The sequence below is a fragment of the Peromyscus eremicus genome, chromosome 14 (genome assembly GCF_949786415.1).
Source record: "Peromyscus eremicus chromosome 14, PerEre_H2_v1, whole genome shotgun sequence".
Classification (NCBI taxonomy): Eukaryota; Metazoa; Chordata; class Mammalia; order Rodentia; family Cricetidae; genus Peromyscus; species Peromyscus eremicus.
Window position 1 is genome coordinate 67,867,508 of NC_081430.1, and position 576,716 is coordinate 68,444,223.

At 44.0% G+C, this 576,716-nt stretch overlaps 7 protein-coding genes and 2 long non-coding RNA genes across 14 annotated transcripts in view; 3 read left to right on the forward strand and 6 right to left on the reverse strand.

Annotated features, from left to right (window-relative positions):
• Nucleotides 1-11,836: 11,836 nt before the first annotated feature.
• Nucleotides 11,837-105,737, reverse strand: Map4k5 (mitogen-activated protein kinase kinase kinase kinase 5). The gene is made up of 31 exons (XM_059279207.1): nt 105,522-105,737; nt 85,987-86,044; nt 73,744-73,834; nt 73,244-73,308; nt 69,771-69,826; nt 66,474-66,521; nt 66,345-66,387; nt 65,501-65,573; nt 60,644-60,775; nt 58,055-58,117; nt 56,318-56,399; nt 55,169-55,279; nt 50,126-50,204; nt 42,644-42,702; nt 41,846-41,913; nt 39,365-39,407; nt 38,627-38,780; nt 37,535-37,632; nt 36,985-37,026; nt 35,851-35,935; nt 34,173-34,252; nt 33,721-33,781; nt 29,214-29,328; nt 28,818-28,876; nt 26,686-26,789; nt 26,138-26,315; nt 20,944-21,012; nt 19,124-19,216; nt 16,014-16,084; nt 14,031-14,086; nt 11,837-12,184 (listed from the first exon to the last, which is right to left on the reverse strand). Exons 1-31 carry the CDS (start codon nt 105,627-105,629, stop codon nt 12,097-12,099), a joined length of 2,532 nt encoding a protein of 843 aa, XP_059135190.1. The 5' UTR covers nt 105,630-105,737; the 3' UTR covers nt 11,837-12,096.
• Nucleotides 105,738-105,801: 64 nt separating this feature from the next.
• Atl1 (atlastin GTPase 1) lies at nt 105,802-186,874 on the forward strand. The gene is made up of 15 exons (XM_059279922.1): nt 105,802-106,257; nt 123,875-124,047; nt 147,188-147,435; nt 151,972-152,106; nt 152,507-152,611; nt 155,409-155,459; nt 157,813-157,869; nt 170,506-170,598; nt 171,632-171,770; nt 177,490-177,617; nt 178,745-178,801; nt 179,283-179,354; nt 181,855-182,286; nt 183,303-183,317; nt 186,183-186,874. Exons 2-15 carry the CDS (start codon nt 124,014-124,016, stop codon nt 186,291-186,293), a joined length of 1,677 nt encoding a protein of 558 aa, XP_059135905.1. The 5' UTR covers nt 105,802-106,257; nt 123,875-124,013; the 3' UTR covers nt 186,294-186,874.
• Nucleotides 186,875-188,888: 2,014 nt separating this feature from the next.
• Nucleotides 188,889-207,558, reverse strand: Sav1 (salvador family WW domain containing protein 1). Of its 2 annotated transcripts, XM_059279920.1 has the most exons (5): nt 207,392-207,546; nt 205,221-205,667; nt 196,368-196,638; nt 191,625-191,768; nt 188,889-189,261 (listed from the first exon to the last, which is right to left on the reverse strand). In XM_059279920.1, the coding sequence occupies exons 1-5, from the start codon at nt 207,483-207,485 to the stop codon at nt 189,054-189,056; spliced, it is 1,164 nt and encodes a 387-aa protein (XP_059135903.1). In that variant the 5' UTR covers nt 207,486-207,546; the 3' UTR covers nt 188,889-189,053. The 2 variants fall into 2 exon arrangements, with proteins under 2 accessions (XP_059135903.1, XP_059135904.1); XM_059279921.1 differs by lacking the exons at nt 188,889-189,261; nt 196,368-196,638 and having other exon boundaries at nt 191,626-191,768; nt 207,392-207,558.
• Nucleotides 207,559-209,063: 1,505 nt separating this feature from the next.
• LOC131923803 (uncharacterized) lies at nt 209,064-229,068 on the reverse strand. Its single transcript, XR_009382723.1, has 3 exons — nt 228,927-229,068; nt 224,732-224,970; nt 209,064-209,173 (listed from the first exon to the last, which is right to left on the reverse strand). It is a non-coding gene; the product is annotated as an uncharacterized LOC131923803 (long non-coding RNA).
• LOC131923804 (uncharacterized) lies at nt 224,694-260,121 on the forward strand. Its single transcript, XR_009382724.1, has 3 exons — nt 224,694-224,898; nt 246,910-247,038; nt 260,004-260,121. It is a non-coding gene; the product is annotated as an uncharacterized LOC131923804 (long non-coding RNA).
• On the reverse strand, nt 243,264-338,799 carry Nin (ninein). 2 transcript variants are annotated; one of them, XM_059278970.1, is made up of 29 exons: nt 338,608-338,799; nt 326,112-326,193; nt 313,984-314,153; nt 297,580-297,619; nt 295,586-295,776; nt 291,358-291,504; nt 290,578-290,745; nt 290,014-290,150; nt 289,556-289,696; nt 289,106-289,280; nt 285,861-285,971; nt 285,391-285,480; nt 283,427-283,565; nt 281,455-281,612; nt 279,638-280,143; nt 276,361-278,493; nt 274,876-275,001; nt 274,704-274,773; nt 272,689-272,901; nt 268,246-268,359; nt 264,893-265,015; nt 263,939-264,052; nt 263,035-263,181; nt 261,210-261,389; nt 259,918-260,067; nt 256,188-256,289; nt 251,837-252,034; nt 248,174-248,287; nt 243,264-246,911 (listed from the first exon to the last, which is right to left on the reverse strand). In XM_059278970.1, exons 1-29 carry the CDS (start codon nt 338,788-338,790, stop codon nt 246,702-246,704), a joined length of 6,432 nt encoding a protein of 2,143 aa, XP_059134953.1. In that variant the 5' UTR covers nt 338,791-338,799; the 3' UTR covers nt 243,264-246,701. The 2 variants fall into 2 exon arrangements, with proteins under 2 accessions (XP_059134953.1, XP_059134955.1); XM_059278972.1 differs by lacking the exons at nt 243,264-246,911; nt 248,174-248,287 and adding an exon at nt 249,715-250,239.
• Nucleotides 338,800-394,450: 55,651 nt separating this feature from the next.
• On the forward strand, nt 394,451-428,162 carry Abhd12b (abhydrolase domain containing 12B). Of its 3 annotated transcripts, XM_059279804.1 has the most exons (14): nt 394,451-394,545; nt 400,790-400,917; nt 402,487-402,589; nt 405,972-406,091; nt 409,175-409,205; nt 411,994-412,039; nt 412,145-412,274; nt 412,973-413,010; nt 416,753-416,836; nt 424,270-424,274; nt 425,569-425,642; nt 427,305-427,383; nt 427,902-428,020; nt 428,135-428,162. In XM_059279804.1, exons 1-14 carry the CDS (start codon nt 394,451-394,453, stop codon nt 428,160-428,162), a joined length of 1,080 nt encoding a protein of 359 aa, XP_059135787.1. The 3 variants fall into 3 exon arrangements, with proteins under 3 accessions (XP_059135787.1, XP_059135789.1, XP_059135790.1); XM_059279806.1 differs by lacking the exon at nt 424,270-424,274 and having other exon boundaries at nt 416,753-416,832; nt 425,560-425,642; XM_059279807.1 differs by lacking the exons at nt 400,790-400,917; nt 402,487-402,589; nt 424,270-424,274 and having other exon boundaries at nt 416,753-416,832; nt 425,560-425,642.
• Nucleotides 428,163-428,802: 640 nt separating this feature from the next.
• Pygl (glycogen phosphorylase L) lies at nt 428,803-462,050 on the reverse strand. The gene is made up of 20 exons (XM_059279560.1): nt 461,703-462,050; nt 457,217-457,318; nt 454,864-454,942; nt 452,287-452,390; nt 447,992-448,123; nt 444,560-444,671; nt 443,758-443,840; nt 439,643-439,786; nt 439,112-439,204; nt 437,979-438,125; nt 437,495-437,658; nt 436,908-437,022; nt 436,093-436,194; nt 435,825-435,972; nt 435,633-435,691; nt 435,384-435,525; nt 433,936-434,143; nt 432,897-433,031; nt 432,451-432,517; nt 428,803-429,133 (listed from the first exon to the last, which is right to left on the reverse strand). Exons 1-20 carry the CDS (start codon nt 461,943-461,945, stop codon nt 428,966-428,968), a joined length of 2,547 nt encoding a protein of 848 aa, XP_059135543.1. The 5' UTR covers nt 461,946-462,050; the 3' UTR covers nt 428,803-428,965.
• Nucleotides 462,051-481,160: 19,110 nt separating this feature from the next.
• Trim9 (tripartite motif containing 9) overlaps nt 481,161-576,716 on the reverse strand; it is a 107,017-nt gene continuing 11,461 nt past the window's right edge. The window contains exons 2-13 of one of the 2 annotated variants that reach the window (XM_059279595.1): nt 529,188-529,283; nt 526,961-527,083; nt 516,870-516,980; nt 515,620-515,773; nt 506,991-507,148; nt 503,544-503,682; nt 490,353-490,541; nt 487,774-487,815; nt 487,296-487,319; nt 486,272-486,521; nt 483,589-483,751; nt 481,161-481,710 (exon numbers count right to left, since the gene is read on the reverse strand). In XM_059279595.1, the coding sequence (XP_059135578.1) occupies nt 481,648-481,710; nt 483,589-483,751; nt 486,272-486,521; nt 487,296-487,319; nt 487,774-487,815; nt 490,353-490,541; nt 503,544-503,682; nt 506,991-507,148; nt 515,620-515,773; nt 516,870-516,980; nt 526,961-527,083; nt 529,188-529,283 (1,512 nt within the window). In that variant the 3' untranslated portion in view covers nt 481,161-481,647. Of the gene's footprint in view, nt 481,711-483,588; nt 483,752-486,217; nt 486,522-487,295; nt 487,320-487,773; nt 487,816-490,352; nt 490,542-503,543; nt 503,683-506,990; nt 507,149-515,619; nt 515,774-516,869; nt 516,981-526,960; nt 527,084-529,187; nt 529,284-576,716 lie in introns of both variants that reach the window. The other variant, XM_059279594.1, reaches the window with a different exon arrangement.

Here is a 576,716-nt window from a genome sequence, read left to right on the forward strand (position 1 = left end):
TTGGAGAGAAATTGGAGCAAAATATCACAGAACAACTTTGAAAGGGAGACACTCGGTTCACGTCACCACAGAAGATGACACTGGGAATAGACTGTCAAAGCAAAGGGCCTTTCAGCTGGCAAGTGCAGAATTGGTTTTGATAGCCAAGTGTCACTCCCGGGATGGAGGTCTCGGGAAGCCAAGAGATAGCCTGGGATGTGGGGTTTCTTCAAGTAGGTGCCAAGAACACCGAAACCATACAGTGTGCTGCTTACACTGGTCTTTTCTTTGCGGTGCTGCCCCGGGAGAGCATACACAGAATGGGGAATTTCAGTCATTTAAGGGAATAATCACACTGTAACAGAAAGAGCATGAGGTTTGGAACTCTAGGACTGCTACCTTCTTACCGGTGTCGGATCCCAGGCATGGTGGTTGCTGTTGCCTGGACAACAGCATCGGCCATGTGCAACAGCTGATGAACACTGACTTCAAGACAGGCACTGTGCTAAGCATGTTTTTACATATGATCCTCACCGTAGCCTTATGTAAGCATGCCATAGGCAATACTGTCCTGAGGATTCAGAGGAGAAATAAGAGTCAGAGAGGATGAGTAAGTCAGGAGACACAACACACAGGCTGTGTAGTCAATGTCAGAATGCTGGCAGTTCGACTCTAGAACCTTCCTTCCTGTTTGTCAATACTACCAAAGGCATACGAGTAGGTACTGGGGTTTTTCAGTTAGCCTCAGTGTTCTTCTCATGTGCAATGTAGCACAACCCTCCTTCCTTGGTTAGCCTTCCTGGGAGATGAGCCTTGCCACGGCCCTTCCTTCCTGGGGGATGAGCCCCACCGCTGATCTTCCTTCTCATCCATGCTCATCCATGTGCAGCAGGCCCAACACTCAAGAGAACCCACCTCCATTGAGTTGGACAGGATGTGGGTGTTTTGTCTGTGTGCTGATCCTAGGAGCAACAACACTAGCCATATCTCCCCCAGTTTGGTTTCTTATAAGGAAGAGGGAGTTGAGTCACAGACACTGGAAAATGACAGTATTTAGCTGCTGGAGGAAATTGCTTGCATTGATTTTCCCCACTTTAAGTGAATTTGGAAAGGAAATTGTTTTCAGGGCACATAAAAATAATCCTTAGTCATTACCATGGGAACACTTACATTTCAGACTCGGTGTCCATGCTTTCTCTAATCCTCACAGCAACCCCACAGGCATGCATCAGCTTTAGTAGTTACTAAAGAGGTAACAGTCATTATCTGTTCTATAGCCATTGCCAAGGAGCTGAGATGCTCACCAGTGTGTAGAGGGTCACTCTGCCATCTGGGGTTGAAGCAAGTTTCATAATCAGCTCTACCTGTTTCACAACAGCTAAGAACAGGTTGGGAAGCATCCTCTGCTTTTGACCTTCGGAGCTGTGGACACTGGAGCAGACCTGATGATCAAATCTCAACGTGCAGCAACTTGAAGAGAAGCTACAGGCAGTCTTCCTCACCAGTCCTGCAAAAACACTACAGACCCAGGCAGGGAAGAATGCTTTTATTGTTCATGGGTATCACCAAGGCTAGTGAATCAGTTTAAGCATTGGGTACAACAACTTAAGTTTAAAAGAGCCGAGCGTCTCTGGCTTCACCCATGGGCTCAGCTAATGATCGAGTAAAATGCTTCATCTTCCGATAAACATGACCTTAGTTCTTTTCATGAAATATGGAAACCAGTCCTTTCAAAACAGGTCTTCTGGTGGGGGATTTAGCTCAGTGGTAGAGTGCTTGCCTAGCAAGCGCAAGGCCCTGGGTTCGGTCCTCAGCTCTGGAAAAAACAAAACAAAACAAAACAAGTCTTCTTTAGGACAGCAGTTCTCAACCTGTGGATTGTGATCCCTTCAGCAAACCTCTATCTCCAAAAATATTTACATTATGATTCATAACAGTAGCAAAAGCACAGTTATGAAGAAGTAGTTACGAAATAATATTATGGTTGGAGGGTCACCACAACACGAGGAGCTGTATTAAAAGGTTGCTGCATTAGGAAGGTTCAGAACCAATGTTCTAGGATCCTTTACTGTGAGGACTAGCCTCGAGCAGCTCAGGGATTGAAGGGAAGCCACGGAGATGGTGGACTAATCACTCAACTTGACTTTTCTATCTGAGGGAATAAAACTTAATTCTTTGGGGCTGGCGAAAGGGAACACACACACACACACACACACACACACACACACACACACACAGGGTCTTTCTCCATTCTCTCATGTCTTTATTTTTCCTTTACAGCTTATATATCCCAACAAAATCTTTCAGGCAATATAACAATTACAATGTGGTTGCATTCTATTTTTCAAGTGAATGATTATAATGAATACAGGTAAAAACACATTTCCCATTTCCTTTACATAATTGAACATAGCATGCACTGTAGATGAAAAACAAATTATCCCAAGAACCCACATACATTTATATCCAAGCAACTTGCTATAGATTAACAGTGTAAGCAAACAAGGTATTTTTTCTCAGCCAGTTCTTTTACTGGCAGGCTGCATTTTTGTGGATACAAAGAAAGGATCAACCATTTTATTATTTATCTCAAAAGGTAATGTTATAAGGAATCTTAAAAGAATCACAAACCTAAACTTTTATACATGAAAAACAACCAATCATCTCTACTTTAAATCCTCAGGGTGCACACCCATTCATCAACAGTTTTTTATATCAGGAAGCTGAGGGTAGAAATGGGCACAAGGAATTAATCATTATCTTTGATCGCCAACCCATACTAGCAAGACAGACAAGTCAGCTGGTAACAACCGGGCTACTTTGTTCTTGTTCCCCGACTTCAACGAGTCCCTCACTCAGCTGCATGCCTCTCTAAAACTTCAGATTGTTTCCTTGGGTTTTTTACCTCAAAGCTATTGACCAAAACATCCTAATCTAACTTTAAGTTGTTTTTTAAAGCTTTGTTTCAGCTACGATGCACACTGAAACCCATGAACACATCTCTCAATATTAAGATGAAAAGAATTTGAGCTAACTTAGCTTCTGGGATGCAATTGTCTTTCTTATTAACCTAAGCCATAGTCTATACAGCTTCTCAACAGAAACAAGCTGTGTGACATTTCCTTGTTCTTATTGTCTGTCCTCTGTAGCCCCTGTTTTATCACGGGCAGGGGGCAATACTTTAAACAGTACAGTTTAAGAGGAAATCATCTTCATAATAATCCACAGGTAAAAATGCTCAGTAGAACAGGTTATTTCCAAGCGGTAATCACACTCCATTAGAGGCAGTGGGGATTCCCCCACACCCATTCACACCAGATACCAGAGAAAAATGGTAGCGGCAAACATGTAAAGGCACAGCAGTAGCAAGAGACATTCTGGAGCTGAAGCCCTCTGGGTCTTGACTTTCCAAGATTTGCCCATCAGTGCTTTGCTTCCTGGTGGGACCTCCTGAACTTCAACTGCCACCTGCTGCTCCTCTGACATGGCCACTGGCAGATTTTTCATTGTTTTAAAAAATATTTATTTTTATGTGTGTGTATGTTTTGCTTACATATATGTGTGTGCCTGGTGCCCATGGAGATCAGAAGAAGGCATTAGATCCCCTGGAACTGGAGTTATGGATGGTTGTGTGTCACATTGTGGGTGCTGGGAATTGAACCTGGGTTCTCTGCAAGAGCAGCAAGTGACATCTGAAAAAGTCATAAAATCAGACTACTAACCACCTAACTAAAATACCTACAATGTGTGGGAAGTGGAGGAAGCCCTGAGTGAGTGAAGTCCTGAGGGAATGTGTGCTGTTGACATGAGTCAATCATGTCAAGGACCCTAGCCTCAGACCAAGGTGCAAAGGATGGCAAAGCCCATCCCCAGCCTTATTTCCCACCTTCAGAGCTGTCCGCAGCTCCCCCTTGCTCCAGGTCTGCTCCTGCTCCTGCTCCACAGGACCCTCACTCTAGACTCCAGAAGCTGGCATCAGCTAGGCAGCAGTGCTTCCTAGGGTGTCAGCACTAACGTGGGACTCCCAGAGGCCCTAGGCCTTGGCAATCCCTGTCTTCACCACCCTGCATCTCCAGCCTGACTGATGGATGGATACTGCTTCCAGCAGTTGCTACCCAAGTTACCCTGAAGTGGCTACCTGTGTTTTCCCCGCAGCTGCTCTCCGTGTTTTTCCACCATTGCTGTGCCGCCCCACAGTTACCCAAGGTATCAGGCAGCTGCTACCTGTATTATCTTTGTGCCCTTTTCTCCAGTCCTTTTATTGTGTAACAATACTCTGTATTAACACCCTCCTCTTAAAATATCTAATGCATTTCTTTTTTCTTCCCTAGACTGACATTTTTAGCTTGATCCATCTAGAAAATGAATTCATTTGACTTTGTCATTTCAGAACACCCGTGGGCATTTGCCCTTTCCATTTTACAGTGGATTCTAAGACCAAATAATTTTTCCCCCATGAGTTATACCTATGAACAAGTTACTCAGTAACAGTCACAGTGGTCATTCTACTGTGCATATAATTTACTAAAATGATGTTCCTGATGCCATCTGTCAGGAACTTAGTTCCCAGGCAGGCAAGTGTTCTTGAGAAAGAACTTGACACAGGTTCTAGCAGCTTCATCGAGGGGTGCACAGCTCATGGGATCCCAGGCTTCAGGGACCATATCCATTTTGAGTTTTCAGAGCCTAGAGATTGAGAAATAATTGTGTTCTAAAAAGTTTGACAATCAGCGCTTTACAGAGAACACCTAATGTAGCAACTGGCGGCATGTTCTGGCAGGTGCTTGGTGGACATGAATCTATTTGCCATTTACTCTATTGTGTCTTTAAGTCACCACAAGATAATCACAGAAAAGTAGATAATCCAGACAGATTTGAGAAACATAACCAGGATGAAAGTCATGGATCTCAAATTCAGTGTCATTTTCAGAGTTTGCTAAACGTTGCGCTTGCTGCAGTTACTGGGCATGTGGGGTTGATTTAACGAAGTGCCTCTGTCTCATGTGGTGAGGGTTTTGCTGCTAAAGCTTTACTAAGCAGTCGTTTATAGTTTCTTAAGCTATCCATTGACAGCATCAGTCCAGAATCCATTCCTCTCCCTGCAAGGTATAGGAATCTCTGTAGGATGGTCCTTGCTGACACTTTCTTCTCCATAGCGAAGAGATAACACATGCTTTCTATTAACTCATAACTGGTAAGGTGACATTCTCTCTTAGTAGTCTGCACTCTCTAAAGATGAAGACTTAGCCTGTGGAACTTTGTTAGGCTATGAGGTCATGAGCTTTCCTGAGGTTCTTAAATTGCACCACACCCACCTACTTGAACACCCTGGCTGTTGGCATCAGGGATGTTTGTGCTCTACTAGAGAAAGGTGCTGATAACAGCATTGGCACTTGCACAGTGCCAGGTACTGTCAGGTTTTTACATGAAGTATCTCATTTCTGGTGTATTTTTGCTTAATGTGGTGATTTCCAGTTCCATATACTTTCAGAAAAATGACAAAATTTCAATCTTATGGCCAAATAGAACTTTACTGCATACGTACTACACTTACCTGTTCATATGATAGATGTGGGCCGAATCTGTAACTTGTTTCTTGCCAATAGTGCCACAATGAACATGAATATTCACATTAACTCTGTGGTAAGCTGACTCTAATTCTTTTGTGTGTACCCAGAAGCAATATAGTTGGACCATACAGTGGCTCTAACTTCAGTATTTTGAGGAAGCTCCACACTGATTTCTGTAGTGGTTGCACTGTATTGCCACTAGCAGAATATAAGTGTAAGTGTAGTGGGTAGTTTGCTCTGCCCATGACCGTGGGCTAGTGGCCCCCCTAGAGGCAGTGCTTCTTGCCTGCCTATGTGACCTCTTAAAAGGGAAGAGGGAGGGGATTGGGAGCTCTCTCTTGGACTCTTGGATGTGGAAGGCTTCCTGGCACACGGTTTGGTGACCTGGTCTGGAGCTTTCCCCATCTCTCCCTGGGAGACAAAGGGACAACAGCATCACATCACTTCGTTTTGGATAAGTGAGTGTGTGATCTCCATGTTATCCCTTAATAAATAAGTTTTCTTCCCAGAAATCTGTGGATTTCTTGCACCATCTGGCGCCCAACATGGGGCTGGAATTGCCGCATAAAACCTGACAAAAGCTTAAAAAGGGATTCTAGACCCACAAAAATATGAGTCAAAATCAGCTTCTTGGTAGCCACATTTCTTTCACACAGGCTCTGTCACGGGCAGCTAACAGATGCTCAGCTCCTTTAAGAGACGGCTTCCTGGTTCAGGCTGGTGGCACAGACGACTCTTTCGAGAGGTCCTGCTATGGAGCCCTTAATGCTGCAAGCTATTTGGTGGCAGCATGGGCCCACCGCTTCCCAGAGTTGCTGGTGAACATACCTCTGCCATGTTGAGAAGCTGAGAGGGGTGAAGCCGGCAGCCAGGGCGCCACTTTCATCCGAGCCTTTCATGCAGCTTAACAGTTTTAAAACTCTTCTGGTCGGAAAAAGGTTACAGATATACACTACAGATTGAGATGAAAAAAACAAACTCTAAACAGGTTACAAGATGTTTAAAACTACACATAGGCTTGAGAGAGAAAAGAAAAAGGATAGAGAAAGTCCTTAAAAAAAAAAGAGTAATAAAAAAAGCCACATAAAGATGGAAAGTATACACAGAGTCTGGATAGTGTATATTATTGTACTGTCTTTGGGATTTTTTTAACTGCAGAGAGACATTTGATTTTAGGGGCCGCTAAGTTAAACCAATATATCTATCTTAAAGGTATCTTGATTTCAAAATTTGGATCTAAGGATCTGTTGCTTTGGGAAAGAGGTTCTGCTTTTGTTTCCACAGAAGATGAGAAGCTGTGGATTCCTTCCAGGTTAATATGGTTCCATCAATGAAGACCCCCCCACCCCCACCCCAGAGGTCTCCAAGTGGAAGCTATGGTCCAGATGATCCAACATCCAGAACAGCCTCAAAGCAGCTAGCTAAGATGATCCAGCCTCACAGACTACTCCAATCAGGACTTGACCATAATCCTAAATTTTCTCAGGGTCCCTCAAAGATTACCAGAGCCCCCAATCAGCAGGAAGTAGCCTAGAAAAACTATGCCTACATTCCCCAAAAATGGATTATATAGGGGGGTTGGTTACAAATTGTTATTGGTCATAGTCAATCTCTTTGTAAAAGAAGAAATGGGGATATGATATAGAAATGATGGGGAAAAGCGATAGACTATTAACTCTACTTTAATCCAAAAAACAACTGTTAATCTTACATATTTTGTATCAGTATGGATTTTAGTTTATTGATACAAATTTAAAGTTAATTTTGTTATACTGCATGTATATTTCTACCCTTGTTTAGGGTATTATGTTTATGCAACTCATCTAAAATTTTAATATATCACTGAGAAATAGATTAATAGTTAATCATCAATGATAATCAAACTTATAGTCATGTTAGTTAAGTTTTCTAGGTATACAAAGATATACTTTAAGTAAGGTAATCTTCAAATACTTCAAAGACCTACAGAATATGGCATTGAAAATATGGCATTTTGAGAACTTAGATTTTTTTATGACTATGAGACATGTCTGCTCCTGGCAGCACCAATTACTTCAAAGTAGATGACGGGCATCGAAGAAACTAGTTATGGAGTTTGACTGCAATATGGAAAAGGCTAGCCAACGGGCAAGAAACTGCTCTTGCCTGGACTGCTTGATAAACTGAACATGCAGACCCATAAGAAAATGACCACTGAACTTTGCCAAAACAAGGTGGGATGATCCTTCAGTTTCCTGCTTCACAGAAGAAACTGACAGGCATTTTGCAGGACACAGAGAAAAGCAACTGATGAACTTTGCCAATAGATGGAACAGTCCTTCAAATCTCCTGCTTCACTGAAGAGTATGCCAGAGATTCTAGGCCTGTAGGCTGAAGATGGATGCCCCAATGTTACAGAGGAACTTTGGGTGACTGTCCAGGCACCCAGATGTCTGTCATTTCTGGAATTTTGGAAGTTGCCTACAATGCACTTCCTGTTTACTTAGGTAATATTTTATCCTTCTGGGGTCTTTGATGAAGAGTAGTTATAGATATAATTTTCCTTAATTATAATAAAAGGTAACTTAGATATGAAACTTTAGACTCACAAAAACAGGATAGAATATTTTCCTTAATTTTTCCAAATACAGACTCGATATTGTAACTAATTCTTACTTGATAACTGTTTTGTTACATGTAATTTTACTATGTTAAAATAAAAACCTTTCTTTTTGATTAGACAGAAAAGGGGACGTGCTGTGGGATGGTCTTTTTGTATGCTGTGAATATATGTTGCTACCATTGGTTAATATAGAAGCTGCTTTGGCCTATGGCAAGATAGGTTATAGCCAGGTGGGACATCCAAGCAAAGATACAGGGAGAAGAAAGGCAGACTCAGAGCAGACACCAGTCTGATGCCCAAGAAACAACATGCCAGTAGACCAGTAATGCCATAGTCATGTGGCAAAACATAAATAGAAATGGGTTAATTTAAAAGAGATAGCTAGCAAGAAGCCTGAGTCATAGACCAAATAGTTTGCAATTAATATCAAGCCCTGAGTGATCATTTTATAAGCTGCTACAGGCTGGGTGTGACACAGGAAAATTTTGGCTACAGTTGGTGCCCAATGTGGGCACATGATATAAGGGCCTTACTGCCAAACCTCTCGATTCTCACCAGCATTGGTTTTCATGGAATCTCAATGTAGTCTTTTTTTCCCCAAGATTTTACTTTATGCATATGAATGCTTTGCCTGTATGCAAGTATATGTACCACCTGAGTACCCATTGGATCCCCTGGAACTGGTGTTACAGATGGTTGTGAGACCCCAAGTGGATCCTGGGAATCAAACCTAGGTTCTTTGCAAGATCAACAAGTGCTCTTAATCGCTGAGCCTCCTCTCCAGCCTTCGAGGTAGTTCTGATTTTCCTTTCTCTGATGGGAGTTTTATTCATGTTCTTGCATTTTTTTCCTGTTAAGAACTGTCCAGTTTATTTGTCCATGTACTGATTGGATGCATTTTCTTGATATCCAATTCTGAAGTTCTTTGTATATGTAGATACTAATCCACTAGAGGTATAGATAGCAAAGGTTTTTCCCCACTGTGCATGCTTTCTTCCTTGCTTCCTCAGCTGTGCAGATGCTTCATTTCACCTAATTCCACCTGCCAATTCCACTATTGCTTGTGCTACTGGAATCCTTTTCATAATGTCTTTTCCTATGCTTATATATTGAAACATATTCACTCTCCCCGATATTTTTCATTACATTCATTTTGTGTGTTGTATGTATATGGTATGTGCATGCACATACCATGGTGTTTAACTTCAGCACTTACATTCTTTGACCTAATGTTCTTCAATACTGGGAACATTTCTTGAAACACATCGTTTTGTTTTTTTGAGACAGACTCTCACTACATATAGCCTGGGCTGGCCGAAGCACTCACAGTCTGCCTCAGCCTCCTGAGTATTGGGTTATATACCACCATGCTGGGGCACTATGCAACTGACATTTTGTTTTACCTTTTTTTTAAACTCTGAGATTGGATGTAGGGCCTCCTGAGCCATTTATTTTCTTATCTTTTCGTTTTAATTTTTTTTTCAAATTAAAATATTATATAATTTCTCCCTTCCCTTTAATTTTCTTAACTTTTATTCTTTCATATTTACATTTATTTTCTGAGAAATGTCCTTAATTTTATATTCTAAATCTTCAACTTGAACTACTCGTGGTTATGACACCTATCCGATTGTGACATCTTCCGAGGTTCTTATCACCCCACCCCTTTGTTTCTTCTAGAGCTCTCCTCATTGCTTTCTCTGCTGTTACTCTTGACTGACTGCTCGCTCTGGCACAGGGCAGATTCCATTTTTACATAATGTTCTCTAGCCACACAGCTTATTATTAGCAGGGGGCCTCTGACAGCCGGCTCTTCCTTGTGACTTTTCATCTGCAGTGGCACCTTCCACACCCTGTTAGGACAGCTGTGGGAGCCAGTGAGAAAAAAGGATGTTGTCCTTGAATTTCCCCAATTCTGAGGATTGTCCTCCTGCAATCTATTGCATACAACATTTCTCAGTCAGAGGACCTGCTTACATATCCCATATAAACAGTCACATGTGTACTTTATTTAACTGTTAGGGTGTGTGTGTGTGTGTGTGTGTGTGTGTGTGTGTGTACATGTACGTATGTGTAGGTCAGATGACAACACTGTCAGTTAGTTATTCCTCCTTTACCTTCACATGGAGGGGTCCTGGGGATGGACATTAGGCAGCAGCCAGGTTTGCATGGCTAGTGCCCCCATCCAGTGAGCATCCTGCTGGCCCTGACCCGATGGGTGCACTGTTAAAGAACAAATACTTCGCCGGGCGGTGGTGGCGCACGCCTTTAATCCCAGCACTCGGGAGGCAGAGCCAGGCGGATCTCTGTGAGTTCGAGGCCAGCCTGGGCTACCAAGTGAGTTCCAGGAGAGGCACAAAGCTACACAGAGAAACCCTGTCTTGAAAAACCAAAAAAAAAAAAAAAAAAAAAAAAAGAACGAATACTTCACAGCTGGCTTGTACAACATTTTATTACTTGTATACTGCATAGTGAGAAGAGCAGAGTCAGGAGGCTCTTGGTCTGGCTCAAGAACTAACCAGGATGAAGTGGTTAAGTTGCTTAACTTGGTTAAACTCTTATTTCCTCACTGGAAAAATGGAGATGATACCATGTACTTTACAGAACTGCTAACGATGAGATAGGTCCATTGTTTTCCTGTCAAGTATCTGGTCAGACTATTTCTATAGTTTGCTGCTACTAGCCCCTGTTCATTACCTCGGTGCTAACTGTTCCTAATAAATGCATTAAGACAGCTGGTACCAACAGAACACGTCAATTCTGAATACTAAGAATTGTAAAAGAAAAACAAACTAAAAAATGGCCCTATCCTTTTATTTAGTATAGTGGCTTTTTAAAAAATATAAAAACAACATCATTTATCTATACTATCCCATCAAAAATTCCAATTTCACTTAAAGTATTTTTTTTCTTAAACCTACTCACAATGAACACCTATGCATGTGAAAACCCCAAGATACACGTGCAATTACTTTGCAGTTTCCCCGTTGGCATAATATAAGTAAAATACATAATATGGGCAGTTAAATACTTTCCTCTTAAACATTAGGGATCATGATATATATGAAGATTAATTTCTTGTGCATTATCCCTAATGTAAAAAAATCACAGGTATATTATACTGCTTGTCAAAAATATGGTAGTCACACCTAGACATGACACATCCCTGCCAAGGCTTTCTCCACCAGTGGTACTTCTGCACAAGCCCTTACAACCATCTGCAGTTGAAAACACAAACTCCCTTTAAGGCAACCCTGTGTGAAACTGTGTCATAAAATACTTTGTTAAATGAAATTGCATGTGCTGAACCCCCAAACACATTGCCTGTAACCCCTAAAGTACGACTCTGTAAAGGTAAACAAGATTTCACACATAAAAAAAAAAAATCCAGCTGCTCTGCAACCTTCCTTTGCTAAAAGTTAGAAACATTACACCATTCCAGCAAGAGATTAATAAATAAGGATTAAATACCTATCTTACAAAAACATACAGAACGGCCAATGTCAAAGTGAAAGGCTTGTTTGATAACTTCTTATCAAATTATGTTCGCTAAGAAGGAATAAGACCTGGTATAAAATGATAGAATGCTCACTAACCTCTCTCTGAAGATAATCATGAGTTATTTAAAAACACCATGGCACCTTGTTACAAACATTATTATTTTTTTTTTTAAAAAAGGACTGTGTTTCCTGGAACTAGAGGACTATTTGTCTCATAGCTTTTATTAAGCAAACTTGATATAACCACCACACAGTGGCAAGAGATTGATTAGCTGTTTCCAGCTACAGAAAATACTGAATTCTACCCTACTGTACAGACCATTTGATATAAACCCACAACAATTAAAGCAAGTCATACTGTAGTCTACATGGAATTCCCAGAAAACACTCTCGCTTTTGATGGAGCATATTCATCTTCTTGTCACTTGGAATTCCTTTCTGTTGCTTAGTAACTATTTTCATGTCCAGCTAAGATGTAGAGATTGCTGTGTGCTGTGGGGTTTTCTGTTGGTCTGCTTTCCAAAACAACAACCCTGAAATGAAACCAAGAAAAAGTCTAAGTGTTGAAAACAGGTTTCAGTGTTCACAGTGTCAAACCAGTAGTCTGCCATAAAACTACATAAAGTTCACAGAAACACAGCCAAAGTCCTTACTGTATTTTATAGCTTCAAACACAACGGAAGAACAATTGTTTTATACACAAAGAATTGGAATGGTGAGGATAGTCTTACCCTAACCCTAACTAAACCCAGATCTGCTCCCTCAGATACGCCAGCAGCAGGCATGACAATGCCTTAGGAATTTATACAACAGAAAGGCGGCTAGAGAATAAACAGGGCCCTAAGAGGTCATCTCAACTGCTCAGGGTCTTTGAAAACAAATGGTTTAAAACAAAGTCAGGTGGTGGTGTCACATGCCTTTAATCCCAGCACTCAGGAGGCAAAGGCAGGGGCAGGCGGGTCTCTGTGAGTTCGAGGTCAGCCCAGTCTACAGAGCAAGTTCCAGGACAGCCAGGACTGTTACACAGAGAAACCCCATCTCGAAAACAACAACAACAACAAAACAAAATTTAAAAAAAAAATGGAATGACACCCCACCTCTCTCTTTTCCCAGGTGTAAAGGCAGGGAAAGGGTTGAAAGACTGACAGAAAAAAAAAAAAATCAAGAGCCATCCCATAGTATTTGAATTGTGAGGAGGGGTTTAAGAATATAATAACGGACATTCCACACAGATAAGGAAGTCTAGAGGGCAGATGGAGGAGATAGTGAACACATAGTGAATATTTTTGTAGCGTGTGAATTTTATGAAACTGGCATATTACTTTTGATGGCAATAAATATATAGCCTGTGCATTGTGGAAACGAAGAAGGAAAACATAAAATCACCTGTCTGCCCAGAGTTAGCCACTACTGGTGAGTCAGCAGGGAGGGGCTTGCTGAGGAGCCCAGCTACCTAAGTCTCATTCCTGGTACCCACACGGTGGGACTGTCCTCTGACCTGCACATGAGTGTTGTAATGTGCCCTCATGGGTGTGTGTGCACACAGACACACTAAAATGGAGAGAGAGAGAGAGGGGGGGGGGGGGGGGGAGGGAGGGAGGGAGAGGGGGGAGGGGGAGAGGGAGCGGAAACAAGATATAAAAACTTAAAGGATAGTTAAGGAGAAAAGTATGGACGTCTGGGCTAAGGGGAGGAGAGAAAAGCATTAGCTGTGAGGTGTCACCCTCTACCAGCAGAATTCTCAGAATTATAGACCCACACTTCACTGGCCAGTTCCTCCAGCAGGAAGCAGCTCCTCCAGGTCCCGCTGCCTTCTGTTTCCTTGTCACATTACTTACTGGGCTGTTGTGCCTGTGGCTTACCTTTCTCACTCACTAAGGTAGCCATCATTTTTCAAAAATTCCCCTTTCTCCTTATAACCCCTTCAAAGCCTTTAGAGTCATTAGTTCCATTCTCCTGCTCCTCCCTCATGCATCTAACGCTTGAGCAATGATGGCTGGGATACCTAACTCCTTCTAACTAACTTTGCTCTCCAGGCCCGAGCTGAGCATTTCATGACATCAAACTACCATCAGGAGGTCATGTAGTCCTTGGTAGAGAGCAACCCACCAAGAAGACATAATGAACTAAAGGGACGTGAGGTCGTGTCATGGTTCTAGGGGTGTGAACAGTACTATTTACATGTTTTGTCTTGGCTGAATAAACTGCCTCTCAAAGCACAATCCTTACCCTGAAGGAAAGCCTTCGACACCAACATACAAAAATCTAAGGTGATGAGCCCTCTAAGAATCCCGACCGGAACCCAACAGAGGCTGCAGCATAATCAGAGTGTGAGCTTCGATACTTCTACCTAATTAAATCACTACACCCAATTGTTACCTGTCTGATCCCAATAGGCGGAAAACTCTGGTCTGGTCTGAAATTTCCTGGGTGACCTAGGGCAGAAAATACCCGTCAGTAACACTGTAGCCCCAACAGTGCTTATACAGTAATGTAACGATCACTTAAACACAGCAATGAAAGAGAAGGAATAATATTTCAGAGACGTGATTCCCCAAATCAAACATGTTTCAGCACGTCAGTTTTCTGACTGCCTATGAGTAGAAACGGGCTGATGTTTACAGAGCACTAGTCTCTGTCAGCTACTTCCCTTAAGAACTCTGTGGGAAATGCTGAGGCCAGAGGGGTTAAGTAAGGTACAAGGTCATGTAAGTCTTACTTTACAGTGAGGGCTATGGGGACACTAAGGGCCAGGCTGTCATCCAGTGTTAGACGACCCCTTCTGCAGCTTTCAGCGGTCTGCAAAATCTGTACCACTAAGCACAAGCACTCCCCAAAGAGCGGGAGTGTGGGTGTGACCTTTATCCGAGATGGGCAGCCTTGGTGCTTAGGCCCCTGTCCCTCCTCGGAAGGAGTCGCTTCCAAGGTGCGTTCTGTACCACTCCCTGGTGCTCCCTACGATTGAGCCCTGCTGTACAGCAGACGTCCACTTGTGTGAACATGCTTTCGATGTCTCCTTCTTTCTATTTCTGTGTTTCTCACCACATCACTTTTTTTCTAGAATCTATTCAGAGATAAACTACTGCCACTTGGGTTGTTATCTTGGGTTGGCCCTTGGAGAAACTCAAACTATGTGGCTATGATTAGTGTAAAACAGTTTATTAAGAGGAGTTTGTAGTCTATCTGGGAAGACAGAATGAACATCAATCTGCGAAGAAGTTTGGTGCTATGTACACTCCAGGGAGCTAATCGTCATGTATGAAGCTGAAACACTCTAATTACTGTGGAATGCTACTTTACGCCCGAGGATAAACTCCAAGCAGGCTTACATCAAAGGATGAGAGCCCCAGCTGCAGACAGACAGAGAGGAGGGCAGGTGAGATGCGTCACAGCAGGCAGCCACCCAGCTGGGCATGCGGGTTAGCAGAAAGCACATTCCTAGCATGTGAGAGGCCCTGGGTTTGAGTTCCCCAAAGACGGAAATTGACACAATGAAATAGCATTTAAGAACAATTAGTACAGCTGGGTGTGGTGGCATGCTGGAGTGCACATGAACTTAGGGAAAGCTTGTCTTGAAAAACCAAAAAAAAAAAAAAAAAAAGAAAGAAAGAAAGGAAGGAAGGAAGGAAGGAAGGAAGGAAGGAAACAATCAATTAGCATTGTGGCAATAAGTAGGACTATAGATTTCATTAAATATGGGGACCTGGTGACATTCAGTGACGTGGATCAGTAAATAAACCAACACATTCAAAGACCACTGACTTATACCATTTTTTCTCAGAAGTATAAGTATTTATTTACATATAAATAAGGGTACAGATAAACTAAATTCAAATACGAGAGGATTCCATGCTTTCAGGTAGCTTCAGACTTATGAACCTCTGGCACAGAAGAACCATACTGCTGGAAATGCTCCTATCAGAGTGGAATTCCTCCCTCAGGTGGAAGCCAAGTCCATCTCCTGCAGTTGGGCATCAGATCATCTCAGCTAAAAGTGACACTTGAAGACCTTTCAGATCCATGCTCTGCCATTTAACTAGTCATGTGACATGTAAGAGTGCCTACTCACTGGATCATTTTGAGCTTTAAATATGCTAATATTTGTAAACTGTCTGGAACAGAATAGGTTTTATACATTATTTATAACAGCAGTGTCTTCAACATTTTGGGGTTCTTTGTGGCTACTGGGTATTTAAAACCAAAATATAAAAGTGAGAGGAGAGAATACAGGTTTGCATCCTGCCACTTCATGACATCAGAGGCACCGAACAAGGCAACGTGACTCAGAGAGGAATGCATAAAACGAACATTTCACCATTAATAATCATGTGCCGAGTCAACGGAGGTAATCTGAGAACTTACCTCATCTGATTTGAAGCTTTTACCCTGCATCCCATGCTTCCAGAAGGCCAACACACTGTCTTGAAGGCACACTGAAAAAGATGAGGGGAAATGAAAAGGAAGCCCAGAGCATCACACTACAGATTTCCCTGTACTGTTTTTCAAAAAAGATTTTATTACTTTTAATTACATGTATGTGTGCATGTGTGTGACTGCAGGTGCCTGAAGAGACCGGAGGCAAAGGATCCCCCTGGAACTGGAGTTACAGGTGGCTCTGAGCCCCATGGATGCTGGGAACCAAATGCTGGTCACAGTCCATGCTCTTAAACACTGACCCTCTTTCTGTCCCCTTCCTAACTGTTTTTAATAAATGATAATGTAAGGCCTTTCAAGTGCTCAGAGCAAAATTCCACTGTCTAGACAATTACTGCTCAACATTTTTGTGACTAAGGCGTGTCTAAATTCAAGTAATTTACTGAGACAGTTAAATAGCCTTCAAAGATGTATGCTACAGGCATTCTTCCAACACGGGCTGACTTCTGCTAAGCCGGATATCGGCACACTAATTTATCTTCCATATGCTGTACGTTCTATTTTAAGTTATTAAAACAATAAAAGCATGCAGCTCGGCTTTTGGATTCAAAAGAAGTTATTCAAGCAGCTATCAAGCAAGTAAGTTTTATGTTCATACTTTTCATATTATAAAGTTAATTAAAAAATAAACTTGCTTCATAACCCAAAAGCTAATCACACATTGAATATTATGATCTCAGTCAACTGCTGAATAAATATCTTAGTATTTTACTGACTAGTCTAAAAAACAGAATTAGAAAAACACAAACATTAAGAAACATAATGGTGAAAAAAGATAGAAAATTACTACTGTCTTTTTTTTTTTCTTTTTATTTTTTCTTGTGCTAGGGAGTAAATCTAGGGCTAGTGTATGCCAGACAAGCATGTATTTCTTATTAGAGTAATAAGGATGTAGTTAGTGTAAGAATGTCTGGGACATAATTCAACCTAATAAACACAGAAGGATTTGACGATGACAGATCACATGTGTTCCACTAGCTGTGACAACTGAAGAATCCAGTTACTTGCCTTATTTTGAGAAATGATTTAAAGGGACTCTCTCGGAGAGGATCCTTGTGATCATTTTAAGATTAATTTGAATGAGGTGATGGAGATTTAGGAGGAGCAAACTTTTGTACAATTAAAATTCTCCAAATAATGTGACACATAAGACATCAGTACATCTCAGATCAGATGACGAGGACCTAGATCTACGCCAGATCCCTGTGTGAAAACGTGACATCCTAGGACCTGGCATGTAGTACAGTATCTCATGGAGTGAGGAGGAAGCAAGCTTCCAGAACCCCTTCTGTCTGGCTTTCTGCTTCAGCAAGATATACTTCCATCACAAGGCAGGTATTTTTCTGTTAGCTGTCACACAAGAACACAATATAGTTTATTGACTTTTGGTGCTAGGATAGTGCCCAGGGTCCTCATGAACTCTACTACTGAGCTATGTCCTGTGCCACTTACCCTCTAGGTTATAGCAAAATTCTAGTTTAATATGAGAAACCCAGGTTAGAGCACTTTTTTTTTTTTAAAGCAAACTCAGAATGTTTCTAACTAGTTGCAACAATTTTAAAAGCCATATGCAGGTAATTATATGATGTGTGTGTGTGTGTGTGTGTGTGTGTATCCTTTTTCTTTTATGGTAAAATCATAGAATCAATTGTTTAAGATATTTTTTCTCACAACTTCTATTTCTCCTGGGGAAAATGCTGACATACCGGCAAAAAAGAAGGATGTGGAATTATAATTATTTTGCTGTTTGAGACAATATAGTCAGCCAGGCGGTGGGGTCACACACCTTTAATCCCAGCACTCAGGAGGAAGAGGCAGGCCGATCTCAGTGAGTTTGAGGCCAGCCTGGTCTACAGAGTGAGATCCAGGAAAAGCACCAAAACTACATAGAGAAACCCTGTCTTGAAAAACCTATATAGTTTGGTTTGGAACTAGACCAGGTTAGCCTCAAACTCACAGAGACCAGCCTGCCTCTGCCTCCCAAGTGCTGGGGTTTAAAAGTGTGCACCACCACACCCGACCCTGTAATGCTTAAAAAAAATCATAAAATGAATGAGCACTCCAAAGTAAACTACTAACAAGGAAACAAATTAAAATGACACATTCCTTACTACAGCCTCAGGCAACATTATTCATTTATAATTTTTTAAAGACTTATTTTTATTTTGTGTATATGAGTGTTTTGCCTGCATTCATGTATGTGTGCCACATGTGTACTTGTGGGATACCCAGGCACTGGTATTTTGGATGGTTGTGAACTACCCCACATGAGTGCAGAGACTCGAACCTGGGTCCTCTGCATAAGCAACAAGTGCTCCTACGTGCTGAGCCACCTCTCCAGCTCCGAGATTTACTTACTTTTACTTTATGTGTCTGGGTGTTTTGTCTGCATGCATAGCTGTGCATCACATGTGTGCAGGGCCTGTGGAGGAATAGGGAACCAGACCCCCTGAAATTGAAGTTATAGATGGATGTGAGCGGCCGTGTGGGTCCTTGGATGTGAACCCAGGTCCTCTAGAAGAGCATTCTGTGCTCTTAACCTTGGAGGCATCACTCTGGCCCCAAACTTACTATTTATATAGAAACAGACCTAAAACATTAACCATCAATAATGGAACTAGACCCTGGTGATAACGAAGTTCAGCTGACCTAACGGAATGGTCACATCACACAAGCACTTCATGACGTGGAAAGAGCTGGGAAAGTGTAATTCACTCAGTACAACAACGGCAATACTCAGCATCTTTAAAAACCAATACCCAGGAAACAAGGACACGGGCAAGACCAGTGCTGCCCACTGTGGCAGCAACTGGCTATTCGTGTTAAGTCCAATCAAAAGGGGACCGTGATCAAAGTGAACTCTACGTATGAAACTGACAGAATAAAAACTCAAAACGAAATTAGCTGAAAATTAGAAAGTACTTTGCGGCACTCGCCACCTGAACTAGCGCACTCGATAACAGTGTTTCTGTCGGCTCGGAGCTACGAGACAGCTGCTGGTCCCCAAATATCCAAGTCAGTAACAGAACAGGACTCACCGACGGACTCAATGCGGAAGTCAAAACTTAGCTCAGAGGCCAGCTTCTTACTTGACTTTAGTTTTCCTTGTAGATTTACAATTTTTACAAATTCTTAAAAGAAATAAAAAAAAAAAAGTTAAGACTGGAAATGAAAATTTCCTAAAACCAATGTAATGAATTTTATACGGGGTCAAATAATATTCTTAATAAGGTTCAGAGATTTATCCTGATTGGGGTATGCCTAGGGAAAAACTGGAATTAATGTTTTAAAAGATACACAATTACAGTGCTGTTTATTTAGTGAGATTTTTGCTACTTTTAAAATTAAATAGATATACTGAACATCAATATCTTCATTTGTAAAAGTGGCTACTTTGATGCTCAAATATTTAGTGATGAGCTGTGATTTTTTTCCCTCACAAATCCCACAGCATTTGCCAAGAAGCACTTGCTCAGTTCCCGACTGCCTTTGCGGTCCAGGTCTGTGAGGGCACAGTGGGCCCGAGGGCAGTGAGCTCTGCCGTGGGGACATGTCAACACAGCCTCAGGAGACTTTGCCTTTCGACTGTACGCTCCCATGGTTCGAGATTACATGTTTATCTCCACTGCTCTCTACCAAAACCAACTGATAAGCCACAGAGCTGGGAAGACAGTTACCAAGACCACTTCTGTAACAGCAGAAACTGGTTTAATCAGGAAACACCAAGCCTTGTTCATCAATGTGCTCCTAAAATTGTGTTAAAATGGATGACACTGATGAACAGTAAGCATGAAGTCCTTCCTTCGATGACTCACAAATGTGCAGGGGTTTAGCAGGAAGTCTTAGCCTACTTAAATTCTGGTTATGCGTATTTGGTTAATAACAAAGTTTGTATCTTTTAGGATGAGAAAATTGATGCAATGTCCTTATAGGTAATTTTTTAAAAAAAAATATTTATTTTTATTTTATGTGTATTGGTGTGGTCCCTGCATGGATGTCTGTGTGAGAGTGTCAGGTCCCTGGAACCAGAGTTACAGACAACTGTGAGCTGCTATGTGGGTGCTGGGAATTGAACCCGGGTCCTTCTGGAAGAGCAGTGAGTGCTCTTAACTGCTGAGCCACCTCTCCAGCCCCCTTATAGGTAACTTTGTACTGCTCTTCTTTGACTGGTGTTTAGAGTCAAGCCCCTAACCAAGGAATGGCAGCCAGCGAAGCCCTGCAGGCTTGGTTTCCTCAGTTGTTATTAGATGATCTTACACACACAGCTAGTTCAGCCACTAACAGCAAGCTGAGAACAGACTAATCACAGCAAAGATAGCCATGTTTCAAACATAACCCCAGACGGGTCCAGTCCGTCCTGCAGTACTAACTGCATAAAGATCAGGTGGATTTTAAGAACCAGAGTGCCTCATCTGCCAAATCAAAGTAACACTGGGGCTAAGATGTTTCTTCCTGCCTCCCCTGCCTACCTACAACACACTTCCATTAATGCCACCTCTCCCGCATCACAAGGTCAAGGGTGGCAGGTGGAAGTGTCAATGTCTGAGGAGGTCAGAACTGACAAGCCTCCAACAGTTAATGATTCTAGGATCACAGTTTACTGTGACCTTTCACTCTCATTAATTACAGAGGGAGGGAGCAGCTCATTCAGAAATTCCCTAAGAGTGGGGCAGTGCTAACGTCCATCCCCATGGGAGCCAAAACGAAAGGATGGCCCCAGGGACAGAGCGACTGACCCTCTCTCTGCTGTCAATACAATCAGGTCGCTTAAAGAGGAAGCTTGACTGACTGTCAATTTCATTAAAGGGGCTGCTTTATGAAGAAGAACACTCAAAATAAACTTCAAAATAATACTCACTGTCTAAACACACCAAAACAGTATCTCTCTCCAACTGCGTCACGTGAATGGAATCCAGCTGTTGGCTGCCTAAGTGGGGAAACGTTACAGTTAGCAACATGCTTCAGTAAACCAGGGCTCAGAAAACCAGCACAAAGTTTGACTCTCACTGTGATTTGCTCTTTAAAATATGGTGCAAACTGCATTTTGTCATGTTATCATTAAAAAAATAGCTATGTATTTCAGTTTAAGAGAACAAATGTCAGCTCTAACATGGATAATTACTACTCTTGTTCTGGAAAGGCAGATGAGGGCAAGTATGAGGAAGGAAAGGAAGACACACACATCAGTTAGCTTTTGTTCTACACTTAGGAGAGATGGAATCTGTCAGGGCCAAAGGAAACTCCACTTCCCCAAACCCCAAAAGTCAGTCCATATATCCAGAAATGAGCTCAACCTGGGCTACAGGAGGATTTCTGGCAGTTAGATAAAAGCCAGCATTCCTCAGGAACTTGAGAGACCAGTTCCCATCTACCAAAGGAGTCATTTCCCTTACTTCTGGCAGAAGGGACATGGCTACCCGGTGGTGCTTATCAGTGTATCAAAGCCCATGCGGGCTCCAGGCTCCCTCAGCATCACAAGTACCTACCACATATTTCAGAGTCCAGGTTAGCATCCTAGTTCTCCTCACCTCCTCTACCCTAAGCTCCGTCCAGCTCATGGACTTCCCTCCCCACAGCTACTCACTCTCCTTCTAACCCTGCTGGTCTTGACAGACTTCTGCCACTATGCTTCCTCTACTCTCCACCCCTGCTCTTCTCCCCTTTTTTGCAGACAGTCCCGGCCGTGTCCAGTCTCCCGGCCGTGTCCAGTCTCCCGGCCGTGCCCAGTCTCCCGGCCGTGTCCAGTCTCCCGGCCGTGTCCAGTCTCCCGTGCCCAGTCTCCCGGCCGTGTCCAGTCTCCCGGCCGTGTCCAGTCTCCCGGCCGTGTCCAGTCTCCTCCCGGCCGTGTCCAGTCTCCCGTGTCCAGTCTCCCGGCCGTGTCCAGTCTCCCGTGCCCAGTCTCCCGGCCGTGTCCAGTCTCCCGTGTCCAGTCTCCCGTGTCCAGTCTCCCGTGTCCAGTCTCCCGTGCCCAGTCTCCCGGCCGTGCCCAGTCTCCCGGCCGTGTCCAGTCTCCCGGCCGTGTCCAGTCTCCCGGCCGTGCCCAGTCTCCCGGCCGTGCCCAGTCTCCCGGCCGTGTCCAGTCTCCCGTGTCCAGTCTCCCGGCCGTGTCCAGTCTCCCGTGTCCAGTCTCCCGTGTCCAGTCTCCCGTGTCCAGTCTCCTGGCCGTGTCCAGTCTCCCGGCCGTGTCCAGTCTCCCGGCCGTGTCCAGTCTCCCGTGTCCAGTCTCCCGGCCGTGTCCAGTCTCCCGGCCGTGTCCAGTCTCCCGGCCGTGTCCAGTCTCCCGTGTCCAGTCTCCCGTGTCCAGTCTCCCGTGTCCAGTCTCCCGGCCGTGCCCAGTCTCCCGGCCGTGCCCAGTCTCCCGGCCGTGTCCAGTCTCCCGGCCGTGCCCAGTCTCCCGGCCGTGCCCAGTCTCCCGGCCGTGCCCAGTCTCCCGTGTCCAGTCTCCCGGCCGTGCCCAGTCTCCCGGCCGTGTCCAGTCTCCCGTGTCCAGTCTCCCGTGTCCAGTCTCCCGTGTCCAGTCTCCCGGCCGTGTCCAGTCTCCCGGCCGTGTCCAGTCTCCCGGCCGTGTCCAGTCTCCCGGCTGTGTCCAGTCTATTTCTTTCTCTCTCTGCTCTGGATTCTTCCAGGTGCCTTTGGCTGTTCTCTCTCATATCTACAATAAAAACCTTCCCCTTAACCATACCATGGAGCAGTCATGTTGTCAGTTTATACGACAGGCACATGGTGCCTCTTACAGACCGACCACTGAGTAGCACAGTAGACAGCATCATCAATACAACCAATACATTATCTTTAAGGCGATACACCAAATGTCATTTTTCTCAGCTAATCCATGTTCATTCACCCACTCAACAAATACCAAGGAGTGACCCTGCAATAAAGGCTCATGCAATAAGGACTCAGAATCTGGGAAGAAGGACTCCTAGAACAGAGGGCATTTCAATGCTCCAGCTTTGCCAACTGCAGGCTCTCGGCTCAACAACAACCATGGCTGGGAGTTAGATTAACAGTGGCCTGTGAAAACGAAACCTAATGATAGGACAAAAGCTGGACTAGAAAGGGTGCCTTCCTGTGTGCCAGGAAGAGCTGATGATGACCTCTGAGGCCTGGCTCTGCTCAGGAAGTAAATTTTGGTCTGTTTTTATTTTAGCTGGGACAACGTTAATACTGGATATAATATGACCTCAGGCATTAGAACACAACAAAGCCTCAAAAACCAACTCAAATTCTGAGATTCAAAAGATTCAACAAATTTCTAGCCTCGAGGACTAGAGCTCCCAGAGCACCACCTGGAAGAAAGAGGTTGTACATTGCCACCAGGGAACCACGCAATGATCGTCGGTCCTACAGCAACCAGCAAACAACCTGTGTGGCTACGGATAAAGTTATTTGAGTTTTTATTGTTATTTTTAAAACAATCATCTTTGTTGTTGTTACTTTCAATCCTGTTGAGACAGGGTTTCATTATGTGACACTGCCCGCTCCTGCCTCTGGAGTGCCTGCATTAAAGGCAGCACCAGCATCCCAGCCCAATCACGCTGTTTTAAACTGACCCTCTAGGGTCACTTTCTGAGAGTCACTTGCCTAACGGAACCATTTCTATCTAGACGCTTACTTTGGCAACAGGAAGGCAATGCCACTTCACACCTTTCTGTGAGCGTCACAGGAGGCCACACCCAACTGCAGAAGTCATTAAGCCACACAGAGAAAGGCAAGGTATGGGTGTAAGTGGCTTTCTTCTTCACCCCTACAGGAAACCACGGCTTGGTCCATACAGGGGGAGTTCAGAGTTCAGGGCATGCCAGCTTGTTACATTTTCAGGAGTTGTGAGTCACATGACTCCAGGCTGTTGGTCTGAACCGACTCTGAGGGCTGTGCCACTCTTTAGGTAACCACAGCAAATGGCTGCAGCAAAGGTCATGTTGTAAAACTAGGACATCTCTGGGTCACACCGATTTGTCTCTGTAATGTGTGTGATCAAACACAGTCCTTGTGCATGCTAGTTACAGACACTACCACTGAGCTGCGTCCCAGGCTTATACTGAAAGTGACATTAATGTGGGGTCAGTGTTAAGCTTTCCTAGTGGGGATGCTTAATGAGTTCTTAGAACTCAGTCTGTAAGTTATCAAAGCCAGGAGGCACCAGATGCAATACTGTAGCAGACTTCTTCACACTGTGGTGAAGACTGTGACAGTGGTCTAAGAAAGCCACCACAAACCGCTTGAATTCTTTTCCAAGTGCCCTCATAAATCAGGCTTGACCAATGACAACACACCAGCACAACAAAGAGGAAAGGGAGGATTCCCTCTTATTTCATATATTCCACAGATTTAGAAGATAAATTCTTCCAAGTCCCCTCGGACAGTGCTTTCAAAACAGACATTTAATTGTCATTAACCAGTTACCCTGGGGTTTAGAGAACATCAGAATCATCCCTCCTCCCCAACCACAGCCCCAGACTGTCAATCATCTTCCCCATCGCTGGACTCTGCAGACTTCCTGTCTCCGCAGCCTAGTCCATTGGGCTTGCCAGGGTCCTTTTCAGTGTCTACAAGTGAGAACACACGGAGTCTGTCCTTTGACTTCTCACTTGTTCCCATGTTCAAGTCAGCCTCCTTCTCGTTCTTCCCTCTACCCAGGGTCCCCATATGTAGCCTGGGTGGCCTGGCTCACTGTCCCTCACCTTCACTGGCTGAGTGCAGAGACTGCAGGCGCGCGCCATCACACCCCACACAGGTTCACATTTTTAATGGTTGAGTAATACTCCATGGTGAAGATGTACGTTTTCTTCACCTATCCATCGGCTGAAATCAATCTAGGGTGATTCCACATCTTGGTTATTGTGGAGAACGCAGCAATAACTATGTGTGCGCAGCTCTTTCCAGCATACTGATTTTGTTTTCTCTGGAAAGGAGGATATACCCAACAGTGTAACTGCTGGGTGATGTAGCAGTTCCATTTCTAGCCTTCGAAAGGCCTCGAACTCTTTCTGTAACGGCTGCACTAACTGAATCCCGGTCAGCAGCTCCTCCCTGCATCCTCACCTGAGTTGCTACTGCTTGGTCTTGGATGGCATCTCATGACACCACTGACTTGCATTTCCCTGTTGGTTATAGTTAGTGGCACTGGGTATTGTTTTCATTGGAAAAATGTACTGACTGGTTTTTCCAAACTTGAACTGTGAGAAAAACTTCCAGATCTTTCACTGGGACATGTGTAACAAACTTCTACATTAACCAGCCAATCATGGAAAGAACAATAAATATTCCAATGGAAAAGCTTGAAGGCCACTTCAGAAACTTCTATCCATGTCTGGAGAGCACACCCGCCAGTTGTAAAAGGTGGTGGTGGTGGGGAACAGGATAAACAGGACAGGGACAGAAGGGACCTTTCTTAGCTTGAGATACATAACTCTTATTTAGTAAGCCTAAAGACAAACTGGTAACAACTCAGACTTGAAATAAAAAAGTAAAAAGTTTCTTTAATTTATGTGTATGATGTTTGCCTGCCTGTGTGTCTGTGTACCAAAAACATTGCCTGGTGCCCATGGAAGCCACAAGAGGCCACCAGACCCCCGGGAACCAGAGCTGTGAGCCATCTTATAGGTGCTGGGAACTGAACCTGGGTCCTCTGCAAGAGCAGCCAGCTATTAACCATGGAGCCATCTTTCAATTACGTCAACAACTCAGACTTTTAAATGCCAAGAATATTTAAAACTTCTTCAGTAAAATTAATTTGTGTAAAAATTCATTGGGTAAGGGGCCAGTGAGATCCTTGCTGTCAAGCCTGATGACCTCAGTCAGGGCAATCCCTAGAACCCACACAGTGTAAGGGGAGAACTGACTTGCACAAGTACGTGTACCACCCACACCTAAAAAAAAAAAGTCCTTGGGCAAATGGAGATCACAACTACATGTAGGGAATTTCTTGGGCTTACTTGGAACATTACACTTGCATTTTTTATTTAGGAGCCCACAATGATTGAAATTAAGTCTTCTGCATCTAGTATACGCGAAAGCATGGATAGTAACATAAAGTGAAAAACACTCACCTGCCCCGATTTCTGTAAACCAGGAAGATGCAGAATTCAAGTTGATTGTCTCAAACTGCACTACTTGGTTTGACTCGGTGCCTTTGCTGATCGCTACACAAACCATGGGGTACTCCTGTTCTGGTATCACCAGCATTTCAAAGACATTCAGTGGACTTGGTAAAGGAAAATCAAAATGCTGCAACAAAACCGAAGAGAAATAAGAGACATGTAGCAATCTTCTGTTCATACTGTGTTGAGTGAAGTCAGCTGAAAGCTGGAGTTACCCTGTCTCATTCTACACAAATTCGCCTCTGATGACGAGTGTGAGTGAGTTTGGAGAAACTTAGAGTACTGGCCATACTGCTGTTTGTGGCTAGGACGAGTCCAGAGCTTATTAATAACACTAAGTTACAGAGAAGATATTACTAAGAACATAAGACATCACACACAGTTCCCACAAATGCTCAGGGGGCCGTCCCTATAGTAGTAATTACAGCTTTAGCCTAGCGTAGTTAGTTACTCACAGTGTTTTGTCAAGAAGGAAAATGTAAGAAAGCCACATGTACCTTTATCAACATGAATTTCTGCATTGGTTCATACCACTGCAGCAGAACAATTCCAGACTGCAAAGCTCCACAGAGGTATTTATGTCCCGTGTAAGGGTTTCTAACTGAAATGAAAGAAAAAAGATAAAAAAAACCCACCCACATGCACAACATTGAATGCTTTTTTGAGAAAATAGTTCATCTAAAATGACAGCTGAACTACATTCACCTAACAGCTAAGAGGCCTTTCTTTCTTTTCTTTTGACACAGGCTCTTACTATATAGTTCCAGATGGTCTGGACCTCACTCTGTAGACCAGGCTGGCCTTGAACTCACAGAGATCCCCCTGCCTCTGCCTCCCAAGTGCTGGGATTACAGATGTGCACCCCCTTCGCCTGCTCAAGTTATTTTTCTTTATGAAGGCAGATGCTGGTGTGAGGAAATGCCAGTGGTCTGTTGTGAATCAACTGCAGAGCAGAAGGAAACATTATTTGAAGTGACTCTTTTTAGCTGACAAACTACTGTCTTAACCAAGATGATAAGAATGGGTAGAAAATAAATGTTGCCTTTCATTTTTATTTAAACAAAAAATACCAATTGGAGATCATAGACATTTCTTTCTAAATGCCTTTAAAATGCTGAGTACTTAACCACGGGAATTTTTGATGAGACCTATACTGTCAGTTCTAAAACATGCAAGCTACTCTATAAACCCAAAACCTGCTTCTAAATAATCTGAAATGATAAAATCTGAGGTCCAGGGACAACTGGAACTGATACATAATGTTTCCATGACAGAGCAGCTTGAGGGACGATAAAGATAACTTACCATGTTGATCATATATGCATGTATTAATTCATCTTACTGTAACACCCTTGACTCAAATCTACAAAAATCATCTGGGTCTTTTTCTCTCTCGAGTGTGACTCCCAGCAACCACAACATACAATGGTTATATGAGCAGGTACTAGCTCTAAGTTCTGCAGAACTGTGTCAAGTCTTAGGACTATAAGCTTCTAGACTTTTCTGGACCACAGATCTTGGGATGATGACAGACAAATGACTCTCCCCAGGAAGCTGAAATCTGGTTATATCATCTCGCACTGTGCAACATTTCAGTCAGTGAAGGCTTGAGTATATTGTGGTGGTTCCAGGTACTACATCACTTGGTGACATGTCACTTAAGCACAACGGTTAAATCACCTAGTGACATACGCACCACCAGGTGACACATGACTGTAGACAGGTACACTGTGGTTGAGGCATTTGTTCTACAGAGTATCTTTTCATGAAGATAAATACGTAAGCTCCCTTAGCAAACAAACAAACCCTGGAAGTTAGGAGTCCAAGATTAGGAGAGATTGGACCCAGATCTGATTCTAGGTTCTATTACTCCCTTGTGACATCATCACTGTCAAGAACTGCTGAGGGATAAGTGAGATAATTATGTAGTAAGGAACATAACTGCTGCTTCAAAAGAAGTCCATCCTCTACCATTCCTGTCCTGAGAAACAGCCGCTAAGTCTTTGGAATGCCATGCTTGAACCCCCATCATGCCTTACATCTAATAACGCAATTTAGGATAAGGTCAGCAACAGCAGATAATTTTAGTATGAGGAGCTGGTCATTCCAGAAAGACCAAGAGTGCGCTTTTGGGTGGGGGCTTTGACTCATGTAGCGTCAGCTGGTCAATGGAGGGGTCAGATGGGAGAATGGCCATGTGGGTCATCTCACACCTTCATGATGGAGCCTCAGTAAAAACTCAGGATGCTTGAATTAACAGCTGAGTGGTGATGCTGTGTGAACTGCCACACAGTCACACCATGAGGGACAACACTGGTGTCCACTATGAAGCACCACCACGGGCAGGCCTGCACCTGCCTCACACTCTCCTCCACACAGGGGTTTGAACCTATATTCTACTGTGCACTCATAGACATGAACACCACTCCTGTCAGTGAGTCTGGGAGTCCTTCTAGACAGTTTTTGAATCTGAGGGTAGTTCAGGGTTAATACCGACATGGATGATGCTAGGCCACAGCTGGTTACACTCTTCTGCTGACTTTTCATCTTATTTGTACTAAGAGACTCCTCAGGTAATTAAAGATACTGAAAGTTGTAACCCTCTAGTGGGAGAACAGCGTTTACTCACCTATGCAGCACTTATGGCAGCCTTTTGTATCAGGGATCTTTGTTGTTAAGGCAAACTTTCTGCAAATATAAGACAATATGAATGAACTCTATTGTGGCCTCCATATGGTGACATATAAACCAGCTGTACCAGAATCAGACAGGAAGGGGCTTAAAAAACAAAAACAAAAACAAAACACTGCCTTGGACTCTGCCTGTAGACTATGATTTTATAGAATGAAGAATTCGTTATAAAACTTCCGTAAGTGATTTTCATGCAGGAAGCATGAATTATTTCCAGTCTGGATGACATGTAAGTTAAGAACAGGAAGTTGTTTCACTAGACAAGGAACATCAGCAGCTTAAAAATAGACACAAATACCCTCACCCCCAGCAGGATCAAAATGGTATTCTGTACCTTGGCAGAATGCGGTCAGGAAACCTATGAGTTTGGATATGGGCAGCCAATCCTGGTTTCTTGGCTTGTTCAAACAAAGCAATAAGATTGTGAGAGTAGAGTTGAAAGGTTTTTCCTGTAAAAAAAAGAAGAAGAAGAAGAAGAAGAAGAAGAAGAAGAAGAAGAAGAAGAAGAAGAAGAAGTAGTTACTTTTACTAGAATACATTTCAGGAGAGAAAAAAGACAATTTTCAAGTAAAAGAAAATGCAGTTAGCTGGGTGTGGTGGTGCACGCCTTTAGTCCCAGGAATTAGGAGGCAAAGGCAGGCGGATCTCTGTTGAGTTCATGGCCAGCCTGGCCTACACAGTGAGTTCCAGGACAGCCAGAGCTACATAGTGAGACTCTGTCTCAAAAACACCAAAAAGAAAAAAAAAAAATGAAATTACCTTCTAAAATGACGAATCCAGTAATGTTCAAGGACCAAGCAAAACAGAAAAACATGTAAAAACACAACAAACAAACCTGGTTAATATTATTTTGAAAGGAATGGGTAAAATTACTTTTAAGCAAGTAAATCATTCTGTTTAGGCATATTCTCACAACTAGGTGATTTGGGAAGAACAAATGTAAACCTGATGGATGCTAATGATGAAAGAGAAACTGTTAAACACTGGTATACACACGTGTGTTACAGTTACAAGTGTACACGGAAAAACAAAATTCTGTAATACTGTGATTATCTCTTTGGGACAGATCTACCCATCAGCAATCCATCAAATTACCTTCAATTTAAATTGATTGTGAATAATTTTTTAAATGTATAGATTATAATACCAGGAAAAGTGAAATAAGCCAGTACTACAGCCCTAGTATAGTAAGGTACAACCCATACACAGCCAATTGTAGCCATGCTTAAAGGAGAGACATGTAAACATCATGATTCCTCACAAATGGTGCGACAGAGTAACAACACTTACTCTTTTACTAGCAGAAACACATCACACAGGTATTTCATCCTCACAACTGCGTTTTCTCAGAACAGAAACATTCTGGCCAACACAGCATCTTTCTTTTCTCTCTATATTCACCAACTATCTCTGGTACCTATGCTCTTTCCATTTTAGGAGCAACTCTAACTGCACTACAGAAATGAACTAATCATAAATGACGTCCCGCTACCCCATTTTATTTCATGAAAATATAAGGTGTACTATGTGTGGTTTTAAATGTGCAGTGTCTTTATGTCTGAAGACAGCTACGTCTAATGATAAAAGTAGCAAGTGTTAAGAAAAGTTATTCTATGTACAAAATTCAGAATCGCTGCTCAGATGTGCAGCAGAAGGGCTTGGTAGACTAGGAAGCCCAGGTGTGAGAGAGAGGCCATGGCAGTTTCCATTGGGGCTCATGGAGGTAAAGCAGAAGACAAGGAGTGGATCCCTTTCACCGAGATGGACTGCCTGGTCAAGGACATGAAGGTCAAATATCTGGAGGGCCACTTGCCTCTCCCTGCCATCAAGGAATCTGCAGTCACTGATTTTTCCTGAGCATTCCTCCAGGATGAGGTTCTAAGATCATGCCAGTACAGAAGGAGACTCAGGGCAATGGGCCAGCTTCAGGGCTTGTCACTACTGGGACTACAATGCTCATGCTGGTCTTGGTGTTAAGTACTCCAAGGAGGTAGCCACTGCCATCCAAGGGGCCATCATCTCGGTCAAGCGTACACACTGTCCCGTCTGGAGAGACTACTGGGGTATCAAGACAGGCAAACCCCATACCCCGTCATGCAAGGTGACAGGCCACTGTTTGTGAAGGCCCACAGATGTTCTCTAGTGAGACCTTACTCAGGGTCTGAGCTTGCTTTATCCAGCAGGGCTGCATAATGGGATGATTTGGCCACAGGGGTGGTTACCAGGTGTTTTGAAAGGTCTACACTTGGCTGTACATTGTGCTTTGATCTTGAACGGGTGTGGTCTTTTGCCTTGCCCGTTGGCATTGTATAAAAAGCCCTTTGGAATAAACCTTGAGGCGACTGTATATTGACCCAGAGCCCTCCCGAAGCTACCCAGTGTCTCTGTCTTTCTCGGCATCTCCTTCTTTCTATCTAATACTTCCTCATTTCTCTCTCCTCCCCACAAGAGCCCTTGACATGTCGGAGCTGGATCTGACAGACTCCCACAGCTACTGTTCTCTGCTGCTGTGCTTCATCCTGCTCCCAGAGGCCTGGGCAGCATCTCTGCTCCTGTACCCAAGAAACTGCTGCTGATGGCCGGTATTGATGACTATTGCACATCAGCCAGGGGCTACATGTCACCCACCCTGGGCAACTTCGCCTCTGATGTCATCTCCAACACCTACAGCTACTTGACCCACACCTGGAAGGAGACTGTTCACCAAGTCTCCCTATCAGGAATTCACTGACCATCATGTGAAAACCCACACCAGAGCCTGGTTCACAGGACCCGGGCTCCAGCTATGGCTCCCACATAGGGGTTTTATACCAGAAAAAGAAACTGAAATAAGTTTGCTAAAAATTTCAGAAGTCATTCAAACAGAATTGGGTTTGTTTCCTTTCACAAGAGTAATATATGAATATTCACTAAATGAAATAAAAAAATGACAGGCTAATCATTAATTAAAACCAAAGAGAGCAGCGGTTCTCAACCTGGGGGTTATGACCTCTCTGGAGGATGGAAGGACCCTTTCAGAAGGGTCATCTAAGACCTTCGGAAAATACAGATATTTACATTATGATTCATAACAGTAGTAAAATGACAGTTACAAAGTAGAAATGAAAATAATTTTGTGGCTGGGGGTCACCTCAACATGAGGATCTGTATTAAAGGGTCACAGCGTTAGGAAGGTGGAGAACCCCTGCTTTAGAGGACTCCACTTCTTAACAAGTCATTTACACACAAGGCTGTATTTTTATAAACATTGTTATTAGCTCAAATACAGGGAGGAATAATAATTAGCTGTCTTGTACTGCTGTGGGATGTTCTGTATGTTAAATGTGTTGTTCTGATTGGTAAATAAATAAAACACTGATTGGCCAGTAGCCAGGCAGGAAGTATAGGCGGGACAAGGAGAGAGAAAAATTCTGGAAAGTGGAAGGCTGAGTCAGGAGACACTACCAGCCACCGCCATGAGAAGATGTTAAGATACTGGTAAGCCACGAGCCACATGGTAACTTATAGATGAATAGAAATGGGTTAATTTAAGATAGGAGAACAGCTAGCTAGAAGCCTGCCACGGCCATACAGTTTGTAAGCAATATAAGTCTCTGTGTTTACTTGGTTGGGTCTAAGCAGCTGCGGGACTGGCGGGTGAGAGAGAATTGTCCTAACCGTGGGCCAGGCAGGACCAGGAAAACTCTAACTACATTGTACTACAAATGGAAATCAGTCAGTCCGTCTCCAGGCAGCTATGTAAGTCTAATGTGTGAGAAAATACTGTTTGGTGGGTGTGGTATCCAAGCCCACGCCAGCCCTAGTCTCTCTCTGTCTAGGGATCAGGATGTGGCTCTCAGCTACTGCTCTAGTGCCTCCCTGAATGCCACCATGTCCTGCCATGATAATGGACTAACCCCCTGAAACTGTAAGCCAGCCACAGTGAAATGCTTTCCTTTATAAGAATTGTTTTGGTCATGGTGTCTCTTCACAACAACAGAACAGTGACTAAGACAGAGGGTATGAGTTACAAGAAAAAAGTCTAAAGATAGAGTAACTTACCCAGTCTTCTCATTACCACCGGCTACCAAAAGACTGACAATGCTAAGATCAGAACAGGCTGCTCTAGAATCTCCTTGTTTAGATAAGCTGAGTGTGTGTGTGTGTGTGTGTGTGTGTGTGTGTGTGTGTATGTCGGTGTGTGTGCTTGAGTGCATGTATGAGTACAGATCCATGTGCATGTGTAGGCCAGAGGTCAACACTGAATGTTGTTCTTTAGTTAATGAGACAAGTTCTCTCCATGGTCCGAACTCGCCTACCAGGCTGGGCCTGCTGCCTAGTGAGCCCCACTACACCTACCTTTCTACATGGATGCTGGGGACAGAACGCAGGTCCTCCTGCTTGTTGGAAAGCTCTCTACAGACTGAGCTATGCATCTCCCTAGACCCCTGGATGAGAAGACTCTAAAGCATCAGTCTGAGGTACTTCACTTGTGGTCCAGAACAACATTTGTATAAGACTTCACAATTTACTTAGCACTTTAGGCTGTTGCTTTATTTAACCCTCACAACAATCTCATGAGGCTGTTTTTGTTGTTATTGTTGTGTTTTGCTTGGCTCTCTGCTTCCTCCCACTGCACTGCCAACACTCAGGCAGCCAGGGCGCAGCCTGCAGGGGTGTAGGTTGTGGAAGGAAACGGCTCAGATCACCGGTGTTCCCCCCTCAGTGTCCCATGCTGGGGAAGGGGTGGGAATGCTGTCCTCACGGAAGACAGGCTCTTCTCTCAAACAGCAAACGCACAGTCACGCACTGTACTAAATTTCATTTCTCTGCCTGCCTATGGTTTTCACCATCACACATACCTGACAATGACATCAGCGTGTTATTGATGACGTAGAGCCATGTACATTTCCGTGGAAACAACTGAGGAGGGGGAGGAGGAGGAAGAAGAAGATTATTAAACTGTACACCTTTGATTCTCTCCTCTTACCCTGCCCCCAAATCCCAACACAGTAAAGTGGTGCTGCCGGGGGCGGGACTCAGTGGCAGAGCATGGGCTTGGCTGCACAGGGCCCTGGGATTAGTCCTCAGTATTGTGCAAAACTAAACCGAAGGTACTAGGAAAAGTTTCGTAATTTCTTTGGGAAAAGTACTAAAACCTTAAGAGGAAAAAAAAAACTTTTAACATGAACAACCCTTTAAATATTTAAACCATAAAAACTAAGATTAGAACCCATATAAATGGATTTAAAATTATGATACTTCTTTTATCCAATTTGCTCAAACTAATTCTATAAGTTAAAATTTTTATTACCTGTTCCATAGTTGCTTCATGTAGCTCATTGAGATTCAATGTGTAAATACCATCTTCAGTTCCAAAAATAATGTACTGATCTGTAACAGCAAGTTACCAGAATTTATTATCATTTTCTGAAATTGTACACTCAGATAAGGGCTATATGTAGTGATGGTATTTAGCATTAGATGGCCACACATTCACCAAAGGACAAGCATTTTTTAACATTCATGCTACCATGTCTCTTTTCCATGTTTTAGAAAGTAAATGTAAGTTCTGTAAGACTTTAACTCAATGCTGCCTTCCAACTGATTTTTAAACTGTTATAGTAGTACATTTTTGCAAGACACTCCAAATACTCAAATATACCTTAAAATATAAACTGTAAGCCATGACACAGCACAAATAATGAACACACGTTTTGTTCAGACGTTGGTTTCTAAATACTATTACCACTAAAAAGAACCAGAGCTTCTTGGAGCAAAGACTGATTCTGAGGAAGGAAAGCTGAAACTGTTAGGAAAGTGAGGGATTGTCCCCACACTGAAGGAGACAGGAAAGTGAGGGACTATCCCCACACTGCAGGAGACAGGAAAGTGAGGGATGGTCCCCACACTGAGGGAGACAGGAAAGTGAGGGACTGTCCCCACACTGCAGGAGACAGGAAAGTGAGGGATTGTCCCCACACTGAAGGAGACAGGAAAGTGAGGGACTGTCCCCACACTGCAGGAGACAGGAAAGTGAGGGATTGTCCCCACACTGCAGGAGACAGGAAAGTGAGGGACTGTCCCCACACTGCAGGAGACAGGAAAGTGAGGGATGGTCCCCACACTGAGGGAGACAGGAAAGTGAGGGATGGTCCCCACACTGAGGGAGACAGGAAAGTGAGGGATGGTCCCCACACTGCAGGAGACAGGAAAGTGAGGGATGGTCCCCACACTGAGGGAGACAGGAAAGTGAGGGATGGTCCCCACACTGCAGGAGACAGGAAAGTGAGGGATTGTCCCCACACTGCAGGAGACAGGCACTGCCATTGCCCATAAATCCTGGAAAAATGTAAGTGTCCAAAGAAGTCACAGTGTAGATGCATCTTACTGAACATGGACTCCAACATCCAAACTGACGAAACTGACATGGAATTTTAAACTGAATGTTAGACTGGAGAAATTAAAATGAGTGGAGACAGCAGGATATAAATATGGAGAAGTTTCCTGATTTATTTATTTATTTATTTGAGACGTCGTCTCAGTATAGCCCAGACTGGTCTTGAATTGTTTCTTTTTCATGCCCACTCACACCCCCAAGCTAAGCTATGAGCACAAAACCCCTTTACTCCTAAATATTCCCGTGTATTTTTTTAAACAAGTTTTATACAACCATAGAACACTGAGACTGAAACAGGAATTCCCACTGCCTACAGACCTCAATGGCTGGTTAGGAACTAACGTCTCGTCCTTACAGATGAAGGACACAACAGCTGTGCTATCCCGTTAGCCTCCTTTACAAGAACTGTTCCTGTACACTGTACAACTTTAATGCACTTAAACCAAAGCCGACCAACTTACTTCCTTGTCATAAGGCCCTTTAGTACCTAAGGTGATAATTTTAGAGTTAACAACCTCAATTCACTAATTATAAATACTTTCTGTACAGTAAACATTTTATAGGAGGTATATATACAATTCAGAACTTGTACCTTTTGTATCAGGGTGTATCCAGGATGTTGCACAATTAATTTTCAAAGGGCAGCCATCAAATACTTTTGAAAAACATGCTCCCATCTTGTTTATAAAGAAAGAAATATGGCTTATTTTATTACATAATTTTAATATTCTTAGAAAATCAGGCAATGTCAAACTCTTTTTTTTTTTTAGAAACTTGGGGTTTTATCTCAAAACAAAATACAGATTTTAACACAGTTAAACTTTTTCTACCCAGAGTCCCAGTCTTCCCTTTCTTTCCATTTTAGGGTCAAAGTACCAAATTTACCAAACATCTACATATTTAACGAGCTGCAGGATTTTAAGTTATTACTTCAGGACTAACGCCAAAGTGAACTAGTACTTGATTTCCTTCAGCACCATGGCAGTGATCAGAACAGCAGTGTAAGTCTAGAGTATGTGCAACAGACGAAAAGGGCAAGTCTGTATTCTAGACGTTAACTAAATCAGTGAGGCCAGTTCACAAAGTACCCCGTGCCCACGGTTGGCAGTACCACCTCACAGATACATCACACCGTGAGATGACAGAGAAGTGCTAACCTAAACTGCCTTCCTTCTTCTCATTGGACATAGCTCAAGGTGAGAACGGCTTCTTAAGGAAGAAGGCCCAGTATTAACACCACATTAAAATTAAACTGCTGCCTAGATGCTAATCTGAGAACCCACTGACAGAATTTATGAATCCTCAATTTTGTTTTTCTTTTTGTTCTTTCTCCTTTCCCTTTCTTCCTCCTTCCTTTCCTCTCTTCCTCCCTCCCTTTCCTTCCTTCCTTCCTCTCTCCCTTTCAATATCTGATTGCTCAGATGTAGCCTGGAACTCACTATGTGGGCCAGGCTGACCTTGAACCCATGATCCTTCTGCCTGAGTCTATGGAGTGCTAAGATTATAGACCTGCTGTTACACCCAAGTTGGTCTCCACATTTTAACCATGTCACTCAAATTGGAGTATGTGATCTGACTACAGCACATTTAAATCTACCTACCAACTTTATATTCCACAATATTATTTCTTTTAGTGGTTCAATGTACTTGACAGGAAATCTACTCCTACTGCTTTTAAAGAGATTAAAAAAAAAATCAGCAAACAGGTCACATAAACAGTCCTTACCAAAACTTTTGGGGTGGGTGGAAGGCCATTGATGGTTGGTTTCTGTGAAAAAAAAAAAAAAATTAAAGTAATTTTTAATAATGTAAGAAACCCTAGGTTTAAAAATAGAACTTTAGTCATTTGCTGTTTCAGTTATTACAATACTTATTTTAAAATTATTTTAATTTTATGTACATGAGTGTTTTGCCTGCATGTATGTATATGCAACATGCGTGTGCCTGGTGTCTGCGGAGGCCAGAAGAGGGTGTCAGATCCCCGGGGACTGAAATTACTGATGGTTGAGAGCTGTCGCATGGGTGTGGGAACTGAACCCAGGCCCCCTGGAAGAGAAGCCAGTGCTCTCTACATATAAAAGAAAATCTTTGTGTTGTCTACCTGACCCAACCCTCTGAGCTCCAGTGATCTTTCCGCTCCAGCCTCCCGTGAGGCGGGACCACAGCCCACGCCACCATGCTCAAGTCTAGTTACCTGAGTCCTTAACCCCCCCCCCCCACCACCGTCTATGAGAACCTGTTAGGTACACCAACAGCTGAGTGCCCGCTGTACTCACAGGAAAGTCCCTCTTGTCCTTTTTTCGAGGTAACTGCGGAGCCTGTGCTGATCCCTCCGTATTTTCGCTCATCAGTTTTGAGATGCCATCACCATTTCCTAAGAAAACCGTGGGTAAGGTTGAATGAGCACACACAGAAGAAGATTCTCTGAAGAGCAACCTTTCTTTCCCCCATCCTTCCCCTTCCTCTTGGGAGGGTCTCTGCGGGAGCATATTTCTGTCAGAGGAGTTCTTTACCGCTGCTCCTGTCCTCCAGACTCTTTAGTGCACTGCGTCCTTAGTCATGCTCTTAAATTATGCCAGACATACTGCGAGCAAAATGAAATCCAGCCCGCTGGCCGTGGTACTCAAGATCTTCCCAACAGAGTTTCAGTCTACCTCCAGTCCCACCTTCTCGTGCCCTATCAGACTGCTTCAAACATGAGTCAGACATTTCTGCATTAGTGTGTTTGTCCAGCCCTTCTTATTCTCCAAGACTGCCTAAGCACTGGCTCTCCCTTCTGTAGTTCAAGCCCTTTACCACCGTCCACAGCCCAGCCCACTATCCTCCATCCTCGCCTCCCTCCGAGATGCAGAGCTCCATCCCACACTAGTGTCCTTCTCCATTCTCGTCATTTGTTTCTTTCGATTAATTACAAAGACCTGTCTTTTTTTTTGTTTTTTGTTTTTTTGAGACAGGATTTCTATGTAACAGTCCTGGCTGTCCTGGAACAGGACCAGGCTGGCTTTGAACCGAGGTCTGCCTGCCTCTGCCTCTCGAGTGCTGGGATGACAGGTAAGCAGCACCAGGCTCAGCTATCTTTTGTAATGTTGTGTGTACACAGCCTCCGACTCTTGGAGGGCAGGAACATGGGCACTTCCTCTGGATCCTAACATTACTAAGGGACTGAATTATGTTGAAATGGTCTGAAGATAGTACAGTCATATGTGTGTAATTAAAGCACAGAAACACAGGTTTGAACTGCAAAGGACTGACTAAAGAAAAAGGTATTATTACAGCCGGGAAGAGAAGGGCTCTCCTTCCCACCTGTCTGGCCCTTCCAGACCACGGCATCCAGCTGCACTGCGGGGCAGCCGGCATGCTGCTCATACCTACAGAGGATGCCTCTGCTACGGGAATGCAACTTGGACTACTCTGTCTTCTGAGAACTTGAGGTGCTCTGGTCTCCGGGTCAGGGCACCGTTTCACGGTTGCTGACTTCTCTTCATCTAGGAGGCTGTCTTCGGGGTAACTGTTTATCCTGGGCTAATGACAGAAGGAAAAGGAGCACTCTATAAACATCATAGTAATCTTCAGCACAGTACTCAAGTGAGTCACTGCTCAACAGAACTATGAACTTAACATGTGGGTTTGAAAATGAGTCCCAACCCCAAATCATAAAACTTTTATAACCAATAAAATTATGTAAGCAGTTGCCAAGTATTTAACAAGCAGAAACTGACAATGACTTAATGAAGAATGATTCTACTGAAATGTCAAATTATAGCAATAAAAGATGATGATAAATATACTTTGTATCTCCCACCATGCAGTCAAATATTTTTCCAAAAGAGCAAAAACCTATTTCTCTCTGGCATCTATTATATTATAATAGTATATATAATAAGTGTACATATATACACACACACACACACACACACACACACACGCTTATACTATATAAGTATATTATTTCACACAAAATCTTCTTTGTTATGTACTTTATATTTCCCTATCTACCTTCTAAAGAAAATTAATAAACTTAAAAATTTGAACAAGTCAATGAAATTATTTTCAAAATGTGATTATGTAAAGAAGGATTTATCGTTGAAAATCCTGCAGCAGCTCACCTTAGGAGGTAGAGGAGGTGGTACTGCACACTTAGAGGTCGATCTAGTCAAAGAGAAAAACTCAGTTTAGATGGTCACACACGACTGTAACACAGACGGACACTATCAAATTCGCACTCAAAAGTTTACAGAGGCTCTGAGACAAACAGAGCATGCCGCAAACCTATGACCTCGAATTCTAAGACTGCATCAGCACAGTTAAAAGAACTACCAAGTGGCAAAGTCTCTTCTAGTTGCATTTTGCTGCCTTTAATGTGTAATTCAAATTAGATTAAGCTTAATAGAGAAAGATAAATGCAGGCTTTGGGTGCAGCTCAGGGCCAGAGCACATGGTTAGTATGGACAAGGCTCTGGTTTCGTTTCCCATCGACAAAATGAACAAACAAAAACCCTCCACAATCTTGGAACCTGTGGAGCCCTCCCTGCTTGGGACAGAACTTCAGAAAAGCAGGTGCATGTTTGGAAGGGGAGGGTGCAAGCCACTTTGCTGGCGATAGCAGGGTCCCCAGAAACAAGGGTACATACAGAGTCTTTTTAAAATGAGAGGTGTTGATGCTCGAGGGGAAATGGAATTTTACTTCAGCAAAAGATGTGCTGATGTGTATAAGGCAAAGAACAGTGCTGGGAGGCCTGGTAGCAAACCAACAGAACCTGGGTGACCTGGGAGAGGTAACTCATGTGCATGGGAACTGTAACATGGTGCATGCTACACTCTAAGCTACCGTTTTGCTAAAGCGCTGTATACAGAATTCATGTGATGCTGTATCCCTAAAGGATTTAAACTAATAAAAAGCAAGTAAAAACAATTAAAAAATAAAATTAAAAATAAAATTGAAAACGTCCCACCACGAGTGGGCTATGGAGGCACAGGTCTGTAATCCTAGCACCACGATGGCAGAGGCAAGGTGAACAGGGGACTCAAGGCCAGCCTGGGCTACATGAGATCCTGCCTTAAAAAACAAAAAAAACAAACAAACAACAACCCCCCCCCCCCAACCCAAACATCAACAACAACCACATGAGAATAAAAGCAAACAAAACCAAAACAACCAACAATGAAATTCAGAATTCTGGAGCCCGTGAGTGCATGCTATTAATCCTTGGTTGACAAAGGGACACTTGGAAGACCCTCTGAACCAGACCCTGCAGTGAGGAGCGCAGGTGACCGGGGACACCCAGTCCGAGAGGCAGTGGCAGCTCAGCGGCCATGTGCGCTTCTCCAGGGTCTCTTCAGTGGAGCAGGGACTGCCAGGCCTGCGGCTCCACTCACAAAGACTGCACTCTACAGCAGGGGTTGGCAAACCTTCCGACGAGGGCCAGATACTAACTGTGATCTCTTCAGATGGTGTGCCGCAGCCACAACTCCACTGAGAGTGTGAAAGCAGCTATAAACAGCACGGAAAGGGATTAATATGCCTGTGTTCTAACACACCTTTACTGACACTGCTATTTTAATTTCAAGCAATCTTTTCACCCAACAAAATATTATTCTTTTATTTTTATTCATTCAAAACACAAATACCCTCTTTTAACTTAAAATTTTATTTATTCATTTTATGTGTATGTGTGCACACGTATATGCACCTGAGGATGTGTGTGTGTGTGTGTGTGTGTGTGTGTGTGTGTGTGTACCATATGTGTGCAGTGCTTGCAGAGGTCAGAAGAGGGCACTGGCTTCTCTGAAAACGGAATTATAGGCAGTTGTGAGCTGCTGGATGTGGATGCTGGAACTAAACCCTTACTGCTGAGTCATCTTTCCACACTCTTTCTCCTCTCCTCCTGCTTCTCCCCTCCTCTCTCCCCAAACACCATTCTCAGTGAATGGGCAGCAGCTAGACTGGACCCATAGGCTGTAGTTTGCCAACCTCAGCTCTGCTGACCTCACCCGGGGACCCAGAAGTCTACATTTTCAATGAATCTCTAGGTAACTCAAATGCACAAACATGTAAACAATTCAATGACTCACTGAGGCCAGCCCCTCAATTCACTGCTGAATAAAGACAGGTCTAGAATATGAAGAAACTACATTAGAGAAGCAGAATGAAGGTTTTCTGACCACCACTACAGTGTTCTCCCCCAATGACATCTTTCAGTACATTATCATTACACACACTACGTGCTGACTAAAACAAAAACCACAGCAGGAACGGTGGCGCATACCTGCAACTCCAGGACTTGGGAGGCAGAGCCAGGATGGCTGCGAGTTCAAGGCCAGCCTGGCCTAACTAGGAAGTGCCAAGCAAACCAGGGCTACATAATACGATCCTCTTTCAAAGCAAACAATTGAAAAATAAAACAAAAAAACGAACTGAAGAAAATAAACAAAAACCCCCCCTAACAGAAGAGACCCTTTAAAAATCTTATGAATAGTTCATGATGCTTTTTGTCAATAATAGGTCAAAGCTCTACACTGACAACTTTAAGGCAAATCCCCATAAAAGCTGCTCATATAATCAAGTTATTAATTAGAAAACAACTTACCTGCCTGTATTTGCACCATCCACAAAAGGATTCCAATGTAACATAAAATTTGGGTCTGACGGTAGTCCCTGTGCAGGTCACAGTTTAAAATGTTACTTCACAGACACTAATCAAGTTACTATCAACCATTTGATTTACTATTACGCGCTAGCCATCTTATCTGGTTCAAGAAACCCCCCAGCGCTGTGGCTGTTAGCTATCATGGCATCCAATCAGGTGTTACGTCTCCACAATTTGTCCTGTCATTCGACACATTTAGAGCAATGACTCATCAACATTTGATGTAAACTTAAGAACTTCCCCACATCTGCTAAATAAAGCTTTCCATCTGAAAACCAAAATCAAACAAAACAAAACAACCTACAAAAATCTGAATTATCTGCATAACTCCATCAGCCAGGACAACTAAATAACCCATTAACAAGCACGCAAAATGCCGGTGCATACAGAAGCCAGCAGTAAGAAGAATGCCCATTAAAATCCGCTATAAACTGTACTCCTCCCACCCCCACCCCAGGACGGTGTTTCTTTGTATTGCCCTGACTGTCCTGGAACTAACTCTGTAGAGCAGGCTGCCTGCCTCTGCCTCCTTAGTGCTGGGACTAAAGGTGTGTGCTACCACCATCTGGCCTTGAAACTGCACTTATATTGATTAAAAAGAAGTATACATTAAGGAACCTTCTAGGCCAACCCTAACCATATCTTATTTATTTATTCCTTTACATACATATACTTAATTTCTTAAAATATATCTCACTCTAAGTTTTCTCCAATTTTAACATGGAAAGTCACAGTTACCATTTCATCTCGGGCTTCTGTTTCTTTTCTCAGAGGTGGTTCAAACTGTAACTTGTCAACTGTAAAATATAGAACAGACACATGAGTATACATAAATAGACACACACACACAAATTCATCATCTTAAGTGGTTAACTTCAGGAATGAAATGAGAATGAACACTGTTGAGAGGAGGAAAAGCAGAGGCACAGGAGAGAATCTCTTCACTTCTGTAAACCCCTTCATACTTCCCCAGAAAAAGCAGCGATCTGGGATTTCCCCTAGTTTCTATGCTTAATTCTTGGCTGAAATCAAATTTAAAAAGCGCTTTTGTGTAAAAGAAAATGTTTAAAATATATTGGAAGCAGACAAAGGAAAAGCTTCGGAGATTGTTTTCCAAGTTGCAGAGGCTGTTTGGAGATTAGCAACAGCTTCACGGCAGAGAGAACCTTGCCACATTACGCAGATTATCTATTGAGAGCGAATGAGATGTTAGGACGGTGTTTATCATCTATGGCCACACTCTGCCTTGCATTCTATTTGATCTCATCAGGCTACTTTCACAATTCTTCCAAGGATTCAAAGAGCAAGTTCTTTTACATGAAATATTTTAAAATGGAGAAAAGCTACTTCATTACCTACTTACAGTTGTTATAATTTTAAAACATTTAAAAATTGAATATGACTAAAAGTCCAAAAAAGTTTTCTCAACATTTACACTCATAAACATATAAGATTTCTAAATATAATCTCATCTAATTGCTAAAAGGCTTTCAAATAAGATCTAGCTGCATTTATCCCTAAAAACAAAACTTGTAAAAAAAATAATACAAAGCACTAACATAATTTGTTATATGGAGCAAAAATAGTAAATCATAAATTTTTCCACCCTCCCTCCCTTCTTTCTCTCTTTTTAAAAATGTTTGTACTTTTATTTTTTAATATAGGGCCTCCACATAACCCAGGCTGGCCTGGAACTCACTATGTACAGCTTAGGCTGGCTTTCCACTCGGGACCCTCCTCCTGCCTTAGACTCTGCAGTGCTGGAGGAGATCACAAGTGCAGACAACCACATCCGGTTTAAAAATTTCAGCAGGAGAGGAAGACATTCCATAAACTATGTTATCTACTTAAATAACAATCTAAAAGCCTCTATTCATTAATAATATTTAACATAACCTACAAATATTTTTGAAAAAAGACTTATTGTTTTTATGTGTATAAATGATTTGCCTCCAGGTACGTACTGGTGTTCACATGAGTACCTGGAACTGGAGTTAAAGGTAGTTGTATGTACAGCTGGAAGATAGCACTGTGAGCATGGGACAACCTGCGGTATTAGGACACACTCACTGCACGGGACAGCCTGCGGTATTAGGACACACTGCACGGGACAGCCTGCGGTATTAGGACACACTGCATGGGACAGCCTGTGGTATTAGGACACACTGCATGGGACAGCCTGCGGTATTAGGACACACTCACTGCATGGGACAGCCTGTGGTATTAGGACACACTGCATGGGACAGCCTGTGGTATTAGGACACACTCACTGCATGGGACAGCCTGTGGCATTAGGACACACTGCACGGGACAGCCTGCGGTATTAGGACACACTGCACGGGACAGCCTGCAGTATTAGGACACACTGCACGGGACAGCCTGTGGTATTAGGACACACTGCATGGGACAGCCTGCGGTAGTAGGACACACTGCATGGGACAGCCTGCGGTATTAGGACACACTCACTGCATGGGACAGCCTGTGGCATTAGGACACACTGCATGGGACAGCCTGTGGTATTAGGACACACTGCACGGGACAGCCTGTGGCATTAGGACACACTGCATGGGACAGCCTGTGGTATTAGGACACACTGCATGGGACAGCCTGCGGTATTAGGACACACTGCATGGGACAGCCTGCGGCATTAGGACACACTCACTGCATGGGACAGCCTGCGGTATTAGGACGCACTCACTGGATGGGACAGCCTGCAGTATTAGGACACACTGCACGGGAAAGCTTGTGGCATTAGGACACACTGCATGGGACAGCCTGTGGCATTAGGACACACTGCATGGGACAGCCTGTGGTATTAGGACACACTGCACGGGAAAGCTTGTGGCATTAGGACACACTGCATGGGACAGCCTGTGGTATTAGGACACACTGCACGGGACAGCCTGTGGCATTAGGACACACTGCATGGGACAGCCTGTGGTATTAGGACACACTGCATGGGACAGCCTGTGGTATTAGGACACACTGCATGGGACAGCCTGCGGCATTAGGACACACTCACTGCATGGGACAGCCTGCGGTCTTAGGACAGACATCTGAGCTTCCGTCCAGAGGAACCTTGTGAACACTCTAGAGCCTTTAAAAGGGTCAGCCTGGCTGCGAGGTCACTAAGACTTCAAAGGAAGAGGACAAAATTTAGATGCTCGATATGGCGTTTACATTGTCCAAGACAGGTGGAAAACAGGAACCAAAGACAGTTGACGAAAAGAAGAAATATACTCAGACGATCTAGGCAATCAGCAGATAGGAACTTTAAAAACATATCAGAAACATGCTTGAGGACTTAAGAGACAGACATTGGGTGAGCAGATAATCTCAGCACAGACACAGAACTACATTTCTAAATATGCATATATATGTACATATATGATCTGCATATGACTAAAGTTTACATTTGAAAAATAGTGTACCTGAAATAAAACTCACTGATTAATAGCAGCTGTGAGAGTGTGGGGAGAGCAAAGTCTCAGTGATCCATGCAATCAGTGAGTTCACACTAACAAGAGGCGCAGAAGCAGAGGAAAGACCACGGCAGACATTCCAAAGAAACAGCATGCGAACAATGGGAAACACGGCTCCCTGGACCTACGAAGTTTGATGAACCCTACTCAGACAACAGACCCAGAGTCCAGTTGGTGTAAAACTGTATACACTAAACGTGTCTCAGCCATGTGCCTGTGACAGAAGGAGAAACCGGAGTGGGGGGCAGCATTTCCAGATGTACAGGATGCTCGGGTTTAGTTCAGTGAGGAGGTTTAACAGGCTTCACTGTCATTCAGGCAAAGAAAACAAAACACTTGGGCTGTGGAAGTGTAAGAAGTTAGTAAAAGTCCCCTCAGCTTGTTTAAAACTGTCATTTGCCTGTCTTTTTTTTTTTTTTTTTTTTTAAAGGCAAGAGTTTCACCATGCAGTCCTGGCTGGCCCGAACACTTGCCAGTCTCCTGTCTCAACCTCAGGAATTCTGAGATTATGTGCCCACAGTGATAATATGCCTATATTTTGGTTAGAGAGAGGAAGAAAAGTCTTTCCCGGCACTCACCAGCTTGGGAGGACAAGTCCAAACGCAAGGGCCGGAAGGAACGTAATTCCTCCCAAGGATGTTCTGCCCGTGTCACGTTTCATGAAATGAGCACCCTCTCTGAGCTACACTGCTTTCTCCCTGAGAACCCGCTCTTTAAATCAGGCTGCCAGGGCCCTGCCTGTGTGAAATCATGTTCACTCCAGTGAATCATCGCAGTATGTCTGGAAGATCTAAGTCACTCAGCTCCAAACCCGACACTGAGCTCCAATGAAGGCGCTTCTGAAGGCAGCGCTCAGCAATGGGAGGCTCCAGAGTCCACTTGCAGAACCGACCCCACCTCACCCTTTCCCGTACACACGCCCTCACTTTACCTTCCCCTGAACTCTGCCCCTTCTGTGCATCTTCTGTTTCTCTGTTTGATAAGATGCCACATGGTTTCTATGGAATATTTTATACCACTGCAAAGAATCAATAATGTGACCTTGTTGGACTATTTCTTTATCCCTGGCCAGTCTAACATTGGATATGTGATGGTTCTGATGTGAAATGTCCATGAAAATCTACATGCTAAGGCTGGTTGCTAGCTGATGGGCTTTGGGGAAGTGACTGGCTCATGAGGGCTGTGATCCCAATATGGATGAATTCAATGAAGGGTTCACAAATGGAAAGGCTACCGGGAGACGACAGGAAGTTGAAGGTGGGGCCTAAGTGCAGGGAGTGAGGCTTTGGGGACTGCATATTGTCTCTGGCCAGTTCATCTTACTCCTCTCATTTCTCATCCCATGTGGTGAACAGCTCTATCACGATGAACTTTGATTATATTGTTCTGCCTCACTATAGGCCAAGAAGCAAAAGAGCCAAGGGACCATGGACTGAAACTCAAGAGACCAGGAGCCAAAGCCAATCTTTCTCCCTCTGTTTCCCTCTGATACTCTGCTATATCAACAGCCAGGTTCAAAAATTATTAATGTCCACTAAAAGTACACAGTAAGAACACATAGAATGATCGTAATAGCCTCAAACAAAGTGAACAGGAGGACAGGTGAGTTGTAATATAGGTACTACTCCACTACCATGTATTCCTACACAGTGGTGTGAAGGACTCTCACAGATATGGGTGAGTTAAAGTAAAGGGTCCACTGTGTCATGCTATTTGTCTAAAGTCAAGATGAGTTGAAAAGGAACCTATGTGACAGGGATCATAATATCAAATAATCTGGACAGAGGGGAGGGTGGGGGAGTACATGATGGAAGAATACTGACTGTGATAGAGCATGGCAAAGTCTGAGATTCCAGTTATGTGCCACACATTGGGCAGGGAGACAGTTACATGGGTGTATGTATCTTTAAATTCTTACCACATGTCACATGTAAGATTTGATCATTTTACTGTATATGTTACCAGCCCAACCTAAGAAAACTGAAACAAAAACCAGAATAGAACTGAAATCTATTTAGCAAGCAAGAACAGAGCCATAAAACACTCTGGTATCTACAAAAGGAGAACTGTTTAAATGTAAAGACAGAAAAAAAAAAACCCACCAGTAAAATGACCTCAACTTTATCCAAGGCATACTCCATGAACATATCAGCATTCTGAATGCTCATGAAGAAAACTAAATCTTGACCATCTCCCTCGACCCAAAGAGTTAGAGGGAGGGAGGGAGGGAGAGAGGGAGGGAGAGAGAGAGAGAGAGAGGGAGAGGGAGAGGGAGAGGGAGAGGGAGAGGGAGAGGGAGAGGGAGAGGGAGAGGGAGAGGGAGAGGGAGAGAAGGAGAGACTTTTAGTTGAGACTGAGCATTATAAAGATGCCAACTCTGTTAATATATAAATTTAGTCACACATCAGTAAAAATCAATTTTAAAACTAGATAACCTGATTCTAAAATGTATTTATATAATAATCAGGTATAGTTAGAAGAACAACAGTTTGTGGACCTGGAAAGAGAAGCAGGAGTAGGAGGAGACACGGTCTTAATAGATTTTACCAGATGTAACACTCACAAGTGTGCTGCTGTACACGAACAGACATCTCAAAGTAACATAACAGAACTCCCGGAAACAAGTCCTAGGACATGCATGGGACTTAGTCTTATAATAAAGATGCTATCATAAATCCACGAGAAAAAAAGATTACAGATCCTAACAAACAGCACTGACCCCAAAGGGCTGTCACCAGGAAGAAGAACAGACGCCTAGTCCTCACTTGATACCCTCTAACTTCATGTCAAAGGGCTAAGTAAAAATCGGAATTGCAAAATACACAAACACACCCCAGAACGTTCTTTTTGCAGCCTCCGAATCAAGAATATAACACAAGGAGCTGAAGAAATGGCTCAGTGGTTAAGAGCATTTGTTACTCTTGCAGAAGACCTAGACCTGGTTATCAGCACCCACATGGTGGCTCACAACCATGGCTAACTCCAGGTTCAGGAGGTCCAATGCCCTCTTGTCTGCTGCAGGCACCAGGCACAATCATGGGACACATACATACATGCAAGCAAAACACTCATACACACAAATAAAAAATGAATATATTAAAACAAAGAATATAACATAAAATGCAAAGCCTATAAATAAAAGACAAACTAGATTACATTAAAAGAACGTTAGATAGCTAAACAAAATAAATAACTGCTTTGTCAAAGAAGGTTATCTTTGGTATCCGGGGCCCTCAAAATTTTTCACAAGAAGCAACAAGGCTCTGGCAAGATGGTTCCCTAGGCATGTAATACTATTTTAGAAGAAAGACAGCAAGCTGGGCACTAACATGAACAGAGGCACCGAATCTTGAGTTACTACTGGCCTATCTATGACAAGTCCTGTTGAACAATGGGAAGGGGAGATATTCTTTTAAACAGCTAGGAATACTTGGTTTGAAGAAAACAGACTTAAGCCAGGTGTGGGGTACTCCCTACAGGCTCAGGACCCTGGGGACTGAGGAAGAAAAGTCACTGTGAGTTTCAAGCTGGCCTGGGCAATACAGCCACCTCCCAAAATATGAAAATAAAATAAAATGCAGACAGTTATTTAATACTCAACTGTAAAAATTCGAATTGGTTCAAATACCTAATGAATTATCTCATTATGGCTAAAATTTGTATTTTAAATTGTATTTCTATTTGTATTTCTAGTTATGCAATACAAATATTTGAACTACTTTATTTATTATGACCTACTTTAATCTCTTGAAACAATATATATCTAAGCCAGCAAATTCATATCCAAAACTCATTTTTTTTGGTTGAGACAGGGTTTCTCTGTGTAACAGTCCTGGCTGTCCTGGAACTCACTTTATAGACCAGGCTGGCTTCGAACTAACTGAGATCCACCTGCCTCTGCCTCCCGAGTGCTGGGATCACCACCGCCCGGCCCGTGTCCAGAACTTCTGTTCTTTAAATGTAGCTGAAGTGACAAATGTGGTTAATATAAATGTTTGTCTGTCTATGATTAACTCATTAAATAAAAAATTGAAATTCCATTTTAAATATTTGTAAAGATATTGATCAAAAATATTAAAAACCCACCCAAACGCCCAATAACAGATGACTATGTCCCACAGCATGAAACAACCATGACTCAATCTGCAACATAGAGTTATAAAGCCAGTGCCAGCAAACAGAAACTGCTTCTCTAGTGTGTCAAAGTTCAATTTAGCCACATGAAATATTCATGGCAAAACAAGAAGTCCGAGGGGCTGGAGATCTTCCAGAGGTCCTGAGTTCAATTCCCAGCAACCACATGGTGGCTGACAACCACTGGTGCCCTCTTCTGGCCTGCAAGGACACATTGCAGGCAGAATACTGTATACATAATAAATAAAATAAATCTTTAAAAAAAAAAAAAAAAAAAAAACAAAAACAAAAAACAAGAAGTCCGAAAAAAATGGGATGGCTGTAGGTTATGTGATAATATGCAATGTAAATTTTCTATTTTTTATTTCTTGCTAATTTCCTATAACGGATACAATTATCTTCATAATTAAGAATAAAAACTATTTAAAACAATAATCAATAAAATTATAATAAAACTAGAACAGCAACTTATATTTTAACAGATTCTGAGATGATAAGGCATGCAGCCTCAATTTGTCTAAGATTTTATAATATAAGAAATATAAGAATACCCAGAGATCAACCCTCCAAGACCACCAATGAAAAATATATAGCATTCACATACAATTTATTTCTGAGGCTGTCCGTTCAGCTCTGGAATTCCTGTTTGTAGATCTAATGGTATGACGGATGATTGCATGGGGCTGTGAATATAAGCATAACATACACACTTAAAAATTTCAACAACAAATAAAAGATTTAAAATTTCTTTTTAAATGATTGCTTACTGACAAACATGATTTTCTACTGAAACAATTCTCATAAGAAAAAACACAATAAAGATACAATGAACAATAGGATGCCTTAAATGCTCATTCACTTATCCATGTTTACATTACATCGTGTAAAACACCGAAGGGATCCACAGTCAGACACAAACCTTGTCCTCAAAAGTTTAGTCTGGGATGACAAAGGATATAGACATGTAAAAATTAGACAATGGTCAGTGCCATTTATTTAAAAAAAAAAAAAAAAAGAGAGAGCTGGGCGGTGGTGGCACAAGCCTTTAATCCCAGCACTTGGAAGGCAGAGGCAGGCGGATCTTTGTGAGAATTCCCGTGAAAGCCCGGCCAAGGCAGCAATTCCTTCTGGACTGAACTGAAGAGCAAAGGCTCTGCACACATTCTACTGGGGCCTGCAGTACAGCAGGCATTGGCTATGCAGATGTGCAGATGCATTAGACATGGAATATGATCACAAGATGCAAGAAGGAAGTACTTGCAGGAAGTGGGGTTTGGAAATTACTTGAGTGCACTAAAATCAGGTAAGATGAGGGAACCGTGTGGACTGACTGGGTTAGACAGATCACAAAAGGCCCTGAATGTCACATGATGGCTCTTAGCTCTCATTTTTCGAGCAGAACGAAGTGTTTGGAGATGGCAGCACCAGGGACAGCTAGCTTTAGGTGGAGAATTTTTGCAAGTGTATAAGGGTACAGAAAGGAGAAACAGTGAATACAGGCAGATTAAGAGTATTTTAAGCCATGGGCCAGAGAGAGAGCTCAGTAGTTAAGAGCACCTGTAGCTCTTCTAGAAGACCCATGTTCATTTCTCAGCACCCACATGGCAGCTCACAACCATCTGTAACTCCAATCAATCCCAGAGGATCTGATGCCCTTTCTGACCTCCACAGGCACCAGGCATACACGTAGGCAATAAAATAAACAAAAACACGGATACACATTTAAAGAAAGAAAATACAAGCCAAATGAGTATCTGTTATTTCCACCTCTTAGCATAAGCTCAGGCTCCTTTGAAGCTTTGCCTCCAGGGAGCCTTGGCTACCCAATTTCTGATGACTCATCAGTTACTGAGGGCTCTGAAAGGGACCTGAGTTGCTGTTTTTCCTTTCTCCATTTCAAGATCTCCCATCATGCCAAAGGATCCCAAAGGCTGAAGTAAACGTACAGACCTGGGTTCAAGACATGGTCAGATAGCTGGAAGCATTTCGCTCCTAAGGGTTCATCCTGGACCACAGCATCAGCTCCAAATGTCACACGCCATTCCTTTCACTTCCATCATAGCTGCTTAATGTTCCCGCTTGAACATCAACTTCATTGATCGTTACTCTCTTACTCACCACTGATTGGTATCAGACCGCCACTCTTCCCCCTATCTAGTTTATACCTGGTAGTCTAAAATCTTAAGTAATCTCTTGTCAATATTTTAAACTCCTCATGCCCTTCGCTATAGTGACCCTGCAAAACACCAACCCTGGGTGCTCAACTAGCTATCCTTTCTCTACATCTGGGGTGTCAACGGCTGCTGGCAGAGCTCCCCAGCAGACCACACTGAGAACACACGGAGCTAGGCTCTCAGTCACTCTCATCTAACCTCTGCCATGTAATCTCTGCCATGTAACCTCTGCCATCATCTAACCTCTGCCATGTAATCTCTGCCATGTAACCTCTGCCATGTAACCTCTGCCATGTAATCTCTGCCATGTAACCTCTGCCATGTAACCTCTGCCATCTAACCTCTGCCATGTAATCTCTGCCATGTAACCTCTGCCATCATCTAACCTCTGCCATGTAACCTCTGCCATCATCTAACCTCTGCCATGTAACCTCTGCCATGTAACCTCTGCCATGTAACCTCTGCGGCAGTTAAGGGCCTTGACGGCTGAGCCATCGCTGTGGCAAGGTTTACATAGGACCCCCCTCTTCCCTTCTGTGGTCATCACTGGTCTTCTTCACCCAGTCGATCCTTAAACTGTGAGAGACATCTCAGGGTCTTCTATCCTACGCTTTCTTCATTTGTCAATCTAACTCTCTTCTCCTGGGGGTCAGTTTGTTCCTCAAAGCTACTCCTTTCCCAGTGACTCACAACTATCCAGTCAAATTCTCCCTAACTCCTTACTAGACCTCTTATAAAACACGTTGTTCAGTAGGAAAGTAAACTCATCATTCTTCCCAAACTTTACTCATGTTTCTACCTCAGGAAGTGGTTACATTCACCAGGTTTTCTAGTCAAAATCCATTCTTTCTCACCCTTCCATCTTAGCCTCGAATCAATCACCAGCTTTCTGACGATCCCCAGTTTAAGCTACTGTCGTCTTTGTCCTGCTCACCCTGGTCGTTCTTTAACAGGCTTTCAGTAAACGGACTCACCATTATGAATTCATAAAGATGCTTTGAAAAGTACACATCTGATCATGTCACTTCCTTCCCTTTAATGGCATCTGAGTCTAAAGCCTTAGTGTGGCTTGAGACAGTGTGTAGCTTTGTAGCTTCATGTCCCATGGCTTATTTCCCGCTCCACCCAGACTGATTTTTCTTTAGTCCCCCCAGTATTCCACTTTCTCTATTACCATCAGGCTTTCAAAATATGCTATCATTTCCTCTATTAAAGTTATTATTGGGCTGGAGAGTTGGCTCAGCTCTTTCAGAGGACCCACATGGCAGCTTACAAATGTCTGTAACTCTCTTAGAAGGTCTGACACCCTCATCCAGGAAAAATACTTGTGCCCATAAAATGATAAGATAAATCTAAAACTAAAACAACAACCAAAACAACAAGCAAACCTTACTCTTGCTCTCTCCCTCTAATCCCAAGCCACCTTTCAAATGTTTGGTTCAAACATCACTTTCCACTGAGCTCCTTCCTGATCTGCCTATGACGTCCCTCCGCAGGGCCCGATGTTCCCACACCACAGGATTATCAGTCCTAACTTATGTGTGGATAGTTCTGACTTTCCTTTATAGTAACGCCCATCTCTGGGGACAGTCTCACACCACTGTGCGCCACGATATTCTAGAAGGTTTTGTTTCAAGGACTAAACAGAATGTCAAATCACTAAACAACAACAACAACAACAACAACAACAACAACAACAACAGAGGAGGACTGAGAAAGCTGACAGGAGGAGGGAAGCCCAGCCCTCCTGTAAATGAGGGGTTTGAGTACTGACATAACCAGAAAGATTAGTTGGGAATCAAGTAATATTTAACTCAACATTTATGCTGTAAGTTTTAAGTTAAAGGATTAAATCTATTTGTTCTTTTCAGGCAGCTTTCCACAAAGCAGCCCCAACCAGCCCAGAACTCACAATGTCCCCTAGGCTCACTTGGTGGCAGTCCTCCTGAGGTCTTGGTTTATGGGCTGGATGTCTATACGCCTGCCGTAAAATCTTGTGAATCTTAATTTTCTAAAAAAAGAGTTATATTTATGTGTACGTATTCATGTACACACATGTGTGCACATGTGGAGATCTAGAACTTGTGAGGGTCAGTTTTCTCATTCACTATGTATCTGGGATCAAACTCAGCTCTCAGGTCATCAAGCTTTGTAGTAAAGGACCTTCACCCATTCAGACAGCTTGCCAGCCCAGAGCTTTATTAATCTTAAGCCTGCAAATAATGGTGTGTGTGTGTGTGTGTGTGTGTGTGTGTGTGCAATCTATGTATGGCTGGTTTATTTAATGTTTGCAATTCAAGTTAATTTAACATCAAATAAAATTATAGAACAGACCAAGGGGTGCTGGCGCACGCCTTTAATCCCAGCACTTGGGAGGCAGAGACAGGTGGATCTCTGTGAGTTCAAGGCCATCCTGGTCTACAGAGCAAGATCCAGGACAGGCACCAAAACTACACAAGAGAAACTCTGTCTCGAAAAACAAAAAGCAAACAAAACAAAAAACATAGAACAGGATTATAATATATATGAGGCATTGGGGGAACAAACTATCTTTCAAAGATTCTTTAAGGACCACATTTATCAATTTATTAATGGTGTTGTCAACGAGCAGCAAGTCCCTCATTCCTGATATACATGCTGCGCTACTATATATGGTAAACTCAAAATGATCCTAGAATATTTTCAGAGAAGACATGCATAGTAATAGAATACCTACATGTAATTATACAAAAAACTACTTATGAAAAAATTCTGGGAAGAATTTTTTCCCATTGAGGATTTCACCTTACTCCTTTGCAATTATTTGTATTTTGTTAATATGCATAACTAGAAAAATTTAAAAAATGGTCAACTGAACTTCCTAAGGAGTCTTTATGAAAAATTATATGCACATGTTGTGCTTAAACCTTTTCCTCAAGGTCCAAAGTAGTGTTCTTACAGTGTTATTTCCTAGGAAACAGATGCCATTTCTGTGTGTTCTACAGGAAGATCACATGTCACCACAGGAGCTGATCTCTGGAGAGGAGGCATCTCTGGATCTCCAGGCATGTGTGTAAGGGTTGGAGGAGGATGACCTCCTCTAAACCTCAGCCAATCACAGAATTTGGAATGAGAATAGGATTGGGAAAAGCCTTAGCAGGTATAATTGAGTGAACGTATGTATAGTTTACAGAGTTAATTTTTGTCACTAAATCCATTTGAACTAAATTGAAGGTGTAAATTAGAAAATAATTCCCAACTGGGTGTGGTGGCTTATTCAGTAACGCTGGCACTTGGGAGGTTGCGACAGGAGGACCTCTGAGAATTCAAAGTTAGCTTGGTCTGCATACTGAGCTCCAGGCCAACTGGGATCCTGTGAGACCTTGTCTACAAAGCCAGAAGTGGATGAATAACTGAAATGAAAGAAGACACTCTAAAGCCACATCAAAACATCTCAGAAAGGTCTCAGGCAGCCACCTGCATCCCATTCTCACCTCAAAGTCATCGTCGTCGGTGTAGTGTGCGTGGTTGTCTGGGTTGTTCACCTTGTCCAACAGTTCCACGGCGAGGGCCCGGGACAGACCCGACTGTCCAACGAAGGTGTGCTAAGCAGAAATCACACGGAAAATTTTCACCAATGTGCCTTCACATCTATGGCTTATACAAGCAATGTGACTTGTGTTTTTTCCAAGTCAGCAAACGTGTAAGATGAGGTGAGCGTGGGGTCTACATGAGACGTGGAGAGTGCAGCAGCGGCAGCGTCCACCAGTGAGCCTATGATCCTACGCAGCCCAGACACTTGTATAAGAGGTCAGAGTGGGAACCATTTCTCTATGTAAAGTGATTTATCCTATATCAAGCTTTAAAGTTATAACCAGCTAAATGATGATGCTCATTTATATATACTGGTATATAAATGAACACTGGGGGATGTTTCAAAACAATAAGAAAAGGTATGTTTGTTATATATTTGCATTCATTTAATTCAGTTAAATTATAAAGTTTTCTTAGGTTGCTATACTCATTAATTTCTCATACAAAGGTATTTTATAGATACATTATATAGAGCACATTATAAATCTGCATAATAAGTTAAGAAAAGCAACTCATTTTAGATACCATTTTGGAGAGTTTTCTCAGAGGCTGAGGTCATCAAACTACAGTGTCTGAGCAAACTCTGGTGTACTGCTACTTTTGTCAATAAAGCTGTCCTGGGGGTTGAGGCTCCACCCATGGATGTAAAATGTCTACAGCTACTTTTACGTTCCAATGGCGGAACTGAATAGTTGTGACTGGTCTGACAGAAACTGTACAGTCCACAAATGTAGAAATGCTTAGCATCTGGTCCCTACAGGAAGTCAGCTGCTCCCTGCTAAAGAGAGTAACAACAGTTCATTTTATTGATTGATTGATTGATTGATTGATTGAGGCAGGGTTTCTCTGTGTAGCCCTGGCTGTCCTGGCACTCACACTGTAGACCAGGCTGGCCTCAAACTCACACCTGCCTCTGCCTCCCAAGTGCTAGGATTAAAGGCATGTGCCATCACTGCCCGGATAACAACATTTTACAATGCATACTTTTCTTTTAGGGACCCATATCGTTAGCATGTCACCCAGAATCCCTCTGTGACCCAATGACTCACAGTCAGAAGCCTCTCGGCGGTTGGCCTTTTCTTAGGGTTTTTAGTTAGTGCTATTTTGACAAAATTATGGAATGTCGATGACCTTCAAATAAAGAGAGACAGTATAAAAATATTTCACTAGTGTTAGTTTTCTTCTGTTATTATATAAAATTAACATAAGGACAGTTAGAAAGTGAGAAACATCATACCCCACCCCCCCCCGCCTCTTAGTTTTATACAGGCCAAAGAAAAGCACAAAACACAGTGTATCCCTTGGACACCTGTGCAGCCATTCTGTCTTTTAAGTAATACACAGTTAAACTGCAATAGTACTTCACGACCTCCAAACACCGCCCTACAGGTCAGAAGTGAGCAGATGCAGGATTTAAGTTCTTTCCAGGTTTCTAAATGTCAAACGTCCTTTTCTTATTGCCTAATTTATGTAACATTAAAAATTTTTTTACACTGAAAGTTAGATGACATGGAGGGTAGAGAGACTATTATGAGACACTTTAAATTCTAAAAGAATTTTTGAAATTCATAAGGAAAGAGCAAAGAAAAATGAGTGATTTTAGCAACCTAAAGGATTTCCCTGCTATATGCATTGATGAGGCAGGGAAAGTGAGAAGAAGGAAAAAGTTAAAAGAATCCTATTTTCATTACTAATGACAAACAGGTTTCTTTCTGCCACTGTTAAGATTCCACTAGGGGAGAATGGCTCAAGCGCCAAGGAGGCTGCCATAGTAACTACCAAAGACAACACACACACAGCACATCTCGGCTTTGCCATGGGGTTTGTGAGAGCCACAGTCCGAGGGACTGGTACGGGATCTCTGATGCTGGCCGTGTCGTTTGACAGTATTTGCTGTCCCTGAGTGAATACTAAGGCAGTCTTGTCACAGAGCCCTCCAGTTCCAGATGACTAGGAACTCAGAGCACCAAGAAGCACGAAGAAGCAGCCAGAGTCAGTACTGACGGTCACTACAGAGTGACCTGCCTTTCACTCTACAATCACCTTTGGATGCCCCTCAATAAAAGTGTATCCACACGGGTCATGACACAGAACTAACTCAGTTCAGAGTCTACCTGGGGGAGGGGAGACTAGAATCTGAAATCTCACAATATAGACTGTCTCATCAGAAAAATAAATGGACATACACATTTGGAGGCTCACAGACCTTCAAGAAATCCACACATCTACATAAGAACTATGTGGATGATACTGGAAATTTTTATTTGCTGGTTTATTTTATAAAATGCTTGTTGATTTCTATCAGGAAAATTTTCCATTTTTATCATCTACTATTTATGAGCTATAATGCCAGCAATAGAGGTGGGGGGCGAAGTTCATGAAAATGAGCAGTGATTCCTTTAGACTTCAGGAAGGAAGAACAAAGCCAGGAAGGACTCATTTTAAGCGTTATAGCATCTGGGAAACTTTCAAATATCACAGTCCAGGAAAGACAATATGTAATTAAAGGATGTAAAAAATACAGGGCAAAAATATGAATTTCCACAATCTTCACATGTTCGTTTCAAATCCCTTCCCTCATGACTTCTTGACTCAAGCATGTTAGAAGGTGGCCGTTTGTCGAGGGCAGGGAGGACTAGAAAATAAACCCAGCTAGCTCTTGGCACATGTTCACAGATGCACAGCCATGCGACACGGGGTAGGCTGCTCAAAGCTCTGGCTCCACCATCTGTAACATAAGGGGACTGACTGCTGAATTCTGTAAGACTGTAGAAACCTTAACTCACCATTTTGTTTTGTCCTTTAGTTTTGGAGGCTGGAAATTACTTTTTGACATTAAGAAGAGAGCCCTGAAATGAAAATTTCAGTTAAGGGCACTCAATATTAAGATACTTTCATCATTGTACTCAACAGTCAGAATAAATGCTCTGTTATAAACTTGTATAAGACTACCTCACGGGAGGGGGTACTGAAGACACTGCTTAGGACGTGGAAGTCTTTCCTGTCTTGTTCTCTGGTGACACTGGGGGTCACATCCTGGGCGTGGCAGGAGCCAGACAAGCACTTCTACTGAGGAGCTGTGCCACAGCCCTTAGCCTTTATATTTTGGATAGGTTAGGGAGTATTTCCACTAGCTTTAAAAGGGATCTTTAAATGTCACACAGGCCCTTATTCATAAAACAAAGCCATAAAATGTCAAAGTTTCATTACCACACAATCACCTATATAACTGATATTAATTGTAGGCGTATTTACATAACCGTGTATTAGTCTGTAACACAGCAATTGCAAGTGGCTTTAACATTAAGTTATAGGTTTCAAAAAGCCTGAAATCTACAATTATTCTGACAAGTTATGTTTCCTTTATTTGGACAATAAATCCTCATATTGTCTGACTGTACACAAGCTGGCCTACGAGAGTATTCTATGAATTCACCTTCGATCTATTTTTCTATAAAGACTTAAAGAATTTTTAAAATGTTTTATTTCTGCATTTGCTATAAAAATCTCAATCTTTTTTATTGAACATAGCAAAGATATTCTTTCTATAAAAATCAAATAATTCAGTAAAAAACTGGAAGTGGGAAAAAAAAGCCATGTTCTTACTATTTTATATGTTATATAAAAATATATCTTTAAAAAAAAAAGGCTTTTATCCAAATACTTATATTACTAGGTAATATTATGTTCTGCTGATTTCATTACAAACAACTCCCCAGGTCCTTTCATTTTTAAATATGTAACAGCTGGCCCAACTGCTAAAGAATTTGTTTAATAGTGTACAAAGATTTTAGATTTATCACGCCAGTTGATTACAAATGGATCATTCTTAGACTTTCCCCCCTTTAAATGTTTTTCACTTTTACATCTACTTAGTTAATGTGAGAAGAACATGGCTGAAGACAGCTTGTGGGAGTTGGTCCTCTCTTCCTACCACATGGGGCCTGGGATCACGCTCAGTCACTCGTCTCCCATGCATAATTTCCCGAGGAGGGTTATCACTGAAACACTTGCATACTATGAATGCACAGACTGAATCCAATTCTAGATTGGCTCATGTACAGTGGGCATAAAGTTATTTTGATAAGGACTGAATCTACTGGCATTCTAGTCTGCGGAGATTTTCTTTCAGTCTGTAGGCCTTTAGTGTCCCATGTGATTCTTTAGTAGCTGGTACTTGTTCATAAACTATTTGGCTTGAAAGAAAATAGCACCCATAGGCTTGCACATTTGCATGGTAGTCCTTAGTTAATGAACTGTCTGGAAAGGGTTAGGAGATGTGGCCTTGTTGGAGGAGAGCGGGCTTAGAGGTTTGAGAAGTCCCTGTCAGGCCCAGTGTCCCTGCTGCTGCCTGTGGATCAGGATGAGGGGCTCAGGTACCACTCCAGCAGCACCCCTGACGCCATGCTCCCCGCAATGATGAGAATGGGATAACCCTCTGAAACTGTAAGTCCCCAGTTAAATGCTTTCTTTAGAAGGGCTGCTTTGTTTATGGTGCCTCTTCACAGCAAAGAACAGTATCTAAGACACTATTTTTGCCCATAGTCTTTGAATAGCTCTCAATGTAGTACATGTTAATCCGTGGCCAATCATGTATTAGGAGACCATTTCCCTCAACTTGATGATTTAATTTTTATATTGTTTATGAAGTTTAGCTCAATATATCCTTTCCTTCAAAATATATATAAAAAAATTTTCTAGAGCCGTCACTTTCTTTTTCTGGAAGAGAATCCATCTTAAAGCATAAATGACTATTATACCAAGCCTTGATACTCCATTATTTCTTAAACAAAGTAAAAAAAAATTAAAGTCAAAGAGAATTCAACAGTCTTTTCTATCATTTACTTATAATTTCATAGAGGTCAAAAAAGACACAAGATGAACTGATGGAGGGATAAAGTGAAGACTAAAAAAGACTTAACAATACCTGGTGTCTCCTGGTTTAACTATTGGGGAAATTTGCATGATGGAAAAACTTCAAGCAAGATAGACACCCACTCTACTGTTCTGTTGTTTTAGGAGCAGCTATGCGACTGAGAGAGAGAAAGGAAGAGGGTTTGCCCTGCATGTGTGTGCACAGTGTGTGTGTGTGTGTGTGCACAGTGTGTGTGTGTGTGCACAGTGTGTGTGTGTGTGTGTGTGCACAGTGTGTGTGTGTGTGTGCACAGTGTGTGTGTGTGTGCACAGTGTGTGTGTGTGTGTGTGTGTGTGTGTGTGTGGTGTGCGCGTGCGCAAGCGCTTGCCCGTAAACAGGTTATATGACACCACATCTGGGTCCCTTACGGTCCTTTTGCTATTGTGATACACTTGAGAACACACTCGGAACCCAGAGGACTCAGATTGCATCTCCCCAGTGCTGTGAACAGTGAGAACACCTCATGGGATGAAGGTCGAACATGGGCGGCTGCAGCTCTCCCAGCTCAATTGCTGTGATCCCGACTGCCCAGATATCACAAAGTTGGTTGTAGCCGCCATTCTTTTCCACTGCTGCAACCTCTGGGGCCATCCTAGAGGGAATCAGAGAGACACACACTACTTTGTATACTCATACACAGGAAGAAAGAGGCTGGTAGGAAAGAAACCTCACCAGCCAGCTCTGCACCTCCACTTCTAAAATTCGTTGTTTGGTGGCTAAAGAATTGGCTGTGGTTAGAAAGACGTGTTACTCTTGCCGAAGACCTTGGTTCAGTTTCTAGCATCCACATGGTGGTTCACAAACACCCATAACTCCAGCTCCAGGGGAGCTGATGCTTTCTTCAGACCTCTGTGGGCACACATGTGGTGAACATACATACATGCAGGCAAAATACCCACACATATACAATAAAAATAACTCTAAAAATAAAAAAATAAGAGAGCCTGCATGGGACCGAACTAGGCCCTCTGAATGTGGGTGAAGTTGCGTGCCTTGATGTGCTTGTGGAACCCCTGGCAATGGGACCAGGACTTATCCCGGGTACACGAACTGGTTTTTTAGAGCCCATTCCCTATGGTGCGATGCCTTGCTCAGCCTTATGCAGGGGGGAGGGGCTAGGTCCTGCCCCAACATGGTATGCCAGCCTGTGTTGACTACCCAAGGGAGGCTTTACCCTCTACTAGGAAGGGACGGGCTTGGTATGGGGGTAGGTGGGGAGAAGCAGGAGGAGGGAGGGGGAACAGGGGTTGGTATATAAAAGAAAAATTTTTTAAATAAAAATTATATAAAAAAATAAGTAAAATTCACTATTTAAAAATCTCAACTTCCTTTTCTGAATAACTGTGCTCCAAGAACACTGCTGCTTTATTCTGTGTTGGTGACATTGTTAAAGAGTACTAAACACCTCGTGTAGGTCAAAGAAAAATTCCCAAAGCAGGTAGAACTTTGAGAATGAGCCAACAGGAAGCAGACAGTGAGTGGTCTGCACATTTCAGAGGGAACTCCAGCAGATGCAGGATGATATGGAGGGCAACATCTGGAACATCTGGAGAGCAGAGGGACCACAGGACTCACCCTGTGACTTACACACTGAGAGGCCATACACTGCTTGTCACTGTCAGGGATAGGGACAGAAACAGTACCCACTCTCTTGTCTAAACATAGCACCAATTTCCAGTAACTCATTTTATTTTACAAAAGTGTAAGTCTGATCTGAAATGGAAAAAAACCCCACAGAACTTCACAACTGAGGGCTTAGAGCAGTGGGTCTCAACCTTCCCAATGCTGCGACCCTTAATACAGTTTCTCGTGTTGTGGTGACCCCCAACCATAAAATTATTTTGTTGCTACTTCATAACTGTAATTTTGCTACTGTTATGAATCATAATGTGAATAGCTGATGTGCAGGATATCTGATACATAACCCCAAAGGGGTCATGACCCACAGGTTAAGAACCACTGGAAAGTACATGGTTTAAAACAGATTACTAAGGTGGGGCTAGAAATGGACAACCTACTTTTATGCAAGAATTTACTTGTGAAAATGATGTGGACCCACTGAAAGGCTTAATTATGGAGGCAACTTACTCTAAGACGCACATCAACGTGAAACACAGTGTGAGAAGAGGTGAAGTCAGGCAAGCAGAGGAGCTACAGGGTGCTTGAAAATACAGGGGGCTGTCGCCAACACCCGTAACTACAGGCCCGGGGGGTGAAATACAGGGGCTGTCGCCAACACCCGTAACTACAGGCCCGGAGGGTGAAATACAGGGGGCTGTCGCCAACACCCGTAACTACAGGCCCGGGGGTGAAATACAGGGGGCTGTAGCCAACACCTGTAACTACAGGCCCGGGGGTGAAATACAGGGGGCTGTAGCCAACACCTGTAACTACAGGCCCGGGGGTGAAATACAGGGGGCTGTAGCCAACACCCGTAACTACAGGCCCGGGGGGGGGGGGGTGAAATACAGGGGGCTGTAGCCAACACCCGTAACTACAGGCCTGGAAGGTGAAACAGGAGCTACCTTGAGTTCCAGGGCAGCCTGAGCTACACAGAAGATCATGTCTCAATATCCACACCCCCAACCAAAAAATACCTCAAAATACACACTGATACCATCCAGGGTCATAAGGTGGAGGTGAGACTGCCCAGGGGAAAATTCTCTTTTTCACTTCCATTTTCAAGTTTATTAATATATAGTTATATTGAATATCCACAAGTTACTATTGCTTTTACATACACAGAACATTACAATCCACATGTGTTGAGATACATATGGTATCTCAACTTAAATGTGGAATATAGTACATGTGTTCTAAAGCAAGGACATAAAAATTTACATTGAATTCCTTACTTTCTTGCTGTGCTGGGGATTGAACCTGGCGACTTGAGCATGTTAGCCAAGTGCTCTGCTATTGAGTTACACTCCCAGCCCTTTCACTGAGAATGTTAAAAATGCTAACGTGGACAAAAGAGAAGGAAATAATTACCACTGAGCCAGAGGACTAAAAGCCAATTTGAGCCTTGGAGGGGACTGAGCCGGAGCCCAGAAATAGCAAATACATTTCAATTCCTCTACCCGCTGGAGTGAGACTGTGTAGCTAACTGAATGCTAGCCTGAGTGACTCCGTCCTGCTTCCTAACTCAGGAAGGACCTGAGCTTAGCTCAGAAAGCCACCATAGCTGGTGACAGAAAGCTGCCCTAGGTGGTAGCAGCGTGCACAGCTCTGAGGAGCAGACAGAACTTTGAAGGTGAGCACAGGGAAAGGCCTTCCTGGGATGCAGGACACACAGCTCAAGTGGTTGCAGACGTTGTTTACAGCTGAAGACAGGCACAGAAAGTCTCGGAGAGGCTAGAGATAATCTGACCTGTCTATGTTTCTAGTTAACTTTTATTTAAATGATACCAATTGGTTTTTTTTTTATTAAAAATGGTATGTGTTAACTGAAGAGAATTATGAATATAGAGAAAAATATGGAAGAAAACAAGTTGTGACCTCAATCAGATACAGCCACTGTCTTACATATTTTCATCCACACATTTTACTTGGAGACACATTATCTTTCCTAAGAGTATTCTATCGCATGTGCTAATGTTGACCTTGAGTTTTAAAAACCATGTCCACCTTGAGCCTGTCTGCTAACAGCTCATCTGTGACAGCATCATTTTTAGGACCATCATGCTAGTCCCCTGAACTGACAAACAACTCTCCCGTAGCTTACTGGAGCCGCTATTTTCTTTCTTAAAACGTTCCGGAAAGCACTTTGTATATAAGAATGCACGAGCCTCTGATAAAGTACCACTAGCAAAAGTGTTGAGACTAAAGGACACAGACACCACTTAGGGTTCTTAAAAGCCTTAGTGACAAGCCACTCCACCGACTGTGTGTATACCTAGTGATGGGGCGTGCTACTCCTGGGTTCCAAGTACTTTCCAATCTGACTGAAAAGAAAGTCACTTATGTGTTCATCGAGGGAAACACTTCTCCGGTTTTATGATTTGTTACACGTGTTATTATGATAACTGCTGCTCAGAGGCACTATTTTAGTGATATATTAAAGATATTAAATAGTTTGGCCGAGTTAGTCAGTCCTTCCTGTATTTTGCTTGCCTTTTAGTTTTTCTTTCAGCTGCAGCTATAGAGCTTGAAACTGTCATGTGACGTGAACAATCTTTTCCTTTAAAGTTTGACGCCGACAAAAACTTCTTACATCTCTCCTTTTCTTTGCTGTCTCCTGCCCTTCCTTTTTTCTAAGACAGGATCTCATACACCCCCGGCTGGTCTCAAACTTGGTTTTAGCTGAGGATGACCCTAAAATTTCTGATTCTCCTGCACTTCCAAGTGTAGAAAAAAAAATGTGTGCCACCTCTGCAGTTCATGTGGGCCTGGGATGTGCACGCTGAGGAAGTACTTAACAACTAAGCTACATCTCCAACCCCTGATTCATTCGTTTTTACTTCATTTTTTTGACAAGGTCTCACTATGTAATCCTGGCTGGCGTGGGACTTAGTACATGGTGCAGGTTGGCCTCAAACTTACAGAGCTTGCCTCTGCCTCCCAAGAGCAAATGCCATGTCCAGCCCTGTTTTTACTTTTATACTTTAACTCCATTCTCGGAAAGAGCAGCCAGTGCTCTTAATCACTGAGCCATTTCCTCAACCCCCATATATAGTTTACTTTGTCACTTTCAATTATTTTCAAAATAATAAATTATCCAAATGTCATATATTAATAAACCCAACATTTAACACAAACTCTTAATGCCACCTGTTGTAGCATTTATTAGATTATTTTAAACAGAGATTTTGTTATTGCCTTTTTTTTTTGAGAAAGGGTCTCATACTAAAGCTCAGGCTACCCTTAAATTCATAGCAACCCTCTTGCCTCAGCCTCCCTAATGCTGAGATTACAGGCATGACCCACACGCCAGGCTCACACTAGCGGTTATGAGGTCTTCTGCTACTTCTCAACTATTGGTCAGTAAGGAAGGCATTGTTTTAGAGAGATTACTGCGGTAGTCACCAGGAGGTCAGTGTGTGGGTTTTAACAACCAGGAGTATAGTCCTTGACTAAACCAAATTAGAAGAGGCACTAAAGTCTTTCTTTTGAAAACTCCACTCTGTGTAGGCCCTTTGCCACGGGGCGGGCTGGATGCTCTGAAGAATCAAGGCTCCTAACATAATCAACGCTGGGAAAGCAGTTAGGAGCACGCAAGGCTCTTGGCCTTCGATGGCTGCTTCTAGTATCAAGAATTAAGGTTGAGCATAAACCATAAAGAAATCAAAACAGAAGGACAATCACAATAACGTCTTACCAATAAGGGGTGCCGATGAAAGACTTTCTCTTTGCAATGGTAGCTGTTATTTTTGCAGCCACACCAAAATCAGCTGGTGAGGGAAACAGAACAGAGCAGAAAATTGGTAGTGGTTTGGTTTTTTTTTTTTTTTTTTTTTTTTTTAACACAACCAGCATTTCTAAGTTTCATTCTTGGCACAGTCATTAATATTTTACATACTAATGTGAAGAAGCTGTGTACAAATTTAGTACCAAGATTTGTTCTTACTTGGTTTATAACATACTCATTAAAAGAAAATTTACTGAAATTTTACTAGAATGAAAACTGTACTTTATTAGGATAATTAAATTATTTTAATTATAAGCACACTGAAATTAATTTGGGGAAAAAAGCGACAAAATTAAAAACATGGGAAAACATACAAAACATAAACCTAGTTCCTTTAATCCTAAAACAGTACAAGGTTATTGTTTTGTTGCTACTTTTTAGAATATTTTTCCTATGTATATAAAATTTTATAATTGTTGTTAAACATGGTAATAAAAATTAAATACATTACTTAATTCACTTTTGCCATTTAATAAATCAGATTTACTCATATTTTCATAAATATTAATGACAGGCTGAAAAATATTCCATGGGTTTGTATTTTTCTACGTAAGTAATATGATTAATAGTTTTATGAATATGGGTTTGTTCACATATAAGATTAATTTCCTTGAGTAGAATTTTACTCCTTCAGGAATAAAATCAGTATATCACAAACACTGATCATTACGATTACATATAAAAAATTAGGTCTATTCAAACTTAAATCATTTAGTATTTTTGGTAAAAAATTTAAAAACTCAAAATAACATACCTAATTTTACATCACCATGGTCTGTTAATAAGATATTTGCACCCTAAAACAAAAGCACAAATACTATGAAGCTGGCATCATAAAATTTCTTTCAAAACTCAGCAATGTAAATATGTGAGATGAACTTACTTTGATGTCTCTATGCATTTTGCCTTTAGTATGCAAATAGGCAAGACCCTGAAGTTAAAAAAGAATATGCATTAGCTAGACAGTATCAAATGTCTACCTTGATTACTGAATAAGAAAAACTAAACAGCCTTTTCAGGGGATAAAGGGCTTCTTTTAACTAGTTAAGGAGCACTGTTAACTCATTCTCTGGTAGAACTGAAAACGTTTTCCTAACGCATCAACACCATGATGAAGATACTGATCACTCTCCAAAGCGTTCTCCTCTTCGGCGCTTTATAATCCTTCTCATTCCATCGACACTGCCCGCCGCTCTATGCCAGTTTCCAATGGTATTGGCCTATTCTTCCTGCTTTGCATTTCCACAGGGATTCCAGAATCAGCTGTCAATTTCCCTGCTGCTCCCCCACATCCCTGCCAGACAGGTCCCTATGCAGCCTAGACTGGCCTCAAACTTATGCTTTTCCTGCCCAGTGTCCTGAGTGCTGAGGTTACAGGCGTGGGCCAACGTGCCTGACTGGCTTGCCAATTTCTTTAACAACAAAAAAGTCTGGGTGGATTCAACTGGAACTGGGGTTCTGTTTGGGGAGAACCCCACTAATCTCCTAGCTCATGGGATAGCACAGTTATAAGCTCACTTAGATCTTTTATTCCTCTCAGCAATTCTGTGGCTTTAGTACGCAGGTGTTTATATACTTCTGCTGTCTTTATCCATGAGACTGTCATATCCCTTATGCTACTGAAAGTAGCTTGCTCTTGAGATTTTAATTCCTAATTCTGAAATCCACCTGACTTTTGAAAAGCAACCTGAAGCTTGCCAATGTTGGTTCTCACTTAACGTGTTAGCGCTAGGGGCTGCTTTGTGGATTCTCTTCAATAGAAATGATTATGTAGTTTGTGAATGAAGATTTTTGTTTGCTATTTTCAAAACTAGATTCCTTTTTATTTTATTCTTTTTTCCTTTCACACTATCAGAAACCTGGACTACAAGGCTGGAGCGGACATCTTTGTCTTGTTGTATCAGGGAAAAGATGACTTGGCTGCAGCATTTTCCTAGATACTCTGCATTGAGTTAACCTAACTCCTTTTAAATGTGCTGTAGCTGGATGTTTACATTTTATTTTTTAAATCAATTTATAAAGCAACCGTTTTCCTTATGCTTTTCACACATTTTTAGTGTTGGCTGGGCCTCCTCCTCTTTTTTCTCTTGCCTCGGTTTCCTTACCACATTCCCAAAGCTTTCCCACACTATTCCTTCATATACCAAATGCTCTCCTCCCCCTGCCTCCCAAAGCCCTTTCACCCTGAGGGCTCCTTCCCAGTTTCCTGGCCTCCTTAGAAGCCGTAGCCACATAAACAAGCACATAAAGATCGGAGGCTAGGGCCCCACATGAAGGAGAACTATGTGGTATTTGTCTTTGTGGGTGCTCAGACATTTATCAGGAATAAGCACTGGTCTGCACTAAATGTCCCCTTCGCTGACCATGCAGGTTTCTCCAAAGTTTACTGTAAATGAACACACTCCCTAGGACCATCCACTTCTTATATAATGTCTGCTCTTACATCTTGTTGGACTATCCTGGGAACTTGCAGTAGAATATTATTTTAAGGTGTGTTACTTTTGTTTATTTTGCATTGGTTTAACTCTGTGAAGCTGTGTTACTGTGCCTGTCTAAAACACTGATAGTCTAATAAAGAACTGGCCAATAGCAAGGCAGGAGAAAGGATAGGTGGGGCTGGCAGGCAGAGAGAATATATATAAAGAGAAGAAAGAGATGGAGGACTGAGGAGAAGAAGGAACGAGAGAGAAGGAGGACTCCAGGGGCCAGCCACCCAGCTACACAGCAAGCCATGGAGTAAGAGTAAGATTTACAGAAGTAACAGAACGGGAAAAGCCCAGAGGCCATAGGTAGATGGGATAATTTAAAGCTAAGAAAACTGGCTAGAAACTAAGCCAAGCTAAGGCTGGGCATTCATAATTAAGACTAAGCCTCAGTGTGTGATTTATTTGTGAGCTGGGTGGCAGGCTTCCCAAAAAGCGTAAAATACAAACAACAACAGGAACTTATTTAAAAGGTTTTGGTGTATGTTGCTGTATGTTTTACGGCATAACTGTCTTTGAATGATTTACAGAATACAAATCTTCTGAGTATTCATCCACCTTCCCACTTTTTTAAATGATTTATTTTTATGTTACATGCATTTGTGTCTTGCCTGTATGTATGTCTGTGTGAGGGTGCCAGATCACTTGGAGCTGGAGTTTCAGACAGTTCTGTGGGGGCTGGAGGTCTTCTGAAAGAGCAGCCAGTGCTCTTAAGCACTGAGCCATCTCTCCAGCCCCTGCCTTCCGACTCTTGAGCCACAGGAAATTATGGTCACTCATTTTACTTAGGCAAGCCATAGCTGCTATAATACACCATTTATCTCTGTTGTAAAATCTTTTCAATATAAACTCATTTTGAAAAGCCTTTACATTTACTTATATATTTATCCATATGGCTACCCTGGGTAACAACACAGTATTTTAATTTTACATGGAGAATTTCCCTGCATTCTGCCTGTATGGCCCCACTGGTGACTACCTTTCACAAACCTGAAGACAGTTTGTTATGGTTTGAATCTGAGCTGTCCCTCAAACGATCATTTGTGTGAACGTTTGGTTCCTTGAGACACAGAGACTACTCAGTCAAGTGAGGTTCTGGGACCTTGAAGGCTGTATCCTTAGTGTGTCAAAGCTGTCACAGGCTCTAAGTAAAACAAAGGCATGCTTCATTTATTTATTTATTTTGCAAAGGCATGCTTTTGATTTGTTAATGAAACTTAGGAAAGGGAGTTCTGCTAGCAATGACCTGTCTTAATGACACACAGAACTAAGGTATGGCAAGAGACTTCCTGCTTCTGGAGAGCATCCTGTTCACACCCATAAAGCTTCTGAGGTGAAGGTTAGACAAGTCAGTTCAACCGACAAGTCTACAGACCCACTCATGTTAAACAAGTCATAGGTATGGCTCTCTTTAGTTTTGGTAGCAACCCATGCCACTGAAGTACACTACCACACATGACCATCTGCACATCATTATCAAAAACAAAATAAAATAAAATGTGATCACTGCACTCTCAAAGGCTCTCTGAATAAATTGTTGTAAATCATTCATGAAAAAGTTAGTAGCTTTACAAAATTAAAACATGGAAGCTAGATTGGGAGAATATTATTATTAACTCGTTAGCTTTTGGGCAAACCATTATTTATAATTACTAAGTGTGAAACTGCCTTTCTGGCTACTTAAGCAAATACATTACCTGTAACGTCTCTCTGCACACATAGGCTATTTGCAATTCAGATAATGGTCCAGTAACTAGAAAGAAAGAACAAAAAAACCACATTGTCATTTGATGCTAACGTTAAAAACAAGTCTGGCTGAAAAATGATGAAGTGGCGTACGAGTCTATATGCATCACTGGGTGCCTTTTCTTCTGACCATGAGCAGACAGTATCTGTGTAACTAAGAAATGAAGCACAACACTGAGTATTTTAAAGTCTGTTTTGAAAATAAGAAGTTGCCGGGCGGTGGTGGCGCACGCCTTTAATCCCAGCACTCGGGAGGCAGAGCCAGGTGGATCTCTGTGAGTTCGAGGCCAGCCTGGGCTACCAAGTGAGTTCCAGGAAAGGCGCAAAGCTACACAGAGAAACCCTGTCTCGAAAAACCAGAAAAAAAAAAAAAAAGAAAATAAGAAGTTTATTCCCGGACAGCTGTGGACAGTGAAAATGTAAAGTGTCCATTATGTGCAAAGCTTGGTACCAGTGCCACAGGAAGGCCCGCAGAAAGCCAAGGCCGTAAGCTCAACCCAGTCTCAGGACAGGCAAGAGCAGAGTTGGCCGTGTGTGAATCACACATCTGTGGCACAGAGCACCGTAAGGAGACTAGCTGGGACTCACTGAGGAGTATTACAGGCATGTTTTTAGAGGCTGGGGTACTCTTTCTGGTATAACTCTTCACGCAATCTCAGAACAGGGAGGAGGCTTGATGCAAAGCATCAAAAGGAACCAGATTACTTCTGGAAAGCAGATCTTTCTCTAACATGAAATATAAAATCCTTATGCAACTATCCATCAGGGGCTTCTGAACAATGCTTTTCGGTTTGTGAGAGGGAATCTGGGGTTCTGCCCGCTGCCGAAATCCAAACTAGAACTGGCATGAGACCTTTTATAAGAAAACCTCACTGCATCGTTTAACTGCTGGCTGGCTAACCTACTTGGGAACATAAAAGTTCGATTTTTAGTATGCTGATGAAATAGCGATGCAAGAAGTGATGTCACTTTATTAGTAGCATCTAATTTACACATGTGTGCACACACATATCTTTCTTAAATAAGGTCTCACTACACAGCCCGGGCTGGCCTGGAACTAACTCAGAGATCTGCTTATAAACTGTGCTTTTTAGTATACTACTTAAAGGAATACTCTGTAAATTCAATTTAACTAGGAAAAATAGTAATCAGGTTTTAATCTTGCAAGCAGAAATTTCATGAAAATGTCTCAGAATAATTCTTTAAGCATAAAAGGGAAAATGAAAAACCACCAGATATACTCTCCATATTTTCAATAGCTCTCATTTATAAAAGCTTAAGTGGGTAAAGATTTTAATTAAACAATCATAATTAAAAAATCATAATTCTTTAAAAATCTTAGAAAATAATTTTAATTGGCAGGTGGTGGTGGCATATACCTTTAATCCCAGCACCAAGAAAGCAGAGACAGACGATATCTGAGTTCGAGGCTAGCCTGGTCTATAGAGTGAGTTCCAGGACAGCCAGGGTTACACAGAGAAACTCTTGAAAAAAACAAAACAAAAACAGAAAAGAATTTTAATTCAGTGATATAGAGATGTTATTATTTAATCAATATTTCTTTAAAATCAATAAAAGGACAAAAGAGAATAGTTATTCTGGTAGTTTTAATATACAAAAACTTTCATACTACTAAAAGAATAAAATGTTTTTCCTTCTTTTTTAAAGTAGGGTTATATCTTATTGAATTTTTTTTTCTTTTGAGACAGGGTCTCGTGTAGCCCAGGCTAGCCTTGAGTCAATCCCCATGTAATCAAGGATGACCTTCAACTCCCGACTTTGTACTTTTGCCTCCTAAGTGCTGGAATTTTGGTGTGTACCACCAAACAGGCCCTTATTAAAACTCTCAATAGATAGTCTAAACCTCAGGATTTTGTGTACTTGTAATATTTATGCAGTAAACTTTTGAAAAAAAATAAAGAGGAGTATCCAAGACTTTTTGTTATTTGCTATAGTTATTTGTTGTGACAAAATTGGCAATTTTAAAATTTATAATTGAATGACACATAATACATAATTATCAGAATTCAGAATTTTCTTCTGGGCTCCATTTTTCCTCCCTTAGAGGCAGTGACTTGAGACTTTGGCATATCAGTCCTCCCATTTTGCTATACATTTACATTTGTGTATATTTATAAAAATAAAAATTCAAAAACCTAAGCATGATCACCTGTGCTATAAAATTTTTGAGGAGACCTATTCAGGTCGGTCTACACAAAGCTATGTTCTATACTGTTAAATACAGTTAGTTTATTTCACTGCTCACCTGATATTATAAAAACTTACTGATCTTTACAGGCTGCAACACTGGAATAATACTTCTCTTTTTACATCTATTATGGCTATTTCAGAAGCTACATGAACAAACTTTGATGACTTTCAATGTAAAGATTTTAGCATAGAAATATTTTTAAGTATGTCACATAATTCTTAATAAATTATACATATTTGCAATGGGTCTTTCACTATCCCATACTAAACAAAGAAAAGAAAAATATTTCATAAAGATTCATTCTCAATTTCACAAATTTTAGCAATTCAAGAAGCTGTCAAGCACACACCTTAAACAGTAGACACAGAAACTACTTCTAAAACAGGTTATGAAGAAAGCCACGTTCAACCGAGAAACTGACTAACTAGTCTTTCTTTTCGAAACTCACACACGTTAATACAGATCGTCAGAGTGCTGACTTCCATCCTGTAGCTCTGTCTGGCTGACTTCTTCCTATGACTGTCCTGTAAAGCAGCTCAGGTAGTCCCTCTGCAGCTGCCTTGCTGCTTTCTTAGAAACTCACTCTGGGGGATCTGTGGTTGGTATGTAAAATGAATAAAAAAATTTGTTAAAGAAAAAAAAAAAAAGAACTGACTAAAGTCGGGCAGTGGTGTCGCACACCTTTAATCCCAGCACTTGGGAGGCAGAGGCAGGCAGATCTCAGTGAGCTCAAGGCCAGCCTGGTCTACAGAGCAAGATCCAGGACAGGCACCAAAACTACACAGAGAAACCCTGTCTCAAAAACAAAACAAAACAAAACAAACAAACAAACAAGAACTAAAACTGACTCTAAATAGGATTTAATTTTTAGCAGTTTCAATGCTCAGTCTAGATTGGCCTTAAACTCTAGACCTTTCTCACTGTGCCTCACATGCATCTGGGGTAACAAGAACACACGCCATACCCAGGTAAAAAGTAAAATTGATATTCTACAAGCATTTATGTTTCTCTTAGTTCCGCCCCAAGCAAAATTAGCTGAATAATCAAGGGCAACAATAAGAATTCTTAGTTTTTAAATATGTGTCTGGGGACAGAAAGAATAATGCCAGAGAATAAATCTACCCAAATCATTTCCCTTGTTAGTTAGAAATGCCCAACAACAATCATAAAAGCCACAGTAGAGTTTAAGATGTAAAATTGTATTAACAGTACCATGATAAATATCTTGAAGTGATCCGCCACCACAGTACTCCATGCAAATCCACAGTTTTTCCCTACTACAACGAGAGAGAAAGAAAATTATAGCAGCCTGTAATCCTCTACCACTGACATAAGTACTCTACAGCTCTACAGCTCTCACTCTTAGCAGCACACTGGGTGCTCTGCAGAAAGCAACAGGAAGCTGCCCTGCAGTCCTTCCTCAGCACACATGAGAGAGAGCACGTCACTTTCAGTTTTGTTTCAATCTGAAAAAGGTTTTCTGTTATCATCATTCATAATGACCCATTAAGGCCGCCAGACAAGGCATGGCCATAGAAATGGAGGTGCACATGTTAACCCAGCAGGAAGATGGAGGAAAACCCTACTGGACTTAGAATTCTGGACACCGTTTTCAAGTCGCACACACGCGAGGGCGCTGGCACAGATGGAGGGAGAGGGGTAAGGAAGAGAACAGGAAAACTAGATCAAGAGACGGTGCGTCTGGACTTTACCTGAGATAGCTCCCAAAGTAGGCCACAATGTTGCAATGTTTACATTCTTTAACCATAAATATTTCTTGTTGAATCAGAGAAAAATCATCACCTGAAAAAGAAAGTAAGTTGGTCACCATGTTACCCCAAATTTGAAGAAATATGAGACTGTACTTTGCAGCTGTTGGAATAGTCTGTAGTTACGGTCATGCCCACTTGATCTGTGGTACAGTTTTTCTATGTACATAATCTACATTATATACCTCACGAATGTTAGGATGCTCCCACCACTGAACTACATCCTATCTCTTTGTTCACTCTTTGTGGGTGATCTACATATTGACGAAAGTGGGGTAATGAAGTCACCCACTACTTATCTGAGAAAAGAAGAGGGAGGGGACAATGAGGATTTGTGGGCACACCTGTACAGTTGAGAGGTCAAGGTTGGGTGTCCTCTACCACTTCCTATTTCCTTCTTAAATAGGGTCTCTCAATGAATCTGAAGCTTGCTGACTAAGCAAGATTAGCTTGTCTGTGAGTCCCAGGGATGCTCCTGTCTCCCTCTCCCAGTACTGGAGTTACAGGCACACCACCAGCAACAGCTTTTTTATGTGGATGTTAGGGTTTCAAACTCAGGTGCCAACTCTTGGATGATAAGCAATTTATCCACTGAGCCATCCTCCCAGCCCCAAAGTCACTCACTACTATTGTGTCTGAACTTCAATGTCTCTATATGTACAACAGTGTCTGTTTTATGCAGTTGGGTCCAACGTTCAATACATATCTATTTATAATCATATCTTCTAGTTGGACTGCTCCATTTGTTAATACAAAATGAACTTCTTTATCTCTTGGCTCATTTTAGTTGGTTTTGTCAAACATGAGAACAACTACTTGTGTTTGCTTTCAGAGTCCAACTGCCTGGAACACCAGCATTACACTTTCAGTTCACGTGCACCTTGTCCAGTGAGGTGAGTTTCTTGTGGACAGCCACCAGTTGGTTCACCGAGCCTGCACCTTTATTTTTTCTCTCTCTCTAAAACTGGCTACAACAATGGGTTTCCTTATGGCATTTTCACGTGTCTATCATTGCACTTTGTTCATGCCTGTTCCTACATTCCCATCTCTTGTTCTCCCACCACATTCCCACCGGTCCCTTCCTCTTCTCAAATAATACCCCTTTGTTTTCCACACACATACTGCATGCACACCCATGCACACACACTTTAAAAAAATTAACTGTTTTTAGAAACGCAATAAAATCTGTGATATAAGTATCGTATTTGCTAAGCTTCAAATAGCCATGAAAAACAGTGACACTGGGGATCATGTAGATTTGGTTGATTCAAGCGGTAACCAAGAAACATGAGTTTTTCTTTCCCCCCAATGAGCAAAATGAGTGTGGAATGTTTACTGATAAAGTACCTTAAAAACATAAAAACAAAACAAAACAAAGCAGTATTGGGGCTTGAAACTAGGGCCTCTTGCATTCTGGGTAAATGCTCTACTACTGAGCTACATCTCCAGCCCCTCCTCTGTTTTAAAAAATATTTTAAGACAGGGTCTGAAGCTAGGCTTGAACTCACGGTAACCTGCAAGCCTTAAACTTACAATCTTTCTGCTTCAATTTTCTTTTTTCTGCTTCAATTTTCTTAACCTAGAAAATCTCTGCAAGTTTCAAATTTACTAATCTAGAACCTGACATTGGAGGCCAATTTAGAACCTGGCATTGAAGGTCATGGATTTTTTTTAAAAAAATGAAAATAATTTTAATATTGTGTTCCAAGACAAACTGGGAAACAGAATGCCTTAGGAATACAATACATAGGATTACCTACACTTTAATTGGCACAAAATTTTCTACTGAGCCTTTATTCGTTTTCTATTACTTAACAATAAAACAGAACTTCTGTGTGTGGAGTACACGCATATGTACACATGTGAGAACATATGCCCATGCAGAGGTGGAGGCTGGGGAGGATGTTCAATGCCCCACTCTATCACTACTCAACGTATTTCTTTGAACCTGAACTTGGACTTAGGCTAGACAGCAAGACGGCAAGCCTGAAGGAATCTTCTGTATCCTTCCTCACAGTGCTGGGGTTACAGGTTTGCTCTGCAGGCTTTCTATATGAGTGCTAGAAATTTAAAAAAAAAATAAAAATTTGTCCTGGAACTTGCTCTGTAAACCACGCTGGCCTTGAGCTCAGTGACTCCCGCCTGCCTCTACCACCACCTGGCTAAACTGAACAAAAAAAAAAAAAAAAAAAAAAAAGATTTACTGTGTATATGTGTGTGTGCACATGTGCAGGTACCCAAGGAAGCTAGAAGGTGTTAGGTCCCTTGTAGTTACAAGGAGTTGTGAGCCACCTGATAGGGATGTTGGGAACTAAACTTGAGTCTTCTGGAAGTTAGTTTCTATTTCTGTGATAAAAACCATGACCAAAAGCAACGTTGGGAAGAAGAGTTCATCTCATCTTAGAACTTTCGGGTCACAGTCCATCACTGAGGGAAGTCAGCGCAGGAATCTGGAAGCAGGAACTGAAGCAGAGACCATGGAGGAACACTACTTATTGTCTTGCTCCCCCTGGCTTGCTCAGTTTGCTTTCTTACACACCCTAGAACCACCTATCCATGGATGTTACTGCCCACAGTGGGCTGGGCCCTTCCATGTCAATCATCAATTAATACATTGTCCCACAGGCTTGCCTACAGGCAAATCCTAGGGAGGCATTTTTTCAATTGAGGTTCTCTCTTAGATGGCCTTAGCTTGTGCCAAGTTGACATACAACCAACCAGAACAGGCAGAAAGAACTCTTAACTGCTGAGCTCTGTTGCTTGCACAGAAAGTGGTCTTATTGCTAAGCCATCTCCCCTGCCCCAAAACAGAATTCTGATGTTCATTTGTGCCCTGAAATTTATTATTATTACTATTAACATCTCCCTAGCTCAGAACTGAAGCATCCAAACAATGAAGAGAGGGCTACAAATATTATATTATAGTTTTAGAAGTGGAAACTGTAGGCTGAGATACGGCCCAGCAGTTAGGAGGGCATGCTGCTCTTCCATCGGACTGGAGTTCCAGTTCTCAGCACTCACAACTCCAGGGCATCTAATGCCTTTTTCTGTCATCTGTGGGCACCTGTACATACACATACACACAGAGGATATATAAATAATTTTTTGATTGAAACTATGGGCCTTGCTCAGCAAAGAAGAGCATTTGCTGCACAAGTGTAAGGACCTGAGTTCTCATTCCCAGAACCCACATAAAAAAGCAGATGTGGTCATGCACATGCTTTTAACCCCAGGGCCAGGGTGCAAGGCAGAGACAGGAGGATGGCCTGAGCTTTTCGGCTGCCAGCTTAGCTCCAGGTTCAGTGAGAGACCCTGTCTCATGGGAATAAAGGACAGAATGAGGGCAGGCATCTCCATGTTACACACACACACATACACACACACACACACACACACACACACACACACACCCCTTAAAAAGAAAAAAAACTGTTAAGTTCCCTTTTTTTCTTAAAGGTCATTAAGCTTTTAAATAGAGTTTCAAAAGCAAGAATGTACCACTTACCTAGAACAGCTGATGGTTTTATTCAAGGCACATCTTTATACACGACTTGACATTTCTCCCTAAAATCTCTTCTAATACTTCCAGGAAATAGGGTTTCCTGGTAGCATTAAAAAAGTTTTAAACATCTATTGAAAGATATTAGCACATTCCCACTTATTTAGAAAACTCTAAACTAAGGAAGTACACTCAACTTTTTATTTTAAAATACTAGATCTTTCATGAATATTCCTAACAGCATTAAAACACGCCCCCCCAAAAAACCAACCAACCAACCAAACAAACAAATAAAAAACAAAAACAAAAACAGCTGGGCAGTGGTGGCGTATGCCTTTAATCCCAGCATCTAAAAGTCAGAGGCAAGGGTTCAGTCTGGTCTACACAGTGAATTCGGGCCAGCCAGCATTACATGGTGAAACTGTCTAAACAAATAAGTAAACACTTGTAGAGCCAGGGGCAGTAACACACCCTTCTAATTTCAGCACTTGGGAGACAGAGGTAGGAGGCCTTTGCTGCATAGCAAGTCTGATGGCAGCCTGGGCTACACAGGACCCTGTCTCAACAAACCAACCACCATTACCAACAAACATACTGTGGAGTTTCACTCTAACAGGATAAGAGGAGAGCAGAAAGGAAGAGGAAGCTTTCCTGGGGTTTTGTTCCTGCTCTGGCTGCGGGCCACCACCAGCTACAGACTGCTGAGCAGGCGCCAGGCTAAGGTAAGCATTCAGACATACAACAGGCCATGGTGGCACACATCACCATCATCTGAGCCTCAGCTAAGGTGAGCCCAGGTAAGTCAAATTCTATCTCATGCCACTATGTGCAAGGTGGTGACTACTTTGGTTAACACAGTATCTACTCTGAGAATGAGTCAGAAATAGTCAAATCTTTCCTGAAAATAGTCTTTCTGTATATAAAAAGACAAAGAGAACGTAGGGCTACAGAAAGACAGCAGATTTCCCTTTTTTTCACAATCATTTCTGTGGCTAATAAATAATATTCTGTGTTTATCTTCATTGGTTAAAGGTTTACTTTAGCATTTTTATGAATATTAGGAAAAGCCCCCAATGCAATCTATTTCAGTAAAATTTTGACCGAAGTATTATAAAATTAAATTGCCAAGGGCAAGTCAGTAAGGCTGTAACAAAATTTAAGACTCAAAATTATCATAAGCACTATTTTTAACTATGAAGGGAAATTATTACTACGTCTAAAGCTGGCATTCCATTTACTTAATAGTAGTAATAATAATAAACTTCTTTTGTTTATGGTCTACCAGACATAGGCTCTTTCTGGTCATACTGGCAAATAATTACCTTTTCATGTCTAACACAATTCTAAACCAGTTCATCTGCTAAGTCAATGCAAGGAAGTGCTTTTGTATTATATGGCTTCAGTACAATTTCCTCAGGGGCTAAATACAGTTAAGAATTCAACTTTGGGCCGGGCGGTGGTGGCGCACGCCTTTAATCCCAGCACTCGGGAGGCAGAGCCAGGCGGATCTCTGTGAGTTCGAGGCCAGCCTGGGCTACCAAGTGAGTCCCAGGAAAGGTGCAAAGCTACACAGAGAAACCCTGTCTCGAAAAACCAAAAAAAAAAAAAAAAAAAGAATTCAACTTTGAAATAATGCTGTCTGCAGAATTTTTAAAAATATCTGAACTTAATAGTAGGAAAATTCATCAACATGTCACTGTGTTTTTGAGTTAATATTCCCAAAGTCTGCTATAAGAACATGGGGACCACTACTATCCACTTTGGCTTTACTGCCAATGCTGAGAGAAAAAACACTGATTCTGCTCAAACATGTATCATGGAAAGAAAGTAACTACAGGATGCAAAAGCCGTAAGAATTCCCTTGGAAAGACATTTTTACACAACAGAGCTTTGAACTTTGAAGGAAATGAAAGGGAGAAATACAGGATCACCTAGGCTACAGATGAAATAAAGAACGCTGGGAGAGTCCAGTGGAGACGCTGAGGAGAAGCAACACGTGTACAGAACCAACTAGAGACAAACGGAAGCACTGAAGGAGAGCACAAATGCGCGCACACACACACACACACACACACACACACACACACACACACAGCCGAAAGCAAACATGTCTGTAAGGAAAACACAGGGAAGGTGAGAGCTCCGTGAATAACTGGCATTAGTTTTTAAAAAATTCTCTCTCTCTCTCTCTCTCTCTCTCTCTCTCTCTCTCTGTGTGTGTGTGTGTGTGTGTGTAGCACAGACACTTGGAATTGGAGTTAACAGGTGGGCGTGAGCTGCCCAATATGGATGCTGGGAACTGACTCAGATGTTCTGAAAGAACAGTATGAACTCTTAACTACCAAGTCATTTCTTCAGCTTTAATCTGTCATTCTTTTTTCTTTTATAAGGTTTATTTATTTATTTATTTTATGTATGAGTGCTCTATCTCCATGTATGCCTTTATTCCAGAAGAGGGCATCAGATCCCATGATAGATGGTTGTGAGCCACCATGTGGTTGCTGGGAATTGAACTCAGGACCTCTGGAAGAGTAGCTGGTGCTCTTAACTGTTGAGTCATCTCTCCAGCTCCCAGAAACTGACATTCTTAAAAACAATGAAATTCTTTTTTAAAAAAATCTAAGAATGATAAAATAAAATTTTGTGAAAGAGAGAAAGAACAAAATTTTCTTTTTTTTTTCCCCCCCAGAGCTGAGGACCGAACCCAGGGCCTTGTGCTTGCTAGGCAAGCGCTCTACCACTGAACTAAATCCCCAACCCCAAAATTTTAAATAACTGACTCACTGTATTTTTTGGGAGGGAGGATCCTGCAAATAATTCTCAAAGATCTAGATGTATTCCATGAAGAACCTAGCTTTAAAGACCAGGGCAGACTGCCAACCTGCCCTAACACAGAAACAGCAATTTCCCAATAAGGGGAGAAATCCACCTCCAGGCTGGCCCAACAGCACGCTCCTCCAACATTCAAAGGAGACCTGCTATGACTTTCTGACAGAAGAATGAGTACACAACCATCCTATTAGTCAACGGCCATTCTTCTTCAAAGGCAACAGAAACACGGGTACTTTTGTAGGAAGAATAGGAGTGTCCAGTATGAGCCTATACTGTCCTACATGCTCAAATACAGCAGTGGAGATCAAATTCTTATGGATCATACATTTTAGGAGAGACAAACGAATATTCATATAGGAAAAGTACCAAGCAGTCACATGCTATGCAAAATTACAAATCCACATGGGTTTGGGTTAAGTTGGCCTGTGCAGACATAACATCTCAGCTGAGTTTTGAATGGCAAGGAATCTTCTTTCTCTTAAAAAAAATTATTTATTTAATTTCATGTGCATTGGTGTTTTGCTTGCTTGCTTGTCTATGTGAGGGTGTTAGATCTCCTGGAACTAGAGTTACAGATAGTTGTGCACTGTCATGTGGGTGCTAGGAATTGAACCCAGGTCCTCTGAAAGGACAGCAAGTGCCCTTAACCGCTGAGCCATATCTGCAGCTCCGACAAGGAGCTTCTAAATCAAACACCAGTACTCCTGGTAGAATGAAGAGCTGGTTTAATCTCGGACCATTTAAATATAAAGCAAACGGAGGCAGAAGAGCAAAGGGGAAACCTAAGTGACTAGTTCAGAGAAGCAGCTGAGCAGGTCATGCAGGATTTTAGGAGCAAGGCAAGGCTGGACATCTGAGTATGATTCCAAGTGTGCCTAGAGCTTCAGAGAGGGTTTGAGCAGAAGTCAGCAGTGATCAAAGTATAATCTCACATTCAAACATGGTGTGTGTGTGTGTGTGTGTGTGTGTGTGTGTGTGTGTGTGTATGTGTACACGCAGAGAGACAGAGAGACATTCAGGATATGTTTTGAAGGTAAAGCTGAAGGATTTGCTAACAGACTTACTCTGGAGTATAAAAAAAGAAATCAAATTATAGCCCAGTCTGCGGCTTGCCTGGCTGATTTCCAAAATGAGGAAGACTAAGAGAAGAACAAATTGGGTTGAGAAAACAAACCAATTTGTGGATACACATTACATTATTCCTAATATTTAAAGGAAAGTCTACCCGTATTTAGTTATTTTTCTGTAACTGTGATAAAACACTATCTTAGTTAGGGCTTCTATTGTGGTGATAAATCGCCATGATCAAAAGCAACTTGGGGAGGAAACGGTGTATTTCATCTAACAACTCCATTACTGAGGGAAGTCAGGGCAGGAACCTGGAGGCAGGAGCTGCAGCAGAGGCCATGGAGGAAGGCTGCTTACCGCTTTGGTCCTCCTGGCTTGATCACCCTGCTTTTTTATACTGTCCAGAACTGCCACCACTCCCATTGAGCTGGCCCCTCCCACATCAATCATCAATCAAGAAAATGCTCCACAAGCTTGTCATAGGCTGACGGAGGGGTCTGGATTTTCTCAGTTGGGGTTCCTGCTGCCGAAACGGCTCTAGCTTATGTCCAGTTGACAAAACCTAACGAGCACAAACACCATGACCAAAGCGATCACAGAAAGAAGGGGTGATGTGGATTTACAGTTCTAGAGAATAAGAGCCCATCACAGCAGGGACGTACGGCAGAGGTGACAGTCACAGCATCAGGAACAGCTGAGAGCTCACACCTTGAACCACATGCTGGAAGAGCCAACTCAAAATGGCATGCGTCTTTAAACTCTCAAAGCCCACCTCCAGTGACATACATACCCAGCAAAGCCACACCTCCTAAGCATCCCTAAACAGCACCACTAACTGGGGACCAAATATTCAGATGCCCAAGACTATGGTGAACATCTTATTCAAACTACCACACTACTTAGTGATATAAAAATAAGAGTAGCTGAGACATGGCATGGAAATACCAACAATGAGAACTGAATCTAGATAAATGGAGAGCTAATTCTGGATAACTGGTCATTACATTTATAAGTAGGTTATAAAGATGATAACTATTTATAAAAAATGACTTTAAAGTGTATGAGCATTCTGCCTGTATGTATGTATGTAAGCATGTATGTGCACTCTATGAGTGCTATGCTCATGAAGGCTGAAGAGGGCACTGGATCCCTCTAAGCTGGAGTTACACATGGCTGTGAGCTACCGTGTGGGTACCAGGAACTCAACTTGGGGCTGCTGGAAGAATAGCCAGGGCTTTTAATCATGGGCCATCTCTTCAGGCCCCTGTTTAATTTCTTAATAAAGCTGTGTAAATTTAAATCTGTTATTCCAAAGCTCCATAAATCATCTTCTAATAAAACTAGATTATGTTTTTCCAAATTATCAGCAGCAAAAATAAAAGAAATTGCCAGCCATTTAAAAAAAAAAGACTTACAGGAAAGATTAGAAACAAAATAAGAAAATAAACACAAGAAAGTCAAATACCAGAAGGGAACTCCAACATCCTCTAAATAATAATATATTGACGAACTCATCTATTAAAGGGGGAAGATTCAGATTATGTTATAAAATAAACAGATTATATTCTCCATGTGAAATGACAACAAAACGCAGACAAACCGACAACAAACAAAAACCCAATGACTGTAAGATGTAGTAAAGTACAAAATAGAGCTGGGCGGTGGTGGTGCATGCCTTTAATCCCAGCACTCAGGAGGCGGAGGCAGGTGGATCTCTGTGAGTTCAGGTCCAGTCTGGTCTACAGAGCGAGATCCAGGACAGCCAGGGATGTTATATAGAGAAACCGTGTCTCAGAAAACCAAATAAATAAACAAACAAACAAACAAACAAACAAATAACAAACATTTGAAAAATAAGAGAGGATTTTAATAGATAATAAAAAGTTATTTTACTCAAAACTAGGATGTTACTGGACTTAAAATAGAAAGCAGAAACCACTGTATCATGATATAAATCCAACCAACACACTTCCAATCTGTCAATAAAGGAAGCTTTTGTGGTAATGGTTGTAGAAACTGTTCAGCAGTTTGAAAAACAAACACACACACCTAGCGCTTGCTCACTATTTAGAAGTGTTCTGATGGATAAGATATTTAAATTTGGAAGGAGACAACTCTTAGAAATTTCAGTTAATTTTTGAAAAAATACAATTATCAACAGAAAAGGCCTGAAAGCGGGGACGAAGAATAAAGAAAGGAAAGGCTGAGAAGTAGAAAAGACATCTCTGTGCAAACAAGACAAAGACCAGAAGAAGAGCAAAGATAAGGCCAGGCTGGGGACGCTACAGACGCGAACATCTAAAAGTCAGTCATGAGGAAGAATAACCCGACAGAGGCAGGCAGAGCAGCCGACAAGCCATCAACTAAATACAGAAATGTCACCTACTGAGGAGACGGCTCACTGGGAAAGTGTTGGCTGCACAAGCCTGAGGACCTAAGTTCAAATCCCCGGAACCTTATGGGGCTAGGTGTGGATACATGTGTCTATAATCCAGTGCTACAGTGAGATGGCAGTGGAGACAGGAGGATCCCCACAAGTGCCATGGAGAGCTTGAGCGTATACAGTGGTGAACAACACAGGCCGACCCCCCCCCACACACAAACACACGCTCACACATGTGCACATGCTCTTGTGTACGCGCGCGCGCACACACACACACACACACACACACACACACACACACACATCCAGACAAAATGGTGAAATACTGAGATCACATCGTCAATATTTTCTGAATGAGGGAGTTTGAACATCAGTCTTTATAAGTGACCTCTAATATGAAACCAAGGGCTTTTACAAAACAAGGAAATGAGAATTCCAGCCCTTCCTAGAGTCTTAATTTATGACCCCACATTTAACCACTAAGCTAAACACCACCACCATGCATGGTATGGTTCTCTCTTTCCTTGGTGTGCATAAGTGTGTGTGTGTGTGTGTGTGTGTGTGTGTGTGTGTGTGTGTGTGTGTGTATGCATGTATACAGACCAGAGACTGACAGTAGGCATCTTTTCTGATGGTCTGTTACCTTATACACTGAGGCAGGGGCTCTCTTTTGAACTTAGAGTTTATTGATTGAGCTAGTCTAGCTAGCCAGCTTGTTCCAGGATCCTTGCTCTGTCCCAATGGTGCTGGGATCACAGTAAGGCCCCCATGCCCACCCAGCATTGAGGGTGCTGGGACCACAGTAAGGCCCCCATGCCCACCCAGCATTGAGGGTGCTGGGATCCAAACACTGGCCTTATGTTTGCAAGGCCAGTAATTATCTAGTAAGTCATCTCCTTAGCCTTGATTTTTTTCCTTTTTATTGAATCAAGTTTCTGCATTATTCACAATATATGGTTACCTGATAAGTGAGACTTGTAGACTTTAAAAATATACTTATTAATGTGAATTATAATGAAAAGTAAGCCACGCACAGGTCAATCAATCAGTACAGAACCCAGCCTCGTGTACTCCCTGTGGGCAGCAAAAGGATGAACATTTGTGCTTCCTCTTACAGCCCAGCCCAGAACCTAGACCATCCCCAGCCCTTGGACACGATGTGATGCAGTGTGACCCAATATGACGCGTTCACTCAAATGACTCCTCCAGGGAAGTCTGTTCACAGTCCCATCTCTTTAGTTAGTGACATTTTGGAGACCAGTCTATACTCATCACATGGAATAGTAAGAGAATTCTGAAATATCACAACAATTTCTGTCAGAGGAAAAGGTATTATGTCATGTCTGAAAATGTGATTTTAAACTGTTCCAAAACAGGCTATTTCAAAGTATCAGCTATCTATTGAAGTAATATGGATGATGATCCAAAAATGTATTTGAAATGTAAGAGGCACTCAAATTAAGAATCCCACATAATTATAACCACACGTGACCACACAGGTCTCCGTTTACAAAGCAGCAAATGAGCAGACCACCAAACATTCTCCTCCCTGCTCTACGACTCTGCTCCCTCATCAGACACTTCAGGGACTGGCCAGCTTTATATGGTTTTTGTTTTCAAAACTGATCTCTCCGTGTGTTTTAAAATACAGTGTCTTCTGAAATACACGAGGTGCTGATAAAATAAGCATTGAGCTGAGATGTGATTTATGAAAACTGAGTCAATTAGAGAACAGCTTATATACAGAATATCATTATCTTGAATATTAACTGACTTTTCCTTTAAATTCCTCTGTATTAGTATGTTTTGTTCTTTCACAATTTCATACACGTATATTATGTAGTCTGGGCACTCTCTCTCACCCCTATCAGCCCTGTCTCCTGCCTATGATCTCTTTCCCTATTTACTAGTTTGGGTTTTATTTAGTGTCCCCCAGAGTTTAATTAGGACTGTCTCTGTGACTTCTAATTACACTTTTTAACAGCTAAAGCTAAAGTTAAAATGTTCACTATAGCTGCAAAAGAAAAATACTTTGTCACTGTGAGTCGATAAAGCTTTTAATTTTTGAGCATGTACATCTCTAATTCCCTTTAGCAACAAAACTGTCACATTAAAAATAACTTTGACTATCTTTAATACAATTTAATATGATCATATTGGAGATGTTCTACTGACCTGAAAGAATATATAAAGATTTATTTTAGGAAGAAGAGAGAAAAAAAGGAAAGAAATATAGAACATGCATGTAAGACTTAGAATTATATAAAAAAAATGCTCAAAAGTATATAAAGTATTTTAATACATACCCACACCAGGCAGGGTTTAATCCCTAGCAACACACACACACACACACACACACACACACACACACACACACACACACACACAGTATATAAATACATACCAGGCTCCAACTTGATGATTTTTACTGCAGCTAATTCTCCTGTATGTACATTTCTGGCCTAAAAATGAAAATAGAAAAATTCAAATTTGTTAGGTATATAAATATTACAAGATACCGTCCTAAAAACTGCTTATCAACCATGGTTTTAACAAAACAAAACCCCAAATCTTTTTTCCAGTAAAATGGATATAGTCATTTTCTCATTAAGGAAAAACATAGAAAAGAAACAAAAGTCTTTTAAAAAATTACTTTAGTCCTACTCCTCAAAAAACAGCTACTGTTGCCGGGCGGTAGTGGCGCACGCCTTTAATCCAAGCACTCGGGAGGCAGAGCCAGGCGGATCTCTCTGAGTTCAAGGCCAGCCTGGGCTACCAAGTGAGTTCCAGGAAAGGCGCAAAGCTACACAGAGAAACCCTGTCTTGGAAAACAACAACAACAACAAAACAAAAACAAAAAACAGCTACTGTTTAAATATTGTAGTATATTTCTCACAATATTTTTTCTTTATATGTGGGCTATTTTCTCAGTACTATTTCTCAGAAAAAAACTACAGCTAGATGGGGGAAATAGTACCAGTGTTCTTCTGCACAACACAGTGACTACAGATAATTATGTGTTGTGCATTAAAGAGACTTTATTTCCACAGAGATGACAGGTGTTTCAAGTGACAGGTATGCATAGGCAGCGTATCCATCTGTCAGTCCTGACCTCGGAAGTGTGTACGATTATCATGTGTTGGCTTACACAATAACAAAGAAGCTGGGCACCAGGGCACACGTTGCAGTCCTAACTGCTGGGGGGCAGAAACGATCACTTGAACTCAGGATCTGAGACCATGCTGGCAGCACAGAGCGGTAAATACTTCAATGAATGAATAAACAAACACAATTTCCATACAGCCCAAACCACAAAAACAGAACATTCATGTTTATTGTATACTATAATTATAACCACAAGCCGCTAAAAGAAAAATAAATCTAAATGACTCATATCTAAGTATCCAGAGAAAAAGCAACCTTTCCCATGCTGACTCCTCCCCATGTATACACATATGTGACTGTGTGTGCACGTGTGTGATGGAAGATGAGGATCCCATTACAGTCTTCTACAACATTTGCAGTGCTACCTAATTTTCACACAACACAATTTATAACTCACTACTGCTTTTAACACTCTGTAATTGTTAACAAAGGAATAAATATATCGTAGCTTTCTCTCTACCCATAGCTTTGATTATTACCTTCACACAAATCCTTGGTATAAAAATTAATATTTTATAATGATCATGGACAAACTATAATCAGTGCTACAATGAATATCCCTGCAAATATTTTAGCATATATCAGCTTATCAATAAAGTAACCTAGACATAGAACTGTTAGTTTAAAACATATGTGACTTAAAATGTCTATGCTCCCACAATGCTCTAAAAACTGCAGAAAAGAATATGGCAAGAGAGCCATGAAAGCATAGTTTGTTTTTAAGTATCACATGGTATCTAACATACATGCTGATTTGAAAAATCTGAATTTATACTCTTATCGCCTTGGATGGTATATGCAGTCTATCAAGATCTAGTGTAGGCACAAATTTTTATTGCTTTAAAAATAATATACTCTCTACCTGCTATGCATAATCTTAAGTAGCTATTCTAAAATAGTCCATATAATAGTTCGTTTGCAGTTCCTACTAATATCACAGATGTTATAATCCTTACTGATTCTATATATCTTTTCACTGTTTAAATTATTTCTTCCAGATGGTTTCTAAGACAACAGAATTTCATGTCAAAGCTTATGAATACTTAAAGCTGTTTACACAAACTGTTAAAACAGCATAAGAATATTGTATTCTTATTATTAATATCAGAGCTCATTTTCACTATGACCAGATGCATTCTGTATGTGAAAATTAAATTTAATTACTGATAGCATTTTTACTATTATATTAGGTTTAAATGACAACTTTTGTCATAAAAATAAGTACTATACGATAAAAGAGGCAAGAATGGTTTTGGTAATTTGCTGGATTGGGTAGATCATATCATCAGATAAACACGAAAAAGAGAAGGGACTCAAGGAACAAATGCAGCGAGAAGAATGCTAGCGGAGAGGCCTTCAGAATGAGCTGGAGGCCGACAGACGGTGGGAGGATGGGAAAGACAGACAAGCAGAACGGAGGACAACTATCTTCAACGACGAAAGTCCAACTGTACACGATGAGTTCACATACTCCTCCTGAGGTGAATTGTGATCACTCATTTTCATTCCCTCAGCTGTAGTCACCCCACCCCAAACCACGAACATATTTAGAAAAAAACAGGAGCACAGACCTTCCCAACATTCCGACACCTTCCTTTCTGTCCTTGAATAAAAGGACTGCCCATTAACTCAGGTCTTGTAGCTCTGCTACATTCAGCATTTTCTCTCTCCTGGGTTGTAGAAAGACTGGTTCATATACACTGAGGCTGTCCTCACGCCAGTGAGACCCGGGTGCAGAAGACGTGGTAAGAGGTTACCGAATAAGTAGTTAACTGACCTTCTGAGAGACTTACTCAGTGGATTATAAAATGTGTTTTAGAAGACGGAGTCCACAACAATGACGGCAATTACTCCTGTCTATTTTACGGTTTGCAGAGTGCTTTACATTACTTAATTTAATTAATCATAAAAAGATTCAGCTCAGTAAAATCAAATGACAGTCCAAGGCCAAGCTGCCAACGGCAAGGATCAGATTCAAAACCAACCAACTGGGCACTGTGAAGGCGACAGGGCTTCTTTCCAGAATGAGTGTTCTCTCTTCCTCTTCAACATGTAACAGGTACTTGATAAAGTATTAACTGTACACCATCTAACATTGATGACTTTTACTGAAAAAAATCCACTAATACAATCATCTTTCACATTGAATTAATGCTTCCAAGAGGATTTTATTTATTTATTCATGCACTGATGCATGTATAGTGGGAATAAATGCATACTAGACAAGCTACATTCCTAGGTCCTTATAGTGATTATTAATGTCACAGAATTTGAATTATTATGCATTAAAATCTTTTTAAAAATTTTCAAAGCTAAACTTCATCCACAGAAAATATTTTTTTTAATAATCTGTAAGCACACGTGCACGTGCACACACACACACACACACACACACACACACACACACACGTGCGCACACACGCCCCTTGAAGGCTGGGATAAAATCAAGTTCAGACTAAACTCTTCTCTTAGCCGCCTGTGGCAAACCAGGCACCCGCGCACGTGCATGTCAGCATGTTTCCTGACCTGCATTCTTTCTCTAGGAGAATCTTTCAAACTTTTCACTCGAATTCTGTAGAAAACAGAAAATCCTCTACGGACATAGAAGTTTCCTTATTGGGAAGAAGGGCTTAAGAACAGCGGCAACAGAGAACACCAGAAAGTAACACATAAAACCACAGGACAGCAGTTAAGCAACATGCCTACCTGGGAGTCTTAGGTAAGACGCACAAGGTTGAATGCATGGGACGTTGACTGACTAGCACAATTCCAACCACAAACTAGTCTCAGGATATTCAGTATTCCAAGTCTTGCTGGTATCTCAAAGCCAGTTAAGTGTGTAGTCCCCAGGACATGAGCCTTTGGAGGTGAGACATTAGTAGGTGTTCTACCAATCCTGTGAATACATAGAATGAAATGCTCCAATCTCTGGACACTAGGATATGTTATGAGACTGAAAACACACTGAAGCATTTTTTCTGTGTGTATGTTGATTCATTGCTATTTTTATTTCCACAAATTAAAAAAATTTTGGGGGGAGAGGCTATAAAAATTATCATAGAGTAAGATTTTGTTGTAAAAAAAATTAAAAATATGAGTCAGCAAACATGGTAGTCCTCTCCATCCCATCTCACCCTCCTAGGTGACTACTGCTGACAGTTTAGAGTTCATGCTTCCAGGCTTTTGACTAGGTTGACATTCTCTCAAGGTTGATGTTTACTATCTGTGTGTGGGTGTTTTGTCTGCATATGTGTTTGTATGCCATTCACGTGCTGGGTAGTCACAGAAGACAGAAGAGGGACTCTGAGCTCCGGGAACTGGAGTGACATCTATCTATGGGCTGCCATGTGGGTTCTGGGACTCAAATCTAGGTCCTCTTAAAGACCAACCAGTGCTCTTAAGTGCTGAGCATCTCTCCAGCCTGGATTAGATTGATTTTTAAGAGTACACATGTACAGACATGGGCACTGAAAATTTGTCTGTTTCTCACAAAGCTAAACAGTCTTAGCATGAACTGGCACTCTCTGCTTTGAGGCATGTACCCAACTGAACTGAGGACTTACTGCTACATACAAATGTTTACAGCAGTCAATCCATAATGAAATTAGACAGGTGACATTCATGATATCACTCAATAGATAATTATGTACTGGTATTAAAAAGATAGACGCCAATAAGCCATGGACACAGATGGAGGCACCTGAAATACAGATGGTAACTAAAGAAGCCATTTGAAGAAGGTATAAATATAATATAATAAGCTATACATATAATCCCACCTATATGATATGAAAAGGCAAAGCTTCAGAAATAGTAAAAAACAACTTCACTCACAACCTCCGTACCAAAACTAACCAAACAACCACAACAAAGCCAAAGTAAACAATGTTATCAGGTGGTTAGAAGGAGAAAGAAACAGGTGACATGCAGAGGATTCTTGGGGCAGGCAAGGTGTTGTGTGTGAAGACGTAACCCTGGAAACACAATGCTAAGAGTAAACCTTTATGTAAACTAAAGGATACAGAAACATAGTAATTATAAGACACATACCACACTAATGCAAGACGATAATAAAAGCTGAAGTTGGGGCCGGGCGGTGGTGGCGCACGCCTTTAATCCCAGCACTCGGGAGGCAGAGGCAGGCGGATCTCTGAGTTCGAGGCCAGCCTGGGCTACCAAGTGAGTTCCAGGAAAGGCGCAAAGCTACACAGAGAAACCCTGTCTCGGGGAAAAAAAAAAAAAAAAAGCTGAAGTTGTATATAGGTTAGGGATAGGTAAATACAGTTCTATGTACTATCTGATCAATTTTGTAAATATAAAACTGCACAAAAATTAAGTCTACCAATAAAAAATTAAAATATTTTTTAAAGAATATATCTGTTCAGACGCATTTTTAAGATCACTTTTTAAGATTGGAACTGTATAAACTGACAACATGACTGCTCTGTGGTATGGTTAAGAGGGAGGTTTTATCGTAGATATGAGAGAGAGAACAGCCAGAGGCATCTGGAAGAGTCCAGAGCAGAGAGAGAAAGAAGTAGACTGAACACGGCCAGCAGACTGGCCACGGCCAGGGCAATATGTTGAGAGAGGGGAGAAGAGCAGAGGGTAGAGAACAGAGAAAACATAGTGACAGGCAGGAACGGAGCATAGAGAGAGAGAAAAAAAAAAACAGAGAGAGACTAGCAGGGTTAGAAAGAGAATGAGTAGCTGTGGGGAGGGAAGTCCATGAGCTGGACGGAGCTTAGAGTAGAGGAGGTGAGGAGAACTAGGATGCTAGCCTGGACTCTGAAATATGTGGTAGGTACTTGTGATGCTGAGGGAGCCTGGAGCCAGCATGGGCTTTGATACACTGATAAGCACCACCGGGTAGCCATGTCCCTTCTGCCAGAAGTAAGGGAAATGACTCCTTTGGTAGATGGGAACTGGTCTCTCAAGTTCCTGAGGAATGCTGGCTTTTATCTAACTGCCAGAAATCCTCCTGTAGCCCAGGTTGAGCTCATTTCTGGATATATGGACTGACTTTTGGGGTTTGGGGAAGTGGAGTTTCCTTTGGACCTGATAAAAAAAGCAAGGTCCAAGGACTGATGCATCCCCCGCCCCCCACCCCCCAAGTTGCTCAGAAAGAAACACAGCTTTGGAAGATTTGAAAACAACTATGGAACCACAGAAAGATGGTGTTTTAAAACTCAGTTGCACTGTGTAGAAGCCTGAATACACATAGTTACAGAAGTACACACAAAGAACCACAAACTACAACTCCCACCAACAGAAATATTCAAATGTCAGTTTGTACTTGGAAGACATATTTCTGTCATCTCCAAAGGAAGAGCTGATGGGCAAATGTTTGTACTCTGTAATTTTCCAGCTGAATTTTTAAAACAGAAAGCAGTACCAGGCTCTTTTATAATGAAAGGCAAAGAGGCTTGGGGGGAGGGGCGGGGGCACATGCACATGCACACACACAGAGAGACTTCAGATTCAATTCAAATCAAGAGATCTTTCAGAAATTTAACTATGTAATTTCACAATATAATTCAAAGGAGTACTGGATTTTAGAATACTGAATTTTAAAGTTCAACATTCCCGTCCAACAAATTATTGCTCAGTGTACTTCTTTTTAAACTAGCACATAGAATTTGAAGATCTTGCACTGCTTACAAAAGGAACTAAAATCCCACAGCACCTCTACAAAGAAAGCTCGGTGTATTGCTAATTCTCATTTTAGTAGGTTATTAGTATAAGCAGGCAAGCATGGCGAGCACCCAGGAATCTAATCAATGTAGTTAGTTAGTATAGTTACACACCTTAGTTAATGCTTACCAGCCAGTACTGAGATCATCAGATGGAAAAAAGATAAATTCCTATTAAATAGGCTTTACTGCCCTTCACATTAGACGCCTCATCCTACTCCAAATTAACTTTCTTCTGGAATATTTTTAGGGTCACAAAACTTCATGATGCCAACTTGAGGCTTTCATCTTACACATGCCCTCTTCCTACAAATATTTTTTAATAACTTGAAAACGAGAGTCTCAATATTCAGTAAGCTATCTCTAGTGTCCAGTATTTGTTAGGGTCAGGATTATAGACCTCAGATTTAAGAACTGGAATTATACTACAAAAATAGCAACACAGCATCCACAAGGTTTAAAAGAGGAACAGCAGCTGGTTCACACACAAAAGAAGTATGCCTCACTTTAAAGTTCTATGTCCCATTCTTTAAGGATATTATTGTTCAACCAGTTCATTCATACCACAGTACTACAGAGCATTTACTAAGTGCCAGGCACTGTTCCAGGTACTAGTGGCATAATAAAACCTGTGCTGTCTTTGGGGACTGCAAACAGATGGTTCTCTTCTGCCTGCCAATTCCCGAATAACCACTCAGAGGCTTAAATTAATTATAAATGTTTGGCCGGTAACTCAGGCTTATTACTAACTAGCTCTTAAGCTTATTTAACCCATAATTCTTATCTATGTTTAGCCACGTGGCTTGGTGCCTCTTCTCAGTACGACAGTCCTATCCTGTTTCCTCTGTGTCTGGCTGGTGACTGCTGACTCTCTGCCCTTCCTCTCCCAGCACTCTTAGTTAGGCTTTCCTGCCTAAGCTAATGGCCAATCAGCGTTTTATTAAACCAATTCGAGTGACAAATCTTTACAGTATACAAGAGGATTATTCCACAACAGGGGATTTTTTACTGGAGGAGGAGAGGAGATACAGACATAGAAGGCCAATACACCACAATAAATCCTGAGCATTTCAAAGCATGGGAGCGTTCTTGGCCCACAGACAGTAGATTGGAGAAAAAGTTTCCAAGAGGAAAAAATAAATCCAAAATGAGACCATAGAAAAGATTTCCTCGGTGGTGGGGAAGGGTACGTTACAGGGTTATGGGTAGCAGAGTCCCATGCAATAGCCCAAGGACAGGAGACAAGATGGCAGTTCCAAGAAGTCAACATGTCTGCCACTAACTGGTCATAGCCCATGAGAGGTGACAGGTAAGGATGCTTTGCAGCTCGGGGACAGACTGCACCCCCCTCTGTTTTCCTGTAGTGATTACCCACTAACTTCTAGACATGAGTCCTTTCCTCCTACAGCTCAATAAACAACCCCTGGCAGTTTCCTTCTACCCCTACTCCTGCTGGTCTCAACACTTAGTTCCACCCTCTGACCTCTCAATTTCTGATTCTCCTTGCCCAGTGCTGGGGATCACATGGCGCACCCCCAAGTCCAGTTTACACAGTGCTGGGGAATGAACCCAGGACTTTGTGCATGCAAGGCTTTATCATGAGCCAAAATTTATACTATTTTTTGTTTACTTTATTATTTTGAGACAAGGTCTCACTCTGTAGCCCAAGCAGGCTTGGAGCTCACTGTGTAGCCTCAGCTGGCCTTGGACTTGCAGTGATCCCCCTGCCTCTGCCTCCTGAGTTTGAAGTTAGTCATGCACTGGCACATCCAGCCTTTCACACATATTTGCTCCTTGCCCCTCCACCCGCCCATTGCAGAGATCCTTTCACTGCACCAACGGAGCTCCTTAGTTTTGACATGCCTACTTCCACACAGCTGAGGAAATCTGTCACAGGAGAAGTCTGCACTTGCAGGGTTTCTCCCACAGTTAGGCAGACAAATTCAGATTCTCTAGCCAGAATCTGAGCACATGATTTTTTTTCAATTTTATTTTTTTAATTGAAAACAGATTTTTTCATACAATATATTCTGATTATAGTTGCCCCTCCCCCAACTCTAAAAACATAAAACTGGGAGCCATTTTATACACACACACACACACACACACACACACACACACACACACACACACAAAGACCCATAGGGTATGGGGGGGGAAAAAGGCCCAGACAAAGCATTATGAGACAAAAAACAAAAAACCCTCCAAAATTACCATGAGTTTGTTTTGTGTTGGCCATCATTGCTGAGCACAGGGCCTGGCCTTAAGAGTGGTGAGCCTGTGAGACTCCACTGGAGAAAAGTAAGCTGTGGTCAAGTGGAGAAGGCTCAGGGTTAGGTAAGGGAACTTGTGTCCATTTCTCCTCTCGGTGCTGGGACCCCATCTGGTGCAGAGCCCAGACCCGGAGGACATGATTTTATCTCCAGGCAACTAAAGCCTTCCACTTAGTCTGCTAGGATGCTTGTTTGTTCCTGAGAAGACTAACTCTTCTAATGTGGACTGCTTTTACGGAAAGGCAAGCTGCTTCAGAGATCATCCAAGTTGAACTACTATCTGGAGGTCATAAAGGCTTACCTTTATAACCATTTAATTAGTGTGCATACGTGCACATGCACACAGCGGACAATTTATGAAGTTGATCCTCATGGTGCTGGGTTTGGAACTCAGGTAGTCAAGGTGGCAGGAAGTGCTTTTACCCGACGAGGATCTTGCTAGCCAGAAAGGGTGTGACTTGTAAGGTAGGAAAGATACTGACTTTTAGTCACTGCTGATGGATCCAACTCCTTTAGAGACAATGGTCAAAATTCACTAAAACTTTAAAACAACGTACAAAACTTGATTCTAGAAATGTTCTTAAATAATTAAGAATGCATGAAAAGAATTTGCTTGTGGGTACTGACCACAGCTTTGTTTATAAGAAGGAACTACAGAATGCATTAAAAACTAGCAGGGAGGCCAGAGAGATGGTTCAGGGTTTAAGTGCACTTTGTGTCCTAGCAGAGGACCCAGGCTGGGTTCCCAGTGCCCACATGACAGCTCACATCCATCTGTAACTCTAGTTCCAGAGGATCTGACTCTCTCTTCTGGCTTCTGGTGTCAGGCATGCACATGATATACGTATGTGCATACAGGCATTCACATATACATATGAAAAATAAAAACACAAGTTTTTAAAGGGGGAAAAAAAACCTAGCATGGCATGGTGGTGCTGTCTGTAACCTTAGCACTTGGAAGACTTAGACAGGAGAACTTGGAGTTCAGGACTAACCTGAACTACAGCAGGATACCCTGTCTTACAAACATGCGCGTGCGCGCACACACACACACACACACACACACACACACACACACACGAGAAAAATTATACAACCATATAAAGAAATAATACAAGAAATTAAAAATGTACATTTCCTCAAACTAAAAGTTTGGCACACTACTTAAGAAACATCCCAAATATGTCTCTATAACTCATATTTCAATGATTATACAGAATGTCTAGAAACATTCCCAAATATGTCTGTATAACTCATATTTCAATGATTATACAGAATGTCTAGGTTATCATCTATACCTATTGTCCTAGGTTGCTTTCTGTAGCTGTGATTATACATTCTGACCAAAACTAGTCTGTGGAGGAAAGGAATCATCTGGTTTACAATTCCAGGTTACAATCCATCTTTGCAAGAGGTCTGAGCAGGAGCTCAGGCGGGAACTGAAGGAGACATCATGGAGGAGCCATGTTTACTGCTTGTACCTTAGCCTCTGCTCAGCTACATTTCTTACACATCCCGGGATCTGAGTGGGGTGGGGCCGCCCACAGAGGGCTAGGCCATGCTACATCAATTAGTGATTAAGTAAATACCCCACAGACATGTCCACAGGCCTATCTGATCTAAGCAATCCCCCAAGTGAGACTTTCTCAGATATTCTACACCAGTGGTTCTCAACCTTCTTAATGCTGCAACTCTTGAATACAGTTCAAGTTCTGGTGACCCCCTAACCTCAAAATTATTTCATTGCTACTTCATAACTGTGATTTTGCTGCTGTTACAAATTATAATGTAAATATCTGACATGCAAGACAATTGACCCACAGACTGAGAACTGCTACTCTAGGCTGTGTCAAATTGACAATTGATAGGAGACCTATGTCCTTAATAGGCATAGTATAGGATGATATTTAACAATGTCTAACTGCTAGTAAAGAAAACACAAGGAAATTCTCACTGTTTCAGTTCTCTAAAATGAACCTATATTACTTAAATTTTTTTAAGGTAGTAAAGAGAAAACAACTATCCACAGGGAAAGAAAAGAAAAGCCACACAGACTGTGAGTCCTACCCGTGAGCCTGCACTACTGCAGAAATACCCACAATGGCCCCAAGCAGCTCTACCACAAGCTAGAAAGTTCTCAGCCATTCGGTCCAAGTTGCTTGTTTTACAATGTATTAATCCACGCAGGCATTTAACACACACTGGGATCTCACAACTCAGAAAGTGGAGGCAGGAGGTCTGAGAGTTTGAGGCCAGCCAAGCTACAGAGTAAGACCTGTCTCAAATGTTAAAGGTTTTACACACACACACACACACACACACACACACACACACACACACACACACACAGGGTTGATTTCAATGACAAGGAGGATTAAAGGGGTGGGGAGGAAGGTATGGGGCAGCCAAAGCGGGGTTGGCGGCTGCATGGGTGAAGTCTGCTCAGACAGTCCTACTTTCCTTAGAGACAGACAAGCACCCTTTGCTGCAGACTCAGGATTTTGTCTAAAATGCTTAGCATTTTGTTTAATTTATACTTGCATTTACAACTAGTCTATGGGTCCCAATAACTTCAGTAACAGTAACCATAAATCCAAAATTCCAAAACAGAGGGCAAAAGACAGCAAGGCAGGAAGGGCTCCGACAACCACGGGGTGGGGTGGGGTGGGGTGGGGGAACGGACAGTTTCCTGGCAGTGCTGCTCCTACTGTCTGGCGGATAGCAGCAGGCTCGCTAGGAAAAGCAAAGAAACGCTGAGCCTGGGCTGAGCCTGGGAAACATCAGGGTGAGAGATGACCACAGAAAACCCAGGAGGAAGTGCTTTTACAAACTGGTGCTTATGTGCATCATCAAACATGAGTCCATCAAACCCTACACCTCTCAGCGGGTGAGGGAGCCTGCCAAGCTTCACCACAATTTGTATAGAGCTTATCATGTACCAGGCAGTGTGTGCAGGGCTGTGGATTTAAATGTTAACTAATGAATGAAAAGATGCAGCTTCCAGGAAACCTGGGATAAAGACGAAAAGCAGAAACTCCAAGACTAGGAGATCTAGATTCAAGTCCTAAGAGTGTGCAATCTACCACCAGGGCAGAAACCAGCTTCTTTTTTGAGTGAAACAGGGGGATGAAAACACGTCTGTTCCACCTACTTCATAGGATTACTTCTCGAAACAAATAATGTCCTGGAGGGTTATGCAAACATTAGTCACTCTTAGTCACTGTAATCCGATTTTATTTTTAAAAAATGTTGGAAGGTGGGGGCTACTATGATTCATGAGCTCAAACACCTGTGAGGACAGACCCAGCCATCAAACATCTTCTGAAAATCTCCCGGAGACATAATGATATTCAAGAGAAATAGTTACATTAGCCATGCATTTTTGCCCTTTTCAAAGGTCATGCACTTTCTTCAGTTTAACTAGTACTTTGCAAAATCAGGAAGCAAAAGCCTTCTAAAAGTACTCTAAAATGCACAAACACTGAAAATGGTCCAAAGCCCCAAGAGCAAGTGCTCTGCTCTGGTTTACCTGGAGTTGGGGAAGTTCTCAAATCACTAAGGAAGCCCTGAAAACACAAGTATCACTTTTAACAGGCTTCATCTTCCTTTTCATGTGTTCTCGGCCCAAAACCACAACTTAAAGTTTAGAAGTGAAACTTTTAATTTTTGAAAGCAAAACTGAGGGGAAAAAAATCAGTTAATCTGCATTCCATCCTACATATCTTCATCAAAACCACTGGAAATGCTCAAAATAAAAATGCTTAACTTGTGTCAAAAAGGAAGTAGACTCGTAGATCTGTGCAAGGCTGGGGTGACATCTAGTTGTAGAATCTGTGTCCCCACGCTGATGACCAGACCATCTCACATCTATCCTCTCCATGCTGAAATACTTGAAAGGTTTCTTTCCTAGCTTTCACATTGCTAGGCAAGCAGAAAGACGTTTTGAAATAATTTGCTCCCAGCTATGGTTCAGAGACTCACACCCATCATTGGAACCATGTTTTCTTTTCAGACAGTTTTAAAACATACTTATTTCAGCACTGTAATAAAAATAAATACTAAGTAAGATCTTAACCAGATGACTTATAAAATAGTAAACAGTTATAACACTTCATCTCAACAAAACATATTTTATTTTCATAGTAACAGACTATGTAATATAAGCTCTATTTTAGAAGCTTTCAATAAGGTATCTCTGCTTAACAAAAATGTAATTTAGGATGAGATTTTGGAAGTGCATTCCTTCATCTCTTACTGTTAGCCTTACTTCCGAGTTACCCTCTAACTCCAATGTGAAAACCAATGTTCTCTTCAATGTCAGCCACCCAGGACACCAAGAGAACACACTTTAATCATGTCCCATTCTCTCTTAACTTCAGGGTTGAGGCCATTAGGTATATTGACAGGCTTTATTAGATGTAAGGATTAGAGAATACCCATAGAGCAGGACTAAAAAAAGACTAAGACCTGTCTTTGCCTACAAAATCAGGCTTCAAAGAGTAACACAAAATTTGGTCATGCAACTAGTGAACTTTATTTAACTACATTAAATATTTATATTAATTACAATAGCTTGTAGTTCTTCCCCAAAAGTCGTAAGATAGTTTGTCTTAGCTCCAGTGCCGGCCCCTGAGCTGACAATTTAGCTGTGGAACCAGGCTCAGGTGAGTCAACAGAACAGAGCTGTATCTCCCACCCCTGAGTACTCAGATGAGCACTTGGCTAACTCCCTCACTCCAAGGCTTTGCTCAAATCTAAGCGTCTCAATGAAGCTGATCCTGATGATGCTACTGATTCCTCCACCTGCCTCCTGCATCCCTCCCAGGCATTCCAGATCCCCTTAACCTGTTCACTTATTTCTTCCTCTTCATCTTTAGTGGCTCCAACATAACACACACTTATTGTCTCTCTCCTGCATGCTAGACTATCAGTTCCATGAAGGTGGCAATCCTTACTGTGTTCACTTGACGTGCCCAAGGGCAGTGTCTGTCCTGTAAGGGACCCTATAGAAACCTGTAGAAGCATCCCCTTCCCCTTGCTATCCCAGCTCCCCATCACCATTCCTCATCAATCAATGTGTCTCACTCGAACCATCTCGGGGAAAACGGGCTGGCGCTCACTGGAGGAGCTCTGCCTCGAGCCATCCGCCATGTGGGTCCTGGGCTCAGACTCAGCTCCTCAGGTTTGGCAGCAGAAGCCTTTACTCGCTGAGCCATCCTACCGGCCCCACACCTCCATTCTTAACAAACCTGTGACTTTCCATGACGACTACACTGCTCTCTTCTTCCAGACCTATCTATTAGGGTGGGTGGTGGTGGCATATGCCTTTAGTCCCAGCACTCTAGTCCCAGCACTCAGGAGGCAGAGACAGGTAGATCTTTGAGTTCAAGGCCAGCCTGGTCTATAGAGTGAGTTCCAGGACAGCCAAGGCTACTCAGAGAGACTTTGTCTCAAGAAACCAAAACAAAAAAAAAGAAACAAAAACAAAAAACAAAAACCACCACCACCAACAAAAAACTCTTTATTGAGCAGATACTGTGTGCTGGCACCATGCTGATACAGTGGTACATGTAAGGTCACTGTTTTCATGTGGTTTCAATAATAATAATAATAATAATAATAATAATAATAATAATAATACCTATTATTATTCAAATTTAATAAAAATTATTAATAAAATAATAATAGTAATAATTGGAAGACTGCCATGTTTCCTCATTACAATCAGGGCAGCTGAAAGCAGGAGAGGGCCGAGAGCTGGTCTCAAGACTCCTACGGAAAGGACCTTGGGCCCTGCTTCTTCTGCACCCTCGATAAGGAGAGTCTCCTTGGCTCTCCTAAAAACTTCCTGGGTGACCTCACTACACATCACATGCACCGAGATGACTCTTAAACCTGTATCCCCAGTTCAGAGCTCCCAGGGCTGGAACCACATTTCCTCCTACCCAAGAGACACATTCACTTACACAATGTCTGACGGTCAAACCCAAACCCAAAATTCAGATCCCACAAAATTTGTATTTCCTGTTAACAGTAACAAAACTGTCACCCAAGACAAACAAAAGCAAACAAACAAAACACTTAAATGCCACCAATTACCTTCTCTTTCTCTTACAGATCACGTGTATTTTTAAAAAACCAGTGTATAAATCTGAACTCAAATCCATCACTCTTTGGTCTCCTATACCAGTATCCAAACTTATATCAACTCTCATCTGGATTATTCTCTACATTCCAACCACTCTGTATCATCTACTGTTATACCAAGGAAAACTTGCTCTTAAAATACTTCTTCACACTACAGAAAAAGATACAAATTCCATCTCGGCAGCATACAAGATCTGCCATCCTGTCTTTTTCTGCCCTCCGTTACCAGCTCTTCTGAAAGGCGTGATACAAGGGAGCTGGGAGGATGCATACCCATCAAGACTCATCAGGGCTTCCCCCAGTCCCTAGGTTCCTAGGTGCTTGCACATAGTAGTCCCACAATCTGAAATCTCTTTTCCTATCTTGTCAAGCTAATAACCAATCTGCATAAACAACAACAACAACCCCAGAACTCCAGTTTCTGAGTCTTCTGTTAATCTTCCCCAGCTGACCACCCTGCCCCATCCCTACTGAAGAGAGGGTTGAGTATTTCTTCCATATCTGTCATGGCACTTATCAATTATTCCATGTCTCCTTTCCTGACGAACGACACTCTCCTTCTGATAGCGTGCTTTCTCTTCCTCAGACCTGCATCTCCAGACCCCAGCACAGGTCGGCACTCTCTACCACTATCCAGTGCTGGGAGGTACTAAGCTGTTTCTTTACAATGGATCCTAGCATAGGTTTCAAATGCCTAAAGCCAGTCCAGAATCCTGACTGTGGGCTTGGGGGAGAGAAAGGGAGGCCTTGAATAAAAGAAGGATTCATTACCACAGCTCTAACACATCTAACTCCAGAAGAACCCACAGAAATGGTAAGACTATATGACGAAAGATTTCTATACAAATTATGTCATTTGTAATGGCAAAAGAATCTTAAAAATTGGAAATAACTAATGTGAAACTCAGAGATTCATTCAATGGGTCCTTTTAAAAACAGCAATTTTAAAGAAAACTGTTGGTCATTCCAAGCACATGCTATATCATGGCTGGCATCATAAAACAATGTAAGTCAGAAACAGATTCATTTAAAAACACTTAAAAGGCCTGGGGGAAAACCCTATATTCTTAGCAGTATTTATTATTATATCCAGGCAATTTACTACCACTAATATCATTAAACAAATTTCCCAAGAATCAGTCTGTTTGCTATTGTACAGGTCATCCTGGAACTAAACCTGTCACACTTAGATGATCAATCAGAGAATTAATAAGAGTTTAAAAGAGGCACCTTGGTGCCCTACTCTAAAATTACATCCTCCAAAAGGTGAAAAGATCTTAGAATTCTCTGGAAACTAAACTGGAAGCAATTTTGGTACAAAATGGTAGAATGGCTCCGGCTGCTGGCTGTGAATCATGATAATGACCCGCCGACCGCTCAGCGTGCCCAAATCATCTGTGGACAGAAGGTAGGAGACACTTATCTTCAGAGTTCCCCTTCCTGTTAGCAAGTGTTAAATTTTACAAAAGGATCTGCCTCGCTGGGACTTAGTCCTTCATCCCATCCACCGCATTCTTCTTCTCTTCTGGGTTTGCCCAGCCACCACTTCCTGCTCTGTCCTCAAAGATTTCCTGCATTTAGCTCAATCTTACATTCCTTTTCTTTCAAGCAGAGAACAGCCATTTAGGATGGAGTGTGCACCTCTTAGGGAGTTCTAGGAAAGACAGGAGGTTCCAACAAACCCTGTGTGTTTGCAGGGTGTGAAAACAATTCACAAAGAATCTCAAGGTTTTTAAGTTATTAGTTCATAATATATACAGCTCAGGTAGAAAAAGAACCTAGGACCAGTCAGTGGTGGAAGGGACTACATTATTTTTTCACAGTGATTATTTTACTAGTTTGTATCAGGAATGGAAACCACTTCTAAAGCTCCCTAGGATTTTCAGTTTCTTAAAAATACACAATCAAAATACAATCACTCTGCCTTAAAAAATTCCACAGTTTCATGTTCTAGGCATATGAAGGAATAAGTATAAACTCACAAAATTCCACAGGACTTAGATCACTGACAATAAATATGCCATGAAACAGCTTTTCAGAGATGTTTTCCCAGGGAACACAAGTTATTGAAATTTGTAATAAAAACAGAGATGTAGCTACCACAAAGAGCAGTGCAGGAATACAGAGAATTGTATACACACTGTTGTGGTGTCAAAACTAAGTGCTCAGATAACTCGGTGACAGACTCACCTAGAGTCATTTATTCCTTTGTCTTCCCCTGTCAACCTTTTAGGGACCATGTACTCTGCGCCCAGCCTAATTCTAGGTGTTAAGATACAACAAAATGGGGGTGGGGGAGTCCCTGTGTCTGTGAAGTATTTCACTGGACCAAAACAGACAAAAGAAGTAACACCCTATGTCTGCCAGCAGTAAGTATAGAGATGGTCAGGTATTCTAAAAGGAAGGAAACAAGACACTTACTGTCTGGGAAAAGATACTGAGCAGAGGAAGCAGCAAGAACAAAGACTCCAAAGTGGGAAGATGTTTATCGTTTAAGGAACAGGGAGCAAGCCGGTGTGGTCAGAGCAGAAAGGGAGAGGAGAGTGGTGGGTGAGGCTGGAGGTCAGGGAGGGGCTGGGGCTTATAGAATGGAGTATGGCTTTCCTGGACAGCAACAGTGGTAACAGGTGGAGAATGGGGGAGGGAGGTGATCCCGGGTAATTAGAACAAAACCAAACAGAAGGAAGGCCACATGAATGTCTAAAGGCCGTCTGAGACCCAAAGGCTGGCCTAGCGTGTGAGGAGAATACATATGATGTGAGCTTGGCTGGGAAAGGTGGGAGGCTGAGGTGGGAAGTTATTTCGCCTCTGACTGTCCGGTGTAAAAGTGAGCTGCAGGGCCAGGAAGCAGCTGGGGAAGAAGCAGGCAGTCAGCTGTCCTTTTAACACAAACTTCGCTCTCCACAGGCAGGAATACAGTCCTTCTAGAGAGCTGCTCTGGTACTCCGTAAAGAAAAACGTGGAGGTCTTGGCAAGATCCTTTGGGAGAAAATATTCCCTTTAAATTTCTGTAGTAGGGAGAAGTGGGGGGGGCAGTGTGTGAAGCAAGAACTAGAATTTAGAGTATTGTATAATTACATGAACAGAACTGGTCTAACTTACAGTGAATCATAAGACAAAGATGATTTAGGATGGGACTGAGAAGGCAAACAGGAGTTTCTGTTTCTTAAAGAGCAAGTGTTTCCTAAACGCCCAGATAACTGAGTATGCACTAACTACTCCAATTTACATCAGGAAGGAGAGTCCATTATAATCATGCGCTTTGCATCAAAGGTATTCAAGGCCAGTGTTGGGTCTGTGCTCACTGTTGGAGCAGCCCAGTATCTAGAACACTGTCTGGTTAGGACTCAAGTGCTTGTTTTTATGGTGGTAAAAAGCCTGGCTAGAGAGCCCTTACCTCAGAATCAGTGCTAGTGGTATCCTGATGCCACCCCGAGGTACTATTAACAAAATTACTCAGAAACAAGTCGAGAAAAGAGATATTCTCCTTGCACTGGACCGCCTGAGCAAGTCAACATACCTCAGTGGAACCAAGCAATGGCTCCTTAAACAAGCCATTTGGGCTATGTATGTAGATTGCTGTTTGGAACAGACTGATACATAGGTCAAAATATTAAGCTGCTGCAAAAAGAAACTTTTTCTTAATACCCATAAGGAACTGCTTGCAGTAAGTCTGTCCTTTGGGGACAAAGAACAAAAGCCGTAAGAGAATCTTGGACAATCTTTTCCTTCTGAACCCTTCAAGAACATAGCTGACTTAAGAATTTGATGTGCTTTGCAACGGCATGGCTTTTGTTGTTTTTGCAATGGCAAATTACAAATTATTATTTATCTTAATATAAGAGCGCACTAAAATGACAGCAGCTCTTATCTACTAAGGATTATGGAATGCTACAAATCCCGAAAAGAGGAATTGCTGGAGTAGGAAAACCCATTAAGTTTTCTTATTATCAACCAGGCACAAATGCTTAAACTTCTGCCAGGTGAAAAACATCTTTAAATTTGTTTAAACTCAATTGCATTTTACTTATTTATTAGGGGTGTGTGTGTGTGTGTGTGTGTGTGTGTGAGTGAGTGTGAGTGTGGGGTGGGGGACGACTTGCTTCCACCGGGAGAACCCGAGGACCGATCTGGGATCGGAAGGCTTGGCAGCAAGCGCCTTTTCCCGCTGAGCCATCTCACCAGTCCCTAAAAACATCTTCCTACAGGCCGTCACGTTTACACACCTATCGTTCTTACACCAGAACCAGACTGCTTACAGTTCACAATTTACACCCAGGTTCCATAGTGCTTTTTATGTCAAGTTCATCCATAACAATAACTGAGACTACAAGTGTCTGGATTTGCAACATTCTCTCCCGTCTATCGCCTTCCGCGAAGCATTTTTTTTTTTCCACGCTGACACCAGAACATCCTTCCGAGTAACTTCAATACCAAACAATACGCCTTTTTAAAAAAAAAAAAAAAAAACCCACAAAAAAGCTCAGCCGCGGTTCGGAAGGTGCGGTTAGCCCTGCCCGTGGGCAGCATTAGAAGCGGTGGGGAACCCAGGGAGCTCGGAACGGTGCCGCGGGGTCCGGGCCGCTTCCTGGCCGGACGCTGTGGTCCGGCGCATCCCGGGAGGGACGCCCCACGCTCGCAGGCCGGGGCCCGGGCCTCACCTTGTACACGTCCCCGTAGGTGCCGCTGCCGACCCTCTGCACCAGCTCGTAGTCGTGCTGCGGGTTCCGCCTCAGGATGTCGGCGGCAGGCCGCAGCGGGGCCTCCATCTTCGCTGCGCCCAGCCCGGGGCTCTGCCCGCGGCGCCCGGATCCCGCTAACGAGGGCGCGCGGCGCTTCCCAACATGGAGCCTCGGCGCGCCGCTGCGCCTGCACCCGCGAGAGCGAGCGAGCGAACGAGCGAACGAGCGAGCGAGCGAGCGCGGGGGCGTCACGGGCCGCGACCCCGGCGGCCTCCGGGCCTTCCCCGGCCCCGCGGGGCCCCCGAGCCGTCGGCACGCGAAGGGCCGCCCGTTCCCTGACGAACACCGCGCCGGAGACCCGCGTCCTCTCGAAGTCGGCCGTGCGCACAGTCGCCGCCGCCGCCGCACCACGTTCCCCACCCGCGGCTGCGTCACCGGGAGACACGTTCGCGGCCGGCGTGGATCGAGCCGGCCCGCCCGAGAGCGCAGGCCGCAGGCCCAGAGTGCCGCCCTGAGGCCCGCCGAGCGCACGACACCCTCGTCGCCGTCGCGCTCCGCCTCCCAGCGCCTTGCGGGGCGCCCAGGGGCGTTCGTGCGGCTTCTGACCCGCCCAGGCCTGGCCGGGATTCGTCCGGCTGCCCGCGGGACGAGAGGAGGAGGAGGGCTTGGATGCAGGCCGCGGGAGCGCTGCCTTCCTAGTTCTACAGCCGCCAAGGTAAACTGAGGCCGCCCGGGCAGGAGGTGGGGGAGTGCCGGGTTAACTAAACGCCGGCACACCCGACTGCACCTTCCTGTTTTACAGACTGTTCCCCGTGGTACCAGTTCTGAGGCTGGACCGCACACCTACCTGCACAACCTGTCTGCCACCGGGGTTTTCCGAGCCATTTCTGAAAACCCCCAATTCCTACCAAGTTCCAGTGGTCTCTGGGCACCACCCCAGTGTTGCAACTGTAATGGGACCAGGAGTTCTGGAAATGCTAAAACAAAGCTGGGGCTCTAGGTCTGGTTCTGGCTCCAACACTTCCTAAGTAGGTGAGCTGGGACAAGGAATACTTGGCAACATCTCAGTGTCCTTATCTGTAGTTGGAAGAGGATGGGGTTTTTGCATTTGACACCCGAGAAATGTTTGTAAAGCTTTTTGTAAAGAGGCTCATCAAATGGAAGAGGTTTTTGAAATGCTTAACAATTAACACAGAATGTTGAACAGGAATCAAGAGAAGTGATTTGGTTAATGTTTCACAGTCTGTTTTGCAGTTTGAGTTCCAATCTTGTTCTGAAGGTAGAAATTAAGATACCATCTTTAGGTAGACTGGTAAAGTTATTTCTAGAGTCCTGCAGAGATTTTCAGCAGAAAAACCAGATAAGGACTGAAGAGATGGCCCAGTGATTAAAAACACCGGCTGCTCTACAGAGAGAGGACTGGAGTTGATTCCCAGCACCCACACAGACTCACAGCTGTCTTAACTGTAAGTCAGGGGAATCCGACGCCCTCTTCTGGCCTCTGCAGGCACCAGGCACACACATGGGGTACAGACATACATGCAGGCAAAACATAAAATTAAATAAAAATTTAAGAAAAATTGGAAAAACCAGATTGATAATTGGCTACTGTATGTTTAATGACTGGAAAATTACAACAAGTTTCAGGTGGTGTGTGGCTCCAGACACAATCCAATTCTGTTTTTGAGAAATGTGCTTCTTATAGTCAGTAAATGAAGAAATTAAATTAACACCTTACCAGAACAGGGAATATATGCATTTTCTTGTGTTCCACACACAAAGGGCACTTATTTAGGGAACATAAGTAAAGCCCGGGCTTACATGCTCCAGGGACAAAGCCTGTGTGTGTGCTGCCTCGAAAAAAATTGCTGAAGAACAGTTCTGTCTTTCAAAGCTTCTTGGCACTTGTTTTGGTGGGCACATACTTTTGGCTTCGATGACTCAAAATCGCTTCAAATGTTCAATTGGTATCTTAGTACTTGTTTACTGTCATGGATTTATGTTGGTCATGTAGTCAAACCCACCCTTACCCACTCTGAGACTAGGCCCGTTGTGGGGCATTCATGGGTTGAGGGCCCTCCACCAGACTGTTCCCAGCATAATCAGGTAAACTTGGAGGGTGTAAAATTGGAGGGTGATGGGAAAGCAGCCCTCCACGGTCAGGGTCAAAAGGGGAGCATTGATCCTTTCTCTAGCATGAAATGTATTTGTCCTTATTTATGTCTATGTTATCCCATAGAGAGTTTGATTGGCTCACACAAGATACTTATTTTTACACAAGATAAGAATAAGTGAGAGGGAAACTGCGTGAAATTTGAAAGGGGGGAAACAGGAAACCAGAACAATGCAACCAAAAAAAAAAAAAAAAAAAAAGCAGAAGGTTTGATAGTGGTTTTTTTTGTTTGTTTTTGAAATAAAGATGAACAAGTTGATCATCCCTGACGCTAAGGCCTCAGAAAAGTTTCTCTCCTAAACTGACACAAAGTGGAAACTCCAAATAACCAGTCTCAGACAAGAATAAATACCCTGTGACAACCCTTTAAGTGTATTATTTTTGAAACACGATATTTAAAATGAATTAGGTAATAAAGAGTTTGAAGTCACAAGTGGAGATGTTGTATGTGGCCAGTAATGGCAGATCCATATGCTTCGACCATCAACCATGAAGCGGATATCCCGGGAAGCCAAGATCCTGAGTGGTGGTTAAAACAGTGTCTGCAATAATCATTATTTTACTTGTACCACAGATGATGCAAATAGGAAAACATTTGCTTTATACTAACTCGAAAGGAATTTTAAAGATTTTCTTTTTCAGAGCTAGCTGAGTTAATTTTAATAAGATCGGCGATAAAGGTTGTTTGGTAAAGAAATTTAAATTCAATTTACTTATGAACAAACTATGAATAGGTTTAGTTTGTATATTAAACAATTATGCATATAATTTCAAGGTTAAAAGTTATATAACAGTAAATCATTGGAGCTAACATTGAAAGAACTCCTACAAATTGCTCAGTTTTATAATGACAAGATATGGAATGAGAAGAAACATGAAATATGACTTAAGTATCTCATCCAAAACTAATATATATATATATATATATATATATATAAAATACTTGACATGAAAATGTTTTCCAGCTTTTAAAAATTTTATTTTTGATAGAATTTTTTTTTGGGGGGGGGCGCAGTGCTAATGCCAGTGTGTGTGTGTGTGTGTGTGTGTGTGTGTGTGTGTGTGTGTAGGTTGGAGGACAGCTTGTGGGAGTCGATTCTGTCTTTCATGTAGATCAAGCTGAGGCCATCTGGTGGAGACAAGGGCCTGTACAGGCTGAGTGTCTCGCCTCCATGTTTCCAGCTCTTTCTCTGTTCCATGTAGCAAACGGTGGTGGTTTACTGTCTGTTTGTAATGTTTTCCCTCTCTTAATCTTCTTCAGTAACGTGCTGCTTGTGATTGGTGATCCTAAAGTCAACTTGAATTTTAGCCAAGACTAAATGACAACAAAAACCAAGGCCTTGGAATGTTTTACGTTTTATGTAGCTAAGGTTCAAATTTATTATCCAAGCAAAGCTGGCTTAATAAAATGCTAAAATTAGGCAGCTGAATGTGGTGGTGCACGCCTTTAACCCCAGCACTCAGGAGGCAGAGGCAGGCAGAGCTCTGTTAGTTCCAAAGCCAGCCTGGTCTACAGAGTGAGCTCAGGCCAGCCAGGGCTACACTGTCTTAGAACATACAGATTTTAGCAATGTAACATCTCTACCCACCCCTTCCTGGCTCCACCCTCGGCTGTTTGAGACAGGGTTTCACTGTGTAGTCCTGGCTGGCCTGGAACTCACAGAGGACCAGCTGCCTCTACTTCCCGAGTTCTGGGATCAAAGGTGTGCGCAGCTGCAGTATTTTTATATGATTAAACAAATAGCTCCTTGTAGTTGTTAGATATCAATCTAACAAATTAATCAGTTGTCAGAAGACATTGTAACAATTATGATATGAATTTTTAGATAGTTGATATTAAATCATTCTTTCTGTTACTTGTTATAAGGAGAAGTCTGTTAAGGAGAAAACCATATTTTCAAAGTATAGGGTGGTTCTTATAGTTTGTCCTGGCTAGCACTAGAACATGGACTTCATTTACAATTCAGATCTGGTCACTGTGATGAAAGTTTTCAGAAGATATGAAAGTGGTTCACAGATAATGCAACTGGAATTATGTTTGGACATGTTAAGAAGCTGTTTCTACTATTTTAACCAGGGGGTGGTTTAGGGGAGTATATTGGGATTGGAAAAGGGGTTTCCTTCTATATTTGGCTCACAAATTGTTCTGTCTGAAAATTCAGTAGCTAAGAGAAGAAAACAAATTACAAATAATCTCCTGCTGTTCCTTATCTTCACTTTGTATCAGGTAAAATGTTTGGAAGGATACCCAAAGGTTGCCTTTATATCACATGGACAAGAATTGTGAGCAGAAGAAGCCATGGTGCCTGGCTATGGCCCTATCTTACAGCTACCCCGCCCCCTCTTTGGAGACAAGTGCACTCGCTCGCGCTCTCTCTCTCTCTCTCTCTCTCTCTCCCTCTCTCCCCCTCTCCCCCTCCCCCCCTCTCTCTCTCTGTCTGTCTGTCTATCTATCTATCTATCTATCTATCTATCTATCCATACACATGCATACACACCTCTGGCTGTCCTGAAACTCATTATGTAGACCAGGCTGGCCTCAGATTCACAGAGACCTGCCTCCCTAGTGCTGGGTTTAAATGTATGCACTACCACATCTGGCCCAATTATATTTCTTACAGGATTCCAGCAAGATTTCCTTTTTATCTCAGGATGTATCACTATGCCTTCCTATTTTTTAAAAGATTTTTTTTTCTTTTCTTTTCTTTTCTTTTTTTTTTTGAGTCAGGGTTTCTCTGTGTAGTTTTGGTGCCTGTTGTGGATCTCGCTCTGTAGACCAGGCTGGCCTCGAACTCACAGAGATCCGCCTGGCTCTGCCTCCTGAGTGCTAGGATTAAAGGCATGTACCACCACCACCCAAAAGATTTTTATTTATTTGTGTGTGTGTGTTTGTGTATGTATATATGTGTATGAATGTTTTACACACACACACACATGTATGTATGTATGTACACCATGTGCAAGCCTGGTGCCCAGGAAGGCCAGAAGAGGGTTGGATCCCTGGAATTGGAGTTACAGCCAGTTGTGAACTACCACTTGTGTGCTGGGAATTGAGCCATGGTACTTTACAAGGTCAGCACGTGCTCTTAACCACTGAGCCATTTTACCAGCCCTTCACTATGCCTTCTTAATATGTGTGGTGTGTGTGTGTGTGTGTGTGTGTGTGTGTGTGTGCGTGCTTGTATGTGTTTATTATATATATATATACATATATATATATACACACACACACAGACATATAATTTAATTGAAATGTCTGTATAAAAAAGACCTCCAGACATCTCATGAAACAACTCCCACCCCCACACTCACATCAGGGTCACAGAAATACATCTGCAAACTTCAATCAAGTTTTTGAACTTGAATCTGTCCTCTGCCCTAGCAAACAGATTATACAAAGTCAGTAATTTAAAACTTCCCAGCACAGGGCAATAGGGCCCCCAGCTCCCCTTAAATTACCCTGTGGAAATTCCTCCTCTCACAGACACATTGGCTCAGGGATTAGGATGGAGTCGTGATTGCACAGCCACCCTCAACATTCCTGTGCTCCAGGGGCCCAGAGAAGGTGGCTGCTTGGAAGAAGTGACTTTAACAAACAAATGAAGCAATAAAGAACCCCAGCAAGGCAAGGGCACCCTCTCCCCACAGCGGGGTGTCATACTGTAATTTAAGAAATGCTAGCATACCCAAGCTGTTTGCTAGGGGTGGTAGGTGGACATCAGTGGCCACTGTTGCGTTGTGTATGTGCAGACACTGGAGGATGAGAGGGGCACTGGAGAGGTGCTCCATGTCACACACAGGTGCCACCAAGATGGAGCCAGGTCCCTGGTTCAAGTATCCACCCAGCAAAGGTGGGACACTGACTTCTTGATTTCCCTAACCTGTCTTTACTTTGATGAGAAGTTCTTTTATTAGCTTCTCTTTATGTCTTTTTTCCTCTCCAAACCCTGATTGATAAAATTATATGAGCTGGAAATAGTCTCAGAAAAGAAGACCCTTGAGATTGCACTCTTATGGTGCTGCATATCTGGTGATGAACTACATAAAACCTGCAGAGGAAAGTGAAGTAGTGATGTTCCACAGTATGGAGTAGCCCACATGGCATTAGTAGTGACGTGAGCTGGAAGCCGGCGGAAGGCATGGCATCAGCGCTGAATCCCCAGCACTCAGCTGGTGATGATAATAATGGTTCCTAAAACCGGAATGTCATTTAGTGTGGTCTTACTGCTTCTGTGAGAAAACACACACACACACACACACACACACACACACACACACACACACACACACACAGTGTGTGGGGCCCAGGGTGGAGACTGAGAGACTTGAGTTCTGTACTTAAAGTATACGTAGACACTCCAAAGTTGTGGTTTTTTGTTTTTTGTTTTTTTTGATAGCTTTGAAGAATTCTATTGTCTCTTATAACTGCCAGCCACCAATGGCTAAGGATCAAGGCTGGGGCCTGACTGCAAGAGCTCCAGAGTTGCAAACTCAGTAACTCCAAGATCTATGTCTGTTAGGCTAAGGTAAAGGCACTGGAGGGGATGGTCTGGAACCTTGTGCCAGGGCTTGGGGCATTTGAGCAGATAGGAGTCAGGATAAAACTCTTGAACGTGAGTTAGAGTTTTAGCATAGCCCAGATGGAGAAGGTCTAGCCTGGTCTTGGATGGAAGAGTTCATATACTTGAAGATGTTACAGAAACTTGCCACATACTTGCCTAGAATTGAGATGTCTGTGTTGACCGGGCATCTGGAAGCCCTTCCACATGGGTTAGTTGAAGCTACTACTTAGTAAGACTGTCTTACTTTTTATTGCTATGATCAAAAACCATGACCAAGGCAGGAAGGATTAAAGAAAGGGTTGAATTTGGCTTACAGTTTCAGAACATTAGAGTTCATGATGGTGGAGTGAAGGGACAGTTGAGAACTTGCATCTTGATCCACGACAGCCGGGCGGAAAGAGCAGTCACTGGGAATCACAGTTGTCTTTGGAAACCTGAAAGCCTACCCTTAGTGACACACCTTCTCCAACAGGGCCGTACTTCCTAATCCTTCCCAAACAGTTCCGCCAGCTGCAGACCAGATGTTAAAATATATGGGCCTATGGGGGCCATTTTTATCTAGACCACAACAATGACTTACAGTATCTATATGGAAGTGTCAGAATTTCCCTCATCTATTGTAAAGGAAGGACTCTGTAGGTTTAGAAAGATGGAAGTATTGCACTTTGTTTTAGATATGACATGTACCTCCAAATGGTTAGGTGTGTAAGGTTTTATTCATAGCTGGTAGATCCAGTCACTGGAAGATGATTGGTTTGTGAAGGCTCTGATTCAGCTGATGGATTGATTCATTGATAGTGTCAAAATTTGAATGGACTTTTTAGGGTGTTGCAAACTAGGAGCCTCATTGGAAGAAGAAGGTCACTGGTAACATGCCTTTGAAGGGTATTTTTTGTGCCCAACTCCCTACTCTGTTTCTCGTTCCTTCCTGGCTGCCATGAGGCAAAGAGCTTTGCTTCAGCAGGCTCTTGTGCCATGATCCCCTCCCTCAGATCACAACCAACACTATGGAGCCGGCTGACTGTGGCTCATAACTTCTGAGTTAAGTTTTCTGTTGTTTCTGTCATGTGTTTGTCGCAGTGACAGAAAGAAGACTCATAAGCCGTCCTGCACAGCTATACTTTGTGCACAGCTCCTCTGGGAGGGCACATAGAAGTTACCCAACCGACACTGAGTGAATGGGAGCAGAGATATGCTTGCCAACTTCTCTGGTGACTGTCCTCAGTAGGTTGGAGATGATGTTGCCATAGTAACACAGGGAGATCCTTGGAGAGACCAGAAGACGAACTCTCAAAGGCATGCTGATTACAGTTACTATTGATAACCCTCAAAAAGAAGGGATCACAAGGGATTGTAGTGGTGGCCTCTTGATCCTCAGATCTCTGGAATGAGTGAAACCAGTGGCGGGCCTAATTGCTACTTAATATATGTGAGTAGAAGAGTTACAGAAATGGTGAGCAGAAAAGGAACTGGTCACTGTAATAGAGATACAGAACATTATCTAACCTCTGATCGTAAGCCAGTTCGTAAACCTGGAATCCCTTAATTAAAGGGTGGAAGGCAGGTTTCTTTGAGGAAGGATGTTGCCTCTGGTTACATACAATGATTGTCCCTTTCCTGTGGTTATTTCAGAGAGACATGTGACCTTTCACCAGGGAGAATATGAATTGAGGAATGTGAAATTCTCACAGTTTACAGGATAGTAGCCTGAACGACATTCCCTGAAGCCTCAGTGTAACACATCAGGATTCCAGTGATCTTAGTAGAGGTTGAAGAAAGTCAGATGTCTTTCATGAAAGGTCTAGAAGAAGCAACCGTAAATGCTGAGGTTGCTTTCCAAGTTACAAAATGTATGTGAGAATGGGCACACTGCACAGAGGAAACTCCACAAGAGGCTTGTGAATGTCAACCCTGGGATGTGAAATTGTAGGACTGGTAGGACCAGTGTGACCCCTGGGCGTAAAGTAGTAAAGCAATTAAACCTTATTACTTGGGAAATTAGTTTAGTGTCACTGTTAAAGATCTGAAAGACATTAGTGCATTCATTGAAAATCAGAGAGGTTGCTAGAGGGATGGATCAGAGGATAAGAGCACTTTCAGAAGATCCAGGTTTGTTTTCCAGCACCCACATGGTAGTCACCATTGTAAGACAAATTGCTAAATGGTCTTATTAATAAAAAACCTGGAGCCAGATATCGGGGTAAAAACTGAGAGATCAGAAAAGCAGAAAGAAGCCACTTGGAAATCCTCAGCCAAAGAGACCTACCTACTCCCTGCATACCCACGCCTATATATGCTTTTCTGTTCTGCATCTCACTTCCTCTCTCCGCCCAGCTACATCACTTCCTGTCTGTCTGTACAGACCTCCAGACCTCTGGGTTAGTGCTGAGATTAAAGGCGTGTGTCACCATGCCTTGCTCTGTTCCCCAGTGTGGCCTTGAACTCACAGAGATCCGGATGGATCTCTGCCTCCTGAATGCTAGGATAAAAGGTGTGTGCTACCATTGCCTGACTAGTATGTTTAATATAGTGGCTGGCTTTTTCCTCAGATAAGCTTTATTAAGAGTGCACAATATATTGGGGGACACAATATATCACCACACACTATCTATAACTTCATTCCAGGGGATCCAACACTCTCTTCTGACCATTACAGGCACCATACAAGTAGGCAAGATACACATTAAGTAAAATCTAAAAAATGAGATTTTTTAAATCTGAGAGACAAAGTTTTTTGTCTTTTAACACATCTGTTTGGGACATTCAGTAGTGTCTTGGTCCATTTTTTGTTGGTATAACAAAATACCACAGACTGAGAATTCATCTCTTAGTTCTGAAGGCTATACAGTCTAATATCAAGGTGTCGGTGTCTGACAAAACCTCTAGTTCTGTGGTCACTCAGCAGAAGGCAGGTGGACAAGAACTTGCTAGTGAAATGGGTAGATGAGGGAAACTCATTATTAAAGAATTGAAGTGGACCCAGCCTTCATGAGCTAATCATCCCTTAAAGGGCCCATCTTTTGACATGGTCACAATAGGGATTAAGTTTCCAGCATATGAACTTCGTTTGGTGAACACTTCCAAACCACCCCTAAAAGACAAATTAGCTTTGGAGATGTTTGTGAATTAGAAAAAAAAAATTCACCAGTTTCAGGGGAAATGTGTCTACAGGTAAAGAACTTGCTGATCAAATATCACCCTTAGTTCAGGTCCCCAGCATTATCTGAAAGCCAGGCATGGTGGTATCCCCTGTGGCTCCAGCACCAGGGAGGCAGACACAAGAGGATCTCAGGGGCTTGCTGGCCAGCCGGTCTAGTTGAAACTGAACTTGGAGTTCAGTGAGAGACCTTGCCTCAACAAAATAAAAAGGCAGAGAAGCAGTTGAGGAAGAAATGGTCAATCCCTGGCTTCCACATACATACACATAAGTGAGCAAACATAGAGAAGCTTACCTGTGCATGTGCACACATGTGCACCACTCACAAACATGAACAGTCAATTTATCTGTAATACTGCATTTAGAACCTTTTCTAGAGCTAATAAACATAAGCTTGGTAGCCTGAGCATGGCTGCTGACTTAAAGCCCAGAATGTATCTTTTTCAGTTCCTGTTAAACAAGGATAATCTGAAGCACTTTGCTTTCCTGGGGCTGTGTTAGCATGGTCATTGTTCTACCTTTTCTGCTCAGTGACACAGTGTGATTGTAGACTGATCTTGGTTTCTTTACTATCTAGAAGAACATCATGGCAGTTTATTATTTTGATTCCATTATATAAATAGGACCTGAGGAACAGGAAGTATCTATTATCCTACATACTTTAGAAAGACCATTAAGGCAGATGTGGTCTGGCACATATAGTCATGGCCATTTAGGACTTAAGATGGGAGATCCATGAGCCTAGGAGTTTGGGACCAAACTGAGCAAAAGTATTTCAACTCATTCCTTAAAACAAAACAAAAACAAATTACCCTTATACCAGAGGGTGAAACATACCACATGAAACCATGTGGTCCTGGCACATTAGTAAAATTTATCCATCTCAGAGGATGATTTGATGTGCTCAGCTGTCCTGTTTGGATTTTGAAGACAATGTACTACATTCACTGCTCTTTGGTCCTTTCCCTCGTGACACATGACTACCAGTTTTCATGGAACCTGGAATGACCTAACACCTGGTTGATGACCCATGCTATGCCATACAGTGTCTTGATACTTGGGCTTTAGGGCTCAGCAGACCTGATGGTAAACACAAATATGATATGGAGTTTCTTGCAAACCCCAAATGAGAATTGCAGCACTAAGGATGCTACCTAGGATTCTGGAATATGAACATGCCCGATCTGTGATGACTACATTACTAAAAGCCGACTCTTGGCTTATTACCAAGCATTTGGTAGATATTTAACACCAGACTATGGGATACTAAGTGACTTGGTGACATAAACTGGTCCTTAGGAACTGTGTGTTATCTAGTTTACTGAATTACAAGTGCAGGCATCAGAATTTGATTGTTGAACTGAATAGTACATACTGGAAAAGCTTGGCATGATCTGGAAGCACAGGTAAATTTCTAACGAGCTTCCATGGTGTCTGCCCACCCCACACCCCTTTTCTTTTACTTACATATTCTGGCTCAGGGTCATTTAGTGGAGGGAGAACGTGTGCAGACCTGGTTTATTAATAGTCAGCATTCTATGTTAGCACCAATGTGAAGTAGCTTGCTGCTGATTTATGGCCCTGATTCCACAAAGAGGAATGACAGTGAAGAGAGATTCTCCCAGTGGATACAACGTTGATAGTACATTTCATTGACCTTTTCGTTAGGAAGGAAAATTGGCCTGAGGTATGAATCAATATTGATTTATGCACAGTAGGTAATACTTTGGTCAGTGACTTGGAAAGAGGATTAAAATTAAGGAAGTTGGTAGATAAGGTATGGGTGGGTTATTAGAATTACACAGAACGTGAAAATATGTGAACCGTGTTACCCCCCACCTGAGGGTTTCCACCCTGAGAAGTGAGTGATTCTTCAAGATGATCTGCCCTGTAGATGTCAGCCAGCCAGTCTCTTTCCCAGTCACTGTAGTGCTTGCTTAGTTGCCCCAAACGGCAATAAGAACTTAAGCTAAATAGACTTAACAGTGTGGATGTCTGTTTGCCAGCTGTAATTCAGTATTGTCATTATGGAGTGTTTAACATGCTTTAGCAGAGGCCAGTACAGCGACTCCAGTCTGATATTGCTCCCTAGATCAGCCAGCCATCTGATGGTAATCTGATTGTACTAGATGGTTTCTATTTTGATGGGAAAGGCCTCCACAGAAACAGACACATACTGCACAGAGTTTGTCTTTCCTGTCCACAAACTCCTTCTAGTGTCATAACCCATGGGCTCATAGAACACCTTGTTTCGCCTCCATGTATCACTGTCTTTGGACAAGAAACTGAGGTTGCTAAGAATGCGGTGTGCCAGTACAGTCCTGCCTTTGGAGTTAGGTGCTTGGCCTCGCACCCATGAATCAGAAATGGCTAATTTGATATAATGGGAGGGGGTGTCTGCTGACTGAGATGTGGTCTCCACGAAGATATGGCATACAAATTAACCCAGTATTCATATTTTGTCATGTAACCCACGATCAGAATTCATGGGCTTGTGAACCAAGGATTAGAAATCTCATTGATTTTAGATTATTCCTAATAATTATTGGAGAGTTTTTGTCCTTATAACTTATTCTTTGTAATTTTGTCTCTACACACTGGGCTTAGTTATTGTTCCACAAAGGGAGGAAACTATATCTGGAGCCCGTTAATACTCATGTTAGCTAGAATAATAATGTTAATGCTCAAGCTAGAGCCAGTAGCCTGGTTCATACGATGGAAGCCCCAAGTAAAGAATGAAAGAAAGTACAAATCTTGATCTTCTTTTGAAGGCACCATGTTCAGTGTTCATGTTATTCCATGAGAGGGAAATACTTTCCTTATTTAAGCCACTAGAATTTGTTTTACAGCAGCCCAGTTTACTCCCTAACTAGTATAATCCATGATATGTTGAGCTGATGAATTAGCCAAGGTCAACCTGTCTTCAAACAAATTTTCATATGAGAGCAATATCCTATTTTATTTAAGCCTTTTTGAGATACATGTAAAAGCATGTTGATCGATACAAATGCCTCTTTAAATTTGCTTATTATAGACTCTATAACATAAATGGTACATCATAGACTCTTTAATATGGAGGGAAGCATTAATTTGGGCATTAGTGATAGAAAAACTCCTGGCATAGGGAGGACTTTATTTATGATAAGGCAAAATGAATGTGAGAAAGGACCAATAGAAGGAAAATTGAGGATACAGAGTAGAAAACAGTTTATATAAGATGTTAGAGATTCAAAAGCTTTACCTCAGAGTTGATTGATGTAGAATGTACCAGTCCTTCTTCCTTATGACCATAGTATTCCATCATATGGATATTCTACATTTGTTTACCCATTAGTCATTTGGCATTTGAGTTGTGTCTTATGTAGCTAGTCTTTCTTGTCAGACTTTCTTTGGACCCCAGTCCTCAAATAATGATGCAGAGACTTATTATTAATTATGAAAGTTTAGTCTTTAGCTTAGGCTTGTTCTCAACTAGCTCTTATAACTTAAATTAACCTGTTTCTACTAATCTACATTCTACATGGCTTTTTACATCTCTTCCATTCTGTACATCTGTCTCCCTCTGTGTCTGACTGTGTTCCCCACTTTACCAGATTCTGACCCTCTGAGTTCCTCTCTCTGCCCAGAAGTCCTGTCTATTCTCACCTGCCTAGCTATTGACCATTCAACTCTTTCTTAAACCATTCAGGTACCTTAGGCAGATGAGGCCAAAGACAGACACATCTTCACATAGTGTAAACAAATATCCCACAACAGTCTTAGTTAGGGTTTTATTCCTGTGAAGAGACACCATGGCCACGACAACTCTTATAAAGGAAAACATGTAATTTGGGCTAGGTTACAGTCCAGAAGTTTAGTCCATTATTGTCATGGCAGGATGCATGGCAGCACGCAGGCAGACATGGTGCTGGAGAGGTAGCTGAGAGTTCTGCATGTGAATTGGCAGGCAGCAGGGAAAGAGAATGACACTGGGCCTGGCTTGAACATCTGAAACCCCAAAGCCCACCCCAATGCCACACTTCCTCCAACAAGGCCACACCTCCTAATAGTGCCACTTTCTACGAGCCTGTGGAGGTGAGTTTCAAACCACCACGAGTTGCGTCTACTTTTTCATATTATTAACACTAACGTTGCTGTATGAGCTTCTGTGCGGACTTCCCCTGTAATTTCTCTGGGATGCACACCTAGGAGGAGAATTGCTGAGTCACACAGTGATCCTGTGTTTAGTTTGCGGAAGGACCGGACTCCTTTCTCATTGCTGCAGCATTTTATGTTTTCACATGCAGTGTGTGAAGGTCTTAGTTTTCCTGCCCACTCATCAGTGCCTTCTATCGTCTCTTGGGTATAGTCACTCCAGATGGGAAGTGGTATCATGTGGTTTTGCATTTCTGGAATGAGTGCAGATGTCATCATTTCATGTCCTACTAGCCATGTGGTTCACTTGGGACATACGAAACATCTTAAGTTTAGCTACTTAAAATTTCAGATTATTTGTATTTTTATTGTGTTATACTAATACTTTATATTACAATTCAGTGTCTCAGAGTTCATTCTGTCCTCCCCCTCCTGTCTTCTAAACCTTAGGTAACTCTATCTCTGTCATTATGTGCTTTACATCTCTTTAATCCTAGTGCACACATAGTTTCTAACCATGTGTGCTAAGCAAACAGAACAACAAAAGGGTGCAGTTCTTGTATTTAGTTCCTGTTGGTTTAACTTTTTTTTTCAGGTTCTCATTATGTAGCTCACTTTGGCCCAGAACTTACTTATTCAAGACTAGCCTTGCCCTTGAAATCCTCTTTCCTCCCAAGTGTTGGGTTAAGTTGACTCTTACTTTATTTTATTGATTAATTTTTACATTTACTTATTGTTTGTAGGAGAGGGTGTATAGAGGTCAGAGGATACATTGCTGGAGGTAGTGCTTTTCTTCTATTGTGTAGGTTCAAGGACTGAACCCAGGCTGTGAGGCTTGGCAGCAAGTGCCTTTCCACGCTGAAGTGCGTGGCTGGCCTCCACTTTTGTTTTAGATGGAGTTGTGCAGCTGGACTTTAGTTCCTTCCACATTGTACTTGATCCTGGCCAAAGTGCTAAAAATAATTCCGTCCACATCCTGGTTAGTTCACTTATTTATTTTGGAGACTGTGAAACAGTGTCATGGCTGTAAGAGAATTATGTACACAAGTTATGCGTGGAGAATATGAGTACCCACAGCCCTTCCTGCCATTTCCTTTCTCCTGCTCCTGCCTACCTCTCGTCAGCAACCTGTCTCAGTACCTTCTGAGTTAGTTTTACCATGTTCATTGCACAGATAAATAGAAACATTATTTTATAGAATTTCTATTTTATGGGAGGGTATATTATTATTTGATCCATCTTCTACTTAAATGGGTGGAAATTAATTTTGACAGTTGATAATGACCAACTGAATTTTTAAGGACTCATAACAGTGCATTGTGCAGATAGATCACATTTTATTCAACCAATCCTCAATGTGTGGGCATTTCACTTGCTTCTGGTGTTTTACAGTTATAACCCCCACACAAACATAACAAATAACTCTTTATGTTTATTTTCATGTAGTTTAAAGTATTTCCTTGGGGTTTATTAAGTTAATGGTTAAAAGTAAATAAAATCCAGAGGCCAGGGATGGTTGTGCACATGTTTAATCCCAGCACTCAGGAGGCGGAGGCAGGAAGATCTCTGAGTCAGAGGCCAGTGTGGTCTACATAGCAAGTTTCAGGACATCCAGGGCTGCAGAGTGGGACCCTGTCTCAAAATACAATACAATACAATACAATACAATACAATACAATACAATACAATACAATACAATACAGCCAGGCATGACAGTAGCACATGCTTATAAAGGATTACTCAGGAGTTGTAATCAGGAAAACTAGGGGTTTAAGGCGATATCCTGTTGTAGATAAGTATTCCAGAAATGCCTACTGACAGAATCCAGAAACAGTGACACCCCAGCAGCAGGAGCACAACCTGAAAGGAGCCCAGAGTGCCCAGAGAAATGCCAGTCCTGAGGCAGGGCAAGAGGAGGGAATCCTGAAACATTTCCTTGTGCCAAAAACCAGGAAGTGCCTAATACAAATGAGGCAAATGTTACAAACACAGGAGCAGACTCAAAGAGGCTCTTTTAGGGTAAATCTAGGGAATTTCCAACATTAAAACGAACAGGAGGACTGAAGAGATGGCTCAGTGGATAAGAGCACTTGCTGTGTACATATGATGACTTGAGTTCAGATCTCTATTGTGTAAAAGCCAAGTATAGCGCTGGTGCCTATAACCCCAGTGCTAGGTCGGGGAGAGACAGCAGGATCTTAACCCTTGCTAACAGGCAGCCTAGTCTAGTTGGTGAGCTCAGGGCTAATGAGAGACTCTGTCTCGATGAGTAAGGCAGAGAGTGACAGAGCAGGACCCTGGGCGTCCTCCTCTGACCTACACAAGCACCAACATCTGCACACATATGCATGCACACTTGAAAATTAAGTAAGGGTGGCAGTGAACCGTCTTTAAAGAGTTCGTGAATCTATAGTTCTTTTTCTGTTGCTGTGACACAACACCATGACCATGCTGGCTAGTTTTATGTCAACTTGTCACAAGCTAGAGTTAACTCAAAGGAGAGAGCCTCAATTGAGAAAATGCCTCCATATGATCTGGCTGTAGGGCATTTTCTTAATTAATGATCAGTGAAGGAGGACCCAGCCCATTGTGTGTGGTACCATCCTTGGTTCTGGGTTAGTTATATAAGAAAGCAGGCTAAGCAAGGGAGCAAGCCAGTAAGCAGCTCCCCTCCATGGCTTCTGCATCAGCTCCTGCCTCTAGGTTCCTACCCTGTTTGAGTTCCTGTCCTGACTTCCTTTGATGAGGAACATTGAGTGATGTGGAAGAGTCAGCCAACTAAACCCTTTCCTCCCCAACCTGCTTTTTGGTCATGGTGTTTCATCATAACAACAGAAACCCTAACTAAGACAATGACCAAGGCAACTTAAAGGAAGGGTTTGTTTTGAGCTTCAGTTCTACAGAGATAAGGGTCCATTACCATCTAGGCTGAGAAGCATGGCAGCAGGCAGGCAGGGTGGTAGGAATAGCTAAGAGCTCACATTTCCAACTGCAAGTATCAAGCAGGCTCTCAGAACCTGCCCTTAGTGACATACTTCCTCCAGCAAGGCCACATCTGGTAAACCTACCAAAACAGTGCCACCAAATGAAGACAGAGTGTTCAAATGCTCAAGATACTTGGGAGATACCTCATTCAAACCACCCTAGTGTTGCTCAGTATATAAAAGTGTGTGTATGTGTGTGTATGTTTGAAAGAGAGAGAGCTTCTAACTGTAAAAGTAAAAGAAATTATAGAATTATTTTTAAATTTCCATTTAAAATAATTAATATAAAAGTACTTCAGACAAGAATGCCAGGATTACGGAAATCAAGGGGTAAAAAGTCCTTGGACAGCAGTTGAAGACATACTGTATGCACAGTCATTTACTGAAGGTTTTTTTGTGATGTCCAGTTTCATAGTATTTACCCATAAATTCCTTCACTAAGAGGGAGAATGGCTTCTACAAAAGTGAGGACTTGTTGTAACATGCGCTAAGTAGAGACCATGGGTCTGGTCATTGAGAGGCTGGCAGTGTGTGGATCAGTAGAGTGTGGACAGGACAAACTGAGGAGGTGAATGGGATGGAAGGATCTAGTGGTCAGAGTGTGAAGGGGTGGGTCTACAGGATGCTGACCACACCAAAGTTTGGGCAGAGAGGCAGAGACACTTTTTAAAAAGTAAGAACATGTTTTAGTATTTGTTGCATTTTCCTTGAGATTTGCTGCAACCTTTATAGCTGCCCGAGCATCCTGCACCTGACGATGGAGCCTGTTCCCAATGTCTGCTGTCAGACTGTGTGACTTCAGACTGGCTTTGCAACCTGGAGATGTTCCATTAGACACTGAGCAGTTACAGATTACAGTTAATCTCTAGCTTACTTTGATCTAAATTAACCTAATTATACGACTCAGACTTGCTTAGTGTACATTTACAACAATACAAGGTATCTTCTTTTTAAAATATGACCTTCTAAAATGAAAACTTAAAAGATGCCTGGAGGATAATGCAGAGCGCTTTAATTTGTCCAAATGTTGCTAGCGTGTGTTGGAGCAGACAGAATAATGATGGTTTATGTGTTTCTGTCACTAGATAATGCTTTTAAAATCTGTGAGTGTGTGCTGGGGGTGCTGTTTGTGTGTGTGTGTGTGTGTGTGTGTGTGTGTGTTGAAAATGTTGCAGTATATAGTCTGCCACGGTCTTCACAGTTTAGGGGTGGGCCAAGGTACAGAGGGTGTGACGCTGGTATTTGTGTGAACTCCAGCTGGTGATGCTGAGTTTGGTTCATCCGCTTTCTCCTCCCTTTTCCTCCCCGGTCCTTCCCACCAGCGCCACAGCAACATCCTCAGAGTCTGAGCGAACTGCGCCCAGAGCGGGCACAGAGCCTCTTACTGCCAGCAACCTGCGGCCCTGGAGACGACCACAGGCGCAGTGACAGCACCTCGCCACCACCAGCCCAAGGACCGCCATGGCCAAGAGCCGCAGGGACAGAAACAGTTGGGGTGAGTAGCAATCGGTAACTTGTGCAGCCTTCAGAGGGTCTGGTCCTCTGTTTTCTGCTGCCGAGCGCCTGCCTCTGCAGACTGCTCGCTGCTGAAGGAATCGCGCTGTCACCAGTGCTGAGCCTAGTGCAGGCCGGGCCTGCGGCTCCTTCTCCATTCCGTGCCGCCGCCGCCTCCCAGCATTTGGACAGCACCCTACGGACTCAGAGCTCTGGGCTCCGCCCTAGAGATAGGTTAGAAGGTTGGCACACAAGGTGGTCTAGAGCTGTGGTTGTGGGCGAAGAGGGGCAAAGGGTCGATCTGGAGCAGGTGGAGCCCCAGTCTGCTTCCTGGGGGCAAGGGCTTATTCAGATGCTGGCGGGCTCTGGGCGGGCAGTGGAACAATGAGGCGGAGCGCGCGAGCTAGGACACTGCGCTGCAGATGCGTCTCAGCAGCCTGGGATATGGGGTACCCTCCTGAGAGTCCCTAGCACTGCACACTTACTTCAGTTTGGGGTTAGTGGAGGAATCGGGGAGAAGGCGAGCAGAATTGGGGTTTGTAGCCTGCCGCCCAACCCGGATCTATTCAGACTAGCCTCAGGACTGGCTTTGTTCTTCGATTTTTACCTTGTGGAGATACTGGGTTCATGATTCAGCACCGGGCCTAAGGAAGGGCTGGGCCCAGTGGGTTCACGCGCGAGTGGGTGGGCGGTGCTCACGCAGGCAGAAGGGAGAGGAGCGCAGCGATGCAGGAGAAACCGCGCCCCGCCCGCTTTGCTGTTCCAGACCAGATCTGGAGGAGTGTGGGCAGGCTGGGCGGCCTTGTCGGGTTGGGCTCCCTATTTCTTGCAGGCACAGTGGTTAGCTCATCAGCATCTTAATTAAAGCCCTATAAACACAGTTTATGATCGGAACCAGTGTGGATCTCCAACCACCGACAAGGTGGTGTATAGAGAAACATTGTGTTCTACTGGCTTTGCATTGTTATTGTTTTGAAAGTTCACGCCCACTAGGAGTGCTCCTTGCTGCTCTGTCTCCAGCTCGGTTTCTGTCTTTCTAAGAGGATAGATGTACCTTCTAGTTGGTTATTTCTGTTTCCTTTTGTCAAAAGATCATAATGCCTCCTTGCCTCCTGTTGGTGTGGTGGTCACAAGATCAGCCCCTCCTGTGGGCAAGGCTTGCGTTTGAGAGAGTACCCTAGAGCCCTGGTTGCTGTGGAGAGGTGGAGCAGGCAGGCAGTAGTTGACTAAATTTAAGAGAAGCAATTTCATTTCCCCAGATCACCAAGCCTGAATTTCAGTTTTGCAGGCACAGTCTTTGCTTCCTTTGAAAACTTGGGTAAGGTCTCCAGTGTCCCTTTCCATTCCCGTTCTGGTTCTGGAATAGGAATTTGAACACTATTGACCATTCACGGTGAAGGTGCATATGTTCAATTCAGATTTTTGTCTTGATCCCTGGATTGGATCGTTGACTCCACCCTGCCAGGAGCCAGACATGTAGCTGTTTATTCTAAGAATTCTTCTTTATTATGTTTTCACTCATTCTTCTTCAGTATTTGGTTACAGGTTTCTTAGGTAGCCCACCCCCATGCCATTCTCAAATGAGATTTACATAAGAATAAATTGGAACATTAATAGAAATGAAGGTTCCCACAGCATCCAGCCAGGGGTTTTGAGTCAACAGGTCTGAATTAGGGCCTAGAAAGGTGTGTTTTGACTAGTATTGGAGGTGGCAAAGGAGCAGACAGTCTGTGATGTTACTTTGAGAAGCAGTCTCTTGGCTCATTTATGTTTGATAGAATTATCTTCCGAACAGTTTACTCCAAAATCATCAGGACAATATAAACGTGATAGATTAGGGGGACATGCCAGAGTCATGTGCCCACTGGAAACTCCCATTGAAGATAAACACTGCAATTGTGGAGTGTGACCTCAGGGTCCTGTGGGAATGCTTCATGACTTAGGTTTTTACTTGCTGTGAAGTATATATAAAATCAATCATTTAAGGATTGTAGCAGTAAGAGGTAGAGGTTTTAACAAAGATGCTAAATTCCATTTTATTTACAACGTCTGGTATAGTGCCGTGTGCCTAGCACACAGTAGGTATTTAATGACAGCAGTAGAGGCTTACACCATTGAGATAACACCATGTGAGGCAGACACTCTGATCTCCACTTTTTATGTTTAATGGCAGGGCTGTGAGTGCTAGATGGGCGTGTCCAGCTCTGTTTCAGATTCTTTGATCTTCACCTCTGTTTCAGGTGAACCACCTCTTTGAGTAGAAGGTGATTCTGTCCACAGTTGCGCAGGACTCCATTTCCCATGCAAATTCATTTTCGTTATCCCATTTTGTCTTTAGCCTTTTAAATAATTGTGTTTACTATATTTTGCAGATGGAAAAAAATGGAACTCACTGGTAGGATAAATGACTTAGTTAAAAATCATATATTTTGTGAGTTAGAGAACTATGGTTAGAAGCAAGAGTTTTCTTCTGATTTACCTTTTGTAGCTGATAACGTGGAGTGTTTTTACAAATGAGTGAGTTGGGGTATGAGGTGGGGAAAACAGGTTCTCATAAGAAGCTGCAGGTCTCTCTTCTGAGAAAATAGTCTGTTGATACTTAAAGAGCAGTGCAGTGGTCCTTCCAGCTCGCTGTCGTCAGAGATATCATAAAGAAAAAATACAGAGACCAAGTGGATAACCCAGACCTGGGAAATGCAGTGATCCCCAAGGAAAGAACAAGGCAGGCCTTTGCCAGTCTGTACCTAAAAGTTCAGGACCCTGTAGAACTCTGAGATGGTATCTTCACGAGGGAACGCTGCCTTTTAGGTCTTGCAGAGACCAGGGAGGCTAGAGAGTAGAGACACTTGTATTGTCCGCCAGAGTTGGAGGTTGTGTTGAGGATCATACTTGGAGACAGCACTGGGAAGCCTGGTGTGAACAGAACTGAGAATCCACCACCTGAACTCGAATCTGCGTGCAGGTAGTTTGAGTATATGTAAGCACTTAAGAGACAACTTTTCAAGGGTAGGCATTGTTATTATTGTTTTAATGATTGGGAAATCTGAGATTAGAGACGCTAAGGAACTTGCCAGAGGCACCTTGGTTTCTGTGTTCTAGAGCTAGGATTTAAGTCAGGATTGGTTGTTCCCACAGACCCTGTACTAGCAGCTAGAGCAAATGCCAGAAGCTGTCACAACAAGCTTATCTAGGGCTGAGCTGGTAGAAGAGATCAATGCTCTATAAACTCAATCACCTTGGACTAGAAAAGCAGATAAAGTGTGCTAGTGTGGGAGGTAAAGGGGACAGATGAGTATCAGAAACAGTAGCCCAGAAAGCAGTCTTTCAGTGCAGGCTGGAGGACATCTGCCCCAAACAGAGCAACAGTGTAGACTTGTTTGTTTATTTCTGTTACTTTAACTTCCTCAAAAACTTGAGATACAACGTAAGAATTTAGTCTTTACAGTTTGACAAAAACTGACAGGACAATAACACCTTACAAAAACGTTTGAAATAAAGTTTTAACTTGGGCTGCCTTGAAACAAAAGTTGTCTTGAAAACAAGAAATTTCTATTTGTAGAAAAGGCATTTGTGGGAATTTTAGGTTAGGAAATTTTGGGTTTCTGGTTTTGTTTTTGAGGGGAAATTAACAACAATATGGATATAATACAATTATGAGCAGAACTGTGGTAAATGGGCTAATATTGAAGAAGGAAGATATGAAAGTTATAATTTAACAAATTTGCTAAGTGTATTCTTGAAGCTTGGGAGTGAGAGAACTGAGATGTGAAAAATAGAGTGAATGTGAGTCATCAGACCTGAGGTCCACTGGTACAGCCAATCATGAGCATTGAATGGGGGTGGGAGAGAAAGTTAGAATTTGAAGTGGACCAAAGAAAATAAAGAAGTACTGTGTAATTAGAAAGGATTGTTCCTAGGGTCTTAGATCAAAGACCAGGTCTGGATCCAACTCTAGGTTTTGATCTAGAAGAAGCTTTCAAAGGTGTGACACAAGATCCTGATGTCAGTCCCACTGCCAGGTCTCAGAGCTGAGATTGTCTCAGAGGACACAGCTGCTTTTTCCCATGTCTACTCGGGGGTGTGGTGTTGGGAATCAGGAAACCCTGCTGTCTTGGAACGTGTGAGCAGCGTTTGTACAGCATAGAAAAAGACTGGAAAGACATTTTCTTTAGGTAATTCCCATTACTGATGTGGTATAAGTGTTTAAATGAGTTTGCCTTTGTGTGTTTAGGAAATACAGATGATGTCAAAGAAGCTGAAGAATGTTCTGGTGAAATGTGGTTAATTAGAGTAGAACAGAGCTGATGTCTCTCTGGCAGAAAGAACACATGCCCAGCACCAGGCATTTACTTGGGAGAACTCTGCATGTCAGATCACACTGTCGGGATTATCATGACAGGGTGTGATGGAGGCTGTGATGGTCTGGATGGCTGTGGTCAGTCATATACGGGAGGACATGGGAAAGCTGGTGGGTTAGGAGTCACTCAAGACAGAGGTCAGATCTACATAGGATGCCACACTCTCTTACTATAGTCCTGGAGGGTACAGAATGTACAGAGTGCATTCCAGGTCAGCATCCCACTCTCTTCCTGGCTCCTGAAGTGTGAAGTTGACTTTGAAAACTGCCGTAGAGCTGGGCTATTGTTATGGTCACTACTGCTTGTTGTCTCCTGTTTAGAAAGTGGCCACGACCAGCTGTGTTAGTCACTTTTCTTGCCTTCATGAAAACCCGCCTGAGAACACATCCTAAATAAGAAGAAGGGAGACAGCCCACCAAGATAGGAGGCGTGGCCTCAAAAACACAAGGTGATCAACAGGAAGCAGGAAGAGCAGACAGGAAGTAGAGCCTCGCTATAAAACCTATGGTCCACTCCCATTGACCCACTTCCTCCAACAAGCCTCCACCTCCTAAAAGTCCACAGCATTGCCACACAGTGCCACCAGTGGGGAGCCACGTGTTCAAACACGTGACCCTGGGAGGGATGTTTTTCTTCAGACCTTGTCCTCATGAAACAAAACCACAAATTTCTAAATTTCTGTTAGGTCACGTGTACTGTATGACACATACACACACACACACACACACACACACACACACACATATATATAAAACATGTGCTGCATGACACACACATTTATATAATATGTACTGTTTGACACACACACACACACACACACACACACACATATATATAAACATGTGCTGTATAGTCTTACCTCCTGAAGTTTTCTCATTTAACTTGATTCCACTGCTTCTTTCCAAATACAGTTTTCATATGTGTACACACACACACACACACACACCACTCACACATATATATGCACACACATGTACACACATGCACATGCCAATGTACTCACACATGCATGCACAAATGCATGTGCACACACATGTAGGTGGAGTTTCTCTGTGTTTCAGCAGCCACTCCCCAAATAACCACGCAGAAAATTATTATTAATTATAAATGCTCAGCCAGTAGCTCAGGTCATTACTAGCTAACACTTTAAATTAACCCATATTTCTTATCTACCCTCTGCCACATGGTGGTACCTTCTTTCAACATGGCACGTTCATCTTTTTCTCTGCGTCTGCTTGAGACTCTCGTCATCCTCTGTCAAGCTGTCCCACCTACATCTCCTGCCTTGCCACCGGCTAGTCAGTTTTTACTAAACCAATCAGAAGGCACCTTGGCAAAGACACATCTTCACAGTGTACAAAAAGATTATTCTATAACACACACACACATTCACATGCACACACATGGACACATACACAAACACTCACAAACACACACACATGTAAACATGTATGCACACATGTACACACACACACACACACACACACACATACACGCACAGGCACACACAGACTTAGGTTCTGATACCAAGTTGTTTTGATGACTCCCGGGTTATACCTTTGTCCCCTTATCAAACTTACCTTTAGTCCAGACTAACTATAAATGAGATCCTGTGCTCACTGGGAAAATCATCCACCCCAAGATATTTCCACTCTTGAAAAGGTTTTTTAGGTTTGAAAGCTTTTCTTCTTTACCATAACAATTCATATGAATATCTTTATGAAAAGAGCATATAAAATACACATATTCAGCTTTAAAGTAATGATGATCCTGTGTCCCCTCCCTCCAGCTGAACTTTATCCGTTTTCCCTCACTCTACATGTGGCCCTCCTTAGTGGCATCCTCTCCTTCCCCCTACAGAGGTGAACACATTTACACACTCGATGTTCTTGTCCTCCGGATAATTTGAATAGTTCCATTAAGTAAATATATGTCCCTCCCTTCTTAAATCAGGAGCCCAATATGTCCCTAAATAAATAGATGTACCTAAGATTATTTAGTTCTGTTTTTTATTTACTTCTTTCTTGCAGTCTTGGGGAGTGAGCTGTGCCCTGTATCAGTTTGGCAAGCACTCTACCACTGAGCTATATTCTCAGTACATTTTTTGCTTTTTATTTTAAGACTGAGTCTCATTAAGTCTCATTAAGACTAAGTCTCATTAACCGTGAACTCACTCTGTAGCTCAGGCTTACTGTCCTCAACATCCTAAGTAGCTAGCGTTATAGACTTGCACCACCAGGACTGCCTTAGTTTTACACTTAAATTTCTTTTGAAATTAAGATATAATTGCATCGTTTCCCCTTTCTTCTTTCCAACTCCTCTCATGCACCCCTTCTGTGCTCTCTCAGATTCATGACCTCTGTTTCTTTAATTGTTACATAGTATGTAAATGCACATATATTCCTAGCTATGTAAATACATCCTGCTCAGTCCATATAAAGTTACTTGTGTGCAGATAATTTCAGCTGACCATTTGGTATTGGATAGCCAGTTTGGGGGCTCTTCCCTGGGGAAAACTTTCTCCGGCTCTCAGCATTCCTTAGTTGGCTATAGTTCTTTGTCTAGGGTTGAAGCCCCATGAGATCTCCCTCTTCCATGTTAGCGTGTATACTGGTATTGTCTTTGTTCAGTTCTTGTTGAGGCAGCCAGGCTGATGAGATTTAATGGGTGTAGCTTCTGTGACATTTCTAGGAGATGAAATTTCACAGTGTAATATAAATGCAATCTAGAGTGTGCACTTTTCCAAAAGCAAAATATTTTGTTCGCCCTGTCTCCTCATGCACTCTTGGTGTCATAGAGAGTGTTGTAAAGTAGCATGCGGCCTCATCATTTTCTCAGCCCACCTGTACTGACATGTGAGCATGAGTTCCTGTGTTTCTTCATGTTCATGAGTTCCACTCTATGCCTGTTTGTCCTTTGCCCATTCTGTTTTTTTAATCTTCTTGATTTTCTGAATTCTTTATATATCTTTTTGTGCAGATCCTATTTTGTGATATGACTTTTTATGTTTAAATATCGTAACATTAATCAATATTCCCCTTTATGGTTTGTGATTATTTTTTAACTTTCTTTTTATTTATTCTTTGTGTCTTTTACATCATGCCTCCCAATCCTACCCACCTCTCTCCTCCACCCCAGAATAAAATAAAACAAAATTTAAGAGAAAAAAGGGGGGAAAAAAGGGAGAAAGAGAAAGGAAAAATCTTGTCGTGGAAGCTGCAGTATGATGCAGTAAAGCTGCACAGTAAACCCCTTTATCCATACATTTTTACATGCAGGTGTTCATTGCAAAGAATTATTGGTCTGATTTGAGGACCCTGGTCTCTGCTACACCATTGATTCTGGGCCCTCAATGGAACTCTTCCTGGACATCCTGTTGCTGCCCTGTGTCATGGAGGTCCTGCAGCCCTGGGTCCACAGGACCAACACTCCCCTCCAGGGTGGTTGAAGGGTTGGTCAGCCTGCCAGCCCTCCCTTGTCCTCACCACCAGGGGGAGCTCTTCTGCATTATCCTGGCTAGTTCACCCCTTGCAGCAATGAGCAAGGGGCAGGACCAGTTCTCCTGCTTTCACATCCTCAGGGTCAGGTTCTCCCACACCTACACTTTCAGGGCCAGCTCTACTGTGTTGTCCAGGCGAGGTATAGGGGCCACTCTTCCAAGTGCTGCAGCTGATGAGGGGCAGTGACAGCTTTCTCACTTTTATGACCTCAGGGCCAGCTCTTCCACATGCCTCAGGTATTGATGGGTGGTGTGAGGGGGAAGGGCATGGCAGATAAGTGGGGTGTGGCCAGCTGTCCCACTCTCAGCCTTCGGGCTACCTCACCCGAGCCTATACCAACAGGGTCAGCTCTACTGTGCTGCCTAGGCATGGAGCAGGGCCCACTTTCCTGAGTGCTACAGCTCGCTCATCTGTCACAGGCAGTAAGGGGCAAAGGGTCAGGGGGGCATCTTTGCCCCACCCACACCTCTGCATGACAGATTTGTAGTGGGGACAGCTCTCCCACACACATAACTTCCGGGCTGACTCACCCACACCTCTGCCAGCAGAGCCAGGTGAGGTGCAGGGCCTGCTCTCCCGAGTGTTGCAGCTGGTGGGGTCAGAGACAGCTCTCCTGAGCTTATGACCTCAGGGCCAACTCTCCCACCTGGCTTAGGCATTGATGGGGACATCTCTCCCCCGCCCATGCCGCCACAAGACAAATGAGTAATGGGACAGCTCTCCCATGCTCACAACTTTGGGGCTGGCTCACCCACATCTCATGGTTTGTGATTTTTATAGCATAAGAAATTTTCCCATATCCGAAAGTTTAAACATAGTCTCTTACTTGATTTTAAAGATTGCACTTACTTTTTTCAGTATTTTTTTATTGTAAAATATACATAACACAATTTTACCATTTTAATCATTTTAAGTGTTTGGCTCAGTGACACTAAATACTCATATTGTGTATCACCACATCCATTTTAAATTAATTCTAAAACTGAAACTGAAACTCCTCACCTATTAAGCACACTTCCCCATCCATTCTCCTCTCAGCCCCTTAAGACTAACATTGGATTTTCTTTCTCTGTGATTTTGACTACCATAGGTGCTTCATATAAATGCAATGTTATGTTTTGTAATTGACTTGTTCACTTGATTCTTTTCTATGCTTAATTAGATTTTAGCATATGTCAGAATTCTCTTCCCTTGTAAAGACAAGTGATGTTTCATTGTGCATATACAATGAACAAAACAATACATATACAATGTACAAACAAAATATACAGCATATTTTGTTTATTCTTCCATCAGTAGATAGGCATTGGGTTGTTTCCATGCTTTTGCTATTTGTTGTAAATGTTTCTGTAAAAATTGATGTGCAAATTGTTTTTGAGACCTCATGTCTTATATTTTTTTCTTTAGGAAAGGATAATCTTAGGCCCTTTATTTTTACAAATTGTAGAATTATCTGGGTGTTGGGGGGTGTCTCATCCTGAGGGCACCACTTCCTTTAGTCTATGTCTCCTTACCTTTTTCAGTACAAACCTTGGCTCCAACATAAATTTTCTGAGACTTTTTTTTCTCCTCAAACTGTATGTTTTCTATTTCTTTTTGCCCTACTTGCGCTTTTTATTGTAGATCTGCACAAGAGTGATCACAAATACCATGCGACATATCAATGGTAGACTGTCTTGAAATCTCCTCTGCCAATAAAATTAGTCTAAAACTTTTCAATTTAGTTTGAGGCAGATTTTTAGGACAAGGGCAAAAATTAGCCACATTCTTTGCCAAAATAACGTAAGAGTGATCTCTAGCCTAGTTGCTAATATTATCCCCCCAACACCTTGAAACCTCTTGAGCTGGGCTGTAGCCAGAGGCTTTTCTGCATCCAGTCCAGTCCTTCAGCCACTTGTAAAATAGTTGCTCAGAGGCTTATATTAATTATAAATGTTTGGCTGATGGCTCAGGCTTATTACTAGCTAGCTCTTATATCTTAATTAACCCATTTCAGTCTGCTGGCATGTTGTTCTTTGGGCAGCTGGCTGGCTGGCGTCTCTCTTGACTCTGCCCTTCTTTTTCCCTGTATTCAGTTTGGCTTTCCCACCTAGCTATGTTCTACTTTTCCATAGGCCAAAGCAGCTTTATTCATCAACCAATAAAAGCAACACATATTCACAGCACACAGAAGGACATCCCACATCACTGGGCCTCCACGGTCCACATAGCTCTCACACTACTGTCTTCTAAGTTCCTACTAGCATGTCCCATTAAGTCCCACTTACCGTGTTCAACCACTTTCCTAATCCAAAGTTCAAAGTTTTCCACATTCCTCCACAAAACAGCATGTTCTAATCCATTATAACAATAGCCCACTCCCTGGTACCAACTTCTTAGTTACTGTTCTGTTGCTGTGGAGAGACAGCATGAATGATCAGGGCAGCTTACAGAAGAAAGAGCATATGAGGGTGAGTCCATGACCATCACGGTGGGGAGCACAGTGGCAGGCAGGCATGGTGCTGGAGCAGTAGCTGAGGTCTTAGAGCCTTATCCACAAGAAGGCAGAGGAAGAGCCAAGTGGTGTGGACTTTTGAAACCTCAAATGCCACCCCCCTAGTGACATACCTCCTCCAACAAGACCAGAGCTCCTACTCTTCCCCAAACATTTCCACCAACTGTAGACCAAGTATTCAAATGTAAGAGCCTGTTGGGACCATTCTTATTCAAACTACCACACACTGCTTTCATTTATTTTGAGTGGATAAACAGAAATATAATTGTTGGATCATTTGGTAATTTTTTGACAAAGTACTATTCTGCTTTACAGCACCTGTATCATTTACACTCTCACTAACAGTGCACTCAAGTTAATCTTTCACACTTTTTTTCTGTAATTTTCAACATTTTTGGTAATCCTTTTTCATAGGTGTTTTTAATTTCATTTAATGTGTGTGGATATTTTGTCTATATGTATATCTGTACACTACATGCATGCCTGGTGCCTAAGGAGGCCAGAAGATGGTATCAGATTCCATGGTACTGGAGTAACAGATGGTCGTGAACTACCATGTGGGTGCTGGGAGTCGAACCCACGTTCTCTGGAAGGGCGGTCAGTGTTCTAACTGCTGAGCCACTTCTCCAGCTCCCACTTGTATTTTTTGTTTGTTTTGTTTTGTCTTAAGCTGTTCGAAAGACTATGGCTCTTTGCTTTGATTTTCACTAAATTGTTGAATTTCCCCTGTCATCTGGTTATGTAAGAGTATTATTTAATTGCCAAAAATATGAAAATTATCTAGTTTTAGGTATTTGTTGAACTTACTAGATTTTTTTTATCCATATATTTCATCAAGTAGGAAGTTTAGTTACTATTTTTCAATTGATCTTTCTAATTCCTACAGTGTATTTCTGGCACACCTGATGGTGTTCTTAGGTTTCTTAGGCTGTATTCACTTTTTAAAATCATCTTTCTTTTTGTGTATATATGCATGTATCTGAGGGTTTTGTGTGTGTGTGTGTGTGTGTGTGTGTGTGTGTGTGTGTGCGCGCCAGAGGTTGATGTCAGGTTGGTTTCTCAATCACTCTCCATCTTATTAATTTTTTTTTCTATGGTTTTTCCAGACAGGGTTTCTCTGTGTAGCTTTGCACCTTTCCTGCATCTCACTCTGTAGACCAGGCTGGCCTCGAACTCACAGAGATCAGCCTGCCTCTGCCTCACAAGTGCTGGGATTAAAGGCGTGCGCCACCACCACCCAGCTTTCCATCTTATTTTTTGAGACAAGGGTCTCTCATGAAACCTGGAAGTCAATCTGGCTGTCAGGACCCAGGCATCCCCTGGTCTCTGCCTCCCATCCTGGGAACATGGCGTGTACCAGTGTACAGGGTTTACATGGCGCTCAGGTCTTCACGGCTTCATAGCACATACTTCACCAACTAAGTCACTCTCAAGACCCCCTTTTCTATTTTTGTTCTTTAGACAGAGTAATTAAAAACTGATCTATTTTCAGTATTTTTTTTAAATTTTTTTTCTTGCTCAAATCTGCTTTTAAACCCTTCCAGTAAAATTTTCATTTCACTTATAATTTCCAGCTATGGAATCTGTTTCCTTTTAAGTTTCTTGTCTCTACTGACATTTGCACTGCATTCCTTCTCTCGTTAAAATAATAATAGCTCTATGTTTGCCTGTGTACTTACTTTAGCTGAGATACTTTCTTTTCTTTTTTTTTTTTTTGGTTTTTCAAGACAGGGTTTCTCTGTGTAGCTTTGCGCCTTTCCTGGAACTCGCTTATGGAGACCAGGCTGGCCTCGAACTCACAGAGATCCGCCTGGCCCTGCCTCCCGAGTGCTGGGATTAAAGGCGTGCGCCACCACCGCCCGGCTCGAGATACTTACTTTTCATACAGCACTGACTTGCTGTATTTCAGCTACAGTGCTCCCGCTGACGTTTACTTGACATGCTGCATGTCTGCGGTACTGTGAGAAAGCTTTTAACTCATTCTCCAGCAGACCTGTCACCTTATCTTTCTCTGGGAGGATTGCTGTGTTTTGTTTTGGTTTTCTTTTAAACAAGTCACACTTTCCTGTTTGTGTGCCTTGCAATGTGCTGAGAAGTAGACCTCTAAATCAAATACATGCTAATTATAGAAGTCATATTCGGGCTGCCCCCCATGGTTTGCTATTGAAAAACAAAAGTTAGCCAGGCGGTGGTGGCACACACCTTTAATCCCAGAACTCAGGAGGCAGAGGCAGGCAGAGAGCTCTGTGAGTTCAAAGCTAGTGTGGTCTAGAGAGAGTTCCAGGACAGGCAGGGCTACACAGAGAAACCCTGTCTCAGAAAAGCAAAACAAAAATAAAATAAGATAAAGTAAAATAAGTTGTTTTAATTGTTGTGTCGAGTGTGAACTACAAACTCAAGGCGCCTCGTCTCTTTCCCGGGTTGCCATCTTTCTTTGGTCATGGGAAGTGGTCACTTTCCCCTGTGTACCCCGTGGCTTTTGAATGCCCTCTGACTTTGCAGAGGACAGAAGGAGAAACGGGAAGTGGGGTGAGGTAGCAGTCCTTTGAGACCTTTGGAAGTTGTGGTGGTTCAAATGAAAATGGCACCCGTTAGGCCCATAGTGAGTAGCACCATTAGGAGTGTCAGGGTCTGTGAAACCGGGAATAACCCACCAGGAAGACCAAGTTCGAGCAAACAAAATTTGTTGAAAAAGGCTGATATATCAGGAAGGCGGCTGGTGTCAGGATGCAGACTGCGTCCTCAAGGCAGGGGAGAGCAAGCACTTTAAAGGAAAAATCTGCAAATCGTAACAGAACATGGGAGACGTGGTTAGGGACTTTCCAGGGTGGCGGACCCCAACCTATTAGGGAGCCTCTGGGGTTTATGATTCTGCCTTAGCTTAGAGCCATCCACTCAGGAGAGGATGGAGCTTTTGTGGTTAGGCTGTCTCTTGGGCATTTGGGGTTAAACCATTTCCTGGAAATTTGGGATAGAACAAATTTTAGGGGGTAGTCATCTCCCTCTGTTGACGCAGTGGTCTAGGTGAAAATGGAGTCCCTCTTGTGAAGTTGGACTGAACAGGAGGTATGGCTTTGTAGGAGTAGGTGTGGCCTTGTTGGAGGAAGAATTTCACTAGTGGGTGGGTTTCAAGGTTTCAGATGCTCCAGCCAGGCCCAGTGTGTGGCACACTCTTCCTGCTGCCTGCCAATCCAGCTGTAGAACAGTCAGCTACCTCTCCAGCACAATGTCTGCCTGCACACCCCCATGTTTCTCACCGTGATAATGGACTAAACATCTGAACTGTAAGCCAGCCCCACTTAAATGTTTTTCTTTATAAGAGTTTCTATGGACTGGGTGGTGGTGGCGCATGCCTTTAATCCCAGCTTTTAGGAGGCAGAGGCAGGTGGATTTCTGTGAGTTCGAGGCCAGCCTGGTTTACAAAGTGAGTTCTAGGACTGCCACAGCGGTTATACAGAGAAACCTGTCTTGAGAAAGTAAAAAAAAAAAAAAGAGTTGCATGGCCATGATTTTTTTTCACAGCAATAGAAACCCCAACTAAGACAGAAGTCTACATGAGCCACAGTGAGAGAGCTTTCAACAATAGCTTCCTGGTTGTGGGTATCCTTCCATGATCAAAGCTACTCTCAACAGTGAGAATATAGATACCAAATTTTGAAGAACAAAGTCCTTATTGTCCATCCTGGTTCTAACCTGCACACACTATTCCAGGAAATGGGGCTAGGAGAAGGGTATGAGATGGATATCTGCTTCTGAGTGAAGAGCCAACATTGACTGAAATTAACTGCAGTTTGCTGCCAGGCTAGTTCCTCAACTTTGCATGCCTTCAGGAGACCCCAATGCTCCCAAATTTTCCCTGCTCTTCTCCTTGTTCTACTACAAAAGGTCAAGACTTTTCCTTCTTTCTTTCTTTCTTTCTCTCTCTCTCTCTCTCTCTCTCTCTCTCTCTCTCTCTCTCTCCCTCCCTCCCTCCCTCCCTCCCTCCCTCCCTCCCTCCCTCCCTCTCACCCTCCCTTTTTCCCTCTTTCTTCCCTCCTTCCTTCCCTTCTTTCTTTTTCTAATTTTCTATTCTTGCCAGGCTATGGTGGCACACACCTTTAATCCCAGCACTTGGGAGGCAGAGGCAGGTGGATCTCTGTGAATTCGAGTCCAGCCTGGTCTGCAGAGTGAGTTCTAGGACATCCAGGATTACACAAAGAAACTCTGTCTCCAAAAAAAAAACAAAAAAAAAAAAACAAAAAAAAAAAAACCCACAAAACAAACAAACAAACAAATAAATAAATAAATGTTTTCCTGTTCTCTTTATTTTGTATGTGAGCTTGGGGAGGGAGAGATGGTATTAAGGATTCAGCCTAGGGTGTTGCACATTCTAGGCAAGTGTTCTACTACTGAGCTATGTCCTAAATCCTTATTTATTTATTGTTCTCTCATATATTATATCCCGACTGCAGTTTCTCCTCCCTCCTCTCCTCCCAGGCCCTCCCCACTACCTTCCTTCCCCCCCAGGTCCACTTCTCTATTTCCCTTCAGAAGAGGGTGGGCCTCCTAGGGATTGTCCTTGTCTTTTAGTTATAGTTTTAAAAATAATCACTGAATATTGAACATTAGCAGATTTGCTAATGAATAATTTTTGTCATGCATTCAAACAATATGATTTTTTTTAAATTTATTAGGATGTTTTAGTACATTACTGAATCTCTATTAAAGTCATCTGTTGACCCTACAATAAAGCTAGGCTACTCAGTGTTACCTTTTGAAATACATTGCTGATCCTATTAATCCTTTGATTAAGATATTTACAAAGAAGTTTATAGTGAATTTCTTTCCTTGTACTTTCTTTATTTGACTTTAGTATTAAACTGTCAAGATTATATTAAGGTTATAAAATGAGTAGAGGCTATTTATTTTTCTATTATTTTTATCAGTTAATATAAAATAATGATCCAGTTCCAGGAAACTAGTCTATTAAATCACCCTAAACTGCTGTCTCTAAAATAAGATTTTGAACTGTTGATCCAATTTCTGCATTGGTTATAGAGCAATTAGTGCTTTCTCTTTCTCCTAGAGTCACTTCTAGTAATTCATGCCTTTCTTAGAACCTGTCCATTCATTCACACAGCACAATTGCTCTTGGTTTCTATTATTTTTCTTGGTTTAAATTCTTTTTTTAAAATTTGTGTGTCTTTTATCTCTAATTATTCAGTGTCTTTTTTTTCTGCTGTATTTACCTAATTTCTGTGCATCTCTTACTTTTTTAGACATATTCTTTTATTCTTTTTTAACTTTAAAAATGTAAGATACACCCAAATTGTCCATTACATATATACATATATACAATATAGTATATCTATATAGATATATATGGCTATAGATTTTCTCTAAGTGGCAATTTTGTTTCTAATGTATGTTGATGTAATTTATTCTCTTTGGGTATTAATTAACTATCTACAACAGTATCGACTTTCCTAAACTACAGCTTATTAACTGTGTGCTTGGGTTATTCTAGTCAGAATATTTGTTGTGTAGGAGCAATGCCTTCTGTGGTAACAGAGACGTTCCATACTTGCAGTGGTCCAATGTGAGCAGACATAGGCCAGTGTGGCTGCTGAACATGTTAAGTAGGGCAAACAACAGTGAGGAACCAAATATTTAATGCATTTAAGTTTAATTCTGTAAAGTTAAATAGTCACGTATGGCTACTGGCTGCAATGTAAAGCATTCATGCTACCAAATACCCATCGTTTGAATTGTTTTTATGTTTAGATTTTATTATTTTTTTACATTTTGTGTGTTTGAATCTTTGCCCGAATGCATATCTGTGCACCACATGCATGAAGTACCTGCAGAAGTCAAAGAGAGTGTCAGGTCCTCTGGGCCTGGAGTCACAGATGGTTGTGAGCTGCTGAGCTGGGTGTTGGGAATGGAACCCAGGTCCTCTCCAGCAGCCGGTGCTCTGAGCGGCTGACTGTGACTTCAAATGACTGTATATTTCACATAAAATACCTGTGCCACAATTTATTTACAGTATCTCGCAATTAGGCCTTTAGATTATTTCTGATTTGTCACTATATAAATAATGTTGTTATGAATCTCTTATAAATACATGTGCATAGTTCTGATAATTTCCTTAGAATCGATTCCAGGAAATGGAATTGTTCGGGGCAAAAATTATATGTATTTTTAACTTTTTATTAATTCCAACACTGTCTGAGTGTACCTATAATGTGTATATATGTGCATGTGAGCACAAACACACACACACACACACACACACACACACACACACACACACACACTTACCAGAAAGGTTTATTTCTTTTCTTTTCTTTTCTTTTCTTTTTCCTTTGTTTTTTGAGACAGGGTTTCTCTGTGTAACAGCTCTGGCTGTCCTGGAACTCACTCTGTAGACCAGGCTGGCTTTGAAGGTTATTTCTTTTTAACTAATGTGTCTTTGCTTGGAAGACGGAGGTTTTCCCTGTATCCCTATCAGGAATTTGAACTTCATTTTGCATTAGTTTCTTTCTTTTTCTGTTGAGGTATGTATACACACAGTGCTATCAGTGTGAAGTCACGAGCAAGCAAACACACAGAGATTTATGGTCACTGACAGATTTGGGATGATTTATGGAATTTTGCTTCCAAATAAAAATAAATCAAATTTCTGCTAAGTGATTTCCTTATTCTTTCCCAGGCTCCGAGGCTGCAGCATTGGCATTGCCTCTTTGAATGCTGTTCCTCAGTAGCATTAGCGCAGCAGAAGTACCTAATCGCTATGCATTGGCGCTTTGAGACGCACCTAGTACACGATCTCTTTATAGCCCATGGCTCTGCTCCTGCTCTACGATTCCTCTTCATGAATTAACTTTCTGTTCTGTCTCCTCAGCTCCCCCAGCCTCTCTGTGGAGACACTGTTACTTTGGAGGCCTTCTCAGCATTTAAGCAGACAGAGGATCCTTCACTAGAAATTCAAGTTCTATCATTAGACAGACTTCAAAGAAAAGTAACAGTCCCTTTACATTTTTGTTGCCAAGATACAGTTTCCTAGGCACCATGTATTTTCTCTAAAATATTTCTAGCATACTCAGAGCTGGTTATCTCTCCTGGTTTAATATTTGCTGAACAGATAGAATATATTTTTTTCTTTACAAAGTTTAAGTTAAGAAAATTAGTAACACATTCTGATAGTATTTCTGTTATATAATAATGATTATTTGCTCTATTTGTTCTAATTTTTTTAAATTTCCCTTTCTGCATATCAAAATTCAATAGCTGAGTACCAGCTTCTAGTGGCTTAGAAATATCACATAAGATTAGAATTTCTCTGCTTAGAATACAAAATCCAGCATGCAAAAACTTGAAAGAACGTGTTTGTTTCTTTGTCCGTTTTCTGTTGCTGTGACAGAAAACCTGAGACTGGATGATTTTTTTGAAGAAAAGAGATTTATTGTGACTCACTCTCTTAAGGCGGGTAAGCACATGGTCACATGACTCGTGTCTAATGAGGGTCCTAACATGACAGACAACTGAAGGGCAAGGAGCTGTCCAGAGAGACAGCATGTCAGGGCAGCGTCACTCTTCTTTCCTATTTTGATCAACTCTCATTCCTTCTCTCCATTTTCTCCCCTTTCTACCCCTCAGCCCTTTTCCCTGGCAGCATCACGTGCTCTGTTTTTAAACCTGCCAAGTCCATTTAGTGCGCCTGTGTGCGCATGGGTAAGGACCATCTGTTGGAATGGAGGTGGCCTCTCAGAGCCCACATCTCTAAAGAGAACCGGCCCTCCCTCTCCCAGCAGCCATCATTTGCCAGTAGACCCTCAGCTAGGAGTGGGACTTCATGAGTCCCCGCCCCCATGCATGCCAGGATCCCGCTGACTTGATCTTGTGCAGGTCTTGTACGTGCAGTCATGGCTGCTGTGAGTACGATGTGCAAGGACCCTGTCATGTCTGGCAGATACTGTTTGCTGCATCCAGCTCTTACAATCCTCCCTGCCTCTCTGCTCTAACCTGAGCCCAGTGTACTGTAGATGTCCCATTTAGAGCTAAGAACTCTGTAAAGTCTTGTTCTCTGAGTAATGACCAATTGTGGGTCTCTGGATTAATTACCACCTACTGCAAAAAGAAGTTTCTCTGATGAGGATTGAAATAGGCACTGATTTTTGGATATAAAGGTAAGAACTTAAGGGACAGTTTATTACTTTGTGCATTTAGCAGGAGAATAATAAGTTCTCCCCTAAGCCAGGCACGGGTTTGGTCCAGTGCCTAGTTACCAGGTCTGGGTTCTGTCTGGAGTGGGCATTACATCTGATCAGAAAAAGCGGCTGGTTGCTCCCATGACATTCATGCCGCTGTTGCGCCAGTGAGAAACTATTGCCTGGTGGTGGTTATTGTAGCTCACACAGTTCACAGCTGGCTAAGACTCTTGATTACTTTGCTTCCCTGTTAGTGTACATAGAACCTTTTAGCTCCATGAAAGCTAGCCAGTAGGGATGAAGATTCCAGGTTGGTACCAGCTTGATTTCTTTACAACTTATGACTTAAGTATGTGGTGATTTCAGTAATAATGGCTTACCATTAACTTCTATAGAGTGAATAATGGAACAGGAGGATTAATGGAGTAGAACAATGGGGTATAGGGGAGGGGAGGGGGTATGGGAAGGGATTACTAACATTAAAGACTTTTGAAATAGTTTTTTTCCAACATAATTTTTTATTGCTTATCTGGGAATGATACACAATGCACCCTGAGCACACTTGCTTCCCAGTCTTCCCAGGTCCACCCCCCCACCCCCCCGCCTTTGTACCCTCTCCAAAAAAAGAACATGAATACACCGAGTCCAATTTGTGTTACCCGTATTCTCACTGGAGCATGGTCAAACTCCCAGTGGCCTGCACCTTAGAGAAAACTGAGTCCTTCCCTGTGCCCCTGCCGGAAGCCGTCAGCTGTGAAGAGCTACTCCAGCATTTTATCACAGTTTTTAAGGCTCTCTTCAATGGCTTCCTGTCTAGACTGGTTCTTTCAGGGGTGGGGGCGGGGAGAGGTTGTCTTCAGTGTCTCTCACTCTCAGCTGTGAGTCTGCAGTCATCCGTGCCACTGCAGAAGAAGCGTCCTCATCTGTAATGGCCAGCACCAGCACTTTTAAGTCCTCTCCTGCTGTGATTCATCTAGTCCTGCAGAGCAGAACTTAGCACACTCTTCTGAGAACTCACGAGTCCTTCAAGAAAGACAGTATGTTCACAAGAGTTTTCATGACCTTATCACTTCCTAATGGTCCCTCCACCTCTCCATGGGAACCAATTTCAACATGTCTCAGAGGGAACAGAGCATATTCAAACCATTGCCAGGTGGTTCTCTGCTGCTGAGCATCAGTCCATGTCCACCATAGTGGAACGCTTTCCCTACCTGGCTCGCTTCTGACATCTGTTTCCTTTCTTTTTCTCTTTTGAGACTTGAATACTGTTTGGGGAATTGATTCTAAGTTTAGTTTAAGAAAACATATTCAAGAAGGCAAAAATCTGATGAGGACAAATCTTGGTTTAGGGCGGGCACAGGAGATAGCTCAGTGCTAGAGTGCTTGTTTAGCACACTAAAAGCCCCAGATTTCATACCCACTACTGCAAAAACAAACAAACAAACAAACAAACAAACAAACAAACACGGTCAGACTTACCTATGTCATCCACTTCTGCCCTGCAAAGGCAGAGCCAGGACCAACAAACAGGAAACATGCACTGATCTTTGCTCTTCCATATTCCTGATACCCACTGTGGTGGTTTGAAAGAAAATTGTCCCCAATGGGAGTGGACCTATTAGGAGGTGTGGCTTTGTTGGAGTGGGTGTGGCTTTGCTGGAGGAAGTGTGCCACTGTGGAGGTGGGATTTGAGGTCTCATATATGCTCAAGATACTGTCCAGTGTTTCTTGTGACACTTCCTGTTGCCTGCAAGCCAGGATATAGGACACTCAACTACTCCTCCAGCACCATGTCTGCCTGCATATCACCATGTCCCACCATGATGATAATGAACTGAACCTATGAACTTTAAGGGAGCCACCCCAATTAAATGTTTTCCTTTGTAAGAGTTGCTGTGGTCCTGGTGTCTCTTTATAGCAGTAGAAACCCTAAGACACCCATCTTGTCTCAAATTCTCCCCATCTCTCATCTCCCTCCGACTGATCTGACCCCACGCAACCCTGTCAACCAATTCTGTCTGTGCCGTGTTTCTTCTAACCCCTCAAACATTCCAAACACTCACACATTCTCAGAGCTAGACATATTGTACATACTATGTTGTATCTTGAGTTATTAGAATATGCAATGGCATTTATTGCAAATGAGCCTCTTCATTCTTTGCAATTGTATTATATTTCATAGGTGAATAAACCACACTTGATTAAACAGTCTCTCATTTGATGGACATTTATATTGCTTCTTGTATTTTGTCTCTGTGTGAGAGGCACATGCCACCACACTTGGCTTCCTACTTCTCACTACACAAAAATCAACTTAAACCACAGTTCTAAGTATAAAATAGGGACAGCAGACAGAAGTTACAAACAAGCAACTAGTAAGAAACTTATCAAGACTTTACATATAAAAAGATATTCAGTGTCATGCAAATAAAGCTGAAAAGATACTGATAAGCAGTTAATGTATCTGATTTATGAAGGTCAAGGGTTTGACAGCTCCTTGCATGGTTGATCAGTCATTGCAGGGGGACAGACACTAAAATGAATACAGTATCTTTATAGCGGTTAGGCAAATAACTATGAAAAGTGTAAATGCACGTATTCCCTAACTTAGAAAGGCTGTTTGTTGTTAGTGATTGTGCTGGCACACATAACTTGTGCTAACCAGCAGGTCTCTAGTTGAATTTAAGACCCTCCCAACAACAGGGAAACCATGCCTGGTACTGGAAACCTACTCCTCAGGGCCAGTGAAGTCATGGATCTTGGAGGAAAATCTCCAACCAGCACAATCTCTAGTACTACCTTTTAAAGAAGGTTTTCTTTATTTTTGTTTTCTGTGTAAGAGTGTTTTGCCTATGTGTCACGTGCATGCAGTGCCTGAAGAGGCCAGAAGAGGGCATAGGAACCCTTTGCTTACTACATAGTCCAGGCTAGCCTCAAATTCAGGGTCCTCTTGTCCCCGGCCTCACCAGTTACTGGATTGCCACCGTCTGCCACCATGGCTAGCAGTACAGTGCAATTTTAAATTTAAAATTAATTAGCATATTGATTATAGTATTTAGCTGCAAAGTGTTAAAATGGCCCAGACTAATATTAATTAGATGAGTAAGACAAGCTTTCCATACTATAGGTAATGACTTTTCTGCTCTATTTCAGTTAAGATAGAGTGTTATTGATGCTGGTATAGAAAAGCTTGATTTCTCTTATACTTGATCCAAGTATCAATTCCTGACAGATTTAAATATCAAAAGCAAAACTTTAAAGCCCAATAGATGTGAATATTTTTCATATTTTCATAAGGAGTTTATAAAATATAGCCAAGTGCTAAATCTATAAGAATATTATAATAAAATTTATTATTAAATTGACAATTGCTCTACATCAGCGTTAACTTGTGAAGAGTGGAAAGGCACATGTGTCTTGTGCTGTGGTTTTGCATGTTGGATATATGTTGTTCTCCTGTATTTTCTGTTTGTCATTTCAATGCCTCTTGTGTTTAGATGTTCATGTCTTCCTCGGACTGGGGAAATTTCTGCTGTAATTTCACTGGAGACTCTATGCTGTAGTATTTATCTTCACTCCTCTATCTCATGAGTTCTTAAGATTGGGTCTGTTGATTGGGTCCTAGAGTTCCTGGTCATTTGGGTCATAGTTTTTTTCTGTTTATTTTGTAAAATATGGGGTCTGGAGAGATGGCTCAGTGCTTAAGAGTACTTGTTGGCTCTTCCGGATGACCTGAGCTCAGTTCACAGTGCCCAAATCAGGTGACTCACAACTGGCTATAACTCCAGCTCCAGGGATCCAGTGCCCTCTTCTGGCCCCATGGGCACCTGCACACACATGGCATACTCACTCAGAGATACATACCACACATATAAATAAAAAATAAAAATGTGTATGTATGTGTTTGGACATGCATGTGGAGGTCTGAAAACAAGGTTTTGGAGTCGGTTACCACTTTGTATAGAAGTATGAAGGTCTGAGTTTGATTTCCAGCAGCAAACAGAGACCAGGCATGGTGGCACACACCCAGAAGCCCAGCACTGGGAAAGTGGAAACAGTGGGGTCCCTGGGGCAGGCTGGCCAGCCAGTCAGGTTGAATGAGTGAACTCCAGATTCAGTGAGACATCTTGTCTCAGAAAATAAGGCAGAGAGTGATTGAAGAAGACCCTTGATAAAGACCTGTGACCTCCATCTGTGCGCACGCCCATGTGCATGTACTCTCTCACATCCACTCATGCATATGCACAGAGAAGCATTGCAGGGACCCTCTGTTTAAATAACCAAGCTTATTCTTAGAGGATGGAGGATGTGCAAAATACAGTCATGGTAGTCATCTGCTACAAAAGTTAAATACTGCTTAGATTTTTTTTCTTGTTTAGTAAAGAACTTTGGACCAATTTAGAACATTTTGAAAAGAAAATAATGGTTGATTGAGTCACATGACCAGGAAGACTAAGTCTCTGGTCTGGACTAAGTGATATGGTCCGAATAAAACAAAACACGTGACTGGAATGTCCCAATTACATTTGAGAGTTGAGAGGTGCCTGTTTCCTGGTGTTTTGAGATAATTAGCTAAAGTACTCGATACTTGGCTCAACAGGTGGGTTTTCAGAGAAGTCAAGCGAATGGAGCTCAGAAGAGGAGGAGCCAGTGAAGAAGGCAGGACCTGTCCAAGTCCTCATTGTCAAAGATGACCATTCCTTTGAGTTAGACGAGGCCGCGCTGAACCGGATCCTTCTCTCGGAGTCCGTCAGAGACAAGGAGGTGGTTGCTGTGTCTGTTGCTGGAGCCTTTAGAAAAGGAAAGTCTTTCCTCATGGACTTCATGCTGCGGTACATGTACAACCAGGTAGGGAAGGGCGTCTAAGACATTGCCTTCCTGTGCCTCTTCCATGTCACATTCTTATTAGCACTGAGTATTTCTGTTTCTATTATTATGTGTGCCTCATGTAAAGGCTGTGGCAGGCTAATTTCTGTTATTATGTGTGCCTCGTGTAAAGGCCGTGTGCAGCCATTCCAACCTCAGTGCTTTGGGAACAAACCACATGATTTTATTTGGAAGCTACTGTGCTGCATTTACCTGAAGATATAACTTACTTTTTACTCTTTTAAAAATTAGCACTAGCATAGTAATATAACTATGAATTTTACATGTATTTAAAATGTCAAGTAGGTTTCACTATAAACTTTTCTTTTTAATAACTTCCCCACAATGTTTGTGATGACATCCTTAAATATGAGGCAAATTTTAAGGAATTTCATAGTGAGCACTTGGGTGCCGACACCTCTGTTATTCCATAGACATTAATGTTCCTGATTTATCATGTATGCCCGTATGTACTCATTCTTCCTAGTCATTCATCACTCCATGATATTAAAAAACTTCAAATTATATTGCTAACATCAGTGTACTTTCTCCACGTTTCCATATAAATCATATATTATTCTCATAGCTTTTGTTTTTAAGTACAATCTATATGGAGAAACACAAATATTAAAGTGCATCTGTTTATTTTTATAAATGCGTATCCCTATACAGTCCAGAACTCAAAACAGAGACCACCATTCTCTCTAGAAAGTTCCTTCACAACCTTTGCTAGTCCGCTCCCACTTTGTCCTAACCCCAGAGGCAACTGATAGTGTCTGACAAATCATGTGATACAAAAATGTGACTTCTAAGGACCTTGGCTATACCAAATGCAGAAGGATGGATGGGAAATTAGAACAAGGCTAGAGGCTGGTATCCCCACCCCACAACCCCCCCACCCCCACCCTCCCACCCCCGCCCCAGTGAATTCCAGTGCAGACATGGAGTTTTGAAGTAAAAGAGCTATACCACCCAAAGAATTTTATATTCTGAAGCACTAGATAGGTTGAGGCAGAAGAATTACAAGTTAAGAATTAGCCAGCTGGGTGTGGTGGCACACACCTTCAATCCCTGTACTTGGGAAACAGAGACAGGTGGATCTCTGTGAGTTCGAGACAAGCCTGGTCTACAAAGTAAGTTCCAGGACAGCCAGGGCTGTAGCAAATTCCAGGCCAGCCTGAGCCACAAGACAAGACTGTCACAAAAGGGCTCTGGACTGTGTCTTCATAGCACTGTTTTAGTTTGATCTTTTAGGTCTGAGGTATTTTAAGACAACTTTGAGGCTAACCTTTAGCTTTAGTTCAAACAAATGAGGAACAGAAGTACTAAGAAAATTCAGGCTTTGAAAGCAAGCAAGACTATTTTAAGTCCTGATTTCTAGCACAGCAAAGGTGTTCTGGTACTTCACATAGATGGGTCATTGATATACATTCTATTCAAGTCAAGTTGCCTGTGGTAAAGAGTGCTTGCTTGGATCCCATTTTTCTTTGTCTCCACCTCGTGGAGCATTAACAATGAGAGACAGAATGTAAGCACTGGCCGTGCTGTTCCCTGCAGAAGGGCAGGCATCAGGGTTAGTGTTAGGGTTAGGGCATCACGGACCGTGTGGACCTATTCTAGTGTGGACCTATTCTAGTGTGGACCTGTTCTAGCCCCTCTTCTGCACATACAACTGTCACTCATGTTAGAATGGCAAAACTTGATTTTAAATGGGGCAAATTATGTTCTTTTTAGCAGGAATATTGTTAACTTTATTTTATGCCTGAAACATAGTATTCAATATTTAATCATTAAAGATATGATGAATACGTGCCTGAATGCATGAAACAAGCTAAATTTTCAATCTTCCAAAGTCACTATTTATGGATATAACCCTTGTCTTTCAAAGTTATTTTTCTGGGATAGAACTTTTATAATATTATTTTCCTCAGTTAATGTTGCAGTAATGTTATTTTCCTAATTCATAACCATCACAATTTATCCATTGAAATATACTTCCCAGCTGTTTTTGTATGTAGCATATTTTGATTAATTTAAATATCTACATTGACTAGTTAGTATCAATTGACTCCTTGCATTGTGTCAGGCACCAAGGAGGATACCAAAGAAGACAGCATTTATATACTAAAGCGTATTATGGTTTGGATAAGGAGGCAGAATCAAGGCATGTGAAAAAATGTGAGCAATGCTCAGCTCTGAATGGACACCTGTATCACACACCTACCTTCCAGGGCTTCTGGATCATTGTAGAAGAGAGGCTAGAAAGCATTTAAAAGCCAAACACGGTGAATGAATTCAGGGAAACAGTGTCTTCCAAACACAACATAGCAGTCACATGAACTCACAGAGGCTGGGACAACACACACAAGACCTGTGCAAGCGCAAGCCATCCCACATCTCAACATGGAGGGGGAAGTGGGCACAAAAACCACCCTAGCAAGGAGCTGCTGACAGTTGGTAGGGGAAGTTGAAGGGACATTCTAGGCTAAGAGGAATGAGTGTGCTGTTTGCATTAAACAAAGAGTACATCTTCCATGGAGTGGATCTTATATTGGAAATGAAGACGTAAGACTGAGTAGCACAGATGGTGCAGCCCATTATTATGCTTTTTATGAGGATCTAAAATCGCTTTATAGAATAAGACAGGATGTAACACACACACTCTCCACCCAAGCCTCAGCCATCATTGTGGAAGAGGGGGTGGGAAGATTGGAAGATCTAGAGGCTGTGGATGACTACAAGGAGACTTTTCTGGATACAAAAGGGGCAGTTTGCCCTTGTGAACTAGCTCATGGCTGCATGAACTGTGCATGCTCAAGCCAGACACAATCCCAGCACAGACGCAGGCGGTGATCACGACATCTCACCCCAGCTGATGAACTGTTGGTAACTGGTGTCTGTCAGGAGGAGGAGGGTTAGTTTCTTTAAGGGTGGTACCCCTGCCAGGTCAACCATGTTCTCATGGATGGCTGCACAATCAAGATTGCGTTGGCAGCCCTCACTGGATGTGTGTTTGTCTATTTGTTTCATGAAGACACACACACAGGAGGGTGGGTATGGAGTGGGTAGTACATCTGGGAAGAATTGGGGGAGGGGAATGAATATGATCAAGGTATTATATATAACATTTTCAAAGAATTAATGAAAATATTTTTAAAGATAAGATATAACAAAATTATATTTTATACTAGTTTGTGTAGACTTACTAATTCAACTAGTTTACTCCCCAATTTCTCTGCATTTGTAAAGTTTTGTATTTTAGTTTATACAAGGCTTTTAGCTCAAGGATTATATAGTGAGGTCTTCCAAAAACTAATAATTTATCCCCACAACAGATATCAAAGTGAGTATAGCTACTATTACCCAAGGTTAGTGGTGAAAATTTGCAAAATCTAAGTGATTCTTTGTATTTCTTGTCTCACCTGATATTAGTTCTGACATAATTTTCAGTTTAGTTCTTCTTCTTTTGAGTTCTCAAATCCCTCTTATATCTGTTCCCTTCTGCCCCTCCCCTCTGTCCAGGCCCTGGTTCAGGTCCACAAGCATATTTTGGCTTTTATAATAATCTACTTTTTGGTCCTTCCTGCTGTTCATCATCTCACTAGCTCTTTACTCCCTCTAGAATAATCTTTCCCTCACAGTTGTGATGGTGATTCCCTCTGCGTCTTCCTGACTCCCTTTGCCTGCAGGATAAACATCTGTATTGGGCGCCTTCCTGGGCCTTTAGAATCCAGCAGTCTAACCTCTCTGCTTGCCAATCTTCTCCCCCACAACCTCTGTACCAGAGCATTTGTCTGTGACCTTATGTGGTGCTCCTCCTCCCTTCCAGACTCCTCCTCCCTTCCTGACTCCTCCCTCCCTTCTTTCTTTCCTTTGCTCTTTCTTGACTTCTTATTTCCTGGATTGTCTTCTCCAGGTTGTTCACCTGGGTAGTTCCCAAACAGTCTTCTGACATCACCTTCTCAGTAAGTCTTACCTCATCAAGAATTAGTTGTTCCAGAGAGATAGTTTAGAGGTTTAAGAGTACTTACTGCTCTTCCAGAGGACCAGAGTTCAAGTCCCAACACTCATGTCAGGCAGCCCACAACCTCCTATAACTCTAGCTAGAGGGGATCAAACACCCTCTTCTGGCCTGCAGGGGCACCTGCACACATATATGTATACTCACACCAGACACACATACACATAAATGAATGAATAAGCGAATCAGTTGTTCCATTTCCCATGTTACATTTCCACTTATACTTTATATACATTTCCATCCTGACATATGCATATATATTATACACATGTGTATGTGTATAAATTATAGTGATGTTAGCCACTAACATAAACCATAACAGATGGTTGCTCCTCTGTAATTACCTTTGAATAAATAAAATGACTATATCAGTGTAACAGATATGCACACGCTTTTCCTTTTAATTTGAGCTATAGAAAAAGAAGCATCAAAAAAGATGAGAGGAAAAACCATACATGCATATCCAATTCTAATCATAGTCTTTATTAAATTTATAGGAATCTGTTGACTGGGTTGGAGATTACAATGAACCATTGACTGGATTTTCATGGAGAGGTGGATCTGAACGAGAAACCACAGGAATCCAGATATGGAGTGAAGTTTTCCTTGTCAATAAACTTGATGGTAAAAAGGTATGACACTTTTTAAATAAAATTAAAATTTTAATTTCAATAGTAACTTTTCACATAATGCTACAGGGGTAAGAGAGACTCTTATTGAATGATCCCTGTCAAACTGGTTAGTGATCCCAGGAGATAAAAACCATAACGTACACAGAATAGCAGATAGCAAGCTGATATTTTTACATCGTCTCAATGTTATGATTTTATCCTAGGTTAACAGAGAATGTTAAAAATGACTGCACCCAGCAGCTATTAATATTTCTTGTGGCATTCATAGCACATGTAAGAAGTTACCTTTCAAGTATTCGTGGATAATAGATTCCTTTAGTTCTTCTGGTGCTAATGTCATGGTAACCTGGTACCCTGGCTGTTGTGTACAGTATCAGTGATGTACTCTGTTCACCTGTAGGTGGCGGTGTTACTGATGGATACTCAGGGAACCTTTGACAGTCAGTCAACTTTGAGAGACTCGGCCACAGTGTTTGCCCTCAGCACGATGATCAGCTCAATACAGGTATGGAGTAAAGTAAACCTATCTGTGGATGTTTCTTAACTAAAATTCATGGGTAGTGTTTCTACATACACATGGCGATGAGACCAAGATCATGGCAAATCATAGGTGTTGCTCAGTTAACTGCCAGGAATAGTTATTGTTACTGTAGTCTAATTACTGATAAGTTTCTAAATTGGCTGCTTTAGTCCAAAATAGCTTTAGTATTGTTACTTTTTCTGTTAGAGTTTACAATACATTAAATAATATTAAATTTTATAGCTAGGGATGTAGATCAGTTGGTAGTGTCTTTGCCTTGCATTTACAAGGTCCCGGGTTCAATCCCCAGCACCACATAAACCAGATATGGCGGGGAATGCCTGTTGTCCCAGTACTGAGGAGATAGAGGCTGGAGGAACAAGAGTTTAAAGTCATCTTTGGTTATGCAGTGAGTCTGAGGCCAGCCTGGGCTACGTGTGACCTTGTCTCAGAGCTGATATGCTGAGGTCAGTCTCCTTAACACTGAGGTGGAAGGAGAGAGAAGACTCCACAGAGCTACCCTTCGACCGACACGCACAGCCCATGGCTCCCTTCCCCGACACACACACATCCCTCACACAGACAACAGTAAGAAATAAATCACTGGTGGAAATGTTTCTAAAATGTGAAAGCTGTATATGTTCAAAGCTTTAAAAAACAGTTTACACTTATATGTAAACTGTGTTTTTAAAGCTTTTTAATTCCATTTCTTTTGCTCTTTCCTTTCTGTTTTTAGAAGTATTTATTATTGGGCCAGGCAGTGGTGGCGCATGCCTTTAATCCCAGCACTCAGGAGGCAGAGGCAGGCAGATCTCTGTGAGTTTGAGGCCAGCCTGGTCTACAGAGTGAGATCCAGGACAGGCACCAAAACTACACAGAGAAACCTTGTCTTGAAAAAACCAAAATTAATTAATTAATTAATTAATTAAAAAATATAAAATAAAATAAAATAAAAAGAAGTAGTAGTACTGTTGGGCAGGGTGGGGGATTATAGGCTTTCTAAATTGTCCTGAAAGTCTGTGGAGGGCTTTACCATACAGAGACAATGTATGGCTGAAAAGATTTTAAGGACTGCTGTTAGATGTTTTCTGTCTATTAATGACAGCAGGGAGCGGAGGTACAGAAGAAACAAAGCAGGTCTCTTTTGTTTTGGTTTGGATTTTGAGACAAGGTTTCTCTGTGTAGTCTTGGCTGCCCTGGAACTCGCTCTGTAGACCAGGCTGCTGGCCTTGAACTCACAGAGAGATCCACTTGCCTCTGCCATCTGAGTGGGTCCACCACCACCCAGCCCCCCCTTTTTTTGAGGCAAGATGGCTTGTAAAAGTGGGAAAGCCAAAACAGAGTGAGCCAGTCCAGTCCAGGCTGTGATCATATGCAGATGGAGTAATGGAGCTAGTGAGCAGACAGGCAGACAGACATTCTGTGTGATCTCTGCCCAGACAGGTACAAAGGAAGAGGGAGGGTGAACTGAATTTCTAAAAAAATGAATTGAAAAGAAAAGTTATAGTTATAACCCATGATTGATGCTTAAAAAAAAAAAAATCTACGTCTTGGGGCCGGAGAGATGGCTCTGAGGTTAAGAGCACTTGTTGCTCTTGCAGAGGACCTGGGTTCAGTTCCCAGCACCCACATGGTGGCCCACCGCCATCCATAGTTCTGTTTCCAGGGGATCTAACTCTCTTCTGACCTCTGCAAGCACCCGGCACACATGTGCTGTACACACATGGCATACAAACAAAATGTTCTTACACATAAAGTAAAAGATAAAGCTAACAAGGAATTTTTTATAAGATCGGCACAAGAAAGCTATTCATAAAATACAGGTTATTCTTGTAATACAAAAACCTGCTGCTTCAGTGAATCTTTGAAGTACCAACCCAAAATCTATTTCCTTTAAAATCAATAGGAAAGATCATTTGCACAAGCCAATTAAAATCAGTTTAACTTTGTTTTTTAACATTCATTATTTAGTATTTATAGTTGACCTGAAAACATTGACTCTTTTCATAGAAAAAGTCTGTTAAGTAATGACTATTTTAAATTAATATCTGAGAAATTGTATTATCTAAATAAGTACAAGAAGGATACTGTTTGTGTTATTTTGGAAACATATAAACAACCTCGATTTTATCTTTGAAGTTACTAATGTTTATCAGCTCAAGAAAAGAAGAAAAGCAGTTTTGTCTTAAGGCTGTGCTGTATGTAGAAGACCAACAAGGCAGGAGCAGAGTGTGAGCCTGGCATTCCAACCTGACTCCTGTGTGGAGGGACTTTCTGCAGACAAATCAGTCAGCGAATTATGAAGAGTTCATTGTAATTTTCCAGTTGAACAGGATAGCCCACTTCTGCAACCCCTGCTTCTTGGGAGTTTGAGGCAGGAGGACTACAACTTTGGGCAACATGATGAAACCTTCTCTCCAAATAAAAAAGGGCTTACGGTGTCACACTGTGAAACCAAACAGTCCCCCAACACACACATTCTCCATGGATGTTGCTCAGGGTTAGATGGATACTCACTTGGTGTGCTTTGAAGAGTGATTATTAAATAGGCCCATAAAATAATAGTAATATTTGGATTCCGCAGCGAGTGACTGCTGTATCTGTCTAACATTTTTATGCTCATTGCACATTGTTCATTATCTGTCAAGCTCTCTTTACTCCTCCCTTGGGGTCTCGTAACTGTGTGTAAGAGAGTTGGTTGTGTAATAACTGACATCTAGGAAAACAGAATGATGAAGTGATGCTGATCATAGTCTCATCTGACTTCTTATCCCTAATCAAGGTGTACAACTTATCCCAGAATGTCCAGGAGGATGATCTTCAGCACCTCCAGGTAAAAGCATGTTTTGTGTATCTGGTGGTCTTTTAGACATGCAGACCAGAATTTTGGGGATTCTCAGACATATGACCACAAGGGCTTGCAGTGTCTCTTGTCTAGTTTTGTCTGGCTACGTTCTTTCAGTTTTCATGTTCTTTTGTTTCTAAACGTGCTTGCTCCCAGTGCTAAATACATGAACATATATGGCAAATCAAAGTGGACAAAGAACGGGCGGTGGTGGTGCACGCCTTTAATCTCAGCACTCTGGAGGCAGAGCCAGGTGGATCTCTGTGAGTTCCAGGCCACCCTGGTCTACAAGCGAGTTCTAGGACAACTAGGGCTGTTACACAGAGAAACCCTGTCTTGAAACAACGACAACAACAACAAAGAAGAGGACAAAGAATCTTGAGTATAAAGAGTCTCTAAATTGCAGTGTCAAAATCTTAAGATGGTGGGTTTGATAATTTGTTTGTACGATGTCTGTTATATGCCAGACTTTGCCCCTTGTGGCTCAGAACTGGTAGAGAAGGCCTGAGGACAACTCAGAATTGGACTTGAGCTGTGATCTGAAGGAGCCTTTGGTGGTACCGAATCTACTCTTGGTGTTTTTTAGATGAGAGAAGTGGGGATGCCAAGATAAGAGCCTTGCTGAGGCTCCCATGGCTAGCTGATGGGCTAAGAACCGTTGTCTGGGTCCTGTGTTCCTTCCAGTCTCCAACACAAGAGTGGATGTTTTCTAGAGAGTTTTCTCGTGTGTGCAGTCCCATTCTCCTCTGACTCAGCATGTGTTACTCTGGAGCAGACGGCAAAGCTTCTGTTTCTCTGATAGCTCTCTTTCTACGTGTTTTACATACAATTTACCTAGCGTGTGTATCAGATCCATGCAGTGAAAGGTGAAACTTTGATAGATATTAAGGACAGTAGAGCAGAGTAACCTGTAGCATTGGAAATATCACTGGGAGTTCTCCTCCAGTGTTGCTACCTGACACGGTTTGGTGTCTCACACTGACCATTTATGACAACTAGGTGATACACAGAATAATCACTAGGTGAATTTCCATAATGAAAGCAACTACTTCTTTGGCAAGTGTCATACCTCAGTCAGTTACTTTCCTAACGACAGCATGGTGCCATTGCATACTGGCTTCTTTAAGTATGTCTACAGAAGGACTAATTTTTGGCAGTGATGCTGAGTTAACAGTGTATTTTGATCATTTAATTTTTTTTTCCTGTAAATGACAATACATTGCTCTGAAGTGATTGTGAATTCAAGTGATGTCAGTACACAAGTCTGCTCAGTGTGCCATCCCTAGACCTGTTGCCTTTTAGACATAGCGAGACTTTGAGCTCATCGCTCGAATGGAGTGTCTATTAGTTACCCTTTGTCCTGCAAGGGCAGCAGCATGAGGCTGGGGTGCTACTGTAAAGGAATGTGGGCAAGGGGGGATTCTAGGTCAGCACTCTTCCCCAACTCCAAGAAGTCTTGTTAGCCCAGTGTGTGAATGGAGCTTGTCCTGTGTCGTGTGGGGAAACATCTAACCCGCCTGGATGACACCAGAAACCTCACCAGTCCTCTCCATGGGCCTGGGCTCACTGAAATCTAACGTTTGTTGAAACAAAAACTCTTGTTGTACTTCATGTTCTTCATTGTAAGCAATAAAAAATAAGAGAAGACAGTACATCTGTTACTAAAGCCAAATGCCTAATTTTTTGCTTTGTTTTTCAAGACAGGATTTCTCTGTGTAGTTTTGGTGCCTGTCCTGCATCTTGCTCTGTAGACCAGGCTGGCCTCGAACTCACAGAGATCCACCTGTCTCTGCCTCCCGAGTGCTGGGATTAAAGGCGTGTGCCTCTGCCCGGCTCAAATGCCTAATTGTGTAACTCGGGTCATTGTAGCTCTAAATTTCCCGGGCTACAGCTTTTGTAAATAGACCCCAGATGTACTGTGGCCCTCTAAGTCAATGTAAGTTCTGCTTTGGAAGGTCATTCCACATGTGCTTCCATCCTACAATTGTTTGTATCAAAGACATGAGTTCTAAGGCTGGGGTCTACCTTTGGAGCAAGTGCTTAGCACTCGGTGCTCAGTTGCTTGCACACATGAAACATATACACATGGAAAAGAAAGAGGGATAGCTTTAAAGTAGAAGTTTCTTCTTAAAATGTAACGTAGTCTTGAATTTTAGCTATGTAATTACTGTATCTCTGCTCTATATAATTAGTGCTTGTTTCCTGACGATTCCTGTGTAATCATGATACTGTAGCATTCTGTTACAGCTGGGGGAAATGAGCAGAAGAAACCCAATAAGTCAACGAATCTCAATCTTTCTCCCCCTCTCCCTCCCCATCCCTTCTCTCTGATTTCCCCCAGCTTTTCACTGAGTACGGCAGGCTAGCGATGGAAGAGACATTCCTGAAGCCTTTTCAGGTAGGTGAAAGTTGAGTGACGGAAAAGTCTTACTGGATTTTTGTGGAATCTGTAATTGTGATTTTCATCAAGGTCATGTTTCTTTCCTTGATTTATTTCATTCAAGAACCATTTGAGGTCAGTGTGGTGGTACATGTCTTTAATTCCAACATTAGGGAGGCAGAGGCAGGAGGATTTATATGAGTTCAAGGAGGGTAGATTGCTGTGAGTTCAAGGCAGGTGGAGCTCTGTGAGTTCAAGGCAGGTGGAGATCTGTGAGTTCAAGGCCAGCCTGATGCACATTGGGCATTCTAGGCCACCCAGGGTTACAGAGTGAGGAAGAAACTGTCTCACAGGAAGAAAGAGAAGGCATTTTAGATTCCTACTCTAAGCTATTTGAGATGAAGAAGAGCTAGAAGTAAGCAATAAAAACATGTCTTAGACATTGGCTCATGTGAGCATATCAGTTTTTCCCTGAATTCAGCCCTGAATGTCACAGCATGGAACCTAAAACAACCAACCTGGGGTAGTAAGAGTCGGTTGCAAAGTCCAGCAGTTGGCTGTCACCAGGGTGGAAACTGGGGGAGAGGCTGGAGTGCCCCTTCTTACATGGTAACATCTCCATTGCCTGAGTGTAACAGCACCAGCCCGGCTGATGGTGGTGTGCCCATTGTGTCGGGTTTCTACGGACTCACTTGTCATCCCCTCAGCTATCAGACTATTGAAACACCAGGTCCCAGAGAATTAGAAACTTCCCAGGAATTCTTTGCTGAGGAAGGAAAAGATTGATGACATAGTGCCAGCCAGAAGAGGAACTGGCCTCTCAGGAAGAGATTTCGCACAGTTCTGTCACTTATTGGACCACTTTGGGCACTGATAGTCAAGGTAGTGGTAGGCCAGTGACAGGCAGGACCGTACTTAGCCAGGATTGTTTAGTTGTGCGTAGCTCTTGCTGTATTTAAACCTAACCTCATCTCGGTACTCCCCCAAATAGACTTGGGGTCGGGGTGGGGTCACTGGACCCGCTCATTTGTTCCCTTTCCAGTGTAGCCACATCAAGTACGTCTGTCTTCTCTCTGTTCTGTCTCTTTTTCTGGCATATTGAGAGGATGGGTGGCTGGCCAGACTTGCCCTGAAGACTCCAGTCATGCTGGGGTCAGCAGCGTTAAGGAAACCTTTGAGCTTAGATTAAGTGCTGTCAGTCAGCAGTTTTCACACTATCTAAAAGTTAACTCCTTCAGCCAGAGCTTGTCCGAGGAAGCCATAGCTCTAGGTGTGCATAACACCCAAGTGAGGGGATATGAGCCCACAGGAAAAACAGTTTAGAAAGGGCAGCGTAAGTGAGAAGCTCTTGTGGCAGACAGTGGACTAAGATGAGCTGTCTGTTTTCTGTTGCCCAGTGACAAATGATGTTAAACACTAACTCCCTTGTGAGAGTGGGGATGAGGGTAGCTTCAGTTTGTAGATTTGACTTGGAGCTCTCCTATCAAATTGCATTCAAGATGTCCAGAAGATATTTCCCTGAAGATGTAAGTGGAGGACTCTTTAGGAGGAGTCTAATCTGGCCCCTGACACTCAGGCAAGCAGCAGAGGAGGTGGTGAGGGCGAGAACAAGAGCACTCCTGATTTATAGTCTTCAGCGTGGTCCACGGCACTTTCTGTGCTCCTGGGTTTCATCGCTTTGGTGATAGTTGAAGTGTTGAGTGGCAATTGCAGTATTGCTTTGACCTGTCTGCTCTCAGGACTGCTGATTCTAGACTGAATTCTAGAAAGGGACCTTAAGTCTTGCCAGCAGGTGTCACTGCTCCTGACACATAAACCAACATGAAGACTAACTGACAGATTGACAGACAGGCAGGCAGGCAGACAGACGAATGGGAGATAGATAGATAGATAGGTAGGTAGATAGATAGATAGATAGATAGATAGATAGATAGATAGGTACATAAATATATACATACATACATAGATGCAGATACATAGATAGATGACAGACAGACAGGAATTATGTCTTTGGTTAAAAAAACTGTCAATGACCTAAAAACAAATAATAGGGAAAACTTTTGCGATTGCCACTTAGTAGTGGACCATGTTGACGTTGTGAAATGTCAGTGAAAAGAGAGTTCGGGGCTGGTGAAATGGCTCAGTCATGTAAGTGCTTGCCACATTAGTTTGAAGACTTGAGTTTGATCTCTGGCAACAGTTGTCAAAAGTCAGGCATAGTGGCACAGCTGCCTGGGACCCCACCTCCCACCCCCACCTCCCACCCTCACCCCATAAGCCTCATGGCCTGTGTGGAGGGTGAGGGGGGAATAATCCTCATTAGAGGTAAAAAATCAAACTCAGGACAATGCCATCTTTCAGACTCTGGGTCATGCCTTCCAGAGACTGACCTTGTGGTTTACTTTTCTTATACACTTAAACATAGAAGAACTTGTGACCTGTGACCTTTACAACAAGAATGAATTCTATTGGCTGATAGAGCTCAGGGCTAGGGCCCAGGGGAAGGATCTGTGATAAGCATAAGAATAGAGTCTATTGATGGAGGATTACTGATCCTCCAGTTCTAGAGGATCCAACACCCTCTTCTGGCCTCCCTGGTAACTGCATGCACATGATACACAGGCATAAATGCAAATAAAAACATTCATATACATAAAATTAAAAAAAAACCAAAAAACTCACAATTTTGACTGAATGAGTCAATAATGACACCTTAAACTAGTATGGGTTTTTAATATGTTTGAAATTGAAATGAGAAACTTATTAAGTAGTAAAGTAATATCCAAAGCCTTTTAATAACATTTGAGATTAAAGCAACTAAATTCAAAACAAAAAGATACTATGCTATACATCATATAATTAAAATGGAAGATGCAAATATATAATACATGTATTATACATGTATATAGTATAATACATAATATAACAAGATGCTCAGGACATAGAACATTAGTGACATAATTCACACTTAGATTAGGAAAAAAAACGTATGAATGAGGCTGAGGAGATGGCTCTGCAGTTAAGGACACTGGCTGTTCTTCCAGAAGATTCAGGTTTTATTCCCATTGTGTACATGATGGCTCACAACCATCAGTGATGCCAGTTCCAGGGGAGCCGATGCCCTCCTATGGCTCCTGTGGGCACCAGACCCTAGAGTGACACACAGACATATATGCAGGCAGAACACCCATGCACATAAAATAATAAAAAGAAATAGAAAATAACAGCATAAAATAGCTTTTAAATGATATTTCACTTTACTTAACAAGTTGTCATAACTGTTTGTTGCAAGCCCCAAGAAGTCAGCTCTAAGCAATGTAACAAACAGATCTACAGATTACTGTCTGTAGTAAGAGACAAAATCACTGGGCAGCGGTGGCGTGCATATACCTTTAATCCTAGCACTCAGGAGGTAGAGGCAGGAGGATCTCACATCTTAAGTGTGATAATCCACCAGGAACCACTTGGTGAACATGTCTATGCTATAAACAACACGGTTCTTTACATTAACTTCACTATGACTTTAGAAGGTGTAATTGAAAAATGACAATGTTTTCCTTTGATGGAAACCTAATTTCCAGTTCCTGAGAAGCTGGTGAGTCTTGGTCAGATGTAGTGGGAGATTGAGCTCCGTATTACACTGCTGTGAATGTCGCTTCCTTGGTCATTTGAGCTTTCCCGAGCCATCCCTGGCTCCACACTGATCTGACTGGATGAGCACATCCTTGGCTTTGGATCTGCGTGGCTAATTGTGGGTGTTTTCTAGATCATCAGGTGTTATTTGAAGTTCATTCTAAATACACCTTCAAGCAAGTCTGAGTTTTTCTAACGCTCTCTGGTAAATGTAGCTATCAGTTTCTTGTGACTCTCGGAAAGGCTCGTTTCCCATTGTGTGGCTCTGTGTCCTCTTAGGGGCTAGTTACTCATAACTTCCCAGGCTGGGTGGAGGGGGTTTCACTCTGCCACATGGCAATAACAGTGTTTATCATTGAACCCCCCTGAAGAGATCCTCCCTTAGGCTGGAATATGGACTTCAAGGTACCCTGTGGTTTGCCATTAAATGCTCTCCTTGGCTATAGCAATCCATGAACTTACTATTTAGCCATTTTATACCCTCTAATTATGTAGGTTACAAAGAAATAGAAAATATTCCCCAATTGATTAACATTGACAGTTGGGTCAACGTTTTAGATAGTGATACATGTCTGTATGGTTGGTGTGTTTAGTAGGCCAATCTATAAAACTCATATAGTTGTCAATAAAGTTAAATTGTTTAGTGGCCATGGTATTTCTAAACCCCGATCTCTTTAGACCAGAGCTGTAAATTTATCTGCTGACTTCTGGGCCTTTCTCAGCCTGGTGACCTGAGATAGATGGGAAATGCTGGCAGAGTTATGATGGAATGGCTAGCAGAGAAGAGCTGGAGCTGTATGACATCCACAGCCTTGGTGATGTATGCAAGCATCCTTCATAAACACCCAAAGTAAATCATTTCAGTATCAGCCAGGTGCTGTGGAGCAGGCCTTTAATCCCAGCACTCAGGAGGCAGAGACAGGTAGATCTCTGTGAGTTCAATACCAGTATGGTCTACAGAGTAAGTTCCAGGATAGCCGGGGCTATACAGAGAAACCCTGTCTCAAGAGACCAAAATAAAAGAAAGAGAGAAAGAAAGAAAGGAAGGAAGGAAGGAAGGAAGAGAGAAAGAAAGAAAATTTTAGCATCATACCTCTTAACTTGTCCCTGTGTTGTGACAGGAAGCTGCACTGTCCAGGTTGTGCTTAAGCACAGTATGGCTAAGGTCTGTTTCAACCCCTCTGCATACCCTGGCAGACAACATCTGCAGCAGGAAGGTCCTGAGAGATGGAGTGCCATGTCTGTATACAGGTGGTCAATATAGTCAAGCTTTCTGGTAATAGGAAAATTAGAGGCATAAATCCTTGGGGGGAAAAAAAAGCTTTCTTGTATGTGAACTTTACTTCCTCTCAGAAGCCTCTGTTTCTTTCTTGGATGTGTAGTGGAGGACCTTTGACATTTAGTCTCTTATCGCTCATCTCCTCAGCACTAGTACTTTCCTTTCTCAGTTACTCTGTCCCAGTCTGTTCCACCGTTCGCTTTTCCTTTTGTGCAGTATATAGATCAAACCCAGGCCCTTAAACACACGGGGCAAGCTGTCTTCCCTGAGCTGTCCTGGTCCTCCCACAACACCCTTATTAACCGTCTTCATGGACTCAGATCCCGCCAGTGCTTTGGACATCAGAACAGAACTTACTCCTCTCCGTAGATAAAAGAAGTCCAAACATCTGAGTGGAGGTGTAGTGACTAGTGATCTAACCAGTTCCGGTGAGCTTTCAATGAAACTGAATGTCGCACGTGTGTGTGTGTGTGTGTGTGTGTGTGTGTGTGTGTGTGTGTGTAGGATATACATGGCACAAACAATTAGAAATTGTCATAATTTCTCATTCATATCAGGCCTTTCTGCAGACAATCAGGAATTATTTGACTCTAGTTGACTTAATTACATTCAAGGTCACTCTATTCCCATGATTTAAGATGTTTACTGGCAAAATTCCTTGGTAGTGATTCAAGCCACTTTGAGACAAAACATTCTTGGGCAAAAATCTGTGATAGTTGGAGCTGCCAACTAATGTCAGAGAAATACCTGACCTCGCTGAGAAAAAGAGAGGTCACTGTCTGCCTGGTAGAGGTGGAAATTGATATGTGATGGGGCCAAGGAGGACAGCTTCCTGGGAAAGCTACCTACCCTACTTTTAGGTTCTGTCCAGAGAGCTACGTGAATTAGAATTATTTATCTGGCAACCCAGAATTGGGTCAAGGTTCAGGCCAAAGTTCTCTTGGTTTCTACATTTAGGTTATGGAATGTAACTACTGAACAAAGACGATAGCTGAACCAGGGCCTTTTTGTTCCAGACCCTGTGCAAAAGCATGTTTTATACGGTATTCAGATTAATGCTCGCTGTGCTAGCATTATTACTTCTCATTTCTTTCTCTTTTTTATACAGTGAGGAAATGGCCAGAGTAATTTATAGACTTAATCCTGCTTACACATACTGTAGCAGCGCAGAGCTGATCTCTGCCCAGGCCGTAGGTCCAAAGCACTGGACCCTAGCCACCACCTATTTCTCTTCCTGCTCCTATCCCTCAGCACTTGTTGAACTGTATTTATGATCTGGTATTTTAATAATCATATCCCACCTCATTAGTCACCTTACAGGTCTTAAGGGCAGAAGCTTTGTAATTTGCTTTTTTTAGCTAGAGTACATACTCCTGTCAAATCAGTTAAGCAGAAGGAGACATGCTAAGGGAAATAACTGTGGCTAGGGTCAGCCTGCCCCTCACCCTTGAACCACACAGCATGTTTCAACAGAAGACACAGTGTAAGACCCGTACTACCCACTCTTGTCTCTGGAACCCACAAAACAAGGTCATCAGTTTGCTTTTCTCAGTCTTCCTGATAGGCTGCCTTTCCTGGGCTGTTGATTGAAGCAAGCTGTTGTTTATAGTCTCCAAATAATTTTTACTGCTCTTCTCTACCTGAAACTGAAGTCAAAACTGAAATTCATTGATTAAACACATTAAAGACTAGTTCATATATTTATTGGCCACTGATTCTAAATCAGTTTTTCTTTCAAAGGATATGATTAATTTCACATAATTTATAATGGATATGCACATAAATTTAGCATTAGCTTTCCAATACCATGTCATTTAAATCTTTTATATGGACATCAACACATGTACTGACATATTCCATATACTTGTAACATTAATATCTTAACATTATCCAAGAATACACTATACTTTACATGTTGTTGAATTGGGATCTTTGGTTCATATAGCTACATCCAGCTGTTTGGCCCTTAGATTTTTTTTTCATTTTTCACTGTAACTCACAGTAGGTCTATAACATCCCTTCTGAATGATTTTCAAATGGCTGTAGTTTGTTTCCAAAGAGAAACGGACAATAATTTTCATTGTTCAAATAAAAAGACCATTTGTAGGATAAAATAGCATAAGCCTATCATTTGCCTAACTCAGTTTAATTCATCTGAAAAACTATTACAACTTGATGCATTTTTATAAGACAAATGAGGGAGGTTTGTGGTGTTTCCCATCTGCCTGTACAGATGAACATATCAGGACTTAGCAGTAGGAAACTGATGGCTTTTTGTTTTTTTTTTGTTTTTTTTGTTTTTTTTTGGTTTTTCGAGACAGGGTTTCTCTGTGTAGCTTTGCGCCTTTCCTGGAACTCGCTTTGGAGACCAGGCTGGCCTCGAACTCACAGAGATTCGCCTGGCTCTGCCTCCTGAGTGCTGGGATTAAAGGCGTGCGCCACCACCGCCCGGCATTTTTTTTTTTTTTTTTTGGCTTTTTGAAATGAGGGCTGCCACTCAGAATTCTACATGTGCTAAAATGAAGCACACAAGTACCTGGGATGTAATGGGAAGGTGCTGTCCTTACCATTATCAGCTAATGACAAACAGTTTTTAATAAGCTGATCAGTAAACCACCAGTGCCTAGATACCATCCACAGTGGACGTGTTTTCTCCATAGAAATTGACAGACACTGCAGAGACCACAGCTCTGTGTTGTTTTGTCCAAAGAGCCACTCAAGCAAGTTTGGAAACTTGACCAGGAGCATTGATCCCAGGATTACTATTACTGTGAGAAGTTGCTAATTTGGGAAAGTAAGGCTTCATGTTGGCTTTTCTACACATCATCTTCATTTATTTTGAAGGAGAATACCCAGTGGAAAAGAGCAAAGAATGAGACAAAAATTGCTTAAAAAATGCAAAATCCACCCACGTACTTCATTTTATTTATCCTGGCTTACAGATGTCTACTTCAGTTACTTAGCTAACATCTGCTTTCAAGATACTTGTTTTAGGTACAAATGTTCCTGATACAAGTTATATTTTGACATTTTTAAAACAAAAATGGGCATCCGTTTAAAGTTAGTAGACCTAAAGATAGTAGATGTGGATATTTTTAGTTCTCTCTGCAAAGAGCTCTCCTCTCTCTACAGAATCTACACAGCAGGAGAAAGGCACCACCATGGTGAAACAAGATAAAAACCATGCAATCACACACTAAGAGGGCCTATGTAAGGAAAGACTGAGCCAGAGATTTTATAGCCAGTAAAATCGAGTTTCACACTGTGTCAGGATGTAAGAATGATAGCAGTGCTGTCCTGTTACCCCAAGTGAGAAATCTACAGGATGACGTCTTCATAAACAAGGCTGGTGTGAAGACCAGAGTTACACCATGTTGTGGTGTGTGCCTGTGCGAGTGAGAGTAAATGAAAGATAAAAGGAGAACATCATAGGTGATGTCTCCATTCTATGAGCAAACATTAGAAATCAAGAGAACATAAGCCAAAAGTTGTTGAAAGCTTTCAGTAAGTATTCATAGCCATGATGGCAACATTGGCATTGCTACTCTGGGGCTTTCATGTTTGTATTGTGATATAAAAGTTTAAGTAATTATGGGATGTCATAATTCAGTATTCTCCTGTGCCTAGAAAACCAAAATTCCCGATTCAGGATTCTGGGTAAGGAGGCATAGATATGATAAAGGAGTTCAATGAAAACATTTTGGTCCTGTATCTGGGTGTTTAAAATGCACACACCAGCATGAGTTAAGGCACTATTCCATCACATACACCTTACACACACACATACATGTACACATGCACACATACAAGTACTAGCTTTGCCCACTGAAAAGACCTAGGAAAAGTGAGTAGGTCATCTTCACCCAACATGGTAATGTTGACATTACAGCGTCCAACTCAAAGAAATTGGTGCTTCTTGGGGAAGTGCTTGAGACTCTGTGTCTGGGGGAAGCAGTGAACTTGGAGCAACATCCTAGTGCTTACCTGAGTCCATTTGAGGCCAGCTTGGTTTACATAACTAGTATCAGGCCAGTCAGGGACACATGGTAAGGCCCTGTCTCGTGTGTGTGTGTGTGTGTGTGTGTGTGTGTGTGTGTGTGTGTGTGTGTGTGTCTGTCTAGGAGAGAGTGATGGAGGGAGGCATAACTTGGAACACCTTTAAAAAAAGAAGTGTGATAAAGGTATATTAGTTATTTGTCTGAGTTTTTGTATATTTGTGATATTTATCAGGCTTTTTCCAAGACGTTCATATTATTTTTCTTACAGAGATTCTTCCCTGCCCCACAAATTATATAAACTTCAGGCTCTACACCCTGTGTAGCCTTGTGCACCACATGGCAAAATAAGAGTCCTAAAGAAGCTAATGGAATGAATGTAGTAGAGAGAAGATATTTTAAAAGAAGATAGAAGCAAAACTTGAATCCTTGTAGTAGCTCTGTAGGAAATACTAGTGAGTTCCAGTCAACATAAGAATGTACTGATACACTTAGTGTATTCAAGGATAAGTAATTCCCATAGAATTTACCATAGTAACATTCAATAAATAGGGTCACTCTAAGAATTTTATGTCTAGCTAATTTGTCCAACAACTATAAAATAAGCAGAAGATCTTCTCAAGAATGAGAGTAGTCAGAAAGTGAGGCAACTCCAACTGTCCTGTAAAGATTGCTGGTGACCTACTGAGTGTGAGGCTCTGGGTCCAGCCTCAGCACCCTAAGGTGGTGGTTTGACTAGTCACTGAAAGCTTGGGTATGGAGCCTGCAGTCAGTGGATTCCTGATGTGTGATTGGATCAAGTTACAAACAACAGAAGCATGACCAGGACTAACGATTACAGAGTATAATACAAGTGTTTTGACCCTTGACATTAATGCAAATAATTACAAATTAGGAATCTACACAAGACACTGATTCTGTGCCAAGCACTGTGCTTATCCTAATAATGAGCAACAAGAGATTCAGTCCTTGCCTTCAGAGGCTTGCGATCTATGATAAGCCAAAGCATTGTAGTACAAGAGTAGAGATCTGTGTTTTTCTGTCTAGTCCCCAGTCTCCACTTCTAAGTATTAGTAGAACCCCTTCCAATGGGGAATCTGCTCTCATTGGTTCAGGTGTAGGGGTGCACTCACCCCTTACAGAGAGAACTCCACTCAGACCTCCCATCCCTCTGACCACTGTAGCTCGAGTTTTCTTGCCTGGCCCACAGTCAGGGGAAATCTCTCTCACCTGCCAGTCCCACAGCCTCAGACCCAACCAAGTAAACACAGAGACTTATATTGGTTATAAACTGTATGGCCGTGGCAGGCTTCTTGCTAACTGTTCTTATAGCTTAAATTAATCCATTTCTATTAATCTATACCTTGCCACATGGCCCATGGCTTACCGGCATCTTCATATGCTGTTTGTCATCGTGGCGGCTGGCAGTGTCTCTCTGACTCAGCCTTCCACTTCCCAGCTTTATTCTCCTCCTTGTCCCGCCTACACTTCCTGCCTAGCCACTGGCCAATCAGTGTTTTATTTATTGACTAATTAGCAACACATTTGCCATACAGAACATCCCACAGCAGACCACAGTGGTAGTTTCAGGACTGGTCATTCCATCACAGGTAGGTGAGTCCCTGGAACTTTGCTAGTAGAATTGTTATAAAAACTGAACTGCACAGCAATGCTAATTTAATATGACCTTCAGAATCTCAGAGGTCATCTTGGCCATCACATAGAATGGACTAATTAAAAAGAGAAAGGGCTCTGGTCTTGCCAGTTAAGGAACTGGTAAGACATTCTGTGCTTTTAACTTAGTCATGTTGGAATTGGATTTCCTTATTTACAATAGAAAGAAATTTATCAGGTCCTGGTGTTTAAAGTATTATGATGGGGAAAGGACAGAATAACCTAGGGGCACAGGCAACTGAACCTACAGTTACCTTATGATTTCTACATGCATCTGACAGAGCTGCCAGTGTCTATTTATCTTAACCATTTATACTCAAACTTCTTATTGTTATTTCAAAGTTATTACTTAAAAAATAAATAGGAGATGGAAGGAAAGATAAGAAGTCTGAGAAATCTAATTTTCTCATGGCACAAAGTTAAGGGTCAAACATAGCCTTAACATAATGGAATGTGATGCAGTGATGACTGTGAGTGATAAGACGTTATGCAGCAGTATGGTGAATTTCACAAATACAGTGTTGAATGAAAACACACAAAACGAACCTATTACTTCTCAGGTCCCAGTAGTGGTGCCCTTTAGGCAGAGGTAGAGGGAGGAAAGCAGGAGTGAGGGCTTCAGTAGTGATAGACATTGTTTTTCCATCTGGGTGCTAGTTACATGAAGTGTGTTAAGCCATGTTGTTATATGTGATTTTCTGTATGTAGAATGTTTCAACACAGAAGATTTTAAAGTGAACATACAGTTTGTGAACTGGTGGTGAAAAACCAATTACTTGAAACTCCTCACTGTCTTACATGCCATCCTAAGTTTCCTAGACATGTAATCTCAATTATATTTTAATGTAATATTTGTCACTTTGGCTGTGACATTGATACCATTGTGTTTTTTACATAAACTTGTCTTTCTTTTTCCCTTGTCCTGCTCCTGGCGCATAAACTTCACTAAGTTGGCTGTAGTTGCTTTAGAGATTCAGATGCATGTTACATTTTCTCTGGACTTTGAACTTTTGTGATAAGAAAATGCATACTATCATTTCTGTAAAAATATTAAAATGATTAGATTTAGGAAAAAGCTGGTGGAGAGTTGGCAAGATGGCTGAAGGGTAGAGGTGCTTGCTGCTAAATCTTCTCAACCGAGTCTGATCCCTAGAACTCACATGGCAGGAAGAGAGAACAACTGTTGCCAATTGTCCTCTGACCTCTACACACAGACGCACAGACACACAGACGCATATATACAAAAAGTTTAAAAAGAAACTTTTAAAAAGAAAACAAAAGGACTGGAGAGATGGTCTAGTGGTTAAGAGCACTGGCTGCTCTTCCAGAGGACCTGGGTTCAGTTCCCAGCAACCACATGGTGGCTCACGGCTGTCAGTTCCAGGGGGCCTGACACCCTTATACAGACAGACATGCAGGTAAAACACCATTGCACATAAATCAAAATCAATAAACATTTTTTAAAAAAGTTTAAAAAGAAAATAAGAACTGGTAGCATCTGCTTGCCAGGAAGATTGCTGTGAGTTCTTTGACAGCCTGGTCTATACAGTGAGTTCAGCAGCAGCCCAGACTCCATGGTGAGATTTTCTCTAACGTTTGCATCTTCTTCAAGCTGGTCTGGTATCTTATGCATATATTCTACCATAGACTTAGAAAGAAAGAGAGAAAGAAGAAAGGAAGGGAGAGGAGAGGAGAGGAGAGAAGAGAGAGAGAGAGAGAGAGAGAGAGAGAGAGAGAGAGAGAGAGAGAGAGAGAGAGAGAGAGAGAGAGGAACACACCACAGAAAATCTAATTATGGCTCCCTTCAGTCAACTTAATGGTGGTCATGACTTTGCTGATCTCAGTGGGATGCATTCATCTTGGAGTTGGTAGAACGCTTGCTGCATTGTGAAGCATGATAAGCTCAGGACAGATGGCTGAGAAACTGATTCCACAGTATGGTAAGGAACATATGTAATGTGTTCTTGTATGGTAAGGAACACGGTTAAGATGCAATAACAGGACTGGCTCCAGTAAAAAGCAGAGGGCTGCAACTTCAAGTATTCTCATCCATCCTTTCTTTCTACTTTTCAGAGTCTGATATTTCTCGTGCGAGACTGGAGTTTCCCATACGAGTTCTCCTATGGAGCTGATGGTGGCGCCAAGTTCTTGGAGAAACGACTCAAGGTTGGTTCCCTATTTAGGTGCCTGCCATTTCCCCAGAATGAACTAGAGTGTCTCTGTTGAATGATCTCCTGAATACTCAGGAGCCACAATTCCACTCACCCCCTGTAGTTTCTCTAATAAACAACCCAAGATGGATTTGTAATAAAATTTAGAATTGTGCTTTTAAGTTACTGTTGATGACTTTGATACAGATAATTCATAGGTGATATGTAAAACACTTCTTCCTCAAGGCAAAACTTGCACCTTGAAGACTCAAAACAGTTTAATACTGCAGTGTAAATGTCTAAATGTATTTCATTCTGCCTTTTCTACAGACTGTTAAACACATGTCTAGAAGGGACTGGTGGTATTTAGGCTTGTATGAAATACCTAGCCATTCAGTTGCCTTTTTAGAATTTAAGTATGGAGCTGGTTATTTGTTTATTTGTTTGATTTTGTTTGTTTATTAGTGACAACTTCATACAAGCTAGGGTCACCTGGGAAGAGAGAATTTCAACTGAGAAAATTCCTCCATCAGACTGGCCTGTAGCTAAGTGTGTGGGAGGGCCCAGCCTACTGCGGATGGTGCCCACCCTGGGCAGGTGGCTCTGGGTTGTATAAGACAGCAAACTGACCAAGTCACTAGGAGCAAGCCAGTGAGCAGCAGCACTCCTCCATGGCCTCCGGGTTCCGACCTTGGGATCCTGGCCTGGCTTCCCTTGGCGACAGAATAGGAGGTGGAGCGGAAACCACCTTTTCTTCCCCAAGCTGCATTCGGTCGTGGTGTTATCCCAGCCATTATGACAGGAATTCGCCCCAGAGATTAGCCTGTTGTTGTGATAGACCTGGCCATGTGGTTTTGAAGGAAAACAGAGGCTTGTAACTTGTGCTAATTGTGCCATGTGTTTGCCACACTTAGTTATAGCTGTATGGACAAATCCAACCCTTTCATCCCAGCCACATCATGCCATTTTACCATCATGGAAGCTGATAGGCAAAGCAAAGCCTTTGTTTCTGTCCCAAGAAAGTTCACCTTCAGAATGACTTTCCGCAGGTCTCAGGGAACCAGCACGAAGAACTACAGAATGTCAGAAAGCACATCCATTCCTGTTTTACCAACATTTCCTGTTTTCTCCTACCTCATCCTGGCTTGAAAGTGGCTACGAACCCGAACTTCGATGGAAAGCTGAAAGGTTTGTCTGCCTTTGACTGAGTTTGCTAGCGGCGCCTATCTGTGGGCGCCTGCGGCTGCTGACTTAGCTTCTGCACTAATGAAAGGCACATGACACAGTCCTGGTCAGGAAGTGGGCTCGGGCTTGGCGCTGGAGCTTCCCGTGAGTCAGCTGACACACGGGACCCAAACCCTGCATTTACCAGCAGCAGGCAGCAGCCCCCCCCCCCCCCCCACACCTCTGTGCTCTGAAAAGTGCTTGTGTGTGCTTGGTTTCCCTCATTATAGTAATCAAAATGGGAAAGTGTCTATAGTTTTGGAATATTGCATTTGTTGAAATACATAGTTTGGGGCTGAAAGCAAACAGTACATTCAGTACTGAACCCAGGCTCTTTAAAATAGCTACTGGAGAATTTAACAAATTATAAAAAAGTCACTAAAAAGTAAAGTCCTCTCCAGATAAGAACAAGTTTCTTTAAAGCAGAAGAGTAGACACTGTTTTCAGCTAGTATCCTCTCGTGGCATGTAATTTGTACTAACAGAGTTGACTCCTGTTTGAAAAGACACAGTAGTGGAGGGAGGTCTTCAGAAGCTCCCATCACTGAGAGCAGAAAAGCTCTCTCTATAGACTTTTGCTCTCTAGTTAATTCAAGGTGGTTCAAGGCAGTTTTGACTTTTTACTTGTGAGTCTACCACTGAACATACCATGGAATTCACACTTTCTTGTCTAATTTATTATGGCTTTTTTTTTTTTTTCATCGTGCCAGGGGTGAAACAGTGACATTACAAATTTTTTTCAGCACAATTATTGCCAAGGGGATTTTCAATTACATTTAAAAATGACAACATATCTTGTATCCAGTTTTTAGAAACTAGCAGAATTGACCAGCAAAAGTACTTTGCCTTGTGTCCATGGAATTACCTGACACTTTTATCTTTAACATTGGCAGTTGATAGAGTAAGCAGAATTCTAAATTCCTCAGCCACCAGCATTGCGTTTATACTTCAGAATCATCCTCTGTTCTCCTTTTGACAGCAGCAGATGGCAGTGGGCACATGGCATTGGCATGTGGATGCCAGAAGCTTGTGGTCTCACTGTTGCCTCTGAACTCTAACCCACTAGTGGACGGACACACGGCCCGCTCACGATTATGAAATGACTAATGGCCTCAGTGTGTCTTGAATACATTACATAAAGAGCGGGCTTCCATAAAGCCTCTCTTTCTTCTCTGGAGCTGGGAGCTATGAACAGGAGGGGGACGCTGAACAAGAGTTCCTTATGAAGGAGGCGGCCCGCTGGCCTGGGCCGCCACGGCTGCCGGCAGCTGCAGCTCATCGCCTAGGGCAGTTCGCAGGCCCCGCTCAGGAAGGGTTAGGAAAAATCACACAGACACACATGCCTGCTTTGTAAGAACTTGTTCCCCATCCAGTTGTCCACGTGGCCACAAAGACGTCGGTCCAGGTAGTTGACCACAACCATCTGTCACTCAGAGTTTGCAAAGTAGCTAGTCCCAGGAGAAAGAGCAATGAAAACTGGCTTCAGCTGCCCTAAACGTTCTGTTTTCATGAGGCTTGTACCCTTGTGTACAGAAACATCCTACTTTTTCTCAGTGTCGTCTTTGGCAGCTTTGACAATCTGTTATCTACAGTATTTTTCCATCCAACACTACATTTTTTTCCTTTTATTGAAAATAGATTTTTTTTCTCCCATAATATATCCCGATTATGGTTTCCCCTCCCTCTATTCTTCCCAACTCCTCCCCACCTCCCCTCCCATATGGATCCACTCCCTTTCTGTCTCTCATAGAAAATAAACAGGCTTCTGTGGGATGATAATAAAATGAAATAAGATAAAACAAAAACTAACCCATCAGAAATGGACAAGACAAATAGAAGGAAAAGAGCCCAAGAGAAGGCACAAGAAACAAACCCACTCGTTCCCATACTCTGGAATCTCATAATATGTACACACAGGAACTGTAGAGTAAAAAGAGAGAAGAAAAAAATAAAATCATGTTTCAAAAAGGAAGAGCACGTATGTACCATTATGAGACAAGGAACCTCCAAAGATGCCCTTGAGTTCATTTTCTGTTGGCCATTAACTGCTTGCTGGGCATGCAGTCTGCCCTTAAGAGGAGTTTGTCTCCCCAGTGAGACCCCTTGGAAGAGACTACATTTTCATTTCCACAAACTTTGCATCTCCATCACACTAGCACATCTTGCAGTCAAGACGCCATTGAAGATAAAGAGTTTATGGCTGGGTTGGCAACGTGCAGAGAGTACCTTCCTGTACCAAACGCTAACATGTAGGGGGAAAGCTCTATGGAGGCCAGCTTGACTTCTTCCTGTTCAGTGTGTCGTGCAGGTAGTCTTCAGCAGTGTGGCCTTGATGTCAACTTGTGGAGAGCAACCTGTCCTTTTGGCAACAGTCCGAGTCGTTTGGGGGTTTTCGTGGGACCCTTTTGGCCAACCATTCAATTAGATGTAACCCAATCCAGTACTGGAAGCATCATTTGGTGACGAGAGACGTACATTTGTGGTTCTGTCTCTCCCATTGTTTGGCGATTTCATTTAGCTCTCCTTCATATGTGTGTATATTTTGGTAAGCTTCCCCCGTGTTAGGTTTCCACACTACCCTTCAAATGGCTCTTAATTTTAGCTGTCTCTCCCTGTATTCCCTCGTCTCCCTCTTCCTTCCCCCTTTCCACTCGATCCTCCCATTCCAGTCTCCCACCTTCCTATCTGTAACTATCTGTTCTCTTTCCCTGTCCTAGGGAGATCTATTTGTTCCCCCAGTACCTTACTCTATGCCCAACCTCTGGCTTTCTATGAACTGCAGCTAGGTTAGCATTTGACCTAACAGCTAATATCCATATACCACATTTGTCTTTCTGGGTCTGTGTGCTACCTCACTCCGGAAGACTTTTTCTGGTTCCATCCATTTACCTACAAATTTCATGATTTCTTTTTTTTTAATGGCTAAGTAATACACCATTGTGTAAATGTATCACATTTTTAAAATCCATTCTTCTGTTGAAGGACATCTAGATTGTTTCCAATTTCTGGCTATTATGAATAGAGCAGCAATAAAGACACAAACCCTGAATGTTATAACTCAATGACTTTTATCCTGGATGTCATATGAGCTAGCCCTGGTATTCTTCAGAGGCCTCGCATGGGAGTGATTGTCTCTAGCAGAGAAATGTGTGCTGGATGCAAACAACTGTGAAAACTTTGTTCTTTGGTGGTAGGTTCTCATGTGCTATTTCATAGGCAGAAATAACTTTCTAACTCATCATCAACACTAATAATTTGCCCACTGTCCTACAAAGTATTGCAGTTATTGTCATCTTTTTTTTTTTTTTTTTTTTTTTTTTTTTGGTTTTTCGAGACAGGGTTTCTCTGTGTAGCTTTGCGCCTTTCCTGGGACTCACTTGGTAGTCCAGGCTGGCCTCGAACTCACAGAGATCCGCCTGGCTCTGCCTCCCGAGTGCTGGGATTAAAGGCGTGCGCCAACACCGCCTGGCAGTTATTGTCATCTTTAATAGCACCAGAAATAAAAGTCTTTCCAGTGTTCTTTAAAATGTTATGATTAATTTAATTGCTATTAATGAAGGAACTTCCCATACTGGAAACCAGAGGTCAAAAGTGTTGAGTCGTGTTCATTCACACTACATTCAACTAGCTTTTACTGAATTGAATACCCCTGCTAGCATAGTAAATAGTCTTTTAATTAGCAGGAGTTATATAGAACAATCAGGTAACCACAGCACACTGTGGGGCAGCTTCCTTAGCAGCAGTTATCAGAGTCAAATGCTAGACAGTTATTTTTTTAAAGAAATGGTATTTCTAATGACTTGGCAGGTAATCTTGAGGAGTTACTGTCCTTGGTTAGTTTATACCCTAAATCCTATACTGGCGCTCCTACTCTATAGAGTTATTTATAAAGCATACATTGTATGGAGTATTTATTTGGTAACTAATGTAACTACCACGTTGGCCCAGCTCCTGGATTCCCAAGAAGTTTTTGCTCTCTTACTGAAGAAATTATGAAGATACAACATGACCTTGAGTGTTCATCCACCTACACATCTACTGAACACTCATAGGGCCCTCTGGAAACTGATCAGAACTTGTCTGACCATGTCCCAGACTGTGAATTTACTGTGGTCAAATAATACTATTATTAATATATTGTTATTTCCTGGACCCATCATTAGAATGGTTAACAATGGTTCCAGGGAAAGCAGAGATGTCTAACACTATCTTCAGAGCTCATTATGCCCAAATATGCTGGTTGCTTTAATAATAGTTACCTTTCTGGTTTAGTAGACCTATATATATTTCCATTCCATTCCAATTTCATAAGAAAAAGTTTGGGTAGAAGTGTGTGTGTGTGTGTGTGTGTGTGTGTGTGTGTGTGTGTGTTAAGGTGGTTTTATAAGGAAAACACTTTATTATATAGACATTTAGGAAGAACTGATATAGTCTAGATATATTGTAGTAATCATTTACTTAGAAACCAAGTCATACCTCTTATACATAGTATGCACATTTTCCCATGTATTTAATGACTTACAAAGATATCCATGTGTAGAACTTACCTCACCATCTACAGTCTGTAGTTTTACTAAGTGTGTGCATTACGCTTGAGCTCACAGCTAAGAATGAGTAAATAACAGAGACTACTGCTGATCTGTTTTAAGGCCTGACTGGCCTCTTCTTGCTGTGTTATTTTGTGCTGCTGAATTCTGCCACTGAAACTATAGAGTCTGTTACCACAGTTTACCCAGCTTTCAATACTTACAAGGCAGGCACAGGAAACACAGGAGAATTTGGAGGCAATACCTTACAAGCCATGAATTATCTGTCCCCTACGTTTTCGTTACAGATGTGGTGTCAGCTGGGTGTGATGGCACATGCTTGTAAACCCAGCTATTAGGAGGTAGAAAGAGGACTTGGCTACATAACAAGTTGGAGGCCAGCCTGGGCTATTTATAATCATGTATGTGCCCTTCACTGACATCCCAAGTAGATGTGGTAGCACACATCTATAACCTGAGCATTTAGGAGGCAGAGACAGGAGGATCCCTACAAATTAGAGACCTATATAGTGAGACCCTGGGATATAGCATGATCTTATTATTATCATGGTCTTATTATTAACCAGGGCAGACATGAATGACTGGACTCAAATAATCCTGAGTCAGCCCCACAAGTATTTGGAACTATAGGTGCACACCACCACACCCAGCTTCCCAATTTTTGAGCCTCTATACATAACCATAAGTAAGACCCAAGGGTCTCAGACTACATGAAATGCTTACATAAATGGGCTGTAATACTGGGAGGTGGTGGCACACACCTTTAATCCCAGCACTTCACAGGCAGAGGCAGGTGAATCTCTTGAGTTCCAGGCCAGCCTGGGCTACTCAGAGAAATCCTGTCTCAAAAATTAAAAAAAAGAAAAGAGTGGGTGGGGGAGCTATAAAATGTGTTTAACATTTAATGTTACAAAATACTTTATAGGTGTAAGACATGTGAGTGGAGCTGAGAGCCAAGCGTCGACATGTGTCAGAAGAATTACTCCCGATAGTTTGGAGTGGCTAAGTACAGGAGAGTGAGTGGTAGCATTTCCACTGAGGCCAGGGAAATGGAGGCAGTTGAAGGAGGTTTTATTCTGTGGCATGGAGGATTGGACTGGATTTTTAAAATAATGGTGAGTTTGCTTTCAATTGTAGAAATAGATGACGAATTCATCAAAAACTTGAAAATACTGATTCCGTGGCTCCTTAGTCCTGAGAGCCTAGATATTAAAGAGATCAATGGGAATAAAATCACCTGCCGAGGTCTGCTGGAGTACTTCAAGGTATCGTTCCCATTTTTATACCTCTCGTGAGTACTTCCCTTTGACATGCCCTGGAGTATGCGTCCTTCACTTAAAAATTCTGTGGGGCAGCCAGGCGGTGTGGCACACGCCTTTAATCCCAGCACTCGGGAGGCAGAGCCAGGCGGATCTCTGTGAGTTCGAGGCCAGCCTGGGCTACCAAGTGAGTTCCAGGAAAGATGCAAAGCTACACAGAGAAACCCTGTCTCGAAAAAAAAAAAAAAATTCTGTGGGGCAAATGTATAAGGTGCCCATAAAAAGGCTTTGGAAAACTATGACACACCTAAGAGAAGTCACTTTCTGAGGAAATAAAATCTTTTTTGAGGAAACTCATTGTAAGTAAATTTACCATCTGTTTTTAACTCGAGGGAACTATACTTTGAAATAAAAATATATCAGAGTTGAACAAATCTTTATGGGAGTATTCACAGAGTCCCCTCATACTGAATTTCACCTTTAAGATTATCCGAAGGCAACTATATTTTCTTCCTGAAAAAAAATTCTTCCAAACTGCTATCTGCACCAAAGGCATTTTTAGTAGAGTTACTTTAAATTTGTATTTACCTCTTGACTTTACTAACACCAAATGCCCTTTGCCAACATGACTATCTAATGAAGAAATTAACCTGATTTGTCAAGTGCTTCAAGATTAAATGTCAATCTTTAAAGTTGGTATTTCACCATCTGAAATGCCTTTTTATGTGACCTCTTTTCCTTTGTCACTCTCAACAGTAGCTGTATGTGAATTTCTAGTCTAACACTGTAGATGTGCTTACTGTGTGGATTCGTTATCTCTGCACAGATCGGGTCCATACAGCTTATGTATCAGCAGGGTACAGACTCACTGTGAAAAGGAGGCTACTCCATCAGAGGGACTTGAGCAAGCTTTTAAGGGAGATGACTTTTCCTGAAGAAGGGCAGCATTGGCATGTGGCTATGTATGAAAAGAGCATTTCAGAAAGAGGGAACAGCATTAGCTAAAAAAGCAAAGAAAGAAATAATAGTTCCTGAAAATATTTAGTTGTCAAGACCCTAAAATACAGGTTAACATAAGAAATGTTGAATGAAATTGCTTGACTGAGTCTTTTTCCTGTTTGGTTTTGTTTTAGGCGTACATAAAGATCTATCAAGGTGAAGAATTACCACATCCCAAGTCCATGTTACAGGTGCGTATTCATCAGGAGGTATGATGTTTAAGTTTGTTTGTCTCTGAGGCCACGTTTTCCTGCCATAGTCACCTAAAGATCACTTGCCTTACCCATGTGTCTATCTGAACGTCCCACACGAACACGCCAGTGTTACTTAGGTTGAGATCCACTTTGTACCAAAGACTTTCCCTCCTCCTAGTGTGGACTCGGCTTAGAAACACACTCATCCTGTTCTGGCTGGTGCACTGCCCCCACCACATTCACAGGAGCTAGGACTGGGGTACTCTTCAGAGGAAGGTCATCCAAATGAACATTCACTGTAGCATTGTGGCTTACTGAGTAAAACACCTAGGTTCTGTACATCGTAAAAGTTAATCATTTAAACATGCAGTAGAAACACTTCTGATTCCTTGATGGCTGTCCTGGCACATTCCTTGCATGTGATGCTGATACAGATGACTCCGCTGTCCATTAATTAACACGTGCACTTTGTCCCAAGGCCACCGCAGAAGCTAACAACCTAGCAGCTGTTGCAACTGCCAAGGACACATACAACAAGAAGATGGAGGAGGTGAGCATCCAGGATTTCTCCTTTGAACCCGTTCTCTAATGTCGCACCACACTGCGTGCATATGCACAGAGGTGACTTGAATGTCACTCTGCTCAGTATGTATGTATCACATGTCTTGTGTCCTTAAGATACTTTAAAAACAGAACATTACAGAGTGGGCATGGGAAGCTGAGGCAGAAGAATTGCCATGAAGGTGAAGTGAGTGTACTAAGTTTAAGCCTAGCCTGGGGTACAGTGAAATGAAACCCTGTGTCAAAAAATTACACACACAGTGCACTTTTACAGGCATTTAAAAATTAGTTCTCTGCTAACAAAATATTCTTACTCATGTTTTATTTGGCCAGATCGCCCCACTGGAAGATTTAGTGGCTAAAAACATATGTTACTCTCTCCACTGTGCATATTTGATTCTATAGTCTTATTATTTCTCTTAAAACTTGTTAAAAAAAAAATCAAGCCTCAGGAACCAGAATTTTTCATTTTAGTTTTAACTAATGTAAGAAGTATCATTTTCCCCTAAAAAGTGTTGTAAGATCAAAGTTACATCTAAAATTGATGGACTCTTACAATCAAAAGGAATTTGGTATAAAATTAAAGAATAACCAGTTGTATTACCAATATTAAAACTATAGCCAAAGTTAAGGACATGGTTAGCTAGAAATCACTTTGTAACTCTCTGTGTGTGGTGATTGAGAGGCACACACATGTACGTGAGTGTGGGATTTAGGAGATGCACACATGCACTTGAATGTGGTGATTGGGAGGTGCACACATGCACATGAGTGGGATTTAGGAGATGCACACATGCATGTGAGGGTAGTGATTGGGAGGTGCACACATGCACATGAGTGTGAGATTTAGGAGATGCACACATGCATGTGTGTAGGAATTGGGAAGTGCACACATGGACGTGTGTGTGGGAATTGGGAAGCACACACATGCACGTTAAGGCCAGTGGAAGCTGTTGAGTGATTTCCTCTATTACTAACTACTTTGTTCCTTTAAGAGAGGCTCTCACACTGCAGGAGAAGCTAAACTGGAGTATAGGCATTTGCAGCTGTGCCCAGCCCGCAGTGCTGGAGTATAGGCCTGTGCAGCTGTGCCCAGCCTGCAGTGCTGGAGTATAGGCCTGTGCAGCTGTGCCCAGCTGTTTCACATGGTGTTGGGATTTGAGCTCAGGTCCTCATGCTTGCATAAGCAATTACTTCTGCCCACTGAGCCATCTCCCCAGCCTACCTCGTAACTTTTTAAAAACTTGAAAATACAGTTCAAGAACATTCTATGTGCTTCTATTATTCTAAGAAACATCCAGTTGGCTCCATTCAAAGTAAACAGTGAAAGAGCTAAGGGAAATATACTTCATGGTTTGAGAGTTTTATAGTACTGATTATTATTTTAGATTAAACTTCACTGCTCAAAATTACTTAAGTATAACTTGACTTCTGAAAGAACTGCATTATTTCTGTGTTTTCTCGGCTTTGTATTCATTCTGTGAACAAACAGTTGGCAATTATGTGGGTCATGTCTTTTTTATCTTTGATAATTTGTTAAGTCAGATACTATTTCCTGTGTCTTAGAAGAGGGGCTGGGCATGGTGGCACCTTTAATGCCAGACCGAGGACACAGAAGTAGGTGGATCACTGTGAGTTTGAGGCTAACCTGTTTACAGAGCAAGTTCCATGCCAGGGTTTCGATAAAACATCCCTGTAGAGAGACAGAAGAGGATTAAGAATGGCTTTATTAGCTGGGTAGTGATGGTGCACGCCTTTAATCTAACTGTGAGTTCGAGGCCAGCCTGATCTACAGAATGAGTTCCAGGGCAGCCAGGGCTTCACAGAGAAACCCTGTCATGAAAAACAAAACAACAACAAAAAGCAAAATAAAACAAAACCCCCAAATCAAACCAAACCAAACCAAAGCCTTTATAAGGCATTATACCAGCCCCCTTTTCTAGTGCTGCCTCATGGAATGGGGACAGTCTGGACTGACGACACATCCTGCAGCCTTCCTTCCGTCACTGACAGAACACGCAGCGAGTAACTTTGTCAGGCACACATCACTGTGTACTTACATAAACCTGCGTGTTTTAGGTCAGTCACTCAACTTGTCTTCTTGATATAATAAAAACAGAAACGTAAGAGGTATGAGGTTATAGCTAGCATAACACAGAATACTGTTACAGTGAACTTTTAATAAGTAGAAATCAGCTCTAAAATAATGATGGAAGGTACAGTGTGGTAAACAGTCATTTATTATGACAGTCTCTGTACTGCATGTAACTGTATACGTTATATGTAAACGACCACTGTTTGCTAGGTCGTCCACACTAACTGGACCGTAACTGACCACTGTTCTGGCTGCAGTGCCCCTGGGTGATGGAAATGAAGTCTATCACTGAGTTCATCGTTCTTATGCAGCATTCCAGTGTGCTCCAGTGAAAACTGTGGATACAGTTATCTCCTCCCTATCACATAAACAAATACTTCTCTCTCTGACACAGATTTGTGGTGGTGACAAACCATTCCTTGCCCCTAATGACCTGCAGACCAAGCACCTGCAGCTAAAAGAAGAATCTGTGAAGTTATTCCGAGGGGTGAAGAAGATGGGCGGGGAAGAATTCAGCCGGCGTTACCTGCAGCAGTTGGAGAGTGAGATAGATGAACTTTACATCCAGTACATTAAGCACAATGACAGCAAAAATATCTTCCACGCAGCTCGCACCCCAGCCACACTGTTTGTCGTCATCTTCATCACATACGTGATTGCTGGTGTGACTGGGTTCATTGGCTTGGACATCATAGCTAGTCTGTGCAACATGGTCATGGGACTGACTCTTATCACCCTGTGCACCTGGGCATACATCCGCTACTCTGGGGAGTACAGAGAGCTGGGGGCCGTCATTGACCAGGTAGCTGCGGCCTTGTGGGACCAGGTAAGAGTTCTTTTACTTTCCTCAGTTAAATTCTGCACAGACTGTGTAGTCAGTATTCACTCAGTATCAGAAATACACGGTAAACATGACTTAGGCCAGCTCTTTAAAACTTTACAACATGGCAAGATATGAACAACTAACTACAGTATGTCCTACACAACTGACATGCTAGTATTTGAAACATACGTGGATAAACGGCATTTTTACTTTCTAATTCTAAAATGTTAATAGTGTTAGAAGTATGAGAAACAGTTACTTAGCTGCTTGTGACCCTGTGTTGAACTTAACCTAGCACTTGACTGGCACTGGCTTTGTGAGGGCATACATGACCTACTGTCACTGGTGATCACATTCCTCTCGTTAGTATCACATTTGATTTGATCTAGACTTTTGCAGCAAGCCACAGCGTGAGCCAGTGGTCATGAACTAGCTGCTTGTGCATCAGTTAGCTTCAGCTGAGGGAGTCAAGGCCACCATGACAACTTAGTAGCTTACTCTTCCAGAAGTCTCTTTATTACTTATTGAGAATTTAGGGACATTAAAGATCTCATACAATTTCATATTTTAAGCTCTTGAACATTTGTGGTCTAGAGGTAGCTAATAGTAGCACCACCCCCACCCAGCATGAAGAGCACACTGTCTGTACTCCACAATAGAATGTTAGCTAAGGAGCTGTGTGCCTTGAGGAATCAAGCTGAAATGAATTGATGAGAGCACACGGGGAGTGAATGCAGCTCATCTGGATCCCAAGCTACTCAGTATCTCAAAGTCTCCACGCACACGAAGCTAAAGACAGGTATCTGTGTAAACTTCAAAACCCTCCTAGAACACAATGGTAAAACCTATCAGAAATACAGAACTGGTTCTTTAAAGTATTTTTGTAAACTATGGAATCTAAACTGATAAATCTTCAGGAGTATTTGTCTTAATGCTCACAATTGATATTGCAGATGAAGTTGAAAATTATGTTATTAAACAAAATATAACTCTTCCTTTTAAAATTGCCTCTGCTACAGGGAAGCACAAATGAGGTAAGTTAACATTTTTAACTAAGATATATATTTGTAAATGTAATGTGATGTTCCTATTTACAACTACTAGGTATTATAGGATATCTTAGAAAATACTTCTCTAAAATATAAGTTTATATGAATTTTTAACATATTCCAAATATTATGTAGGATTTAATTTGCACAGAAGTGTCATTAAAGAGTGTTTGATTTAGTTTCTATGTAGAGAATTTCGTGGTTTAAGCTCTAATGTTGCATTATTTGATTTCCCCATTGTGGTCAAATACTGGACAAGAGGAAGCATGCAGGAGCGAAGGGTTAATTGGCTCAGTTGAAGAGGAGATCGTAGCAGAGAAGGCATGGTGGCAGAAGCCTGAGGCAGCTGCAGGCACGGGGCAGAGAAAGATGGACACTGGTGCTCAGCATCTTTCTCTTTTTGAATTCCCTCTGGGACCACAGCCCACGGGCTAGATAGTCTTCCCCACACCGAGGGTGGGTCTTCTCTGCCTAGTTAATCTTTCTGGGAACAACCTCATAGAAATACCCAGAGATGTTTCCACAGGGATCCAAATTCCCTAAGGTTGACAATGAAGACCGACCATGGCGGTGTCCTTTGCTCTTCTGCAGTGAAGCCCGCGGTCTGCAATCTGAGTAAATGGTCACAGAGGGTATTCAGATGCAGCTGCCAACGTAAGGACTTTGGCTTCGGGCTGACAGTACTCAGCCCACTTTAAGAGGGCTCCATCACAGGATGCACCCATGCTTTCTTTGCACACCTCAAACCTGGCCTGTGAACTAGCATGCCTTCCTCCTTTCCATGTGCACATGGAACGAAGCTGAGCTTCCAGAAAGAAACAGTTACACTAAGAAAAAGTATGTCTATACAAGTGGTAGATCATTTTCTTCAAAGCTAATCTCAGTTTCTACTTGACTCTATAAATGAATTATGTCCTTTAATCAAATACCAGTGGAACATTTAATATTTTAAAGTCACTAACAGCTACTTTGTGTAAAAGTAAATAAACTCACTAGAAAAACAAAACAAATTTCAACTTTGTACATAAAACCTTGGGTGGGGGGACCTAAGGCTTGAAGAGAACTGGAATTAAACCCAGTCTACCAGGAGCAGAACGTGACAGACTAGGATGCTACCACACTGTACTGACCACATTTATGGAACTGAACACGGCACCATCCACACTTAGTGTTCAGCTCTAGGGGCTAGAGAGACAGCTCAGTGGTGAAGAGCAGGGGCTGCTCTTCCAGAGGTCCTGAGTTCAATTCCCAGCATCCACATGGCAGCTCACAATTGTCTATAACTGTAGTCCCATGGGACCCAGTGCCCTCTTCTGATAGAAAGACATACATGATGACAAAGCATCATATACATAAAATACATTAATAAATCTTAAAAAAGGAAACAGCTATATAGAATCACAAATGAAAAACTTCTTGAGAATAGCTATGTAAATATTAAGCTATTACCCAGTTCTTAAAAATATTCAAAAACAATAGACTCCAGAAAGAGTTAGAATTGAATGTTCGGTATCGGTATGTGACAGTCAGGGGGGATAGATCTTACACCCTAGCCAAGAGGAAAAACTAAGATACTTAGGACTACCCAAAAATGTGCAGTTTGGAAAAATAGGATTTCTGGGTGTAGTGGCACGTGCCCATAATCCCAGCACTCAGCAGGTGGAGGAGGCAGAATAATAAATTTGAAGCTAACCTGCATCACATGGTGAAACCCAACCTTAAGAAAACCCTTAAAATTCTTTTGATTCAAAACCCATTAAACTAGTACAAGGAATAATCAGAGGAGGTCATTTTAGTGAGGAAAGGCTTTCTGAAGTGGTTTCTGAACAAGGTTCTGTGCAGTCAGAACTAGCAGTCAGAACGGCAGGCAGAACGTGTGAATAAGGGAGCCCAGCTTGGGGAAGGAACAATACCCTTTAGCTGACCCAGCACACACACAAGAATGGAAAAGTAGCCCGTTCTGAAAATAGATTCACAGCAGGAAGTTACAGGTCTAAGTTGTCTAAAACTGGCAATATTCACAATGTGAGATGTCCACATATCCCTGGGACATGGAAAACGATCGGACTGGGAGACAGTATTCTAAGAGATATTTAAGATAAAGTGCAGTCAGAGAGTAAAAACTTGGGAAGATCAACCAGTAGCACATGCCAGAGAACTGAAACTACTTTACATTTTAAGATAGTAGTTATTGGTCTGTTTGTTTTATGTGTGTGAGTGTTTCAGCTGCATGTAAGGTTGTGTACCATGTGCATGCAGTATCTAGTGGAGGCCAGAAGAGGGTGTCAGATCCCTTAGGACTGGAGTTACAGGTAGTTGTGAACCACCATGTAGATACTGGGAATTGAACCCAAGTCCTCTGGAAGATGAACCAGTGCTCTAACCTGCTAAGCCATCTCTCCAACCCCTGCTAGTTTGTGTTTGATAGAAGATGATGTAAAGAACATTAATTCAGGACTGAGAAGATGGCTCAGTAGGTAAACCTTTTGCCACCCAAGAGTAAGGACCCGAGTTCAAGTCTCCAATAGCCACTTAAATGTCAAGTGGATGTGGTGATCCACCTATAATCCCTATGCTTAGAAGGTGGAGATGGGATTCTCTGGACAAGCTTGCTAGGTAAACTAACCAAATTGGGTGAGAGACCCTGCCTCATATATAATGTGGAGAGCAATAGAGGAAGACACCAACAACTTCTGGCCTCCACCCACATCCACACACATGCACACCATATACAAAAATGTATTTAAAATGTGACTTCAGCATGCTGTATTTTATAGAGTACTATAAGCTATAAAGGGAAAAAGTTATACCTGTGTGCTTAATGTTTTATACCCGACTCTTATATTCCAGGCTTTATACAAGCTTTACAGTGCAGCAGCAACCCACAGACACCTGTATCATCAAGCTTTTCCTGCACCCAAGTCAGAGCCTACTGAACAACCAGAAAAGAAGAAAATTTAAGTCAGTAAAAACAAATGCAGGTGCATGACCATTTGTCACTTACTATCAGAGCTTTTGTTTCCATGCAAACATTCAAAGTGCTTCCTTCAGAACAGAGTGAAAGCCAAATGCCCAAGAACTCGAGCAGTCCAATTCTTTCCTCCAGTGATTAATAAGCAGATGTATGTATGTATGCATGGGTCTTGGTTAATATGTGCAGTTTCCTGATTTTCGTCTTTAAATACGCTGTTATCATTTCAGGTATTTGTAAACTGGAGGACAGTAGAGGTGTTCTCCTTGACTTCACCAAGTTCTACTACTGAGTTATAATTAAATATTGTGTGATACCACTCCAGGTTTGGATATGCTCATTTAATTTCTATAGGGAATTTAAGTTATTTTGCGTAGCTATTTGTTAAAGCACAGCATAACTCAGCAGGCTTGATCTATATAATCTTATACATACCACAGGCTCTTATCTTGAAATATATTTAAGAGCTTAAAAGTTGCTTTACCAAAACGATACATTGTTTCTTTTTATATTTATGACTTAATATAGAATGTAAATCTCTTGATTAAAAATGCACAGAAGTTGTTTTGTACGTGTGTTTGCGTTTCACTGCTCTGTATAGTTTTCCATTTGGTACACCAGAAATGTATTCTCATAGGTTTATTCTTTTAACATGTGAACTATTAAACTTTACCCTGGTTCCTAACATTAAAACAAATGCTCACTGACTCTACAACTATTTGGGAGGTGCTGCTGTGGCATGAAGGGCTTATCCTACTTTAATTCAAGATGCATTTTCTTTCTGATAGCATTTCAAGAGGAGAGTGGGTGTTCAGGGTGGCAAGACCATACACTATTTCTGACACCATTTCAAACTTAAGAAACACAAGCTAATTGTATTAGGTACTTTCTAGTTACTTGATTTAAAAAAAAGTTTAATTTTATTGCTTTATTTTTCTGGACAAAATTTTGCTGTGCAGCTTAGGCTGGCCTTCAACTTGTGATCCTCCTGCCTGCCTCCCCAATCCTGAGAACACAAGTATGTGCTGCTCTCTGCAGTGTCCTTCATGTTCATATAAACCAGGGGGCCTAGAATTTATTTCTAATACTGAAATCTTTAGTGGAGTTTTATTAAGTAAACCAAACTCGAGAGGAAAATAGAACGAGGTGGGAGGCTGAGTGTGGTAGCGCACACCTTTGATCCCAGCACTTGGGAGGCAGAGGCGGGTGTATTTCTGTGAATTTGAGGCCAGCCTGGTCTACAGAGCGAGTTCCAGGACAGCCAGGGCTACACAGAGAAACCCTGTTTCTAACAAACTAACAAAGGCGGTGGGAGGGGAGAGTAGTAATGGGGAAAAGGTCACGCCTCTTACCTATCTGGGAGCCCCCAAACAGGTTTAATTATCTCAGTAATGGTGACCAAAAGCCAGTAGAGACAGGAGAGTACGTGCAAGTTCGCATCTGTACATCAGTTACACTTTAGAAGCAACTGGCCTTATGCTCACTGGTAACATCCACCAGTCAGATTTCAGTTTCCACTCCCCTTTCATTATAGGCTTCTAATCCTTGGCTTATGGGCCTTCTGAACAGAAAAGCATCAAACATTGTACTGAATCAAAAACACCGAAACATGGACTCAAGGACCAGATGGTTTCCACAAAAATATATTTAATAACTTGTCATATAAAATCAAACACAATATTTTATCAATAATTCAAACTCACTTCTAACACAAGAGTGCTTGCATTTGGGGAAACTAAACTAAAATATATACATATTCACAACACTTGTAAGCACAACTGAAGAGCTATGAAACTCACAGAATTCTAGATTTACAGCTGCAAGTTCCATAAACTTATCTTAACCAAGTGTTTGGCTCTAATTATGAACAACTATTAAGCCAAAAGCAAGACAAATGGGAAGGAGTGACCTGTTTCTAGACCTTTACGATGAATACTTCTCTGTGATAAAAAGGCAATATAAAACTCACAAATGACCAAGATTTCTTACTGGATCCCTGATTGTCAGTTTTGGCAACTTGGCCGAGCCTGGTGGAAGGCAGTGAGCTATGTGGTCAGGAAGCCTGCCCTGTGTCTCACCAGAGCCTTGCTAACTGGAGTTGTGTGCTCTGGCTCAAAGGAAGGAGGCAGTATTGGCAACAGGTGCACAGGCCTTCCCCACACAGGCTAAGGCCTTGTGGTTAACGTATTGCTGAAAGGCTTTATCACCCCACTTCAAAGGTGCTCCTTACATTAGGGAGGAAGAGGAGGGGGAGACCACATACATCATACACAAGTTCATCACAAGAAAGATTCCAAGTCCTATTTTGTATTTTGAGCTACACTCATAGTAATGGTCAATCCACCTTATTCCAGAAAGTACTTCATACCACAATAAGCAACTTTTCAAAAATGTGCTCTCGCCCTCTTCCTGTCTCTGAACAAGAAGAGTGTATTCCTAAGAAGAAAGAGTGATTGTTTGCTAAATGCCTGGTTATGATGATGTTCTCTTCCTGTACTCATTTTCATCAAGAATATTCAAAGCAGTTTCTTAATATACAGCATTTGGAAGTGTATGCCATATTGGCTCTTTAAATGATAAAACTGTTGTTTTTGGTTCAATACAAGAAAAAAAACTGGTAACAAAATATATGTAAAACTAGAATTTTCTAATTCCAAATAGTAAGTTGCCTTTATTAACCAAAGTACTTGTTTGCAGTCATTTATCTGAAAATATTCGAAAGCTCTTAGAAAGCTTGGACTGTGATGAAATTAACTTAAAAACTTGTTGCCGTGCTGCTGGGCATACCACTGCTGTCTCTGCTTGCGGTTTTCCAGCTCCGTGAGAAGAGCCTGTCTGTAGGCCTCGTACAGCTTAACGATCTGCTCCAGCTCCTTCATGAAGAGCAGCTTCAGCATTCCCTGGTATGTGTCCAGATCAGCCAGCTGGAAGAGCTCCCACTTCAAAATGTGGTCGTATCTGTCAGAAAACAGTGTTCATAACAGAATACATAAATGTGCATTTACAACAATAAACTGCTATATTTTATAGACATTTTTATTATAAGTAAACAAACTAAGTTTTAATAAGTTTTATTTTAAAATATTTGAGTTAGTAAACTTTTTTTTTTTTGTTTTTGAGTTGGGGATCTGACCCTGAACTCCTGAGCTGAGGATACCCTCTTGCCCCACCCTCCTCAGTAGCTGGGAATACAGGAGCACGCTAATACACATGGTTCTAAATACACTACTTCTCCTCTTTCCTCTCTTTTTAAAATTCATTTACAGATTTTTATGCGTATGAAGGCTTTGCCTGCATGCGTGTAACCGCACTGTGTGCATGCCTGGTGCCCAAGAAAGCCAAATAAGATGTCAGATCTCCTGGAACTGGAGTTACAGTTTTAAGTTGTGGGAGAACAGCTCCCACTTTTCTATGACAGGGAATTCTTGAAGAAAGAGGGATAAGAGATTTAGATAGAAGGATAGAGGGGAGAGAAACAGAAAGACAGGATAGCCTCGGGAGGGCCTGGATCCTTATCTACCAGCCCCTTCTGTCTCTTCTAAAGGGCTATTTATAGGAATGCCAAGGGGTAGGGCAAAGACCTCCCCCTACCTCAGCCAAGTGTAGACCCTTCCATCACCTAGTAACCATGCACATGGCCAAGCAATCCTCTAATGCAGCCCTGCTGGGTAAAGCAAGCTCAGATCTCACCTAGGATACCTTTGTGGGCCTCCACATTAAGTCACCATATGGTTCTGAGAACTGAACTAGGGTCCTCTGCAAAAGCAGCAAGCACTCCTAACTGCTCTCTGTCCAGCCCTAAGTACATTTTTTTTTTAACTTGAGAGATTTTTTTTTAAGATTTATTTTTATGTGCATGGGTGTTTTTTGCCCACATGATGTGTCTATGCACCACATGCATGCTTGGTGCCCATGGAAACCAGAAAAGGGTACTGGATCCCCTGGAACTGGAATTTCAGACAATTGTGAGCTGCCCTGTGGGTGCTAAGGAACTGAACCTGGGTCCTCTGCAAGAGCAGCCAATGGTCTTAACAAGTGAGCTATCTTTCCAGTCCCAAATGCACTATTTTTTAAGGAAGGGGAAAAAAACTGTTAAATATTACTTCAGATTAAAAATTAGTCCTGGGCAACCATTAATACCAACTCCAGTCTATAGTGGTTCTGTAATTTCCAAAAACTACATCCTATTACAGTTTTCTGAATGTCCATTATTAGAGGAATGTAAACATAGCAAGTCAGTGTCTGTCATGTTGATGTCATCATCTCAAATCACTGCAGGGCAGACATAAAAGGAAGCTTTAATTACAAATTCTAGATTTCTTTGTAATAATCACTATATCCTACCTAATAGATACATTTGCAATTTTATTCCAAAAGGACCATCCATCTAATATAAAAATATATATGGCTTCAAAAACAAGACACTGAGCAGTTATTGCAAGCTGCCCAGCGCAGCACACAGTTCAGCTGTCTCGGGTGTGTGCACCAGGAACACCAGCAAAGCCCCGGGAAGCATTTCACTAGACTTCCACTTTTATTCTCTTCCTTGAGGATAAAAACTTACTAACAGAAGACTGGTTTCTTTGCAGAAGCCTGGATATTCTTCTCTTTTCTGGGCACTCTAACTCCTGGGAACTGGAGTTGCATGAAGAAGCAGTTACGTCTCAGGTGTTTCCCAGAACTGCTGTCACTCAGGTAGTTTAATTTATCTATGATTTCTCTGAAATAAACTCGTATTCCTAACAAAGAACTCAAATCCCAGAGTGTTCTGCTTTGAGTGAAAGTTTCATCGGTGTACCAAGCTCTTACTTGGGTTCTTGTTTGGTTATAAGTAACTACATCAACTTACAAGTTAATCTTATAAAATGTAAGTAAAGAAAACAACAAAAATTAAACTTGTCCATACTTAGTATTCTTAGGTATCAATTACCAGACATCTGCACACAAAGAAATGAGGATTCAGACATCTTTCAAGAATTCTTACTTCTAATCAAAGAGTCTAACCTTATAAGCTCTGATATCCTTTCTTAAATGTTACATAGAGGTCCAATATTAAAAGAAGAGTATGGTACTTTTTTTTTTTTTTTTTTTTGTTTTGTTTTGTTTTGTTTCTGAGACAGGGTTTATCTGTGTAGCCCTGACTTTGAGTTTTAGAACTCGCTCTGTAGACCAGGCTGGACCAGAATGCAGAGATCCATCCACTTGCCTCTGCCTCCCAAGTGCTGGGATTAAAGATCTGTACCACCACTGCCCAGCTAAGCATGGTCCTTAAGTTGAGCTTGTTAGAGACCCCAAGATACTGGTGCTGTGTGCTCACTTACTTCACAGGGGCTCGGGCGTAAACCTGAAGCCAGTCAGGAATTTCTGCAGTATGGTAAGGATTTGCAGGAACCAGGAGGGACTGATTTCTTTCAGTTTGCTGTGGCTGGTATGTGATGGGAGGAGGCTGATCATACCGAGGTACGCTAAGAAAAAAGAATTGACATTTATTAATACAGAAGCCCCTTCACATAGGCCAGAAAGTATGATGATCATACAGCTTTTTTTTTCTCGAGACAGGGTTTCCCTGTGTAGTTTTGGTGCCTATCCTGGAACTCACTCTGTAGCCCAGGCTGGCCTTGAACTCACAGAGATCCGCCTGGCTCTGCCTCCCGAGGGCTGGGATTAAAGGCGTGCGCCACCACCGCCCGGCGACCATACAGCTTTTAAGGCTCTTCAATGTGCTTTTTGGCCAAACCGACTGTCGTACCCCAACAGAACTTTCTAGGTTGAACTGTGTGAGAGTCATGGAATCCGTCCTGGCAAACACCTGAGAGTGCGCACTTCTGTGGCAACAGACTTTTTGTTGGATCCAATCCAGAGAATGAGACTAAAGAAAACATTCTGGACGAGTTCAGTGAACTCGCAGGTTTAACAGGGTTTGGTGGATGTTATTCTCTGTCATCAGCCTGATGACAGAAAATGAAGATCACCAGTCAGCAGCATGAGCCAGACGCTGGCTGACCGTGGAAAAGTGAAAGTGGGGGAGAATGTAGTTACAATTTGTGGTGGTGTGGAATAGGGATGGCCCCCACAGGAGGAAGTGTGTCACTAGGGTAGGCTTTGAGGTTTCAGATGCTCAAGCCAAGCCTAGTGTCCCTCTTCCTGCTGCCTGCAGATCCAGATGTAGAACTCTCAGCTACCTCTCCAGTACCATGTCTGCCTGAATACTATCATGCTTCCTGCCATGATGATAATGGACTAAACCTCTGGACTGTAGCCAGCCAAAATTAAGTGTTTTCCTTCCTAAGAGTAGCCATGGTCATGGCAGATCCAGAAGTTGCGGCTATGGTAAAGTTTTATGAGAAACTTGGCTGCTACAATGACAGAAGAAGTATTGGAAAAAGTCATTTTCTGAGTTTGAAAGGCTGGAGAGAGTGAAGAAGTCACAAGATGATGCATTTCTTCATTCTGTAGATAGAAGAGCTACTGTTGAGGCTCTGAATGAAATGAGTAGAGAAGAAACAGAAAGGGGGGATTGAAACTGTCTCAGCTCAGCACCACACAAGACAAGGAGAGTGCCAAGTTGCTAGGCAGGCTTCCAGAAGTAATATATATGAAGATTGTTCCAAATAAGATGTTGAGGCCATGGTGGAGGGAGAGGTGGATATGGCTACCCTGCAGATGGTTGGTACAGCTATGAAGGCTACTATGGTGATGACTATGGTTATGATTACCATGACTATCATGGAGGATAGGAAGATTCCCTACTATGGCTATGATGACAGCTATGCATGAGAGAAGGATGGGGAGGGTGAAGTGTTACACTACCACTAAGGCGTGGGGAGCACCATGTCTACGAGGTAGAGCTAGCTATTCACGGGGGGCGTGTTGTGGAATATTATTTTAAGATGTGTTACATTTGTTTATGTTGTGGAACATTTGTTTAATGATGCAAAATGTGTTGTATTTTTTTTCCCGAGACAAGGTTCCTCTGTGTAGTTTTGGAGACTGTCCTGCCTCTGCCTCCCGAATGCTGGGATTAAAGGTGTACACCACCACTGCCTGGCTGTGTTGCATTCTTTCATGTTGCATTTGTTTAACTCTGTGAAGCTGTGTTACTTTGCCTGTCTAAAATACCTGACTGGCATAATAAAGAGCTGAGCGGCCAATAGCAAGGCAAAGAAAGGACAGGTGGAGCTGGCCGGCAGAGAGAGTAAATAGGAGAAATCTGGGAGGAGAAGATCGAGAAGTAAGAAAAGGAGGCCTCGAAGGGCCAGCCACCCAGCTGCACAGCAAGACAAGGAGTAAGAGTAAGGAAAGGTATACAGAAATAGAGAAAGACAAAAGCCCAGAGGCAAAAGGTAGACAGGATAATTTAAGAAAAGCTGGCTAGAAAGAAGCCAAGCTAAGGACAGGCATTTATAAGACATAATACATCTCTCTGTGTGATTATTGGGGAGCTGGGTAGCAGGGCCCCCAACAACGGGGGTGGGGGTGGGGTGAGCACATTTGAGATCACCAAGAGGCTCAAGACCTGTAGAACAGTAGAGAGGACCTTGTCCTTGTGGAGCTCAGGGCAACTGAGGGGGCAATGTAGGAGGCAAGAAAAAAGCAGATGGATACAACCAGCCTGATTCCAGATGTCATGAGGCCAACAACTAACAGAACCGTGTTCCTAACCCAAGAGCAGCACTGCCTCAACAAGGTGTTAACTATTCTGTTAACTATCGTTACAATAATGACAACAAGAATTTTATCAGGATATTTAGCGGCAGCAGTGGAAACAGACAAGTGAGGAGGGCTGGACAGTGGTACTGGCCAGGTATGACTGGCTCTACAGCTACATTCTTCAAGACAAAGCTGCCTTAACCGTTTCATCTGTGAGAGCAGTTTGTTGCCATCTGTATTGAGCTGAAGAAATCACTGTGTATACAGCCCAGGCTTTTTATCTTTCTTCTTTTCATAAGTGATCTTGGACATTGTTTGGGGTTGTGGAGTTCCCTTATTATGGGGTTACAATGCTTTTATCGTTCCAGGATTCATTTTAGCTTCAAAACAATCTGTTACATCAGAACCTTTGGTTTGGATAGTTCTATTTTTCTGGACTCAGAACAGATTTCATAAATGTATGAAGTATACTATAAATCAAGTACAAGCTAGTTCTCTGCCTTAGTAGTCTTAAGAAATTAAAGCGAACAGTCTTAAGGTTTTTTTGTTTTGAAAACAAGCTTAGACTATATGTTTAGCATTCCTAGAAACAGATTAACTATGCTTTTAAATGTTACAATTCCACACCTTTTTGAAATCTGCCCTACAAAATTTGTTTGATGTACATGTCCAAACAATGACAATTTGTTCTTTGATGTGATTATATTTCTTATTTCTTGTTCATGTGAAATTTTAATAAAACTCAAAAATCTATTTTAAAAAAAGCAACAACAAGTTAAACCTTCTGTATTTTGAAACATTTCTTCTGGCTGGTATTCATTCTTTTTAATGACAGTTTCAGCGGTGATAAAAAGCTGGGCCTTAGTTTTAACCTTCATACAAGGCTTAAATTATAAGCACAGGTTTCTGCAAATAACTAGTAACTTGCCAACATCTATACTGGAAAGGTCTATAGCTTTTCTCAAAACAAAGGAAGATGTCTCTCTTCTTCCGCTGACTGAAGAGGTGAGGTTGGGGTATGCAGTGCAGCAGGACCGGGCACTGGGCCAGGCCAGGCAGACACCTGGGCCTTGACTAGAGTCTGTGAAAGCATCGGGAATGAAAAAGGTTCAGGTTTCAATTAGCTCTAACAGCCCGTGTAAGCTGAGAAGGGAGGACTGCTTATATAGGAGTGAGATGTTCGCAGAGAGTACTGTGCAAAGTACTCAATGCCTGCAGGCTACAGAGTTAAGTCTGGGAAACCAAACTGAGCTATTTCAGGCAGAAAGACAAAACTGAAGAGTCTGCCTCTAAACAGAAAAGACATGTGAATATAAAAAAAGGTCACTGCTTTCTTAACTGGCATTAAAATAAGGTCTAGATTATACTCTGGTTAACAGTTCAGTTTACTTTAAGATTATTTATGTATCTAGGTTTGTGTGTGTGTGTGTGTGTGTGAGAAATGAAACCATCATCTGGAAAATTGCTTTACGAACCATCAACACTCTACAGTAATACAAGGTGTGATAAACAGAAGGTAACCTTTCAAATCTGGTTGTACAGACAGCTACTGTATGACAGCAAACATAACCGTGGTCTTAGTTCTTCAAAAACTTCATGAAGTTATTCAATAAAGCTGACTAAATGCCACTAAATGTAATCACTGGAAAAAAACAGACTTCCAACAAACTGTATTAGGCCAGATGACCCTAGGCAGTGTCTTTCCATGTGCTTATGACATTTCCCCATTGTACCCAGTTCTTGCAGCTTAAACATGACTAATGTGAACTATTTGCTTCTTCACTATTACGTTAATATAGTTTTCTATGTACTTTGAAGCACAGTCTCAACTGGATTAATCAAGTTTCAAGTGCTCAATAGCCACGCATGACAACTGGCTACAATAATAGATAACACAAGGCTTAAGTGTCATTCAAAACAGCCCAAAGAATTACTTGTAATATTTATTAAAAAGCTAGACTGTTTTGTTCCATTCCAAATTTTCAGTAAGAAAACAACATAAAATCGTGTCTGCAGTTGACTAAAAACAGCAAGATAATGTCAAAATTTCAAAGTATATTCTGACTTCCTAGGAGGTGGGTCTGACTGAGGGAATTTAAGATGAAGAGCCGGGTGATTTATTAACTTGAATTTTTGGGTATCTACAACAAAACATTCTGGCATCTCTTCTAATTGGAATCTGTCTCAAAGATACATTTGTTTTAGGTTGCTCCAAGAGAAAAAAACTTTTAAAAACTTACTAATTATTAAAATCATTCATTATTAAAATATATCTAGGATAAGTATAAATTTTGAGAAGTAACTATTTAAAATCTTAAGCTTCAAGATGCTTATTCTCTTCTAAATGTGTGAGACCAAAATCTAACATGGGATGCTCTCAAAATAGAAAACCAAAAATGAAGGTGCTACTTTACCTGGGAGCACACGGGTGCCTGTACTGAGCCCTTTTATTGGTGTGGTCCACATAATAGGTTCCAAATTCTGATGACTCAACTCGTTCCCACCCGGGAGGAAGTCCTTCTCGTTCAAGAGGATGACTCCAGTGAGTCGTGTTTGTGTTATGATCTATGTAGTATTTTCTCCCTCTCATTGTCCAGTCCACAGACCAGCCAGGGGGAAGGGGTAAATCTTCAGAGCCATGGTTAGTTAAATTCCCTAGAGATGTAGCAGCGACTCTCCCAATACCTGAAAGGAAAAGAAAATGGAGCAAGTGTTCAATTATCTGTTAAAATTTATGATTATGTCAGTATAAAATTTCCACAAAATTCATAAAATACTATTAAATTAGAAAAAGAAAAATGAACTGAATTTTGAAACGAATATGAGTTTTGGCTTGTTTGTTTGAATCTTCCATCACCAGGGTACAGCAACACTTAAATATTTATACCACTAAAGGAAAAGTGAAAGGAAAAATAAATCCCAGTCAAGATTTAAGATTTGACATTTCATCCAAAAAGTTTTTAAAAAAGCAAAAATAAACTTGTAAAACCATTCCCAGTTTATAATTTTTTTCAAAGAATCGAGCTGTGCCCTAGAATTTTTAAGTGCCCTAGAATTTTAATACTTTATTATAATTTAATATAATAATTATCAAGGCAAGTCATACAGTCCACATGCAAGTTAAGTCAAATAGCCACATGCTGACCACAACTAGGAATAGAAGTTCATGAAATAACACCACTTATAATGGCTCTAAAAGTCAAAGTCAGAGTCCCAATCACCTGACGTGTTTGTAGGATATGTACTATATATTTTATATATTTGGCTGAGCAAAATGTTTAAAGAATGATAATAAACTCATTTTTCAATTTATCCTGATACCCTTAATATGCTGAAATGTTAGAATCCCCGCTTAGATTAGAAGCAGTGTTTCTTTCAATCATTTCAGTATCTGTGTAAACAGCAGTGACAAAAATAATTTAGAAGATATATTCAATTAAGCATGCTTGAACAGAAATGCTTCTGTTCAAACTCTGAAATTCTAAAGGATGAAATGTAACTTTATAAATAAATACAGGTTATTGGCAGGTGTTTTAAAAACTGTTTGCACCTAACATATAACATAATGGGAAATGCAAAAGGCTAGTCACTGTAGCCTAGTCTACAGAAAGGCAGATGAACCACTGTTGTCATAGTAGACAACTATGCTACTGGATGCAGAGGTCAGAGCAGAGTACTGGACTGCACAGCTACACACACGAAGACACTTTCTACTTAATCTCTCTGGCGACTCTTGCCAGTGATCCCAGCACTTGGGAGACTCTGGAAGAAAGAATGCCTCAAGTTTGAGGTAAGCCTAGGATGCACAGTGAGTTCTAGGCTGGCTTGGGCTAGAGAGAAGCCCTGTCTCACCCCTCCCCACCCCACCCCACCCCACCCCACCAAAACAAGAGGTGAAAAAGGATAGGTAATATGCTTCCTTCTTATAGTCATACTTAGAACAGCCCTGGGTGCCACCATCCCAGACTTCCTGGTATTCACCTGCCTTTGTGAGCAATAATCTATGGCAGAAAGGATGGTACGTGACCTCTGATATTAAGATACCATGCAGCTTCTGTTCCTATCAAGCTCATGTGCTTCCCCTTGGATCACATGTCTTAAGCAGTGATGTAATGAGGAACTGAGGCCTCCAGCTAAAATGAAAGGCTCTTGTTCACAGCTTCAGGAGTATTCTCTGAACTGTGCATCTAAGGACAATGATATCACAGCCTGGGGAAGCGCAGACGTAATTGAAGCCCTATGACTTCATGAGAGACCCTGAGTCAGAAGCACACAGCTGAGCTGCTTCTGACATCCAACATAAACTCAAATGTTTCTTATGTTATCCAGTTTAGAGTAACACACAAAACAAAATCAATAGAGATGAGAAAAATATGTATATGCACACATACATGTATTTATACCCATTTTCATAAAATGCTAAAATGTAACACTACAACAAAAATTAATGAAACTGGTTATTTATAGAAGGAATGGGATGATAGAAATGACTTTGTATCCCTGGATGGCCTGGAACTATGCAGACCAGGCTGGCTCAAACTCACAGAGAACTAACTGCCTCTGCATCCAGAGTTCTGGGATTAAAGGTTCGAGCCACCACAGTGGACAAATGAACAGCATTTTAATTGTCAACATAAACCACTATTTTCAGTATGAAAAAGTATCTGCAAGCATGGCAACACAATGTGAATATATAGATTAATACCACACAACAAGACACTCAACAGGTTTAAAGATGGTGAATTTTATGTTTCACATGTTCTACAATGAATTTTTTAAAGCAAAAAGTAAAAATCTAGGATCTTCATTTAAATCACCAATAGTATAAATTGATGAAACTGTTTCTAAAACAAATACCCAAATGTCTTTCCTAGATTTGTCCACTGAAAAATCTGGAAGCAATAATCCATGCAGTAGCAACGAATCCTAGTTGTGATCCCAATCCTATGAATCCCAGTCCCTATGGAAAGGAACCGGAGCTCCTTGAGGACTCCTTGAACCACAGGTGGATTCCAAGGCTGACACAGGCCAGACACAAAGGAGTCTGGAATGTCCAACCGTCCAGGCCCATTAGAAAGCACAAAGAACAGTGAAGACCAGAGGAGACCATCGCAGGGGATGAGTGTCCACGGGAGTTCAAACAACAGAGGTGCCCACTACAGCAGTATAGCGACTCTAAATTCTACAAGTTCACGCTGAAGAAGCAACCAGTCCTGGGTCTGGATCAGAATCACAAGATGTGCTTAACATTCTGTAGTCTCAGGAAGAACTATTCAAAAATAGAATGGACATCATATAGAAAGTGTCCAATGTTCAATGCTGTAGGATGTCATTCTACATGCTGTGAATGTGTATTGCTCTAATTGGTTGATAAATAAAACAATGATTGGCCAGTAGCCAGGCAGGAAGTATAGGCACGATAAGCAGATGAGGAGAATTCTGGGAAGAGGAAGGCTGAGTCAGGAGTCGCCAGCCAGACACAGAGGAAGCAAGATGACAAGGCAGAACTGAGAAAAGGTACCAAACCACGTGGCTAAACATCAACAAGAATTATGGGTTAATTTAAGTGTAAGAGCTAGTCAGTAATAAGTCTGAGCTAATGGCCAGGCAGTTATAATTAATATAAGTCTCTGTGTGTTTTACTTGGGGGACATGAGTAGGAGAAAACTGTCCCAACTGCCGGCCAGCTGGGACACAGGAAAACTTCCAACTACAGATCAAACTGGAACAACTTGGACAATAAATGACTCAAAATCACATTGTAACCCTAAATATAAAATAAACATATGTAATATATATGTATGATAGAAACTACAGAATGAGAAAAGAGGAGAGAAAACATCCTTAGTGGGAAAATTGACATGTGTAGATATTAAAGCAGAACTGCACATATTTAGCTGTCCCCACCCCAACAGGGAAAGTTTAATATACTTGCCCTCTTCAAAGTGCCTTAGTGCTAGTGACTCCCCCCCCCCATAGTAATAGCACATGGATATTGTGTAACTCCTTACACACTAGATTTCTTTTTCTTTCTCTGTCCTTCATGCCTCTTCCCTTCTCTCCTCCCTCCTCCACCTCTCAAAGCCAGTAAAATAAGATCAATCTAATCAGGAGGAAAAATATCAGATAAAAGTCACAGTGAGGGGGTTCAACAAAATGTCTGGCATGAACTCATCGACACTATCAGGATCACAGAAACTAAAAAACCTAACAGTGGCAGAGACCACAGAAGGCTACAGATATGAGTGGATCTGGAAACAGAAAATGGATATTAATGAAAAACCTAGTTAAACCTAAATAAATCCTGGAATTAAAAAGTTATCTATGAGGTCATAGAGATAGCCCACAAAAAAAACTGCACTAATCTTTGGAAGTGGCTGGGGTACCACTTCATTACTCTGAAAAATAGTAAATAAAAGGAAAGATCTAGTGTTTAACCCATCTTTCCTAAATGAATGACCATCAAAGTATTTATAAAAGAAAACTGTTTTAGAACTCCAACTAATAAATCAGAAGAAATGACAGGATTAAGGTCTCAGAGTTTACAACCCCCAACGAAAAGGATCGTTATTGACTTCCCAAACCAACAGGTAAGCTTGCTGGAGAATTCCTGATGAGTAAATCAGGCTGACAGCGAGAACATGGTCAAAACTTAACATCCTAACACATGGGGAGAAGTGCACACAGAACCATACCCACCGGAGACTCATTACCATTTCACATGAAAGGAAAGAGGCTGGAGTAACCCAAACTAGCACAGATGGAATCTTTAAAAATTAGCCCCACACCTTTAATCCCAGCACTCGGGAGGCAGAGGCAGGTGGATCTCTGTGAGTTCAAGGCCAGCCTGGTCTACAGAGTGAGTTCCAGGACAGCCAAGGTAGTTACACAGAGAAAACCCTATCTCAAAAAAAGGAAAAAAAATTAAAAGGCAATTTTCTTTTTCTTTTTTTTACATAAGAGACTCAGAATGGAAGTCTACTGACATTAAAAGCAGATGTTGGTTGTAACCTAAAATCAAATCTTATTTTTTTCCCTTTTTCGTTTTTCAAGACAGGGTTTCCTGAAACTCACTCTGTAGACCAGGCTGTCTTCGAGCTCAAAGAGATCTGCCTCCCAAGTGCTGGGATTAAAGGTGTGCGCCACCATTGCCCAGCTCAAATCTTATTTTTAAGATAATACTACATTTGGAAAAATGCCCAATGAACTTGTACTTTCTGTGTGTGTGTTGTATATATAGTATGTATACAATAGTGTGGCTGTGTACATGTGCACACAGGTACACATTCATGTTAGTATGTGCTTGTGGAGGCCCAAAGAGGCTTGAGGTTTAGATTAGGTGCCTTTTCCTCACCTGCTCTCCAAACTTTTTTGAGACAGGGTCTCTCACTGAATCTGAAGCTCATAGATTTACCTAGGCTGGCTGGCCAGTGAGCTTCAGGGATCCATCTATGGCCGCCTCCACCCCAACTGTTGGGTTACAGGAGCAGGCCACCATTCCTGACAAGGTTCTAGGTCCTCATGCTTGCTTAGCCAACACTCTAGGGACTGAGATATCTCCCCAGATCTTACACTTCCATTCTCATTGTGATTGAGAAGTTGTTTTAAAATCTACCTTTATTACAAAAACCATATCCGACTGCTCCTAGGAGAGATGGGTAGAAATTCAGTTTACAGTATTTCCTCAATGATATTTTACAAATCAGAATTTTAAAACAAGATTTCAACTTGGCATTTCATTTCTTCATATTTAAAATACAGAAATTAGCTGGGCAGTGGTGGTGCACACCTTTAAATCCCAGCACTTGGGAGGCAGAGGCAGGTGGATCTCTGTGAGTTCGAGGCTAGCCTGGTCTACAGAGGGAGTTCCAGGACAGGTACCAAAGCTGCACAGAGAAACCCTGTCTCAAAAAAACAAACAAATAAATGAAATACAGAAAGCTAAGGAATAAAACAATTACAAGTTGAGTATCTCTTATCCAGATGCTGACAATGGTGTTTTGGATTTTGGAATTGGTGTGGTGTAATATCCTGGGCATAGCCCCAAGTCTGCACATCAAATTCATGTATGTTTTACATATCTCTTATAAAAACAGCCTGAAGATAATTTCATATAGTATTTTCAGTGCAACTGTCAGGGCTTACTCCTGTAATCCCAGCACTAGGAAGACAGAGGCAGGAGGAGCATTCAAACTACTAAGTTTGAACCCAGTTTAGGCTACATAGTGAATTCCAGACTACCCTGGGCTATACAGTGAGACTGTATCTTAAAACATGCACACGAATGCACACACACAACAGTTAAAAAAAAAATTGCTGAGTGCTGATTGGACTACGAGAGCCTTCACCCAGTAACTGATGGAAGCAGCTGCAGACATCCACAGCCAAGTACCAGGCCGAGCTCCAGGAGTCCAGTCGAAGAGAGAGAAGAGAGAGTCTATGAACAAGGGGCATCAAGATCATGATGGGGAAACCTACAGAGACAAGCAAACCAAATTATGAACTCATGAACTGTGGGCCAATAGCTCTGGAGCCTCTATAGGACTGGACTAGGCCCTCTGCATATGTGAGACAGTGATGTAGCTTGATCTGCTCTAGGATCAAGTGGCAGTGGGACCAGGATCCATCCCTAGGACATGAGCTGGCTTTTTGGAGCCTACTACCTATGGTGGGACACCTTACATAGCCTTGGTCCAGGGGGAGGGACTTAGACCTGCCTCAACTGAGTGTATCAGGCTTTGCTGACTTTCCACGGGAGGCCTTGCCTTGGAGGAGGTGGGAAAGGAGGTTGAGATGGGGGGGGGGGGGAGGTTGGGAGGTGGGAGGAGGGAGGGGAGGGGATCTGTGGTTGGTACGTAAAATGAATAGAAAATTTCTTAATAAAAAAAGACAGAGCTGGGCGGTGGTGGTGCATGCCTTTAATCCCAGCACTTGGGAGGCAGAGCCAGGTGGATCTCTGTGAGTTCGAGGCCAGCATGAGCTACCAAGTGAGTTCCAGGAAAGGCGCAAAGCTACACAGAGAAACCCTGTCTCAAAAAAAACAAAAAAAACAAAAAACAAAAAAAAAGACAGAAAAATTGCCTCAATATGGTGTCATGTTCATGCTCAAAAATGTTTGGATTTTGGAACATTTCAAAGGTCAGATTTCTGGAACTGGGATATTCAATCCGTTTGAGCTATCAGTGATATTTGCAATACACAAATGGGAAAATAAGTGCAAAGAACTCAACAAATCATCTATGCTGGTGGTTCTCAATTTGTGGGTTGTAACCCCTTTGGGGTCAAATAACCCTTTCACAGGGGTCACCTAAGACCATCAGAAAACACAGATGTTTACATTACGATTCATAACAGTATCAAGATTACAGTCATGAAATAGGAACAAAAATCATTTGATGGTTGGGGATCATCACCACACCATGAGGAACTGTAATAAAGGTCGCAGCATTAGGAAGGTTGAGACCCACTGCTCTACATGAACAATAAACACAGCTATTATCTCTGCTCTCCTTCAGTTAACAAGCTATGCCATCAGTCTCCAGATCGGAAACCCCTGAACTCACTCACTCACCCACTCACTCACCCACTCACTCACTCACTCACTCACTCACTTCATTAAGCACATCCTTTGTACCAAGGTGTTATGCTAGCCATATCTGACTCTTCTCCCTCATCTCTCCGGCCCTATTAGGGGCCCTAGTTCTATGAATGTGGATGTGTCCCACTTTCCCTCTGTCCCTTCCAAATGTCTGCAGCAGGTTCCCACTAATTTGCTTTGAAGTTTAACCACTGGGGGTTGGAGAGATGGCTCAGAGGTTAAAGGCACCTGCTGGTCTTGCAGAAGACTTGGGTTCTGTTCCCAGGTCCCATATGGCAGCTCACAACTCCATCCACTTCCAGGGGACCTGGTGCTCTTGGAACACACACTGCACCACTTGTGTGCCCAGTGCTGCGGAAGCCAGAAGAGGGTATCAAATCCCCTCAAACTCCAGTCAGAGGACTGTGAGCAGCTGTGTGGGTGCTGGGAAATGAACCCAGTCCTCTAGGAGAGCAGCCAGTGCTCTTAACCACTGAGCATCTCTCCAGCATTTGATCTTGACATGTGCAATGGCTTCTTTGTTTCCAGTCTCGGCCTTCTGTTGGACCATGGATCTCCATTTCACCTTATGTCATAGTTCTTCAAACAGGTAAGAATATAGCCTCCTAAATGTAAACCACCCCTACTCTGTTTGCAGTGGGTCTTTCTTCTACCCTGTTAATGTCAAGTCCAAGCTCAAAGCCTACTTCAAAGTCTATCTGCTCCTTGGAGCGTGCAGTCCTGTAAGTATTCCGGTTACACTCCTCTTTCTTCTGACTCCCTCTAACAGTTAGGACTACAAAGTATAACCATTAGTTGTTCCAGGACTATTGTGTGTATGCTGGCTTTGTCTCCCCAAATATGGTATCCCAAGAGGATCAAGAAAATGCTAGACACATAATTAATATTAGATGAAGATAATTTTCCTATGGCCAAAACAGTTGTATTCCAAATTGTTAAGTCAGTTTATTAGAAGTTGTGGCTGCTAAAAAGCCAATCAGCCTCAGACAACTATCTTTATCCTGTCAAATTTAAGGCCTACAACTTACTAGGCGGAACAAGTTTTCTTTTTAACTTGCACCAGTTCATCTACAGTAACTTTAGGAATCAGGTGGAGCTGCCACATTCCTTAACCCCCTTCTTGGAGGAGTACCTCCAGGTCAGAAGGTAAAGGAAGTGCAGCTCTCTTCATTACATCATCAATATTCCCCACCTGTTAGAAAAAGGCATGTTTCACACATAATTAACCATTTGGTAAGTCTTTGACCAAACTGAGAAAAAGTTACTGACTACACAGAGTCAGGATTACAGAAACAGTGCTAGATCACCAAGCATGCAATTGCCCACGCTATGGATACCTAGCAGTCAATTCCTCCTCTCTTTTCCTTTCCTAGGTTTAAGACCAATTTGACCTTTCTCATTCTACCAAATCTAAATCTAATTTCAATCTAACTAGAGACATTAAATTTTTCACATTTTTAAACCCCGAAGTGTTAACAGTCAAGATGATCTTGAGGTAAGCACCAAGTTTAATATGATAGCACAGTAAACAGACACAAGAATTCCGTCATCCACTACAGTTTAAAAACTTCGAGCAAGCAGGCAGAAGCAAGAACCTATGGAAGATCACCTTTTAAATCAAAATATCAGTAAGAATAAACCAATGTGCTATTTTATTATGTCAAGTTACCTGAAGTGTGCCTCCCCTGATTCTGTGGCATTCTTTGGAAGAGCTCATGGTTGTAGTCGTAATACCTGTAGTCTTCTTGTGCACGATCTCCAAGTGGCCGCCTTCTCTGACCATCAAAAAAGTTATCTGAATAAAAGTATCGGGAACCAGAGTCTCCATTTTCAACAGCGAAATTAACTTCTGTTAAAAATGACTGTGATGAGCCATACTCTCGAGGAACATCTGCGAGGCTCCTGACAAGATAAGAAGAAGGTGCAGACAGTCTGTTGCTTTCTCTTCTCATTACTTCATGAGGCGTTCTTTGAATTGGAGTTCTCAGAAAACTCTGGTTTCTTGAAACTACTCCATCTCCAGAAGCTGAGAAAGCATTAGAACCTGAATCTGGAAGGCAGATGTCAGTCCGTCTTGGAATTGTTGGACCATGCCGAATGAATGAAGGCATGAGATCTACGATCAAACAAAGAATAACATCATCATTTCAACAAATAAATACACTCTTCTAAAGTTGTTTGTCAAAATAACAAAGGGCTCCAGTAAACAAAATTTAAATTTTAAGACAGTACTGGTACTTTAAGTTGAGACTATTTTCCCAAGCAAATAGATTTCTAATCTGCAATAGTGTGCTATGTGTAAGCTCAGCTACAACTGAACCGATGCTGTATATTGCCAGACATAATATGAACCAATGTCAGTAAGACTGACAGTAATCTAACAAATCAGTGCAGTCACCAGCATCACGTATGACGCACTTTGGTTTTCACTTGATTTTAGTGTTGCCAAGAATCTTTCTTCATGCAAACACAGTTTAAGTACAATAAAAAATGCTCCTCCAAAACATGCAAAGGCAGATTTCTTTTAAAAGATTTTTAATCAATAGTTTTGTCTTTCTACTCTCAGAATTATCCAGTTCTAGGTACATTTATCAAAACTAAAAAGCAAAACCTTTCAGTGTGGAAATTGAAAAATAAACTCATCTAATTCCGATGATGAATCTACTGAAAAACAATAAGCCTGGAATTATGGCTCCTTTAAGAACAGATAACTCAAAGCAAAATAATGGATTGCTGAAAACAGAACGTGCGAACAGCTTAGATTTTCTTAGAAAGCGGATACCTTTAAAACATGAAGAAATCTGGATATGGAGCACATTTTCTGAATTCATTAAGTAAATGAAAGGTGTCAGAAGCTAACACTAAAATATCTTAATATTGGAATAATTAACAGTTCATGACAGAAACTGTATCGAGTAATTCACTGATTCAACTTAACATGTTGCATGATTTCAAGTAATGTTTAATAAGCTTTATTTGCTGCAAAAAGCAAGCTATCACCTAAAAACAGAAAAACAAGCAATTAAAAGTAAAGTTTCAAGTTACTGGCATACCCACCGGACCAACTTTGTCGTCAAGCACTACAATTATTAACATAACCTGTAAGGCTCGACACATGGTCACAATGAAAAAAATATGCTCTCCACCCCTTTCGGCGTGGTCTTGTGGAAATACTAGGAACCTCTGTGAACAACATGAGGTAATGCTTAATTTAAGTCACACGGTTACTACCAGCTTCCAAGAAGGAAACGCACATTACACAAGGGGCCTAGCTCCTAGAATGAGAACCAAAGGATTAGCTCCTTCTCTTCTAACCATTCCGAATACACACGAATTTTAAAAAGAAAACCAAGACGTTCAAGTATAAAAACTCAGACTCAACTATCTTAAACGGAGAAGAAAAGCTATGGGAGGAGTCAGAACATACCCTAGAAAGAGGAGGTTTGAGAAAGTTAGTAACTTGCCTGCTACCGCAGAAATTATTCTGAGTACTTTGCGTTTTCGGAATTTTAGGAGCAAAACCTAAAGCGAATACTTTAGTGGCTCGTCCGCTCTGAGATAGGTAAGGGCTACAAGTCTGTGTCCCGCTGCAGGACTAAGGCATCCGTCCAGGCTCCTGTGTGTGCTAACTCGGTGGCGCAGGCGACTGTCGCCCGCGAGGGTCGCCAACCCCGGGCACGCCCCGGGTCTGAGCACTTTTCCTCCAACACCGGGCACAGCCAGCCGTGCATTTCATTCCCCGGGAGCCTGTCTTGCAGCAGCACCCCGCCGGGGCTTCGCAGGGTCCGTCCCCCCCCCCCCCCCCCCCGCCCCCGTCCCCGCCCCGCGAGCGACACTCACTCCGCAGCAGGGGCGACGTCTCCTTCTTCACGTACTTGCCCTGCACCTCGGCCGGCTTGGACACCTCGTTTTTGGTTTTCTTGCGGGACAGCATCCTCGCGGACGACGCCCGCCCCGCCGCCGCCTGCGCCGCCGCCCCAGCAGCCTCGCTAAGGCCGCGCGCCCGCCGCCTGCCGCCGCCGCCGCCTCCCGGGCCGGGGCCGCCTCCGCCTCGGCTCTCCGCCGCCCGCGCCCGCCCGCAAGCTCCGCCGCATGTTGGCGGCGCTCAAGCGCGCCCGCCCGCCCGCCCGCCCGCCGCCGCTCAGTCGCAGGGCAGCTCCTCCCGGGAAGTCAGCCGGCTCGGAGGAGACGCCGTCGCCGCTGCCGCCGCCGCCGCCGCCGCCCGGGCCCGCCGTGACACAGGGCCGCGGCCGCCCGCCAGGGCCATGGTCCGCCGCCCGGGAGCCGCTACCGCCGCGGCCACCGCCTACGTCCGGTAAACTTTCCCCGCGCCGCTGGGCATGCTGGGAAAGCCGACGCCGCGCCAGCCGCCCCGCCCCTCCCCACCCCCCCACCCCCCACCGCCGGGCGCGGGCGGAGGAGGCTGCGTACGCGGGGACTCGCGGCGGCTAACGGGCCCCGGGGAACGGCGACCACCGCGGCCCCCACGGCGGCTGCTCCCCCCGGGCAGCTGCCCGCGGAGGAGCCGGAGTCCAGGCCGGCCGGAGCCCGCTGGGGTCGCGCCCTACGGAAAGGCCGCGCTGCCAGCCAGCCGCTCTCCCGTCCTCCCCCAACCCGGCGCGGAGGGACGCGGGACGGCACGACGACGGCCGGGGTCTCACGTAGGAACACGGATGCGTCTCCTGGTGACAGCGGGACTACTACGGAAACGGGGTCTCTTCGCTTCTTCCGTCCCCCACCCCCCACCCCACGGCACCCCCTCTCCCTTCCCTATTTCTCTTTCCCCGGTTTTCGGGTTAAAGAGACAAAGGAGAAGATGGAGCTCCTACAACTCCTAAGGTTAATGGGACGTTCCTGTGTTTAGCTCGTCGTCGTCGTCGTCGTCGTCGTCGTTTTAATGGTGTGCTTCGCAACCACGTGTTTTCTCTTGCAGTTGAGGCTTGAGGCCTTTTGAGCACCGGCGGTGTTCAGAACTGGGAGTTTAATCCAGCAGATTCTACTCTGTCCACTGTCTCGCAGTCAGGTACACAGAATAATAATCCGTGGAGAAATAAGTCGGGATTCATCCCCCTTGACCAACGTTAAGGCCTTCATGACAAGGAGAATGTTTTCCCTGCTGCTTAAAACACAGAAGCAAAGCCTTATAACGAAAGCACGTGGTTTCCTTACACAAGACGCCAAACCCCGTCAAGTTTTGTTTAGCCATCCGTAAAGGAGACGTTTCATCCGTTTTAAGTCTCCGTGTTTTCATGGAATGTTTCCTTGTTACAGGTTCCTACAATTCTATACCAAATACCATGTAAGTGCTGTTTTTAGGTGTCTGATAAGACAGTCAAAGCCCCTGCTGTTATGGGGAAGAGAGATGACAGAAAAAGCCTAAAAAAAATAAAACATAGTCTGTTGGCTAGTGAGTGCTGAAGTAAGCATTAACAAGTGAGGTCACAGTTTTGGAAAAGGCGACAGAACAGCAGCAGTGTGCCTTCATGAGAAGGCGATGCTGGAATTAACTTACCCTGCAGCTGTCTGGAGTGAGACTTCCCGACAGAACAACAGCAAATGCAAAGTCACTGCAAGTGGTCGCGTTTGTGGCCTATGGTAGGAACAGTAAGAGGGTCCATGTAGCTGGAACAGAGAAGAGTGGAGGGAAATGGAGTTCCACAGTAACCGGCCATACTCCTAGGCCTTTGAAGTAGAGGAGCAACATATTCAGTATTTTAATGCAATCTCTCTGGATGATGTGTTGAGAGTAGACTGGACAGGAATAGGATTTCAAAAGCAAGGAGGAGAGTCAAAAAAATATTGCTAGCATGCATCTGGATAAAGGCAACAGGAAAAGCAATAAGTAATAGTATTTTGTCTAAAATACATCTTAGAGACACAATGGGCTTTGGAATAAGAGTAAGAACGGGTTTAGCTGGGTGGTGGTGGCGCACACCTTTAATCCCCGCACTCGAGAGGCAGAGGCAGGAGGATCTCTGTGAGTTCGAGGCCATTCTGGGCTACAGAGTGAGTTCCAGGAAAGGCTCCAAAGGTACACAGAGAAACCCTGTCTCAAAAAACAAAAACAAAAAATGAAAGAAAGAAAAGAAAAGAAATAAGGGGTTTCTCCTAGTGTAAACCATAATGAGCCAAATGGAGTTCAGTAGGGCAGACTCATAGAGGAAGAAAAGCGGTTAAGTATTCCTGTGGTTCAGATAAAAGTACAGGTACTGCAGCATTGACAGTGAATAGAGGGCCCACAACCACGAGACATAAACAACATGAGTTTAGTTACCTGAAGGATTTGAGGATGGGAGGCAAAAGGGTTGCCATAGAATTCCCAAGGCTGACCTCAGAGGAGAGTAAAATTATGTTGTTGGGATCTTGTTAATAAAGATAGTTCTTTATACCCGGGCCTTTCCAGAGAATGAAAGGATGCTTTCTACATTCATGAAGGGAAGAATTGTAGGGTTTTGTAGCTGGATGCAAATTCTGAAATCCACTATGCTAATCTCATGAAAAAGTAATACATGGTATCTAAATTACCTTCCTGTTCAGTGGCAGAACTGCATTTTCTTTTCTCATCACTGTGACCAGATGCCTGGCAGAAACAATGTAAAGGGGAAAAGACTGATTAGGCTTATGGTTTTACAAGGTTCAGACCATGTCCACTTGGCTTCGAGTTTCTGGGCCTGTAGGGAGGGCCTTCTTCATTGCCTGACATACCGGAAGCGGAGGAACTGGAAGGCGTTTTGGACAAGTTACTTCCATGGATCTGCCCCCCATGGCCTACTTCTTTAAGCTTGGCCTCGCCTCCTGGCCTTTCTAGACCCTTCCAAAATTGCTCCACTAGCTGGAGACAAAGCCTAAAGCCAGGTGTGGTGGGCAAACCTGTAAGCAATCTCAGTCATTAGGGGTTGGCGGGAGGAACAGCATTTCAAAGTCAACCTCTGAAGCATAGATCCAAGTCAGCCTTTGCTAATGAGAGCCTGTCTCAACAAATCAAAACAACAAAACAAAAGCAGTGAGCCTAGGGAGAACATTTCCCGTTTAACCATAACAAAACCAGCATCAGAACTGGAGTTTCTCCTCCCATCTTGGGCCTTTGTCCTGCTATGGCACAGTCAAAACCCCACTAACCTGAGTCCAGACTGTTTCTTACACAGTTGTTTTGAAAGCCATCCACATTCCCTACAAAGCATTCTCTTTTCCAAAGCCACTCAATTTGAATTATGGCAGAGAGCCTCAATTAGGTGCTTTCTTTAGGACCTATAATTTGTCTTTTTTACCAAGGAGGGTGCCCTCCAGAATCAACAGTCAATAGGCAGCGGTAACAGTGCATAGTAAATAGATGGGCTTTGAGTCCTGATCCTGAAATCCAGAGGCTTTGAATTCACATCTGTGTTCTAAAAATTCCCAGCCTTCTGGGAATGTTATTGAGACAACTAGGATTGGCAGCTGTTACTCTTCAGACTTAGCTGCCGATAATGCTAGTGCTGTGTTACATAGTAGAGGTGTTTTCCCATCGAAACTGCGTTCTCAGTAGAAAAATGGCCGATGGGGAACTATATCTCATTAGCAGGCATTTTAATTTAGCATTAAAAGTTCAGATTAGAAAATGAAGCAATTTTGATTTTGCTTTGATTTGACTATTTGATTTTTAAAAGTAATGTTTCAGCTTAACACTTTGTGCTACATATGAAAATCAAAAATATATATTCTGTAGGATAATAGGTATATAAATTGGTCTTTTAAAAAACTTACTGTTTTCATAAAGACTTTCTAAAGTATTAAAATGTTAATGTTTTAGAAAATCAAACTTTCATTCCAACTTGTTGCTCTCAAGAACTCAAGTTCTTTATGCTATTTTGATTTATAAGATGCAAATAAAAATTAAATGGGTGGGCTAGAAAGATAGCTCTGTGGTAAAGAGCATTTGTTGCTCTGCAGAGGTCCTAGGTTCAATTCCCAGGACCAACGTGACAGCTCACAACCGTCTGTAACTACAGTTCCAAAGAGATTGGATGCCTTCTTCCGGCCTTCTTGAGCACTGCACACATGTGGTACCGAGACATATGCAGGGGAAACACCCATCTACTAATAAATATTTTAAAAAATCAAGTGGGCAGATTATCTAGTAAGGCAGAAGTGTCCAGCCTTTTGGCTTCTCTGGGCCAAACTAGACGAAGAACTGTCTTGGGACACCTATGCTGGGGCAGGGGAAATGGCTCAGTTGGTAAAGTCCTTGTTGAAAACATGAAGACCTGAGTTTGAATCCCCAGATCTACATTAAGAAGCTGAGTGCAGTTGAGAGTATCTGTAGTCTCAGTGCTGATGAGGCAGAACTAGGTGGATCCTAGGAACTCACTGATCTAGTCTAGCTGAATCCATGAGCTCCAGGTAACAGTGAGAAACTCTGTCTCAAAAAACAAGGTCTTAGGAGCAATAAAGTATGATGCCAAATGTTGACCCTCTGAACTTCACATACACAAATATACATAGGTATACAGCACATGTATACATACTATTTTTAGAGGGCTGAGATTGGTTGTTCCTAAACTTAGCTCTTATTCCAGATTGCTGCCTGCTGTTGTTCAGAAAATAGTTTTGTCTCTAAGGTCTGTGATTGAAGATTTGGTCTAGAATGGTTTAGTTGAAGATGGTGAAGTTTGGTTATTAGGGCTATGCCCTCCAACTGTAAAGTTCTGCCCACTTTCAAGTCTGCCTCCCTCTTTTCTCCCTCTCTTTCTCTCTTCCTTCCTCTCCTTTCCTCCTGTCACTCCACCCTGGTTAGATGAGAGCTTATAGATGGCCTCTATATGAATTCCTTCCTGCCATAATGTGCTGTCTCTCAGAATTGAGCTGATGCCGGAGCCGGGCCTTTGAATATCTAAAATTGTGACACAAATAAGGTTTCTTTCCCTTATGAGTTTGTGGCCTCAGGCATTTCATCATAGTAATGCAAGGCTGATTTGTGTAATAACTGCTGTTGCCTGGATTTAGAGGGCATCCAAAGTTCTGAAAGTCAGAGTGAGTCTGACTCCTGGCCTTCCTGTCTTTTGACTTCAGCTGTCTGTCCTTGTAGGTCTCTCTGTGGATTAGATCCTCTAGATCTAGAAGCTGTTGTCTTCTAAAATTAAGCCTTATCTTTAGCCACTTCCAGCTTTAATTATTCCTTGAAAATAGTCTTTGCTTGGCTTGTAGGAAGATTTCTTTTGAGAGTTCAGTAAAGTTTACTTAGCCCTTTTAGGCTCTACATGAAAACTTGTGTTGGTTCTATATCTCATGGGAACCAAGTGGTAATCAGAAACTATAGCAAACCTACCTGCCCAGAGGAGTCACTCCCTGTTGGTTTAAAGGCTCCCAGTAAAGATGATCTCCAAGTGTGCCAAATGGACATGGAGACAAAATATTCCTCTGTCTTCAACAGTTCTTGGAGAATTCACCAGTTTCTTAGCACTATTTTCCCCTCCCCAGGACCTGAGCTCCACCCCTACCCCTTGTCTTCTCCCTGCCCAAAGCACTCTACTTCTATTTCTTTTCTGCTGGGCAGTTCCTCTGTAATGTCTCCTTTCTGTCTCACTGAGTACTTCGAGGAAAGCTTTCTTGACCCTTATCTGGGGCAAAAACTTTTAACCTTAGTTAGGGTACAATCCACAGAGGAGGCTTTGAAAAAAATGTGTGGAATTAAAATGTTTGTAGAAAACTGATTAAGCAGTATTCCATTTGGTAGATCCAGAATGCAAAGGATTAAGGGATGGAAATGAAATATTCTGTTCTATGAGGAGACTAGACCACATATATGTATCTCTTCTTCCTGGAACCACACTTGACACTGAAATAATATAGACGGAATAAATTCCTAAGGATTGTAGAAGCACAGATGGGCCTTCAACAAAAATAACATTCGTGAGTACCTGAAAGATGAAGCACAGTGGGGTGGGGGAGGGGAGGGGAGAGGAGGGGAGGCAGGGAAGACATGAGAAGATGAGACAGAATTGAGGAAGCCACAGTCTAATACAAGCACAAACAGCTAACAGGAGAAGCTTAGGACTCGTGTGTACCTAGTTTAATTAAGGAAGATAGACAATACCACGAAGCTGGAAACAGGCACAAATTGAAAGTGAAACCTCTACCAAGAAACCGAGCACCTGACTCGAAGTCAAAACCTCCATGTCTTTTTGTGAAGATGTCAAGCAGCCCTGTAACAAAGGTCTTGTCACTCTAACAGTTGAACAGCCTGTGACAAAAAGAGTCAACTCATGATCATATCTTCCAGCCAATAGGCCATGATCCCTCGGCCAGCACTTCCAAATGTCTAGATGCGGCTTAATGTGTTATTTTTAATATAAATATACCAAGGATTCCCAGAAATTTTAGAAACATTTGTAACACGAGTGAGAAAGATAAGCAGAAAAACAATCCCCCTAAAACTTTAAGCAACAATGATTATTGCAATGAGAGAAGATACTGCATCCATCAGCAGCTGCTATGAATAAACACTAGCAACCAACAAAGAACTTTTGGAAATTAAATATAAGCATTGCCAAAGTAAAGTAGAACAAAGGTAAGAGAAAGCTGAGTAAACTCCACTGAGAACAGAACAACATACCAGAATGGGAAATGGAAAACAGGGGGCTTTTAGAGGCCTGGTAAAGATGAGTTCCAGAAAGAGGCTAGAGAACATAGCCTGAGATTAGTGTAAGATACTTCCCTAGAAACGGAAGAATTTTCTAAATGAAAAGCATCTCAAGTGTCCCTCAAAATTGATAGAAAATGACATATTTCAGAATATAAAAGTTAAGCTAAAGCTCTTAAAAGCTGATATTGAAAATAAAGGAAAATTGTAAAGGATTGAGAATCAGAACTAGCTGCATCAACAAAAACCGTCAGAAAACAATAGAACAGTGTCTTCAAATAAATGGGGGATAATCTGTTTACAAGTCCATGGCCATCCAAAATGTCAAGCAAACGCAAGGAGAGAGTACAAACATGGGCGCCCGAGAGGACTCGGGAGATACACTTTCCATCCAGCCTAGTCAAGCAAGTTACTGCAGATAAGCTCTTCTGAAGTTAGAGAGCAGAAAGGTCTCCCTCCCATTCATGCTGCCCATGCAATCGCTGAGCAGAGCTGGGGAGGGGTCCCGAGGAGGGGCTGGGAACTGCACTGCTTTATTCAGTGCAGCTGTGCCGTGCACTGACTTGCACTTACCAAGGGACCAGTGTTATTGAGTAGTGTGGCATTTCATAGTGTCTGCTTGTTCCCACAGTTAATCTATGTTGGGAGTAACTTGGAGGCCACCCAAGGTACTCTGAACTCATGGTTGGAGGATTTAACTTCCAAACTACACACCTCAACTATACCATGATATAGCCCCACTTGAACATTGCAAATACTTTAATGAATACAACTTTTAAAAAACATACAAACAACAAAGTAACTCAGATGTACACATCTCAATGCATAATATAAAAAACACACAAAAAAGCAAACACTCTTCCAGAAATTACTAATTGCACATTAATGGTCTCCAGTGAAAGTCAAGTAGATAAAAATCTCAGACCACAAATTATGATTAGAAATATGTTCAAAGAAATAAGATAATAACCTCAAGGGAACATGAACAACTTGATGGAGTAAGGAAATCTATATGCTAGGAAAGAATTTAACAAATACAAAATGTTGGGAATGACAGCACTGTGAAAGGCTTCCCTGACAGGATGGATTGTGGAGAGGACAAAATCTGAGCTTAAAGACAAGGTGGAAGAATTGGAACAAAGATAATAAAACACACTTCCGTACATTTGGGGCACTATGAAAATCATAGACATAGAAGAATTTCCTTCTAAATGCATAGAAAACAAGGGACAGGCCTACACTCTACCAGTTTCACTCAAAAGACCAAACCTAGGAATTCATGGGACAGAATAAGCTGAGATGAGATCAAATGGCAAAGACAAGCTATTCAATGAAATTGTACCCAGAAATTTCCCACACCTAGGTAAAGAAATGGGCATTCAAGTAAGAAAGCTTTTAGGAGCCCAAAAAGATATGGCTAGAGAAGAATCTCTCCATATATATCTCTGCTAAGATGTCAAATGTAAAGCAAAGAAAACTAAAAGCTGTACGGGAAAACTGGCAACTGACATACCGACCCAGGAACAGCATAACAACAGACTTTTTATCAGCAAACTTAAAAGCCAAGAAAGCATGGAGTGATGTATTTCAAGCCTTGAAAGTATTTGTCTACCAAGATTCCTATACCCAACAAAATTGCTTAGTTGAAAAGGTAAGAATATTTCAAGGCAATAAAGCAATTCCTGACAAGTCAACACTGCAGAAAACTCCGAAAGGAATACAGAGAGGGAAAAATAAAAAGACATTTTTATACATGGAACACAGGAAAAACACATTTCATGAAAGCAATAGATAGCATAAGAGAACTGGGAAGGAATTAATCTTGTACAATGCAGCAAACATCCAACACTACCAGAGGAAAAATAAAAACTACCAATTAACCAGTCAACCAGGATAACAACAAAGTCATAAACAATAGCAAACACTTCTCAAATAACCTTGAATGTAAATGGCTTTAACCAATCAAAACACAGGCTAATGGAATAGATTAAAAATACAATCCAACTATCCTCTGTCTCCAAGAAAATTAAATGGGAAAGAATCCATAAACTGAGGATCAAAGGTTGAAAAGAAATTACCAAGCAACTGGAAGCTCAAACAAGCAAGCATGGCACCACTCTTATTTGATAGAGTAGAGGTCAAGCCAAAATTAGTCAAAAGAGATAAAGAGGGCCACTGCATAGTAATAAGAGGAACAATTAATCTAGACAACATAGATATTGTAAATATTTATGTAGCAAGTCTTAGGGCCCCAATTTCATAAACCAAACACAGGAAAGCGTAAGAGACCACGTAGATCTGGACAAAAATAATAATGGAAGATTTTGAACTGGCAAGATGGTTCAGTGGGTAAAGGTATGTGCCACCTACCTGGTGACCTGGGTTTGTTCCCTGGGAACCAAATGATGGGAGGAGAAACTGACTCCCATAAGTTGTCCTCTGACCTCCACAAGCATGTTGTAGTACACATATAAACACAGACATGTAATGATAGTGGGAGGTTTTGTAACCTACTCTCTTATCTAGATAGATCATCTAAATAAATAAAAGAAACCTCAGAGCTGAATTATACTGGACTTAACAGGTATCTACAGAATAATTCACCTAACAGGAAAAACACATTTTTCTTTGTGGTATGTGGAACCTTCCCTAAAATTGATCATACCATAGGCCACAATGCAAGCTTTAATAATTTAACAAAATTTAACAAAAATAATTCTCTGTATCCTATCAGACCAAGGTGAAAAAAAAATTAGAGACCATTAGCAGTATTACCATCTGAAAACACAAAAACACAACCTGGAGGTGGTGGTGTACACCTTTAATCCCAGCACTCGGGAGGCAGAGGCAGGTGGATCTCTGTGAGTTCGAGGCCAACCTCGTCTACACAGCTAGTTCCAGGACAGAGAGAAACCCTGCAAAACAAACAAACAAAAAACCAAACAATACATACACACACACACACACACACACACACACACACACACACACCACTCGGAGACTGAACAATACACTTCAAATAGTATTGTGTACACATGTATGTGCAGGTACAAGTTTGCCATGGTGTGCTTGTGGAGGTCAGCAGACAGGTCTCAGTAATCAGTGCTCACTTCCCATCTTGTTGAGACAGGGTCTCTCATGTTTCTGCTGCTACACTGCGTACACTAGACCAGCTGGTTTTCAAACTTCCGATTTTCCTGTTTCCACTTCCTTTCTGTGTTAGGACTGCTGGTATTAAAGATGAAATTGTTACATCTGGCCTTTTTATGTGGGTTATAGTGATCAAACAGGTTGTTTGGCTTGTATGTCTGTCTAGTGTGATTAATGAGCCATCTACCTGACCACATATCTTTTCTCTTTGTGTGTGTGTGTGTGTATGTGTGTTTGTGTCTCACTGCATAGTCCTGTGTGGCCTAGAACTCACAGAGATACATCTGCTTTTGCCTCCCAAGTTCTGAGATTAAAGGCGTGTACCACCATGCCCAATTCTCCACAATATACTTTTGAATAAGTAGTGAATCCTGTTCTTTCAATGGAAAAAAAAAGATTTTTGGAATAAAATGCAAAGCAGTGCACAACCTACCAAAACTGCTGTGGTATATCTAAGACAGTTCTAAGGAAAACATATGGCTATTAGTGTTCACAAAAGTTCGGAGAAGGCCTTGCAAGATGTCTTAGTAGGTAAGCACACCTTCCATTGTGATGATGACCTGAGTTCAATGTCTGGAACCCACATGATAGAACTGACTCCCACAAATTGTCCTCTGACCTCCACATTTATCACATGGCACATGCACACTCATTGGCACAAAATAATAGATATTTTTTAAAATTAGATTTTAAATAAATAACCTAATGATGTATCTCAAGCTCTATAAAAGTAAAAGAAAAAAATTGAAACTAAATATATGGCAGGAAATAACAAAGATGGTGGCAAAAATTAATGAAATAGAGACTAAAAGAACCATACATAGAATTAATCAGAGAGTTGGTCCTTTGAAAACATTAACAAGATTGATCAACTCGTAGGCCAACAAACCAAAGGAGAAAAAAGTCTCAATAAAATTAGAAATGAAAAGAATTATTTGGACAAACTTCAATGAAATCCAGAAGAACATAAGGAATACCTTGAGAACATATTTTAATAAGTTGGAAAATCTCAAAGATGTGGAAAGATTTCTAAACATATATGACCTAATAGAATTAGAGAAGATGAGAACAACCTACTCCGACTCCTAATAGGCAATGAGACAGAAAGAGTAATTAAAGGTTTCCCCAGAAAGTAAATCTCAGGTCTGGTCTTAATCTGAATTCTTCTGAACTTTCAAGGAAGACTTAATGCTAATATGTCTTAAACTTCACCACACAAGAAAGAGAAGAAACACTATCAAATCAGTATAATCCTGTACCCAAACCAAAAAAAGACACAACAAAATGCTGTGGGATGTATGGCAAATGTGTTGCTAATTAATCAATAAAACACTGATTGGCCGTTGGCTAGGCAGGAAGTATAGGCGGGGCAAGGAGGAGAATAAAGCTGGGAAGTGGAAGGCTGAGTCAGAGAGACACTGCCAGCCGCCACGATGAGAAACAGCTTGTGAAGATGCCGGTAAGCCACGAGCCATGTGGCAAGGTATAGATTAAAGGAAATGGATTAATTTAAGCTATAAGAACAGTTAGCAAGAAGCCTGCCACGGCCATACAGTTTGAAAGCAACATAAGTCTCTGTGTTTACTTGGTCGGGTCTGAGAGGCTGTGGGACTGGCAGGTGAAAGAGATATATCCTGACTGTGGGCCAGGCAGGAAAACTTAAGCTACAAAAAAAGAAGAATGTAATCTCTCTGATGAATATAGACGCAAAAATCCTCAGAAAAGTACTCTTAAACTGAATTCAAAAATCATGCTAAGGCAAACATAGGGCAGACACTAGGCTATAGGAGTTAGGTGGAAATTTTTGAATAGAATTCAATACTATAGGAAATAGACCCAAGAATTGGCAGATGTGATTACACAAAACTAGAGTTCTTCTGCATGCCAAAAGATTATCAGAGTGAGCAGACAGCCTGCAGAATGGGAGCAAAATCTTTGCCTGCTATACATCTGACAGAGGATTAGTATCTAGAAGATAGGAAGAATTCCAATATGTAAGCAACATGCCCACTCTCCAAAACAGAACTGCTAGTCAGTAAATGGGTCCATGGACAAGACAGAGTTCTGAAAAGAAGAAATACAAATGGCCAATAAATATTTTTAAAACTGCTCAATATCCTTAGAATCAGGGAAATAGAAATGAAAATTTTGAAATTCTATCACATCCCAGTCACAATGACTGTTATCAAGAAAACAACAAACGCCGAGGAGTCCTTATTCACCGTTTGGTGCCAGTATAAATTGATATAGCCACTATGGAAATCATTCTGGAAGTTTCTCAAAAAACTAAAAATAGACTTAAATATGACCCAGCTATCAACCCCTGAGTGTATACTCAAAGAATTCCACATCCTTCCAGAGAGACACTGGCACATCAATGTTCATCACTTTTCTCTTCACAATAGGAAAGAAATCGAATCAACATCGATGTCCATGGATAATGGAAATCCAGTATACATACTCAGTGGAATTTTATTCAGCCACAAAGAAAATGTAATTTTCAGGAAAATGGATAAAATTGAAAAACATGTTAAGCAAGGTTGTCTAGCTATGAAAAATAAACATGCATGTTCTTGCTTAGAAGCAGATCTTGGATTTTAATTGTTAAATATATGTATCTGTTATGGGATATTTGTACACTGTGTGAAGATACATAGCTGTGATTAGTGTAATAAAAAGCTGAGTGTCCAGTAGCTAGGCAGGAGGTATAGGTAGGACTTCCAGAGAGAGAGAGGAAGTAGGAGGAGGAATCTAGGTATGCAGAAGAAGAGCAAGACACACAGAAGAAGCAGGATGGGCAGTATGAGATAAGGTAAAAAGCCATGAGGCAAAACATAGATTAATATAAATGGGTTAATTTAGGTTATAAGAGCTAATGGGACAAGCCTAAGCTAAGGCTGAGCTTTCATATAATTCTCCATGTCATTACTCGGAAGCTGACTGGTGGGACAGAGAAAGACTTGTATCAGTGAATGTAGGTAAAGACTAGAGAACTAGAAATGGGCCTATGAGACAGGAAAAAATGGGTTTTAAAGAAATGGGAGGGAGAATACTGGCATCAAAAGGGTATAGTAAGAAAAGAGGGGGTGAGGACATAGAAAGTGGAGTGTGTTTGTGAGAGAGAATCAACAGAAATGAAGTACGTATGAAAATGGGTAAGGAAATGTATTATTTTGCTAGCTCATGAGAAGGGGGTGTGGAAATAGGAGACTAAACAGGATAGTACCGGACTAGAACAGATGTAGACAGCTGGTGAGATGCTTTGTAGATAAATAGGCCTGGTGCTAAACCTGATGACCTAAATCTGATCCCTGGGACCCACATGGTAGAGGGAGCAAACTGACTCCCACAAGTCCTCACACACACACACACACACACACACACACACACACACACACACACAATCATTTAAAAAACAGACATGCAGATCAATGGGATAGAAGTACAGACATAAACCCAAAAAGCTACAGCCAGCCTACTGATTTTTGTCAAGATTCCACAGATAATCACTGGAGAAAAGGCCGCTCCTTGATAAACAGTGCTGGGAAATGGAGTGTCTGCACAGAGAAAGCTGGGAAATGGAGTGTCTACACAGAGAAAACTGAAACTAGATCCCTGTCTTTCACAAATATCAACTCCAAGTAGATCGACGACTTAGCATAAGACTTGGAATTGAAAATACTGGAGGGCAAAGTAGGAATCACGTCATGTCCAGGAAAGGACTTTCTGATTAGGTCACTAGTTGCTCAGAAAATAAGGCCACTAATTAACACAGAATCACATGAAAATTTAAAAGCTATACAGCAAAGAAGACAGTTGAGTGAAAAGACAGTCTACAGAATGAAAGAAAATTTTACCAGCTATATATCTGACAAGGAATATCTAGACTATCCAAAGAACTAAAAACAAAGCAAAATAAATAAGCAATAAGAAAACAACCAATAAAAATGGGTTCAGAAACTAGAGTCCTGAAAAGAGAAAATACATATGGCCAATAAATATTTCAAATCCCCGGATATCAGGGACATGCAAATGAAAACGATTTTGAGATTCCATCCCATCCAAGTCACAATGACTGTCATCAAGGAAACAAGTGATTACAAATGCTGGCAAGGATGTGGGAGAGAAGAACCTTTATTTGCTCTGATGAGAGTGTGAACTGGTACAGCCACTATGGAAATAACTCTGGAGGCCTCGCAAACACTAAAAATAGGACTCCCATATGAGTCAGGTCTATCATCACTCCTGGGCCTGTATCCAAAAGATTCTGTTCCTTACCACAGAGGTGCTTGTACATCCTTCTCTAATGCTTCTGTATTCACAATAGCAAGGAGATAGATTTAGCCTAGATGTCCTTCCACTGAAGAACAGATAATGGAAATGTGCTGTATATAACCAATGGAATTTTATATGAAAAATGAAATCATGACATGGTCTTAAAAATGGATGGAATGAGACAATAAAAATAAAGGTAACCCAGGCCCCAAAAGACAAACATCACATGTTCTTTCTCATATTCTGATATTAGCCTCTAATGTTTAAATGTGTCTTTATGTGGGGATGAGTATGTAGAGAGGACAGGAAACTAGACATGGGCACATGCAGTGGGGAAAGAGGTTTGTTGGTGGGAAGGCAGCATAGCACACGAGATATGGAAGTAAAAGGGGAAATACTGACGGCGAAAGAGTATAGCAGGGAAGGGGCAGTAATGAAGGCTATTGGGGTCCTGCCCCTCGACAGCCTTCACCCAGAGTTCCAGAAGAGACTCTACCAGTGGCAGATTATTCTGAGGAGTTCACTAATAAACCTACATACACGATACTCTTTAGTCAATACACTTTATTCTTCTGAGTCAGGTCTCTCTATACACAACTTCTTTTTGTCTCTCACACTTAGCTCCTTTCTCGCCTGGTTCTCTCTACCTCTTTCTGCTGTTCCCTCTAAGTGCTACCTTAATTCCTTCATCTTAGTTCTGCCCCATCTTGGTCTTTCTCATCTCCTTACCCACCTAGTTTTTCCTTGTCAGGCTCTTCCTCATTTCCCATCTTGTCCTTCTAGTTCTCCATCCAGTTCTCTAATCTAGTCCCCCAAGTCTCTGAGGTTTACAGTTATATATCCATGCAATAGCAATGCTCTGGCTAAGGCAAGGTCACCAGGCTTGAATTCCTACAGGGTCATAAAGGCAGATAAGAGTTTTCCTCAGGCAGTGACTGTCAGGCTTTCTTTTACAACCCCAAAGGGGAGTGAATAAAAGAGGTGGGGTCAGATAAGGCCTGGAATAAGTCAGAAAGGGAATTTATGTGCTCAAAATATATTCTTATAAGTGATTAGGTGAAACGTTATGAATCTATCATAAATGTGCTCAAACTACAATCTTACAGGTGGTTAGGTAAAAGTCTGTAAGTCACTAAAATGTAACTGCCTCTCTATTTCTTTGTCACAGTTTACTGGCAGGGGTAACTCTGCTCAGAGCTAGGAAATCTGCCTCATAGCTACACTGCACCTGGTATACCAAAAAAAAACCCAACCCTTTTTGTTCTGAGTCAATTGCTCTGGAATGTCACTTGGGCTGTGAGAGAAAGGAGGGCCTGAGCTTCACAAGAAACAAAACTATGTACCTAAGTTTGCCTGTCTCCTAGGCCTAGGATGCTTGAGAAGAATTTTAGGTAAAATACACTGTTCAAAGTTCTTGGGGAAGTTATGAGCACACATGGAATTCATAGCAGAAAACAGCTGATATATTAAAAGCCGAATAACACCAAACACTCCTTGAGATTTGGGTTCCTCTGGAAGAATGCCTTGATTTTTCCAGGTACAGCTTTACCATAGTCAGCTGAATTCCTGCTACCATCCTGCAGCTCATAACAGGGCAGGAAAGGAAGGATGGGAGGAGGATCAACCAGAACTACATATGTATGAAAAAGCCACAAGAAAACCTGCTATTTTGCAATCTAATTATAAAATTAAAGGAAATTAAAAAGTACTTTTCAATGTTGAATAGAGGTATTCTATGTACATGATGGAAAAAAAAACCTAGTAACTACACAGTTATTAAATGAAAATTCTAGTGTTGGGCATGAGCTACATCCCTATAAGTAGTTGTCTTGTTGTGAGGACTCCTGTCTTAGTTAGGGTTTCTATTGCTGTGAAGAGACACCATGACCATGGCAAGTCATATAAAGAAAAACATTTAATTGGGGGCTGGCTTACAGTCCGGAGATTTAGTCCACTGTCATCATGGGGGAAACACGGTAACACATGGGCAGACATGGTGGTGGAGAATAAGCTGAGAATTCTACATCCTGATCTGCAGGCAGCAGGAAGAAAGAGTGAGACACTGGGCCTGACTTAAGCTCCCGAAATCTCAAAGCCCACCCCCAGTGACACACTTCCTCCAGTGAGACCACACCTACGCCCAAAGGCCACAAGTCCTAATATTTTTAAATAATGCCCCTCCCTATGAGCCTATGGGGGCCATTTTCATTCAAACCACCGTAGCCTCCAAACACTATAGGCTATTGTCACTGCTGCTGGTTGTCCGATGGAACTAAGTAGCATGCCCTACTCCTGAAGAGACCACATGCAGAGTTCATACAGGGACTAGGGTGTGACACAGTAGATGAAATGTGCCTAGCAAGCATAAGGTACATGATTTCCATCCCTAGTATCACAGGAGAAAAGAACTTGGGATTTTAGAAGTAATTGAAAAAACTAGAGATTAAATGTTGGCTATGCTTTAGATAGGAAAGCCCAGAAAAAGATGATGCAAAAATAGTTTTAAACCATACTTTACTTTGAGTTTTCCCATGTGAACACATCTTTAAATTTTTACCTTTAAGAGCCTAGTATCTTTTAAAAAATCACTTAAACCATGCCCTTGGTCAGGGCAGGTCTGAGCAGGACATCCACTATGAAGATTCTTTGCCTTTGGCTGAGGTACTGGTTACCTCATGCAGATCAGCACTGAAGACTAGAAATAACAATGGAGACAAAGGCCAGACTGAGTGGAGTGGGAAACAGGAGGGCAGGAATGGAAGGCTGTGGTCAGAAAGGAATTCCAGTTGGAGTTGCTAGCAGTTATCAGGTATGACTAACTCGTCAGTGGTTGGAGTAAAGGTGGAAAGGAAGACATTGAGAAGGTTAAGAAATTCAGCATGCTAGAAGACATGGACTGTGGTTGAAAACAAATTGTGAGCCATGGAAAGGGATGGGAGGAATTTCCTGTAAAATAGTAGAGAAAAGAGAAAAGGTTAGTGTAAATAAAAGGCACAAGAAAACAGTGTTCTTCCCTGTGACTCCTGCATCACCAGGTGAACTCATAATCCTTGCACATCTACTCACCTCCCGAGAATTCCAAATGATTGGATAGTGACATTCAAACATTATATTTCCACTATATGTTTTACTCTTACATTCACAAGGCTACCAGAAACCTGCCATTTCCAGAACAAGCTGCTGTTCAGAATCCTCCCAGTTTTCCAGTGACTCGAGAGCACGCAGAGGCTTGTCCACCAGGCGGGACCTGATGATCTCAGACAGGACTACTTAATGGACTGAGATGATCCTATCAACAATGAAGGTAATTTTCTTCATCATAATATCATTCATCTTTTCAGTGATGCTTTGATGATAGTTCTGACTTGGAATTATGCTGTGTAAAAATATAAAGTGGGAAAAAGAAGAATTTCAATTGGCATTCTTGCTATCTCCATTTATTTCATTCTGGGATAAGGACATTATCTTTCACATAAAAAGCGTTTCCATCCAAATCCAAGCTTGTTGGGTTTCAGTGTTAATATTAATAACTAGTATTTGAACTACAGGAACTAGTGGGTATAACTGGAGGGTCCATAAACTAGAACAGTTCAGAAAAACACCAAACACTACAGCCTTTTATGGTGACTTGAATTTTTACCTTCAGGATCAAATCAGTGCTCGGTCTTGCATGTAAATACTGTTCTAGTTAAATGTGTCTATTTCCTCTGAATTTCTGGGCCCAAAACATCAAAGCTAAATAATGATCCTCCAAAGATAGTCAGGTCTAAATTTCTAGAACCTGTAAGTACACTAACATATTTATGCTGATTAGCTTTTTGCCAACTCAAAATAAGCTGGAGTCATTTGGAAAGAGGGATCCTCAGCTGAGAAAATGCCTTTATCAGATTGGCCTGTGGGCCATCCTGTGGGCATTTTCTTAATTAGTGATGGGTGTGGTCGGGCCCAGCCCATAGTGGAAGATGCTGCTGTTGGAGTACCCTGCCCTTTAGGCTGCAGTCCACTGTGTCTGGACAGCACTCTGGGCTTGACACAAAATAGAGGACTCCCTTTCCAGCAGGACTCCCTCTCTACCTGGATAGTGTCTCTAGGCTTGGACGCCTGACCTTATCCGGAAGCTGTCCCTAAGCCTGATGCCAGAACTTTCTCAAGCGTGGTCTTTGACACAGATCTCTGCAGACACTCTTCCCCTGCTGCCCATATGATAACTAGGTTTTGTGTTCCCAGCCGGTAGGACCATGCTGCCAAACGCAAATTAGGTAATGCCCCAGCTGCTGTTCCCATCCTATGTATCGCCCCTCACTCTGGAATAAAATTGAGCTCCAGCAGTGAAGCATTCTCCCAGAAAGCTGTTTCCACCATGCTCACAGACAGGTACAAAGCCTTGCTGGCTGCTTCTGCCTCCTTTGCCCTCGTGGCCTAGTGGCCAATGGACCATAGTGGGAAAAGGGTTACCCCACATGCTGCCCCTGGATGGGGGCAGCTGTATAAGAAAGCCAGCTAAGCAAGCAATGAGCAGCAAGGCAGTAATCAGTGTTCCTCCATGGTTTCTGCTTCAGTTCCTGTCTGCAGGTTCCTGCCCGACTTCTCTTCATGACAGACTGTGATGTGGCAGTATAATATGAAATAAACCCTTCCCTCTCCAAGTTGCTTTTTGTCAGTGTTTTATCACAGCAATGGAAAGCCAGCTAGGACAATAGTTTTCAAATTCTATGATGACAGATTAAGAATTTGCAGCTAGGGTGAATGGATTTAGGTGATCCCGGTAGGCCCACTGTAATCACAAGGCTCCTTGTAAGTGGGAGGGAGGCAAGTTAATAGGATTAGGAGACATAACTGGGAAGCAAAAGGTTCACATGATGTGAGGAAGGAGTCAGGAGACAAACGCCAGGCATCTCCAGAGCCTCCTAGAGAAACAAGCTCTCTGACACCTGTGAGCCCAGTGAGACTGAATTTGGACCTTTAATTTCCACAATATAAAATGATGAGTTTTTGCTGTTTTGTATTTTCTAGTCTTTGAATAATTCTTTTAGAATTCATCCGTGTTCCATGAACAGTAACCCAAGATTTTTCACTGAAAGAATAGTTCATCCAGAGAATGTGCCAGAAGTACTTGTCTGCTGACTGATTGATGAAAATTTTGGTTGTTTGCAGATTTGTGTGTAGGCGGAGTTTTCCTGTCCTGCAGTCGCTCACTAACAAATAATCACTCAGAAGTTTAATATTAATTACAAATGCTTGGCCAGTAGCTCAGGCTTATTACTAACTAGCTCTTACATTTTAAGTTAAGCCATATTTCTTATTTATGCTCTGCCACATGGTGGTACCTTTATTAACATGGCATGTTCATCTCCTGCTCCTTCTAGGTCTGGCTGGCGACTCCTCTGACTCCACCCTTCATCTTGCCATCATTCCCTCTGTCTCAGGCTGTCTTGTCCAATCTCTTCCCGCCAAGCTATTGGCCAATCAGCTTTTTATTAGCAATGAGAGTAATACATATTTACAGTATACAGAAGGATTATCCCACAGCATTTCCCCCTTTGTCTCTAATTTAAAAAGAAGGTATTAATTTTAACATAGTAAAATTATATACAACAAAACCAGGATTATTCCACAGCATTTGACCCTTGAACCCTGAAGTGAGGAATTTTATGGAGACATTCCATTTTGGGACTGAGTGTTCCAAGGTCTCTCTACACATTGTCCAGTATGGGTCTTTGTATTTGTTCCTATAGGAGTAAGTTTTTCTGATGATGGCTGAGTAAGACACTGATCTAGGAATATAGCAGAATGTTGTTAGGAGTCATTTTATTGCTAAACATATTGCTGTTTAGAAGAACAATACTATTTGGTTTTCCCCTATAGTTTCAAGTGTAAGTGGATGTTTCCTGTTTCAACTGCTTGGTCTCAAATAACCGACTCAGAGGCTGAATATGAATTATAAATGCTTGACCAATAGGCTTCTTACTAGCTAACTCCTACATTTAAATTAACCCATTTCTATTAATCATGTATTGCTACGTGGCTTATGGCTTTACCTGTCCTCTAGCATGTCTTGCTTCCTGGGTGGCTGCTGGCTGGCATCTCTCCTTACTCTGCCCTCCTTCTTCCATTAGTCTCAATTTAGTTTTCTCACCTAACTTCCTGCCCAGCTACTGGCCTGTCAGCTCTTTATTAACCAATGAGAGTAATACATATTCATAGTGTAGAAAGGATTGTTCCACAGCACTCAAGTTCTTGGGCACCCAAGCATATCAATCATGGGTTCCATCTCATGGCACGGGCCTTAAATCCAATTAGATAGTGGTTGGTTACTCCCACAACTCTTGTGCTACTATTGTACCAATGTATCTTGCAGGGAGGTCACCACTGTAGATTGAAAGGTTGCATCTTGGTTGGGATTTAGCTTGTCCCTCTGATAGCATGCAGTGTACCTCCCAGTACCATGGCCATTAATCAGTAGGGGAGAAGGCTCTAGGTAGGTATGAGCTGAATTTCTCTTTATTCAATGAGTTACGTAAGTGTTGTCTTTAACATTGGGGCCTTGCCATAAGTTTGTGGAGAGCAAACAATAGCCATAGCAATAACCTAGGTTGTTTGAGGTTTCCATGGGGCCCCTTTGGCCAACAACTCAAATAGATGTGACCCATTCCTGCCACTGGAGCTTTCATCTGGTGATGAGAGATGTCAGGTTGGGGCTTTGTCTCCCCCATTATTTGGTGATTCCATTTAGATTTCTTTCATATCTGTATATATATTTAAGTAGTTTCTACTGTATTAGGTTTCTGCTGCAAGCTACAGGAATGTGAAGTAGGAATTCAGCTGACACTGGCAAAACTACTACCTGGAAGAGCCAAGAACTCTTCTAGAGGGAAGCCAAAACTCAAGGAGTCTTGGTGATAATGGCTTTTGAATGTGTTAACTGTTTCCTGCAGTGTATGTCTTGTGTGCTATTGTAGCTTTCCCATGTGATTCTTTTCCCAAGAACTTGTAAAAATGTAGTTCCCATATACTATTTGGGTTTTTGGAGAACATTCTCCAGCTGTGTTGATTCTTCATTAGCATACATCTGGCTAGGGCCATTCTCTGGACAAAAGTATTTTATCTGAGATACTTCTCTACATCTAAGGACAGACTGCAGATAGATAAGCATTAGCTCATCTCACCTACAGGTAACAGAAAATAACCACTAACAATTAAATCCTTAACTTCTTGCCTTCACCCCAGTTTATTTACACAGGACCCTAATTTAAGAGGTTTACTGCTTACAATTCTGGGATGGTGGTTTGGCCATCTGCTAGTTACTGAGTAAAGGTAATTATTCCCACTGACCTAAGGAGACTACCGACAAAGCCTGGAGGATGGATGATAGGTGCCAAGCCTTGTTTATTGTGCAAATTAAGCTTCAATCCTCCTTCTTTTATCTCAGCCCAGTTGTTACCCCTAGCTCTAAAGATTCCCCCTTTAGCTATTAACTCAGAGTGAAAGTGCCTTTCCAAATCAAATACTATGCATTGTGACACAGGTTGCCTAGCAACCGAGTAAACTTTCCCCACCCTATCAGAAAGTGGCACAGCTGAGATACGCTGAGACAGAAATGGCACCAAAGGAAAAAAAGAGTTTTATTTTACTAGTGACTTATATTGACATAGTGTCCCAACCTATTTACCCTGCCACTTCTAAGATTATAGTCTGAGCACATAAATTCCTTTTTAGAATCCCCTAATTGATTTTAGTCTTTAGCTGACCCTACCAGAGAACTCCTGTTAGTCACTCCCCTTTGGGGTTGTAAAAGAAAGCCTGACAGTCACCACCTGGTGTAAACTCTTATCTGCCTTTATGACCCTGAAAGAATTCAAGCCTGGTGACCTTGCTTCAGCCAGAGAATTGCTGATGGTGTGTGTATATATACTGGAAACTTCAGAGACTGGGGGAGAACTAAGATAGGGAGAACTAAGAACAATGAGAGAACAGCAAAGAAAGGGACAGAGAGAAGCTAAGTGTGAGAACAGAAAAGAAACTGTATAGATAGAATTGATTTGGAAGAATAAAGTGAATGGACTAAAGAGCTCAGTGTGCTTGGATTCTTTTGATATCCCTCAGATTAATTCTCAGCCACTGGTAGCATCTTTTCTGGACTCTGGGAGAATTCCCCTCAGGGCAGGTACCTGGGGAGAATTTGATAGGTTCCCATGGCCTTTCTTGTTAGTTGTTCCTCCCTGTATCCCCCACTACTCCTCATCCCCTCCCTGTCCCTGCTGAGCCTCCCATTCCAGTCCCCTCATCCAATCCATCCATAACTGCCCATTCTATTTCTTCTTCCCCCACCCCTAGTCCCTTACTCTATAACTATCCTCTATGGTTATATGAACTGTAGCCTGTTTATCAAATACTTAACAGCTTATACCCACATATGAGAGAATACATACCATATTTGTCTTTTTCAATTTGGGTTACCTCCCTCAGGATGATTTTTTTTGTATCTCCATCCATTTACCTGTGAATTTTATTCTTTTATTTATTTATTTATTTTAGAATCTGAGCAATATTCCATTGCATAAATGTACCACATTTTCTTTATACTTTTGTCTTAGTCAGTGTTCTATTGCTAAGAAGAGACACCATGACCACAGCAGCTCTTATAAAGGAAAGCATTTAATTGGGGATTACTTATGGTTTCAGAGGATTAGTCCATTATCTTCATTGTGAGGAGCATGGTGATACATAGGCAGACATGGTAGCTGAGAGATCTACATCCAGATTAGAAGGCACCAGGAAGAGTGAGACTCTGGGTTTGTCACGGGCTTTTGAGCTCTCAAAGCCCACCCCCAGTGCCACTCTTCCTCCAACAAGGCCATGCCTCCTAATAATTTCAAATAGTGCCACTCCCTAGTGACCAAATCTGTGAGCCTATGGAGGCCATTCTCATCCAAACCACCACGTTCCACTCCCTGGCCCCCATGGGCTTGGAGCCATATCACAACGCAAAAATGCATTTAGTTGGGGTTGGTGATTTAGCTCAGTGGTAGAGCCCTTGCCTAGCAAGCGCAAGGCCCTGGGTTCGGTCCTCAGCTCTGAAAAAAAACCAAACAAACCACATTTAGTCTAACTTCAAAAGACCCCATAGTCTACTGCAGTCTCAACACTTTTAAAAGTCCATAGTTCAAAGTCTCTAATACTGATGACATTCTCTTACTCTATCTACCCCACTGTAAAATCAAAGTGAAAAATCAGATCACATACTTTCAACAAACAATGGCACAAGATATCCATTATCATTACAAAGTGGAGCATAGTGAGGAAATATTGCACCAAAGCAAGACTGAAATCCAACTGGACTAACTCCAAACTCTGCATCTCCATGTCTGATGTCAAAGCACTCTTCAGATAGCCAACTCCTTTCAGCTTGTTGACTGCAACACAGTTCTTTCTCTTGGGCTGGTTCCACTGTTTGTTAGCAGCTCTCCCTGACAGGTATCCTATGACTCTGGCATCTCCAACATCTTGGGGTCCCTAAGGCAAATAAAGCTTCACCTTCACAGCTTCATTCAATGGCCTCTCTGCACTGCTGTGCAGGGACATCCCTGACATATGCCTGGCCTCAGCAGCTTTCCTTAACTGAGGAGGGAGAGTCTACACCCCTTTCTTCTATTCTGACTCTAAAGCCAGAACCATGTGGTTGAAGCTGCCAAGTTCTGCTGCTTGATGGGGCTGGCACTTGGTCCCCTTGTTCAATTACATCTGCATCAGCTTTCTGTTGTAGATGACTTCCTTCACTGCTTAAGCTTTTCTTCAATTCCCTTTCACCAGGTGGAAGCTTAGTTGGGTGGAGCATGGCCCTGATGTCATCACTCCTTTTTTCCCATTTAGCATCCAGTTTTTCTTTAAACTTTTTAATCTCCTTGAGAACTTTTCTCCTCTTTGGTGGAGTACATGTTTTTAAAGTATGCCCTTCTGATTCTCTGGATTTCCTCCATGTTGTTATGTGCCCCCCCCTTGTCTCTAATTTTTTGAATTTGGATCTTCTTTTAATGCCTTTTAGTTAATTTGGCTAAGAGTTTATCAATCTTACTGATTTTCTCAAAGACTGATTTTTCATTTCATTGATTCTTTATATTTCTGTTTGTTTGTTTGTTTCTATTTTATTGATTTCAGCCCTATGTTTGACTTTTTCCTACCATGTACTCCTTTTGGGTGTTATTTCTCCTTATTGTTCTAGATTAGTTTTTGTTGGAAGTCTATTTTGTCAAATAATAAAATGTCTACACTGGCTTGCTTCTTGAGTCCATTTGCTTGGAATATCTTTTTTCATCCTTTCACCCTAAAGTGATTTCTATCTTTGATATTAAAGTGTATTTCCTGGATGCAGCAGAAGGATGTATTCTGTTTTTAAGTTGTGGTAATTTGTGTCTTTTTATTGGTGAATTGAGACCATTGATGCTCAGAGTTATCAATGAGCAGGGGTTGCTGATCCCTGTTATTTTGTTGTTAGGGTATGTTTTTACTCCTCTTTTGATTTGCTGGTCTGGATTGTTTATTCCTTGTGTTTTCTTGGGGGTGGTTAACCTCTTCAGATTGAAGTCCTTCTAGTGCCTTCTGTGGAGCTTGATTTGCAGATATATATTGCTAAAATTTGGTTTATCATGGAATATTTTTTTCTCTATCTCTTGTGATTGAAAGTTTCCTAGGTATTGTAGTCTGGGCTTGCTCTATGGTCTCTTAAAATTTATAGACCATCTGACCAGACTCTTCTTGCTCTTGAGTCTCCATTGGGAAGTCCACTGTTATTCTAATAGGTCTACCTTTATATGTTACTTGTCTTTTTCTCTTGCAGCTTCTAATATTCTTTTTTGTTCTGTACATTAAATGCTTTGATTATTATGTGACATGAGATTTTTTTTTGTGGTCTAGACCATTTGGTGTTCTGTATACTTCTTATATCTTGATAGACATACCATTCTTCAGATTGGGTGAATTTTCTTCTGTAATTTTGTTGAAAATATTTTCTGTGCCTTTCACTGGGTTTCTTCTCCTGCCTCTATTCCCATTATTCATAGATTTAGTCTTTTCTTGGTGTCCCACATTTCCTGGATGTTTTGTGACTGGATATTTATAGATTTAACATTTTCTTTGACTGAGGTATCCATTTATTCTATCTTGTCTTTAACGCCTAGAATTTTCTTTTCCATCTCTTGTATTCTGTTGGTGAGGCTTGCCTTGAAGGTTCCTGTTTGAGTTTCTAAATTTTTCGTTTCCAGTTTTCCCTCAGTTTGGGTTTTCTCTAGTGATTCTATTTCTACTTTCATGTCTTGAATTGCTTACATCATTTCAGTTCTACTGACTGTGTTTTCACAGGCTTCATTAATGGATTCAATCATATCTTCTTTGAGACTCTTGAGCATGTTCATAAATAGCTGTCTTGAAGTCCTTGTCTTTAGCTTCAACGATATTGCATTTCTCAGGGTCTATTGTATTAGGGTTGCTAAATTCTGGTAGAGACATATTGTTCTATTAATGATTGTATTTTTTCACCGGTGTCTAGGCATCCAGGTTTGGAATGATTATAATTCTAGGTGTTGATATCTTGTCTTGTTTCTTTGGGGTGGGTATTCCACTCCTTGGATTCTGTTGCCTTCTTTAGATCTTAGGAATCCAAAGGTGGCTGTAGGTTGCTTTGTAGGGAGTGCTTCTGATTCCATGCCAGGTGTGGCCACTAGTGTTCTGGGTAGAATGTGTATCTTAGTATTGGGGGCTGACACAATAAATGGGGATGGTCTAGAAGGGGGAGTAGGGCTAAAAGAGTTCACAGGAAGGAGAAAATCTGGGTCTGCCAAGAGGTTTGGTGGAGTCCCTAGGAAGTGGAGTCAGAAGGAGGACAGCCCCTCCCCCTGCTAAGTGGTTTCCTACAAGGCTGGGCAATGAGACTGGTGACTTGGAAATAGAGAACAAGAAGGAGAGTAGAGATCACCTATTTGATTCCCAGGTATAACCAGTGGAATCCCAGGTAGAGAGTCCTCTGGGTACTGGCAGCTGACACGAAGGGATGGGGTGAGGAAGGAAGGCTGAGTCCCCTGAAAGAATCTGATGAATCCTCAGAGAATCCGCAGAGAGGAAGGATAGGCCATTGCAAGTGGTTTGCTATGGGCTGGGGTGAGACTTTATATTCCTTCTTCTAAATACTTTTAGAAGAGTTTGTGTAGAATAGATGCTATTTCCTCTCTTAAAGATTTATTTTATTTTTTATTTACATATATTTATCTAAGTGTATGCCATGTGTGTATGGGTGACTTCAAAGGCTGGCTGGAGTCCCAGGCACCAAACTCAGGTCCTCTGGACGTGAAGCAAATGCTCTTAACTGCTGAATCTTCTCTGCAGTCCCTAGTTGACTTTAGCTTTCTAGTCTTTTCTCTCTGTCTCTCTGTCTCTGTCTCTGTCTCTCTCTCTGTCTCTCTCTCTCTCTGTCTCTGTCTCTCTCTGTCTCTCTCTCTTTCTCACTATACCAGGAGTATAAGTTTACCTATAATTACTGTTTAAGCCAATTTTAAAATGTTTTTGTTTCCACTCAGTTCAAGACACTTGTAACGACTCTCGTTCTCCCCCCCCCCCCCCCGCCTTTAATCTATGGCCTTTTTTGAGGCATCCATGCCATGGAATAATCTTTTTGTACACTGTGAAAATGTGATTTTGCCAAGGCACCTTCTAATTTGTTTAATGAAGAGCTAAATGGCCAATAGCTAGGCAGAAAGTATAGGCAGGACTTCCAGGCACGGAGAGGACTCTGGGAAGAAGAGAGGCAAAGAAGCCAGCCAGATGCAGAATGAGTCGGACACACAGGATGGGATAGAGGTAAAAGCCATGTGGTAGAATGTAGATTAATAAAAATATGGATCAGTTCAAGTTATAAGAGCTAGTTAGGAACAAACCTAAGCTATAGGCTGAGCTTTAATAATTAATAAGAAGTCTCCATGACTTGACCATTATCTCAATTTTCTCAGGTCCCATCTAGAGATGCTGTCACTCTCCCAGGCAACAGGAATCAGTCTAGAGAACATGATGCCCACATTCCCAAGAGGTGGAGTGGGTGGCTTTTCGTCTTTCAATGGATTATGAATGTTTATCATCATTTTGGGGGATTGGTTGCAAGTTGTTGTTGGTCATGGTCAGGAAAAAAGCTGAACCAAGGAGATTAGTGTCAGGAATCTCTTTCTGAAGGGAAAAAGGGGGATATAGTATAGAAATGATGGGACAAAAGAGTGGATTGTTGAGTCTGCCTTTGAACAACCTCTAGTCTCAAATATTTTACACTGGTATGGATGTTTGTATATTGATATAAATTGAAGGTTATTTTTGTTATATATATGTATATATATATATATATATATATATATATATATATATATATATATATATATATAACATTTCTACTCTTGTTTAAGGTATTGTACCTATGCAGCTCATTTAAAAATGTAATATAAAGTTCTAGTCCTTGAAAGCTATTATTATAAACTATTTAGAATAATTAAGAAATGCAGGTTAGTAGTTAGTCATCTATAACAATCAAACTTGTAGTCATGTTAGGTATGTTTTCAAGGTCATACAGGGATATATTTTAGACAGATAGATGGTCTTCAATCACTTCAGAGATCTATAGGATATGGCATTTAAGATGTTTTTAATAATATAAGGCTTTTCATGAAAGTGAGACATTTCTGCTCCTGGCAGAACCAATTTACTTCAAAAAATGATAACAGACATCAAAGAACCTCCATATGGTGTTTGCTTTTGATGTGGCAAAGCTAGCCATTTGGGCAAGAAACTGCCATTGCCCCAACTGCTGACAGAATGGTGTCCAAACTGGATAAGCAGGACACAAAAGAAAGCAGCTGCCAAACTTTGACAAGACAGGATAGGAAGGACAGTCCTTAAAAATTCCTGCTTCACAGAAAAGTCTGTCAGATATTCTAGGCCTGTAGGCTAAAGATGGATGTTACAGAGGAATCTTGGGTGATTGTCCAGCCAGCCAGATGCCTGTCATTTCTTTAGTTGTGGTAATATTTTGTTTGTGATCTAACAAATAAAGCTTGCCAGAAGATCAGAGTGCAAAGCTAAGCTACTAGTTAGACATAGAGGCCAGGCAGTGGTGGCACACACCTTTAATCCCAGTACTCAGGAGGCAGAGACAGACAGATCTCTGAGTGCAAGGCCACCCTAGGGTACACAAGATTGATCCAGTCTAAAAGAAAAACAGAGTCAGGCAGTGGTGGCACATACCTTTGATCCCAGCCCTTGGGATCTCATGCCTTTAATCCCAGCACTAGGTAGGTGGAGACAGGAAGTGATATGGCTGGGCAGAGAGAGGAACATAAGGTAGGAGGAGACATGAGCTCAGCTCCCTTTCAGGCTGAGGATTCGGTAGAGGTAAGTCTTTCTAGTGGCTGGCTGCTCTGCTTCTCTGATCTTTCAGCATTTACTCTGATATCTTGCTCCAGGTTTTTATTATTAAGACCAATTAGGATTCATGCTACATCTGGCATCCAACTTTTGGGGGCACGAATCCATGAAAAAGCTGCTTGCCTGTGGCTTTGCAGCCACTAGCACAGGCCAGTGCTGTATGCTGCTGGAGTCACCACCCCACCAGCTAAGTTTCTGTTGCAGCCTAGCTACAGCAAACTCCATAGGCTTTTGGCCTCCCCAAACTGCAGGGGTTAGCCACTTTCACACATTCCCCCATGCAGATGGCTGGCTCTTTGGCTTTTTCTCTCCTGGTGGGTTGTGTACTTGGAACCCTTTCTCTGGCTGCTGACACTCTAGGTAGCTGCCTTGAAAACTGCTTGGGCTTCTACTGTTCTATGCAGAAGCAGTCAGCCTCACATCGGAATCATCATTGTTGGCAGATTTGGTGAGACAATTGGGAATTTTTAAAGGGAGGAATTAGTTAAAAGAGAGAGTTTTTTTCCCTCATTAAAAAATGGGAAACACTATTATGATGGAGAGAGTTAGGTCTCTGTATGATTACACAATACATGGTTTGAAAATGGAGCAATTAAATAAGAGGATAATTAATTTAGATGGAATTTATGTAATGTCAATTATAAATCTTATCTGTTTAATCATTTTTGTTTTATCATTAAAAAAGTTGGTTAATTTGAGTGCCAAGATATACATTTTAAAAAAACGTATTAAAACAGATCATAGAGATATTCAGACCCAGACAGAGGAATTTAAAGGAGCATTGTATTATAAGGTTACAGGGAAACAGCCTAAGGTTTTCAAACAGCCAACCTTAATTTATCCACTAACCTTACAGGTACTGCCAAATGATTGATATCCTCAAGGCTGTGTAAGAACTGACTAAACTCCTGTGCAAATGTTAGTTTGAGGAGATTCAAGGAAGTAATAGTCTCATATGGCACACATTTACCTTTTGTGAAGCAGATGTTAAACGTATGGTCAACTTGTAATAGAATTATCCCTCAAGACTGGAGAGAATTGTTACAGCAGTCTTGGAGCCTGGTCCTATGTAGCTAGAGTTTTTCTGCCTGGCCCACAGTCAGGACAAATCTCTCTCACCCGCCAGTCCCACAGCTGCTCATACCCAACCAAGTAAACACAGAGACTTATATTGGTTACAAACTGTATGGCTGTGGCAGGCTTCTTGCTAACTGTTCTTATATCTTAAATTAATCCATTTCTATAAATCTATACCTTGCTACATGGCTTGTGGCTTACCAGCATCTTCACATGCTGTTTGTCATGGTGGCGGCTGGCAGTGACTCCTTCTGCCTTCCTGTTCTCTCCTTTCTCCTCTCTGTTAGTCCCACCTATACTTCCTGCCTCACCACTGGCCAATCAGTGTTTTATTTATTGACCAATCAGAGCAATTTGACATACAGACCATCCCACAGCAGTCCTCATTTATAGTGGAGGACCTGGTGGAAAAATGAAGCTAAGAACATTGAACACTGAAGTAAGGCTAGCAGTGTGAAAATCTCCCAAGACCAAATTCTTGGAGAGGGAGATTATGCTAATGAAGAAAGGCAATCTCTATATGATGACCACACCATGGCTTTATGCCATGTAGCAGCCTTGAATGCTTGGGACAGAACTGAAGAAGTAGGAAAGAAAACTGAATCATTTACTAAAGTTATACAGGGCCCAGAAGAAACCTTCACTGATTTCGTACAAAAATTAACTACATCAGTTAATAGAATGATACCAAATTCAAAAGCTAGACAAATAATAATTGAATCTCTGGCTTTTGAAAATGCTAATGCACAATGCAAAAGGGTAACTAGACTGTTAAAGTCAAGATCAGCACCTAGGAGGAATGGGTCCAAGATATAATCAATATTGAATCTCATAACCATAATGATGCTTGGATAGGAGAGGTAATTTCCAGAGGTTTGAAGAAAGGTCAAAATGTGAAGTGTTTCAACTGCAGTAAACAAGGTCACCTAAAAAGGAACTGTAAACATGGCATTCTTAGAAATAATGCTTTTTCTAAGACTAATCACAACAGAATGCCCCTCCCTTCTGGATTATGCAAAAGGTGGGGCAAAGGCAGACACTGGCCTAATGAATGTAGATCAACAAGGGACAGTCAAGGCAACCCTTTGCCATTGGGAAACACCTTGAAGGGCCTCTCGCAGGCTTTCATGTCAAATTTGGTTCAGTCATTTCCTGTCATTGTAGAGGAAACTCCTTCCCAGAGCAATTAAAGAACCTAATGCTTATTGTAAGAAACCATACTGCTCTGGATGATAGAACAGCTATAGAAGAGAGAACAAAAAAATTCAGAAGGAACCATAGAGTGAATATATTGGCAAACTTCTATAAGTGAACAAAGATCAAAATTAAAAATATGAATAAATGGCATTGCCATTGAAGGTCTTGTAGACACAGGTGCAGATGAAACAATAATTGCACCAGAACCTTGGCATCCAAATTGTCCTCTTCAGGAGGTAAATGTTCAGCTTTTAGGAATTGGGATGTTATGTCAGGTAAAACAGAGGGCAAGATGGGTCAAATATATAGGGCCAGAAGCACAGAGAAGAAAATTAAAGCCATATGTGACTAACATTGCAATGAATTTATGGGGACATGATTTATTACAGCAATGGAATATGCATATTAACATTCCTCCAATTTCAGAAACAAACCATAAACTAACACATATTTCTGGGAATATTAGAAGGTATTATAAAGAACATTCACTGACCATTCAGGTTGTACAAGAACAAGGCACAACAGTTGCTGATCTTTCAAAGGCACCAACAGCCCTACCTTTAAAATGGCTAATGGACAAACCTTTATGGGTTGAGCAATGACCTTTAACATCAGAGAAATTACAGGACTTAGAAAAACTGGTGTAGGAGCAGCTAAATGCTCAGTGTTTTGAAGAATCAACCAGCCCTTGGAATTATCCTGTATTGGTTATTAAAAAGAAATCTGGAAAATGGAGAATGGTAACTGATCTAAGAGCTGTTAATAAAGAAAGTCAGCCAATGGGCTCTCTACACTCTAGAATTCCTTTGATTCTCTGTCACCTAAAAAATGGCTGGCCACTTATAGTTACTGACTTAAAAGACTGTTTCTTCACTATACAAGAAAAAGACAGAGAAAAATTTGCCTTCACTGTGCCTACTTATAATAATCCTCAGCCTGTTAAGAGATATTAATGGAAGGTTTACCCACAGAGAATGTTAAATAGTCTCACCCTGTGCCAATATTTTAAGGTGAGCTGTTGGGAATGATACATAAGCAATTTCCTCAATCTATAGTTTACCATTACATGGACAATGTTTTACTAGCTGATTCAAATGTAGATACTTTAGAAAGAATGTTTGAAGAAGTAAAGAAAATTTTGCTGTGTTGGGGATTACAAATTGCTCTTGAAAAAATACAAAGAGGAGATTCTATTAATTATTTGGGATATAAAATAGGTCTACAAAAAATTAGACCCCAAAAGGTGTAATTAGGAGAGATCAATTGTGGACTCTTAATGACTTTCAAAGATTGCTAGGAGACATTTCTTATCTATGGCCTGCTATTGGAGTAGAAAATCAAGAATTGATTAATTAGTTCAAAACTTTAAATGGTGACAAGGACTTAAATAGTCCAAGAGATTTATCAGCTGAAGCTAAGAGAGAATTGATAAAGGTTTGATTTGAACAAGAGAGACCTCTTGGTTAGAAGGGATGATAGTTCATTAACCAACATGGCCATTCAATCTAAACTAACTCATAGGACTAACAGATGCTTCTCATTTGATCAGATATAACTTACCAAAAGGGAACCTCCTCAAAATTAGGGTTCTGGAAGGGTTTTGTTTTTGTCTGTTCAGCAGAATGAAGGCAAATGCAAATGGACTAGATAGTGTTGATATATTTGTATATAGTTATTATACTTATTGTATATAGTTTTTCTTATATTAGAACCTTTTTGTATTTTAGTAAAAAGGGGAAATGTGGTGATATTTTATTTGTAATCTAACAAATAAAGCTTGCCAGAAGATCAGGACACAGAGCTAAGCCAATAGTTAGGCATAGAGGTCAAGCAGTGTTGGCACACACCTTTAATTCCAGCACTCAGGAGGCAGAGGATCTCTGTGAATTCAAGGCTACCTTGGGCTACACAAGATTGATCCAGTCTAAAAGAGAAACAGCCAGGCAGTGGTGGCACACACCTTTGATCCCAGCCCTTGGGATCTCATGCCCTTAATCCCAGCACTAGGTAGGTGGAGACAGGAAGTGATATGGCTGGGCAGAGAGAGAAATGTGAGGTGCGAGGATACAGGAGCTCAGCTCCCTTTCAGGCTGAGGATTCGGTAGAGGTAAGAAGTCTTTCTAGTGGCTGGCTGCTCTGCTTCTCTGATCTTTCAGCATTTACCCTGATATCTGGCCCCAGGTTTTATTATTAAGATCAATTAGAATTTGTGCTTCATATAGTTTTATAAGTTGCTTGCTATGTACTTCCTGTTTACTCAGGTTATATTATATCTTCCTCAGGTCTTTGATGGCATTGAAAACTAGATAGTTACAGTCACAGTTTTCCTTGTTACCGAATTCTGAAAAGAAACTCACAAAAGAGGTGTAAAATGTAGAAGGTTTAGAGACATAAAAGTTTAAATTGTTCATCTAAGAAAATGTTTTGAGATAAAAAAATAGTATTGACTTAATAACACAAGATACAATTAAAATGTATTAGGTACAAAACTTTGAATTCACCAAGACCGGACAAATAGTAGAATATTTTCTCTGAATTTCCCAAATGCAAATGGACTGGATATTTTGAATGTAATTCTTACCTGGTAATTGTATATATAGTTTTACTGTGCTAGAGATAAACTCTTTCCTTTTTATTTAGACAAAAAGAGGGAAATGTTGTGAAATAATCTTTTTGTACTCTATGAAAGATGTGTCTTTACCAAGGTGCCTTCTGATTGGTTTAATAAAGAGCTAAATGGCCAATAGCTCGGCAGAAAGTATAGGCAGGATTTCCAGGCACAGAGAAGACTCTAGGTAGAAGAGAGACAGAGAAGCCAGCCAGATGCAGAATGAGTTGGACACACAGAATAGGATAGAGGTAAAAGCCATGTGGTAGAATGTAGATTAATAAAAATGTGGATCAATTCAAGTTATAAGAGCTATTTAGGAACAAACCTAAGCTATAGGCTGAGCTTTCATAATTAATAAGAAGACTTTATGTCATTATTTGGGAGCTGGCTGGTAGGACAGAAAAAGACTTGTTATACATCCAGTTAGGGTTAGGGTCAGGGTTAGGGTTAGGGTTAGGGTTTAGCATTTTCCTGAGGATTTGCCTTAGGTTGTTGTCATACAACTATAGTGTTGACTTACAGTATCGTCTTACTGTGATATAATGATGGTGAGCACAATATGTATCATGGTGTAGTCAGAAAGAGCAATTGAGTCTGGGGCCACTTGAGATTGGGGACCTTCTAGCAGTTTAGGTAGGTATGGTGAAACAGTGTGGTGGCTTCTATTGGGTCATAGGGATTTCTTCAGGCACTGTTGATGCCAACTCTATTATTAGGAAGGGCTTCTGGCACTACTGGCAGCCCAGGCAGTAGTGAGAGGTCCTAAGGCCCTTGTCCTCCGTCAGTGGCATGTGGGCAGATGCTGTACTGGGGAGGTGGTGGGAGGAGCTACAGCACCTCCTTTGTGGTCGTCACGCCCACTCTGATAATGGCATGGTCGGGGAGGTGTGGCGGTAGCGTGGCAGTGTAGATTGCTGGAGACTGGTAATTTTGCTCTTCTTTATGGAGAGATGTTGAAAACTCCTATTCTGCTCTTTTGGATATCCCTCCTCAGGACAGTCTTTTATTGTTCCTAAAGTAGAATTGCATGGTGGCTACTGCATCACCACTCATTAAATACTCCTCCAAGTAGGCACTGACAGAAGTATTGTAGGATTGATTGACTGATTGATTTGTTTGTTTGAGACAGGGTTTCTCAGTCCAGGATGTTCTGGAACCTACCTGCTTTGTAGACCAGGCTAGCTGCCTCTGCCTCCTAAGGGCTGGGATTAAAGGCGTGCACCACCACTGCCCACTTAGTATTGCAGGGTTTTAACAGCAGATCTTGGACCATGAATACCTGGCTTTCCCTATCTGCAGGCAGGATAGCCTTGACTTTCAATTTTGCGAGCTTCAATTTTCCCCTTATGTTAAGTGGGGATAAATAGTTCCTGCCTCATAAAAGCAGTGAATCTGAAGTTGATATAAAAGTTTTGACAATGAATAAAATAGGGCCTCTGAGATGGATCTAGGTTGGCCAACATTTCCACTCTACACTTCAGTGTTTGGTATTTTTTGTTTGTTTTGTTTTGTTTTTTGTTTTTTGAAGACAGGGTTTCTCTGTGTTGCCCTGGCTGTCCTGAAACTCTCTCTATAGACCAGGCTGGCCTCGAATGCACAGAGATCCACTGGCCTCTGCCTTCCAAGTGCTGGGCAGTGTTTGGTTATTAACAATGTGCTCTGGGTTTACTTTTTGGGGTCTCTAATACCACCTATATCACCAGCTATGAATATCTCAGTTAAGGAAGTCTGAATTACTCACCTATGGAGATGTCAAAATGACACAGGTTCACCTCTGAAGCATCCTGGATGCCAAGCAGGGCCTTGCCTGAGGCTAAGTTAAGATTCTGTGTGAACTCTTCACTGCTACAGAGCACAAACACCACGAGCTGGCTGGTATGGATGTCGTCACTTCCTGGACAGGAAGGGAATGAGTCTCTGTGCTCTAATTTACAACAAATAACAAATCACCTGCTTAATTTATATGTATGAGTACCTGCACGAGTTTATGTGCACCACAAGCATGCAGATGCTCTTAGAGGCCACAAGAGGGCACTGGACCCCCTGGAGCTAGAGTAACAAGTAGTTGTGAGCTGTCTGATATAGGTGCTGGGGACTGAATCCAGGTCCGCTGAAGAGTAGTAAACATTCTTAACCACTGAACCATTTCTCTAAGTCCCCTGGGGGAATCTTCTTAAAATGATGGTTCTAACCTCATATGCAGAGTGGGAGCTAAATTCTGCATTTGTAGAATGTGTTTCCTGCAACATTTTGATGGTTTCACTTAAAAGGCTAATATAATAAACACGTTGAAACGGCTCATCAAAATGCTAAGACACAGAAAACCAGATGCATGTTTGCAAAATTATTTATTTACATTTTAAGCTCACATTAAAAATCTTTCTGGGATAGAATGGCTAAGAAGAAATTTACAAACCTGATATAAACATATTCACATTAATCTTTATCTGAATACACTTCTGGAGATGGGCTCTAGACTAACTCAAGTTGTCTTTCATAAAACTAATATTCTTTATATCATGCTATATATCTTTTAAGAATAGACTTACCTTGTGTCATTCAAAAAATTAAAAAGCAAGCAAGAAAGCAAATGAATGAACAAACAAAAGGACAACTTGACTTTGCTGTTAACTAGCTGTCTAGACACAAGAAACCAAGCCTTCACAGTGCAGAGATGTTCAAACAGGGCCAACCATGGTCTACTGACTTTCCAGTGTGAGTACTTTGGTTATTGGCTTTGGCCTGGCTTCTAGCATGGCTTAATGACTCACTGGAGTGCTATACAACTACAGATAATCCATTCAGAACAGCACTTGCTTAATACTGTACTTGAGAGAACTCAGATGTTCCTTGACTCAGAATGCCTTTAAAAGATGCTGACCACAGTGGCATGCTTTCTTTTTCTTTACTCAGGAAAATAAAAAGAGAAACCACAAATTCATTTTCCACATGTTAAAAAAAAAAGTTTCCCAAGAAGACTTAGACATTCCTTTAAAAAAAGTTTCTCAAAATAATACCTGCCCTTAACATTGATATTGCTGAAACACTAGACCTGCAAGATGTCTTCTTTAAAGTCTATGATTTCATGATCTATTTATATAAAAGTCACTGATGGCCAAATCCACACATGGCACACTGAAGCCCCAAGGGGGGGGGGACTCACATTTAACATAGCTTAGCTGGAATGAAGAGTTTTAGAAAAACAAATGAAAATACTGAGGTTGATTCTAAACCACCTACTGCTCTCCCTCCACAAATCTGACTTTAAGAGTAAAATCCTTTGGATAAAATAAATCCTTTCTCCCCTTGGGGGCGGGGGTAAGGCCTTTAAAAAGTAGAAAACAGCAAGCAGGACCAGGGAGGTCTTCTGAGTCCAGTATTGTCTCGCTACTGTTCTTAGATAAAAATAAAGTTTGAAAACCAGTGCTTTAAAAAAGAAAAGAAGACAAATGACAATAAAACACGTAACTTGTGATTTTGGAGAGAGCCCCTGCAAAGTCTGAAAGTCAAAGGACACACAGTTCTAGGATTTGACATCTGATGCCTTTAAAGCTTTAAGCTATCCCACAGGACCAGCCACTCCCCAACTCTACCAGCTTCTCAAAAAGAAACAGCTGCACAAGTGTATAACCTGCAGGTATCAATTTAATGTTGGGTAGTTCTCATATTGGTCTCTCCCCCTATTTGATAAGGGATAAAGCAAGGAATTACCACTTTACTAGAGTAGCACTTTGAGGTTGGGTGAAATAATTCTAAGTGTACTCTAAAACTTCTCAGAAAGTCCTATTTACAGTCATTGTACATCACTTTATGTACACATAAATACAAATTTATAAGAAACACTAACCTACACTTTTCATAATAAAAAAATAAAAAAATAAAAAAGCGCAACAAACATGGCCCCATGCCAAGTCAGTGCTGGAGAAACGTGCTTGTTGTTCAGGTCAGTGGTACAGACCTAGAGACCGTGAAGCAGCTCACAGAAGCACTTCAGACAGTTTTAATTTCCCTCTGATCTCAGCTCAGACCTAAGTTCAAGTGAAAAAATTTCTGCTAAATAAAGCTAAGGCCATACAAGTACTTGAGAAGAAGGATTTAGAGGAGAGTTAATACCAGATGCCAAACATTTAGATGTATAATTATAGGGAAGGATTCTTTTCCCAGTGGGAAATCAGAACTTTCTGATAGTAACAGTAGTGTAAAACCAGTGTGAACCATTGGACCACAGTGTGCCGTCAGAGCCCCTGTGGAGCCGGCGCTGGGCTACCAGGACTAGGTAGTTGATCCTAAAGAATCCCTAAGAGTCGTCACGGAAATGACTTGAGATTTCCTCACATCATGTGACTTCTCAGCCTATTTGACTTACGCTGTGTTCCTGCCCATAAGCCATGCTTGACTCTTCTCTTGCACCTCTAATAAAGTGAAACTCTCATTTCTCTCCCCATGGGAACGTGGAGGTGGTTGAGCAGAGCTTTGGTAGTGTCCTGCACCTGGTAATTCCTCCACCAACCACTGTGTGTGTGTGTGTGTGTGTGTCTACTTAAAAGGTTTATTGTTCCTTAAGCCTAGACCTTGAGAACAAAGTCTTATTATCGCTTTCACCTCCAATGGCTTGCCGACATTCTCCGTAGTATGAAATTCATATGTTCAGATGTGAGGTATCCATCGGCCAGGAGCATGGGAATCCTGACCTGCATTAAACAGAGGGTAAAAAGTCTTCTACAAATCCCTCTTCTATAAATTGGAGAGGTTTTTAACTCTAAAGTCAAGGCCTTTTCAGATAATTAAGTGCACTAAATATAGAAATAAAAATTCTATGGCTGTTAATACATAAGACAAGTAAGGTCCTGTGGTTTATACATGTCCAGTTCTTAGAGAGGCTGGGCAGTACGTAGTTCAGGAAGACAGGTTAGAAATTGTTCCCTGAGCTCTTGACGAGAACTCAAAGGTAGGTCCGTGAACTCCAAGGCTTGGGAGAGAGGAAACCACCCCCATCAGGCTCGTGTAATCTTCTTCCAAGAGTGGCTTTTTACTCCAAAGTGGGCTGTTCAATGGTCTCCTCATAGTTCAAATATTGTTAAAACGCAGTTTTATCCATTTTTAAGAATACAAGGTCCCAAACAAAAGCTTTAAGAGGAGGAGAAAGGATTGTTAAAATCAAGTAAACCTTTGACTTTAGTAAAGAGTGCAGTTGAGTAGATCAGCTCTGAATCTATTATATAGGAAGAGGAGCGAGAGCAGGCACTAGAAGCCAGAATTTCACAAAATGGGGACTTTTCTGACCTCAGTGGCTAGCTTCTGTAAGCCTTCTTTAAACAGAACTGCAGTCAGTCAATTAATCCAAAGAAACAAAACTATTATAAGCATAAGGATTACAGTACTTAAATGTTTCCAAAAATAAAGACTATAATAATATAATAACCACTCCAGTTAGATCTCAAACTTAAAAGGAATCTGGATTGTATATACAGATAATAGCAATTAAAAACCATTAAAAATTGGGATTTTAAGTTCTTAAATTATTTTCATTCTTGGTAGCTATCCAGAACATCCTTTAAAAGTTTAATGCTCAGGAGTAATTTAAAAAGTGAAATATGTGATTTGTGGAACTCCTGTAAGCATCCATTTGGAGGCTCCAATTCCCTTGCTGGCAGAGCAGACTTTGGGTGGGCTTGATCTGAAGCCCCGGAAAGTTCTTTAGCGGGTTCGGAGAAAGGATTGAAGCCTTCCATGAACGTCAGCACAGTGCACAAATGCATCCTTTGGTATGGCTATGACCTCAAAGGAGGGGTGGAAGCCAGAGGTGCCGGGGCCAGGTTCCTGACGATGGTGCTGAGGCTGGCAATCTTCTCTTCTAGGAGGTAATTTTTCTTCTCTGCTGTTTTCTGTCGCTGTTCAGTCATTTCCAGAGCTTTCAACAGCTGGGCATTTTCAACATACAGATCCTTCACCATGGCATCTGCTTTTGTGTTCTTGCAGAGCTAGGACAGAACCAGAAGCATCTTATTCCGCTTGTGTGAACCACCCTTGAGTGTAAGGGCTAACAGAAGGGATGTCGGAGGACAACCTCTGGGCATTGGTGCTCTCATTCTACAATGTGGGTTCCAGGTACTGTACCCAGGTTGTCAGGCTTGGTGGCAAACACCTTTTCCTACTACTGATTCATCAGCCCTAAGGTGCCTTTGGGGGTTGCCACAAGGTTGGGAACAGGAAAGGCAAAGTTCCATTATTACCCATTTTTAACAACGAGTATATCATTTTCTGTTTATTTAGAGATGTGTATTTCATATTTTGGATAAAGAAAAATCTGTATGTATTTGGCTTGAGCCACTCGCTTAATTAGGAACACTTTGGATACAAGCCATCGTTAGCAAATACACATTTATAGAACTGTGAACAAAGAGGCCTCGAAGGAGCTTTAGGAAAGAAAGGTAGAATACAGAATTCATATTTGGGGGCTTAAAAAAAGTGATTCCTAAGTTCTTTAGACATTATCAGCAGAATTAACTCTTATTAACAACACAAATTAACAGCAATAGAAGGATACAGAATCTTGCTGGGCGGTGGTGGTGCATGCCTTTAATCCCAGCACTTGGGTGGCAGAGCCAGGCGGATCTCTGTGAGTTCAAAGCCAGCCTGGTCTACAGAGTGAGTTCCAGGATATCCAGGGCTACAAAAACCCTGTCTCAAAAAACAAAACAACAACAAAAACAAAAAATAAACAAAAAACCCAACAATGACAAAAGGAGCCAAAACCTGGAGTTACGTGTGGAATGTTGGGACTGGAGAGGCAGCTTGGCCGTAAAGCTAGGCCTTGCAAGTGTGGGACCTGACTCAAAGCCCAAGCGCCCACGTAAAAAAGCTGGGGACAGTGAGCGTGCACAGTGGCAGTTCCCATGCTGAGGAGGACACAGGCCTAGCCTAATCAGAGAGACCCAGGTCCTCTCAAAAACAAGGTGGATAGCTCCTGAGGAATAACACACCTACCCGCACACACGCATGCACACATATACACAGGTACGTGCGCGCGCGCGCGCGCGCGCGCGCGCGCGCACACACATACACACACACACACACACACACACACACATACACACACCCATACAGCCATAAAAACTGGACTGTCAGGACAGCAGAGGGGACAAAAGTGGCTTACACACACACACACACACACACACACACACACACACACACACACACACACTGGCCTGTCAGGACAGCAGAGGTGACAAAGGAGACTTACCTGCTCTTTGAGCTGATTCACTTTTTCTTGAAGGAGCCTTTTTACCAGCTTCAGTTTTTGTTCAACTTCTATCATTCGTTCTTCCATGAGATTTACAAGGTGTTCCTGGCTTCCCTAAGGAGAGGAGGGAGAGAAAAGTGCATTATCATTTGAAAGTCACGCCTCACTAGTAGTTACTCTCCCCATCAGAAATAGAGAAAGCTCAGCCGATGCTTTGCGTGCGAAACCAGACGGAGGGATTTCCAAGGAAACGGGAGTTCTGGGCGCTGCACGGGTTGAACTTGTAAGACAAGCATCCCCATCACAGAGGAGCCAGGGAAGAAACAAAGACTCTTACCTGCTGTACCACCATCCCCTGAACAGATTCTTAAACCCATAATCAATACCCACGTGCACTCTAAATCAAAGCACAGTGGCCAACCGTCCACTGTGACGTGGGTCTCTGCAGTGCCGGGGGCCTCTGAACATTGTGAACACTGGGGTCATTGGGGGTTGCCTAATGTTTCTGATCAGCTTCCAACACATGCCTCTCATTTTTCCTTTGAAATGACTGGCGACCATCAAAGTTTAGTTTTCCTTCATGGTAATCAGCTTCTTCCTGCCAGTGACCCTCCTCAGCTGTTTTCCAGGGGCTTGTCAGTGTGAAGAAAACATCTCATTCGGGGATGCATTTATCATCAGTGCAGACTAGAAGTGAGACATCTCAGACATCCAACCCAGATAAAACCACAGGACAGGAAGAGGCGTGGTCTTCCCTCTCCTTCCTGATAAAAACCACAGGACAGGAAGAGGCGTGGCCTTTCCTCTCCTTCTCATACAAGGATGGGATAGGGAGAACATGAGTTTAGGAAGCGAATGACCTTGAGAGAGATGAGACTGCCCGTACCCTCGCTTACAAAATGCCCTCACCAGGAATTGCACATTTCAGAAGGTGCTTCAGGTCCTTAAGATTATTATTACAGGGCTGGAGAGATGGCTCAGAGGTTAAGAGCACTGGTTGATCTTCCAGAGGTCCTGAGTTCAATTCCCAGCAACCACATGGCAGCTCACAACTGTCTGTAACGCCAAGATCTGACACCCTCACACAGACATACATGCAGGCAAAACACTGCTGTATATAAAAGAATAATAAATAAATTTTAAAAAAGATTATTATTACTAATTATTATTATTGTGATTCAGGTGTTAACAATTGGGTGACAGCTAAATGTTTCTTAAAAGGCATATTTTGAAAAGAATGCAGGATGCTCAAACATGAGTTGAAACCCATTATTTGCTTGGATTTAAATAATAGCACTAGACCATGTCACCAATTTGAAGACAAAATCTGTAGTTGGTAAAGCTTCATATACAAAGTAAATAGGGCCTTAGATGTCTGGCTTTTTTTTTTTTAAAGCCTATACTTTAAAAAGTATAATGGCTTTTTAAGGTTTATGCATAGTGAATAATGCTTGTTTCAAGAAATCAAAATAGAAAACCACAGTAGCAGATAATTCAAAGAACACTGAGTATTTCAACAGAAGAAAAACAGAGGACAGTCATATATTTAAATTGTCTTTATTGTTGCATCAAAATTTTCCTTTTTTTCTGTCAAAAAAGTATGATACATTTTATACAAAGCAGTATAAATAACCCTGATTTTCTTCAAATTCCATATATATATAAAAGTAGTACCTTCTTTTAAAAATAATTACAACATACGGAATGAGAAAATATATATAGAATATATCCTTTCAAGAATCTTAAATCCACTCTTTAAACCATATAAACAAACTGGTTTGTCACAAGCTAAAGTTTGTGACTGATTCACAAAGTCTATCATGTCTACATAAATAAGAGAAAATACTGTGAAGGCTTAACAGTTGAGTAATTTGAAAGAGCACTTGATTCCAACATGTCCCAGCTCATGTCTGTGTGGAGTGTGTGTGTGCACGTGTGGGTGGGGGTGCGTGTGCATTTGAGACTGTCATGGTAACCAATGCCATCATTAGCAGCCCATTTTTTCAGAGGTGCCCAATCCTTCTGTAGGAATCTGCATGCACCGCTCGCTGCTCCGGTAGCAAGGCCTAGAGAAAGGAGGCAAGTGGTATACTTCACCCTGGTGTCAAGATTATGGCTTGTTTTTAGGGGGTCTAAGTTTACACACTTATAATGCAAACACACTCTCAGAAGCACACACAGTCACACTACATGTATAAGCAAAGCAATACAAAGACAGGAGAAACCCCTCACTCCACACACAGGCACTGTGCAGATTTGTGTAATGTGCAGTATTTTTCCAATTAGAGTCAGCTCAGCAACCGGAAAAGGAGAAAGCCCAGAGGCCGTTCCACTGCGAGTACTGAACAGTCCACTCTTTCCTCTGGCTGAAGGATTTCTTTCTTTTTTCTTAAAAATTTTTTTGTCTAATACTGGGAGTTATTGGCACAAGACATTTGTTTTTCAGTTCTCTCATATTGATGGGCAGATTAGGAAAAGCAGACTTTAAAAACAGTGTGTGCGGAAGGGCAAGGAGCACATCTTTGCCAAGTAACTAGAAGGTCTTTTCAAAAACAGAAGCCAAGGTTTCGGATTTCAACGACTCAAGGAAAAACTGCGGCTTCCCTCTCAGACTCAATCATGGCAGCTTTTGTTTTAAAATTTCCCTTTAATACTGAGAAGTTGAAGCGCTCCGTGGAGAGTTGGAACGTCTCTTTAACAGCCCGCCATTGCGGACTTAATTTAAAAAGCTGACTCTAACATTGGGCGGGGGAGTGGTAGACAGAAAGCTCCCCAAAACATCGAGTTTTGAAGACCATAAACAAAAGGACTTTTTGAAGGTCTTGTTGAGAAGAATGAGAGACAGATGTGGACAGCACAGCATGGCTGTCTACTAGAAAGAAGAGAAAGCAGAGTGGCCCACGGGGAGGGCTTATGTGACTTGCTCCTCTGAGAGAATCAAGAAACTGGAAAATCTTATTCAACATTAACTAGGACATAAGTATTTCTAAACTAGAAAGAATTGATAGATATAAGCAAAGAAGAGCTTTGTATTTTGAATTCTCACCCTTAACTACAACTTAATTAAATGGGTAAGAACAAAGAGGTAATTTCTGAAAAATAAAGATTATGTATCCAGTCCTAAAGAGAAACAACTATTTAAGCAGTTTTTTCAAACTTGATTCTTCCAAATGTTGAGTGAAATGAACTAGATAACTAAGAACACGACACTACCTAACTACACATTGTTCATCATTAGTTATAAAACTCCCCACCTGTGATTTCCACAGACCTTGGCAGGCCACACTGTACAGGAACACTGCAAATGTCTGTCCATAGAGATTCCTACTCAAGGACTGAGTTTATGACATTTTGGGCATCAGAGAAGAATGTCAGGCCAACTATGCACTATGTATAAGTAGCCTTGATCCTTTGTCATAGACCACTGTATAAAGGAGACCCAGCATGCTGAGCAGCCTGACTCACAAACAGAGAGGGCTTGAAGTGAACTGTAAAACCAAAGCAAATGCCGGGCATAGTTCAGTGTGTGTGCATCTCAGGGAAGGCAGAACAATGATGGAGAAGTAGTTCTCCGTGCCCTCCTTTGGACTGGTTTATTTTTCTAACCAAGGTAAAGTGAAGGGGATGATCTGGGTGTCTCTGTGGAGGGGAAGCACTCTGTACCTGCGGTGTGTTGGTTGCGGAGGTCCGATTGTCAAGCTCTTCCTGCAGGTTCTGGCTTCTCCTTTCTGCCTGCAGCAGCTGCTGGTGAAGCTGCAGGAACTGCTCCCTGGGCACCATTGGACAGCTCTGCTGCTGGAGCAGCTGCAGATCCCAGCGAGAGGACGGGCTAAGCGTCGCAGTGGACCTCAGGGACTGCATCTGAAGGACAAGGACAAGGCTTGGTCAGTACAGGGCCTTCTGCCAAAGAAGGTGCCAAGCAGGGAACACTGAGCTCAGAGTCCCTTCATGGCCTCCTAGCCCCTGATCATTTAGAAACAGGACAAAGCCTGGTGGAAGTGCATGGATAGAGTCCTTTCACTGCCTTTTGGAGATAATACATTATGTGATCAGGCTTTTTAAAAAAAATTTATAACTTGAAAGAATAGACCTTCACCACTCCTGAGTGACTATAAGGACATGAAGTCTATGATCTATCTATCTATCTATCTATCTATCTATCTATCTATCTATCTATATCACATCTAAATTATATCTAAGTTTTTGATTCTAGAACATTCAATTGCCCTTTTTCCTTTTGTTAAAAGTGAGACAGGAAGATGGAGAGGGTGGCTTGGCTTTAAGCTTTTCCCACTTTCCTTACCATCCATGAAGATTCTTAAAGGTGACTACGTATCTGCCGACCCCAAATTAACATTTTAAAAAAGAATATTGTACCTACAATTACTTCAGCCCATCTTAGTTTTACCGATGTGTTGTTATATACTTAAATAGCAACAAGATAGGCAAGTATGGGCACAGAACACCCACAGAACCCACAGAATGCCCAGAACACCCCAGAACTGGAATAAAAGTATTTGTTGTAAACAACAAGGAAACAGTGAATCCACATGCCAATCAAATTTAAGACGTTGACGAGAAGTCATTTTAGCCAATGGAACATGCTACTTTTCATCTGTCAACACATTCAGCAGACACAGGGCCCAATGGGAGGCATGCAACCCACATGAGCAAGAAGTAAACTGGGGGAAAGGACCTCTGGGCTTGTGGAAGGGAAAGGACCTCTCATACTCAACTATAATTAAATGTTAAGAAGTTCCAGAGCCACTATCCATTTTCTTAACTCGAAAACTCTAAGGTGGGTCATTATCCATTTTGAAATATTATTATTAGTTGTTTGTAGATGTGAAAATACAACATTATTTATGAATAAAGAATATGGTGGATTATGTTCCCACAAATTTCTATCAGTGGGGTAGTTTTCTTCATAAAGCTTTAAATACTGAGGGAAATCTTAAGTAAATAGACATGTTCCAATTAAAATGAAAAGAAAAATGAATACTGGCTCTTTGCCCAAGGACATATCAATGGTCCTAATCAACAGAAAAGACTGGACGGACACAATGTCGAGACGTTCCCATGCGATGAAGGGTCACCGGAAGAGCATGATCTACCTTCACACACTAGCTCGGGCACAGAACCGCACCCTTCTCTGCTACTTCCAACCACTGAGTTCTAGGGAGAGGTTAGCCAGAGACAAAACAAAAACAAAAGGAAGTTACAGGAGTTACAGGAAGAGGGAGAAGAGTGCAAGTTACAAAAAGAAACAACGGGCAAATTATGCACATGAGTAAGAGCGTACAAGCAACCGAAGTCACCTCTTGCTGTATGTCAGGTTTACAGGAAAGGGCCTTACGACTGTAATTCTGCAACTGCACCCTCATCTGCTGCAATCCCGTTGGTTGTGAACTTGCTAGCTTTACCCATGCCCAGATCCAGGAAGCGAAGGATCTGAGGTTAAATCCCTTGTTGCATGGACACAAAGAAGAAAAGCATTTTCTGTTCAACCCTCTAAACTGTGGACTGCTAAGTGACACAGCAGATAAAGGACTGTAGAGGTGTCTGTGAATCTTTGAATGTTCAAAACAAAGTGCTTACTGCATTTTCAACTACTGTAGTGTTGAAAAAGCCTAGGAATGGGAGTCAGTTTCAAGCCAAAATCCTTCCATTTCCCAGTCTAGTAATTTGTAATCTTTAATTACACTAGACCCTTAAAACTAGTCTGTAGAGATGGGGGAGACTTCTCTGGAGGAAGTATGCATATCGGATAAGAATCATCTAGAAAGCTATTCTCAAAGTCCCTGGCCCTAAGGACGCTGATACAGGAATACCTCTGTGTTTGCTCACCGCCCCTCAACCCGGCCAAGTGGGAATACTGCCAGCGAGGGAGGAATACATGGATCCCGTGGGTGAATACAAAAGGCAGCATGAAAGCCACTCTCTACCACCCTCATACAATCGTACTGTAATCCAACCCAACAGGATGGTGGGGCGTGATGAAAGGTTTTAGAAACAGCGAATTTAATTAAAGCCATTGGATTGGAAACTTAAAAATGGTTAAAGCTGCAAAGTTGTCCTATCCATGTCCCCAAAGTTTAAGAAGTAAAAACATACCCCAAGCGCAACTGTATAATTTAAATATGTGAATTGCATAGCATGTGAATTATGTCAAAAGAGCTGTTAAAAATCCAATCTGGAACTAGCTGTGGTGGTATGTGCCTGAAGTACCAGCACTCAGAAGACTCAAGCAGAGGGACCGTAAGTTCAAGGACAGTTTGAGCTACATGGCTAGATCCCATCTTAGAAAAGTAAAGGAGAAAAAACAAAAATCCAATCTGTATAACTGTAGGGTTAATAACTCAGTCTTGCCTCCTAATAAGAGTTTCGCTAGAAAAGTGTATGAAATGTTCTTCTCACTGTTTAAATTCATGCCTTTTCCTTATTCAGCTCTGGTGCCAGGAACACTTATTTTCCTTATCAGCAAATATTTACTACTAGGGAAAAAGAATGGCAGGAAATGGCTGATGACAGCCATTTAATAATAGAAACTGGGGCCTGCCTGGAAGAAGGGGGCTTCCCAGGCTAGGGCAAAGAGGTGAAGAACCAGCTTACTGTAGAGCATTTGGACAGAGTCCAGAAGTAAGTACACACACCCTGGCACCCTTCAGTTTCTTACCAGACACACACAGAGAGCTCAGCTTCAGATATTCAACAGAGTCTATAGTAATTTCATCAGAAAAGCATTGTCTACATCAAAGCACAGGCTGAACGCTCAGTTTTGAATACATGTATTATATGCTGTCAGGAAACAGTTTAGATTTCACTACTTATAGATTCACCAATTGCCCATCAGTGGATAAACTAGAGAACATAAAATTCTCAGAAATCTCAGTGGTCATTTAAATGCCAATGTGATATGTTTGCCCATATTTCACATTATTTTAAAGCTAAGCATTAAAGCCACCTTGCCATATATCTAACTTTATAAAGAAAATACTTTGCCAGGCCTGGTGGCGTACACCTTTAATCCGAGTACATGGGAGGCAGAGGCAGGCAGATCTCTGAGTTTGAGAGTAGCCTGGTCTACAGAGCGATTTCCAGGACAGCCAGGGCTACACAGAGAAGCCCTGTCTTAAAAAAACAAACTAACAAATAAATAAATAGAAAATACTTCCGTATCTCCCTTCTTTCCTAAAATTCTGTCTTGAAAAACAAAAATGTGTGTATATGTTATTTTAAGAGCATAGCAAGATAAATTCTATGAACACTTCCTTCTACAGATTTTATAGTTTATTTAATATTAGATTATTTTTTCATCTACCTACAGCAAAGCATCTCAATGAAGTCTTCAGTTACTGAGGGCTGTACATTTGTTCATATCCTGCCATAGTACATGAATGCATGCTGTGGTTCCTAGGACCCAACACACACACACAGTGGTGAGTTTTCCAAATCAGCTGAACATTATCAGCTCTACCTTTCACAAGGCAGAGCCGAGCCACAAGTGTAGCCATAAGCCTCGGACACTGTTTGCTTTTTGATCATTGGGAATCCAACCCAACGCTTCACACATGCAAGGGAGGTGCTCCACCACTGAGCTACATCTGCTAGGATGGCAGTTGCTGAAAAGGAACCTAAATTCAGATGTTCTCAGATCTCCACATATGTCTGAACAGGTGGACAGAGAGTGATTATATCATAAAAACACTGCAAGATAGGGTATGTCAGGAAACTGTCACATATACAATGACAGGAGAGCTTGACAGTATCAGGCCCCATGATCCGCATTTATTGATGTATACAGGTCTTTACATTTGGAGCTAAAGTTATTCTTTATTCTGCAAAGCAGTGCAGACACCTATGACTCTAACGTCTGTTCATTTTGGGAAGACAGACCCAAGAATTAAGTCTGGCAACTAGACTTTCATGAGAGGAATTCAATGCCATGTCTAGTCCCGCCTAATACATGACTCGTAGGTATTCTCCACAATCAAGGTCATTTACTCAAACTTACCTCCATTAGCTTCTCGTCCAGTCTCACCTGTTTCTTCTTCAGACCTTCGTTATCCAAATGAACCATTTCTAATTCTTGCTCAAGGGAACTCATCTGACTGACCTGTTAAACAAAAACACAAAAACAACAACAACAACAACAAAACACTTTTTAAAAAGACAAAAACATTTGAGTTGCTATCTTTTATTTTGATAAATTTGTGTGAGGAGATCTCTAATCTTGGAAGAAAGCCAAGATAGTTCAGTAAGGAACACAAACCAACAACAATTGAGTGCACAGCTGGCATTTAAGCAATATGGATTTAACCACCACATCTCACACAGACCAGATTTTTCTAGGGCAGCTGGCTTTCACTTCCCTGCCACCCACTGCAAGAAATACACATGACCCTACAACACAGTAGCCCTGCCCACAAGAGCATGTGTGCCGTCAGTTCTAAGTACATACTTAGCTAGAAAAACTACTAAGAAAATACAGCTCCTCCCACTCCCCTTGAGTTAGTATGACCCCAGCTTTCTACACACGCCGTCTTACATTCTCCATGACTACTAACATTTGTTTCTCTTTAATGCTTTAAAAATAATCATTTTTCAGAAATTTCACCTTGGCTTTTACCCATTTAGTTTCATAATTAAGAGTGGAAAATAAAAATAAAAAAGCTATTCCTTGTGGCTTTCTAAGTAGATTCTTTCTAGTTTAGATGCACATTTGTTTCTAAATACTTATCAAACGTTAATTGGGAGGTAAGGCTTTTCCAGCTTCTTAATTCCCTCAGAGAAGCTTTGCAAAATCACATTAGCACTCCCCATGGCTCACTGTTGCAGAATATTTGTTTATACTGTGTGAAGATGTGTCACTGTGATCAGTTTAATAAAGAGCTGAATGGCCAATAGGCAGGAGAGACTAGCTGGGACTTCTGGGCAGAGAGAGAAACTCAGGATGAATCTATGTGCACAGGAGACATCAGTGAGACACTGAAGAAGTCAGACATACAGTACAGAGCAGAGGTAACCGAGTCACGTGGTAGAATGTAGATTAGTAGAGACAGGTGAATTTAAGTCACAAGAGCTAGTTGGGAACAAGCCTAAGCTACGGCCAAGCTTTCATAATTAATAATAAGTCTCTATGTTGTTATTTGTGAGCTGGCGGCCCAGAAGAAAGTCCAACAATTCAGGATAGAAAAAGATGACTAGGCCCTTGTAGGCAAAATCAACACCCATATGGATTAGAAACAGCTGATATTGGATCTCATGCTCATGATGCTACTTGGATAGGAGAAGTGATTTCTAAAAATTTTAAGGAAAATCAAAATGTCAGAAGTTTTAATTGGGGTAAGCAAGGTCATCTGAAAAAGGACTGTAGGCAAGGCATTCCTAGAAACAATGTTTTTTCTAGAGACAATCCAAATATAAGTCCCCAGCCTTCTGGAGCGTGCAGAAGGTATGGCAAAGGCCAGCATTGGACTAATGAATGCAGATCAATGAGGGACAGGCAAGGTAACCCTTTGTCATTGGGAAATGCCTTAGGAGTTCCCCTGCTGGCCCCAATATCAAATTTGGTCCAGTCACTCCCTGTCAGCATTGAAGAAACTCTTACACAGAACAATTAAAAGACTTAATGCCTGTTGTTAAAAACAATACTGCTCTAGATTCCAGAACAGCTTCCATAGATAAAATAAAATTTTCAGGAAAGACCATAAAACAAATATTTTGGCAAACTTCTATAAATGATCAAAGACCACAGCTAAAAATACAAATAAATGGCATTGAAATTGAAGGTTTAGTAGACAAAGGGATAGATGTTAACAATAATTTCACCAAAAATCTTGGCATCCAGACTGGCCTCTACAGGAGGTAAATATTCAACTTCTAGGAATTGGAACTTTATTTTAGGTAAAACAAAGTCCAAGATGGGTCTAGTGTATGGGACCAGAAGGACAGATAGGAATATTAAAGCTATAAGTGTTTAAGATAGCAATGAATTTATGGGGATGTGATTTGTTGCAGCAATGGAAAACAGAGACTAACATTCCTCCAATCTCAGAAACAAACCCAAAAATAGAGAATACTTCTGAGAAAAATATTACAAGGTATTATCAAGAATGGTCACAGTCCATTCAGGTTGTACATAAGCAGGACACAACAGCTGCTGATCTTTCAAAGGTATCAACAATCCTATCTTTGAAATGGTTAACTGACAAACCTGTGTGGGTGGAATAATGGCCTTTGACATCAGAAAAATCACAGGCACTAGAACAGCTGATACAAGAGCAGCTATATGCTCAACATATTGAAGAATCGACCAGTCCTTGGAATTCTCCTATATTTGCCATTAGAAAAAATCTGGAAAATGGAGAATGTTAACAGGTTTAAGAGCCATAAATAAGGTGATTTAGCTGATGGGCTCCTTACAGCTCGTAATTCCCTTGCTTTCTTTATTACCTAAGGGATGGTCTATTATAGTGATTGATTTAAAAGACTGCTTTTTCACTATATCTTTACAAAAACAGGATAGAGAAATATTTGCCTTCATGGTGCCTACTTATAATAATTCCTAGCCTATTAAAAGGTTATCAGTGAAAAATTCTTCCACAAGGGATGTTAAAGAGGCTCATGCTGGGCGCCAAATGTAGTCAGACTTTCTTTTGGGCTGCCAGCTCACAAATAATGACACGGAGACTTATTATTAATTATGAAAGCTTGGCCTTAGCTTACCAGCTCTTATAACTTAAATTAACATATAATAATTATAATTAAACTAATTACAACTATTAATCTACATTCTGCCACATGGCTTGGTTACCTCTCTTCTATACCATATGTCTGACTTCTTTAGTGTCTTGCTGGCATCTCCTCTGTGCCTAGGTTCATCCCGAGTTTCTCTCTCTGCCTAGAAGTCTTGTCTATTTTCTCCTGCCTAGCTATTGGCCATTCAGCTCTTTATTAAACCAATCACAGTGACACATCTTCACACAGTGTAAACAAATATTCCACTACAGCTTACTCTGCTTTCTCATCTTATAGTCTGTCCGTTCTTCCTTCCTTCCTTCTTTCCTTCCTTTTTCTTTCCTTTTTTTTTCTTTCTTTATTTTTTTGTATCTGCTTTTAAAACCTAGTTTTTAGGGGCTAGAGAGATTGCTAAGTGGTTAGAAGCACATGCTGCTCTTCTAGATGACCCGAGTGGTTCCTACAAATCACATTGGGTGGCTTATAACTGCCCATACCTCCAGCTCTGGGGGATCTGACACCCTGTTTTGGCCTCTACACTCATGTGCACACACCCACACATGGACACACAATTTAAAATGAATTGTTTTAAGGTGATGTGTATGTGTGTGTGAACTGTTTTCTTCCTGAAAGCTTAAATTGTTCCTTTTTAAAAAAAATCTGCTGGGTGGTAGTGGCGCACATCTTTAATCCCAGCACTTGGGAAGCAGAAGCAGATGGATCTGTGTGAGCTCAAGCCCAGCCTGGTCTACAGAGCAAGTCCCAGGACAGGCTCCAAAGCTACACAGAGAAACCCTGTCTTGAAAAAACCAAAATAAATAAATAAATAAATAAATAAAATAATCTTTACTCAATAAAAAAAGAACAATGATACTGTTTTGACAAGATTATGAAGGCATCAGAGGATCTGAGGAGGGCTCAAAGCCAGCCACCCGTGGCAAGAAGCACACATTAGGGACACACTTGTCAGAGCACAGGTGTGTGGTTACACTTGAAAAACCCACCTTCCTACTGTTAGGAGATTGTTCTTTCTGAGACTGCTCACACTCTCTCTTTAAAACCAATTTTTCTTGTTCTATGGGTTTCACAGCACATGACTGGTGGAGTTGTTTCTGATGTTTGATGGGAAGAAGGTTGGATTCCAGTTGACGGACCTAGTAAGAGGAAGAAATGCTTATATAACCACCCAGCCAGGAAAACAAACGGCAGAGGAGGCAAGCTTTTATTTACTACTTGGGTTCCATGGAATTCAAAACACGATTTTTGCTGAGCAAGGTGGTAGAGGGCTGTGGTTCCAGTTACCAGAGAGCGATAGGGGAATCTCTTGAGCTCAAATGTTAAAATCAGCCTGGGCAACACAACAAGACAGGATTCTTTAATTCTTGAAGCCTACTCTTCCTTCCTTCCTTCCTTTCTTCCTTTTAAAATTATTTCTAAACATTCTTTCTAGATAAATCTGGTTAAGCTTACAAACTCAACATGGTAAGGGCAAGACAGATAAGAGGAGACCTCTGGGCCAGCCACGCTCCCAGGAGCCAAGAGTGAGTATGGCGGAACTGCCGAGCAAATGGGGGTGGCAGTCCTGGGTTCGTTAGCTCTGCCATGGGCAGAACTCTGAGAGGTGGCTGAGGTGCAAGTCCCGTTGACTCTGTTTGAGTCTGCTGCTGGATACATGTATTACATCTGCTACATAGTTCCAGCAGGATGGGGACTATTCCCACTGTAGCTTCAGGAACAGCAGAATTCCTGCACATAGTAGGTATTCTAAAGGAAAATTCATGATTCTTGAGGGCATTTCACAGCAGAGGTGCTGACGAGGGTTAACTGGCTGATAACAGCACAGGTAATCAAGTGTCAACTGGGCGGTTACCAAAACTTAAAAAAAAAAGTTCTGACCTTGAAATGCTGAATCTCTAGGAAGGGGCACCAAGTGTTCTCTTATGAAGGGTTAGGCAGACCCATAAGATCTGTGTCTGATTTTGCCATTTTGTTGTTATTGGTCTGGGCAGCTAACCAGTTTGAATGAGGAATATATGGATGTCATAATTTCCATGAGTCTGTACTTTTGATATGAGAGCTAAAGTCACAGATGTATTTTAATATAGAACTGCCTATATAGAATGAAAAAAGTTTAAATGTATAAAGATAAGTTTATATATAAGTAAAGGAAAAATTATTCATTCTTAGAATAGGTCTGCCAGAACAGGATACTCAAATCTACAGCTAAGAACTGTTTGGACCACATCAAACAGTTCGCTTATCGGTCACTTTCAACAAGGTGTGGCTTTTGAGTTACCTTCTCACGCGAGTGTGTGAGGTCTGCCTTGGTGTTCTGAAGCACAGCCTGGAGTCTCTGGCTCTCTTCACAAAGTAGCTGTGGTTCCTCGTCCATCAGATGATCCAGCTTGTCCCAGGACAGCCTTTTCTGCTGGCCATGGAGCCCTGAGAGATGGGGGGCTGTTTCTGAGACCCAGTCCTGAAGAGAGAATTGTGGTGTTAAAACTTAATAGCAAAATGACGGATCACTTTTGTCTTGAGACAGGTTTCCCGTTTACCTAATGACAATCCTTAGTGAACACTTTTCAAGCTTATAGATACAGATAGGAAAAAAATGAAACTCTGGGATTTTGATTTATTTTTAAAGGTTCAAAGAGGTCATTGGCAAAACAGTCCAGTGGACTTCAATAGAAAATCTGATGGAAGGATTCTGACCTGGTCTACAAAGGACTCAAGTGTCTAGAAGTTGGTGGTTTCCAAGTTGCCTCCTTCTTGGGAAGGCCTCTTGGGCTGTCCTAGGCAGCACTCTTTTGATTAACAGAAGACAGGGACTGAGAGACAGTTCAGCCTGCAGGCTTCCACAGGCTAACCCCACCGGCTTTCACACAGGCAAGCATGCCCCTTTTAGACGCCAATCCACATATTGCCCTAGTAATTGAGGCCTGAATTCAGAAATATGCTTTAAGCCACCAAAGTGACTTTTTTTTATCCTAAAAAAAAAAAAAAAAACCTTCAGAAAAATTTAAAAAGGTAACACAGCCAGATAAGGTTTCTACCTTTTAAGTCAAACGTGAAAAAGAAAAGAAAGTTTAAAGGCTTGAGAAAAAGGTCAGCCTCTAGATATTTTTAAAGTTGAAACAACTACCTTTTTTTTTGTTTTTTTTTGAGACAGGGTTTCTCTGTGTAGTTTTGGTGCCTGTCCTGGATCTCAGTCTGTACACTAGACTGGCTTTGAACTCACAGAGATCTGCCTGGCTCTGCCACCCAAGTGCTGGGATTAAAGGTGTGCGCTACCACTGCCTGGCCCTTATTTATTTATTTATTTATTTATTTATTTATTTATTTATTTATTTATTTTAAGTACTATCAACCAAGAGAAAAAAATAACTGAATTAGGACCTATTTTTATTACAGAAGAAAATTTTACCATCTACCAGAATTGGAAGGTGGCTAACGATGCGTGGACACATTAAGCAGCTCTGTGGTATTTAAAATGAGATGTGATTTTAGCAGCACCAGGGAGGCCAGCCATCTATTTTCAAGCAGCTTTTCCTAGACTCTGCTCCCACAAGAGGCAACCATTTGGCAGTCCTGACCTGCCCTCTAAGTCAGGACCATTGTCTTAGGCCAGAGGTTTCCTTTTTTGTAGTTTCACCATCCCCCAACCCCCAGAGATGGGTGTTCCTAGCTTAATTTCTCTCACTGTTTTTCTTGGCTGGTTTTGTAGGTTCCCATGCATGCTCTTATTTAAACTTTGAAAATGTTTTGGTTATATTATTATAAAACTCAACTCAGCTATGGTCTTTTAGCTTCTTTGGTCTTTAAAAAAAAAAAATCCACCCTTTTCGTACCACTATAATTCCATTTATGTGAGGTTCGGAAGCAAGCACCCCTGACTACGGTGGCTGAGAGTACATAAGTGGGTCCCTGGGGTTATCAGCTGGAGAGGACAAAGGGTGTGACAGAAATGTTTTACTGCTTGCTCCTGGTAGTTAGTGGCTACACAAACACATTACCTATATGTAAAACAAACAAGAAACCCAAACCATCGTCATACATGGATGCAAACCCATCAAATGATAGACTAAAATGACTTATAGCATCATTACAAAAAAGGAAATGACCTTGTCGCCAGCATTCTGAAGTTGTTTGCGTAAAGACGTCACTTCTTGTTTTAACGCCTCCTTCTCCTGCTGAGTCACTTGGAGGTCTGATTTAATCTGGGACATCTGAAGGTTTACACTCTGCAGGATGTCTTCTAAACTCTGAACCTGCACGGTCAGAACAATGGTATACGGTGACACACAGTCTCACCTCTCAAATGTCCAGGAAAGAAGAAACCAGAGAATGACAAGGTCCCCTTCAGTTGTGATTTGCTACATCCAGTTCTCTTTCCAGCAAACCAGTGGAAACTCAAGATGTTACATATGTTCCAGGGTGTTAAGTTACATTTAAGAAAAAGATAAAGCCAGGTACTGCTGACATGGTCATCCAGTCCACCGCCAGGGGCTGGAGACAGAACCGAGGAATGCCGGTTACCATGGCCAACCATACTTGCAGTGAGTCTTGAGACATTAAATTTAATCTGAGGTGCTGGTTTGTAAAGGACCTCTTGGTTGAAAATAATCATTTATACTTGCAGAATTCTACTTTACATTAGTATCTCACATGTATTTCAGTTCAAGTTAAATTTGTGAAAGGCAGGTCGATATCTAGGGCTTTCAGAATAAGAGGGTGCACACTTGCTCCAGAAGTCCTGTCCTAGGTTACCAACAAGCAGTGCTCTTTAAGTCTCGCCCTTAAATCTTCAGAGGAAGCAATCTCTCAGTCAATGGGCTTCGATGGACACACTGTTTAAATTATTTTGTCATATTGTAAAGATGTCTCAAATGAGGTCCCATGGGATCATTCTGAGGCCACTTGGGCCAGTCTCATCTGGAATATTCTGGGCCTTTCTGTGGAAGCTGAAAATACTAGAAATACTAGACAGTGCTAATTATGGAGATGCAGCAAGAACTGTCTACGCACCTTCTCCTGGGATGTCACCAGCTGTGACTTCAAGCTTTCACTCTGCTGCTCCCAGGACTTCTGTTCCTGCTTCATTGTAGCAATTTTGTGCTCTAAAAGGCTTGACTTTGCCAACTGTTTCAGGAAGGGAAGAGAGGGGTGGGAGAGCATTTTTGTAAGCAAACCCAGACCCAGTTTACAGTTTCCACCACTACCATCCAACCTATCTGCCTTGAGGAGCAGGCCAGGCAGGGGTGGGGGGTGGGGCTGTCCACCACTACCATCAAGAACTAGCCTATCTGCCTTGAGGAGCAGGCCAGGCAGGGGGGTAGGGGTGGGGTACCCACCACTACCATCAAGAACCAGCCTATCTGCCTTGAGGAGCAGGCCAGGAAGGGGTGAAGGGTAGGGGTAGGGGTAGGGGTGGGGCTGTCCACCACTACCATCAAGAACCAGCCTAACTGCCTTGAAGAGCAGACAGGGATGGTAGTAGGGGTGGGGTTTCCCTGGCTCTATCTGACTTAATGTCAGGCTTCTCTTCCTAATTGGGTTTTCCTTTTTCTATTTGTCCCCCAGTGTCTCCTATTTTGGGGCAGGAAGTGGGCTGAAAGGCAACTGGAAATCTCAAGCGTGTACTGTAACAGGAAAATGAAAAATGCCTATGAGGCAGGCAGAGCAAGGACAGCAACATCTTTGTATTGCTGGTGAAAATATAATAGAAAAAAATAGTGTTTGCCTATAAAATAGATCTCAGAGGATAAAAGCCGTATTTCTACTATGTGCTTTATATATTACATACCAAACAGCATCATGCTATATTAAGTGAGACTACACCATGATCTCAACTTCACTAGGTCCAGGGTCACATAACTCCACCTATAACTTTGGACTAATATAGGAAACCCAGCGGCCACAGCCCCTGGGGAAATGCTCGCTGTAGCATACAAGGACAAGAACATCTATTGTTCTTACTACCTTATCAGTGCAGCTGTTCAATTCTTCACTGAGAACTTCTTTTTCCTTCTGGAGCTTTTCGTTGTAGCTTAGAATGCTAGCCATTTTCTGCTGGAAGTCAGAGAGGTCAGGACATCTGTGCAGCTGAAAGAGATTAAACACATGAGCCCTGCCATCCTCTCCCTGCTCTGTTTACACTAGAAACTGGAAAAGGAGGGGGCTCGTAAACAGGGCTCTTTCGTGGCCCTGAAACCTTCCTATCTGGACAGATTTCAAGGGACATATAAACTCTAGCAGCCTATAATTAACTGGAACTAACTGTTCCCAACTAGCTCCTCACGGTTCCCTTGTTGACTGCTGAAATGTCTGCTTAGAGAGAGGCAGGCAGATGTGGCCAAATACTGTTCCTGGCTTTCAGTTCTCCTGTCACAGTTAAATATCACACTGCTCTCCTGCCATCGGTTCAACTTCTGCTCCTGGAACCCGTGCTACATGTCTTATCAGGCTTTTAAAAAGGTATTCAAAATACGTGTTTCGAACCATTTCAGTCAGGACCAGAGCATTAGCTGAGCACGGTAACCCTAGCGCAGGCCAGTGGAGGTGGGTTCGGAGCAGCGGTCCTCAACCTGTGGTTCAAAACCCCCTTGGCAAACCTCCATCTCCAAAAATATTACTCTTCATAACAGGAGCAAAACTACAGTTACGAAGTAGCAACGAAAGTAACTTTACGGTTGGGGGGGGTCACCACACCACGAGGAACTGTTTTAAGGGGTCGCAGCCTTAAGAAGGTTGAGAACCGCTGCTCTAGAGGATCAGCGGCTCAAAGGCAGTCCTGGCCACACACACAGTTGTTTCTAGTCCAGCAAGGGCTTTATGAGACCCTGTCTCCAACAAGAAAAGGAAAGAAAAAAAAAAAAAAAAAAGAAATACACGGCATGGTTGTACATGCCTATCATCCTAGCATGCAGGAAGCTGAGCAGGAAGATTGGAAGTTGAGGCAAGCCTGGGCTACACATCAAGATCTTGTTTCAAAAACAAAACTAGGGGATTGGTATTTATCACACACGAGTATCAGCATGTGGGCGAATTATGGTTGTGCCCTTGCTCTGGGAGAAGCCTAATGACTTCCCAGTAGCATGCCATCGGAGTGGACACGCTGGCTTCCTTCTCTCTACTCCTCAGAGCTGAGGCACTCCAGGCTGCTTTTGTTCCTTTCGGCATCCATGTTGGTACTGGCGACCCTCTGAGCTGGATACTTTGGGACAGAGGTCTTTCAGTCCATTGTAGGATGTTTCACATCATCTCTGGCTTTATCCACTATACTCAGCAATACTAATTCCCCAACTTGTGAAAACCAAAATGCCCTAGTTTTGCTCCCCAAAAGGTGTTGGGGAGCAATCCTCCCTCCAACTAGTTGGGAACTGCTCTTAGGAGGCTAATTGTTTCCCATACCCTTTACCCCTCACACACTTTACACATTTTGTTTATAAGAGCATTCCTCTTGTTGGTTTGGTTTTCACACGTTCGATTCTCTATTACCATTATGGTACAGCCATCTTTCTATCTGAAGGCCTCCCGCATAACACTGGAAATAGTTAGGATAAAATAGATTTTACAGGTTGAAGCTTGTTTTCAACTGATAGCAAATCCAACATACCATATATATATATATATGTGCTTCCAGGGCTTTGTCATATAGAGTAGCATATACTTTCTGGGTCCAAGCTGCAGGGCAGTAAGGATGGGCTGGAAACTGACAGCATCTTAATCAAGAATCCTCATGGCAAAATGACTTCCTACCATGTGCACATAGGGACTCATAGTTTTTCCATCTATTTATACCAATGCCCCAGGGAACATGTGTACTAAAATGTGCCAAGTGATGTCCTCCTCATGTTGTTTTTCTCCCCACTCTGCTCCTTTTCTTGTGCTATGTAGCTTAGCAAGGCCATACAGCATATATTCCCACACAGTATGCACACGGATTGGCTGGCATACATCCCACACAGTATGCACATGGATTGGCTGGCATACATCCCACATGGTATGTACCTGGATTAATTGTCATACATCCCACATGTTATGCATATGAACTGATTGGGATACGTCCCACAGAGTATGCACATGGGTTGGTCATTATCACTGAAAAGGTCAGCAAGCAATGCTTTCATAGGTATAGGGGGAGAGGGGTACTGGAGTTAATTATAACAAACTTGGTAACAATGGCTCTGGGATACTCTCACCTCACAGAAAGACTGTGAATGTTAGCTTCCTGCATGTTTATATGGAACAAACGGAGTTTCCACTTGTGGCAGGAGAGACATACTCTGCACTACAGTACCCAGCATAGAAAGACTCTTCTAAGACACTTGTTTGGTGCCAGTCCTGGAAGAAGCATTACCAGAGACACAGCGCTCTGAGGGCCTTACTCTATCACTAGGTAAGGGAGTCAATTAGCAATCAGCCCAGACAACACATAAGGTACAAGGGTTGTGTGAACCTAGTTAAGACTGTTAACGGCATTTAGGGAAGGACACCTTATGCTTACAGGGTGAACAGATGTAGGAGGGAACATTTACACTCTGATGGCACAAATATTAAAGTAACCTGAGGGTGGGGCAAATAAATGGAACAACGAAATTCTATTATAAAACAAGATTGGTACAGTGGGAACATTCTTACACATAATAAAAACAAAGGAGATCGGGCAATATTTCATCTGTAGTGTTTTTTTTTTTTTTTTGAGGTATGCCCTTTTCTATATTTAAAATTAAGTCTTTGCTTGAAATTCTGAAATAGCCCTCTAAAAACCATGCTAATTTTTTTGAGACAGGGCCTCACCATGGAGCTTGTACTGATCTTGAACTCACAATCCTCCTGCCTCAGTTTCTGGAGTGCTGGGACTACAAGCAGGCAACATCATAGCAAATTCTACAAGTTAACCTTGTAAGTGCAAGAGAGTGTAGTATGAGGACACTGGAGAGTTTATCCTCCTAAGCCGGGTGACTCCCACAAAGAAAAGACATGGGTGGGACCCACTTTATTTGGGTCTTCAGAAATCAAAGAACAGTTTTGGAAGTCATGAGCCAGAAAGTCACCCTCTTATCAGACAAGTTAATGTTACTTTTTCATCGGCCGGGAGAAACACAATTTTGAAACTAAAATGGTTGGGATTCATAGCAACGGAATTTTAGAGTCTACCCTATAAATAAGCTGTTTCACTATTGAATTAGCAACCGGAGCCCTTATGAACACACTTGCACTTCAAGCCCTCAACTTGAAGCAGCAAGCTGGTTGAGCAACGGCAGTGCAAAGGACACGTTATCAAGTGCGTGTTAACAGTTCCACACTCCACGCCGGAAGCACAGACTTACTTGCTTCAATTCCTCCAGTTCATCTTTGAGAAGGAGGTTTTCCTGTTCCACGGTGTGAGTCTGGAGTTTAACTTCAGAAAGTTCTGCCTCCAGAGAAGCCACTAAAGTGGAAGTCTAAGAAAGATAGCAGACATGTAACAGACATATTCATTGGCTGGGGAAACCTCACCCCAGGCATAAAACAGACATATTCATTGGCTGGGGAAACCTCACCCCAGGCATAAAACAGACATATTCATTGGCTGGGGAAACCTCACCCCAGGCATATAACAGACATATTCATTGGCTGGGGAAACTTCGCCTAGCCCACAGAAGGCAATCCTAGGAAACAGTAATACCAGTTCAATGGCATTTCTTTGAGATCATTTATCCTTATATTCAATGAACAAACCAAATTATCTTCCAAGACTTTCCATGTGTATAGCATGGGCCTAATGACTGAGCCACGTCTTTGCATGTTTCTCTGCTGAAGTCACCTTCTCCTGGGAGAGGTACTTAGAGATTGGATTCTTTCCTTGGATTTCTGCTTATTTATTCCAGTGTCCACCAGTGCATTCAGGCTGCAATAATCAGGGTGCAAAACAATCACTTAGGGTTTTCCTAAGGATGATTTTCCGTGTTTTTCCTTCATTTCTGCATTTGTTAGAATTCTGTAGGAAGAACAGCTGCTTCTCCCCTATTTGTTTATTCAAATAATCAACTGATGCTAATATGTACTCGGATATCTGTAATACTTATTCTATAATTATTTCATTCTGTACTGTAGTTCATTGATCAAACTGTTTGAGTCTGGGCTATTGGAATTTCCTTTACATGGGAAGAGGGAGCAGTGTGAGTCTTTTGAATTTGTCCGTATTTTAAGTTTTTAAAAAATGATCTACTATTAGTGCTGGGCAGTGGTGGCGCATGCCTTTAGTCCCAGCACTCAGGAGGCAGAGCCAGGCGGATCTCTGTGAGTTTGAGGCTAGCCTGGGCTACAGAGCGAGAGATATGGACAGGCACCAAAACTACACAGAGAAACCCTGTCTTGAAAAACCAAAAACCAAACAACAACAACAACAACAACAACAAATGACCTATTAGTTTTACTTTATTTTATTTGCATTGGTATTTTCCTGCATGTATGTCTGTGTGAGAGTATCAGATCCCCTGGAGGTGGAGTTATAGGCAATTGTGAGCTGCCATATGGGTGCTGGGAATTGAACCCAGGTCCTCTATAAGAACAGCTGTGCTCTTAACTACTGAGTCATCTTTCTAGCCACCTATTTTTGATTTTTATTTATTTATTTTTTAGCACTTTTTTTCTGTCTGGCACCATGGGACATTTCAGGTTCAACTTGTATCTTTCCTGTTCTGACCCCAGAATCAGTAATTTTTTTCCAAGGTATTGCTAATATGTACTCGGATATCTGTAATACTTAGGAAAATGGTATTTAGAAATCACGATCTGGTTATCCCATACAAAAACACATCTACGTTTCTTTATCTCTCAGTATATATACTATGTATACACACCAATGTCTCAGATCCTGAACCAACATCAGAGGGTTCACCTTAGCCCTCTACCTATTGACACTGCAACTTTCTTTTTCAACAGTGAGAGGCATAGTTCTCATCCTTGGCCTATGATGTATTCACTTATTCATTCACCTCTAGCATGCACAAAATAAGCTTGTATGCCTGCCCACAAGAATCACGATTTCTGATTAGATTCTGAAAGCATTTATGGACTGTGAGTTCTTGTTTTCTCCCAACCGTGGTTATATTATGCACAGTGTCAGCTCTGTTTGTTAGTGTTTCTGTTCTATTCTCGTACCCCGCCCCCAGCCATCACGATTGATTTTATTTATTTGAGTATATGAAGATTGTGTGAAACAGGGATGGGATGTAGCTCAGTACTAGAGTCGCCAAGCTGTTGCAAAGCTCTAGCTTAAATTCCCAGAACCGGGAGAAAAACAAAGCAAAACAAACAAACCACGTGAGACCCATGAGTCCAGCTTTGCACAAAGAAGAACTCAACAGAGCGTCATTCTCCTCCTCAGACCTTCCACCCCATTCCCATCTCACTGACCCTGCCTCTCCCAGCCAGCCTCTCTGCAACCATCTCTTTAGTGTCCGCTTTCCCATTTCCTTTACATAAAGGGCAGACACACACGTTGCTTTTCTCACATCTCCCTTTTCCCCTCACCAGCATGGAAGCACAGCGTTGATCAGTGTTGACAGTCTGTGGCTCCACCCCCCAATTAACAACACGTCCTGGAACTCATTTCCTATGGATTGTTCTCATTCTTTTCATGTTCCCTTTTTTGTTTTGTTTTTGCTGTTTTTCAAGACAGGGTTTCTCTGGGTAACCCTGGCTGGCCTGGAACTAGCTGTATAGACCAGGCTGGCCTCGAACTCACAGATCCACCTGCCTCTGCCTCCTGAGTGCTGGGATTAAAGGTGAGCACCACCACCACTGCCTTCCTTTTTCATAGTTATATAAGACCACCCATAGCACGGATATAACTCCAACACTTAATTCAATCCTTTGTGCGCAAGCATCTCGATGGTTCTTACAGCTTTGCAGATACGAGTGAAGCTGGAATGAATAGCCTCATGCGTATGACCTTTCATACTGTTGCAGGGATAATCTGAGGCTAAATTCCTAGAAGTGAGATTGTTGGACAAAAGGTAAGTGGTAGGCAGTGCCTAATTCACCTCCACATGGATGGTACCAGTGCAGGACTCCCACAATATACGAAAATGTCTGCCAACACAGCCTTGCCAACAGAACATGCTGCTGTATTTTTTTAAATAGATACTGATCTTTCAAGTGAGGAATTACATGCCAGTACTATTTATTTTACATTTCTCTAATGATGAGTGATTTTGAACATCTTTTCGAAACTTTGAGGGTCATTTTAATCTTTAAAAAAAAAATTCTCTCTTCCTGTTTTTGTTTCTCACTTTGCTATCAGATTTTTCTTATGTCCTTATTTTTTTTTCCTTCTTTAAAAAAAGTATTTTAAATTTATTCATCTTGTGTGCATATGTATGTGCACCACATGTGTGCAGGGGTGTGCAGGAGGGGTGGGGTCAGCAGAGGCATCAGATCCGCTGGAACTGGAGCTATAGGTGGTTTGTGAGTTGCCACGTGAGTTCTGAGAAATAAACAAAAGGGTACTCTGCAGGAGCTTAAGTGCTCTACACCACTGGCCATCTCTCCAGCCCTCTCCCTACGTTTCAAGGGTTTTTTTAAATTTTTTTTTACTGAGAGACACCATCTCTTCTCTCTGTGGCTAAAGACAACTTCACCCATGTGTGCTGTGGGATGTCCTGTATGCTGTAAATATATGTTGCTGTGATTGATTGATAAATAAAACACTGATTGGCCAGTAGCCAGGCAGGAAGAATAGTGTAGGCGCGACAAGCAGGAGGAGAAGGAGGGGAGGTGGAAGGCTGAGGTAGGGAGATGCTGCCAGCCACCATGAGGAAAAGCATGATGTAAGATACCAGTAAGCCAAGAGCCATGTGGCAAGGTATAGATGTATAGAAATGGGTTAATTTAAGATATAAGAACAGTTAGCAAGAAGCCTGCCATGGCCATACAGTTTATAAGTAATATAAGTCTCTGTGTGCTTACTTGGTTGGGTCTGAGTGGCTGCGGGACTGGCGGGTGAGAGAGATTTGTCCTGACTTTGGGCCATGGGCCAGGCAGGATCAGGAAAACTGTAGCTACACATGTGTTTTTCTGGTGTTTGGATGGCTTTATTTATTATACGCAGTGTTCTACTGCGGTTGGGATTTATCTCTATATTTTATGAAATCTGAATCTATTCCTAAATATCTACCCAATTTGTCCAGGTGCTTAAAAACAAAACAATACAAAACAAAAAGCCCCTCTATCTTGACCCCAGTGATTTGAGAAAACACTTTGATTACACATACTTACTCTTGATATCTATGGGGGTTTAGTCCCAGGAGCACCACCACCACCCAAAGATAGCTAAATCCCCGGGTACTCAAGGCCCTTTATAAATTGGTTCAGTATTTGCATGGAACTTTTGTTTACATTTACTTGTAGACTCAACTCATCTCCAGCAGGAGAATGTAAACCTAAGTAAATATTTGTTACCTGTGTTCTTTGGGGAACAACAACAACAACAAACAGGAAGTCTGTGCTATCTGGCACAAGCGTAATGCTTTTGTAAAAAGATCTTTTTGTGATCACAGCTGAGATGAATTCACCAGTGTGTTATTCATAGCTTGCAGATGCTTCCATGAGCTCGCTCTCCATTTGCTGGGGGACGCACTATCCCCCTTCACATATCTGATATATCTGGAGGATATATTAATGTGCCAGTACCATATTGATTGAATAATTAAGGTCTTACGTCTAAAGAAATTTCTTTTATTTCTCTGGCTTGAGCAAGCGAAGGTGCGCATGGCTGGAGAACCAACCTGTACTTTGCAGCGCTCTAGCTCTTCTCTCAGATTCGAGTTTTCCTGTTCCCATTTCTCGGGGCTGCAAGCTCCTGGCTCCTCCCTCTGGCACAGCGCCTCTGCCAGACGTTGATTAAGGTTTTGCAGTTCTTCCTTGTTTTGGGAGTTCTTTTGGCTGAGTTCTGTGTTTTCTGAATCCAACTGTTGGTTTTTGATTTTTAAATCTGAAACCTAATTAAAATTGAAATAAGTTTTTTTAAAAAAAAATCGCTGGCCTACTTTTTCTATAAAAGAAAAAAAAAGCATATTTAGAGACTCTTTTCCTCTCTCAATGTAAAGTTAAAAAAAAAATCTCTGTACAAGGCCACTGTGCCACAGGTCAGCCCTACTTCTCACCCTGGCTGTTCTGCCTGTGAAGCAATGGTTCTCAACCTTCTTAGGCTACACCCCTTTAATACAGTTCTTCATGATGGAGTGACCCCAAACCATCAAATTATTTGCCTTGCTACTTCATACTGTGATTTGGCTACTGTTATGAATCATAATGTAAATACATGTGTTTTCCAATGGTCTTAGGCGATTCCTGTGAAAGGATCACTGGACGCCCACAAAGGGGTCAAGAACAGGTTGAGAACCGCTGCTGTGGAGAACCAGCCTACTGCATGTCTTCTTTGTAACAAACTTAATTTTTCTTTGCATGCTTTGTTAACCACACACAATAACAAAAATAATATATGCTCATTATTACAAATTCAATCTATTCAGAAGTATATGGAACAAGTTAGATACCAGTTAATTCCAGGCTATAGCTTCCCTATTCTTTATAGTTGAATACACATATCACTAGGTCATTTTCTATGCATATACAATACCACCTTATTTTAGCCAAAAAAATAAAAATAAAGATAAAAAGAATCATTGCATGTTTGAACAGCTTGCTTTTTCCACTTTTATATCCTATAGATGTTATCTTTCCAACTTAGTATATCTAGATACCACCATATGGTATGTATTTTAATGAATGCAGGACATTTTATGCAAAAAGATTTCCCATATTGTCATTATCCATTCCTGCACACATAGACATATATGTCTGTCATTATGATTTCTTTTTCTTATTAACAACAGAATGGCAGCATTTCTAGGTTTGTTTCTCTTTGTGCAGAAACAGCCTTGCTGGGTGAGAAAGGAGGCACATACATCAGTGCTTTGACAGAAGGCCCCAGAGGTCTTCCTCCAGGTGCTATCAGCTTACTCTTGACAACGGAAGGGTATCCATGTTTAACTTTGATTAGTTTAGTAGGTGAAAAAACTAAACTGTCTAAATTGCCCTAACACTCGGAAGCTAGCCATCTTGTATGTTATGTTATGTCCGTCTATGATTTGATCCGTCATATCTATAGCCTATTTTCCAACTGAGTCCTGCCATTTATTTGAAATAGTACAAGATGTATTTTGGATGTTACCTTGGCTATTTCAGACACTAAAGATATTCCTTTCCCAAGTATGTCCTTGTCTTGTGACTATTTCAGATATGTTCTTAAATAGGCTTCCCATACTTGAGTACAAAATTGTAAGATTATACAAAATGAGCATTGAATGGCATAAGCCATCTGAACAAGTTACAAGTCTGTGAAATGATATGCAGATTTGCTGGCATTCTATATCTGTGAAATTCTGTCTGAAACTTTCTACTTTTAATCAGAAAAATGAAGGATCTGACATTAATCAAAATTAATAAAGGCTAGAACCAGTATTCACAGGTAAGGCTCAAAAGCATTACCTTCCCATGTGCACTAGATATAAAGCTTGGATTTAGCATTTATGGTCTATAAATAGACGATACATTACTTTCCAAAGGTAGGAACCTAAGTTTAGAGTCATTAGGAGGTGGGTTTCCACTGCCAACTTCACCATCACGTACAATATATTATTTTACTGATCTATTTAATTATTTAATAAATTTCAAATAAAAAAAAAGAAAGAAAATTTCAGAGTCAAGAAACACTGGGACATTTTAAGTGTTTCCTTACCTGTTTCTTTAATTTCTCAACCATCTTCTGAATTGAAGCTTTTTCCTGTTCTACAGTTTCTATTTTCTGCCTAAAGGAGCAATGAGAACATGATTCAGGAGTGAAGCTTTGAGGGTTGATGTGAAATCGTTCTTAGACCTTGTAAAATTTAAGTACACTATCTATGTCTTACCACAGTTCTTCCTGAGATCCATTTAATTCCTCTAATTTCAGGTTAGAGATGGTATCTTCTTCATTTAAAGTAGTAATTTCATTTCTCAAAATAGAATTTTCCTCTTGAAGCTTTTCAGATTCGTATCTGAAGTGTAGAGATTAAAAAAAAAAGTTACAACATGGCAGTCATCTGGCATCCTTGGAAAATATTTTCTAGTAACTTCCAATACAGAAAGCTTTTCACGCCAGTTAAAGTAGAAGTCTAAATTAGTAGTATCTTGGTACTTGGAATCAAGTTGTAACATATTGAGTCACTACTTTTGGGAAAGAAGAAGCTCACTAAAAGACATTGGGGGCTGAGGAGGGAAGTGTGACTAGTGTGGAGATGGGGATCAAGACTCAAAGCCAACGCTGGGTGTTGACTTCTCAATGGCAGGCAGGCTGCTTTGAACAGCTGACTTCATTTACCTCAGTCTCAAGTCGTCCCTGCTCTGAACAGACAGAAGCCACATTACTAAGCTGTCTGAGCTTTAGTTTAGACTCCCAGGGACCTTAAGAAAGAAAACGTAGGGGTTGGGGATATAGCTCAGTGGTAGAGTGCTTGCCTAGCAAGTGCAAGGCCCTGGGTTTGGTCCCCAGCTCCGACAAAAAAAAAAAAAAAAAAGAAAAGAAAGAAAGAAAACATACTACATAAACCCAGGGCACACCAAAATATGCAGTTTATTCTTCTCACTGTATTCTGAGGTTCTGAAGTAGAAGTAATTTGAGGACAAGGAAACACAACATTCCCAACTGAATTATTTTGTTTTATACCATTAAGATACAACATAATAGTTTACAAATGAAAGAAAACCCCACTATGCTAGAATACTAAAATGCAATCTTATTTCATAAAGTCAGGTTGGTAGTTGTTCAAAGTGGTTTACTTTGTCTGTATCCCTCAAGAATATTTATTAGACTCTGGTAACTCCTTGATAAAATGGTATGTTCTAAAATAAAAATGTACTGTTTGTAGCATACACTTCAAATACGGAAGAAAAAAGTATAATCCATTCAACGCATTTTCCTATATTAGTGTAAGATGAGCATCGTTATCTACCAAGTGAGTTAATACTACACAAAAGGCATTCATTCCGTATAACATGCTTTATCGCATTGAGGACAGTAACTAACATTGAGCAGAACAGTTATCTATCCATCCAAAGGACACACGGGCTAGAAGAGGGCTAAGGACGAACACCGATGATACATGTGGTTAAGTAGCAGACACTTGCCATGTTGAGTTTCCACACTCCATAGGAACAACACTGATTTGCTATGAGGAAGGGGGATGCCTCCTAGACAAGGGTACTCTAGTTGTTAATACACAGAAGCAGGAGAAAGCTAGAACACTGCTCTTCTCGAGACTAATAGGTTAGTGTCTCTAGGCACAGCAAGCAGCAGCAGTTAGATACAACCAGGTGCTCTGCAGGCTTCCGTGAGGTCTAGAAGGCCCATACATTACCTCAGAAGCTCAACTTTCCGCTGCATCTCACTGCACGTGATCTGCAAGTCATGCATCATGGCCTTCAGCTCTTCCTCCTTCTCTCCTTGAGAAGGTGTATCTTTTTGTTTAATTAACGTACTGACTCGCTCCCTCAACTTTCTAGTCAGCTCCTGAAGCTTTTGTTTCTCCAGTTCTAACTCTGCGATTGTGACCTGATGTTGAAGGCGTGTGTCTTGAAGGCCTAGGAGAGCAGCACTCTCCTCCAGGATAACTTCACTCTGCACACTCGCCTTCTCTTGATGTGGCTGAATTGTTCCATGGAACCAGGCAACCTCGTGTGCTCTTATTCTAGCCAGGAGCCGTGCGCTTCCCTGTTCACAGCATTTGGTTTCTTGTCTGCATTCTTCTATGATGTGGTGCATGCTCATGACCTTGGGTGTACACTCTTCTGGAGTCTGATGGAGGTCAAGCACCTTTTCATCAGAGACGACCTCCAGGTTTTCTGAAGGGGCTTCCCACAAGGGGTAGCTGTCATAGCGCAGGGGGGCTCTTTCCAACGCCTTCTCCATCCTCCCTTGAAGTCTCAACACCAGAGCACTGAGCTTCTCATTTTCCATTTTGACCTCATCATAACTCTTCTCCAGGCTAAGGAATGTCTCCATCACCTCCTCCATCTTCTTCATCTCATCCTGCAGCCTGAAGATTTCAGCAGCCAGCTCCTTGTTGCTGTCCAGTGACTCATCATAGCGTGTCTCCATGAGTCTCAGCTCCTCCTGGAGACAGGCATTTTCTCTAGTGGCGTCCTCAAATAACAACTTATACCTGGAAGACGCCTCGGGGATTCTCTCCAGCATCTTTAGTTTCTTTTTCAGCACAGAAATATCAAAAAGTAGGTCCTGCTTCCTTTCAGAAGCCCGATCGCAGTCTGCACGTAAGGCTGTTAGTTGCTCCTGAAGCTGGATGACCTGGCTCTTCAGGTCCCAGGATTCAGTCCTGGTGTCTTCACTGTTTTCCAGCTCAGAAAAGCACTCCACGGAAGCTTCTGACTCCTCGGTTTTGCCCTCCTGCCTCCGAACAGAGCTTGTCCCTGTGCTTCCCAGGTCCTGGGTCTCATGGCTTCCCAGGTCACTGAGGATGTGCCTGGAGGTGGCACTTTCTCCTTGCTTTACTTGTGATAGAAATGGCTCTGCTTGTTCCCTGGACCTTCCAGACATCTCAGTCATTTGCTCCTCCAAACAAGATGACATCACTGCCCCCGGCTCTAACTTTTTCAGCCTCTGCTGCAACCTAGAAATTTCAGTAGCCATTTTTGCATTTTCCTTCACTGCGCGCTCATGAGCTCTCTGCAGGCTGATGAGGACATCGCCGTTTTCTTCCAACAGCTGCTCCCCTTGCTGAAGTAGGGACATGGCTCCATTTTCTTCTGCCTCCTCCCCTGCCATTACCAGGGAATGAGCACTCTGAAGCCCCGAGAGAGAGGCCGCCTGTTGCATGCCCTTTACTGTATTCTGGAGCCTGCGGATTTCTGCACTCAGCTCTGCCTTCTCTAGATCTGCTCTCTCACGGCTCACTCTGTGGGCGCTCTCCAGGGCCGCAAGCTTGCCTAGCATATCTCGCCTCTCTTGCTCATGCTCTACCTGCAGCCTTTCAAGCTGCTGGCTGGCCAGCTGCTCAGAGGCCCCTGTCTGGCATAGCTCTCTCTCCCTCAGCTCTCTCTCCTGACTTCTCTTCAACTCAAGCATCTGGTCAGACAGGAGCCTGTGCTGGCCCTCAGACGTGTTCCGTAGGTCTTCCAGGTCTTGCAGCAGCTGATCTCTTTCTGCGCTCAGGCTGTTCAAACGTTCCTTGTACGTCTCCTCCAGCATTTCCCGCTCCTGGTTCAGGACAAGAGCGGTCGCCTTCTCCCTCTGGAGCACCTCCTTCAGCTGCTCCTGGGCTTCTGTGCACTCCTGAGTGAGCTCATCCTTCTCAAACTCCCACTGGGATCTCTCTTCCAGGTGCTGGTCCAGGAGGTCCTTCAGCTCTCGGCGGTGGCGCCCCTCCGAGCTTTGCAGAGTGCGTTCGCAGTGCTCAGTGACTTTCTCACAGTCAGCCTGAAACTGGGCTTCTATCTGAGAGGCTCTTCTATTACACTCTGTTTCCATTTTTTCCCTAAATGTGGTCAACATACAGCATTATTGAAAGTGCTGCCAACTCCGGAAGCAAACCCAACATTTTCCGGTGCACAAAGGAGGCTGCCGGGCAAACAGCCATGGGATCATGGGACCACTTCCACAGTGCTCCGATTCCTATGCGGTTCAGGTGTACGGGGAAGGGAGCTCTCCTCTGGGAGCTAAGGCTGGTGGCCATCAATATGGAAAACTTATCTTTCTCTGAAGCCAGGGGAAACTTACAAAACCAAATCCTTGTATATACCCCGGGATGTACTTATGTGGTTTAAACCGATGCCTTAAACTGGCCTTTCTCATGAAATGACCAAAGACACAGTGACCTCACTCCTCATCTGGGAAATACTTATTCATTTGGACAAAGAAGGCATTGTAGGATTTCAGTTGCATAAATCAGGCATAATAATAACTGTCTTCTGCTTTTTTTTTTTTTTTTTTTTTTATAATTTAAACTTATTTTATGTGCATTGGTGTGAAGGTGTCAGATCCCCTGGAACTGGAATTACAGACTGTTGTGAGCTGCCATATGGATGCTGGGAATTGAACCCAGGTCCTCTGGAAGAGCAGCCAGTACTCTTAACTGCTAAACCATCTCTCCAGCGGGGGGGGGGGGGGGGGGGGGGGGGGGGGGGGGGGGGGGCGTCATCTACTTTTGCTTCTTATTTAATGAAGTAGCACTATATTAAACAAGGTGGGAAGCTCAAAATCTCTCAGTTAGACCTGGGATTTCATACAAGGAAGATAAACACAAAATGGCATTTCATAACAGGGAGGGAACATAAGTATGTCCGGAATGCAGTTTATAAATAACTTTTCTCAGAAAGCAACAGCATCAATGCAGGAAGGCTCTGGTCCTCATCTGGAGCACAGAGAGACAGCAAGTCTCATGCAGGAATGGATCCTGCAACTGCCCGCCCTTCCCCACATGCACATACACCACAACAGTTCCAGTAACCCCAAGGGAGGCTCCCGGGTAAATGAGGCAAAACTGGTTGGATTTTAATTTTTAAAGAACTAATTAGATCTACGGGCTGCTCTGTGTCTGCCATGCCCCCAGTCCTCTCTGATCCGCAGGGACTCCCCGAGAAGCGGTGCCCAGGCTGTCCCAGTTCCCTTCACCTTCTTACCTCTCCTCTTGAAGTTCCCTCTGGTGACGTTCCAGGAGCTCTTTCCTCAGCTCCTCTTTCTCAAGAGCGTGCTTCTCTACGAGGCTCAGCAGCTGCTCCTGGTAGGATTGCTCCAGGTCCCTCGTCAAGCCCCTCACCTTCTCCTCGGTCCACGCAGCACCCCGAGCGAGCCCCTCTCTCTCCCGCTGAAACCGTTCCTCAGCTTGCTGCAGCCTGGCCTTGAGCTCCTGTTCATGCTCCAGCCGCAGCTCCTCCTGGAGCTGAGTCTTCTCCTCATCAAACACCAGCTGCAGCTGCCTCTTTTCCTCCTCATGCCTGCAGCTGGCCTCGTGGTGGGCCTCCTTCAGCACCGCCGCCTGCCCTTGGAGATCGGAGATCTCTCCTCGAAGGTCACTTATTTGTGTCTCCAAGGTGTGCATTCCTTGCTCATACTTTTGCTTCATGGCCGCCTGCTCCTTCTCACAGGTGACTCTGGTTTCATCCAGCTGTTTTTCATAATGGTGCACCTAGAACCAGACAGTGAATCCGCGAAATGACTGGGTTCTAGGCTGTGCGAAGGCAGTGGGTGGGGGCGGCAAACAAGTGCTTCTGACCCACGGGACACTCTTGATTTCTCATTCTGACTGAAAGCGACTTAGTTCAAAATGACCTGAAGTAAAATACTAAGGCCAGTAAGGTCCGCTTTTATTTATTTAGGGTGTGTGTGTGTGTGTGTGTGTGTGTGTGTGTGTGTGTGTGTATGCATGTGTGTTTGTACATGTACAAGGAGAGGCATATGCATGTGTGTGTATGCACGTGTATGAGGGCAAGAGAACAACCACAGTGTCATCCTTAGGCACGATCCACCTTCTTTTCTTCAGACCCGTCTTTCATTGGCTTGGAACTCACTAAACAGGCTAGGCTGGCTGGCCAGGGAGCTCCAGGGTCTCTCATGGAACTAACAATTCCTTCCCGACTTTGTGTTTGACATAGCCTGCAGGGTACCTTACAGGGTTCAAGAAACATCTGAAGACATAAACTAAGGATTCTAAGACCCTAAGTTTGTAGTAGGAAAGGAGAGGTGGGAAGGTGAATGGGAGGACATTGTGAGGCTCCACTCAGTGCTCAGCAGAGTTATTCAGAAACCAGTAAAATTCAAGTGAACACAGGAGAGCAGAGGTTGGGAGACGGCGCTTGGTAAAGAGGACCTCAAACCCACATAAAAACAGCTGGGTGTGGGTGACAATGCCACCCACAGGGAGGCAGAGACAGAGGGTCCCCTGGGCAAGGCAGCTAGCTAGCTAGACTAGATGAGTGGGCGGGCTTTGGGTTCAGTGAGAGACTCATCAAGGAAGGCATTGGATGTCAATCTCCAGCTTTGACATATGCTCTCGAACACTAACGTGCATATCGCATACCATGTGCAAGAAAAAAAACCCAAAAACCAAAAACCAAAAAAACCCTCAAAACATGGCGAAGGTGAGCAGCAGTCACATAATGAAGGACTGAGGGCCAAGGATAAGAACTTGTATCTAGTCCAGAAAGTGGCACTACATCAGAGAAAGTGTTTTGTTTGTTTTTAAATTGGGCTATTTTTAAACAGGTTAAAAACATCATAATTAGTATATTACAATATGAGAGGCTGAGCACATCACATTCCGGACAATTTTCCCCTTGTCCGCAGTAAAGACCAAAGGAAAATCACACCACGGAACAGGCCTTGACCTCAGCCCTCGAACTGCAGAAGACATGCATGGTCGGTGAGGACAGAGCCACAGGAACACAGTGTGCTGACAGGACTCAGCCACCAGCGACAGAGACTGGGAAGCAGGGCTCACCTTCTCTTCCAGCTCCAGCCTCAGGTGACCCAGGTCCCTCAGGTGCTGTTCCTTCATCTGCTCAATGGCCAGCTCTGCCTCGATGCTCATGTTCAGCGGATTGCTTTCTTCAGAACCAAGTCCCATGTTCAGTGGATTGCATTCTTCAGAACCAAGCCCTGCGAACACAAGACACACCTTTAATCCCAGCACTTGGGAGTGACACGCCTTTAATCCCAGCACTGGGAAGGTTGAGACAGGAAGTAACATGGCTAGGCAGAGAAAGGAATATAAGGCAGGAGGAGACAGGAATTAGGCCCTATTGGCTGAGGACTCAGAGGCATTCAGTCTGAGGATTCGTGGAGACAGGATCTTCTCTTTTCAGGCCCTTGCAGGCTGAGGAGTTGGTAGGTTAAGAGGTGGCTTGCTCTGTTTCTCTGATCTTTCAACTTTCACCCTGGTATCTGGCTCCGGGTTTTTATTAAGACCAATTAGGATTCATGCAACACCCACTGACCCTGCCTCAGGTTCTGTCACTGGCACACTCTGGCATCTGTCGAGGGCTATGGCTTGACAGGGCAACAGGAGGAAGAAGGGGAACAGAGTCTTCTGAATACAGGCAGTGTGCAAACCTTAGCAGAATCCATCTTTTTGAATGATTTATGGGCGTGTGTGGAATATGTTGGTTGAATGTGAGCTCTCAGTATAAATGCTATGTGGTAAGGACATAGCCACCAGCCTTTTGTCTACCCAGAAACTGCCCAGTGACAAATTCAGAGGGATAATGTGGCAGGGGAACAAATAAATGGCTAGAACCCTTGCTGCTGAGTCTTATGGGGCTAACTTCATGGGCCAAGATGTCTAATCCATCCCTCAAGGCTGCACACCATTGTCTTACTGTCATGAATTTCCTGGGGTCTAGGTTACTTTCACCTTCAACAATCAGCTACAAATAGGGAATGGGTCAGGGGTATGGGTGCAGACAACTGGGGAGGGGATTCTCAGCACCTTCAAGGGAGTTTGGTTTTCCCATTGTCCACAATAAGGACCAAGGGAAAATGGAAAATATGAGCAGAAATTGAGGAGTGAGCTAGCACAAGGTCAGATATATCTACTCCTAGGTAGAGATGTCTTAAGGCAGTGAGACTCAAATAGATTTTTCCATCGGAAGATACACAAGCAGATGGAGAGTCGTTCTTGGGTAGCGTTCTAGCAGCTACGATTGACAGGCTTGCCTTGGGCTTTCTCTTCATAGGTTTTGGCACATTCCCACCCCAAGACGGCAGAATTTCTTGCAACTAACTCCCAACATTCGGGGTGGACAAGCTACAGTAAGTGAGTCAAGGATTAGAGAAAAGGACTCACGACTTCTTACACCTCCTCCCCGCCACCCCAGCCACGTGGTGATCCTACACCAGAGGCCAGCGAAGGAATAAACCTCCTTCCTAAGAACCAAAGGGGAGGGGGAGGCTACAAAGAGCACCAGAACCCATAGGAGCCCTGCTGAAATGAAAACCCAACACACTGAGGAAAGAGGCAGGCCCCAGGCGAAGAGCTGAGCGTGACTGTATTGTGGTTCCCAAACAGGCCTGCCCTCCACCCTTGCTACTCACTATCTCCCTCAAAGCCACAGGCATTAGCTCTTCACTTATTTGTTGTTCTGCAGAGGCCAATAAGGCATTTAGCCTAGCCAGCCTATGAAAATCGGTTATGGGTTCTGTGGTGTGTGGCTGGCTCGCTCTTCCAAACCGTCCTCATACCAGGCAGACACTGGAAAGAGTCAGCAATATCAAAATCAGAAACATTTTTATAAAGAGCTCAAGGACAAATGGAAAACCCAGCCACAAGTGAAACAGCTCAAGAAGTGAGACTTGCCAAAGTCTCTCTCTCCCTGGATTTCAGGATGCCCGTGTTCAGCAATGCCGCACTCAGCATGGTTCTAAAAACTAGGTCAAACGCAGATACCAAAAAGATTGTGTGCAGACGTGTTTACCTTGGTTGGGCTCAACACCACCGCTGTTACCATCAAGTTCCTCTGACAGCGAGTTCTTCAAGGGGAGCCTGAACACTTTGCCTTGGGCACGATATACTTCTAGCTCTGACTGGAGTTCGTCCACTTGGTCTTGTAACAGCTGGAGTTTAAGAACCAACACCAGTCTTACCGCGAGGCACCAAGAGTGCAACCAACAAGAAAAACAAAGAAACTGGGTAATAGCAAAATAGGAAACTTTGTGCTTCAGAAGACACCAAGGAAGTGAAAAAGATGGGGGCTGATGGGAGAACTCGGAGGTTGAGAACCTGTCTTGCTCATGCACGGGACCCGAGTTGGGTTCCCACCACTCAAGTCAGGTAGTTCACAATCATCTGTGACTCCCACTCCAGGGGGATCTGACCCCCTCTTCTGGCCTCTGCAGGTACTGCACTCATGTGCATAAACAACACAAACATATACATACAACGAAAAATTAAAAAAATATATTTTTTAAGGAAGTAAAACAACAATGCAGGTAATTAGAAGAAAGTTTCACTAAGTATCAGATAGGGACTTATAACTAGAATTTGTAAAGATTATTAGAACTCAAAAGACAGGGAACTCAACTAAAAATGGGAAAGACTATAATAGATAGCTCACCAAGAAGATCCACAAACAACCAATAAGTACATTCGAAGAACTTCAACACTGTTAGCTATCAGGAGAATGGTAAAATCCAGCATGGTGTATGAAAGATGTGGGGGTATGAAAGATGTGGGGGAACTGGGACTCTCATATGGTGAAAATAACATGGTGTCAGGACCTTGGAGGAGGCCTGCCATTCCTAAAAGTTAAACATTGATTTATCTTTGGCCCAGTGGAACACTCCCAGATAAATAAACCTCAAAAGAAATAAAGTATATGCCCATCCAAATATCTACACAGAAACATTATTCATGATAGCCCCCCAAAACCCAAATGTCTATTAACTGATTAACAAAATGTAACATATCTATACAACGGGACTTTATTCAGCCACTGGAAGGAACAGAACACAGATACATGTAACAACATGATAAACATGGACAGTATCACCAACTGAAGGCAGCCATTTACAAAGGACCATTTGTTACATGATTCCATTTCTATGAGAGGTGAAGATTAGATCTATAGAGAGACAGAAATTAAACCAGTGGCTGCCTGTGGCGGGGATGGGGGGGTGAGGGGGACAATAAGCAGCTGGCTAAAGTGGAACAGGGGTTTCTTGGGGAGACGACAACATTCTCACATTGAGTGTGGTCGGGGACACTCAGCTGTTTGAATATAATTAAAGACACGGAATTGTACATCTCGAATGTGTGGAATGTATGGTCTACACAGCAGTTATGAAAAGATGAATTAATTGGGAGAATTCTGAAGGTATCAGTAACAGATTTACTGACGATTCATTCAATTTAGAGACAACTAAAACAAAAACTACATGACTAGACCCAAGAGCTAAAACGTAATCACAAAGGCAGCAGAGAAGTGTCTGTCGTTTCTCAGATATGCACACACGGCTCCTGAGAAGGCAGGCTAGACAGATTTCCTCATCTCTCACAAGTACAAATTGTATCTAATTGTATCTAAAACAACTAGAATTCCATTTCACTTACCTTGTTTAAAAAGTTTTTTTGTTTTGTTTTTTTGTTTTTTTGTTTTTTTTTTTTTTGGTTTAAGAAAAAAAAAATCAAATTCCTAAGCTTAGGGGAGTTAATTTAAGAGAGACTCCTGTTAGTTGTAAGACCAACTGTAACTGGAAATGGCTGTGTTTAGTATGTCCCTGGCTCTGTTCTAAGATTCTCTGTGAACCTCCACAGCTGCCCTTTGGGTGGGCACTCATTTTGCCACTGTGCATAAAGGAAGTTGAGGCATCCACAGACTTCAGTGAATGTGGCCAACCAGCGCTGAGGCTGGGATTTGAACCCAGGCCCTCAGCCACTCACCCTGCACTGTTGCTCATATTCACTTCTCATCTGCACCAACCTCTCTTCTTGAAGAAAGAATTCAGCACTGGTGGGATCGAGGTCACCAAACTAGAGAGGACAAAGAAACAAAGCTGTCATTCTTCCCAAGGGCCCTTCTTTGACCTATCACATTCCAAAGATCCCAGCTTCTGCTGTCACCCGAGCTCCCAAATACGACAGGAATGCGGCATTTAAGCAGAGACACCACCAACCGGAAGAGGAGGAGAACACCCAAGAGCGATGTGCTCCGCTTGGGTAGGGAGCCCATCTCCGAGCCAGGCAATGCTTCCCCTCACAGCCACTCCCCTAAATTATATCCCGAGAGGTTACAACTTCCCGTAGGTATCCAAACAGTTCCCTAGTAAAAATGTTCTTGGCCTTGCCTCTGCTCTTTCGGGTGAGTGACATTTTGGGCCACTCATCGGGAAATCAGAAGTAGGCAGACCCACCTTTTCTGCTAACACATTTTCCAGATTGCGCTGCAGTTTACTCGTCAGGGTCTCATACTCTGCCAGCTTCTCCGCGTTTTCCAGAAGCTCGTTTTCCAGGCGATTGTTTTCCTTGAGGAATTTGGTAAAATAAGCATGACACAAGTCAGAAATCAAGAAACCGTTTTACCATTTTATATGAAGCATTAAGCCAAGGCTTGAGATGAAGAAAACCCATTTATCCTGGAAGCTAGAGAAAATCAGAACCAAAATATTATTAAAAGGTCAATACCTAGCTCATGATCTGAAAGTCTGCTTTTAAAGAGAACCTTATAAAATTGTGCTGTTCCATGCCTGAGCTACGAACAGGCCCACGTGGATACTGAGCATTTGAAACACATCTAGAATCAACTGAGACATATGCCGTCAGAGGAGTATACACACTGGATCCACACCGTAAGCTACAAATATGGAAGAGAGCCCAGAGGGATTTGTGTTCCCTGGTTCCATTTCAAAATGATAATGCCGCTGGACGGTGGTGGCGCACGCCTTTAATCCCAGCACTTGGGAGGCAGAGGCAGGCGGATCTCTGAGTTCGAAGCTAGCCTGGTCTACAAAGCAAGTTCCAGGAAAGGCATAAAGCTACACAGAGAAACCCTGTCTCGAAAAAACAAAAAAAAAAAAAACAAAAACAAAAAAAACCAAAACCAAAACAAAACAAAACAAAAAAAAGATAATGCCTTGTAGATACTGAATTAAATGACTTGAAATTAATTTCACTTTTTATATAGTTATTTTTTTTAATATGAAAATTTTACTTTGACAGCAACACTTTTTTTTTTAAAAAAAAGAAGGTACATGCATGGCTTTATTTTATTTCTACACAGCACTAAGTGGAGTATTCTGAATGACATTCTCGATGTATTGTTGAATGTAAGAACCTGGTTATAAAGTACTTTTTCTAGGGCTGGCGTGAGCTGGCTCAGTGGGTAAAGACATTTGCCACCACACCTGCCGAACTGAGTTGACGCCCCGAGACCCACACGGAGGAAGTTGAGACCTGACTCCTGAAAGTTGTCCTCTGACCTCCACACGTGTGCACGTCAGTGTGTGTGTCCACACCAAACAAATCACGTTAAAAAGAAACACCTTGTCTAGCTATAGCAAGAGACAAAGAAGAACTATAAAAAGAGTAAACCCCAAATCATTTTTTATTAATGAGCATTACAGTTTATAGCTAAGTTATAGATAATTTTGTTGAAGGATACAGAAGTTACATATAAATGGTTCATGATTTATATGTATAAGCAAATTATAATACAAGGACACACCAACTAAAACTCACAAACTTTTTTTCCACTAAAAAGAAAAGATCTTTCACAGTACATTTTAGAAAGGTTTTATCTGCATTTGTTTAAAAAAAAAAGAAAGAAAGAAATATATACTTGCTATTTGACATATTTTCTTTTCCAGTGTTAAGGGCTGATTGGAAGAATGCTATTTTCCAAGTACATTTTGCCAAAAGGATAGAGAGCCAGTATATTTTTAATGTATTCTAGTTCACACTCTCACATAGCAATATGGAGTTACAGAAAGAAAAAAAAAAAAAGAATGTACTTAAAGCATTAAAAAAAATACTAGCTGGGGCAGGGGTAGTGGCACATGCCTTTAATCCCAGCCCTTAACCAGCACTCGAGAGGCAGAGGCAGGTGGATCTCTGTGAGTTCAAGGCCAGCCTGGTCTACAGAGTGACAGCCTGGATCAGCCAGGACTGTACAGAGAAACCCTATCTTGAAAACAAAACAAAACAAAACAAAAAAACAAAGAACAACACCAAGATACCATCTTCTCCTAAAACGCCAACTCTATTATTTTTGTCTCTCAAGGAAGAGCCACACTCAGATGCCGACCTGACAGGAGAGAACCCTGCATTCCAGACACCCCCTGCTGCTCTGGATACCGAATCACGTACTGTCACTGAGCGCAAGGGACAAGGTAGACTGCAGGAGGAAGGCCGGGGTACAAACAGCTCCAGTAGTAGAGGTACAGTCTCTCGACAACAAGACAGGGGGTGTCATGGAGATGGAAAGGGAACACGGCCTGTGGTGCCGGGGACATGCCAAAGGGGTGTAAGGAGGGACAGAGAGCTCACGGAAGGTGCAGTGGGGGGCTCAGGGCACGGGGAGTAGCTGGTAGGAGCCCCGGTTAGAGGGACGTGGAATGGGCACCCTGGTAGTGCCCTTGACGGCTAGCACTCTGTTTTTAAACGGGCATGTTTGCACCTGTCGGTAGTTGAGTTTACTCCAATGGATGCATGGAGGAAAGGACTGCTGAGGACACCCATTATCACCAGAAGGGCCACGGTGAATCCGGAGCCTAATCAGAGACCGCGGAAATGCAGAGGAAGGGGTCTGTCTAAGAGGTGTTTCAGAACACCATCCTGACTCAAGAGTGGCGGCACTGAGTGGGCGTGGCTGGGAATTTTAACTTCAGGGGCTTCCAGCAAGTGATGCTGCTGCTAACCAAAGGGAGACTTCAGGGGACAGCAGAGACTGGCATTACCTCGGCCTCGCCTCCATTGTGTGGACGGGGGGGGGGGGGGGGGGGGGGCGGGGGGGGGCACTCCTCATAATAGCAACAGGAGCAGACACTATCCCCACACCTGCAGACACTTTACTTGTACCGTCTGCTATGACATCTACACCAGGGTCAGAAGAAAGCTGTGATGCGCCCACCTGCACCTTAGGAAGCAGGCTTGAGCAACTTCATCAAGGCCTTCCTGTCTGCAGAGGGCCCCAGAGGCCCGGTACTATACTAGCAATCTGGTATGAGGGTCCAGAAAAGAGGAGGGCAGCTTCCCTCACTGGGGCAGAGGGAGGGAGGGAGGACCGCAGAGGAAAGTCACGTTTGGAGGTCCAGAGGATGAGGATGGGGGACAGGTAGGAAGGGGAAAGGGAGGCTGAGGCTGGGGACAAGCTTAGGGGAGCAGCTTAGGGATTGCGGATGTCAGCCAGGTCCCAGCCAGTCCTGAGGAGCAATTGTAAAGGCAGCTAGGAAGAACAAGCTATACAAATAAGCACTGGTCCATATACCAGACCCCTGGCCTCCTGCAGTCCCCAAGGCTAGCAAAGCCACCGCCATGTGCCGGCCATGACAGTGAGAATTGTTGGGTTTAGCCCTAGGCAGACTCATGCTCTTAGCAAACAGGAGCCTTCTGTGTGGGTCCCCAGCATGGACCCAGACCGCAGAGCTAACAGAAAGACTACCTTCAGGGAGAGGGCAAGGCGGTCCCGGATGTAGTTCTCTTCTGTCTTGGCCTTTTCAATTTCCCGCTCCAGCTCCACCCGCTGCTTGGCCACCTGCTGCAGGATCTGTTCCCTCTCTTGACGGAGTTCGCTCTTTAAGGCTGCTATGCGCTCCTTGTATTCTTCATCCAGCTTCCTGTGAGGGGGGGCAAAGCAACAAGTGGCCTTTAGGTCCCTTGGAGGAGAGTATGTGAAGATTCCAAAGCCCGAGACGGAGGTGCAGAGTTAGAGAGTGTGCTGGGGCAGTGTCTAAAGTGTCCTGCCTTCCCGGAGGCTGGGCCAGACCTCTGCAGTCAGATGAGGGCCCTAGCGGTTCCCAGCCTGCCCTGAGTGGGGCTGGGGGAGTAGGGGGACAGCGGAGAATGGGGGGATGGGGGAGATGGGACCCTGACCTCGCCCTTCTGGCCACACCTGAGGTTGTACTCGTTCCTCCGCTCAATGGCGGCATGGTGATCGTCTACTTCTGAAGCCATCAGAGACTTGAGTTTCTCTGCCTTGTCCAGGTCCGACCGTAGCTTCTCTTTCTCTCTCACCACTTGGTCCACTCGCTCCCTAGAATTAGAAATCAAGTGAGTTAGGAGCAAGCTGTTTCTAAGCGACCAGGAGACCCAAAGAGGCTCTCATCTGGCTTGCTTCAAAACAAACACAAAACCAAGACAACCAAAACCTTCCCCAAACAAAGATGCCTTCCACAGTTCCCTTCAGAAGCTCCAGCCAATCGGAGCGCCAGCTCGCTTCCCTTCAGCTGAGGCGGCTGACTGTTTATCAGGTAGACACGAAGGACAGCCACACTGGCCTGAGGACAGGAAAAGGCGCCAGGTGACAAGCTGTAAAGGGAACGGACCAGGCAAACCTTCTGCTCAACTTACAGTAAGTGCCGGATCTCAGCCTTGAAGCTGGCCAGAGCTGCCTGGTGGATGCTGTTCTTGGTAACCAAGAGTTCGTTTTCAAGAGCCAACGTCAGCTCTGTCAGGTTGACATTCCCATCCAGGCTGAAATCCAAGGCCTGGGAATCAGAATACGACAACAGAGTCAAAACAAATCACAAGCCCAGCTTCAGAAAGCGTGTAGACGCAGACTGAAGCCAGCCTAGAGACCTGGGGGTGTGGGGGCGCTTTCAGGGACAGCTTTCATCTCGAACACAGTTTCTTAAGGAAACCAAGCTTGTATCTCATGATATCCCACCTGACATTGCAAACAAACGCAGGAGTGTAATTTCAAGGGCTAAGAGCTTTCTTACGTCAATAATTTGAGATTTAAAAAAAAAAATGGAACTTCTTCAGCCACGGGCTTCTGGTAAAGCAGGCAGGAATAGTTATCTCTTATCTCTGAGATCTCATGAACATTAAGGCATTAAGGAAAAATCAAGTCAAGCGAGTTTCATGAGATAAACTGACACCCCCTTCCCGGGATTGCCAGTTGAGAGGCCACACCTTCAGGATCTCCTGGCTGTTCTCAACGCCTTCTTCCTGCCAGGTGTCCAGGATCCTCTCCACAGATGCGTGGCCCATCCCGTCATCCAAGCAGGAGAAGACCCGGAAGCCAATGGTACTTGTCATCGCCGACGAAGTTGTGGTCCGCCGTCCACTCTCATCAAAAGACTGGAAGAAGAAAGATTCTTAACCAACTAAGGTGGGCCCCAGACACTCAGCTGGGTACTGGTTAAGACTGGGATGGCCAGTCCTGGCCACGGAGAACAGAACTGAATTTACAGTTGAGGGTGAGGGTAGGGAAGCCATGCTGTGCCTTTGATCTGTGGTTCCCAGTGAGTCAAGCCTACAAGCTTATCAGAAAGAACTGGTGTGGGAGAGCTGGCCGTAGATGAGAGGCACCTCTACTTGATACCAGGTTTCTCTGACCCCATGCTGCCATCAAGAGGCATAATTAGTGGCCTTCACACTCTAATTTATGGCCGCTTCTCAAGCCATCCTTTCCCTTCGAATGGCCACATTCCTCCCTTATTCATTCTCTAGAATACTTTCTCTTCTTAGTATTTCACTTTAGACAACAGATTAATTCATTCAGAATTACTAAATGGGTTTTTAACACTTATTCTGGAAGAAAATATTCCTCTGGTTCCTCTTTTCTGAGATAGGTTGCACCATGTAGCCCATGCTAACCCCCAGCTTGCATTGCTGCTCCTGCCTCTGGCTCCCTGGAGCTGGGATGACAGCTGTGCACCACCACACCCGGCTCTGCGCACTACCTCTCACCTGCATAGAGAGATGCCGCTTCAGTTGTCTATAGGGAGTAGATGCTGACGGCGTGAAGGATTTCCCCGTTTTGAACAGACCATAGAAAAAGTCTTCAACACTCATTGTGCCATCGGGGTCGAGACCGAGGAAGACCTCCTCCAGCATCTAGGTGAGAGCAATTGCATGTTTTAACCACACACAAATACCACATGCACAAGACGCTTCTGGCCAGTAGAAATGCATCCCACTGTTGACTCTAGGACTCCAGACATAATTTTGTCTCTAGTCACATTTAAAAGAATTTCGCTCTCCCAAAATGATGTCCTCTCTTCTCACTCAAACAAAATGAAAGTTCATTTTCAACATCTCCATAATATCACACAATTCAGCAACCAGCGTTTCTTCCTTTTGTTCATCTTTCCAGGGCAGGCAGCTTCAAATGTCACAGGTATCATTATCATAAATTTTAAAAATTACTTAATACCTACAGCTCCTAATCCTGACAAGGTGTTAGCTGGACGTTCCTTATGCCTTCAAATGGTGGTGGTTCTGAGTGATTGATATCTGGCTCATATTGAAATTTTCAGATCGGCATGTGTGACAGCTAATGCTAATTGTTAATTTGACAGGATTTGGAATAACCTGAGGGGCCCCTGGGCATGTCTGGGGGTGGGGGGTGGGGTTCTCCTAATTGCATTAACTGAACTGGGAAGCTCTGCCCACTGTGGCAGGGATCCTGGACTCTCCAAGTGGAGGAAGTAAGCTGAGCAGCAGCATGTGTTCATTATTACCTGTTCCTTATCATGAGTGTGATATGATCAGCTGATTCAAGGCCCTGTTGCTCTAATGTCTGTGCCATGATGGACTGGGCCGTGCATGGTGAAGCAGAATAAACCTGTGCTGGGTTGAATGAGAATGACCCCCACAGGCTCCTATATTTGAATGCTTGATTCACAGTGAAAATGTTTAGGAAGGATTAGGAGGTGTGGCCTTGTTGGAAGGGGTGTGTCACTGGGGTTGGGCTTTGAGGTTGCAAAAGCCCACCTCAGGCATAGTCTTCCTCTCTCTCTGTCTGCTACCTGCAGATTAGGATGTAAGCTCTAAGGTACTGCTCCAGTCCTACACTAGCCTGCCTGCTGCCCACCATGTTCCCTGTTGATGATCATGGACTCACCTGCTGAAACCGTAACCAAGCCCCTAATTAAATGCTTCTTCTATACGTTGTCTTGATCATGGTGTTTTGTCATGGCACTAGAACAGTGACTAAGATAAAACCCTTTCTCCCTTAAGTTGCTTCCCCCCCACCCCCCAGGGCAGAACAGGAAAAGAAACTCAAACAGCATTCTAACATGGCAAATTTGGTCGGGGACAGATTGCAGTGATGTTCCTTGGAACATGTTGAAGTTGTGTTTTAATGTGTTCGCCCAGAAAAGAACAAGACTGGGTGAGAATGATCTTGTTTGTGTGCAAAAGGAGGGTCTCAATATATTGAAAGATGAAGGGATTTTGACTCTCCACTTTGCACTCTCTGATGGCCATCATATAATTTTCATCATCTAACAAGGACAGGGAGACTGAACCACAGCCCATGTGGAGGCTTGTCAGAGAGACGGTTTGTTCCTTAGTCCCACAGGAATGGGAAAGGGGAAAGTGAGTCACAGAAGCCACAGGCAGGAGGAAAGGCACAGGCCCCCCTACTGAGATTCTCTTCACTCTGTGATAAAAGTGTATTATGGAACAGGCCTTCCAGATCAGAACAGAAACCACTCGGAGATCTTACAAGGCACACTGCTGTAGTACACAATCATCCACACGATGTCCAGGCCACCGAGAAGCAAGAAGACAGTATGCTAACAAATTGTATTTCCAATGCTTTTTCCCAAATCACAAGAGACATATGTTTCATTTGGGAGAGGATTCTGAGATAAGGAAACTTTTCTAGAAGATGGAAATCTGTGGAAGAAATAGCAGGGTTCTAACAGAATTTTGTGCTCAGTGGCATTTGAGACAAGATGCTCAGGGCTGCCAAAAGCCCCCCACTTTTCTGTCTCATTCTCACCAATCGAAAGAACTATTTCCTGGAGGACGTGGCTTTGAGAGCCATCCAACCAGAAATGTCCATGAAATCCAGATATACCAATGGATTATATCCGTACTTGGTCAAATCAGTGCAGTTTCTAGGTGGCCTGAACACCACTTAGTCCATTCAAACTTCTGGAGTAGTAGACTATTGCCAGTTATTTTAACTCAGAGCTTGGGATGAGATGTAGTAGACATAAGGATGTGAATTTAGAAAGGGCTGGATGGTCAGGACTGGGCTCAGAGAACACTGGTTATGTGAGCAAATGAGGTAGCTGCCCTCTTTGGGAACAGGAGTGCCATCTAGAACAAGGACATTTCCATTCCCACGCTGTCCATGTCTGTGGGTGGCTGACTTCTCCATGTGTAGGGTGGGAAACATGTACCAGAAGAGGGTCCAGGAACTGGGACGCCCACAGGAGCCTGGAAGGTGACAGGAATGACCGAGGCATGGAGGCTTCTGACCTCAGAGAGCAAGTGGTAAGGACTAAAGCTAGCTGAGCACATGGCTGCTTGCGGTCTCCAGAGATGATGGCTGTGGCTTGCTATTACAAATATTTAGGGAAAACTTCCAATTTCAAAAGAGTGTGACTCAAAGTTCAACTTTTAAAATCCTGAACAGGTCAAACAAAGTCATCCTTGGGTTTGATGTGGCCTCGAGGGAGCCCGTCTGCCGGCCCTGTCCTCTTCGCTGTCCTCACAGAAAGTGGGGTGTGAGTGACAGCCAGAGAACAAATCTAGTTCTCCCTCCTAAAAAGAGGGGCGGCAGTGATCTCACTGGCTTCCTCTGCAAAGGGCTGACAGAGTTCAAACTGCTTTCAGGTGTAAAATTCCAGGCTCCCAAGTCCTACGCTAATAATGCCAGTTTGAACTCGGCTCCTCCAGGTTCAGAACTAAGGGCACGAAGCACAGGACATCTCCTGACTCCTCTGGGTGGGAGGGAGTGGAAACACTAAGCAGGAACACACCGATGAGCAATGCCTTCCTAATTTTCATAGCACAGGGAAAGAACTCCAAGTGCCTCTTGTCATCTCAGGTTTTGGGAGCTCCCAGCAGAAGAAAAGGAAGCCAGCTCCCTGTGAGTGGCTGCGGTTTATATTCCAAGGATTGTTCTCAGATCAATAATTCAAGTTTACGCAATGTTTCTTGGTTAAACAAAACAAAGCAAAAACAACCTAAGGCTCTTGGTTCAGAAATCAGGACAATTAATTTAATGACTCAGTAACCACTGCTGAAAAATGAATGAGCAATGGGGCATTACAAAGGCTGTCGGGGTTTATATAACGGTCACATCAGATGAAAAAAGGAAAAAAATTAAAAAGCAAACTTTTCTGCAAGTCAGGCTACTTGGCAGCCTTTAAAGACCCGTCTCTTGGTTAGGAACATGTTACCACTTTCCCCCAAGCAGGCAGCCAGGATGGTGTCAAATAGCATTGGAATCAAGGATTCTGGAGCAATGACTGTGTTCCTAACCTCTAACTCCCCCTAATCTTTAATTGTAGCTTACTGAAAGACATGTCTTGGAATTATGCGTTTTTCTGGGCTTCACGGCTATTCACATACTAATCCTGAAGATCTTCTCTCGATTCTTCAGAAAAACACAAAGCAGAGGCTTAACATCGAGAACTCTCTGGGGGCTTCAAGACTCTCTGTGTTTTCAAAACCACCAGCCTACCTGACCCCATTTCCTCATGGCCAGGATCGGGCTGTTCTGCACAGCCAAGGTTCCCTGCACACCAGGATGCAAATTTCAAACCATGGCTGTTGAAGCAGCTTGTCCCAATCACCACTCAGGGGACCTAAGGACCCAGGGATGGCATCGGGATCTTTCCAAAACTGAAAACTCAGCAGCCTGCTCTTCAAAATACTCTCCTTAATCCTTCCTCCAAGTTTTCCCACATTTTACTCTTTTGGTTGATGCTTCTACAACTATATGCTGGCAGTGCTGAACTTGTCTGATCATCTCATAGGAGGTAACACAGCACAGCAGGGGACCATATTATATATTATATATTACATATAATATAGCTCAGCTACATCAGCTTTGATTTCTGCCACACGACATGACTTTCCCAAAGACAAAAGGAGTGTACAAGTAGAATGTCTTCCCAGGGAAAAAGAAAGCCACAGCATTATTCCCCGAGTCAGAACAAAGTGCCGTGTTTACCGCTCCATCCACATTCTGTAACCCGTACTGTTCGCAGATGGAAACCAGCTTCTTCCGGTTCAGGTGACCATCTCGAGTGATCCCCAGATCTTCACAAACCTCTTGCAGTTTCTCTTCTATCCAGTCTTGGGGAGGGCAAGACCCACTGTGTGAAGCATTCAGGTCGTCCGGGTTCCAAAACCTTAGCTGACCTAAAATCAGAGCATACATTGTGTTGTCGCCAAGGGATTCGCACGGGGATGGTATGGTGCCGGTTACAGAAAAGGTACCTTGGAAAGTAAGTAAATCCTTCCGTTGTTTTTTATACTTTTGCATGTCTGAGTGTTTTGCTTACATGTATGTCTGTGTATACATGCATACAGTGCTCTCGGTGGAACCAGAGTTACAAATGGTTGTGAGCTGCCAGATGGTACTGGGAATCGAATCTGGGTCCTCTGAAAGAGCAATTAGTACTTTTAACCACTAAACCATCTCTCTGGACCAAAATATACATTGTATGAGACAACTATAAATATTGACCCCGCTTTGATTTGGTATTGAAGTCCCAGTGTAAATCGGAGGCACTTTTGCTATGGGACAGTCACCCGTGAGAAAGAAACATCATCTCTCATGAAGAGACACAAGGTCAAACGTCTCAACTGAGGCGTCCACATTTTTTATTTCTGTTTTCTTTCTGGTCTAAGCATCACAGCATCTTTTCCTGGGAAGGAAACAATCATAATGTGCCTCTTAAGGTTCATCTACTCTCCAAATCTTCCTAACCCACAGAAACCCAAGAACGAAACTTGAAAGAAAATGTGGCAAGCTGCAAGAGTGTTAGTATCTGTAGATGAAGGATAAGGTCTGTTTAAAGACAGGGTCCAACTACTTATTGAAACATCAAGACTATTTTACGAACCATTTTGCTTCTAAACTGGCAATGTAAATGTGTGATAGTCCATGAAGTCATCGCTTAGACACGGGATAATTATGGGCATATTTTATGTATCTGGAAGAACCACGGAGGACTGAAAGGAGTACTTTGTGTCATTCCTGCTATTTATTGACAGAAATTAAACCCATTACTGTCCTGTTAATCCAAGTTGGAAAGCCAGAGAACACATTGTTTTAATTACACTTAACCACAGCTCATCTGGGGTTAAGCCTTAAAGCCAAGTTGAGGGCTCCTGTAGCTGAACCACAGTGCCATCTGGTGGCCAGAGGATTCATGTGTTCCGCATCAAGTGTATGGTAAATACTGGACACTGGCAAAGGATGTACTTAGTAGGCTACTATTTACATTGGGGATATTCACAAATTCCTTTGAGAGTCTGAATAGAGAATAATTGGTCTGTAAGTAGGATGCTACATATTAGATGCTGTGATGATTTGAATGAAAATGCCTCCCCACATAGGCTCACAGGGAGTGGCACTATTAGGAGGCGTGGCCTTGTTGGAGTAGGTGTGGCTTTGTTGGCAGAAGTGTGTCACTAGGGGGCAGGCTGTAAGTTCTCAGAAGCTCAAGCCTGGTCCATGTCACTCTCTCTTCCTGCTGCCTGCAGATCCAGGTGTAGAACTCTCAACTACCTCTCCAGCACCATGTCTGCCTGCATGCCACCATGCTTCCCGCCATGATGATAATGGACTAAACCTCTGGACTGTAAGCCACCACCTCAATTAAATGCTTTCCTTTACAAGAGTTGCCATGGTCCTAGTGTCTCTTCACAGCAACAGGAACCCTAAGAAGTCATCTTTCACACAATACTGATAGCTAGGATTTGAAGAGTAGGGAGTGCCACTGGGAAATGTTTTCTGTTTGTTTTTCCCTGTTGCTGTTGGTCCTAATGTTAATGCCCAGCTTGCTTCCAGGGCAAGAAGCAGGAAAGTGGATGTAGAGGGCCTTAGCTATAGCAGCCTGGGCGTTCCCTCCTCAGCAGCCCCGCCCCGCCCTAGCGACGCCCCTGCCCAGCCCCAGCCCCGCCCCCACCCCGCCCCACCCCAGCGAGCTCTCTTACCTTCGGCTTCATACTCCTCACTGTGTTGTGTCTTCCAGTGCTGGAGAAGGTAAGAGACGATTAGTGCGCATTGGAACCCAGCTTCTAGACCCTCTGGCTCTAACGTCACCTCTGGGCTAGTCACGTGACTAGCCTTTGCGTCCCTATGGGCTCTTTTCAGTTAACCAGACAACCAATCAAGAGGTTGAAACCTCTCGAAATGGACTGTTCTTGGCCGACTTCACCAGCACCAGCACCAAGCGCTGTCTTTGCAGGTCACTAGGGACTTGTCATTTTCAAGGCTACTTCTTCAACCACAGAACCCATTACAATCCATTGAGCCAGCCCCAAACACACATCCAGAGTTTACTCATCGGCAAATGTTTGTCCACATTTATAAATCTGCTCTTCAGTCAGTGCGTGCTGAGTGCTCACCTTCAGGCTTTGTCTTGGGACTACAACCAAGAGCAGAACACACGTATTTGTTGTCTGAAAAGGTACATATATGAGAGAGGTACATTTGTTGTCTGAAAAGGTACGTACATAGCAGAAAGACTGTAGGAGCTAGAGCATCAGGGAGCTGACTGTGAGATTGTGTCTCCTAGTAACGTCAGAAGCTACACCCACTGAGCATCGCCAACACGACAGCCTAAACATGAGAGCAGGAAGGAGGGCACTAATGGGCATGCTAAAGTGGGCGGGGCCTCAACCCTGCACAAAGAATTGCAAGCAACTACGGAATGCTGAGAGCAGAAGAAACAAGTCTTTCCCAGGGAAGAGCACACCAAGTGGTTACCTAACACCAACTGCTCAGCCTGGAAGACATACATATGAGTAACAGCCTGTAGACTGAGCAGGTTATATTTAGGAATATCTATGTATAAATATCAACATATGCATGGAACAACAGTTAATGAAGGAAAGAGACCATGCATGAACTTAGAGAGCAAGGAGGTACGGCATAATGGGGAGGCTTGGAGTGAGAAAAGGGAAGGGAGAAATGTAATTATATTATAATCCCCGAAAGTACATATGCTAATAAAGACACAGGGACCAGCAAAAGAGGAAGTAAGATGTGATGCTTCCTGAGTAAGATATATCAGGCTCGGAAGATGAGGGTGGACTTCCTAAAAGCAGCAAGGGCTAAACTGAGCCCCAAGGGTCATCTGGACCACAGAGAGCAAAGTGAACAGGAGGAGTTGTTAATATTTGCTGAAGTAAGAACGAGTCTGGTGTGCTTGCCTCTGAGAGCAGATCAGATGCAGTCCATACAGCTGGACCGGAAAGCTGAACTAAATACTCTCCGTGCCAGTAGTAAATGACACTGAGCAGGCTGGAGTTTACCTGAACTGGACCGCCTACAGCCTCCTTATCATGCTAAGGCTCGAGTGAGCCTCCTCCAAGGTCAGAGCATGTGGATTTTATACTGGTAACCACCGGCTCATCCCAAGCCAGGAACAAATCCAGCCCCTGCTCTACCAGCCAAGTTCTGTGTTAGTCTTCCCTGGACCAGTTATAACATGTAGTTCCTCAGTGGCTTGGGTTGTCCTGGTTGGGGCTTCTTGAGTAAGCAGCCTATTGCTGGCATCCCATAGGAAGGTTATACAACAGTGAGGGAAATCCTGCTGAGAAAAGAGGCCTTATCTTTTCGGAACTAGGTTGCTATCTTAGCAAACAACTGTAATCCACAGATGTGCTGGCTCATACCTATAAATACTAGCACTCAGGAGGCAGAAGTAAAGGTCCTGGGAGGGGCTGGAGAGATGGCTCAGCGGTTAAGAGCACTAGCTGTTCTTCCAGAGGTCCTGAGTTCAATTCCCAGCAACCACATAGTGGCTCACAACCATCTATAATGAGATCTGGTGCCCTCTTTTGGCCTGCAGGCATACACTTGGGCAAGATACTGTATGCATAATAAATAAATAAGTAAGTAAGTAAGTAAGTAAGTAAGTAAATAAATAAATAAATAAATAAATAAATCTTAAAAAAAAAAGGTCCTGGGAATTTTGCATAAGCCTATTTGGAAAGGGAGTGAGAAGGGCAAATAAGAACAAAGCATAATGACGTATATGAATGAAACCTGTTTCTTCATACACTAGTCAAAAAGTAAATTAAACAATTAAAAGGGGAAGAAAACTAGATACGAGTTTATGAATAAAGTTGCCATTTATACCAAATGACCAATCTGTTCTCTGGGGTGGTGGAACTGCATAATGCTAGTTGATTCCTAAGACTTCTGAAGTAAACACAGCAGGAAGATGGGCCTGATTAACTCCTGTCTGCAGAGCCTGGATTCCTCATGGCAGATGGTGCGTCGCGCAAAAATGCTGACATCAAACATTGTCTTTCAGTAGTTGGGAGTTGAAATGACTTAACGTTCTTTCAGGCGACTACAGCAGGTCTACTCCATTCCCCACACTCACTCATCATCTTAGTTACCTGACGGAATCAACTGAAGGATGGAAGAGTTTGTCTCAACTTACAGTTCCAGGGGACACAGTCCGTCATGGAAGGAAGTGTATGACACAGGGGACAGCTAGATGCACCGTGTCCCCCGTCCGAAGCAGAGAGCAATGGATGCTTCTGTTCATGCCACGTCCTTCCTTTCTGTTCAGTCTGGGCCCCCAGCTCACAGAATGGCACTACCCACAGTTAATGTGGATCTCCCCACCGTAACTAACCTAATCTAGATAATCCCTCACTGTCTCTGAGGGATTCTAGCGCCCATCAAGTTGACAATATTAACTATTACACTCATGGTAGTTATCACCTCTGCACTGAGGGACAAGTGTCTGCTAAGATTCACAGCTCCTAATTTCACAGGGACCCTAAAGATGCCATGGCCTCAGCTAAACTGAAATCTCAAAGTGAAATCCCCAAACAGAATATTCTTGCTGAACTGAAGACCGCCAAAGGCCATGTCTCAAGATGGCTAAGTTATCTGCAGCCTGTTCAGATCACAACTAAAAGTGACTAATGGACAAGGAATTGCTGGGATGAACTGTTGGGGCCCAGGTGAGTTCTCCTTGTTTTCTTTTGGTTATAATTTCATTAGCTCATTTGTCTACACTTCTAGATAAAGATGGAGCTCTAAGCTGGTAGATGTGTGTGGCCTGGAAGCAGGGAGGGGTAGCAGTCAACAGTCCTCCATAGATTTCCTCAGTTACTGTTTCTGATCAGAATTAGACTGTTACTATATATAAAACTTCAAATCAATAGAGGCCCACTAATAAAAAGCATCCTACCTGCCACCAGATTGAGTCAAATGCCCACCCTACTTTGGCACCTGAAATTATGCAAATTCATTATTCAACATCTGAGTACCCTAAAATCAAACCACTAAATCCACCTATAACATATCAAATGGAGTTTATGACCTCTGAACCATTCATTGGTCCAAATGAAACTATTAAACTGCAAGTTGTTCATGACTCTTTTTTAACAGTGACACTGATGGGGAATTTTCACTGAGCTCAAACCACAAAGAGCTTCTGCAGGAATATAGCAACTTGGAACAAAAATGAAACAGCAACACCCAACTTCAAAAAGTCTTTGGCAACAATCCCTAAAGTGACGGGGTGTGTGTGGTTTCTCACATTTGCTCATGTATTTCCCCACACGTGTTAAAACAGTGAGGGAAGCATCTGAAGAACAAAGACGCTCCCACATAGTTTCCAATGTCTCACATATCTATAGTCAGGGTAGGTGTGTCCATTTGTCCATCACCATCCAGGATAGACCCTGCCTGCTCACTTCTTTCTCCATTTCTCACCCATAACCATTGGAAGGCCCAGCATGGAAGTGACTGTGTGGAATATTCCTTTACACTCTGTGAATATATGTTGCTGTGATTGGTTTAATAAAGAAGCTGACTGGCCAATAGTTGAACAGGATAAGGTTAGGTGGGAGAGCCAAACTGAGACTGTTGGAAGGAAGAAGGGTGGAATCAGGAGTCACAGCAGATGCAGAGAGAAGCAAGATGGGCATGCCACACTGAGAAAAGGTACCAAGCTACATAGCAAAGCACAAAAAAGAAATATGGATTAATTTAAGAGTTAGCTAGTAACAAGCCTGAGCTATTGGCCAAGCATTTACAATTAATATTAAGTTTCTGGTTGATTATTTGGGAGTGGTTGCTGGCACAGGAAAACTCTGCCTACAGTATTGCACAGATTTGGAGCTAGACTGCCTGGTATTGAATCCCAACTTACTTATGGGGTTAACTTTATGTAAGTTGCTTGACCTATTTGGCCTTAGTTTATCTATCTGTAAAATGGGAATAAAGTAGTGTGAATTTACTGAGGGAAGGGCCAAGTGCTTAGCACTGTGCCTGGCACATAAGCACTCTAAAATCTTGTTATTTTTGTGGGGACACCTGTGTATGCAATACATATTAAATTTGTATCTGTGGAATTCTTTTCACCTCTATATTCAAAACTGAATCATTCATTTGGGTATGCCTCTGGAAGTATCCGTGCATTTTTTAAAAGGGATTTTTTAAAATGATATGTTCATGTGTGTTTGTGTTGGATAGACACATGTGATATCAGAAGAAGGTGTCAGATCTCCTGGAGTTAGAGTTATACATGGTGGTGAGCAGCCTGACATGGATGCTGGGAAATGAACTGACAGCGGGGTAGGGGGCGCACGTGCGCGGGGGGGGGGGGGGCAGTATTCTCTGCAAGAACAGTACTCTAAGCAGTGAGTGCCAGCAGAGATGCACAGGCTACAGATGGCAACTCACCTCAGCATCATCTCACAACGGGATGGTTCACTCAACACCACACAAGGTCACAGGAACTAAAACCAGGCTCGTAATTGTCACCACTGAACCGTTATTATTGAATTATCTAAGTATTTAAGTGGTACTCCCACTCCCACCAAGACTGTAGTCTGAAGCAGGCTTGTTCATGTGTAACGGGCAGCAATGTTCACAGATACTATTACTTTCATAATGAAAATGGCCTTATGTATCAGAATAAAAATATTCACACTCTTCAGACTGATAATTTCATTTGTTATCTAAAGGAAAAAAAAAACAGAAAGAAAAAGCCACGTGCACAAATACGTATACCAAAGTACTTTTATAATAATAAAGTACTTAAAACAACTTAAATATTCAACAATGGGGCATAAAGTATAATGATACAACATAATGTGGTCAATAAAAGCAATTAAAACCCCATCTAGGAACATGGGAAAATATTTTTAAAAACGTTAAATGAAAGAGCGTAACAAAAATGCGATCTGCGCTATGATTATTGCTAGCAGCAAATATTTATATAACCAGACAAAGACCGGAAGGAAATAGATAATAAAAACAAAACATGCTTTAGTTGAGGGACTATAGGGGGAAATCCCTGATTTCCTCCACTGTTATAAATGGTCAGCGCAGCTCCCACTGTGCCGGTCACTGCCCTCGAGTCCTGGATAACTGCAGTCACTCAGGGCTCTCTCCCTTGAGTAACTCAGCTTCTCCAACAGCCTGTGGTGGCTGTGGGCTTGGAGGGAAGCCAGGGTGGCTCAGGCAGGCAAAAGCTACCAATGCCTCCTGAGCTCAGCAGAGCATGGGACCTGCTGCGGGGACAGCAGCCATCCCAGAGCGCAGGCCCTGAGATGGTCCAACACTGGCCATGCATGCCATGGGCACTGCATGTCTGATTACCTCCACAAGACTGGTCTTGAGACCTTCAGCATTCTGTCACGGAGCGGGGAGGGTATCACAAGGCCTCACCCCCTCCCTGAGACTTTACAGGCAGTTAATGGGTGCTGGGGATGGGAAAGACATTTTCTTTAGTGGTAGAGCCAGCCACTGGTCAGTGCCCATGTTCTCATAAATAACTCCTTCTATAAACAACCTGAATTAAACACAGAGAATCACCAAAAATGATTCACCAAAAAAGTAGAAGGGCGGGGGCTGGTTAGGAAGAGAAGAGGGACCAGTAGTGAATATAATCAAAACACTTTGTATACATGTATGCAAATGTCTGAATGAAACCCATTATTACGTACAATATGTGCTAGTAGAGAAGGAATGGGCAGCCCAGTCCAGCCATGGCTTTCAAACCCCAGGCATCCCTTAGCAGGAATGGTTTCTCATAATCTGAAGATGATGGGGGGGGGCAGGGTAAGGATAATAAGTAGACCTGAACTCTGGGTGACAGTCTCCCCAGCATTCTCCCATGGTCTTTGGTAAGAAGCTCTGAAGGTGCGGGGGTCATCCTGGAGGAGGCAGCAAATTCACCGTAATGGCTCCATCTCATTCCAAGATCACCTCTGCCAGAGACCGGAGTTCCTCACCCTGACATGACCAGAGCTCTGTATCTCCCTAGTCTAAAGGAAGGGTATGTTCCTTTAAGAGGGAGGGAAGCACATGAAAGCTGAATGTTTGTTATTAAATTGCAATTTGAGGGGGGGGTGGGGTGGGTAAGGGAAGATTCAATTCATTCACACTTCATTTATTTTCATTCTTACTGCCTGGAGCCAGTGAGTCCAATTAAAAAGCTGGGGCGGGGGGCAGTTTAGAAGGTTGGGGGATTAGATCATTCAGCTACTGAAACAGCACCAATAAAAGGAGGCATCATTGTGGAACAGGGTCCTTTAATTGCTGATGGTCACCCCAGCAAAGTGAGAGCTGGCAGGTGGCCTCTAGACACAGGTCCATCCAGAGCACTGGAAAGGATAATCAGGAAGGTCCCTGAGAGCAGGAGCAGGGAGGCACAAAGGCTGGAATGCTATCCGGGTGCTGAATTCACCAGAAAATTCACTTTGCCATTCATCCCTGTGAAGCCACAGGGGTTCCTTTGAGTGGGTGGGTGCATTAAAACCCTGGACAAAGGGGCAGGTGTCAGAGCATGTAAACACAAACATGGGGTGAGGGAGCGGGTGTCAGAACATGTAAACACGGGATGAGGGGGCAGGTGTCAGCATGTAAACATGGGATGAGGGGGCGGGTGTCAGAACATGTAAACACAAACACGGGGTGAGGGGGCCGGTGTCAGAGCATGTAAACATGGGATGAGGGAGCGGGTGTCAGAACATGTAAACACGGGATGAGGAGGTGGGTGTCAGAGCATGTAAACACAAACATGGGGTGAGGGGGCGGGTGTCAGAGCATGTAAACATGGGATGAGGGAGCGGGTGTCAGAACATGTAAACACGGGATGAGGAGGCGGGTGTCATAACATGTAAACACAGGGTGAGGGAGCGGGTGTCAGAACATGTAAACATCATTCCATACACTTTGGATACTCAGGACTTGGGAAGCAAAGCCATGTAGTGGACAAGAAGGGCTAGGCAGAGACTGTGTTCTCTGTCACCCCCTGTCACTGCTCAGGAACTTACTTCGCCTTCAAAGCTGGGGTGGTACTCAGCCCCGTGAGCGGGACATGGGGGTGTGAGTGTGCCTTAGAGATGGCTGAACCGCTGGGGTTCATTGCCCTTTAGCGGCGTGGGCACTTCAGTCAAATCACTTAACCTCTTCGTGCCTCAGTTTCCCCATGGGTAAGCGCATAGCAACTCTTCCCTGTGAGGGAAGCCATGCCTCATACTGGAAAGCCCTGGACAGTGCCAAGGACTAAGCGCTTGCTTGCGAGGTCCAACTATTACCGGACTAGAGTAAGTAGCTAGTGGTTCTTCTACTTGCTGCTTGGATGCTCAACAGGAAGACAGAAAAAAACAGCAGACAGTCCAATGTCAGCTTGAGGAATAAAGAGAAGAGATTAGCAACTACAGTTCTAACAGGTAAACCGGCTTGACTCATTCAGTCCACAGTGTATACACCTAACAAAATATCCTTGGATATCAAACATCTGCGTGACCATAAAGAAAACAATTGTTGTCAGTTATGTCTTAAGAAGACCGGGGATGAGGAGCTACAGGTTTGGCATGGTAATTGTGATGGAGTAATCAACTGGAAGTCAACTTGGGAGGAGACCCTCCCCCGGGGACCTTCCTCTCCAGAGGCCCCTGGATTGGTACGGCTGCCAGGGGCTACCTTGCGATTCTTTATTTACAGAGAAGATGAAGGAGCTGGGGTGAGAGGTTGCCTGGCCCCCAAATGGCTGCTACGGAAAGTGGTCCTCACCCTCCTCGGTTAGACAAAGGGATGCCCTTGCACCCATCCCAAGGGTCACACATCTTAATGTCACACTGGCCATTGTGGCCAGCTGGATTGCTTTACCGCTGGCTGAGGTACCCTGCACACATCAGCCACCCAGGCCGCACCAATTTCAGGAATGCTTTCTTCGGAGGGACATCTGCTTTGGGGGACTACAGAGCAGATGGCCGGGGTCTCTTGGACCCCCGGTTTCTAGGCCCAAAGTGGAGGCAGCATCTGCAGCCTTCGGACTGCATGCCCCCTGCCCACAATAGGCCAGCCACAGCCCCCACTAGCCATCTGCTCCAGCTAAGACCTTTGCACCCTACAGAATGTATGGCTAATTAAAATGATTATGGGCATACACGGGGCTATTCTTCTGAGACGGAGGTTGCCGAGCCGATCTCGGCAGCCTGGGAGACTGAAGCACATTAATTTCGAAAAGGGAATGCCTTGTAAGCCCAGAAGAAGAGCAATACAATTTCCTAGGCTGACAAAGCTCCGTGGAAGGCTGAGATCAAGTGTCTCTTTTAAAGGGAGAACACATCTAGCAAAGCATGGGATGTCTCCGAAGAGAACCAGAAATCTGTTTACGGAGCATGCACATGATTGAAAGCACAGTAGCTAGGGTGTGTTTGGTTACTCTTAAATGTTTAGAAAGCTGCACTCTAAGCTGGATATTAGAAGCTGAATGTGCCTGGGGGTCTGGCTTTTGTTTCTGCAGGGACGCACTTCCTGGGACGGGGGCTCATTTCCCATTCTGCCACCTTTGAAGGCTAAGGCAGTGCAGAACCTAACAGCCCAGCTTCCAGGCTCTCTGTTTGGAACTCAGGGAGGAGCTACTGGACTGGAATGCAAATTGGTGCCTTCATCTCAGAAGGTAATTAAACACTGCAAAAGCTGGGGATAACGGGAATTAATGCATGGTTTTTAAATGCACACACATCCACGTGAGTTCTAGCGCACTGCCAAAAAGCCTTCAAGTGCTGCCAATGCAAAGAAAAGAATGTAGTAAGCCTCTTCCCTCAGCAAGGCTGGGGGGAGTGGATTTTAAAGTTCTGAAAAAGTCTCCCCATCTCTTTCGGAGGCTCTGAGGATTGACCTTAAGTTTAGACAAACACTACCACTAAGACAGGGTCTCATTGAGTAGAACAGGCAGTTTACACACTTTTACTCATTATAGTTGCTGAATGGGGAGCAAGCAAAACTGTGGAAGATACTTAATGATTGGGTTGGGAGGGGTTACTATTGAATACCGATCCTTGTTAGTTCGATCTTGGTTTGCTGTCTGTCTTACGTTTCCAGTCTAAAAAAATGAGTATCAGAGATGACTGATCTGGAAGGTGGTGGAGCAGAGATGGACGTAATCCCTCTTGACGTAATTCTGGAAGACCAACCAGGGCACCAAGGTCTGCAAGGCTTGTAAGAACAAATGTTGTCTTGCTAGCTTTGAGGAGGTTTCTGAAGTCTTAGGTCACAGTCAAGGGATCTACAATCCCATAAGGGAATAGCCATGTGACCTAATAAGACTGAAGAAACATAAAGGGGAAGGCTGGAATGCCATTAACAAAAACGTCTGTCCTGAGGACGTCATCCGTTGGTTGGGAATGAACAGCATCAATGAGGAGACTGTTTGCTTTGTCAAAGGAGGACAAAGGATATAATGGGGATAATGAAAAAATAATGTGTGTGTTTCCACTATAAAAGATCTGAGTAGAACTTCTCTCAGTTACTAAAAAATGTGTGTGTCCCACAATTAAATACTGATCCGGACAATGGAAATAACTCAGTTTTGCCACCAAGTTATGCATATACGGAAATGAACATAAGCGAAAGAGGGTCAACTTCAGACTTTTTGAGGCAGTTCAAATTGATGTAGACAGCAAAATCAGTTTTTTGTTTTAGGGATTTTGGGGTGTAGTTAACCAAGTACCACCTTCGCCTCTCACAGACTCAACACAAAGCCTGGACTCCCTTGCACATCCTCAGGACAATGTGGCTGTCGGATTTAACTTTTCTCTCAGGTTCTCACTTAACTGCAGCGTGTGAGCCAATGGTTTTGACTTACATTATTATTGTCTGCAGCTGAAGAAATAATTGTTCAAAACCCCTTGTTGTTGATAAAGATCTTACTAGACCCAATTCATTCCCTGTAGAGGAAAACAGTTAACAAGGTGTTCCCTGTTTTTCAACTGGGGCAGAAAGCAAAGTGTCCCTGGCCCAATTGTATTAATTACACAATCTTTCCTACCGAGCTTGAAGAATGGAGAATAGAATTGAAATGTGTGTGTGTGTGTGTGTGTGTGTGTGTGTGTGTGTGTGTGTGTGTGTTTTCTTTCCCCTGCTAGCTACCTATGAGGAAACATAGCCCAAAGCCCAAGGTACTTTCAGCAGCTACTTATCAAAGGGGATAAAAATGTACTCGTAAAAACCTAAAATCTCACTTCTGTTTCCTAACGAAGTAAAGCACAGTGTCATCCAAAACCATCTCATTAGTCACACCTTAGGCGGGGACCAAGAATGTGCCCTTTTGTTGGCCGGGATTCACTCAGAGTAGAATGTCCTCTTGAATTGACTTGGGTGAAAACGATCCCAGAAAAAAGAAAAATCACCACTTTCCTTTCAATCCCGGCCAAGATGAGAGGTCAGACTCCCAAGGGATCCATCGCCAGATAAACACACTAAATCGGAGGCCAGGCACATCCCGGCCGCTGGTGGGCTCTACCTGCCCTGTGAATTAGCACGTTCTTGGTCCTGCTTTCCAAGTGAAATTTCTGAAGGACCATATTCAGTGCTGCAGACTTCACGGAAGTCTTTTCCTACAGAATGGCATTATTGCCTTGTAAATGACACTTGGTAGGAAAGACATGCTTAACAGCTAGGTTAGATATTTTTACTTTCAGAAGGAAAGGATCAAATTGCCTGATAAAACTCAAGGGATGGGGAAGGGCTAGAGATGATGAATATGTTTACAATTCATATTGGGCTTGAACACAGATGAACGGAAACAAAAGCCAAGCATGACCCAAACTGCCTCACAGCAAAGTTTATTTTCTTCCTTCCTTCCTTTTTCTTTCTTTTTTAAAAATTTTATTTCATATGCATCATTTGTGTTCTGCCTGCATGTATGTCTGTGTGAGGGTGTCGGATCCCCTGGAACTGGAGTTACAGACAGGTGTGGGCTGCCATGTGGGTGCTGGGAATTGAACCTGGATCCTCTGGAAGAGCAGCCAGTGCTCTTAACCACTGAGCCATCTCTCCAGCCTCAACAAAGTTTATTTTCATACGTTCTGTGCAAGCAGCTATGGCCTGTGACCATGTGGGCCCTCACCCACGGCTCACAACAAAGGTGTGCTGTGTGCAGCACCTACCTGAGAGGCAAGTTGCTGGTGCTTGAAGCTTCACATGGGGCTTACATTAAATATAAATTTAGGGGCTTCAGAGCAGTCTCTACAATAGCTTTGCTAAGTGGCTAACACTTATCTACATTTGTGGATATTTCCATGAGTATGAGGGAAGGTGGAGTTACAGGTGGACCGCAGAGAAGCACTGTTGAGGAGTACCAATAGTTTGGGTTATGCTTGTGGGAGAAGCTCTCAAATGATGATAGAATAAAAGACAGCATGAACTACCCCCCCCCCCCCGCCACCCCCTCAGCCCAGAAATGACAGCCTTAGTGAGGAAGCATCAGCCTGCAGCCTGCCCTTTGACTGAATAACCCCAGAGGGCAGAGATGACCTCTTACTTTACTTTTTCAGATACAGCTTGCTCATGTGTCCTGAGAGGGTGTGTTCCTAGTGGGAAATGAGCCACCTGGGGACAGCTTTGATAGGTGAGTGGGACACTTTCATCCCACCACCCACGCCTCCGCAGGACCTCAGTAAAATCATGATTTGACTCAACCTGGAGCTAAAATTAGTTTCCCGTTGGGGAGTACAGCCAGACCTTCTTCTGCTCACCTCCTGATAACAGGTTTCTGATCTTTTTATTGTCTTCATGGAGAAACTCTAAAGCCACTTTTTTTGAGGGAGGGGGAGCGGAGAACAGACCCATTGAGGGCAGGAGAAATGGCAGACCTATAAAGCCAGCTAAGCATCCCGTCTTGCAAACCTAAGTCTGTCTCCAGTTCCCTACCTGACATTCACACCAGGGGAGGCCCAGCCCCAGGCCCTCCCCTTCTGTATTGTCTGGTACCCCTATGATGATGTATGATCCCAAAGACTAGATTCTCAACACCTCCAAAGACATGGTTCTTAGGTGACAGGAAAAGAGAAAGAAACAGAGAGAAGAGTAAAGTGACTCTGACAGATTCGGACTCCCTCATCAATCAGGGAGACTTTCCTCCTCACACTCCCTGGCTGAGGGACTCCCCAAACAAGAAATACCTTCACCTCTTCAGCCCTTTGGAGTCATGAGCTGCTTCTGCAGAAAGGACAATGATTCTAGAACAAGCCTCTTCGACAGGTAGCTTTCAACTGCTGAGGCTAAAGCAGAGACGACCAGCAAACAGGGGACACTATGTGGACAGGAGAGTGGCATGCTCATAAAATTATACCACAGGGCTGTCTGCCCCAGTGAAGACCTCAGCCAGGGTCGCTGTTGTGGAATGTTACTTTAACTATGTAAAGATGTGTTAAATTTCTTTACGCTGCATTTGTTTAATGATGTGAAGATGCATTACCATTTGTTTATGTTGTGGAATTTTACTTTAACTATGGGAAGGTGTGTTACATTTGTTGATGTTGTTACATTTGTTTAACTATGTAAAGATGTGTTGCTGTTTCACCTTGCCTGCCTAAGGCACCTGATTGGTCTAATAAAAAGCTGAATGGCCAATAGGTAGACAGTAGAAGAATAGGAAGAGCTGGCTGGCAGAGAGAATAAGTAGGAAGAGGACTCTAGGCTTGAGAACAAGAGGAGAGAATGAGGGAGAAAGAGAGGGAGATGTCCAGGGGCCAGGCAGCCAGACAGGCATCAATCAGTGAGACTCAGAATAGGACATACAGAAGGAAAGAAAGACAAAAAGCCCCAAGGCAAAATGTAGATGAAGAGAAACAGGTTAATTTAAGTTATAAGAGCTAGCAAGAAATGAGCCTAAGCTAAGGCCGAGCATTCATAACTAACAATAAGTTTCCATGTCATGATTTGGGAGCTGTTTGGTGGACCAAAAGAAAGCCTGCTACAGGTCTCAGCTGCACAAAGCTGGGGTTTGCCCTTTGAACCCCAATAGGAATATCCAAACCTTGAAGAGATAAATTCATTTGAAAAAAAAAAAAAAGACAGGATTGGGGGCTGAGTGGAAGATCACTTGCTTAGCATGACCAAGGCTTTGGGGTTTGATCTACAGTAATGGGAGGAAAAAAAAATGGCAGGGCCAACTCAGATTATTTTTTAGGCAAGCAGCAGTTGTGGCAAAATTTCAACAGGCAAGGCAAGACAGTGTCATCCGGTACCCCTGTAGATGCTTTGGTGTGGGATATAGCAGACTGTGACAGCGGGCAGAGTCTCTGCTGGGAGCAGAGATCAGAGACAGGTCTCTTTCCAGGCCTCTGCCTGCAGCTCTTTTAGAGGGTGGTGAACAGGGCATATTCTGACCGTAGCCTTAAAGGCCCTAACTGAGGCTTCCAGAGGATTTGCAGGAAGCTGTAGCACACCGGGGTGAGGTGATCTCTCCATGACATCCTCTGCAAACGGCAAGGTTTCTCCCGCCTCAGGCTTCAACTCGTGTTTACTTACACATGAAACCGAAAGCTCACTTTTTAAAACAGCCACCCCAGTAGAGTAAGTTACCCAATGAGTTGGTAACTGAGCTAATAAAGATGCAAGAAATAAACGGCCAGAAACAGCTGAGCTGCTCAGAGGCTTTCTGGGTATCCCTGGAGAGTAAGTGGAAACTATTGTGTGAAAAATAATCATTGGGTTTCTTAGCACCATGTAATAATATCTTGACACCAGTTCAAAAGATAAGATATTAGACTTAAAAAGGGTCTCCAAATAATTAAGCTTACTTCCTAAGGTGTCGGGACTCTTTTTTCAAGATGTTTATCTCAATTAAATTTCATATCGCCCAGACTCACAATGAAACAGATTTTACATAGTAAGAGGATACCCTCTCCAACAGCAAGGAAAACACGGTGTTATGAATATCCAATGCACAACGTGTGCAGGTTCTCGTCCTCTTAAAACTGTCTATGCAAAATGCTTGTGCACGTGAGCATGTGTGTTCTCCTAAGCAAAGGTCCCTGTCTGAATGTTTCCAAGGGACTGAAAAAGGAAGGGACTACTGAACTGAGTGTTTGAGATGGCCCACGAGTCTGCCCTAGGCTGACCTGCCTGGGGCACCAGCAGGTCCTAAGCCAGGCTCTCCTTCCCTACACTGTTAGTGGCCACACGCCACCCACACTGCTCTTTCCCCATTTCTGTAAGCTTCTTGTCTCTCCTCTGGCTGTTTTTCTTTTCTTTTTCCTTACGTTTCTGCCACTAAATCTTCATTCCTAGGATGCGGATAGGCATCCTTTGATTTATTTATTCATTTATTTATCTATCATTTATTTATTTATTTATTGGGGGGCAAAGGTGTTTGGCAGACTGTATATGCCCCCTTGTACTTGTCAGTGTTTATTGCCTGCTTCGTTTCTTCCCCATACCTGGGCTTGTCCTAGTCACCTTTAGGCTTGTCGGTATTTTAGGATTTTGAGGACAGACGTTTGATTGCTGAGGACATCCTTGGGAGCACGTCTCCTATAGATTTTAGTAACATGGATGCTAAAAACCCATGAATACACAGACACATGCACACACACGCCCAGTCAGCCTGCAGTCTGCAGAACCTTCCAGAAAGTGGAGGTGCTTTGTCTCTTTTCCAGCTCACATTTGTGTCTGGAATATTTACAGCTCCAATCTGAGCTGAGATTTGCAAGAAATATTTAAAGCTTGCTCAGCAAGGCATTCTTGATCATGTTCTATAAATGGGATGCTGGCAAATGAGCCATAAAGAAAGACTAAAGAAAATGTTGCTACTTCTCCCTCACTGGCAGATTACAGAGGTGTGCAGAATGAAAAGAAGGGCACTGAGGAGACAGGGGAGCCAGCGTGTGAGCCGAGGTGCACCTGGGTGTGACAGGCCCAGGGAAGGGGGAAACGCCGGCACATGCCAAGTCCCGGCCCTAGCCCGTGCTTTGAAGCAAGAACCAAGTACATGAGCTCGTCTATCACATCCCAAAAGATAAGATGCAGGCTCTTTTAAAACATCAAAGCATGGGGCTAGAGAGATGGCCCTGCAATTAAGAGGACTGGCTGCTCTTGTAGAGGACCCAGGTTCAAGTCCCAGCACCCACACGACAGCTCACAACCATCTGTAGATCCAGTTCTGGAGTATTTGATGCCTTCTTCTGACCTCTCCAGGCAACAGGCATGCACAAGGTGCACATACATAAAAGCGGGCAAAATATTCATACACATAAAATAAATAAATCTTTTTTAAAAAATTGAAAAAAAGTTGCAACAATATGACCCCCATTCTTCTATCATGGAAACTGCTTCATTGTTTGAGGGTGAAAACAGTGAAAATTTTAGTTAGAGATATATATTTTTTAATTTATGTACATGTATGTATGTGAGGTGTATGTATGGGTGGTATATGCGTACATGTGTGTGCATGGATGTTTGTACCCGTGCCTCTGGTGAAGTCAGAAGGGGATGTTGGGTGTCCTGTCTTAGCATTTTCTATCTTACTCCCTCGAGACAGGGTCATTGTCTCAACTTGGCACGAGGCTGACCACTACAATCTTATTGTCTTCTTTCTTCAACTTCCTTCCTATCCTCCTACCACCTCCACCATGGGCTTCCTGCCTCTACCCCACTCCCAAGTCAGTGGCGTGTGTGTGATCACACCCAGCTTTTTACATGGGTTCTGGGGATTTGAACTCAGGTCCTCAAGCTTATGCAGCAAGTGTTCTTACCCGCCGTGCTATCTCCCCAGCCCCTGGTTAACTTTTTAAATCACTGGGAAAAAAAAGGGAGGGGGGGCACAAAGTGGGGGAAAGATACAATTGCAAGGAAAGCCAGAATAACAGACAATATAAAAAAACTGAAATTAACAAGGCACAGACATATCAACTTTCCAAAGACTGAGAGCGAGTGAAAACACTCAAACTGGAAGATTAGCTTCTATGTTGGAGAGGCACAAGAGGAAAGATCAGCTCGGCGCCATATCCGAGCAGAGCCGACCGCACGGTGAACCCTAACTTCCGTCTCGGGCTACAGAGCGCTCACATCCCCGCTCGACGACTGTGCCTGAGTCCTGTGACTGCGACGAAGGTCCTTACCTCGCTGCAGTCGCCAGCTGGGATGTGTGACGGCTTTGCTTCTTCATCCAGTGGCTCGAGCACCGTCACCTCTGCGAACTCTTCCACGGACTCTTGAAACTCGGGTAGAGACCGTCGTCCGTACCGCTTCCCACCTCTGACATATTTGGGCTGAGCCTCTAGTGAGCAGTCTGGACAGGGAGACAAGGGTTAAGGCCGCATTACATGAGAAGCAGCCCCAAGATGACACTCGTGGGACACAGCCTCTTGTATGAGCACCCGAATAAACCTGTGGGCCGGCTGTGGTGGCCGCGGGTACTTGTGAGTCCTGGGCTTGGATGCAGAGCAGTTTCTACTTCTGATCGTCTGGAGTACCTGCACCTATGTATCTGCAGGTTTCAGAAGCAATGATGGTAGAAAGGAAATTGGTTCAAAAGCGCAGACTAAGATCAGGTGGGCTGGGGATGTAGCTCGATTGGTAGAGCGCCCGCCTAGAAATCACAAGGTCCGGGATTTGATCCCCAGCACCCTGTGAACTGGATATGATCGTATGCCAGTAACACTGCACTCGGGAAGTAGAGGCCGGAAGTCCCGAAGCTCAGTCATTCTCAGTCACACACGGTGAGTTCAGGGTCAGCTGGGGCTACAGGGAACTCCTTATCCAAAAAGGGGGTACAGGAGTTGATGACATTTGGTTTTCTGTTTATTGGCGGCTTTAAGTGTGGGAAGGCAAAAGAAGTAGAGGAAGAGAAAAAAATATCTAACCAAGAGACAGCTGGTGGTAAGTCCTGGACCGTGTGCGGTTCTGAACAGTTAGTGTCCACACCAATCAGTATGAGTCCCTCCCCCCTTACCTCAGGGACCCCTTTGTTAACTGTTCTACGTTCTGATCTACCAGATGAGCAGAAAAACACAAAAATGGAACTGACAATGAGAATTCTAACCAATTACTGACATCTCCTCACTTCTGTGAAACCTGGCATCAAGATTTCATTATAAAATTATAAAATTAAAAGCTGTGGAATAAAATAGTAAGTGGAAAGCCGCATTAAGAAAAATGGTATAGCCGGGTGGTGATGGTGCATGCCTTTAATCCCAGCACTCGGGAGGCAGAGGCAGGTGGATCTCTGTGAGTTCAAGTCCAGCCTGGTCTACAGAGTGAGTTCCAGGACAGCTGGGGCTCTTACAGAAAGAAATCCTGTCTCGAAACAAACAACGAACGCACACACAAAAAGAAAAGAAAAATGGCGTCCTGCCTCCTTTGTTTTCAATATCAGTGACGTATAAATAAAAAGGGGTGTGCCCAGGGTAGAGTCATCTCCGACCCTGAAGAACGCTGGTGTTCCGGAGTTACACTTCTTAAGTTCAACAATTAACACCTTCACCACTGCCAACCCACCCGCCAAGCATCATGTCTACAACCCCCACCTCTACTGCTACCACAGCCATGTCCTCCTCCACAGCCACCTCCACCAGCAGGCCCCTCACTCACTCCACCAGCAGGCCCCTCATGCTCTATTCTGAAGGCTTTAAAGCAATAAAGATAAATACTTCACTCTGCTCAAATGCCATCCTCAAGAGTGGTAAGCACTTAGCAAAGTAGGAGGGAATAAAATATTCTATTAAAATACAAAAGACTGGCCGTGATTTGCTCTCTGTTGCCTGTCTGTTCCTACAGACGCACTGACCCTCTGGAGGACACCCTCTGGGTCCTGTTTGAACACGGCAGTCTAAGCACATTCCAGAGCTCAGACAGAAGTGGTTTAAATGAGGTGTGTACATAGATCATCAGGGCAAGCATGGGTGATTGGATAGATATGAGCTGAAGGAATAAAACCTTTCTTTTACTCTCAGTGGGAGCATGGTTGGGTTGGTGGACTCTTACTTCAGCATCCCTGGGAAGGCAGATGATGCTGTTTACCTGTCTACCTTCCCCGTGCCCTTCCTTGAGCAAAAACTCAGATTCTGTGATGCTCACAGATGCAGCCAGGAGCATTCTGAAATGCTCAGGAAAGCTAAGAGTGAAGTATTTATGAAAGCTAGACAATTTCCAGCGATATTAATATACAGCTCTTTATAAGTCCCAGCCAAGTCATTTATTAGATGGAGCAATTCTCTTACAGGAAGTGTTCAAGCACGCAAAATTCGTACTGAAAACGGCATGCATACTTGAAGGTACCTTTCATCAGAAGTGAGTGTGTCAGCCCGTGCTTATTCAGGAGCGGCTCAGACACTCGAGCTACTTGTTGGCAGCTGACACCCACGGGTGCTGGTCAGACAGGAAGCAATGCAGAAGCATCCTTAATTTATTAGATGTTCTTAAATTTTAGCGGCAGACAACAGGATACACCATTAGAGACTATGAGGGCTTAGAAAGGATGAAAAGCAAAACATAACCCAGGACTTTCCAAGTATGAGAATGAGGTGTAGCTGGGGCTAGAACAGGCAAAGGAGTTCTTACTGTGTGCTGAACTGCTCCTAAAATTAAAAATGGAAAGGGGAAGCAGCAGTCTCTGCAGACTCCACTGGGGATGGCGTTCCTAAGCTCACCTGTGGGCGAAGTGACCCCCTGACTACATACTATTAATTCTCCCATCTGTGATGGTAGAGAGCGTTGCTGGAACCTAAGCAGTTCTCCTCCTAAACAAAAAGGTGACCAATTGTGAACTGCTGGGAAATGCCGTTGATGGGGGGGGGGGGGTATTTACTTAATTTCAAGAACTTTAAAACCTCTTAAATTATATTTTATTATAATAACCAAGTGCAAGCAAAGTTTAAGTTAGTATCTTCATAGACTCTCTATATGTGTCCGTGTATACATATATAATCAGCCCATGTGTGTGTATGTTTCCAGTCCCTAAAATCTTACTAGAATGAAGATGTTAGCATGTACATAAGAAAGGTGGATTACTAAGAATTCCTTGTCAGAGTTTCCTAAACTATCCATGTGACCAATAAAAATTAGGCCCATCACAGCAGTTAGAAATTGTTACCCCTTAGAATCATGTGCTCACACATCCCTGTTCTACTGAGCACATCAGCATCATTGAGTGTCTATGAGGGGAGGAGAGACCCTGTGAGTAAGAAGGTCCAGGGAGAACCTGGTTGAAGGTTCATGGTTGACAGCCTTGGCTGTGGTGAGAATTTGAGAATTCTGATTCTCTGCAGTGATGCCAACTGGGCTTCCGAGTTAACAGTAGCATCCAAACAGGCGGTCACTGTGGGACTTTAAGATAACCTCAGACACTCAAGTTGAAAAATGCAGTGTCTGCCCTTAGCACATCTAATGGAAGAAATTGCCAACCTGGGGAGAAGTTGATTTACTTGGGGAGTATACGCACAAGTGACAGTTTCCCAGGGTTTTATTCTGGAACAATTTTACTGACGCCAGATAACATGGGGTCCTTTGGTTTATGGAGAAACAAAACTGTTTACACCTCAGGGCTTCCCTCAGCATAGGCCAGAGCACCAAGGAGAGATGTGAAAGAAGGCATGAAGGAATAGCCTGTCTCTGGAGATTGGCTCCTTCAAAGGATACTCACAAGTCACTCGATCTTCTTTCCCATTTCTACTATTTGGCATCAAGCGTAAAAATAAAATGGGGGAGGGGGATAAAATTGGGGGAAATGGCTCATGGCAAGTGCCAGCTGCACAAGGGTGAGGACCCGGGCTTGGATCGTCAGCACCCACACCAAAGCCAGACCTACGACCCCAGCTCTAGGTAGGGTGGCAGCAAAGGGTCCTGTAGAGGGTCCTGCAGCTTTGCGCCAGCCAGCCTAGCTTTTCTGAGCTATGCCCCGCTGAAGGAACTGCGCCAGGTTCAGTGAGAGACCCTATCTCAAAAAACCAGGTGGAGCCGGGCGGTGGTGGCGCACGCCTTTAATCCCAGCACTTGGGAGGCAGAGGCAGGCGGATCTCTGCGAGTTTGAGGCCAGCCTGGGCTACAAAGCGAGTTCCAGGACAGGTACCAAAACTACACAGAGAAACCCTGTCTCGAAAAACCAAAAAAAAAAAAAAAAAAAAAAAAAGGATGTTAAGCAGGGAATTCAAAATGTAAAGAAAAAAATAAACCGCTCGTTTCTTTCCCTCTTAGCAGGCCAACAAAGCACATAGGCTTTGTCTTTATTCTATAGCTCCTCTGTCCCAAGAAGAGACGCTTCAGAGATGTGACAGGTGCATGGATGACATGTGACCTGAAGGCCCAGTACTCGCAGTAAAACTAAAACTGAAGTACAGTGCCGCAGACCATGGTACCCCAGTGGATGCACCAGGCGCAGGAAGAGAACAAGCCGGACTCCTCAGCACCGCCCAGCAGCATAAGGAGCAGCCCTGTGTCTGGCTCACTCTCTCGCTCTTCTAAAACTGGACTGCTACCTCCTGTGTGCGGCTGGAACACCCATCCCAAACCCACTGCATGACTGGTCAACAGCCAAGAGCACTGAACCCCTGCAGGGAGCTTGGATGGCTACCCAGAAGCCTAATGGAGACTTCATCATGCAAAGCTCTCTGCACAGACACAAGCTCAGGACCCAAATGACACTCAAGTACAATGGAAAACTTAAACAGTTTCAGAGATGCCCTCGAGTGAGGCAGAGTCCTCCACCTCATATTTACTGGACATCCATCTAATGATTATCTCATGACCGCTGAGGGATATGATGAACTTTATTTTTAAATTATGTTTTAAATCAAACTTTTCTGAATAGCCTTAGACTATTTCCAAGGATGAAGAAGAAAGCCCGGCCATTATAGGTCCAAGGTTCTTCTTCTGGAATGGCTCCTGAAGACCCTTACTTCCTGTCTCCCTTCCTGACCCTTCAGTGAGCCAAGGACAGCATCGCCTAGAGACACTAGGAACACTGGCACCTCGGTCCCTAACGATGCCTCTCTCAGGGAGTTTCTCTATCAGGTGCATCCGCTCAGTGGGCCTTTTCCCAGCCTTCTCTGGATGCAGGTACAGGATTTTAGAATCAGTCTCCACACTCCCCTTTCTAAGACTCCAGAGGGAAGGGTGGGGTGCTAGTGGAGGCCCTTCAAATGCATTTTTGTTCGGCTCCCAGGATTCTTGAACTCAGCTTGAAAATAAGAAAGGATAACAGATGAACTGCGTGTGAATCTTACGACAAACAGCCCCAGTAAGCTTTCTTGGGAAAAGCTGTGCAGCCCATGAGGACATGTGGTCCAGCTGTGCAGCCCATGAGGACATATGTGTCCAGCTGTGCAGCCCCTTACTGCACGGTCTGACCTGCATCACACCACTCCCAGGGTTAGAAGGCTTTGAGAGGTGTAGAACCTCAACTGAGTCTAAATACGAGCAAGGCAAAGGGCTAGACTCCAAGTGCAACCAAGCTAAGCAAGCTAGAGTGCAAAGACAGACAGACAGACAGACAGACAGACGGGGGGGGGGGGGGGAGTCAGGTGGAGAAGGAAGGTGGAGGAAGACTATGGCAGCATAGAGGGACATGGAGATGGAAGAGGAGCGAATGACTTAGATGGAAGAGAGCAAGAGGTAAGAGAAGAGGGGACCAAGGAAAAGAGGAGGAGGGTTGACTGGGTCAGGACAGTGGGCGGGGAAGGGTGGGCGGGGTGTGGCTCAGAAAGGAGGAAGAGAAGAAAGGACAGGAGACGATGAGCAGCATGGAAAGACCTCATCAGAAGCCTCGTGATTATGTCTTCTGCTTTCCAGAAAAGACATCATCAGCTAGGCGGCCTGACCATCCCACACGCCCTTTCCACGTTAGCGGCTTTCAGGTCTCGGAACACTGGTACCTCATTCTCCCCCGACTCCTCTCTCCTGGAGTCTCACTATACTGGTCTTGCTCAGGCCTTCCCTGGAGGCAGTGACAGAACTCTAGGAGCAGTGTCCACCTCAGTCGTTATCCAGCTGGGAGATGCTCCTTGCAGGAGGATGGAGGTTCTAATCAGCTCTGCTGGATCTAGAAGGCTCTGAGGAGAAAGCTTGCTGAAGACAGTGGAGGAGTGTGGTGTGGGATGCCCCCAGCTGACTGGGCTAGCTCTACAGTCTATCTCAGACTTAGGGCAGTCAAGGACCAGCGGACAGGAAATTATCTGTACCAACAACAACTGCACACCTTCCCGGGCTTTGCTACGAAGACTGACCGCATGACCTATGAGCAGGCTCTGCATCTGTGGACACTTTGCAGAAGAAAGCAGCCACGTCTCCCTGACTGAATCTTCCCAGTTGCTCAAGGTTCAGCTCAAAGAATGTCTTTCAAGGGACTTCTTGGCACAACTTTTCATGGTATCTTTTCTCCTTTGCTACTGTGTACCTCATACTGACTGCAGCTTCCAATTTAACAATGACCAGTCACATTTTCTTAAAAGCATCTTTGTATGGTAGAATTCCCTATCTGGGCCAGGCGGTGGTGGTGCATGCCTTTAATCCCAGCACTCGGGAGGCAGAGCCAGGTGGATATCTGTGAGTTCAAGGGCAGCCTGGTCAACAGAGCAAGATCCAGGACAGGCATCCAAACTATACAGAGAAAGCCTGTCTTGAAAAACAAAAAACAACAACAAAAACAAATAAACAACAACAAAAAACAAAGAATTCCCTATCTGTCTAGACTGTGACACTTTCTGAGGCATCTATCCTTTATGGGAAGGACATGGGCATTAGAACCAAGTGGACCTCGGTTAAGATACCCCACCAGGATCTTGGGGGTTAAGAGTCCTTAACTTCACGAAGGTTTCATTTCCTTATTAAAGGAGGGAAAATATGAGTGTCTGTGGAGCAAGGTCATGGTCCTGTCTAGCAGCCCTTCTACCCAGGCTGCTGTGGAGCTGCTGGCAGCCAAAGCCATCGGCATAGGAAAAAGTGCCCAGCCCAGCAGTGGGGGACCTGAAGGAGCAGTCAGGAGGAATGTCCCAACCTCCAAATCACAGCACATTTCCTCAGCCTCGTTTTTTTTTTCTCTAACATGTCACATTAGTGATAAATATACAAAAAGACAGTTCATCTCAGAAACCAGAGCCGCCCTGATCTTGATCGTGTCCTGATTTTCTCTTCCCTCTTAGCTGCTTTTCCCCTCATGGACAGGCTGTTGTGAGAGCGATACACAACTCTCTAAGACTTCATGTCTCGTGTGGAAGCCTCTTCCACACTCACTACAATTGAAGTAAAAGACACCAGTAACAAGTACATTATTTCATCGTCAAGAGTCTCAGCATCCTATTTACCAACTTTAAGTAGCATGAGTATTTGTCGGACATCGCGTGGATTTTTAAAAGGTTGTCTTTTATCCTTAGTAAAATAATCTGAACAATAAGCAACCCTCTATGGCATTTTAATAACTGCTTAGTCCCTGATTATACACATAAGCCACAATTTGCCTACTGACATGCTGCCAACGTTTTTTTACTCGAACACACACACACACACACACACACACACACACACTATTCAAAGTGAGTCTCCTTCTCTACACATTGTTGTGCACATTCGCGATTATTTATGTCATAAAATCTGAGAGAGGCATGCATTGGTTAGCCAAGAACATCACTACAGCTCACAGCAAAGGTTCTATCCTTTTCCCTGGCCACCAGTAGGCACGAGTGTTTCCAGTTTCACAACTTGCAAACACCTTCTTTTTTGTTAAGTAGGGATCTCACTGTTGAGATAGCCCAGGCTGACCTTGAACCCGTGATCCTCCTACCTCAGCTTCCCACATTCTGAGATGACAGGCGTGCACCACCGTGCCCAGATCCAAACTCTCTAGCACCCACTTCTATGGTTGATTTTGATGGCGGCAATGGTGGTTTGAAGAAAACATCTGATTCTTACAATCGGCACGCCACTGACATCAGAAGACGAGAGCCTATGTTCCTGTCTTAGGCAAAGAGGGGGCACAGACAAGCCTCTTGAGCTGTATGTCTGACGATTTACCAAGTCTGCGGCTAGACTCCAGAGATTGGCCCAGCATGTCTGTATGTAGCAAACACGTCTTTGGTCACTGGGAATCAGGATCTAGCCCAATGCCCAAGGAGCCCACTCTACTGTGTGCTTGCTAAGTGAATAAAAGGGCATGTTTGTGGCACTTATGGCTTTTTGAAAAACAAGGAAAAAAACTACTATTAAATGGAACGGCTCTCGGAAGTTAAGAGTTCTGGAACAGAAATCACCACCTGCCAGAACAATGCCTCATCCTGTTTTCCTAGTGAATTGGCTCTTCCAGACTAGCTCCCCCCCCTCCCGTCAACAAAGGCAAGGCATTTTCAGTGGGGTTCTTGCGTTATGTTAACATGTACTCCACAACAGAAACCTAGAGGAAGATGCATCAAAGAAAGGCAAAATCTCTAGAGACTGAAGCCAGCAGCATGTTGACGCCTGCATTACAGTGCTGGACCAGCATTTCCACTACAAAAAAAAACTCCAGCAATCCAAAGCCATTACAAACTGAATAAATAGTTAATAAGTTGTTGCCCCTCTCTTATTCCAGAAACATGACTTAAACATTAAACAGCACATGCAGCTATGAGGGAGTCCACCACTGTCACTGTTAATTAGGCTGGACGCTACAAAGGACACCCTACCATGTACAGTCCATGGTCCACTCCTTATCTAAATTTCAGTGTCTCTATTGTTACTGCTTTTGACAGGAAAAACTCTTAAAGTCCTAGAATTACAAAAGTCAGAGTTATAAAGATGCTAAAACTCACACAAGAGAAGTTATAAAGGGCAGAGCCCAAGACTACGAAGTTAAAAATAACGACTTAATTCCGTATCCTCTCAAATCCCCTTAGAGCTTTGCTTTGTATTATTTATGTGCAACTACCTTCTATTAGAAGACAGAGAGCATGAAATACAGTGAGTGTCTGCCCTTCAGAAGAACTCTACGGTGTCAATTTATGTTAAGTAGAAACTTACAGAGAGAGAAAGCTAGTGTTTGTGGCCTTCCCCACAGATTGAAATAATGCCATTCAGGCATTGGGAGACAATATAAGTGACCCTTAGAGCTGAAAGAGTTCCAGCCACTTTCAGATACCAGCTGGTCAATGACCATAAAGGTGTGATGTATGAGGTCACAACACTGAAGAGGCTGAGCCAGTGCTTTTCAGCTCCAGGTTCTCGGCATCAAATCAAGAAGACATTTTGAGACTCGTCGCTTGGTCGGGTACTACAACGGTTGGCTGGGCTGTCAACCTGAGTGGACTCAGAAATGTCTGTGACTGATGGAACACCCTTGTGTGTCCGTGGGAGCATTCCTAGAGAGGACTGACGTGGGAGAGCGCGATGGGGAGTGGACCTCACCCTCAATGTGGGCTGTGCCGTTCCTTCCAAGAGTGGCCAGGATTCAAAAGAAGTCTGGTGAAAGAGCTGAGCATGTGTGGGACACCCTCTGTCCCTTCTCTGTGAGCCAGTGAGTCTAAGTCTGTTGCTGCTCTCCTCCATAGATGTCAGACTCCAGTAAGCTTGGCCTTTCAAGGGTACCCATTACCAGTGAGTCTCCAGGGGTGGGCACTTCTGGGTTTTCAGTGCTAACTGGGGACCGCTGGGCTGGCTCCCTGGTGCTTGCCCCTCTAGTATGCAGACAGCCAATGTGGGGTTGTACTGGCACCATCATGTAAGCCAACCCAGGAAACTCCATTTTATAAGCAGTATTTCTGTATGCACATGTATAGACACATTCCTTTTGCCCTGTTCCTCTAGAACACCCGTCTAATACGGACACAGGATGCTTTGTCTTATAGGAATCTTACGGCTACCACTTCATGACCCTTGGTTTCTCAGCCTGCACACCATAGCCCTGTCTTTTTAGTCTCCTCCTGGTTTTGTCTTTTCTCTCAAAGTCCATCAGGAGTCGAAAGGTGTGATGAACACACCACAGTGTAGGTCCACGTGGTGAGGGAGGAATTAAGTTCTGAACAGCCCAATGCTGCATGCAAGGTAACAGACACTCCGTCCGACTGCCGGGCATAAATTGCTGCAGTCCACTCCCTCTTGTTACCTTGGACCCCTTGGCAGACTCTGAGACCGGCCGCACACACTGAGGGCCTGCTCATCCACCTGGAGGTTAAGTCTTTAAACTGGGGGCTGGAGAGATAACTCAGCAGTTAAGAGCACTTGCTGCTCCTGCAGAGGACTGGAGTTGGGTTGCCGGCTCCCACATGGTGACTCACAATGGCCTGTAACTCGAATTCCAGGGGATCGGATGCCCTTTTCTGACTTCTTCCGGCACTGGTTACACATGAGGTACACACACATACATGCAAGCACACGCACATAACATAAAATAAAAATAAATAAATCTTTAAAAAAGTACTCAAAATTAGGATCCATACCGGTGTAGGTAGTGACACAGTATTAATGCCTTCTCCTGCCATTTACTCACAGGACTTCACTTACGCTCTGCCCTCCATTACGCCTCCATTTGGCTTTTTGTAAAATGGCAGAGCTCTTTCCAGCTATAAATGCTGCAGCGTATCTTTGAAGGGATGGTAATGATCATAAAGGGGGAGGTAGGGGTGAACTCAGATAGTCTGCTACACTACACTTAAGTCCCGACCCTTCTGTCTCTACACATATGAACCAGTCAGTCTGAGTGGGTCAAAGAATCAGATTTCACATGGGTGGGTGGGAGCATGTTTTGGTGCAAAGAATGCCTTGAGAGCCATGAGCAACTGGAGGGACCAGGAAGACAGAGGCTGGGCCAGTGACAGACAAAACAGGGAGTGTGGGAGTCGTGGGCCCATGCTTCCGAGGAGAGGAAACCCTCAAGGCACTGGCTCCATTCTGGATCTGTATGTACCCTGCTAGGACAAGGGTTAATAGCATCATTGACACACTGGCTGAAATGCTATCCTGTCCATTAGCGCTCTTATTGTTGGAGTACACTGGTTTGGGAGCAGTTCTGTAACCACATGATGAAACGATAAAAAAACGCCTTCTCTGTGTGGTCCTGAAAGACTGGTCCAGATGACGGCCTCTGTCTGCGCAGTAGTGTAGCCCACAAGCAGTAATGAAGCCGCCACCCACAGCTAGCTCTGACAGCTTGACTCGCTGGCAGTTCCCGAGCTCACCGCCACCCCGCAGCTCTGCCGATTGCTGGGCTCCAACACAGCACAACTCGAGGAGCAGCCTCCTCATGTGTACTCTCATTACAAAAGACAGAAGTTACAGCACCCTCCAAATTTCCTGATGCTCCGTTCCAGTCAGCCCTTATCCCTGGCCCATGTCCATCAAATGACGTCATATTTCTCTACACGTGAACACAAGTTTCTACACTTCAGAATTTCCCTCAAATACTTACCATATTTCTTTGATTTTAAGACATGCATACACCAGTGCCAGATTTGAACATACTTAAATCAGAATCTATTTTATCATCAATAACATTTTAGGTCATATTTGACAATACTTTTCTTTTTTGAGATATATAACTATATATCATACAATATATGGTACTCTTTTAAAAAAACAGTGAGGTACAACATTTATTCTTCTCTCATGACAGTTACTTAATATTCACTAATGCTAAGGATTCTTCCAGGTGCTAGAAATACAGATGCACTTGAGAGTGTGTGGGTGTGTGTGGGGGGGGGGGGGGGTCGGTCACACAGACAGCATCACACTGTCATGTGGTCATGTCTCAGGGAGAGGGTTTTCTGTTCAGTGGGACCACATAAAATTCTTTCTTGCTGGCCACATTTCTTCTTTCAGGAAACTTTCCCCCAAATCATATGCTCACACAGACACAGGAAGTAAGGCTGAAGGAGCTACCATTCAGCTTTACTCTGCTCCATCCAAGAATGAATTACTGCTACACCATCTGACACTTGCCTAGGAATAATCCAATTATTTCTTCCGTAATGTGCTGTTGTGGCAGAGAAGTCTCACTTTAGTGTTTAACAGCTGCAAGGCTATTGTGATGATATCTAAAGAAGTCTCTGGAAATAATGGTTCCATGTACAAAGAGCAGATGTCCCAAATCCTACACACGCATACTTCAAGGTCTTCACATTTTTCTTCCAGAAAACTTTTCAAACTTTTTTTGGGGAGGAGGGAAGAGCTAGGGATTGAACTCAGGGCCTTGTGCATACCAGGCAAAAACTCTACCACTGAGCTAAATCCCCAGCCTATCTCTACATACCTTTAAAAGGGGGAATATAGAGAAGAAACGTCAGTGTCTTACCTGTCTCTTGAAAGTGCTCTTCACTGGATAGAGTTCTAGACAAGATAAGTATTAATGCTTCTTTAAATTGGTCGAAATGGACCTAAAAAACAATTAGAAATAAATTTAAAATCATTTTCCACAGCCTCAAGCATGCAAATCCATCTGCAAGGTATCTGAACCATTTGTTCCCATCCTGACAGCCTTGGAGCAAAACATCACCCACGTCTGTTCTTTTTCCTTCATCTCTCTAAAGCATGAGAGGGAAAATGGGCTGGTCCTTTCTGACACCCAGTACCATAAAGACACTGGTATTTATACAGATAGGAGCATCTATTCAGCTCCTGAGGAGAAAGTAAAGCTAGCAGAGCAGAGGAAAGACAGGTTTTTGAACTCTCAACTCCTTTTACCTTTCAAACAAGATCAGAAGGAAAAGGCATTAGGTTTGACGTCAGGAAAATCTTCCCAAGTAAATGACCCATTGTCACGTTGGCCATGGATGCTTTCATCTCAAGATAGTCTAGAAGGGAGTAAGCTCTTTGGGGGAAAAAATTTAATATGATTTTGCCTGGGGCAGGTATATAATATTTATCTCCCAGGTCCCTCTGAGTATATAAACAAGCAAAAATCAATGCCAAACACAGGATACAAGAAGGCTGAGAAGCGCTTTCATCAGTTCATAAATCTATAATTGTCTTGACCAGCATGAAGGGACCCAGTCTGGCTGATGGGAGTACTCATTGGAAGTGCTTACAAGGGGAAAAGTTTTCTTCTACACCATCAGTTTCTGTGACCTCAGCCTGGGACAGCAGGGAGAGGTGGCATTTTAGTCAACATAATTCTAGTTTGAAGGTATGGCACTTATTGTCCCAGAAAGCTAGACAGTCATAATACAAGATGAAAGTTGGGAAATGTGTGATTTGTACCACTATAGGATTCTTTGAATATCATTTCAAAATGCTGGCAGGTGTCCAGCCTTTTGACATCGTGATATGGTGCCTTCATCTATAAAGTTCGTGCTTGAGAGCCACACAACTGAGTTATTATTAAATGAAAAGAAAATCTCATAATGTTTTAAGTAAGTTTGTGGTTTTTGTGTTGGGCTACTCACAAAGCATGCTTGGATAGAGGTTTCAATATAGATGATAAAAAAAAAAAACCCTTCCACCTTAAATTTAGAAGATCAGCAAAGCATACTAGTTATCTAAACCCTGGCAAAATGTTGCACAAACCACAGTGAAGTGGAAGAGTCCATCTCGAGACTTATATCCTAAGACTGAATTAGGAGTCAGGCTTCGCGGCTGTGGCCTGTAAGTCCAACGGGACTAAGGAGGCCAAGGGACAAGGGCCACAAATGTGAAGCCTGCCAGAGTGACAGAGTAAGTTCCAGGCCAGCCTGAACAACAAACAAACAAATCAATCGAGGTTGATCTCAACACTCAGCAAGACAGAGGCAGGTGGATCTCTTGTGAGTTCGAGGCCAGCCTGGTTTACAGAGTGAGGTCTAGGACAGCCAGGGCTACACAGAGAAACCCTGTCTTGAAAGAAACAACAACAACAAAAATACCCAAACGAAACTGTATTTAGATATAATTGGGCACATTCTCCCAATGTAGATGTGAGTTCCACTACACTAACTTTGATTCACTAAAACTTCCCTAAAACTATATTCCTTTTAGAGCTTTAAATTTTTTAATTATTTATATTTATGTGTATATAAACATGAGTGCCTGCTTGTTTGTATGTGGATGCAGGTGCCCATCATGGCTAGAAGAGAACACTGGATCTTCTGGAACTGGAGTTACAGGTGGTTGTAAGCTAACCAGTAGAGGTACTAGGAGCCAAACCCAGGCCTTGTGCAGAAGCAGCAAGTGCTCTTAACTACTGAGCCATCACTTCAGCCCCTATATTCCTTTAAGAGCATGTGGACTTTAACTGCTATTTGTTGTTAAGGAGCATAACTTGATGCTTTGATATACGTATAGACCATGGGATAGTCACCACCATCAAGTGATGTAATGTATTCATCACCTAAGTTACGTGTGTGTGTGTGTGTGTGTGTGTGTGTGTGTGTGTGTGTGCGCTGAGAACAGTTAGGATTTACCCTCTAGGCAAATTCCCTGTAATTATGGACTTTTGAAATCAACCACGAACAGAGGGGGCAGAGCATCTGCTGAAGCAATAGGATGATGGTCCATGAAATGGTTAAACAATTGCAGGGAGGGAAGCTGTGCTAATTGGGGGTTTGTGGCTGACAAATCATCTTAAAACCTCAGAAAGAAGGAAGCACACAGTCCTGGCTTTGGAAATAGACCCAGGTAGGCATGGTACCACCCAGGTGAACTGGAGTTCACACGGCTAAGGCCATGTACCCCAACAGTCAGGTCACAACTTCTGGGAGCTCAGCCCAGCTGACAGGGGTCTTCTAATGCCTAAAACCATTCCTCCTCTTTGGGGCAGGCAGCAGAGTGGCCGGGAAGATGCCCCGAGGCTCTGAAGACAGGTCTGCTGCTCACTGCCCACTGTGCCCTGGCTAGCTTGCTGCTCTGAGCTTTCGAAAGTCTGATCTGCAACAATTGGGGCCATCTAGCAAGTGTCTGGTATGATTCATTTGAAAGGTATGTATTGAGCAGCCGCTTACGTGCCAGACACTAAGCCCTGGTACGACAGCAGGGATGAGACAATCCACTGTCTTCACGAAACTCAAATTCACAGGAAATGTCATAGGATGTTAGGCAGGTACTGAAGACCATTGCATACATTTATTGTTTTATGACACTACTCCCCGAAGCAGTGCTAGGGAGGTAAAATGTCTAGACTATTCTAGGACTTGGTAGATCCCCACAAGTGGTGGGTAATACGTATAATACTGGGTTGACTGTCCCCAACAGGGCCATAGTTTGAAGCACAGCAGACAGCCATTCAAGTGACATAGTCAAGCTCCAAGAGGGTGGGACAGCAGCGGGGAGATCCTGGGCCGGTCCACGCCAGAGATCTGTGGAGTTGCTCAGAATCAGGGAAACCGAGCTGGTCTGTTGGAGACCCCTAACTATGAGTTTCCTGGCTTGAGTTATTCACAGAGGGCCCCGAATGAAACCTCTCTCCCCTACCTGCAGTGATGAGCTAATCAGGAGACCTACTGGAAAGGGGGGCATTTGTCCTGAGGAATTCAAGCCCTTTATACCTGACTCTGCAGGTCTCTGTGGGGTTTCTGAAGGTCTGTGTTTTGATAGTTATAGATGAGAGTCTTTCTGAGAACTGGCCATGGTGGCGAATGCCTGTAATCCCAACACTTGGGAGGTGGAGACAGGAGGATTAAGAGTTCAAGGTCAGCCTCAAGCTACATAGCCAATTCCAGGCCAGTCAGAGTTATAGGAGAGAGACTCTGCCTAGGCAGGTGGATCTCTGTGAGTTTGAGGCCAGCCTGGTCTACAGAGGGAGTTCCGGGACAGCCAGGGCTACCCAGAGAAACCCTGTCTCCAAAAACAAAACAAACAAAAAGCCTTCACAGTGCTGTTTGGTTCTAACTAACTCAGTTCAGTAAGCAGAAGCTAAGGTCACCCTGGGGTCTACAAACTTCCCCTGACACGAGATATAGGCATCTACACTCTGGAACTACTTCAAGTCAACGTCAAAGGTCTTTTATGGGGCTGAAGTCTTCGAGACTAAGGTACAACAAGAAGCCTTTGGGACGGTAGGTCCCTAATCTCACAGCCCTGATTATCTGATTATCTACCATATGGCAGACAGAAGGAAACCAATGGAGGAGACATTGTGGCTGCAGCTTAAAGTACATCTGCCATGAGAAGTGCAGGGTAGATAGGGCCAGTATACTCAACTCTACGTTGTTTAAAGATTTAGCGCCGGGCGGTGGTGGCGCACGCCTTTAATCCCAGCACTCGGGAGGCAGAGCCAGGCGGATCTCCGTGAGTTTGAAGCCAGCCTGGGATACCAAGTGAGTCCCAGGAAAGGCGCAAAGCTACACAGAGAAACCCTGTCTCGAAAAACCAAAAAAAAAAAAAAAAAGAAAAGAAAAAAGATTTAGTTACTTCATGTGTATGAGTGCTTTGCCCACATGTATATATGTGCACCACATGTGTGCTCGGCACCCTCGGAAGTCAGAAAGAATGCTGGGTCTCATGGAACTAGAGTTATGGTTGTGACCTCCGTGTGTGTGTAACCCAGGTTCTCTGCAAGAGCACGTGTTCTTCCCAATACCCACCACACACACACACACACACACACACACACACACACACACACACACACACCTTTTTTTGTTGTTGTTAAAACAGCATCTCGCTATCTGGCCTCCAACTTACAGAGATCTCTTTAGCCTCATGAGTGCTGGGATTAAAGGTCTTCTCCACCACACCTGGTTCTCCTGCTTCAACACAAACGTCATCCTGCTGTGGCCCACCAACTACAGCCCAGAGATGGCAAGCAAAAGACAGAAGCCCCCGAGATAAGGCCAAAAAGTAACTACTGACATTAACCAGTCTTCCTCCGACACACATAATGGGTGATGCTTTTATAATTAAAAAAAAAAAAAAAACCTATCTTAATAATTTTATGTAACCTAAAAAAGATGAAATATCTGCACTCAAAAATTAATAGGCTGGGGCTGTTCAGTTTGGGCAAGGATGTACATGCTGCTAAATGAAGCCTGAAGTATCTCTTTTCTACTATATTGAAAAAGCTAATAGGGCAAAAATGATTAAGTACAGTATAATTATGTGTAATATACTCTTTAGATCAAATAAAACTTAAACCAATTTTTGGACTCTCCAATGGTCACCTCCCCCCAACACACACACCATCCGTGTATCAGTACACAGGGTAAAAGATTCAGTTATTGGAAAGTGTTATTCACGTATGTCTCCACTAATCCCAGGTGAGTGGGGTACTGTATAGGTTTGCTCATAGACAGCTTGTCTTTGAATTTACAACATCCATCTGAGAGCCCACCCTTAAGTCTAGAAGATGGTTGCTGAGAGAAGAGTCGTGCCCCTGGCCACGAGTCTCAGAAGTGGTGGGGTTACCTGGGAAACCAGGCCTTCGGATGTGCCTCTACCAGACCCGGTAATTCTGCCTGACTTGTGCCCACTTCACTTCTGACTTGACCTCTCTGGAGAGCCCCACAGTTCCAAGTCAAACCTGGGGCTTCATGACGAGCCACCAGGTGCCCCCCCACAGAGCAGGTGCAAGGCAGCAGCAGGCAGAGGATCACTCGAACTCAAGATACCCGACCTCTGCTCTCAAAGGGTTTATCAGCTGCCCTCCAGGGAGCAGGAGAATGGAATGTGGGAGGGAGAAGGAGAGTGTATTAGTGTCAGGAAGATAGAATCTGGTGAGTCCCTGGAAAGAGACAAAGCAAGCTGGCAGGGTCACCTGATCAGTATGTCCTAGTTGGCCAGTGGGAAAGGAAACAGGGCACCATTTGTGACCTTGACGTCTCAGACAATCACAGAGTTGAAGGTTTCCAAAATGGACATACAGAGTGGGAAATCAGTCTCATCTCAGCAGATAAGGCATCTCTGACTGTTAAGTCAGAGGTTCATCACGGCCTAATGTCACCTAGCTAGTTGGTCCCTTCCTTCAGACAGCACTCAGCCGCTGAGCTAAACAATTAGCTCAGCTTCAAGCCTCCTTTCGATCTTTATTTCCTTCTCGCAAGGGCACGCAGACACTGGTCCCGGGATTTAAACAGCAGTAAATGCCACATCTTTGATTCAAGGAGACCATTCTCTAACGGGGGTAGGTGACTGCATTTTTTTTTCCATCAATGCTCATGAATACTGATGTGGTAAAAAGCCCCTCAGGGTTCAACCCAGCATCAGAACTGCTGGTAAATGGCCCCTATTGTTAAGAATCACATTAGGAGTGAGCTCACCGTGTTCGGTAACTAAGAAGTTTTAGAGCCCCTGTCTCTCCATGGGAGCTTGACTATGATGTTATGTCAAAATTTAAACTATGCAAATGTACAAGGAAATTCCGTCTTACGAGGTAATGAGCTTCCAGGTTCGGGGTGCCCTGGTTGGTCCTTCCTCATTTGAATAAGAACTGCTGCCATTTATTATGGGAGCATCTCTCTCAGGCTCAGAGGGCAGTTTGCATCAATGCAGAAATTACATGCCTGCCTAAAAACACACATGACATTTAAACTAAATTAACAGGGAGACTAGTCAAGTGTCTTTCTTTCTCTCTGTCGCTGGCTCTCTCTCAGTCCTATGTCACCACCCTGTGAAGGAATGTTGCTTTAGGAAAACAATTTGCCCTGTCTCGGGAAAAAAAAAAATCAAACCAAAACAAAACAAAAAAAAACCCAACCATCCCTCCCCCCGCCCCAAATCTAACATTGCATGCAATCATCTTGTGTAGTCATAGAGATCCAAGGCAATGCACAGTTTCCACATGTACACAGGTAATATTCAAACAGACCCAAACTTAGAGAACTCAAGCCAGAGTTTCAAACAAGCTGAGCTAATAAAACAAGACAAGGTGCTACATAACTGTCATTAAATGTAGTTGGTTTGTATCTACTAACACAAAAGGAAATCAGTGACAGAAACTTCAGGGCATTGTTAATTGAGATGGGTATAGAAATATGGACCTATCAGAAAATAGTCTACCCAAGGAGAGACCTCATAGGCTATAAACAAACAGGTGTGTTTTGTTTGGACACAAAAGACCAGGTTGTGAAATGTTTTATTCTAAATAAAGCATTGGGGGCTATTACGACTTAGTAGTTGTTTACTGGGGACGGTGTAGAGGCAAAGACCATCTAAAACGGTAACAGCAAGTTTTAAACATTAGGCAACTATATGCCTCAAGACAGGTTCAAGGAGTCCTGCTTAAGATGGAAGAAATGTCCAAACCACCACTCTACACAAGAGCTTCTAGCGAACCCGTTCTCTACTCTCATATGCTTTCTTAGAAAAGTCATTACGGGTAAATTGTTATTTATCAAAGACTCATTATTGTAGAGGGGGCAGACAACCGCATAGTAAGATTTAGCCAGGGGCTGTACCTCTGCCTCTCTGATAGGCCTTTAGCACACACACTCTCTCAGTCAGCTCCCCTCAGTCCCGTGAGGAAGCTACCACATTGCTCGTTCTGCAGGTGAAGAAGCCGAGGCGTGGAGTACTCAAGCTGACAGAGCTGAAAAGTGGTGGGAGCCAGGATTTCCATTGAGGTCTGACATCAAGAACTGTACTACGACAGCACATTGTCTCTACGCAGTGGTGGTGGAGGTGATGTTCAGAGGGATGTGGAGAATGACATTCACTTCTGCATAATTAGTGTAGAAGATGCTGTGGATACAGGCACTTCAACGCAAAAGTTGGCAGCTCCAGCATCCCACGCTGGCACTGCCTCAAATGAGTCATGTGACCTTGAACACACCTTAGTAGGTACCGGGATTCTCCATCACACAGATGAGCCCTGATGACTAATAGCTGTGATGGACACTGAAGGACACGAAATACCCACTGGCAGACAAGAAGCTACCCATAAAACGTGTCAGAAAATACTGGCACATTTTAATGAGCCTTCCCGACTGCATGGTCTCTGGCTGAGAAACAATGCAGACAGAAGAGAATGTCCAGTGCTTGTCCCACCTACTTTTTCAGAGTCCAGATCCACCCCTCCACTCCCACTTCCTGTCACATTAAATACCGTGAGACTTAAGGAGTCCACAGGATTGGAAATGTGAGTTCATTATGTAGTGAGTTTGACACGAAGTCATCTCTACAGAACAGAAGCAAGTCCAGCAGCCCCCAGATCAGGTTGAACACAGGCATGGTCGAATTTCAACCAACCCCAAAAGAAACTCCTTGTATTGGAGGAGAAGGGTGATTTACCCGGAGTCACAAACCCAGCACAAATCATAACAGTTCTCACTACTACAGGTTAAACAGAAGGGTAAAGAGGTCTCCCACCCCACTGCAGGCAGTTTGAAGCGCTTCAGCTCAGTGATATCTGCAGCAGCGTGACTGCAGCGGTTATAAATAGGCAGGAGTCGACGATCAAGTGTAATTACATACACTAAGAACGAGTCCAGGCAAGCCCCGCCACAAAGTCCTTCTCTAGTTCAGATTTACTCTTCAAATATTAAATATGTGTAAGAGAAGGAAACCCTCAGAAGCTTTGAAACAAGGAAACCTGGAAACAAGGGGCAAATCTACCATGCAAACTTAATCATGACATTCCAAAAAGAACCCCAAGCACTTTGAAATGGGGTAGAAAGTGGAGCTAAATTATATATTTGCACAGCTATCAAATTTTAATATTAAAACTTTTTTTTATTTTTTTTGAGACAGGGTTTCTCTGTGTAGCCTTGGGTGTCCTGGAACTCACTATGTAGACCAGGCTGGCCTTGAACTCAGAAATCCGCCTGCTTCTCCTTCCTGAGAGCTAGGATTAAAGGCGTGTGCCATCACCTCTTGGCTTAATATTAAAACTTTCAAAGGCCACAAACCCATAGGACTCTGGGAGTCAGTGGCAAGCTCTGCTGCCAGGTGGCTTGTTTTCCTTCTAACAGGTCTGCCAAGAACACAGGGTCTTTTAGATTTGTGTCAAAGAACACAGCAATGGAAGCCTTCAGAACTTCAGTGAACCGTCTTGTCTCAAAGTGGTCATACTAGATAAGGAAAGGGAAATGCACCGTATAACAGGACTATAGGGTTTCCAGACAGACCAACTAAGTCTAAGCTATCTATCAAGCCAAATCTAAGCTATCTAGCTAAGTTAAATCTAAGCTAGCCATCAAATCTGAACTAAATCGAAGCTACCATCTATCAACCCAGAGCAAGCTTTCACTTTCTATCCTAATTGCTGATAAAAGAAAAGGGGATTTGAGGGAACATCTTGTCTAAAACACAAGAAACAAAGTATTTATGAAAATACTATAATGAAATTCATGGCTTTGTGTGTTGATTTTTAAAACTGATATAAATTAATTAAAAAAAAATAGAGACACAAGAAACCGGAAGCACCTAATATTGGGTTACTTGCTGGGTAAAAGCTTGGTTCAGCAAGGAGTTAACAAAGCATCCTTCCTTGTGTGAGTGCTCAGTCCCTTCACCGCTCACCTGCCAACCATGTCACCTAAGCAGACTACCATACTTCAGTGTCGAGAGGCTCTAGTGTTGGGGACTTACATGTGTTTAGCTGATGGCATAGACTGGTCACACACACCAGAACCTTTCCCTTAAATCAAGGGTCCACAAGTAACACCTTCCACACATCGGAACAGTGATCAACAGGCTCAGGGTAACATAGACTTTAAGTTATAAATCCAGACAGATCAACTAAATCTAATTTGAAGGAACATTGTCTGTTATTAAATTCATGAAAATGCACGCACATATAATAAAAGTTATATTCAATTATATTCAAAAGGTAAATTAAAGTCATAAGCATCTAGGAAGACAATGGATCCTAACAGATCCAAAAGCCAGTCTTGTGAACTGCTGTAGTTTACAGTGAACACTAATAAATTGCACCAATACAATGAGACAAAGAGAATGACTGTCACACAACATACAATATACATTTGCGCCGGGCGGTGGTGGCGCACGCCTTTAATCCCAGCACTCGGGAGGCAGAGCCAGGCGGATCTCTGTGAGTTCGAGGCCAGCCTGGGCTACCAAGTGAGTCCCAGAAAAGGCGCAAAGCTACACAGAGAAACCCTGTCTCAATAAACCAAAAAAAAAAAAAAATATATATATATATATATATATATATATATATATATATATATACATTTGCTGAATTAATGAATTGATGAATGTATTAAGATTTGTCATGCTACTTTTTCTATTTATTATCAAGCTTCTAGTATTTACAATTCCCCCCATCCTCTCTCTGGTGGTGGTGGTCCCAGAGATTGAACCCGGAGCCTTACACATACCAGGTAAGCATGTTACCATCTGAGATAAATCCCCCAGTCCTTGACTTTTTCTATAAACTTCTTCTAACCAGATAGTTGACATAAAAAAAAAAAAAATCAACTTAGAATAGGTATGGTGGCACACCCCTTTAATCCTAGCATTTGGAGACAGAAGCAGGAAAATCTGTGAGTTTGAGGTCAGCCTGGTCTACATAACCAGTTGTAGGCCAGCCACGGCTACATAGGGAGACTGTCTCAAAACAAAACCAACCAACCAACCGAAAACAATAACAACACAAACTTGTAAAAAGCTTTGCTGCCAAGGCCTGATAACCTGAGTTTGATCCCCAGGTCCCAAAAGGTGGAAAGAAAGAACCTACTACCACAAATTGGCTACTGAACCTCACTGTGTGCTCTCTCTCAATCTCTCTCTCTCTCTCTCTCTCTCTCTCTCTCTCTCTCTCAATCTCTCTCTCAATATCTCTCTCTCTCACACACACACAAAATAAATAAATTAAAATGCAAAAAAATAGAATAACTATAGTTGACAATGATTAGCAGAATATTAAAAAAAAATAGCAGAAAGGATTTGTAATGCTCCCAACACAAGCAAATGCCAGCCATTGGACCTGATCATGATGCATGGCACACATGTATTGAAATTCCAGACTCTGTCCCATCAGTACACACAGTTACCATGTGTCATCTAAGTTAATTTTAACACTCACACCTTAACAATGTATGTGACCCCCTACTCAGTGTATCATGAAGGTGATACACAGAACGGCTCTAGTGAACCCTAAGAGATTTATTGTTTTACAACTTAAAATTATAAACCATGAGACATCTTCACAGCATATGGCCAAGTTTATGCGATCAACCAAGGAGAACAATTCAGTTTCATAAAAATGCAAATTTAACAGTAGTGCATTAATTCGTGCCCACTCCGTCTCTCAAGACAGTCATCAGGGACCTCCCACATGAAATCAATATGCAGACATCTATTTAACTTTATCACCGGCTCACTAAGTAAATATCACACTCTAGACCACTTAGGTGTTCATCATTCAGGCAAATAGCAAATGTAAAAAGCAGGCTGGTGGTGTCAAGCCATTAACAAATCAATCGATAACTGGTCCCTGGTTTTGGCCTAACATCTGCAGAGCAAACTGTTAGCCAGCTGCTGCGGTGGGATCTGGGTGCAGTGGGGGATCCCCTCTTACTCTAAGAGAGGTTCTGGGGGAGACCATCAGTCAAAGCATGGCTCTTTGTGCTTTCTTAAACACTAAAGCAATTACTCCTTCATCACCAAAAGGCCTGAAACCTCTGAGGACCACACTGGGAGATGATACTCTGTTCTCCACCATGCCTAACTTAAGGCAGTACTCATAAACTCCGGAGTACACGATATAAGAAGCATGGAGTCAATGGTTTGATCTTCCTCACTAGCTTTACTGCCTTTGGAATGAGTCTTTTTAGCATTTGATAGGTACTACATATAGTCACAAACGTCTAATCTTTCTCAAAGTGACCAAGAGTGGCCCTACCTTTCTACACCAAATTCAACTTCTTTTTCCTTAAGTATGATGTCAGCTGTTTGAGCTCACATCCATGATGTCAAGGCCCCTAATATCACTTTATATACATTAATTTCAGGGTCAGTGCTAGGCCTGTCTCCTTCACGTGACACACGGCCAATATCGTCTACTATGCCCTGGGCCACTTATCCATCTTGTCAGTTGAAAGACAGTGAACAGGAAGTGAAGAGAGGAAGTCCATCTGCCCGAACCAAGTTCATGGCTGCTTCCTCAAGTTACAGCACAGGACAAGCCCTGTGTACAAAGTGTCACAATTATCAACACAGCTCAGAAGTCCCGCCTCTTTCATTTTGCCTGTCCCAGAGCCAACCGTGGAAGACTCTACACAAAGCGTCATACATGAGGCTACTGATGATGTGTGAGAGAACTGAAGGCATTCTCAGATTGGAACAGACCAGATGTCCATCTCACTGATACGGGGTTGGAGGAAGGGGGAGATCGCTTTCCTCTTTCTCTTGCCTGTGACTTGATCTAGGGGACAAACACGATCATTTGTTGTCAAATGTGGAAGCTAACATTGGCCTTCACACACATTCGAAGTGCGTGTCAGGCATGCTGGCCTGCGCCACGTTTACTTTCCTGTCTTACTTCCTGGATGGAAGGTTTAATCTTCACCTCAAAATGACCCACACAAGAAACACCTTTTTCAAAGTCATGTTGGAGACCTACTTTTTCTGTGAAGGGCAGCTTCCTTCCTGCCTTTTTCTTCTTTTCCATAGAAACCTTGCCCCTCCCTCCTCTGTCCCAATGATGAATGTGGATTCAATGAAATGACCCACAAAGAACAAGGAAAAAAATCTGGGAGACAGCCTGTTTCTCTTGTTACCCATGATGCTCAGTGTATAACTTACTTCTAGGCGCAGACTAAACTTATCATGCCCTTACCACGGGAGCAAATTGCATGTCCCAGGTTAACGGCCAGGTTGCAAGAGACAAGTTTCGACACACCTGTGGCTTGCCACCACCCCCAGCGCCCTGACAGAAACCATGCCCCACTTCCCACACACTGCTGCTCCCCGGATCTTACCCTGCCCAAGAGGTTGTCCTGAAGTAGTGTCTGTTGCAGTACCGGGGCCACATCCTCCAAGCTCAGGACATGGCAGAGGTCAGTGAGCTCCTCCGGACCCAGAGACCCAGTTCCCAGGGTGTCAAAACTGTCGAACAGCTCCTTGAGTCGGGCCTCATGCTGGTCCTGCTCCACCTCATCCATCCCATAGCCCACAGCGCTCACCTGTGCGGAACAGAGAGGAGGACAGGTTGGAGCAGATCGTTTCTGGACACGTGCATCTCTCCCAGCCCCACCAGCCACTTCGGACACTACAGCAAGGCCCTGCCTGGCCAGTGGTCCTCCCACACACGTTAGCACCCGGGATAAATCTGCAATGTTACAACAGAGGTAACATTACCAGCCTGAAGGAGTTAGGCCGGGAGAGTCTCCGCTCCTGCCAAACTCAGACCTGAGAAGGTTTCTCCCCTATCAGCCCGGAGGACTCAGGAAAGTGAAAGGCTGCTTCTACCAGCCAGTCAGGTCAGGTGAGATCACTGTTAGTACCAAGCCACTACAGGGTCAGAGCTGCCAGGCATGTCAGCAAGCTCCAGACAGCCTGCCCCGAGGCTGGGTCCTGAGGGGTGACCAAGCTGATTACCTCCACTCCAGTCAGCCTAGGTACTTCGGCGTCACATTGACAACAGAGGCACTGGCTGAGCGACCTCCCAGTTTACAAGGGACCAGATGCCTTTTACTCAAAAAGCAACTCAATTAGCTTTGCTGGTGCAATTACATGCTGTATGACAGAAAGTGTTCCCCGAGGCCCTCTGTAGTCCCAGGGGGCTCTAGGTAATGCTTAGTTGCCAAGAGAAAGGGCAAAACACCACTCCAACCTCCCCCATGGAGAGGTGCTGAGGAGACACTGGCTGTTTTCTGAGAACTGAACAGTATCTCTGAACTCCGCCACCTCCAGCAAACTCATGTTCATTCCTGGCTGCCCTGCCTCCCACTACGCTGATTCCCACCCCCCCAAACCCCAGCCCCAGGCTTTCACCATCCCTAGCATTAGTAAAAACCTGAAATTATCAAAAACTCAGAGTCATCTTTTGCTAAAAATAAAACCACACAATTCCAGGTATTTCACTTCAAGAATAAGATGTTTCATAGGCTGGATGTGGTGGCCCATGCCTTTAATCCTAGCACTTGGGAGGCAGAGTCAATGGATCACCGGGTTTGAGGCCAGCCTGGTCTACACAGCAAGTTCCAGGACAGCCAGGGCTACACAGAGAAACCCTGTTACAATAAATGGGGGAGGGGAGGGGGCATAAGATGTTTCCTTCTCCTCATATACAATAATCAAATTTTTAATACGCTGGATCCAGCCCAAATCCTGCACACCTGGAAGAAACTTCATGATGCAATCAGTGGATGCCAAATATAACCCATGCCCTTGGGATGGTGACCTCAGCCATTTGCAATCAGTCTTTCAGCTAACCCCTTGACTACAAAACACAGCACCTTCCACCGGGGCTTGGGGTGTAGCTCAGTGGTACATCACGTATGCTTAGCATGTGTAAGGCCCTGGGTTCAACCCCCAAGAGCACAGGCAATGAAAGCAGCACCTTTAACTAAACAAAGCCCTGAATCGGGACTCAAAGAAAAGCCCTCAATAACACAGAGCCCGCGACATTTAAGTAGCTGCAGGCAGCTAGGACCCAAGGCAATGGAGCTTTCTGAAACAATTCAGCGGTGCTCTGGGCCATCTGCTTTCTTTCCATAGACGATTAATTGTCCAAAATATGACAAGCCCGGACAGAGCCATGACCTCCTGAGCCAGGTGACCTCAGAAGATGAGCCGGAATGACGCTGCAACACAGTTCAGTGTTAAAGAAGGCCACTTCTGAAAGCCACGCGGCAGGGTGTGGGTCCAGGCCCCCCAGCTTGGGAAGGTCTCTTCCATCAGCAGCTTACCACTGAGGTGCAGCGGGCTCTGGCTGCCTTCCCAGGGTTGGTCTGTTGGGTGAACTAATCAGTATGTAAATGTTTTCAAAATATGTTGGGGGGTGCTACATAAACAGCAAAGCTTCAGAAAAGAAACCTGAAGGTGTTAAACCAAGCCACAAAAAGGAAGGCGCTCTGGCTAATGAGATTCGCCTAGAGTGGGCCAGTTTTTTGTCAACTAAGATCTGCTAGGACCCCCATGGGCTCTGGGAATTCCACAGCTCTGAGGCTCCTTCTTAAGAGTCCTCTGGGTTGTAATCTGACCAACTTCAGAAGAGCCTTACTGGATTTCTGCAGAGTTTGTAAACTCAAAAGTGAAAGAGTCCTAACACTTCCCCTTTCAAACAGCGTCTTCAAGGATGGTGATCTGTCTGTGTCTGCCTCAGCCAATGGGAGGGGGCGAAACTCGCCATGTGCTGACAGGACCCGGCCCTACCTGCTGCTTTGAGTCTGGTTAGCAAGCATGTCTGCTTTAGGGAGGCCACTGGATTTTCACTAGCTCAAACTTCCTTCATTTGAAAGCTTTTCCTTCTTAGCCCTGAGCTCTGTCTCCCAGGTTCCCCAGACAGCAAGCTTCAAGCTTATGAGAATGTTCTTTAGACTGAAGGGGAGGGTGGGGGTGGGAGGCAAAGGGTGCATGAGGGTGGGGTGGGTGGTGAGGGGTGAAGGGGGTGGGGGTGGGTGGTGAGGGGCACATGGAGGTGAGGTGATATGGGAAAAGGGGGGCTCCACCCCAGTGGGACAAGTGCTCCGACTGTAGCACCCAGGAGATATTACACATGGTGACAAGCTGTCAGTTCTCATCTGGCACCAAGTGCATTTTTGCTGGTTGACACAATTCTCCAAATGTTCATCTGTAATTCCTCATGTAAGAATTTTTTCCCCTCCCCACTTACCAGAAATGTAAGCCTAAGGGCCACGGTTCTACTTCCTTATTGTCTTTCCTTCCCCCAACCAAATAACAAACACAATCCGTTCTTTTGGAACTCGGGAAATGGACTGACCTCATGGAGATTCCAGGGAGGGAAACTTAGCCCTGTGGGAGACGCAGAAATCAGCACAGACAGCTTCTGCACTGACCTCTTCCACACACATTATCTCCATTTCCTCCCTTTCCAGAAGAAACACAGCACCGACCATGGCTACCAAACTCCAGTGAAGTCATCAAAAGTGTAATCCAGCGCATTAGAGATTACGCCAGAGTCACAAACTACAGCTGCATTCTTCAGTGGAGAGACAAAACTTGGAGGAGACTCCGAGCTAAAACACTTCTCAAGTCCCCTTGTTTAGACAAGGAGGATAACTACAGCCATCTGGAAGGGTTGTTCTAGAACTAAGTAGGGCAAGCTAGTGGAAGTGGCTAGGCTCAGAGAAACTGGTTCAGGAGAAGTAATTGAAAATACCTGAGGCCTGGGAAGGAAGCAGGAGCTTAGGAGAGTGACTGAAGTCAATCAGACAGATGTCTGCCTGCAGAGCAGCCAAACAACCGACTCGGAATGCCACTGAATAGAGGGTAAGAATGGGCCATCCATGTCACCCGCAGAAGCATCATTATATTAATAAATGATAATGGTAACAGATAATGCTTGGCTCCCTGAGCCTAAAAAGGCAGATTATTGACAAATGTAATATCATATAACTGCAGACAGGCCGAGACAGAGATGGGAACTCAGAAGGCATCGTGATGTTGCTCCCAGCACTTCTAGCGAGCCTGGCCTATGACAGGTACTTTATGTAAACCATCTCATTCATATAATTTAATCCTCCTAATTCAGGGGCGTAGGTACTATCACTTCCCCATTTCAAATGGAGAAATTGGGGTTTGACGAAATTAAGCAACCTGCTCGAGGCCACAGCTTTATGGTGGAGGAGGAGCTAAGATTCTACTTAGAGTGTGATCATTATGACCCTCACTGTTATACATGCACACAGACCACGATGGGACTCCTGAAATGACACCTCTTCCCGTGTCAGCAGGCTGGACAGTACTGAGAGAACCTTGGACAGTCTTAGGCCACACACTGTTCCAAACTGGAATGGACAGAGGTAGGAGAACCCCTACCTACCCTGATCCATTGGCCGAATGGGCACAGCCTACAAGTCTCTAGGAATACACAAATACACAGATACGATAGGCACTCTCTTTCTCTGAAGCAGCGTTGGGATCTGAAGCTGAGAAGAAATTCATTCTTAGGTTAAGATGACCATGAAGAACCCCAGACACCTTCAGTAATGGATGTGGTGATATATAGTGTACCCTAATAAACTTTGCCTGAAGATCAGAGGACAGAACAAGCCACTAGATTAAACATAGAGGCCAGGCAGTGGTGGCACACACCTTTAATCCTAGCACTCGGGAGGCAGAGATCTGTCTGGATCTCTGTGAGCTCAAAGCCACCCTGGCCTATGTGAGATTGACTTAGTCTAGGATAGAAACAGAGCCAGACAGTGGTGGCATACACCTTTAATCCCAGCACTTGGGATCTCATGCCTTTGCTTGGGAAGCACACATGCCTTTAATCCCAGGAGGTAATATGGCTGGGCGGAGAAAGGTTTATAAGGCGTGAGGAGACAGGAACTAAGGGCTTTTTGGGTGAAGCATCCCTTCAGCTAGAGGCCCTTTCAGGCTGAGGAGTTGGTGAGGTCAGAGGTGGTGGCTGTGGCTTGCTCTGCTTCTTCGATCTTTCAGCTTTCACCTCAATATCCCGCTCTGGGTTTTTTTTTTGTTTGTTTGTTTTTGTTTTTTTTAATTAAAGACCATTTAGCAATTCGTGTTACAAATGGATACCGTTCAGGATTCACACATCATTTCTGGTCTTTCCCCTGAATGAATACTCGGGGTCTAACCTCGGAGCCAATGCTTTCCAGCCTGAGCAGGCACACATGGGCAGCAGGAAACTCACAAAGCTGAATTAGAGTGATCAATCCTCCTTGAGGTTGCAGAGAACAATCCCAGTTTGATGAAGACAGCCATAAACCTTGGCAAAGCTTTACTCCAGAGCATCTTCCTCCCAAAGAACCCTAAACAAGGTTAGGGCCACATCGCTAGGCCACAGACTCTGACAAGGACAGATACCACAGATCTGTGCTGCATGCCACTTACCGCTCAGCACCCCCCACCCCCTCACCCACCCCTGCTGATGAAATCGGTGCCAACTGGGACTTTGAATTAGATGGAGGTGGGGCTGAAGTAATGAAGTGTCCCATAGAAGGTCAGTGTGAAGTACATGTGTAAACTTCTCAACACCTGGTTACAGAAAGTCAAGGTGGGTGTCTGGGCTGGGCTGGAGGGAGTGAAAAGGGGGCAGAATCTGGTATGTGAAAACCAAATAATAAATAAGCACAAAGCCAGAGCCCTCGTCCAGGCCTTTTATTTTCCTTCCAGATGGCCCAGCAGCTGAACGGCTCTGTGGAATGCCTGTGTGCCCCTCTAGGCTCAGCCTTCTTCCTCTCGGAGGTATCATAATAGATGCTTTTGGACCTGTGTTCAGACACAGCTGTTGGGGGTCCAGAGCCCAGGCAGTGACCACCAACTGACTCATTTCTTTACTTTGGGGCTGCAGTGATGAACACAGACAAACCCTGCTTGCTAAGGCTTTTCATTTACACCTTTACTAGGCCCCAGTAATGCCTGTGATCAAATTAAAGTGTTTCTTTTTTTTTTTTTCTTCCCTCTTTTCCGCAAACATTTTTACCAGCTGAGAAATGTTCCAGGCTTAATCTTGTACCAATTTTAGTGTAAAAGGAAATAAGAAGAAGAATAAACTCAAGTACAGAACAAGCTCCAGAATAAGCAACGGCTTTTACCTACAACATTCCTTCCAAGTCCTGCCTGCTTGCTCAGCCACAAACTGCCACATGCCCCTTCCCTGCTCCAACAGTGCCTCCTCCCTCTAAGCTGGAAATCAAACGCAATACCGCATCACCAGGCACACAACTGAGGTAAAGAAAAAAATTATGCCATCGAACAGGGAAAATTCACATTCAAATGAATTTGAAAGAAAATGTGTGTTGCTAACTACACCCTAACGTGTAATTGTGCTCAGGGCACCCCTGCTAGCATTTATTCTCACCCTAAATAAGCTTTAGTATTTTCCTGTCCTGAAGGCTGGTGTGAACTGGGCTTTTGTTACACCTAATAGCAGGTGGATTACCTAATCAGTTAAAGAACACCAGCTTTGCACAGCAAGGATCCAGTAACCTATAATCCACCGCTAGAGCAAAAGTACAGGAGCCAAAACACAAACAAACAAAAAAACAGTTTTGTATTTGTTACTTTTTTTTCTCAAAAAAACGAAAGCCTGAAACAACTTTCATTTTCATTGCTTGAGCTGTATTTACATAAATTCATTTAGGATGGCTGAAGGTATGAGCTCCCTCGGGCATGAGTGGGGAACTTCGGTTCTCACATCGACACGTGATCTTTCACCAACTGTGCTGAGGTATTAGAATATAGATGCTTTATCCACTTTCCACGCACAGCGAGGGTCTAATTGCTTACACAAACTGCAGTAGAGAAGAAGCAAGCTAGTTTCTAATGAAGTTTCTCATTTGCATAATTCCATAATGTTTTAAATTATCTTCTTTGTAAATACAATCGGATAAATATATCTTTTTGCGAGGTTCAGTGAGCCACCCCACAAGCCTCTGGCCAACAGATGCAAGATCAATAGGCAGAATTCAAACTGCATTATTTATTGGCTTACAAACGAGTTGGCATCTATAAAAGTAAAGCCTCCTGAAAGGCTCTAGCAGTCTGACTCCCTCTAAGATGTTCTGGTTACATCTGCCAAGCCTCTATCAGCTCATAAAGACGCATAAAATGTATTTTCATTATCAACGTAAAATGGAAGTATCAAGACTGGTTAAATGGTAGTTTAGGAAGTCATTTACAGTGACATTTAAAACAATTTATTTGAACAACATTTGACTCATGATAAGAGCATTGACTGTTAAATTAAGATAGGCTGTTCAGAATTCAGTGGAGCCCTATTCTTGTCCTGTGAGTTAACATCTTTCGATATGAAGGACCGTTACCTATCTAAAATGAAGAGGGAATAAGAAAAAAGAACCTGTGACATTCTGAGCAAGCACCTATTAAGATGACGGAAGCGTGACATTTCGACAAGAGGACCGCATACAGGGTGGCTCCTCTTCTTTGCCCCAGGATGTGCTGGCAATGCCTTGGCTTGTGGCAATCCGTTTGCTTTCTCAACACTGCAGTTCAGAATGCTTCCCTCCAGAGCACCAGAGAGCCGTGAAAGTAAACAGGTTGCCAAGAGCCCCTGCCCCCAGAGGTTCTGATCACCTCCCTGTGAACAACAACCACAGACCACACAAACTCCTCTCTCAGCCAGCCTGTAATGTTACCGACAAACAGTCTAGGGTATTTCACGGCTACTTTCAGTTCCACAGCAAGACATATTAATATCCCAGGCCAGCAGCTTCCAACAGCCTATGCTACCACTGGAGAAGACCCTAGAATAAGCTACATTGACGCCACCAAAGTATTTCCTGGCGGTTTGTAGGCCCCAGGAAGTATGCAAATAGATACATTTACGCCAACATGACACGTCTGAGAGAACCCAACTGAGAAATAGTTCGTAGTCCCAGGAGTCTAGCTAGAAGGCTATGATGAGATTGAGCTACCGAGGCAGCCACATAGACAACCACCCAAATCGAGTCTGGTTGAGCTGCATGGAAAGCCTTCTCAAGACTTCCTGAACGCCTGGAGAGGGTCTGTCCCAGGTAAGGGACAAGAAGACCGTCTCATAATAGTTGTATGGAAACACGATCTGTGGCAGGGCACTATTCCAGCCACCCTTCATTTGCACCTTCACCCTGTCTGTCAGGGCTGAGCTGGGAGCATCTCCCCTTCCAATCTCTCTCCGTTTCACTGAGAGCTTTTAGCAGAGGCTCGTTTCCAAACAGTTGTCTTTTTCGGGGGAGAGTGGGGATGGTACTGCTGTGCAGACCCGAGTCTCAGATACTTCTTCCACACCTACACCCACTCCTCACTTTATTCCACACTCCTCTGCTCTAGAGATCGGGTTTGCAGAGCAACTGTCAAAATGTATCGCCCCCTTTCCTGCTAGCTGCACCCAAAAGTCTCTACCTGCACGGATCCCACGCACCTTCTAAAATCTCCACTTTCAGGACTCCGAAGAGCTCTGAGCCCCCGGGAGGCGCAGGGCGACACCCAGGGGCTCCCCCACGTCGGCTTCCGGTCAGCTTCTGGCCCTCGGGGCTGCCTGGGTGGCCTCGATCCACAGAACAAGAACCCTTTCTGCTTTGCTCCGGGTCCCGCCGGATGCTGGAGCGAGGCACAGTAACAGCTTTCAGCTCGGGACGCCTCAGGTCTGGGAGGCGGAGGTGTGGCGGCGGGAGGGCGGGCCAGCCAGCCCAGGTCCCTAGCAACCCGCGCGGCGTCCCCGCTCCACCTGCCCACCCGCGGGTCGCGGAGCTCACACGCCAGACCCGTGGTCCGGCCCGGCCGGGCTCGCCTACCTTCCGTCGGCCTCTGGGGAGCGCCGGCGCCAGCCGCCTCCGAAGCTCTGCAAGGGAAGGGCGCTTTGTTAGGGCCCCGCGAGCGCCGCGACAGCGAGCAGCCCGCGCCGCCGATCCGGGCACGCGTCCTTCCAGAGGACGCGACTGGGGACCCGCGCGGGCGTCATTTCCATATGTAAGGGGCCAACGCTCACAAAAGCACGCCCGCGCATCCCCCGCCTCCCTCCGCCGTCGCCGCGGCCCCTCCCCCCTCCCCTCCCTCCCCTCCCTCCCCCCGCCGCCACCCGCCGGCGACAGCGCCCCTCCCCGGGCCGCCACCGCGTGCTGGACCGGGGATCTGCGGGTCTGCGCGGCGCGGGACGCTCGGGGTCCCCAGCAGACGGGCGCGTGGGCAGCCGAGGCCTCGAGCTCTCCCCAGGTCGCTCGATCCTCCCGGGGGTCCCCAGCGGGGCGCTCACCGCGTCCCGGAGCTCAGGCGCCCCGCGCTACAGCACAGACCATGACCTCGGGGCTCTCGGGCTCCGCCGGGTGGCACGGGACGGCCGCGCCCAGCGCGCTCGCTCCCGGCTCAGCCGCCGCCACCAGGAGATCGGGCCGCGGGGGAGGAAGAGCCCGGCCGCGCAGGGAGGAGTCAAGGGGACGCCGGCCAGGGCGCGGCTTCTCCTCCCGCCGCAGCCGAGGGAGGAGCGGGTGGCGGTTGTGAGCCCGCGGGTGTGAGCCCCCGCCTAGGAGATTTGAACTTGGGAACGCCCCGGCTCTGCGTGCCGGTCCCGCACCCTGAGGTCGCCTCGGTGCACCAGCTGGCACTGCCACCACGCGGTCCCTTGCCCGCCGCCTCCTTTGCCTCTCAAAGGCGTCCGCTAGCACCTGGTGGCTGGGCACAGGGCCCACAACGTCTCTGGGGAGTTGAAGACCCCAGCCTCACGGACCTAAGGTGGAAGTTCGGGTATCTCTGTAACCTGCAGGCAACCTTGGATTTCCCAGCAAAGGGTCCTGGAGAGCACTGAGCCCTCTGGACCTCTTACCACTTCTAAAGGCATCAGGGGCCGCCCACCTCATCCTCGCAGGTGTCCTGACCCTTTTATAACCTTCTGAGGGTGCAGTCAATCCTTTGTCACAGGCACACAGAACGGAAAGCCCTTGGAGTTGGTGGTCCTTGGGCCATCAAGGGTACTGGGTGGGGTTCCCGCTCCGGCTACAGTTTTCTCGCGTGCCTGCTCCACATACACCCTCAAAAGTGCTACCTTCATCTTGGTTTTCTCCCCCATCCCTAACACAATCTAGTCAAACAGGATAGCAAATCCAGGCTAGAGGTGAAGAGAGCTATAGCCCGAGGCAATGCCTCCCCAGGATCCACGAGCGGCCCTTGTAGAAGCAAAGATCTGCTTGAGTTATTACACCCACAAGTTATTTCCACAAGAACGTCGGACAAATTCTAGGTGACAGAAAGGAAACCGGTAAGTTCAGGCTTCTGGAAACAGATGTGACCTGTTCCTCATGACAAGCACCCTGAGGAGGTAGACACCATAGCGTTTTTTCAAAGCAGGAAGCTGGAAGTCCCGGAAACCGGAGCCTCACACAGGAAGCCCGACACAGCTAGGATTCAGAAGAACATCACTTATGCGGCACAAAAAAATGCCTAGAACTTAATGCTCACAGCCCAGAACCTGTGAAACCGGTGAGATTTCAGTGGGGCCCCAAGATGACCAAGGCCTAGTTCCTCATTTTCTGCTTGTATTGTGCTACAGTTAAGAAAAATGAATGAAGCATCTAGAGGCTCCCTTTCTATGATTTCTTACATGAATACCCCAAAATTTAGGAAATACATATAACAAAGCAAGTTATCTAAAAAAATCCAAAACTTCCTCCACTACAGAGCATCTGGGGAATATAAAAGGGATATTTCATGCCCCCATCCCCTTTTAGCAGACAGAAACTCACAAACTGTAAACACAGCTATTCAGTTAGTCAACACCATTCATCAACCCACTACCAGGATACTTACAGAGATGTCATGAACAAGAGAATGTTGCTCATGGGACACTCAAGCAGCCAACAGCCTCAGGGGTGAAGGGTGAGGAGGCAACTTCCTTCTTCTGCCCGGTCCCTGCCATGGCAGATCCATGGCACTGCTTACTTCTCCATATGCCCCTTGAACCCCCGATAATCCTTGAGAACGTGCCTTAGTTCAAAGCAGCGATTCTTGGGGCAGGAGATCCTGGAGGCAGTGTTCACTGCTTGTGGAGGGAGCACAGATTGCTAGGGATGGTGTAATTAGAAAAACACAAGACTGGTTTTTGAAAGGATGGGATGGGGTGGAGTTAGTGCTGGGATCGCCTCCAGCCTTGCCACAGAGGAGCAAGCTGCATGGAGCCAGGCAGTTGCTGCTGGGTTGTTGAAAGCCTGTGTGAGGCAGATTCTTGAACACCCTGTGCCTGCGTGTTAGGTCGCACGAGGTGGATGATGAGTCTCAGTCCAGACAAAACCCAAAGATTTCCCTTAGAACCAGCCCATCGCTTAGCAGGAATAGTTTTTGTTCTACTTCACATATAAAATAAAGGGAAAAAATGAAATGTGAACATTTGCCTGGAGGTAATACCCATTGCAAGCTAAATTTCTCCTTTTATTTGTTGTAGTTTATCTGCTTTTGATTTTAATTCTCATTTTACAGAACCTTGCTAATGGAGCCTGGAACGTTGAAGTATTTGCACCTGTTGCGTGGGGTTAGTTTTCTGCTACATGCTACAGTATTGGGCTGGACTTGTCAGCTGTTTATTTAAAACTTTCAACAAGTTTACTGACGCACATGCCCTGGAAGAGTATGTCACTCTGTTTCTTCCTGAAGAAACTTTATGTTTGGTTTTAAGACAGGGTCTCTCTACAGACCCCTGGCTGTCCTTGGACCTCACTACATAGACCAGACTGGCCTTGAACACACAAGAGATCCGCCTGCTTCTGCCTCCTGAGTGCTGGGATTAAAGGTGTGCGCCACTACACCCAGTTTTAATGTGTATCCTAGTCACGCTGAGAACCTGATCCTCCTGCCTCCACAGACAGCCGGAAACTTTATAAATGATCAGAATCAGAACAGTTAAGATGAATTAGAGAAAGAGAAGAGGGGAGATGGGAATGAGGGGTGAAAATGGTAAGACAGAGGGGAAGGTAGAAGAGCAGTTAGGAATGTAGCCATTTAAACTTCCTGGTACCTAAAGAATGATGCCCTGCTCCCAGTCAGGGAAAGGTTGCAGTTCTGACCCAACTCAACCTACCCAACCCCATGTCATGGTTGGGTAACCCTGGCTGTCCTGGAACTCCCTCTGTAGACCAGGCTGGCCTTGAATTTACAGAGATCACCTGCCTCTGGTGTGTGCCACCAAGCCCCGCCGGGTATATTATTTCTTATTCACAGAATAGCCTCAAACCCTTGTGGCTAGCCCAGGAACTGAGAGAAAGGAAGAGATGTCATGCTTTCTCCTGAAGATTAGATGGTGAAGGAGGAGGTGGGGGGGGGGGGAATGTCTGTATTCCAGAGATGCATGCCAGGGACCAGGAGACAAAACAGCTGGGCAGGAAGGAAGAACACAAGCAGAGAGAAGGGGGTGGATGGAAGGTGAGTCTTAGCCTTGACCCTGGCCACTCTTCTTCAGACTTCATCTCTTCACCCTCCTTTGTGAGGTATATGAAAGGAGATGGATTCAGCTCAAATTGTGAAAGTCCCCAGGACTGTCCTACTGTTCTGAGGAAGCATTCTCAGTGCTTGTCCTTCAAGAAGCAAAAGTACCCATGTGTGATAGAGCAGGGGGATGCCTTGAAGGCAGCACTAGTCTCTAACAAGTTGGGCATCATACACAGGTTCCAACACAACAGAGCAGAGGGCGAGGACATCACTAAAATATGGCTGCCACCCTCACTCAGACCACTGCATTTCACATGCTGTCCTTGTGGCTTTCCAGACATTGCAAAAGAGCCTGTCCTCATGGAAGTCGGCCTCCCCCCTCTCTGCTCTACGCATGTGCCTCTGAATCTTTCCACTGCTTTTCTTTCTATCCAGATCATTGGTCCTGTGACAGCATTGGTGCCTTTGTCTCGGTTCCTTGTCCTTTCTTTGGTGCAGAAGTCAAAAGCACAGCGGGAATCAGTCCTTGAACTTGTGGATCTTTAGAGTTGAGCATCTTAGATGGATTTCGGATACTCATCATTCACCTGGAGAGGATGCACGCTCATCCTAGCGGTGGGCTAGTTTTCATTCTGAGGACCATCCTGTTCCATGAGTCTGGAATCTGGGAATGGTCTACTGTTCTAAAGTGCAAAGATGGTCACTGCAGCTTTATTCAAAGAAGAAGGAAATGGAATTTTAGTTTAAAAAGCAGCGATGTTCTTTCCCTAAGTACTTGACCGGTGGAGATGTGAAATCTTCAGTTGAAGTAAAAGATCTTTGAGTAGAAAATAATGTTTTTCCAAATGAGATGACTTTTGAGTTTTTGTATAAGAAATGGGGACCCACTTAAAACAGCTCTGTCCAATAGAAATATATATAAGTCATGTGAGTAGCTCAAGCTTTTACAGACGGCCATATTTTAAAAGGTAAAGTAAACACATAAAATTATTGTTTAATATGTTATTTGACCCAATATGCTCCAAAATATTATCTTTTCAACATTTAATCACTATTAAAACCAATGAGGCATTTTTCCATTTGTGTTTCTGTAATTCTTTGGCTCCTGCTGTGGATTTTTGCTTGTAACCCATCTCTCTTCATCCTGACTATATAGACTGATAGCTGCTGCTGTGCTTAAGATCACAAAGTGGATGTATCTGACCCCAAGCCTGGGCCTGTTCCCATAGCACTTGCTTCCTGGGACTGTTTATGGATGACCCAAATAGCTAGCTTAAAAGGATCCAAGTTGTCAAAGTCATAATATTATCCTTTAAGACTGGCCATCTTCTAAACCCCTTGGCTCTCCAATAAATTAAATTTATTTAATTCTATTTTATGTGCATTGGTATGAGGATGTCAGATCCCCTGGAACTGGCATTACAGACAATTGTGAGCTGCCATGTAGGTGCTGGGAATTGAACCTGGCTCCTTTGGAAGGGCAGCCAGTACTCTTAACCACTGAACAATCTCTCCAGTTATCTCCAAAAGCACTTTTTAAACTAAAATTTCAGAAGGAAGGCATTCTGTACAGTATTTTAATACCTAGAAATGACAAACTAGAAAATTGCTTAAGTTTGCCTTACTTGTTCTTCAAATCTACAGAGAGTCTAACAGAGAGACCAGAGACTAAAAAGGCAGTGGCATCTGTAAGATACTGGTCCTCCAAGGAAGCGTGGAAGAGTGCTTGGCTATGGGATGTCTTTCTGTATGCTGTGAATATGTGTGGCTCCCATTGGATAATAAATAAAGCTGTTTTGACCTATGGCAAGAAAGCTTACAACCAGGTGGGAAATCCAAGCAGAGATACAGAGAGAAGAAGGGTGGAGTTGAGAGAGGCACCAGCTGCCATCAAAGGAGCAACAGGATGCCAGCAGACCAGTAACACCACAGCCGTGTGGCAAAATATAAATTAATATGAATGGGTTAATTTAGATGAAAGAAGCTGAAGCCATAGGCCATACAGTCTATAATTAATATATGTTTACTTGGGACTGAGCGGCTGCGGGACCAGACAGGACACAGGAAAACTTCCATCAATATATGGTGCCCCACGTTGGGTGCCAGCTGTTGTTTGAATTTTAAAAGGTCTTATAATAAGAAACCTGGAGCCTGATATTGGGGTGAAAGCTGAAAGATCAAAGAAGCAGAGCAAGTCACAGCCACCACCTCTGACCTCACCAGCTCCTCAGCCTGAAAGAGCTCCAGCCAAAAGAGCTTCCTCAGCCGAAAAGGCTTCTAGCTGAAAAGGACACTTTTGCTGAAAGTCCCTTAGTTCCTGTCTCCTCACATCCTATATATCTTTCTCTGCCCAGTCATCACTTCCTGGGATTAAAGGCATGTGTGCTTCTCTGTACTGGGGTTAAAGGTATATGCCACCACTGCCTGGCTCTGTTTTCTCTCCTAGACTGAGTCAATCTCATGTAGTCCAAGGTAGCTTTGAACTCACATTTGGATCTCTGTCTCCCAAGTGCTAGGCTTAAAGGTGTGTGCCACCACTGCCTGGTCTCTATGTTTAATATAGTGGCTTGTTCTGTCCTCTGATCTTCAGGCAAATTTTATTAGGGTACACAATATATCACCACAGTGCTTGGGCCTCAACCATCCTCCATCCCACTCACATCAGCCCCTGCCAGCATCCTGAGGACCCATGTTGCTTTCCATGATTAATCTCAAAGGCCTTGAAATAACTAGGTGATCTTATCTTTTACTCTCTCAACAGTTCAAATCTGAAATGCAGGAGGAAATGGCCTTATGAAAAGAGAAAAATGAGACCCATAAGAGGAGATCGCTACTCCCAGTAATAAGGACACTGGACAGTAATCTAAATCATGAAGACCTCTTTGCATGGACTGATGAGGGTGCAATCAGATAGATGTGGAATTATAGAAAGCAATATGAAAAACCTTTGATTTGCATTTCATTTTCAACTGGGACAGAAACAGTGTGGCTTTCTAAGGTTACATTTAGACATCTGCACACCCAAGTTCCAAGGTTAAAGGGGTGCTAATCTTTCTGGCAGTGAACTCCGCACGAGTCATGTTCAATTTACATAAATGTCTGTCTCAGAGGCTGCTGTGTTAGAGCCAAAGCTGAGGTACCACATGCCATACCCAGACTCTGATGGAAATGCACTTTGTCTGGCTCTTGACTGTTAAGGGTCCTTTCCCCCACTCTGTGTCACCTATCTCTGGGTCTTCCAAAGTGCAAGGAAAAAAGACCAACAGAGAGAAAAAGAATGGTGTGGTGTCTGTTTGTGTGCATCTGGTAAAAGGCCTAAAAATCAAGAACTGTGTGTGTGTGTGTGTGTGTGTGTGTGTGTGTGTGTGTGTGTGTACACATGTGCCATAGTGTGCCTGTGGAGGTCAGAGGATAACCTTGGTTGTTGGTCCTCACCTTCCACCTGGTTTGAGTCAGGTCTGTCTGTCTGTCTGTGACAGGTAAGTATATTGGGTCACTCCCATTTGTCCTTCTGCATCCTCTCTCTGCCCTTCTCCACCTGTTCTGTGCCCTAGGAGGACATCCTTGAGGAGTGTGAATAGGCTTCCCCCAAACCTGAAATCCTATTAGCGTCAGCTGATGGGGTCACTGGCAAATTCTAGAGGGAAGCAGGAGTACCCAGCACCCTCCCTGGAGGGTCTCCAGAGGTCAGCTGCAGAGACCAGCCCTTGCCACACAGCTCTGTCACCAGCTCTCAAAGCTATGCTTTCTTCTTGCCAATGATGCCAGGTTGGTCAATAATGGTCATTAATGACCCCTACGACCAGCCTCTAGGATTGCACTTGCCTGGCTTCTCTGCTTCTACAAAGGCCATTGCAAACAGACCTCCCATTATTAACTATCCTGTAAATGCCCAGTCCGAGTTCTGGCTTTGTATATGTGCATGTACGTGTTCATATGTGTGTGTGCATCTACAGGGACACACATAAGTGAATGTAAAGGCCAGAAATCAATGTCATGCATCTTCCTTAGCTGTTCTCCAACTTATATTTGGAGACTGGGTCTCTCCTTGAACCTGGAACCCATCGATTCAGCTTGGTTCCCTGGTCAGTGAGAGGAAGGCTCCTCCTTCTCTGCTTCCCCCTGTGTTTTTTATGTGGGTGCTGGGGATCTGAACTCAGGTCCTCATGCTTGCGGGGCAAGCCTCTTACTAACTGACCCTTTTCCCCAGCTCACCTTCTGAGACCAGGATTGATGAAGTATTAATGCACACACCCTTGCTCTAGAGATCACTGCCCACTCAGTAACAGCGTGGGTATCCCAGAATTGTTTTACTGTCCAGAATCATCTTGGCAGTGGCTGAGGTGGGGCTTTGTACACGAGTTTTAATAAGGGTGATTAGTGTGTGTGTCAAGAAGAAAGGGACAGGGAGTGTGACATGTGGGGTGGAGCAAGACAGGGAGAGGAAGAAGGAGTTCCAGAAGGGTGTCAGCTCAGGCAAAGCACCAGTCTCAACCTCACATTGGCAGGAGTTCTGGGGCATAAACTCACCTCAGAGTTGGCTCTAAATCAAGTCAGAGGAGTGTGACTTTCATTCTCCCACATCAGCAAGTCACTGGCATTTAGCACCTCAAGGCTGCAGCAAATTTCCAGAAGCTTCCAGTTCTCTGTAAAGAGGTAATATCTGAATAATTGTCTTATGAGGACAGTCGCAAGAACCAGTCATGAAAGTCCTGGTGCAGATGTGGACACAAAGAACCTGGGAAAGGGATGCCAGGTCCCCCGTGGCTTGGTGGTGCATAAGGAGGGGAGGTACCGGTGATCAACTGGCCTGAGGATGCTCCCATTGTGGAGAAGGAAGGACTGTCTCTGAAGCTGGGGGACAGACACTCTCCACCAAAGCACTGCTGATGAACTCAATGGCACTTGTTTTCAGTGGACCCAGTCAACCTCAGGGAACATCGATTGGGATCCACTGTGCACTCAGAAGAAGCAAAGGCATCTTTGTGGGAATCTTGGCCACAGATGCCAGTAGTAGCTCTGAGGTATGTGTGCATGTGGCTGTTGGGGGTTGGGGGAGTCTCACCACTTGCCATTTTCCTCCGAAGCTTCTCACGCTTGGAAATTTGTCATAGGAGCTTTTCTCATCTGCAGTTCAAACACTTTTCAGCAGGAATTTAGCTGAAGTTGAAATCACCATCTGGCATCTCAGATTGAACCAGGTTCTTTGCGTGCCAAGAACTCCTTCTCTTGGCAATGATGCTGACTGTGATCTTTCAGAAATGAGTCTCGGGTTGGCATCTTGACTGAACAGAGCAAGCAGCCTGTCTTGGAATTTTGGAAGAGATGTGCTGAGCACATTGCTGTACCAGGAAGGGAAGTTGGACCTCCAGTTCTGAAACTCCATAAACCATGAATTTTATAATTAAGCTAAAACCACTGGGGTGAGGGGAAAGGGTCCGAGCAAAATGATCAGAAGCCACAGGTCATTGCACGAGGAGTTTTTGACCCCAGTCAACCAGTGCTGTGTAAGCCCTTATCAACTGCAAGAGCATAGTCAACTGGGGTAGGGATACAGACGACTAAGAAGCAGTCCTTGCTCTCCCGTGCCTCAGCATCCACAATAACCGTACCAGGATCCGATGGTTCCCAGGCAGAATACAACAGTGCCCATGGCTGAGTTGCTCTAATATCATTTTTACTAGCAATTCCAACATGTTTCTGCTTCAGGAGGCCCGTGTCTACCACTATCCTTCAGGGGACATTCATGAGCCAATGAGCTCTTAGATAAGAGCAGGAAGTGCTGATGGGGGAGAGATAATTTAAGACTCCCTTGGGACTTGGAGTTAATTCTTCCTCTTGTGAGTCTCTTTCCTTCCTCATACCTCCTACACTCACTTGCTGGCCTCTTCTGGGAGTGTTCCCATTCCCCCGACACATCCTCCTCTCAAAGTGTGAGTTTAGGAACCTTGACCAAAACCAGGAAAACAGATTTGAATCAAATAAGGATTGTGTAATTCTGCCCGGAGGTCCCTGAAAGGAGGGGGTATTCGAACAAAGTCTTAAAGGGCATTTTGGATTCTACCAGATGGATGGACCCAAGAAGCATCTTGATGAATCTGGGAAAAATGCATCTGTGGAACAGTCTTGGTGGGTGGGGCTGCTGAAGAGAGATCTGAGCATCAGTAAAGAGACTAGGCTTGTAGGAAATTAGTGATAAAGTTGGGTGTGGTGGTGCATGCCTTTGATCCCAGCATTTAGAAGGCAGAGGCAGGTGGATCTTTGAGTTCAGAGGCCAGCCTGGTCTACAGAGCAAGTTTCAGGAAAGCCAGGGCTACACAGAGAAATCTGCATTGAAAAACTAAAGAAGGAGGAGAAGGAGGGGGAGGAGAAGGAAGGAAGGAAGGAAGGAAATAAATAAATAAATAAATAAATAAATAAATAAATAAATAAATAATAGGGAGCTACTGGAGATACCCGAGCAAGAGATAAATATGATCTCTCTCTCTCTCTCTCTCTCTCTCTCTCTCTCTCTCTCTCTCAAATAGGAATGATGAAAGATGGACTAGCTCTATGGAGGCCATTACAATGTTCCAGGAAAAGATAGTGAAGGACTGATTCAGGATCCTGGACATGAAAATAAGAAAGATATGGCAGCCCTTCAGACCAAATACTGGGGCAATTAAGTAGTTGTGGGTGACAAATGAGAGCTATCATGAATGGCAAAGCTGTGGCGTTGCATCAGAGAGAGGATGAGGCCGATGTGGGCAAAGAGATAGGACCCAGGAGAAAGCCAGAGGGGGGAAGTCCAGAAGTTCATTTCCATACATGTTGAAATTGAAGGAGACCCCTATAAATTTTTCCCCCAAACTCAAAGAAATTTGAATAAAATATAAAAATAACCCAAGAGTGAATAACACTCAGATGACAGAACTTGGGGGTATTTAGAGAATCATAAGTTTCTAGTTCAAGGTTAGACCAAATGCCTTACAAAGAACACAAGGTTAGCTGCTCAGGGGCCAGTGAGACGGCCCAGGGGATAAGGCACTTGCCACAAAGACTGTCACCCTGTGCTCCACCCCTGAGATCCACACGGTAGAAGGAGATAATCGCTCCCCTGACTTCCACATGTGTGCCCCCACACACACTCTAACATACGTCAATAGATGTAATAATTTTTTTTAATCAGCTGCCTAACCTGGAGAAATAGCTCAGTCAAAAAACTTACCTCAGAAGCACGAGGACCTGAGTTGAACCCCCAGACCCCATGTAAACACAACCAGTACCCGTAGTGTACACTTACCCACCCCAGGCCTGGAGAGGGGGAAACAGGACCGGGATGATCCCCGGGGCTCACGGGCTAGTCTAGGCCAATCAGGCGATCTCCAGGGCAATGAGAGACCCTGTCTCAAAGGAAGTGAGTGGTGTTCCCAAAGTTGTTCTCCAGGCCCCGTGTGAACACACACCACTACCTGCTACCACTGTGAATATGTGCACACACAGCACAGCTCTCTGGATAGGATTTAAAAACAACACAATCAACAGCTGAAAATCTGAACACCCTTTACGAATAAGAACACTTCAATCTGAACATCCCTTACAAATAAGAACACACCAGCAAAAATGTAGTACTTGCATTTCACCATGGTTTTGCTTTGTTCTGGAGCAGAGTCTACACGGTCTGAAGACTGGATCTGATACTTAAATCTGTGTGGCTGTTGGGACAATCCTGGGGAGCAGAGTCCTGTGATAATGGTACTGAAATCAAGAAGGGAAGCAATGCTTTTAATGTCCATAGCCTATTATCTGTCTAATGTAACATGCGGCTTGCAAAGAGGCTGTTGGAGCAACAGTCCCATCAACTGACAGTGGCCGTTTCCTGCTCCTTAATTACTGCCATTCATTTACTTTTGACCTTGAGTTGCTTTTAAGAAAATAAATCAATATGCCCAAGAAGAAACTGGCATCCCTTCATTGCACTGACATTTCAAGCAGTACACAATTAGAAGAAAAAAATGCAAGTAAAAAAAAAATTTTTTTTCTATGAGACACATTGTTTCCAAACCCAAGAGACTTGGAAGGCCAGCAGAGAAGCTGGGTTACAATGTTACATTTCAACTTTTCTCTTTGAGAACCTCTAGGTCTCAGCAATTCTGACAGTTCCTGCTATCTGAAGTAACACTTAGGTTGCAGAAACAAAGTTGCTCCTGCATATTGCGGAGGAGGAGGAGGAGGAGGAGGAGGAGGAGGAGGAGGAGGAGGAGGAGGAGGAGGAGGAGGAGGAGGAGGAGCTGGAAAAAAAATGAAGATATCAACGTCCTCCCCTCTTTTCTTGTCTCTCAGTCCCTCCCTTCCTCACCAAGTGCTGAGAACAACAACCGTACTAGAAGGTAGAGACACCAGGCGGAACTAAAGGACACAGGTGAGGGTTACATGCCGTAAAACACAAGCATGTAATGTTGACTGCTCTTCATGCCTGTTCTCCTTCACCTTCATATGTATAAAGTACGTCAGGCTCACCAGTGCTCAGCATATCCATGAGGCTGCCTCCACCTGAAATCCTGCTTCCTCCTTCTGTACATTTGGTCAATGAGTTCACTTCTGTACCCTCTGTGTCTATAGCAAACACAGATGTCAACACATGCCTTACAGGTTGCTGGTTTACATGAGTTCATTTACTCAGAACTTACAATAGGCCCGGATGCTCAGAGTGAACAACTGACCTCAGCTACTACTGCTTCCTATCATGCAGAGGACTAAAAACATGAAATGGTCTAAATTTTCAGCCTTAGAGGTGGAGACAGACAGGTGCACAGATAAGGCGAATAAAGAGTGAAATGACCACCAATATTTAGGTATAATGGAGGGGTCACCTCAAAGGGAGTGGAGGATTCTTTTGGTCAACTCTTTTGAGATGGATGTAATATCAACCCAGAGCGGTTTCTAATTTCCCTGACCCTTAGGTAAACGATCCTTCCTTATTAAATGCCAGCTTTGCTCTCTGTATTTGACCACAGTTAGTCCCCTGTGAATAACTGCAGAAGCACAAAGCTTTTGTGAAGGGACACTGTGGTTCCTCGCTGTTTATACTCTCAACAAAGGACCTTTCCAGAAGTGGTGAAAACAGGTTATATTTTCCCAACTCCTAGTCTGTGTTCTCCTCCTATGCCTCCTCCTCACCTCCTCTCTCCTTTCTCTCCCTTCTCTCTCTCTCTCTCTTTCTCTCTCTCTCTCTCTCTCTCTCTCTCTCTCTCTCTCTCTCTCTCCCTCCCTCCCTCCTCCCCTGTCTTCTCCCTCCCATCCTTTCTTCTAGAGACCCCCTTTTCTATGTAGACTAGTCTCAAACTCTCTATGCAGCCTAGGCTGGTCTCTAGCTCTTAGTCCTCCCAAAGAAGAGCCCAGTGTTAGAACCACTGGTGCGTGCACAGCCCAGTGCCCTATTATTGTCTGTAGAGGCCAGAATTGCTACCATGTGTGGGGGTACAAGCCTGTACTCCCGGCACTTGGGAGGTGGAAGTATGAGGATATCAAGTTCAAGACCAGGCTGGGCTTGAGTCTCTGGTTCAGTAAAGCCAAGAGTCTGAGTCTATCTAGCAGGCACAAGACTGTGGGCTTAATCTGCAGAAGAAAAACCAAAGCAAAATCGGAAAAACAGAACTATTTGTACAGACAGGGAAATTATGCCCTCTCTCTCACCAGAAGGTGGCCTTGCTCCCCGTACCAGTGACTGTCTCAGTCATGAGCATATAACTTAATTCTGGCCAATGGGTCCAAAGGAAAGTGAGCTGGGACTCTGGGAAAGGCTTTATCACTAATACAACTAATGGGGGGTGGGGGACTCCTATTAATCTTTGATGTTGTATGATATTTGGATGCACATTGGTATCTGGCCATGAATGAGATATTGCTGATAGCCTAAGAACAGAAAAGCAGAAATACAGAGATAAGATGGATTACTGAAAATATCTTTAAGACACTGAACTTTCTAGCTTGGGTTTCATCTGCCTCTAGACTTCTTGTTGAAGGAAAAAACAACCCATTTACTGTTTACAATGGCATTAGACAAGTTTCTATTTTCTATCAATTCCTTGTTCTAGTAAGTTTATATTATCTCCCCACATGTGGGACACTTCCCTTCAGGAAGAGTATATGTACTTTTATAAGCCCAGGCATGACCATGTGACTTTTTTGACCAATGAAATAAGAGTTACATGATAGCCATTTCCAGGCAAAACCTTTTATGAGTTAATGTGTGGTTTGTGCCCCTCCATTCCTTCTGTTCCCATGTCTGAGGAGCCTTTAGAGGTTCCAGCCTGGTTCTTCAGAGCCATAGGAACAGGGCACTCCTGTCCCTTCCATGGATTTGGCAAGAACATAGGAGAGAGGTGACAAGTATTTCAAACTGCTGAAATGTAGTTTTTCTGTTGTTACCACAGAGAAATCTAGTTTCTTTTGTCTAGTAGATAGATGGCTTAAACCCTGTGGTGTTTAACAAGCATGAAGCCCAATCAAGAACTTGAGATGCAGAACTTTGATTAGCTGGGTGAGTATTGTCGATCACTGTCCTCTGAGCACGACAGCCATTACCCTCAGCAGGGCAGCTATGACTGCTTGCAAGAGACACTCAAGATGAGGCCTGTTGCTGCAGCCATTCTCTCATAGAAGGGATTAGGGGTGGGGAAGGTCACTGGACCCTAAACTTCCCAGCCGGTTGTGTGTTACTCTGTCCTAATTGTACATGACCTCACTGTATCTGAAGCTGCTAGAGTTTATAGACTTTGAAAGGCTAACTGAAGTGGGGACTCCATCTATGCATCTCTAGGGAAGTTATCATCCACGTTGGGGATGAGACTTTTTGGGAGTGTAGCTACTTTGGCGTCGTTCATGCTCATGTAAGTGGCGCCCCCAATCCATGCTCTCTATATAAGACCAATCCACTCATTGTTTTCTCAAACTGTATTTTGATAGTATCAAACTTTGGTTTGTCCTTGGTGCCCTAATCTGAGGAGAGAGACATCTGTTGACCTCTTCGTGGGGAAAATTTTATGCACAGTAGGGAACCACAGGAGGCTTATTTTTAATTATAAATGCTTGGCCTTAGCTTGGCTTATTTCTAGTCAGCTTTCTTTAACTTATCTCATCTACCTTTTGCCTCTGGGCTTTTCCTGTTCTCTTACTTCTTACTCTGTGGCTTGCTGTGTAGCTGGGTGACTGCCCCCTGGAGTCCTCCTCCTTCTCTGGCTACTTCTCTTTTTTTCTCTCAGATTTCTCCTTCTATATATTCGTTCTGCCTGCCAGCCCCACCCATCCATTATCCTGCCTCGCTATTGGCTGTTCAGTTCTTTATTAGACCACTGGGTGTTTTAGACAGGCACAGTAACACAGCTTCACAGAATTAAACAAATGCAACACAAAAGTAACACACCTTAAAATAATATTCCCCAACAACTTACTGTTAAGGGCAGAATCCCACTGCTCACGCCACCCACTTACTGACCAGTGAGATGAGCCTCGGAACAGGCAGGAATTTAATCCAAATAAAGCTTTGGAGAGCCCTTACTTCAATGCATTATTCAGAGTAAATGAATCACAAGTTATTAAATGTCTCTTCAGCATGTGACACTCACCTTTGTCACGTTGTCCCATCAAGCTTTTTGAATGACCTTGCTGTGCCCTCCCTAGCAATCTACTCTAGCCAGGGAGGTTGACAGTGGCTCGGTGGTCCAATGGCCCATGCTTTGCTGTGTAAGTGTGATGTGTCAGCTGTGTGAACAGGAAAATGATGCTGAGAAGAAATGCCCACCTAGCACTCACTCCATAGCAGGCTCATTCTAAGCACTTTGTATATGGCGATTCCCTTATTCCTCACTTGAGAGGCAGGACGTTCATTGTCTTTCCTTTATAAGTGAGAAAGTAGACACACAGCGGTTAGGTATCTCGTCCAATTAAAACACGGTGACACTTAGATCCCATCTCAGCTTTCAGAGATGTGTTCTACCAGAGACACTTAGCTTCTGGAGAAGCAGGGGACAGAGGTTGGCCCAAGGAAATGCCAACTCACTTTAATTCTCCAAGTATGATTTTACAGTTTGCAAAATGTGTCCATGGTGGACAACTGAAACAGATGAGTCATTTGCAGATCCTAGGATTGAGCTGGCCCTGATAATCATTGTTCCAATATTCCTGAGACTGCTGCATGTAGAGGACCTTTTCATCAGGACCGTCAGCTCCCCAATAATGACATAGAGACTTATTATTAATTATAAAAGCTTGGCCGATAACTTAGGCTTGTTTTTAACTAGCTCTTATAACTTAAATTAATCTATTACCTCATCTTTGTATTGCCAATTCTGCTTGTTCTGTGTCTCCCCCTTCTTCCCAGCATCCTCTGTGCCTAGATATCCTGCCTAGCTATTGGCCATTCCGCTTTTTCTTAAACCAATCAGATTGACACATCTTCACAGTGTACGAAAAGATTATTCCACAACAGCTGCATACCCACAGAGGACACAGGAGTCTTGGCCATGTGAAGTGCCATGAAGGAGTATGAAGTGGAGCTCTTGACAAATCTGCAGGATGGGAGCAAATCTACAGGATGGGAGAGAGCGCCTTGTTTAGAAAAGGCTGGCTAGAGGTCAGAACACTGGGATAATGGGCTTGGTGGCTGGGTAGGCCATTTGGACCAAGTGTAACTGAAGAGGATTAGAGGCATTTTTCTGAGGCACAAAATGTATTGGTGGTTATCTGAGCAGAGAAATGGGCTTGGGACTAAAATTGCTTTGGAAAAGAGAGAATTGGAGGGAGGGGGAATGAAATAAATTTCCAACCAGTCTTGTGGGCTGTTTCATCAAAATGTATTTCAAGTCAGAAAGTCTCTCCACTGCCAGCACCTGCCTAAGGCCGGCATTGTGTCCCTCCTAGATGGTGCTGTTAGTTTACCCATCCATTTCACTCATTCTGATCTTGGTCCTGTACATTCATGGAAGAAACGAAGCTTCTCTGTCTTCATATTCATCACAGAAAACTTCTGGTCACTACCGACTCTCTACCACCAGATGCGTGTGCTGTCACAAAATTCAACACTAACTCTAACATTAGTGTGTCAGTATGTACCCCCACATTTAATGCTCAGTCCCTTAAGGCCAGCCCCCACTTCAGACATCAGTCACTGATTGGCAGTCCCCAGCTTCCGTACAACTCTGTCTGATGTGACTGTAAACCAAAGGTTCCTAGGACCTTTTTCTTGAGTTCAATTGCTTGCTGGCGTGGCTCATAGAACTCTGGAGACTGTGTACAAGCACAGACATGTTCTCTGAAATGTTATCTATGACTTAGGGATGCTTATGGAGGTCATCATATGGTCATGACTGATGATTAAGCCCAAACCCAGCCCCTCTCTGCTTTTTAGGGTACAGGATTGGGGCTGAAAAGCCCAAACTTCTAATCATGGTTTTGTGTTTCTGTTGACTAGCTTCTACCTAGGAGTCTACTCAGTCACTTCATTAGAATACAGGATGCTTCCCTGCATGCAGCAAATGCTAAGAGGTTTGGAGCGTTGCTTCGGAAACCAGGGCTAAGGCCTAAACGTGAGATCTGAGGCTGCTCTACGAGTCCATCTCTTAGAAGTACAAAAGTGCATTGGTTCATGATGATTGTCAGCTTAGCAAAATCTGAAATGGCCTCTGCGGATGCCTAGGGAGGATTATCCTGAATGTGTTCTTTGAGGTTGGAAGTCCCTCTGTGGATGGCATCATTCCTTAGCTATAATTCATTCCCTGGCTGTGTACATGGAAAAAGAAAGCTGAGCAGCAGTGTGCAGTTATTGTCCTCTGTTCCTGATTTGTGGACGTGATGTGTTCTGCTGCTTCAAACTCTGGCTGCCTTGATGTCCTCAGCCATGATGGACTGTACCCTTGAACTGTGAACCGGAAGAACCCTCTTTCTTTGGTTGCTTTTGTTGGGGATATTTTATAATAGCAAGATCAGGGGGTGTGGAGCAAGACGTCACGACTTCCCCAATCTCGAAGCTTCCACGCCTCTAGAACCAGGATGACATGGAAAACTGCCAAGTTTGCTGCCAGCTCAGCGTGGAGCCTGGCACTCTCGAACCACATCAGTTTCCATGTGCTGACCCTGGAGAAACATTCTCCTGGATGGTTACAGGAAATCACAAATCCAAATATTTGGATCAGATATTTTCCCAGAAAATCATTTTATTATAGATACTGTATTCCATGTCAGTAGAATATAAGTGTACTGATATAACAAAATACTTGAAGGTGGGCACTTTTAATTCTCCTGCCTCACCCTACCCTGTACTAGTATTGTAGGGGAATTAGAACATCAAGAGCAACACGTGTGAGCGTTTACAAAGGGTAGAGTTGTGGAGGTTAGTGTTTCAACTTGACAGGACCTAGGATCACCTGAGAGATGGCCTCAGAGCATGCTGTCCGGGATTGTCTTGATTGTGTGTTCATTGAGGTGGGAAGACTGTCCCCCTGTAGGTGGCACTGTTCCCAGCTGAGCTCCTGGATTGTGTTACAGGGTACCAAGAAGTGGGTTGCTGCCATAATAAACCTGACCAGGTGGTTCTTAGGCCTTTGGAACTGGTTTTCAGGAAGAACGTAGAAAGAGTTTGGAACATTAGGTTAGAAAACCCTTGAATGCTGTAAGCAGAGCTTAATGGGCCATTCTGGTGGGAGATTAGAAGACAACATGCTGAGAGACACATGGATGGTGGGCACTTGCTTCATGAAGTTCAAAGAGGAGTAAGAATTCTGGCTAGAGGCCATTCATGGTCCATGGATCTGATTTCATACTGCGCATGTCCTGAGAACCCTGGGTGAAGTCAAATGTAAAGAAAATGGACTAGTCTGGCAGAGGAGAGTGTCCGGACAAGCTTAACGCTTCCTACAAGGAGAGTGGAGACATCCAAGCAGCTGTTAACTGTTGAAGAGATTAACACTGGGGAGGAGAAACATAGGGCGAGGCAACCTGAGAGAATAGGGAAGGCACCCTGAGGGCAGACGTCACCCACCCAAACTTCCAAATTGTGAAGGTGCAAATTTACCCGAAAGAAGAAAGCCTGGACTCAGAATACAACTGGCGGCGCACGGGGGCACGGTGTTATTCTCAAATGTAACCATCCAGGAGAATGTTTCTCCAGGGTCAGCACATGGAAACTGATGTGGTTCGAGAGCGCCAGGCTCCACTCTGAGCTGGCAGCAAACTTGGCAGTTTTCCGTGTCATCCTGGTTCTAGAGGCGTGGAAGCTTCGAGACTGGGGAAGTCGTGACGTCTTGCTCCACAGTTTCAGAGAGGAGCTGAGGCCAGGCGATGTGTGACAACAGTGGAGTCTCCGAAAGGAGCCTCTGAGAAGCTGTGAGGACGAAGCCTAAATTGTAATGAAGACGTCAGGAGACTGGAGGTACCTGAATCTCGGGACATGTACTTAGAAGAGCTGCAGGCATGGAGTGGAGCGTGTCCAGGGGAGGGTCTGTGTGTGCTGCAGGCAGCAGGGCTGGTGGAATGGCACTACCAAGCCCAGTGGAGCCCAGATGGTTATATGAGGAGCCCCAGATACTGGACACAAAAGCTACAGGACCCCAGATTCGTCCCTCTGAGTTTTGGTCTGTCTATTCTCTGCTGTTTCCTGATCCTTCCTTTCTGGCATAAGAATGCTCTTACTTTCTGCCATTACATTCTAGAAGTGTGTAACTTTGTTTTTTTATCTTTACAGGGTTTTTCAATGCTGAACTGAATGTATTTTATATTATAAGGTCGTCATGAACCCATGGGAACAAGAGGTGAAAGGTTATGACTTAAGAGCAACATGTGTGAGTGTTTACAAAGGGTAGAGTTGTGGAGGTTAGTGTTTCAACTTGACAGGACCTAGGATCACCTGAGAGATGGCCTCAGAGCATGCTGTGGGGGATTGTCTTGATTGTGTTCATTGAGGTGGGAAGACTGTCCCCCTGTAGGTGGCACTGTTCCCAGCTGAGCTCCTGGATTGTGTAAGTAGAGAAAGAGAACTTCGTCTAGAGGCTTTTGTTACACTTTGTTCTTGGTTATGGGTGTGATGTGAGCAGCTGCTCCAAGTTCCTGTCACCTTGACATTCTCATCATGCTGCCTGGACTGTAAGCAGGTATAAACTCTCTCTCTCCCCGCCCCCCTGTCCCATGTTGCTTCTGTCATGGTATTTTATCACAGCGACAGGAAGAAACTAAGACACAAAGGTTCCATATACTTCATGCTAGGAACCAGAAACAGAGACAAACAAAACAACAATTACATTTATTATGTTACAGGGAGATTTTTTTTCTTAAGATGCAGTTAGTTCTTCTGACAAAAGCTCCCGCTTTTCACTACCTAGCCAGGCCCAGCCTCCCGTCCTGGATTATTTCTCCCATTAGACTCCAGCGCACTTTCTCCGACACTCTGGTCCTACAAGCCTTGGCGGGTTTTTGTTTTTGTTGTTGTTATTGTTGTTGCTTTTTGCTTCTGGTTTTTTGAGAGACGGTTTCTCTGTGTAACAGTCCTGTCTGTCCTGGAACTCTCTGTAGACCAGGCTGGCCTCGAACTCAGAGAACCACCTGCCTCTGCCTCTTGATTAGAGGTGTGCGCCACCACCTCCCTGATTCCCATTGGCCTTTGTATTGGATGAACACACCAGGCTCCCATGGGGATTACTGGAACGTTGTGCTGGGGGAGCCTCTGGGAGTCTCCTCTCCCATGCAGTCCTCATAGCTCTCATCCTCACCAAAATATCACCTTTTCTATTCCCATGACCTTGACCCTGGGCCTCCAGCCATCCACTTCCTGGCCACGATCAGTTCAAGTAGCAAATTTTATTTTACTTGTCACGTTCTGGAAGTGTCTTGTTGGTTCATTGGCTGAGCTGTTGTTTAAATGTCCCATGCTGCCTTTGATGGGACTCATTGTGTCTCTCCTGCTGTACCCAGCACCTAGATCGGTTCCAAAGTCAAGGAGAATCCATAATTAAGAAAGGGTAGAAACTTCTATTTAATTTCCTTCAGTAATCTCTTTCAGATCACTCATTTATATGTTCCAGTGGAAGAGTAAAGTGGAGAAAATATTAATTTTATTTGCATTTTGTCAAATATTGATGTATGCTTTGGATGATAACAACCAAACAGTGATATCTGAACACACTTTTGCAAGGTTAATCCACCCCTTGAGGAGCTGAAGTTACATATGCTTCAGAATAAATTAGATTCACACAGAAAATTAAAAACTCAAGAGCCATTATTGATAGGCTCCTATTTTTAAATACGATAAAAGAATAAACTTTAAATATTATAGAAATGTAAAATATAAGCTATAATGTTTCTATAGTAAAGGGTATATAGTAGTGAGGATAGAGAATAAAGTATCACATCTTTTTCATGGATTGCTTTGAAATATTCAATGGTATGAGATGTTCCATTGGAGTCCAATAACATATTAATATTGAACTTGAGTATTGATTACACTCACCTGTTTGTTTTAGTTCTGGAGTCAAGTCAACATTTTTACACTTAGAATTTCATAACGGAAAGCCTTCTGGGGTTTAATCACTTTCGAGTCTACATGAAGCGACTAAATTTGGTCACATTTGCTGATTGTGTGAAAGGCCCTTCCTGAGAAATAAATATTAATTGGGGCTGCTTTTGAAAGAAGAGCCCTTAGGGCACCTCATCCTCTTTCCATTTTTAGACGCTGCAGTGAGATGCTTTAACACTCTGGTGGAAGTGTTTTGAAAAGAGCTCGTGAAGATTTGGAAGAGATTTTATTTTTAATACCCCAGATTGTATCCTCTGCATTCAGTTGGCTTTGTTGCGGGCTCTCCATCTGTCTTGGAGCTGCGGAAATGGGAAGGGCAAAATGGCTCCTGTCGACTCAGAAGACGTCTCAAAACCAATTCGCGTGTAGGATCGAGTGCTCAGATTCCTTTACTTCTGACTTCCGAATACCGTCCAGGTGCCTGTCACCCTGCCAGACCGGCTGCATTGGCTCCAGAAGGCTTCTGCCCCCCTCCAAAGGAGGGGAAGGGGATACTGCTTAATCCGCTCCTGGTTTTAGCCCTTCAGGTGAAACACAGATGAGTTTGTTCCTTATAAATTTCCTTAAAGGAGAATACAATCCGTTCATCTGCAGGCTGCAGTTAGCCTGGGACTTCGGATACCTTTCTTCAGGCTGAGTATTAAATGATGTTTTTCTTCCCCTGTCTCCTGTATCAACAGTGGAAGAAACTGAAATCACACTCCTCACTGGACATTACCTCCTATTTCAAGCTCCTGTTATTCTTTCCTTTTAAGCTGCCAGACAATACCCAGGAGAGGTATTCGTTGGTTATATTTGTAATTGGATCACTTCATAGATAGAGGTATCTGGGAGAGCTAAGTGCTTTTTCCCACTCTGACGTTGTTTAATGTTTATTTATGTATTTATTGAGTATTTGTAGCCTTAGAACATGAACTTCTAAAGATAAAAGATCTTTTAGAACAAATGTACCACGGAAGAAGTGGGATAGAGATGCTTCAGTATTATCTCAAAAGAGATTTTTAGTCTGGACTTCTAAAGTGACTCTGTGTGTGTGTGTGTGTGTGTGTGTGTGTGTGTGTGTGTGTGTGTGTGTTGTACATAATGGTGCACACAGGGAGGTCGGCGCAATTTGCAGGAGTTGGTTCTTTCTCCATCATGGATTCAAGGGATTGAACTCAGGTCAAGCTTGTACGGCAAGAGCTTTTACCTACTAAGCCCTCTTGCCTGCCCTGTTTTGGTTTTTTGAAATACTATGCAGCCTAGACTTGCTTTGAGCTTGCAATCCTCCTGCCTCTGCTCCCAGGTACTGGGATTACAAGTTGTATATTTGTTATGGTTTTAATATAAAATATTGTCAACAATGTGTTGAATGCTTGGCACTTGCCTGGTAGTGCTGTTTGGGGAGGTGCTGGGAACTTTAGGAAGTAAAGCCTAGCTGGAGAAAAGAGGTCACTTCTCCACTGAGAGTTAAGCTCAGTCCTTGGTCCCTTCTTTTTTCTCTGCTATGATGATGTGACTCTCTCACCACACCCTCTCTACCATGATAAATGAAACCCCCAAAATGATGAGTCTAAATCACCCTTTTCCCCTTGTTTTTAAATTTTAATATTTGGTCACAAGAATGTGATAAAAATGGGAAACTGGTATTGAGGGAGGCTTTTTGTAGTGACCCACTACACTGTGTGTAGTGAAGCCCTAGAACACTGTGAGCAGTGAAGCCCTTGAACTCTGTGAGCAGTGAAGCCCTAGAACACCATGTGCAGTGAAGCCCTAGAACACCATGTGCAGTGAAGCCCTAGAACACTGTGTGCAGAGAAGCCCTAGAACACTGTGAGCAGTGAAGCCCTTGAACTCTGTGAGCAGTGAAGCCCTAGAACACCATGTGCAGTGAAGCCCTAGAACACTGTGTGCAGTGAAGACCTAGAACACTGTGAGCAGTGAAGCCCTTGAACTCTGTGAGCAGTGAAGCCCTTGAACTCTGTGAGCAGTGAAGCCCTAGAACACTGTGTGCAGTGAAGCCCTAGAACACCATGTGCAGTGAAGACCTAGAACACTGTGTGCAGTGAAGCCCTAGAACACTGTGAGCAGTGAGGCCCTAGAACACTGTGAGCAGTGAGACCCTAGAACACTGTGTGCAATGAAGCCCTAGAACACTGTGTGCAGTGAAGCCCTAGAACACTGTGTGCAGTGAAGCCCTAGAACACTGTGAGCAGTGAAGCCCTAGAACACTGTGTGCAGTGAAGCCCTAGAACACTGTGTGCAGTGAAGCCCTAGAACACTGTGAGCAGTGAAGCCCTAGAACACTGTGAGCAGTGAAGCCCTAGAACACTGTGAGCAGTGAAGCCCTAGAACACTGTGAGCAGTGAAGCCCTAGAACACTGTGAGCAGTGAAGCCCTAGAACACTGTGAGCAGTGAAGCCCTAGAACATTGTGTGCAGTGAAGCCCTAGAACACTGTGAGCAGTGAAGCCCTGGAACACTGTGAGCAGTGAAGCCCTAGAACACTTAAAGAAGAACTTAATAGATGATGTTGATGGGAGCTCAGGGTACCAGAATGCCATTAAACATGGTGGCAAATACCAGTGATTCCATGACCTTGGAGTTAGAGGCAGGAAGATCAGGAGTTTAAGGCCATCCTCAGGTACACAGTGAGTTTGAGGCCAGTATAGGCTACTGGAGACCCTGTTTAAAAATGCAAACCCAAACCAACACACACACACACACACACACACACACACCACCACCACCACCACCACCACCACCACCACCACCACCACCACCACCACCCCACCACCAACAACAACAACAACCACAACTTCAGAGGTTTCAGATAGGAACAATGACTACCTTGGGAATTAGAGAACATTTGTATCAGATTGTAGCAAATAATTAGTCTACATTTTGTCCATGTCCTAAGACTGTGGGAGACTGAGTTTCAACAGGATGACAGCAGAAGAAGTTTTAAGTTTGTTCTGATTCAGGCTCTGGCATGGTTATTAATGGATTCCAGCTCTGGCATGGTTATTAATGGATTCAGGCTCTGGCATGGTTATTAATGGCTGCTATTAGCCACATTTACATGGAGAATAGGTAACAAAGTTGGAGCAGAAAGACTTTAAAAAGCGTAGCTTGTTAAGAAAGGTATAAAGTTGAGGCTAAGGAAAGCATGGCTTCTGAAGAGATTGGTGCCACTAAAAAGAAGCAAAGAGCTTTGTATCATTCCAATAGCAAAGGTGCCTTGAGGGCATGATAGAAATTGGCTAGACCCCATCCCTAGCAGGCTCAAGACTATGAAAGGGAGCTGGGCGGTGGTGGCACACGCCTTTAATCCCAGCACTCAAGAGGCAGAGCCAGGCAGATCTCTGTGAGTTCAAGGCCAGCCTGGTCTACAGAGCAAGATCCAGGACAGGCTCCAAAGCTACACAGAGAAACCCTGCCTTCGACCCCCCCCAAAAAAAACCCAAAAAACAAAACAACAACAACAACAAAAAAGAGTATGAAAGGATAAGCTCATTTGAAAGACTTTGTCTTGAGAAGAAAACACCTCTGAAGCACCTTAGTCCCACAGAGAGCTGCCTCGGAAGCAGCTTCGCCTCAGGATTCATTTCACTGTGCTTGGCTATGCAGGCACTCAGATGTCTATGGGGCTGCGACCCACGGAGGCCCCGCCACCGCCCCAGCAGCTGGCAGACTTTGAGCATTGCCCATGTGCTGTGGTTCTGCAGTCATGCAGAATGCCAAGAGTTGCAGGCTGGGAGAGGTTTCCGCTCAGGTTTCAGAAGATAGACTGAAGATCAGGGTATAGATGACAAAGTCAGCTCCCTTGCAGGGAGCCCCCAATTGTGAAGGCGAAGCTTGGGTTGCGATGGAGACCCTAGGATGTTGGAGACACCAAGACCGTGGAACACCTCCCAGAAAAACTATAGTCAACTAGGGAAGCCAACCCAAGGCGGGAGGCATGTGGTTTGCAACCAGTGAGATCAGAGGAGGGCTTGCCCACATTTGTTTGAGCTCACAACATGCCAGACGGATGCCAGATGCCATACATGGAGCTGCAGGATTTACTGGCTGCAACCTGGCCTTGATCAGATCCTCTTTTCCTACTTGTCCCTCTTAGACTGAGGATGTTCACTTGGCGTTGTTTTATGGTAGAAGTACAGGACTTTCAGCATGATTTGACAAAGGCTTACAACTATGAGTTTGCCTCGAGTCTGAGAGATTTTGACTTTACACTTTTAAGCAGTGCTCAAACCTTTGATTCGGGGTCTTTTGGAAATGGACTACATGTATTTTGCCTTGCAAGATGGTGATGAGTCTCCGAGGACCAGAGTCAGGATATTATGTTTTGAATGTGAGATGTCATCTCCAGGCTTGTGGACCGAACACTCAGTCTCCAGCTGTTGGGGCTGCTTTAGGAGGTAGTGGAAACACTGGGGCCTAGCAGGAGGAAGTAGGTCGCCAGGAACATCTCTGGTCTCCAGTCCTTGACTCTTATTCTCTCTGCATCCTGTTTGCCATGATTTCCTCTCCCTACCATGGTGGACAGACACTCTGGAACCATGAATTAAATGAATGTTCCATTCCTTTGTTTACACCAGCTGGTCTATTGCAGCTCTGAACAAAAGCTAACTAACATAGAGTTTAATTGCAAATGGTTCTCGATACAGAATCAAACCTCCATTAAGTAAAACTGACAGCTCTTACCTTTATGAACTCCCCTGGACCGAGGTGATGCCAGAATCCTGGTCTATTGTTTTCGGTGGTCTACTGTTTTAGAATTATCACAAAGAAAGCATTTCTGACCAAAAGTGAGCTGCTGAGAAGGGGGTACTTAAAAACCATGTGGGAGGAAGGCTTTACAGTTTGCGCTTGAGGTGATATACCTACACATTAGAGTCTATGCCATACAATATCAAATTTCCTCATTTCCCAGACCTCATCGTGGACTCCACTCACTTGCTATCCATTTCTCCTATCCTGTTACAAGACATTGTCAGTGCCCAGAACTCCCTCACCTCTGAAACCTTGAACTTTGAAATTCCATCCTGTCCTGAGCTTCATATCCATCCCCTCTCCCATGCATCATCTTGCCAAGCTCCAGGCTTCCCAAGGCGCCATCAGTTCTTCTTGTCCTAGAGCCTCAAATGCTCTCATCTTCTAGGACACTCTCATCATCAGAAACTAAGTCCTTGACTCTTTGACTTTCTCAACCAACAAACTCTCAGTTTGGGATCCAGTCATTGGTCTGATTTCTTTGGTCTTTATACTACTGGGAGAGGGGTGGTGGTGGTGAGCATCACACAATCCTGCGGTTGGGCGCTAATTCACGTTGCAAATTTCAAGCCTCAAGTCCACCTGCATACTTTGAGTATTCCCAATTGGCTCTGAACAGTCTCCCTGAGCGACCCACTAGGGACCATGAATCACCCCACGTGCTGTTTTATCATGATACGTTCAGAAGTCCCTTCTCTCCTTTACCGTCTGGGCCAGACTTCTGCTGTGAGCGTGTTTCTTCCCTTTCATTTCCACTTTCCCCTTCAGTGTCTTAAACAGATCCCTTCCTGTGAGAAGCACCAAGGAGTTTAAGAAAACATAAGGATTTACCACATACCTACCGTGTGCTGAGCACTGTCCTTGGAGCTAAGGATACAGTGGAGAACAGACCTCACAACGTCTGTTAGAAGTAAGGGACAGACAACAGGAAAATTAGCCAAGGAGACACAACTTATTCTAGGCATTTACGGCTTTATTAACCACAGGTCAGCCAAGGGGCTTGACCAAAGCAGCTATAACTTTAAGGATTTTATCTGTACTGAATTGGAAATATATAGATGTACAACTATATATGTATGCATATATCTATGTGTACATACATATATGCATACATATATAACAAGTCTTTTTCTGTTCCACCAGCCAGCTCCCAAATAACCACACGGAGACTTATTAATTATGAAAACTTGGCCGATAGCTTAGGCTCGTTTTTTTTAGCTAGCTCTTATAACTTAAATTAACCCATTTCTATTCATCTCTGTGCTGCCCCGAGGCTCCTTTACCTCATCTACGTACTGTCCATCCTGCTTTCCTGCTTCCTCCTTGTCTCCTCGAGTCTCCCTTCTTCCCAGTGTTCTCTCTGCCCTGAAAATCCTGCCTAGCTATTGGCCATTTAGCTTTTTAGTAAACCAATAACAGCAGTGATATATCTTCACACAGTGTAAAGGAAAATTCCACAACACATAGACTTTCTTGTCAATGTTCCATAAGAAATAGAGCACATATCTGCATATGCATTTACATTGTACTATAAGTAAGGCACAATTTAAAGTATGAAAGGGGGATGTTGGTAGGTTTTATGCAACTGATACTAATTTGATAGAAAGGGCTTAAGTATCTGCAGAATCTTGTGTCCATGGGAACCAGTTTCTGTGGCTCCTGAAGGACAATTGTACCGAGTCATAAGGCGAGGAGACTGCAGAGTCTGGGGCCGAATGGAGGCTGTAAGGCTGCTGTGGAGAATGTTCCAGGGGCATGCTGGAGCCAGACAGCTTGGGTTCAAATTCCAGGTCTCCTATTACACTTTTGACCATGGGCAAGTGCCCTAACCTTTCCTATCTGTAAAATGGAAATTATTATAGCACCAAACGTCATGGGGTTTATGTTTGTCCTTTTGTGTTGACTTGACAATATGCTAGACATCGGATAATGTACGGAGGTTGATTTGACTTGTGATTCTAGCGGCTGGGAAGTCTAAAGAGCCAAACAGCATAGTGCGGTGGACTCTCGCAAGGGCCCTCACGGGTGCCCCACAACGTGGTGGAGACGAAGTAAAGAAGGCTGCCATGCTCTGAAGGGCCAGGAGGTAGGAAACCAGACTCACTTTCTATGATAACTTCCTGTTTCAGAAAGGGATCCAGTCCTGTGAGAGCTATACTAAGATGGAGTATAGCTCCACTCTTCTAAAGATGGCGTCCCTGACCTTTTTAGATCACCCCCTAAAGGCTTCACTGTCTCTCGGTACTATTATATCGGTGACAAGTGTGTGTAGTACACACAGCTCTGGCAGACAAGCTGAATCCAAACCACAGTAGGATTCAATGATTGTGCTTGCACAGAGAGTTTCCCCTGGTAGGCCCTGTGTAATTACCGACTCCATTATTTTAAATCCTGGTTTTATCGTGACCACCCACGCTCAGCCCATGCCCTAGAGGAAAAAGAAGATTTTCTGTGAAGGTAAAGCCTCACCCTTGGTCTTTTCTAGGCCCTGAGAGACCCTCACAAGGCGTTCTCATGTTGCCCAACGAGAGCTCTGAGTTGCAGTTGGTTAAGACATGTCTTCCTGCTTGTGTTTGCTCACACCGAGGTGACCGAAGGCACTTGGGGACCTAGCTAAAAGGAAGTTGAGTTGGAAACACAGTTTGGCCTTAGCGGTGGAGGTCCAAGCAGCTCTTCACTTTTGCGTTGGTTACAGCTCTTCCTCTGGGATTTGGGGCGACTCCCATGACTGCCATCATCCACTGGGCCATGGCAAAGGCAGACCCCACTGGTGTGATTGAGCGCCGTAGAACCTGGCTGCAGAAGTGTGGGGGCAGAGGAGAAAGCAGGCCTGGAGCCGTGTAGTCAGAACTGGTAGGGGCATTCTCTCGATCCTCTCGTGCATGAAGTTTTAAATGGAGGATTTGATTCTTGGTGAAGCCAAAGCAGAAGTGTTTCACTCATAAGAACAAACCAAGCCAGGCCTGAATATGCACACCTTTAATCCCAGCACTGGGGAGAGAGAGGCAGGCGGAGCTCTGAGTTCGAGGCCAGCCCGGTCTACATAGTGAGTTCCAAGACAGTCAGGGCTACATAGAGAAAGCCTGTCTCAAAAACTAAACCAACCAACCAACCAACCAACCAAACAAACAAACAAACAAAACCCCCAGATAATGCAGCATTTGTAATCTAAACACATTGTGTGGACTGAGTGCCCTCCCCTAGCACATCTATTGAACCCTGACCCCACTGTGCTGATATTTGGAGATGGGGCATTGGAGAGGTTACCAGGTTTAGGTACGGTCACGATGGTGTCCCCGTATGACATTAGTGCCCTATTTCACTCTCCTCTCCCCCTATCTTCCTATTGTTTTTCCTCCCTCTCTTCTTCATATGAAGATATGGCAAGAAGGCCCCTGTTAGCCGAGGGGGAGAGTCCTCATCAGAACTCCACCCCGAGCCAAACTGCTTAGACCGGCATTAATAGATATTCTAAGCTGAGATACACATTACGAATTTTTTCTTTTATCAGTGGGAACCGTATAAAACAGAATGACCATGCCTGGGTGAGCAGAGACATGCATCAGTGCTACTATCGGGAAGAACCATTGCACCTGTAATCTTATCACTTGAGAGACAGAGGCAGGAGGATCACCATGACTTCAACAATTTTGTCTACATATGAAATTCTAGGCTGAGCAGGACTCCTTGGTGAGACTTTGTCTATGTGTAAAGCTGCATGCTCACTGCATGCCAAACACCAGTATGAAACATGTCAGTCATATTAGGAGAAATACTGTTTATTCATCTGATCATTAGGAAGGTTTGCAAAAATCATTATTTAGAAGGGATCAAAATATACAGCCAAGAATTGGGGGAGGGGATGTATTACAGAAATATGTCCATTGATTAAAATGATTTTCATAAATTCTGTGTAATTTATCTTCTTAAATGTCTATAATCTGTGCAATGTCCTTCTCTTTCTAAGTAAATATTTACTTTGTCCAAAGCTTTGGTTTGTGTTCAACTCCGTGTTCTCTTCTTCAACAGGCCTTCCTCTCTGGCTACACGGTAGGCCTCACAGCCCTAAATCCCTGCGTGAGCAGGAAGGGGGCAAAGCCTTCCTCACTTCTGTTCTTTTAGACAGGCTCTGATTCTGCAGACCTGGCTGGCCTTGAACTCCCAGTGATGGGCCTGTCTTCCCAGGGCTGGGATTAAAGGTGTGAACCACCGCATCCAGCTCCTGCTTCCTTTTTGTTTTGTTTTGAGATAGGGTCTCACTCTGTAGCTAATCTGGAACTCACCTCCCACCTCGGCCTTCTGAGTGCTGGGATTGCAGTCAGAAAGCCCAGCTTTCTTTTCTTTTTACCTGGATTTAGCTAAGGTCAAATCTCCCTAGACAAATCCAAAGGAACAGATCCCCACACTCCTTCCCTCCACTCACAGCCTGAGAGGGTCCCTGCAGCCTGCCCACCCCACCTATCCATCCACCTGGAAGACAAGTCTTCCCCTCACTGACCTCTCACCAGCCGCCAATATTAGCCCTTGACTCTGCCTGTCCCAGTTACCACCCACTGCACATGTCTGTGTTAGAGGTTCCCCAGTTGCCTCTAACTTTCTCCACATTAAATGTCGTTTCATCCATTACTCTTTTTTTTTTTTTCATACTGTGTTTCCGCTCCATCCCTCCAGATTTCACAGTTGCCCAGGATGAGGTCAAACTCGACAAGCATCTACCTTCTCCAGGGCAGCTAGGACTCCAGGTGAGCGTGGCCACACCAGGCTTATGAGAGGTCTTGAACATGGCCTCCCCTTTCTTGTTCCGATGAATTCCCTCAGTTCACTGGAATTCCTTGGCTTACAGCTTTAGGAAAACTGTCACCCAGAGCCATCTGAGTCTTGTCCGCCACCTGCCACATCTTACGGGTCGTTCTCGTCCCTGCAGCCACGTCTCCTACTTCTCCCGCCTTACCTGAGATGATCTGCTTGTCAGTGCTCTGGAGATTTCCTTCAGTCTCTGTCACGGCTCCAGCCCTCTCAGCCTTCCCATTTTGCACCCTGGTTGCCTGTTATTTTGTCAAAAGTTGGGGCAGTTGTTGTAGTAGATTTCTCCCGTGGGTGCTCCACATTCCCGGGGACAGCCCAAATGTCCTAGGGGCCACACATGACAAGCATGTCACAGATGATCTCTTCGTCGTGAGCCGCATTCGGTATGTTGGAACCTGCTACCGTCACTCACGCGGTCACGCGGCCAGCCTGAGTTTTCTGGTTTACCCCCGTTATTTTCCCCCCTCATCTTTGGGCATTCATGGTGGGAGTGATTCTCCCCGGTGTTTCAAACCTTTTTCACTTTTATGTGTTGCTGTCACTGAAACACTTGACAGTCTGGTGAAACCTTGGGCTTGCCTCTCAGAATACTTCTTAACATATACAATAAAACATAAAGGGTTATGAAAGATACCATCTTTTTGAAGTACAATTTTCACAATTACAGTCATTTTGTTATGTTAGTACATGCAAATATATCAATGTTGTACACGGCACAGTACTTCGATCCAGTATCGGGTCCAATTACTAGCTTTCTAAATTAGTGATGAACACAAATGATACTTGGAGATATTTGCCACAACTGACATGTGATATGAAAATATGATACAAAAATCTGTGATTGCTATTGATCCTGAGGTCGTAGAAGTTGATATTACTATCCTATAGGAATTTTCTTACGTGAGTCATTGAAGAATACGTTAGGCTGTCGTGGGGGAAATATGGAAATAAATAGGACGTTTCTCCCATCCAAGTTTACACCTCTGAGTTCTAGCCAGGTGAGGAATTACCTTCCTTATGATAACTGGGCACACATCTCCTTTTTCCATGCCTCCAGCCACTGACCTAATTACCCTGTCTCACTCGGAGTCCACAGGCCCCAGGGTCCTCCCCTATCCCCTAAGCCTGTTCTCACTCCAGTGTTCTCAGCACACCCTGAAGATCCCCTCCATCCCAAGAGTTAAGCCAGGCACTAAACATCAAGTCTCATTGTTATAGGGATCCCGTTTGACATAGTAACAGCCATACTGGTCCTGAGTGTCATTTTGCCCACCAAATGACCTGGCACACATCCCAAAATCTTACAGGATATCATTAAGAAGAGATAGCCACCTGAGCGTGCCTGGCTGGCTGGACTGCTCTTGAGCTGAGTTTGGGCATGCCAGCAGCGTTTGAGATCGCCTAGGTAACACACCAGTGGCCGTAGCCCACCTTCAGGAGCTTAGATATGAATGCTTTCTCTTGCAGGATCTGCCTGTTTTGCTTCTGCCTAGGACATGCTTCTGTCCATAATTCCAGTAAATTGTGCTTTGCACAATCTGCCCTTCCATCTCATGGATCCTATCACGTCTTCGACACAGATTCTGGAACACCAAGTTCTAGGTTTTCCTAATCACAGGCCCCGCTTTGTCTCAAGAGCACTCATAGTTGGCCTCTCTCCATCCATCTTTTTTGCCTCTCTTCTCTATTAGATCCCCACGACGCTGTCTCACTGCTATACTAGACAGACCTACTACCTTTTCAAACCCAGGATCTACCTAAAATCCGAATATGATCTAGAAATGCCTTATTTTCAACCCCCTTGCTGTCCTTGGGATAAAATTCAGGCTTCTCAGCGTGATGTAGTTTTCTATTCACCGTGTTAGCCAGGGTTGGCCCCTCTGTCCCAGCCGCCCATCACTTCTTCAGGATGCTCTCTGTCAGATGTGCCAGCACAGAGCACTTTAGTGCACATCTGGATCTCCTAACTCACTGCATGGCCCTGGTAGTGACACTCGGCCCCTATGGGGGATCTGAGCTTTAGCATAGGTGTAACAAGAGCACTTCCCCCAGAGCTGAGGAGAATCATGTGGCAGACTGTGTGTGAAACACCCAGAGCAGAGATGTGAAGGACAGGAAATCACAGGCGCAGAGGGACCTCGCTAACATTTCCAGTTTTAATTGTGAGGACGAAGCTCTGCTGTTCTCTGCCTGGCTATATGAGGTCTTTAAACTGTAGGGGTCTCAGCCAGGCCTGGTGGTGCACACTTGTATTCTCGTCACTTACGAGGTCGAGGCAGGAAGATCAGGAGCTCAAGGTCACCTTCAGCTATATAAGAGTTTGAGGCCAGCAGGGGCTACATGAGACCTTGGTTTAAGAAACAAAACTGCTGGACGTGGTAGCACATACCTTTCTCGGGAGGCAGAGGCAGGTGGATCTCTGAGTTCGAGGCCAGCCTGGTCTACAAAGTCAATTCCAGGACATCCAGGACTACAAGGAGGAAACTCTATCTCTGGGGGTTGGAGGTGGGGGGAGAGAAAAGAAGAAGAAAAGAGGAAAAAAGAGAAAGAAGCAAAACCACGCATCTTCCGATCAGTAGTCGGATAACTTATCCACTGTGCCGCTGGTGCAGGCCCACTCGGTGAGAGGGAACCCACACCCAACACTGCTTGGGTGGCCAAGAACCTGAGACTACATCAGCCAGGGACCTGGGAGAAAACAAATACTACAGTTCTGCTAAAGGAACATAGCAATAAGATGACCTCTAAGAACATTCTAGTTTACTTATAGACCAGTGCCTTGCTCAGCCATCATCAGCGAAGCTTTCTCCTGTAGCAGATGGGAACAAGTACAGAGACCCACAGCCAGAGAGAGAGAGCTTGGAACACTCAGCCCTAACTGGGATGTCTCCATCCAATCCCTCCGCTCAGGGCTCAGACAACTCTGTAGAGAGGAAGCAGAAAAAGTGTAAGAGCCAGAGGGGATGGAGGACACCAAGGAAACAAGGCCTTCTAAACACAGCAGGACCAATGTGCACATAAACTCACAGAGAATGTGGCAGCATGCACGGGGCATGTGCGGGTGTGCACCAGATGGGGTCCTAGAGCTGAAAAGAGAAGAGGACACATGCCCTGGTCAGCTTGAAAACAGATGAAACGGTAAAAAACGGGAGAAAGTAAAAATCAAACCTCTCAAGCCCCCCCCCCCCCATTCCCCACAGGTAACCTCTGTTGCAGAGAAGGTTTTAAAATACAAACGGGGGTGGGGATGGGGTGGGGAAGGGAGGACTGAAGTCACACCCTCCAGGAAGACCGCAACTAGGCTGCCCAACTCAGAAGTACAGATCATGCCTCGATTTGTCTAGAGCGGCACACTGGGAGGAAATGCTACAATGAGGGTGTGTTCTTTTATTTGCTTATTTATTTTTAGAGGGAGGAAGGAGAAAATGCTCTAAAATAAAGTGGCGTAGGAAGAGCCCCTTGACCACCGTGGCCGTGAGGTGGATTTTGAGTGAGGTCCTTGAGTCTGAGCTTCCTTCTTGCTCATGGAGTCAAATTTTCTCTCACTCAGAAAGATGGACTGGGGCTGGATCGATCGATCGATGCCACCAGGCTGCTGGTCCTGGGCAAATTTGAACTGGAGGTCCTCGGCTGGATGGGGGTGACAAGATACTGCAAGGTGTACCCTCTTATCTGGGAGCCGAGGAAAGAACTCTGCAGGCCAGCGTAACCTCCCTTCTCCCCTTCTGTCCAAAGTTATCTTCAGCACATCCAGGCGCGCGCGCGCGTGCGCGTGCACACACACACACACATACACACACACACACACACACACACACACACACACACACACACACACACAGGGAAGCCCAACTCCCGTAGGCTGGGCTTCGGGAAGCAGCAGCAGCGGCAGCAGCTGTGTGAGGGGAAAGTCCAGAGCAGGCCCAGCTAAGTCTAAAAATACAACCCTGCCTGACAGCCACACAAAAGGCCTCTTGTGGGGAGGGGCTTTCCCGCCCCTCTGGATGCTGCATTGGGGGCCACGTGGAGAGTGAGCCCCGCCGATCTTCCCAACTTCCCTCCAGGGTGTCAGTTTTCAGGAGGACCAGCTTGCTACGGGCGCACTGTCTTCCATCTGTCTTCTCCACTTGGTGCCTGCTCACTTGAGGGTTGAGGAGGTTGGCCGTGGGCCCATCTTGTTCTTCAGAAGTTGGGGTGGAGGGGGCGGGGAGTGCAGTTTTCAGACCGACGGGAATGCAATGAATCCTTCTTGGAAGAAGGTGCGTCCCTGTTTCTCTCCTCCCAGTAAAAGGAGCCCCCGGAGACCCACTTCTCTGCCCTTCTGCATGAGCTTGTCTCTCCCTGCAGTGCGCAGCCGCGGGGCTGGACCGGCTTCCCTCCCCCCGGAACTTCAACTTGGACTGGGCAGGAGGAAGTTTGTAATCAGATTCTGTAACGGATTAGGAAAGAAGGCTGTCTACAAAGACGCAAAAATACAGGGAAAACAGGGAAGTGAACCACTACCGGAGGGCAGAGACCATATGCCAGGAGAGCTCATTCTTTTAATAACTGATTTGAGACGAATAAGAAATATACAAACCATTTTTAACGCAGCCAGCCGGTGGGATTTCCTTTTAGGTTCAAATTTTCAAACTGGACGATGTCACCATTGTTTTCCTTCCTCGCTGGCTCACTGCTGCCCTCGGGTGTTAGAGGTAAGAATTACAACAGACTGTCCATTTTATACTTGGCAAATTAAATGCTGCGAGCCGCCCGCAGTCAGCTGGGACAAGGGAGGGGATAGAAATAAAGCGAGGTTGTGGCTTGTAAGTAGGAGTTGCACGCTCCAGGCGAATTTTGAACATCTTCTTTTTCAGATGGCCTCGTTGTATTTGTTCCCTCTCAACTCATTGTACCTTTGCTGAAGGAAACTATGTCAGTTCTGCTAATGATAGCTTTCCTGAGAAGCCACAGGGCAAACACAATGATGCACATTCAATGTTACCAACCTATAAAAACCCTGTAGTGAGGATGATTGAATTCTGCACAGTTTACAATGTAAGATAATATCTGACACGTATAATTTTTAAAAAATGTATTAGGAACTGAAGAGATGGCTGAGCAGTTAGGAACACTTTCTGCTCTTCCAGAGAACTGAAGTTAAGTTCCCAGGCCCCACGAACTACCTGTAACTCCAGCTCCAGAAGATCTGGTGCCCTCTTCTGGCCTCTGCAGGCACCTGCACTCATGTGGCATATATACTCAGAGACGCCCACATATGGCACATAAATAAAAAACAAATCTTAAAATTCCATCACCTACACATGGTGGCACATGTCTTCCTTTAATTCCAACACTCAGGAGGCAGAGCAGGTGGACCTCAGTGAGTCTGAGGATAATCTGGTCTACATAATGAATGAGTTCAAGACCAGCCAAGGATGCATGGTGAGATTGTCTAACAAAAAAACAAAAACAAAAACAAACAAACAAACAAACCTCTGCGGCTGGAGAGATGGCTTAGCGGTTAAGAGCACTGACTACTTTTCCAGAGGACCTGGGTTCAATTCCCAGCAACCACATGGTCTTACAACCACCTATAATGAGATCTGGTGACCTCTTTTGGTCTGCACGGACATATGCAGGCAGAATACTGCATACATACATAATAAATAAATCTTTAAAAAAATCTATCAAAGCACAACTTCTTCATGTTAGCTAATATCTGTGTCTCCGTTAAGCACCAATTCTGCCAGTTTCTTGCTTATCTATGTAGTTTAAATGCATTATTTCTCGCTTCATAGAAACTGAGGTCTCAGAAAACGTCCTGTTGTCCTAAATGGAATCAGGAAAGTGCTTCTGTCCTGAATAGATCAAGTGGCATGTTCTCTCTTATGTCGAAGGGAGCAAAAGTCTTCTGTATGGAGGAAAGAACTGTCCACTCCCAGTATCCCCCCTCCCAAACCCTCCTGCATGGCAGTGGCTCTTCCCACAGTCACTGTCACAGCCTGATGGCTCCTCTGTGGATATTCATGATGTTTACAGTCAGCCACAGATAGCTCTAGGGTGGGAACTCAGCTGTTTCCTCCAACAGAGTAGTCAAATGATTCTGCTCAAAGGGCCCAATGGACTCCTGTGAACTAGATCAAGGCTAGTGTTGGCTCCCTGGAGGGTGAGATAGGGATTATGGACCACACTGGGGTCCAACTCAGAATTTGTGGGCTATTTAAACCCCCCAGACCAAACCCTCTTCCTTTTATGTGCAACGGTGTTCCAGATGTTGCACAGCTGTAGCCATGCAGCCCCGAGATAAAGGCATTCCACACAGGGCAGATGCTGCTGTAGAGTCTCCCCAAAGGAAGACATTTGGGGTAACTGTCTGGTTGGATGTCAGCGCTGATGAAAATGTCTTGCATTTACCTATAAACACGGTGTTCTAATCACGTGGCTATCTGCTGCAGCTCTGGATGTCGGTGCTGGAGTTTCCCATTGGCGGTGCCGTTGAAGACAATTCCATTGTTCAGTCCTTCAGTGTTTGTAACCACAGGCTTCCAAGCAGAACAACGTGGTAGGAAGTGTCTGCATGATCAAGACAGAATTGTCTTCACGAAAGCAGCGGCCTGTGGTGTCTAAGCGAGCTTACCCTTCTCTGTATTTGCCCAGAGCGTCCGTTTCTCTGTGTGCTTGAGAGGGAACTGCCAAGTCCTGACCCGAGCCCCTGCCAACCTTGTCCGAACCTCTGCCTTTGCCCCTGGCCTCTTTGCTGGGCACAGCCATCTCTACCATCACCTCATCAGCACCACACTGCTTCACAGCTCGGTGAGTCTGCAGAGGAGTGGGGGTGGGTGAGAGTTCTGAGGGGCCATCTGAGCCTGCAGGATACAGATAGCGCACCTACTTAGAAGGGTGGACTCCATTCAAAGTTGGGGGCATACATAGTTCCAGCACAAGAAAACAATGATGTCATAAGGTAGGTTAGTCAGGAGTAAGTTTGGCTATAAGTAAATTGAAGAAGGAGGAGGAGGAGGAGGTGAGGGAGGGGAGGAGGAGGAGGAGGAGGAGGAGGAGGAGGAGGAGGAGGAGAAAAGGCAGCAGGAAAAGAACTGTGGACCACTCCTGAGGAACAACACCCAAGGTTGACCTCAGACTTTCACATGAACACACACATAACACCCTGCTTCCCATGCATACATGAACACCCATCCCCACACATACATGAACATTCATCCCCCATACATACATGAACATCCATCTCCTCACACATACATGAACATCCATCCCACACACATACATAAACATCTGTCCCACACACATACATGAACATCCATCCCCTGCACACATACGTGAACATCCATCCCCCCATGCATACATGAACATCCATCTCCTCACACATACATGAACATCCATCCCACACACATATGTGAACATCTGTCCCCCAAACATATATGAACATTCATCCCCCCATGCACCAAAGGATTAGCAAAACTTGCTTTATCAGTCCCCTCACATGGGATCCAGTACTCACCTATGGACTAATGAACTGATGCTTGCTGGGTAGTTTTAGGGTTCTGGAACTCAGACTCTGGGGGAGAGTCTTTGGCCCTTAGCAGGCAGGAGAGTAAAAACACTCCCCCACATTCTTTTGTCTCTCATATTGGAAGGGGGGAGATCAGCTAGATATCAATTCTTAATTCCTTTTGATGGTGGTGAACCAGAATAGGCAACTGCCAGACCTCCTGTCCATTTTTGTATCCGTATTTATTGGTAATTAATCTTCCATGTTAGTCTGTAAGCCACCACGCTGCTGATCACCTTTAAGTGAAGGCATATTTGCCCAGGAGCCCGAGACAGACAGCATCAAACCCAGTCATTAATAAATAATATCAATACTGTGCATTGTAGGCTGAAGAAAAAAACCCTAGCTTCAGAGAAGAGCTCTCACATCTGTGATCTCACTGCACACGACATATTATTATTATTATTTTAAAACTCCTCTCTAGGGGCAGGCTGTTCCAAGGCAGCAGCGCCAGGCCCAGGGAAGATAAGGAACACAGCCTCAGGCTGACTGACGTCGGAGTTCAGGTAGTCCACCCGGGGATGTCCCCTGGGCTCGCCTCCTGCTTGGTTAAAAACTAAAGGCAGAGATGAGAAACTGTGCTAATTTCCAGCTGTGCCAGAGCTCACTCACGCCAGCTGTGCTGGGGTGGGGGAGGGAGAGGAGGGTGGGTGGAGGAGAAGGGTGGGGATTGCCTGCCTTTCAGGGCTGTCTTCTGTGATGGTCTAAAGAAGGGGAATAGATTCATCTGCCCCAATGCCAGGTAGACAGAATGCTCCTGGTTGGAAACTCTGTATTTGGGGGTCAGAGTGACCAAATCTGCTTGCTTTCTCTACAGTTTGGATTTTTTTGTCTTCTCCATGTTTTCATGTGTGTGGTTTCATTTTCAGGAACTCTTCCCAACTCCCCCCCCCCCCCCCCCAGTCTTATCTAATCCTTTACCTTTCCAGCTAAATTGCTTCTAGGTAATAACCCTAAGGCTGGCTTAAGTTAACTCTGGACTTACTAGATGTTTTAAAAATCAAAGCAAAGTAAGATAAACCCCAACAAAACCTAAAGCAAAATAAAGTAGAAGTCAAGGGAAAAAAATCCTCCTCTGTGGGTGACTTCCTACTTCCCTGTCATGTCCTAAAGACAACTATAGAGTTTTCCTCTCTTAGGAATCTAGGTCTGTACCACCTTCCCCCGGAGCATCTCTTATCTGGACACCTGTGTGTGCAGATGGGAAGTGGATGGACAAGGAGCTGTAAGCTCTTCCGCCCTGATTACTCATGACACAAACAAGGAGTGCCTACCTCACACGTGAGAAACCACTGGATTCTGCTCTTCTCAAGGGCAAGTAGAGGAAGCAGTGTCAAGCTTCCATCCCTCACCTGGTCCTCCCACCTTCCCGTCGTAGCCCTGCCAGTGACCAGATGCAGGTCACTTTCTTCCCAGGTTCTGAAGGCCTCTGATGATGAGGCCCGCCTTGCCGCCTCCCATGAATCAGTCCACCCTGTGCTCTGTCTCGTATGCAGTGGGGCTGAGGGAATGCAGCGTACCTTCCACCATTTGGTCCTGCTTGGATCTCAGTTTCCTTTACGTAAAACCAGAGTAAATTCCATGATTATTTATGCCTGTCTCCCAGCTTTAGCATTCTATAGGATCCTTTGGGAAGCCATTTTAAATTATCTTCCATCTCGGAGGCTGTTCCTAAGCAACAGAGTGGAACCTCCCTTTAATCCTTTCCTGACCTCTTCCGCCTACGAAGATGTTTCTTACTGAGCCTGTGGGAATATGTATTATCTGTTACATTTACTTTTATGACTTAGTGTTGACTCCTGAGTTGTTGTTCAGCTTTTCATGTGTGCTAGTCCTCTGTATAAAATTAGAGCTCTTAAAGCTGGATACTATATATAGAATATGCTAAAAAAAAAAAAAACCCTGCCAAATAAATAAATAAATATCACAGAAGGACATAATCCTATCCTATCTAGTGGGGATGCTGGATGGAGAAAGACAGGAGAATAGAGATGAACACTCCTTTCTGAGGTCTTTGAAATTAATGATGCTGTTCTTTGAGATAAGAGACAAGATCTGGCAAGTGGATCAGGAGTGTGGACAGCAGCAGGCCTCTCTCTACAGTTCCCTCTGGTTATTGAAGAACACTGGCCAAGGAAAGAGTTTGAGACATGAAATACTGGCCAAAGTAGAATATTTTACTGTGCTTAAGCCCACAGCTTCCCGAATGATTGAAGATAGCTTTTGAAATCCGTGTATAAGCAACAGGAGGAGAAGTCGAGCTGGGAAGGGACCATGGAATACAATGAACTTGCCTTTTGGGAGGACCTGGGAATGGGATGTTGTACCAGGGCTTCCAACCGCACTGCACCAATGGCTCCAGAATAATTAACATAACGAGTAGCTGGAGGACCTCAAACAAGGAAACCAGAGAGGTGGGGGAGGGGATAGCTCTCACCCTGTCATCTCTCCTCATGAAATAACAAGGGGAACTGATGTGGGGGGGGTGGGGGGTGGAACACATGATGGAATATGAAGAGCGCATTGGAAGGAAAAGTGCACTTGAGCACATCCAGTTTCAGCTCAAAGGGACCCAGGACCTCATGACTTCTCAAAGAAACTGCCTCTCTGGCTAACAGGAAGCCCACATGAGCTCTCAACACTGAGTCCACAAGACTGACCCAACTTTCACCCCCGAACTTAGAAGGTATATTGTCTTCAATGCGTGCAAAAACGATATGAAACTTCATCATAAAAACCTAAATGTTGAGTTGGAGAGATGGCTCAGCAGTTAAGAGTACCGGCTGTTCCTTCAGAGGACCCGGGTTCAATTCCCAGCACCTGCATGGCAGCTCCCAACTGTCTGTAATTCCAGTTCCAGGGGATCTGACACCTTCACACCAGTGCACATAAAATAAAGTTAAATAAATTAAAAACAAAACAAAACAAACTAAGAAAACCTAAATTTGTGAGTTCCTTCACTTGCTCCCTATCTCCCGTGGCTGGCCTTTAATGTTCCCTTACTTAATATTTCACCAGCATCAAATTCTTAAATTCCTCTGTGCATGGGAAGCTCAGAGAGCGAGGTATGATGCCTCCGTGCTGTGCTGGTGGGATTGTATACTGGTGAGGCTTCCTAAAAATTCAATACTGGTTTACCCAAAGGCATTCACGAGCATCTCATTGCTGAGGCAAACACCGGACAGGAGCAGCCTAGGGCCGGAAGGATTCATTTCCGCTCACAGCTTTGAGGATGCAGCCCCTCGTGGTTGGGGAGTGAGAACAGCTCTATGTATGGCAGCCGCGTGCGCACGCTGCATCTGCAGTCAGGAAGCAGAGAGAGATGGGTTCTTCTGTCTGCGTTCTCCTTTTTGTTTGGTCTGAGACTCACCCCTCCAGCCCAGGGAACGGTGGCGCCCGTGTTCGGGGTGGGTCTTCCCTCCTCTGGAAATGCCTTCAGAGCAATGCCTCGAGGTGTGTCTTTCAGGTGATTCTAAACCCTGTCAAACTGACGGCTATTTTAGCCCCTAGGTTGTGGACTCTCCGTTACTTCCTTACATTCAAGAGAAATGAAAATAAGTGAGTATATAAAACCATGTACTCAAATGACCATAGCCACATTATTTAGACCAACCAAAATACGGAATCCACTCAAATTTCCGTCAGCTGAAGCACCGATAAGCACAATGTGGTATAGCCACACAGTGGGACATCATTAAGTCATGAAAAGAATCGAAAGCATTACGCTAAGGAAGAAAAGCCAGGCTCGAAAGTCCTTACAGTGTGTGATTCCATTTACATGCGACCAGAGAGCTCATTCTTTTCCTCTGCCACTGTAACCTGAAATACTAGAAATTGGTTAATTTTATCCCTAAACTCATTTTTCGTGCCATCAATTAATCCAGAAATGCCAGAAACAACAAGTCAGTGTTATTATCATTATTTTCCTTATTTTTCCACAAATTGTCCAAGTTTTACATACACAGTCAGCAAGCCTTTCCACTATTTCTAAACATGGGCTCTCAGTGGTCTCCATACTCCAGGCGAGTCTTCAGTGACTGTAGGTGCCAGCGAATTGGAAAGTCTGTTTCAGATGCTTTCAAAATTCATCCCTAAACTTCTGTTGCTCTAGAGCTACTTCTGGACTCCAAATATCTGTATTAGGGCTCTCTGGAGGAACAGAACTGATAGAATTTATATATATATATATATATATATATATATATATATATATATATATATATAGTGTGTGTGTGTGTGTGTGTGTGTGTGTGTGTGTACATGTGTGTTCACAGGCTGTGGCCCAGCCAGTCCCACAATGGCTGTCTACCAATAGAAAGTCTGAGAACCCAGTAGTAAATGTCTCAGCTGGTCTTCAGTATACATCCAAATCCCAAAGAAGTAGGCTCTAAGACCAGTGGAGTGAGAGTTGAGGGCAGGCAGGCAAAGTGCAAAAACATTTCTTTCATGTCCTTCATATAGGCTGCCATGAGAAGGTGTGGCCCAGATTAAAGGTGGGTCTTCATAAATGATCCAGTTAACTACAGATCCCTCACAGGTGAGCCCAGCAGCTTGGATTTTTAGTTAATTCCAGATGTAATCGAGTTGACAACCCATCACAGTGAACAAGTGGTAATAGGTACAGGGATCCTTTTGGGGTGTTGCTAATGTTCTATGTTTAAATGATGGTGATAGCCGTTCAATTGTGAGCACAGAATGACTGAGCTGTATTGTTTTAAATGGTGAATGTCATGGCTTAGGAATTACATGTCCATAAAGCCATGTTTAAAGAAGAAAATGTGAGAGTGCCAGATGCTTCCTTCTCGAGGTAAAGTATTCTCAGGGTAACAGAAAACCAGCCATGGTTTGCTGGTTCCGCGGCTGTAAATGCTCCATCGCCAGATGTTTACCTCTGCATCTGGCAGGCAGCCAGGAGACAGCAGCGTCTCCCACTCCCTTTGTCCAGAGTAATTGTAGGTGGGCAGAATTATCTCCAGTTGAGATTCTCTTTCCTCATGGAACATCTTGGGCTCTGCTGTGTCTGCACCAGCGACTCCGTCTTAACATCCACATGACATGTCACAGGATTTGCTTATTTGTGTCGTTTATGTGTGCATTGCTAACGACACTAGAAGTCAGCTTGGGCTGGGTGCAGCTCCACGGTAGACTGCTTACCTAGCCTGCACCGAGAGTGTGGGTCAGTCCTCAGCCCACCACCGGGTAGGGATCGGGTTTGCTGAGGTGTAATATACATGCAGCCAGATGCACTCTTGACAGATGTTCAGGTCTGGGAGCATTAGGTAGGCCACCACGATCTCTCCTTCTGCTAACCCCCCTCTCCACCCCCAGACCTCTGATTCTCTGATGTAATTTCTAATGCCAAGCACTTTTTAATTCCTGTTCTATATTTTTATGACTCCTTCTAAGATAGGTCTCCCTACCAGGACCCAGTGTGACGTTTGATACCTACAAGTAAAAGAAGGAATAATTTTTTTATTATTATTTTATTTTGTGTGCTTTGGCGTTTTGCCTGCATGTATGTCTGTGTGAGGGTGTCAGATCTTGGAGTAACAGACAGTGGTAAGCTACCATGTGTGTGCTGGGAATTGAACCTGGATCCTCTGGAAGAGCAGTCAGAAGTTAGCGGTCTCTAACTTCTAAAATGTGCCATTTGAAAAGGGGGTGGTCATGGTGGGGCATGCCTGCCATTTCAATACTTAAAGGTAGAGGCAGCAGGAGGGTTAGAAGGTCACGACTAGCCTGTAAAAAAGGAAACTCTGTGTGTGTGTGTGTGTGTGTGTGTGTGTGTGTGTGTGTGTGTGTGTGTGTCTGTCTGTCTGTCTAGGGTAGAGAATGCCTCTCCCAGAGCATTGATCTAAAAATCTTACCAAGAAGAGAACACCCTGATTTCCAGCTACAGAAACTTTGTTGGTCACTTCAAACATTTCCTCAGAAGTTGGGCTTGGTCTTGATTAACTAAGGCCAGGCCTCTGTCCTCTCAACCTGGAAACAAAATGTAGGGATCCTCCAAGGCTAACTGGTTATTGTGGGACATTTGTACACGGTGTGAAGATGTATTGCTGTGACTGGTGTAATAAAAAGCTGAAAGGCCAATAGCTAGGCTGGAGAGCAGACATGTAGGCTTTCTTTGGGGCCACTAGCCAGCACCCAAATCATGACATAGAGACTTATTATTGGTTATGAAGGCTCGGCCTTATCTTCTGCTCGTTTCTTGCTAGTTCTCATTACTTAACCTGTTTCTCTTCATCTACCTTTTACCTCGGGGCTTTTTACCTTTCTTTTATTCTGTGTATCTTTCTTTTCTATTTCCTCCACGTCTGTCTACCCGGTGGCTGGCTGGCTTCTGGCCCCAGGCGTCTCCCTCTCTTTCTCCCTCATTCTCTTCTCCTATTTATTCTCTCTGCCTGCCATCCCTGCCTAGCCCTTTCTTTCTTAGCTATTGGCTGTTCAGCTTTTTATTAGACCAATCAGGTGCCTTAGGCAGGCAAGGTGAAAGAGCAACACATCTTCTTCACATCATTAAACAAATGCAGCCTCAACAAATGTCACACACCTTTACATAGTTAATATAGTAATAGTCCACAATATAAATGTAACACATCTTTGCCTAGTTAAAGTAATATTCCACAGCATGGGCAGGACTTCTGGGAAGAGAGAGAACTTTGGGAGGAAGAAAGGCAGTGTCACCAGTCAGACGTGGAGGAAGCAGGATGGGCAGTATGGAGATGAGGTATCTTGCTAGAACATAGATTTTAAAAAATATGGGTTAATTTAAGTTATATGAACTCGTTAGGAACAAGCCTAAGCTATAGGCCAAGCTATCATAATTAGTAAGAAGTCTCCGTGTCATTATTTGGGAGCTGGCGGCTCTGAAGAAAAAGTAAGATTACAACCGGTCTTGGCTCCCTCTTCTGCTAGGTCTCTCTGGTGTCTCCAGCACCACAGGGCCCGCAACCCGGAGGCACATCCAGAGATGCCTTGACCAAATTCTCTGAAATTCCAGACCATCTTCACGGTCAACTCCTGGGGTAGAATCCCAGGAAGATTTCTCACCCACATGTGTGACCCTGTGAACTCTCACCTGTCAGGCACCTCAGCCCAGTAATGAGGCAGCTGCAGACCGGCTGACACAGACCCAGCCTAACCTGAGTCCTCTTTAATCTTGATGTGAATCAGAAGGTGAACACCCTGAAGCCGGCCCTGGTAGTGCAGGCCTGCAAGCTCACCTACTCTAGAGGCTGAGGCAGAGACATCACAAGCTCAAGTTCTGCAAGAGTGAATTCAAGGCCCCACCTGAGTCGTGTAGGGAGAGCTTATCTCAAGATTTAGACAGAAAGGGGACCAGGGATGTGGCTCAGTGGGAGAATGCCTGCTTGGCACATGGAAGGCAGAGGTTCAAGCCCACTATTGCCCCTGGAAGGAACTTGTAAGAGTAATTAAAAGAGGAAATGGACAGTCTGCCCTTGCCAGTTCTATGACATGATTTAGTCCTCACGGGACCACCCCCTTCTTGATAGCTGCCTTTTCTTACAGAGGGGTCCATTTTCCCCAAGGGGAGGAGTCCCTTCACACTTTCTGGGGCTTCACAGTCAAAGCCCACAGAGAACCTGAAGGGACACGAGCCCACTGGAGCACATGGCTCTGGCAGGCCTTGCCCTTCTCCGATTCCCTCTGCCTTGCTAAAAACCATTAGATACCATTCCTAAAGCTAGCCACCAAGGTCTATTTCCTTATTTGGCCACTTCCTCCTCCTGAGGCTGACCACCAAGGTCCAGCAACCAAAGTATTGAAGTCAGCAATCAAAAGCCCTCTTTGGCTCACCTAATTAACATGCCCAATAAAAATTGAACACCTCATCCAAACACAGGGTTTCCCATTTTACCTTTATAAACTACCATTTGCCAATGTCCCACGTCTGTGTCCTCTCTATCCAGACGCAGTGGGTCCTTTGATCCTCTCTGGGACAAACATCCCTCCTCCCCCCTGTTCCCTTCCCCTTCTCCCTAGTCCTCTATCTCCTGTCTTTGTCTCTTAATTCCTGCCCTCTGTCCCTCTGGGGCAAATGAATCTTTGTGCTGAGGACTTGGTCTTGGGGGTCCTGAGTCAATACAGAGCCTTTCAGAACCCACACCATAGAAAATCACATTTGGCTTCTGGGGATGATGTACCTTGCTCCAGGGGAGGCCTAGATGCTGGTATCACACTGCACCTTTCTCCTCCTCATCCCCACTCTCTGGCCCTGTGGCTTCTGTGGAGCAGCTCTGGCTGGCCTGTGGCTCCTGCTCTTAAGAGAAAACCACTGAACGTAACTGTACCAGGTGCCAGTCATCTCAAGGTGTCTGTTTCTTGGCACAAGGATGGGTTTGGCTATATACTGATAAATAAACAAAACACCAGAAAGATTTTCATTTTGGACACATGGAGTAATTGTAGCTCATAATCCCCTGGGGAAGATGAACCTTTTTAAAAAATTGTACGTTATTTTATGTATGGGTGTTTTGACTGTATATGGGTCTAAGCACCACTTTTGTGCCTGGTGCTCACAAAGGCCATGAGATCCCCTGAAACTGGAGCTGTAGACTGTTGTGAGCTCAAGTGTGTGCTGTTGTCTGGAAAAGCAGCCAGTGCTCTTAACCGCCAAGCCATCTCTCCAGTCTCTCAACTGTATCTTACTTAACCAAAGGGAGCCAAAGGAATTCTTGTAAAGACAGGCAGATCTTATAAAGCTGTGCCTAGCAAACTTACTGTCATGATTTTAAAAACAAAGTTTTGCTTTGTTCCGTGGGCCCAGCAAAGTCAAGCTTACCTGCCAAAACTCGTGGGGATACATAATGAAAACCAATGGAAAGTAAACAGAAAACAAAATGGTACTTAGTTATCTATGCATCTATGTGTTACCTGTTTTCTTTCTATTCTTTACCTGTGTGCCTGGGCATGAGATCAACCAGGGAGGAAGCCCCAGCCTCTGAGATGAGTGTGACCTTGGGCGGGTGGCCAAGCTTCCCTCTGGGATGTAGAAGAGGGCGGGAACCAGGGCGGCAGGGGAAGAGAGGCTGAGCTTGGGCCACAGTGGCCAGTGACAGCTCCTTCAGCAGCACCTGGAGATGGATGCTAGGGACTGTGAGGCAGCCTCGGAGCCCGGGCCCCCTGCCTGTGCCTGCGTGGCCTCCTGGTGGGATATGGTCCTGAGGAACCTGAGGTGAGTGTGTTTGGTGGGTTCATCACCTCCACAGCCCTGCTGTTCCCTGCTGTTCCAGTAAGACAGTTGCTGGGGCCATAGGGCTGAACCGGTCCATTGGTTCTCCGAGGTCTAGAGAACACTGATGCTTTAGGGCTAGGATCTGGGGGGCTAGAGGGAGGGTTTCAGGGAGACACGGACGATGACTTCCTGGCTTCCACATCATTGCTTACTCCGGAGTTCTCGGAGATAGCTTTATCCCAGCCTTCAAATACTACCCAGGCCAGAGAGGTAGGCAGGTTTGACTTTTCAGAAATGTGTAAGAGCTTTGGAAATGAGACTCCCAAAAGATGGTTTCTCTTCCTTGCCCAATTTGCAACTCTACTGGATGGATTTGAATATTACTAATAATAGAGGCAGCCATAACATATGGTGTGCTGCAATCTGGGGTGGTATCTTTTAAGGTCAAGGGCCTGTGTAGGTGGAGAAAGATCAGGCCGTGATGAATACCTGACTCCTTAGGTGTGAGTTCCTAGGTGTATGTATTGGAATCACTATGGGGTTACCTGTGTAAATTCTTAACATGCTTTATGTCTGAAAGTATCTGTTTATCATGGTGTTTCGTTTGTTTGCTTTTAAACATTTGTCTCCCATGAATCCATGGTCTGAACCATCAATCATCTCCAATCAGTTGTTTAGATCAATATCACATCACTAATCTTGTTTGCATGGGAGCCAAGTGCTGGGTTTGGGACAGTAGCCCCAGGAGGTGGGTGTATATCTCTTCTGTTTTGTTGACATGGGGAGGTATTGGTAGTTTTGTTGCATTTCTTTTTCCTGTTCCATTTTAATTTATTGCAGTCATGGGGAACCAGCCCCAGGCTGCACCGGGGCTCAAAGAGAATGCCCAGAGTCCTGAAACTAACCTTTTTCTATCTGGGGAATTTTTAGGGACTAGAGGAAGAAGAACTCACATGCATTCTGAGGTAACTTCCTCTCCTGTCTCATGTTGCTCTCTCTTCTCATGTTGGCTTCTCTCGTACTATTACGCTCACGTGCTGTGACTCTTGTGTTGTTCTTTCTCGTCGCTCCAACCCTCTCATGTCCCTTTTACAGCTTACATATCCCAACCAAGTATTTCAGGCACTGGAAGAGTTCTAATTATCCAGGAACACCTGCAGCCCCACTTGGGGCTACAGAGTCAAGTTATCTTCTGTAGCCTTGACTAGTCAGAATTTATTTTCACAAGTTGAGGTCAGGAATGAGTGTAAGGAGTTAATCATTTGCCAGCTAGTTATAATTGGGCTGTCTTTGTATTTACAACCTAGCCAGGCAGCTCAGTGGTGTGCCCCTGTGATGGCAAGGCCCCTGGTCTAATCTAAATCTCCTTTGAAGCTTCGTTTCACCTCATGGTGTACAAGAAACCTGTAACTGCAATTCTCAGCATCAAGATTAAAGGGATTTGAGCCAGTCTGGACTCAGGTGTTTTCCTAAATCATAAATCTAAGCTGTGATTAAAGCAGCTTCTTAGTGGTACTCAGTAGGCTCTGACTGTGTCAAAAATTATACAGCATCTTCCTGACAACCCACAGATAAATGTGCCCAGCAGATGAGATGTATTCATGAGATAAACACATAGAATACAGGTAATGGGGAATTCCCCACACCATAGACGCAGTAGCAGCAGCAGGTCGGGAGACAACAGAAGCAATACACTCTGGAGTCTGTATTCTCGAAAGCCTTGCTTGAGCGAGACACAGCCATTAGAGATATTCTCCTGGTGGACTGACGCCCAAAGTGTAATCGCCACCTGCTGCACCTCTGATAAAGCCATTGCTACCAGCATTAATTTGTACAAACTACTCTGGGATCACAGCCACACACAGGAGACCTCACTTTGGAATGCCCTAGGGATGAGGACCAACAGGGATTTTGTTTGCTCTTGTACCTACCCCCCACCCCCCACTCACCACCACCACCACCCCGCAGCAGAGGTTGGAGAGTGAGTGGCATCACATTGCTCCAGTTACATCCACTCTCTCCCCCTTAACATGGCTGCTCTGGGGAAGCTGCCCCCCCACCCCATCACCTACCCCATAATTTGTTCTCTATAAAGCTAGTGGCTGATTGTTTAGCCCTCAATAGGCAGGAAAGAACACTTCTTAGGTAGGCAAAGCTGCAGTCCACAGTCCTAGAGAGCCCGCCATGTTGCTGATAACAGGGTTGCGAGGACCCTTGGCCGCTTGCCTCGCTAATTAGTAAAAGGCGAGGCTTTCAAGGCTCAGAAATGCTTCCCGAAAGAATGAAACACTGGTGCAGTTCTTCATCTGAGCAGAGCGGTGTTGATCTAAGAGGAGATGTGCTAACGCCGAGGTGACGACGCTCCAGCATCCACAGAGCGCTGACCACGCCTAGCCGTATATAGCACTATACCTACTGTGATGTGTGAGGTGGAAGGAGACCCCTTAATCAGCCACTATCTGCAGTGGCTGAGTTTTAGTACTGTCCTGGTTTGCTTTCTATCACTGTGATAAAGCACCACGACCAAAAGCAAGCTGGGGAGGTGAGGGTTTATAGTCCGTCATGAAGAGAAGTTAGAGCAGGAACTCAAGGCAGGAACCTGGAGGCTGGAAATGAAACAGAGACCAGGGTGGAACGCTGCTTACTGACTTGTTCATCCTGCTCTTTAAAATCACCCAGACCCACCTGCCTAAGGATGGTATGTGCCCAGCCATCTGGACCTTGCCACATCAACCATTAACTGAGAAAATGTCCCACATACTTGTTTCACAGGCAATCTAATGGACGCACTTTAACTTAGATTCCTCTTTCTAGATAACTCCAGTGCCAAGTTGACAAAAAACTAACCCGGACACATTCCCTGCTAGTATATTTATTTTAAAAGTTCATCCGATACGGTTACTACCTAAGGTGGATGGGACCATGAGAAGAAATCTTCACTTGCAAGCCGTTTAAAATGGAAACTAGTCTCAGGAAAGGAGCCAGGAGAAAACCTAAAGGCTGTTTTCCTCTTTGTTTGGCCACTGCCTTTTTGTTTTAGATGGTTCACAGAGAACTCCTGGGAGGGGCTGAAGATTTTACTAATTCTTCCCACAGTATCTCTCATCTATCTGTCACTGGCTAACCTAGGACTCGGCATCCACACAGGAGCAAACAAAGGTCAGCAATCCCTGTGCTTGCTCTTGGGGACTCACTTTTCAACTGCAGTTAAAACATAAACAAAGTAAAGGATGGAGCCCTCAAGTCCCCACTACCTGCCCCATGCCTGCTTTCACCCTTATAAACAACGTGCCTCTGCCCGTCTTCACTGTATGGGTCGGCACACACTGACTACACTTGGACATGTGCTAGACCGAGAGGGATGTCCAAGCAGCTGTGTTCTGCTGTGTGGTTCTTGGGACCTGGCATGTAGTGAAGAAGATGGGCTCATCATAGGGAAGCAACCAAGGGTCAATCTGAGGGTAAAGCTCATGAGTGAGAAGGGCAGAAAGGAAAATCCACAGAAGGAAGGTCTGCGTCTAGAGGGTTTGTCACCAAAAAACACCTGAGTGCGTGCAGGGTGCAAAGAGGGTGGGGTGGAATCCAGTGGAGAGGGCATAACCTGGTACTCCCTGATCAGCACGTGTTGACTGCGTCAGTCAGCGACGGAATGGAGATACAGATGTCTTAAAATAACAATAGTTTTTTTTGGCTGAGTATTGTCTGATCTGGGCTCCCAAAAGCTGGTTTGTGGACACCTCTGGGCAGGAAGGACTCACTCTACATTAGCTCTGGCTCCAGCCGGTTTTCACCGGGAAGAATCGCCTAGCAAGGTCCTCTGGCCCCTCTGAGGCACCCTGTGGTTGTGGCTGCAGCTGATCAAGAGACAGGTGAAAGACACCCCAGTTCCAAGGTGTCTGTTTGATGTAGCCAGCCTATGGCCAGGACCGGCCAGAAGCTGCTTCCCCTGTTCAAATCAGGTCTGTTAGCCACTGGTGACTTTTGATCCTCTGCCGATCTAGGGGAAGTCAAATCGACAGCCCCTTCATTAAAAGAAGCCCCTTTGCATTATTGATGCTGGGGGATCAGGTCATTCTCTTCTCTCTCCTAAGTGGCTCTCACTGAAGTGCCTTGAGCTATTTGAGAAAAAGGTCCCGTATAAATTATTCCTTAAAAAAAAAAAAAAAGAAAGAAACATATTTTCTTTCAATGCTTCTGTTCCCCAAGCAGACAGACCTTCAAAAAGTAACTTAGCAGGAGACTATCCTGCCTACCTTCAAAAGATAACTTAAGGGGAGCCTGGAGGGCAAGGAGTGTGTGTGTGTGTGTGTGTGTGTGTGTGTGTGTGTGTGTGTGTGTGTAGGGGGACGGTGCAGGAACGCAAAGACCGCACACTGGAAAGAAGCCCACCCCTACAGACTTCTGCTCTGTCTGCCCCAGTTGCCTTGATCTGTGGCTCAGAGCAGAATCTTGGGGTTGTGATTTTCATCTCTAAAATCAGAACAACGCCCTGCCCTTCCCGCTGCCTTCGTAGGGACTATTTTAGAGTGTTACGAAACAATCCTCTTCATGTCTTTCTTGCTGGTTCTGTGGGTAGGCAGTCGCCCATGTGTGATATATTTGAAGAGCGACCTGTTGCTTGGAGCTTGTGTAGCTTTCCACTGCTGACAGACCTGTCCAAAATCCATGACTCATCATCTCTCTTCAAGCCTCTTTTGGAGATCGGATGAGCGCCTTGGTTTTTAAGTCATCAACACTTGAAGGAATATTGTTTAGAGGTTGACTGCTTCCATAACCAGAGGCTCCCGTAAATACAGGGACAGAAAAGGGGAAAGAGGTTAAGGAGGAAGGGACTCGTAAGACAGAGGGGGAAGGGAGTATGAAATACCATTCCCCAGGGGAAAGAATTTTGGTGGAGGCTTGCCTTGTTCCTGGGGTCCTCTTCACTTGTGCTGGGAGCACGTAGAACTCAGCAGGTCTGTAACAGCTTGTTGGATGGAGATCATGACAAAATTCTGGGGTCAGGCAGACTTGGGGACAGTGGTTCATTCATTGGTTCGCGGCCTTGGGAAGGAGGGAGTCTTGACTGCCGACACTCCTCATTTGCAAAGCAAGATGATGGCAGTTTCTGCCCCATCCGCTCTGGTCTAGCAGAGGCAATCAATGCAACCTTCTAAGAACATCACATTGAGCAATTAGTGCTGACCAATTGGCATAGGAAAAAGGATTTGCACAGTGGATGGTGGGATCTTAAGTGGGGAGCAGGAGATGAAGGTGCTAATTCTTTTTATCTCTCACCTCTCAAAGGTAGGACACGATCTTGAACTTCATGAAAAATGTGGCTCAAGACGGGTGGCCTTAGTGGGTAGTCATCACTGGGCTGCCATGGCATTTAGCTTCAGGTGTTGGTGTTGAAGAGAACAGCAAAAGAAAGATGTAAGGGCCCAAGAGCCACTCACGGTACACATACATACATGCTGGCAAAACACACAGACACATAAAATAAAAATAAATATCCAAAAAAGAAGGAAGATGTGTGTGAGCCAACGTTGCCCTGCCCTGGCTTCAGCCCTGTTGGAGTGCCTTGGGGTCCTTTCCTGTCCCTGGTCCTCACAGGTCCTTTTCCTCTCAAAGGTGGGGGTCTTCTACAGGTTGCTCTCTGAGACCCAGCCAGAAGAAAGCGCGCGCGCGTGATTTTAGTGGCTGCTCACTCTGAGCTAATGGGGCTCAGAGCTGGGGCACGACGAAGCTGTCTGCAGCTCTTTGTGTATGACTTCGGGGTCCTGTCCAGGCTTCCCATGGGCTGCTCACCCAGATGCATGGTCATAGCTTCCTCTCCTGCTCCAGCCACACTGGGCTTCTGCAGGGACTGGCAGGGGCTCTATCTGACGGCCTTCCTCACCTGGCTGCCCAACAGTGCCACTTGATATAGCTACAGGCAGGTGTGTGAAGGATTTTGCTTATAAGCCAGGGTTAGCCTCTGGAATTGGATTTGAATCTTTTTTTTTAAAGGCATTTCTTTAAAAAAAATCATTCATCTATTTTTCTTTCATTAGTGTTTCTGCCTGCATGTATGTCTGTGTAAGGTGTCAGATCTTGGAGCTACAGACAGTTGTGGGCTGTCATATGGATACTGGGGATTGAACCCAGGTCCTCTGGAAGAGCAGTCAGTGCTCTCCAGCCCCTGGATTTGAATCTTGAAAGACAAACAAACCAGGACAAACCTTGGGCTGATCTTGAAAACTTTACTCTCAATGTTTGCCAGATCTTTCCCTCACGCCTGCTCGGCACTTGTGAGAAACATTGCTGATGGACACCGAAGCTTCACGAGGAAATCTTTCAAGGAACACGTTTTTCTTCCTCTGGTGAACATGATGATTTATTTCAATGTTTGTGAGTATGTACTGCCCATGGATGTTCCTATATAAATTCTCCCAAATGAAGGACTCACTGCTCTTAAGGTCATGACACAAGAAAAGTCACATGTCACAAAACCCTGGCTAGACTTATGTGGTTGGAAACCCGCTATATTGACGGTTAGCACAAATTCATCCATCACTGCTAGAAAGTGTGTGTATGTGTGTGTGTGTGTGTGTGTGTCTGTATATATGTTCATGTGTGTGTCTATGTCTCTGTGCATGTTTGTGTGTGTGTACCTGAATGTTTGTATGTGTATGTATGTGTGCATGTGCACATATGTGTGTATGAGTGTGTGTATATGTATATGTGTATATGGGAATATGTGTTTGTATGTATATGTATATGTCGGTGTGAGTATGTGAGCACGTGTGTGTGTGTGTGTGTGTGTGTCTGCGTATGTGCATGTGCATATGTGTGTATTATGTCTCTGTGTATGTTTGTGTATATGTGTGTGCCTGAATGTTTGTGTATGTGTGTGTATATGTACATATGTGTGTATGAGTATGTGTGTGTATGCATATGTGTGTATGTGTGTGTGTATATGTGTGTGTGTATGTGTGTATGTATGTATGTGTGTGTGTATGTGTGTGTGTGTATATGTACATATGTGTGTATGAGTATGTGTGTGCATGCATATGTGTGTACGTCTGTGTGTATATGTGTATGCGAGCATTTGTGTGTTTGTGTGTGTGTGTGTGTGTGTGTGTGTGTGTGTGTGTGTGTGTTGACACTGGGTGCTCTCCTCATTACTCTTCTCTTGCTGAGGAGGAGTTTCCAGATCTGGCTAGTCTCAGTAGCTTACCCCAGAATCCTCTGCTTTTTTCCCCTGTTGCTGAGGTTTCAGGCTGGCTGCCATGTCTGCCTGGCTTTTTATGTGGGCGTGGTGGGCCCTAACACTTGTTCTTATGCTTGTGTGGAGAGCGAACACGTTATCCACTGAGCCATCACTTCAACCTTCTAATCCTTCTTCTTACCTGCATCAATTATAGAAGAAGAAGAGAGAGACAGAGACAGAGACAGAGAGAGAGACAGAGATTGACTTCTACCCCCCATACTGGAGCCCTAGCTCTCAGTGTCTCGCCCTCTGTTGTATGTCAGGACTGACTATATTTTGCCTTACAGCTGATGATAATGGTATTCCCCGTGGGTTTATTTTTGCCTGATTCTACTTACCTTTTTCTTTTTTCTTTTTTTTTTTTTTTAAAGATTTATTTATTATGTATACAGTGTTCTGTCTGCATGTATGCAGGCAGGCCAGAAGAGGGCACTAGATCTCGTTACAGATGGTTGTAAGCCACCATGTGGTTGCTGGGAATTGAACTCAGGACCTCTGGAAGAGCAGTCAGTGCTCTTAACCTCTGAGCCATCTCTCCAGCTCTACTTACCTTTTTAGAGAAATGATTTCTTCTGCTTTTTTTCACTCTGGAAAGGCTTAGCTCGCAACTTAAAACTGACATGCTCACAAAAGTGAAGCTTCTTTGAAAACGGATGGACAGGCACAGAGCCTGGTGCTGGGGGTTGAGTACGATTTCTGCTTTGCAGATAAAGCTCCCCTTCTTGTGGATTTAAAGAAGCCTGAGTCGACGATCGCTCACACAGTGAACTTCTTCGTCAGGCCTGAGCCTGGGGTGCTGCTGGGCGTCTGGTGAGTGAGCTGACTGATGCCTTCCTGACTCAGGCTCTTGTACCTGTGTGGTAAGCACGTGTGTTAGCCTCTGAACCATCTAAGAAGGCCTGATCTTCTCACGTGCATCAACCGTAGAAAGAAGAGAGATGGAGACAGAGACAGACAGGGAGACAGAGACAGACAGACACAGACACACACAGACACACACAGACACACACAGACACACAGACACACACACACACACACACACAACATACACACACACACAGGGATGTCGGGGGAGATGGAGCAAAACTTTCTGCTAGAAGAACATAGAGGAAGTGAGGTTGTGCTGCCTGCCTGTGCAGAACCTGTCTGTCTGTGGAAGCTTCTAGAAGCTGTTCTGTACACCTTTCCTTTTGTTGTGGCAACTCCCTTGCTCCGCTTTACTTTACAGACTGTTTGCTTTAGAGTCTGAAGTCATACAAAATGGCACTCTTGGCTTCTGGTCCCACCTACGTCTGCCTTCTGCCATCCATCCTTGCCATCATGGGCAGACACACTGACTTCCTGACAAACACCACAACCAGGACTTGCTCTGCTCCCTCCTTATGCCAACGCTCCATGCCCCACCCCACTGTTGCTCATCTAAGGGTCTCACTTCGGTCATTTTCAGGAAATCTTCCTTTCCCCTCCTCTTCCTCTTCCGGTAAACTCACTTATGGCCATCTGTGTTCAACGCTTAGGGCAGTTCTTTCTATTGTCATGATTACTGGCCTACTTTTGCCTTCCTAACGAGACTATAGCTTCCGTGGGTGGACAGCCTCTGGTGGTGGGTTCATCCACAGCCTAACTCTAGCACACAGAAAACACCCAATCAAGGTCAAAAGAGGTCATGTGCCTTCTATTTTATTTCTGTTATAATCTTGGGAACCCTCTCGTTGGGTCTATTGCTTGCTCTTGGTTGCCATTACTAATGCTCTGTTTTATAGTTTGTCTCCATGAGTCTGAAGTTCCAACAGGAAGATGTTCTGGGAACAGTGCATATAACTTTTTCCTTATCCTCAAGGACAGTCTAGCCAATCATTTGATTGACCACATGCGCATGGTGAGACGGCTATGTTCATGAGCAGATTACCCAGAGGACAGAGGCATCAGTGTTTCCGGAGGTCCTGTGGATGGTGGGCTTCTGTTCCTTGGTGATTGACAGGACTGAAGATTCATCGCCTCTTGGCCAGTTCTGTATGTCCCTGTGAAATGATACAATGCAACACTTTCAGGGTTCTCTTGTTAGCCGAACAAGACAGAAGAACTTGAAGACGGGTGTTTGCAATCTCGAGGCCACTTGGTTTCACTAGTTAGACTACATGGCTTCCCTTGAGAGCTGGGTAGCTTAGAAATGAAAGAGATCTGTCTGTGGAGGAGAAACTTGCGTGTATAATCTGGGAAGGTTCTTGGGGTATGTTACAGACTAACCTCAAACCACCTGACATGTGCTCTGAAGTAACCATCACTTAATGGTGGGTAGAGCTATTTCAGTTTGCTTTATGTTGTGATAAACACCATGACCAAAAGCAACTTGACAGGGAAAGGGTTTATGTTATCTTACAAAGTACAGTCCATGGATGAGGGATGAGGGCAGGAGCTCTGGGTAGGAACCTGAGGCAGGAACTGAAGCAGAAGACATGGAGGATGGCTGCTTACTGGCTTGCTCCTGGGTTTACATTTAAGCCTCCTGTCTTTCTTTCTTTCTTTCTTTCTTTCTTTCTTTCTTTCTTTCTTTCTTTCTTTCTTTCTTTCTTTCTCTCTCTCTCTCTTTCTTTCTTTTTCCTTCTTTCCTTCCTTCCTTCCTTCCCTCTCTTTCTTTTTTCTCTCGTACATTACATCCCAACTGCAGTTTCCCCTCCCTCCATTCTTCCCAGCACCCCCCCCACACACACCTCCCCTCTCCCCCAGATCCACTTCTCCTCAAAAAAAAGGGCAGGCTTCCCAGGGATATCAACTGAACACAGCATAACAAGTTACAATAAGACTAGGCACAAACCCTCATATCAAGGCTGAATGAGGCAACCCAGTAGGAGGAAAAGGGTACCAAGAGCAGGTAAATGAGTCAGAGACACCCCCACTCCCATTGTGAGGAGTCCCACAAGAACACCCAGCTGTACAACCATAACATATATGCAGAGGACCTAGCTCAGATCTATACAGGCTCTGTGATTGTTGCTTCAGTCTCTGTGAGCCCCTATGAGTCCTGATTAGTTGATTCTGTGGGCTGTGTTCTTATGGTGTCCTTGACCCCTCTGGCTCCTACAATCCTTCCTCCCCCTCTTTTGTGGGGTTCCCCTGGCTCCACCGAGTATTTGGCTGTGGGTCTCTACATCTGCTCCCATCAGTTGCTGGATGATGTTTGAATCCTGGGTCATTGGGCTGTCTAGCCTCTGGTTCCTGACCATCAGGGTGGTGTCAGACATGGACTCCCTCTCGTGGCATGGGACTCAAGTTGGACCAGTTATTGGTTGCCCACTCCCACAAGTTCTGTGCCACGATTACCCCAGCATATCTTGCAAGTAGGCCAGAGGTTTTGTTGTTGGATTGGTGTCCCAGTCCCACTGCTGGAAGCCTTACCTGCTTATAGAAGATGGCCAGTTCAGGCTCTGTATCCCCCATTGCTACGAGATCTCACTAGGTCACTCTCATAGATTCCAGGGAGTTTCCACTGCACTAGGTTTCCACATCATCAGCTATCTTTTTTATTGGGCCTTCCTTCATTGACTCACAATTGAGAAAACATCCCACGTACAAGCCCACAGGCCAATCTGATGGAAAGTATTCCTTAGCTGAGGTTCATTCTTCCTAGGTGTGTCAAGTTAACAACCAAGATTAGCCACCACCTCCACCCACATGACATTGTTGAACATCTTTAATTGTTATTTCAAAGTCCCCATGTGTTCATATGCTGAAATCTGAGCATCAAAACTTAAGCAACTATTGAACTATATGAGTGTCTTAATAATATATTGGTTACTGAGAGATAAAAGAAAAATAACTTGGGTTCATGTTCAAATTCTGGGTAAATATCTATTATCTTTTGCTTGTTTCAACCTGGTTTTTGTTGTTGTTGCTATTTCAATGGCTTGCACATAAGAACTGCAATCTTGCAAATTTCTTAATAGAAACAAAAGTTGCAGGAATTAAAGCAGTAAACAGTGACCCCTGTGTGGGGTAGTGCTGTAGCAATAGCAATTTTCCTCAGGTATTTTGTGCTTTTAGGTTTTATTATTATTAGCTTATGCATGTATTACTCAGTTAAAGTACGCACACACTTAGCCGTTGCTTTGGTATATGATCTCTGGAATAAGGGTATGGGAAGGAAGCAAGTTTCTGCCTCTGTAGTTTCGTAAAAGCTTTCCTTGCTCTTCAGGCACACGGTCCCCAGCTGCCGGGGAGAAGACGCCAAAGGGAAGGGTCGTTGCTGGTATGAAGCTGCCCTTCATGATGGGAACCCAATTATTGTTTATCTTCATGGCAGTTCACAACACAGGTCAGCACCTCTGCGTGGAGTGTCTGTCTGTCTGTCTATCTATTTATCTATCTACCTACCTACCTATCATCTATCAACCTGTCATCTATGTATCTATGTATCTATGTATCTATCTATGTATCTATCTATGTATCTATCTATCATCTATCTGTCTATCTATCTATCTATCTATCTATCTATCTATCTATCTATCTATCTACCTATCTACCTGTCTACCTATCTATCATCTATCTGTCTATCTATCTGTCTGTCTATCTATCTATCTATCTATCTATCTATCTATCTATCTATCTATCTATCTATTTTTGAGAGATTAAGAGCATTTCTAAGCCACGGGAGACTGAAAGCAGTTTTCAATCACAGACATGCCTTCGCCTATTTCTATTTGTTTTTTGAAACGCAATGGTTTCCTGGCAAATGGCTTCTCTTTAAACAAGCAGTCTGCATGGCATGTAGAATGATGTGAGTCTGTTTCCGACAGGGAGGGAATAGTAACTCTTCCAAAAGGTCTGTATCGATTTCAATTAAGCCACTGGTTTCTTTAATCCTCAATATTATCCAAGATGATAGATTGAATCCAAATGGAATCAGTTGTTTTTAAACCAAGAAAAGACTAGAGCTAGCAGCCTGGAGGAAGGGGTTCTCATGCGTGCGTCTGACAGGAAGAACTTTCCGTAGCAGGCTTGACAGAACCACACACAGCCTTGCACAAAGGCCACTGGGACCTCAGATTCTTGTGCGGGAATATCTGCCCAGCCACTCCCCTCTCAGCCTCGGACTGGTTGCTTCTAATCCTAGTAGCTAGGAATAGTTGTTTCCAAAGGGCTTCATGCAGTCCTCTTCATGTGGCCTGTAAAAGCTTCTTTCTGCATTTCTTTGAATATGTGCGTGGCTCTCCATGAGACAAGCATTCCCATTGTAACACATGCTATCTCCAAATAGTCTCCAAACACTCCATGGATTGACAAACCCGTGGACGACTGGAAAAGGTGTGCATTGAAGGGCAGACAAAGAGCAATTTCCACACTGGCGGTCTCTTTCAGAAAATGATAGTGAAGAGTCCTTTATTTAGCATTAGTTCCCTTCATCTGAAGTCTGAGGCCTGAGAGAAGTCCCCTGGAACTCTGACCACAGAGATGGAGGACTCTGATCGATTCTGTTCTCCCGTATTCACGCCTCAACCCAGTCCCTGTGGTCCCTGTCTGGCATTGTCCCAAAGCTGGTCTCCCAGAAGCCCCTTGTTCTTTGATGCGCTGTCAAAGCCTTCCCTGGCCCACGTGATTGTCGGCTGGGGACTGCTCTGCCGGGAGGGGGAGGGGACAGTGTCTCCCTCCCGTCTGGGGGGTGGGGGTGGGGCACAGACACTTCAAACCAAAAACCCAGTGACAGGCTCAGGAACCTGCCCGCTGGCTAGCTCGCCTCTGCCTCTCTGCCTGTCATTTTCTGTCAGGTGATGGCTTTCTCACGTCTTGCCTTCTCTCCAGGAGCTTTCTTGCTCTGTCCGTCTTAGAATTGCATTCCCTAAGATTTTTTTTTTTTTTTCAGTGAAACTGAACAGTGGGCCTTGTTTAGCATTGTTCTGATTTATGAAGTTGGACAGTGTTACAGTAGGTGTATTTAAAGGATCAGTACACCAGACTGCCATGCCGGTGTCTGTGTATGAATCTGAAGTTGTCCTCAGTTGACCCGGGTCCACGGGCCACACCCTCCTCAGCCTCTACCCTGAAGTCTCAGCTAATAGTCAGCAGTACTGAGCTCCCAGTGCTGAGTACTGAGCACTGTTCCTCCAACAGGAAGCCACAGGAGAACTTGTCAAAGGACCAAAGTCAGTGTATTTAGGCCCCAGATCTATGGGGGACTTTAGGACTTCTGAACCCATTCCTAAAGTCATAAACTTGAAATGTGGGTCCATTTTTGTTTCTAGGAAACGGGTTTATAGCTTTAACTAGCTGCTCAGAGGTTCCATGGCTCATTAACATTGAACAACTTTGGCTCTAAGGCTAATGTTTTTTTTTGTTTGTTTATTTTTTGGGTTTTTTTCCCCCAGTTTTTCGAGACAGGGTTTCTCTGTGTAGCTTTGGAACCTGTCCTGGCTCTCGCTCTGTAGACCAGGCTGGCCTCGAACTCACAGAGATCCACCTGCCTCTGCCTCCCGAGTGCTGGGATTAAAGGCGTGCACCACCACCGCCCGGCTGTTTTTTTTTTTTTTTTTTTTTTTTTTTTAAGGGATTTTCTGCCTTTTGGCTAATTCTTTGATTTCTTTTGTTGAGGTGAGTGTGGATGCTGTCTCTTTGGGGGTATTTTGTACTTGCAAAGGCAAGTCTTTCTCCTTCATTTCTTCTTGAGCTTTGTGGCAGTGTTAGTGGGGTTCAGACAAATTGTAATTGAGTGCAGGTGATCCAGTCCCACCCTCACCCCTACCCCCAGTTCTGAAGTTGCTCTTTAGAATTTTTCCTTTAGCTTACAGAGAACACCTAAAGGTAAGTTCTGCTGCACAGAACCCAGAGATGGGTTATCAGTACATCATCAAACGCTTGTGTTGGGAAGCCCTGGAGAGACCAGCACATCCAAGGAAAGGTGGTGGTGGAGGTGGGGTCTTTCGGTCATCGGCCCTGACACAGGCAAGCTGGCCTTGCCACTAAGAAATAGTTCTTTGTCGGGTGGTGGTGCTCACCTTTAATCCCAGCACTTGGGAGGCAGAGGCAGGCAGGTGGATCTCTGTGAGTTTGAGGCTAGCCTGGTCTACAGAGCTAGTTCCAGGACAACCAAGGCTACACAGAGAAACCCTGTCTCAAAAAACAAAACAAGCAAACAAAGACCTGTGTTAGGCCAGGCGTGGTAATACCCACCTTTATTCCCAGCACTTGGGAGGCTGAGGCAGACAGATCTCTGTGCGCTTGAGGCCAGCCAGGGCTCCAGAGTGTAGCCTTTCTCAACAACAATAACAACAACAGGATACACAAAAACAAAACAAAAATCTAAAAAAGAAGAGAAAAGGGGGGACATTGTGAGAGGTTTGTATTGAATTTGTCATGGTCGATCCTAATTCCTGTGCTTCCGCCCTCTGCCTCTCTCCTCCACAGGGCAGCTCCTCACAGAGTCAAGCTGGCCGAGGTAAGTCTGAGAGGTCACAGAGCACCAGCACTCTAAGTCCTCTCCAGTTCTGTCAGCGTTACAGTCTGGAGTTCTCCTTGAGGGCCTCAGTGTGATGGTCTCCAGAGAGATCCGTCCCCCATGAGTGGCCTTCTCTTTATCCATTACCTTGACGGGGACAGGAGTGTGTGTGTGTGTAAACACAGGAATAACACTGGGAGTGTGTGTGTAAACACATGGGAACACCTCTAAGAGTGTGTGTGTGTAAACATGGGAATAACACTGGGAGTGTGTATGTAAACACATGGGAACACCTCTGAGAGTGTGTGTGTGTGTAAACATGGAAATAATACCAGGAGTGTGTGTGTAAACATGGGAATAACACCAGGAGTGTGTGTGTAAACATGGGAATAACACTGGGAGTGTGTGTGTGTGTGTGTGTGTGTGTGTGTGTAAACATGGGAATAACACTGGGAGTGTATATGTAAACACATGGGAACACCCCTGAGTGTGTGTGTGTGTGTGTGTGTGTATAAACATGGGAATAACACCAGGAGTGTGTGTGTAAACATGGGAATAACACCAGGAGTGTGTGTGTAAACATGGGAATAACACTGGGAGTGTGTGTGTGTGTGTGTGTGTGTAAACACATGGGAACACCTCTGGGAGAGTGTGTGTGTGTGTGTGTGTAAACATGGGAATAACACTGGGAGTGTGTGTGTGTGTGTGTGTGTGTGTAAACATGGGAATAACACTGGGAGTGTATATGTAAACACATGGGAACACCCCTGAGTGTGTGTGTGTGTGTGTGTGTGTGTGTGTATAAACATGGGAATAACACCAGGAGTGTGTGTGTAAACATGGGAATAACACCAGGAGTGTGTGTGTAAACATGGGAATAACACTGGGAGTGTGTGTGTGTGTGTAAACACATGGGAACACCTCTGGGAGAGTGTGTGTGTGTGTGTGTGTGTAAACATGGGAATAACACTGGGAGTGTGTGTGTGTGTGTGTGTGTGTGTGTGCGCGCGCGCGCGCGTGCGCGCGCGTGCATGCGCACACGTGTAAACACATGGTAATAACTCTGGGCCCCAAAACTTTCTCATCATTTTGATCTCACTTCTACAAATTTCTTCACCCGTCTGGGCAGGTGACTCCTCTAAAACAAAAGGTCTGTCTTAACACGTTTTTCTTCCTTTCACCCCCTGCCCCTCCCCAATCCTGTTTCTTGTTCCTGCTCATTCTCCACTGGCCTTTCTCTCTTTCATATAAACCTTTCATACTGTGGTTGTATCTAAATATAAATTACATTGCACACTTTTACACTCTTTTATAAACATTTTCATTTTCTTGGTTTTCCTCATCTTTTTTTTGTGGCAGGGTCTCATTATGTTACCCTGGCTGGCCTGAAATTTTCGATATAGAACAGGCTGGCCTTGGACTCACAGAGCTCTGCTTGCTTGCCTCTGCCTCCCAAAGGCTGGGTTTAGGCGTGCATCACACACTCGGCTCTCTTTTTCATGTTCTTTCATAGGGGTCATAATTACCAATTTAAAGACTGTACCTTTTCCAGTTAATTCGTAAGTAACTGCTAGCTAGTCCACTGATGTTATGAAGTTCTACTCCCCCCCCCCGAATTTATTTAAATAGTACAGTTATGGAAAACTAAAGGCATCTATTTTGTTTTCCATGTCTTATTTACTTTCCTAGGAGTAAATATTGGAGTGTAAGAGTTGTTACTGCTATCTTTACTCAATATGGGGTGCTACAAGCCACTCATGGATAACCCTACTCCACCTCCCTGGTGCCCACCTACTGTGTGTTGGCTCAAGCTGAAAGTTCCAGTTCATTTCTAACTTGTAGTTTGATTGGAATGTTGAAGATCCCTGATCAGGCTTAGCCACACATATCCACCGCAGTGGGAAGCCACAGTTATATAGATGCAGGCAGGCCCAGGCAGGTGTGGGCTGCAGTCTTGGCTCCGCCCATAAGTACCTGGAAGACTTATAACTAGTTACTCTCACTCTTCACTTCAGTTCATCTACAAAACGCATCTTTAAGAATTTCTCTTCTTTGTCTATTGTATTTTCAGCTTGTTTAAAATTAAATTTTCATATTTTTTCTTTACCTACTTAGGGCTGGGCAATGATTTCATATATTCAAGTGGTGATGTCTTTCTTTTTTTTTTTTTAGTTGAAAATACAGCTTTTATCTGACCATATTTGAGATAAACACCTCCCCGTTATGAGAGTGTCTCTGTGTAGCGTTTCATTCTCAGGGAAAGTCATTCATTCTTTCAGAGAGAGCGCATGCGGTCTCAGGGATCAAGCCCAGGGCCTTGAGCATGCTAGGTGGGTACTCGACCTCGGAGCCATACCTCCAGCTCTAGAGAATGCTCCACTGAGACTGTGACATGGAAAAAAGCAGCCGCATTGCTACAATATCCATGTAACCCTCCAGCAACCCTGAGTAATATTTACATATCTGCATGTTTAACAAGCAGGCTGAGGTTGTATAGCTGCTCGTGGCGGAGCCTGGGTGTGAACCAGGCCGCTTTTCATTTCCCCCATAGACCCTCATCTCTAGATTTAAAAAAAAAAAAAGAAATACAGAATCTTTGTGATTCTGGGACTCAAACCAAGCACCTTGAACACACTAGGCATGTGCCTTGCCAGTGAGCGGGATCCCAGCCCTTCCGAACACATCTTTCCCCCCATTACAACAGAGGGACATAGATGTATTGACGAGGAACCTTCTCTGTTGGCATTGTCTCACGGCTTGAAGTGATAACCGCTCATTTGGCATGCAGGTGCTGAGTGACGGGGGCTTTCATGTCTTGTCTGTGGACTACAGAGGTACGTGCTGGGAACAGTGACAAAGATGTGCGGGGACAGAGGCTTTTGATGACGCCACCTCGGTTCACAGGGTGTGATACTGTGCTCGCCCCTTCCTGCTGCCAGGGTTCGGGGATTCTACCGGGTCGCCCACTGAGGAGGGGCTAACCACAGACGCTATCTGTGTCTACGAATGGACCAAGGCAAGAAGTGGCGGGACCCCCGTGTGTCTGTGGGGCCACTCTCTGGGCACAGGGTAAGTGGGAGCCGGTGTGTTGTCCTTTAGTGGGTCCTTGTGTCTTCACAGGGGTTTTGTGTCTTCAAAGGCGCAGTAAATGGGGAAGGAAAGCTGAACTGGGATACCTCGGTTCCTTAGTCTCTCTCACTCCAGAAATGGCAAGGGGGCCTCCCCCCAGTATGCCTGCTTACAAGACAGTGGCAAGTCCCCACACTCCCTGCGTAATCATGACACTGATATCTATTCTGGAATAACCCACTAAAGAAGAAGACCCTTAAATTAGTGTCTATGGCACCCTTTGAAATCCTGGGCGAAATTATGTGTCTGTCTGGATTTTCGAGGCAGAGAGCCCAGAGCTTTTCATCAATTGCTGGTTCTGAGTTGTTGAGGCCACAATGTCCACTCGACTGCCGTGTTTCATACACACGCTACCCGTGTGCACTCCATTGCCGTGTTTCCCACACACGCTGCCGGTGTGCACTCGACTGCCGTGTTTCATAAGCACGCTGCCCGTGTGCACTCCACTGCCGTGTTTCATACGCACGCTGCCCGTGTGCACTCCACTGCCGTGTTTCATACACACGCTGCTGGTGTGCACTCCACTGCCGTGTTTCACACGCACGCTGCCCGTGTGCACTCCACTGCCATGTTGCACACACACGCTGCCCGTGTGCACTCCACTGCCGTGTTTCACATGCACTCTCACTGTTTTACAGAGTTGCAACAAATGCTGCGAGAGCCTTGGAGGCGAAAGGTAACGTAAATTTCTTAAATGGCGGGTTGGGCGCTTGTGGGAGAGAAATGTAAAGTCGGGAGGTTCTGTGAGATCTGTGTACGTACTGACCACAGATCCCAAGGTGCCCCAGTTTTGAAGGATTTTTTAGCAGTGTGACTGCTGCTTTTCTGGGCTGTGAAATTAAAAAGAAACATTAAGGAAAAAGCTAAAATTACTTAGCTGAGCATGGTAGCACCCTCCCCCCCCCCCCTTAACCCCAATGCTCAGGAGGCTGAGGTAGCCTCAGCTGCATAGCAAGTCTTTGTCTCAAGAGTCCTCTTCCTAACATGATGTTAAGTTAAATCACAGGACAGGAAAGCAATGTATTCCTAGAGGACAACTATAGCCACACTGCCCTCTGCTGCCCATTTCCCATAATATTCCCGTCAGTGTTTGCCAAGGAGACCTGAGTGGAGACTGTGTCCCATTCCGAGAATGTAGCTTGCTTGCTTTCTAACTGATTTTATGAACGTCGGATCTCTGTAAATAGCTGTGAATAGGGCCAGACCATTTGTTTAAAGATTAAAAAATTAGTATAGAAATGTTGGATGAAGAAACAAAGACATGAAAAAAAATCAATGCTGCTATGAAATTAAAAAAAAGAAATCTCAAGATCAATTGCTTGTGGTTTTGTTTTGGCAGTTACTTAGAGATCCTCACTGCTGTTTGTCTACTTTCATTGAAAAAACATACCATCTATCTATCTATCTATCTATCTGTCTGTCTGTCTATCTATCTGTCTGTCTCATTTATCCCATCTATCTATCTATCTATCTATCTATCTATCTATCTATCTATTATCTATCTTCAGTCAACCAATTAATCTCATCTATCTATCTATCTATCTATCTATCTATCTATCTATCTATCTATCTATCTATCTACCCATCCATCCATCCATCCATCCATCCATCCATCCATCCATTCATCTCTCTCTTTTGTCTAAGGACCCAAATCCTATGTGCTTACCCTGATACTCTGAGAGTTCTCACTCTCCCTATCCAGCCCCCAGAGCAGCTCCTCCCAGATTGATGTCTCTAATTCACAGTGTCTCTCCCTTACTCTTAGCCATCCCTGACTTCCAGCAGCTCTGGACACTTACAGCTTGCCGAACATCTTGTTTTTCTCTCAATTTTCTCCAGTAACAATGTCCTTGGACTTCAGTTTCTTTTTTTTTTTTTCCATTTTGCTTTGTTGTGTGTTTTTTTTTTTAAATCTGTGCTGGACATTAAAAATGATAGGCAAGGGCACCACCACTGAGTTACAACCCAGTCTCTTTTGTTTTCTCTTTATTTGTAGACCCACTTAGTTTTGATTAAGGGATAGCAATCACATATGGAAGATGATCGAGAGAGGACGTGGGTGATGCTCTCTTCTCCCAGGAACCCTCTACTCTGCTCCTTCAAGGCATTTGGGTGGGGATAAAGTCACCATGAACCAACCAGAGATTAAGTTGATTGGAGGCTGGGCTCAGACCTTGTCAGGGTTGTTTTATATCAAATGCACTGGTTTTTCCCTAGAATGAACTCCTTTGAGGTCACAGCTAACTCTCAGAGAAATGGTGTGTAGCCTCCCTAACCTCCTTGTCACACCCTGAATAGTTAGTAACCGTGTGTGTGTGCTTGTGCACACATGTGTCTGTCTATGTGTAGGCATGCATGCCTGCAGGGGCCAGAGATTGATGCTAGGCATCCTTTCCAATTGCTTACCACCTTATCTCTTGAGCAGGGTCTCTCACCAAGCCTGGCGCTCTCTGGCTCAGCTAGACTGACTGGCAAGTGAGCTGTAGGTGTCCTCCTCCCTCTGCTTCCCCAGTGCTGGGAGGGCAGCACGTGCTGTGCACAGGTTTTTGTGTGGTTGCTGGCGATCTGAACTCAGATCTTCATGTCTGTGTGGGAACCACTGTACCCGCCAAGCCATCTCCGCAGCCCCCGAACAGTAGTTTTTGTCCTTCTGGCTCAGAGTACCAATAGTTCTCTGTTTTAGTTTAAATTCTGCCAGTTAAAATAGATACATTTAGAGTTTCATTTGCTTTGAAGGGAAAGACAGCTTAAATTCTTTGGGCTTTTCTTATTTGGTACTGCCTCTAAAAATTCTCACAGGTCAGTCGTCCTCAAGTACCTTCAAATGTATACATGTCACGTATACACATACATCCAAATGCACACACATGTATACACACACATATATATATGCAAGTATGCATACACACATGTGCATATACATGCACATTCATATATATACATGCACATACCCCTGTAGTAGGCTTTCTTTGGGCTGCCAACCAGCTCCCAAATCATGATACGGAGACTTACTATTAATTATGAATTCTTGGCCTTAGCTTAGGCTTGTTTCTTGCTGGCTCTTATAACTTAACCTGTTTCTCTTCATCTACATTTTGCCTCAGGGCTTTTTACCTTTCTTTCCTTCTGTATGTCTTACTCAGTGGCTCCCTGGCTGTCTGACTGGCTGGCCCTGGGTGTCTCCCTCTCTTTCTCTCTCATTCTCTCCTCTAAAGCCTAGATTTCTCCTCCTACTTATTCTCTCTGCCTGCCAGCCCCTCCTATCCCTCTATTGCCTAGCTATTAGCTGTTCAGCTTTTTATTAGACCAATCACGTACCTTAGGCAAGTGAGGTAAAACAGCAACACATCTTTACATAATTAAATAAATTCAACATAAACAAATGCAACGTATCTTTCATAGTTAAAGTAATATTCCACAACATCCCCCTTTTCCATATACATTTTCTACTTGCTCTCCAAGCATTGGCCAAACAACTCAATCAGCCTCTGGCCTATGCTTTAGAAAGGACTGCAGAGCCTCTTTCTCCACATAATACTCTGCTTTCTTATATTTTCTGAGCCCTGGAAGTCTTGTATTCTTAGTAGAAGGCAGTAGTTCCAGCCATCATATGCATAGACATACTCAAGAAGGAGCGGGCTTGTTAAAAACACATGTTCTTGAACTGGAGTAGTGTCTCAGTCAGGAAAACACTTGCCAAGCTCACTTTGGACATGAGTGCTGTCTCCTGAACCTATGTGAGAAAGCCAAGAACAGTGGTGCAATTGTGGGATATTTATTTATTCACTTATTTATTGAGATAGGGGCTCACTCTGTAAACCGAGCTGGACACATGCTCAAAGAGATTGCCTGCCTCTACCTCCCAGGTGCTGGGATGAAAGGTGCTTGCCACCATGCCCACTGTGGTGGCACACCTCTAGTCCCATCACTGGGGAAGCCCACTGTGTGGCACACCTCTAGTTCCATCACTGGGGAAGCAGAGACAGGAGGATTACTAGAGTTCACTGGTCAGCCAGCTTAGCCTCATCAGCAAGCTCCAGATCAATGAGAGACTCTGTCTCAAAAAACAAGGTGGACAGTTCCTGAGGAACAACATCTGAGCTTGGCCTCCACATTCATATGCACACATGAGTAAGATTGCTTGCATGTGCATGTGCACTCACATGAACATGCATGCATGTTCTCTCTCTCTCTCTCTCTCTCTCTCTCTCTCTCTCTCTCTCTGTCCCTGCCCCAAGACTGTCCCCCAGGTATGGTGTGGGGTTCAGGAGCTTGCATATTAAAAAACTTCACAAATGGATTTAATGTAGGTAGTTCGTGTGCAAGACCCCAAGGACCCCTTGTCTAGGGAAGGTGGTATTTTGGTATTTGAAGAGGAGAGTCACTCATTTATTTTTTTAATTGTTTTTATTTTCTAGGATGTCCCGTTGATGCCATTGTCTTAGAAGCTCCATTTACCAACATGTTGGTGGCGAGTATCAACTATCCCTTGTTAAAGGCGAGTCTCCCGTTCCTCTTACCATGTGTCAATGTGTAGGTTGTTTCCATACCCGGGCGTTTATAAATATGGCTCTTTTTTGTTTGTTTTGTTTTGTTTTGTTTTTGTTGGTTTTTTGAGACACGGTTCTCTATGTTGTTTTGGAGCCTGTCCTGGATCCAACCTGTCTCTGTCCTCCGAGTGCTGGGATTAAAGGCATGTGCCACCACAGCCTGAGTAATTATGGCTCATTTTTAAATGAGTTTTATATGCTCCTGAATTGTTCTAGCCTTGGTCAGTTTACTACAGAAGGCACAAGGGCGTCTAACAGACAAAGGAGCTGATTAAGTGAAAGGTTTCTTCCCCCAAATTAACTATATATATTTTATAATTATTTTAGTGCCCGCACTACTGGTTAGTACACATTTTATGATTTTAAAACTGGTTAGACATAGATTTATTATAATAATTACTCTTTTTAAATTGAAAATAAAATTTTATACATCAGTTTCAGCTCTATGAATGCCAGCCATATCTCTTACATTATTTTGTCATAAGGAAGATTCTAGAGAAAATGCCTTTACATAGTGCTCCAGATATGGTCAACAGTCTTCTCAAGAAAATAAAGCATAAAGATGAGTATAAAAAAATCTGTTGTGTACATCATCCTACTACTATTACTATTTACTATCTTTTTTTGAGCTAGGTTTCATTTCACGGCTCAGACTGTACTTGAACTCACACTGAGTAGCACAGACGGGTTTCCATCCAATGACTCTCCCCTTGTCTCAAGCTCCCAGATTTCTGGAATTGCAGCGAGAGCCACCACCTCTGACCCAATTCCCCGATTTTACACACTTCTCCGGGCCTCATTTTCTATTGCTTATAGTCACATGCCCAAAATGAATGTTAGCAAATGACGGGTTAGCCGAGGACTTTGAGGAAAGGCAAAGGGTTTAGAGGAGATACAGGCACAAATTTTAAATTATTTCATGCTATAAGGCATCATAGGGACATTTTAATCTGTTTATTTCTGAAATGTTTTGTGCCATAAGCCAGCACAGAGTTTTCTGAAGTTTGCTTAAGTGTTTTCAGGGAGAGGGCAGCCACAGCTGTGTGTTTGTTTGTAGTGATACTATCCACGTGTGTCTCTCCAAGGAGTCTAGTTCCATTTCAGCTTCTTTCTATGTAAGTATAACTCCATAGGTTACATTCCACTTGCTTTCCCACCTAATATCATACTTAGGAGATTTTACTCTGCATGTGTAAAACTGTAGAGGAGATACAGTTGCTATATGGTGTTCAGTTATAATGCACATACCACCATTTATGGGTCTATCATGTTACTTATGGACATTCAGATCACCCCTCTCAGTGTGAGACAACTCATAACATTGTTATTGTGTATATTCTCTCTGTGTGAATGTGTGTGCATGTGTGTGTGTGTGTGTGCGCGCGCGCATGCACGCGTGCACTGGGACTTGAACTTATGGCCTCACACATGCTCTACCACCAAGCTATGTACCTTGGTGTGTCCTCTTACACTTGTACTCTATTTTTTCTTACCTGTGTGTCTTGCCTGTATGTATGTCTATGCATCACATGCATGCAGTGCCTGCGGAGGCCAGAAGAGGGCGCTGGATCTTTTGGGACTGGAGTCACACACGGTTGTGAGCTGCCGTGTAGGTGCTGGGACCAGGAAACTCAGGTCCTCTGGGAGAGGCTGCTGAGCCGTCTCTCCAGCCCCCAGTTGTGTTCAGCTCACGTGCAATTGTGTCACTAGGCGAGCCCGAGGAATGAGTTGCTGTGTGTGAGAGTCTGCTGGAGCACTTACAGTGCTGGGTGGTTTTCAAAAGTGACTTTACCCGCCTGTCTCCCACCGAGTGTGTGAGAATCTTAATTGTATCCAGGTTTGCCCTGTGCTGGTCTACTGCCGTAGTTTTGATGTGGGTTTCCCTGCTGAGTAATGAGGTTAGGCGTTGTTGCATGTTCATCGGCCATTTGGACAGATCATCTCTTATGGACTTGTTCATGTCTTTCTCCCATTCTCAAACTGAGCTGTATTTTACTCGTGGAAGTTCTTCATAGATGCTAGCATGAGTCCTTAGGAAATTGTATTGCAGGTAGGTTACAGTACTTTGCCTGGCCTTTTTTTCTTCCGTAAAGAAATCTTCCTAAACTTAATGTGGAACAATTCACCAAATTTTTTTTGTGATTTTTATGCTTTTGTGTTTTATACAACAAAATTCTGCTTACCCAAATTTACGCAGACATTTTTCTATGCTCTTTTCTGGAGAGTGTTTTATCTTTTATGTTAAAAGTGAGAGTTCACAGATTTGGATGCTTGTGTGGAAGGAGGTATCCATAGGCCCAGGACCACTTATAAAATGAACTTGCTCATTCTGCAGCACCAGTATTTACGTGTATTGGAGTCTATGTGTGGACAAATGTGTGCACAATTGGTAGATTCTCATTTCTCTTCATTGTCTGTCCATTCTCGTGTGACTATTACAACATTTTATCACTTTAGCATATGATATATCTTAATGTTTGCTGTACAGGTTCTTCAATTTTGTTCATACTCAACATTGCCTTTGGTATTATTTTTTTCCGTTTTAATTTTTATTTTATGTGTATGGGTATTTTGCCTGCATGTATGTCTAATGTACCATATGTATGCTGTACCCAAGGAGGCCAGAAGAGGATGTTGTGGTCCCTGGGACTGGAGTAACAGATGGTTGTGAGCCACCATGAGGATGCTGGGAACTGAACCTGGGTCCTCTCGCAAGAGCAACAAGTGCTCTTAACTTCTGAGCTATCTCTCTCGTGTTACCTTGGCTATTCTTAACCCTTTGTATTTTCATATATATTCCCAAATACTCTTATTGATTTATACAAAAAATCCGGGACTTGGATTGGGATTGCATTGGATCTACGGATACCTTCCTAGTACTGACGATGCATAAAGATGTTGTTGTCTGTGGAGTGTTTACCCAACCACCCCCACAGTTCCCCAGAGTTTTCTTGAGTGCGAGCAGCAGGAAATATTAGATAGAAGGATTTATTGCGGAGAATATCGCGGAGATAAACAGATAGAAATTAAAGGATAGCCTCGAGAGGGCCTGGAACCTATTCCAACGGGCCCCAACTGTCTCTGCCCCAGGGTTTTTATAGAGATGTCAAGGGGTGGAGCAAAAGACCTTCTCCCCCAGCACAGCCAAGTGCAGACCATTTCAGACACCTGCACTCAGGCCCGTGGTCTAATCATCCTCTATGAGGACCTGCTGGGTAAAGCCACGAGGAACCCGAGAACGGGCTCCCACAGTTGTCCTTTGTTTACTTTCACATTTATGTTTGCTTGTTTAGTTGCCATTCAGGTTTCTTTAGTTTTTGCTTTTGAACACTTTCTGTGAGACGCTAACCCAAGGCGGGGCCTTTGTGTGTGGTGGACTGTGGGAGGGCGCAGAGGAAAGCCCCACAAGGGAGTGAAGTGCTAGATTAGGACCGAGGGCAGCATGAGTCCTCAGGGGGAGTCAAGCTCCAGGGCACAGGGATGCGAGTGTCCTTCCTCCTGTCTCCACAGTAGAGAGTGGAGGAAGGACAGAAACCTCGAGAGCAAGCGGCTGTGCGTTCCTGGCAGGGTGCCAACAGCAGGAGGCGGTTGATTTTGTCAAGTTTTCTAGTCATCAGGCCAACGCCTTCTGCTTCCTCAATTCCTGTCCTTCCCTTATCTTCCCTCGCTGGTCTCTTCCCGGCCTTTTGGATCAGAACAAGTATATGTATCATTTTCTCTTCTTTGTATTTTTATCACATTTTTTTGTTAATTTCATGAGATGGTATCTATTACTCATTGAACAATCTTTTGTTACGTTCTTCTTTTTTTTTTTTTTTCTTTTCAAGACAGGGTTTCTCTGTGTAGTTCCGGCTGTCCTGGAACTCACTCTGTAGACCAGACTGACCTCAAACTCACAGAGATCCGTCTGCCTCCCGAGTGCTGGGATTAAAGGTGTGCACCACTACGCCCGGCATCAACTAATAATTTATTTGGGGGTTTATTTTCTAATTTATGTGTTAGGACATGTTCTACCTAAGCCACACTTCTGAATCCCACGAGTTTTGAAACTTGTTTTCATTGTCAGCTCGTTCAGATGTTGGCAAGGTGGCTCAGTGGGTACGAACACTCATCGCCAAGCCTGGGGTATTAGTTACTTCTTTTGTTTTTGTTTTTATTTATTTATTTTTTTAGACACTTTTGGCTGCGATAAAACACTGTGACCAAAAGCAACTTGAGGAGGAAAAGGTTTATTTCGTCTTACAGCTTACAGTCCACCACTGAGGGCAGGAACTCCAGGCAAGAACCTGGAGGCAGAGGTTGAGACAGAGACCATGGAGGAGTGCTATGTTATAGCTCAGAACTCCGGGGCTAAAGTGATCCTCTTGCCTCAGCCTCCTAAGTAGTTAGGACGACAGGTGTATGCACTACATCCGGCTTCTCCCAATTTTTAAAAGTTTAATTTTAAATGGCATAAAGCTTGCAGATGTTTGTTGACACTCAGTGGTAAACTCATGCCTCCATGACACCCCCTCCCTGCTTGTGTGGCAGCTCAGTAGCACCACCCTGTGGAGTCTGGGATGTTTGTGATCACGTGGCTGACTGGGTACTGTAATCCCGGCAGGGATTGATCCACATCCAGGGAAAGATCAACATTCAAAGTACTTACAGTTTCCGCTCCATGGGTACCACTTTTGCACCTCAGGACAGTTTAAAGTTGCAAACCAGGAGTCAATGGACGTAATTAGCACTCCACAACTTAGAGGTCAACTCTCCTGTAGCAGGATTTCTCAGTCCTTAAGAACCCTGGCTCTGGTGTCTGTCACTGCTCAGACTTGATTTTCTGAATCATCACTCACAGCTGGGTAATCTTGGGCTAATTCTTTTCTTAATGCGCTAGTCGTCTGTCTCCTCTATAAACTAGGATAAGAAAAGTGTATTCGAATTTGCTGTGATGGTTAAATTAATGAGCATACATACATACGAAAAGCAACTGCAGTTGTGTCTGCATAGTAAGCATCAGTGGGTTAGAGCATCTGTTTCTATCCACATGTGGTACCATCCCCTGATGGTTACCGTTGAGTAAGCGATAGCATGATGTGACGTAAGGGGAGCTAGAGAAAGGCGTAAGTACTCTACCCCATGCTCTGGTTGGAGAGAGGACGTGATGGAAGTCATAAATGACCACAGAGATTCACCCCTTCCTGTTAATTAGGATGGGGTAAGTGATGAGCGTGGACTGTGAATCCAGACAGATGTGGGTTCAAATCTAGCCTCTGCCACTAGACCTGGATGACTCCCCCTGACCCCTGCTGCCACTGAAGTTGTCTCTTCCTCTGAGTTTCCCAGTAAGAAAAAAATAATGTGGTTGATAATGCCTAATGCACAAGATGGTTACAAAAACAAACAAATTATGTAAGAGACTGCATGGGAGGTAGCCAGCTGCTGGTTAGGACACCAGTGATGCCTGTTCCTTTCTCCACTCATTCTGTTTCAGAGTGAACTAAAAAGGGTATTGGGGAGAACACAGAACAGTAATTTCAGGGCGGGGAGAATGGAGAAAAGAAGATGGCCTTGTGCTCTGGGGTGTGTGTGTGTGTGTGTGTGTGTGTGTGTGTGTGTGTGTGTCACCCCCAAAGGTTGGAAACGTCAGATTTCATGCCTTTGGCATTTTAAGAATGTTTATCTGATATTATTACAGAAGAAACGGGGAGGTGGGAAGACCAGTTAAGAGGCTGCCTTTCTGGTCTGGACAGGTGGTAACCATATGACCTTTTAGTCTCAAAGGGCATCTCCCCTGACAGGGAGTGAGGGATGATGGGAGACTGACTTGGGTCTGCTTTCTTCTTACTCCTTCAGAATTTGAGATGAATTGCTGAAGGGTCTCTCTTATTGAACTTTCCCCCCACGAGTCTCAGCTCTAGGAGGGAGGAAATCAGGAGACAACAAAAAAAGAAAAGAAACCTAGTAACTTGCCCCTAGCGTGGACAGGAGGGAGAAGACAGAGGAGAGGCAGTGTGAGATAGCCAGCCCACACCTGAATGCAGGTCATTCTCAGAGAGCTGGAGAACACACAGGCCAGGCACCCGAGCCACGGAGCATGCTCCCAACGCAGCAGGACTGTGTCCTAAGTGTGCGAAGACACACTTAGTGTGCTTTCTGGCGCTGGCTGCCCTGTCCTGTGCCAGTTTGCTAACTAAACCCCCTATAGGCTTGTGAATTCCCCTTCTAAAAGATCAGGAAAAAAATACTTAAAATAACTGTGACATTTAGGAAGTCACTGTTCTCCAGTAGCACGCTCCAGGTGGCAGGCTGTAGTCTCAATGTTCACATTTTTTCCCCCTTTTTAAAAAAATGGGAAGCTAGGGCTGGTGAGATGCTTCACTGGTAAAGGCACCTGCTGCCAAGCCTGATGACCTGCGTTTGATCCCCAGAATCCACATGTTGAAGGAGAGAACGCATTCCTACAAGATTTCCTCTGAATTCCATGTGCACATGGCATGTGGCATGTGCATGTGCATACACACACACACACACACACACACACACACAATAAATAAATAAATAAATAAATAAATAAATAAATAAATAAATAAATAAATAATAAACAGAAAACATTTTTTAAGTATGTCACTGTGTACCTATAACATAAGCTATTCAGAAAGTTGAGGCAGGAAGATCATGAGTTCAAAACCAGCCCGGCATCATTGTGAAATTCCATCAAAAAAATTTATGAAGTTTGCTGGCCTGCTTATTCTGTGGCCATTTCTGTCCTTTGCAAGGTCCTGCTTACTATAGGCATCCTTCCATCCTCCCCTCAAAGCTACAGTAGGAGAACCTTGTGAGAGGCTGCTGGGCTGTCCTTTGTAAAAATCTAAGAATGAAACCTGAAAACCCCACCCACTGAGGAAAAATGGCTGATAGCTTAAGGTGCTCACGGGGATTTTTGCATAAAAGATCCACTCCACCTTTAGCAAATATTTATGGGACATCTTTGATATACCAGGAAGCCTTCCAGATTTTGAGGGTAACAGAAGAAAAGAGAAATGTCTTGTGCACCCCACCCCCTCACCAGTGAAGAAATTATATCCTTGCAGAAGTAGAAGATTAGCCCCAATAACAGAATACTGACTAGCCGTGAAAGGGCTAGCATTGTGTCACAGGAAATGTTGAAGGCAAGACTTCATAGCTGGTTAGGAGAAACCTCTATAAAAAATGTCCTGAAAACGTACATACAAGTAACATTACACAGTCTGAACAGGTTACGTTTAGAAATATACATATATGTATATAATTTATATTTATATATTTAAGATTATATATGCATATATATACCATCTACATATATATGTGCATGCAATAACAATTAGTGAAAAGGGAGCCATGATTTTGACGAAGAGTGGGAGGGTGGGTTTATAGGAGGGTTTGGAGGGAAGAAATGGAAAGGAGAAATGTTTTAATTAAATTACAATCTCAAAAATTAAAAAAAAAGTTATATTTAAAAGGAAAGAAAGAGTCTTCTCAGCTCAGACCCACTGAGGCAAAAATCTAGAGGTCTATGGTGGAGAAAAAGGCAAAAGTAAAGCCTTGTTCTGGAGTTTGTAAGATTCTAGAAGCAGAAGGCAGCCAAATCAGACTTAGCCAGCGAGGGGTTTAGTGACAAAGGTCTGGGAGCAGAGGCCGACATCCAACTCTGCAGGGCCTCAAAGGCCAAGGTGGCCTGTTTGGCTTAATCCAAGCATCCTTGGAGGGTGCCAGGCTGTCAGCCCTGGGATCTGATTTACAGAGGGGAGAGTGGAAATGGGAGCTGCCTAGGTCCAAAGGTAGAGTGGCTTGGGCTGGTGGTAGTGGAGCTAGAGGACCAAGATTGGGTTTGGGATGCCATTTGGGGGTACAGAAGGTGGGGGAAGGATGCTGTGATGTGTAGGGCCTTTGTCCTCTGCTCCATGTTTTCAGTTAAAACATTTTAGGGCTTGTGAACTAATTATGTGATGACATGATCGCAGTATTGAAAGACAGACTCAGCTTCTACTCCGTTTACTGCGGATTGCCATTAGAGGGGAAATTCAGTGTGCATAGAACGTCAGTTGCTGTATTTGGGGTCCTGTGGCTAGTGTCAAAATCTGAAACGTTTTTTGAAGCATCACAATAACAAACCACTCTTAACCATTTTGTGTTCAAATCCTCTCAAACCAATTACCTGCCTATCAAATTCCCTCACCAGAATTGGTCTAATCTGAATGCTGCTCCCCAAACAAACTAGTTAAGTCTGCTTGCATTAGAAGCAAGTTTTAGATTTTGCTTATTACTGCTCCTTTGAGAACAGAGGAATAAGAGCTTGACTGTCACATGTACTTGAAATGAAGCAATATAGAACTAGGAAGATACAACCAAATGTTGACAGTGATTGTCTTTGAGGGTAGAACTGATAATGTGGCTTGGTTCTCTGATATTTCTGGTTTCCTCCTCCAAATTCGTCAATTGTAGGAACTACTTTTGAAGAGCCAGAAGAGTTTTTGAAGTTTAATATGGCTGGAGAGTGGCTAGTCTGTTACTAGTTGGGGTTCATAACAAGAGGGTGGAACAAGTTGTATGCCTGCTTGGGAAAATTGTTCTGAGACCTTGCAACCATGTATTCTAGACGGCTGTGGGACAAGCAGTGACTTACCTCTTTGGTTTTTCTTTTTTAAAAATAGATTTGCAAGAAGCTACCAAGATGTTTAAGCATACTTACGAATGCCCTTAAAGAAGACAAAATAGTCTTCCCTAGTGATGAAAAGTAAGCAAACCAAGATGCTTGCTCTTGCTCTTGAGTAACCGTCATGGCGTTCTAGATGAGAACTCGGGGTACTGGCCTTCCTTCTTGGTGGGTTTCATGTTAGTATGGGCACTAGATCTGGAGCAGGGTTTGTACTTATTTCAGGATCTCCTGTTATCTGTATGTCTGAGTCAATGCTTGCTCCAATCCAGTACTTCTGACATCTTAACGATGCATCTTTATGAGCCCTGTGAAAGGCTGCTGGGGTCTAGTCTAACCATCTATGGGGATCCCTGACTGCTAAGTCTTTATTCCACGTGTAGCACAAAGCCACGTAATAACAACCAGCTGATCTGGCAATAGAGATAATGATTAGAAATAATTTAAGGATGCTTTCAAATAGGCAGTTGTTATTATATCCTTTTTCTTATTTTGGCACTCGAGGAAAGCTAGCATTCTGAGAAGTAACCTTTAGTGATGAATTTGGAAGGATATGGAAGTGTCTGAGTAAGCCCTGAGAATGGAAGTTTTTCTGCATGCCAGCAACCTTTTGTATTGCCAAACTGGGCTGGCCAGGTGGTTAAGCACACCTGGGACTGCACATCCACCCTCTTTTTTTTTGACAAGATTTCTTTGTGTAGCTTTGGAGCCTGTCCTGGAACTCACTCTGTAGACCAGGCTGGCCTCGAACTCTACTTTTATGGGGAGAAGTAAATAAATTGCTACAAGAAAGTCTCAGGCTCTGTGACAGTTTTTTGTTTTGTTTTTGTTTTTGTTTTTGAGACAGGGTTTCTCTGTGTAGCTTTGGAGCTTGTCCTAGAACTCACTCTGTAGCCCAGGCTGGCCTGGAACTCACAGAGCTCCGCCTGCCTCTGCCTCCCGAGTGCTGGGATTAAAGACGTGCGTCACCACCGCCCAGCAGTTTTCTTTTTTTTCTTTTTTTTTTTTTTTTGGTTTTTTGAGACAGGGTTTCTCTGTAGTTTTGCGCCTTTCCTGGAACTCACTTTGTAGACCAGGCTGGCCTCGAACTCACAGAGATCCGCCTGCCTCTGCCTCCCGAGTGCTGGGATTAAAGGCGTGCGCTACCACCTCCCGGCCAGTTTTCTTATTTTTGAGTTACCTTTTTTTGTAGACTTTAAAAGATTTTTTTTAATCTTGTGTGTGTGGGGGTACTTGTCTGTGCACCATGTATGTATAGTACCCAAGGAGGTCAGAAGAGGGCGTCAGATCCCCGGGACTGGAGTTAGAGATGGTTGTGAGCTGTTATGTGGGTCAACTGGAGGAAGCCAGTTGGATATCCACTGGGCTATCATCTCCCTACTTTGTAGACTTTTAATTAAAATACTCCAGGCATTACACAATGAAGTATAATAAAGAAAAAGATAAGGTCTACGAATGCCATGCAAATCCATTATTCCGATGTGCATTTTCTTCATTATTATTAAAATTCACAAAGATGTGATTATTAATTCAATTCAATTGGACAAGCAAATCAAACAGAGGGAACATGGGTGGGGGATAAAGTGGTTACTAGGTGAAGTTTTGCACATGGGAAGCTCTGACTCTTTGGAAGGGAGATTTTATTTTTCTGTGCTTTGGGCGAACATCATATGTCACTAGAAGTGTGACTTGGGAGCTCAGATTGAATCCTTAAACTGGGTGTTTTTCTCCCATCTGCCCTAGTGTGAAGTTCCTGTCCTCCCCGCTTCTCATCTTGCATGGAGAAGATGACAGGACGGTGCCTCTGGAGTACGGAAAGCAGGTAGCCCAAGAGTCCTACCATTTCTTCATCTAGCTGATCTTTGACTAGTGTTTAAAAGTCTTTGACATTATAGGGCCTGTTCTACACTCCGGGAATCAAGTTCCCCGATCTCTACAATGAGTGTCAGTGCCCTTAGCTGCTTAATTTAAAGGAGTTTGGAGGGTAGGGTCAGTCCCTCACCTGGGGTCTGTGGCTAAGTGGGACCCCCCCATGTTACCACTAATGATGTTTTCCTTTGAACAACGCTGTGCTGCAGTGGATCCATAGCAATTCTTTGAGCCTTTGCAATGAGGTGTGGTGAGAGGAAGTATGAGTTCATTGGTATTTTCCATTAGTCATGATTGTTCTGATCCTTAACTGCAGAAACAGCCAACAGAGGACCTGGGGAGGAGGGATGTGGATCTCTAGGGTCTGACTTGATGAGAGACTCCCCAAGTTCCTTTCCCTTTTAGGAAAGTCAGACTAGGTGATCTGTGGCTGGCTATCACTGCCCTTGACTGTCTTCGCTTCTCTTGCAGCTCTACGAAATTGCACGCAGTGCCTACAGGAACAAAGACAGGGTCAAAATGGTTGTCTTCCCTCCAGGCTTCCACCACAACCTTCTCTGTAAAAGCCCCATGCTGCTGAGAAGTGTGAGGTGAGAACTCCTCTTGCTAATTGTAGCTCAATTAGCCGGGCTGCAATGGGTAATCAGGGCAAGCGCTGAGTTATTCATACCAAGTGTGATCTGACCTATGTCCTCTTTCTGCAGAGACTTCCTGAGCCAGCAGTGGGCATGAGGGCTGGGAGGAGCAGAAATCTCTAGAAGATGTGGTACACATGGCACCTGAGCTGTGTGGCTTCTTTATGCAAAATTGCAGTGAGCTACTTGGATGAACGGATGCCCTCGATACTTCCACCTGCCATTTGAATAAAGAAAGCTGCACGGAATGGTCTTTAGCTCATCATCGTCTGACTTGCGAATCATGTCAAGTCCTCGATGTGGAGAATCAGAATTTAATATGATCTGATCTCATCTATAAATGTCCACTTATGAAACCTGCTGGGCATATTTGTGAGTAAGGTGGCTGCTGGTGTATGAACGTTGGTGTCAGCTGAGACGGGATGAGAGGGTACCATTTAGGAACCAGAGAGTGCTTCTCTCAGCAGACTATGAACCTGGGAGACTCTTGAACTTGGACTTCTCTCACCTTCGGAGCTGTGAGACTAAATTTATGTTGTTTGTAAGTTATCTAGATTAGGACCTTCTGTTATGACAGCTTGAAGGGACCGAGACAGCAGCCTGGAGATTGAATCCCAACAGTAGTGAAAATATTTTACCTTAGTTCTTTTAAATGGCATTAAGCAGTTCCAAGCAGTTTTCCAGCTCTGTGATTACTTTTGAGGAAAGTAATCCTAGCACACTACTGATCGACAATGGGAAGTCAACATTTTATTTTTAGCTCTAATACAGCCATACATTTTCCTTTCCCATTCCCAGAGACACTTAACTAATTATTCAATAACAAAACAGAATCAACGAAGCTATAAAAATATTCAAGTTCAATAAGAAGTCATTCCCTTTTGAGAGACATGTCACTGTTCACTCCCCATTGATCCCCCTGTTGGACTCGTTGGACAGGGAAATCTTCAGATCTGAAGGTTCCATGTTCCAGATGTCCTTGGCGTATTCCTTGATGGTGCGATCACTGGAGAATTTCCCCGAGGCGGCTATGTTTTTGAGTACCATTGTGTTCCAGGCTTTTTGATTCTGTGAATGACATAAACACATCCAGTCCAGGGCCTGTGTGCCTGGCAAGCTTTGACAAACGTCAGGCCTAACACACTTCACAGAGGAAATGACAGGGACAAACCAGAACGATTTGTAGATGCATTGGCTTTGCTGACAGCCAGCTAGAGCAGACTATACTTTCTTCATATTCAGGGTATATATTTCTCTTAGGGATGAAAAGGTATTTTTCATTTTAAGGGAAACCATGGGCATGGCATGGTGGTAGATGTTTGTCATCCCAGCCTTTGAGAGGCTAAGGCAAGAAGCTCTCAAGTTCAAACCCAGCCTGGGATACACAGAGAGACTCTATCTCCCAAGAGAGAGTGAGGAAGAGAGTGAGAGAGGGTGAGAAAGCGAGTGAGTGAGTGTGAGCAATAGTGTGAGCATGCGGAGGGGTGTGTGTGAGGGACAGGGAGAGGGAAGGGGGACAGGAAGGGGGAGAGGGACAGAGATGAGGGGAGAAAGGGGGGAGAGAGGGAGAGAGAGGGAGAGAAAATGAAAATCTGTGGATGGGAATTCTCTAATTGGTAATCCGGCTAGGGTTTCAGTGTTTTAGCATGTAAGCCATATCTTCCATGCGTTATTACTAGGATGGAGAGGTGGCTCATTGGTTAAGAGCACCTGTTACTCTTTTCAAGGACCTGAGTTCAGTTCCCAGCACCCCTACTGAGTAGCTCAACACTGCCTGTAACTCCAGCTCCAAGGGATCTAATTACCTCTCCTGGTCCCCATGGGCACCTGCATATACTCGGCATCCACTCACCTGGACACACATAAGTAAAACAAAAATAAATGGAATAACCTCTCTTCTACCTAAAGGGGGAGAAAGGGACTAATATTCATTATCCATGAGAGGACGTTTGAAGAGGTTTAACCTATTGCTGGGGATGTCTTTCTGTATGCTGTGAATGTGTTGCTGATTGATTGATAAATAAAAACGCTGATTGGCCAGTAGCCAGGCAGGAAGTATATTATAGGCGGGATAAGCAGAGAAGAGAATGCTGGGAAGTAGAAGGCTAAGTCAGGAGATGTTGCCAGCCACTGCCACCATGAGAAGCAAGATGTAAAGTACAGGTAAGCTACAAGCCACGTGACAACTTATAGATTAATAGAAATGGGTTAATTTACAATATAAGAACTAGATAACAAGAAGCCTGCCACAGCCATACAGTTTATAAGTCTCTGTGTGTTTACTTGGGTCTGAGCAGCTACAGGAGCCGGGTGGACACAGGAATACATCGGCTACAACCTATGACTGAAAAAGTCTGGAAAATAGTGACCGTTAGCTAACAGCACCGTGGCAAGCTTGGCTGACCCACTTAGCTTCCCTTGTTCCTTTTGAAGGCCTGTGCCTCATCAGGCTTGTTCTGAATCCCCACAGCTCCACCGGGGTTTCAAAACAGGGTGAACTAAGGTTTCATTCTCAATCAGAAATATTTCAAAATTTCACATTTTTGTAAAAGAATATAAAAATATATTTGATTTACAGCTTCTTAATTTTTTTAGAGCTCTCTATGAGTTTATTGGATGTTATTCAAAGTTGTTAACACATTAGGAAAATTTTTTAAAAAAAGAATTAAACTATCATTATACCCTAAGCTATGCCAAAGTGGAACATGGCAGGTCACTCCGGCTTAGAGACTTCTACATTAAAAAAAAAACAAGCCAGGTGGTGGTGGCACACACCTTGAATCCCAGCAGTCGGGGGAGGCAGGTGGATCTCTGTGAGTTCGAGGCCAGCTTGGTCTACAGAGCTAGTTCCAGGACAGCCAGTGCTGTACAAAGAAACTCTCTCAAAAAACCAAAAACCAAACCAAACCAAACCAAAACACACACACACACACACACACACACACACACACACACACACACACACAACCACCATCACCAACAACAACAACTGAAGTTCATGGTAGGCTTCCTAGCCACTTGGGTCATGTTTACTAACCCTCAGCAATGCGATTACTGTAAAAAGCAGAAGCTGCAGTTCGAACTACGAACAGGCAGGTATGAAGGAAATGCTGCACTCCCGATGGACGGTCTCTGGATCTGGGCTTCGCTTTACCGGAAGATCCTCTGTGTCTAACTGTCCTTGACATTAGTCCTCACCCTCATTCACGGTTTTCTCCCCTGTTCTGGTTGATTTCTATTTCTCCAGGCAGCTGCTCTCTTTCCCCTGAGTTCTTGGGGCTGCCTGGGCTGGTCCCATCCGTGCTCAGGAAGTGGCCAGTGAGATGCCTAGCTCCAGCAACGCCTGCTTCACTGTTCACAGCCGCTGACTGGAACTTGGGTCTAGGCTCCGTCAGGAGATTCATCTGACTCTGCCTAGAAGATGAGCGCTGGCTGCCAGGCAATACAGGCTTGGCAGGGTCTCATCTCACGACCCCAGAGGGCTGCCTCGGGTGGCTGCATGTAGCATGAGCTAACCTGGCCTGTCACCTGCCCTGAGAAAGGAGTGGGAAAGAATGCTCGTGAAGCCCGCCTGGGGTCTCAGCTCAGAGCTTGCTCCTCTGGAAACCCTTCCATACTTTTTCAAGACACTCCTGGAGGGCTGTTTGGCAAGGCATAACTGCACGTGGAGACTTATTCACATAGCTCTAGTTTTTTTTTAAAAAATCATATTTTCAGAGAATACCAGGTCATTTCTTATGCAACTAAACTGTGGCTCGGTCTTGTAATAACCTTGGCAAGTGTTTCAAAACATCGATGGCGAATTCTACCCACCGCCAGTCAGAATCGCTGTGGGGGAAGGGTAAGTCGTCACCTGTATCTTGAACCAGCAGCCTTGGCGACTGTGATGTGTAGTTCTGGTTAAGAAACCTGGGGTTACAGGCTACTTGAGGGGAGAGGGGCAGAGCTCAGCAAGGAGAGGCCCCTCACACCTCTGAGGTCTGTATCCTGAGCAGCTGGGGACAGGCCTGCTACACAGTAAGTGCCGGATGAATAGAAATCACTGGTGATTTCCTTTTTAAAGTAGAGCACTGAAAAAGTTTACAACTGTTACTGAAATCTCAGATTCCAGTATCTGGAATAGCCCTTCCGGTGTGTCTTGTAAACGAGCGAAAAGAGACAGATTTTGATCTGAACATCTACAAAGTTCTCTCACTCACTCTCTAACTCTTCTCTTTTTTTCTTTTGGTGGTGCAGTGAGAGGAAGTTGTCAAACTCAGAGCCTTGCATGCGCTTGGTAGAGTTCTTGTCTAGGGCTGATTGGTCAATGGGGCTCTGTTATTTAGATATCACACAAAGAAAACAATGAACCTTAGCATCCTATGTGAAACCCATCCCATACTCACCATATACAGCTGGCTGACTTTTTCTTGACACTTGACATAGGCCTCGTAGTCCGCAAAGACTTTGAATCTGCATTTGTTTTTTGTATGGGTGAGGTTGGAAGAAAGACAGACAGAACAAATTCATGAACAGGATTCCACTTTAAATCTGCTTTTGCTGACTGTCAAGATGCCTAGCTTACCAACAAGAATGGTCACCGTTTCGTGGTTCCCATATGCAAATATGTCTCACATCGCATGTATGCATGTGAGAGCTGAATGGATCAGTGGGAAGAGAAAAAGGACAGAAGATTTGAGTCTTATTCTCAAGCTTAAACCATTTGTAGAGGGTGCCCTGCCCCCAAGCTTGTGACAGCCAATCAGATCACAGGTCCATGAGTGGGCTGCTGCTAGTTTGAGATGCTTTTGTCCCTTTCTCATGCATCCAGTCTGACCACGGAGGAACCCACCTGTCATGATAAAACAGCATGTTGATAATGTCTTTGAAGAGCTCAGGCTGAGTGGGTGAGAAGAAGCCGTTGTCAATTTGGTCAATGGCTAGCTTCAGTTCGGGAAGGGCCTCGTAATATTCTTTTGCCTCATACCTGTAGTACAGGGTGGGTGGATGGAGAGAGAAAGGCTGTGTTAGTGTGTGATGAGAAGCACACCAGATACCTCATTCTCTGTAAAGTACACACCAACACCAGCATTTTTACAAATCGTTATAGATTTCAGCATGGGTATAACACTAGATCCTAATTTATCCCCTTCCAACTGATTCATCCCTTACAACCAAAAGCATTAAGGAGAGTAGACAATGAAAACTCTAGTCTAGTCTGATAGAATATGGTAAGGTTTATTTTAAAGTAGACTATGGCTCTAAAGAGCATGGTGTGAAGGGAACTAGCTGCTTTCTTTGGACCCATAAAACTTTTGGATTCATAAAAGTTGATCCTACTGCGTGAAACTCACTTCTAAGGGTCAGAAAGTATATTTAACATCCTCTGAATCTCCTGGAGCTCCACTGGGTTCTTGCTTGAACTCAGGTTAAGTAAACCCAACTAGACATGAAGTGAGAACAGACGTTGTTGGGGCGCACCTCTCTTTACCCTCCGTCATGTTTTGGTCCATTACTCAGAGATCTTAAAGGAGCACCAGGTATTGTTTTAGCTTACTGACAAAAACATCCAAGTAGACATTGCTTCCTCTTTTGATCAAAGAAAAAAAAAATCATGGACACAGGCAGCGGGAAGGCTCACTGAACTGCTGTGGCTTGTAGCCATAGCAACTTGCCCATGTATCTGTCCTAAGCATCCTTTAGTTACACTGGCTGAGTAACTAAGGCTAGCTGTGGCTAGGAGGGCCTGCCTCCTCATGGGAGCTGTTCTGTCTCTACATCTCATGAGATCAGGCCTCAGTGGGATGCCTGCATGAGTGACCAGTAAGCCCTTGGACATAATGTCCCTTCCTGGGGGTGACCCGCTCAGCAAAGGGGAGTGGCTTTCTCACCCTTTCTTGTCCAAAGCGGCCACATCATCTATCCTCATGCCAAAGATGAACAGATTCTCCTCCCCGGCTTCCTCGGCCATTTCCACGTTGGCCCCATCCATAGTCCCGATGGTCAGGGCCCCGTTAAGCATGAACTTCATGTTGCCGGTCCCTGACGCTTCCGTGCCCGCCGTGGAAATCTGCTCCGACAGATCTGTGGCTGGAATGACTGTAAGCAGGCCGTGTCAATATGGTGATTTCTTCTCTCTGGATCCTTAATTTTATGTGAGCATGGATCTAGCTGGCCTGTTGTTGATGATGAACACGTGCATACCCTGGTACTCCTTCCGTGGTATAGAAAGAGAGCTCACTTTCTCCTTGACCCAGGCAGTTACTGTACCCTTATGTACCTGTGTGCTTATCACTCTTTCTTGGTCTACACACTTTTAAGAGTGTCTACTGGCTCTGAGCTATAAGCTGGACATTATCTTTTTCCCTTTCCATTTCTGCATTTTTATTTCTTCTGCTTTGTAAAACACATTGCAACTTCTATTTCTTGGCCCATAAAATTCCCAGATCTTTCTTGAACTCTTTTTGCAAGGGAATGAATTGTTCCACTTCTTCCCTTGCTCCTTTCCCTGACTGCAGCTGAGGTGTTTTGTGCCTGGGGCTGGACATTCAGGCTCTGCCCCTTCAGCCTCATGTGCACCCAAATCAGATCTGCCCAAACCTCCAACCGCTTCACCACAGAGCTCAAGCCTGAGTCGGCCTTATTCCGAGAGCTTATCTGTGGATTAGATTTGTGCTCATTTGTATTTTTAGGAACCTGACTCATTTCTCTTTATGCAGAGGCATTTAAGCAGTAACCCCACGGGAACCCAAAATACCACAAAGAGAAAGTGGACTTTTACTTCTTTCCATCTGGGAAGCAGGTGGATACACGGTTGGCCCTGGCTGGTGGGTGGCTTCTCTGCCGTTATGAATTGTGAACAAAGAAAGGTCCCAGCGGTACAGAGAGGGACACTGGCTCCCTGCCTGCTTGCCCCTGTGTGGGAACGCCGTGTTTGATTCTGGAGTGCAGATCTAAGCCTCGTGCTTTGACAGCACCATGTCTGTCCTCCTTCGCTGTCCCACCATGAACAAATGACAATCCTTCCTCCCATGCCGTGATGAGAACCCTCTGAGAGCTGGGGAGCTGGTACGCTCTTTGCAAAACCTGGGCTGGCAGCTGAAAACCCTTCCTTCCATTTGCAGAAAACCCTGGTCCAACTTCAGCATCTCCACCATCACAGGCTCCCCAGTCGTAGGGACCAGTCGCTTGCGAATGCGATCGTGTAACAGCAACCTGGCCATCTTAGGGACCTCTACTTTGTCATCCGTCATGTTGCTAGCCCCCTGGAGTCAGTCTACCCTGATCAAGCCCAGATGCTGCCCCGCTCCTCTCCCACGCCTGGCCACGAGGTCATTACCTTTCTCAGCAAGCGACACTCTGTAATTCTCCAGGAAGATGACTTTCAACTTGCTGCCCACCATGGGGTCATTGTTCACCACTTCTGCCACGGAGGTGATCAGCTTTATGATCATTTTGGCCATGTGATATCCCGGGGCAGCCTTGCGGAAGAACAGCAGTGTGGGGAGAGAAGGACCGATGGATGAAGAAGGCGCATAGCAAGAAGAGATTAGACCCCTTACGTCCCCACGAAATTCAGCCAACTTACTTTGCCACCGATTATGACTGTCCTTGGCACGAACAACTTCTTAGGGTCTTTCTTGATGCCTTCAAAAGACGGAGATATAGACGGAATGAACGGTGGCTGCTGTGGAGATACAGGGACCCACCTCAAGGCTGCTGCTTCCACCCCCGGAAGGGGTTACGAAGAGCAGGGTTGGTGAGCTCCAGGGACACTCACGATTGTACATGGTGATCATGTGCAGGCAGTTCAAGAGCTGCCGTTTGTACTCGTGGATCCGTTTCACATGGACGTCAAACATGGAGGAGGGGTTGATCTTCACCTTGTACTCCTTCTCCAGGAACTGGGAGAACTTCAGCTTATTTTCCTGTGGAGCATGAACAGGCCAGAGTGCCCCCGCCCCTCAGTGGGAAGCCTTGGGTGTCCGCTGGAACCCACGGCCCTCGACTCCAACGTGAGGGCGGAGAGCCCCGTCCGGCACACTCACCTGCTTCACTTTGGCTATTTCCCGGAGGAAGATGTCATCGCTCACGAAGCTGTGGAGCTTCGTCAGCTGGCTCAGGTCCTTCACGTAGTCCTCTCCAATTTTCTACCGATGTAGAGGAAAAGGTGATCTTAATTTGAGATGGTAATCACACCCGTCACGGCAGGTTTTACCAGAGTGTATATGGTGAGTGGCTCTCATGCCTAGCGGTTCACACAATGGTCTGTTTCACTCACAAAAGAGGGTAGGCATCCTACGTGGGAAGAACTTTAAATATAAGAACTTCACACACAAGGGTGACCGAGAAACCCAGGTTCTGTTACGTTTCGGAAGCTTCGTTATCCCGCTACTCGTGGACACCCTGTTCCATCCATGGGTCACACAGACACTGTTGGCCGTGACTAGTTACTCGTAATTTGTGCAACCCTTGTTCAAAATAGAAGAATTTCAAGATGGGGGCTGAAGGGATGGCTCAGTGGTTACGAGCACATACTGCTCTTGTAGGGGTGGGGCGGTGGGAGGGGACCTGACTTTGGTTGCTAGCACCCATATGGGGAGGCTCACCACTGGCTGTGATCCCAGCTTCAGGAGATATGACACCCTATTCTGCCCTCTAAGGGCACCTATCCCATGTGCATATATCTTCCCATAAACACATAACTAAAATAATAATAATAAATAAAAATTTGCCCCTGCACAACAGCATGAGCCGCTTACTCGGAAGCCAGCCCGGCCACAGGTAGGGTGTGTGACACCCCTGTGACTTCATTTGCCGACCCCATCCCCACCGGCCTCCCCTCTCAAGCGCCTCCTTTTACCTCCGCTATCAGATCAGCCAGCCCTGGGTTGCAGAGCAGGAGCCAGCGCCTCGGGGTGATGCCGTTGGTTTTATTCTGGAACTTGTCTGGTTCCAGCTCGCTGAAGTCCTTGAACCTGGTGGAGACAGAAGAGACAAAGGGCTGGCTGGCGCTGAAAGGGGCAGAGAGACCTGCTTGCCCGGCAAAGGTCAGAGTTAGAGTCGGGGAGCCAAGCGGGGGCTCAGGAAAAGTAATCGAAGGTGAAGGGAGAGACTTGGCAGCGGCTATGGCTGCCACTTTACATAGAAGAGACTCATTTGCAATTCAGAACAGCAGCCCCAGATCCAGCCACCTCCGTCTGACTTCCTGGCTGTGACAGATACCAAGTTTTCAGCTGAAAAGTTCATGTAAATCCAGAATTAGGATGGTACAGAGAAGGCATTTTTTTTTTTTTTTTTTTTTAAGGAAACAATTCTCTATATACAAGACAATTCTTGAAAGCCTTTCCCGGGCCCTTTCTCATCTGGAAGCAAAACCCATGCTAACTGGCGCCATTGCTTTCGAGGATCTGGTACGGTGGATCTGGCAGCTCCGGTACGGTCACTCACACTTGGGTCTTCACGATGTCCGAGTGGATCTTTGCTACCCCATTCACCGCGTGGCAGCCCACGATGCAGAGATGGGCCATGTTGATCCTTTTGCCACCTTCCTCTTCGATTAGAGACATCCTCCGCATGCGGTCGATGTCTTTAGGGAACAAGGCCACGATTCTCTAGTCAAAGGAAGACACAAATCTTGCTGGCGGCTGGGGTATTAAAGCAGTCCCCAGAAGCCACTCCTGCCCCAAGCAAAAATCTCTGATGGAGGGAGAAGAGACCTTCAGAGAGAGAGCAGAGCTAGCTGTGGAGATGCCAGCTCTCCATTTACACGTTCAAAAGCACGGGTTTACCAGAGCCCCACTCAGACTTCAACGCTTTCTTCAATGACTGGAAGACGCCAAGGCCTCGTTTAGGAAGGGAGAACACGGTGGCGATCTTGGATACGGTACAGCCGCATTCTCCCGAGAGGCAGGCGTCTTTCGGAATGACTCACATCTAAATGCTTCTGATTGATCTCATAAATGATCTGCAAGTGTCGAGGCAGCAGCTTCTCCACCAGTTCCACCGGCCAGCGCTCCAGTGCCTCCGGGAGCACCGTGTGGTTGGTATAGGCGAAGGTTTTCTTGGTGATCTCCCATGCCTGCAGGAAGAGAGGGTTGGTTTCTGTCCCTTCAGGGCACGCCCCCACAGAGCTAAGCACTTCTCTCAATGCCCGCTGTGTGCCACGGGTGTTTCTGAATGTGCACAGGTAGGCACACTCGACCCACTGAGTCTTCAAATGGTCCAGGTCACAGTATTTATACTTTATGTTTTCCGAGAAAGTAAAAGCTTTTTATAAAACTGTCTAGTAAGATATTAGACAGCATTCTGATAAAACCTTCTCCATGATCACTATGTATCTTTTATTTACTAAATACTAAATACTCAAAGTTGGGGAATAGAACTTTAAGTAACACTTAGCAGATGCACAGGATGCTTAAAATTCTGCATTTTCAAAGAATGTTGAAAATGTCCCCAGGCTGGGGACATCGCTCAGTCACTGAAGGGCTTATGCAGAAGCATGAGGACCTGAGTTTGGTCCCCAACACTCCTATAAAACAGCAAAAGCATGGGAATACAGAAACAGGAGGATCCCTGGGCTCACGGACCAACCTCCTAACCTATGTGATGAGGCCCAGCCTAATAAGAGACGTTGTCTCAAAAAACGAGGTGGATGGCCCCGAGGAACAACACCCAAGGATGTCCCCCGGCCTCTACATACAAGCACGTGCACCCCACCCCCATACACATACAAATGCCAGCTCCCAAAGCTAGGGGGTGCTTTTAGTTAGCTGTCTTCTGGTCTAGAAAATTCAAATTTCAAATCATTTGAGAAACAAAGTATGTTCAACACAACATAATCCTTAATGTGGCTACTGGCCTGCCTCTTGCTGTGATTGGAGCTAGTTAGTTCTTAGTCTTATTTCCTGTGAAATGCTAAGGATGGAGATATGTTGGCATACACCCTTCAACTGTGAGAATCTAGCCACAGAAGAATCTATTTTGAACAGAAGAAACAAAGGAGTTTTTCAGGAGTCCCTCAACCCAGATATTCTGAATGGTTTCAAGATAAAGAAGCTAGGCTACCTTAGACCAGGGCAGTTTTTCAATATCCACAAAAATCCTCATCAGCTCAGGGATGGCGAGCGCAGGGTGTGTGTCATTCAGCTGGATGGCTACCTGGGTAGAGAGAAGACATTGATGAGTGAATGACGGCCCAGGGTCTGGCTTCCGGTCCTCACCAACGTCTGGAAGGAGCGCTAAACCAGCGGTTCTCAACTGATGGGTCGCAACCCTTTTGGGGGTCGCATATCAGATATCCTGTATATCAGATTCTTATATCACAATTCACAATAGTAGCAAAATCACAGTTAGGAAGTAGTAATGAAATAATTTTATAGTTAGGGGTCACCACGACATGAGGAACTGTGTTAAAGGGTCGCAGCCTTAGGAAGGATGAGAACCACGGCTGACCAAACAAACCTCCCGCTTCCTGGGAAATGTTTGAATGAAACATGTACTGTGCCTGCCTGACATTCTAACCGCTCAGAGACGGTAGCTCGGATGGACGACGTCCTCCCCGTGGGCCTCGCCTACGGCCACAGTCTGACCACTCACCTGATCTGGAAAGGCGTCGAACACGGTCCCCACACCATCCTTGGAGCCAAACTTCGAGGCCTTGAAGCGTCGGATGACATCCTGCAGGGTCGCAGCCACCACGAAGTACTCCTGTTTCAGCCTCAGCTCCTTCCCTTCAAAAAACTTCAAGCCAGGGACACTGAGTGAGAGGGGGTCGTGGTGGAGCCGTGACCAAAATGTGGTCGGTCTCCCCTGCCTAGGGAACATTAAGGAACCGAGAGGAGGCCCGGTGAATGAAGAAATATCAACTTCTGCTTCCCCGAAAACCTGTCTGCATGACAGGCAAGAGCTCTTGGGAGAGTGTTCAGATACAAGATAAAGAGGCTGGGAGAGACCAGAGTAACACTTTGGTTTTGTTTTTAAAATAAATTTGATATAGTTTTTTTTTTAAGGATCTATTTTTGTTTTTAATTTAATCATGTGTGTGTGTGTGTGTGTGTGTGTGTGTGTGTGCGCATGCGCGCGTGCAGTACCCTCAGAGACCAGAGGGGAGCATCAGATTCCCTGGAGTTAGAGTTACAGGTGGTGTAACCTGACTGTGGTTGACAGGAACAGAACTCCAGTCCTTTGCAAGAGCAGCCATTAACTGTTGGGCTATCCCTTCAGCCCCGTCACCCCTTCTGTAGGTGAGAAATAGGCAGATGAGTGGAAATCGAGTCAGAAGACCCAAGAAGCCAACTCTTGCCCTGGTGGTAGAGAGGAGCCATGAGGCACTTTGGTTTGTATATCAGAGCTCTCCCGCTGAGAGGGGGGGATTGCTCAGAAATCAGCAGCGCTAACTCCTTTGAATGTAGGGGTGCAGATGGAGAGAAAGGTCGTGTGAGAGCTGCCTAACAGACAGCTGACCTTGGACCTCAAGAAATCCTGCCATTGAGCCATTTCCTTTCCCAACTCAGACAGAAGCAAGATTTGTAGGAGATGGTAATTCTCCAGTGAAGGGCACAGCTAAGGCCGGATGCCAATGACCTCTTACGGACAACTGTGGCGAGTGGGCAGTGAGTGAAAGTTGATATACGGAGTGTTGAGAAGCTCGAGTCTTCTCCCAAGTAAACTGCAGAACACAGACAGCTGCTGTTGATTCCACCAGAATCAAGTGACTATGTACACAAACTAACCCGATCAAAACTACGCTGTACTTCTCAGCGACAGCAAAACTGGCAGGCAAAATGAGCAGAATCTGTTCCGTATCCAGGCAAACTACCAGTGTGGTCAGGACGCAAATGCTTCCTGAGACACACAAGGTCTCAAGAAGATTCAGCTCGCAAATGCCTGTCCCCAGGAGGTCTGGAAGAATGTCTACAAGAAATGGTGAGCCCACCCAGAACTGAAAGACACAAGAACCGAGAAGCAATGGCCTCAGTTGGGAGGTGGGTACAAGCCCCTGAATGGTGAGGAGTGACATGAATTTATACTCGGCAAACACCAAGTGCTGAGCCCGGTGAAGACTATGGTACTCATACTGAGAGAACCGGATGGGAAACGTATTTCTGTGACGGGAGGAGTAGATATGAGAACATGAGGCTTATGCTTGTGTTTAGTAGTGTGTGTGTGTGTGTGTGTGGGGGGTGTCAAACAATTGTGGGCATGGAAAAATCATAAAGTAGCAATAACTTCGTATTATTACTTCATGAAGTTTTAACTACATGGAAATGGACGGCTGCTTGCATTTCCAAATGTGTCTTTCCAAACATGTCTATGCACGACAAATATAAGAGAAATTACATTTAGTCATTAAACTTGTCTGGGGTAATAGTAACAATGAGACTTTCTAGATGGTAGAGTTACAAATTTTTTTCACTTTCCTCATTTTATATAGCTTAATTTTTTTCCTAAGGGCACATATCACTGTACAATTTACAATGAAGATATTGTAAAAATAATAAAAAGCACTATGGCTCTGCTTACGTTGAAATCAAACGTCTTTTAATCCAGAGAACTGTTCAAGTCCTAGCAATGAAATTGTTAATTAAACATGATCTCTGTCTTTAGTGGTGGGGAGATGGAAGTGAGGACAATTTCTTTAAAAATTGTAAGGCACTGTATTTTGGAAATCTGGATAGTTCAGTAATTCTTGATTTGAGTCCTAAAGATGAATCAGGATTTGTGAGATAAACACAGAGGAACAGAGGAGTTCTTGGTGGTGCTTGCCTGGGGTGGGAGAGGCAGGGTGGTCACTTCACTGCCCCTGGACCCTCACTGCTGGGCAAGGTCATGGGAGATGAGTCAGAGTACTGTGACCAATTTGGGAGGAAGTCAGGGATTCCTCCAATCCTATGTCTACCTGGCACGTGATCAGAAGCCTCTCACGGCCTTAAGCAGGGCACACAGCTCACTAGAATCGGAGTAAGGAGAGCAGCAAGGTTCTTGGAAGAAAGGCTGAAGTCTGAACATGGGTTTGGGCCATATTTAAAAAGAAAAATGAATTTTGTTTCACAAAATGTTTTGAACCCACTCTGAAAAAAACAAAGCAACACCGAGAAAATATCTTGAGGGCTACTTTAACCAAAAGTCCTGTCTTTTTTTAAATCTTATGCTAATTATTACACCATGCTGATTTCTATAGATGAGTATTTCCAGGTCAAGTCAGGTTTGGTTCTGACAAAAGGCAGCCCCGCCCAGTTACAGAATTCTGCAGGCCTGGGGTTGGCCAGTGGAAGACTGCAGACTTGGATGCGTTCTTAGTCTGACTACCAAAGGGAACAATCTTTTGCTCTTGAGTTAGTGACTTCTCTGAAATGTACTGACAGAACTGGGTCTTTTTCCAAAAGAAAAACAACATATAGCATTAGGTTCCGAAAAGTGTTGCAGCAAACCCATGTACTTCTCCTTCCTCCCCTCTCAGAGCCTGTGATTCACCACCAAGCAAACATCCAGTCTAAATTGCATCCTGGTCCCAGAGTCCCTGGTTTCTACCACCACTGTGAAGCAGAGTACTAATCTGGTCGCTTCTCAAAGTACTTTCAGGAAGAATCATTACATCTTCAAGAACACGATTTTAACCACAGACAAACTGGAGTTATATATGCTTAACTCAGCTAAGGATTTGTAGTGGCCGCTGCAGATCTAGTTCCCCACAGCAAACAAACACCAAGTTGTTAAGCTGGTCATACTGGTACACATCTGTAATCCCAACACTTGGGGGGCAAAGGCCGGAGGATCCTTGAGAGTTCAAGTCTAGCCTGGCTTACTTAGTGAGCTCCAGGCCATCCCGGGCTGGATAAGAGATCCTGTCTCATGAACAAAACCAAAACTGGTGAGAAGGCCCAGTGGGTAAAGCGTCTGTGGTGAGAACGTGGAGACCTGAGTGTAAATCCCCAGAATGCTTGTAAAGCGGGGAATGGGAGGGGACTGTAATCTCAGTGCTCTGACAGGTATGGGAGTAGAGACAGGAGAATAGCTCATGGGCTATCCTGGTATACAGAGCAGTGGACAACAATAACTAGAGAGGAAAAACCAAAACCAAAACCAAAACCAAAACCAAAACCAAACAAAACCACCTCATCTCAAAAAAGGCAGAAGGCAAGACCGGTATCCAAAGTTATTCTCTGGCCTCCACCTATATGCCATGGTTCATGCATGCTTGCATATATGCAGACAGACAGAAAGACAGACACAGTTTTTAGAACAGCAGTAGGATAACCCGATGTAGGAAAAACTCAAGAATCCAAGCTAGCAGCAGAAAAGGCAGACATTAATCCATGGGTCTGATCTTAGGCCCACCATGACCTCTCCAAGCCTGGGGCCAGAAAGCCAGGAAGAGCCAGGTGAGCACCAGAGGAGACCAGGAAGGGAGTCTCTCCAATTCTAACGTAGCCAATGAAGCTTCTATCGGGAAACAAACCAGGCTTTCTTAGCATTCCATTCATCTTTGATATCCAGGTTTTGAAATACATCTGTGGATCTTCCCAGTTGATGGGGCCACTGATCAAAGCAAAATACCAAATTTGATCTCATGAATTGCACAGCTTTGTTTTCCTTACTTGATAGGGAGGGGAACGTGATGGAAGGGACACAGCTTATTCCGCACACGTGTTTCACAGGTTACTGGGGAGGTTCTGGGAAGTAAGTGTCTAAGCTGGCCCTGCGTCACTCACATTGTCATTGGGGTAGAGCACTCTGGAGATATTCTCGGCCAGGTTCCGATCCAGCACAGCCTGAATGTAGTCTCCAACATTAACTGAAAGGAATGTAGAAAAACCGTAAATAGACAAGCCAGGCACTGTTGGAGCAAGTCCCTTGATCTCATCTGATGTCCCACCATGCACAATTCCTAAGATTTCTAAAAATCTAAAAGGGTTTCAATAAACTTTAACACTGGCCTTCCCAGGAGAGTTCAAGGCCAGACTGAAGTTTGGCTTTAAAAAATGTCTTCCTTACTTGCAGCAAAACAAAAACAAAAACAAAAACCCAACCAGTTTAGTCAGGCATGGTGGGTGGTACATGTCTTTAATCCCAGCACTCAGGAAGCAGAGGCAGGGGGATCTCTATGTGTTCAAGCACCAGCCTGATCTACATAGCAAGATCCAAACCAGCCAAGGCTACTTAGTGACACCCTGTCTCCAGAAACAAACAAACAAACAAACAAACAAATAAAGCCTTCTCAGTCACTGAAGATGAAAGATCAAAGCTTTTTTCTTTCTTTCTTTTTTTTTTTTTTTTTTGGTTTTGTGAGACAGGGTTTCTCTGTAGCTTTGCACCTTTCCTGGAACTTGCTTTGTAGACCAGGCTAGCCTCGAACTCACAGAGATCCGCCTGCCTCTGCCTCCTGAGTGCTGGGATTAAAGGTGTGCGCCACCACCGCCCGGCTTGAAGGCTTTTTTCTTAACCTCAATTTGTCTTTAACTAGCCATCATTATGCAGTGCACACAAAGAGAGCAGAGACCAGGCTGTACGTACAGTCTTGGAGGTTAAAGTCATTTGGTGCTCGAGCTGACCAGAGGCGCATAGTGTTCACAGTGTTGTTCATGTACCCAGGCACGGGGGTGTCATAAGGCAGAGCCAGGACCACCTGTGGGATTAAACACCAGCAGTTGCACACAGTGTCTCAGGTTTGATGACGGAAGGTGAGCAATGCCTGAAGGCTCCAATGGCACTCTATTCCTGAGAGCATCACATACTCAAATTGTGTAACTCAGAACCAAGAGGTGTGTCTCAGGACCAAAGGGAGTATTGGAGGTCATGGTACTGCTGATCTCTCATAATATTTCTACCCTGAATCCCCATGTGCTCCTTGCCCCAAAGGAGGAACACTGTGTTGTGGGATAATCTTTGTGTACACTGTGAAGATGTCTCTTTACCAAAGCACTTTCTGATTGGTTTACTAAAGAGCTGAATGGCCAATAGCTAGGCAGGAAGAGGTTAGGTGGGACTTCCAGGAGAGAGAGGAACTCGGAGATGAATCTAGGCCAGTGAGAGATGCCAGTGAGACATGGAGGGAGTTGGGCATACAAAATGAATGAGGGGTAAGAGCCACATGGCGGAACATAAATTAATAGAAACAGGCTAATTTAAGGTTTAAGAGTTAGTTGGGGAAAAGCCTAAGCTAAAGGCCAAGCTTTTATAAGTAACAAGTCTCTGTATCATTATTTGGAGGCCGACGGTCCCACCAAGAACTACTACAACACTGGAACGGACTGCTGTGGTGTTAGTGGTAGAAAAAGAGTTTAAGATAATAAACCACGGTGCATCAGCAAATGAGCACACATGAATGTGACCCACTGAAGGGCAGTAGCAGTCAGGGCAGGCTCTGTGTAGGTCACTCAATGATCTGATGTCGAATATGCTAAAATTCAACAGAACAGGAACGTGACGGAGGTACATCACACGAGGCATTTCAAATGTCATGTTAGCCAGCTTTTTTGATGTTGAAAAAGCTGTTTTGGTGACTCCTGCCAAGTCAGGTGATAGTTAGCTGAATTGGGTCCAAGATGCCAGCTGTGGAAAATCTAGAACCGTCTTTGTGACAGCCATTCAGACAGACGGATGGGAAGTGAAGTGTTTCACGGGGCATTTAAAATTCACATGAAAAATGACCCATTTTCATTCCTTGTCTCATCGAGGTTCAAGCGGGGAGAACAGCAGGATGATATGATACATCACTTGGTCCAGCCCACGCACTGTGCCCCTTGACGTGATAAATCACCCTTACTTGAATGTCTTTCGCGAAGAAGTCAAGGTCTTTGCAGAATTTTTTTAAGCACGTTGTCACCCATCAGGAGGTATCATTCGTAGACTGGGCATGGCTCTGGGTTTAGACAAGGCTTGCCCTCCTGCTCCTTCCCAACGTTACAGAGGCAGTCCAAGGAACACCCAGCTTGGATCTCCTTTCAGGGGCTTCTGAGAGGACTTGTCCCCTCACAGTTCACCCCAAGGCTGTGTGTCATCTCTGGGATGCACCAACATGTTGGAAACACTACAGCATTTCCAAACAGGTATGCTCTAATCCCTCAGCACGACCACTTGCTCAGCACAGTGCTGCAGCCTACCACTTTTCTGAGAACTCTTCCTTCCGCTTCTCCTTCATAGGCAGCCCCCTGTACCATGCGGACCTCCCACTTCTTCCTGCTGCTCCTCCTCTTCCTCTTCCCCAGCTTTGCTCCCACACATCACTAGGCCAGCTAATTCCCTCCGGTATCCGCTTCCCTGCGGGTCTGAGTTACACAACAGCGGATAAACAGTTCGGCCTGTTGGAAGTCGTTCCCTGCATGCTCTGAGCGTGTCTGGCCTCATGCTGGCTGACCTCACCAGCTATGGATGTGGGGCTGATCCAGGTGATGACTCTCTCACCCATAAAGTCCTGCAGGGCTTCGGCCAGCTCATGTACAGCATCTCTGGCCCACAACCTTGCTTCTCTAAACATAGAGACAAGTACTTTGTAATTGAATTTCTGGATTCGCCATGGAAATATCCAAACTGGCTCAGCACCAGGCCCCCTAGCACAAATAGAACACTTCCGGAAGTGATTGTGTAAGCTGTATAACTCTGCATAGATCAGGAGCTAATGAAGTTGTGGGTACCAAACTCTACACTACATACTAGTTTAATACCAAACAAGCGCGCGTGCGATTTCTTAGAGTGAATTCACTGGTCTGTTTATAGTTCGCACGACAGCATTTGTGACCAAGTGCAGCTTAGACTGTGGCCAGATGTGAAAAAGAAAATAAACAAAGCAGGAACTTACCTTTACATCAACGCGCTAGTCTACACCCTACGTCATTTTATGTGTTAGTTCCTTACCTGTCTCTTGATGCGCCATGTAAGTTCACATTCAGATAGGAAACATTTTTTTTTAAGTCTTATTTTTCTGAACTTTGAATATCTCTCTAAGGATTAGCAAAATAAACCAGCAGTTAAAAAAGAAATCAGCTATAAGCCAGGCAGGCTGAAACACGCTAAGACGTTTCACATGGAAGGGCATTATTTCAGTTGCTTCTGAGGAATGACTAGGATAAACACCAGCTGAGACCACTTTCATTAAGCAAATAAACCAAGTGAAGCTGCGCTGATTGGACCAGGCAACCCAGTGGAGAATGGGGTCAGTCGCCAGAAAACACGATGACACAGAAAAATGCCAAAGGACTCGATAGGATTCTGTGACAGGGCCATATGCAAACTGAATGGTGGGACAAAGACTCGCTCCGGAGGAAATACCCTTGAAGAAACAGCAGCGTCACTTTAAAGGTGATGACGGAACGCAGATCCAGCACCGTACACTGACTGCGCCGTGAGCTGAAGCCTCGGCCATCTTTTGAAAACTACGGTACTGAAATGTCCAGTGACGAGCCGAGCAAAAGCATTTAAAATTATCCTACTTTGGTATCAACAATATTTATAAAACCAGAGAAACTAAACATCCAGAGAGCTAATCGGCGAAGCACTATCAAGCTGATTAATATCTGATCAGGCTGATCGCAAAATGACCCTGGTACATCAGTTAACCTTGGGGAAGTCACTTTCCTCTTGGCCTTAGTGCCCTTATCTCCTAAAGGAACCGCAGCATGAAGAGGAGAAGCATGCTTATTAATACAATTTCACTCTGCTATTGGATGCTCAAGACATCATTCTTTTTCTTTCTTTTTTGGGGGATGGTGGTGGTTGAAACATGGTTTCTCTACATAGCCCTGGCTATTCTGGAAGACTGTAGTTCAGGCTGGCCCCAAACTCATAGAGATTCATCTGCCTCTGCTTCCCGAATGCTAGGATTAAAGGCGTGTATGCGCCACTACGCCTGGCTGACCCTTCATTCTTGATGTCGTGTGGTGCCGCACACTGTGTGCTCAGTGGAGTGCCCACTGTGCGGCGTCCCATGTCCCGAGAACACCTCCTCACCTGGGTGTCGACCCACTTTGTCCCCGTCTGGGTGTGTTCGACTCTTCCATAGAAGTGCACAGGCAGCATGAACTCAGGGCGAGCCTTCTCCCAAGGGTTCCCATGTCGGAGCCAATCATCCGCCTCTTCTACCTGGAAACGGACATGGCTTAGAATTCACTGTTCAGGAGACATGGTCCTAGCCCTTCAGTTACACCACAACACAAATATCTTTTACAGACACTCAGGAGTCATGCTTTGGAAAGGAAGTACGCCGGGCCTTCCAACGTCATCTCATCTTTGTTACTGTCTGACATCCTAAGACAACCACAATGCTCACTGACAATGACATGCGTCTTATGTGTGTTGTTGTATTCAATTCTTACAGCAACCCCAGAGGAGGAAACTATGACTTCTATCTTTTCAGAGGCGAGGAAATATGACAGCCGGAGGTCACACAGAAGGAAGATGATAGAGCTAAGATACCTTCAGTTCTTTTTTTTAAATTGAAAACATATAATTGATAAGGAAATCTAATCAACGAAATAAACCAGATGTGTAAAGTCTTACTGCAGGAATATAAGACATGAAAAATAAAGGTAATATAACAAATATTTAGCCAAACTAACCAAAGGAAAGAGGGAGAAGACCCAAATTAATAAACTTAGAGATGAAAGGAGAATCATTGATAGCCTTCAGTTCTATGATTCAGAGCCCATGTCTTCACATCTAGGGAGGTCTTCTAGAAAGGCTAACCATTGAGTTTCTGGACCACATGGTCCAACATGAAGTTTTCAGTCAAGATTCTGGTGCCTGGAATGTACAAAATGAGCTAAGAAATGCTTCTTAGAGACCACTCTCTTACTAAAGCTCTTTTCAATTCAGGTACAGAGAATCTCATAGTCTTTGCTCACCTTAATCCTTATAGAACTTTGACTTGGTAACAAACTATCCATTATGATTCATTTTGAAGATGCCCTACACTAAAAAGTAAGGAACTCATTTTATTAACAGTTTCAACTTTCCACAAGTTTGTATGTTAATCTGTAATAAACTGTTTCTTACAAAAAATATCAACCAGAGTTCCTCTTTAGGGCGTTCAGGATATCAAATTAATTTTGGTTTGTAATAAGCAATCAAGACTAAGACAATAACACCACTGTATCAAGGAAGTGTGTTTAATTAATTAATTGAGCAAACACTATCCATCATTTGTGAAGTTTTCCAGCTGATGAGAAGATTCAGGGTAAAGCACATGCTGAGCAAGCTTGAGAACCTTGGTTGGGATCCCCAGCATCCACGTATAAGCCAGGCATGGGGTGAACATCTGTAACCCCAGCACTGTGTGGAGGGGTATGAAGACATGGATCCAGGATTCATCCAACTAGCCAAATCACTGAGCTCCAGGTTCACTGAGACCTTGTCTCAAAAAATAAGGTTGAACCCAGTGGTGGTGGCCCACACCTTTAATCCCAGCACTTGGGAGACAGAGGCAGGCGGATCTCTGTGAGTTCAAGGCCAGCCTGGTCCACAGAGTGAGTTCCAGAACAGCCAGAGCTGCACAGAGAAACTCTGTCTTGAAAAATCAAAACCAAACCAAAACAGAAACCTGAGAAAAGAAAGTCTTAAACAGCCTGGGATGCAGTGAGTACCACACAGTCTACTTTCCAGGGCAGAGGATGAGTGCCTTAGTCATTTGGTGAGGTGGTGTTGAAATGATACTGAAAACCTCTGTGAAGCCCATTGAGAAACAAGGAACTCCAGTTACTTCTTCACTGGGAAAAAAAAATCAACTGTCTCATTTCTACAGCCTTTCATGTTTATAAAGCACACACCTCCTATGGAATATGAGACATGTAGAGGAACAAATGGAAGATAATAAACACTCCCTGAGACCCCATGTTCCAAAGGTAATTAATGTTGAAGCTTTGGTATATGCTCTTTCCTTTAAAAAAAAAAGATTTGGGGGCTGGAGAGATGGCTCAGAGGTTAAGAGCACTGACTAGTCTTCCAGAGGTCCTGAGTTCAATTCCCAGCAACCACATGGTGGCTCACAACCATCTGTAATGAGATCTGGTGCCCTCTTCTGGCTTGCAGACATACATGCAGGCAGAACACTGTGTACATAATAAATAAAATCTTAAAAAAAAAAAAAAAAGATTTGTTTATTTATTTACTTATTAAATGTGTGTGTGTGTGTGTGTGTGTGTGTGTGTGTGTGTGTGTGTGTGTGTGTGATGCATGGGTATCACATGCATATAGGAGCCCGTGGAGGCCTGGAGAAGGAGTAAGATCTCTTGGAACTGGAGTTACAGGTGGCTGTAAGCGTCCACATGAACAGACCCTGGCTCCTCTGCAAGACCATCAAGAGTGTTAATCTTAACCCCCAGCCACATCTCTTGCTCCTGAGGTATTTTCCTTCCTGAAGCACTTTCTCTCCTGGTCTCGCCTGGACAGTTGTTGTCTGTCCAGATTCCTTTCCTCCCCAAACAACATAAATGATTTTCTATTTTAATAAAAGCACTCAAGCATGGAGCAGCGATGGTTAGATTCCCGTTTTATCTCAGAGCACCCCACTTTTATGGGGGCTAGTCTCCTGTTCCCAAGAACCTATTTGTGTGCCCGCTGCATGTCCTCAGAGTAACTCTGTGGAGTCGGCATCCATTCTGAGGATGAAGACAGAGGGAGGTAACATAATCAAGGTGGCAAGCTTTCTATGAGGAGCAGAAATTAGATCTCAAGCAGGAGTTAGTGTCTGAGTTCTTCCAGTCCATGTTGCCTCACAATTTTTATTTACTTAGAGCTAGGTTAAAAATAGACCACACTTATCCTCAGCAAAATTTGGAATTTTGCTTACAGCTTACATGTCTTTCAGACTCCGTTTCCAGTAGCCTCCTTCCTAAACTTTGTTTTCCACCCAGTGTTCACACCCAATCTTTTAGTTCCTTCCTTCCTTGGTGACAAGTACTGGGGGAGGGGAAAGCAGACCTCAGAGCCCCCAACCTTACTTACCCTTGATAAATCTGCTCCATTTCCTTACCCAGCCCAACCCATGAACTCTCTGCTGTTAGACCCCCAAGTGTAGGCATGCTTACAGAGCTCAGCTTTTTGGAAATGCAGTTTATATATTTTTATCAATGGTGTGTATGTGAAACACAGACAGGAAGTGGGCACAGTCTATACTTAAGATCAGGGGAAACTCCAGAGTGGCCTTGACCGAAGACTCAAAAAGCTATGAGAGATGAAAGAAACCAATACCTGAGATCTAAAACGGTATAACCACAGTCGTCTGGGTGGATTTGTGCACACTGATATAGAGCAGAGTATTAAATATGTGTCACGTTTATTAACAGCCAACAAGATTCCCTAATCTTATTGTATAAAAGGACGTTCTGCTCACGTTATCTTATAAGACAGTCATGCGCAGGAGGGCAAGACTCACATGTACACAAGAATACTGAATGAGGACCCAGAAATCTGCAGACACTGACCCCTGTTGACCAACAGTACGATCTGAGGAAACTACTCAGTCTTTCTGTGCTGCAAACTGGCTAACCCACAAGCCTTCTTTCGCGTTTCTGTAAGCTTCGAGATGAAATGTTGCACATGTAAGCCATCCACAGTCAGGGCTCCGTGGTCAATTTTTCAGAGTTCCCTGTGAGGCCTCACTCTCAATGCAGCAAAGCCCAAGACCCTACCCTGCTCCCAGGAATGGTGGCAGTCACTCCAACTCTGTGAGCATTCACTATAGAGCCTCATGGATGATTTATTGAAGATCAATTTTCTTTCTTTTTATTAAAAGATTTATTTGATTATTTATTTATTTATTGTGCACTGGTGTTTTGCCTGTATATACTCTGGGTAAGGGTGTCAGATCCTCTGGAACAGGAGTTACAGACAGCTGTGAGCCGCCATGTGGGTTCTGGGAATTGAACCCGGGTCCTTTGGAAGAACAGCCAGTGCTCTTACCACTGAGCTATCTCTCCAGCCCTGAAGACTATTTTTCTCATCCATCACACAAGAGGCATATATACTGCTATTGCTCTCCTTTTGTAGACGGCACAGTTGACAGTCAAAGAGGTTAAGAAATGGGCCATGGGCCAGCTAGTGAGAGTCAGGTACTGTGCCAGGCCTCCTGGATCTGGGGTAAACGGCACTGACAGGCTCTCAGCTCAGGCAACTTGTCCACCATCGTCAGCCGAATGCCGGAGAAATCAGTGGTGGGCTACAGGGAAGGCTCACTGCACCTCGGCCAGAGCACAGAGAGCGAGCTCCTGAGGAATCAGGTAAAAGTCAGGAAGAGGTGGTTTGCATACCTGCCATCCGTCCCGGATCTTCTGGTTGAAGATCCCATATTCATAGCGGATGCCGTAGCCATAGGCTGCGAGTCCCAGGGTTGCCATGGAGTCCAGGAAGCAGGCTGAATTCGGCCACGTGAACAAAAAGACAGCATCAGCAAGTGTAACATCAATGCCAAGCCTTTCTTTTAAAAACCTGAAGCCATACAACAGTCTTCTACAGGAAACTGTCGGTACACCCCAAAGGGTTACATTAATTTGTCTGTCCCTCTTGGGAATTTGAGCTGTCATGGAATGAGGAAACCTAGAGTAGGAATTCAAACTGGAAGGCTACAACTCACACCGTAAGGGTCTGCGTTAGGTTCATAGCCTAACTCTAAGACAAAGCCATAAACACGAAGCCCTAAGCCTAGAGTAAGCCTGATATGACCAGCCCCTGCTTTGTCTGACCAGTGGCTATTCTGGTTCCCTAGGTCCTGACGAGTTCATCCTTAGAGCCTGAGCAGGTAGGGTTCTGACTTTCACAGTCAGGGAAGAGACTAAGGCATCTGAGAATTACTCAGCCTCGGTTGCTGCTCTGTTTTCTGACCTTCCCAAATAGCAAAGGAGTGTTGCCATTGTTTGTTTTGGCTCTTTTGGGGGGCCCGCCACCCAGCTCCCAAATAAATCACACACGAAGGCTTATTCTTAATTATAAATGTTCAGCCTTAGCTTGGCTTATTTCTAGCCAGCTTTCCTTATCTTAAATTATCCTGTCTACCTTTTGCTTCTGGGCTTTTTTCATCCTCTTACTTTCGTAAATCTTACTTTTACTCCGTGGCTTGCTGATTGTGTAGCTAGGTGGCTGGCCCCTGATGTCCCCTGCTTCTCTGGCTCTTTCTAGATCTCTTCACTCCTCCATCTCTCTCCTATATATTCTCTCTGCCTGCCAGCCCCGCCTATCCTTTCTCCTGCCTTGCTATTGGCCAGTTCTTTATTAGACCATCAGGTGTTTTAGACAGGCACAGTAACACAGCTTCACAGAGTTAAACCAATGCAACATAAACAAAAGTAACATGCCTTAAAATATTCTACTACAAAGGAGCAAGGCCCTTAACGGCAGGTCCAGAGCAGAGTGAACAGTGCTAGCCAATATCGAAGAGCTTGGGTTTTACATAAAAGCAAAGAAGACCAATTCCTATTCTTAGATAGGCTTTCCACTCACTCAAGCTGTCACCCTCCCTATGGCCCAGGCAACCTGGGAAATCCTCAGATGAGCAACGTCACAGGCTGATGGCAATCAGCCACACTAGAGCACACTGCCGGTAATACTGAAAGGTTTCCATAAAATCAAACGGATGCAAATGACTTCCCAGTAACCTGAGAGGGGATGCAAAACTAAGAGACTTTAAAGAAGTACGGTAGCATCCCCTCTGATTGCCTCCTCTAAACCCATGCTCCTCCCTGGGAGCCGTCAGGTACATTTAACATTTAAACTCAACTTCGTATTTGAATCCACACTCTCCCCTGTGTCTCTCTCTATACATCACTCAAATAAGACTTAGTTTTTTAAGAATATAGATGGCGCCGCTCTGTATGGGTTCTAATGGAACTTGCTTTGCTTTGAGCGCGGTGATTCACGAGGCAAGTTCATCAATCAAGTGTGTCTACACGGGTAGGCTACTTTCAGCCAGTTTTAGAAGCAGCACTATAACAACGTTTTCCTCTTGTTTTGCCTGGCTTCTTGTGCACACGCTGCATTTGTTGTTTGCTTGGGAGAAACTCTCCCGAGGAGTGGAAATGCTTGGTTACAGGGTGTGATGCGGAATATCAGGTCAACCAGGATCTAGAACAGCTCAAGAGACAACTCTCTGGGTATGCCTGTGTGGGATTGTCTTCATTAGTTGAGGTGGGAAATCCTACCCCGAGGGACCCTGAACTGTATAAACAGGAAAAAGCTGGCTGAGCATGAACGTTGACTTCCTTCTGCTTCCTAATGCAGGCGCATGTGACCAGCTGCCTCAGGCGCCTGTTACCGTGACTTTCCCACTGTGCCTTGGAACTCTGAGCAAAACTAAACCCTCCCCTTCCTTAAACTGCTGGATATTTTGTTGCAGCAAGTGGAGCTAGTATTATATTTTAAATATTTTCTTCTCTGTTTGCTGAAAAGCCATTCCTCAAAGAAAGCAAGGAACTCAGTTTGTATGCCTACGAAAAGAGGTCTATTAATGACATCACTGTCTGCCAGCCAATCAAAACAGCAAACTGTAGCGTGGAAGGCAAGACAGAATTTATGGGAATTGACCAGCCTTGAACAAACAGCAGTGAAGTAAACGGGTGACTATGGAAACCCTTGAGTGAACAGGAAGGATCTGGTTAGCTCCGGGGTTTAAGCAATGTCTGAAAAGGCTTTAAGCAACATCTCTTTTCTTGAAGTTCTCTCCTCTCTGTGGAGTTGGTCAGCCCACAGTGGGAGGTCAAGACCAGATACATCTACGGAGGAGTCGTGCTTTCTCCTTCTAAGAAGCTGGCTGGCTCTTCTAAGTACAGCTGTGTATGGCACCCGGGAAGGCATGGATCACCCAGACAGTGTAACACGTTCCGGCTGTCACTTACCAGCAAGCCTCCCTAGACCACCGTTGCCAAGCCCAGCATCTTCTTCAATTTCTTCTAACTCCTCCATGTCCAATCCAAGCTGGGGAGAAAGGAGAACACTATTGGACTCGGATACACACGCAGGCCATTCCAGAGACAATAGCCACTTCCTAAAGTAGTGGCCAGGCATCAGGGTGATCTGGCGTCGGTTGGCTTGAGGTCTGTTCTGGCATATTGACTGCAGAAGCTGGCAACTGCTGGTGTCAGTGGTTCAAGATGGAACAGCCAGGCATGGAGAAGCATGAGTCCTAGATGTCCACTGTGGACCATGCCACTTCTTGATATTGACCCTTAGCTAGATTGCTAAATCCCCCTTGTAAAAATGTAAAGGATTGCCGGGCGGTGCTGGTACATGCCTTTAATCCCAGCACTCGGGAGGCAGAGGCAGGCGGATCTCTGTGAGTTCGAGGCCAGCCTGGTCTACAGAGTGAGATCCAGGACAGTCCCCAAAACTACACAGAGAAACCCTGTCTCGAAAAATCAAAAAAGAAAAAAAAATGTAAAGGATGAAAGTACATACCTAATTTAGGGTTGGGAGTCAAATGATATTGTATAAACAAAGCAATAGCATTAGTTTTGGGTAGATATGTCATATGTCAGCTATTATTATTTAAAAAAAAATGGGGTCAGTGAGATGGCTCAGAGGGGACAGCCATCTGTCTCTACTTGGGGACAGTTGCTAGCTCCCCTCTCCAAAGTGCTGGGGATCACACTCCTGAAGCCACTAACACTGGGTCCCATCAGAGTTCTGTAGCCCAGGGCATGCTGCACGTCACTTATTTTATGAGGAAACTGATGTTCTCATAAACCCAGTGGCCTGTTTCCTGAGGACTACATGATAATCTCACCCAGCCTGACTAAAGGGTAGTCTGCTATGAAATAGCGGTGTCCTTATCTGAAAGTCACATACCCCACCCCTCTCCTCTCCTCCCCTTCCTCTCCCCATGTGCTTGTCTAGGACAGAGGACAACTTTGAGTCAATGCTATTCTTCTACAATGTAGATCTCAGGGCTCGAACTCAGGTCACTAGGCTTGGCTGCAGGCACCTTTACTTTGGATAGCTTTTCATGGGAAATTAATTTCCATATTGACAACATATGCATAAGAAGGAACTGCCTAAAGTGATGCCCCATTTTCTCTGAGCCACTTTTCAGAGTGGCTCACCCTTACCCTTCTACCCCATTACTTCCTTATGTAAGTGTCGATTAATTAGGTCTCACAGGAACTCAAACATGGCTCTGCATCATTTCACAAGGAAGGGGCTTTTGAATTTGCTCCCTGGTTACTAGGGATTGCTGGATCCTTATGCAGCCAATGGTGCATGCTAACTAGCACTCATGATTTTGAAAAGTTGCAGAGTGGAAAATCGGGAAGAAACTCTAAACCTTGACCATACAGAAGCAGGTCATGTGTACATGCAACGCCAAGAAGGTATGCAATTGTTTTTGCTAGTATTAGGGGAAGTGAATAAAGGGAAGTGGAGGAGAGCCGAAGAGGTTCTCTGGCAGGAAGTGCTCTACCTACCCCACATGATGGATGCTAGCCCTCAGTGATAAGCAACAGGCCATACTAGGGACCATCCCAGCCCTGGGAAAAGGAGAATTCTGACTCATGTGTCATTTAGACTTGTCTTTGTAAATATACGCTCCTCCTTTCGGTCACATCAGAAAGGTTTTTGGTGGTGAGACACCTGAGGGAAGAAGGGCTGGATGTGTCATCCATATAAACAAATGAGCAAGTTAGGACTGCCTTAAGAGGAACGTGTGTTTCACAGCTCATCAGACAGGAGAGAAACATGACAATGGATTTTCAAAAGCTTATCATTTTTACGTTGTCTGATATGTGAATAACTGTCAAGCTTTGATCATTTCTTAAAAGGTAGACAGGAGCCTAACATAAGGCTTGTAATTCTCATAACGAAAACTTTTAAAAGGTTCATTTTAAAAACGTGATTTGTTTCAGAAAAATTATGCAAGACTTTGATTGCAAAATAAAATCCTCATGCCAGATAACCCATTCTCTAATTTTCCTTTTCCCTCCGTCCTGTAGCCCAGGCTGGCCTTGAACTGAGAGATCCACCTGCTTCTGCCTTCCCAGTGCTGGGATTAAAGGCTTGTGCCACTACACCCAGACCTCTGGTCTTCAACTTGTGTTTATTTCTCATTGTTCGTAATAGCCCTATTCAAAGAAGCAACTTGTGAGAATGTGTATGGTGCGTGCGTGTGTGTGTGTGTGTGTGTGTGTGTGTGTGTGTGTGTTAAAGCGAACCTGAAATGTAGAAAAAGAAGCTGTGAGAAACATGAGAACAGCATACCTGGTAGATGGCCTCATCACAGGCGTTTTGTAAGCCAAGGTTGATCATGGTGTTCTGTAATGTTCGGCCCATGTAAAACTCCAGAGAGAGGTAATAAACCCTCTGAAATAAAGAGAAGAAAGGCATCACTCTTCTATGAGGTCAACCAGACTTGTCAAGATACATAGAAATGCAAATCCACGTAAGGCCACCAAGAGAAAAGCATCAGCTCTTGGGCTCCTGTAACTCAGGCTCAAGTGAGGCTCCTGTAGTCACCTGATGGGATGCATGACAAGTGTCCCCCACTGCCAGCATGAGGAAACCATGCTATACACTATTTTTTGGCAAAGTAGCTTGGTATCTTCAATCCTCAGGAAGAAAGAAACCAACTGGATTCAATATTTTGTTTTGTTTTGTTTTCCCTGTTCATTCCATGAATAAAACACGTTTTAGACAAACAAGTTGGACTGCCTTTCATCATCACCTTCCACTTCCAGGGTCAGGTGGGTTGGTTCTGCCCTTGCCATCTAAGAAACACACAGACTAGCTCCCACATCCTCTGTGGCTAGAGGATAGTCCTCCTTCACTGACAACTCGTCTTTAGAATGAAGACTGCCCTAGAAAGTCTATGTAGCAGTTCTTCTAGCAAGAAGACTCCCCAAGGCTTATTAGCGTTTGTGTTTGAGGAGATGGTAAAGTTCCCTATGGACTTAGAAACTATTTGCCTTTGGCATGGGAAAAGCCAGGTAAATATGAGCAGAGTCAGAAGTGAGAGGTTCAAAGTTCAGACCTGCCCCAAACCGTTTTGAATGCAAGCATAGATGGCTAATTTAAAGGAATGGAAGATGGAGTGAGGGCAGCACCCTGTCAGGACACTTGGCCTCTGTGTCAGCTACCCTGTTCTCCAAAGGACACAGGACAAAACAGTAAGAGACTGTTCAAGTCACTTCAAAATTTAGGTGCTCCCCATTTCCACGGGATAAGAAGAACCAAAAATAAAAGTATTTGGGCAACCCAATAAATAATAATAATAATAATAATAATAATAATAATAATAGTGATGATGGTGATAGAGTTCATGTAACAGATAACTATTACATCAACTTAGAAATTTCTCTCTTTCTTACTTTCATTTTATGAAACAATTGAATTGTGAACCTTCACAAACACAGTCAACGTTGTGTCCTGCCTGGGCATCTAATACTGCTGTCCAGAGAACAGCATTTTTGTCCAGTGTCTTTGAATGTTTATGGGGAAATTTCTGGGCTTTGCCAGCCTATCAGATAGATGCCTATGCATATTAGTGAAAGGCATCTTTCTGGGCCACACTTAGGCCCCAAAAGGTCAGAGCCCTGCTCTTACCCAAGGCTGGGGATTCTGTGCACGAGGCCACAGGGAACAGCACATCAAGCCACAGATGGCATTAGCTCAGCTCCTTCCAGCCTTCATATGTGTATTTTCTTTCTCTTTCTGATGAACAAAGCCCGTTTTCCTGTTTCAGTGATCCATACAAACCTCATTTGTAAACACATTCATACCCCAGTCTTTCAACTGGGAAGTCATACCCCTGGAATTATTGCATTTGTGGTAAGTTTCTTGACCTTCCTTTTAAGGCCAAAGCAGCACTGACTTAAGATCCATTAGCATGAATAACATCTTAAGGATATTTAAGATATTTCAGGTTCTTCTAAATAGATTTGCTCAAAGCTTCTTTATAGATGACAGACTTTTTAAGGGCAGGAACTATAGATGATTTCCTATTTTTCTTTTGCCTTTTTTTTTTTTTTTTTTTTTTTGGATAGGGCTTTATGGTTTAACAGCCTTGGCTGTCCTGGAACTCACTCTATAGACCAGGTTGGCCTCATACTCACAGAGATCCACCTGCCTTCTGCCTCCCGAGTGCTGGGATTAAATACGTGCACCACACCACCCTGCTAGATTTCCTATTTTTCTGATAATATTCTTTATATTTGAGACTATGTAATACCTTGAAAAATAGACCTTTGCTCCCTTAATGTCCTATGGACATTTATTACACATTCCTCATGATAAAATATTTAACTATCTTCATTTACCTTGTAAATTACATGCACAAACCTCTCCTAACATTGTATCAACATTATACAAAACCAGTTACAAAAAGTTTGAAAAGACAGAATAAAGACTGTTTAACAATATCAATATTTAAAAATGGTTTTTAAGTTGTTCCCAGCCCTCACCGGAGGACCTGGGTGCTTCTGTCTGGGTATCCTGTCAGATACTTGAAACACGTGACAACCAATTGGAGACTTGCGGGTTAGGCAGGATTGGTCCCTGGAGACTGCTGCTGGGAGGGTGCTTCGGGGGAGGGTGGAGCGGGAGCCGAGGACCCAACAGGGAAATGGTTAAGTGGGAGAGTCGTCTAGGAAGACAGGCACAGACAGGTAATGGCAGATGAGACGGAAGGGCAGGTTCACCTGAAGAAGAGGGCAGTGAAGCGCGTAGGACTATGTCAGGGTCTGGAGCCAACCTTAACAGACAGGATATGTTCACAGTCAGCTTTGGGAGGCTCAGCTGAGCACATCCTAGATTGCAATGACAGTGACTGGGGGTCACAAAATTAAAAAAGAGGGCAGGTCAGGACTGCGAGGAATGTGATTTGAGTTTCTTGTTTTGTTTGTTTGTTTTTTCTGTTTGTTTGTTTGTTTGTTTTCTAGACAGGGCTTCTCCGTGTAGTTTTGGTACCTGTCCTGGATCTCGTTCTGCAGACCAGGCTGGCCTCGAACTCACATAGATCCGCCTGGCTCTGCCTCCTGAGTGTTGGGATTAAAGGCGTGTGCCACCACCGCCCGGTGTGATCTGAGTTTCTGTGTGCCGAGTTTAAGGGACCGGAAGAGGCTTCAGTGTGCTTAAACTTAAACCTTTGGCATTTACACCAGGGCTGGGGCTAGAGAACTGAACTTGGCGACTTGTGGGCACACCTGGGAGTGAGGCCATGGAGGCGAAGGAGCTTGGGCACACCTCCTGGTTACCCCCAAGCACTCTGTGAAGACTGGAGCCATCCTGCTTCCACAGAGACCACCATGGAGGAAGCACCATGAACCTGCATGGACTGAATTTTTAAGAATTTCCAAGCTCTTCTAAGAAGAGTTATGCAATACGTTCACTGCTGTCCTGCAGTGTAACCCCGTGTGACCCCATGCCTGCTCTGGGATCACATAGGAAAGAAGAGTCAGGGGAGAAAGGAGCTGGAGAACCAGGAAGGTTAGCAGGGACAAAACTCTCTGTGCTATGATGCTAAATGCTACTGTGTGTGTGTGTGTGTGTGTGTGTGTGTGTGTGTGTGTGTGTGTGTATTTCCGCACTATGGCTCCAACCCAGGCAAGTCCTGTACCAGTCCTAAAAAAATTTAATGCAAGGTGAAGCATGTTATACCAATAAAAAGATACAGTGGATGAATGTAGACTCAAAGTGTTTTCTATGCATGTTTAGATTTGGGAGGATACACATTTGCAGTTGTTCCGTTTGGGTAGCAGTCTGCTAGACTTTTGGGGGAAAGAGTGACTTTCCCTCTGAAAGCATCTCACAGCCACAGGGAGTTTATTCCTCTGTCTTAGAAATTCCCACAGTTCTCAGACACAAACGGTAGAGATAACTTTTCTCGGTGCTTTTACACATTCAAAACGCCTAGTAAGTGTGCATATGCATTTCCCCTTGCCTCTGGGAGCTGCTTTCATGTTTTCCAACATAACTCCATAGCCAGCTTTTCCAGCTTCCTCTCCCAAAACATCCACTTATCTTCTGTAAGGCTGCGGCCTCTCACTCTCCTGTGTGCAGGGTCGTCTCTCTACCGGGTCCTCGGTAACCTCCATACTAGTTTTGTTCTCTACCTAGACTGGTCATGATGTTACTTCCTCTGCAAGTCCACCACCCCCAGACATAATGCACTCTGGCCCTTGGCAAACAGAAGAGCGGGTCCCGAAAGGCGACGCCCCCCACCCACATCTCTGGGGTAGGCCCCTGGGAGGGAGGTGAGTATTTTCATGGGGATATCTGCAGGTAAGTCTCAGGCTTGGCCTGGCTGGTCCTGCAGGAATCAGAAAGTTCAGAAACTTCAGCCTCCACTGACCAGTTAGGCTGGGCAGCCCTGAGGCCTGGGCGGGGTCACTATTAGAAGAACTCTACACTTCCCTAAACTTCAAGCTCGGTGCTCCAAGGCGGGGCTTTTGTATGTGTCGCCCCCCCCCCCATCCCTACCCGGGGAGGACTGTCAGGGGCCTGGAACCACGCCTTGCACGTCGTTGCAAAAGGAGGCGCCCGGTCCCCCCCTTAGTGAAGTGCTGAGTAAGCACTCCGTAAAGTTTGCAAAGTTCACGGGCGAGGGAGGCCCGAACTCTCGCCCCCCGCAGGTCTCGGGATCGCACAGCACAGAGGTGCGGGTGAGGTGGGACCTGTGCCCCGCTGCCCGCCTAGACTTCGGGACGAGGGGACAGGTTTGGAAGGAGGACAAACGCCCTCCGCCGGGTACCTTGGGACACTTGTCGTAGTAGTGCTGCTGCGTGCGGATCCAGCGCCCCACCAGGTGGTCGCGCACCGTGTGCGCCAGAGCGAAGAAGTAGTCGCGGGGGGTGGCCACGTTGCGGTCCTTGACCAGCGTGAAATGCAGGTGGCGGTTGAAGCCCTTCTTCAGCTCCGCCACGTTCTCCACGCCCACGATGCCGCGGATGCTGATCTGCCGTCGCTTCTCCTGGTCGGTCAGGGGCTTCGCCATGGTTGCGGGCGGCGGGGACAACAGAGCGGGGCGCGGGGGCTGCAGGACTGACCCGGCCCCGTCTGGAGCGAGGCTTTTGAGGATCTCGGGAGTTAGGGATCCACCCCTCGGTGCGGCACCGCCCCTCGCCGGGCTCCCGCCCACCCACGGCGCCCGGAGCACCCCGGCTTCCCGTGGGGGTGGCATGCGAGCCCCCAGGGCGGCGCCGCGGCTGTGGGCACCGCCTCCCCGCCGCTCCCGGAACCTCGCGGGTCACGTAGCGCGCGGAGTCTCGGACCTGTGTACGGGCGGGGTAGGAGGCCTCGGCTCGACCGCTCATCCAGGTCCCAGCAAAGCCATTGCCACTCCTCAGCAGAAGGCTCCACTGTAGCTTCCTGGGGCGACGCTGTAGGGTCAGTGTGCGATTTAACCCAGGTTGCCCGGTCTTGCTTCCCAGTCCTTGACATCGCCCCACCCTGGATCCTTAGGGAGCCCCGGTTGCTTTTTATTTATTTTCTGAGGACGCAGGACTGGGGTTTCTTGACTCCTAGACCCAGGCTGGGGCCACCTGGCCACAGTTGGTGGCTAGGAGTGAAAGTCAAGGGGTCTGTTTCTTAGAAGCTTCAGGGTCCGTGGGGGACAGGACTTCGACTTGAGACCCGTTGTTTACAGTATGCTTTAACCAAAGGAGACATAGGGATAAGAGAAGGGAGTGTGTGTGTGTGTGTGTGTGTGTGTGTGTGTGTGTGTGTGACAAGAAGAGGTTACTCATGGAATCAGTTGCTTTATGTTCAGGAGACAAAACAAGCATCCGCTGGTGTGCGATCTTTGCTCCAGATCCCAGTGTGGTGGTGGTCTATATGTGTTTCAGACTTTGGAAAGGTAAACACGTGGTATTTTAAGATGTCAGATTCTTTTCCAAAACTTATGCATTGTATGTGTGCACGCTCATGTGTGTCCTCGTATGTACACACAGGCATGTAGAGGTCGGGACTGCTAACAGAGGTTGGTTCTCTCCTTCTCTTGTGTGGGTTCCTGGGGTTGATCACATAACAGTGAGACTTAGCAGCAGGTACCTTTACCTGCTGAGCCATCTAGAGGGTCCACATCAGAGGTCCTTCCTTCCTTCCTTCCTTCCTTCCTTCCTTCCTTCCTTCCTTCCTTCCTTTCCTTCCTTCCTTCCTTCCTTCCTTCCTTCCTTCCTTCCTTTCCTTCCTTCCTTCCTTCCTTCCTTCCTTCCTTCCTTCCTTCCTCCCTCCCTCCCTCCCTCCCTCCCTCCCCTCCCCTCCCCTCCCCTTCTCTCTCCCTCTCTCTCTCTCTCTCTCTCGTTTTTTAATCAAAGCTAATTATTTTGAGTAGATACATGAGTAGGAGTGCTGTTACCTGATTCAGGCCACATCAGCACATTTTCAGATCCCCACCCTCCAGCGTCCAGCGTTTTGGCTCTAGCCTTTGGGACAGACAGAAGCTGAAATGGCTTTATACAAAGGCTTTGAGGAAAGCATGGCCACGAGAGACAGGGAAAGGGCTGGATTTGGATGAGGCCAGAGATACCCTGAGCCGAGAGTGAGCGTGGAGCTCGGTCAGAATGCTCTTCTGAAAGTTAAGCGCCATGTGGTGAAGTTTGAGGGACCCCTGAATGAGAAGGTCCTTTGGCAGATTGCAAAACCTCACTGTTTTGTTAAAAAATCAGGTTGACATCTTTGAATGCTGTGATAATGAATCTTCAATGTGAACGTGACTAGATTTGGAATAGCTGAATACGCGGGCCCACCTCTGGGTATGGGATGGGGTTTTCAGAGGTGGAAGGGAGACCTGCTTTGAGTGTGGTGGGCATCACCGCATGGGTGAGGGGACAGGGACTGGAGACAGTGACAGAGCCCCAGTGCTCACCTCTGCTTCCCGGCTGTGGGTGTGATGTGGCAACCCTCTCATGCCGCCGCCACCACCACCACGATTGCCAGGCTGTCATGGACTACATCTAAGCTGTCCACATGTCGGAAGATTCCAAAGGCAAAGGCAGCTTTCTAGTTTTATTCGGGATGTCTTTGTGCAGGTATGTCCTAGCTCCCCTGTCTACCCAAGGGGACAGGGTTCTTGTAGGGAGCAAGGAAAACAATGGATATATTATTTTCTTGGTTTGGTATCTAATCATTGAGCCCCCTCACCCCCACATCCCCCCATTTGAACATCTCTTCTACCCGGAGAAAAAAATAGAGCTCATAATGTTCCAGCTATGGAGTGTGAGGAGTAACCATTCCATCAACCATGTGAAAGCAGATAGGACTGCGCTGTGGAGATAACTTAGGAGGGAAAGTGCTCGCCATGCAAGTGTGAAGACCTGAGGTGGAGCCCCAGAACACAGAAAAGCCGGGCAGCGTAGAGTCTGTTTATAATCCCAGAGCTGAGGAGGTGGAGACAGACGATCCCTGGTATACTTGACGATTCTAGGCTCCTGAGAGAACCTGTCTTAAAAACAAAACAAAACAAAACAAAACAAAAAAAACCACAAAAAAAACCCACAAAAAAAGGTCATTACCTGAAGTAACTTCCGACCTACAAACACACACACAACATATATATACACACACACACACAGAACATATACACACACGTAAAAGAGGACAGGATCACAGCAGATGACACCAAGTTCTCTGCAGACTGGACCTTACATGGCAGTCACCCTCTTCTAACTGCTTCTTTAGACCCTTGAAAACGTCTTTAGCATCGGTTAATCTATTTTTATAGACAGCAGGGTTGGACTCTAGCCCTCTTTAGGTTTCAACACTAAACTAGCAATCAGTACCATTGCTTTCCATTTGGGAAATGATTATTTCCCAGTTAAAGTTCTGTTACTTTGTTTTCTAAATTCTACGTTAATGTAAATTTGTATCCAGAAAAACCATGTAGGTTGATGTGAAGGAAAAAGAAAGAAAGGGTGGGTGTGAGTGTGTGTGTGTGTGTGTGTGTGTGTGTGTGATACTGACATGTGATATTTTAAGAACCCAGGTGGGCTCCAGTTCCCTTCCAAACCTACCATCTATTCCTTGTGTCCTAGACTAGGAACCCAGGACTGTGAGACTTAACTTACTGGACCAAGAAGATGAATCTTCTTAAAGAACTCACCTTTAGGCCTTTCCCGGGCAGAAACTATGGCTTCCTAAAAGGGCAGCAGCTTTATTAAGTTGCCCACAAGCTCGTAGCGCCGGCCGACAAAGACCTGTATTATACCCTCTTCTTCACGGCTTCTCCCACTGCCGTCATGAGAAGGCTTCTGTGAATGACTGAACCACTTGTCCAGACCTCGAAGGACACGTTGCCCACTGTCAGAAGAGAACCATGGGAACCTGTGTTGGTTCAGGTCTTCAGAGATGCAGACACTGGGGACAGGATTAGACCTGCATGGCCCCTCATAAGGCAAATGCCTGTGGGAGAGCTGGCCAGGAGGGAAGCAAGCTGTCCAAATGAGTGTGGGCAGACCCAAGTGTGACCCCGGGAAGGAGAAAGGGAGGGAATAGGCGTAGGCTTGTCCTACACTACTCAGTCCCAGGAAGATCCCCCAAGGCCACGGGGCAGTTCTGAGGCTAGTCAGCTGTCAGAGGAGTGTTTGGACTGTGCTCGGCCATTGGTGTGCAGCCTGGGAAGCCCCGCCTCCGTGCAAACACCATGGAGAGGGCAAGGCTTTCTAGAACCCCGGGGTGGGGGTGGGGGTGGGAGTGGGGGTGCGGGTGGGGGTGCGGGTGGGGGGAGGTTCTACCCGCTGTAGCAGGTGACTGAGAAGCTCCTCCCCAAAGAGAGAAGATAAATAAAGATGACTTGATATCTACCATTGCTCAAAGCAGGGTTATATGCCATATTGAGAGCCACCAAAACTACAAGGAAGATTTTTTTACAAGGACTCTGGCTAGACCCCGTTTCTGATTCTCTTAGATAATGTCTCACACTGCAGCTTATGCTGGCCTGAAACTCATAAAGACCTCCTGCCTCAGCCTCTCTGGGGATGGCAGGCAGGCCCGAGTCACCACACCAGGTCTTCCGGTTAGATTTCCAGTGTACCTTACTTCTCAGGATCCCTTCCGCAGTGCGGTGGGGCAATTTCTGCCTTTCCCCCGCCTCTAGGAATGAGGGAACTGAGGCTTAGGAGTTCTCAGGCTTGCTCAAGATCACTTCAGAAACCAATTGTAGAGGTTTCACACCCTTGAGCAGAGATGCTGGCCTGAAGCACCTTTGGGATTTAAGGAAGCCAGAGCGCTGGCTGCACTTCAGCTAACCCATGTCCTCTGCTCACTCGGGCTGCTCTGTGCTCCTGATCGACCTCTTGACCTGCTTTTAATCAGTTCTGAAGCCCAGGGAAATGGCCCAGAGTGGCCCCACATGCAGGTCACATGGCCAGCCGAGAAGGACAATGTAACATCAGAGCTGTGCTTTATGCTCAGTGAGCAGAAGTTAGGGCATTTTTAATCCGTGGATTTAACGTATCCATCTGACAGCCAACACTCCTATCCAGACCCTGCTCTTTAAACTTTTAGAATGACTGAAAGGTCTGATAAACGGCTCTGGTGGCGGCGCTGGTTACGGCGTGGAAAGGTCACGGTCACGAGGGAACCCAGTGTTAGTTTTCAGAGCTTTATTAGGAGGGAAAGGGGGGGAGGGAGAGAGGAGAGCCAGGCCTGGAGAGAGAAAGATGGTGGGGAGGGGGAAGAGGGGAGCAGAGCAGAGCAGGGAGGGAGTGGGGTCTGCGGCTGGCTTTTTAGGGCACCGATTGTGTGACCACGCATACATAGTCGCCAGCACACACTGATGATGTAAGGCGCAAGACCTTTTGCTTAACTCCTGGACTGCGCATGTGTGCTGGAGTAAGGGCAGAATTCTAACAATGACCACTGAGAGCCTGGGTTTTTTAGACTACCAAATACACAGATGGCTGCCCGAATCCCCTTCTCTGTCATTGGCCATGACTGTGACCAGAAGCTGTTAAACTTGAGTGTATCTGCTTCTCTTGGAGCAAGCCCCACTTCCTGGAGCTTGCATTTCCTGTCCTATCTGATTAGCTCGGTAGTACAGTAGCCAGCCTTGTCAGGTGTGGTCCAGTGGAAGTTCCAGAAAAGCCGGAGAGATGTATAATCTGTCCCTCAAATCATGGATGGTTTTACATGTCAGTACAAAATTTGGTGACCCCAGAGAATCGGGGTTTCAATGTCAGATGATGTAAAAATCAGGAAATCTCTGGCCTTCTCATTCCTCAAGACAGCTTAGTTTGGAAAAGAGAAGGGTGGCCTAGTGCCAGGAAATGCTAAATGTGTTACTGAGATGTAAACTTGCCCTTTGGAACATGAAATAGTGTTCATTTTCTCCCAATAGTTTTTCTGTTTCCCTTGAGGAGCTTTGCTAACAGGGTTGGGGGATGGGGGGTGTTTACTGTCTGTGAGGAAGGCATGAACTTCCCAGGTTGGAAATGCAAGCTAATCTGTGCAGGGAGGTTGGGGTGAGGTGACATTGGGCTGTGGAGGGGCTAGCTGAGTCACTGTTTTTGGATTGAAGAGCCTGGACCTGCTTAGAGAAGACTCACCAGGAAGTCTGGGCATAGCAGAGAATCCAGGGACTGAACACCACATCCTGGAAAGAGCCGGAGCATTGTAGAACCCCAGGCAGAAAGTGGCTTCTTGGAGGGTCTCCGCAGTCTGGTGTTAGATGTATTTACAAGGACCATCTCCCTGGTCCCTAGGAAGCCAATTTCATTGGCTGAAAATTAGTTCAGTGGGTCTCCAAAGGGAGAGGTACAAGGTTCCGAGGCTTCCCAGCCACTCCTTCTAGCCTTGACTACTTGGTTCTAGAGAACCGTGCTAAAGGGTCTGTAGTTGAGTGGACTGATTATGTTATCCCTTACTGGAGGGCAAACAGATGTGTGTGTGTGTGTGTCTCACTGCATGTCATGCACAGCTGAATTACATGCATGGTTTGGCTTTACTGTCTGCTTACCTATGAATGCAACAAGATTTGGGCTTCAGAAAAAACCAAACCAAACAAACAAATGAAACCCCTAAAACCTCACTTAATCGTGTAATGAATGGGAAGACTGAGTCTGGAAAAATTGTACCAAAAGACATGAACAAACCCTGACCAGGGAAGAGAGTGGAAGTGTGGTAAGCCACATGGTTTCCACAGACCGCTGTGATGCAACATGTTCAAGGGCTGACCTTCCCGTTCCGTTGTCTCAAGACCTTTGTGAAAGCAAACTGCCCCTGGCAGTCACATCTTGACCGGCTCTTTGCTCTCAACTGATTGCACACAGGAGAGTCCCAGGGCTAGGGACGCAGCTCAGTGATAGAGCACGCGTCTGCCATGTGCAAGTCCTGCGGATCTCCCCTAGCACCACAAGGAGACAAATAAAACAACAGCAATTAAAAACAGAAGCAGAGAGACTCCTGCCTAACCCATGTGGAAGGAGCAAATCTAAAAACTTAAAAACCTCACATTCAGGCTGGAGAGATGGCTCAGTGGTTAAGAGCACTGACTGCTCTTCCAGAGGTCCTGAGTTCAATTCCCAGCAACCACATGGTGGCTCACAGCCACCTGTAATGAGATTTGGTGCCCTCTTCTGGCCTGCAGGGACACATGTAGGCAGAATACTGTATACATAATAAATATAGATTTATTAATCTTAAAAAAAACCTCACATTCATAAATGCCAAATATTTTAATCTCTCTGATTTGCTTATCTTTAAAGCCTTAACAGTAACGTGCTTAGCTATGGAAGGGTAATCTTTCTTAGCTTAAAAGCTATTTAAAAAAATCCAGACAGAAAATAGCTTCCTTTTAATATTTTCAAGGGTCAAGTCCGAGAGTCTAAAGGCCCCTTCCCTGCACAAGCACAGGACTTCTCTGCATGTCTTGCCTTAGGTGGATTATAGATCTAGTACTTCCCCATCTTTCTTATACTTAGATGTAATGCATATGCTAATGAGGACCACGCTCACTTTACAGTCTAACCTGGGTATGGCTCCCATATGGTCACCTCCCATCCAGGATGAAAGGAGATCTGGAAGTATTGGTCAGCTGGAAATACAACAAAGCAGTCATTGAATGAACATCCACTGTCTGTGAAGCTCTGTGCTCACTGCTAAGTAACTAAAAAGGTCAGGTCTAGATCTCTATCAAGAGCTTTAAGACTGAAGCTCCATATTCCCAACAAATCGAAGATAGACCATCAGAAAATGCTAATGCAAACAAACAAACAAACAAACAAACAGACGAATACAATGAGGAGTCCAGACTTGAAGTCTGGCTGCAGGAAGGAAAGAGCATCTTGGATCTGCTTAGAAGAGAAATGATAATGTTTCTTTTATTTCTTCCCTCTTGAATGGCACTCAGTCACTAATCACAGTGCATTTCCAGTTTAAGATAAAAACTAGAGGCTGCCCTCAACTCCGAATTTTCACCGGATGTTGTTTTAGATTTTTGATGAAATGGTTACCCAATCTTTTGTGTGTATGTGAGCTGCAGAGGTGGCCTGAGACCAGCAGGTGGAGGACTTTGTCCTCTGAACACACCACATGCACACTGGGCTTCAGGAGGATGTGGCTGTAATTTTAATCATAGCTTGCTTTCTTTGTTCTGGAAATTCACACCTCCAAACAACCAGAGAAAATGACCCAGAAGACGAGAAACAAAGCTTTATTATTTTTATCACTCTACCCAGAGCATAAAGTAGTTTCTCTCTCTCTCTCAAAATCTTAGATACAAATATATTTAAATCTAATGAAACAATTTATTCTAATGCAGAGCATGGGGGGGGAATTAATTAAGAATAGGAATTCAATATTGTTAGGTTAGATTTAGGAAATGTTCAAATTCGATGTCTTGGATCTACAACCTCCCCCTCCCCCATCGCCCATTTTGGCTGACAGGATTAGCATAATGGATAAAGGGGGACTCTGCTGGTGTCTAGGACAGGCATCTAGCCTGGACACATCTGGGACCTGGCCAGACGGCTCAGAGTGACATCAGTGTGATCGGGAGAGTGGAGCCCCAGGGAGAGACGTCAGGTGCCACCCATTGCTGGCTGTAAGAGCTGTGGGTGGTTGTAGACAGCTCAGAAGCTTCTCCGGTGAGAACTCACCCTCAGGGCAGGAGTTTGATGATTAGCCTGCCCAGGAAGAGGTTTTAGTTGTCAGGAGAGCCCTAATTCTGATTGTGGCAGTTTCTTGATTCTCTTCCCTGGCTCCGCTGCCCAGAAGTCAGTGTGCCCCAGGGCTATGGCCGGCAGCCAGCAAACGCCGAGAGACCTTTCCCACGGGGTTTTATAACAAGTACTCGGATCCCACAAACCCTGTTTTACCTTCTGTCGTGGGAACAAGGGAGTCGGCGTCTTGTACCACCTTCGATACAGCTTGAAGAAGAGCCCCGCAAACTGGGGGGCCAGGGTCTGGGCACTGCAGCGGAGTGGGAGCTTACGGGGACACCTTCTGGAGACTCCTGGAAATGCAGGGCATTGTACGCCCAGCTTGGAAATTTGTCAGAAGTGGGAGAGCAAGAATTGGTGACCTTTGTGCTGGATTAAATGGGGTGTCTTCAGCTTTACACTCATGGAGACTTAATAAATATACATTCCATATACGTAATACGTGATATATCACACATGTGTTAAATATCGCATATTTTTTTTTTGTTGTTGTTGTTTTTTGGTTTTTCGAGACAGGGTTTCTCTGTGTAGCTTTGCGCCTTTACTGGATCTCGCTCTGTAGACCAGGCTGGCCTCGAACTCACAGAGATCCGCCTGGCTCTGCCTCCCGAGTGCTGGGATTAAAGGCGTGCGCCACCACCACCCGGCAAATATCGCATATGTTAACATTTAGATTAATAGGTGGATCAAAGTAAGTGGTATTTCCCTCGATGTATAATTTTTTGAAAACCCTCTTTTGGGAGGTAATTGATATCAACAAGGCCCTCTGCAGACAGATGTAAAATCTTAAGTTTGTGTCACAGTATTTATAGGTGACTAACTCATTAACTCTTTTTTTTTTTTTTTTCCTGGAGCTGAGGACCAAACCCAGGGCCTTCTGCTTGCTAGGCAAGCACTCTACCACTGAACTAAATCCCCAACCCCTCATTAACTCTTAACTTGTGTCTCCTTCTTGTCACTGTCTCTTCCACAGACAAGTGCTACCTGATCTCCAGTGCTGCAAACGACCTCTTCAGAAACAGGGTCTTCTGCTCCAGGCTGGCCTCTGACTCATTGCAATCCCCCTGCTTCTGCCTCTGAGCGCCAGGATCACAGCACACCAAGCCTGGCGCAAATGACTTTTTATGCCTGTTTTTATTTTTGTGTAAATGGAATCTCATAGTATGTCTCTGTTCATCTGACTTAATTTATTCAGTATTATGTGTGCAAGTTTTGTTTTCCTGTCAAATTCATATGCTTTTATTTTATCGTGTAGTTTCCCAGTACATACATGTGGTACTGTTTTACTGTCTGTCTTAGTTCATGTTTTAGTGCTGTGAAGAGACACCACGACCACAGCAACTTTTATAAAGGAAAACATTCAATTGAGGCTGGCTTACAGTTCAGAGTTTAGGCCTTTATTGTCATGACAGGAAACATGTTGGCGTGCAGGCAGACACGGTGCTGGAGAAGGAGCTGAGAGTTCTACATCCAGACAGGCAGGTGTGTCAGAATGTGAACTGTGAGCCACTAGGCGGGGCTTGAGCTTCTGAGACCTCCAAGCCCAACCCCTAGTGACACACTTCCTCCAACAAAGCCACGCCTACTCCAACTAGGCCACACCTCCTAATAGTGCCACTCTCTATGGGACTATGGGGGCCATTTTTATTCAAGCCACCGCACTGTTGTTAGACATTTGGGTTGTGTAATGGTTAGTTTTAACTGTCAACTTGATGCCAAAGACGCAGGCTTCTGGGCACACCTATGAGGGCTTGTCTAGAGTAGTGGTTCTCAACCTGTGGGTTGCAACCCCCTTGGGTATATAGCAGATATCCTGCACAGCAGATATTGATATTACAATTCATAACAGCAGCAAAATTATAGTTATGAAGTAGCAACAAAATACTTTTACAGTTGGGAGTCACCACAACATGAGGAACTATACTAAAGGGTCAAAGCATTAGAAAGGTTGAGAACCACTGGTCTAGATAAGGTTAGCCTCTGAAAATGTCTGTAAGAGATTGTCTTGTCCAAGTTAACTGATTCAAGAAGATCCATCTTTATTGTGGGCAAGACCGTTCCCTGAGCAGGAGATCCTGGGCTGTGTAAAATGGGGAGGGCTTGCTGAGCACCAGCGTGCACCAAAGTAACCGGCCTGGCAGAGATGAAGCTGTTCTAGAGAGACATAGTTTCTCAATCTGACTGTTAGACAATGGAAATTAGGGATCCTCCCCTCCTCCCCAAAAAGGAATGGAAATTTCCTCCAGGAATCTCAAGGCACCAGCTAGATGGGAAGCTTGTTTCCTAGAGAAAGGCTTCACATAACTTGTCAGATCACCTGAGACTGAACCCCAGACAATGATGGGTCAGTGGTGGGTGGGCCCACACTTTCATTGGGACTGCTTGAATGAGCACATCCTTGGCTGTTTAAACTTTGCTCTCATTTCCAGACCCTGAGACCAGACTTGAGGGTTCAACAGATCTCCTTGTTCCTCTTCCCAATGTGGTCAATTTGGGTGAATCTCCTTTATTCGTCTTCCCACTTTTAATCTGGCTCTTTTAATTAACTTATTGAGGATCGGTGGCCGCATATGAGTTGTGGCACAGGCTGTGACCCCCAAGTCTGATAACATGAATTCTTTGCTCTCTTCTCTTGACTGTGGATGTAGTGTGACCATTTATCTCTCGCCCCTATGGCTGTGATCTCCCTCCCATGGACTGTAACCTGGGACTGTGAGTTAAAACAAACCCTTGCCCTCTTAAGTTAAAAAAAACCAAAAACTTGCTTTTTATCATAACAGAAAAGAAACTGAGACACGTTACGTCTACTGTGGTTTATTAGCAAAATTGTCATGAATGCTTTAGTGCATGTTTTTATTCTATACATGCATTTATTTCTTTGAGGACTGTAGTTGCTTGATCTGATATATTTTAATGAGTTTTTTTAAAAGCATCTCTTGTGGGGGGAAAATGTAGTTTGGTGTTATTATCTGGGTGTGGTTTGAATGTGTCCCTCAAAGGCTCATGTGCCGGGAAAGTTTGGTCCTCAGTGCAGTGGAGATAAAGCAGAGGAACCTGCAAAAGGTGGGGCCGGTGGGTGGCGGCTAGGTTATTAAGGACACAGCCCTTGGAAAAGATTAGTTCTCTCGGGACCCAGGTTAGTTCCTGGAAGTGTGAGTTCTTGTATAAAAAAGGCAAGCCTGGCCTCTGAACCCCTCTTGCTTCTTTTCTGGCCATAGGACAGCTTTCTTGCATGAGCCCTTACTATGAGGTGAGATAGCCACGGGGCCCTACACAAGAGCTGAACATGTGGGACTGCCTAATTCAGGGGACTAAGCCTCCTAACTGAGCAAACTGTCTTTTTAAGTGGAAAGGAATTAAATTAAAAAAAAAAAAAACAATAAGAAAGGGAGTTTGACCAAGAGACTCGAAAGAAAAAGTGAGTGTTATTTAGAATAGCTGCATAATAACAATTTTTTTGTATTTACCAGTGTTGAATCCTCATCAATCCTAAGGTATTCTCAGTGATAACAATTTAAATACCTAGTTGCACATTTAAATTAAAAAAGAAAACTGGTAGGTTAGTTCTGTATATTTTCCAGTATATGACTACTTACTTGTTCTGGGTATATGCACTGTGTCTTTTCTTTTTTATGTTGTATCATGATGGCGTGTGTGTGTGTGTGTGTGTGTGTGTGTGTGTGTGTGTGTGTGTGTGCTGATCTATGCTGCATGTACGGAGCGGTGTCTTCCTCTATCGCTCTCTAACTTATTTTTTGAGATAGAGTCTCTCACTGAACCTGCCTGTCTCTACCCGTCTCCACTGCTGGGGTTACAGGTGCACGCCGCACACCTAGCTTTTTGTCTGGTGGTGGAGACCCAGACTCATCTCTTCATGCTTATGCAACCATCCCTTTATCACCCAGCTGTCTTCCCAGCTTCGTGAGGGGTATTCAGGAAGTGAAGTTGTTAACTATCAGCACGCACAACCCAACAGAAATGTCAGACGGATGGAATGACACCTTCCCGCTCTGCTATTTGTGTAAAAGCACAGGTGATCACAACTGCCTCCAAGTGCACTTCACTCACTCAGTCCTCACTTAGGGGCCTGCTAGCATTTTTTTGGCTATTAAAACTGCCAGAGGAACCTGCAGGACCACAGACTCTCAGACCACTTTGCATCTCAGAACAATTAAATTGGTGGTATGGTAAGCTCGCTCGCTCGCCCGCGTGCGTGCGTGCGTGCGTGCGTGTGTGTGTGTGTGTGTGTGTGTGTGTTTTCATATGAATTCAGGTGTTCCTGCATGTGTGTGGAGGCGAGAGAACAACCTTGGGCACTGTTCTTCGAGACCCTTCTTTTTTGAGACAGGGTGTTTGGTTGGCTTGGAGCTTGCTGATCAGGGTGGACCAGTTGGCCAGTGAGCCCCGGGGATCTACCTGTCTCTGTAGCCTCAGTTCTGGGATGACACGTGCAATGTCTGGCTTTTTTTCTTTTAAACATGGATTCTGGGGCTTGAATTCACGTCCTGCTGCTTATGTAGCATACCACTTTTCCAACTAAGTACTCCCCAGCCCCGACTTTAATCTCACAGGTGATTTCAGGGGACTGCAGAGGTTGAGAACCAAAGTTTGTTTTTGTTTTTCCTTATTTTTTGAGGGGTTGTTCACTGTGTATCCCAGATTGGCCTCACATTTATGATCTCTCTGCCTCAGCCTTTCAAGTGCTGGAATTAGAGCCATGGACCACACAGTCTAGTTGATAAAGTGTGTCTTCATTGGAAAGATGCTAAATACAAAAAAAAAAATTGAAAAAAAAAACAAGTGTCCTTTGCCTCTGGGAAATAATGATGTACTGGAGTCTGGAGGAAGTTTCAGACCGTGACAGTGTGACACTGGGGTAGACAAGTTCTGTGGGAGAACCAGGGTTCCTCAGTTTCTCTATTTTATGGTTTCTTTGAATGAATGCTTCTACTAGTAATATGGCGCAGTGGTTATTAAGTTTCCTGTTGGCACTGTTGGAGACGCGGATGACTGAAGCCTTCTGCCTGAGACCTCTAGAATCTTAGGGGAAACGAATAAAAGAGAGCCGTGCGAAGTGCATTTGAATTTGTCACCAGCCTCCTGTAGCCCACTGCTTCCTTTGGGCCCCTGGTTTGACATCTTGATGTCTCCAGGGCAAGTCCTCAAGGCTTTGTCTAATTCACTGAGATTCCATCCTCAAGACACGCTGAGCAAATGCTTCCATGCCCTGAACATCAGCGGAAGTGTCCTCTGAGCTGGAGTGATGGACAGCTAGCTTACCAGAGCATATGTGTCTGTCAAAGGTGAAAACTGCCTTTTCATTCTCTATTTGTTTAGAGACAGGGTTTATATGTGTGGCCCTGGCTGTCCTGGATCCCACTTTGTAGACCAGGCTGGCCTCGAACTCAGAGATTCCCCTGCCTCTCCTCCCAAGTGCTGGGATTAAAGGCATGTGTCGCCAAGCCCAGGTGCATTTTCGTTCTTGGTCTGAGTTAAAATCTTGATGTGGAATTTGACTGTGGCTTTGGAGTTGAGCTCTCCTTCAGAGGGGTTGAGGACTGATTTTAGTTCAGATGAAGATGTTTTTATATCTTTCTGCTGTGCCTAGATTAAGCTTGCAGATTCTGCAAAACCTACCACATCTGCCAAATGCTAGTGCCGAAACCAACCTTTGAGAAATTATAATTAACCTTCACCTACCCCTCATGATCAGCTCATGAGGCCGGAGTCTTCCTTCACATCAACAGCTGTGCTGCTCAGAGACATCCAGGACAACGTGCTGAGAGTCCCTGGGAAGCTGCACCACAGCGGAGCCCCGCTGGTTACAAACTCATTAACGACTCCGTTGTTCATGGCAGGTCATAGAGAAGACCACATCCTGCGTTCAGTTTGGTAAAGTGCCAGCATAACAACACAGCAGCAAATTCAATGAATCTGTGGTTAATTAAAGACGAAAAGGTAAGACTACGATTTATGAACAGGAATATCAAAAGAGGGCTTAAAATGTAAACCAGAGAGAAAAGTTGGAGAGGACTTTTAGAAAAATCAAGACATCTATTGAATAAAATATTTGAAGTTGAGGCTTCCTTGAGAAAGATCATGTAAATATTTGGATTCTCTTCCTGTATGTTGTATTACAGTTTTTCCCTTCCTTCCTTCCTTCCTTCCTTCCTTCCTTCCTTCCTTCCTTCCTTCCTTCCTTCCTTCCTTCCTTTCTTTCTTTCTTTCTTTCTTTCTTTCTTTCTTTCTTTCTTTCAAGACGGTGGTCTCTCTATGATGTCCTGCCTGTCCTGAAGCTCTTTGTAGACCAGGCTGGCCTTGAACTCATAGAGATCTGCCTGCCTCTGCCTCCCAAGTGCCGGGACTAAAGGCATGGCTGCCACCACCACCTGTTTCAATATTTTATGTTTGACACCTTAATATCTTGACTGTTCTATGGTGAAGAATATGGTTTTGATTTCTAATTAACCAAGTTCTGAAATTTTAAAAAATTATTTGTTTACTTATTTAAAGTGTGTACATATGAGTGAGTACATCATGGTGCCAGCATTGATGTCAGAGAACAATTTGTGGGAGTTGGCTCTCTCCTTCCACTATGTGGGTCCTAAGGATCGAACTCAGGACATCGGGCTTAGTGGCAAGACCCTTATCTGCTGAGTCATTCCCCCCATCTTAGTTGACTGATTTCTGAATAATATTTTTCACCATTTTGAAATAATCTTTATCTCCTCTTTTGTGGTTCTTTGTTCAAAATACATGAAAGTTTCAATTAATTTTTTAAGTTATGCTGAAGTTGTTCTTGGGAATTATTATACTCTTCTGATTATTATTGTAAAAACTCCATCGGGTACATATTTTGTCAGAATATGATGGTAAGAGTCATTACTGATGCTCAATTGAGATCTTGTTAATTATTAAGAGCTTTGAAGCATTTATTATGAGATGTCAGCAAACATCTGTTTACCCCATATAAGGCATGAAGGAAACAATTCCAAAAGAGTCCAGCCTGGTGATGCAGTGAGTTTATTGGAGTTACTTACAGGAGCATGGATGGTTCAAAGGCAGCCACATTACTAAAAAGCCAAGAAGGAGTGCTCACTCAGGAAACAGCATCCCAGGAGCTCCAGGCAGACTTTGAAATTGCAAGAAACCCGGCCAGTGAGACAGTCTTGACTCCCCAGCAACTGTTCCCTGCCCGAAGAGTCACGTTGAGTCTCAGATCGGGAATGTTCGCTTCAAGGTTCTTGGACTTGCCAGTTTTGTTTATTTGAGTCTTATGAACACCCTGCTCCTTCTAGGAGGGGGCATGTTTCAGTTTGCTACAGAAGAGCTCAGCACTCTCTTGAATGTTGTAGATAACATCATTGGATTAAACCCTCAAAACAATCGTGTGATCACCTGCACCTTAGGGATGTGGACGCTGTGGGTGAGTGTCTTCACTTGCCCGGGCATACACAGCCCACATGGCAGGAACCAGAACACAGATGCGCACCACCGGCTGCTGTATTCTGCCAGTGGACTCCCTGCTCCTGGGTCGTCTGAGGGTACAGAGATTACAGGCTCCTTAAGAATTCATTCTTAAGTTTGACCTGTCTTTCATCTTACCGCTGAGAGCATTTTCTTATGCGTCTCCTCCCTGTGTGCCCCCATTCGCTGTGTAGACGCGTCGGCCCCCTCCTTTTTAGTCACAGCTCCATCATCTATGGTTTTCGTCACTTGTGACCAACCACAGTCTGAAAATACCAAATCGAACTTCCGGAAACAGTTTTTACGTTTTAAATTGTCTGGCCCCGGGCATGGTTGTGCATGCCTGTAAACCCAACACTCTAGAAGCAGAGGCAGGAGGATCTTTGCAAGTTCAAGGTCAGCCCGGTCTACAGAGTGAGTTTCAGGCCAGCCAGGGCAATATAGTGAATCGCTATCTTAAAAAGCAAAGAGAATGGAATATGTCCTCTGAACGGTGTGCTAAAATCCTGGGCCATCCTGATGCATCCTCCCCCATGAGGCATCCCTTTGCTGGGATATCCCACGAGGTATTTCACCTGCTCTATTTGCCCATTACTCACCTGGGAGCTGCCATAGATGGTCAGACCCATTGTCTCAATGTATCGCAGTCCTTCTGTTCAAGTAGCCTTGATTTTACTTAGTGTTGGCAGGGTGCAGTGGCAGCTTTGTTGGGTGTTCCTATTGTTCACTCATATCCTGCACCCCAAATTCCATGTTTGCTCCCCCCAAGCTAGTTCTTCAGAGACATGAATGTTGTAGGTAGTCTCAGTTAAGGAGGGTACGCACGTTGCAAGATCTGTGACTCAGTCCCAGGCTTGGTAGAAGTAGCTGCAATATATACATTTGTCTCTAGTGTGTCCACACAGGTTGTAAGGTGGTGTGGTCCGAGAACTTAGTAGTTTAATTACTATAGTTCCCTATATTCTAATCAGAAATCTGGATACGATAGCAACTCCCCTCTCTATCTGTGAGATATGGGTGAAGGGTAAATGCATACATTAGAGGCAGGAGGAAGGACACCATTTGCAGAAAATAGAGTGATTGCTGGCGAGTCACTTCATCATTTCTGTGAGAAAACACTGCGAACAGAAAGTCCATTAACCTTAGCACCAGAGAAGAACAAAGAAGAGCTAATGGGCTGCATTGAGTAGTGAGGGGAAGAAAGCCTGGCAGGGGTCGGGGGACAAATATAGGAAGCAGGAAAAAAGTGCCCCACTGGGGGGCAAGGAAAAGACCAGACAGAAACCAACCGGACAGGTGGCAGCAGCTGCTGGCTGTGTGCCTCGTGCTGCTCTGGGAAACAGGAACTCAGATCAGTGACTTTTACATAATCTACATGTGGGCACGTGTGTGTGCGTGTGTGTGTGTACATGTGTGTGCAGGTGCATGTGTGCATGTGTACACACCTGTGTGGAGGCCAGAGAACACCTTCAGGAATCGTTTCTCAGGTGCCATCCACCTATTTTATGTATGTATGTATGCATATATGTACGTATTTATTTGAGATGGGTCTTTTAGTGGCTTAGAACTTGCAAAGCAGGCTAAAGCAGATGGCCAGCGAGCCCCAGGGCACCTGCCCTCTCCACCTCCCCAATGCCGGGATTACAGAGGAACCACTAGGCTGTTTTACTTGTCTTCTGGAGACTGAACTCAGGTCCGGCAAGCACTTGACTGGCTGAGAAATCACTCCAGTCCCCTGCTTCTCTTTTAATAAGAAACAAAGATGGTTCACTGAAAGGGACTAATGAAATGACAGGTGATCAGTAGTGCTGCGATTACATGAACAGGATTGTGTTATTCAACCATTTCAAAAAGTTACAGGAGCCAGGGACACTCTCTGATATTCTGTGGCCATCTGAGAAGGAGATGTATAAAGAGATTTATTAATGCAAAATCTCGTGTGTGGAGGCACATACCAAAGCATTCCAAATGTGCACACTTCATAGCAAGGTTAGCTTAGGGGATGTGTAAAACCCAGAGGTACAGCCATGCTCTCGTGGAAATGCATGGAGAACACTTTCCTTCAAGATCTCTGGGAACTTTCTGGTCACAATTTGCTAGATGAATACTACCCTGATAAGGGTGAATTGTGCTCCCCAAATATGTACAAACTTAGAAAGAACTTCTCTGGAGACATTTTTCTCTCTCGTAAAAACCCTTTATTGGCATACCAGGAATGACAGTTTGTTTTTGTTTTTTTTCTAGTACAGTAGCTGTATGCATCTATAGTTGTAGTTAGTGTAAACTATGTGTTACAAGTCACTAGAACTCTAACCAGCGGGGTGGATTTAATAAAGAGAGTAACTAGCGGCCCAGCCATCGAGTCTCATTGGAGCGTAAATCAAAGATCAAACGTGTGTTGTCCTGCAACAGTGTTCTGTAGCCACGAGAACCCGAGACAGACACAGACAGGATAGCACCCATTCAATAAATTAGGTTCTAACTAGAAAAACATCCTAATGACAGATGATCTAGAAGCACAAGAATAGAGAAGGAGCTATTTACATAGATTACTCTTTGCCAAAGCGCTGTCAGCTTGCCCATCCCACCTCTCTGGTCCTACCCTTCTTCTAGTGCGTTCCTTGGCTCAGTGGAAAGTATTTAGGCAACTAACTAGAAGCTTGTTTCCCAGGTCCTGCGTTCTCTAGGACTTCCTGTCACCCCAAAGCATCTGAAGGGTACGTGTTACGAGCAGTCAGCATGGATAGTCTGCAGTTAATCCCAGGAGTGACATCCACGCTCATGCTTTTCCAAACCCGATTTGAGCTTCCTTAGAAAGTCAGGCCGTGACAGCGGTGAGTGGATGGATTCTCATTTGTAACAGGCACAGAGAGTATACATGGAGATGGTGTGTTTGTCCTGAGAATGCAAATGTTGTGGTCTGCAATTTAGGAGCCCTAGTACCGTGACTGGGTCCTGTGCCCTCTGGTCATTTTGTTTGTGACATTCTTTCTGTTTGTTTGTTTGTTTGTGTTTAAGGCTTGTTATGACCGCAGCATTAAGGAGTAGCAATGCTGACGTCATTTCTGCCAAAGAAGGGCTCTGTGATGAGTGGCAGCAGAGACCAAAGTTAAGATGATACAGTGGAAAAAGCGTTGGATTGGTCCACGTCCGGTGTGATGGCCGGAGTGCAGGGGTTCAGCATCAATCCAAGGATTTGTCAATGACAGCTTTGACTCTTGACTGTGTCCTTTTTGGTACTTAGAAGTTATTTGTTTGCTTGGTTCTCCTTCTGGAATATAAGTTCCAGGAAGGTAGACTGGTCATCTTTTCCCTCGTCCTTCCCCAGTGTCTAGAATACAGAACTCTAGTGTCTTGGGCAGTGCCTGGTCCGTAGTATTCTTAATTAAAAACTTGTATTAACTAAATGAATCAAATCATTGAGTCCCCTGGCCTGTTCAGTGTCTAGAGCCTAGCTGAACAGTCCACACCCTGCTGTGAACTTGTGTAGCTGATATATTTGTGCTTCAGGGTGTATGTAGTAAGACTTCTGGATGCCAGCTGCACTCTGCCCGCCTCCCAAGAGGCAGCCTCGAAGACCCGACAAGAAACAGGCCGAGAACATTCTAGGAGTCCAATGACAAACTCTAAATTCAACCTCTTCCCTACCTGCTCTCCTATAACATCTTTGCTTGACCGAAAGCCTAAGAAAAAAAATTCCTAGGAGAATTTTCTCTTGGCAGTGCCAGTTAGGTACGTAAGCCAGTGAAACATAATCAGAAAAGAAAGAAAAGGAACTCAATCTACATTAAAAAGAAAACAAAAACACCCTAAATGAAAGAAAAGTAACATGTGAAAGTGGGAACAAAGGGAATGGTGGGCTGCCAGGTCCTCTGTGGGTTAGGACTTCTGGATGAGGACGGGAGCTCGGGTGAAGTGATGCAGAGGCTGATGGGAAGGGGTGGAGCTGGAGGGGCGGAGATGGCGGAGGACCAGCTCTTCTCCTTCTCTGTCTTCTGCCAACTCCGCGTCTGCCAAGGCTGGTGGCTCCATGCTGGCCCTCTCGGGGACAGCGAGTGCCTCCACAGCACACCCTTAGGCTATGGAGGCTCTGCTGGAGTAGAAGTCGGGGACCGGAAGCCCAGTGTGGAGTGTGACCTGGGGAAGGAGACTGTGAGCTACGCAAGGACGCTGTGCATACGTTCGTCTAGTCACAGTGCCGTTTGTGGGCCCCCAATCCAATACGGGCCCACTCACTTCTCTTGAAGACATTAAAGGGACTTCTAGCTACAGCAAGAGCCTGGCCACCATGGAGGGCCTCCAAACCTAGGAGACACAATACCCACTTCTTTTAAAGTATTCTGGGGGACTGCGTTTCTTATGGCTGAAGACAAGACACTCATCTGCATGTAGTGAAGCCTTTGGCCTACACGCAGAACCACTGCCCGAGTCTAGGGACAAAGAACATATTAGCTTGTTCATGATTTCCAGCTGTGGACAAGCCTTTCTTTTGGGGATTGAACGAAGGACTTTAGTAGGAAGAAACACGGGCACTTATGATGTTGTGCCAATTTCTAGTCAGCCTCAAACTACGTCGAATAGCTATGGGAAAAGACTAGAAGCATTTCATGAGCATGGTCATGTTTCCCTTCTTGTCCATACCATCTCTGTCAAGAGTCTGTCTAATGACGCTAGAACATCCCTGAAAGTCTGAAGCGTGACTGGCGGGGCAGACTTTGGAAGGGAAATGGCTGACAAGGTGGAACGCTTTGAATGAGCTTTTCTTAGACTCACTTCTATAGCAGTTTAAGCTTTCTGTCCTCTGATGCACAGACTGGCTTCTGAAGAGTTACATTCTAGTCCCTCAGACAGTCCCACCTACTTGCCGGAAGGCAGGTGTGGCTGGGCTGTAAGCAGTTTTACTGCCTACGCTCATAGACAGTAACTCATTTAGAAGCGTTTCAGGGCTGTGGTTGTAGGTGGGGCATGAATTCTCTACAGGGTTTTGATTTTCAAGTCCTGTTTTAAGGCTAGTGAGGTTTACGTCGAGTTATGAGAGGACCAACTCAGGAGGGCTGTGAGGCCCTAGATTCTAACAGTGGTCGGCTGGGCACCCCCACACTCCTTGCAAGCGCTGAGACCCCCCCCCCCCTCTACTGCTCCAATGCCCCAGCTCACTAGCCTCTTGGCCCTTCTGTGCCCATCCAAAGCTGCTTATGCCTTAGAAGCCTGTACGTTTGGGCTGTGCCTTCTGTTTGGAAAACTCTACCCAGACTGCTACCTTTCATCACTCAGCAGTGACCACAAGGAACCAGCCCTCTGACCACCTTGCTTAAGGCAGTGGCTGTTAAGCACATCCCCAGCACTGGTGATCCCCCTGACCTTACTCTGACTCTCTAATGTACCTTATAAATAATATCATTGTGGATATCACTTAATATCTGTAACTAGAATATAAATTTAGGGAGGGTAAGATTTGTATCTTTTTCTTTCCCACTGACGGATATCAAATATTTACAACAGAGCCTGGCTTGTTAAAGGGGCCCTGTAGATATCTGTTAAGCAAAGGAGTGAGAAGAACCTACTGTTTTTTTTTATCTACAGAAAAGTACAAGTAAGTGACTCATAGGCAGGGCTCCTGCTTCCCAGCCAACAGAGCAAGGCAGAGTGAATGAGAGTGGAGCCGTTCCCACCTTCTCGTAAGGGTCTAATGCTTGCTTTTCTTGGGCATGCCTGGTGCTCCCTAGGAATCATCTCCATGGCTTTCCTGCCAGTCTGTTGAAGTCATTCAATCCTATTTAGAGATAAAACTACACCAAAGTGTGGATAGACAGAGCAGAGAAGGCTTGTGTTTCCTATGGGTGGTTAACTAGACCGTGGCAAGGACATGGAAAAAGGTCTGCCAGTGGCCCTCTTGGGGCTGTGGGGATTTTACTGCTCCTGGACAGACTTGGAAGCAGCAACCTGAGCAAGCCACCCTTAGTCCGGAGGCGGGGGTGGGAGGTGGGGGGTGGGGGGTGGGGGGCTGGTGCTCACCTGCACATTCCTGTTGAGGCTCACAGCAGGAAAGAACAGGCCCTCCACATTCTCAAATGCGATGGGACCTTGCTGCTCATTGTTGATGAAGAATGTTAACGTCTTTCTGTTTAGGTCGAGGAGGACCCCGATGGTGGCCCCTTTTGTGATTCCCCCTTCAGTTCTGTGGGAAAAGGAAAAAAATGGAGTCTCATCAGGCTGGTGCCATTCTTAAATCTCCCAAACCATTTTTTATTTCTGCTTTTGATATTTGGTCCCGGGGACTGACCCTAGGGCCTCATGTATGGTAGGCAGGTGCCCTGCCACTGGTTTTTTCCCCAGTTCTCTTTTTACTTTTTATTTTGAGACAGGGTCTTACCAAATTGTCCAGGCTGGCCTTGAACTTCTACCACAGCCCAGGCAAGCCTTAAACTTGCGATCCTCCTGCTGCAGGTTCCCGAGCAGATGGGACTATAGACCTGTCCCACCAGAATTTGTAAACTGTTCACATTTCCCCGCCTTGCTCAGCTTTTTTTGCAAATATTTTTGCTCTAAGAAACCCTTTTCACATAAAATTTAAAGCCTTAGATACACTGTATACTATTTATATTTGGTGTATCCATGCTTTATATAGGAAAATGCGATTTAGATTTTTTTTTTGCTCCCCCAAATTCCCACTTCCCTGCCAAGACAGCCCCCCCCCATGACTGTTGCTTGTTTCCTGTGCCTTGCTGAGAGTGAACTGGTGCACACGGAACCCCTACTACTGAGCTATAGCCTGGGCCACTGCGGCCTTCCATCGGCTACAGCACATCCGCTCTACGGCCCGCTTTGCACAAATGGTGTGAATTTAACAGCACTTCATACAAAATGATGCAATCTGAAAGTCAAAATAAGCGAGCATTTAGGTGGCATCCGGAACATGTGCATGGGCTCCTGGACTCGGCGCCCTCTGTTTCCCACTCGGTGGTGAAACGCACTCTGGAACGATGCTAATCTTTTGGCATGTTGAATTTGAAAGAAGACATTAGAGTCTCTCTGTAAAATGACGGCATTGAAGGGGATGCTCCCCTGAGACACAGTTGTGGTCTACACGGAATGTGGTGATTTTCAGAAATCCAAGTGCCAACGTCATCTTACAAAGAACTATGCCTTCCGCTGCCCTTGATGATTTCACAGGACGTTTAGCTAGGGATGGCCACAGCTCTCTTCCCTCCCTAGTTTTAGACCTAGCGAAACTGACCTTCCTCTCAGCAGAGCACAGAAACGAATCAGCGACACTCTTTTCTCCTGCATGCAGAAGACAGACTGACACCACCACAGACAGGCTTACAAACTACATCTCGCCATTGACGCACTGGTCAGCGACAGCACAAGTGACATGCAGCTTGCATGCAAGCAGATGTGTTCGTCTCCTGGAATGTGCTTTTCTGCATCGTGTGATGGTGGTGCTCCTATGTACCCCTTCACTCCAAAATCAAGAGACTAAACACAAGTGCATGGGTGATGGTATCAGAAATCTAGTGACAGAGCTTCCCCCCGCAAATGTGAATCCCTAGAGGTAGCTGCTGTCTATATCCTGTTGGGTTTGATATCAGGATGTACATGCTTTGTGCGCTCACTTCAAGATATAACCAGTAAGGTATACATGAATGGAGCTGGACAGAGTACGTCTGAGGGCCAGGAAGCTCTAGGAGTCTACTGGTCATCAAAGGGTCAGTGACAGCTGACAGGAGAAGCTGAAATTGTGACGTCACTACTCTGCCCCTGCTGGGCCTGCCCTTCCTTTGATCTCACTGAACACACTGGGTATTTTTTTTTTCCAGAGATGCTAAAGAGAATGTATCCTGGGGGAAAGTTTGAGAATAAGACATACCAGTGTCCATGAAAAGACACCTTGGGCCCAGAAAATAGGCAAAAAATATGTTTGAGGAGAACACAGACTAATGGAAAAGGAAACTAGGGGATTTATTAAGTTAAAACTGTCTATGTTTTGGTGAGGGAGGACGTTTCTTGAGGAGATACTCTGTTCTCTCTCTGCAGCACACCGGGTGCTATAATTCACACAGCAACAAGTGAGTTGTCCAAGCTACCCACACGGGCATCCCTAACACCAAGTTTAGTTAATGGCTTCTATTCTGAGAAGCAGTCCTGGCGACAATGCGTAAGAACAATGGCTTCCGTTTCCGGGCACTTCCAATGTGAGGCATTTTTGCGTATCTCATCTTACGTAATCTTCAGACCACTCCTGCGCGGAAACATATTATTATATGAATTTGGAAGGCTGACAAACCGGGATTCAGGGAAAAAAAAATGAAGTACCTTGGTCCCAAACACTTTTCTGGGTAAGTTCTATGTCTGAGTTTTAGAGCCCTGGGCTGTTTGTCTATTAATGGATATGCCTTGGGATTGTCTTTTGTAGCCCTGAGTGGAATTGAACAATGAAGGGCCGAGGAGAAAGCACATTGCTCTACCTCTATGCAATGTGGACCAAGCTAAGAGCTTTCTTAGCACAGGACCGCCTGTGCTCTCGATGAGGACCGTCTGCCCTGCTTCCTAATGCTGTCTGTGTACTAGGCCGTTGTACTACGGCTCTCCCTCTTGACCCCAAGCCACCATGAAGAAGGCTTGGTGTGGGGCTGCAGGGTACCTGTTGGTGTGCGAGTTGCTGTGCATGAACCAGCTCCGGTTATTGTCCACATACATTGCCCAAGCTTTGTCGTCCTTTCCTAACATCACATCCTTCATGACGTCGATGCGAGCCACGCCAAAGGCTGGGTCCGGGTGGTTGTCATAGCGATCTATGGTTAGCTCCCAGTAGTGGACACCCTTGGAGAAGCCAGTTTTCCCCAGCACCACCCGGTCGTCGTAGCTGCTGCACGTCACTGTCAGGTTGTCATTGGAGAAGATGATGTCCGAGTGCGCCGAGCCAGGGTCAAAAGCAAACCAAGCCACTGAGAACAACAGAAAGGAAGCGAGTCACTAGTGTGGCCTCAGTATTGTAGCATGCATCTGGGCAGTGTGGCCCGCAGTGTCACATGTTCATGCTGCCATGCAGGAAGGAGGTGTTTGGGGCCAGAGTCACCGTAAGTGAACCGATGGGGCACATCCTGGGAGTTGATACTCTGCACCAGGAGTGGATGGAGGACACACGACCGATTCAGCAGGGTTACCTGGCTTAGACTGCACTCCCAACCAGATGATCCGGGAGTGAGGTGGCATCAGGTCCCTTCACCTTGTGACTGGCAGAAATAGTGCACCAGAGACATAAAGGGTGAGGGGATGTGCTAGGATGCCTGTGTAACCCTGAGGCAGGGAGCTAGATCTATAATCCTGGATGGAGGAGGGATAAAACACACCGAGTGAAATCAGGAAACAGGCTTAGGCAGGATTGCTGAAAACTTCCTCAGCTCTCATACCTGCTCACACAAGTCTTGAAGCTACAAAGCCACATAAACTAGCTTGCATGTGCAACTGTGACTTGGGTGTAGGACAGATTGCTTCCTTTATGATTTATAGATAGGCGTTACTGCTAAAACAGGCATCTAACATACGCTGCAGAAGCAGTTTGGACGTTAGGTGCAGATAGGATGAGGTGTTTATCTACACAGTCGTGCCCCGGTTTTTACACATTGCCTACAAAGAGCGGTCTGGAGAGGTGGGAGTCTGTAGCCACCTCGCACGCACTCAGTCTCTGCTCTTTGTAAGAGAACGATGTTATTCCATACCTGCCAGCAGCTTCTTAATGTCAACTGTTGTGTCATTCCAAGGAAAGGCATGGGGGAGAGAAATAGGAAGCAAAATTGACATTGACAAGAAAGCATGTCTCTTCTGATAGATTAATACCCACAAGGGACTCCACTGAGAACGTCACAAGCACACCACCAGCCGGCTGACTCGTGCCTCCACTGACATTTAGGTAGAGTGTTTTGCATGGATGCAGAAGAAAGCGGGTGGGGGTGGGGGTGGGGTGGGGGGTGGGGGTGGGAGTGGAGGTGGGGGGTGGGGGGTGTCGTTGAGGTATAATGTTTAAAAAAAAAGACAGGCATTTTTCTAAGAAATCGAGAAACGGTTATAATGGAGTTAGAATGACATTTGGAACATTTTATTGACATGACAAAGCCGCCACCATATTTCCTTTGCAAAGGGGTTGAGCATAGCAGTCACACAGGCAGAAGGAAGAACAGTTACAGTAGGTATACTTGCCTAGTTGAGAGTAAGACGCAGACTGTGCCTCAAGATTGCATCCTATAAAGAGACACTACACATCAAGGCTATGAAGTGGCAACCGGGTTGACAGAAACCGTTGGCATTCATTGAGAAAGCACAACTGGATATGGTCCCCAGAGGCCTGATTCATGAAAAAAGACAAAAACCAAAGCCCTTTTCCTGTTCCTTTTCTTTGCTGGGTATAAATTGCTTTCGTGCTCTTTCCAAACAAAAAGTTGAACTTTTTGTTACGTCTTGACAAAAGCTACGTCCAGTTGACGGTAAATGCTGCAGCTTGAATTTTCAGTATCTTCCTTGGTTCAATTTTGTATGCTAACATTTGCAAACTGAGGAGGTCGACTGTTTTAAAGATGAAAAAAAACTCACCCAGTAGAAGTAGGAAAAAAATCCCCGGGTAGTGGTAAGTCTGCTCTGTGGCAATAGTTTACCGATTTCCTCCTGGTTTATGGCAGAAAGCCTTTGTTTGCTGTGGTGAGTTCAAGCAAACAGTCCACATATCAAGAAGTATGGAATCTAATGCACATGCTAATGAATGCCTCCTAGTTAACAATGGCATGAATTGAGTGTTGTAAAAACAAAGATTATTATTTTCCTTCTTGGCTTGCTTTGCTACGGCAGCTCTTCTCACCTGAGGGAGGGGAAGGAAGGCTGATGTGGGGTGGGATGTGGGCTCAGAGATATACAGGAATCACGTGTGGGACACCCCCCCTCACCTCCCCTAAGGTCTGGTTGCCCTACTGATGAGATCCCATATCAAGGGGGAGGGAAGTGATTCGGACTTAAAATGTCCACAGGTGTGTAACCTACAATTGCCAGTGATGTTGAGGACTAGTCTAGGAAATATGAATCTTTGGTGGAAAGAATCATGCAAAATTTTCCAATTTAGTATTGTTCCAACAAGCTAATTTCTAAAACAATTGGAAGGGTAAGGCACTGACTGGAAAGAATTTTGCAAGAATTAATCAGGTGACTTGCTATAAAAGAGCACTGAGTTAGCAATTTAAATATTATAACCTTCTCTTGCTCAGCTTACTTATTCTGGGATACATTCATTTTCTACCAGCTCATGGTTGAGTTTTTATGTTTATTTTTTGCCAACTGTCTTTTCGAATCCTCATTTTGAATTGTAGTATGGTGAGTATGGAATATAAAGAATTTTAAAACCGAATTTCATATCCAAGTTTGGAAGTAAACTGTGGAACCTAAATAGGGCTTTCAAAATTTTTTAAATGAATCATGCCTTGTGGAGCCTTTTAAAAAAACAAACATTCTGAACTCTTTTTCTACTAATTTAAAGACAACATCATACATTAAGATTCCATGGTACAACTAGAACAAGGCTACTAAATACACCTGCCAAACACCCAGACCCCACATTCCATTTCATTTTATTCTTGAGACGATATACATTACAAAGACTGTAACAGTATTTGAGTACATTTGAGACAAGCAAAGGGCTCCGTAACAAAGCGTGTGGAAAAGCCAGTGGTGCACAGAAAAACAAGAAGGAACATAAAACCACAAGAAAAATGTCACTTTTCAAGGGAGCTCGAGGTCCCCGCATCCTTTTTGCACCGTCATGCTGTGGCCTTCTCCATTCCAGGATGTGGGGTGAGCCAGAGGGAATAAAATAAAACCCAACAGAAACCCCCGGGGAGGTGAGATGTGTATCATGTGTATCCGTGATTACAATATAGTCCCGAAGAGATCAACTAGGTCTGCATTTTAGGGATTTGAAGCTCTGTTTGCTAGACAGAGCTCACTGCCAAGTAACCTGAGTCTAGCTTCCCTGTAACCAACCAGAGCCCTTTTACGATTTGGCTGTGAGCAACGTCCTGAGGCCCCATATTTTGGTTATAGGATCTTTGGCCCTGGGCATCATGATGAAGTGGTTTGTAATTCAGCTAACAGTGGTCCTTGCCCTTTGCTAGGAGAAGTGATCTGCTCTCAGCCTGAAGTCGTTCCAGTATGTGCACTGCTGGCCTTTGCAGAAAATGCTTTCATTTCCTGCTCTCTGCTCCCTGCTCTGGAGGATGTATTCTGCTATCAGCATGCCTTTTTTTTTTTTTTTTTTTTTTTTTTTTGGTTTTATTTTTGTCAGTAAAGATCTCTTGAGTCTATGTTTAATCAGACCACTCCAGGCTGGATGCACTGATCCAGTCTCCCAGACACAGCTGGTTTCCTGGATACAGAAGGTTGCAAACCTCCACACTACCGCCATGGCCTCTACTCAGCCAGTGCCTATGCCGTGCTATGGCTGCATGTGATGAAGAGCAAGTTTTCCATGGTGGTGCCAGCTGATGCAAAAAGAACAACTTCTCGCATCCTGTTCCGATGCCGTCACACATGGACCACAGCTCTAGGGTGGGTCGTTCCACCATACAAACAGGAATGCCAGGAAGCTCCCTCAGCCACACTGGAAGCCACAGACACAGATGCAGGCCACCACCCCCCACCCCCCTCACCACGCACACGGATGGCAAGAACAACACAAGTGTTTCGGAGAGGCCTCCAAGACACAGAAATGAAGAGGAAGATCTGACAGCTCAGCTCACCCGGTGCATTGAGAGACTGTAAAGAAGAGTGCAAGCTGAGCTGATGGGGCGAGGATCGGAAATCAAAGTAGGATCTCCCGGGGAAGCTGGGTTGTAGATTAAGGGTGGAGGAGAAAGGACTCATTCTACGGAGCGGCAGTCTTTCCGAAGGCACTGGAAAAGGGAGGGTCTGTTCTTCTGATTCTGTGTCTAAACGTAAGATCAATGCAAACCAGGGATCAGACATCTGCTGGCTGCCCATGCCAGGTTCCCAAAGACCACCTACGCAAGCTTTCACACAAAGATGCACCAGCCCCGCAGGCGCCACCCACAGGAATTAGCAAAACGGTGTGTCTGGGGTGGGAATTGTCAGTGGGTCGGGACCCCAGACCAGACAACCACTCCAGCACCACTGGCAATCGTTTGTATTTCTCTAACTTTTAGTAACAGAAAGGCGTGAAGGAGCTTTTTTCTTTCTATTAAGTGAAACGTGTTGAGACTTACAGGTAGGTACCTCTTACCCACTGATGAGGAAATAAATCAACACTGTTTTTTTTTTTTTTTTTTTTTTTGGTTTCAGCTAGTCTCCCAAGTTACTGTGCATTTAACAACGGTTTCTTAAAGGGTTTCTATTTAGGAGATGATAACTTTTAGAAACTGTGAAATGTTTTTCCTTTACTAATGCATTTCCCCAATTTCTAGAGATTATTTTAATTCTAGAGCATTCACGACCTGATCTTTGAATGGAGGAAGAAATGCAGATTACCCTAGGAAGGCAGGCCTGACACCTGGGGAATGAGACCTCTCTGGTTTCTGAGCTATTCTCCTGTGCTATGGACACCATTGCACTCACCCGAGTTCTCTAATAATGAGCAGAGTGTGGGAAGGGGGCAGGGGCAGAGGTGGGGAGTGTCTGCCGCTGTTCCGAAAGGCCTGGCGTGACCGTCATTATTGTACTAAAGGGAGGTCTCAGTCACCAGCTGGAGTCCTGTTAAACTCACTTTAGTAGTGGAAACTCAAGAAGTACAGACGGCATGCCAAACTCCAGACTCCCAAGGAAACAGTTTCTCATCAAAAAGGGCATTTTGTCTTGGTGACCAGTGGGTGTTACTGGGACTTACTTTGTCTTGTGAGTGGCTTGTCTTTGTGCACGGCCCTTTCTGATCAAAATGCCACACTATGCAGGTTCAAGCAAAAGTGTGTGCTCGAGTGTGTGTGTGTGTGTGTGTTTGTGTGTGTGTGTGTGTGTGTGTGTGTGTGTGTGTAGAACATAATCCTACCTGGAGACCTCATAAGAGGGGCTGTTGCAAGTTTTAATACTGCAAAGAAGCAGCCTCATTTTCATTTCCAAACTCACAATATTAACGTTAGCTTTTCAGGCTTTAGCCTTACCCTTGAGGGGAGATTTGATTTTTCTATAAACCAAATATCAGAGAAAAGCTTAATATCCCCAGGAATAATAATGTAGTGAAGTTTCTACTTAAACTTCATATAGTTTGGGTAACTTGGGATGTATGATCATTTCTTTGTTCAGATATAATAAAATTAAAAAACATCACTGTTCACATCTATTTATGCATGTGTGTATGTGTGTGTGTGTGTGTGTGTGTGTGTGTGTGTGTGCGCGCGTGCACACTCAAGAGCCACAGCACATGTGCAGAGGTCCGAAGACAGCCTGCAGGAGCTCGTTGTCTACTTCTGTCCTGTGGGTTCTAGGGACTGAACTCAGACGATCAGAGCTGGTGGTGGGCACCTCGATCTGCTGAGCTCTCTCATGGCCCCCACATATTTATGTCACATAATCAACTTAAAGGGAGACTAGCCTCTTAGTTTCATGAGAAGATTTGAAATGTGACCACGCAGAGCTGCGAGCAGACAGAGGCTCTTTCCAGTTGGAGAAGACATTTGCCACTGTGGTTATGTCAGTAAACTTTTAATTCACAAGAATTTGCTTGACACTGTGTTCTTCTCCAGATGTGACAATCAATCCGTTATCCTGCAGACACTTGTTTTGAAGATTGGTAAGGTAAGTTGATGTTTGGAGCACATTGACTCTCCAAGCAGTGATCTTAACACACATGGAGAGACGTGTACTCTGCCCATAATTTTGGGCTCAGATCCAAGCTTTTTATTCTCAGCGCCAAGAACTTTGAGGTGGGGTGCTAAGTGTAGCCATGGCTATCCCTGGGATTAATAACGGCAATAAGACTGTTTCCTATTCTTTTATGTGGATCGATTGATTGCCTCTCAATAAGCAATGTTTTCCTTGACTCAGCTTACTCTTGAACTTGTCCTCTACCCAGGGAGAGAGGTTCAAGAGCCAACCATTCTTTGTTTTCCAGCTGTGATCTTTCAAGCCCAACCAGGTGGGACCTGCCCCCATTTTCCCAAGCAAAATGAAGCAAAACAAACCACCAAAATCAAACCTATCTTGCTATGAGAATTTTCCAAACAAATTAGAGGAGAGAGTAAAGGTAACTTCCTCCTAATTCCAGTCAGACTAACAGGCGGCCCTCCCTCCACGCCTCTCCCATGGGCCCACAGTGTGTTTGATCACTTGTCTGCAGGGCACTTAGACCACTTAGCAACAGCTGAGGTGGGACCACCAAGCTTCCCATGAAATCCCCTGGAAGATGGATCTCCAGGCAGCACCGTGTGTTTGGAGTTAATGATTTTATGGCTTGGATATACTCCTTTTGGGCTTCCACTCACCAGGTACGATCTAGGGCCAAATGCAAGCATTTGATGACAATCATCGATCCTCTTTAAATCTTTCTGTTTCTGAGCTAAGTAGATATTCATAGCTACCCTTTAACTTACGGATTTTCTTTCTAGTCATGCTCCTCTGGATAAGCTCAAAGGCATGGTAGATACACCAGGGCGAGATTGCAGATGCTATTACCAAATCCTTGTTTAGCCAAAGCTTGTTCAACTCACATTGAACATAATACATACAACTACCCCAGTGTGTATCCTGTGTTGTGTTGTGGGAGGCAGGAAGAAAGCATATCCTACTTCCTCACCTTCTCCTTCAAACACAACTATTGAACTTAATAGCCCCCAGAGAAGGCTCCTCGGCCATTAACGTTCTATTGTCAAGACAAAGAAGAATGAGGTTTTTAGTTTTGTTTTCCAGAATACAGGCTAGGAAGCTAATATTGTGATGATGATCATCATCTTTATCTAACAATCACTAGAGAAAGACAAGGGGTGTCTTAGGACATTGCTGCTGCCTTATCGTGTGCAATAACATCTCTAGCCCTGTCTGACTGAACTGTACTAAGAAGCAGTTCAGTGGGAAAGACCAGTAGTAAAGGCTCTGCCCATGGCTAGAGGTGGAGATTGCACTCATTTTGTGTGTGTGTGTGTGTGTGTGTGTGTGTGTGTGTGTGTGTGTGTGTATGTGCAGAGGCCAGAGGACAACTGTGGATGTTATTTCATTCCTTGGGCACCATCCATCTTGTACTTGGAGACAAGGTCTCTCATTGACTCTGAGTTTGCCTGTTAGGCTAGTCTGGCCAGCCAACAAGTCTCAGTTTCTCTCTCTCTCTCTCTCTCTCTCTCTCTCTCTCTCTCTCTCTCTCTCTCTCTCTCTTTCTCTCACCCCCTAGTGCTGGAATAACAAGCATTCCCCTACAGATCAAGCACCTTACTGACTGAACCGGCTCCTCAACCTCACTCATGGATACATCCAGGATGACAACTGTGTTCAGATGCAAACATGTCCGTTCATACTGCCTATCAACTCTGTCAAGACTGATGGCTTCCACTTGTTCTTTCCCAGGCTGCTTTCCCTACTCACTGGGTCCTGGAGTGGAGACCTAGCTGACAGCAGAAGGCTCTGCTTAAAGGAAGCAGTCGAGATTTACCAACACGAAGACCCGCTGGGGACCACTTATGCTCTTACTGACTTCTAGGATCAAGAAGAGAAGATCTAGGTGGTGTACCCTGTTCGTATCATGTTTCTTTTATTTGTTTGACACTTACTGAATAACTATCATGGGCTAGATAATGTGTTAGAATTTAGTAGTTGAAAAGCACGAGGCTGGAAGAAGTGACTGTAAGAAAATTATCAATCAAGAGGAAATGTGTCAATCATCATCGATAAGTTTTATACTTCGGGGGGGGGCGGTATTTTTTATTCTAACATTTCTAAGATTTCTAAATATTTGAAAACTTAAAACATTAAGTATTAGAAGATGTGGAATAGTTTGTATATGTAAATTATTCCATCTTTAAAAATGTCTATGTGTGTATACTACGTTTGAAAATGTCCACAGAGGCCAGAAGAGGTCATTGGATCCCATGAAGACAGTTACAGGTGGTTGTGAGCAGCCTAAAATGGGTTCCCGGAACCCAACGGAGGTCCTCCTCAAGGGCAGTAAGTGCTCTTAGGCACTAGGCTATGCTCTAGCCTGATGAATTACAATCTTGAGTATGCTATTTTGGGGACTCAAAGAGAGTGAAGTGACTGAATTTCTTATGCAACATTCACTAATCTGGCTTCCTCTGTGTCCCGGTGGGAGCTCTGGGTGTCTTCCTGCCTGGCAGACACAGCTTTGAAACTGAGCTGCCATAGGGCCACAGCCTGACAGGAGGGAGGCGGTTCAGAGCGGAGCAGACAAGAGATGCCCCTGAGCGCTGCACCAACAGCAGGAAAGATGAGCTCCGCTGCAGTGAGAACCAGCTGTGAGCTAATCTGCTCTTGTTGGGAAGATTTTGAAAAGGAGACGAGGAAGGGCACGAGAAAGTAGACAATTTTCTCCAATGATCAAACAAGTAGCTGAAGTCACAATTACGTCCAACGGGTGGATAATTTATAACAAAAGGTGGCATCTTAAGCTTTCTTGAGAGCGGCAGTATTTGCCATTGAGTAGTAAGAAACAAATCTGTTTTGAAAACCTCCTTTTAAAAGAATGAACCGGCCGGGCGGTGGTGGCGCACGCCTTTAATCCCAGCACTCAGGAGGCAGAGCCAGGCAGATCTCTGTGAGTTTGAGGCCAGCCTGGGCTACCAAGTGAGTTCTAGGAAAGGCGCAAAGCTACACAGAGAAACTCTGTCTCGAAAAACCAAAAAAAAAAAAAAAAAAGAATGAACCGGCTCTTGGCACCCCGAGGATGACTGCATACTTCCTTGCCCAATCCTCCACTCCAATTTAGGATACCATGGCATCATCTATAAGCAGCAACTATCATCAGGAGGCCTGAGAATCCTCACACTTTAATTAGATACACACTTCCACAGGACCGAAGAGCACATTCTCTAGATCCGCAGAGAGGGTGGTAGATCCAATTCAGTCTTATGAAACATTTTAGGAAATTTCTTGGGACACTACATGTTGTCAAAACGAAAAGGACAAAATATTTCTTTCTTCTGGGCTCTGAAATTTATCATTCTCTCTCTCTCTCTTTCTATGTGGTAGAATTTATCCCAAACTGGTCAAGTACAATTTACCTACCTTGAGGATTTTGTCCTGGGAATGAATGTTCTAATTAAGTTAGTTTTTGGAGAGGCCCAGATGGTTTTTGAGTCAGGCAAAACAAAGTAGAGGGATGGGGGAAAAATATTCAGAGAATATGTGTTTTTCCATATATGTTAATTTCCCAAATATTTAATTTAGTGCTGAATATTCAGTATTATAGGCATAACTTATATGCCTATAATATAGACCCACCAAGACCTTGGAGGAGGCAGGTGGCACCTGGTGTCTGACCTGCATTAAATATATAGTAACAGTGCTTTACAGCCAGACTGAAGAGCCAGACCACAGAAGCACAAACTGTAGGAACTTGGAGTTCCGTGATTTTACATATGAGAGAACGGAAGCCTAGAAAAGCTAAGGAACATATCCTCCTCTGTAGTGGGGTTGGAAATAGACCGGCAAGATCAGTTCCTGGTGATGAAATTTGAGAGTGACAAAGCTATTTTTTTTTTAATGTCTTAGAAATATACAAAAAGGCAAAGTTTATGCCATGGACCATGGAGTGCCTTCTAATGGCATAAGAGGTCACCTAGGGTTGAGGGGATGATTTAGTGCCAACCACAAACCCTGTACTGCATCGAGGAGGAATCTTTAATTCTCTAAATAGGGTTGTTCACCTAAGTGGTGCTTAGGAACCGAAAGGTAAATGAACCATTAGCCCCAGGAGGTGACTGTGGTGTTGTTGCTCATCACTGTTTTCCTGAGGGGTTCTCTTCCTCACAAGGCTACAGCTTCTATGGGACGTGAGGATCTCAGTACGCTACGGTTTAAAGTGAAATGCTTAGGCTGGCCTCAAATTATTATAAAGTATGTCTACAAAGGGATTCCGGACACGTGTACCTGAGGCCATTTGGTGTTGAGACTGATGGAGGAGGATTCTGCCTATACTACTCAGTACTTCAGGGAGGTTTCCTTTGATGTGTGGGAGCAGAGGCTGTTACCATGGAAAGGACAGCGTGAGGCTGAACATCTGATCAGTTAGATGCTGGGGTGATGGCCACTGAGGTCATTCCGCTAAGGACTCTTGGGAACACGTTTTTCTCCAGTGCCTAGGGCCCACAGTTGGTGGTAGTGCTGGATGGAGTATACAGCCTTATGTAAAACATGGCTCTCTCATATCCCTTATTTCTTTCTCTCTGCTTTCCAAGCTGAGATCTGGAGGGCTAGAAAGCTTCTATTAATCAATAGTTCTGGGATGGTTTCAGTCTAAGTTGGCTTTAAGCCCCAGGCCTCATCTATAGTAGCTTTTGAGGACCTCAGATCTGTGACATCCTTTCTCCTTGCCAATCAATGACCGTTACCTCCTGCCTAGAGCATCCATGGTGATACCCGTGGGAAAGGGACTCTTTAGGGTAATTACTTGCCTGGGGTGGGGGTTGGAGGATGTACAGACACCTGTCTGCTGGACTTAGACAGGTCGAGAATCAAGCCGCTTCTACATCTTCTTAAAGCAAGAGGCTATATTCTTTCTTGACAAAAGTCTACTGTGACTCTGGAAACACCAGCGTCCTATTTCTGGCTAGTGGAGCAGACACAGCAACTCTACAAACAGCTTCACTTTGGAAGGATGTGTTTACACACCAGACAGACTCGGGGTAGTCCTCTTTCTCTTTCTGGAGGTAAAAGCAAGTAACACATTTCCAACATCAGTGCCATAATGTGCTGTACTGGGTGTCTGAAGGAACTGGGTCTGAAGTGTTACTTTATGCCTTGGAAAGTTATTTCCTCCCATGTGGGGTAGGATAACTGCTTCCTCGTATGGTAGATGAGGTAGATGGGTTTGTGTCCCACCCCCAAATGCCCATCTCTGCATCCCCAGAAACCTCTGAACGGGTTACCTTCCAGAGGGGAAGAGGCTCTGCAGCGATTCCATTAAAGTTCTTGAGAGCTGGAGACTCGTGGGACCACAGTAATCACGAGGGGCCTTACGTAAGGAAGGCAGAGTTAGAAGGAGGCTGGAAGGCACTATGCTGCCAGATCTTAAGATAGAAGAAAGGGCCGCGAGCCAGGAAGGGCAGGTGGCTGCTAGAAGCCGGAAGTGACAAGAAAACAGATGTTTTTCTAGAATGTCCTCAAAGGACCCTGTCCTGCTGATCCCTCCCTATAGGATTCTGATCTCCAGAAGTCTAAGGGGATACATGTGTGTTGTTTTACACCATTAGTGTTGTGGCAACTTGTTACAACAGCAGAAGACTAATAATACATTAAGAGCAGGAGTACTGTCGCCTCAGCAGAGCAGGACGGGTGTTTAGACATTAGTGACAGGTCCAGAGAGGTAGTGTGGACTGTCATCTGTTTAACTGCCTTGGGGGTGAATTAATTTTATTGTATGACTTTATAGTGAAACATAGAACAAACAGATGTGTGTATTTGTGTGTGTGTGTGTGTGTGTGTGTGTGTGTGTGTGTATGTGTGTGTATGTAGGCACATGCATGTAGAGGTCAGAGGTGGGCGTGTCATTTATATTTTCAGACAGGGTCTCTCAATGAACCTGGATCTCATTCATTGGTTTAGGTTGCCTGGCCAGCAAGCCCGAGGGATCCTCATTTCTGCCTTCCTGTGCCAGGCCTACAGGCATGTGCCACTGTGCCCAGCTCCTTAGGTGGGTGCCGAGAACCTGAGTCCAGGTCTTCAAGCTTGTGCAGCATGTACTTTACCCACTGGGTCACCTCCCAGCCCCACAAGGAATAGTTTTCTATGATTTCTCTATTCTCCCCAAAGAATCTTCCGACTTTCACGTAACTGTCGTTCTCCAGGGACAATGAAGGAAGTTCCCAGCAGCCTGGCACAGCCTGGCACAGCCTGGCACAGAGTGAAGTAAGGTCTAACTTTGGGCTTGTTTGTGTTGTCTTCATGATGTGACTACAAAGCCTGAAATATGCTTGACATCCACTCAGGGCTCTGGAGGACATGCCAACTTTAAGTGCTTTAGATGGGGACCTTTCCCAAACGCACTATATACTGTTTAAATTTTCATAGAAGGTGGGTGGGTGTGTATTTTTTTTAATCTCTTCTCATTGTTTTCCTCCTAGCTCAATGCCCTCAACATCCTCAACTTCTCTAACAATTCCCCATCCTCTTGTGTGTGTGTAAACTACACACACACACACACACACACACACACACACTCACACAGTTTCATGTAGTGCAGGCTTACCTAACTCACCCTGATCCTCATCCCTCCCAGATGTTGGGATCACAGGTCTGTGCCACCACATCCACATCTGGCTCCCAGCCCTTTCTCTAATGTGCTGCTGGGGTCTTAGCAATGAGTCAACGGATTCAGGACCCATAGGTGCAAACTGGGCACCTAGAAACCAGCAGGCCTGGACCCTGCGTCCTTTCCCCCTGCTAACCAGAGGCCATTCTTCTTACTGCATCATTTCAGGATGGCATTCTAGACTGAGGGGCAGACAGCTTAAAGAGAGGAGTAGCACCACGTGCAGCTATCTGAGCAAGCTGCCAGGGAGTGTGCAAAAGAGCAGCGAGGTCCCAAATTCCAGGGAGCGGGCTGGACTTTGGGCCGCCTCTGTGAGCATGGGGCTAAGCTGGTTTTCTGACGTAACTGAGAGCTCTGGAATGATCAAGTTTACTGTTGGTGTTGGTTCAAAGTAGATTTTGGAAGCGTTTGCCTCATACATCACAACTCTGTCTACCTGGATTTCTCTCCCTCTACATCTTTTTGAGAGGTCCTCCCCACCTCATTAGATCTCACTGCCCACCCCCGCAATGTATTGTAACTTATTTCATGTGGTTATTAGATATGAATCAATCACAATAGTAACCTAGGAACAAATAAGGTCCAATTCTTTTAGAAAATTTTTATTTTTAGAAGCGACTACCTGTTATTTTAAGTTAAACCTTAGGGTGGTAGGCTGCTCTGGAATGATCGACACACTCCTGGTGTTCAGTTTATCTGGAAAGTAATTTGGAAACACAGGTCAAGGGCCTCAAAAATGCCCAGAAGTAGTTCTACACCCAAGAACCTGTCCAGATGAACCTTTTATAGGGAGACTGGAGTTAAAGAGATTGGAGTTAAAGATATTGGAGTTAAAGAGCAGGTTTTGTGTAGAGGTCTCAACCTTATACTTTCCTCTGAGGGACAAGTGAGGGGCAGCTCCCACTCTCCCAGGTGACTGTCAGGCGTGAACGCTAAAAAGCTCCCAGGCCTTGAGAAGTTCAGCAGAGTGGAGTCCCAGGAAACTTTTCTGTACAGCCAGCTGCTGGCCTCAGGGATATTACCTGTGCTCCACTTCAGTCTCTCCAGGTTGTGGCAAACAGACAGAAGGTGTTTTTGGTTCAGGCAGGCAGAGGGAAATTACGGGAAAATGAACCGAAGTTCCTCACTGGTTCTCAGCCTTGCCTGACTCTTTTTGGTGGGGGTACAGTCTGTCACACAGATTGAGCCTCAGAACACAGTGTGTTAAAAAAGCCTTGGTACAGAATGGTTTCAAGACTTCTCTGCAGATAACGTTACAGGCAGTGCATGCCAGGATAGCCATTCAATGAGTTAATTTAAAAGACATACACAACCAAGTTTATGGGCCTTATTTTAAAATTCTTCAAAATTTTTTAGCCTATTTATTTCTTTATTCAATTACTTGGATATGGTGTCAGGGGAGGGGGAGGTACTGATATGCCTGTGTGACAGAGGCCGACTTTCCAGAGTCTACATGTGGGTCCTGAGGATTGAAATCAAGTACTCAGACTAGATGGCAAGGGCATTTCCTGGCTGGGTTACTCTGTCGCCCATTTCAATAAAGTTCATAGTTGCTTACATTTGTATTTCTTCTTAAGTCAGTATGACTTGGTTTAGATCTGGGACTGGCCTCATGCATGTATCAGTCCTGGACACATCCCCAGAAACCCGCTTTCAGTGGACTAACCTAACTGGAACTCAGGTAACATCTCATGCATGTATCAGTCCTGGACACATCCCCAGAGACCCGCTTTCAGTGGAGACTAACCTAACTGGAACTCAGGTAACACTGCTTTCTCCATTAGCTTAAGTTAGAGTGCATTGTACAGTTTTCTCATGTATATGCTGTCTTTCTTTGTGGATATGTGTGTGTTTCTTTAAGATCCGTTCTCTTCCTAGCCTGGAAGCTGCATACAGCAAAGGAACAGGGGCTCCACACTCTCTACCCACGGTGTAGTACCGTGGGCACCTACCAAACTCTCTGATAGACAGACAGACAGAAACATTTGACTTTGAGGGGGGAAAATGAACAGAACTCCTAACAATGCACACAGTGGATTCCCTGCGTAACGTCCCCTCTAGGCCAGCAGGAGGTTTTGTGGCAGAGTGTTAGTGACAATGATTTAAGCCACACATTACACACATGTCATTAACTTAGACTTGCTGTCCATCACACATGAAATGGACCCTTCTTAGATGCAGACCTCTGTTCTGAAGTTGGGAAGGGAATTGATTCTTGCTAAGAAGAATGTGAAAGACTCTCTCACAACCAAAAGCTAGAACAAATCACCACCCACCCCGCCCCAATCCAGCAAAACAAACAAACAAACAACAACAAACTCCAAAGTAAACTTTCCGGAAACTGTAGAAATGGCAGGATAAGGTATAAGCGCAACAGAATTCTCAAGTATCTATTACGGCATTTTCTCCCTGACTTCCAGAAAATCCAAAGGGATCTGATGAGATGGGTTTTCTCTACGGTAAGGGATTGATCGAGTCTTTCTTGAAGATGACAATTCACTGCCATTTCCCCTCACTTCCTAAATCCTGTGTCACTACTTCAATGAGGGAGAAGAAAAAAAAAAACAACCAAAGTATGGAGAAAGTGTGTGTGCGAACTTTATTCATCATGAGTGAATCACTTCGGGGCAGTAACAGAGAATGCTGATATCTACATGATGATCGGGGATGACTTGGAGTCACATACATACCTTAGATTTGCACATAATATATATATATATAAAATTCATGGAGGAATGGATTTCTACAATACAGTTTCTTTGTTCGTAGAGAACGTGTTCCGTTAGTTTCACTTAGAAAATGACCCCCAATTCTGTGAGTGTGGTACCGGGGATCGCAGGTCCACATCCTGTAACTAATAATAGACACCAGTATCTCATGAACATTGAGAGAGACTAAGAAGTGACACCTTCCTGCAGGACGAAAGGACAGACAGAAGTACGCAGAAGGTTATGTTAGTAACTGGTTTGAGCACAATAATCTGGGTTCTATAACCTAGTTCGAAGAGAAACAGTTTTCATATAGTTCTGTTGACAAATCACAGCGACACCCCCACACTTCCTCCCTGCTCTGCTTCTACTCACATCCCACCTCGTCAAACTACCTTCGGTGCGCTGGGAGATGTGGCCAGCACCGTCAGGGCCTTCTACATTGCTTCTAGAAAGAACTCCTGGAGGCCCTTAGCATGTAGCATGGTATTTCAGGGAGAGAGGCAACAGCTCTCAAGCTGGTCGGTCATCCCCGAAGGAAGACGCTAAAATGTTAAGTCTGGGCAAAGAGCTAGATGTCTGTCACTAGCCTCTGTGTGGGTACAGGCCATGTGAGTCTTTGATCCTTGGCAAAGCCTCTTCTTCTGAGCTTCATTCAGACTTACACCCACTCCCCCAAGCATGGCTTTCATAGCTGTGGGTCTCTCACCCTGACTGTGGGATTCAAAGTTGTGCTTGTTTTGAACCATGTGAACCATTTTAGGGGTGACTGACACATGCTGGGGTGTGTGAAAGGTTGGAGAACCACCACCATTTTTTTTTTTTTTTTAGCTAACATCTTGAACAAAGTCAACACCAGAGATTAGTCGTGGAGAGTGCCAGTGGGGTAGGAGGTGACTTCTGTGATTAAAACAACAACCCAAAGTCTCAAAACGCTTTGGTACCAGTCACACATACCCTTCACAGGTTTAGTCTCATGTGCTCCCGCTGCTTGTAAAATAAAAAAAAACATTAAAGCCTCAGAGGTTATACCAGGCCGTCAAGTACAAGCCTCTTCTAGACAGATTGTCTCTGGTGACCAGAGTATTTATAATACAGCCAAGAATCAAATGTCCTCTAGAGAAACAATGTCGTACAGTGGCCCCAGGCAGCCTAACCACCCCTAGAGGGACTGGTAATGACCCACATGACGAGGTAAAGCAGAGTTGCTGGTCTCTTCCTGTTTGGTGCCCACAGGAAATCTCAGTCCCGGTGCTGATGGCCTGGGCTTTGGGTGGGAAAGGAAGTAGTCCGAGCTGGTTAAGCCAGAAGTGGTCAACAGGCTTTAGCACCCCACACCCACCGAAAAGATGGTCCAGTCATACAGATCTAGAGCTGGAAATAATCTACATCCCAGCCCCGTCAGGAGCAAGCAAGAGCTACAAAGACATGGAGAATCATTTGGGCAGAATGGCCACTGACGTGGCTTGGTGGAGAATGGGAGCCTGATCTAGAGCTTAAGTGCCTCCATCTTAGACACCATGGGGCACATTCAGGCCTTCACGTTCAGCTTCGTCCACTGTCGCTTAGAGTGTTAGCAAAGGAAGCCATTGGAACTGCAGATGTGGAACCTCTGGTTTGCTCACATCCACATCTCCCGGGCCTTCTAAAGGCAGGAGAGGGACAGCGGCTCTGGGGCCGGAGACAGTGCAAGTCATGGAAAAACTTGAGGGATGTGGCTCTGATGGGGTTACCTCCAGGCTGCCAGCCACGTTAGACGCCACGTAGTTCCCGCTCTGAGGGATACTGCTGAAGGGCCTTACCCTCAGACGTCTGGAGGACCAGTGTCTTGCTGTAGGGGCTGACTCCTGTTTTGTTGAAGGCCTTGACTCGAGCATTGTATGTGCTGTTGAAGTGAAGGCCGTCCACGGTGCACATTGTTTCTTTTCCAACATATACTTCCTGTCAATGGAAAATGGGACACCACTTAATGTGAATCCTGTGAGGAACAGAACAGGGAAGGATTCTGCTCAGGGATTCGGCATAACTTTGGTATTGGCCTGATCCAGACTTGAATTCTATGAGTTACTGGGCTGTTTAATTTATTGCTTAAGGCCTCAGTCACCTAATCTGTAAAACGGGGACATTAATACCTACTTTTTCAAGATGATGGGTGTGAGGGCACTCTAACTTTAGATTTGTATTGGGCTCAGTAGCTTAATGGTGATCCACAGCTAGTATTTAAAAAAAATCATAATTGGGAGTCTTTGGTTAAGATTATGCTTATGGTTGATGTTTATAGAGAACATAACACCTTTATCCATCAGTGTGGTTTGTAAAAAGCATCTTTAAAAACCTGAAAACATGAGAATAGTCTGCAAGCGATGTTTCTGACTTCAGGAACTGTCACAAGGATTATACTCAAAGCCGTTGGAATGGAGGTTTGTACCACAGTACAGGAGAGAAGGGCCAGAGAAAGAATGACATTTCAAAGGCTTAAAATAAAGCCGAGCATGATGCATTTTCAGCATAGACTAGGCATTTGCTTCCCTCCTCAGTGGCACGCTTTGCAGAGTTAGGCTGATGTAATGAGTAAGAACAATCTGCATACAAAACACAGCTTAAAGCGGCAGCCCTCTGTTCGCGGGCTTGGAGTACCCGTCGACTAATTCATTACTGATGCAGCGGTTCAGAAAACCTGCATATTACATTCGCTCATTCAGGGATTCTGAACATTTGAACGTATGAATGACCTATGCATCTTATTACAATATGGTTTTTGTTCCCATAGGTCCCTGAAGTAGGGGCTGAGATTTTGCATTTTAACAAGTCCCTAGGTAAAGCCAGTGCTGAATAACTAGATGGACCATTGAAGGGGGTCACACACCCTAGCACAAGGGTGACCCCTTCTTACGGTAGCTGTGGAGTAAGTGGAAGGGACCCAGATGTGAGGGCTGTGGTTTGACTAGAAGGGGCCGGAGGCTGATTTCTTTTACTCCTGGGCCTTCAGGAGAGAGGAGCCAGCTGGTGCTGGGATCCTGAGTGTAATGTCTCCGAACATACACTCAGGATAGCTGAAAAAGAAACTTAGCTGTGAGAAAAATGAGCGGTTTAGTTTAAACGTCAGGTTTAGGCTGGCTTCAATGTGTCAAAGTTGAAAATTCTCCATGGTTAGAAATCTGGGCCTGTCAGATAAGATGTGCAGATGAACGAGATGGATGAAAGGGGAGTGCTTACACACACTGTAAGGCAGCGGGAGGACCAAGAGACCTTGGGATGGCAATAGCCTTCGATGATACCCAGATATGAAGATTTCTCCATGCCAGTCAACATACATGTGAATAAAGTCTTCCCTACCAGATGAGAGAATCCTGAGGAGAATCATAGAAGACACCTCCTGCTTGAAAGGATTTAATTCTAGTAGAGAACAAAACCAGTGAGGAGGAGGAGGAGGCCTCTGTAGGCTTTGATCTTGGAAGCTAGTGGCCCAGGCTTTCCTACTGACTGGAGGAAAGCCTCGTCTTCTGGGGCTTGGGGTGTGCTTTGGACAGGTTCTCCTCTTTGTCAGTGCTGAAATAGGCCTAGGTACCCACAAAGGTGCTCCTTTGGGGGGTCCCAGCATGAGAGTTCCCAGGAACAAAAGCTCAGAAAGACTGTGGTGGGGTAGGTAGAAGGCAAGCTCTGTGTGTGTGTGTGTGTGTGTGTGTGTGTGTGTGTGTGTGTGTGTGTGTGATGGCTGTTCTGATTGTCAACTTCACTACTTCTGGAATTAACTAAAACGTCAAAATGGCTGGGCACACCTGTGAGGGATTTTTTGTTTAATGAAATCATTTGAAGTGGGAAGACTCATCTCTAATCTGGGCCACACCTTCTGCTGGCAGCCTACATGAACATGGAAGGAAAAAGCTTCTCTCTCTGCCTGCTTGCTTTTGCCCTTACTAGCAAGTTCTTTCCATCACTGGTATCAGAACCCGCTTCTTCAGGATTCCAGTGTGGACTGCAGACCACCTGAGACATCCAGCCTCATGGACTGAACAACTTCCGGATTCTCAGACTCTCCATTTATAGCCAGCCACTGTTGGATTAGCTGTAGCACAGCCTGTAGATCATTCTAAGAAGTCCCCTTTCTGTATACATAGAGTCATTCTGTAAGTTCTGTCCCTTTAGAGAACCCTGACTAAGACAGTGTGTTTGAGACAGAAGCAGGCACACACAGACAGGCTGCCACACGGAGACCATTAATCTGTGGGCACCACAGCCATGTCTTGCCAAAAGGCAGCTGCCTCATATCCAGAGGGAACCATGAACAAAAGTGTGGTCAGCACATCCTTGTCTTGTGGAAGTAATACTTTTTGGGTGCCAGCTCTGTCTGATGAGAGGCTCAGGGAGAAAAACAAAGAGCTGGAGAAAGATTTTACTAGAAAAACTCTCACAACAAGGAAGCTGTAATGGAAGAGCTTGCCAGGTAAGAAAAGTCAGGACAAAACATTAGAATCTGTCACAACAGAAACAAGGCTTAGGCAATGGTTGATGGTATTATTAGCACTAATCATGATCGTGATAGTAACAGCTAATATTACAGGTTCATCGTGGATGCAGTAGCACGCTGGTTTTCCAGACTATCCAATGAACTCTAAGCACCAAAGCACCACACACAAGTTGTGGTGGTATGAAAGAAAATGGCCCCCAGAAGGGAGTAGCACTATTAGGAGGTGTGGCTTTGCTGGAGTAGGTGTGGCCTTGTCGGAGGAAGCGTGTCACTGTGTAGGTGGGCTTTGAAGTCTCCTATGCTCAAGCTATGCCCAGGGACAGCTGCTTCTGCTGCTCGTGGCTCCAGATGTGAAACTCTCAGCTCCTTCTCCAGCACCATGTCTGCCTGCACACTACTGCATAATGGACTAAACCTCTGAAACTGTAAGCCAGCCCCAATTAAATGTTTCCTTTCTAAGAGTGGCTGTGGTCATGGTGTCTCTTCACAGCAGTAGAAATCCTAAGTAAGACACATGTTATTGTCTTTGGCCCCTCACTGGCAGATGCGGACCCAAAGGCTCAGAGAGACAGGAAATAGGCTCTGTCACGCAGCTGCTACACTGTCTTTTCGAAATGGCAAGATGATTTGACAGATCCTATCCATCTTTGATGATACATTATAAGAAATCCCTTCGGGGGTGGTCCACCTCCATGAGAGATGGGAAGACCATGCCGTGACTGCACAGCAGGTCTTCTGATGTAGTCCCTGGCATTGCTTAATAAGTAGGGTATCTGCTTACCCGGAACTGACCACCACTTCCATCATCCAGCTCCAGAATGTATCCTTCGGCGGCCACAGTGGACAGAGGGGGCTGCTTCCAGGACAGTGTGGCACTGTTGTTGTGGGTACAACACTCCTCCAGCTGTAGGATGGGGGTTGCTGGGACTGGAGAGGAAGCTAAACAGAAATTAGTGCAACTCTAGCTTCTGTTGAGTTACAACTGTTTTCGTTAGCTTGTAATGAGAAGCTTCCCGCTGGTAAGGAAGAAGTCTGAAAACACACACACACACACACACACACACACACACACACACACACACACCTGTCTGTCTGTCCATCCACCCACCCATCCATCCACCCATCCACCCATCCATCCACACATCCACCCATCTATCCACCCAGCCACTCACTAGTGGTCTTCTAGATCTTGTGCCCATAAACAGCAACAGCTGTGGACTTTTGAAACTTGGTACCAAGTGACACAAGTCATTTCACTCAACTTGAAACTTCTAAAGAACCTGACATTATATTCTCATGGCAGCCGTAGCTTGGAACAGTGAGAGGTCAGGCCCACTTCTTTTCAGGTATAGAACAAGTTGGCCGTGAGCCCAGGAGCAGTTCTGAGTGTGACAGGGGACTCTTGATGTTTCCAAGTCTTGTGAAAATCAGCTGAGTTGACAACCCTCTACAATTTAGACTGATTCTTTTATATGATTTCAAACTATTAAGTAGCTGAATCTTCCGACACTCGGACATAAAACTGCTGGTTGAAAATCCAGCTCCTAACGTAGGAACTCAATATACACAGCTGAGGGAAATGCTTTCAGCAAACATTTTTTTTAATTTAGCTATTTATTTTTATTTTATGTGTGTGAGTGTTTTGCCTGCATGTATACATGTGCACCCATTGCATGTCTAGTGCCCATGGAGGTCCAAAGACGGTGTCAGATACCCTGGAACTAGTGTTACAGACAGTTGCCAGCCACTGAATTGGTTCTGGGAACTGAACTCAAGTCCTCTACAAGAGCAGAAAGAGCTTTTAACCACTGAGCCACCTCTCCATTCCCTTACCAATATGTGTGTGTGTGTGTATATATATATATTTTAAACTAGCCCCAGAACATTTCCCCCTGTGTTTTAATAATAGGAGAGAACAGGTTGGAATTTCTGTCCAGACGTTAATTATGGAACAGCTGGTATGCTGTACCACCATTAGACTTGGAATGCCATGCACTGAGTTAAAGATGTTCCTGTCAGTCATTCCAACCAGGACGGTGTTGATTTCACAACAGTTCGGGAAACGGGGTCTATGGTGGGTGACCCAGGAGACCACAGCAGCCATAAGGTACATGATGTGAAGGACAAGATTTCCAATGGAACCAGATCCGAGCTGCTAAGTCAAGCATTAAACAAACCAAACTAGGGAGTAGTTAATGGGAGATGACCATTTTAGGATGGGAAGTCTCACATGTCAATGGCACGGGACAGAATCCTCTAAGAGACCCATGGCTTTTGCAGTCATAGGGGACCCAGAGCATCTGAATTTGGAGGAAAGGAGAGAAACTCATTGCCTAGTTTAATAAACTCCGGGACCAGATGAAAAAAGGAGAGAGAAGATGTAACTCCCAAAGGCTGTAATGAGCATCCACACAGAAGGAGGCATCTCTTGGGTGCTGCTGCTGGGGGCCAGCTTGAAGTCTCTCAGTATGTGACGGTTTTGTTATTAAAAAATAGGTTTCTTTTATAAAAGGAATACATATTTTATATTTATGGTGGAATTTAGCCAAACAGTTGTCCAGAGGGCTTCTGGAGGCATGGATGAATTTCCCTGGGATGTTTATTCCATTAGGTCTATCATAAATCCATCCTTGGACTGTTTGTCTCATTAGCTCCATATCACCCTTTCATTTCCCTTCGTTCATACTGAAGGCAAATGTACACTTCATCAGTTACAAAATCAAAGAAGAAGATCACAAAATGATTTCAACTTAAATCACACAGATGCCTGCAATGTCTAGGCAGAAACGAGAATCTCCATTAGACAAAGGCATCATTAAGTGATTAATTGAAATACACAATGCCTAATATAATTAAAACACTGGAGCTTCATTTTGAGTCCCCAGTAGGAAGACCGTAAAAGAAAAAATAGAAATAAAACTGTCACTAGTGTTCAGATCTCAATATTGTCTCAGATTTAAACAGGAGGAGAATGAACAAAGTGGGTAGGGGTAGAGGGTTACACAGAGTCACTGGTGTGTCTAAACTGGACTCCATTGTGTGTCTGACTCTGTTTCTCCACATGCTAAGAATTACATTTTTCCATTTTCATCTATTCCTTATTTAACCCAAAATGATGTATATAAAAAGCAAGCATGTCAAAATTACAGCCACATTAGCTAAGACTCAGGGTTGACATTTAGAAAAATAAATTTTTATGGTAGGTGTTATGATACCCTATTTCATTTTTATTAGGTTTGAAATAAATAAATGGTCTACAGGAAATGCAAAGTGTTTTCAATCATTCTATAGTTTATAGGTTGGCCATGGATATAGCACAACAATTTCAGGACTGATGTCCAAGAATGATTTCTTGTATCGAAACGTTTGTGACAGGGGCTTCCCTAACTGTTTTGGTCTTTGTGTCTTGTGTTCGTTCTGGGATATCTTCAGCTTTCCCTCTGTAATTGGTTTCTCCTGGTCCGATCACGGTTGGAGCACCTGATGTTCTCCCAGCCTATAAACACAAACTACAGACTGAACGTTCTTTTGGCTACAGCGTGCTGTCACGTGTGCGTCTGTGAAAGGCTGGTTGAGGGGAGGCTTGGGGCTCTGTTCTACATCAGTGCCTTCTGCTAATGTTTGCAAGTCTCATCATGTGAAGGCTGCTCTCTCCTCTTCTAAGTTCTTCTTCTTACTCTTCAGGTCATGAACACTAAGAACCCTCCAGAATTCCTCTGTGAAACGAACAGTAATGTGGTGAGGACAAGGGAGTTGGCTCACCAGTCCCACACGGACCACAAACACAAAGGGATGTGTTATGAATACTTGGGTGGTGAGAGGTTTGCATGCATTCCCTATGGGATTTTTCACAGCCACCCTCTTCTTATCTCTGTCTCATAGACAAAGAAACTGAAACCCAGTTGTCACGGCTAACAAGTGGTGGAACTGGGATCCTGAAGTCCAGCAGGCTGGCTCTGAGGCTGTGGGTTTGACATGCCATCGGCTGCTCTTGCAGCTGGGGCTTGGGAATTTTATACTAGGGCCAAGTCTCCACATCTCATTCCAGATGTTTCTGTTTCTTATACCATGGGTGGCTGTTTTCGTTGTTGAAGTAGCTCCCATTCAGGGCTATGGTGATCAGTGGATGAAAAAAAGAAATAAAAAGGAAAGGAAAGGAACATGACTGGTCCTAGGTATAGTGAAGGTTGATTGTAGACATGTGGGAGAGCATAGCCAGAGCAGAGACGTCTGGAAGTGTCCAGGGTGGACATGACCCTGAGCCATGGGAGAACAGGGAGGGGAAGGGAGAGGGGAGAGAGGGGAAACAGGTGTAGCAGCCAGGAAGGCCCAAAGGTACAAGGAGGGCAGTAACCACAATGACTGGACTATATGGGGAAGAGCCTCTGGGGGAAGGGCAGCCCAGCCCCTGGGCTGGAGATGGTTAGGGTAGGGGGTGGTATGCCAGCCAGGAGGGCCCTGTAACAGGTAGGGACTGAGGGAGGCAGGGAGAACCTGGCAGCCAGAGTCCACTTAGATATGTTTAATAGGCACCTCAGCCATTGGTCCCGGGTTTGAAACCTAATAGTCAGGAATGCCAGGGTACAGCATCACCTTCTCTGTTGACCATTGGCTCCCCTCTACAGTGGCTGAACAATATGAATAACATTTGAGCTTTAGAGCAGTGCTTCTCAACCTGTGGGTTGTGAACACCCCCCCCCCCCGGGTCCGAATATCGGATATCCTACATACCAGATATTTACATTACAATTCATTACTGTAGAAAAATTACAGTTGCGGAATAGCAACAAAGTAATTTTATGGTTGGGGATCACCACGACATGAGGAACTGTATTAAAGGGTCTCAGCATCAGGAATGTTGAGAAACACTGACCTAGAGGACATGCAGGGCATGTCTAGAAAGTCATCACTGGTCCCCTAGAAAGGACGACTATCACACACATCCTGAGAGCGTTCATTTCACCTCCAAGCCTCTGCATGTGAACAGATTGCCTGTGCATATGTGGGTGTTTGCCCGTCCCTGCCAACCCTCTCCTGCAGCTCTTTCCCTGAAACACAAGGAAGAGTCTGTGCAGATCGCTCTGTCCTTGACTATGACCTTGGAATGTAACAAGGGCTGTTGCATTCAAGGGGAGTTAATGAAGATTAATATATCCTCAGGGGAGGAGAGGCACTTAAAGGAATTAACAACCATTTGTGCTAAAAGGCTGGTGGAGTTTTAGGTCACAGCTTTGTCCTGGTGTGGACTTAACATGCAGACAATCGATTTTAGCAACTTGCCTTAAATGTTCTATGTGCTCCCACAATTCTTGGGTAATATTCTTCGGAGAAAGTAGCTGCCTGAAACCTGTTCTTACCCATACAGCAGAACCTTTGGAAGACTATGAAAAGACCTTGAAAACTCTATTCCCATGACCCAGGAGAGAGTGGACAATACCAACTGAGAATTTGGAAAAATATTCTTACAATGATCTCTAGTAAAAGCAGGAGACAAAACTTGGTGTGTCATTTGTACACAGTTAAAGACTAGGAGTCCAAACATCACTCCCAATGGTTTGGAAAGAAGGTGAAGCAGTCTTCTAATGATGGGACAACCAGAAGCATGCCAGAACAATTCAGGCATCCGAACACAAACGGTCCAGTGTTCTCTAGAGGGAGTTCACCTGCTCAGGGTGACGGAGTCCTTAGCTAGTAAGGCAGTGATTCCAGAACATGAATTCTTCCTAAGCAGCAGCTGCCTGAGTAGACACTGGTGGACACTCACAGCAGACCCGTCTTCTTCCACAGCAACAAAAGGAACATTCTCGCCAAGATTTCAAAACCAGGAAGATTCGAAAATTTTCTTGTCAAGAAACAAGCAGATATTTTCTGCATAACCATGTCAGAAGTTTAAATGCATACTTTAAGTTACTTAAAAATATTTTGAGTTTCTACTGTACCCATGTAACATCGTTAGAAAAACATCTAATGACATTGTTATGTCACAATGGTCCCATTATGTTAATATTATTCCAAATGCTATTTAATTTGGATCTTTTGTGCTTGGACTTAGGATGCAGTTTGGGGAGGGGGGGATATTTTTACTGACAAGTTGTGAAAGGGCAGTTCATGAGGTGGACTAAGAATTCCCTTAGAAAATGAGCAAGCTAACAATACACTAGGAACAGCCATCTGTGTGCTAACAAATATCCCAAAGGTGATGATCGTTCACCTGCAGCCAGTAAACAGACACTGCGTCGCCAGCTTTGGCTTTTTCTTTTCATCACAAGTATCTGACAGGTAAAAATTATTCAGACTGAACAGGACCAGGCTCTCACTGAATTGATTAAACTTAATGAGCACAAAGCAAGATACATAAATTAACAAGGCAGTGAGAAAATAATCAAAAACAAATTAAATTAAGACCGAGTGATAAACAGAAACTTTTCTCTCACACCAAATGATCTTTTCTATTAATGTCATAAAGACTTGCTCTGGATGTCCTGTATGTCGAGTCAGTTGCTGCTGCATTTAGGGTGCTCTGCATTTTAGCCCTGGTGTAGCTGGTATTCTCTGGGCTGTGTGTACAGCCGTGAGCAGTCTGCACACAGAGCTGTCTCCACTCTTACCTCTGTGTGCATTGCTGAGTGGACAAGTGACTGTTCTTGGAAAGGAGGTCTGTGATGCCCAGCACACAGACCTCAGTTCTCATCCCCGCTGCAGGAGCTGCATACTCCAGACCCATCCTGCCCCCTGGCCTGGATTCCACAGGGGGCAGATAGGTGGGCCAGACCCAAAGGGCAGTGAGTGTGGGAGCGGACTGCTCTGCCAGCCCACCAAAGCCAGGAGTGTTCCTACCTTCTGACATCCCCTTCCTCCTGCTCTATTACCAAGGTGAATCGGGTTGGTGTGGTTTTTGCCCCTCTCCCACCAAAAGCCTTTCCATTGCTCTTTTATGATGTAGCTCCTCCTCCATGCTACACGAGACATAACTTTTTAGTGGTTTTATTTTGTTGAAAGGATTGGAGATAGACGGAGGCTGGCTGGGGGCAATTGACCTGGGGCTCTATGTTCTGCAAGAGGTGGTTTAGTGACTTCACCATGTAGGTGTCAGAGAAAAATTTAAACAGCCATACACACACACACACACACACACACACACACACACACACACACACACGCGCGCGCGCCTAAATGCATGAAAGGAAATGAGCTATTTCTCAAAGAAGCTGGACTGGGAGGCACCAGTTCTATAGGTCACCTTGGGAACGACACTGGTGTGTTCTGACGTTACTTCCTGGGGTGGGCCCCAGCTCTACCACTCACTGTAACTTAGGTTTCCTGTGCCCCAAGTTCCTCGGCCAACTCCTAGAGCTGGGAGAATAAATGGAAGTGGGAAAAAAAATCAACTGCACTTGGGATAATGTCTGCTTGATTAATAGTTCATAAATGCCTCATTTTTTTTATTACAACAGAACATTTTAACTTACAATCTATAATGTCACTTTGAAAGTTGATTAAGGTGCCGGGCGGCAGTGGCGCACACCCTTAATCCCAGCACTCGGGGGCAGAGCCAGGCGGATCTCTGTGAGGCCAGCCTGGGCTACAGAGCGAGATCCAGGATGGGCACCAAAAACTACATAGAGAAACTTGTCTCAAAAAACAAAACAAAAAAAATGAGGAAACTGAGACACCAAGAGTCATGGAAAGGAGATGTATGTGTGCCAAACACATGGATGAATTCAAATTCATCCACACGACAGCAGCCCTAACAGTATTAAAACTTCTCTGGTTGGTTATAGGATTCTGCCTGATAAGCGGAAGCAGGTATATTTTTTCCCCCTTAACATATACAATCTGCAAAGCATCTACTTTTAGGAATGATTTATTATGTGGATGCTTAAATTAAGAGGTGAACAATGCAAATCAATTTCTCCAGCTAAGAAAAGATGTTACTTCTATTTTTAATTATGTGTATGTGTGTGGGTCTGTGTGTGTGAAGGCAGTGCTCAAAGAGGCCAGAAGATGTTAGTTCCTCTAGAGCTGGAGTTTCAGGAAGCCTTGTGACCTCCCTGATGTGGGTGCCGGGAATCAAACTCTGGCCCTCTGCAAGAGCTGCAAGCGCTCTAAATTGCTGAGTGTCCTCTGCAGCCCTGAAAACTCCTGTTTTCATTTTTGGATTGTTTGAAAGGCTTATATCTACTTTGTTTGATACAATGTCTCACTATGTAACGCTTGTCGGCCTGGAATAGGCTATGTAGACCAGGCTATCTCAGAACTCACAGGCCTCTGCCTCCTGAGTGCTGGGAACAGGCCACGAGCCACCACGCCTGGCCCAATTTCTTCAGTTTTCAGAAAAGGTCAGAACGCGTTCAAATGGTTGCGTTGGAGCACAGAGAAGTAGCTGTCATGAGTTTGAGTGTGGCTGGGGGCAGGGGGACTTATAGTAAAGGGCTGCCTTTCTGGTTAGTTCTTGAGACAGAATCTTATTCTGTAGTTCACGCTGGTCTGAAATCATGATCCTCCTGCCTCTGCCTCCTCATCGCTGGGGTCAGAGATCCCCATCTTTTCACTTGGCTTTGGAATAGTTCTTTATCTTGATTGTGGTGGTAGTGGTATGGATCTATATATGTCATGAACATGAAGTTAAAAAAATCAGAAATAGTCTTCAGATGGATTAATCTCATTGCCATAAGAAATACCATTGCATAGCTCGCTTGTGTTTTTAATCTTGAGTATTTACACTTTCCTTTTGGCACCCAACTTTAAAAAACAAAAACAAAAAACCTTAAAGACTTCAAACAGACCTTGCCATATCCTTGAGTTCTACAAGCTAATCTTAAAGTTGATCATTTTCATTCCTCTCTCTGGCTTCCAGTCAGCCTCTCAGACGCTCACTCATCGCTCAACGCCTGGTTTGCTTGCTCCATCCGAGAGGAAGTGTTCTTTTCGATACCAGATCTCTGTGATGTCTAACCCCATTTGGGGTTCACTTCTTGTGGGAAGGTCTTAGCTATATACAGTGACATATCATTCTGACTGTCTCTGTGTATATCAGTGGCTCTGCTCCTGACGTGTGAACTCTCCAGGGCTCTCCAAGAGTCAGGGGTTGAGTATATCTGAGTTTATCAGACCTGTTCAGCTTACACAGCTAAAAATGGAGGCGTTTTCGTCCCCGGCAGAGGTCAGAGTCCCTCTAGATTCTTCCTCTCCTGATCCTGATTTCTTCTTTTTTATTCTAATTTTGTCTTATTTGGAGCTTGCTATGTAGACCAGGCTGGCCTTGAACTCACAGATGTGCCTATCTCTGCCTCCAGAGTGCTGGGATTATAGGAGTGCACCACTACGCCCAGCAGCAAGCAGCTGGTAACTGCTGAGCCCATTCCCCCAGCCCCTCTCTAGACGTTATACCCTTCGTCCTGAGAACCCACCTTTCACTTGCACGAAGTCCAGCTGGTGAATGGACTGCAGCAGAGGACTGTTGTCCAGGCTCAGGTCGAAGTCCGTGGTCATCCTGGGGGTGAGTGTGCCTTTCCCCCACTGGTCCTCAGTCAAGTGGACTCGCCTTATGAGGGCGTCTGAAATCTAATCACACCAAAGACCACAGCCTGAGAGACACAAACTCACATTCAAACCACAACACTGCTCCTGGGCTCTGTAAGCGTTGCCACCAAACCGCGAGGACCTCAAGTCCCTCCCATCTCAGTGTGCTGGGTGAGAAAGACTGTGTGACGACTAGACTAGGGTAGCCCACAGTTTCTGAAGCAAATCCGAACATTTTTGTTGAGCCAGGAGGCGGCCCTTATAAATAATTAGGACCTTTAACCAATGAATAGACGTGCCTGGAATATGCTCATGCGTTTATTACTGAGCTTTCAAATGCTGACAGTTCCGAAGAATAAGATACATTGAAAACCAGTTTATCCTATAAGACAAAGGCTCTACTCTTCTGTTTGAAGGTGTGGGCAGCCAGAGAAAATTTGGGAATGAGGTATGCAAGCCAGAGAGGCTGCTATACACCCTCGTCCATCTTAAGTACACCATCTTCACGTGACTCTCCCTTGATTCTTTGGAGGAGATCTCTCTCATTTCTTACGTTCTGTCCCATCTGTCACTCTCGGCTGGCTGCAGAGCATGCATTGGAAGAGATCTGCATGCCCTAGCTGGGTTAAAAAGCTCCCTGTCATTGGTATCAAAAATGTAAGAAAACTCCAGGTTACAGCGTAGCACTTTATAATTGACAATGAAAAAAGCCCCCAACCAAACAACCCCTCTAGTACCATTGAAAAAAAATAATGGGCTTATTGAGCAGGAGGAGGGGGCAGCAAGGTAGGGACTTTGCACACAACAACTTCTCCTGACAAACTGTTAGGGAGAAGGCCCGATTTTCAGCAAGGCAATACTCTCTTAGTTGGAGGAAATTTCACGATTAAGCACAGAACAAAAGCGCACCTCCAACCCCTGCAGCCCATGCACTTCTCAGTCTGGTAGCATAGGCTGCCAGAGACTTCCGGGAAGTCAGTGCTCTGCATCAGGCTCCCCCTGTACTCACTGAGTATGCAGGTAGGCTCTGCTATTGAGGGGCACATGGTAAGCCAGGCTGCTGGATGTCCCATCTCTGTGTCCTACACTCAGTGCTATGGGACATCTGAAATCGGAAGCAGAACTAGTAAATACTGACCTGCAGGAAGCCACTGGGATCGTTCTCCTTGATCACTTCCAAGCAGTACTCCATGAGGCCCGTGGTCTGGCGCAGCTTCACCGTGCAATGAGAGATCTGGTCCCGAACCACCTGAGGTTGGGGAGGGAACAAAAAGATAGATGCAAAATGGTAGAAGGTAGAAAAGAGGCACACTGGGACTTTGGAAAACTCCCTCAAAGCAGAATCCAAGGGCACCACGGAAATGGGCCTAAATGGATGAGGCTACTTTGTGCCACTCTCTGCATGGCCAATGGCTCTGGCCGACAGATGTGGGAGCTCTTTACAGGAAATGGCTAACAACAAGACCCTTCAGAAAAGATTTTGGGTCAGAATACTGAGGTTAGAACTCTGTGAATCTGATGACTTTGGTGCATTAAGGTCTTGCACAGGACCCTGCAGGCATCCTTCTCTGTGAAGTGGATCCTCCTGTGAGCTGCTCGTAGGGTGAAGGCATGAGCTGTCTGTAAGGGGGCTACAGCTTCCACATGGGCAGCTACATGGCTCCTGGCAGGGCTCTCCCTCTTTCCTGGCCCTGCTATCTCTTCTGTAGGATTTCACCACCTGAACCCCAAGGACATTCCTCTGAGTCTTGTCTAGGGCGGATGGGAGGGGACCACGGAGCTGGAGCCTGCAACAGCATTGAGACGATGCAGCAGGTGAGTTACAGAAAGATGACAGAGGCAGTCAGGGTGACCTGTGGAGAGTGCCTTTCGAGTCGGCCCTGATTGTTGATCCATGAGTCTGCTTTAGATTCTGTGGAATTTTCTCCAGCACGCATTCCTCCTGCCTCCAGGGTCTTCTTTACCCAGTGACAAAGGCACAGAATTTCTCCCACTGGAGGTGGTCACCTTTGGGACCTTTGCACAGTGACCGGAATCCTGAGTAGCATTTGAAAAAGGGAATGAGAGCTCAGATTTCCCGTGACCCTCAGACATTTGCCTCTTTGGTGTTTATACAACTTTCCCAAAGCTCCAAAATTCCAGTATTTTGGATTTTATGTATGATGTGAAAAATGTTAATAGTTATTAAAGACTTTGCCTTCCTTTTTTTCATTTTTGATTCCCAGTTTACTTTCCACTAAGGAGTATTACTCCTGTTTCCCAAAAGAGTCAGGAAATAGATGGAAACCATCTCAGCAACCTGATGTAAAAACCTGAAGTACTTTGGTATTTTCCTTTAGGTTTTCCTCTGGCACCAGACTTATTTATAGTTGCAATCTCAGCATTTGACATTTTACCTCCCCACACTCAACACTGTATCATAGGAATTTGCCATATTGTTGCCATCGGTAAATGCTACTGGCTGTGTAAATATCCCAGTGAGTGAGTAGTGACAATTACTCCTGCTCCTCTGTTACGGGGCATTTAATATTTTCCTAGTTTTCTATTAGCCCATTTGCTCACTTCTGGCTTTTCTTCTTGCATTGTGATAACTTTATTGCTTACATGTACTGGAATAAGAATACCATTCAATACTCTAAAATTCTGTACCTGCCTTTAAATTTCCCTTCTTGAGGAAGGTTGATTTGGGGCTGTCTGAGTGTGGGGCTCTTTGCCCACCCCCGAGAAGTTCAGTGTTCTGCCAAAGAGCTGGTGCTTCTACAGGTCTGCAGAACAGGGATGGGCTCCTCTCCCCAGGGCTGATTTTGTTTATGTTGTTACATTTTTACCCACCATCCCACCAATCAAAACTGTGGTGAAAATCACTGCCCAAAATGAAGTAACAAGGTTCTTGGGATAACATTTTGTGTGTGTGTGTGTGTGTGTGTGTGTGTGTGTGTGTGTGTGTGTGTACTGTTACTGACTTCTAGTTTCTGAACTAAGATTCCCTGCCTTCCGGAGATCAGCCAAGTAATTAGATCTTTTAAGAGTGTAATCACTTTGTAAGATCTAAAAATCTTCTTGATTTTTAATGAAAACATTTGCATGTAGGTGTGTGGTGTGCATCCATTCCTATGTGTGCACCTGTGCATATGGAGGCCAGAGGTTGACGTCAGATGTCTTTCTGGACCGCTCTCCACCTTATATGTTGAGGCAGAGTCTCTCACCTGAACCCAGAAATCATCAACTCAGGTAGCCTAGCTAGCTTGCTCTAGGGAATCCCACCGTCTGCCACCCAAGTTGCTACTATTAGAAGCCAACCACCACCCCCACCAAGCACTTTTTGTGGGTGCTGGGGACCAGGACTCTGGTGTTCACACTTGCACATCCAAGTCCTTTACCCATTAAACCGTGTCTTCAGCCCCAGTGATGAGATTGTATTTTCTCCCCTGGTCAAGTCTTTTCTCAGCTCTTCTACTAATTAGCTCTCCGGCCAGGCTGTTCTTTCTACTTTTTATTGTTCTGTATTTGTGCTCTGATGGTTTGTTGAAGTTGGTTCCTAGGAAGCAAGGCTGTTTTTTTTTGTTTTGTTTTTTCTCTTCAAGTTACACATTTTTGGACTTGGATGCTGGTGCCCCAGAGAACCATTTGGCACTGTGTTTGACGCTTTCTTTGGGGACTGTGCAAGTCACAGGAGTGACACCAATAGGTCCTGGGAGAGCATTCCCCACCCCCACCCTGCTTTCATCTGCACTAGAGCATAACCCAGTTCCCATGGGACAGTGGATCGGTCTGCAGCCTGTGATTCCAGGGGACACGTTGAGAATTTTATCAGAAGAGCTGGAGTCTCTGCAGGATGGTGGGTACCTATTGATCATGTGTGCAAGTTTATTTTGGTAAGTGTCAGAAGTGATGAGGGTCATGTGCTGGGTCAGCACGTGACGCCAGCACCTGTTTGGAAAAGGACAGTCTGAAAAGGACCTGTTGTTTCCTGAACTCTCGGGCTTTTTCAGTAGCTCAGAGCCACCCAGGAGAGTGGATCCACACAGGGAGAACTTGTTCCGACCACACTCCGTCTGCATTAATGAGAGGTCAACTGCTTCCTCCATCAGCCCATGTGGTATAACCCGCAGTGAGGGCTGGTGTTATGGAAGAGGAATCCACTCTCTTACCCAGCTTTAAACAAGATAAGTCCCTGCTCCTGACTTCATTTACCTCTCCATTTTTCATGTGTCTTTAATTTTTTCCCTTTATTTATTCTTCTGAATAGCTTTTTAAAGGTATTAAATCTTAATAGATTTTTAATCATTTTTTAAATTTATTTAAGAAATTTTTTTATTCATTTTCTTCTGAATAACTTTAAATCATACTCCCCTCGTGGATGCTGACGGGCTGTCACTCATAAATCATCAGTCTGAGTAAATGATAATGTTCTTTCTCCTATTTCATTTTTTAAACATAATCGGTTACTTTCTATTACAGTTTACTCCCTTCCCCACCACACACAGTAACCCCTAGGGCTTCTTACTTGTCCTGTTCCACCTAAGGCACACGCACTTTCAAGATTCAAGTCTGCAGGATTTGCACGTCATCATTTTTTTTGCTGATTTGTGGGGAAGTTTCTGTGCACCCACCCCGTAACTGATGATGCTCTGAACTGCATCCCTGAGTTACAAGTGATGAGCTCAGGTTTGATGTCTTTGATTAAACAGAGAATAGGCTGTATACCATCACTCTCCCACAGAGTTTCAGGCAAATGTTTTCCCCCTATCTCCAATCCCACATTCTGTGTGAATGTTTGAATGTACCTGACAGGGTTTTTTTTTTTTTTTTTTTTTTTTTTTAACAAAGACAAATTTGAGGCTTTGCGTTTTTATTTAAGAGAAGAATCATTTAGGCCTATTAAGCAAGTAAAACATACACCTGCTTTAGGAGGAGCTTGGGATTTTAACAGCGAAGCTGTGAGTTTTCTATTCTAAAGTGTGAATGCCACTCACAGTCTTACCGATAAACATTGGAATATGTGAAGCTTAGTTTTGGTGTATAGAAGACTGAATCCTGGCATAGAGAAGTAAATGGAGGGAAAAGCCCAGGCCCTGGGAAGAGAAGGATTTGGTGGCATTCTATCCATGCAGGAGAACCTTTACCATGGGTGGTGGCCACCTCAGAGTGTTGCAACATGGAGTTTTGCAGGATGTGGTGCAGAGCTCTATGGGGTGATTCTGCCATCCCCATGCAGTGAGTCTTCTTGAGGAAGAGGGCGCACTCCTGTCTGGGCAAAGGGCATCCGAGGCAGCCCGAGACTGCCCTTCACTGGCATTGCCAGAGTGGATTGGGGTATTCAAAAGTGTGTTCCATATTTGTGGAGGGGCCCCAGCTGTGTGTGGGCATCCTGATGGTGCTGTGGGGAGGCTGGGAACTCTATCTACACAGACCTTTTCAGCTTTATTCATACATGGTGGGAAACGGGACCGTAGAACTTGCTCAGTGAAACTCTGGAGGGAATTCTGCACTAAGGATGGACTTACATCAGTGATATTTGTGGTTACGTTCTTAGTGTTGACCCCTCTCAACGTGGGTAAAGGTTTCAAAGTGTTCCAGGTGCTCGGTTTTTACACAGGCCTTCACTCCAATGTCCTGTCTAATTCCCTGCACTCATTTATTGCATTCACCATACTGGGCTGGCGCTTGGCTGGGATGAATCACATGTCCTTGCTGACAGTGACTGGACCTAATTACTAAAATTTTCCTTGGGAGTGTGATTCTATTTCTTTTCTCTCTTCCATTCCTTAATCAAAGGGTCATCTGCTGGGAAACAATGGAAAAGTAGCTCAATTCAGCAGTTTTATAAGCCAGGACCGCTCGTGATGGAGGCTTTCCTGCTTCGTGACATGGCCAGATAATGAATCGTTGTAAAAAATAATGGGAACATGGCATGGTAAAGAACAACAAATGCCGTGATGCAAATATTGGTGACTGTTCTCACAAGCCTACTGGTACAGCAGTTCCAGATGGAAGCATACTGCACATAACCATGGGGGACACATGGGAGCCCCCCACAAATACTGAGTTCTATAACCCGGTAAGCTTTATCTCTACAGCCTGGCTGAGTAGTATTTTGATATGTCAAATCATATCAAACTATATAAGCACATGAAACATTAGATTCACCCCCTCCCCAACTGTGGACAATCATATCTGTTACTTCCAAAGGATCTTCCTGTTGGAAGAGGATACATATCAGCATGTACTATTGAACATGGATCATTAAAATGCCAGAGAGAGAGAACATATTTAAGATGCTTTTAGAATGATTTCAAGTTTTGAAAGTATTATAGACAAAATTAACTCCCAGGTAATACTTTGAACTTCTCAAAAGAAAATAGAAATATGTAAGTTTTGTAAAATAAAAAATATAAATCTCATTAATGGCACATTTTAATGTTGCCACAGATTCCCTGTGAGGGTGGCAGGAACAGTGGGGAACAGTTTGGGTCCTTATTGAGCAGAACAGGACCTGGGAAGGATGGTAACATAGCATCTGGGAAGCATAACATTGTTCAAAAAAAAATAATGGCCTGTGGTTAATTCTGTCTATGAACAGGGCGTGTTGAAAATAAGTTCTTAGGAATACATCTTCAGAGTGATGAATGAGGCTATAATTCCATTTATTCTTTCAGTAACAGAGGTGAAAGTGAAAACTTGGGCACTGTGCTAAGTACTTTTCAGTGCTCCATATTGAACACAGTCTTGAGTGGTTCACGGTGTCTCAGACCGGGCGCTGTACTGAGTACTCAAATCATTTCTCATATTGAGTACTGTGATAAATGCTTTCCCACAGCCCGAGAGGTGAGAGCAGTACTCTATCTATCTGCATTCTAGCTCACACGCAGAGAAAAGAAACTGAGCCACAGAATCCCCCAGAGTTAGAGACACCGTGACAAGTGTGACGTCTCCCCCAATCTGGTCTCTGTAACACAGAATCTAGGCTTTTCCCCACCCGACTCCATCTTGTCTCACCAGAACCCTTTCATCTCTTCAGGCTGATAGGAGAGCAGGAGCAGAGTACTAAGACCCATAAATACACACTGGCTTGCCAGCATCCTATGCCTTTCGAATTGTGCGCACGCACACACATACACACACACACACACACACACACACACACACACACACACACACCCCGCCTCTTTATCAGCCAAGAACAGCCCTTGGAAACAGAAGAACATGAGATTATTGCCACACAGCCAACAAAGAAGGATGTGCTGTGCTTGGTGAGGGTGTCCTTAAATGGCCAGCCTCCCCTCACAAGTCTCAGTACCGACAAAAACAACAAGAAAGGGAACAGGAGGGACAAAAGGAGAGCCGTGGAGGCTGGTGTCAGTAGCTATGGTAGCAATGGCACTGGTAGCTGTCTTTAGAAGTGACGACAGATACAATTGGCTGAAAATGGCAGAGATGAATCGTAGAGACAGAAGACAGAACAGCTTTGCCGCCGAGGGCAACGATCGGCCACCTGTCTCTTTTCATCGTCCTCCAAAGTCTGAACAGGGTGAAATGAGGGCACCAGTGTCCCCTGCCCGGTAGGCCTGTGGCATCTGTGTGGCCTGCCGCACAGCCCTCCTTCACAAGGGCTGTCATGGGGAAGATGAGGACGGCAGGCAGCAGGAGGCCATGGGGGCCCAGGGGTATGGCCGACATCATTCCTGAGCGTCTACTGCGTCCTGAGCGTCAACCTACTGCACAGGCCGTGGGGGACAGTCTCAGTCCCATCCCTCAGAGACGGCACCAAGTAAGGGGCACAGGGGCCTGTGATGTCCTCCGCTGCTTGCCAACATGACATGGATCGATGACACGTTCCCAGTCTTCGATTCCCTCTTCCATGGAGATGGCCGGCCTCTGTTTCTCCCATAGTGAACAGCTGGAGTCACCTCTACAGTGACTACTCAGCATCACACACCACCCACTGTGTTCACCGCTACGGTGCCAGTGTTTACAGTGTTTGATAAAAAGAGACTCCATTGAGAAAAGGTTGACATTTTACAGCTGGGTACTGAGACACCTGCCCTAGTTCTCAGCAGGGCAACTCCAGCTGTCCATCTCATGCTGCAAAGGCACCCATGTGTTCTACTCATCTCCACGTGGCTTGGATGGCAGTTCGAAGCAAGGTCTAGTGACACAGGCTGTGAGCACAGCTATTCTAGAAGCGGAGGCAGAAGGGTCACAGGTTCAAGGCCCGCTTATGCTAGAGTGTGTTCAAAGCCAGCCTGGGCAATTCATCAAGACTCTACCTCAAAAATGTAAAAGGAGGGAGTGTGGGCAGTGTAGATCAGTGGTAGAGTGCTTGCTTAGTATATGTGAAGCCTTAGGTTCAGTCCTCAATAACATACACACAGAGACACAGACAGACAGACAGACAGACAGACAGACACACACACACACACACACACACACACACACACACACACACACACACGTGCAATGCCCCAAATGCACAGGATATTCTGAGGATTGCTATAAAAGTAAATTTCTGCAGTCCCTTAGTGATGTCAGAGCAGGAGACGCCAACAGAAATTCTCCATCAGTCTTGAGGACTGGCTGACTGGCAAGGTCACCATCATCCTTCCCTGGCAGCTCTCCTCCTACAGGTAGGAATGCGGTGGCCATTGACACCCACCTTCTACAGGGTGGGCAGCTATGGTGCCAGTTCTCCCACGGGGTGCTCTGTGACTGTTAGAACCGCCAGTGGTCTTGTCCTTACAGTGTCGATGGTACTGACCAGTTCTCGCCCAGAAGCCTGCTGCGCACTGTGCTGGAGCCATCCGTGGGTAACGGGTCATTGCTTCCATAAGGTCAAGGCTCATCCTGAGTCACAGCAGTGTCCCTCCCCCTCCTCTGTGTTCCTGCTCAGCACTCTAACCCTCACAGGCACACATTAGCCACTGGCTGCCTGAGGAGAAGTGCCCGGTCTCTGGATGGAACGCCTTTCAGGAGCGATGGGGAGCTTTTGTTCAGATTCTGGGCTCTGTGGTTCCTTGGGGCCAGTTCTTAATTCATGTTGTTATCATTCCCACCTCTCTAGATCATGAATAACAGTGACAGTGACCTCATAGAGCTGCTGTGAAAATTACTGCGGTGATCCCTATAATAAAACTCCTACATTGGTGTTCTAAAGAGTATTTCTCCAGACTTTCACTATTGCTAGTATCAAAGGCAGGGCCTGCTCACCAAGGGTACTCATCTGTGTTGCTGGGTGGCAGTTACAGAATCATGTTCCACAACAGGCTGAGATTTTACTTCAGATAAAAGTGCCTTTTTAAAAAAAAAAAAAAAAAAAAAAGTCATTCAGATCTAACCTGACTCCAAGAGAAATGTTTATCAAGTCACGCCATTGTCCAGACCATTAGGTAAGCCTGTAAGATAGATGCTCACACAATGACATTTTCAGAACAGTTGAGGGGAAAGCGTAGCCTATCTATGACTTCCCTCAGTTTCTCCTCACATTTGGGGAATTAGTACACATGTTGTCATGAGTCACACAGCTCATTGTCCCTGTAAGGAACTCACAGGCTAATAACTAGACACCAGAAGAGGAGACAATGCTCGGCACACAGACATTGACCTGGAGAGGGGCGTGCAGGAGGGACTCCATCATCTAGGCCTCCGTAGACCGCAATGCACAGGCCCCAGAAGTTGCACCCCTGGGAAAGCCAAGCCTTATTCCCTTCAGCTTCTGTTCAAAGGTTCCTTATGGAAGGGGTTTCATTGGCACCCCTTAGGAGCTTGAGTTCATCCTGAGAGGAACATGGGAGAGGCTTCTCACTAGACCCACCACCAGGGGCGTGTATGGCTGCTCTCAAATGAGCATGAGGATTGCCAGCCTTGGTTTGCTACCCAAACCCACCAGCTCTTTAACACCAGCACCCTGGGGATTCCTCCTCTTCCCATCCCAAACCTAGGTTTATATGCCGATTTCAAGATCTGCAGTTCTCTCTATCTAGGACTCTGGCTCCTTGATTACACTGTGCTGTTGCTATCTGCAAAAGCCAAAGAGGTATGGCATCCGTGAGCATGAGCTGGAGGTCAGGCCCTCATGAGCACTTCCTGTTCGGATGGACCTTGCCATGGCGGAGCGGCTGCTTGCCTCAATTCTACTGTGTCCCCTGAGTGACAATCCAAGTCAGAAGGCAGGGGAGAAAGGTTTTCATTCCCACCCCATTGCGGTGCTGACTTTGGTCAGGGAAGCAGCATCTGCGTAGCCCTGAATGCACTCTGAGGAGCAGCAGACGGCAAGAGGCGGGGCAAGCCTTGGAGAAGCAGGCTACGGTTGGGATCTTGACACTGTTCATTCACATCTGCCTCGTTGACACTTCCTTGGTTCACTTTCTGGAATCTGATTTTAGAAATGGGATTTCTCTTGTTCTTGAAGGTCTGGTGTTAGGTAACGACCTGCTGGGTAATATTTGTCCTTGGGTCACTGACCTGCCACGGGGTTCTCTAAAGTGGCCCATGTACCTCCCGACACCAGCCCCAAAAGACAGTCTTGACTGGACTTGCTTCTACTTTATCCCCAGGTTTTCACTGTGCACCCTCCTCCTCACCAGGCCTGAGGTTTGTTGGCTATGTGTGTGGTCCTTGGCTGACTGCTCAACACTGGACTGACTCCCTTTGCTCCCATGGCCCATCTTGTTGCCAGTGGATGGCAGGCAGGTTATCATACATCTCTAAGACCAGCCCTGTCAGTGGGACCCCAGACTCACAATGTGTTGCTTTTACTATGTAGTGGCCAACGTCAATATTGAAAAGTTTATAAACAATTTTATTTTAGAAAATATATATTCTGTTTACCTACTTAAGAACACATTTTTGCCTATGTGCGGCCATCCTTATCTAAGCTTTCAATCCTGTTCCTAGGATTCACTATCCCCTCTTCTTGTCTTTAAAGAAACTAGCCTATGATACATTTTCCTTGGATGCCTTGCTTAGCCTTCTTCCCTCCTGGGAGAGTAGAGTGAACACAGAGATTTTTATTTATCTTGTTATTTCCACGCCCAGAGCAGATCCTGGCCCTGAGAAGTCACTCAGCAAGAGTTTGGTTAAGAAGCAGAAAGAGTAAATGGATAATAAAGAGCTGTGCTTGCTCTTGTCTGGCCAGACCACATGCATGAGGAGTGGTATCCTCTGTGACTGCCCACCATTGCCCTGGGAAGTTGGACTGTGGCTTCCCACTGTCCCCCAGGCGCCGCTTACCTTCAGCTTGTGTTCATGCTCCTTGTTGACCCGGGCCAACAGCTGAGCCTTCCTTCGGTTTAGGGCGTCAATGAGAGCATCACACTGCGCCACCAGGCAGGCCTCAAACTCCACACTGTTTTCCTGAGCAAGAAAGCACAATTCTCAAGCACGTGTATGGGGAGCTTGGGTAGTCAGAGAAACCAGAGCACCCCAGTTCTTCCTACTGAAGAGACGGGAAGGAACTCTGTCCATAGAGCCTACTGAGTATTTCCAAATTACTGGTAAACTGTATTCTGTAGTGTTTTGCTGTAATTTTACATGGGAAAAGGTAGGTATTTGTTACTTAAATAAATTCTTACCAAAAGAAACCACCTCTGCAGCCTGAATTATACTAAGTATGATAAAGCTTTGGCTTGTAGGGTGGGACACAATTCCTTTGGTGACTGCATGTGCTCAGTCTGCAGGCTGGAAAGTGGTGTCTGGGAGGAAGAGGTAGAGTCGGGGCAGGAGAGAAAGGGTTACTAAGTTTAACAGAGGAAGGAAGAGGGGAGGAAGAGGCCCCCCCACGTTAAACAATGATCCAGTGTTCCCATCCAACGGCAACAAAACCGTAGACGGTCTGAGAACAAAGGGCAAAGGCAGTTGTCTCTGCATGAACAAAGGCAGCCATGGAGAAAAATCCTCATCGGTAACAGCATTGTCTTGCTCTAAAAATCAGAGAGGACACAGTAGCTTGCCGAGGAAAGGGAGCTCTGTAGAAAATGAAGGAAGTGTGACCCCATGGCGTTTAAGTCGATCGCTGGCTATAACGTTTTATCCTTTAACCATGTAGCTCTTTCAATTAGCAATCCTGAATTTTAGGCATACATTAAAGGTCTCTGATACTTCATGCAGCAACTTTCTTCAAACACGGGGTCCCTGAGACAGCATTGGAGGGAGGAACAGCTCCTATGGATGCTAATGTCGGCTTTCCCGGCAACCGGCAACCATCTTTGAGTTCTCAGAGAAAGTCCTTGAAGAATCGTTACCTGGCTTGCTGTGCCCTGGGTAGAGGGATGGGGGAAGTGGGGGCGGGAGGGAGTCTTCCCTTTAAGGCTCTGCTACTGTTTTCTTACGGAAGGAAGGAACACTTTGCTCTGGTAGAAAAGGCAAGGCGGGGGCAAGCCTGGGGCTGCAGCGTTTTTGCCAGCAAATGCAAAGAAAGAGCTGATTGATAAACTCGGTTGCTTTGGAAAGCAGAAGGAAGTGTACAAAGCTGCTGGGAACCAACAGTTTTAACATGGGCGTGCATACAGAGAGAGAGAGAGAGAGAGAGAGAGAGAGAGAGAGAGAGAGAACGACACCAGTGTGTGGTGCTTTGAAAGGCTGGCTTACATTACAAAATCCATTTCTGCTTTGACACAGGTTAAATAGTCAGAGAGCGGATTTACTGGAGGGCAGAGCTAAGGTTATTTGTGTGAGGCAAACCTCAAAACGTGTAAGAATGGTAAACAGTGCAGAAGGGTCATTATTTTGGTGTTTTATGGCTTCTCCCTTTCAGCTACAGTGCCGGCTGACCTGGTCACTGTGTCAGATAAAGCAATCTGAGAGTGTAGTCGCCAGGGGACTGGGGCTGGGAAATACCCAAGTGTCTGAGACCAAAGAAGCATTATGATGGAACAGGGAGAAAGGAAAGAAGAGAGAGAGAGAGACGGGAGGGAGAGAGGAGGAGGAAGACAAGAAACGATTAGTTAGTGTTAAATAAAATGGTGCTTGGGGGACCCGTAGGATTTTAGAAACTCGGGAATAGTTGGGTTCGCAAAGACATAGGCCTCTGTCTAAATGCATCGCAGGAGCGGACTCTGGGCCTCAGAGTGGAAGGCAGGAAGCACCTTTGTTTCTTACGGAAGGAAGGAACACTTTGCTCTGGTAGAAAGGCAAGGCGGGGGCAAACAACCCTGGCTTGTGGACAGAAGAGCCCCCACGAGGAAGGAAGGGGCACCTTTGTGTGAAGGTTGCCTCTGTGCGTGTCTGTCTGTGTAGAGGAGACAGAGCTGAAGGAAAGTTAAGAGGGATTTCGTCGGAGCACATCAAGTCGGAGGGTCTCACCCTGCTTTGGTTGCTGTCAGCCTGCGCTGCCCCCTCCCGCCCTGCCCCCCTCCACCCCTACCCCACCCCGCCCCCTCCACCCCCTACCCCCACCCCGCCCCCTCCACCCCTACCCCCACCCCGCCCCCTCCACCCCCTACCCCCACCCGGTACGTACCTGGATCTGCTGCACCATGGTGCGGAGCTGCACCAGGAACTCCTTGGCTTCTTTGGCCCTGTCTGACAGTCCGTTCAGCGCCTGGGAGAGCTGGCTCTGTGGGGAGAAGGCAGGAAAGCCTGAGCTGCGGTCCCACAGGGCCAGGCGGGGTTACTTCAAAGCCATAGGGCCCCAAACCCAGGAGCCATTAGCCTGCCCTGAGTCCTCTTGTCTGGGCCTTGGAGGTGGGTGGATGGGTTCTGGAACCAGATAGGTAGTCCGTCCCTGGGCTCCTAAGCAGGTTCTTCTCTAAAGCAGCAAATGTTCCTGGCCACGGGAGTCAAAAGCCTCACCTTAGAGTGCCCTCACCTCGTTAGTTAATTAATCTTTTCTTTCCTTTGTGAGGGATTAAAAAAAAAAAAAAAACAAACTAGTCAATCGAGATGATTCCTTTTGACAGTACTTAGCCCGAAGGTTCACTGGTCTGGGGTGGGAGGTGGGGGTAGGGGGCCAGAAATAGTGAAGACGATCACATGCAGGATGAAGAAGGAAGGGTTGAGCACTGGTGTGACGCTCCGGAGCCACAAAAATGTTAACGACAAAGAGAAAGGCCAGGAGGGTATCCCACCCCATCACTGTCCTCCTCCTTCTCCCACGCCCCGACCCCCCCACCAGCACACTAACCGAGGCCAAAGCCCACCCTGTTCCTAATTTCCCACACCGCCAATCCTCCTGCAGCTCTGCAGGGGCAAAGTGTGTCCAGGCAGGCGCTGCTTTCCAACCTCGGCATCTGCTGAGGTGGTCAACGATCAAACCGCTCACCAGTGGGACCTGGGTCAAAGTCTACCAGGGGACGGAGCGGCTAAGAAAGCTGATGTGGGCCTGGCGGTGGTGGTGCATGCCTTTAATCCCAGCACTCGGGAGGCAGAGGCAGGCGGATCTCCGTGAGTTCGAGGCCAGCCTGGTCTACTGAGTGAGCTCCAGGACAGGCACCAAAACTACACAGAGAAACCCTGTCTCGAAACTCGAAAACCAAACAAAGAAGAAGAAGGAGGAGGAAGAGGAGGAGGAGGAGGAGGAGGAGGAGGAGGAGGAGGAGGAGGAGAAGGAGAAGGAGAAGGAGAAGGAGAAGGAGAAGGAGAAGGAGGAGAAGAAGCTGCTGATTTGGGACCAGTGTGGTTGCTGTAGCTTCTCCTCTGTGGTTTCTGCCTTTGAAGCAGATTGGTATCTTCTGGAGAGGAGGTCAAAACAGTAAGGATGGAGGGGTAAGGACCACCCCCCTCGGCTTCTGAGTCTGTATCCTCAGGCTCTCACCACCGTGCTTCCTGTTAGGAAGAACAACTGCTACTTAAGCCCGGGTGCCGAGGTTTTCCATTCCTAGAAGGCGTTAGCCGTACATTGGATACAAGATTCCTTCTCCTAGCAGACTGGGCAGAGCCACTGTCCCTCAGGCAGGGGCAGACCTTCCTTTGCTCCTCTTCCCTGTGCCTTCTTGAAAGTCCTAAACCCATTCGTCTCCTCAACCAGTACAAGGCCTTTCTTATCCTTTCAGTAAAAAGACAGAAATCTCAAAATGGTATCTCTTGGTCCTGTGATTTTTTTCTCTTATATTTGTCTTATTAAATATGAAAGAGGACACTGCATGTTCTTTAAAATATGCAGGCCAAATGCTGGGTGGAAGTAATACAGGATGGTAGAAAGCAGGATTTGAAAGGGTTAAATTCTGGCCCCACCCTTTACGAAGTGACCCTGAGAAAGCCACCTATGGCTGAATTAAGCCAACAGGAAAAATGAACACGGAAATAATATTTTGTCATTGGGCTCTTAATGAAGATAGCACAGTGCTTAAGGGGACTATCGCATCTCGTAGATGCCGCCAACTACGGGCTGTTTACGCGTTTATACATAGTTTGGCCTCCTGCATAAAACAAGAATTCTATTACTCTTGGATGGTGTGGCACTGCATGAGATACTGTATTTAAAGGCCAGGGCCCTTTGAATGCAGGTGTTTCCTTAATAAATGTTGGATGGTTTTAACTCACGTTTGCTTTCCTCGTTTCCATACACCCAAACACCCAAACACCCAGTGATGAGGGATTCAAAGGACAGATTCCTCACTAATACCTGCTGGAAAGCATCACTGTTGACTTGTACTTTGCTGTGTATCCCAACCCCCAGAAGGTATGCCAGTACAACCGAGAGGAAGCGCATAGTGAGCCTATGTTACAAAGGGGCCGTTCATCTCTTTACTCCTGTGTCTTAGTGACATCATCATTTGGGGGTAAATTTTCTCCTTAAGAACTGTTTCCAGGGGCTGGAGAGATGGCCCAAACGTTAAAGGTTAGGCTCGCAACCAAAACTACAAGAACTGTTTTCAGGATCTCAGGAACTAAAAGAAGAAAGAGGTTCTCGTTTGAAATCACAGCAAACAAAATGAGAGCCCAGTTCTAAAGGGGGGAGTTTGGTTTTCACTGTTATCCTTAGAACTCGTGTTTCTTCATTTTTCCCAAATGAATGAAAGTTTACCGGGCTACAAAGATTTTCCTCTCTGTAGCAAATGCACTTAAGAGACTTGGGAGCATGAGTCAAATTCATTTGGCTACACACACATTAAACTATCTGGTTTCTTACATTCCAACCTCAAAATTGATCATGTCTGTGTAATGTATATTACTACATTAAAGTATAAAGATTTGTTGACTGGGTACTGTTACATACTTAGAAAAAGTTATGGTGAAATCTGGTAACAACTTGGTGGGCAAAGGGACTTGCTGCCCAAGCATGTACTCAACACCTACAGAAAAAGCCAAGCTCAGTGACACATGTCTGTAATCCCATCGCAAGGGAGCCAGAGATAGGAGGATTCCTGGGGCTTTCTGGCCAGCTAGCCTAGCTTAATTGATGAGCTCTAGGTCAGTGAAAGACTCTGTCTCAAGAAATAAGATGGGAAGTGATTGAGGAAATCAGCCAGCATCATTATCTGGCTTCTATATGCATTTATGTGTGCACACCCACATGCACAAGTGCACCCACCCAACACAAACACGTGCAAATACCCTCCCACACACAGATTTTTAAAATGCTATTTAATGGTAGACAAAGAGTTCCGTCTTCATTTAGGATCTTCTATGTCAGAGCAATAAGTGAGCTGCAAAAACCAATTTTCCTCCAGATTCAGTCTCTCTGTGTTGGAAGTTGGGTGCCCCCCACCTGGCTAACAATTGCTTGATATTTGATAAACAGCTATTTTATAAGATAGAGATCTATAAACCTTTCCCCTAAGCACTGTCCACTCGCGGAATTCGGCAGCAGACAGTAAAAAACACCAGGTAGCTATTTATCAGCAGAAAGGGCCATATTGTAAGGATCTATATTTCTTGCTTTCATGGGATAGCTTCCTGAGCACGTGTATAAGCCATATCTGATTAGACTTTATTACTTATTGATTTGGTTTGCTTAAAACATTGGAATTCTAGCTTGTGCTAGCAGAGGTGTTCTGTATGCAGGACCACAGAGCAGTGCTGTGTACTGAAGGTGCACATCCATGGTGTGCGTTCTCCTCTGGGCATCCCTGGAGGGAGAAAGGTACAGTTCTACAGGCTGTTTAGAATGCCTAAGCTGAGGCACTTGGATTTCCTGCATACTTGTTTTCTAATTTGAGATAGTTTCTGAACGTGAAGGAGAGTGTTACAAAGAGGCTGGCCACAGACACACTGATGGATTTCTTGGCTCAGGGCATGCTTGGAATAACCAAGGTCTCCCTGGAAGGAGGCACATTGTTTGAGTCTGAAGTAGAGAAAAGGAGCTCCAGCTCCTCCTTCCTTCATTGCTTGCTGGTGTGGGATGTTTGTGTGAGAGTGTGAAATGTTTGCATGTGTGTGATAGCCCACCAGAGAGGGTAGGGCCTCCAGGCTGTGGGGGAGGCTGCTGTCACAGAGGTCTGGTGGCCAGGGACACAGTCACCAAATCTCACCATGTTTATTGTGAATCTGATTCTGAGCTGTGTGTAGATCCTGGGGGGACTTTTAATCTGACACAGTCGTATACAAATGTCTCCCATTGTCTTAGCCACTTTTCTTGTTTCTGTGATTAAAAGACAAAAACAACAACAACAAAAAACACCCCCAAAACCAAAAAGCAAACAAACAAAAAACCAGCATCCAAAACCCTAACACAAGTGACCTCTTAAAGGAGAAACAGTTTATTCTGGCTCTTAAAGTGAAGGTACAGCCCATCGTGTTTTAAAGCAAGATGTTTAAAGCAGCTGGCCATGCTGCATCCATAATAAGGATGTAGAGAGCAGTAACTGCCCCTACTCAGGAGCTTTCTCTTTAAATATATATATATATATATATATATATATATATATATATATATATACATCTCCTTGCAGATGGAGATGACGAGAGTGGTCAACCATTATCCACCCGTAAGCAACTCTCGGAGTGTGTGTCCAGGGAATCCAATCTGAACTTCAGACTCACCTTCAACACAAGGACAATAACAGTGGGTGTATCAAAACACTACGGCCAGGATGGTGGGTAGGCAGGCACGGGAGGTGCTTCTTAACAATGCTGGGCACATCCGAGCGCCCACTGCCTCATGCTCTTTTCATAAGAATAATATGAAACACATAGAAATTATTGGACACGTTACCGCATGTTCTTCTTTGGGTTTTGGTCAATTACAGTTCTTCCAATACTGGGGTAAGTTGTGGGACTTTTGTCACATGACCTGCAGTACCATTGTTAGAGTCCTGCCCCCTTGTTATCCTTGGCCATGAGACTTTGGTTTCCTGGAGAGACATGGTGGGTTTTGTGCAGTTCTTTTGCTCTTCATTTTCGACACACAAATCAGTGGCGTATTGATAAATCAGCTCTCAAAAATTATTTGTAGCATTTGCCAATTTTGATATGATATGAATAGTTGACTCTACAACGTGACACCACTGGCGTTTTGAGTTGTGAGTTAGTACAGGCGAGGTTAGCATACCATTAGGCTTGTTTCAGGGGGTAGCTGAGAGCTTCAGAGGGAAGAGATGTGTAAGCACCTCACACTGCCTGCCGCACAATATGAGCAAGAAATGAACTTTGTTGGATAGGGCACTGCCGTGCCGGGCATTGTTTGTGATTGAAACAGAACTAATACAGAAAAGCAATTATAATTTTTTCTTTTTATGACTTATTAAATTAACCAATATCTATGAAATATGAACATGGCAGACAGTAACCTGTGCTAGGAAAAAAACAATAAATGAAATAGCTTGCCTTGATTACATAAGCCTGTTAATCCTTAGGATCTCAAGTTCGAGGGCAGTCTGAGATGGGGAGTAAACGGAGAGAGCCTGGGCGAGTGAGCGAGACCCTTTCTCAAAAGAATAAGTGGAAAGAGGCCTATAGCTCAATGGGAGACGCTTGCCTAGCGTGCATGATGCCCTAGGTTCAATCCTTAGTACTTCAATACCAGACAGACACAGACACACACAGACAGACACACACACACACACACACACACACACACACACACACACACACACCCTGAGGAGGAGGAGAAGGAGGAAAGCAGATGTAGGCCTGGGTGAGGAAGCACAGAGAGAGGAAGCACAGTTATCCCAGTCCTTGGGAAGCAGAGTCAGTAGAATCTAGACTTTGAAGCCAACTTGGTCCATGTAGCAAGTTCACTGCCAACCTGAGCTACAAAGGGAGACCCTCTTTCCCCCAAATCATGAGCTGGGTGTATAGCTCAGGGAGGTAGTGCTTGCCTAGCATACACAAAGCCTGGGGTTTTATTACAAGCCCTGAAACAAAATAAACATAAATAAGAGTTATATTTATTAGGATAGTCTAATAACCAAGCACAGAGATACAGCTTCTTTACCTCTCAGCAACATTGAAAAATATAAATAAATAAAAGAGCCAGGGGGTGGTGACACGAGTCTTTAATCTCAGCACTTGGGAGGCAGAGGCAAGTGGATCTCGGAGTTGGAGGTCATCCTCATCTACAGAGTGAGTTCCAGGTCATCCAGGGCTAATTGGAGAAACCCTGTCTTGAAAACTTGATGATGTTGATGGTGATCATGATGATGATGATGATGATGATGATGATGATGATGATGATAGTGATAATAATAATAACAATAATAATAATAATCTATTTCTCCAGCAAGACACAGGCAATTCTGGTCAAAATGTGAACTCTAGATATATTCTGCAAAGTTGTGACCCACCAGATTTTAGAAATTTCTGTGCCTTGGACAGCAGGCTCTCAATCTAGAGACCTATTTCTACATGACAGGCTTTTTCTTCATTAAAATAAAAGGAGCCACTTCTGGCCTCAAGACACAGTAAAAACAATCTGTCCCTTTGCCCAGAGTTTGTAGTTTCTCAAGGGAAATCGATTGGCCCGTCTTTTTTTTTTTTTTTTTTTACTCTTTCACAACTGAGACTTTATTGGTTGAGTACACAGACATTTCAATTCTTAAAACATGGACCCAAACTCTAAGAGTCATACATTGTGTTCACGTACCCAAAAGAGCCATGTGTTGTTTCTCTTTGAACTTATTCCAGTGATGTTCCATCCTAAACTTGGCAAGTTTTCCCTAAGATCTCACATAACAATTAACTGCTCACACTGTATCCTAAAAAACCACTCCTCGGCCCTTGCCCTGTCAGAATTGTCTCTGGTCTTGGCAGTCCATTTTCCTAACAATTGTGATAATGTGCTGTGAAAGACTGAAATTTTGAATATGTACTATATGTGGCATAAAATTGTGAGTCAGTGGAATTAAGGATTGTGGCCTGTCTTCTTGGCTCCTTGCTTGGCATGCTTTGAGCAGTGAGGGGCTTCTCACAGGGTCTGTTGTGACTGAAGGCAGGAAACTAGCAGAGAGGCAGGGTGCAGGCTGTGAGGTCAGCGGCCCTCTGCACAGGGCTCCGCAGAGAACACAGGAGGCCCTGGGTAGTCTAACCCGGATACGTGTGCTGCGGGGCAGTTACCAAGTATGCACAACTCGGGCTCAGAAATGTGTCTTCCTCGGGCTGTGCAGTGTGCACATAGAGGATTCTGTTGGTCTAGGGAGAAGGCCCCTGCCTTTCCACACACACTGCCTTCTCCTGTGGAGCGCTGTCCCCAGCAGACTCTGAGTCATTTTCTCTGGATTCCCTGGGCTGCTCTGGCTGCCTTGTCACACACCCCATCCACACTGGTTCTGCAGCTGGGGCAGCATTCTGTTGTCTGATACCATGGGAAAGAGTTTGGGGATGAGCAAACAGACTTAGGATCATGGTTCTTCAGCTCTCGAGACAGAAAATTTCAGTTACACAAAAGAGGATTTCTGGTAACCAGTTAAAAGCATGCTATTAGAAATCAATGTAATCGAGTCAAACAAGAATAGAGATGTACTTTTTACGTAAGAAGGCTTTCACTGCTCTCTTCCAGACTCAAGGTTAAGTGTTAAAACCTAAAGCCTGCTCATCAACCACTCGAGTTTCCAGAAGGAGCTAACTAGCTAGTTATTTTATTTAAGAAATAACTGTTTTCTTATGTCAAAAACTGGATCCATTTCAAGAATATTAGGTAATTAATTTGGAGGGGCAACTCCTCAATTTAATCAGAGACCCACTAAATAACTTTGGAAAAACACCTTGACGTTTATCTTTGGAACCTTGTATATTTTATGCACAGATAGATGTACCCGTCCTAAGTAGTGAATATCATCAAAACTGGGGTCAGGCAGGCTATTAATTGCTGTCTTGAAATGAAAGGGCAATTGCTACCCTTTTCATTTAATGTAACTTAATAATTTAATTTAATAACCTAATAATGTAATGTAATTTAATATATTTCTATCTTTCATTAGCTACAAAACACTTAGACAATACTCACTATATACCAGGTACTGTTTGTAATGTTTTAAATATATTGTCTTATTTGGCTTTTGAGACAATTTTTGCAGCTGAGAGGATCAAACAGGGAGGTTAAGAGTTCTGAAGTCATAATACTTTTAAGAAGCATAGCAAGGCTTCCAAGACAGGCCGTCTGGAGCCTGAACCCATGCTATTAACCTCAAAGCTGCAGTGTAAATGCACTTGATACATCACCACAATTTATATAATTAATCTCTAACTTTATGATTTTGACTGCTTTCACATTGTTGCAAAGAACTGAAATGAAATTTATGCTAAGTAACTATTTGAATATTGTAAATTATTCCTACTTCTAGAGGTGAACATGCTTGATCAATAAACACTCATATTTAAAGAGTTTTGAAAATCAAATGGACAAAATTGCCCCTGAGGAATTATCATTCACATTCACACAGAAGGTGGTAAGAGTAATCCTTTCAAATGATATCAATGGCACATTTGCACTTGTAGTCTAGTGGAAAAGAGAGAGAGAGAGAGAGAGAGAGAGAGAGAGAGAGAGAGAGAGAGAGAGAGAGAGAGAGAGAGAAGGGGGAAGGAAGGAAGGGAGGAAAAGAGGGAGGGAGGGAGGAAGGAAGGAAGGAAGGAAGGAAGGAAGGAAGGAAGGAAGGAAGGAAGGAAGGAAGGGACATCTTGGATTGGAGAGATGCTCAGAGATTAAGAGCACTGGTTGCTCTTGCAGAGGACCTGTGTTCAGTTCTCAGCACCCACATGTGGCTCACAACCACCTGTAACTCCAGTTCCAGGGGACCCAACACTCTCTTCTGGCCTCTGTGGGCTCCTGTACACATGCATATATCCTCAGCCCCACACATACATACATAAGAATAAAATAAATCTTATAAAAACATTAGAAAATGGAATCTCAGTTTTCAAATTTACACTTACATGTTCCCAGTGTGATATTTAATATTAAGTTGGGAGAAGAGACACACTTCTCCCCAGGCTTCCTTAATGATCTTTTCCTGGCTAAGGGGAAAATTCTCTTTATTGGTATTTGCAAAGCATTTGGAAGAAGGCTTGGCATACAGAGAGCTGACTAGGCATTTTTTTAAAAAGCTTTTTCTCCACTGTCACTACTGTTAAGAGGGCTTCGTGGCCAAGAAGGCTGGAGCCGGACTTGGAAGAGGCAGTGTCTGTTGGAGAGGAATTGAAGTCATGGCCTACTTATTTTAGTAGATCATGTTCGAAGAGTCTGGTCCACAGAATCCAATTATTTTGTGGACGGATTCGTGTTTATGATCATTTCCAGTAAACATTCAACAGGGACCTAGGAGTACATTTCTCCCCTTACAGAGGGACATACACAAGGTAAATACACATAACCCATGCTTCAGAAATACCGTCAAACTGATGAGTTGGGTTATTCCGGTGACTTTAGTCTTTCCGGTTTGATCTCTGAATCTTAATAGATAGCCACAGAACCCTCAAGCCACTTAGAAGTGGCCAATAGAAAGATTCACTCCATTTCCTCAGAACTGGGGCGTGGGGAGCATGTCAACGTGACACAGCCCAGAGTTATTTGAGGGATTCTCAATTAGGGGATTGCTCAGATCGGACTGGCCTGTGGCCATGTCTTGATTAATGAATGATGGATGAGGGAGGGAGGCCTCAGCATCCTACGGGTGGTAACATCCCAGTGTAGTTGGGCCTGGGCTCTATGAAAAGGCCAGCTAACCATGAGCCTGAGGGCAAACCAGCGAGCAGTATTCCTCCTTGGTTTCTGCTTCAGTCCACCCTGCTTAGGTTTTCCTCACTGATGTACTGTGGCCTGGAAGTCGAAGCCAAATACACCCTTTCCTCCCTGGGTGGGTTTTGGTCAGTGTTTTATCACAGTAAGCAAACAGGACAGAAGCTTTCCATGAAGAGAACATAGCTGTCTTCGACAGAGAAATTGACACTTCTCCGGCGTTTTTATTAGGGTAGGCAAAGAGTTGGGGCATTGGGCAAAGAGACCGATTCTCAAAGAGACAACCTAAAGCTTTCCAACAATGCTCAGGTTTCGTCAGTCCTCAAACTGCTTGTCACCGCTGAGTTAGAAATGAATCAGAAGAGAAGGTGGGGGCCCTAGACTAGCAACAAAGCTAAAGGGTACATCAATGACAGTCAATTCAGTTAGCTTTCCCTTCCTGACTCAAAGCTAATGAAAGCTAAAAGTAAACCCTCCATAGTAAATTCAGTTAGCTCTCTCCTGCCTCAAGCACTCATCCTGAGTTCGAGGCCATCCTATAACTGACTGAAAGTAAAAACCAACAGAAATGGAATGTGATGAATTGTTTCATTCCTGGTTGGCCCATCATGCTGGGCAGACTTGGTTTTCATATCTACACCAATAAAAGTCTCCGTGGACAGACTGAAGCACCAGGTCCCCTGTTCTCTCCTGGTGTGCGCACCCTGGCCCTACAAGTCCACCCTTTAGTTCTACCCTAGTTAAGGCTCTCATCTTTTCCTCTGGTTTCTATTCTTGGGGAACATGCTCTAGGATGTTATCCTTAGGTAGCCCCATCGAGAACAGGAAGATGCTCCAATTTCTGGGTACACTTCCCCGCACCAAGTCCCCTTTTCTTCTGCCACTGAAACCCAGAAACATTCAAAACCTAGTCACGTGGCAATGCTCTGTCTGCGAGGCTGAGTCTCTCTCACAAACACACGATTTTGCTCATCCCTTTTTAGAAAAGTGGCTGCGATCCTTAATCTTGACTGTTGACTTGATGAGATTTAGGATCACCATGGATACAAATCTCCGGCTATATCTTGGAGAGATTATCTAAATTAAATTCATTGAGGTGGGAAGACCTACCCTAAATAGGGGTGGTACCATGATAAACTAGCTCCCTGGTTGAATAAAAAGGAGGTGGTGATGGCCCGCATTCGTCTTTCTGTGCTTCCTGTCTGTGGACACAGTGTGCCCACCCACCTCCGGCTCCTGTCTCCATATGTTGCCTACCATCTGGACTGTATCCCCTGGATCTGCAAGTCACAACAAACCCTCCCTTCCTTCAGCTGTGCTTGTCAGGTGTTTGCCACACCAATGAGAAGTTACCACGGCAGATGCAATTCTTCAGGGGAGCAGGACAGTCCAGACTCCAGATGAGGAGTGGGGTGACATGCCCTCTCTACCCACACCTTCACCAACCCTGAGAAGTCCTCTGTTTTTCAGAGCAGTACGAACACGACAAGGCCCGTGACACACAGGAGTTCCTTCTGACTAAGTCACGGATGCCACTAATTCGCAAGGAGAGCATGTGGACACACGTGGTTCCTTCCTTTCTTTGACTGTGAGTTTGAGACATTTGTTCCTTTCACATCAATGATGAAACCCACAAACTTCTCTGATAATCCTCACATTACATTTAAAAAGCTCCAATACGAAGAAAGCCAATTGTCCTTAGTTCTCCCTTTACCACCAGTTCACAAACAAACTAGAACGTAATGTTTTGTTGTTGTTGTTTTTGTTTTTCGAGACAGGGTTTCTCTGTGTAACAGTCCTGGCTGTCTTGGAATTTGCTTTGTAGACCAGGCTAGCCTTGAACTCACAGAGATCCTCTTGCCTCTGCCTCCCAAGTATTGGGACTAAAGGCATGCGCTACCACTGCCCAGCTAAAGCACAATCTTATTCTAATAGCTGACACACTTTGGGGTATCTTAAATAGTGTCTACATTAGATTAGGTTTTGCCTCACTAGGATTGATAGCTTTGCTAGGATCCAATATTTACGGACTGATTTCTATCTACAATAACACTAATAGGGATCATCAATATTACCCAGGAAAATGAATTTAACTGTGTCTGACTTTTTTTCACCCTTCTGCTCAATATCTTTATCAACCTGTTTCCATGCAGCTCCATCCTGGCGAAACAGGAATGGTTTCCATGACAACGGTTTTCTCCCAGTGAGGTAGAATCTAAGGTTTGACTCCCACAGAAACACATCTTGCCATGGAATCTGATTGATCTTGTAAGCGACTAAATAACTGTGTGATGATTTCCAAAGAGCCTGCGGCAGGGTGCACAGGCAGGGGCAGACAGTGCGAGGTGATGGCTGAGCTCAGTGCTCATGTCACACAGGGAAATATGCCCAGTGTGCTAGGCTGCAGCTCCGGGTCCTCCCTTCGAGGACCCGGATGAGCACCTGGCCCTCTCCAGAATCGCAGTGATGGTTCAATCCAAGATGGAGAGAAGGGGTTTGTTCTAATGACATGTTACCCACCACCTGCCTTTCCTATGTTTCCTTGAAAAGATGAGGTTTCCAGAGCTGATCTGAACCAGGAGACAAGAATTTCTAATTATCTGCTGCTCGGTTAAGGTTATGTGTTACTATTGTACATTTCCCTCCATTTCTCCTTCTTAGCAACCCCTGTTACTTTATTACTTTAAAAATATATCAAAACATCTCAGATTTATTAATTAAATTAAAAGTCTAAAAATGATCAATAAGTGTTACAAAAAGCTCTCGCTCGGGTGTACTGTAATTCACCAAATGGATTCCATGTGACCTCACATCCCCGAGGACACCGAGCCCAGGGTTTTCTTCTGAACGGAGGCCTTCCCTGCCGAAACAGGCTCTGTTGAAGACAGGCAATGTCCTTAGCACAGACTGGAGATGGGATGCACGCACAGCTCCAGGTATCTGAGACTGCTTCTCACACCTCTGCAGAGGGCAGAGAGAGGCTGCATCAGCCCCCAGCATGACAGCACAGAGGCTAAGAGAACTGCTTCAAAAGCCACTGTGAGCAGGTCCCTCAATACCTGCCCGGGCTGTCCCCACCCAGCAGAGGATAATGGCTGCCGTGTGTGGTAAGTTCTGGCCTCCCCACATGGCGTCCTGCCCTTGTCTCTCAGCCCATCCCTTGGGGTCATCTATCCTCCTCCATCAGAAACCCATTATCCTTTCACGGAAATTTATTCACATTAAATTTTTATCTAAGCCAAAGATTTCTCTTTTAAATCTTTCATTTCGGATTGTCCAACGAGACTCTGTGTTTCAGAGAACTTCTGGTAATACTGACGAGTGTGGGGACAATGTTGGTGAGGGAAGGGGGCCTTGCAGTCACTTTAATGTCAACGCTGGATAAAAGGCAAACCTAACTCGGTTTTGTAGGGTGAAGTCTTTTTTTTCTCTCTAGGCATCTTCCTCTTTGGAATATCCCTCTGAGGCCACCGGCAACGTGGTCCTACCAGAAATGATGGCGGACCTGATGTCCCCACATCACGAACCTTCCCCAGGGTGCTGAACCCGATCTGCCTCATTACAGATCCGCTGCTGGTTACTCTCAGACTCCAGACCTGGTCCCAGTGTTTTCTGCATGAACCATGAACCCAGGGCTGGCCTTCTCATCTGCTGCTTTTAACTGTGGCTTCTCTCTGACCCAGGGGTGTGTGTGTGTGTGTGTGTGTGTGTGCATGGTCGTGCATTTCCCCCCCCCCTTCCCCCACTCAACCAAACCACCATCACGGGTATAAATCATTAAGTGTCTCGGTGTACATCATTCAATGATAGAACGCTTGCCTAGCATGTGCCAGGCCCTGGGTTTAATCGCTCACACTGAAAAAACTTAACACAACACGATATCTAAGCCAATAGTTAACACTGTTCACGATACCTTGCTTACATGAGGCCCTGAAATGCATGTATTTCATCTGCTAGCGTCCTCCTTCCTCCGAATGCTTTCACTAGAGGACAAGGGTTTGTTTGTTCGTTTTTCCTTTCTTTCTTTCTTTCTTTCTTTCTTTCTTTCTTTCTTTCTTTCTTTCTTTCTCTCTCTCTTTCTTTCTTTCTTTTTTTTTTTTTTGACAAGTGTCTTCTTGATTGTTGTGGTTGTTTGAATATGAAATGTCTCCCACGTCTCAAGTATCTGAATGCTTTGGGCCCTGGTTGATGGGAAGGTTGTGGAACCCTCAGAAGGCAGAGTCTTGTTAGAGGAAGTAGGTTAGTGGGGGCCGGCCTTGAAGTTTTACAGTCTGGCCCCACTTCCTGTTCACTCTCTGCTTCCTGCCTGCAGATGTGATGTGACCAGCCACTTCCGGTTCCTGCTGCTGTGTCTTCCTTGGCATGACAGTGTGAGCTCCTCATCGTAGGCTAGGATGAACCCTTCCTTCTTTAAAAACTGTCTCTCCTGTAGGTGTCTGGTCACAGCAACAAGAGCAGTCATTAGCACAAATGTCTTCCATTTAGAACAATCACCTTCCACCTACTGCTACCTGTGTATTTAAAATGAACTCGGGTTAACTAATGGCCGGTCTAGTGGAGTCAAGTATGAAGAAGGGAGGGTAAGGGGGGGGGAGGATAGAAGAAGCCTAGAATATGTGTTATTTTGAGTCAAGAGAGACTGAAGAAGGAAGACAGGGATGCAGGGCAATAGCGAGGAGAGGGTGGAGGAAGTGGAAAAAGAATCAGGCTTGGTACCCTGAGGCAGCACTGTGGTGTTTAGTGACCCCGAAAGATCAATTATCAGCTACAGGCCTGGCATGTTTGTAGTCCAGAAAGCTAGGTAATGTTAATGCAAAACAACCAAACAAACCTCACAGTTTTCATCTTAAAGGAACAAGAGATAGTTTATTCTGGAGCCATTTTGAGTGCCTGCAGCCCAGGAACACAGATTTTGGTTATCCCAAATTCCATGTTATATGGAAGTAGTTTTATAGTTTCACAGAACAACAAAAGTCATAATAAATCAAGGCCAGTTGAAAGTACATTGGTATGTATATCAAGAGAGGCCATGACAGCAAGATGGGGGAAGACCTTCTGTAGGCCTAAGATGCCGGCTGATGACATTTTTAGCTTTGGGGTTGGTAGAGGCCAGTAGGTCTGCTGAGTTAATAGATTCCAAAAGGTTTTTTATCTTTTAGTGACAAGGTGTTAGTTCTGACACAGAGGTGGGCAAGGAATGGCTGTTGGGAGGGAGCTGAAAGTAGCCCAGGATAAGGTAGACTTTGGACCTGTAGCCTTCCACCCTCTCCACAGCACAGCTTGTAAACAGTCTCTACACACACAGCTCTTTCTCCTTCACAGGGGTGTGGCCTCCCTTGGGGTCTGATGCTGAAGAGCCAGAGGAAAAAAGGAGTGACCGAGAAGCTTCTTATTAAACTTGCTTGGGGAAAAATACAAGGCCAGGTGTATGTGAGTGCATGTCAATGTGTTTAGTTCCACGATAAAAGACTCCAGAGTTTGTAAGACAGTCATATCGTATCACCGAAGGGCGAGAAGTAAAATGGGGTTTAGCCCATCCTCGGTGGCTCCAGCTGGTGCTGTGGGTTTCAGCTTTCCTTTCCTCTCCCCCACACCACACCCTTCTTTCCTGCTTGCCCACCCACCTACCCTGTGGACTGCAAGCTGCAGGACCCCATGTGGGGACAATGACATTATAGAGACTGTAAACAGTTCTCACAGTGGCATAAAGTAAATCCTCCTAAGTCCGTCTGCCTCCACCCCCCTCTCTCCCTCCACCCTTTCTATTTGTTACGTCTCTTGGTGGTTTCTGTTCATTGATTGAGCCTTACCTGGCACAAAAGGATAAGATGATGTGGAATGCTCCAGTAGGTGGTTCCACACCCAGGAGTATGTAGGAAGCACAAATCAGACATGATGGGTTATTCAAAAAAAATGAAAGAAGACACGATGTTGGGGGAGGTAGAAGGGTGGGAATGGATTGGGAAGGAGTTAGGGGGAAGGGTGGGTGAATATGATCAAAATACATTGTATGACAGTCTCAAGGAATTAATAGATATATGATGTACTTTTTAAAGAGGTGTGAAAACCATCTAACTCTAGAATAAGCAAATTATGTCTCCTTTGATGACAAGAACACTATGTGTATAAATAATCCAAACCCCAAACCCCAAACCCACCGAAGTGCCACTTTACACCCACAAGGATGATACACTAAAGGAGGCAGACAGGAACACATGTCGGCAATATGCTGACATTAGGATGCTTGAACCTTGCTGGTGCCGCTGCTACAGAAGATGGAGTGGTGGTTACCCAGGGAGACCGAGTTACACAAAAACTTAGCAATGTATTCCTAGGTTTGCCCAAGACTACTAAAAACACAAAAGAGTTTTTATCCTGGCTGATGTGGAGGCAGTCCACCAAGGGATGAATGGATCCATAGAGTGGAAGACACTACAGTCGAGAGAAAGGAGGTAGAGGTTCCCACATACACGACTACGTGGACGAGCCTTAGAAGCACACTGAGTGGAAGAAGCCAGATGCAGAAGGCTACCTGTGGCTCTAAGCAAATCAGATGTCCAGGATCAGAAAAGTGAATGAGTTGTTAGTGGCAGGGGCAAGCAGGAAGTAGAGAGTGACTGAGATGAACACGAGGTTTCTTCCCAGGGCGATTGGAAAGGCCCTCATTTAGATGGCTGTGTTGCTTGTCCAATGCAGTGACTGTTCTAAAACCTACTAAACTGGTGACCTGTTTTTGGGAAGTGAATCATATCTCCATAAAGCTATTATAAAAAAAAAATGTAATGTGTCCCTGGTAAATCTAACAGGCCTAAATGAGATTGGGCACGTGGGAGGCTACACTTTCCACATGAACTAGTGAAATCACAAAGCCTTGAAGTCGTTACTGCAAATGCAGTTCTGCTCACTTAGAATGAAAATTGAGGGTGCTGGAAACCCTGGTGAGTTCACGCTGAAATAAATACCACCAAACCAACTACTGTGTGGTTGTACAAAGGTGTGAATGGATCTAGCACAGTGTCCTTGTGGAAGAAAGAAAGCAAATTTAGCTGGATGAGTGCTTATTAAAAGGTTACAACCTTGAAAATGGCAAAGGGGATGTGTGTGTGTGTGCGTGTGTGTTTTGTGTGTTGGGTGTGTGTGTTGTGTTTGTGTTGTGTGTGTGCTGTATGTGTGTGTGAGTTGTGTGTGTGTGTGTGTGTGTATGTGTATGTATGTGTTCTTCATGTGTGGTGCATGCACGTTAGTATGTGAATGCATGTGCTGATGTATGTATGTGTGTGAGCAGGCCAGAGGAGGACTTGGGGTACCTTCCTCTGCTCTCCGTCTTAGTGCCTTGAGACAGGGTCTCTTACGGAACTGGAAGCTCACTGGGCCAAGCTAGTTAGCAACCTCTAAGGATCTGCTGTCTCTGCCCTTAATGTTGCGGTTATCAGCACACACCACCATGCCTGGCTTTTAACACGGTGCTAAGGATTTGAACTCTGGTTCTCATGCTTGCACAGGAGGCACTCTTTTTTTTTCCAATTATTATTTTTTTATTAAGAGATTTTCTATTCATTTTACATACCAACCACAGATTCCCCTGTCCTCCCTCCTCCCACCTCCCAACCTTCCCCCCCAACCCACCCCCTATTCCCACCTCCTCCAAGTCAAGGTCTCCCATGGGGAGTCAGCAGAGCCTGGTACATTCAGTTGAGGCAGGTCCAAGCCCCTCCCCCGGAACCAAGGCTGTGCAAAGTGTCTCACCATAGGCACTAGGTTCCAAAAAGCCAGCTCATGCATTAGGGACAGGTCCCGGTCCCACTGACTGGGAGCCCTCTAAACAGTTCAAGCTAAACAACTGTCTCCTTTATCCAGAGGGCCTAGTCCAGAACCATGGGGGCTCCTCAGCTATTGGTCCACAGTTCATGTGTTTCCACTAGTTTGGCTAGTTGTCTGTACTTTTTCCAGTCATGGTCTCGATATCCCTTGCTCATAGAATCCCTCCTCTCTCATCAACTGGACTCCTGGAGTTCGGCTTGGGACCCGGCCATGGATCTCTGCATCTGCTTCACAGGAAGCACTCTTACCTGCTGAGCCAAAGGTAAGTTTCAAAATAGTAAGAGGGCTGTAAAACACAGCATTGGAATGGGATTTTAGAAATGGAAGTGTTTAGTGGCTGCCAGGGGTCGGGGTAGGGTGGAGGTGGGTGGGACGGGTTGATTGTGAGCTAGACAAGGGGGCAACAGAAAGAATACTTGTGAATTTGGACTATTTATTATCTTGACTGTTGTGGCTACACAAACTTATAGAGGTGATAAAATTGTATCCAACAACATATACACAGAAGGGTTCAAGCAAAAGGCAATCTGAATTAAATTAGTAGAATTTACCAATACCTACATTTAGCAATACTGTGAGACTCTGCTGTTGTTTTGCAAAATGTTACCAGTGGGAGAAACTAAGAAATCCACCGAGGACTTTCTGTGTCCTATTTCTTACAATTGCATATGAATTGAAAACAAATATAACCTCGATTTAAAAAGAGAGTGGGCTGGCAAGATTGCTCAGTGAGGAAAGGTACTTAGCCATCTGAGTTTGGTTCCCAGGACCCACAGAGTGGAGGGAGAATCAACTCCTGCAAATTGTTCTCTGACCATAGTAGACATGCTGTGGCATGCCTGCATCTCTCCCAGGCATGTGCACACACACACACACACACACACACACACACACACACACACACACACATGCTAAATAAGATAATAAGATGTAATAAAAAGTTAAGAGAGACGAGAGCTCGCTTAGTCAGGAAAGTGATTGTCTTGCAAACTTGAGGTCTGAGTTTGGTTCCCAGAACCCTTTGGGGGTGCGCACTTCATCACACACCGGGGAGGTGGAGCCCTGTAGATCCCTGGGGTTGGCTGACCAGCTTGCCTGGCCTTATCAATGAGTTTCAGGTGAGTGAGAGATTCTCTCTCTCTCTCTCTCTCTCTCTCTCTCTCTCTCTCTCTCTCTCTCTCTCTCTCTCTCTCTGTCCCTTTGCTGCTCTTTCACCCTGGCTCTTGTTGGTCTTTACCTCCTCTGCCTTCTCTTTCCCCTCCTTTCCTGCGGTCCTTTTTAGTCCTCTTCTCCTTGGTCTGCCTTTGGCAGGGTGGTGAGAACAGAAGACACCGACCAGACGGTGGGAGGGTAAAGACCCCTAAAGCAGTTCTGCCTCTTGTGCTTGGCCGGAAACTGGAAATGACTTTGATCTTATCGGGACTTCTGTCCCAGGTGGAGACCAGAGATGAAAGAAATGCTTCGGGTCATTAGTGTGTGGGCTGGGTTCTTGTTATTTTGTCTTTTTCCTTGGCAAACTAGTGAGCATCTGAGGGTGTGTTAGAAATTCCAGTCCAGACAGAGGGATGGAGAAGCTGGATGTCCCTTGTAGGAGGGACAATTGAAAGGCCAGCTCACTGCCAGCATGCTGCAGCCCATTGAAGCCTTATGAATCCCAGGAAGGGACTGTCATTGCAGCCCTTTCTTGGAGTGGCCTCTGCTACACCCATGCTTCCGTTCTTTTAAGTTCTTTCCTATAATAGAACTCCTTTCTGAAAACTTGTCTTTCTCTTCATAAACTTCATTCCTCAAGTTTTCAACATGAGAGGACCTGGAAACCACTGTCTGGGGTGACTTTGGTGGCTGTGGACTGCTGGACCCCTAACTCATCATGTGATGATCACCGAAGGCAAAAAAAGCCTCCACTGTATTCAGGGGCCTGGGCTGTTCTTAGCTAAAACTATGGCAGTGGAGGCAAATTATGCAAACGAGTTTGGGCTGGGTGAGATAAGAGCCAGCAGGCCTGGCCTGGAATGACTCCACTGCACACTGAAGGTGGGGGGATCTTACACAGAGCTCTCTAGAAGACACCCATTTACATAACTCACTAGCGTGGGTGTAATTAGCAGAGGAACAGAATACAAATAGCTCAATTTTCCTAAACCACCATTGTTAATGAGCTATAAATATGGGCTCTCTAAAGGAAAAGATGGGACAGGCAAGCCATCCTTGTTTAAGGTCTTTGATATAATAGTTGCAATGATCCAGCTACTGAGTTCCACTGAAACTCATCTCGGCTTTGGTGTCAAATGAATTCTCTCAACATGTATTCTTTCCAAAATCACCAGTATGGTTTAAAAGAGAGAGAGATGTTTGCTTGTAAGCATGGTAGAGCAAACCAACCAACTCTTTCACCACCAGAAGAAGCCCCTGACAATGGCAGGATCCAAGGTCTGTGCTTATAATTAGGAACTAAGTTCTGGAGTTAGTAAGATGTGTTCAAAACCTTTTTTATGCCTACTGCATGCCTGCTAGAATTTCTCTTCTCCTGGGAATTAAATTTGATGATCAACAGCTCCAGCTCTTAGAGTTATTTCTGGTTACTGTTGCTATTAGCAACGTGAAATTTATCTTTAATCCCTATGGATTTAATTTTAAAAAGGAAGGAGGAGATGACTGTTATGCCCTGAAGCTGTGTGTCTGTCTGGCATATCATCACTTCAGCAGTGATTAGTTCTTGATTTCAAAGTAAGGACTTCGATTTGACATAGAGGCTACCCAGACCCAGGGAGTCCCTTTCAGTGGCCACCATAATGCACCCAGACTCCCTCGCTCCAACACATTTCTATTCATCCCTGTTTTTATTCTACATGTGGACAAAATTAGCTAGGAATCACTTCAAGTTGAGAGCTGAAGGTCAGCAGCAGTCATATGATTTCAGTCATATGATCTCATGGCTGGTAGTCATGGAGTGGTCAACTGCCATTTCACTATCCATAAAGGAGCAGCTAAGGAAGACCACGAAGAATGTTGACAGATGCCTGGAAAGAGCATTTCAAAAAATCGTTTACATGTATATGCATGTCTTGAGGTGTGTGTGTATACATAGATGTATACATACATACACGTATATGTATGTATGTAATGCCATGTGTGTGCAGGAACCCACAGAGACCATAAAGGGGTGTTGGGTCCCCTGGCACTGGAGTTACAGGTGGTTGTGAGCTGTCTGACATGGGTGCTGGGAACTGAACTCAGGTCCTCTGGAAGAGCATCAAGTGTTTTTAACCACTGAGCCATCCCTGCAGCCCCAACATAGTGCATTTTATTTATATTTGTGAGATGTTTTATTAGTGACAACAGAGTGAGCTGTATTTTGACCTCTCCTAGTGCTTATCAGAGCCTCAAGAGTCCTGACAAATTAGCATCTCAAACACCCACTCACTCGCCAGGTCCTAAGGGAGGTCCTCGGTCTCTTCCTGGGCCACCATTTCATGACTTCACGCTGGGGAGGTGTTGGGAACTGCACCGTGAGGCCATCTGGCATTTGCATCAGTGTTATGTCCAAGCTAAGATACATGATAGAATCGGGTTTTTTTTGTTTTGTTTTGTTTTTTGAGACAGGGTTTCTCTGTGTAGCTTTGGCACCTGTCCTGAATCTCACTCTGTAGACCAGACTGGCCTCGAACTCACAGAGATCTGCCTGGCTCTGCCTCCCGAGTGCTGGGATTAAAGGTGTGTGCCACTGCTCCTGCTTGGCCATGATATAAACTTATGGGTCAACCATTACACACAGGCCACTGTTGACTACAGCGCCACTCTATGACACACAGCTGTTTCCTTTAGAGTCCTCTGGCAATCGGGTCTCTGAAGGACAGAGAAGCATTATGTAGTGCACACTGACCATCGGGGGATGCTGTCATTCAAAAAAGAAAAGTTCAGTCAACATTCCCTAACCATCTCTTAGATATGCAAGTTCAATGGAAGATTGATCACAATGGGTGTTCTGATAGATGAGAAATTATCATCAAAAGGTAAAGATTGCCTATAAAATGGAAAAAGGAGATAACTCGGTCAGTCCAGTGCTTGTGCAAAAATAGGGCCCTGAGTTTGATGCCCCAGCACTCAGCTCTTGAGAAGTGGTGTCCCAAATTAACACCTACACGTGAACACAAATGACCTGTAAAAACAAGCCACCTCCCAAACGTACACACCAATAAAAAAAAAAAAACCTAAAAGAAATATCACAAGCCAGAGTAGATTTACAAGGGGCCTAATGCCTTAGAAGTCTTTTATAACGTACCTCATCATTTTAATCAGCTACCATGTCTAAAGAAAACTGAGTGGCCATCTGAGGTTTAAAAAATGATTGCTTTAAAATTTAGTAAGTGAAGTCCAGGAACTGATCACAGAATTAACTAATCTTTCTGAGGAAATAATTTTGACACCTTAAGATTTATGGTTCAAAGAAGAGAAAGGATGAGTCCTTTTGTGTATTCATTCGACTTACTGCTTTGAAGTTACTGTCTCACGGAGAGCCCTGAGTTGTGAGATTCAGCCCTACTTTATGTTGCAATAAGAACATTGCCAATAAACTGTGAAACAGCACTTTAGCACACTGACTGCAAAGCTTATCTTTTAAAAGATTTATTTCATTGTTTTTAATTGTGCATATATGTGTGTGTTTGGGTTATGTACCTGAGTGAAGGTACCTTTGGAGTCCAGAAAAGAATGTTAGATCTCCTGGAGTTGGAGAGGCAGGCAGCTGTGAGGCATTCAACATGGATGCTGGGAATCCAGCTCTGGTCCACTGTAAGAACAGTACCTGCTTTTAACCACTGAGCCATCTCTCCAGCCCCTGTCAAACACATCTCCATCCATGAGACTACACAACAGGGGAGAACGTGCAGTAGGCAGAATAATGGTGGACCAAACAGGTCCATATCCTAATCCCCAGAGCCCATGAATAAACACGTTAGGTTATAAGGCCAAAGGGAATTGAAGCTGCAGGTGAAACTAAGTTTCCTAAAAAGCAATCAGGGAGCTCACCCTGGATTTCAGTCACAGTGTTCACAGGGGCCCGAAGAGCGCAAGAGGGAGCACAGGAGAGTCAGAAGGAGAACGGCCTGAGAGAAACACCCGCTGGCTTTGAAGACTGAGAAGGGGGCGGGACAGCCTATCAGAGTGGTTTGTAGAAGCTGGGTGGGAGAAAGTAGGCCGTGCCCCAGGTCTCCCCAAGCTGGGTGTTAGCCTTCCGCCCTACAGGGTGGTAAGAGAATAAATCCGTGTCTGTTCCAGACATTCTTTTATGATTTATGCAGAGACAAGGAAACCAATATAAGGTGAGATCCCTATAACCCAGGAATATGACGCCTACAGATTTGAAGTTAGAATATTTATATTTCATTTGATGCTTACATTCATGAGTTCTACTCAATTATCATGCGGTAAATATTTTAGACAACCATGAAAAGCTTCATAATGCACTCTGTAAGAGAACAGCCTCTGATAAGGTCTATAAAATCGGATGAGCGTGTTCTGACACTAACCTGTGACCCAACATTCCATTCACATCTCTGGTGTTTAGTTCATTTTATTACAAGTATGGATGAGCAACCTTTACAATAGAATACAATTATGCCTATGGATTAATCATTTTTGATCTAAATAAGTTTTTTTTAAAGTACCTATTTCTCTAGGTAGGCCAGAAATTAATTTGTAATCAGGGAATGAAAAATATTGATGTATAATTGCTTTCCAAATTAGAAAAAATTAATCAAATTCCTGTGTTATTGGGTCCCAGTACGTTAGCCACTAATTCTATTCAAATATGCCATTCTCAAAGTCATGGAATCCAATGCTGAGTGCCTGGAAACGAAGCAGAATAAGGGAATTTATCCTGAAATAGTCCCTCCTGGGAGACACGTTACACCGGATCCTAGCTCCCGTGATCTCACATACAAAGCTTGACATTCAGCAGCCAAGGCCAGCCTTTCCCAGCAGTTTGGAAATGTCATTACACATGTGCAGAGTGAGCTGTCCGTCCCAGGATGCCCACTCAGAAATGAAGTAATGGACCCAGGCTTTGCATCCACAGTTTGGTAAACGAAATAAGAAAACCTGACTTCACTTTTCCTATGCTTCCCAGTTTCAGGGTTTCCGGATATTAACTGCATCCGGTCCAAGATCTTGATTTTTCCATCGCTTCCCGCCCCACTTCATTTCTTTGTTTCTCTAGCCACTACTGTTTTGTCCTGCTCCGTGCAATTTTCTGGAACCTTCTCTTTTAGCTCTCCAAATGAAAAGCATTGTTTTTTAAGTTTTAGGATGAGGAAGCAGATATTTGTTTTAACAAAAATCAAGACCTGAGGCCATGTCTTATACCTGTTAAGATTCTTCCTGCCTTGACTTAGCTTCTGCCCATCCAATGAAGGGAACAAATAAATGAACCCGTCTCTCGTGCATTAACAAAATTGCTCTGGAGCCTTCTCTTTTGGAGCAGTCATTACTAAAGTTCTCTGGGTAGCCAGCCTAGGACATGAGTGTGGTCCCACGTGAGTGCTGGTGCTGCACACCAAGGCTCCCAGTTCCTTTTTGCATCAACCATGAGATCTGGCAACCAATCCCCTAATGCAAAATGCTGCCCCTCCTTTCCCTGGGAAACAAATGGCTGACAGCTAGTCAACTGTCTGCTACTGCTGCTCACACCAGTAATATCAGAGATGCTCTCTTTTACAGAATTCAAATGTGTTTATCTTCTAGAACATTCCAGAGTGATATACAGCGTCCCCTGAACTGTTGGTATCACTTCCTGTGAGAGAAGGGATTTGTTTCCTAGCAGTCACCATGGTTAGCATTATTAGGATTTGGATTTCCTATATTTTGTGGCCATGTTCTACTCACTAAAATAGAACACACTAATCTTAAAATACTGATCTGTCGTATTTGAAATTTTTCTTAAATTTTAAAAATTCGATTGCCAACTATTAGCTTATGACCCACTCAAACTGTGAGAAACAGAGGCAGAAACAGCACTGTGTGTGAAAACATTTCCGAAGGCATGAAAAGCAAGTCTATTTCTCCCATCTTTATTATAAAATTTAAAAAGTGGTCCTTCGCCTGAATTTATTTACATTTCTCCTAGTAATGTAGACTGTTGACTAAAACTTCAGCCACACTTATAAAATCCATATGCTTTAAATATTTTGACAAGAAACCATATGTATAGAAGGCTAGAGCTAAAAGTAAAAAATATCTGCAGAGCCAAGTGGACACACACAGTTATCCGTGAAGATCAACTAAAGATGGTTTACTCAGAAAGAGATCTCTGGGCCCCAAGTGCAAGCTAATTTTACAACATAGTTTTAAATTAAATCTCAACAACCAAGATTATTTAGTTTTTAAACCCACAACTAGCTAGAAAGAGTGCTTCTCTGTATAGATTACAGCAAGAAGTGCCACCCAGTAAGTTATCAGTAAAAAAGTTGGAAGAGAAAAAAAAGTGGAGAATTGAGAAAAGTGGCTGGGGAATCTTGGCGTATGGGCTACTCCATGTCAGCCTCCCCCCATAAGGATTACAGTGTCCCGCCATATTCTGGAACTCAGGACCCATGCTCAAGCGCAGCCCAAACATTAGCACTTCCTATCTTGTGCCCTTGAACTAGGTTCCAGGTGCTTTAACCTCCATACCCACATGGGGAAAAGTCTATTCCCTCTGGCCAGCAGCAATCCTTCTGCTTGAAGAAGCCAAATGAAACCATGTCTATAAGTGATCTCTTTTACCCAGAATGAAGACTGCATTTCTTAGCCTGTCTTCAGCTGGGTGTGTCCCTGGGACTAACTTCTGACCAAAGTGATTAGAGACAAAATTGGCACATGCCACTGTAGCATGAATTGTTAGAAGGTCTTATCAATAAAAACAAACCTGGACCAGGTATTGGAGTGAATGCTGGAAGATCAGAGAAGCAGAACAAGCCACAGCTACCTCACCTCGCCAGTTCCTCAGCTGATCCTGTTTCCTCAGACTGGAAGCCTCTGTGTCCTCATCTGAATGAACCTCAGCTGAACTGTGCTGCTCAAAGCCTAAAAGCTTAACCAGCCAAATGCTGCTAGTTTCTGGTCTTCACGCCTTATATACCTTTCTGCTTTCTGCCATCACTCCCTGGGATTAAAGGCTCACTTTCTGAGATTAAAGGCATGAGTCACCGTGCTTGGCTGTATCCTTGAACACACAGAGATCCAGGCAGATCTCTGCCTCTGGAATGCTAGAATTAAAGGCGTGTGCTATCACTGCCTATCCTCTATGTTTAATATTGTGGCTGTTCTGTTCTCTGACCCCAGATAAGTTTATTAGCGTGCACAATATTTTGGGGAACACAATACCACCACATGCCACCTGTGGGACATACCCTCTTTCCTTTCATCTAATGTGGAGGTAAGAGGGCAGATCTCACCATGTGAACCATACTGGACCCTTGCAGGTGACAGATACAGATCAAAGATGCTAGACCCCAAAGATAGCTTTAACAGGACACTCAGCTGACTGTTAAAGGAAAGAAGCAATGTTTTATTTAAACTCCTTCAGTTTAGACACTTACAATGTGTCTCTATTACACTAATTAAAAGTGACAAATGGCCGGGCGGTGGTGGTGCACGCCTTTAATCCCAGCACTCGGGAGGCAGAGACAGGCGGATCTCTGTGAGTTCGAGGCCAGCCTGGGCTACCAAGTGAGTTCCAGGAAAGGCGCAAAGCTACACAGAGAAACCCTGTCTCGAAAAACAAAAAAACAAACAAACAAAAAAAATGACAAATGTCCCGAAGGTTGTGGAAGGGATTGTTATGGGATGCTTGAAGAATATGAAAAATGTCTCTGATTTTAAGTTTAGTGAGTCTTATTCTTAGCTCTCCGTTTGAAAGGGAAAATGTTCATAGGCTCTCTAGGCCAGGTTAGAATATGTCTGAGAAGGAAGAACTAACAGTGAGGAGGCTGAGTGGGCCAGCCCCAACACCAGCACAGCACCCCCACCCTGCCCTTGCTCCAATGTCCTGGGAAACCAGCTCTTCCCCGTGGGAGGGAAGGAACAGAGGAGAGAATCTGAGCACAGGGGAAGCAAAGATTTTTCATTTCTCCTAAACACTACTTCTGCAACTTGCCCTCACGTTACTATGGTTACCACATGACTTCTGAATTAGTTTCTGCAGAAACAGCAATTACGGGACCCGATAAGCCTCAAAATTGCCCAGGTGCCTCCATTAGTAATAAGAAATGCTGGCCATCTGTTTAAAATGCACCCACTGGAGGGAGGCTTTTCTTTCTACGTTATTTTTTTCTGTGTGCTCACAAACATTCAAACTGGGGGCATAGAACTGTACGATGGAGAATGACCAGACTATTGCCCACTCCTCTGCTGAGCATGTCTAACCATCAGGGAAACTTCCTCAGGCTCCAGGGCTGGGGTGAGGCTCAGTGGTAGGTTCCATCAGCAGCAAAGCAAAACCAAATAACTAAGTAACAGTAAAAAACAACAGCTTAGGAGTTCCAAATAATGCATTAAAGAGAATATGTGGAGTACATTCTGTAAAAGAAGTGTATCCTAATTTTAAGATTTTTGTGGGTCTTTCCTTTGTAGATGAACCCACTTCTGTCTGGAACGTGTTAAGATTAGAATGTGCTTCTGAGCTCTGTGTCTTCCTTCCCCACCTCAGACTGCACTTGCCTTCTAGGACAATGTTGGAGAGATACTATTTTCACCATATTATTTACCTGCTGACATTCTGTTCTTATTTTTTTAATTTGCTCAGTTCTCTCCACCGTAGCTAAGTCTTCCAAGTCATATGTCAGTTCATCTTGTTGTCATTCTCAGGTCAATGTCCTAGCAAGTCTCTGCATGTATCATACCAAAGAACCAGCCTGCCTCCATCTTAGACAAACTAGGTTCGTTCCTGTTTATGATTAAATCTCTGTTTCTCAGGGACTGGGCTGTGTCCCACCTGTAACCTAACTACAATGGCTCTGTACTGCCTGTTCCAGGGATAGCAATCATATCTCTGGGGTTTTTTTTGTTTGTTTGTTTGTTTTTGGTTTTTTTGAGACAGGGTTTCTCTGTGTAGCTTTGTGCCTTTCCTGGAACTCTCGAACTCACAGAGATCCGTCTGCCTCTGCCTCCCGAGTGCTGGGATTAAAGGCGTGCGCCACCATTAAAGGCGTGCGCCACCACCGCCCGGCCCAATCATATCTTTGTTTCCAAAGTTGTTTATAACCATCTTGCAACACTACCTTTGTTTCAAAAGGTTACATGACCACCTATGTCTGACTACCTTGTTATGACTGCTTGTTGTTATGACTACCTTGTTATGCTCACCTTGCAACCCTGTCTTTGTTTCAGGAGGTCGTTAGGACTAACTTGGTATGCTTATGTTCTGCTCCTGTAACCCTGCCAATTTTGCCTGCCAAATCCACCATTTGGAAACCCCCTACTCCTGACTATAAAAGCCTTGTCTTCCTCACATCCAATGCTGAGCTCTCAAACCCTGACTTAGGGGGAGGCAGCCTGAGTACATGAATAAAAAAGCTTGTTTAATTAGTTTGGCCATGATGATTTGGGTGAGTGGTCTTTCTCCTCCCATCTTTGGGTTTGATAATACCATCCTCATTTGTACAGAGTCAGGCAATGTGTGAGCTGCTTTCACTCAACACAATGCTTTCGAGACTCACACACATTGTAACGTGTACTGTACTGCAAGCTCATCCCTTACATTGTTGAGTAACATGCCATTATATGGGTGTTCTATATTGATTTTTTTTCTTTTTTGGTGGTGGTCTTTCTCTTTAATGAGATAAGACTTTTGGCCTTGAACTTTCATAGTCTTCTTCTCCAGAGGGCTAGGATTACAGGTGTGCACCACCATGTCTTGGCTGTTGATTTACCCATGTTCCTCCTGCTCACAAACACAGTTGGGTTTCTCTAGTGCTAAACACTACTATTAATACAGCTGTGAGCGCTCTTGCAAGTCATTTGTGGGTATATATTTTCATCTTCTTTGAGTAAATTCCCAACTATGGTTTTCTTGATTTGTTATAGAAGAATTTAACAGTTTTGCAGACTTGATTTTATTCTCTAACAATGGTGGGGGCTTCCTTGTTCCATGTCCTTTCTATTATTCAGACTTTCTTGGTAATGACTAGTGCTAAGAATCTGTTCATGTGCTTAGTGACAATCCAACATATTTTTATAATGCATCTGATTATATCAGCTTAAAAAATCGATTGTTGTTTATATAGGAATATATATATATACACACACATACATATATATATATACATTGTGTGTGTAACCCCTTGATATATGTCATATTTTTCCTAGTCTATATCTTTATACCTTCTTATTTATAGAAGAATTGGGATTTTTGATGATGTATATATTCTTTTTTTAGAGTTAACTGTTCCTGTGACCTCTCTAGGATATTTTTGCTCATCCCAAATTGCAAAGATATTCTTCTATATTTTTCTTTAGATCTGTAATGGTTCTACTGACACTTTGGATGCTATGATCTCATTAAAATCAATGTATATGTATATTAATATAGCAATTGACATCCCCGTTGTGGTTATTTTGCCCTCATTTATCTTATTTGGGATTCTGTTCACTTTTTAGATCTAGGATTGAAGTAATTTCCTAATTTTAGAAAAATTCATAGTCATCAATTTTTAAAGTATTTCTTCATTGTCCTCACCTTCTACCTTTATGGCATCTAATAATAATGATAAATGTATGATATAAAATATGTGCAATAAAATACTGATGACACTGCACATACATCCTATATAGCAGGCTACACAAAACACACCCTCCAACCTCAGACCCTCTAGTCTCTGTCTTTGCTTCTTTACCTTCTTGGATCCCCAGCTGATGACTCCTTGTTCCTTGCCTTTCTCCTCCGTTCCTCATCTGTTACAAAGCCCAGCGAGCAGGTTCTACTCTTATGACATCATGCTTTTAACCGCCACCCAGATCTTTGGCTAATCCCTGGACTTCTAATGCAAAGAGTGGAAGAAAGCAACAAGGTATATGTGTAAAACATGCCCAATACAATAATATATTTATTCTTTCCGTGCTTCCTCTCTGATGAAATCATGCACCTGTTTGTGCACGTTAACTACTTCCCTACTGAACTCATTACTATGTGCATATTTATATCCGATCCTTATCTGATAACATCAACATCAGAACCACCTTTTTGGGCCTATGATGACGTCTTCCTGTCTTGACCAGGAATTCTTCAAATATCTCATAGTTATTGGCTGTATATCAAACACAGCATTGTATATCAAACACAGAAGTGCCCATTGGAAAACGGGTTTTTATGCAGATAACACCTGCATAGATTTCCATCACAAACCCTAGACAAAGCATGTATTTGAAAATCTATTCAAAGGTTCTGGAGAGCAACTGAAAGAGGACTGGCAGAAAGCACATTTTCACAGGTTGTTTTCCTCTATGGCAGTGGCAGCTGGAAAAACTGAGGTCCCATGGCCAGTGACGTGGGACAACAGAGTACATGTCTACCCAAATGGCTACAAATTGTGGGGCAAGGCATATGATCCTGGAAAGAAGAGTGCCATGGAGAGGGGATCCCTCAACTATGCATTTTACCTCAATCCAAATCTTTGGGTAACTCCAGAACTGTGGGTACAGAAGGGAGTCTGAGGGGTCTAGAGGAAAGCACAGCGGTGTGGGGGTGAAACAGTCAGGCAGAGAGAGCTACATCTGCCTAATAAGAGGCTTGAGAGCTTGACCCCTGACAGTATGGAGGTTTGATAGCCACCTTGGGATTTCCAGATATCACCCCCACAAAGCAGAACACAAAGCCTCTACCAGGCCAGAGGGATTGCCTGGTCATTAATGTGGGTAACAGGAACAATCAGACTTCCCAGGTAAAGGAAGCAGATGCTGGAGTTTTTGATGTATTGTCCACAATGTTCAGTAAATAATAAAACACTATTGGAACATGTACAGAAACAGAAAATGAGGGCCATAGTTGAGAAGAAGAAAGGAGGAAAAGAGGCAATAAAAAGTGGCTCTGAGCCAGGCCTGGTGGCGCACGTCTTTAATCCTAGCACTTAAGAGGCAGATGCAGGTGGATCTCTGAGTTTGAGGCCAGCCTGATCTACAGAGCAAGTTCCAGGACAGCCAAGGATACACAGAAAAACCCTGACTCAAAAAAACAAAACAAAACCTGCAAACAAACAGACAAACAAAAAGTCGTTCTGAGATAACTCAGATGTTGGAATTACCAAGGTTTCAAAACAGCTATAATAACTATGTCCAAAGACTGATCATGAATGAACTGATAGGGAATTTCAAAGAAGAAATTGGAGCTACAAAATATATAGTTTAAAAGAACCATATGGGAATATTCGAACAGAAAAGCGGATCTGTAGTAACTATCAACTTACTAGGCTGAACAGCATACCGTAGGCAGAACAGGGGTTCTGAAAAGAGGTTAACAGTGGTTACACAAGCTGGAAGACAAAGGGTGTGAAAATGCACAGGGTCACTGTCTCCACAGCATCAAGAAGAAGGAAATGATGTCATTTCTGGGGAAGGAAACAGAACCAGAGATCACCGTGTTAAGCAGATCCAGGAAGACAAATTTCATGTTTTTCTTATGCATTGAAAACAGACATCTATGTGTGCGTATGTGATGAAAGATGTATAGAGATGGAGACTGAACAGAGGGGAGAAGAGAAAGACAAACAACATGTTTTCTCCCCATACAGAATCTAGATTTAGTTATATAATATGTATGCTCGTGTATGTATATACATGATATATGTATATACATGATATGTAGGCACATGGTAGACTCCTAAAGTCAAAGATAAACAGAATATCATGACATTTTCCAGAAAAGACACATTGCATGAGGGGGACTAACAAGTAGCAGCTGACATCATCCCATCAGGAATAAGGAAAGATGGACTTGAACTAAACCTTCAAAATGCTAAAGAAAAAAATTCCAAATTTTTATATCCAAGAAAAAAAATAACTTTCAAAAATCAGGATAAAATATATTTTGTGTGTGTGTGTGTGTGTGTGTGTGTGTGTGTGTGTGTGTGTGTGTGTATGTGTATGGTGTGTTCACATCACAGCTCCTGTGTAAAGGTCAGAAGACATCTCTTAGGAGTCGGTTCTCTCTTGGCACCTCCTGGAATCTGGGGGATTGAACTTCGGTTGCCAGGCCTAGATGCTGAGCCATCTCTGGCCCAAAATAAAGACATTTTTAAATAAATAGAAGCTAAAAGAATTTGTCTCCAGTAGACCTGCATTGCAGAAAATTTAAGAATTTTTTTTAGGGTGCAGAGGAATGATAGAAGATTGCAATTTTAATTTGCTGGAAGGAATCGAGTATTAAAATGGGCATAAATATGCATGGATAGTAAAAAAAAAACTACATACTTTGCCCCCTAATTTATTTAAAAGGCTGTGATTGCTAAAGGCAAAAATTAAGCCTGTGCCTTGAGGTTTATGATATATGCACGTATAATACACACGAGAGTAACAGTAAAGAGCAAACGGCTGGAGAAGCCATCTGAACTGTTGAGAGGCTCTGATGCTTTATGCGGATGCTGCCTCTAAGCCACTGGGGTCAGTCAGCAACTACAGCAGTCCCTGGAACACCCTGACCTGTATACTGTTAGCAGTATATAACACCCGAAGCAGTCACTAAAAATAAGCCAGGACATTTAGACAAGTTCCCAGAACTGTCACCATTATTTCTAACTTCTAATACCCGTTTATATATAACAACTGTGAGGTTCAGCAAGGCTACGGAACTGAAGAACTCTAACTCCAGCTTGCCATGTCACAGCTAGCTAGGACTTCTTTAGCTAGACTTTGCTCTGCCGCCACGGGAGGTCAGGAAGACTTTTTAAAAGGAGGCATGGCGGCACTGGTCCAGGACACAGAAGGTTTTATCCAGAACACCTGACTTTGCAGGGCACGTGAATTCTATCTACCCCACTGCCTCTTCTGCTAAGGAAGGAGAAAGGGTGCTCAGGAAAGAGTCCTGTTCATTAACATTTTAGAGCGAGGGTCAGAGGGGATGAGATGGGAATGACTTCAAAGGCGGCATTGGAATACGCCACCGACTTGGCAGTGGTGGTCTGATGGAGTACCGAAGGTGGACAGCGGTGCTGGGGGAGGACACCCACCAGAGGGTAGGAGAGAGGACACAGGCGAGTGAGGTGGTTTAGGGAGAAGAAGAAAGAGTTGACGGCGGAACTAGAGACAGGCAGGACGCAATTACCACTCCTGGGTGTGGCTGACGTCCACACTGTCCTCAGGTAGAGTTCTCTACCCTTTGATTTGCCTAGAAAGTTGCTGATCTTGCCAGAGAATCAGTTATAGATTCATAGATTGCATCCAAGCATTTAAACATGGGTTCTTAAAAGAACAAGACACCCACACAATACACAGGAACAATTAACCTTTTAATGGAGAGCTGAAGACTTTTATTAGCACATATTAATTTTAAATAATAGGCTTCTTTATGACATTTTCATACATATATAGAGTGTATTTTTATTGTATTTAGCCTTCATTAGCCTATTTGTCTCCCTTCTGCTGTCACTGATCCCCATTTTCCCCCAACTAGTCCTCCTACTTAAATATCTTTATTTGTATTTTTTGGAGACTCAATGAGTTTAGTTAGGGTGGCTTGCAAGAGCATGGGCGAGGGGCTATTTGCAGAAGCACAGGCTACACACCACAGCAGAAAATGTCTCTTCCCTCCCCCAACAACCATTAACAGCTTATAAAGCCCCCAGGGAGGGGCGGGGCCTCCCGAGCCACTCAGGATTCCTTGCAGGAATGGCGATTGTCTAGTTTCGTGGTTACTGGTTTTTAAAGAATTACAGATAGAGGGACAAGGGGTTTTGCTTGTTTGTTATTCCCACTCCCCAACCCAGGTAGAAGAAAGAGAAAACCAGACTCATGCTTGGAAATTTCCCTAAATTCATATTTATAAAAGTCAGAAATATAAATATTGGAGTTAAACGGATTGCTTTTTCCTTGTAGAATAAATGGCTCTTATTTTTATTTAAGAAAGATTTGTTCCTTTGAAAACATTTGCTCTGAAACACACTTCTCCCTGGGTTGTTTTCTAGTATGTCTGGGGGAGTGATGTCTTGTAAAGACTGGCTAGCGCCCACTATGGGAGGGGGGGCTGTGCTGTGAGACCCTACAGGACTGGGAAACCCTCTCTGCTCACAAGACAAGATGGCAAGGAAAAAAATCAGTGTGACTGGGGATTCAATTTTGTTTTGGTCTAAGTATTTATGGATCTTAAAAAGTAATCCAAAGGGTAAGTAAGAGATGGGCAGACTGTCCAATAGAGTCCAACTGACAACAGACCAAAGACTACTCAAAAGACCAGAGAATATATATGGAAATATTAACATCACTGCAGCATCCTGACAGCACCAGGCGTACACCAGGCAAGAAAGTTAAAATGAAAGACAAATAATAACAAGTGTTGGCAAGGGTGAGGAGGCTGGAAGGGCGAACCACCAGCGAGTAACACCATTTTGCCGGATGGTGCTCTGTTGATCACATGGGCATCCCACTGAAGATCAATCCCTCTCCTTGAGATATCCCCAACAGAAACCTTTACCTTGGTGCACAAAAGACAAGGGCTATAATAGTGGCAGCCTGTTTTCAGGTTCCTTGTGGCTTTACCCAGCAGGTCCGCATAGAGAGGATGATTAGGACCACGGGCCTGAGTGCAGGTGTCCAAGATGGTGTGCACTTGGCTGGGCTGGGGCGGGGGGTTGGGGGAGGTCTTTTGCTCTACCCCTTGGTGTTTCTATAAATACCCTGCAGCAGAGACAGTCAGGGCTCATTGGAATAGATTCCAGGCTTATATCTAATATTTCTTGCTGCTCGCACTCAAGAAAACTCTGGGGAACTGTGGGGTTGGTGGGTAAATGCCCCTCATATAATGCTCCTAACTATGCGACTCATACTAGCCCACATCTGAAACCTGTCCGAAAGCCAAGCGATGCTACAACGGAGGAGTTGGGGAATATTCATATAATGGAATACTATACAACGGTGAGAAGGAGTGATTGACCTAAAACTACATGCAACAATTTGAATGAGCCTGGCAAACACAAAATTGAGCAAAGGAAGCCATGCATGACTATGTGCGGTATAGAGACATTTAACGATGTGTGAGGATATGAACAGAAACTCCTGAAAAGAAACTGCATGGGGCTGTGAATGAAAACTCCTGAAAGGAAGCTGTGTCTGCAGCGACTGATTGGCTGATTAGAATTTCAGTGCTGTGGAGAGACTGGAATGTTGCCGGTCCAGTGGCTAATTGTCTTACCTTAGCTTGGGCTAAATTCTGGCCCCCTGAACAGCCATTTCTTGCCCACCCCAAGACCTCCATCATGTCAGACCTACTAACATCTTGTGGCAATAGACTTTTAAAAGCTTTTAGAATCTATTAACTTTGCAGACAACTAGCTTCTACCAAGGTTGACTATGAGGTCCAGCTATCAAAGTATTGAAGTCCAGCAATCAAAAGGCCCCTAGGTTTATCTAGTTAACATGCCCAGTCAAAACAAACCAGCTCACCCTAACATGGGGGTGGCAGGGTGCGGGGTGAGGGGTATACTCTTCTCTCTTTCTAAACTGCCATTTGCCTATGGGCCCTGTCTGTCTGTCTTTATCACAGAGGCAGGTCTTTGTCCTTCTGGGGCAAATACATCTCTGTGCTGAGAACTTGGTCTTGGTGTGTCTTCTGCCAATCCCGGGCCTTTCATTCCTCAAACTATACATTCATGGTTTCTACACTGACATTTTCTGTGACTTTTTTTTTTCTTTTTGCAGCTGCGGGCTTAAATAATTTTAGAAATTACTTTAGAAAACTTGCAATCCTGCATTTCCTTCTGTCTGATGTAAGCTAAAAAGTAACAAGCCATGGTGGGGTTGGCTTATATCAGTCCTTCTTAACTCCAGTGATCTCAGGCAGGTAGGTGGTCTGAAGTCAGCCAAGGCATATTGTAGGGTCCGAGGAAATGCTGAAGGAAGACCCCAGACTCAAATAGCATGTAAGAGCAAAGAGTATTTATTATACCACACGCATGGGGGGTCGCTCGCCTGTTCAAAATGGCGACGACCCTGAAATGAGTGTTCAGGCTCCTTTTAGCACAGCCAGGGGAGTTTCAGGGTCAGTTACCTAATTAGCTAGTGTATTTCTAATCGGCTGAGGTTTAGTCTTAATCGTTTTTGGACACATCTCCACAGCTTGGGCGTGACTCAGAAGAGGGCTGCTGGGTTTGTCCTTGAGACACTGTGAGACTGACTTAGATCCTCTGTGTTTGTTCGCTCCCTCGACCCTGAATGTAAGGGCCTTGTAGATAAATGGTCCTTTGTTGGAAAAGACTCCTGTTTGTCCTTCTCGGAGAACTGGGACCTAAATTCAGTTGTGAAAGGAGGAGATGTTAACCCCTTCATATGCCAGGAACCAAGGTGTTTTCGGCACTGAATATCACCAAGGCCCATGAACAAAGACTAAAGACAACGACCAAACACATTTGACCTCTGCAATGAACATCACTTTATTCCCGTCAAACGGTGGCTCTTGCCTTGAGGTAAAGAACTCCAGGTCACACCCCAGCTCAGTCCTAAGGGTCCCCTGCTCAGAGTGAGAAGGCAGACACATATTTATCCATTTTGCTTTCCCTCTTCATTTCTCTCAGTCAGATAGTATTTCTTATTTTAAAGAGTAATTCATCAAAAACCAGCTTTTTAATTCCCTTTTGGCTTTCCTGCACACCCCTCTTTCCTTGTAAAGAAACAAAGGGCTCTTAGGGTCATTACTGACCAGCCTGTGGGTTGTAGCTCTGCAGGGAATGGCAATCAAGTTCAAAGCCAGTCAGCATGCGGCCTCCTGCCTCACTAGGCAGCCTCTCGGCCCCTCTCTTCTCTTCCCTCTAACAAGGGTCCGACAGGGCTATGAAGGCCTCTGGAGACTTTCAAGGCCCAGGTTTAAAAAAAAGTGGGGGGATGGAAGAAACCGCCACTACCTCACCAGTCATGCTTTGATGCCCCAGGGTTGAAGCCCCCCCCGCCCCCCCGAGAAACTTGAAACACTGGAGATGTGAAATGTCTTCACAAAGAGGCCCCTGCCAGCAGCAGGCAGTTTTATCTAAGAGACTCAGACAGACATCAATACACCCTGATCCTAATGGCACTTGCCTCTGAGACCATCTTCTCCCCATTTGTTATTTCTTCCTGGGGGGGGGGGCGCGGGGGGAATTTATAAATCTCTTGCTAATCTATTGATGTCATGAGTTCAAGGTAACGCATTTATAGACGTGTTTATATATGAAAACATACAGCAAAGATGTCTTCACACTGAAGCTGTCTCTCGTGAGTTTAAAACCTATCCCAGTTTACACAAACGGTTCGGGAACTCATCCTCATGTAGGACTGCATTCCAGGAGCATCCTGCTAGCGGCTTTCACCTGCCTACCCTCCCCCGCCCCATTTTTCCTGCTCTTCCTGAAGTCATGGGATGAGCTTTTAGCAAACCCATCGGCTTGTGTGAGTCAGGGATCTTTAGCAAAATTCAGGGAAGAAACAACAACAACAAAATGTCCATGGGGATGGCTGAGCTGTCTGAACACTCCAAGATTCTGGAGCTGGGTGGCTAGTCTGATCTGTCTGGATTTTTCCTTATTACTGGCTAACTTCTGAGTAATGTGACTCCCTGCATTTGGTACAGAACCTACCGATTGCAAAATTTATTGTGGGCTCTTCTGCCAAATGAAGCTAAAAGGATATTCTAGCAAGTGGGTATTAGTAGCCTTTATTTGGTGGGCAGGGACTCCAGACACTCCTGTTGTCTACAGCTACAGTCAGAATACAGTCCAGAACACAGGAATGCCAGTGCACCAGTATAAACAGCTGAAGGTTTGTTTGTTTAATAATAAGAGCTGTTATTTATGGACAGCATGCTAATGCCCGGGACTTCTCGATGATAAGCTCTAGGGGATGCTCTAGTGGGTCCAGCATCATTGTTGCCTGTTTGCCAAATGAGGAACTTACCTGAGGTACAGAGCAGTTCAATCACTCAGCAACGACAGTCAAGTAAATAAAGACAATGAGGTTTCCTGGCTCCAAAGCCCAGGTTTCTCCTCAGAATTCACTGGCCTCCTCTACTCAAAAGAATGGTACCACTCAAGGTCACGAGTGACTTTTGGTCTTCTGGATCCTTCCCTTTCTGTCTCTTCACCTTGCATGTGCCCTGTGAAAGGGACCCTGTGCCTGGCTGCTTGAATTCCCCTCGTTCTCAGAGGAGAGACTCATACGCTGGGGAAACCAGCGGTAAGCAGTGTGGCCCTTCTCTCCAGGCTTTTATAGATACAACATAGTTATGCAAACTAGTGGAAACTTGGATTTACTTCTACCATTCTTGCATCAGTTACAGTTGTGTGGCTGTGGCAGACACTAAGGAGAACAACTCACAGGGAGGGATGTCTTACTTTCACAGTTCCAGAGCTCAGTCTGCAGTAGCTTGGTCTCCTGCGCTTGGGCAGAATACAGGGCAGTGGGAATGTGGTGGAGGAGACTGTTACCCCCATGGTGGACTAGAAGCAGAGAACAAGGAAGGGTCTGGGAAAGAGCTGTAACTTTCAAAGGCATGTCCCTGCAATCTACTTCCTGCAAACCCAACCTTCCGAAGTTTCCAGAACGTCCCCAAATAGCGCCACCTGCTGGTAACCTAAGCTTTAACACATTGGCCTATGGACATTAGACATTTCAGACTGTTACTCCTCATGGCAATCCTTGGAGGTAGGATCTGTTACAATTTCCATTTCACAGATGAGAAACACAAAGAAACCCAAGTTCACATGTAGCCAATCACCATATATTTTTCACCCCTCCATGCTGCTACCCGGATTGTCATAGACCTAGCTCGATTCTGTTAGCTGTCTGATACACTGGCTGGTCTCCCTATGGTTTATCGTGACAACTCTCTTCATAGCGCTAGTCCTTTGGTCCAAACTCTGGTTTTCACACTTGCCATAAAAAGACTTAACCAGAGACTAATTTTCAACATGGTTCATTTTATTCCCTGTTTCTCATATTTTCTTGTGTGTTAATCTGAATTCCTGAAGGATATCTCATATTCTCCTAGCCATGTATAGTGTTAAAATACTGGTGGTGACTTGTACACAGTCAAAAAAACACTGAGGTCTAAGATACTCTATGACTTTAGATGAGGCACCTGTGACCTGTCAAGGCTGACCTCATCAGCCTCTGCCTCAACACACACGAAGCCCTCCTAAACCAATTCTAATAAGCTATCCTGCCAAATCATAGGGAAGTCCACAGTGAGATTAAACACCAGATGAGATTGCATCTGACAGCAAAGTTCACCCACAAAACCCTGTCCCTGATCTCAGTTTGAGTATTAAAAGAACCAGTTCTCAGAGGCATCTGGGCTTGAGCTGACCACACACCATCATCAAGCATTCTCCACATGGAGACCTGTGGAGAGTGTCTGGACGTATATAAAAGTGCTTGCTTGTGTAATTAGCTAGACATTTCCCTCACTGCACAAACTTCTCAGCAGCTGATCAACCAAATAGTCTTTTCACCTGCACCTGAACTTGAACTAACAAGAACTTCACTTGGGCTAAGGAGAGCCTCACTCAGGTAGTTACAATAAGGATGGGTTCTGAACATAAACCATCTAAATTCCTTCTCACACCTGGGAAGTAAAGAGCGTAAAGAGCGGTAGGATAAGGAAGAAATGCAGTGATTAGAGCATCCCACTGACCCATGTGATTCAACCTCTGAAGAAAAGCATGAGCTACAAGCAACACTAAAGGAAACTGATTTCAAATCCAATGTCTGTAGACTTTATGTCAATCTCTTCAATGAGTTCAATAATTTCTTCAAAAAAACATTCTGGGGTTCACATTCACAGTAACCAAGATATGGAAACTAGCTAAGTAAGTATCCACTAGTGGATAAGGAAAAAGTGATACACACACACACACACACACACACACACACACACACACATTCACACACTCACAAATATTACTCAGCCTTAAAAAAGAAGTTTTCCATTTGCCACAATATGGATGGGTCTAGAGATATTATTCTAAATGAGATAAACCAGACCCAAAAAGAAACATGTTATCTGTCTCACTTACATGTAGAATCCTAAGTCAAGTATACAAGAAATGGAAGTTATATGGTAAGGGGAATTAGGATGTGTAGGTCAAATGATAAAATACAAGAGATGTACAGACTACTCGCCTCTCCGGATCTAGTGTACAACATGAGAACCACAGTAAAGAAACGGTTATCCAGGACCTTTTGTTAAAGGAGAATTTGCTGTTCTTGTCACAAAAAAGTAACAATGTAAGACGACAGGTTTATCAGTCTGAGTCACTCCACTAGTTACTGAATCACCTACAGGTGTCTCGGGACATCATGTTGTGAACCTTAAACACACAAGATAAAGTATATCTGAAAAACAGAATAAGATTTCCAATGACTGTTTTACAATATAACCTTTCGTATTTGCTGAGTTTTATAAAACTTAATAATCAACAATCCCAAGCTACAGCATTTTATTTATAGCAAATTAAACTATTAAATAAAGCTGAGTTTGGTGGTGTATGCTTATAATACCTGTACATCTGAGACTGTGGCAAGAGGACTGTGTGAGCTTGAGGCCAGCTTGGAGTACACACAGAGATCATGACTCAAAATAAAAAGGATTTTGAAGATAAATTGATAACTTTGTTATAATAAAATGTATGATTTAATGGAATGAAAATACAGTTGAACTCTTTGGCCATACTCAGGAAAGAATAATTAATTGGCCAGTCTTTGTCAGCCTTCAATTTAGATAATAATGTTTTACTGACTAATTCAATCATCTCCCATTTGCAGATGAAATTTATAAATTATTTTTTTATTTCTGGTCCTCAATCTAAGCAGAATGTCCAGATTCTATTCAGTGTTCTAAGATGGATAGTGTGGGGATGCCTGTCCTCGGGAGCTACTCGGGAGGCTAAGGCAGGAAGGAGAATGGAGTTAGTGGGTAGTCAGGGCAACTTGGCAAGACTCTGTCTCCAAATAAAAGAAAAATGAAAAGGGACATAGCTCAGAAGTTAGAGTGCTTGCTTAGAATGCATGAGCCCCCGGGTTTAATCCCTAAGACCATCATCAACACCAACAAAAATTCTATCGTATTTCTTATCAGTAATGGCTACCTGCCAATCGATTCTGTGTTGCATTCAATCACTTTATGACATCTTTCAAACTAAGATGAACAGGAGCACATTTTGAAATGACCCTGATGTGTATGCTGTAATCTTATTTTATCATTACATGCTGTTGGCCAAGTACATTACAATAATACATTGTTGGGATCGGTGCCAGCCCTAAGGCTGCTACACACTAGATTTGATTTGAGGAGCTGTCATCTTTTGGACCTTCGCTGGGAATGAAGCCAGGCCTGAGAGAGCCAGTGACTAGGGGAAGGCCAAGGAAGCACAAGCCACATGGGGTGGCTAAGGAGACTCCCCAACAGCTGACTGAGCCTACCAGACACACGCCAATGAAAGGAAGCCTTGGAGAGGACTAAGAAGTCAGGCCGGGACTTGGGGTACAGCTCAGGACTACAGCGCTTGCCTAGCATGCTGGCAGCTCTACTTTGGTCCTAGCACTGCAAGATGACTACCACAGAGAGCATGAAGGAAGGTGCACGCAGGCAGGTCGGCAGAAACCAGGAAATTCACAGAGGACCACGGCAGAGTGGAGAGGGATGGTGGGCTCAGGCTGATCCTTTGGACAAAGGTTCTGAGTTACTGAAAGCTAATGTTTGTGGAAATAGAGTAAGTTATGATAAAGAAGGACCATCAATTGAATGGCATAAACATACACAAGTCTTCCTTAAAGAACAATAACCAAAGTTAATAAACTTTGGTGATTATAGACATAGAATATAGAAAACCAACAATCAAAAAAAAAAAAAAAACCCAGTGAGTGTGAGTGTCTGGGATCATGGAAGAGTCCCCCAAAGGGCAAAATCCTGTTTCAACTGAGCCTCATTGAATAAACAGACACACAGACACACAGACACACACACACACACACACACAAAAGCAATAAAAGTGGGCTCTTGGATATTCAGAATTCTTAATGCAAATTCCATAAAATAAGGTGGTTTTCTTTTTTTAACAGTGAGAGGTACCACAAGACTTTGGTAATTTTAAGAAGTGGTCAGTTGTTTTTTCTGACCTCAGAAAGAGTTGGGCAATCGATGTGGATGTGTAAGTCCCAGTGCCACAATTCTATCAGTTTATAACTTTCACCTGTACAGGGGAATCTTTTTTTTTTTTGGTTTTCCGAGACAGGGTTTCTCTATGTAGCTTTGCGCCTTTCCTGGAACTCACTTTGGAGACCAGGCTGGCCTTGAACTCACAGAGATCCGCCTGGCTCTGCCTCCCGAGTGCTGGGATTAAAGGCGTGCGCCACCACTGCCCGGCCGTACAGGGGAATCTTGCATTCTGGCATTTTAACTTGCTTTTTAAAATACCACAATGGTGACTCTCAATTAACAGAATGCACAGCAGGGCTAGAGCATTACGGCTCTCTACAGAAGTGAACTCCATCACCACAGTCAGATGTGAAACTCAGGGTGAGGAGGAAGGCCACCATGCCCAGGGAAGCGTCCTCTGCTGCGCTGAGATGTTCCTACACTTTTCTAATTGGTGGGGCCAGCTGGACAGAGATCATCCAAGTTCTACCTTGGAATCAGCCCTTTGGGGTTGAGAAAAGTAGAAAAAGACGGGGACGAAACCAAAGCCAACTGAAAGGATTTCCAACGACATCTCCAGTCCCTGGGGAAATGCAAATCATAACCGCAAAGGGATACCACTTCACACCCTCTAGGACATCTACGAAGTCAGACCATAACATGTGTTGACAAGGATGGAGAAAACGTCATGGCATATACTGCTGATGGGAAGGCAGGAAGGCAGTGTCTTTGGAAAACAAATCGGCAGTCTCAAGGTGTCAAACATCAAGCTCCAAAATGACTCAATTCCACTCCCAGATACTCATTTCTAATACTTTCCAATATTTGAACATTTTGACCTAAGCTGAGCATGTCAGACCCACAGCCTACCCCACTTCAGATGCCAGTCACAAGTCCCAGGCCCCTGGCTCACCTGGACTTTTGTCTGACTTGGTTGCAACTTGGGGGAAACTCCCTTTCAGGTGTAACAGTCAAGACCTCTTGGAAGGCTCAAACGACCCTTTCACGGGGGTCATATATCAGATATCCTGCATATCAGATATTTACATTATGATTCATAACAGTAGCAAAATTAGTTATGAAGTAGTAACAGTATAATTTTATGGTTGGGTGTCACCACAACCTGAGGAACTGTATTAAAGGGTCGCAGCATTAAGAAGGTTGAGAACTGCTGGTCTGGGGTGACTCAGGAAAATATTGTGCTTACATTTGAAGGTTTCTCATAGAACTAGGAACAATCGAATGCAAGAGATGGACAGGGCAAGAAGAGAATGGAGCGTGGTGTGTGTTCTCTGGGAGTGCCACATGCTTAGCGCCTACAAGCTTACCCACTTGCAGCCCCTGAATCTTGCCATTCAGGGATTTTTTACAGACCCATGCTTTCAGCTTCCTTCTGTTCCTGTGGATCAAAGGCCAGGGGATGGCGGTGGCACATGAGAGTTTCATATTTGGTCATCTGGGGCCCAGTTTCTAGAAGCTATGTGGGGCTTGCCTGGACTTGCCTCATAAGCACATACTCAGATATAGGAAAACGGCACTTCTATCATTTAGGATATTAGAGGCATCATGAGCTGGGAACCAAGGACAAGATCCAAATATGTCTTTTATACCACACTTAAGATAATTGAAAACATATCCACACAAAAGCCTGTGCATAGAGATCCAAGCAGCATTACGTATAATCTCTGAGACATGGGAGCAAATGTGCTTACCATGTGTGCTTACATAAAGAAGCATGACATATCTAATACTACAGATTTTTAACCCATCACAAAAAAGGAGCAAGTATGGATGTGTGCTACAAAGTGCTGTAAAGGATGAACCTTGAAACTACACTTGGTGGGAGAGGCCAGACACAAAAGGAAATACATCCTACAACTAAGTTTGTATGGAATACTCAGATTAGTCAAATCCACAGAAACAGGAAGTGCTCTAGAAGCTTCCAGGCACTGGGGTCAGGGTGGAGTGTTGAGGGTATAAATGCAGATGGGGGATAGTTGTGGAGGATTAAGATTGTTGTATTTGTTTATGCTGTGGAACATTTGTTTAATGATGCAAAGATGTGTTGCATTTGTTTAACTCTGTGAAGCTGTATTACTTTGTCTGTCTAAAACACATGATTGGTCTAATAAAGAGCTGAACAGCCAATAGCAAGGCAGGAGAAAGGATAGGCAGGGCTGGCAGGCAGAGAAAATAAATAGGAGAAGAAATTTGGGAGGAAAAGATCCAGGAATGAGAAAATAAGGAGGAGGACATGAGGGGCCAGCCACCCAGCTACATAAAAAGACATGGAATAAGAAGGAAAGAAAAGATATACAGAAATAGAGAAAGGTAAAAGCACAGAAGGAAAAGGTAGACGGGGTAATTTAAGATAAGAAAAGCTGGCTACAGCTAGGCGGTGGTGGTGCATGCCTTTAATCCCAGCACTCGGGGAGGCAGAAGCAGGCGGATCTCCTTGAGTTCGAGGCCAGCCTGGTCTACAGAGCGAGATCCAGGACAGAAAGAAGAAAGAAAGAAAGAAAGAAAGAAAGAAAGAAAGAAAGAAAGAAAGAAAGAAAGAAAGAAAGAAAGAAAAGCTGGCTAGAAACAAGCCAAGCCAAGGCCGGGCATTCATAAGAAAGAATAAGCCTCCATGTACATTTATTTGGGAGCTGGGTGGCCGGCCCCCAAAAGAGCTAAAGACTAAAAGCAGCCAACAACAGGGGATTCTTTCCAAGTGATGAAAATGTGGGATTTCACTGTGGTGTTGGTTGCACATCTCTGTGAATAAATAGACTGAAAGCTACTGAATTAAAATGTAAAAGGGTGAATGTTGTGATGAGCTTTTTATATCCTGAGAGGGACCTGCTGTCTCCATATGAGAGTTAGCATCCTTACAGCGCTGAGGATGAGCATGGGTAGGCAGAGCAGGAGGCCTGTGTGTCACTGGCCATTGCAGTAGGGAACGCACAAGGCTAGAGTCTGACTCTGTCGCCTGTCAGCTATGACAGGCTTCTTGGCTTTTGGGGCTCTATTTCCCATTTGTAATGAGGATGGGAATGGCATCTGCCTCGTAATGCGGAGAGAAGTCCACCTGACTTCAGAGCATGTCCGTGTACCTGCACCTAGAGCACTGTGTGCTTGGGATGTAAGTGGTTAAAGTTATGAAAGCCTTGTCTGGGATTCCCTCTTAACCTCGTTTCCTTATTTGATGAGTCTAGAACTTGACACTTGTCTCGATCAAGTGAGTCATTATGTAGCTGTCTAATGCTGCTATTCTGAAGACTGTGCAGGTTTGGAGTACTTGCTCTGGTATCTTGAGTTTTGAAATCGATATTCCTCACTTAGGTACCAGCAGATCTGGGGGTTTGGTGGAAACCTCTTGAGGGATGATCAAGTTTTCGTATCCCAGAACTAAGACAGCGACACCCGGCATGCGGAGAGTAACAGCGAAGTGAGAGGACTTAAGGAAGAATACACATTCAAGGGAGGAAGCAGGCCTCACAAAGGCCTTCAGTGGCTCCGATGGGAGTGGGAGACACAGGGAGCTTTTACAGCACAAAGCACAGCCTGAGCTTAGCATGGGCTTTTCTACAACATGCCCTGTTCCATGTAGTTCTACACACCACTTCATGGGTCATATGCCTCAGCCTCTTAAATCTCCAAATAGAGGTGTGCATTTTAGTATTAAAACAACCATGGGCCCCTCTGCCTGGGCTTGCACTCCAGCTAGTTTTACATGCAGCTGGGTGAGGCTAGGGGACTCAGCCCTCCTTTTTTGCCAACTTGCTTTTTTCATATGCTAATTTTGTAAGGCTTTGGGTAAGGCCCTCTGGACCTCACTCTGTCCCCATTCTCCTGTCTCAATTCGACTCCACTGTGGAATTGCATCCTTCAGATCTTATTCAGAATAAAAAGAGGCAATCCATGGTTACCAGCGGGAGAGGGCTGAGGAGTTCTGCTCTGGGCATGCTAAGTGTGAGGCAGTTCCATCCATCCAAATGATGATTCCAGTGGACTGTAGAAGCAAATGTTGGATTAATGGCTAAACATGAGCTCAACCATAAAAACTGTGAAATCTTGATAATCTGAAAAACATTTAAATAAAACCAGTAATCCCAGTTACTGGAGGATTGCAAGTTCAAGGCCAACCTAGGCAACTTAATGATACTCTGTCTCAAAATTAAAAAAAAAAAAAAAGAAAGAAGCATAGGCTAAGGACATAGCTGAATAGTAGAGCACTTGCCAAGCATGTGAGAGGTCATAGGTTCCCTTCCCAGAAGCAGCTTTCAAATAATCCATGTTCTATGCTAGGTACACAGTGCATGTGTCATTTGGGGTCTACCGAGAATGGTCAAAAATGATACCCTTGAATACTGAACTTGTTAGAGCCAGCCTGGAAATGCAGCGTTCACACAAATTTCAACGTTCTATTTTTCTTGTTCCTCAAAGTGGGAAATGGAGAACATTGTATATAACACCACTCCATGTTCTAGCTCCACCAATGGTGGACTGACTTCTACAGTGGCAGAAAATGGGCCGGATACCACAGGCAGCTTGTAAACACCCGCTGATTACGTGCTGAAAGCTGTTTATTGTATTTCCTCGCAAAATCTTGGCTAGATGATTGATGGTCAATAAGATCAATAGGAGCTTCTTGTTAGAAGTCCCGTGGATTTATCTCTGCCATGGAAGATTTATTAGATTGGATGAAAGTCTGATTTTACATTTGACTTCATGTGACGAATGCTCTTGGGATAACATTTCACAGGTGTGAGAGGGAGGATGGTCCAGCATAAGCAGCATGGCTTTATAGGCTTCGTGAATCATTCTGTCCTGGCAACGGTGTAAATACCAGTAAGCAAAAGATGGTGTGGGTGTGCTGTAGAGTCAGCTGTTGCTCACTTGCTGTGGGGAGAAGAAACTACAGACCATCCAGAAAGGGTGATCACGACAGAATGTTCTGGGGTCTTGTTCAGCTTTGCACTGGAGCTTGCTCTTTAGCATATATATATATATATATATATATATATATATATATATATATATATATATATATACACATTTGATGGTCCAGGGTTTTATTCTGAGGTCACAGAGCCTGCTCTAGGTTATTTGATTTAGGTTAACTACTTTTGCCCATTTCTGCCAGCTGCTTAGTTCAGAGGACAGATGATATCCTGAAATTATACACATGGCAGCTCAAATGCCTCTCTCAGACTTTCCCTGGAGCATGGGACACAATGAGGAGTCCGTATTGTAGGTTGTTCCTCAGAATACAAGCTTCAAGCAAAGTAAGAATAAGGAAGAGGAACGAATATCTCAATAAAGCCAAACTGTGGCCATCAGGGTAGAAAGTCAACATCCTTCCCATGAATGCATCAGCAGCAGATGAGAATTAACCGTCTACAAAGCCCGGCTCCTCAGAAAAGATGGCTGTTCCCACACCAAAGAGCAGTGTTCAGCCAAACTTTCCAAAGCAAAGTCCTTCAGGAACAGCTTCTTCTTTGATCAGAGCTGTTAGCAAAGGCATGCAGCTTTGGTTTCATGCAAGTGTCCTTATCCATTGGTGTTGCTGTACAAAATGCCACGGGCAGGGACATTCCTAATGAACAGGAATTGATTTGGCTCACAGTTTTAGAAGATCAAAAGACTGCATCTGTGGAGGGCCATCTGCTGCATCATGACGCAGTAGAATGCATCTCATGGGTGAAAGGAAGTGAGAGAGCACCCAAATGCATCCTCTCATCAGGAGCCCCACCTTCTCATTAACTAGTCCAGCCAGATGCCATCAACCT

Bases quoted from the DNA above. Each gene is read 5' to 3' on its own strand.
- Map4k5 (XM_059279207.1), bottom strand. From the start codon at position 105,629: ATGGAGGCCCCGCTGCGGCCTGCCGCCGACATCCTGAGGCGGAACCCG. The intron at 55,280-56,317 runs GTGAGTCATTGG...ATTTCTGCTTAG, and splicing joins CCGCCGAGAGGCTTCTGACT to CACACCTTCGTTGGACAGTC. The intron at 37,633-38,626 runs GTATGAGCAGCA...CGGTTTTCTTAG, and splicing joins AGCAGAGGCATCCTCTGTAG to GAAATGGTGATGGCATCTCA.
- Atl1 (XM_059279922.1), top strand. From the start codon at position 124,014: ATGGCCAAGAGCCGCAGGGACAGAAACAGTTGGG. The intron at 155,460-157,812 runs GTAAAAGCATGT...GATTTCCCCCAG, and splicing joins ATGATCTTCAGCACCTCCAG to CTTTTCACTGAGTACGGCAG. The intron at 171,771-177,489 runs GTTTGTCTGCCT...TTTCAATTGTAG, and splicing joins CTTCGATGGAAAGCTGAAAG to AAATAGATGACGAATTCATC.
- Sav1 (XM_059279920.1), bottom strand. From the start codon at position 207,485: ATGCTGTCCCGCAAGAAAACCAAAAACGAGGTGTCCAAGCCGGCCGAG. The intron at 191,769-196,367 runs GTAAAGTAGCAC...CTTTTTTCTTAG, and splicing joins AGGCACCCGTGTGCTCCCAG to CGTACCTCGGTATGATCAGC. The intron at 189,262-191,624 runs GTAAGTGAGCAC...GTTTTCTGACAG, and splicing joins TACGCCCGAGCCCCTGTGAA to ATACGACCACATTTTGAAGT.
- Nin (XM_059278970.1), bottom strand. From the start codon at position 338,790: ATGGATGAGGTGGAGCAGGACCAGCATGAGGCCCGACTCAAGGAGCTG. The intron at 290,746-291,357 runs GTGAGAGGTAGT...TTCTTCTTCCAG, and splicing joins AGCGGCATCTCTCTATGCAG to TCTTTTGATGAGAGTGGACG. The intron at 260,068-261,209 runs GTAACTCAAAAG...TCCTCTTACTAG, and splicing joins TCACACACTCGCGTGAGAAG to GTCCGTCAACTGGAATCCAA.
- Abhd12b (XM_059279804.1), top strand. From the start codon at position 394,451: ATGGATGCTAGGGACTGTGAGGCAGCCTCGGAGCCCGGGCCCCCTGCC. The intron at 427,384-427,901 runs GTAGCCCAAGAG...CTTCTCTTGCAG, and splicing joins CTCTGGAGTACGGAAAGCAG to CTCTACGAAATTGCACGCAG. The intron at 428,021-428,134 runs GTGAGAACTCCT...CTCTTTCTGCAG, and splicing joins ATGCTGCTGAGAAGTGTGAG to AGACTTCCTGAGCCAGCAGT.
- Pygl (XM_059279560.1), bottom strand. From the start codon at position 461,945: ATGGCGAAGCCCCTGACCGACCAGGAGAAGCGACGGCAGATCAGCATC. The intron at 435,973-436,092 runs GTGAGTGTGCCG...CATGCTCCACAG, and splicing joins AAATAGCCAAAGTGAAGCAG to GAAAATAAGCTGAAGTTCTC. The intron at 435,526-435,632 runs GTAAGTTGGCTG...TTCTTCCGCAAG, and splicing joins CAGTCATAATCGGTGGCAAA to GCTGCCCCGGGATATCACAT.